Source organism: Mobula hypostoma, chromosome 6 (assembly GCF_963921235.1).
Source record: "Mobula hypostoma chromosome 6, sMobHyp1.1, whole genome shotgun sequence".
In the NCBI taxonomy this organism is placed as follows: Eukaryota; Metazoa; Chordata; class Chondrichthyes; order Myliobatiformes; family Myliobatidae; genus Mobula; species Mobula hypostoma.
Window position 1 is genome coordinate 94,613,789 of NC_086102.1, and position 576,716 is coordinate 95,190,504.

The window sequence follows — 576,716 nt, forward strand, 5'->3', positions numbered from 1 at the left end:
CACCTTAGATACTGTTGCGGCGGGTGGATGACCAATGTGGATAACTTCACTCAGCTCTACACAAAACTGGTTCACAACCTGTGGACTCACTTTCAATGACCCTACAGCACAACATGTTGTCAATATTACTTATGACTTACATATTTTGTTTTTTTTGTATTTACACAGTTTTTCTTCTGATGCACATTTATTGTTTGTTCATAGTTTCTCATTGATTCTATTGTACTTCTTTGTGTCTACTGTAAACAGCCACAAGAAAATGAATTTCAGGGTCCTATGTGGTGACATATACTATATGTACTTTGATAATACATTTATTTTGAACTTTGAAATTGTTGTGCATTTAATATTTCAGTAAAAATATTTGAATAATCTTGATATATACGTGTATTGTTTTATGATATATTTTGTTTATTTAAATAAAGCATTATGGGTTATATGTTATAATATGTGAGTTGCATACATTATCAGCATACCACATGCACCTCACTTAAACTCATAGTTAGACCCACATTTTGGACTCCCTTGTCTTCCTTTGAATTAGTTTAATGTTTTGAAGCTACAAAAAAAATTAGATTGACAGCGAGGTATTTTTAAAATGAACCTGAGACAGCTATCGACCGATTGAAGTGCAGTGTGAAGTTCCAACATAAAAAAAACACAAACATGAGGAATTCTGCAGATGCTGGAAATTCAAGCAACACACATCAAAGTTGCTGGTGAAAGCAGCAGGCCAGGCAGCATCTCTAGGAAGAGGTACAGTCGATGTTTCGGGCCGAGACCCTTTGTCAGTCCTGACGAAGGGTTTCGGCCCGAAACGTCAACTGTACCTCTTCCTAGAGATGCTGCCTGGCCTGCTGGGTTCACCAGTAACTTTGATAAAAAAAACACATAGTGAGAGCAACAACAGGTAAAAAATCGCAGTCCGGCACGTGTAGAGACTGCCAAGTTTTAAAAAAAGCAGCACACGTGTTCTTCCAAAGGAAAGACATGATCAAGTTTTTTAAAAAAAGGCAGTAAATGGAAGAATCCACAGATTCATAAACAGTGAGTACTGGGTGATAATAATCACAAAAAAAGAGCAAAAATGGTTGGCTGCACCAGAAATACTGACACATGTGATTACACAATAGGTAATACTGAACGATTGGAACAGTATTTTGAAGCTAATGAAATAGTCAATGAAAAACAAATACCAATTTTATTGAGTGTATTGGGTTTGAAGGCATACAGTTTGCTTTGAACATTAATTGCTCCAACCAAACGAGCAGAAATGAGATTTACTGATATTGTCAAAGTATCGCAGGAACATTTAAAAATGAAACCACTGTTGACAGCTGAACACTTTAGGTTCATAAGCAGAATAAAAAAAAAAAACGGGCTGAATTAGACTGTACCATAAGACATGGGTGCCGAATTAGGCCATCTGGCCATCAAGTCTTCTCTGCCATTCAATCATGGCTGATCCTTTTTTTCCCTCCTCAGTCCCACTCCCTGGCATTCTCCCCGTAACCCTTGATGCCGTGCCCAATCAAAAACCTATCAATCTCCACCTTAAGAACACTCAACAACCTGGCCTCCACAGCTGCCTGTGGTAACAAATGGAAGAAGTTAACTGAGAGTTCGGTAATGGGCTTAATGATACACTGAGAGATCATTTATTTTGTGGAATCTTAAAGGAAAGCATTCAAAAAGAACTCCTAATTGAAGCAAAAATTATATTCAAAAGAGCAGTTGAAATCAGTGTTTCAATGGAAACTGCAGACAGAGATACGACCTAGTTGTAGCCAGGAATGAAAGGGAGCGTGAATAAATTTGAAGCATCTCGACAGAAACCAGCCTGGCCAAACAACTTGTGTTACTCGAGCGGCAGAGTTCACAGACACTAAACAAATGCAGGTTTAAAGGCAAAACTTGCAGAAAATGCAACAACGTAGGGCACATAGAAAGAGCATGCCGGGCAGACAAAAATGAAGGGCCTGCTCATGGAAGGGAAAGAGCTAAAATGTCAAGTTGCAATTTTAAAAAGAGCACTGTAGCTGTTGATGACAAATCTGATAATGGTGAGAGAGACAAAGGACTGAATAGCCTTGAGATTTACAATGTGATAACTAGCAATAGACAAGCAATATGGCTTACACCAGAAGTGAATGACAAATTAATTAAAATGGAATAAGACACTGGTTTAGCTGATTCAGTCATTCCATAAAATGAGTCTGAGAGGTAGTTCAAAGATACTAAACTAAAGTCTGCAGATATCCAACTAAGAACTTACACTGGCGAAAAGATAACTCCTGTGGGAATGACATTCATGACAGTGAAATACAGCAGTCAAGCCACATTGAGCTTGTAGGTGATAAACACTGAAGGACCGGCATTGTGTGGGTGTGATTGGCTGAGACAACTATAACTTCATTGGAGATGGAAGAAAAGTCCAAAATGTTTCTCACCATAAACACTCATAAGGGCTTTATCACTGTAATGGGCTTGTTTTTGGATTGGAATCTGGACCTGTACTCTGGTAGAAAACTATTGTCCAGGTGCTTGCAAGGAACATCTCCAAAACCTCAAGATAGTGTTAAAAAGACAAGAAGATTGCGGGTTCATAGCACAACAGGATAAGTGTGAATTCTTTAAACTAAGCTTCACTTGCTGTGTGTACACCGTTGATGCAGAAGGATTCCACGTGTACTGAGAAAATTTAAACAGTGGTGGATACCCCAAAGGTCAAAGGACATGTCACAGTTGTGGTTCTTTTTAGAATTTGCCAACTACTGTAACAGGTTCCTGCCAAATCTGGCTACTGTGCTTTACCAAAAAGTTAAAGGAAATGGTGACATCAGACACTGTAATGTCACATTATGATCCACATCATCTACTGAAACTTGCCTGTGATGACTGTCCTTATGGAAGGAGCAGTTCTGTCACTTGCTATGAGTGATGGAAGTGAACACCTAATTGCCTTTGCATCACATGTTAGAACAATATTCAAACTTACTGTGCCATGAGCCATGCCCTGTAACTTCTCTTCTAATTGTGGACTTCAGGAAGGGTAAGATGAAGCAATACATACCAATCCTCATAGAGGGATCGGAACTGGAGAGACTGAGCAGTTTCAAGTTCCTGGGTGTCAAGATCTCTGAGGACTTAACCTGGTTCCAACATATCGATGTAGTTATAAAGAAGGCAGGACAGTGATTACACTTCATTAGGAGTTTGAAGACATTTGGCATGTCAAAAAATACACTCAAAAACTTCAATAGTTGCACTATGGAGAGCATTCTATCAGTGTGATCACTGTCTGGTATGCGGGGGGGGGGGGGTGCTATTGCACAAGACCGAAAGAAGCTGCAGAGGGTTGTAAATTTAGTTCGCTCCATCTTGATGACTAGCATAGAAAATGCCCAGAACATCTTCAAGGAGTGGTGTCTCAGAAAGGCATTGTCCATTGTTAAGAACCTCGAGCACCCAGGGCACACACTTTTCTCACTGCTACCAATAGGTAGGAGGTACAGAAGCCTGAAAGCACACATTCAGTGATTCAGGAACAGCTTCTTCCCCTCTGCCATCTGATATCTAGATGGAAATTGAACCCATGAACACTATCTCACTTTTGAAAAATATTATTTCTGTTCTGCTCAATTTTTAACCTATTCAATATATGGGCGGACCTCATTACAGAATCCCTTGTGTTCATCACAGAGCTGGAATGTATGCAGACCTCATTACAGAATCTCATGGGTTCATCACTGAGCTGGGATGTGTGCAGACCTCATTACAGAATCGCTTGAGATCATAACTGAGCTGTGAAATGTGCAGACCTCATTACAGAATCTCTTGAGTTCTTCACTGAGCTGGGATGTGTGCAGACCTCATTACAGAATCTCTTGTGTTCATCACTGAGCTGGGATGTGTGCAGACCTCATTACAGAATCTATTCTGTTCTTCACTGATCAGTGATGTGTGCAGACCTCATTACAGAATCTCTTGTGTTCATCACTGAGCTGCAATGTGTGCAGAACTCATTACAGAATCTGTTGTGTTCATCACTGGGCTGGGATGTGTGCAGACTTCGTTCCAGAATCTCTTGTGTTCATCACTGAGATGGGATGTGTGCAATCCTCATTACAGAATCTATTGTGTTCATCACTGAGCTGGGATGTGTGCAGACCTCATTACAGAATCTCTTGTGTTGTTCACTGAGCTGGGATGTGTGCAGACCTCATTACAGAATCTCTTGTGTTCATCACTGAGCTGGGATGTGTGCAGACCTCATTACAGAATCTCTTGTGTTCATCACTGAGCTGGGATGTGTGCAGACCTCATTACAGAATCTATTGTGTTCATCACTGAGCTGGGATGTGTGCAGACCTCATTACAGAATCTATTGTGTTTATCACTGAGCTGGGATGTGTGCAGACCTCTTTCCAGAATCTCTTGTGTTCATCACTGAGATGGGATGTGTGCAGACCTCATTACAGAATCTATTGTGTTCATCACTGAGCTGGGATGTGTGCAGACCTCATTACAGAATCTACTTGTGTTCATCACTGAGCTGGGATGTGTGCAGACCTCATTACAGAATCTCTTGTGTTCATCACTGAGCTGGGATGTGTGCAGACCTCATTACAGAATCTCTTGTGTTCATCACTGAGCTGGGATGTGTGCAGACCTCATTACAGAATCTATTGTGTTCATCACTGAGCTGGGATGTGTGCAGACCTCATTACAGAATCTCTTGTGTTCATCACTGAGCTGGGATGTGTGCAGACCTCATTACAGAATCTATTGTGTTCATCACTGAGCTGGGATGTGTGCAGACCTCATTACAGAATCTATTGTGTTCATCACTGAGCTGGGATGTGTGCAGACCTCATTACAGAATCTCTTGTGTTTATTACTCAGCTGGGATTTCTGCAGAGCTCATTACAGTATCTACTGTGTTTATCAACGAGCTGGGATGTGTGCAGACATTAGTACAGAATCTATTGTGTTTATCACTGAGCTGGCACGTGTGCAGACCTCATTACAGAATCTATGGTGTTTATCACTGAGCTGGGATGTGTGCAGACCTCATTACAGAATCTATTGTGTTCATCACTGAGCTGGGATGTGTGCAGACCTCATTACAGAATCTCCTGTGTTCATCACTGAGCTGGGATGTGTGCAGACCTCATTACAGAATCTTTTGTGTTCAGCACTGAGCTGGGATGTGTGCAGACCTCATTACAGAATCTATTGTGTTCATCACTGAGCTGAGATGTGTGCAGACCTCATTACAGAATCTCTTGTGTTCATCACTGAGCTGGGATGTGTGCAGAACTCGTTCCAGAATCTCTTGTGTTCATCACTGAGATGGGATGTGTGCAGACCTCATTACAGCATCTATTGTGTTCATCACTGAGATGGGATGTGTGCAGACTTCATAGCAGCATCTATTGTGCTGTTCACTGAGCTGAGATGCGTGCAGACCTCATTACAGAATCTCTTGTGTTCATCACTGAGCTGGGATGTGTGCAGACGTCTTTACAGAATCTCTTGTGTTTATTACTCAGCTGGGATTTCTGCAGAGCTCATTACAGTATCTACTGGTTTTATCACCGAGCTGGGATGTGTGCAGACCTCAATACAGAATGTCTTGTGTTTATCACTGACCTGGGATGTGTGCATACCTCATTACAGAATCTATTGTGTTCATCACTGAGCTGGGATGTGTGCAGACCTCATTACAGAATCAGTTGTGTAAATCACTGAGCTGGGATGTGTGCAGACCTCATTACAGAATCAGTTGTGTAAATTCACTGAGCTGGCACGTGTGCAGACCTCATTACAGTATCTTTTGTGTTCATTACTGAGCTGAGATGTGTGCAGAGCTCATTGCAGAATCTCTTGTGTTCATCACTGAGCTGGGATGTGTGCAGACCTCATTACAGAATCTCTTGTGTTCATCACTGAGATGGGATGTGTGCAGACCTCATTACAGAATCTCCTGTGTTCATCACTGAGCTGGGATGTGTGCAGACCTCATTACAGAATCTCTTGTGTTCGTCACTGAGCTGGGATGTGTGCAGACATCTTTACAGAATCTCTTGTGTTTATTACTCAGCTGGGATTTCTGCAGAGCTCATTACAGTATCTACTGTGTTTATCACCGAGCTGGGATGTGTGCAGACCTCAATACAGAATCTATTGTGTTTATCACTGAGCTGGGATGTGTGCAGACCTCATTACAGAATCTCTTGTGTTCATCACTGAGCTGGGATGTGTGCAGACCTCATTACAGAATCTCTTGTGTTTATCACTGAGCTGGGATGTGTGCAGACCTCATTACAGAATCTCTTGTGTTCATCACTGAGCTGGGATGTGTGCAGACCTCATTACAGAATCTCTTGTGTTCATCACTGAGCTGGGATGTGTGCAGACCTCATTACAGAATCTCTTGTGTTCATCACTGAGCTGGGATGTGTGCAGACCTCATTACAGAATCTATTGTGTTCATCACTGAGCTGGGATGTGTGCAGACCTCATTACAGAATCTATTGTGTTCATCACTGAGCTGGGATGTGTGCAGACCTCATTACAGAATCTCTTGTGTTTATCACTGAGCTGGGATGTGTGCAGACCTCATTACAGAATCTCTTGTGTTCATCACTGAGCTGGGATGTGTGCAGACCTCATTACAGAATCTCTTGTGTTCATCACTGAGCTGGGATGTGTGCAGACCTCATTACAGAATCTGTTGTGATCAGCACTGAGCTGGGATGTGTGCAGACCTCATTACAGAATCTATTGTGTTCATGACTGAGCTGGGATGTGTGCAGAAGTCTTTACAGAATCTCTTGTGTTTATTACTCAGCTGGAATTTCTGCAGCGCTCATTACAGCATCTATTGTGTTCATCAACGAGCTGCGATTTATGCAGACATTAGTACAGAATCTATGGTGTTTATCACTGAACTGGCACTGAGCTGGGATGTGTGCAGAACTCATTCCGAAATCTCTTGTGTTCATCCCTGAGCTGGGATGTGTGCAGACATCATAACAGCATCTATTGTGCTTATCACTGAGCTGGGATGTGTGCAGACCTCATTACAGAATCTCTTGTGTTCATCACTGAGCTGGGATGTGTGCAGACCTCATTACAGAATCTCTTGTGTTCATCACTGAGCTGGGATGTGTGCAGACCTCATTACAGAATCTCTTGTGTTCATCACTGAGCTGGGATGTGTGCAGACCTCATTACAGAATCTCTTGTGTTCATCACTGAGCTGGGATGTGTGCAGACCTCATTACAGAATCTCTTGTGTTCATCACTGAGCTGGGATGTGTGCAGACCTCATTACAGAATCTATTGTGTTCATCACTGAGCTGGGATGTGTGCAGACCTCATTACAGAATCTCTTGTGTTCATCACTGAGCTGGGATGTGTGCAGACGTCTTTACAGAATCTCTTGTGTTTATTACTCAGCTGGGATTTCTGCAGAGCTCATTACAGAATCTACTGTGTTTATCACCGAGCTGGGATGTGTGCAGACATTAGTACAGAATCTATTGTGTTTATCACTGAGCTGGGATGTGTGCAGACCTCATTACAGAATCTCTTGTGTTCATCACTGAGCTTGGATATGTGCAGACCTCATTACAGAATCTTTTGAATTCTTCACTGAGCTGGCACGTGTGCAGACCTCATTACAGTATCTTTTGTGTTCATTACTGAGCTGAGATGTGTGCAGAGCTCATTGCAGAATCTCTTGTGTTCATCACTGAGCTGGGATGTGTGCAGACCTCATTCCAGAATCTCTTGTGTTCATCACTGAGATGGGATGTGTGCAATCCTCATTACAGAATCTATAGTGTTCATCCCTGAGCTGGGATGTGTGCAGACATCATAACAGCATCTATTGTGCTTATCACTGAGCTGGGATGTGTGCAGACCTCATCAAAGAATCTCTTGTGCTGTTCACTGAGCTGGGATGCGTGCAGACCTCATTACAGAATCTCTTGTGTTCATCACTGAGCTGGGATGTGTGCAGACCTCATTACAGAATCTCTTGTGTTCATCACTGAGCTGGGATGTGTGCAGACCTCATTACAGAATCTATTGTGTTGATCACTGAGCTGGGATGTGTGCAGACCTCATTACAGAATCTCTTGTGTTCATCACTGAGCTGGGATGTGTGCAGACCTCATTACAGAATCTCTTGTGTTCATCACTGAGCTGGGATGTGTGCAGACCTCATTACAGAATCTATTGTGTTCATGACTGAGCTGGGATGTGTGCAGACCTCATTACAGAATCTCTTGTGTTCATCACTGAGCTGGGATGTGTGCAGATATCTTTACAGAATCTCTTGTGTTTATTACTCAGCTGGGATTTCTGCAGAGCTCATTACAGAATTCTCTGTGTTTATCAACGAGCTGGGATGTATGCAGACATTAGTACAGAATCGATTGTGTTTATCACTGAGCTGGCATGTGTGCAGACCTCATTACAGAATCGCCTGAGATCATCACTGAGCTTGGATATGTGCAGACCTCATTACAGAATCTTTTGAATTCTTCACTGAGCTGGCACGTGTGCAGACCTCATTACAGTATCTTTTGTGTTCATTACTGAGCTGAGATGTGTGCAGAGCTCATTGCAGAATCTCTTCTGTTCATCACTGAGCTGGGATGTGTGCAGAACTCGTTCCAGAATCTCTTGTGTTCATCACTGAGCTGGCACGTGTGCAGACCTCATTACAGAATCTCTTGTGTTGATCACTGTGCTAGGATGTGTACAGACTTCATTACAGTATCTCTTGTGTTCATTACTGAGCTGAGATGTGTGCAGACCTCATTGCAGAATCTCTTCTGTTCATCACTGAGCTGGGATGTGTGCAGACCTCATTACAGAATCTCTTGTGTTGATCACTGAGCTGGGATGTGTACAGACTTCATTACAGTATCTCTTGTGTTCATTACTGAGCTGAGATGTGTGCAGACCTCATTGCAGAATCTCTTCTGTTCATCACTGAGCTGGGATGTGTGCAGAACTCATTCCAGAATCTCTTGTGTTCATCACTGAGATGGGATGTGTGCAGACCTCATTACAGAATCTATTGTGTTCATCACTGAGCTGGGATGGGGGCAGATCTCATTACAGAATCTCTTGTGTTAATCACTGAGCTGGGATGTGTGCTGACCTCATTACACAATCTCTTGTGTTCATCCCTGTGCTGAGATGTGTGCAGACCTCATTACAGAATCCATTCTGCTCATCACTGATCTGGGATGTGTGCAGACCTCATTACAGAATCTCTTGTGTTCATCACTGAGCTGGGATGTGTGCAGACCTCATTACAGAATCTCTTGTGTTCATCACTGAGCTGGGATGTGTGCAGACCTCATTACAGAATGTCTTGTGTTTATCACTGACCTGGGATGTGTGCAGACCTCATTCCAGAATCTCTTGTGTTCATCACTGAGCTGGGATGTGTGCAGACCTCATTACAGAATCTCTTGTGTTCATCACTGAGCTGGGATGTGTGCAATCCTCATTACAGAATCTATAGTGTTCATCCCTGAGCTGGGATGTGTGCAGACTTCATAACAGCATCTATTGTGCTTATCACTGAGCTGGGATGTGTGCAGACCTCATTACAGAATCTCTTGTGTTCATCACTGAGCTGGAATGTGTGCAGACCTCATTACAGTACCTCCTGTGTTCATCACTGAGCTGGGATGTGTGCAGACCTCATTACAGAATCTCTTGTGTTGATCACTGTGGTAGGATGTGTACAGACTTCATTACAGTATCTCTTGTGTTCATTACTGAGCTGAGATGTGTGCAGACATCATTGCAGAATCTCTTCTGTTCATCACTGAGCTGCGATGTGTGCAGACCTCATTACAGAATCTCTTGTGTTCATTACTGAGCTGAGATGTGTGCAGACCTCATTACAGAACCTCCTGTGTTCATCACTGAGATGGGATGTGTGCAGACCTCATTACAGTATCTCCTGTGTTCATCACTGAGCTGGGATGTGTGCAGACCTCATTACAGAATCTCTTGTGTTCATCACTGAGCTGGGATGTGTGCAGACCTCATTACAGAATCCATTCTGTTCATCACTGATCAGCGATGTGTGCAGACCTCATTACAGTATAATTATGTTCATCACTGAGCTGCAATGTATGCAGAACTTATTACAGAATCTGTTGTGTTCATCACTGTGCTGGGATGTGTGCAGACCTCATTCCAGAATCTCTTGTGTTCATCACTGAGATGGGATGTGTGCAGACCTCATTACAGAATCTATTGTGTTCATCACTGAGCTGGGATGTGTGCAGACTTCATTACAGAATCTATTGTGTTTATCACTGAGCTGGGATGCGTGCAGACCTCATTACAGAATCTCCTGTGTTCATCACTGAGCTGGGATGTGTGCAGACCTCATTACAGAATCTCTTGTGTTCATCACTGAGCTGGGATGTGTGCAGACCTCATTACAGAATCTCTTGTGTTCATCACTGAGCTGGGATGTGTGCAGACCTCATTACAGAATCTCTTGTGTTCATCACTGAGCTGGGATGTGTGCAGACCTCATTACAGAATCTCTTGTGTTCATCACTGAGCTGGGATGTGTGCAGACCTCATTACAGAATCTCTTGTGTTCATCACTGAGCTGGGATGTGTGCAATCCTCATTACAGAATCTATTGTGTTCATCCCTGAGCTGGGATGTGTGCAGACATCATAACAGCATCTATTGTGCTTATCACTGAGCTGGGATGTGTGCAGACCTCATCAAAGAATCTCTTGTGTTGTTCACTGAGCTGGGATGCGTGCAGACCTCATTACAGATACTCTTGTGTTCATCACTGAGATGGGATGTGTGCAGACCTCATTACAGAATCTATTGTGTTCATCACTGAGCTGGGATGTGTGCAGACCTCATTACAGAATCTCTTGTGTTCATCACTGAGCTGGGATGTGTGCAGACCTCATTACAGAATCTCTTGTGTTCATCACTGAGCTGGGATGTGTGCAGACCTCATTACAGAATCTCTTGTGTTCATCACTGAGATGGGATGTGTGCAGACCTCATTACAGAATCTATTGTGTTCATCACTGATCAGCGATGTGTGCAGACCTCATTACAGTATAATTATGTTCATCACTGAGCTGCAATGTATGCAGAACTTATTACAGAATCTGTTGTGATCAGCACTGAGCTGGGATGTGTGCAGACCTCATTACAGAATCTATTGTGTTCATCACTGAGCTGGGATGTGTGCAGACCTCATTAGAGAATCTCTTGTGTTCATCACTGAGCTGGGATGTGTGCAGACCTCATTACAGAATCTCTTGTGTTCATCACTGAGCTGGGATGTGTGCAGACCTCATTACAGAATCTCCTGTGTTCATCACTGAGATGGGATGTGTGCAGACCTCATTACAGAATCTCTTGTGTTCATCACTGAGCTGGGATGTGTGCAGACCTCATTACAGAATCTCTTGTGTTCATCACTGAGCTGGGATGTGTGCAGACCTCATTACAGAATCTATAGTGTTCATCACTGAGCTGGGATGTGTGCAGACTTCATAACAGCATCTATTGTGCTTATCACTGAGCTGGGATGCGTGCAGACCTCATTACAGATACTCTTGTGTTCATCACTGAGTTGGGATGTGTGCAGAACTCATTACAGAATCTATTGTGTTGATCACTGAGCTGGGATGTGTGCAGACCTCATTACAGAATCTCTTGTGTTCATCACTGAGCTGGGATGTGTGCAGACCTCATTACAGAATCTCTTGTGTTCATCACTGAGCTGGGATGTGTGCAGACCTCATTACAGAATCTATTGTGTTCATCACTGAGCTGGGATGTGTGCAGAACTCATTACAGAATCTATTGTGTTCATCACTGAGCTGGGATGTGTGCAGACCTCATTACAGAATCTCTTGTGTTCATCACTGAGCTGGGATGTGTGCAGACATCTTTACAGAATCTCCTGTGTTTATTACTCAGCTGGGATTTCTGCAGAGCTGATTACAGTATCTACTGTGTTTATCGCAGAGCTGGGATGTGTGCAGACATTAGTACAGAATCTATTGTGTTTATCACTGAGGTGGGTTGTGTGCAGACCTCATTACAGGATATCTTGCGTTCATCACTGAGCTGGGATGTGTGCAGACCTCATTACAGAATCTCTTGTGTTCATCACTGAGCTGGGATGTGTGCAGACCTCATTACAGAATCTCTTCTGTTCATCACTGAGCTGGTATGTGTGCAGACCTCATTACAGAATATATGGTGTTTATCACTGAGCTGGAATGTGTGCAGACCTCATTACAGAATCTCTTGTGTTCATCACTGAGCTGGGATGTGTGCAGACCTCATTACAGAATCTGTTGTGTTCATCACTGAGCTGGGATGTGTGCAGACCTCATTACAGAATCTCTTGTGTTCATCACTGAGATGGGATGTGTGCAGACCTCATTACAGAATGTCATGTGTTCATCACTGACCTGGGATGTGCGCATACCTCATTACAGAATCTATTGTGTACATCACTGAGCTGGGATGTGGGCAGATCTCATTACAGAATCTCTTGTGTTCATCACTGAGCTGGGATGTGTGCAGACCTCATTACAGAATCTATTGTGCTCATCACTGAGCTGGGATGTGTGCTGTCCTCATTACAGAATCTATTGTGTTTATCAGTGAGCTGGGATGTGTGCAGACCTCATTACAGAATCTATTGTGTCCATCACTGAGCTGAGATGTGTGCTGACCTCATTACAGAATCTCTTGTGCTCATCACTGATCTGGGATGTGTGCATACCTCATTACAGAATCTATTGTGTTCATCACTGAGCTGGGATGTGTGCAGACCTCATTACAGAATCTATTGTGTTTATCACTGAGCTGGGATACGTGCAGACCTCATTACAGAATATTATGTTCATCACTGAACTGGGATGTGTGCAGACCTGATTGCAGAATCTCTTGTGTTTATCACTGAGCTGGGGAGTGTGCAGACCTCATTACAGAATCTCTTGTGTTCATCACTGAACTGGGATGTGTGCAGACCTCATTACAGAATCTCTTGTGTTGATCACTGAGCTGGGATGTGTGCAGACCTCATTACAGAATCTATTGTGTTCATCACTGAGCTGGGATGTGTGCAGACCTCATTACAGAATCTCTTGTGTTCATCACTGAGCTGGGATGTGTGCTGACCTCCTTACCAAATCCCTTGTGTTCATCACTGAGCTGGGATGTGTGCAGACCTCATTACAGAATCTCTTGTGTTCATCACTGAGCTGGGATGTGTGCAGACCTCATTACAGAATCTCTTGTGTTCATCACTGAGCTGGGATGTGTGCAGACCTCATTACAGAATCTATTGTGTTCATCACTGAGCTGGGATGTGTGCAGACCTCATTACAGAATCTATTGTGTTCATCACTGAGCTGGGATGTGTGCAGACCTCATTACAGAATATCTTGTGTTCATCACTGAGCTGGGATGTGTGCAGACCTCATTACAGAATCTCTTGTGTTCATCACTGAGCTGGGATGTGTGCAGACCTCATTACAGAATCTGTTGTGATCAGCACTGAGCTGGGATGTGTGCAGACCTCATTACAGAATCTATTGTGTTCATCACTGAGCTGGGATGTGTGCAGATCTCATTACAGAATCTCTTGTGTTCATCACTGAGCTGGGATGTGTGCAGACCTCATTACAGATTCTCTTGTGTTCATCACTGAGCTGGGATGTGTGCAGAACTCATTACAGAATCTATTGTGTTGATCACTGAGCTGGGATGTGTGCAGACCTCATTACAGAATCTCTTGTGTTCATCACTGAGCTGGGATGTGTGCAGACCTCATTACAGAATCTATTGTGTTCATCACTGAGCTGGGATGTGTGCAGACCTCATTACAGAATCTCTTGTGTTCATCACTGAGCTGGGATGTGTGCAGACCTCATTACAGAATCTATTGTGTTCATCACTGAGCTGGGATGTGTGCAGACCTCATTACAGAATCTCTTGTGTTCATCACTGAGCTGGGATGTGTGCAGACCTCATTACAGAATCTATTGTGTTCATCACTGAGCTGGGATGTGTGCAGACCTCATTACAGAATCTCTTGTGTTCATCACTGAGCTGGGATGTGTGCAGACCTCATTACAGAATCTATTGTGTTCATCACTGAGCTGGGATGTGTGCAGACCTCATTACAGAATCTCTTGTGTTCATCACTGAGCTGGGATGTGTGCAGACCTCATTACAGAATCTATTGTGTTATCACTGAGCTGGGATGTGTGCAGACCTCATTACAGAATCTCTTGTGTTCATCACTGAGCTGGGATGTGTGCAGACCTCATTACAGAATCTATTGTGTTCATCACTGAGCTGGGATGTGTGCAGACCTCATTACAGAATCTCTTGTGTTCATCACTGAGCTGGGATGTGTGCAGACCTCATTACAGAATCTATTGTGTTCATCACTGAGCTGGGATGTGTGCAGACCTCATTACAGAATCTCTTGTGTTCATCACTGAGCTGGGATGTGTGCAGACTCATTACAGAATCTCTTGTGTTCATCACTGAGCTGGGATGTGTGCAGACCTCATTACAGAATCTCTTGTGTTCATCACTGAGCTGGGATGTGTGCAGACCTCATTACAGAATCTCTTGTGTTCATCACTGAGCTGGGATGTGTGCAGACCTCATTACAGAATCTCTTGTGTTCATCACTGAGCTGGGATGTGTGCAGACCTCATTACAGAATCTATTGTGTTCATCACTGAGCTGGGATGTGTGCAGACCTCATTACAGAATCTCTTGTGTTCATCACTGAGCTGGGATGTGTGCAGACCTCATTACAGAATCTCTTGTGTTCATCACTGAGCTGGGATGTGTGCAGACCTCATTACAGAATCTCTTGTGTTCATCACTGAGCTGGGATGTGTGCAGACCTCATTACAGAATCTATTGTGTTCATCACTGAGCTGGGATGTGTGCAGACCTCATTACAGAATCTCTTGTGTTCATCACTGAGCTGGGATGTGTGCAGACCTCATTACAGAATCTATTGTGCTCATCACTGAGCTGGGATGTGTGCAGACCTCATTACAGAATCTCTTGTGTTCATCACTGAGCTGGGATGTGTGCAGACCTCATTACAGAATCTATTGTGTTCATCACTGAGCTGGGATGTGTGCAGACATCATTACAGAATCTTTGTGTTATCACTGAGCTGGGATGTGTGCAGACCTCATTACAGAATCTCTTGTGTTCATCACTGAGCTGGGATGTGTGCAGACCTCATTACAGAATCTCTTGTGTTCATCACTGAGCTGGGATGTGTGCAGACCTCATTACAGAATCTCTTGTGTTCATCACTGAGCTGGGATATGTGCAGACCTCATTACAGAATCTATTGTGTTCATCACTGAGCTGGGATGTGTGCAGACCTCATTACAGAATCTCTTGTGTTCATCACTGAGCTGGGATGTGTGCAGACCTCATTACAGAATCTCTTGTGTTCATCACTGAGCTGGGATGTGTGCAGACCTCATTACAGAATCTATTGTGTTTATCACTGAGCTGGGATGTGTGCAGACCTCATTACAGAATCTCTTGTGTTCATCACTGAGCTGGGATGTGTGCAGACCTCATTACAGAATCTATTGTGTTTATCAGTGAGCTGGGATGTGTGCAGACCTCATTACGGAATCTATTGTGTTCATCACTGAGCTGGGAAATGTGCAGACCTCATTACAGAATCTCTTGTGTTCATCACTGAGCTGGGATGTGTACAGACCTTATTACAGAATCGATTGTGTTCATCATTGAGCTGGGATGTGTGCAGACCTCATTACAGAATCTATTGTGTTCATCACTGAGCTGGGCTGTGTGCAGTCCTCATTACAGAATCTATTGTGTTCATCACTGAGCTGGGATGTGTGCAGACCTCATTACAGAATCTCTTGTGTTCATCACTGAGCTGGAATGTGTGCAGACTGCATTACAGTATCTCTTCTGTTCATTACTGAGCTGGGATGTGTGCAGACTCATTACAGAATCTCTTGTTTTGATCACTGAGCTGGGATGTGTGCAGACCTCATTGCAGAAGCTATTGTGTTCATCACTGAGCTGGGATGTGTGCAGACCTCATTACAGAATCTCTTGTGTTCATCACTGAGCTGGGATGTGTGCAGACCTCATTACAGAATCTCTTGTGTTCATCACTGAGCTGGGATGTGTGCAGACCTCATTACAGAATCTCTTGTGTTCATCACTGAGCTGGGATGTGTGCAGACCTCATTACAGAATCTCTTGTGTTCATCACTGAGCTGGGATGTGTGCAGACCTCATTACAGAATCTATTGTGTTCATCACTGAGCTGGGATGTGTGCAGACCTCATTACAGAATCTCTTGTGTTCATCACTGAGCTGGGATGTGTGCTGACATCATTACAGTATCTATCGTGCTCATCACTGAGCTGGGATGTGTGCTGTCCTCATTACAGAATCTATTGTGTTTATCACTGAGCTGGGATGAGTGCAAACCTCATTACAGAATCTATTGTGTTCATGACTGAGCTGGGATGTGAGCAGACCTCATTACAGAATCTCTTGTGTTCATCACTGAGATGGGATGTGTGCAGACCTCATTACAGAATCTATAGTGTTCATCCCTGAGCTGGGATGTGTGCAGACCTCATTACAGAATCTTTGTGTTCATCACTGAGCTGGGATGTGTGCAGACCTCATTACAGAATCTTTGTGTTCATCACTGAGCTGGGATGTGTGCAGACCTCATTACAGAATCTCTTGTGTTCATCACTGAGCTGGGATGTGTGCAGACTTCATTCCAGAATCTCTTGTGTTCATCACTGAGCTGGGATGTGTGCAGACCTCATCAAAGAATCTCTTGTGCTGTTCACTGAGCAGGGATGTGTGCAGACCTCATTACAGATACTCTTGTGTTCATCACTGAGCTGGGATGTGTGCAGAACTCATTAAAGAATCTATTGTGTTGATCACTGAGCTGGGATGTGTGCAGACCTCATTACAGAATCTCCTGTGTTCATCACTGAGATGGGATGTGTGCAGACCTCATTACAGAATCTCTTGTGTTCATCACTGAGCTGGGATGTGTGCAGACCTCATTACAGAATCTCTTGTGTTCATCACTGAGCTGGGATGTGTGCAGACCTCATTACAGAATCTATTGTGTTCATCACTGAGCTGGGATGTGTGCAGACCTCATTACAGAATCTATTGTGTTCATCACTGAGCTGGGATGTGTGCAGACCTCATTACAGAATCTATTGTGTTCATCACTGAGCTGGGATGTGTGCAGACCTCATTACAGAATCTCTTGTGTTCATCACTGAGCTGGGATGTGTGCAGACCTCATTACAGAATCTCTTGTGTTCATCACTGAGCTGGGATGTGTGCAGACCTCATTACAGAATCTATTGTGTTTATCACTGAGCTGGGATGTGTGCAGACCTCATTACAGAATCTCTTGTGTTCATCACTGAGCTGGGATGTGTGCAGACCTCATTACAGAATCTCTTGTGTTCATCACTGAGCTGGGATGTGTGCAGACCTCATTACAGAATCTCTTGTGTTCATCACTGAGCTGGGATGTGTGCAGACCTCATTACAGAATCTATTGTGTTCATCACTGAGCTGGGATGTGTGCAGACCTCATTACAGAATCTATTGTGTTCATCACTGAGCTGGGATGTGTGCAGACCTCATTACAGAATCTTTGTGTTCATCACTGAGCTGGGATGTGTGCAGACCTCATTACAGAATCTCTTGTGTTCATCACTGAGCTGGGATGTGTGCAGACCTCATTACAGAATCTATTGTGTTCATCACTGAGCTGGGATGTGTGCAGACCTCATTACAGAATCTCTTGTGTTTATCACTGAGCTGGGATGTGTGCAGACCTCATTACAGAATCTCTTGTGTTCATCACTGAGCTGGGATGTGTGCAGACCTCATTACAGAATCTCTTGTGTTCATCACTGAGCTGGGATGTGTGCAGACCTCATTACAGAATCTCTTGTGTTCATCACTGAGCTGGGATGTGTGCAGACCTCATTACAGAATCTATTGTGTTCATCACTGAGCTGGGATGTGTGCAGACCTCATTACAGAATCTATTGTGTTCATCACTGAGCTGGGATGTGTGCAGACCTCATTACAGAATCTCTTGTGTTCATCACTGAGCTGGGATGTGTGCAGACCTCATTACAGAATCTCTTGTGTTCATCACTGAGCTGGGATGTGTGCAGACCTCATTACAGAATCTTTGTGTTCATCACTGAGCTGGGATGTGTGCAGACCTCATTACAGAATCTATTGTGTTCATCACTGAGCTGGGATGTGTGCAGACCTCATTACAGAATCTATTGTGTTCATCACTGAGCTGGGATGTGTGCAGACCTCATTACAGAATCTCTTGTGTTCATCACTGAGCTGGGATGTGTGCAGACCTCATTACAGAATCTATTGTGTTCATCACTGAGCTGGGATGTGTGCAGACCTCATTACAGAATCTCTTGTGTTTATCACTGAGCTGGGATGTGTGCAGACCTCATTACAGAATCTATTGTGTTCATCACTGAGCTGGGATGTGTGCAGACCTCATTACAGAATCTCTTGTGTTCATCACTGAGCTGGGATGTGTGCAGACCTCATTACAGAATCTCTTGTGTTCATCACTGAGCTGGGATGTGTGCAGACTCATTACAGAATCTCTTGTGTTCATCACTGAGCTGGGATGTGTGCAGACCTCATTACAGAATCTCTTGTGTTCATCACTGAGCTGGGATGTGTGCAGACCTCATTACAGAATCTCTTGTGTTCATCACTGAGCTGGGCTGTGTGAAGTCCTCATTACAGAATCTTTTGCTCTCATCACTGAGCTGTGATGTGTGCTGACCTCATTACAGAATCTCTTTTGTTCATCACTGAGCTGGAATGTGTGCAGACCTCATTACAGAATCTATTGTGTTCATCACTGAGCTGGGATGTGTGCAGACCTCATTACAGAATCTATTGTGTTCATCACTGAGCTGGGATGTGTGCAGACCTCATTACAGAATCTCTTGTGTTCATCACTGAGCTGGGATGTGTGCAGACCTCATTACAGAATCTCTTGTGTTCATCACTGAGCTGGGATGTGTGCAGACCTCATTACAGAATCTCTTGTGTTCATCACTGAGCTGGGATGTGTGCAGACCTCATTACAGAATCTATTGTGTTCATCACTGAGCTGGGATGTGTGCAGACCTCATTACAGAATCTCTTGTGTTCATCACTGAGCTGGGATGTGTGCAGACCTCATTACAGAATCTATTGTGTTCATCACTGAGCTGGGATGTGTGCAGACCTCATTACAGAATCTCTTGTGTTCATCACTGAGCTGGGATGTGTGCTGACATCATTACAGTATCTATTGTGCTCATCACTGAGCTGGGATGTGTGCTGTCCTCATTACAGAATCTATTGTGTTTATCAGTGAGCTGGGATGTGTGCAGAACTCATTACATAATCTATTGTGTCCATCACTGAGCTGAGGTGTGTGCTGACCTCATTACAGAATCTCTTGTGCTCATCACTGATCTGGGATATGTGCATACCTCAGTACAGAATCGATTCTGTTGATCACTGAGCTGGGATGTCTGCGGACATCAATACAGAATTTATTGTGTTAATCACTGAGCTGGGATGTGTGCAGACCTCATTACAGAATTTTGTGTTCATCACTGAGCTGGGATGTGTGCAGACCTCATTACAGAATCTCTTGTGTTTATCACTGAGCTGGGGAGTGTGCAGACCTCATTACAGAATCTCTTGTGTTCATCACTGAACTGGGATGTGTGCTGATCTCATTACAGAATCTCTTGTGTTGATCACTGAGCTGGGATGTCTGCAGACATCAATACAGAATTTATTGTGTTAATCACTGAGCTGGGATACTTGCAGACCTCATTACAGAATCTCTTGTGTTGATCACTGAGCTGGGATGTGTGCAGACCTCATTTCAGAATCTCTTGTGTTCATCACTGAGCTGGAATGTGTGCAGACTGCATTACAGTATCTCTTCTGTTCATTACTGAGCTGGAATGTGTGCAGACTCATTACAGTATCTCTTCTGTTCATCACTGAGCTGGGATGTGTGCAGACCTCATTACAGAATCTATTGTGTTTATCACTGAGCTGGGATGTGTGCAGACCTCATTACAGAATCTATTGTGTTCATTACTGAGCTGGGATACGTGCAGACCTCATTACAGAATATTATGTTCATCACTGAACTGGGATGTGTTCAGACCTCATTACAGAATCTGTTGTGTTGATCTCTGAGCTGGGATGTGTGCAGACGTCATTACAGAATCTATTCTGTTCATCACTGCCTTGGGATGTGTGCAGACCTCATTACAGAATCTCTTGTGTTGATCACTGAGCTGGGATGTGTGCAGACCTCATTACAGAATCTCTTGTGTTCATCACTGAGCTAGGATATGTGCTGACCTCCTTACAGAATAAATTGCTTTGATCACTGAGCTGGGATGTGTGCTGACCTCTTTACAGAATCTCTTGTGTTCATCACTGAGCTGGGATATGTGCAGACCTCATTCCAGAATCTATTGTGTTCATCACTGAGCTGTGATGTGTGCAGACCTCATTACACAATCTCTTGTGTTCATCACTGAGCTGGGATGTGTGCTGAACTCATTGCAGAATCTATTGTGTTCATCACTGAGCTGGGATGTGTGCTGACCTCTTTACAGAATCTCTTGTGTTCATCACTGAGCTGGGATATGTGAAGACCTCATTACAGAATCTATTGTGTTCATCACTGAGCTGTGATGTGTGCAGACCTCATTACAGAATCTCTTGTGTTCATCACTGAGCTGGGATGTGTGCAGACCTCATTACAGAATCTCTTGTGTTCATCACTGAGCTGGGATGTGTGCAGACCTCATTACAGAATCTATTGTGTTCATCACTGAGCTGTGATGTGTGCAGATCTCATTACACAATCTCTTGTGTTCATCACTGAGCTGGGATGTGTGCGGACCTCAGTACAGAATCGATTGTGTTGATCACTGAGCTGGGATGTCTGCGGACATCAATACAGAATTTGTTCTGTTGATCACTGTGCTGATTTGTGTGCAGACCTCATTTCAGAATCTCTTGTGTTCATCACTGAGCTGGAATGTGTGCAGACTGCATTACAGTATCTCTTCTGTTCATTACTGAGCTGGGATGTGTGCAGACCTCATCGCAGAATCTCTTGTGTTCATCACTGAGCTGGCATGTGTGCTGACCCCATTACAGTATCTATTGTTTTAATCACTGAGCTGGGATCTGTGCAGACCTCATCGCAGAATCTCTTGTGTTCATCACTGAGCTGGCATGTGTGCTGATATCATTACAGTATCTATCGTGCTCATCACTGAGCTGGGATGTGTGCTGTCCTCATTACAGAATCTATTGTGTTTATCAGTGAGCTGGGATGTGTGCAGAACTCATTACATAATCTATTGTGTCCATCACTGAGCTGAGGTGTGTGCTGACCTCATTACAGAATCTCTTGTGTTCATCACTGAGCTGGGATGTGTGCATACCTCAGTACAGAATCGATTGTGTTGATCACTGAGCTGGGATGTGTGCGGACGTCATTACAGGATCTATTCTGTTCATCACTGATCTGGGATGTGTGCAGACCTCATTACAGAATCTCGTGTTCATCACTGAGCTGGGATGTGTGCAGACTGCATTGCAGAATCTCTTGTGTTGATCACTGAGCTGGGATGTGTGCAGACCTCATTACAGAATCTCTTGTGTTCATCACTGAGCTGGGATGTGTGCAGACCTCATTACAGAATCTCTTGTGTTGATCACTGAGCTGGGATGTGTGCAGACCTCATTACAGAATCTATTGTGTTCATCACTGAGCTGTGATCTGTGCTTACCTCATTACAGAATCTCTTTTGTTGATCACTGAGCTGGGATGTGTGCAGACCTCATTACAGAATCTCTTGTGTTCATCACTGAGCTGGGATGTGTGCAGACCTCATTACAGAATCTCTTGTGTTCATCACTGAGCTGGGATGTGTGCAGACCTCATTACAGAATCTCTTGTGTTCATCACTGAGCTGGGATGTGTGCAGACCTCATTACAGAATCTATTGTGTTCATCACTGAGCTGGGATGTGTGCAGACCTCATTACAGAATCTCTTGTGTTCATCACTGAGCTGGGATGTGTGCAGACCTCATTACAGAATCTATTGTGTTCATCACTGAGCTGGGATGTGTGCTGTCCTCATTACAGAATCTATTGTGTTTATCACTGAGCTGGGATGTGTGCAGACCTCATTACAGAATCTATTGTGTTCATCACTGAGCTGGGATGTGTGCAGACCTCATTACAGAATCTCTTGTGTTCATCACTGAGCTGGGATGTGTGCAGACCTCATTACAGAATCTATTGTGTTCATCACTGAGCTGGGATGTGTGCAGACCTCATTACAGAATCTATTGTGTTGTCACTGAGCTGGGATGTGTGCAGACCTCATTACAGAATATCTTGTGTTCATCACTGAGCTGGGATGTGTGCAGACCTCATTACAGAATCTCTTGTGTTCATCACTGAGCTGGGATGTGTGCAGACCTAATTACAGAAGCTCTTGTGTTCATCACTGAGCTGGGCTGTGTGCAGACCTCATTACGGAATCTCTTGTGTTGATCACTGAGCTGGGATGTGTGCAGACCTCATTACAGAATCTCTTGTGTTCATCACTGAGCTGGGATGTGTGCAGAACTCATTAATGAATCAATTGTGTTGATCACTGAGCTGGGATGTGTGCAGACCTCATTCCAGAATCTCCTGTGTTCATCACTGAGCTGGGATGTGTGCAGACCTCATTACAGAATCTATTGTGTTCATGACAAGGCTGGGATGTGTGCAGACCTCATTACAGAATCTCTTGTGTTCATCACTGAGCTGGGCTGTGTGCAGTCCTCATTATAAAATCTATTGTGTTCATCTTTGAGCTGGGATGTGAGCAGACCTCATTATCGAATCTATTGTGTTCATCACTGAGCTGGGATATGTGCAGACCTCATTACAGAATCTATTGTGTTCATCACTGAGCTGGGATGTGTGCAGACCTCATTACAGAATCTCTTGTGTTCATCACTGAGCTGGGATGTGTGCAGACCTCATTACAGAATCTATTGTGTTCATCACTGAGCTGGGATGTGTGCAGACCTCATTACAGAATCTCTTGTGTTTATCACTGAGCTGGGATGTGTGCAGACCTCATTACAGAATCTCTTGTGTTCATCACTGAGCTGGGATGTGTGCAGACTCATTACAGAATCTCTTGTGTTATCACTGAGCTGGGATGTGTGCAGACCTCATTACAGAATCTCTTGTGTTCATCACTGAGCTGGGATGTGTGCAGACCTCATTACAGAATCTATTGTGTTTATCACTGAGCTGGGATGTGTGCAGACCTCATTACAGAATCTATTGTGTTCATCACTGAGCTGGGATGTGTGCAGACCTCATTACAGAATCTATTGTGTTATCACTGAGCTGGGATGTGTGCAGACCTCATTACAGAATCTCTTGTGTTCATCACTGAGCTGGGATGTGTGCAGACCTCATTACAGAATCTATTGTGTTCATCACTGAGCTGGGATGTGTGCAGACCTCATTACAGAATCTATTGTGTTTATCACTGAGCTGGGATGTGTGCAGACCTCATTACAGAATCTATTGTGTTCATCACTGAGCTGGGATGTGTGCAGACCTCATTACAGAATCTCTTGTGTTCATCACTGAGCTGGGATGTGTGCAGACCTCATTACAGAATCTATTGTGTTCATCACTGAGCTGGGATGTGTGCAGACCTCATTACAGAATCTCTTGTGTTTATCACTGAGCTGGGATGTGTGCAGACCTCATTACAGAATCCATTCTGCTCATCACTGATCTGGGATGTGTGCTGACCTCATTACAGATACTCTTGTGTTGTTCTCCGAGCTGGGATACGTGCAGACCTCATTACAGAATCTCCTGTGTTCATCACTGAGATGGGATGTGTGCAGACCTCATTACAGAATCTCTTGTGTTCATCACTGAGCTGAGATGTGTGCAGACCTCATTACAGAATCTCTTGTGTTCATCACTGAGCTGGGATGTGTGCAGACCTCATTACAGAATCTCTTGTGTTTATCACTGAGCTGGGATGTGTGCAGACCTCATTACAGAATCTCTTGTGTTCATCACTGAGCTGGGATGTGTGCAGACCTCATTACAGAATCTCTTGTGTTCATCACTGAGCTGGGATGTGTGCAGACCTCATTACAGAATCTATTATGTTCATCCTTCAACTGGGATGTGTGCTGACCTCATTAAAGAATCTATTGTGTTCATCACTGAGCTGGGATGTGTGCAGACCTCATTACAGAATCTATTGTGTTCATCACTGAGCTGGGATGTGTGCAGACCTCATTACAGAATCTCTTGTGTTCATCACTGAGCTGGGATGTGTGCAGACCTCATTACAGAATCTCTTGTGTTCATCACTGAGCTGGGATGTGTGCAGAACTCATTAATGAATCTATTGTGTTGATCACTGAGCTGGGATGTGTGCAGACCTCATTACAGAATCTCTTGTGTTCATCACTGAGCTGGGATGTGTGCAGACCTCATTACAGAATCTATTGTGTTCATCACTGAGCTGGGATGTGTGCAGACCTCATTACAGAATCTCTTGTGTTCATCACTGAGCTGGGATGTGTGCAGACCTCATTACAGAATCTATTGTGTTCATCACTGAGTCTGGGATCTGTGCTGTCCTCATGACAGAATCTATTGTGTTTATCAGTGAGCTGGGATGAGTGAAGACCTCATTACAGAATCTATTGCATTCATCACTGAGCTGTGATGTGTGCAGATCTCATTACACAATCTCTTGTGTTCATCACTGAGCTGGGATGTGTGCGGACCTCAGTACAGAATCGATTGTGTTGATCACTGAGCTGGGATGTCTGCGGACATCAATGCAGAATCTATTGTGTTAATCACTGAGCTGGGATACTTGCAGACCTCATTACAGAATCTCTTGTGTTCATGTCTGAGCTGGGATGGGAGCAGACCTCATTACAGAATCTCTTGTGCTCATCACTGATCTGGGATGTGTGCAGACCTCTTTACAGAATCTCTTGTGTTCATCACTGAGCTGGGATGTGTGCAGACCTCATTACAGAATCTATTGTGTTCATCACTGAGCTGGGATGTGTGCTGACCTCATTACAGAATCTCTTGTGTTCATCACTGAGCTGGGATGTGTGCAGACCTCATTACAGAATCTCTTGTGTTCATCACTGAGCTGGGATGTGTGCAGACCTCATTACAGAATCTCTCGTGTTCATCACTGAGCTGGGATGTGTGCAGACCTCATTACAAAATCTATTGTGTTGATCACTGAGCTGTGATGTGTGCAGACCTCATTACAGAATCTATTGTGTTGATCTCTGAGCTGGGAAGTGTGCAGACCTCATTACAGAATCTATTGTGTTCATCACTGAGCTGGTATGTGTGCAGACCTCATCAAAGAATCTCTTGTGCTGTTCACTGAGCTGGGATGCGTGCAGACCTCATTACAGATACTCTTGTGTTCATCACTGAGTTGGGATGTGTGCAGAACTCATTAATGAATCTATTGTGTTGATCACTGAGCTGGGATGTGTGCAGACCTCATTACAGAATCTCTTGTGTTCATCACTGAGCTGGGATGTGTGCAGACCTTATTACAGAATCTATTGTGCTCATCACTGAGCTGGGATGTGTGCAGACCTCATTACAGAATCTCTTGTGTTCATCACTGAGCTGGGATGTGTGCAGACCTCATTACAGAATCTATTGTGTTCATGACTGAGCTGGGATGTGTGCAGAGCTCATTACAGAATCTATTGTGTTTATCACTGAGCTGGGATGTGTGCAGACCTCATTACAGAATCTATTGTGTTGATCACTGAGCTGGGATGTGTGCAGACCTCATTCCAGAATCTCCTGTGTTCATCACTGAGCTGGGATGTGTACAGAACTCATTACAGAATCTATTGTGTTGATCACTGAGCTGGGATGTGTGCAGACCTCATTCCAGAATCTATTATGTGTTCAGCACTGAGCTGGGATGTGTGCAGACCTCTTTGCGAAATCTCTTGTGCTTATCACTGAGCTGGGATGTGTGCGGACCTCATACTGAGCTGGGATGTGTGCAGACCTCATTACAGAATCTATTCTGTTCATCAATGAGCTGGGATGTGTGCAGAACTCATTACAGAATATCTTGTGTTCATGTCTGAGCAGGGATGTGTGCAGACCTTATTACAGAATCTATTGTGCTCATCACTGAGCTGGGATGTGTGCAGACCTTATTACAGAATCTATTGTGTTCATCACTGAGCTGGGATGTGTGCAGACCTCATTACAGAATCTCTTGTGTTCATCACTGAGCTGGGATGTGTGCAGACCTCATTACAGAATCTATTGTGTTCATCACTGAGCTGGGATGTGTGCAGACCTCATTACAGAATCTCTTGTGTTCATCACTGAGCTGGGATGTGTGCAGACCTCATTACAGAATCTCTTGTGTTCATCACTGAGCTGGGATGTGTGCAGACTCATTACAGAATCTCTTGTTTGATCACTGAGCTGGGATGTGTGCAGACCTCATTGCAGAAGCTATTGTGTTGATCACTGAGCTGGGATGTGTGCAGACCTCATTACAGAATCTATTGTGTTCATCACTGAGCTGGGATGTGTGCAGACCTCATTACAGAATCTCTTGTGTTCATCACTGAGCTGGGATGTGTGCAGACCTCATTACAGAATCTATTGTGTTGATCACTGAGCTGGGATGTGTGCAGACCTCTTTACAGAATCTCTTGTGTTCATCACTGAGCTGGGATATGTGCAGACCTCATTACAGAATCTATTGTGTTCATCACTGAGCTGTGATGTGTGCAGACCTCATTACACAATCTCTTGTGTTCATCACTGAGCTGGGATGTGTGCTGAGCTCCTTGCAGAATATTTTGTGTTTATCACTGAGCTGGGATGTGTGCTGTCCTCATTACAGAATCTATTGTGTTTATCAGTGAGCTGGGATGTGTGCAGACCTCATTACAGAATCTATTGTGTTCATCACTGAGCTGTGATGTGTGCAGACCTCATTACACAATCTCTTGTGTTCATCACTGAGCTGGGATGTGTGCGGACCTCAGTACAGAATCGATTGTGTTGATCACTGAGCTGGGATGTGTGCTGATCTCATTACAGAATCTCTTGTGTTGATCACTGAGCTGATTTGTGTGCAGACCTCATTTCAGAATCTCTTGTGTTCATCACTGAGCTGGAATGTGTGCAGACTGCATTACAGTATCTCTTCTGTTCATTACTGAGCTGGGATGTGTGCAGACTCATTACAGAATCTCTTGTTTTGATCACTGAGCTGGGATGTGTGCAGACCTCATTACAGAATCTATTGTGTTCATCACTGAGCTGGGATGTGTGCAGACCTCATTACAGAATCTCTTGTGTTCATCACTGAGCTGGGATGTGTGCTGACCTCATTACAGAATCTATTGTGTTCATCACTGAGCTGGGATGTGTGCAGACCTCATTACAGAATCTCTTGTGTTCATCACTGAGCTGGGATGTGTGCAGAACTCAGTACAGAATCTATTGTGTTGATCACTGAGCTGGGATGTGTGCTGACCTCAATACAGAACCTATTGTGTTGGTCACTGAGCTGGGATACGTGCAGACCTCATTACAGAATATTATGTTCATCACTGAACTGGGATGTGTGCAGACCTGATTGCAGAATCTCTTGTGTTTATCACTGAGCTGGGGAGTGTGCAGACCTCATTACAGAATCTCTTGTGTTCATCACTGAACTGGAATGTGTGCAGACTGCATTACAGAATCTCTTCTGTTCATTACTGAGCTGGGATGTGTGCAGACTCATTACAGAATCTCTTGTGTTGATCACTGAGCTGGGATGTCTGCGGACATCAATACAGAATTTATTGTGTTAATCACTGAGCTGGGATACTTGCAGACCTCATTACAGAATCTCTTGTGTTGATCACTGAGCTGATTTGTGTGCAGACCTCATTTCAGAATCTCTTGTGTTCATCACTGAGCTGGAATGTGTGCAGACTGCATTACAGTATCTCTTCTGTTCATTACTGAGCTGGGATGTGTGCAGACTCATTACAGAATCTCTTGTGTTCATCACTGAGCTGGGATGTGTGCAGACCTCATTACAGAATCTCTTGTGTTCATCACTGAGCTGGGATGTGTGCAGACCTCATTACAGAATCTATTGTGTTCATCACTGAGCTGGGATGTGTGCAGACCTCATTACAGAATCTCTTGTGTTCATTACTGATCTGGGATGTGTGCATACCTCAGTACAGAATCGATTCTGTTGATCACAGAGCTTGGATGTCTGCAGACCTCATTACAGAATCTATTGTGTTGATCACTGAGCTGGGATATGTGCAGACCTCATTACAGAATCTATTATGTTCATCACTGAGCTGGGATGTGTGCAGACCTCATTGCAGAATCTCTTGTGTTTATCACTGAGCTGGGATGTGTGCAGACCTCATTACAGAATCTCTTGTGTTCATCACTGAGCTGGGATGTGTGCAGACCTCATTACAGAATCTATTGTGTTGATCACTGAGCTGGGATGTGTGCAGACCTCATTACCGAATCTATTATGTTCATCCTTCAACTGGGATTTGTGCTGACATCATTACAGAATCTATTCTGTTCATCACTGAGCTGGGATGTGTGCAGACCTCATTACGGAATCTCTTGTGTTGATCACTGAGCTGGGATGTGTGCAGACCTCATTACAGAATCTCTTGTGTTCATCACTGAGCTGGGATGTGTGCAGACCTCCTTACAGAATCTATTGCTTTGATCACTGAGCTGGGATGTGTGTAGACCTTATTACAGAATCTCTTCTGTTCATCACTGAGCTGGGATGTGTGCAGACCTTATTACAGAATCTATTGTGTTCATCACTGAGCTGGGATGTGTGCAGACCTCATTACAGAATCTCTTGTGTTCATCACTGAGCTGGGATGTGTGCAGACCTTATTACAGAATCTATTGTGTTCATCACTGAGCTGGGATGTGTGCAGACCTCATTACAGAATCTATTGTGTTCATCACTGAGCTGGGATGTGTGCAGACCTCATTACAGAATCTATTGTGTTGATCACTGAGCTGGGATGTGTGCAGACCTCATTACAGAATCTCTTCTGTTCATCACTGAGCTGGGATGTGTGCAGACCTTATTACAGAATCTCTTGTGTTCATCACTGAGCTGGGATGTGTGCAGACCTCATTACAGAATCTATTGTGTTCATCACTGAGCTGGGATGTGTGCAGACCTCATTACAGAATCTCTTGTGTTCATCACTGAGCTGGGATGTGTGCAGACCTCATTACAGAATCTATTGTGTTGATCTCTGAGCTGGGATGTGTGCAGACCTCATACAGAATCTATTCTGTTCATCACTGAGCTGGGATGTGTGCAGACCTCATTACAGAATCTATTGTGTTCATCACTGAGCTGGGATGTGTGCAGACCTCATTACAGAATCTATTGTGTTCATCACTGAGCTGGGATGTGTGCAGACCTCATTACAGAATCTATTGTGTTCATCACTGAGCTGGGATGTGTGCAGACCTCATTACAGAATCTCTTGTGTTCATCACTGATCTGGGATGTGTGCAGACCTCATTACAGAATCTATTGTGTTCATCACTGAGCTGGGATGTGTGCAGACCTCATTACAGAATCTCTTGTGTTCATCACTGAGCTGGGATGTGTGCAGACCTCATTACAGAATCTCTTGTGTTCATCACTGAGCTGGGATGTGTGCAGATCTCATTACAGAATCTCTTGTGTTCATCACTGAGCTGGGATGTGTGCAGACCTCATTACAGAATCTATTGTGTTGATCACTGAGCTGGGATGTGTGCAGACCTCATTACAGAATCTATTGTGTTCATCACTGAGCTGGTATGTGTGCAGACCTCATTACAGAATCTCTTGTGTTCATCACTGAGCTGGGATGTGTGCTGACCTCCTTACAGAATCAATTGCTTTGATCACTGAGCTGGGATGTGTGCTGACCTCTTTACAGAATCTCTTGTGTTCATCACTGAGCTGGGATATGTGCAGACCTCATTACAGAATCTATTGTGTTCATCACTGAGCTGTGATGTGTGCAGACCTCATTACACAATCTCTTGTGTTCATCACTGAGCTGGGATGTGTGCTGAACTCATTGCAGAATCTATTGTGTTCATCACTGAGCTGGGATGTGTGCTGTCCTCATTACAGAATCTATTGTGTTTATCAGTGAGCTGGGATGTGTGAAGACCTCATTACAGAATCTATTGTGTTCATCACTGAGCTGTGATGTGTGCAGATCTCATTACACAATCTCTTGTGTTCATCACTGAGCTGGGATGTGTGCGGACCTCAGTACAGAATCGATTGTGTTGATCACTGAGCTGGGATGTCTGCGGACATCAATACAGAATTTTTTTTGTTGATCACTGAGCTGGGATGTGTGCAGACCTCATTACACAATCTCTTGTGTTCATCACTGAGCTGGAATGTGTGCAGACTGCATTACAGTATCTCTTCTGTTCATTACTGAGCTGGGATGTGTGCAGACTCATTACAGAATCTCTTGTGTTGATCACTGAGCTGGGATGTGTGCAGACCTCATTGCAGAAGCTATTGTTTTCATCACTGAGCTGGGATGTGTGCAGACCTCATTACAGAATCTCTTGTGTTCATCACTGAGCTGGGATGTGTGCTGACCTCATTACAGAATCTATTGTGTTCATCACTGAGCTGTGATGTGTGCAGATCTCATTACACAATCTCTTGTGTTCATCACTGAGCTGGGATGTGTGCGGACCTCAGTACAGAATCGATTGTGTTGATCACTGAGCTGGGATGTGTGCGGACGTCATTACAGAATCTATTCTGTTCATCACTGATCTGGGCTGTGTGCAGACCTCATTACAGTATCTATTGTGTTCATCACTGAGCTGGGATGTGTGCTGACCTCATTACAGAATCTCTTGTGTTTATCACTGAGCTGGGATGTGTGCAGACCTCATTACAGAATCTCTTGTGTTCATCACTGAGCTGGGATGTGTGCTGACCTCATTACAGAATCTCTTGTGTTCATCACTGAGCTGGGATGTGTGCAGACTCATTACAGAATCTCTTGTGTTGATCACTGAGCTGGGATGTGTGCAGACATCAATACAGAATTTATTGTGTTAATCACTGAGCTGGGATACTGTGCAGACCTCATTACAGAATCTCTTGTGTTGATCACTGAGCTGGGATGTGTGCAGACCTCATTACAGAATCTCTTGTGTTCATCACTGAGCTGGGATGTGTGCAGACCTCATTACAGTATCTCTTCTGTTCATTACTGAGCTGGGATGTGTGCAGACTCATTACAGAATCTCTTGTGTTGATCACTGAGCTGGGATGTGTGCAGACTGCATTACAGTATCTCTTGTGTTCATCACTGAGCTGGAATGTGTGCAGACCTCATTACAGAATCTCTTCTGTTCATTACTGATCTGGGATGTGTGCATACCTCAGTACAGAATCGATTCTGTTGATCACAGAGCTTGGATGTCTGCAGACCTCAATACAGAACCTATTGTGTTGGTCACTGAGCTGGGATACGTGCAGACCTCATTACAGAATATTATGTTCATCACTGAACTGGGATGTGTGCAGACCTGATTGCAGAATCTCTTGTGTTTATCACTGAGCTGGGGAGTGTGCAGACCTCATTACAGAATCTGTTGTGTTGATCTCTGAGCTGGGATGTGTGCGGACGTCATTACAGGATCTATTCTGTTCATCACTGCCTTGGTATGTATGCAGACCTCAATACGGAATCTCTTGTGTTGATCACTGAGCTGGAATGTGTGCAGACCTCTTTACAGAATCTCTTGTGCTCATCACTGAGCTGGGATGTGTGCTGACCTCCTTACAGAATAAATTGCTTTGATCACTGAGCTGGGATGTGTGTAGACCTCTTTATAGAATCTCTTGTGTTCATGAGTGAGCTGGGATATGTGCAGACCTCATTACAGAATCTATTGTGTTCATCACTGATCTGGGATGTGTGCAGACCTCATTACAGAATCTCTTGTGTTCATCACTGAGCTGGGCTGTGTGCAGACCTCATTACAGAATCTATTGTGTTCATCACTGAGCTGGGATGTGTGCAGACCTCATTACAGAATCTCTTGTGTTCATCACTGAGCTGGGATGTGTGCAGACCTCATTACAGAATCTATTGTGTTCATCACTGAGCTGTGATGTGTGCAGACCTCATTACACAATCTCTTGTGTTCATCACTGAGCTGGGATGTGTGCTGAACTCATTGCAGAATCTATTGTGTTCATCACTGAGCTGGGATGTGTGCTGACCTCATTACAGAATCTCTTGTGTTCATCACTGAGCTGGGATGTGTGCAGACCTCATTACAGAATCTATTGTGTTCATCACTGAGCTGTGATGTGTGCAGATCTCATTACACAATCTCTTGTGTTCATCACTGAGCTGGGATGTGTGCGGACCTCAGTACAGAATCTATTGTGTTGATCACTGAGCTGGGATGTGTGCGGACATCATTACAGAATCTATTGGTTTGATCACTGAGCTGGGATTTGTGTGCACCTCATTACAGAATCTCTTGTGTTCATCACTGAGCTTGGAAGTGCGCTGACCTGTTTACAGAATCGCTTGTGTTCATCACTGAGCTGGGATGTGTGCAGACTCATTACAGAATCTCTTGTTTTGATCACTGAGCTGGGATGTGTGCAGACCTCATTGCAGAAGCTATTGTTTTAATCACTGAGCTGGGATGTGTGCAGACCTCATCGCAGAATCTCTTGTGTTCATCACTGAGCTGGCATGTGTGCTGAATCATTACAGAATCTATTGTGTTCATCACTGAGCTGGGATGTGTGCAGACCTCATTACAGAATCTATTGTGTTTATCACTGAGCTGGGATGTGTGCAGAACTCATTACAGAATCTATTGTGTCCATCACTGAGCTGGGTGTGTGCAGACCTCATTACAGAATCTCTTGTGTTCATCACTGAGCTGGGATATGTGCAGTCCTTACTACAGAATCTATTGTGTTGATTACTGAGCTGGGGTATGTGCAGACCTCATTACCGAATCTAATATGTTCATCACTGAGCTGGGATAGTGCAGACCTCATTACAGAATCTATTATGTTCATCACTGAGCTGGGATGTGTGCAGACCTCATTGCAGAATCTCTTGTGTTTATCACTGAGCTGGGGAGTGTGCAGACCTCATTACAGAATCTCATGTGTTCATCACTGAGCTGGGATGTGTGCTGATCTCATTACAGAATCTCTTGTGTTGATCACTGAGCTGGGATGTCTGCAGACATCAATACAGAATTTATTGTGTTCGTCACTGAGCTGGGATGTGTGCAGACCTCATAAAATAATCTCTTGTGTTGTTCTCTGAGCTGGGATACGTGCAGACCTCATTACAGAATCTCTTGTGTTCATCACTGAGCTGGGATGTGTGCAGACCTCATTACAGAATCTCTTGTGTTCATCACTGAGCTGGGATGTGTGCAGACTCATTACAGAATCTCTTGTGTTGATCACTGAGCTGGGATGTGTGCAGACTTCATTACAGAATCTATTGTGTTAATCACTGAGCTGGGATGTGTGCAGACCTCATCGCAGAATCTCTTGTGTTCATCACTGAGCTGGGATGTGTGCAGACATCATTACAGTATCTATTGTGCTCATCACTGAGCTGGGATGTGTGCTGACCTCATTACAGAATCTATTGTGTTTATCAGTGAGCTGGGATGTGTGCAGACCTCATTACAGAATCTATTGCGTCATCACTGAGCTGAGGTGTGTGCAGACCTCATTACAGAATCTCTTGTGCTCATCACTGAGCTGGGATGTGTGCAGACCTCATTACAGAATCTGATTGTGTTGATCACTGAGCTGGGATGTGTGCAGACCTCATTACAGAATCTATTGTGTTGTCACTGAGCTGGGATGTGTGCAGACCTCATTACAGAATTTATGTTCATCACTGAGCTGGGATGTGTGCAGACCTCATTACAGAATCTCTTGTGTTCATCACTGAGCTGGAATGTGTGCAGATCTCATTACAGAATCTCTTGTGTTCATCACTGAGCTGGGATTGTGCAGACATATTACAGTATCTATTGTGCTCATCACTGAGCTGGGATGTGTGCAGTCCTCATTACAGATCTATTGTGTTAATCACTGAGCTGGGATGTGTGCTGACATCATTACAGTATCTATTGTGCTCATCACTGAGCTGGGATGTGTGCAGACCTCATTACAGAATCTCTTGTGTTCATCACTGAGCTGGGATGTGTGCATACCTCATTACAGAATCTATTGTGTTGATCACTGAGCTGGGATGTGTGCAGACCTCAATACAGAATCTATTGTGTTGGTCACTGAGCTGGGATAGTGCAGACCTCATTACAGAATCTATGTGTCATCACTGAGCTGGGATGTGTGCAGACCTCATTGCAGAATCTCTTGTGTTTATCACTGAGCTGGGATAGTGTGCAGACCTCATTACAGAATCTCTTGTGTTCATCACTGAACTGGGATGTGTGCTGATCTCATTACAGAATCTCTTGTGTTCATCACTGAACTGGGATGTGTGCAGACCTCATTACAGAATCTCTTGTGTTGATCGCTGAGCTGGGATGTGTGCAGACCTAATTATAGAATCTATTGTGTTCATCACTGAGCTGGGATGTGTGCAGACCTCATTACAGAATCTCTTGTGTTCATCACTGAGCTGGAATGTGTGCAGACTGCATTACAGTATCTCTTCTGTTCATTACTGAGCTGGAATGTGTGCAGACTGCATTACAGTATCTCTTCTGTTCATCACTGAGCTGGGATGTGTGCAGACCTCATTACAGAATCTCTTGTGTTGATCACTGAGCTGGGATGTGTGCAGACCTCATTACAGAATCTCTTGTGTTCATCACTGAGCTGGGATGTGTGCAGACCTCATTACAGAATCTCTTGTGTTCATCACTGAGCTGGGATGTGTGCAGACCTCATTACAGAATCTATTGTGTTGATCACTGAGCTGGGATGTGTGCAGACCTCATTACAGAATCTATTGTGTTCATCACTGAGCTGGGATGTGTGCAGACCTCATTACAGAATCTATTGTGTTCATCACTGAGCTGGGATGTGTGCAGACCTCATTACAGAATCTCTTGTGTTCATCACTGAGCTGGGATGTGTGCAGACCTCATTACAGAATCTCTTGTGTTGATCACTGAGCTGGGATGTGTGCGGACGTCATTACAGAATCTATTCTGTTCATCACTGCCTTGGTATGTATGCAGACCTCATTACGGAATCTCTTGTGTTGATCACTGAGCTGGGATGTGTGCAGACCTCATTACAGAATCTCTTGTGCTCATCACTGAGCTGGGATGTGTGCTGACCTCCTTACAGAATCAATTGCTTTGATCACTGAGCTGGGATGTGTGTAGACCTCTTTACAGAATCTCTTGTGTTCATCACTGAGCTGGGATATGTGCAGACCTCATTCCAGAATCTATTGTGTTCATCACTGATCTGGGATGTGTGCAGACCTCATTACAGAATCTCTTGTGTTCATCACTGATCTGGGCTGTGTGCAATCCTCATTACAGAATCTATTGTGTTCATCACTGAGCTGTGATGTGTGCAGACCTCATTACAGAATCTCTTGTGTTCATCACTGAGCTGGGATGTGTGCAGACCTCATTCCAGAATCTATTGTGTTCATCACTGAGCTGTGATGTGTGCAGACCTCATTACACAATCTCTTGTGTTCATCACTAAGCTGGGATGTGTGCTGAACTCATTGCAGAATCTATTGTGTTCATCACTGAGCTGTGATGTGTGCAGATCTCATTACACAATCTCTTGTGTTCATCACTGAGCTGGGATGTGTGCGGACCTCATTACAGAATCTATTGTGTTCATCACTGAGCTGGGATGTGTGCAGACCTCATTACAGAATCTCCTGTGTTCATCACTGAGCTGGGATGTGTGCAGAACTCATTAATGAATCTATTGTGTTGATCACTGAGCTGGGATGTGTGCAGAACTCATTAATGAATCTATTGTGTTGATCACTGAGCTGGGATGTGTGCAGACCTCATTACAGAATCTCCTGTGTTCATCACTGAGATGGGATGTGTGCAGACCTCATTACAGAATCGCTTGTGTTCATTACTGAGCTGGGATGTGTGCAGACTCATTACAGAATCTCTTGTGTTGATTACTGAGCTGGGATGTGTGCAGACCCCATTACAGAATCTGTTGTGATCAGCACTGAGCTGGGATGCATGCAGACCTCGTTCCAGAATCTCTTGTGTTCATCACTAAAAAGGGATGTGTGCAATCCTCATTACAGAATCTATAGTGTTCATCCCTGAGCTGGGATGTGTGCAGACTTCATAACAGCATCTATTGTGTTTATCACTGAGCTGGGATGTGTGCAGAACTCATTACAGAATCTATTGTGTTCATCACTGAGCTGGGATGTGTGCAGACCTCATTACAGAATCTCTTGTGTTCATCACTGAGCTGGGATGTGTGCATACCTCATTACAGAATCTATTCTGTTGATCACTGAGCTGGGATGTGTGCAGACCTCAATACAGAATCTATTTTGTTGGTCACTGAGCTGGGATACGTGCAGACCTCATTACAGAATCTATTATGTTCATCACTGAGCTGGGATGTGTGCAGACCTGATTGCAGAATCTCTTGTGTTTATCACTGAGCTGGGAAGTGTGTAGACCTCATTACAGAATCTCATGTGTTCATCACTGAGCTGGGATGTGTGCAGATCTCATTACAGAATCTCTTGTGTTGATCACTGAGCTGGGATGTGTGCAGACATCAATACAGAATCTATTGTGTTAATCACTGAGCTGGGATACTGTGCAGACCTCATTACAAAATCTCTTGTGTTGATCACTGAGCTGATTTGTGTGCAGACCTCATTTCAGAATCTCTTGTGTTCATCACTGAACTGGAATGTGTGCAGACTCATTACAGAATCTCTTCTGTTCATTACTGAGCTGGGATGTGTGCAGACTCATTACAGAATCTCTTGTGTTGATCACTGAGCTGGGATGTGTGCAGACTTCATTGCAGAATCTATTGTGTTAATCACTGAGCTGGGATGTGTGCAGACCTCATTACAGAATCTCTTGTGTTCATCACTGAGCTGGGATGTGTGCAGACATCATTACAGTATCTATTGTGCTCATCACTGAGCTGGGATGTGTGCAGTCCTCATTACAGAATCTATTGTGTTTATCACTGAGCTGGGATGTGTGCAGACCTCATTACAGAATCTATTGTGTTCATCACTGAGCTGGGATGTGTGCAGACCTCATTACAGAATCTCTTGTGTTCATCAGTGATCTGGCATGTGTGCAGACCTCAGTACAGAATCTGATTGTGTTGATCACTGAGCTGGGATGTGTGCAGACCTCATTACAGAATCTATTGTGTTGGTCACTGAGCTGGGATACGTGCAGACCTCATTACAGAATCTTTGTGTTCATCACTGAGCTGGGATGTGTGCAGACCTCATTGCAGAATCTCTTGTGTTCATCACTGAGCTGGGATGTGTGCAGACCTCATTACAGAATCTCTTGTGTTGATCACTGAGCTGGGATGTGTGCAGACCTCATTACGGAATCTCTTGTGTTGATCACTGAGCTGGGATGTGTGTAGACCTCATTACAGAATCTCTTGTGCTCATCACTGAGCTGGGATGTGTGCTGACCTCCTTACAGAATCTATTGTTTGATCACTGAGCTGGGATGTGTGCAGACCTCTTTACAGAATCTCTTCTGTTCATCACTGAGCTGGGATATGTGCAGACCTCATTACAGAATCTATTGTGTTCATCACTGAGCTGGGATGTGTGCAGACCTCATTACAGAATCTCTTGTGTTCATCACTGAGCTGGGATGTGTGCAGACCTCATTACAGAATCTATTGTGTTCATCACTGAGCTGGGCTGTGTGCAGATCCTCATTACAGAATCTATTGTGTTCATCACTGAGCTGGGATGTGTGCAGACCTCATTACAGAATCTATTGTGTTCATCACTGAGCTGGGATGTGTGCAGACCTCATTACAGAATCTCTTGTGTTCATCACTGAGCTGGGATGTGTGCTGAACTCATTCAGAATCTATTGTGTTCATCACTGAGCTGGGATGTGTGCAGACCTCATTACACAATCTATTGTGTTCATCACTGAGCTGGAATGTGTGCAGTCTGCATTACAGTATCTCTTCTGTTCATCACTGAGCTGGGATGTGTGCAGACCTCATTACACAATCTCTTGTGTTGATCACTGAGCTGGGATGTGTACAGACCTGATTGCAGAATCTCTTGTGTTCATCACTGAGCTGGGATATGTGCAGACCTCATTGCAGAATCTATTGTGTTCATCACTGAGCTGGGATGTGTGCTGTCCTCATTACAGAATCTATTGTGTTCATCACTGAGCTGGGATGTGTGCAGACCTCATTACAGAATCTATTGTGTTCATCACTGAGCTGGGATGTGTGCAGACCTCATTACAGAATCTCTTGTGTTCATCACTGAGCTGGGATGTGTGCAGACCTCATTACAGAATCTATTGTGTTCATCACTGAGCTGGGATGTGTGCAGACCTCATTACAGAATCTATTGTGTTCATCACTGAGCTGGGATGTGTGCAGACCTCATTACAGAATCTATTGTGTTCATCACTGAGCTGTGATGTGTGCAGACCTCATTACAGAATCTCTTTTGTTGATCACTGAGCTGGGATATGTGCAGACTTCATTTCAGAATCTATTATTTTTATCACTGAGCTGCGATGTGTGCTGACCTCCTTGCAGAATATTTTGTGTTTATCACTGTGCTGGGATGTGTGCAGACCTCATTACAGAATCTATTGTGTTCATCACTGAGCTAGGATGTGTGCATACCTCATTGCAGAATCTCTTGTGTTGATCACTGAGCTGGGATGTGTGCAGACCTCATTACAGAATCTCTTGTGTTCGTCACTGAGCTGGGATATGTGCAGACCTCATTACAGAATCTCTTGTGTTCATCACTGAGCTGGGATGTGTGCAGACCTCATTACAGAATCTCTTGTGTTCATCACTGAGCTGGGATGTGTGCAGACCTCATTACAGAATCTCTTGTGTTCATCACTGAGCTGGGCTGTGTGCAGTCCTTATTACAGAATCTATTGTGTTCATCACTGAGCTGGGATGTGTGCAGACCTCATTACAGAATCTCTTGTGTTCATCACTGAGCTGGGATGTGTGCAGACCTCATTACAGAATCTCTTGTGTTGATCACTGAGCTGGGATGTGTGCAGTCCTTACAACAGAATCTATTGTGTTCATCACTGTGCTGGGATATGTGCAGAATTCATTACAGAATCTATTGTGTTCATCACTGAGCTGGGATGTGTGCAGACCTCATTACAGGAATCTCTTGTGTTCATCACTGAGCTGGGATGTGTGCAGACCTGGTTCCAGAATCTCTTGTGTTCATCACTGAGATGGGATGTGTGCAGACTTCATAGCAGAATCTATTGTGTTGTTCACTGAGCTGAGATGCGTGCAGACCTCATTACAGAATCTCCTGTGTTCATCACTGAGCTGGGATGTGTGCAGACCTCATTACAGAATCTATTGTGTTCATCACTGAGCTGTGATGTGTGCAGACCTCATTACAGAATCTCTTGTGTTCATCACTGAGCTGGGCTGTGTGCAGACCTCATTACAGAATCTATTGTGTTTATCACTGAGCTGGGATGTGTGCAGACCTCATTACAGAATCTATTGTGTTTATCACTGAGCTGGGATGTGTGCAGACCTCATTACAGAATCTATTGTGTTGATCACTGAGCTGGGATGTGTGCAGACCTCATTGCAGAATCTCTTTGTTCATCACTGAACTGGGATGTGTGCAGACTCATTACAGAATCTCTTGTGTTGATCACTGAGCTGGGATGTGTGCAGACTCATTACAGAATCTATTCTGTTCATCACTGAGCTGGGATATGTGCAGACCTCATTACAGAATCTTTTGTGTTCATGTCTGAGCAGGGATGTGTGCAGACCTTATTACAGAATCTATTGTGCTCATCACTGAGCTGGGATGTGTGCAGACCTCATTACAGAATCTATTGTGTTCATCACTGAGCTGGGATATGTGCAGACTTCATTATGGAATCTTTTGTGTTCATCACTGAGCTGGGATGTGTGCAGACCTCATTACAGAATCTATTGTGTTCATCACTGAGCTGGGATGTGTGCAGACATCATTACAGAATCTATTGTGTTCATCACTGAGCTGGGATGTGTGCAGACCTCATTACAGAATCTCTTGTGTTCATCACTGAGCTGGGATGTGTGCAGACCTCATTACAGAATCTCTTGTGTTCATCACTGAGCTGGGATGTGTGCAGATTCATTACAGAATCTCTTGTGTTCATCACTGAGCTGGGATGTGTGCAGACTCATTACAGAATCTATTGTGTTCATCACTGAGCTGGGATGTGTGCAGACCTCATTACAGAATCTATTGTGTTTATCACTGAGCTGGGATGTGTGCAGACCTCATTACAGAATCTCTTGTGTTCATCACTGAGCTGGGCTGTGTGCAGACCTCATTACAGAATCTATTGTGTTCATCACTGAGCTGGGATATGTGCAGACCTCATTACAGAATCTATTCTGTTTATCACTGAGCTGGGATGTGTGCAGAACTCATTAATGAATCTATTGTGTTGATCACTGAGCTGGGATGTGTGCAGACCTCATTCCAGAATCTCCTGTGTTCATCACTGAGATGGGATGTGTGCAGAACTCATTAATGAATCTATTGTGTTGATCACTGAGCTGGGATGTGTGCAGACCTCATTCCAGAATCTCCTGTGTTCATCACTGAGATGGGATGTGTGCAGACCTCATTACAGAATCTATTGTGTTCATCACTGAGCTGGGATGTGTGCAGACCTCATTACAGAATCTATTGTGTTCATCACTGAGCTGGGATGTGTGCAGACCTCATTACAGAATCTATTGTGTTCATCACTGAGCTGGGATGTGTGCAGACCTCATTCCAGAATCTCCTGTGTTCATCACTGAGATGGGATGTGTACAGAACTCATTACAGAATCTATTGTGTTGATCACTGAGCTGGGATGTGTGCAGACCTCATTACAGAATCTCTTGTGTTCATCACTGAGCTGGGATGTGTGCAGACCTGATTACAGAATCTCTTGTGTTCATCACTGAGACTGGGCTGTGTGCAGACCTCATTACAGAATCTATTGTGTTCATCACTGAGCTGGGATGTGTGCAGTCCTCATTACAGAATCTATTGTGTTGATCACTGAGCTGGGATGTGTGCAGACCTCATTACAGAATCTCTTGTGTTCATCACTGAGCTGGGATGTGTGCTGATCTCATTACAGAATCTCTTGTGTTCATCACTGAGCTGGGATGTGTGCAGACCTCATTGCAGAATCTCTTATGTTCATCACTGAGCTGGGATGTGTGCAGATCTCATTAAAGAATCTCTTGTGTTGAACACTGAGCTGGGATATGTGCAGACCTCATTACAGAATCTATTGTGTTCATCACTGAACTGGGATGTGTGCAGACCTCATTACAGAATCTCTTGTGTTGATCACTGAGCTGGGATGTGTGCAGACCTCATTACAGAATCTGTTCTGTTCATCTCTGAGCTGGGATGTGTGCGGACGTCATTACAGAATCTATTCTGTTCATCACTGAGCTGGGATATATGCAGACCTCATTATGGAATCTCTTGTGTTCATCACTGAGCTGGGATGTGTGCTGACCTCATTACAGAATCTATTGTGTTTATCACTGAGCTGGGATGTGTGCAGACGTCATTACACAATCTATTGTGGTCATCACTGAGCTGTGATGTGTGCAGACCTCATTACAGAATCTCTTGTGTTCATCACTGAGCTGGGATGTGTGCAGACCTCATTACAGAATCTATTGTGTTGATCACTGAGCTGGGATGTGTGCAGACCTCATTACAGAATCTCTTGTGTTCATCACTGAGCTGGGATGTGTGCAGACCTGATTACAGAATCTCTTGTGTTCATCACTGAGCTGGGCTGTGTGCAGTCCTCATTACAGAATCTATTGTGTTCATCACTGAGCTGGGATGTGTGCAGACCTCATTACAGAATCTATTGTGTTGATCACTGAGCTGGGATGTGTGCAGACCTCATTTCAGAATCTCTTGAGTTCATCACTGAGCTGGAATGTGTGCAGACTGCATTACAGTATCTCTTCTGTTCATTGCTGAGCTGGGATGTCTGCAGAACCCATTACAGAATCTCTTGTGTTGATCACTGAGCTGGGATGTGTGCAGACCTCATTACAGAATCTATTCTGTTCATCACTGCCTTGGTATGTATGCAGACCTCATTACGGAATCTCTTGTGTTGATCACTGAGCTGGGATGTGTGTAGACCTCATTACAGAATCTCTTGTGTTCATCACTGAGCTGGGATGTGTGCTGACCTCCTTACAGAATCAATTGCTTTGATCACTGAGCTGGGATGTGTGTAGACCTCTTTACAGAATCTCTTGTGTTCATCACTGAGCTGGGATATGTGCAGACCTCATTACAGAATCTATTGTGTTCATCACTGAGCTGGGATGTGTGCAGACCTCATTACAGAATCTCTTGTGTTCATCACTGAGCTGGGATGTGTGCAGACCTCATTACAGAATCTATTGTGTTCATCACTGAGCTAGGATGTGTGCATACCTCATTGCAGAATCTCTTGTGTTTGTCACCGATCTGGGATGTGTGCAGACCTCATTACAGAATCTATTGTGTTCATCACTGAGCTGGGATGTGTGCAGATCCTCATTACAGAATCTCTTGTGTTCATCACTGAGCTGGGATGTGTGCAGACCTCATTACAGAATCTATTGTGTTCATCACTGAGCTGGGATGTGTGCAGACCTCATTACACAATCTCTTGTGTTCATCACTGAGCTGGGATGTGTGCAGACCTCATTACAGAATCTCTTGTGTTCATCACTGAGCTGGGATGTGTGCAGACCTCATTACAGAATCTATTGTGTTCATCACTGAGCTGGGATGTGTGCAGACCTCATTACAGAATCTATTGTGTTGATCACTGAGCTGGGATGTGTGTAGACCTCATTACAGAATCTCTTGTGTTCATCACTGAACTGGGATGTGTGCAGACCTCATTACAGAATCTCTTGTGTTCATCACTGAGCTGGGATGTGTGCAGACCTTTTTGCAGAATCTCTTATGTTCATCACTGAACTGGGATGTGTGCTGATCTCATTAAAGAATCTCTTGTGTTGATCACTGAGCTGGGATATGTGCAGACGTCATTACAGAATCTATTCTGTTCATCACTGTCCTGGGATATGTGCAGACCTCATTACAGAATCTTTTGTGTTAATCACTGAGCTGGGATTTGTGCAGACCTCATTACAGAATCTATTGTGTTGATCTCTGAGCTGGGATGTGTGCAGACGTCATTACAGAATCTATTCTGTTCATCACTGCCCTGGTATATATGCAGACTTCATTATGGAATCTTTTGTGTTCATCACTGAGCTGGGATGTGTGCAGACCTCATTACAGAATCTATTGTGTTCATCACTGTGCTAGGATGTGTGGAAACCTCATCATGGAATCTATTGTGTTGATCACTGAGCTGGGATATGTGCAGACCTCATTACAGAATCTCTTGTGTTCATGTCTGAGCTGGGATGTGTGCAGACTTCATGACAGTATCTGTTGTGTTGATCTCTGAGCTGGGATGTGTGCAGACCTCATTACAGAATCTCTTGTGTTCATCACTAAGCTGGGATGTGTGCAGACCTGATTACAGAATCTCTTGTGTTCATCACTGAGACTGGGCTGTGTGCAGTCCTCATTGCAGAATCTATTGTGTTCATCACTGTGCTGGGATGTGTGCAGACCTCCTTACATAATCTATTACTTAGATCACTGAGCTGGGATGTGTGTAGACCTCATTACAGAATCTCTTGTGTTCATCACTGAGCTGGGATGTGTGCAGACCTGATTACAGAATCTCTTGTGTTCATCACTGAGCTGGGATGTGTGCAGACCTCATTACAGAATCTACTGTGTTGATCACTGAACTCGGATGTGTGCAGACCTCATTACAGAATCTATTGTGTTCATCACTGAGCTGGTATGTGTGCAGACCTCATTACAGAATCTCTTGTGTTCATCACTGAGCTGGGATGTGTGCAGACCTCATTACAGAATCTCTTGTGGTCATCACTGAGCTGTGATGTGTGCAGACCTCATTAAAGAATCAATTGCTTTGATCACTGAGCTGGGATGTGTGTAGACCTCATTACAGAATCTCTTGTGTTCATCACTGAGCTGGGATGTGTGCAGACCTCATTACAGAATCTATTGTGTTCATCACTGAGCTGGGATGTGTGCAGACCTCATTACAGAATCTCTTGTGTTCATCACTGAGCTGGGATGTGTGCAGACCTCATTACAGAATCTATTGTGTTCATCACTGAGCTGGGATGTGTGCTGACCTCATTGCAGAATCTCTTGTGTTTATCAGTGAGCTGGGATGTGTGCAGACCTCATTACAGAATCTATTGTGTCCATCACTGAGCTGAGGTGTGTGCTGACCTCATTACAGAATCTCTTGTGTTCATCACTGAGCTGGGATGTGTGCAGACCTCATTACAGAATCTATTGTGTTCATCACTGAGCTGGGATGTGTGCAGACCTCATTACAGAATCTCTTGTGTTCATCACTGAGCTGGGATGTGTGCAGACCTCATTACAGAATCTCTTGTGTTCATCACTGAGCTGGGATGTGTGCAGACCTCATTACAGAATCTATTGTGTTCATCACTGAGCTGGGATGTGTGCTGACCTCATTACAGAATCTATTGTGTTGATCACTGAGCTGGGATGTGTGCAGACCTCATTACAGAATCTCTTGTGTTCATCACTGAACTGGGATGTGTGCAGACCTGATTGCAGAATCTCTTGTGTTTATCACTGAGCTGGGGAGTGTGCAGACCTCATTACAGAATCTCTTGTGTTCATCACTGAACTGGGATGTGTGCTGATCTCATTACAGAATCTCTTGTGTTGATCACTGAGCTGGGATGTGTGCAGACCTCATTACAGAATCTATTGTGTTAATCACTGAGCTGGGATGTGTGCAGACCTCATTACAGAATCTCTTGTGTTCATCACTGAGCTGTGATTTGTGCAGACCTCATTACAGAATCTATTGTGTTGATCTCTGAGCTGGGATGTGTGCGGACGTCATTACAGGATCTATTCTGTTCATCACTGCCCTGGTATATATGCAGACTTCATTATGGAATCTTTTGTGTTCATCACTGAGCTGGGATGTGTGCAGACCTCATTACAGAATCTATTGTGTTCATCACTGAGCTGGGATGTGTGCAGACCTCATTACAGAATCTATTGTGTTCATCACTGAGCTGGGATGTGTGCAGACCTCATTACAGAATCTCTTGTGTTCATCACTGAGCTGGGATGTGTGCAGACCTCATTACAGAATCTCTTGTGTTGATCACTGAGCTGGGATGTGTGCAGACCTCATTACAGAATCTCTTGTGTTCATCACTGAACTGGGATGTGTGCAGTCCTCATTACAGAATCTCTTGTGTTCATCACTGAGCTGGGATGTGTGCAGACCTCATTACAGAATCTATTGCTTTGATCACTGAGCTGGGATGTGTGTAGACCTTATTGCAGAATCTCTTCTGTTCATCACTGAGCTGGGATGTGTGCAGACCTTATTACAGAATCTCTTGTGTTCATCACTGAGCTGGGATGTGTGCAGACCTCATTACAGAATCTATTGTGTTGATCTCTGAGCTGGGATGTGTGCAGACGTCATTACAGAATCTATTCTGTTCATCACTGCCTTGGTATGTATGCAGACCTCATTACGGAATCTCTTGTGTTGATCACTGAGCTGGGATGTGTGTAGACCTCATTACAGAATCTCTTGTGTTCATCACTGAGCTGGGATGTGTGCTGACCTCATTACAGAATCAATTGCTTTGATCACTGAGCTGGGATGTGTGTAGACCTCTTTACAGAATCTCTTGTGTTCATCACTGAGCTGGGATATGTGCAGACCTCATTCCAGAATCTATTGTGTTCATCACTGAGCTGTGATGTGTGCAGACCTCATTACAGAATCTCTTGTGTTCATCACTGAGCTGGGATGTGTGCAGAACTCATTACAGAATCTATTGTGTTCATCACTGAGCTGGGATGTGTGCAGACCTCATTGCAGAATCTCTTGTGTTTATCACTGAGCTGGGATGTGTGCAGACCTCATTACAGAATCTATTGTGTTCATCACTGAGCTGGGATGTGTGCAGACCTCATTACAGAATCTATTGTGTTCATCACTGAGCTGGGATGTGTGCAGATCTCATTACACAATCTCTTGTGTTCATCACTGAGCTGGGATGTGTGCGGACCTCAGTACAGAATCGATTGTGTTGATCACTGAACTCGGATGTGTGCAGACCTCATTACAGAATCTATTGTTCTCATCACTGAGCTGTGATCTGTGCTTACCTCATTACAGAATCTCTTGTGTTGATCACTGAGCTGGGATGTGTGCAGACCTCATTACAGAATCTCTTGTGTTCATCACTGAGCTGGGATGTGTGCAGACCTCATTACAGAATCTCTTGTGTTCATCACTGAGCTGGGATGTGTGCAGACCTCATTACAGAATCTATTGTGTTCATCACTGAGCTGGGATGTGTGCAGACCTCATTACAGAATCTATTGTGTTCATCACTGAGCTGGGATGTGTGCAGACCTCATTACAGAATCTCTTGTGTTCATCACTGAGCTGGGATGTGTGCAGACCTTATTACAGAATCTATTGTGTTCATCACTGAGCTGGGATGTGTGCAGACCTCATTACAGAATCTATTGTGTTCATCACTGAGCTGGGATGTGTGCAGACCTCATTACAGAATCTATTGTGTTGATCACTGAGCTGGGATGTGTGCAGACCTCATTACAGAATCTCTTGTGTTCATCACTGAGCTGGGATATGTGCAGACCTCATTACCGAATCTGTTATGTTCATCCTTCAACTGGGATTTGTGCTGACATCATTACAGAATCTATTCTGTTCATCACTGCCCTGGTATATATGCAGACCTCATTACGGAATCTATTGTGTTCATCACTGAGCTGGGATGTGTGCAGACCTCATTACAGAATCTATTGTGTTCATCACTGAGCTGGGATGTGTGCAGACCTCATTACAGAATCTATTGTGTTCATCACTGAGCTGGGATGTGTGCAGACCTCATTACAGAATCTCTTGTGTTCATCACTGAGCTGGGCTGTGTGCAGTCCTCATTACAGAATCTATTGTGTTCATCACTGAGCTGGGATGTGTGCAGACCTCATTACAGAATCTCTTGTGTTCATCACTGAGCTGGGATGTGTGCAGACCTCATTACAGAATCTCTTGTGTTCATCACTGAGCTGGGCTGTGTGCAGTCCTCATTATAGAATCTATTGTGTTCATCACTGAGCTGGGATGTGTGCAGACCTCATTACAGAATCTATTGTGTTCATCACTGAGCTGGGATATGTGCAGACCTCATTACAGAATCTCTTGTGTTCATCACTGAGGTGGGATGTGTGCAGACTCCTTACAGAATCTACTGTGTTGATCACTGAACTCGGATGTGTGCAGACCTCATTACAGAATCTATTGTTCTCATCACTGAGCTGTGATCTGTGCTTACCTCATTACAGAATCTCTTTTGTTGATCACTGAGCTGGGATGTGTGCAGACGTCATTACAGAATCTATTCTGTTCATCACTGCCTGGGTATGTATGCAGACCTCATTACAGAATCTGTTGTGTTTATCACTGAGCTGGGATGTGTGCAGACCTCATTACAGAATCTCTTGTGTTCATCACTGAGCTGGGATGTGTGCTGACCTCCTTACAGAATCTATTGTGTTATCACTGAGCTGGGATGTGTGCAGACCTCATTACAGAATCTATTGTGTTCATCACTGAGCTGTGATGTGTGCAGACCTCATTACAGAATCTCTTGTGTTCATCACTGAGCTGGGATGTGTGCAGAACTCATTACAGAATCTATTGTGTTCATCACTGAGCTGGGATATGTGCAGACCTCATTACAGAATCTATTGTGTTTATCAGTGAGCTGGGATGTGTGCAGACCTCATTACAGAATCTATTGTGTTCATCACTGAGCTGGGATGTGTGCAGATCTCATTACAGAATCTCTTGTGTTCATCACTGAGCTGGGATGTGTGCAGACCTCATTACAGAATCTATTGTGTTGATCACTGAGCTGGGATGTCTGCGGACATCATACAGAATCTATTGTGTTAACCACTGAGCTGGGAAACTTGCAGACCTCATTACAGAATCTATTGTGTTCTTCACTGAACTGGGATGTGTGCTGATCTCATTACAGAATCTCTTGTGTTGATCACTGAGCTGGTTGTGTGCAGACCTCATTTCAGAATCTCTTGTGTTCATCACTGAGCTGGAATGTGTGCAGACTCATTACAGTATGTCTTCTGTTCATTACTGAGCTGGGATATGTGCAGACTCATTACAGAATCTCTTGTTTTGATCACTGAGCTGGGATGTGTGCAGACCTCATTGCAGAAGCTATTGTTTTGATCACTGAGCTGGGATGTGTGCTGAATTCATCGCAGAATCTCTTGTGTTCATCACTGAGCTGGGATGTGTGCTGACATCATTACAGTATCTATTGTGCTCATCACTGAGCTGGGATGTGTGCTGTCCTCATTACAGAATCTATTGTGTTTATCATTGAGCTGCGATGTGTGCAGACCTCAGTACAGAATCGATTGTGTTGATCACTGAGCTGGGATGTGTGCAGACCTCATTCAGAACCTATTGTGTTGCTCACTGAGTTGGAATACGTGCAGACCTCATTACAGAATATTATGTTCATCACTGAACTGGGATGTGTGCTGATCTCATTTTGAATCTCTTGTGTTTATCACTGAGCTGGGAGTGTGCAGACCTCATTGCAGAATCTATTGTGTTCATCACTGAGCTGGGATGTGTGCAGACCTCATTACAGAATCTCTTGTGTTCATCACTGAGCTGGGATATGTGCAGACCTCATTCCAGAATCTATTGTGTTCATCACTGAGCTGGGATGTGTGCAGACCTCATTACAGAATCTATTGTGTTTATCATTGAGCTGGGATGTGTGCAGACCTCATTACAGAATCTCTTGTGTTCATCACTGAGCTGGGCTGTGTGCAGACTTATTACAGAATCTATTGTGTTCATCATTGAACTGGGATATGTGCAGACCTCATTACAAAATCTATTCTGTTTATCACTGAGCTGGGATGTGTGCAGCCTCCTTACAGAATCTATTGCTCTGATCACTGAGCTGGGATGTGTGTAGACCTTATTACAGAATCTCTTATGTTCATCACTGAGCTGGGATGTGTGCTGATCTCATTAAAAATCTATTGTGTTGATCTCTGAGCTGGGATGTGTGCGGACTCATTACAGAATCTATTCTGTTCATCACTGCCCTGGTATCTATGCAGACCTCATGAAGGAATCTATTGTGTTCACCACTGAGCTGGGAAATGTGCAGACCTCATTATAGAATCTATTTTGTTCATCACTGTGCTGGGATGTGTGCAGACCTCATTACGGATTCTATTGTGTTCATCAGTGAGCTGGGATATGTGCAGACCTCATTACAGAATCTCTTGTGTTCATCACTGAGCTGGGATGTGTGCAGACTTCCTGACAGAATCTGTTGTGTTGATCACTGAGCTGGGATGTGTGCAGACCTCATTACAGAATCTCTTGTGTTCATCACTGAGCTGGGATGTGTGCAGACCTCATTACAGAATCTCTTGTGTTCATCACTGAGCTGGGATGTGTGCAGAACTCATTACAGAATCTATTGTGTTCATCACTGAGCTGGGATGTGTGCAGACCTCATTAATGAATCTATTGTGTTGATCACTGAGCTGGGATGTGTGCAGACCTCATTACAGAATCTCCTGTGTTCATCACTGAGCTGGGATGTGTGCAGAACTCATTACAGAATCTATTGTGTTGATCACTGAGCTGGGATGTGTGCAGACCTCATTACAGAATCTATTGTGTTCATCACTGAGCTGTGATCTGTGCTTACCTCATTACAGAATCTCTTGTGTTGATCACTGAGCTGGGATGTGTGCAGACCTCATTACAGAATCTATTGTGTTCATCACTGAGCTGGGATGTGTGCAGACCTCATTACAGAATCTCTTGTGTTCATCACTGAGCTGGGATGTGTGCAGACCTCATTACAGAATCTCTTGTGTTCATCACTGAGCTGGGATGTGTGCAGACCTCATTACAGAATCTATTGTGTTTATCACTGAGCTGGGATGTGTGCAGACCTCATTACAGAATCTATTGTGTTCATCACTGAGCTGGGATGTGTGCAGACCTCATTACAGAATCTCTTGTGTTCATCACTGATCTGGGATGTGTGCAGACCTCATTACAGAATCTATTGTGTTCATCACTGAGCTGGGATGTGTGCAGACCTCATTACAGAATCTATTGTGTTCATCACTGAGCTGGGATGTGTGCAGACCTCATTACAGAATCTATTGTGTTCATCACTGAGCTGGGATGTGTGCAGACCTCATTGTAGAATCTCGTGTGTTTATCACTGAGCTTTGATGTGTGCAGACCTCATTACAGAATCTATTGTGTTGATCACTGAGCTGGGATGTGTGCAGACATCAATACAGAATCTATTGTGTTAATCACTGAGCTGGGATTGTGCAGACCTCATTACAGAATCTATTATGTTCTTCACTGAGCTGGGATGTGTGCTGATCTCATTACAGAATCTCTTGTGTTGATCACTGAGCTGATTTGTGTGCAGACCTCATTACAGTATCTCTTGTGTTCATTACTGAGCTGGGATGTGTGCAGACCTCATTACAGAATCTCTTGTGTTCATCACTGAGCTGGGATGTGTGCAGACCTCATTACAGAATCTCTTGTGTTCATCACTGAGCTGGGATGTGTGCAGACCTCATTACAGAATCTATTGTGTTCATCACTGATCTGGGATGTGTGCAGACCTCATTACAGAATCTCTTGTGTTCATCACTGAGCTGGAATGTGTGCAGAACTTATTACAGAATCTCTTCTGTTCATCACTGAGCTGGGATGTGTGCAGACCTTATTACAGAATCTATTGTGGTCATCACTGAGCTGTGATGTGTGCAGACCTCATTACAGAATCAATTGCTTTGATCACTGAGCTGGGATGTGTGTAGACCTCTTACAGAATCTATTGTGTTCATCACTGAGCTGGGATGTGTGCAGACCTCATTACAGAATTTATTGTGTTCATCACTGAGCTGGGATGTGTGCAGACCTCATTACAGAATCTCTTGTGTTTATCACTGAGCTGGGATGTGTGCAGACCTCATTACAGAATCTATTGTGTTCATCACTGAGCTGGGATGTGTGCAGACCTCATTACAGAATCTCTTGTGTTCATCACTGAGCTGGGATGTGTGCAGACCTCATTACAGAATCTATTGTGTTCATCACTGAGCTGGGATGTGTGCAGACCTCATTCCAGAATCTATTGTGTTCATCACTGAGCTGGGATGTGTGCAGACCTCATTACAGAATCTCTTGTGTTCATGTCTGAGCTGGGATGTGTGCAGACCTCATTACAGAATCTATTGTGTTCATCACTGATCTGGGATGTGTGCAGACCTCATTACAAAATCTATTGTGTTTATCACTGAGCTGGGTTGTGTGCAGACCTCATTACAGAATCTATTGCTTTGATCACTGAGCTGGGATGTGTGCAGACCTCATTACAGAATCTCTTGTGTTCATCACTGAACTGGGATGTGTGCTGATCTCATTAAGGAATCTATTGTGTTGATCTCTGAGCTGGGAAGTGTGCGGACATCATTACAGGATCTATTCTGTTCATCACTGCCCTGGTATATATGCAGACCTCATTATGGAATCTCTTGTGTTCATCACTGAGCTGGGATGTGTGCTGAACTCATTACAGAATCTATTGTGTTCATCACTGAGCTGGGATGTGTGCAGACCTCATTACAGAATCTATTGTGTTCATCACTGAGCTGGGATGTGTGCAGACCTCATTACAGAATCTCTTGTGTTCATCACTGAGCTGGGATGTGTGCAGACCTCCTTACAGAATCTATTGCTTTGATCACTGAGCTGGGATGTGTGTAGACCTTATTGCAGAATCTCTTCTGTTCATCACTGAGCTGGGATGTGTGCAGACCTTATTACAGAATCTCTTCTGTTCATCACTGAGCTGGGATGTGTGCAGACCTTATTACAGAATCTATTGTGTTCATCACTGAGCTGGGATGTGTGCAGACCTCATTACAGAATCTATTGCGTTGATCACTGAGCTGGGATGTGTGCAGACCTCATTACAGAATCTCTTGTGTTCATCACTGAGCTGGGATGTGTGCAGACCTCATTACAGAATCTATTGTGTTGATCACTGAGCTGGGAAACTTGCAGACCTCATTACAGAATCTATTATGTTCTTCACTGAACTGGGATGTGTGCTGATCTCATTACAGAATCTCTTGTGTTGATCACTGAGCTGGGATGTGTGCAGACCTCATTACAGAATCTATTGTGTTCATCACTGAGCTGGGATGTATGCAGACCTCATTACGGAATCTGTTGTGTTTATCACTGAGCTGGGATGTGTGCAGACCTCATTACAGAATCTCTTGTGTTCATCACTGAGCTGGGATGTGTGCAGACCTCACTACAGAATCTATTGTGTTGATCACTGAGCTGGGATGTGTGCAGACCTCATTACAGAATCTATTGTGTTCATCACTGAGCTGGGATGTGTGCAGACCTCATTACAAAATCTCTTGTGTTCATCACTGAGCTGGGATGTGTGCAGTCCTCATTACAGAATCTATTGTGTTCATCTTTGAGCTGGGATGTGTGCAGACCTCATTACAGAATCTATTGTGTTTATCAGTGAGCTGGGATGTGTGCAGACCTCATTACAGAATCTATTGTGTTCATCACTGAGCTGTGATGTGTGCAGATCTCATTACACAATCTCTTGTGTTCATCACTGAGCTGGGATGTGTGCGGACCTCAGTACAGAATCGATTGTGTTGATCACTGAGCTGGGATGTCTGCGGACATCAATACAGAATCTATTGTGTTAACCACTGAGCTGGGAAACTTGCAGACCTCATTACAGAATCTATTGTTCTCATCACTGAGCTGTGATGTGTGCAGACCTCATTACAGAATCTCTTGTGTTGATCACTGAGCTGAGATGTGTGCAGACCTCATTACAGAATCTCTTGTGTTCATCACTGAGCTGGGATGTGTGCAGACCTCATTACAGAATCTCTTGTGTTCATCACTGAGCTGGGATGTGTGCAGACCTCATTACAGAATCTCTTGTGTTCATCACTGAGCTGGGATGTGTGCAGACCTCATTACAGAATCTATTGTGTTCATGACAAGGCTGGGATGTGTGCAGACCTCATTACAGAATCTCTTGTGTTCATCACTGAGCTGGGATGTGTGCAGACCTCATTACAGAATCTATTGTGTTCATCTCTGAGCTGGGATGTGTGCAGACCTCATTACAGAATCTATTGTGTTCATCACTGAGCTGGGATGTGTGCTGACCTCATTACAGAATCTATTGTGTTGATCACTGAGCTGGGATATGTGCAGACCTCATTACAGAATCTATTGTGTTCATCACTGAGCTGGGATGTGTGCAGACCTCATTACAGAATCTATTGTGTTCATCACTGAGCTGGGATGGGGGCAGATCTCATTACAGAATCTCTTGTGTTAATCACTGAGCTGGGATGTGTGCTGACCTCATTACAGAGTCTGTTGTGTTCATCACTGAGCTGGGATGTGTGCAGACCTCATTACAGAATCTCTTGTGTTCATCACTGAGATGGGATGTGTGCAGACCTCATTACAGAATCTATTGTGTTCATCACTGAGCTGGGATGTGTGCAGACCTCATTACAGAATCTCTTGTGTTCATCACTGAGCTGGGATGTGTGCAGACCTCATTACAGAATCTATTGTGTTCATCACTGAGCTGGGATGTGTGCAGACCTCATTACAAAATCTATTGTGTTTATCACTGAGGTGGGATGTGTGCAGACGACTTACAGAATCTGTTGGTTTGAGCACTGAGCTGGGATGTGTGTACACCTCAGTACAGAATCTCTTGTGTTCATCACTGAGCTGGGATGTGTGCTGATCTCATTACAGAATCTCTTGTGTTGATCTCTGAGCTGGGATGTGTGCAGACCTCATTACAGAATCTATTCTGTTCATCACTGCCCTGGGATATGTGCAGACCTCATTACAGAATCTCTTGTGTTCATGTCTGAGCTGGGATGTGTGCAGACCTCATTACAGAATCTATTGTGTTCATCACTGAGCTGGGATGTGTGCAGACCTCATTACAGAATCTATTGTGTTCATCACTGAGCTGGGATGTGTGCAGACCTCATTACAGAATCTATTGTGTTCATCACTGAGCTGGGATATGTGCAGACCTCATTACAGAATCTCTTGTGTTCATCTCTGAGCTGGGATGTGTGCAGACCTCATTACAAAATCTATTGTGTTGATCACTGAGGTGGGATGTGTGCACACCTCATTACAGAATCTCTTTTGTTCATCACTGAGCTGGGATGTGTGCAGACCTCATTACAGAATGTATTGTGTTCATCACTGAGCTGGGATGTGTGCAGACCTCATTACAGAATCTCTTGTGTTCATCACTGAGCTGGGATGTGTGCAGACCTCATTACAGAATCTCTTGTGTTGATCACTGAGCTGGGATGTGTGCAGACCTCATTACAGAATCTATTGTTTTCATCACTGAGCTGGGATGTGTGCAGACCTCATTACAGAATCTCTTGTGTTCATCACTGAGCTGGGATGTGTGCAGACCTCATTACAGAATCTATTGTGTTCATCACTGAGCTGGGATGTGTGCAGACCTCATTACAGAATCTATTGTGTTCATCACTGAGCTGTGATGTGTGCAGACCTCATTACAGAATCTCTTGTGTTCATCACTGAGCTGGGATGTGTGCAGACCTCATTACAGAATCTATTGTGTTTATCACTGAGCTGGGATGTGTGCAGACCTCATTACAGAATCTATTGTGTCCATCACTGAGCTGAGGATGTGTGCTGACCTCATTACAGAATCTCTTGTGCTCATCACTGATCTGGGATCTGTGCAGACTCATTACAGTATCTCTTCTATTCTCACTGAGCTGTAATGTGTGCAGACCTCATTACACAATCTCTTGTGTTGATCACTGAGCTGGGATGTGTGCTGACCTCATTATAGAATCTCTTTTAATCATCACTGAGCTGAGGTGTGTGCTGACCTCATTACAGAATCTATTGTGTTCATCAATGAGCTGGGATGTGTGCTGACTACATTACAGAATCTATTGTGTTGATCACTGAGCTGGGATGTGTGCAGACCTTATTACAGAATCTATTGTGTTCATCACTGAGCTGGGATTTTGCGGACCTCATGGGATGTGCAGACCTCATTACAGAATCTACAGTGTTGATCACTGAACTCGGATGTGTGCTGACCTCATTACAGAATCTCTTTTGTTCATTACCGAGATGGTATGTGTGCAGACCTCATTACAGAATGTATTGTTCTCATCACTGAGCTGTGATGTGTGCTGACCTCATTACAGAATCTCTTCTGTTCATCACTGAGCTGGGATGTGTGCAGACCTTATTACAGAATCTATTGTGTTCATCACTGAGCTGGGATGTGTGCAGACCTCATTACAGAATCTATTGTGTTCATCACTGAGCTGGGATGTGTTCAGACCTGATTACAGTATCTATTGTGTTGATCACTGAGCTGGGATGTGTGCAGACCTCATTACAGAATCTCTTGTGTTCATCACTGAGCTGGGATGTGTGCAGACCTCATTACAGAATCTATTGTGTTCATCACTGAGCTGGGATGTGTGCAGACCTCATTACAGAATCTATTGTGTTCATCACTGAGCTGGGATGTGTGCAGACCTCATTACAGAATCTATTGTGTTCATCACTGAGCTGGGATGTGTGCAGACCTCATTACAGAATCTCTTGTGTTCATCACTGAGCTGGGATGTGTGCAGACCTCATTACAGAATCTATTGTGTTTATCACTGAGCTGGGATGTGTGCAGACCTCCTTACAGAATCTATTGCTTTGATCACTGAGCTGGGATGTGTGCAGACCTCATTACAGAATCTCTTGTGTTCATCAGTGAGCTGGGATGTGTGCTGATCTCATTACAGAATCTCTTGTGTTGATCACTGAGCTGGGATGTGTGCAGACCTCATTACAGAATCTGTTCTTTTGATCTCTGAGCTGGGATGTGTGCGGACGTCATTACAGGATCTATTCTGTTCATCACTGCCCTGGTATATATGCAGACCTCATTACAGAATCTCTTGTGTACATCACTGAGCTGGGATATGTGCAGACCTCATTACAAAATCTATTGTGTTTATCACTGAGCTGGGATGTGTGCAGACCTCATTACAGAATCTATTGTGTTGATCACTGAGCTGGGATGTGTGCAGACCTCATTACAGAATCTCTTGTGTTCATCACTGAGCTGGGATATGTGCAGACCTCATTACAGAATCTCTTGTGTTCATCACTGAGCTGGGATGTGTGCAGACCTCATTCCAGAATCTATTGTGTTCATCACTGAGCTGGGATGTGTGCAGACCTCATTACAGAATCTCTTGTGTTCATCACTGAGCTGGGATGTGTGCAGACCTCATTACAGAATCTATTGTGTTCATCACTGAGCTGGGATGTGTGCAGACCTCATTACAGAATCTATTGTGTTCATCACTGAGCTGGGATGTGTGCAGACCTCATTACAGAATCTCTTGTGTTCATCACTGAGCTGGGATGTGTGCAGACCTCATTACAGAATCTCTTGTGTTCATCACTGAGCTGGGATGTGTGCAGACCTCATTACAGAATCTATTGTGTTGATCACTGAGCTGGGATGTGTGCAGACCTCATTACAGAATCTCTTGTGTTCATCACTGAGCTGGGATGTGTGCAGACCTCATTACAGAATCTATTGTGTTTATCACTGAGCTGGGATGTGTGCAGACCTCATTACAGAATCTATTGTGTTCATCACTGAGCTGGGATGTGTGCAGACCTCATTGCAGAATCTCTTGTGTTCATCACTGAGCTGGGATGTGTGCAGACCTCATTACAGAATCTATTGTGTTGATCTCTGAGCTGGGATGTGTGCAGACCTCATTACAGAATCTATTCTGTTCATCACTGCCTTGGTATGTATGCAGACCTCATTACAGAATCTCTTGTGTTGATCACTGAGCTGGGATGTGTGCAGACCTCATTACAGAATCTCTTGTGGTCATCACTGAGCTGTGATGTGTGCAGACCTCATTAAAGAATCAATTGCTTTGATCACTGAGCTGGGATGTGTGTAGACCTCATTACAGAATCTCTTGTGTTCATCACTGAGCTGGGATGTGTGCAGACCTCATTACAGAATCTATTGTGTTCATCACTGAGCTGGGATGTGTGCAGACCTCATTACAGAATCTATTGTGTTTATCACTGAGCTGGGATGAGTGCAGACCTCATTACAGAATCTATTGTGTTCATCACTGAGCTGGGATGTGTGCAGACCTCATTACAGAATCTCTTGTGTTGATCACTGAGCTGAGATGTGTGCAGACCTCATTGCAGAATCTCTTCTGTTCATCACTGAGCTGGGATGTGTGCAGACCTCATTACAGAATCTCTTGTGTTCATCACTGAGCTGGGATGTGTGCAGACCTCATTACAGAATCTCTTGTGTTCATCACTGAGCTGGGATGTGTGCAGACCTCATTACAGAATCTCTTGTGTTCATCACTGAGCTGGGATGTGTGCAGACCTCATTACAGAATCTATTGTGTTGATCACTGAGCTGGGATGTGTGCAGACCTCATTACAGAATCTATTGTGTTCATCACTGAGCTGGGATGTGTGCAGACCTCATTACAGAATCTCTTGTGTTCATCACTGAGCTGGGATGTGTGCAGACCTCATTACAGAATCTATTGTGTTCATCACTGAGCTGGGATGTGTGCAGACCTCATTACAGAATCTATTGTGTTCATCACTGAGCTGGGATGTGTGCAGACCTTATTACAGAATCTCTTCTGTTCATCACTGAGCTGGGATGTGTGCAGACCTTATTACAGAATCTATTGTGTTCATCACTGAGCTGGGATGTGTGCAGACCTCATTACAGAATCTATTGCTTTGATCACTGAGCTGGGATTTGTGTAGACCTTATTGCAGAATCTCTTCTGTTCATCACTGAGCTGGGATGTGTGCTGATCTCATTACAGAATCTATTGTGTTGATCACTGAGCTGGGATGTGTGCAGACCTCATTACAGAATCTATTGTGTTCATCACTGCCCTGGGATATGTGCAGACCTCATTACAGAATCTCTTGTGTTCATCACTGAGCTGGGATGTGTGCAGACCTCATTACAGAATCTATTGTGTTCATCACTGAGCTGGGATGTGTGCAGACCTCATTACAGAATCTATTGTGTTCATCACTGAGCTGGGATGTGTGCAGACCTCATTACAGAATCTATTGTGTTCATCACTGAGCTGGGATATGTGCAGACCTCATTACAGAATCTCTTGTGTTCATCTCTGAGCTGGGATGTGTGCAGACCTCATTACAAAATCTATTGTGTTGATCACTGAGCTGGGATGTGTGCAGACCTCATTCCAGAATCTCTTGTGTTCATCACTGAGCTGGGATGTGTGCAGACCTCATTACAGAATCTATTGTGTTGATCACTGAGCTGGGATGTGTGCAGACCTCATTACAGAATCTCTTGTGTTCATCACTGAGCTGGGATGTGTGCAGACCTCATTACACAATCTCTTGTGTTGATCACTGAGCTGGGATGTGTACAGACCTGATTGCAGAATCTCTTTTAATCGTCACTGAGCTGGGATGTGTGCTGACCTGTTTACAGATACGCTTGTGTTCATCACTGAGCTTTGATGTGTTCATACCTCAGTACAGAAACTACTGTGTTGATCACTGAACTGGGATGTGTGCAGACCTCATTACAGAATCTATTGTGTTCATCACTGAGCTGGGATGTGTGCAGACCTCATTACAGAATCTCTTGTGTTCATCACTGAGCTGGGATGTGTGCAGACCTCATTACAGAATATCTTGTGTTCATCACTGAGCTGGGATGTGTGCAGACCTTATTACAGAATCTATTGTGTTCATCACTGAGCTGGGATGTGTGCAGACCTCATTACAGAATCTCTTGTGTTCATCACTGAGCTGGGATGTGTGCAGACCTCATTACCGAATCTATTGTGTTCATCACTGAGCTGGGATGTGTGCAGACCTCATTACAGAATCTCTTGTGTTCATCACTGAGCTGGGATGTGTGCAGACCTCATTACAGAATCTATTGTGTTCATCACTGAGCTGGGATGTGTGCAGACCTCATTACAGAATCTATTGTGTTCATCACTGAGCTGGGATGTGTTCAGACCTCATTACAGAATCTACAGTGTTGATCACTGAGCTGGGATGTGTGCAGACCTCATTGCAGAATCTCTTGTGTTTATCGCTGAGCTGGGATGTGTGCACACGACTTACAGAATCTGTTGGTTTGAGCACTGAGCTGGGATGTGTGTACACCTCAGTACAGAATCTATTGTTCTCATCACTGAGCTGTGATCTGTGCTTACCTCATTACAGAATCTCTTTTGTTGATCACTGAGCTGGGATGTGTGCAGTCCTTACAACAGAATCTATTGTGTTCATCACTGTGCTGGGATGTGTGCAGACCTCATTACAGAATCTATTGTGTTCATCACTGAGCTGGGATGTGTGCAGACCTCATTACAGAATCTCTTGTGTTCATCTCTGAGCTGGGATGTGTGCAGAACTCATTACAAAATCAATTGTCTTTATCACTGAGGTGGGATGTGTGCAGACTCCTTACAGAATCTACTGTGTTGATCACTGAACTCGGATGTGTGCAGACCTCATTCCAGAATCTCCTGTGTTCATCACTGAGCTGGGATGTGTGCAGACCTCATTACAGAATCTATTGTGTTCATCACTGAGCTGGGATTTGTGCAGACCTCATTACAGAATCTATTCTGTTCATCACTGCCCTCGTATCTATACAGACCTCATTAAGGAATCTATTGTGTTCACCACTGAGCTGGGATGCGTGCAGACCTCATTACAGAATCTCTTGTGTTCATCACTGAGATGGGATGTGTGCAGACCTCATTACAGAATCGCTTGTGTTCATCACTGAGCTGGGATGTGTGCAGACCTCATTACAGAATCTATTGTGTTCATCACTGAGCTGGGATGTGTGCAGAGCTCATTACAGAATCTATTGTGTTTATCACTGAGCTGGGATGTGTGCAGACCTCAATACAGAATCTATTGTGTTCATCACTGAGCTGGGATGGGGGCAGATCTCATTACAGAATCTCTTGTGTTAATCACTGAGCTGGGATGTGTGCTGACCTCATTACAGAGTCTGTTGTGTTCATCACTCGGCTGGGATGTGTGCAGACCTCGTTCCAGAATCTCTTGTGTTCATCACTGAGCTGGGATGTGTGCAGTCCTCATTACAGAATCTATTGTGTTCATCACTGAGCTGGGATGTGTGCAGACCTCATTACAGAATCTATTGTGTTCATCACTGAGCTGGGATGTGTGCAGAACTCATTAATGAATCTATTGTGTTGATCACTGAGCTGGGATGTGTGCAGACCTCATTCCAGAATCTCCTGTGTTCATCACTGAGATGGGATGTGTGCAGACCTCATTACAGAATCTATTGTGTTCATCACTGAGCTGGGATGTGTGCAGACCTCATCAAAGAATCTCTTGTGCTGTTCACTGAGCTGGGATGTGTGTAGACCTCATTACAGAATCTCTTGTGTTCATCACTGAGCTCTGTGTGTGCTGACGTCCTTACAGAATCAATTGCTTTGATCACTGAGCTGGGATATGTGCAGACCTCATTTCAGAATCTCTTTTAATCATCTCTGAGCTGGGTTATGTGCAGAACTCATTACAAAATCAATTGTCTTTATCACTGAGGTGGGATGTGTGCAGACTCCTTACAGAATCTACTGTGTTGATCACTGAACTCGGATGTGTGCAGACCTCATTACAGAATCTCCTGTGTTCATCACTGAGATGGGATGTGTGCAGACCTCATTACAGAATCTATTGTGTTGATCTCTGAGCTGGGATGTGTGCGGACGTCATTACAGAATCTATTCTGTTCATCACTGCCTTGGTATGTATGCAGACCTCATTACGTAATCTCTTATGTTGATCACTGAGCTGGGATGTGTGTAGACCTCATTACAGAATCAATTGCGTTCATCACTGAGCTGGGATGTGTGCAGACCTCATTACAGAATCTCTTGTGTTCATCACTGAGCTGGGATGTGTGCAGACCTCATTACAGTATCTATTGTGCTCATCACTGAGCTGGGATGTGTGCTGTCCTCATTACAGAGTCTATTGTGATAATCAGTGAGCTGGGATGTGTGCAGACCTCATTACAGAATCTATTGTGTCCATCACTGAGCTGGGATGTGTGCAGACCTCATTACAGAATCTCTTGTGTTGATCACTGAGCTGGGATGTGTGCAGACCTCATTACAGAATCTCTTGTGTTCATCACTGAGCTGGGATGTGTGCAGACTTCATGACAGAATCTCTTGTGTTGATCACTGAGCTGGGATGTGTGCAGACCTCATTACAGAATCTCTTGTGTTCATCACTGAGCTGGGATGTGTGCAGACCTGTTTACAGAATCTCTTGTGTTCATCACTGAGCTGGGATGTGTGCAGACCTCATTACAGAATCTATTGTGTTGATCACTGAGCTGGGATGTGTGCAGACCTCATTACAGAATCTATTGTGTTCGTCACTGAGCTGGGATACGTGCAGACCTCATTACAGAATATTATGTTCATCACTGAACTGGGATGTGTGCAGACCTGATTGCAGAATCTCTTGTGTTTATCACTGAGCTGGGATGTGTGCAGACCTCATTACAGAATCTATTGTGTTCATCACTGAGCTGAGGTGTGTGCAGACCTCATTACAGAATCTCTTGTGTTCATCACTGAGCTGGGATGTGTGCAGACCTCATTACAGAATCTATTGTGTTCATCACTGAGCTGGGATGTGTGCAGACCTCCTTACAGAATCTATTGCTTTGATCACTGAGCTGGGATGTGTGTAGACCTCATTACAGAATCTCTTGTGTTCATCACTGAACTGGGATGTGTGCTGATCTCATTACAGAATCTCTTGTGTTGATCACTGAGCTGGGATGTGTGCGGACATCAATACAGAATTTATTGTGTTAATCACTGCCCTGGTATATATGCAGACCTCATTACAGAATCTCTTGTGTTCATCACTGAGCTGGGATGTGTGCAGACCTCATTACAGAATCTATTGTGTTCATCACTGAGCTGGGATGTGTGCAGACCTCATTACAGAATCTATTGTGTTCATCACTGAGCTGGGATGTGTGCAGACCTCATTACAGAATCTCTTGTGTTCATCACTGAGCTGGGATGTGTGCAGTCCTTACCACAGAATCTATTGTGTTGATCACTGAGCTGGGATATGTGCAGACCTCATTACCGAATCTGTTATGTTCATCTGTGAGACTGGGCTGTATGCAGTCCTCATTACAGAATCTCTTGTGTTGATCACTGAGCTGGGATGTGTGCAGACCTCATTACAGAATCTATTGTGTTAATCACTGAGCTGGGATGTGTGCAGACCTCATTACAGAATCTCTTGTGTTCATCACTGAGCTGGGCTGTGTGCAGTCCTTATTACAGAATCTATTGTGTTCATCACTGAACTGGGATATGTGCAGACCTCATTACAGAATCTATTGTGTTTATCACTGAGCTGGGATGTGTGCAGACCTCATTACAGAATCTATTGTGTTCATCACTGAGCTGGGAAGTGTGCTGAATTCATTGCAGAATCTTTTGTGTTCATCACTGAGCGGTGATGTGTGCTGAGCTCCTTGCAGAATCTCTTGTGTTCATCACTGAGCTCTGATTTGTGCTGACGTCCTTACAGAATCAATTGCTTTGATCACTGAGCTGGGATATGTGCAGACCTCATTTCAGAATCTCTTTTAATCATCTCTGAGCTGGGTTATGTGCAGTCCTCATTACAAAATCTATGTGTTTATCACTGAGCTGGGATGTGTGCAGACCTCATTACAGAATCTATTGTGTTCATCACTGAGCTGGGATGTGTGCAGACCTCATTACAGAATCTCTTGTGTTCATCACTGAGCTGGGATGTGTGCAGACCTCATTACAGAATCTATTGTGTTGATCTCTGAGCTGGGATGTGTGCAGACGTCATTACAGAATCTATTCTGTTCATCACTGCCTTGGTATGTATGCAGACCTCATTACGTAATCTCTTGTGTTGATCACTGAGCTGGGATGTGTGTAGACCTCATTACAGAATCAATTGCTTTGATCACTGAGCTGGGATGTGTGTAGACCTCTTTATAGAATCTCTTGTGTTCATCACTGAGCTGGGATGTGTGCAGACCTCATTACAGAATCTATTGTGTTCATCACTGAGCTGGGATGTGTGCTGACCTCCTTGCAGAATATTTTGTGTTTATCACTGAGCTGGGATGTGTGCAGACCTCATTACAGAATCTATTGTGTTCATCACTGAGCTGGGATGTGTGCAGACCTCATTACAGAATCTCTTGTGTTGATCACTGAGCTGGGATGTGTGCAGACCTCATTACAGAATCTCTTGTGTTCATCACTGAGCTGGGATGTGTGCAGACCTCATTACAGAATCTCTTGTGTTCATCACTGAGCTGGGATGTGTGCAGACCTCATTACAGAATCTCTTGTGTTCATCACTGAGCTGGGATGTGTGCAGACCTTATTACAGAATCTCTTGTGTTCATCACTGAGCTGGGATGTGTGCAGACCTCATTACAGAATCTATTGTGTTGATCACTGAGCTGGGATGTGTGCAGACCTCATTACAGAATCTATTGTGTTCATCACTGAGCTGGGATGTGTGCAGACCTCATTACAGAATCTATTGTGTTCATCACTGAACTGGGATGTGTGCAGACCTCATTACAGAATCTCTTGTGTTCATCACTGAGCTGGGATGTGTGCAGACCTCATTACAGAATCTATTGTGTTCATCACTGAGCTGGGATGTGTGCAGAACTCATTACAGAATCTCTTGTGTTCATCACTGAGCTGGGATGTGTGCAGACCTCATTACAGAATCTATTGTGTTCATCACTGAGCTGGGATGTGTGCAGACCTCCTTACAGAATCTATTGCTTTGATCACTGAGCTGGGATGTGTGCAGACCTTATTACAGAATCTCTTGTGTTCATCACTGAACTGGGATGTGTGCTGATCTCATTACAGAATCTCTTGTGTTGATCACTGAGCTGGGATGTGTGCGGACGTCATTACAGGATCTATTCTGTTCATCACTGCCCTGGTATATATGCAGACCTCATTACAGAATCTCTTGTGTTCATCACTGAGCTGGGATGTGTGCAGACCTCATTACAGAATCTATTGTGTTCATCACTGAGCTGGGATGTGTGCAGACCTCATTACAGAATCTATTGTGTTCATCACTGAGCTGGGATGTGTGCAGACCTCATTACAGAATCTCTTGTGTTCATCACTGAGCTGGGATGTGTGCAGACCTCATTACAGAATCTGTTGTGTTGATCACTGAGCTGGGATGTGTGCAGACCTCATTACAGAATCTCTTGTGTTCATCACTGAGCTGGGATGTGTGCAGACTCATTACAGAATCTCTTGTTTTGATCACTGAGCTGGGATGTGTGCAGACCCCATTGCAGAAGCTATTGTGTTCATCACTGAGCTGGGATGTGTGCAGACCTCATTACAGAATCTCTTGTGTTCATCACTGAGCTGGGATGTGTGCTGATATCATTACAGTATCTATTGTGCTCATCACTGAGCTGGGATGTGTGCTGTCCTCATTACAGAATCTATTGTGTTTATCACTGAGCTGGGATGTGTGCAGACCTCATTACAGAATCTATTGTGTTCATCACTGAGCTGGGATGTGTGCAGACCTCATTACAGTATCTATTGTGCTCATCACTGAGCTGGGATGTGTGCTGTCCTCATTACAGAATCTATTGTGTTTATCAGTGAGCTGGGATGTGTGCAGACCTCATTACAGAATCTATTGTGTTCATCACTGAGCTGGGATGTGTGCTGACCTCATTACAGAATCTCTTGTGTTGATCACTGAGCTGGGATGTGTGCAGACCTCATTACAGAATCTCTTGTATTCATCACTGAGCTGGGATGTGTGCAGACCTCATTACACAATCTCTTGTGTTGATCACTGAGCTGGGATGTGTGCTGACCTCATTATAGAATCTCTTTTAATCATCACTAAGCTGAGGTGTGTGCTGACCTCATTACAGAATCTCTTGTGCTCATCACTGATCTGCGATGTGTGCATACCTCAGTACAGAATCGATTCTGTTGATCACTGAGCTGGGATGTCTGCAGACCTCAATACAGAATCTATTGTGTTAATCACTGAGCTGGGATACTTGCAGACCTCATTACAGAATCTATTACGTTCTTCACTGAACTGGGATGTGTGCTGATCTCATTACAGAATCTCTTGTGTTGATCACTGAGCTGGGATGTGTGCAGACCTCATTACAGAATCTATTGTGTTCATCACTGAGCTGGGATGTGTGCAGACCTCATTACAGAATCTCTTGTGTTCATCACTGAGCTGGGATGTGTGCAGACCTCATTACAGAATCTATTGTGTTCATCACTGATCTGGGATGTGTGCAGACCTCATTACAAAATCTATTGTGTTTATCACTGAGCTGGGTTGTGTGCAGACCTCCCTACAGAATCTATTGCTTTGATCACTGAGCTGGGATGTGTGCAGACCTCATTACAGAATCTCTTGTGTTCATCACTGAGCTGGGATGTGTGCAGACCTCATTACAGAATCTATTGTGTTCATCACTGAGCTGGGATGTGTGCAGACCTCATTACAGAATCTATTGTGTTCATCACTGAGCTGGGATGTGTGCAGACCTCATTACAGAATCTATTGTGTTCATCACTGAGCTGGGATGTGTGCAGACCTTATTACAGAATCTCTTGTGTACATCACTGAGCTGGGATATGTGCAGACCTCATTACAAAATCTATTGTGTTTATCACTGAGCTGGGTTGTGTGCAGACCTCCTTACAGAATCTATTGCTTTGATCACTGAGCTGGGATGTGTGCAGACCTTATTACAGAATCTCTTGTGTTCATCACTGAACTGGGATGTGTGCTGATCTCATTAAAGAATCTCTTGTGTTGATCACTGAGCTGGGATGTGTGCAGACCTCATTACAGAATCTATTGTGTTGATCTCTGAGCTGGGATGTGTGCGGACGTCATTACAGGATCTATTCTGTTCATCACTGCCCTGGTATATATGCAGACCTCATTATGGAATCTCTTGTGTTCATCACTGAGCTGGGATGTGTGCAGACCTCATTACAGAATCTATTGTGTTCATCACTGAGCTGGGATGTGTGCAGACCTCCTTACAGAATCAATTGCTTTGATCACTGAGCTGGGATATGTGCAGACCTCATTTCAGAATCTCTTTTAATCATCTCTGAGCTGGGTTATGTGCAGTCCTCATTACAAAATCTATGTGTTTATCACTGAGCTGGGATGTGTGCAGACCTCATTACAGAATCTATTGTGTTGATCACTGAGCTGGGATGTGTGCAGACCTCATTACACAATCTCTTGTGTTCATCACTGAGCTGGGATGTGTGCTGACCTCATTACAGAATCTATTGTGTTGATCACTGAGCTGGGATGTGTGCAGACCTCATTACAGAATCTATTGTGTTCATCACTGAGCTGGGATGTGTGCAGACCTCATTACAGAATCTCTTGTGTTCATCACTGAGCTGGGATGTGTGCAGACCTCATTATGGAATCTCTTGTGTTCATCACTGAGCTGGGATGTGTGCAGACCTCATTACAGAATCTATTGTGTTGATCACTGAGCTGGGATGAGTACAGACCTGATTGCAGAATCTCTTTTAATCGTCACTGAGCTGGGATATGTGCAGACCTCATTACAGAATCTATTGTGTTTATCAGTGAGCTGGGATGTGTGCAGACCTCATTACAGAATCTATTGTGTTCATCACTGAGCTGGGATGTGTGCAGACCTCATTACAGAATCTCTTGTGTTCATCACTGAGCTGGGATGTGTGCAGACCTCATTACAGAATCTATTGTGTTGATCTCTGAGCTGGGATGTGTGCGGACGTCATTACAGAATCTATTCTGTTCATCACTGCCTTGGTATGTATGCAGACCTCATTACAGAATCTCTTGTGTTGATCACTGAGCTGGGATGTGTGTAGACCTCATTACAGAATCTCTTGTGTTCATCACTGAGCTGGGATGTGTGCTGACCTCCTTACAGAATCAATTGCTTTGATCACTGAGCTGGGATGTGTGCAGACCTCTTTATAGAATCTCTTGTGTTCATCACTGAGCTGGGATGTGTGCAGACCTCATTGCAGAATCTATTGTGTTCATCACTGAGCTGGGATGTGTGCAGTCCTCATTACAGAATCTATTGTGTTTATCAGTGAGCTGGGATGTGTGCAGACCTCATTACAGAATCTATTGTGTTCATCACTGAACTGGGATGTGTGCTGATCTCATTACAGAATCTCTTGTGTTGATCACTGAGCTGGAATCTGTGCAGACTGCATTACAGTATCTCTTCTATTCATCACTGAGCTGTAATGTGTGCAGACCTCATTACACAATCTCTTGTGTTGATCACTGAGCTGGGATGTGTGCTGACCTCATTATAGAATCTCTTGTGTTCATCACTGAGCTGGGATGTGTGCAGACCTCATTACAGAATCTCTTGTGTTCATCACTGAGCTGGGATGTGTGCAGACCTCATTACAGAATCTACTGTGTTCATCACTGAGCTGGGATGTGTGCAGACCTCATTACAGAATCTATTGTGTTAATCACTGAGCTGGGATACTTGCAGACCTCATTACAGAATCTATTATGTTCTTCACTGAACTGGGATGTGTGCTGATCTCATTACAGAATCTCTTGTGTTGATCACTGAGCTGGGATGTGTGCAGACCTCATTACAGAATCTATTGTGTTCATCACTGAGCTGGGATGTGTGCAGACCTCATTACAGAATCTCTTGTGTTCATCACTGAGCTGGGATGTGTGCAGACCTTATTACAGAATCTATTCTGTTCATCACTGAGCTGGGATGTGTGCAGTCCTCCTTACAGAATCTATTGCTTTGATCACTGAGCTGGGATGTGTGTAGACCTTATTACAGAATCTCTTCTGTTCATCACTGAACTGGGATGTGTGCTGATCTCATTACAGAATCTATTGTGTTGATCACTGAGCTGGGATGTGTGCGGACCTCATTACAGAATCTATTCTGTTCATCACTGCCCTGGTATATATGCAGACCTCATTACAGAATCTATTGTGTTCATCACTGAGCTGGGATGTGTGCAGACCTCATTACAGAATCTATTGTGTTCATCACTGAGCTGGGATGTGTGCAGACCTCATTACAGAATCTATTGTGTTCATCACTGTGCTGGGATGTGTGGAAACCTCATTACGGAATCTATTGTGTTCATCACTGAGCTGGGATATGTGCAGACCTCATTACAGAATCTCTTGTGTTCATCACTGAGCTGGGATGTGTGCAGACCTCATTACAGAATCTGTTGTGTTGATCTCTGAGCTGGGATGTGTGCAGACCTCATTACAGAATCTCTTGTGTTGATCACTGAGCTGGGATGTGTGCAGACCTCATTACAGAATCTCTTGTGTTGATCACTGAGCTGGAATGTGTGCAGACTGCATTACAGTATCTCTTCTATTCATCACTGAGCTGTAATGTGTGCAGACCTCATTACACAATCTCTTGTGTTGATCACTGAGCTGGGATGTGTGCAGACCTCATTACAGAATCTCTTGTGTTCATCACTGAGCTGGGATGTGTGCAGACCTCATTACAGAATCTCTTGTGTTCATCACTGAGCTGGGATGTGTGCAGACCTCATTACAGAATCTCTTGTGTTCATCACTGAGCTGGGATGTGTGCAGACCTCAATACAGAACCTATTGTGTTGGTCACTGAGCTGGGATACGTGCAGACCTCATTGCAGAATATTATGTTCATCACTGAACTGGGATGTGTGCTGATCTCATTTTGAATCTCTTGTGTTTATCACTGAGCTGGGGAGTGTGCAGACCTCATTACAGAATCTCTTGTGTTCATCACTGAGCTGGGATGTGTGCTGACCTCATTACAGAATCTCTTGTGTTCATCACTGAGCTGGGATGTGTGCAGACCTCATTACAGAATCTATTGTGTTCATCACTGAGCTGGGATGTGTGCAGACCTCATTACAGAATCTCTTGTGTTCATCACTGAGCTGGGCTGTGTGCAGTCCTTATTACAGAATCTATTGTGTTCATCACTGAGCTGGGATGTGTGCAGACCTCATTACAGAATCTATTGTGTTCATCACTGAGCTGGGATGTGTGCAGACCTCCTGACAGAATCTGTTGTGTTGATCACTGAGCTGGGATGTGTGCAGACCTCATTACAGAATCTCTTGTGTTTATCACTGTGCTGGGATGTGTGCAGACCTCCTTACAGAATCTATTGCTTTGATCACTGAGCTGGGATGTGTGTAGACCTCATTACAGAATCTCTTGTGTTCATCACTGAACTGGGATGTGTGCTGATCTCATTACAGAATCTCTTGTGTTGATCACTGAGCTGGGATGTGTGCAGACCTCATTACAGAATCTATTGTGTTCATCACTGAGCTGGGATGTGTGCAGACCTCATTACAGAATCTATTGTGTTCATCACTGAGCTGGGATGTGTGCAGACCTCATTACAGAATCTCTTGTGTTCATCACTGAGCTGGGATATGTGCAGACCTCATTACAAAATCTATTGTGTTTATCACTGAGCTGGGATGTGTGCAGACCTCCTTACAGAATCTATTGCTTTGATCACTGAGCTGGGATGTGTGCAGACCTCATTACAGAATCTCTTGTGTTCATCACTGAGCTGGGATGTGTGCAGACCTCATTACAGAATCTGTTCTGTTGATCTCTGAGCTGGGATGTGTGCGGACGTCATTACAGAATCTATTCTGTTCATCACTGCCTTGGTATGTATGCAGACCTCATTACGGAATCTCTTGTGTTGATCACTGAGCTGGGATGTGTGCAGACCTCATTACAGAATCTCTTGTGTTCATCACTGAGCTGGGATGTGTGCTGACCTCCTTACAGAATAAATTGCTTTGATCACTGAGCTGGGATGTGTGTAGACCTCTTTATAGAATCTCTTGTGTTCATCACTGAGCTGGGATATGTGCAGACCTCATTACAGAATCTATTGTGTTCATCACTGAGCTGGGATGTGTGCTGTCCTCATTACAGAATCTATTGTGTTTATCAGTGAGCTGGGATGTGTGAAGACCTCATTACAGAATCTATTGTGTTCATCACTGAGCTGGGATGTGTGCAGACCTCATTACAGAATCTCTTGTGTTCATCACTGAGCTGGGATGTGTGCAGACCTCATTACAGAATCTATTGTGTTCATCACTGAGCTGGGATGTGTGCAGACCTCTTTACAGAATCTCTTGTGTTCATCACTGAGCTGGGATGTGTGCAGACCTCATTACAGAATCTATTGTGTTCATCACTGAGCTGGGATGTGTGCAGACCTCATTACAGAATCTATTGTGTTCATCACTGAGCTGGGATGTGTGCAGACCTCATTACAGAATCTATTGTGTTGATCACTGAGCTGGGATGTGTGCAGACCTCATTACAGAATCTCTTGTGTTCATCACTGAGCTGGGATGTGTGCAGACCTCATTACAGAATCTATTGTGTTCATCACTGAGCTGGGATGTGTGCAGACCTCATTACAGAATCTCTTGTGTTGATCACTGAGCTGGGATGTGTGCAGACCTCATTACAGAATCTCTTGTGTTCATCACTGAGCTGGGATGTGTGCAGACCTCCTTACAGAATCTATTGCTTTGATCACTGAGCTGGGATGTGTGTAGACCTCATTACAGAATCTCTTGTGTTCATCACTGAGCTGGGATATGTGCAGACCTCATTACAGAATCTATTGTGTTTATGACGGAGCTGTGAAATGTGCAGACCTCATTACAGAATCTCTTGAGTTGATCACTGTGCTAGGATGTGTACAGACTTCATTACAGAATCTCTTGTGTTGATCACTGAGCTGGGATGTGTGCAGACCTCATTACAGAATCTGTTGTGTTGATCTCTGAGCTGGGATGTGTGCGGACGTCATTACAGAATCTATTCTGTTCATCACTGCCTTGGTATGTATGCAGACCTCATTACGGAATCTCTTGTGTTGATCACTGAGCTGGGATGTGTGCTGACCTCCTTACAGAATCAATTGCTTTGATCACTGAGCTGGGATGTGTGTAGACCTTATTGCAGAATCTCTTCTGTTCATCACTGAGCTGGGATGTGTGCAGACCTTATTACAGAATCTCTTGTGTTCATCACTGAGCTGGGATGTGTGCAGACCTCATTACAGAATCTATTGTGTTTATCACTGAGCTGGGATGTGTGCAGACCTCATTACAGAATCTATTGTGTTCATCACTGAGCTGGGATGTGTGCAGACCTCATTACAGAATCTCTTGTGTTGATCACTGAGCTGGGATGTGTGCAGACCTCATTACAGAATCTCTTGTGTTCATCACTGAGCTGGGATGTGTGCAGACCTCATTACAGAATCTCTTGTGTTCATCACTGAGCTGGGATGTGTGCAGACCTCATTACAGAATCTCTTGTGTTCATCACTGAGCTGGGATGTGTGCAGACCTCATTACAGAATCTCTTGTGTTCATCACTGAGCTGGGATGTGTGCAGACCTCATTACAGAATCTATTGTGTTGATCACTGAGCTGGGATGTGTGCAGACCTCATTACAGAATCTATTGTGTTCATCACTGAGCTGGGATGTGTGCTTACCTCATTACAGAATATCTTTTGTTCATCACTGAACTGGGATGTGTGCTGACCTCATTACAGAATCTCTTGTGTTCATCACTGAGCTGGGATGTGTGCAGACCTCATTCCAGAATCTATTGTGTTCATCACTGAGCTGGGATGTGTGCAGACCTCATTACAGAATCTCTTGTGTTCATCAGTGAGACTGGGATGTGTGCAGACCTCATTACAGAATCTATTGTGTTCATCACTGAGCTGGGATGTGTGCAGACCTCCTTACAGAATCTATTGCTTTGATCACTGAGCTGGGATGTGTGTAGACCTTATTACAGAATCTCTTGTGTTCATCACTGAACTGGGATGTGTGCTGATCTCATTAAAGAATCTATTGTGTTGATCTCTGAGCTGGGATATGTGCGGACGTCATTACAGAATCTATTCTGTTCATCACTGCCCTGGTATATATGCAGACCTCATTACAGAATCTTTTGTGTTCATCACTGAGCTGGGATGTGTGCAGACCTCATTACAGAATCTATTGTGTTCATCACTGAGCTGGGATGTGTGCAGACCTCATTACAGAATCTATTGTGTTCATCACTGAGCTGGGATGTGTGCAGACCTCATTACAGAATCTATTGTGTTCATCACTGAGCTGGGATATGTGCAGACCTCATTACAGAATCTCTTGTGTTCATGTCTGAGCTGGGATGTGTGCAGACCTTATTACAGAATCTGTTGTGTTGATCACTGAGCTGGGATGTGTGCAGACCTCATTACAGAATCTCTTGTGTTCATCACTGAGCTGGGATGTGTGCAGACCTCATTACAGAATCTCTTGTGTTGATCACTGAGCTGGGATGTGTGCAGACCTCATTACAGAATCTATTGTGTTCATCACTGAGCTGGGATGTGTGCAGACCTCATTACAGAATCTCTTGTGTTCATCACTGAGCTGGGATGTGTGCAGTCCTCATTACAGAATCTATTGTGTTCATCACTGAGCTGGGATGTGTGCAGACCTCATTACAGAATCTATTGTGTTCATCACTGAGCTGGGATGTGTGCAGACCTCATTACAGAATCTATTGTGTTCATCACTGAGCTGGGATGTGTGCAGACCTCATTACAGAATCTCTTGTGTTCATCACTGAGCTGGGATGTGTGCAGACCTCATTACAGAATCTATTGTGTTTATCACTGAGCTGGGATGTGTGCAGACCTCATTACAGAATCTATTGTGTTCATCACTGAGCTGGGATGTGTGCAGACCTCATTACAGAATCTCTTGTGTTGATCACTGAGCTGGGATACGTGCAGACCTCATTACAGAATCTCTTGAGTTCTTCACTGAGCTGGCACGTGTGCAGACCTAATTACCGAATCTCTTGTGTTGATCACTGTGCTAGGATGTGTACAGACTTCATTACAGTATCTCTTGTGTTCATCACTGAGCTGGGATGTGTGCAGACCTCATTACAGAATCTACTGTGTTCATCACTGAGCTGGGATGTGTGCAGACCTCATTACAGAATCTATTGTGTTGATCACTGAGCTGGGATGTGTGCAGACTGCATTACAGTATCTCTTCTGTTCATTACTGAGCTGGGATACGTGCAGACCTCATTACAGAATATTATGTTCATCACTGAACTGGGATGTGTGCTGACCTCATTACAGAATCTCTTGTGTTTATCACTGAGCTGGGGAGTGTGCAGACCTCATTACAGAATCTCTTGTGTTCATCACTGAGCTGGGATGTGTGCAGACCTCATTACAGAATCTCTTGTGTTCATCACTGAGCTGGGATGTGTGCAGACCTCATTCCAGAATCTATTGTGTTCATCACTGAGCTGGGATGTGTGCAGTCCTCATTACAGAATCTATTGTGTTTATCACTGAGCTGGGATGTGTGCAGACCTCATTACAGAATCTATTGCTTTGATCACTGAGCTGGGATGTGTGCAGACCTCATTACAGAATCTCTTGTGTTCATCACTGAGCTGGGATGTGTGCAGACCTCATTACAGAATCTATTCTGTTCATCACTGAGCTGGGATGTGTGCAGACCTCATTACAGAATCTATTGTGTTCATCACTGAGCTGGGATGTGTGCAGACCTCATTACAGAATCTATTGTGTTCATCACTGAGCTGGGATGTGTGCAGACCTTATTACAGAATCTCTTGTGTACATCACTGAGCTGGGATATGTGCAGACCTCATTACAAAATCTATTGTGTTTATCACTGAGCTGGGTTGTGTGCAGACCTCCTTACAGAATCTATTGCTTTGATCACTGAGCTGGGATGTGTGCAGACCTTATTACAGAATCTCTTGTGTTCATCACTGAACTGGGATGTGTGCTGATCTCATTAAAGAATCTCTTGTGTTGATCACTGAGCTGTGATGTGTGCAGACCTCATTACAGAATCTATTGTGTTGATCTCTGAGCTGGGATGTGTGCGGACGTCATTACAGGATCTATTCTGTTCATCACTGCCCTGGTATATATGCAGACCTCATTATGGAATCTCTTGTGTTCATCACTGAGCTGGGATGTGTGCAGACCTCATTACAGAATCTATTGTGTTCATCACTGAGCTGGGATGTGTGCTGACCTCCTTACAGAATCAATTGCTTTGATCACTGAGCTGGGATGTGTGCAGACCTCATTACAGAATCTCTTGTGTTCATCACTGAGCTGGGATGTGTGCAGACCTCATTACAGAATCTATTGTGTTTATCAGTGAGCTGGGATGTGTGAAGACGTCATTACAGAATCTATTGTGGTCATCACTGAGCTGTGATGTGTGCAGACCTCATTACAGAATCTATTCTGTTCATCACTGCCTTGGTATGTATGCAGACCTCATTACGTAATCTCTTGTGTTGATCACTGAGCTGGGATGTGTGCAGACCTCATTACAGAATCTCTTGTGTTCATCACTGAGCTGGGATGTGTGCAGACCTCATTACAGAATCTATTGTGTTCATCACTGAGCTGCGATGTGTGCTGAGCTCCTTGCAGAATATTTTGTGTTTATCACTGAGCTGGGATACTTGCAGACCTCATTACAGAATCTATTACGTTCTTCACTGAACTGGGATGTGTGCTGATCTCATTACAGAATCTCTTGTGTTGATCACTGAGCTGATTTGTGTGCAGACCTCATTACAGAATCTCTTGTGTTCATCACTGAGCTGGAATGTGTGCAGACCTCATTACACAATCTCTTGTGTTGATCACTGAGCTGGGATGAGTACAGACCTGATTGCAGAATCTCTTTTAATCGTCACTGAGCTGGGATGTGTGCAGAACTCATTACAGCATCTCTTGTGTTCATCACTGAGCTGGGATGTGTGCGGACCTCAGTACAGAATCGATTGTGTTGATCACTGAGCTGGGATGTCTGCGGACATCAATACAGAATCTATTGTGTTAATCACTGAGCTGGGATACTTGCAGACCTCATTACAGAATATTATGTTCATCACTGAACTGGGATGTGTGCTGACCTCATTACAGAATCTCTTGTGTTTATCACTGAGCTGGGATGTGTGCAGACCTCATTACAGAATCTATTGTGTTCATCACTGAGCTGGGATGTGTGCAGACCTCATTACAGAATCTCTTGTGTTCATCACTGAGCTGGGATGTGTGCAGACCTCATTACAGAATCTATTGTGTTCATCACTGAGCTGGGATGTGTGCAGTCCTCCTTACAGAATCTATTGCTTTGATCACTGAGCTGGGATGTGTGTAGACCTTATTACAGAATCTCTTCTGTTCATCACTGAACTGGGATGTGTGCTGATCTCATTAAACAATCTATTGTGTTGATCTCTGAGCTGGGATGTGTGCGGACGTCATTACAGAATCTATTCTGTTCATCACTGCCCTGGTATATATGCAGACCTCATTACGGAATCTTTTGTGTTCATCACTGAGCTGGGATGTGTGCAGACCTTATTACAGAATCTATTGTGTTCATCACTGAGCTGGGATGTGTGCAGACCTCATTACAGAATCTATTGTGTTCATCACTGTGTTGGGATGTGTGGAAACCTCATTACGGAATCTATTGTGTTCATCAGTGAGTTGGGATATGTGCAGACCTCATTACAGAATCTCTTGTGTTCATGTCTGAGCTGGGATGTGTGCAGAATTCCTGACAGAATCTGTTGTGTTGATCACTGAGCTGGGATGTGTGCAGACCTCATTACAGAATCTCTTGTGTTCATCACTGAACTGGGATGTGTGCTGATCTCATTACAGAATCTCTTGTGTTGATCACTGAGCTGGGATGTGTGCAGACCTCATTACAGAATCTCTTGTGTTGATCACTGAGCTGGGATGTGTGCAGACCTCATTACAGAATCTCTTGTGTTGATCACTGAGCTGGGATGTGTGCAGACCTCATTACAGAATCTCTTGTGTTCATCACTGAGCTGGGATGTGTGCTGACCTCATTACAGAATCTCTTGTGTTCATCACTGAGCTGGGATGTGTGCAGACCTCAGTACAGAATCGATTCTGTTGATCACTGAGCTGGGATGTGTGCAGACCTCATTACAGAATCTATTGTGTTTATCACTGAGCTGGGATGTGTGCAGACCTCATTACAGAATCTACTGTGTTCTTCACTAAACTGGGATGTGTGCTGATCTCATTTTGAATCTCTTGTGTTTATCACTGAGCTGGGGAGAGTGCAGACCTCATTGCAGAATCTATTGTTCTCATCACTGAGCTGGGATGTGTGCAGACCTCATTACAGAATCTCTTGTGTTCATCACTGAGCTGGGCTGTGTGCAGACCTCATTACAGAATCTATTGTGTTCATCACTGAGCTGGGATGTGTGCAGACCTCATTACAAAATCTATTGTGTTTATCACTGAGCTGGGATGTGTGCAGTCCTCCTTACAGAATCTATTGCTTTGATCACTGAGCTGGGATGTGTGTAGACCTTATTACAGAATCTCTTGTGTTGAACTCTGAGCTGGGATGTGTGCGGACGTCATTACAGAATCTATTCTGTTCATCACTGCCCTGGTGTATATGCAGACCTCATTACAGAATCTTTTGTGTTAATCACTGAGCTGGGATGTGTGCAGACCTTATTACAGAATCTATTGTGTTCATCACTGAGCTGGGATGTGTGCAGACCTCATTACAGAATCTCTTGTGTACGTCACTGAGCTGGGATATGTGCAGACCTCATTACAAAATCTGTTGTGTTTATCACTGAGATGGGTTGTTTGCAGACCTCCTTACAGAATCTATTGCTTTGATCACTGAGCTGGGAAGTGTGCGGACATCATTACAGGATCTATTCTGTTCATCACTGCCCTGGTATATATGCAGACCTCATTATGGAATCTCTTGTGTTCATCACTGAGCTGGGATGTGTGCAGACCTCATTACAGAATCTATTGTGTTCATCACTGAGCTGGGATGTGTGCTGACCTCCTTACAGAATCAATTGCTTTGATCACTGAGCTGGGATGTGTGCAGACCTCATTACAGAATCTCTTGTGTTCATCACTGAGCTGGGATATGTGCAGACCTCATTACAGAATCTATTGTGTTTATCACTGAGCTGGGATGTGTGCAGACCTCCTTACAGAATCTATTGCTTTGATCACTGAGCTGGGATGTGTGCAGACCTCATTACAGAATCTCTTGTGTTCATCACTGAGCTGGGATGTGTGCAGACCTCATTACAGAATCTATTGTGTTGATCTCTGAGCTGGGATGTGTGCGGACGTCATTACAGAATCTATTCTGTTCATCACTGCCTTGGTATGTATGCAGACCTCATTATGGAATCTCTTGTGTTGATCACTGAGCTGGGATGTGTGTAGACCTCATTACAGAATCTCTTGTGTTCATCACTGAGCTGGGATGTGTGCTGACCTCCTTACAGAATCAATTGCTTTGATCACTGAGCTGGGATGTGTGCAGACCTCATTACAGAATCTATTGTGTTGATCTCTGAGCTGGGATGTGTGCGGACGTCATTACAGAATCTATTCTGTTCATCACTGCCTTGGTATGTATGCAGACCTCATTACGTAATCTCTTGTGTTGATCACTGAGCTGGGATGTGTGTAGACCTCATTACAGAATCAATTGCTTTGATCACTGAGCTGGGATGTGTGTAGACCTCATTACAGAATCTCTTGTGTTCATCACTGAGCTGGGATGTGTGCAGAACTCATTGCAGAATCTATTGTGTTCATCACTGAGCTGCGATGTGTGCTGAGCTCCTTGCAGAATATTTTGTGTTTATCACTGAGCTGGGATGTGTGCAGACCTCATTACAGAATCTACTGTGTTCTTCACTGAACTGGGATGTGTGCTGATCTCATTACAGAATCTCTTGTGTTGATCACTGAGCTGATTTGTGTGCAGACCTCATTACAGAATCTCTTGTGTTCATCACTGAGCTGGAATGTGTGCAGACCTCATTACAGAATCTCTTGTGTTGATCACTGAGCTGGGATGTGTGCTGACCTCATTACAGAATCTCTTGTGTTCATCACTGAGCTGGGATGTGTGCTGACCTCATTACAGAATCTCTTGTGCTCATCACTGATCTGGGATGTGTGCATACCTCAGTACAGAATCGATTCTGTTGATCACTGAGCTGGGATGTCTGCAGACCTCAATACAGAATCTATTGTGTTAATCACTGAGCTGGGATACTTGCAGACCTCATTACAGAATCTATTATGTTCATCACTGAACTGGGATGTGTGCTGAACTCATTTTGAATCTCTTGTGTTTATCACTGAGCTGGGATGTGTGCAGACCTCATTGCAGAATCTATTGTGTTCATCACTGAGCTGGGATGTGTGCAGACCTCATTACAGAATCTCTTGTGTTCATGTCTGAGCTGGGATGTGTGCAGACCTCATTCCAGAATCTATTGTGTTCATCACTGAGCTGGGATGTGTGCAGTCCTCCTTACAGAATCTATTGCTTTGATCACTGAGCTGGGATGTGTGTAGACCTTATTACAGAATCTCTTATGTTCATCACTGAACTGGGATGTGTGCTGATCTCATTAAAGAATCTCTTGTGTTGAACTCTGAGCTGGGATGTGTGTGGACGTCATTACAGAATCTATTATGTTCATCACTGCCCTGGTATATATGCAGACCTCATTACAGAATCTTTTGTGTTAATCACTGAGCTGGGATGTGTGCTGACCTTATTACAGAATCTATTGTGTTCATCACTGAGCTGGGATGTGTGCAGACCTCATTACAGAATCTATTGTGTTCATCACTGTGTTGGGATGTGTGGAAACCTCATTACGGAATCTATTGTGTTCATCACTGAGCTGGGATATGTGCAGACCTCATTACAGAATCTCTTGTGTTCATGTCTGAGCTGGGATGTGTGCAGACTTCCTGACAGTATCTGTTGTGTTGATCACTGAGCTGGGATGTGTGCAGACCTCATTACAGAATCTACTGTGTCCTTCACTAAACTGGGATGTGTGCTGATCTCATTACAGAATCTGTTGTGTTGATCACTGAGCTGGAATGTGTGCAGACTGCATTACAGTATCTCTTCTGTTCATTACTGAGCTGGGATGTGTGCAGACTCATTACAGAATCTCTTGTTTTGATCACTGAGCTGGGATGTGTGCAGACCTCATTACAGAATCTCTTGTGTTCATCACTGAGCTGGCATGTGTGCTGACCTCATTACAGAATCTCTTGTGCTCATCACTGATCTGGGATGTGTGCATACCTCAGTACAGAATCGATTCTGTTGATCACTGAGCTGGGATGTCTGCAGACCTCAATACAGAATCTATTGTGTTAATCACTGAGCTGGGATACTTGCAGACCTCATTACAGAATCTATTATGTTCTTCACTGAACTGGGATGTGTGCTGATCTCATTTTGAATCTCTTGTGTTTATCACTGAGCTGGGGAGTGTGCAGACCTCATTGCAGAATCTATTGTTCTCATCACTGAGCTGGGATGGGTGTGGACCTCATTACAGAACCTCTTGTGTTCATCACTGAACTGGGATATGTGCAGACCTCATTCCAGAATCTATTGTGTTCATCACTGAGCTGGGATGTGTGCAGACCTCATTACAGAATCTCTTGTGTTCATCACTGAGCTGGGCTGTGTGCAGTCCTTATTACAGAATCTATTGTGTTCATCACTGAACTGGGATATGTGCAGACCTCATTACAAAATCTATTGTGTTTATCACTGAGCTGGGATGTGTGCAGTCCTCCTTGCAGAATCTATTGCTTTGATCACTGAGCTGGGATGTGTGCAGACCTCATTACAAAATCTGTTGTGTTTATCACTGAGCTGGGTTGTGTGCAGACCTCCTTACAGAATCTATTGCTTTGATCACTGAGCTGGGATGTGTGTAGACCTCATTACAGAATCTCTTGTGTTCATCACTGAACTGGGATGTGTGCTGATCTCATTACAGAATCTCTTGTGTTGATCACTGAGCTGGGATGTGTGCAGACCTCATTACAGAATCTGTTGTGTTCATCACTGAGCTGGGATGTGTGCTGACCTCCTTACAGAATCAATTGCTTTGATCACTGAGCTGGGATATGTGCAGACCTCATTACAGAATCTCTTGTGTTCATCACTGAGCTGGGATGTGTGCAGACCTCATTACAGAATCTCTTGTGTTCATCACTGAGCTGGGATGTGTGCAGACCTCATTACAGAATCTGTTGTGTTGATCTCTGAGCTGGGATGTGTGCGGACGTCATTACAGAATCTATTCTGTTCATCACTGCCTTGGTATGTATGCAGACCTCATTACGGAATCTCTTGTGTTGATCACTGAGCTGGGATGTGTGTAGACCTCATTACAGAATCTCTTGTGTTCATCACTGAGCTGGGATGTGTGCTGACCTCCTTACAGAATCAATTGCTTTGATCACTGAGCTGGGATGTGTGTAGACCTCTTTATAGAATCTCTTGTGTTCATCACTGAGCTGGGATATGTGCAGACCTCATTCCAGAATCTATTGTGTTCATCACTGATCTGGGATGTGTGCAGACCTCATTACAGAATCTATTGTGTTCATCACTGAGCTGGGATGTGTGCAGACCTCATTACAGAATCTCTTGTGTTCATCACTGAGCTGGGATGTGTGCAGACCTCATTACAAAATCTATTGTGTTTATCACTGAGCTGGGTTGTGTGCAGACCTCCTTACAGAATCTATTGCTTTGATCACTGAGCTGGGATGTGTGTAGACCTCATTACAGAATCTCTTGTGTTCATCACTGAGCTGGGATGTGTGCAGACCTCATTACAGTAGCTGGGAGGAATGTTGTCTGCCCTGACGAAGGGTCTCAGCGCGAAATTTTCATGTGTGATTCCTTCCCGTGGATGCATCCTGACATGTGGAGATCCTCCCGCATTTTGTGTATGTTACTCGGGATGGAATTCTATAGAGGTATTCACTGGACACCAATTTTTCTGAAGGTGTTGCTTCCTCATGAGGGTGGTAGTGATCACAGTGAAGGGGTTCAGTATAGGATGGATGGTAAAAAAGCAAAGATAGCATGCAGTCAGACTGTCAGGATGATCAGGCAGATGATAGGCCAAAACTGCAGCCAGTAGGGTGAGTATCAGCGCATTAGGGATGCAGAATCAAAAAGGCTGGTAAATCAAGGACTCAAAGTGTCATATCCCAGTGCGTGGAGTATAAAAATTAAGGTGGATGATCTTGTTGCACGATTACAGATGATCAGGTATGGTGTTGTTGCCATCACTGAGTTGTGGCTGAAGGGTGTTTGTAGTTGGGAGTTGAATGTCCAAGGGTACATGTTGTATTGGAGGGATAGGAGGGTAGGCAGAGGGGGTGGTGTGGCTCTGCCTCCACCACCGTCACCTATTCCACACACTCACCACTCTCTGCGTAAAAAACTTATCCCTCTACATCTCCTCTGTACCTACTTCCAATCACCTTAAAACTGTGCCCTCTCATGCTAGCCATTACAGCCCTGGGAAAAAGTCACTGACTATCTAAACGATCAATGCCTCTCATCATCTTATACGCCTCTATCAGGTCACCTCTCATCCTCGGTTGCTCCAAGGGAAAAAGGCTGAGTACACTCAACCTATTCTCATAACGAATGCTCCCCAATGCAGGCAACATCACTGGGCTGGTCTAAAATTTCCTGGGCTATCTCTACCCCCTTTTTTGAATAAGGGAACAACATCCGCAACCCTCCAATCCTCCTGAACCTCTCCTGTCCTCACTGATGATGCAAAGCTCATCGGCAGAGGCTCAGTAATCTCCTCCCTTGCTTCCAACAGTAGCCTGGGGTTCATCTCATCCGGTCCCAGTGACTTATCCAATTTGATGCTTTCTAAAAGCTCCGGCACATCCTTTCTCGATATCTACATGCTCAAGCTTTTCAGTCCACTGTATGTCATCCCTACAATCACCAAGATCCTTTTCTGTAGTGAATACTGAAGCAAAGTAATCTTTAAGTACCTCTGCCATCTCCTCCGGTTCCATACAGACTTTTCCACTGTCACACTTGATTGGTCCTATTCTCTCATATCTTATCCTCTTGCCCTTCACATACTTGTAGAATGCCTTGGGGTTTTCCTTAATCCTGTCCGCCAAGGCCTTCTTGTGGCCCCTTCCAGATCTCTATCATTACCTAGTTTTTTTTAATCTTTCATAAGCTTTTTTTTCTTCTTGACTAGATTTTCAACAGCCTTTGTACACCACGCTTCCTGTACCATACCATCCTTTCCCTGTCTCATTGGAACATACCTGTGCAGAATATGGGTGCCCCTCGGATTCAAGTGCAATCTGTCCTCCTTGTACAGGTCACACTTGCCCCAAAAGAGGTCTCAATGATCCAGGAATTTGAATCCCTGCCTCCTGCTCCAATCCCTCAGCCACACATTTATCCTCCACCTCATTCTATTCCTATACTCATTGTCACATGACAAAGGCAGTAATCCCAAGATTTCTACCTTTGAGGTCTCGTTTCTCAACTTCCTTCCTAACTCCCTGTAGTCTGCTTTCAGGACCTCCTCCCTCTTCCTACCTATGTCATTGGTACCAATATGTACCACGGCCTCAGGCTGTTCTCCCTCCCACTTCAGGATATCATGGACATGATCAGAAACATTCTGGACCCTGGCACCTGGGAGGCAAACTACCATCCACGTTTCTTTCCTGCATCCACAGAATTACCTGTCTGACCCCCTAACTATAGAGTCACCTATCACTGCTGCCATCCTCTTCCTTTTCCTACCCTTCTGAGCTGCAGGGCCAGACTCTGTGCCAGAGGTGCGACCACTGTTGCTTCCCCAGGTAGGCCGTCCCCCCCAACAGTACTCAAACAGGCGTACTTATTGTTAAGGGGGACAGCCATTCGGGTACTCTCTGGTATCTGACTCTTGCCCTTCCCTCTCTTGTTTGTTACCCACTTATCTGTCTCCCGAGGCCCCGATGTGACTACCTGCCTATAGCTCCTCTCTATCACCTCCTCACTCTCCCTGGCCAGACGAAGGTCATCGAGCTGCATTTCCAGTTCCCTAACCTGGTCCCTAAGGAGCTGCAGCTCGATGCACTTGGTGCAGATGTGGGTTGAGTCAGGAACCGAATAGTTGAGGGGAGGCTTTGAACGTGGTAGTATGGGATTGCAAGTTTCTTTTCCTTCTGTCCAGTGGTTCCAGTGAGAAGATGGCATGGCTCAGAAGGCAGGCATCTTTTATAGATGTTGCCTTCTTGAGGAGTTATCAACTTCTCTCAAGCCTCTGACCCTCCACAGAAACCATCCAAGTTTGTACAATCTCTTCTTAAGCTCAAACCCTGTAACCCTGGCAACATCATGGTAAACCTCCTCAGTACCCTCTCCACTTCCTTCCTGTAATGGGGATGACCGTAACTTCACATAACGCTCCAAGTGCAGCCTGAGCAAAGTTTTACACGGCAGAACCATGACTTAGAAACATAGAAACATAGAAAATAGGTGCAGGAGTAGGCCATTCGGCCCTTCGAGCCTGCACCGCCATTCAGTATGATCATGGCTGATCATCCAACTCAGAATCCTATACCTGCCTTCTCTCCATACCCCCTGATCCCTTTAGCTACAAGGGTCTTATCTAACTCCCTCTTAAATATAGCCAATGAACTGGCCTCAACTGTTTCCTGTGGCAGAGAATTCCACAGATTCATCACTCTCTGTGTAAAGAAGTTTTTCCTAATCTCGGTCCTAAAAGGCTTCCCCTTTATCCTGAAACTGTGACCCCACGTTCTGGACTTCCCCAACATTGGGAACAATCTTCCTGCATCTAACTGTCCAATCCCATTAGAATTTTATACGTTTCAATCAGATCCCCCCTCAATCTTCTAAATTCCAGCGAGTATAAGCCTACTCGATATATGAAAGTCCTGCCATCCCAGGATTCAATCTGGTGAACCTTCTTTGTACTCCCTCTATGGCAAGGATGTCTTTCCTCAGATTAGGGGACCAAAACTGCACACAATACTCCAGGTGTGGTCTCACCAAGGCCTTGTACAACTGCAGTAGTACCTCCCTGCTCCTGTACTCGAATTCTCTTGCTATGAATGCCAGCATACCATTTGCCTTTTTCACCGCCTGCTGTACCTGCATGCCCACTTTCAATGACTGGTGTATAATGACACCCAGGTCTCGTTGCACCTCCCCTTTTCCTAATCAGCCACCATTCAGATAATAATCTGTTTTCCTGTTCTTGCCACCAAAGTGGATAACCTCACATTTATCCACTTTAAATTGCATCTGCCATGAATTTGCCCACTCACCTAACTTATCCAAGTCACCCTGCATCCTCTTAGCATCCTCTTCACAGCTAATACTGCCGCCCAGCTTCATGTCATCCGCAAACTTGGAGATGCTGCATTTAATTCCCTCGTCTAAGTCATTAATATATATTGTAAGCAACTGGGGTCCCAGCACTGAGCCTTGCGGTACCCCACTAGTCACTGCCTGCCATTCTGAAAAGGTCCCGTTTATTCCCACTCTTTGCTTCCTGTCTGCTAACCAATTCTCTATCCACATCAATACCATACCCCCAATACCGTGTGCTTTAAGTTTGCACACTAATCTCCTGTGTGGGATCTTGTCAAAAGCCTTTTGAAAATCCAAATATACCACATCCACTGGTTCTCCCCTATCCACTCTACTAGTTACATCCTCAAAAAATTCTATGAGATTCGTCAGACATGATTTTCCTTTCACAAATCCATGCTGACTTTGTCCGATGATTTCACCGCTTTCCAAATGTGCTGTTATCACATCTTTGATAACTGACTCTAGCATTTTGCCCACCACCAATTTCAGGCTAACCAGTCTATAATTCCCCAGTTTCTCTCTCCCTCCTTTTTTAAAAAGTGGGGTTACATTAGCCACCCTCCAATCCTCAGGAACTAATCCAGAACCTAAAGAGTTTTGAAAGATTATCACTAATGCATCCACGATTTCTTAGGCTACTTCCTTAAGCACTCTGGGATGCAGACCATCTGGCCCTGGGGATTTATCTGCCTTTAATCCCTTCAATTTACCTAACACCACTTCCCTACTAACATGTATTTCCCTCAGTTCCTCCATCTCACTCGACCCTCGATCCCCTACTACTTTGTGACTCTTACACTCAGAGGGCTGACCGGTGAAGGCAGGCATGCTGTACGTTGTCTCTATTACCGTCTACCTGTGTGACCACTTTCAGTGAGCTACTGACAGGGACCCCAGTATCCGAAATAAAATGTATGGATTTTAGACCATAGAACACAGAGAGAAAATCCTTATCTTGCTGAACCTATAATTAGATATGCTCTCTAATCCAGGCAGTTTCCTAGTAAATCTCCTCTAATGCATCCTTCTTATAATGGGGCAACCAGAACTAAACACAATATTCCAAAGATGATCTAACCAGGCTTTTATGAAGGTGCAACATCACCACATGGCTCTTGAACTCTATCTCCTGACTTATGGTAATATGACTTTCTTTCTTTCTTTTTCAATATTTTTATTGATTTCTATATAGAAGAATACAGAGAGCAAGAGAATACATATTATAAAACAAAATAAAAAATATAATAATACTAAATACAGTATATTGAATCACATTAACGAACTCCTTACTCTATATTCATATAGATTAGATTAAATCGTATATTAGAATATAAACAATTTTATTAAAAAGTAGATCTATACCCATTACCAAAGTTGAAGCTGTTTGGGAAATAAAGAAAAAAAACCTTATCAGATAATAAAATATGCTATTAACCAACTTCTGTACTTTAACGAGAAGTCAAAGACTATGAAAATAATTTAAAAACGGCCCCCACAAATTTTGAAAATCTTGGTTAGATTCAGAAATTGAAAACAAATCTTTTCTAAATTTAGGCATGCCATAACATCCCGTAACCACTAAGCATGATTAGGTGGAACAGCATCCTTCCATTTAAACAAAAGCGTCCCCCTAGCCATAAGCGAGATAAAAACCAGAATGTGCAGATCAGATGTCTTCAAGATGATATCTTTCCATCCAACAATACCAAATAGGGCAGTCAAAGGATTAGGCTTAAAATATACTTTAAAGAGTATAGAAAAATTGTGGAATACTTGCTTCCAATATTTTCCAAGACTTGAGCATGTCCAAAACATATGAATAAATGAAGCTTCTCCATTGTTGCACCTATCACAGTAGGGAGATATATCCGTATAAAAACGAGATAACTTATCCTTGGTTATATAAGCCCTATGGACCATTTTAAATTGTAGGAGGGAATGACGAGCACATAACGATGAAGTATTAACCAATTTAAAAATCTCATTCCAAGTTTCTTCAGAAATTGAAGTCTGTAAATCGTATTCCCAAAGATTTTTGATTTTGTCTAAGGAATCATTTCTCATTCCCAACAACATATCATAAATATTGGACATTGAACCATTATAAAATGATTTCATATTAGGAATTTCATCTAATACATTCTTATCAGGACTATTAGGAAATGTATATAATTGAGATCGCAGAAAATCTCTAATTTGTAAGTACCGAAAGAAAAGGGTTTTTGGTCAACTATATTTAGTTGACAATTGTTCAAACGAAGAAAGACTTCCTCCAACAAACAGATCCCAGAAACATGTAATGCCCAATCCTTCCCATTGTTTAAAAACTACATCAGTCATAGAAGGCTTCAAAGAATAATTTTAAAAAATGGGACTAGAAAGAGAGAATCTCAATAAACCAAAATGTTTTCTAAATTGTATCCAAATCCTCAAAGTATGTTCGACTAACACATTTTCAGTTATCTTACTTAAGGATAAAGGAAGTGAAGATCCCAAAAGAGAGATAACAGAAAATTTATTAACCGAGTTAGCTTCTAAAGAAACCCACCTGGGACAGTCCAATGATTAATATAGTATAACCAAAACATGAGATTCCGTGAACACAGCCCAGCACATCACACAAACCAATCTTCACCCCTTGGACTCACTTTAAACCGCCCTCTGTCGGAGCAGTGCTGCCAGGATAATCAAGGACACGAACCACCCAGCCATCACACTTCTTTCCAACAGTGATAAGACTGCTAAACGGATCCTGACCCAGATCTGGGCCATACCCTCCAAATATCCGGACCTGTCTCCTGGTTTTTTTGCTCTACTCTACTTTCCATTTTCTATTTTCTATTTATGATTTATAATTTAAATTTTTAATATTTACTATTGATTTGCACTCCAGGGAGTGTGAAGCGCAGAATCATATATCTCTGTGATGATTGTATGTTCTAGTATCAATTGTTTGGCGACAATAAGGTATAATAAAGTATAAAGTATATTAGCTGCCCAGTAATAAAACCTAAAATTTGGTAAAGCTAAACCTCCATTCTTTTTAACTTTCTGGAAATGAACCTTATTCAAACCAAGACGTTTATTTTTTCATATGTAGGAGGATGAATTAGAGTCCAGAGAGTCAAAAAAGGATTTAGGAATAAAAACGGGTAAAACCTGAAAGAAGTATGTAAATTTAGGTAAAACATTCATTTTAATAGAATTAATTTGACCAATCAATGATAACAAAAGGAGCGACCAATTTGATAATGTTCTTTTTAAATAATTTAAGAAAGTAAGAAAATTTTCTTTAAATAGGTATTTATAATTCTTAGTAATTGTTACACCCAAATAAGTGAATTGGTTTCTTACAATTTTAAAAGGAAGGTTAATATCAATTAATGGCAAATTATTCAAAGCAAAGAGTTCACTCTTGTGTAGGTTCAGTTTATATCCAGAAAACTGACTAAAACAAGAGAGTAAAGAAAGCACAGAAGATAATGAAGTTTCAACATTAGAAATGTAAAGCAATAAATCATCAGCATAAAGTGAAACTTTGTGGATAGTACCCTTCCGTAAGATACCAGTGATATCATTAGATTCTCAAAAAGCAATAGCTAAAGGTTCTAAGGCCAGAGCAAAGAGCAAAGGACTCAAAGGGCAACTTTGTCTGGTTTCACGTTGAAGTTTAAATGGTTTAAAATTCTGAGAGTTAGTAAGAACCTGAGCAAAAGGAGATAAGTACAGTCATTTAATCCGTTGAACAAAGTTGGACCCAAAATTAAATTTTTCTAGCATTTTAAATAAATAATGCATTCTCAGCGTCTAAGGATATCACCCAGTCCGATATCTCCTTAGAAAGAGAATAGATAACATATAATAAATGACGAATATTAAAATGAGAATATCGATTTTTAATAAAACCAGTCTGATCGTCAGAAATGATAGCTGGTAAGATATTTTCCATTCTATGGGTCAGAACTTTAGACAGGATTTTAGCATCAACATTAAGTAAGGAAATTGGTCTATATGAAGAACATTCAGTTCGGTTCTTATCTTTTTTAAGGATAAGTGAAATAAAAGCTTCGTAAAAAGATTACGGCAACCTACCTGACTTAAAAGAATCTGAAAAAACTGAACATAATTGAGGTATAAGCAAGGAAGAAAAAGCCTTATAAAATTCTCCAGAAAATCCGTCAGGACCTGGAGCTTTCCCTGAATGCAGTGAATGTACAGCCTCAGCTATTTCTTCATGAGCAATACATTGATCCACCTGTTTTTGGTTATCAACAGAAAGTGTAAGGATATTTAATTGGTCTAAAAATTATCCATTACAGAATTATCTTTAAGAAGATCAGAACTATAAAGTTTAGAATAAAATTTTCTAAACGTATCATTTATTTCTAAATGATCAGTTGTCCTAATACCATTAGCTTTATAAATTTCTTTAATCTGTCATTTAGCACTAGAAGTTTTAATTTGATTAGCCAATAATTTACCTGTTTTATTTCCATGAATATAAAATTGACTTTTATCCTTTAGGAGTTGAGTTTCAATAGGATATGTTAATAAAAAATCATATTTAGTTTTAATTTCAACCCGACTTTTATATAAAACAGGATCTGAAGTCAAAGCATATTCTTCATCTAATTGTTTCAGCTGATTGGCTAAATTAATTCTCACTTTATTAGCTTTTTTCTTAACAATTTCAGTATAAGAAATGATTCGTCCTCTAATATATACTTTAAAGGCATCCCATATGACAAGGCAAGAAGTCTCCTCCACTGTATTCTCTTCAAAAAAGAGAGTAATTTGCCTCTCCAAGAACTTTAAGAAATCCTTGTGAGATAATAAAGTTGAATTAAAATGGCAGAATCTGTTTGTCTGAGGAAAGCCAGGAGGATTTATGGATAAAAGCACAGGAGCATGGTCAGAAATAGCAATCTCTTTATATTCACAAGATTGAACTAATGGAATCATTTGGTTATTAATAAAAAAATAGTCAATTCTGGAATACATATGATGGACATGAGAGAAAAGCGAGTATTCTCTATCTGCTGGGTAAGAAACACCATATATCAACAATACCACATTTCATTAGAAATGAATGAATAAACAAAGCTGATTTATTAAGTCTCACTGGTTTAAAAGAAGACCGATCTAAAACTGAATCTAACCAGCAATTAAAGTCTCCTGCCATCACCAATGAGTACAAACTCAGATCAGGCAGAAATGAAAAAAAAAAACGCTCACAGAATCCTGGATTGTCTATATTTGGAACATAAACATTAGCAAATACCAACAATTTATTCTCTAATTTCCCTGATACTATAACAAATCGCCCATTAGTATCAGAAACAACCCTGTGTTGAACAAAGGGAACTGTATTTTTTATAAAAATCGAAATTCCTCTAGATTTGGCCTGAAAACTAGAATGAAAGTTTTACCTCTCCATTGGCTAAAAAGGCGTGAGTTATCAGAATTGCATACGTGGATTTCTTGTAAAAAAATAATTGGGACCTTAAGTTTTTTAATAAAGGCAAAAATCTTATTTCATTTCAAAGGATGATTTAATCCTCTCACATTAATACTAAGTAAATTAATGTTATAATCTATTTTATTATTATTTAAAAGAAAAGTTAAAAGGATAATCCTTAAGAAGATTAATAAACCTAAACAATGACCTTTGAGATAAGGAAACCGAACAACAGGTTTGACTAAGCATCCCAAACAGCTTCCGAGAAAAAAAACACAAACACCCTCACCCTTCCCAAAGAGAGAAAGTCGACCAAAGGAAGTTGACACCGACAACTAGTAGCAACATTCCCCCCCCCCGCCCCCCAAAATCCTGCTGGCTTAGCTCCAAATAAATTACAAAGTTAGAAATATTCCAACCTAATCAGAACAACAGATAATAAAGAAACAGTTAATTCTGATATCAAGAACTCTAGAGAAGTAAGTATAATATAAAATAATATTAGCTGATAATAGAATAATAGAATATTAGCTCATTAAAATCTTATTCTCAAAGTAAAACCTTAAGAGGTTCAAAAAGAGAATTGACTACAAGATACACCAGAGGCAAAATACACAATTATTCATGTAAGTTTTTGTTAAACAGCTTTAACATGGCACTTTTAAACTTAGCAGACAAAGTAATAGCACATTAAAGTCTTATTCTCAAAATAAAGCCTTAAAAAGTTCAAAAAGAAAGAGTTAAGTACAAAGTTTAGCAAAGGTAAAATAGAGAGTTATTCATGTAACAAATAATAAGCAATCACTTTACTGACTCTAAAAATTCCTGGGCCTGGAGACTCGAACGGAACCATTTTTGCAATCCATCCTGCAGTGTAATTCTGAGTTTTGCCGGATACCGTAGAGAAGGTTTAAGATCCTTGTGGTAGAACTCTGACATGACGCTTTTAAACTTAGCATGCTTCCTCATAATCTCTGCTGAGAAATCTTTAACAATTCTAATCTTCTTACCATTAAAATCAATCATACCTTTCTGACAAGATTCACGAATTAAAAGTGAAACTCATGAACATAGAACATAGAACATAGAATAGTACAGCACAGTACAGGCCCTTCGGCCCACAATGTTGTGCCGACCCTCAAACCCTGCCTCCCATATAAGCCCCCACCTTAGATTCCTCCATGTACCTGTCTAGTAGTCTCTTAAACTTCACTAGTGTATCTGCCTCCACCGCTGACTCAGGCAGTGCATTCCATGCACCAACCACTCTCTGAGTGAAAAACCTTCCTCTAATATTCCCCTTGAACTTCCCACCCCTTACCTTAAAGCCATGTCCTCTTGTATTGAGCAGTGGTGTCCTGGGGAAGAGGCGCTGGCTATCCACTCTATCTATTCCTCTTATTATCTTGTACACCTCTATCATATCTCCTCTCATTCTCCTTCTCTCCAAAGAGTAAAGCCCTAGCTCCCTTAATCTCTGATCATAATGCATACTTTCTAAACCAGGCAGCATCCTGGTAAATCTCCTCTGTACCCTTTCCAATGCTTCCACATCCTTCCTATAGTGAGGTGACCAGAACTGGACACAGTACTCCAAGTGTGGCCTAACCAGAGTTTTATAGTGCTGCATCGTTACATCGCCACTCTTAAACTCTATCCCTCAACTTATGAAAGCTAACACCCCATAAGCTTTCTTAACTACCCTATCCACCTGTGAGGCAACTTTCAGGGATCTGTGGACATGTACCCCGAGATCCCTCTGCTCCTCCACACTACCAAGTATCCTGCCATTTACTTTGTACTCTGCCTTGGAGTTTGTCCTTCCAAAGTGTACCACCTCACACTTCTCCGGGTTGAACTCCATCTGCCACTTCTCAGCCCACTTCTGCATCCTATCAATGTCTCTCTGCAATCTTTGACAATCCTCTACACTATCTACAACACTACCAACCTTTGTGTCGTCTGCAAACTTGCCAACCCACCCTTCTACCCCTACATCCAGGTCGTTAATAAAAATCACGGAAAGTAGAGGTCCCAGAACAGATCCTTGTGGGACACCACTAGTCACAATCCTCCAATCGGAATGTACTCCCTCCACCACCACCCTCTGCCTTCTGCAGGCAAGCCAATTCTGAATCCATCTGGCCAAACTTCCCTGGATCCAATGCCTTCTAACTTTCTGAATAAGCTTACCGTGTGGAACCTGGTCAAATGCCTTACTAAAATCCATATAGATCACATCCACTGTACTACCCTCATCTATATGCCTGGTCACCTCCTCAAAGAACTCTATCAAGCTTGTTAGACACGATCTGCCCTTCACAAAGCCATGCTGACTGTCCCTGATCAGACCATGATTCTCTAAATGCCTATAGATCCTATCTCTAAGAATCTTTTCCAACAGCTTTCCCACCACAGACGTAAGGCTCACTGGTCTATAATTACCCAGACTATCCCTACCACCTTTTTTGAACAAGGGAACAACATTCGCCTCCCTCCAATCCTCCGGTACCATTCCCGTGGACAACGAGGACATAAAGATCCTAGCCAGAGGCTCAGCAATCTCTTCTCTCGCCTCGTGGAGCAGCCTGGGGAATATTCCATCAGGCCCTGGGGACTTATCTGTCCTAATGTATTTTAACAACTCCAACACCTACTCTCCCTTAATATCAACATGCTCCAGAACATCAATCTCACTCATATTGTCCTCACCATCATCAAGTTCCCTCTCATTGGTGAATACCAAAGAGAAGTATTCATTGAGGACCTCGCTCACTTCCACAGCCTCCAGGCACATCTTCCCACCTTTATCTCTAATCGGTCCTACCTTCACTCCTGTCATCCTTTTTTTCTTCACATAACTGAATGAAAAGTGATTATTACTGAATGAGGTTTGCTTGCAAACATTCTATTCCCAGGTACTCTTGCGCTTGGTCGATCATTGGTGTCAATTTTAAAATATCAGGAAATAACTGAACCAGAAAGTTTGCAAAAAATTCCGTAGGATGATCACCTTCAGTTAACCCTTCGAGACCAAGAATTCGTATGTTATTCCTTCCACTTCTGTTTTCTAATTCAGTAATCTTATGTCTTAGTTCATTGTTAACCTTGGATTGTTTATCATAATGCTTTTGCAGGTCATCTATTTTCTCATCCAGAATCGACATGATTTCTTCATTCTCTTTTATTCGTTTATCGTGCTCAGTTAAGCTTTCTTGAATAGAATCCAGTTTTGTACTTAATTGTTTAATTTTAGAGCCAAGTTGTTGAAACTCTTCGGAGGATTCCTTTCTGAATTGCTGAAATTCCTTGGAGGATTCTTTTCGGAATCGCCGAAATTCCTCGGACGCTTCATTTCTGTGCTTTTGCAGCAATTCGATAATAGAATCCAAAGATGTAGAAGAATCTTCTTTTTTTTACCTTTAGCAGTCTTGTAGTCATAGTATCAAATCAGGTTGGAAAGTAAGAAAAGTAAAGTAAACTAGGAGTGGCTATAAAATGCTGTTATTCCATCCACCGCCAGCAGGAAGTCTATGACTTTCAACTTGCGCGGCAACTTTGAGGGATCTATGGACCCCTCACCACAAGATCCTTCTGTTCCTCCATCCTGTCAAGTTTCCTGCCATAAACCCTGCATTCTGCCTTCAAATTTGACCTTCCGAAGTGAATCACTTCACACTTCTCCGGACTAAATTCCATCTACCTCCTCTCAGCCCAGCTCTTCATCCAATTGTATCCGATGACAACCTTCCATACTGTCCACAACACCAGCAACAAAATCATCTGCAAAGTTACGAACCAACCCTTCCATTTGCTCATCCAAGTGATTTATAAAAATGACACAGAGCATGGGTCCTAGAACAGATCCCTACAGACCACCACTATTCACTGACAGAAAATATTCCATCTACAACCACCCTCTGTGTTCTGTGGGTGAAGCACCTTCAATAACTCCAAAAGACTGAGGTTGGGTAAAATACTGAAAGGCTTTTATTTGCTGTACAATACGACCGTCACGGTGAGTGTCTGTTCCCGGACTGAGGGGGAGGGGCAAGGCGAAACACCTTTATACAGGAATCTGTGGGAGGAGCCACAGGGGCAGTCAGCAGAGGGGCATGTCAAGACAGTTAACCCAGTTACAACATATTGTTACGTACCCCATAACTGGGTTGCCAAACCAGCAGAAATGGAACACGTGTTGGAGTCTGTGATTACTAGGAACTAATAAAGTTTTATTAAAGAAATAAGTAATACAGTACACTAATCGCAAGGATATAAATGTAACAGGTTAGCAATGATAGTATACACATATACAGACAAATAGGGTAATAGGAATCAACCAAGCTCTATTGCAGTCTAGGGGTAAAATGATCAGTCTTAAGTGAAGCAGAGTTCAGTTCAGTCTAGTGCAGTTCGAAGTAATCGTTGTTGTTGTACCATTGGGGAGAGAGAGAGAGAGAGAGAGAGAGAGAGAGAGAGAGACTGTGACCCCTCCATTCCGGATGCGATCATTCTTCCGTGGTGAACCCGACACCCAGCCAAGGGCGGACACACACCAGGTTCCCACCGATCGTACCTTTACACCCTGTGAGCCTCTGACCGATTCCCGTGAACCAGTCCTCCAAACTCCCACCACCTTGTGGGGCACACTGCTCTTTCCAGGGTCTCGAGTCATGTGTGTGCCGTGCCTTAGCAAACCTGCTATTTTTATCCCCCTGCTGGGGTATCACCTGTGCATCAAACTTCAAACAGTTCAGCTTCAAAGCAAACGGCCTGTCGCAGACGTCAACATCGGAATTGTGTTTCTTTCTCATTAATCTCTCTCTTCTCTCTTATTAGCATTTTGAATGTTTCTCCGTTGTCTTCCGTTATCTCTCTCATTAGCATCATCTGTCCTGCAACTCTGCTTGGCGTCACACATGACAATATATATGGTTTACCACAGTGGGCAAGCCATTTCTGAATCCACACAGACAAGTTTCCCTGGATCTGATGCCTCCTGACATTCCACGTGAGCCTACCATGTGGAACTTTATCAAATGCTTTACTAATATATGTGTGTGTGTATATATATATATATATATACACCTACTACTGCAAGCATTCTCTCCATGTCCTCTCTTTCCAGGCCTTTCCATATTGTGGGGAGTTTCCCTGAGCTGACTGTCTGTATCCTTGGCAGCATACCTCACTGCCAGATCTTTCAAATGTCAAGGTCTTGCCTGACTGGTGATGAGAAGAGCTGTCCCAGTCAGATTCTCCAAGGACAGTCTGAGTCTCTGTCCCAATAGACTCAGCACCTGAGGTTGCCATAGTGTGGATGAGATTAATATCTATCTCCTTCTGGAGTCTGGATAGGGATGTGGCGTTCCTTGTCCAGGTCATTGCCAGGCAGCTGTGTAATAGAGGGCTCTCTGATCCTGGGTTGTTCCAAAGATAACACCAAAATGTATATTAAGTATGAGTTGAAGTCCATCAACTCAATGAAAAACACAGTTTTCCAACTTGCACTGCCTCAAGAAGGCTTTGTTTATCATCAAGGACCCCCACCAACCTGACCCATGTCCTCTGCATGCAGCTACTCTGAGGCAGGAGGTACAAAGCCTGAGGTTCCACGTCATCAGGTTCAGGAACAGTTACTTGCCTTCAACCATCAGGTTCTTGAACTGAGCTGTACAACTGTAACCTCAGGTCAGCAACAGAGACTACCAATCACCTTTGTGTTTCAATGAACTTGCCTTTGATGTGCCTTTGTCTCTTTCGTACCCAGGTCTTGCACAGTTATATTTCTCTTTCTCTTTTTCTCTGTCTTTGTCTCTTTGTCTCTGTCTGTCTATTTGAGTCTCCCTCTGTTTCACCTGATCTGGAACATCTGATGATCAAATGTGATCCATTTTAACTGCTGAGGGAGTATTCCTGGTCGCGGTCGGTGTACATTTTAACTGCTGAGGGAGTATTCCTGGTCACGGTCAGTGTACATTTTAACTGCTGAGGGAGTATTCCTGGTCACGGTCGGTGTACATTTTAACTGCTGAGGGAGTATTCCTGGTCACGGTCAGTGTACATTTTAACTGCTGAGGGAGTATTCCTGGTCACGGTCGATGTACATTTTAACTGCTGAGGGAGTATTCCTGGTCGCGGTCGATGTACATTTTAACTGCTGAGGGAGTATTCCTGGTTGCAGTGTCCATTCCATGCCTGTCCAATGTCAGTCAGGCCCTGGAGGAGCTGAGCACCGTGATCAACAGTCTTGAAACGGTGGACCCTGGTGCCTTCCCTATCGTTGCGAGGAATTTCAACCAGGCCAGCTGAAGACCTTTGACCCACTACCACTAACATATCACCTGTAACCAGAGGAGCCAGCACACTTGACCACTGTTACATCAAGAATGCTTACCGTACCATCCCATGTCTACACTTGGGCAAGTCCTACCACCTGGCTGTACTTTTATTCCCGGAGACCGAGGACTGCAGCACCAGTGATGAGGACCATGAAGGTGTGGTCAGAGGATGGGGTGGAGTTCTTACAGGACTGCTTTGAATCAGTGGACCGGACAATATTCAGGAATTCATCTTTGAATCTGAATGAGTGTGCCACAGTTGTCACTGACTTCAGGACCTGTGTGGATGAGTGTGAACCTTTGAGAACATACTGGATTTCCCCAAACCAGAATCTGTTGATAATATGATAGTATTTAGTACTGGATATTATTGCTATTAGACTGAAGAGTGTGACCATTATGTACTCTTTCCATTAGTACATCCTGACCTGCAGGCCACGTCCCACAGAGCCTGGCTCTTTGCAACGCGATGCCCTTCTTTGTGATCTCAGTCACTGAGGCCCTCTGTTAGTCGAGGTTGACCATGGACGTTGCATCCTAGCTGACTATATGATACACAAGTCAGGGCAGTGTGACATGGAGAGCCAGCTGCTGTCCCTGCAGCGGGCTCCACTCCTCCACGCAGCTGATGAAACCAATGGAACAGCAGAGACTGATACAGTTTGGCACCAGTGGTGTCGCAGGAGCTGCCAGTCAGCGCTGAACTCAATGTACGGCTGCCTTAGGGACTCCAACTCCGTATTTTTTCTCAGGGTTCACTCCCTAAGCCTTCCCCTGAGTGGGTACAGACGCAAGGCAGTAATAACAACCTTAAGGAGCAAACCTCTAAATGCTCTATTCGTCCATATGACCAGAGCTCCCCACAATATTTGCTGTTGCAACCCTGTGCTTACTCTATCATAGACATTTACTTTGTCCTATCCATCCCGCCCTGATTGCTCTGTTGTTCCCAATTGCAAATAACTATCTTGGACCATTCCGAGAAACATTCATTCCGTTTCTCTCCCCACAGTTGTTGCCTGACCGGTTAAATTAGTGGTCACCAACTTTTTTAAGCCCAAGATCCCCTACCTCGACCTTAGTGAAAGGCAAGATCTACCTACTAAATTGTTTAGAGAAAACACAGCTCAGATTGTACTTCCAATTTGAGGCCTTTTATTTGAGCTAAATGTATTTGAATTACACAAAATACTTTTGCCAAACTTTCAAATGAGTTCAAACAAGAAAACACTGTAACTAACATATCAAACAGGCCATAGCTGTCTTTCTTTAAGAATATTACAATACTTCACACCTGTAATTCTAAGTTTCATTATTTAGTTTTATTTCAACACAAAAAATAAATGAATAAAAATTGACTGTTGCACTCACTGTGATGTCTGGGGCTGAATACTTTCTGCTAGTTCCCTGAAATTTGGCTCATAACCACAGACAGCCAGTCTGAGACAGTCTGTGAGGTGTCTGTCAGTAAGAGAGCTCCTGTACTTAGACTTAATAATTTTCATCTGTGAAAATGCAATTTCGCACAGATACGTTGACCCGAAGTAGGCACTGACTTTTAGTGCACATGCGGTGAGAAAAGGAAACTTCTCCTTGCTGACAAGCCCCCAAAAGTCACCGTCCCCTGATCTTGCTTTAAGCTTGATATCATTTTGCAAATCAATTCTTTCCATTTCAGAATCAGTTGGCACACCAAATACTTGCTGGAGTTTGGCTGCTATTTGTTCTATATCGATCGGCAGAAATGGGTTTGAAATAAATGCAGCAATATCTTTCATGACGTTTAACTCCCCAAAACGCCGATCGAACTCTATTGCCAGTTTGTCTAAGTGAGCACAGTACTGCTCAGGGCGAAAAGCATTTTTTTCCGTGATGGCTGGTAACATTTTTTCCAAGTTGGGAAAGTGTGTCAGCCTCCCTTTCTTTAAATTTGAAATCCAGACACCGAGCTTGGCCTTAAACGTGTTTACTGCGCTTATCATGTGGGTTAGGTGTTGGTCTTTTCCCATGAGCTCATTATTAAGTGCATTTAATTTAGCCATTATGTCTGTCAAAAACGCTAAATCCAGCAGCCACGCATCATCTGACAGCTCCTCGTGCTCCTCGTTTCTTGTTGACAGGAAAGTCTTTATCTCAGGCAGCAAGTCAAGAAATCGTTGTAGCACTTTACCGTGACTCAACCACCGAACATCAGCATGAAGAATTATGTCTCCATAAGCGGCACTGAGCTCATCCAATAACACCTTGAATAAGCGGTGCTGAAGTGCTTTTGCTCGAATCAAGTTTATCAGTTTGACCACCAGTGTCATTACATGAGAAAAGTCCACGACCTTCCCAGCCAAGACCTGCTGATGAATCACACAGTGATAATCTAGGAAGCTGGGAAAATCAGGGTCATTACGGCACAGTGCTATAAAACCAACTCACACACCGCGCATTGCTGGGGCCCCATCAGTAGTAATTGCCACCAGTTTATGAATGGGGATGTCATTTTCACCGACATATTTTTTAAAACTCATTGTAAATATCCTCACCTCTCGTTCTTTCCTTTAATTGCAAAAGTGTCAGGAAGTCCTCCTTTGTTGTAAAATCCTGGAAAGCCATTCTGACAAATACAACAAGCTGAGCTATTTGCATTACATCCAGGGATTCATCGAACTGTAGTGAAAAGTATTCACAGAGTGACAAGTCCTTTAACACTTGTCGATCCACATCCTCTGACAATGACTCTACCCTCCTTGTCACTGTTGCAGGGCCAAGCGGTATATTATGTATTGCGGTTGTGATGCCATTTTTGTTTTTAAAGTCATTAAAAACAGTCTCTGCGGTAATGACCATTGCTTCCTTGAATAAATCGCCATCTGTAAAAGGCTTCTTGTGTTCAGCCAAAAGGTGACTTACACGAAATGATGCTTCAATAGCAGACTTATTTTGAGCAGCAGTTTTGTGTAAAAGGATTGCTGGGCCTTCAACCCCGATTTCAGCTCAACTTTCCAGGCACGAATTGCGCTCTTTGGGGGGTAGGTATCTTTAAATTTCTGGTGGTTGGTGTTGTAGTGCCACTCCAGATTCCCTCTTTTAGACAGCGCTTGTGTTTGGTGGCACAACATATATACACACTTGTCTTTCACCAAGGTAAATAGAAATTCCTCTTCCCATTCTAGATGGAAGTTGTAGGTTTTCGCCTTCTTTCGTGGAGCCTCTGCCATGCTAGCTAGCTACCTTGCAGGATATCACGAGTGAGTGCCGTATATTGATGTTTGCGACAGTCTCCACTCTTATCTAATCTAATTGGTCACTTTGATGCAGCACAAGCTACGCTGAAAATGCTGTGCATGGTGGGGGAACTACACACAAGCGCACTGGGCAAGAAAGAACGGAACTAAAACCCCGCAACCCGGAAACAATCTCTCTTTACAAATAGTTTTCAATAGTGAAGATATTGCTATATTACCATTATCCTAATTAGTATTACTTATTTTTATAATGCTCACATTACAACAGTATTTGTGTATTTATTTTTCATTTTTTTCGGGATCGACTGGAAAAGTCTCAAAGATCGATCAGTCAACCGTGATCGACAGGTTGGCGACCCCTAGGCGAAATGTTACAGTAGTGTTTGTTTTTATTTCAGATTTCCATCATCTGCAGATTTTTGTTCTATTTCCATGAATGTTTTTAGAAAGTTAATAATTTTTTTTTTAAATATTGGTTTATATTAGACCTAGGACAGAATGTAGCACCAAAATTAGACCATCTGATTCATTGAGTTTGCTCCATCATTTCATCATGAATGAGTAATTTTGCCTTTCAACCCCATTCTCCTGCCCTCTCACCGTAACCTTTGACGTTCTTAACTAATCAAGATGCAGGTAAATTATCTGGCAACAGGTAAAAAAAATTGAAAAAAATGCTAAAAATCTGAAATAAATGCATCAAAAGCTGGAGAAGACATTCCAAATTCATTCCAATTTATCAGAGAATATAGAATACATTTGAAATACTCATGACTAAGTAGGAGCAAATTGTACACCTCATCTCAGATACCGTTAATTGATAAATTTTCTTCCAAGTTCTGTATTAAAATTAAATGCAAAACAGAGGTACAGAAGTCCTATAAAATATTTAAATCAGAACAGCACAGTGACTGATCAAAGCAAATTACATTTGATAAAAATGTTGTACATATGTTCTCAGGGTCTAGTTTGTTCAGCTGGTGTTCAGCTACACTGGGATTACGTACAAGGCAACGAGTGAAAATAATTAATATCTACCTCCATAGGTGTATGTAAACTGACCCATCCCTACATAGTACATCAAGAAAGTAACTGTGTCATACTGTATATTGTGTTTGAAGAAGCACGCAGTGTTTGAATTGTTTTAAGCATTGTTTCAGCTTTTTCTGGGGAAATTAGGATTTCTGTTCCACATCAGGGGAGTAAAGTGATTGAGCTTTGCCTGTGGTTTAATTAGGAAGATTGTTCTCCTGGTAAAGTACTTGGGCCAAGTTTTCTTTTGATACTGTTTTCATGAGGATGATGATGGGGTCTTTGGCCTTCACTGTTTCATTTTGTTGTGATTTCTCTGGTTTTATTATTTAGCAAAACTGAAAAGTAGAATTTTTGTTTCTGAGAAACTTCTTGGTGCAGCAACTTTAGTCTCTCAAGTGTGATTAAATTAGGATGGGTAAGAATAATCAGTGCAGATTAGTAGCACAATCATTTCTATGTGGAGTTCATTAGTCCACTTTCATTGGGCACTTTTACTCTTCAGTCTTTTCCACCATTGGAGAGAGATGGTAATCCAAAGGCATTATCACTGGCCCATCTTAGATCACTAATTTCAAATCAGAATGTCAGTACATAGTCAATGAACCAATTAATTGATATCCTTCATCTTACAACGGAGAGAAGTCAATTTTGATCAGCGATGAAGAACCGACCATTCTTCTGTTTTAATTGTTTGTTTCCTAAGTTTTTTCTGGTGACTGCAACACTTGAAGAAAGAAATGATTGCATCTGAATGAAAATTATCATTAAGAAATTGTTTCCAAGTATAGTTTTTCATGTATTTTTATGGACATGAAATGATTGTTCCCATTGATAGTGAAATTTTCTGATAAATAAAATTTCAAAAATGTAAAATATTATTTAAAAGTCAATGAGAGAAAAATTTTGATGACTCATTGTCTTTGTTTACAGATCCAAAATCTGTTCTCAGAATTGTTGGGTCTCCAGCCTCTGGTGGAAGGGACTTCACATGGAATTACTGGTTACACCATGGAAGAAAGCCAATTAGTTCATTGGGCTCTTGCTTGTTATTTGCAAGAGCAATCCACCTAATCCCAATCCCTGCTTTCCCCCTTACACCCCTGCAAGTGCTTCCCTTTCTCTTCCGAATACTACAATCAAATAAACGCTCTGGCAATACATTCCTTGTTCCTAATGCTCATTAGGGAAAAGATATTTCTTCAAATCACTTTGTTTTGGAAAGTACCTTTATGGGATACAATTTGGTTCCATAGAAATCATAGAAACTACAGCACAGAAACAGGCCTTTTGGTCCTTCTTGGCTGTGCCGAACCATTTTCTGCCTAGTCCCACTGACCTGCACACGGACCATATCCCTCCATACACCTCCCATCCATGTATCTGTCCAATTTATTCTTAAATGTTAAAAAAGAACCCGCATTTACCACCTCGTCTGGCAGCTCATTCCATACTCCCACCACTCTCTGTGTGAAGAAGTCCCCTCTAATGTTCCCTTTAAACTTTTCCCCCCTCACCCTAAACCCATGTCCTCTGGTTTTTTTCTCCCCTTGCCTCAGTGGAAAAAGTCTGCTTGCATTCACTCTATCTATACCCATCATAATTTTATATACCTCTATCAAATCTCCCCTCATTCTTCTACGCTCCAGGGAATGAAGTCCCAACCTATTCAACCTTTCTCTGTAACTGAGTTTCTCAAGTCCCAGCAACATCCTTGTAAACCTTCTCTGCACTCTTTCAACCTTATTTATATCCTTCCTGTAATTTGGTGACCAAAACTGAACACTATACTCCAGATTCGGCCTCACCAATGCCTTATACAACCTCATCATAACATTCCAGCTCTTATACACAATACTTTGATTAATAAAGGCCAATGTACCAAAAGCTCTCTTTATGACCCTATCTACCTGTGACGCCACTTTTAGGGAATTTTGTATCTGTATTCCCAGATCCCTCTGTTCCACTGCACTCCTCAGTGCCTTACCATTAACCCTGTATGTTCTACCTTGGTTTGTCCTTCCAACGTGCAATACCTCACACTTGTCAGTATCAAACTCCATCTGCCATTTTTTAGCCCATTTTTCCAGCTGGTCCAAGTCCCTCTGCAGGCTCTGAAAACCTTCCTCACTGTCTACTACACCTCTAATCTTTGTATCATCAGCAAACTTGCTGATCCAATTTACCACATTATCATCCAGATCATTGATATAGATGACAAATAACAATGGACCCAGCACTGATCCCTGTGGCACACCACTAGTCACAGGCCTCCACTCAGAGAAGCAATTCTCTACCACCACTCTCTGGCTTCTTCCATCGAGCCAATGTCTAATCCAATTTACCACCTCTCCATGTATACCTAGCGACTGAATTTTCCTAACTAACCTCCCATGCGGGACCTTGTCAAAGGCCTTACTGAAGTCCATGCAGACAATATCCACTGCCTTCCCTTCATCCACTTTCCTGGTAACCTCCTCGAAAAACTCCAATAGATTGGTCAAACATGACCTACCACGCACAAAGCCATGTTGACTTTCCCTAATAAGTCCCAGTCTATCCAAATGCTTGTAGATTCTGTCTCTTAGTACTCCCTCCAATAACTTACCTACTACCGACGTTAAACTTACTGGCCTATAATTTCCCGGATTACTTTTCGATCCTTTTTTAAACAACGGAACAACATGAGCCACTCTCCAATCCTCCGGCACCTCACCTGTAGACAGCGACATTTTAAATATTTCAGCCAGGGCCCCTGCAATTTCAACACTAGTCTCCTTCGAGGTCCGAGGGAACGCCCTGTCAGCTCCTGGGGATTTATCCACTTTAATTTTCCTCAGGACAGCAAGGACCTCCTCCTTTTCGATCTGTACAGTTTCCATGATCTCACTACTTGTTTCCCTTAATTCCATAGACTTCATGCCAGTTTCCTTAGTAAACACAGACGCAAAAAACCTATTTAAGATCTCCCCCATTTCCTTTGGTTCCGCACATAGCCGACCACTTTGCTCTTCAAGAGGACCAATTTTATTCCCTTACAATCCTTTTGCTCTTAATATACCTGTAAAAGCTCTTTGGATTATCCTTCACTTTGACTGCCAAGGCAACCTCATATCTTCTTTTAGCCCTCTTGATTTCTTTCTTAAGTATTTTCTTGCACTTCTTATACTCCTCAAGCACCTTATTTACTCCCTGCTTCCTATACATCTCATACAACTCCCTCTTCTTCTTTATCAGAGTTGCAATATCCCTTGAGAACCAAGGTTCCTTATTCCTATTCACCTTGCCTTTGATCCTGACAGGAACATACAAATTCTGCACTCTCAAAATTTCTGCTTTAAAGGCTTCCCACCTACCGATCACATCCTTGCCAGAGAACAACCTGTCCCAATCTATGCTTTTCAGATCCTTTCTCCTTTCTTCAAATTTGGCCTTCTTCCAGTTAAGAACCTCAACTCTAGGACCAGATCTATCCTTGTCCATGATCAAGTTGAAACTAATGGTGTTATGATCACTGGAACCAAAGTGCTCCCCTACACAGACTTCTGTCACTTGTCCTAACTCGTTTCCTAACAGGAGATCCAATATTGCATCCCCTCTAGTTGGTCCCTCTATAAATTGATTTAGAAAACTTTCCTGAACACATTTTACAAACTCTAAACCATCTAGACCCCTAACAGTATGGGAGACCCAATCAATATATGGAAAATTAAAATCTCCTACCACCACAACTTTATGTTTCTTGCAGTTGCCTGCTATCTCTCTGCAGATTTGCACTTCCAATTCTCGTTGACTATTGGGTGGTCTGTAATACAATCCCACTAATGTGGCCATACCTTTCCTGTTTCTCAGCTCCACCCATAAGGACTCAGTAGACAAGCCCTCTAATCTGTCCTGCCTGAGCACTGCTGTAATATTTTCCCTAACAAGCAATGCTACTCCCCCACCTTTCATTCCTCTGCCTCGATCACATCTGAAACATCGGAACCCTGGAATATTAAGCTGCCAGTCCTGCCCCTCCTGTAGCCAAGTTTCACTAATTGCTACAACGTTATAATTCCATGTGTCAATCCATGCCCTCAACTCATCCGCCTTCCCCGCAATACTCCTAGCATTGAAATATATACACCTCAGAAGATTTTTACCACCACTCACAACCTTTCTATTAGTGGATTTGCTTGAACTTTTAATATCATTTATTTTCACCCCAGCCACACTGTCAGCTCTGGTACTGTGGTTCCCATCCCCCTGCAAATCTAGTTTAAAGCCCCCCCAGTAGCATAAACAAACCTCCCTGAAAGGATATTGGTCCCCCTGTAGTTCAAGTGTAACCTGTCTCTCTTGTACAGGTCCCACCAGCCCCAGAAGAGGTCCCAATGATCCCGAAATCTGAAACCCTGCTCCCTACACCAGTTCCTCAGCCACTTGTTCATCCTCCAGACCATCCTATTCCTACCCTCACTGGCACGTAGCACAGGTAGCAATCCTGAGATTACCACCCTCGAGGTCCTGCTTTTCAACTTCCTACCAAGCTCTCTATACTCACTCTCCAGGACCTCCTCACTTTTCCTTGCTATGTCATTGGTACCGATGTGCACCACGACATCTGGCTGATCACCCTCCCACTTCAGAATGTCATGCAAGTGATCAGAGACATCCTTGACCCTGGCACCCAGGAGGCAACAAACCATCCTGGATTCTCTGTCACGACCACAGATCCTCCTATCTGCACCTCTAACTATCGAGTCTCCTATCACTACAGCTCTCCTCTTTTCCCCCCTCCCTTCTGCACTGCAGAGCCAGACCCAGTGCCAGAGATCCGGCTACTGCAGCTTGTCCCAGGTAAGTCATCCCCCCCAACAGTATCCAAAGCCTCCATGAATGGGAGCAGTTTTTTCCATTGAATCTGTCTATAAACTTCATGATTTGAAATCTCAGTTGGATCCCTTTGCATCTTCCTCAGTTCCAAGAAGACCGACCTTAACTTCCTCAATGTATCCATGTCTATTGCCCTTCGAATCATTTTGATAACTGTCTTCATCCTCTCTAAAGCGTCCATCACAGAATGGAGAGAGCCCTGATGAAGGGTTTCGGCCCAGAACATCGACTCTACTCATTTCCCTCGATGCTGCCTGGCCTGCTGAGTTCCTCCAGCATTGTGTGTGTTGGATGGACAGTGTGCTTGTTCATTTGGAGGAGTTACACTGGGACTACACATAGGGATGGTTAACGGTTATTGTGTCACCCCATTGCAGGAAGAATGTGAAGGCGATGGAGAGGGTGCAGAAGATATTTACAGGATGTTGCCTGGAATAGAGAATGTGAGCTTTACGGAAAGGTTGGACAAACTTTGGTTGTTTTCCCTGGTGTTGGAAGCTGAGGGGAGACTTGATAGAAGTTTGTAAGTTTATGAGAGACTGAGAGTAGATAGTCAGAATTACTACCTTAAAGATATTCAAAGGCTCTTGATGTACAGAAATCCAAAGACTCGCAATCCTAGTTCTGGATTCTCCAACAGCGTAAATACATTTTCTTTATATGACTTGGATGAGGGAATTAAATGCAGCATCTCCAAGTTTGCGGATGACACGAAGCTGGGTGGCAGTGTTAGCAGTGAGGAGTATGCTAAGAGGATGCAGGGTGACTTGGATAGGTTGGGTGAGTGGGCAAACTCATGGCAGATGCAATTTAATGTGGATAAATGTGAAGTTATCCACTTTGGTGGCAAAAATAGAAAAACAGATTATTATCTGAATGGTGGCCGATTAGGAAAAGGGGAGGTGCAACGAGACCTGGGTGTCATTATACACCAGTCATTGAAAGTGGGCATGCAGGTACAGCAGGCGGTGAAAAAGGCGAATGGTATGCTGGCATTTATAGCGAGAGGATTCGAGTACAGGAGCAGGGAGGTACTACTGCAGTTGTACAAGGCCTTGGTGAGACCACACCTGGAGTATTGTGTGCAGTTTTGGTCCCCTAATCTGAGGAAAGACATCTTTGCCATAGAGGGAGTACAAAGAAGGTTCACCAGATTGATTCCTGGGATGGCAGGTCTTTCATATGAAGAAAGACTGGATGAACTGGGCTTGTACTCGTTGGAATTTAGAAGATTGAGGGGGGATCTGATTGAAACGTATAAGATCCTAAAGGGATTGGACAGGCTAGATGCGGGAAGATTGTTCCCGATGTTGGGGAGGTCCAGAACGAGGGGTCACAGTTTGAGGATAGAGGGGAAGCCTTTTAGGACCGAGATTAGGAAAAACTTCTTCACACAGAGAGTGGTGAATCTGTGGAATTCTCTGCCACAGCAAACTGTTGAGGCCAGTTCATTAGCTATGTTTAAAAGGAAGTTAGATATGGCCCTTGTGGCTACAGGGGTCAGGGGGTATGGAGGGAAGGCTGGGTTCTGAGTTGGATGATCAGCCATGATCATAATAAATGGCGGTGCAGGCTCGAAGGGCCGAATGGCCTACTCCTGCACCTATTTTCTATGTTTCTATGTTTCTATGTTTATCCAGCCTGTTAAGATCCTTCAAACATCAAAGTTGCTGGTGAACGCAGCAGGCCAGGCAGCATCTCTAGGAAGAGGTACAGTTGACGTTTCGGGCCGAGACCCTTCGTCAGGACTAACTGAAAGAAGAGCTAGTAAGGGATTTGAAAGTAGGAGGGGGAGGGGAGATCCAAAATGACCGAAGACAGGAGGGGGAGGGACGGAGCCAAGAGCTAGACAGGTGATTGGCAAAAGGGATATGAGAGGATAATGGGATGGGAGGCCTAGGGAGAAAGAAAAGGGGGAGGGGGGAAAACCCAGAGGATGGGCAAGGGGTATAGTGAGAGGAACAGAGGGAGAAAAAGGAGAGAGAGAAAAAGAATGTGTGTCTATAAATAAATAACGGATGGGGTATGAGGGGGAGGTGGGGCATTAGCGGAAGTTTGAGAAATCAATGTTCATGCCATCAGGTTGGAGGCTACCCAGATGGAATATAAGGTGTTGTTCCTCCAACCAGTGGCTGGGGTGATATACTGTGTCCAGTGCTCCCGATGTGGCCTTCTATATATTGCCAACACCCGACGCAGACTGGGAGACCGTTTTGCTGAACACCTACGCTCTGTCCGCCAGAGAAAGCAGGATCTCCCAGTGGCCACACATTTTAATTCCACGTCCCATTCCCATTCTGATATGTCTATCCACGGCCTCCTCTACTGTAAAGATGAAGCCACACTCAGGTTGGAGGAAGAACACCTTATATTCCGTCTGGGCAGCCTCCAACTTGATGGCCTGAACATTGACTTCTCTAACTTCCGCTAATGCCCCACCTCCCCCTCGTACCCCATCCGTTATTTATTTATATACACACATTCTTTTTCTCTCTCTCCTTTTCTCCCTCTGTTCCTCTGACTATACCCCTTGCCCATCCTCTGGGTTTTCCCCCCTCCCCCTTTTCTTTCTCCCTAGGCCTCCTGTCCATGATCCTCTCATATCCCTTTTGCCAATCACCTGTCCAGTTCTTGGCTCCATCCCTCCCCCTCCTGTCTTCTCCTATCATTTTGGATCTCCCCCTCCCCCTCCCACTTTCAAATCTCTTACTAGCTCTTCCTTCAGTTAGTCCTGACGAAGGGTCTCAGCCCGAAACGTCGACTGTACCTCTTCCTGGAGATGCTGCCTGGCCTGCTGCATTCACCAGCAACTTTGATGTGTGTTGCTTGAATTTCCAGCACCTGCAGATTTCCTCGTGTTTGCATTTTTAAGATCCTTCCAAAACTGATTTCAGTCAAACCTCTGGAGTGCATGATTTTGCAAAGTTAAGATATAGGTGTTTCAAGGAAGTAACAACGGGGTGCATCATTAAAGACACTTGAATTCCAAGTCAGTTATGAAGTAAATCCATCTTATTTCAAGGTATGGACTGAAACAGCTCAACTGTTACCAAGGGCTCCTTGTGGAAGTTTTAAGGAATCCTTTTGTTATATGTGGGCATTTCATTGAAGTAAAGTGAAATATTTCTTAGAATCATGGATGAATTATACTGAACAGAAACAAGCCCTTCAACCCAGCTTATCCATGCCAATCAAGATGCCCATTCACACTATTTAAAATTAGTAGTTGGTCGGCATTTCTCTAAACCTTTTCTATCCATGAATTTCTTCAAAAGTCTGAAATGTAATTGTTCCCACCTCTGCAGCTCATTCCATTTATCCAGCCACCTTCAACATGAAAAACTTACCCCTGTCATACAGGAGGTGTTGCGTTGTGCTTCCTATGCGTAAGGGTGTACCGTTGGGTGGGTTATGTACCCCTGGTGTGTTGACGTGTGTGAGATTCTATACCGGATGAGTTGGGCTGTACACCCAGTGTGCCGAGCTGTATTCGTGGTGTGCTGCCGTATGTCGAGCTGGGCTGTTAGGGTGTGGGTCACACACTGTATGTCAGGCTGTACTGCCGGTGTGTCGGGCTGTACTCTGCCTGGCCGCCCGACGCGGTTGAACCCGCGTGTGCGCGCTCCCGCCCCCGCTCCCTTGCGCTACGTGGCTGGACAGGAGCTGAGCGGGAGCGACGGCTGTGGGAGCGGACGGCGGTCCGGATCCGAACCCGGCGACAGGCGGCGTGAGTACAGACCGCGCCCCAGCCTAACGGGGTCCGGGCACACTGAGGGGTCCCTCTGTCCCCACAGCTGACTGACGCGATCAGGGATCGGGGTACAATGCAGGGGTTCCCGTGTCCTCCCAAAGAGCAGGCAGTCAGATCCGATCCCAGTCACCAGCCCTCCTCCTCTCTGCGCCTGTCTCCCTCTCCTCAACCCGTCCCGACCGCTTTCCCCTCAACCCTTCCCATTGCTCTTCCCTCGCCATTCCATGTCCCTCTTCTCCCCAACCCGGTTTCCCTACCTTCTCCCTCCACCACATCTCGTCCCTCCTCACTCCACCCATTCCCCTACCTCACCGTCCCCTCCCTCCCCGGTGAAATGAGTGGGGAGGGGAAGCGGAGGAGGGAGACTGAAAGAACCTGGAAGAGCTAATAGACTTCCATGGGTAGAGGTGACATATATTGGGAAATCGGAGACTACAGAGGCTGGAATCTCATGTCGCTAGCGAAACTCGGCGGGTCAGGCGGCTTCTGTGAAGGGAGATGGACAGTGAACGTTTCCGGTCAAGACCTGAAACGTCGGCTGTCCGTTTCTTTCCGTGGATGCTGGGTTCCTACAGCATCTTGTGCATGATCTTACAAAACTCAGTGTCCTCCACGTCAGATGCCCGTATGTGTTTTACAGGAGTGGGTGCAGCTTACTGTACTGGGCATCCCAACAGTACGCAAACCTCATGTGGTTTCTTTAGAAGAGTAGAAATGATCAGGTTGCTGTTCTGGATAGGGGGTGTGGGGCAAGGAGAGGTTCTTTTTGCTGGACGGGAATCTAGGGTGTGGACTTGGCCCATGTAAGGTTCTACATGCAGAAACTGTTTCTAGCAGGTCCATAAACTGCCTTTGATCCTTCAACTGCAGGAGATTCAGAGAAGTTTGATATAAAATCCAGGGAATACTAGTCTGTAAATATGAGACATCATGAGTGGAATCATTGAGCAAACCCAGGGGCTGGATTCATGACCTTACCCCTGAAGTGATCTGTCCCTCCAGAGAAAACAATCCAAATGTACTTTGTATACTTCCCCCATACATTTGACCTCACACTTGCCTGGACTCAACACTATCTGCCCATATCTGTAATTGACCTACGTCCTTTGATAAGTTTCTTCACTGACTGCAACTTCACTTTTTACTTAGAACATTTATACATTGTACATCTTCCCCAGAGGCATACTCCATAGTGATGAGAATTCGTGTTTGCCCCCTGTTGTGGACTTTCCAGGAGGCAGAGCACTCGTGGTCATTGTGTGTGGGGAGGGGCCACCCAGGTCATTGTGTGGGGGGAGGGGCCACCCATGGTCATTGTGTGTGGGGAGGGGCTACCCAGGGCAACACCAGGGGCAGCATAGGGTTAGGGGGCAAGGAAACTATCCGTGTGTGTGCAGTTCTTGATTCTGGTAGAAATATCACCCCTGCTTCTAACTGTCGTGATCCGTAAGATTTGTGTTTCAATGAGATCACCTTTTCTAGTTGCTCTTTACAGAGAGCAGACCTTACACTATCAGTATCACACACAGAATGCTGGAGGAACTCAGCAGGTCAGGCAACATCTATGGAAATGAATTAACAGTTGATGTTTTGGAATGAGACCCTCTTCAGAGGGGAGGGGGAGGGAAATATTATTTTACCACAAGGAGAAAACAATATCCATGGCATTAGGCTGGAGGTTACCCAGACAGAATATAAGGTGGTGCTCCTCTACCCAGAGGATGGCCTCATCTTGGCACAAGAGGAAGCCATGAACCGACACTCTGGCCTCTTACCTCTTCTCACCCGCCTATCAACTCCCACCGGGTCCCCTTCATCTTGCCTTTCTCCTATGGTCCACTCTCCTCTCCTATCAGATTCCTTCATCTCCAGCCCTTTACCATTCCGACCCACCTGGCTTCACCTATCACCTTAAGACCATAGGGCCATAGGACATAGGAGCAGAATTAGACCATCTGGCCCATCAGGTCTGCTCCACCATTCAATCATGGCTGATCTTTTTCTTTTTCCCTCCTCAATCCCAGTTCCCAGCCTTCTGCCCGTAACCTTTGATGCCATGTCCAATTAAAAACCTATCAATCACTGCCTTAAATACACTCAATGACCTGGCCTCCACAGCTGCACGTGGCAACAAATTCCACAAATTCACCATCCTTTGGCTAAAGAAATTTCTCCGCATCTCTGTTTTAAATGGATGCCACTCTATCCTGAGGATGTGCTCTCTTGTCCTAGACTCCCCCACCATGGGAAACATCCTTTCCACATCGACTCTGTTTTGGACTTTCAACATTCAAAAGGTTTCAACGAGATCCCCCCTCATCCTTCTGAATTCTAGCGAGTGCAGGCCCAGAGCCAACAAACGTTCCTCATACGATAACCCTTTCATTTCTGGAATCATTCTTGTAAACCTCCTCTGGACCCTCTCCAATGCCAACAAATCTTTTCTAAGATGAGGGGCCCAAAACTGTTTACAGTACTCAAGATGAGGCCTCACCAGTTCCTTATAAAGCCTCAGCATCACATCCCTGCTCTTGTACTCTAAACCGCTTGAAATGAATGCTAACATGGTATTTGCCTTCCTCACCACCAACTCAACCTGCAAGTTAACCTTCAGGGTGTTCTGCACAAGAACTCCAAAGTCCCTTTGCATCTCAGATTCCTGGAATTTCTCCCCGTTTAGAAAATAGTCAGCACATTTACTTCTACTACCAAAGTGCATGACCATACATTTTCCAACATTGTATTTCATTTGCTACTTTCTTGCCCATTCTCCTAATCTGTCTGGGTCCTTCTGCATCCTACCTGTTTCCTTAACACTACCTGCCCCTCCACCAATATTCGTATCATTTGTAAACTTAGCAACAAAGCCATCTATTCCATAATCTAAATCATTTATATACAGCATAAAAAGAAGCAGTCCCAACACCGACCCCTGCAGAACACCGCTAGTGACCGGCAGCCAACCAGAAAAGGATCCTTTTATTCCCACTCACTGCCTCCTACCTATCAGCCAATGCTCTAACCATGTTAGTAACTTTCCTATAATCCCATGGGCTCTTAACTTGGTAAGCCGCCTCATGTGTGGCACCTTCTCAAATGCCTTCTGAAAGTCCAAATATACAGCATCCACTGCATTCCCTTTATCTATCCTATTTGTAATCTCCTCAAAGAATTCCACAGGTTTGTCAGGCAGGATTTTCCTTCTAGCTATCCTCCTTGCCCTCCCCCCACCTTTTTATTCTAGCATCTCCCCTGTTCCTTTCAGTCCCAATGAAGGTCTGGGCTCAAAATGTTGACTGTTTATTCATTTCCATGGATGCTCCAACATCTTGTGTTTGTTGCTTTGGGTTTCAAGGATCTGCAGAATTTCTCAGTATCAGTTTATCATTGTTACATGTACCATGATAGAGTGAGAAGCTTTTGTTTTGTGCTCCACCCAGACTATCGCTCTATCCATAAGTATAGTCAGATAGTTGTATTAAAACAGAATGCAGAATTGTGTGTCACAGTTACAAAGAAAGTGCATTGTAGATACACAACGAAAGTGCAAGGGCCACTTTGGGAGATAGAACGTACAGCACATTACAGGCCCTTCAGCCCACAATGCTGTGTTGACTCTCAAACCCTGCCTCCCATATAACCCCCCACCTTAAATTCCTCCATGTACCTGTCTAGTAGTCTCTTAAACTTCACAAGTGTATCTGCCTCCACCACTGACTCAGGCAGTGTATTCCACACATCAACCACTCTCTGAGTAAAAAACCTTCCTCTAATATCCCCCTTCAACTTCCCACCCCTTACTTCAAAGCCATGTCCTCTTGTATTGAGCAGTGGTGCCCTGGGGAAGAGGCACTGGCTATCTATTCCTCTTATTATCTTATTATCTATCATGTCTCCTCTTATCCTCCTTCTCTCCAAAGAGTAAAGCCCTAGCTCCCTTAATCTCTGATCATAATGCATACTTTCTACACCAGGCAGCATCCTGGTAAATCTCCTCTGTACCCTTTTCAATGCTTCCACATCCTTCCTATAGTGAGGCAACCAGAATTTGACACAGTACTCCATTTGTGGCCTAACCAGAGTTATATAGAGCTGCATCATTACATCGCGACTCTTAAACTCTATCCCTCGACTTATGAAAGCTAACACCCCATAAGCTTTCTTAATTACCCTATCTACCTGTGAGGCAACTTTCAGGGATCTGTGGACATGTACCCCCAGATCCCTCTGCTCCTCCACATTGCCATTTACTTTGTACTCTGCCTTGGAGTTTGTCCTTCCAAAGTCTACCACCTCACACTTCTCCAGGTTGAACTCCATCTGCCACTTTTCAGCCCACTTCTGCATCCTATCAATGTCTCTCTGCAATCTTCGACATTCCTCCACACTATCTACAACACCAACCTCTGTGTTGTCTGCAAACTTGCCAACCCACCCCTCTACCCCCAAATCCAGGTCGTTAATAAAAGTCACGAAAAGTAGAGGTCCCAGAACAGATCCTTGTGGGACACCACTAGTCACAGCCCTCCAATCTGAATGTACTCCCTCCACCACGACCCTCTGCCTTCTGCAGGCAAGCCAATTCTGAATCCACCTGGCCAAACTTCCCTGGATCCCATGCCTTCTGACTTTCTGAATAAACCTACCGTGTGGACTTTCTGAATAAGCCTACCATGTGGAGTTCATCTACGGACATTTGAGAGGTTCATTCGAGAGTCTGGTAACAGTAAGATCGAAGCTGTCCTTGAACCTTGTATCTCAGGCTTTTGTATCTTCTGCCTGATAGGAGGGGGAGAGAAGAGAGCATGAGTGCGTTGGGAGAGCTGGCTGCTTTGCTGACGTCGTGTGAAGTAGAAAAGGAGTCAATGGAGGGGAGGCTGATTTTCATGATGGACTGGGCTGTGTTCACAACTCTCTCTACTTTCTTGCAGAGAACAGTTACTATACCAAGCTGTGAGCATCCCGATTGGATGCTCTCTGTGGTACAGAATTGGCTTGGGGACAGTTCTCAGGAAGGGAACTCTCACAACCCAGGTACCACCTACACTCTGATGTTGGGATGTTACTCCCTCACTCTGGTATGTTTGACTGTTTCGTTCTTCCAAACTGTTTAAAACATCGGTTGAAACAAGGGCTGGGGAAGTATTTTGATCTGATATGAAGCTCTGCTCCTGGTGATTGACTGCCAGGGAAAATTCCCGTTTATTTCTGCCAACATTTGCAACATACAAATAATGATGTCTGTGATGACAAACCCTTTAGATCAAAGGCATCCGACTCAAAACTATGACTGAGAGAGGGTTTCCCAGAGGTAGATGAAGAATTTCAGCAACTGGAAGAGTAAGATTTGAGAAAAATGAGGATGCATTTTACGGAGTTCACTTGTTTTGACTGTCAGTTCAGGTGTGCAGGCAGATTGAGCTCATTCAATAAAGTTCTGGTTGGATGATACCTTGAAATGCTATCTGATCTTTATCATTTCCTGTTTAAATGTATTCGTGTAGGTTTGCATGCAGTGACTAAACTTTGAAATGAAATGTAAACCAGGCTTCATGTTTTGTCTTCTTGGTGCAATGCTGTTCTCAAGTTTAAACAAAAAAGACTGTCCTGACATTCATGCTCACTCATTTCCTGGAACCTCTGGAAATATTTGGTCCAATGTTTATCCAGCACGGCAGCCTGTGCTGTGAGGAATGTTTCCCTGCATTGCAATCAGATAAACCTTTATCTGCTCAAATCCCTCTCTTGGACCTGGGGCAAATGCCTGTTCCCAGCCCTAATGGAGGATTTCTTTCAGTTGAAACTTGTTTGGTGTAATGGTGTTCAATCTCACGGTAACAGAACAAGCAGAGGTATGAAAATCATGATGTAGCGTGGCAATGCTGATTTATGGATCTGACCCAGCCAGTTTACATGGTGTTCTTCATGGCAATGCTGAGTTATAGATCTGATCCGGCCAGTCTACATGGTGTTCTTGTCCGGGTTTGTAATAGCAACTAAAATGGCCAGTAGTGGGACACTATCCACATGCCCAGATGTCCAGCTACTTTTTAAAGCTAAATGCCATCCAGCCCAGTTGATTGGCATCCCAACCATCAATCTAAACAACACACACAAAATGCAGGAGGAACTCAGCAGGAAAGGGAGTATCTATGGAAAAGAGTACAGTTGACATGTCGGGCCAAGACGTCCACTGTTTACTCCTTTCCATAGATGCTGTCTGGCTTGCTGAGTTCTTCTAGCATTTTGTGTGTGTTGTTTGGATTTCCAGAATCTGCAGATTCTCTCTTGTTTGTGACTGCACCACCCTAAACATTCATTCTCTCTGTGCGGCAGTCTGTACCATCTACAAAATGCACTTCTGTTACTCACACATCCTACTCCAGTAGTAGTCCCTAAACCCGTGACCTCTACACCGAGTGGGACAGGGGCAAAGGGACCATGGCTGCCCTTCCAATCCTCACGTGAAAATATATCACTGTTCCTTTGTCAGCACTAGATCAAAACTCCTGGAACTCTCTCCCTAACAGCACCTTCACCAAGACAGGACCAGTTCAAAATGGTGCTGATTAGGGACGGACAGTAAACACTGGTCTTGCCAGCAATACCCGAACCTGGAAAGTGAATAAAAACAGTTTGACTTCAAATACCAAACACATCTCTGCGTGCTTCCTGGCGCAATGTCAAAAAGGAATTGTGCTGGGCCCCATAGAGTGCAGGAAGACAAAACAGTTTAGGAGTGCTTCTGTGGGCACGTGGCCAAGTGGTTAAGGCGTTCGTCTAGTGATCTTAAGGTCGCCAGTTCGAGCCTTAGCTGAGATGTGTCCTTGAGCAAGGCACTTAACCACACAATGCTCTATGTGTGAGGAGTGGCGCGCCAGACAGTCTTTCTTTCCATGCCTTGTAAGGCATGAAAATGCCCGACGCTGGCCTCAGGCCTGAGTCAACGATCCCCTCCCTCAAGGGAGTGGTGAAGCTTCAGGAAGCAATTCCAGAGCTTGAGTCTTCGTCATTGAAAGCGCAGTCAACAATGGTGGAGCAGTTCATTTCAAAATGGGTTTCAGAGCAAACTCAGCCCTTACTTAATTGAGAGATAGTTTAAGATGGCAAACATCACAGGCAGGAGAACAGAAAATATTTTTGGAGGGATTCGGTGAGTCAAGCAGCATCTGCACAGACAGCAGGTTCTCAACAGGACCGTTATCGGGACTGAGAGCGTAAGAGGGGAGATAGTGTCGCAAGGTGAGAGGAATGGGTGAGGTAGGAGCTGGTAAGTGATAGCTGGAATAGTGAAATGGGGATGATTGGTCGGTGGAACTGGTAAAGGGAGGGTGGATACAGAGAGAGAGTCTGGAAGGTGATGTGGAGATAAAAATGGCTGCAGATGCTAGAACAGGAGAGTACAGCACAGGAAGAAGCCCTTCAGCCCCGGAGGTCTGTACCAAACATGATGTCGAATTAATTTAAATCCCAACTGCCTGAACATAATCCATATCTCTTCATTCATGCATTTTATGTAACCATGAGTCACAGGAACAGAATTAGGCCACTTGGCCCATCAAATCTGCTCTGCCATTCGAACATGTCTGATTTAATTTTGCTCTCAACCCCATTCTCCAGCCCTCTCCCCATAACCTTTGATCCCCTTACTGCTTAAGAACCATACACCTCTGCTCTAAATATACCAAGTGCCTTGGCCTTCACAACCACAGCAGCACCACCATCTGCCTAAAGAAATTTCTCCTCATCTCTGTTCTTTTTATTTTGAGGCTGCACCTTCTGGTCCTAGACTCACCCACCACTGGAAACATGCTCTCCACGTCTGTCCTAACTGGGCCTCTCAATATTTGATAGGTTCCAATAAGATCCCCCATTATTTTTCTATACTCCAGTGAGTAAAGGCCCAAAACCTTCCAATGCTTCTTTCATTAACTCTTTCATTTCTGGGATAATGATTGTGAACATCCTCTGGACCCTTTCTAATGTCAACAGTGTTGTTAAGAAGGCATTTGGTGTGATGGCCGTCATCAACCGTGGGATTGAGTTCAAGAGCTATGAGGTAATGTTAAAGCTCTATAACACCTGAGTTAGACAGAGTACAGTACTGTGTTCAGTTCTGGTCACCTCACTACAGGAAGGATGTGAATACTATAGAAAGAGTGCAGAGGAGATTTACAAGGATTGGAGAGCATGCCTTATGAGAATAGGTTGAGTGAACTTGGCCTTTTCTCCTTGGAGCGACGGAGGATGAGAGGTGACCTGATAGAGGTGTATAAGGTGATGAGAGGCATTGATTGAGTGAACTTTACCAGGGCTGAAATGGCTAACATGATGGGGCATAGTTTTAAGGTGCTTGGAAGTTGGTACAAGAGGGATGTCAGAATTAAGTTTTTCACACAGAGAGTGGTGGGTGCGTGGAATGCACTACCAGGTACGGTGGTAGAGGTGGATACAATAGGGTCTTTTAAGAGACTCTTAGATAGATACATGGAGCTTAGAAAAATAGAGGGCTATGTGGCAGAGAAATTCTAAGCATTTTCTGGAGGAGGTTACATGGTTAGCACAACATTGTGGGCCGAAGGGCCTGTAATGTGCTGTAGATTTCTATGTTCATACAGTTCCCAACACTCCATTTCATCTGCCACCTTTTGTCCCTTTTAATCTCATCGAGTCATAGATAAGTACAGCACAGAAACAGGCCCTTTGGGCTTAAACCATTTAAACTGCCTAATCCCATTGATCTACACCGGGACCATAGCCCTCCATGCCCCTACCATCTATGTACCTATCCAGACTTCTCTTAAACGTTGAAATCGAGCTCATCACTTGTGCTGGCAGCTCATTCCACACTCACACAACTCTGGGTGAAGAAGTTTTCCCTCATGTTCCCCTTAAACTTTTCATCTTTCTCCTTTAACCCATGACGTCTGGTTGTAGTCCCACCCAACCTCAGTGGAAAAAGCCTGCTTGCATTTACCCTATCTATACCTCTCATAATTTTGTATACCTCTATCAAATCTCCCCTCAATCTTCTATGTTCCAAGGAATAAAGTCCTAACCTATTCAATCTTTCCTTATAACTCAGGTGCTCCAGACCCGGCAACATCTTTGTAAATTTTCTCTGCACTCTCTCAACCTTTTTTTACACCTTTCTTGTAGGTAGGTGACCAAAACTGCACACAATACACCAAATTAGGCCTCACCAATGTCTTATACAACTTCAACATAACATCCCATCTCTTGTACTCAATACATTGAATTACGAAGGACAATATGCCAGAAGTTTTTCTTTACGAACCTATCTACCTGTGACGCCACTTTCAATGGATTATGGACCTGTATTCCCAGATCATGTTGTTCTACCACACTCTTCAGTGCCCTACCACTCTCTGTGTGAGACCTACCCTGGTTGCTGCTGTGTGTTGGCATCCGTTAGTCTCGTGAGATTTGCGCCTTGGAAGGTTTCCAGGGCGTCAGCCTGGGCAAGGTTGTATGGAAGACCGGCAGTTTCCCATGCAAGTCTCCCCTCTCCACACCACCAAAGTTGTCCAAGGGAAGGGCATTAGGACCCATACAGCTTGGTACCGGTGTCGTCGCAGAGCAATGTGTGGTTAAGTGCCTTGCTCAAGGACACACATGCTGCCTCAGCTAAGGCTCGAACTAGCAACCTTCAGATCACTAGACAAACGCCTTAACCACTTGGCCATGGTTGCTGCTACCAAAGTGCAAAACCTCACACTTGTCTGCATTAAACTCCAGCTGCCATTTTCAGCCCATTTTTCTAGCTGATGCAGATCTCTTTGCAAGCCATAACCTGTCCAAATTCCTCTGCAGTCTCTCTGCTTTCTCAACACTACCTGCCCCTCCACCCATCTTTGCATCATCCGCAAACTTGGCCACAAAGCCAACAGTTCCATCATTCAGCTCATTGGAATATAATCTGAAAAGAAATTGTCCCAAAGCAGATCCCTACGGAACCCCACTGGTCACCAGCAGCCAACAAGGCAAGGCCACATTTATTCCCCCTCTTTGTCTCCTGCCAATCAGCCAATCTTTTATCCATGCTCGTATCTTTCCTGTAATACCATGGACTCTTATTCAGCAGCTTCATTTGTGGCTCCTTGTCAAAGGCCTTCTGAAAATCCATGAACTTATCCAACAGTTTCTTACAGTATCTAGTCCCACCACTACCTGGCAGCTCATTCTAGGCACCCACTACTCTGTATAAAAAAAAATTCCCTGCACGAGACCTTTAAATCTTCCCCCATTCACCTTAAATACATGTACTTTAGTTTTTGATATTTCTACCCTTGGAAAAAAAATTCTGTCAACCTGATCTGTGTCTGTCATAACTTTTAAACCTTCTATCGGTCTGTCATCAGCCTCTGACACTCCAAAGAAAACACCTCAAGTTTGCCTGATCTCCTTATAGCTCATACCCTGTAATCCAGCCAGTCCCTGGTAAACTGTGCCAAACCTCCACATACTACCTGCAGTGTGGTGACCAGAATCATACACAATACTCTGAATGTAGCCTAACAAATGCTTTATTTGGCTGCAATGTGACTTCCCCACTCTGATACTCAATACCTCAACCAAGGAAAGCAAACATGCCTTCTTTACCATGCTATCTGCTTGTGTTGCCACCGAGAGCTTCGGTCTTGGACACAAAATCCCCGTTTACCAATGCGGTTCAGGTTCCTAACGCTCACTGTGTACGTTTCCTTTACATTTGTGCTCCCACACTTGGCCAGATTAAACGTAATCTACCATTTCTCCACCCGTATCTGTAACTGATCAATATCCTGATATGGAATCAGGTAAACAAGGAGCTTGGAGCAAGGCCAGGATTGATCACTCATTGATTTCACACGAGAGGTTGACACGAGCTGCCTCCTTAAATCGAAACCTGCCCAAAGTCTGTCCCTCAAACAAATGAACTAAGCAGATCATTTGCCCATTATCACATTACAGATCTTCCTGCACACAGCATGTGGCTCAGGAACAGGACCCTGGGCCTACCATGCCTGTGGCAAATATGAATCTTGCCTGCCTGTACATGATCCATACCCATCCATCGCCTGCATATTCATTTGTCTATCGAACAAACTATCGCAGGTGCCTTCAGCCCTGGCAGCGTGCTCCACTCACTATGTAGGGCAGCACAGTCGTGTAGTAGTTAGCACAACAGTTTACAGTACTAACGACATGGGTTCGATTCCCATCGTATGGTAGTGTAGTGGTTAACACAACACTTTACTGTACCAGTGACCCAGGTTCAATTCCCATCGTGTGATAGTGTAGTGGTTAGCACAACGTTTTACAGTACAGACGACCCGGGTCGATTCCCATCGCACGGTAGTGTAGTGGTTAGCACAACGGTTTACAGTACAGATGACCTGGGTCGATTCCCATCACATGGTAGTGTAGTGGTTAGCACAACGGTTTACAGTACAGACGACCTGGGTCGATTCCCATCGCACGGTAGTGTCGTAGTTAGCACAATGGTTTACAGTACAGACGATCTGGGTCGATTCCCATTGCACGGTAGTGTCGTAGTTAGCACAACGGTTTACAGTACAGACGACCCGGGTCGATTCCCATCACATGGTAGTGTAGTGGTTAGCACAACGTTTTATAGTACCAGTGACCCGGGTCAATTCCCATTGCACGGTAGTGTAGTGGTTAGCACAACGATTTACAGTACCAGCGACCCCAGCTGGATTCTCATTGCTGACTGTTTGTACATTTGTATGTTCTCCCATGACCCGTGACTGTGTGGCTTTCCTGCGGGGGCTGCAGTTTTACCCACATTACAAAGACGTACCAATTAGTCGGCTAAATGGCCATTATAAGTTGTCCTGTGATTAGTCTAGGGTTAAGTTGGGGTGCTGTGGCTCAAAGTGCTGGAAGGGCCTATTCTGAACTGCACCTCAATATAACCAAACACAAACATACATAAATCTTCTCCGCACATTTCTTTTATGATTCCCCTACTCAACTTAAAAATACATGTTCTCTAGTATTTGGCATTTTTTCCCTGAGAAAAAATTCTGATTGACTATCTATGCCTCTCATAATTTTACAAATTTCTGCCATCTCTCTGTCATCTCTCCCCTCCACCTCCGGTGCTCCTGAGAAAACAATCTCAGTTTGTCCAACCTTTCTTTCAGCGCACAACTTGAATGCAGACAGCATCCTGGTAAAGCTCTCTGCACCCTCTCCAAACCCCCACACTTTGCTGCAATGGAATGGCCAGTGTACTCCAGGTGCTTTATCCAGTTGCAGTGTGACTTCCCGTCACTTACACTCAGTGCCCTGACCAATGAAGGCAAGCATGCCATATGACTGCTTTTCTACCCTATCTTGATGCATAGACACTTTTAGGGGATGTTGGTCTTGGACACCAAACAGATTCCAACTTACTAACCCAGCAAAGTATTTCAGTGCCTGTCATACATCTAAAGATGAAATGCACTGTCAGAATCTCTCTAAGCAGAGTTATGACTGTATACATGCCATCCTATCTTCTGTTGATTTTAGATTTTAATAGTAACAGCTGAGCTGCACAAGGACCAAAATGAGTTCAATCCACATCCACATAACCACAACTATTTTACAGCTGCCAGTCAGTCTGTTTGTAATTAACAATTTATTATTCTGTGCATTCCATTTCCCTGATGGCAGGCAACATCCCTTCATGATAAAGCATTCTCTTGGGACAGTAACCTTTAGCCCAGATGTCCACAGCTAAAAACTCCTGCACTTCAAGAAGTAGTGGATATGGGCCAATCCATCATGGGTAAAGCCCTCCCCACCACTGAGCACATCTACACAGAGCGTCGTCGCGGGAAAGGAGCATCCATCATCGGGGACCCCCACCACCCATCTCTTCTTGCTGCTGCTGTCGGGAAGGTGGTACCAGAGCCTCAGGACTCACGCCAACAGATTCAGGAACAGTTATTACCCCTCAACCATCAGGAAGGAGGTACAGAAGCCTCAGGACCCACACCACCGGGTTCAGGAACAGTTATTACCCCTCAACCATCAGGAAGAAGGTACAGAAGCCTCAGGACTCACGCCAACAGATTCAGGAACAGTTATTACCCCTCAACCATCAGGAAGGAGGTACAGAAGCCTCAGGACCCACACCACCAGGTTCAGGAACAGTTATTACCCCTCAACCATCAGGAAGAAGGTACAGGAGCCTCAGGATTCACACCACCAGGTTCAGAATCAGAATCAGGTTTATTATCACCGGTATGTGACGTGAAATTTGTTAACAGCAGCAGCAGTTCAATGCAATACATAATCGAGCAGAAAGAGAAAAATAATAATAATAATAAAATAAAATAAAACATAATAATAAATAAACAAGTAAATCAATTACATAGGTTGATTATTAAAAAAATATGCAAAAACAGAAATACTGTATATTAAGAAAAGTGAAGTAGTGTCCGCTTCAATGTCCATTTAGGAATCGGATGGCAGAGGGGAAGAAGCTGTTCCTGAATCGCTGAGTGTGTGCCTTCAGGTTTCTGTATCTCCTACCTGATGGTAACAGTGAGAAAGGGGCATGTCCTGGGTGTTGGAGGTCCTTAATAATGGACGCTGCCTTTCTGAGACACCGCTCCCTAAAGATGTCCTGGGTACTTTGTAGGCTAGTGCCCAAGATGGAGCTGACTAGATTTACAACCTTCTGCAGCTTCTTTCAGTCCTGTACACTAGCCCCTCCATACCAGACAGTGATGCAGCCTGTCAGAATGCTCTCTGTGGTACAACTATAGAAGTTTTTGAGTGTATTTGTTGACATGCCAAATCTCTTCAAACTCTTAATAAAGTATAGCTGCTGTCTTGCCTTCTCTATGACTACATCAATAAGTTGGGACCAGGTTAGATTCTCAGAGATCTTGACACCCAGGAATTTGAAGCTGCTTGCTCTCTCCACTTCTGATCCCTCTATGAAGATTGGTATGTGTTCCTGTGTCTTACCTCTCAACCATCAGGCTTTTGAACCAAAGGTTCACTCAACTTCACTTGCCCCATCACTGAACTGTTCCCGCAAGCTATGGACTCACTCTCTAGAACTCTTCAGCTCACATCCTCAATATTTATTGCTTATTAATTTATTATAGTTGTTTCTTTTTTTGTATTTGCAGAGTTTATGTTTTTGCACACTGGTTGAACACTGAAGCTGGTGCGGTCTTGCATTGGTTCAATGTAGATGGGGCAAGAGCTCTGGGATCAATACCAAATGTAAACAGGAATCTTTGCATTGTAACAGAGATGGAGGTCAATCAGCAGCATTGTACTAAAGTTGCCTTGGAGCCCCAGGTTGTCTTACCAGAGAGACAGACGGAGACACAGCATGGGAACTGGCTCTCTGTCAAATTGAGTTCATACCACCAAAGCATAATCCATTTTATTCTCCTCACATTTCCCTCAACTCTCCCACATTCTACCCTAGGGGCAACTTACAACAGCCAATTCACCTACAAACAACATGCCCTCTCATTTTGTTTTACAGCTGTGTGGATCAACCGTTGCTCTAGGCCTGAAAACCACTGGGTGCTTTAATAAAACATGATAGAAAGGAAATTTCTAGCTGCACAGCAACGAAAGCTATGTGCACGGAAGCATTTCGGTCACTAAGCAGCTACGCACCCACGCAGTGAAGTGGGAAGAGTGCCTACAAACACACCTGCCTCTGGGACAGAGAGACCTAGGAGAGTAGTACATGGCTCCCTGACAGTCGCATCACAGGTATGTAAGGTAATGAAGAAGGTATTTGGCACGCTGACCTAGATTAGTCAGGGTGTTGACTATGGGAGGAATGATCTTATGAAGGCACACACTCAATGATTCAGGAACAGCCTTTGCCATCCGATTTCTGAATGAACATTGAACCCACGAAGACTACATCACAACTTTTTTATTTCTGTTTTTGTACTACTAATTTAATTTAACTATTTAACGTATATACTTACTACAATACAGTTTTTCCTTATTACCATATATTGCATTGTACTGCTGCTGCAAAGTTAACAAATTTCACAACATATGCTGGTGATGTTAAAACTGATTCTGATTCTGATCCTGAGGGAGAAAGATTTAAAAGGGACCTGAGAGGCAATTTTTCACTCAGAGGGCCATCAATTTAGACCATAAGACATAGGAGAGAATTAGGCCATTTGGCCCATCGCGTCTGCTCCACCATTTCATCATGGCTGATCCTTTTTTCCCCTCTCCCTGGCCTTTTCCCTGTAACCTTTGATGCTGTGTCCATTCAAGAACCTATCAGTCTCTGCTCTAAATACACCCAACGACCTGGCCTCCACAGCTGCCTGTGGTAACAAATTCCACAAATTCACCAACCCCTGGCTAAAGAAATTTCTCCACATCTCTGTTTTAAATGGATGCCCCTCTATCCTGAGGCTATGCACTCTTGTCCTAGACTCCCCCACAATGGGAAAAATCCTTTCCACATCTACTCTGTCTGGCCTTTCAATATTCAAAAGGTTTCAATGAGATCCCCCCTCCTCCTTCGAAATTCCAGTGAGCAGAGGCCCAGAGACATCAAACATACCTTGTATGATAACCCTTTCATTCCTAGAATTGTCCTTATGAACCTCCTCTGAAACCTCTCCAACGCCAGCACATTTTTTCTTAGATGAGGAGACCAAAACTATTCACAATACTCAAGATGAGGCCTCACCAGTCCCTTATAAAGCCTCAGCATCACATCCCTGCTCTCATACTCCACCAACTCTACCTGCAAGTTAACCTTTAGGGTGTTTTGCACAAGGACTCCCAGTATCTTTGCATCTCAGATTTTTGGATTTTCTCCCCATTTACAAAATAGTCTGCACATTTATTTCTACTACCAAAGTGCATGACCATACATCTTTCAACATTGTATTTCATTTGCCACTCTTGCCCATTCTCCTAATCTGTCCAAGACCTTCTGCAGCGTACTTGTTTTCTCAATACTACCTGCCCATCCACCAATCTTCATATCATCTGCAAACCTGGCAACAAAACCACATATTCCATCATTTAAATAATTGATATACAGTATAAAAAGTAACGGTCCCAACACTGACCCCTGCGGAAGACCACTAGTCTCTGGCAACCAATCAGAAAAGAATCTTTTTATTCCCACTCGCTGCCTCCTACCAATCAGCCAATGCTCTAACCATGTCAGTAACTTTACTGTAATACCATCAGCTTTTAACTTGGTAAGCAACCTCATGTGTGGCACCTTGTCAAAAGCCTTCTGAAAGTCAACTATACGACATCCATTGCATCCCTTTTATCTATCCTACATGTAATCTCCTCAAAGAATTCCAACAGGTTCGTCAGGCAAGATTTTCCCTGAAGGAAACCACACTGACTTTGTCCTATCTTGTCCTGGTCATCAAGTACTCCATAACCCCATCCTTAACAATTGACTCCAACATCTTCCCAACCAATGAGGTCAGGCTAACTGGTCTATAATTTCCTTTCTGCTACCTTCGTCCTTTCTTAAAGAGTGGAGTGACATTTGCAATTAAACAGTCCTCTGGGATATTGCCAGAGTCCAATAAGTTTTGAACACAATCTCTAACGCTACCTCTTTCAGAACCCTAGGGTGCAGTTCATCTGGGTTGGGTGACTTACGTACCCTTAGGTCTTTCAACTTTTTGAGCACCTTCTCCCTTGTAATAGTAACTGCACTCACTTCTCTTCCCTCACACCCTTCAACATCTGACACACTGCTAGTGTCTTCCACAGTGAAGACTGATGCAAATCTCATTTAGTTCATCTGCCATCTCCTTGTCCCCAGATATTATTTCTCCAGCCTCATTTTCTAGCGGTCCTATATCCACTCTCATCTCTGTTTTATTTTTTAACATACTTGAAAAAAGTTTTTACTATTCATTTTGATACTGTTCGCTAGCTTGTTTTCATATTTCATCTTTTCTCTCCTAATGATTCTTTTAGTTCCTCTCTGTAGGGTTTTAAAAGCTTCCCAATCCTCTATCTTACCACTAATTTTTGCTTTGTTGTATGCCCTTTCTTTTGCTTTTACAATAGCTTTGACTTCCCTTGTCAGCCATAGTTGTACTATTTTGCCATTTGAGTATTTCTTTGTTTTTGGAATACAGTACATCTATCCTGCACCTTCCCTATTTTCCCCAGAAACTCTCACCATTGCTGCTTTGCTGTCATCCCTGCCAGCATCTCCTTCTAATTTACTTTGGCCAACTCCTCTCTCATACTACTGCAATTTACTTTACTTCACTAAAATACTGTTATGTCAGACTTGACTTGCTCCCTATCAAATTTCAAGTTGAACTCAATCACTTTGTGATCACTGCCTCCTAAGGGTTCTTTTACCTTAAGCTCCCTAATCACCTCCGGTTCATTACACAGCATAACAACTTCCCAGCTGTAATCATTAAAAAATGTTTTGTGCATCTGGCTGACAGAGAAAGTGGCAAAAAGACAGATACACTAACAACATTTAAAAGACACGGACCAGGTACATGGATAGCAGCAGTTTAGAGGGATATGGGTCAAACGCGGGCAAATGGGACCAGCTTAAATGGGCATCTTGGTCAATGTGGATGAGTTGGCTCAAAGGATGCTGTGTGACTCTCTGATATCTGGGGGGTGCAGCTGGAATCTATGCAAACTCTACACAGACAGCATCCAAATTTGGGATTGAACAGAGTTGTAAGGCCACAGTTCCACCAACACACAGAATATTACAATCAAGGTGGTATGTTTCAGCAAAATCTGTTTTACAGATTAACTCCATCCTTTCTTTGTATTGGACATTGTTTGTGAGGTTTCTTAAAAAAATCTGTTTAAAGATTGTGCAACATTTGGAAGGAAGTAGCCAATTAATCACACCGCCTGCTCCATTATCTAGTTTGCAGGTAATCATTCATTCCATTCTGAAAGCTCCTTTTCAAACAAGTGGTGTGCTTTAGATCTTAAAAAGGTTGCCACATAGAAAATCCCTTCCTTGTGTTGATTTTAGTTCTGCTACCCATTAAGTATAAGTTTGCATCCTCAGTTAGTGCCCATCGCAACTGGTCTAAGTCTATCACAGGACAGAGGGCTCTTTCCTCCTTCCTTAGCTCTCTGTTTCCCGGATACTGCAGACACCAGAAACCTTTAAATTAAAGCAGAGAGAAACAGACCTGAGGTGTGGCTGTGTTTCTCTCTCTTTACCATTAATACAGGGAGTGGCTTTCTCGGCCTCTCAGGGTAGTGAAAAGTGTCAAACACACTACGTAGAGTCAATTAAACAGCAGGTTCACTCTCTGAAGAATATTGGTGACACGGATGGGGTTTTAACATCACTCCAGAGTTTTAACATCACTATTCCCAGGACAATATTTTTGAAGCCAATGAACAAAAAAAGAACAATAATTCAAAGTTCAAAGTAAATTTATTATCAAAGTACATATATATCACTGTATATGTGTACAGCCTTGACATTCATCTTCTTGTGGGCATACTCAATAAGCCTATTATAGAATAAAGGAAAGGTACGTCACATCCGGAGTTTCTCCGGTTAGCGGACGATTTCCCTCCACGCCTCTCTGACGTGGTGGGGAACCGCGTACGAGGCAAGATACAGCAGTGGTTTGCCATTGCCTTCTGCTGGGTGAGTTTCCAAAGAGGTCACCAGCTCGTAACCCAGCACGAATGGAAAGCGAGCAGGGGAGCCGGCTGGATTCGAACTCGGGACCTTTCGTCCCGAAGTCCGATGCTGATGCCACTACACCACAAGCAGGGTCCATAATAGAATAATAACCAATAATAGAATCAGTGAAAGACTGAACCAACGTGGGTGTTCAACCAGTGTGCAAAAGACTACAAACTGTGTAAATACAGAAAGAAAGCAATAATAATAAATAAATAAATAAATAAATAAATAAATAAGCAGAGTTTTAGATGTCATGCCAAATCTTTGCAAACTCCGAAGGAAGTGGTGATGCTGCTGTGCTTTCTTTGTAATTGTTCTTGCATGCTGGGCCCAGGACAGTTCTCCAAAATAATAACATGGGTGAATTTAAAGTTGCTGACCCTCTCCACCTCCCATCCTCCAATGAGTACTGGCCCAAGGACCTCTGGTTTCCTCCTGCTCAAGCCAATAATCAGCTCCCTGGTCTTGCTGACATTGAGTAAGAGGCTGTTGGTGTGGCATCACTTGGCCACAACAACAACCTCCTATATCCTGATTCATCGCCACCTTAGATTTGACAAAAAAAAAGAAAAGATTTGACCTATGAATATGGCGTTGGAACAGTGCTTAGTTGCATAGTCATAAGTGTACAGCGAGTAGAGCAGGGGGCTAAGCACGCAGTTTTGTGATGCACCTGTGCTGATGGAGAATTATAGAGGAGATGTTGTTGCCAATCTGGGGATCTGGGGTCTGCAAGTGATTAAATTGAGGATCGAATTGCAAAAGGAGGTATTGAGGCCAATGTCTTGGAGCTTATTGATTAGTTTTGAGGGTATGATGGTATTGAATGCTGAGCTGTAGTTGATAAAGAGCATCCTGATGTATGCACCTTTGCTGTCCAGTTGTCTCAGGGTTGGGTAAAGAGCCAATAAGATGGCATCTGCTGTGAAACTGTTGTTTGGTAGGCAGATTGGAGTGGATCCAAGTCACTTCTCAGGCAGGAATTGAATGTTTCATCACCAACATCTCAAAATACTTCATCATTGTAGATGTAAGTGCTACTGGATGATAATCATTGAGGCAGGTCACCATGTTCTTTTTAGACACTGCTTGAAGTAGCTGGGTACCACAGACTGCCGAAGTAAGAGGTTTAAGATCTCTGTGAACACTCCAGTTAGTTGATCAGCGCAGGTTTTTAGTCCTTGGCCAGGTACCCTGTCTGGGCCAGATGCTTTTCATGGGCTGCCCACACGTTGGCCTCAGAGACTGAAATAGCAGGGTCACTGGGGGCTGTAGGAGCTCGTGATGGTTCCTCCATGTTTTGATTGTCAAAGTGAGCATAGAAGGCATTGAGCTCGTCTGGAAGCAAAGCCCTGCTGTTGCCTGTGTCACTTGATTTAACTTTAGAAGAGGTGATAGCATTCAAGCCCCATCACAACTGTTGAGCATCCTTTGTTGATTCCAGTTTAGTCTGAAATTGCCACTTCACCCATGAGATGGCTTTCCAGAGATCTCAGTCACCGGACTTGAATGCTGGTGGAACTCAGCAGGCCAAGCAGCATCTATGGAGCAGAAAAAACTGATGGAGTTTTGGGATGAAACCTTGAATCAGGACCTTTAATCAGAACCGGAAAAGTGAGAGGCAGAATGTGTAACGTTGCAGAGAGGCAATGGGGCAGAGAAGGTTGTCCATGATAGGTTAGAGACTAGAGGTGTCCTGTGGATATTTACCTTCTGAGAGAGAGAGAGAGAGAGAGGGATGAATGCAAGTCAGAGTAAGATTCATCATCACTGATATATGACATGAAATTTCTTTTGTGGCAGTAGTACAGTGCAAACACAAAAATAAATAATATCACCAAAAAAAAAAGGAATCGCAGGAAAATGGACCATTCAGAAATCTGATCGCTTTTCCTAAATCATTGCGGGTGGGTCTTCAAGCTTTTGTACATCCCCCCTGATGGTGTTAACAAGAAGATGACGTCCTGGATGATGGATAATGCCTTTTTGAGGCACCATCTGTTGAAGATGTCATTGAGGGTTGAGCTTGTGATGGAGTTACTGAGTCTATAAACTCTGCTGTTATAGAGCCTTGGATGCTTCCTCCAGGCTGTGATGTACCCTGCCAGAATTATCTTCGCTGCACATCTATTGACATTTGTAAGAGTTTTTGCTTGTGATCAAATCTCCGCAATCTCCTGTTGAAGTAGAGCTGCTGACATGCATTCTGTCAACGGTGATTACACTGGCAAATTTATAGCTGGTGTTTGAGCTGTGCTTAGCCACACAGTTATGAGTATAGCAAAAGTAAAGCAGTGGGCTAAGCATGTATCCTTGAAGTACACTTCTGTTGAAGGAGATGTTATTACCTGTCTGCACTGACTGTGGTCTCCCAAGAAGGAAATTGTGGATGCATTTGCAGTGGGAGGTGCGGAGGCCTAGGGTTTGAAGCTTGGTTACCAGTATTGGAGAATGAAGCTATAATCAATAAACAGTAGCCTAATGTATGCCTTGTGGTTGTCTAGTTGCTCCAAAGCAGTGTGAAGAAGCAGTGAGATTTCGTCTCTGTAGACCTTTTGAGATGGTAGGTCAATGGCAGTGGGCCCAGGTCCATTCTCAGGCAGGAGTTAATCCTAGCCATCACCAAGCTCTCAAAGCACTTAATCTCAGTGGATGTGAATGCTACTGCCATAACATACAGGGCAGATTATTGACCCAGAGTTGTGTGTGCCTGGAGTATGCTGATAGTGAAAGCAAATACAATGGAGGCTCTGAGACAGGCACACGATTGTGCAGAGAATGGAAGTATATGGACTTCTGTAGATAGAAGGGATTAGTTCAGTTCTAGTTTAGTTACGGTATTGTGGGCCACAGGGTCTATTGCTGTGCTGTTCTGTGCTCTATACTCTCCCAGTCTACCTTGTCATGATACTCGCACTTTATTCATCCACCTGCATTGGTCTTTATTTGTGACTGTAACAGTATCTATATTCTGTATTCTGTTTTCCTTTTGCACTTTCCCAGTGTACTTTCGTATGGAATGATCTGTCTGGATGGCAAGCAGACAAAAGCTTTTCACTGTACATGTGACAATAATAAACCAACTCCAATTCTAATTCAGAAGCCAAACAGAACCTTCTGTAGTCTGTAAGACATGCATGCATTTTGATTGATTATCCTGATGTTTAAAGGGATTCGTACACAAACATTTGAAATGCAAACAGAGCAACACACAATCTGCTGGGGGAGCTCAGTGGGCCCAAGCAACATCCGTGGGGGAAAGACATTGCTGCTATTTCAGGATGAAACCTTGCATTGGGACTGATAGATTGAGACCTGAAGCAGGGTTTTGACCCGAAACATTGACACTTCCTTTCCCTCCACAGGCGCTGCTCGATCTGCTGAGCTGCTCAGCAGAGTCTGTTGCTCCAATTCCAATGTGTGTGTACAAATCTCCTTAAGCAACAGGATAAACAAACAAAACTGTCAGAATATCATGTAGGTTCCTCACTTTTTATAGACCTCAGAAAGCCATGATGACTGTTAGTCGGAGCTTGGTTGAGATCGCAAACACGAGGAAATCTGCAGATGCTGGAATTTCAAGCAACACACCCACAGTGCTGGTGAACGCAGCAGGCCAGGCAGCATCTCTAGGAAGAGGCACAGCGACGTTTCGGGCCGAGACCCTTCGTCAGGACTAATGGAAAGAAGAGATAGTAAGAGATTGTGTTCCTCCGTCAGCTTCAGGGAAGGCAGCCTAGAACGTCATTGAAGAGAGGTGCCAGCAGACCATAGCTTGCTGCCGAGTCCAGGCATTACATGCTAATCAACAAGCCTTAAAGGACAGGAAGACTGTTAAGAGCATACAAATTAGGAACATGCATAGCCCACTCAGTTCCTTGTAAATGCCTCACTATTCAATAAGATGATGGCCAGTCTATTACCTCAGCAGCATTTCCCTTCATATCAAACACTCTCCCCACCTCTGTCTTGAGCGTACTCACTGATTGAGTCTTCATTACTTCAGGAGTGAGAATTCCAAAGCTTTATTGTTCCCTGGTTGAAGAAATTTAATCTCACCTCTTCCTTAGATGGCTGGTTTTTTGTGACCTGGGTCTAGACAGCCCAGCTAGAGAAGACATCAATCTACATCTGCTGTCAGTTCCTGTAATTGATGCACATTTTAATTAGATCATTTTTCATTCTCCTAATCTCAGCAGGATTTAGATTCAAATTGTAAACCTCAAAAACTGCAGACGCTGCAAAAATACTTGGCAGGTCAGGCAGCATCTGTGGTGACAGGAAAAATGGAGTTGGTATTACTGCTTCTTGTGTTTAAGCCAGAATTAGCCAGTTATGACAGAAACAGGAAAGACTGATTATTTGACATTGAATCAGATTTATTATCACAGGCAGATGACATGAAATTCATTGTTTTGTGGCAGGAATACAACCCAAAGACATAAAATTACTATAAATTACAGAAATATATAATTCCAAAGAAAAGTAAAAACAAATAGTGTTTATAGTTTCATGGACCATTCAGATATCTGTTGGCAGAGGGGGAAAAAACCATCTCAGAATCATTGATTGTGGGTCTTCGGCCTCCCTGATGGTAATAATGAGAAGAGGCCATGATCTGGCTGGGATAGTCATGGATGCTATCTTCTTCACACACCATTTCTTGAAGATGTCCTCAGTGGAGGGGAGGGTTGTACTGGTTGGGTCTACAACCCTCACAGCTCCTTGTGATGCTCTGCTTTGGCAGCTCCATACCACCTTGTGATGCAACTAGTCAGAATGTCCTCTACCATACATATATTGAAATTCCTAAGAGCCTTTGGTGACATACCAAATCTCCTTGATCTCCTATAAAAACAAAGCTGCAGCTGTGCCTTCTTTGTGATTGCATTGATGAGTTGAGCCCAGGAGAGTTAAAGTAGAATTATTCAGAATTGAGATGAGGGATCTGTCCCACGCGCCCTCTGATCTCTGCTTCTGGATCCTGTTTTAATGATGCCCAATGTAAGCTTGAGGAACAACCTCTTCCCTCTGAGCACTCAGGACTTGACTCTCATTGCAGAATCTGCACTTTCCTCAAATCAAAACTTTGGCTGAGGTCTTATTAATGGTGACAATTAGTGTTCATCAGTTTTTTTCTCCCAGACTGAGACTTGGAAAAAGGATGACATGACCACTTTGGGAGTTTTACCAACCCTGACACCCTGTGGAAAGCTTTCACTATTGCTACTTCAGAATGTTAAAGCCAAACTGAAGCCTATTGCCACAAGTACAGTGGCGTGCAAAGGTTTGGGCACCCCCAGTCAAAATTTCTGTTACTGTGAATAGGTAAGCGAGTAAAAGATGAACTGATTTCCAAAAGTTGAAGATGACAGTGGCTGCAACACAAGCCCAAAGCATGATCAATCCACCCCTGTGCCAAAAAGTTCTATTTTAATTTCATCAGTCTACAGGACTTGTTTCCAAAATGCATCAGGCTTATTTAGATGTTCCTTTGCAAACTTCTGACGCTGAATTTTAGCCGCAATGAGCAAAGGTATGTTTGGAGAAAAAGGGTGCAGAATTTCATGCAGAGGTGCAGAACACCTCTCCAACTGTTGAGCACGGGGGCAGAATGATCATGCTTTGGGCTTGTGTTGCAGCCAGTGGCACCGGAACATTTCCCTGCTAGAGGGAAGAATGAATTCAGTTAAATACCAGCAAATTCTGGAAGCAAACATCACACCGTCTGTAAAAAAGCTGAAGATGAAAAGAGGATGGCTTCTACAACAGGATAATGATCCTAATCACACCTCAAAATCCACAATGGACTACCTCAAGAGGCACAAGCTGAAGGTTTTGCCATGGTCCTCACAGTCCCCTGACCTAAACATCATCGAGAATCTGTGGATAGACCTCAAAAGAGCAGTGCATGCAAGATGGCCCAAGAATCTCACAGAACTAGAAGCCTTTTGCAAGAAAGAATGGGCGAAAATCCCCCAAACAAGAATTGAAAGACCCTTAGCTGGCTACAAAAAGTGTTTACAGGCTGTGATACTTGCCAAAGGGCTGTTACTAAATACTGCCATGCAGGGTGCCCAAATTTTTGCTTCAGGCCCTTTTCCTTTTTTGTTATTTTGAAACTGTAAAAGATGGAAATAAAAAAGTTTTCTTGCTTAAAATATTAAGGAAATGTGTCATCTTTAACCTCATGCCTTTTGGAAATTGGTTCATCTTTAACTCGCTTAGCTATTCACAGTAACGGAAATTTTGACCAGGGGTGCCCAAACTTTTGCATGCCACTGTACACGTATGCACAGGCACAATGAAAGACTTTGCATGCAGAAGCATCACAGGCACATAGCATCAGATACACAACATTCACAATAAAACTATTAATTTAAAAAAACTTTACAAGAACGAGCTCAATTAGAATAAAAGTTGAAATGTAAAGTGGTAATAGTGTTGTATGCTGTTGTGTGTTGTATAGTGATCAGAATTATGTCAGGTTGCTTCAAGAACTGAGTGATTGGAGGAAAGTAGCTGTCCTTGAACCTGGTGGTGTTGGATGTCAGGCTTCTGTACCTCATGCATAATGGTATCTGAGAAAAGATGGTAGAAATCATCGATGATGGGTGTTGTCTTCTTGAGTCAGTACCTCCTATAGATACTACCAAAGTATCTGTGATATATTAGATACCACCAATGTGTCCATGATGTATCCAGCTCTGTCCTCTACTCTCTACTCTCTGCAGCTTCTGTGCATTCAAATTACTGCACCAGACCGTGATGTAGCAAGTCAGGGTACTTTCAGCAGTGCATCTGTGGAAACTTGTTGGAACGTTTGATCCTAAGACACTTGGCAATGGCAGCTACACATTGATTTTTAATTATAGATGCTGGAAGTAAAACAGATCTGGTAAGATGAAAACAGAGCTAAGCTTTCACCATTGTTCACGGCTGACCTGAAGTTCCCTGGCCTGATGTGGGTTCCCAGATGCTGAAGAAGCTAGATTGCATGCTCACCTCTATTAGTCGGGAACTGAGATCCAGAGTCAGGGAGTTATGTTGCAGCTATATGAAAATCTAGCTTGGCTGCATCTGGAGTATTGCATTCACCTCTGGCGCACTATAAAGGTAGGAAGTGGAGGCTTTGGAAAGGAAGCAGAAGTGATTTATCAAGAGGTGCTACCTCTTGATATAAGGGGTACTACCTTGAATAGAGATAATAAGCTGTAAGGAGAGGCTGGACACATTAGGGTGGTTTTCTCCGGAGCAGTGGAGGCTGTTGAGAGACTTGACAGAAGTTGATAAGATTATGAGAGGCATTGATGGAGCAGACAGACAGGATAGAAATGTCTAATACTAGCGGGTATGCATTGAAATTGAAGTGTGAAGCTGGTTATTCTTCACAGAGTGGTGGGTGATAGTGGAGACAGAGGCATGTGAGAGATTCTTAGAGACAGATGAATGAAGAGATGTAGGCAAAAAAGTTAGATTTTTAATGAATAGGTGAAACTTTGGTGCAGTGTTGTGGGTTAAAATGGCTGCTCCTGTGCATTATTTATTTATTTAGAGATACAGGCCCTGTTGGCCTAATGAGTCTGCACTGCAAAATTACACCGATGTGAACAACTAGGCTACTAACTTGTACGTCTTTGGAACGTGGGAGGACACTGGAGCACCCAGAGGAAACCCACATGGTCATGGGGAGAATGTCCAAACTCCTTATGGACAGTGGTTGGAATTGAACTTCAGTCACTGGCGCTATAACAGTTCCATGCTCTATTTATTTGAGATGTTCAGTTTGAAGTGTAGATCTGTAACGTACTAAGCCAAGTGTTGTTGACCTCTCTCTCTCTCTCTCTCTCTTGCTTTTGTCCTCTCCAGCATCCCAATAGTAAAGAGTGGTCCTGAGGTACCACACGTCAGCTACGTGATGGAACAAAGCTGATAGATCTCCAAAACAACAATGGACGTACAGGTATGGTCACTTTTGAGGGAGATAAGACCATAAGACATAGCAGTAGAATTAGGCTATTCAGCCCATCGAATCCACTCTGTCATTTCATCATGGCTAATCCATTTTCCCTCTCAGCCCTCGTCTCCTCCCTTTTCCCCATAACTTTTGACAACCTGACTAATCAGGAACTCATCAACCTCTGCTATAAATGTACTCAATGACTTGGCCTCCACAGCCATTCATGGCAATGAATTCCACAGATTCACCACCCTCCCAGTAAATAAATTCTTCCTCATCTCTGTTCTAAATGGATGTCCCACTATTCTGAAACTGTGCCCCCTGGTCCTGAACTCACAGTCTATGGGAAACATTCTCTCCACATCCACCCTGTCTATACCTTTCAATATTTGATAGGTTTTGATGAGATTCCCACTCATTCTTCTAAGCTCCAGTGAACACAGGCCTATAGCCAATAAATGCTCCTCATACATTAACCCTTTCATTCCTGGAATCATTCTCATGAACCTGCTCTGGACCTCCCCAATGCCATCACATCTTTTTGCAGATAAGGAACCCACAACTGCTCACAATACTCCAAGTGCAGGCTGATCAATGCCTTATAAAGCCTCAGCATCACATCCTTGCTTTTATATTCTAGTCCTCTCAATGAATGCTAACATTGGATTTGCCTTCTTTACCACCGACTCAACCTGCAAGTTAACTAACGAAAGGTCTCGGCCTGAAACGTCAACTGCACCTCTTCCTGGAGATGCTGCCTGGCCTGCTGCATTCACCAGCAACTTTGATGTGTGTTGCTGCAAGTTAACTTTTAGGGAATCCTGCACAAGGACTCCTAAGTCCCTTTGCACCTTGGCTGTTTGAATTTTATCCCTGTTTAGAAAATAGTCTACCTCTACCAAAGTGCACGACCATCCATTTCCCAACACTGTATTCCATCTACTATTTCTTTGCCCATTCTCCTAATCTGTCCAAATCCTTCTGCAGACTCCTGTTTCTTCAACACTAATACCTCCTCACGTATCATCCGCAAACTTGGCTACAAAGCCATCAATTCCATTATCCAAAATGTTGACATATAATGTTAAAAGAAGAGGTCCCAACCCTGTCCCCTGCAGAACACCACTAGTCACTGCCAGTCATCCAGAACAGACTTCCTTTATTTCCTCTCTTTGTCTCCTGCCAGTCCGCCAATCTTCCATCCATGCTAGAATCTTCCCAGTAATACAACAGGTTCTTATCTTGTTAAGCAGGCTCACGTGCAACAGCTTGTCAAGGGCCTTCTCAAAATCCAGGTAAACAACATTCACTGACTTTCTTTTGTCTATCCTACCTGTTGTTTCCTCAAATGTTTTCAACAGGTTTGTCGGGCAAGATTTCCCCTTAAGGAAGCCATGTTAACTTCGGCCTATTTATCATGTACCTCCAAGTACCCTAAGATTTCAATTTTAATAATGGACTCCAACATCTTCCCAACCACTGTAGTCAGGCTAACTGCACTATAATTTCCCTTCTACTGCCTCCCTCCCTTTTTAAAGAGTAGAATGATATTTGCAGTTTTCCAGTCCCCTGGAAGCATTCCTGAATCTAGTGAGTCTTGAAAGATCGTTATGAGTGCCTCCACAATCTCTTCTGCTATCTCTTTCAGAACCGTGGGGTGTAGTCCATCTGGTCCAGGTGACTTATCAACCTTCAGACCTTCCCAAGCACTTTCTCCTTTTATATAGCATCTACATGACTTGTGTCCCCAATACTTTCAAATTCTGGCATACTCCACTGTGAAGACTGAAACAAAATATTTATTCAGTTCATCCGCTATTTCATTGTACCCTATTACTACCTCTCCAGTGTCATTTTCCAGTGATCCAATATCCATTCTTTTACGCTTTATGTATTTGAGAACACTTTGGATATTCTCTTTTATAATATTGACTAGCTCCCCTTCATATTTCATTTTTTCCTCTCCTTTTGTTTTTAAAAAGCTTCCCAGTCCTCTAATTTCCTCTTTTTTTCTCTATCTCTTTTGTTTTTGCACTGTCTTTGGCCTCCCTTGTCAGCCACGGTTGCCTCGTCGTCCCTTTAGAATAGTTCTTCATCTTTGGGATGTACCTATCTTGCACCTTCCGAACTGCCCCAGAAACTGCAGAACATCTGACTTTTCTCTCCTCCCTCTCAAACTGAAAATTGGTGACTGCTACCTCACGTGCGGGACTATGTCCTCATTATTACAGAGCGACCTTGAAACCCATGAAAGGAATGTCACATACATTTGCAAGGTGATGCTGGAATGGGGAACTATAAATTGAGAAAAAGTTTGATAGACTGTAGCTATTTCTGTGGCAGCCAAGAGGCTGAAATACAATTGATTTGAATTCTTATATCACTGAGATTCACTCAGAATGAGGCAGAAAGATGAATCTTGAATCAAGAGTTAGTGGTGGGGGTGAAGGAGACTCGAGAAGCTATAGATAGCCGTGGAATTGGGAGTCGGGGTAGGAGGAGAAGGAGACTCGAGAAGATATAGATGACCATGGAATTGGGAGCAAAAAAACAAACTGCTGAGTGAAAGCGGCCCAGTCTATCACACAAACTAGCCCTCCCCATCATTGACTCTGTCTACACATCCTACTTCCTTGGGAAAACAGCCAGCATAATGAAGGACCCCTGTCATTCTCCCTTCTCTCAACCCTGCCCCCACCTTCCATTAGGTGGAAGATACGAATGTCCGAGAGCACATGTCACCAGAACAGCTTCTATGCTGCTGTTATTGAATGAGCAATTAGGGTGAACTCTTTGTCTCTCAATATAGCTCGTAGTAGCTCTTGCATTTGTTGTAGTATACCTGCACTGCATTTTCTCTGTAACCATAGTACTACATTCTGCTTTCTGTTCTCAATGTCAGCAAGACCACAGAACTGATTGTAGATTTCAGGAGAGGGAAACCAGAGGTCCATGAGCCAGTCCTCATTGGAGGATTGGAAGTGGAGAGGGTCAGTAACTTTAAATTCCTGTGTGTCACTATCTCAGAGGACCTGTCCTGGACCTATCATATAAATGTAATTGCAAAGAAAGCACAACAGCGCCTCTACTTCCTTGGGACTCTGCGGAGATTTGGCAAGTCATCAAGAACTTTGACAAACTTCTATATATGTGTGCTGTGGCTGCATTACGGCCTGGTATGGGAACAGCGATGCCTTTGAGTGGAAAATCCTACAAAAGGTAGTGGATTCGGCCCAGTGCATCAATGCAACCATTGAGCACATCTAAATGAAACATTGCCACAGAAAAGCAGCATCCATCATCAAAGATCCTCACCACTCAGGCCTTGCTCTTTTTTTCGCTGCTGCCATCAGGTAGAAGGTACAGGAGCATCAGGACTCACACCACCAGGTTCAAGAACAGTTACTACTCCTCAACCATCAGGCTCTTGAACAAAAGAGGATAACTACACTCATCATGAGGAAATCTGCAGAGGCTGGAAGTTCAAGCAACGCACACAAGAAATGCTGGTGAACGCAGCAGGCCAGGCAGCATCTATAGCAAGAGGTACAGTTGACGTTTCGGGCCGAGACCCTTCTTCAGGACTAACTGAAGGAAGAGCTAGTAAGAGTTTTGAAAGTGGGAGGGGGAGGGGGAGATCCAAAATGATAGGAGAAGACAGGAGGGGGAGGGTTGGAGCCAAGAGCTGGACAGGTGATTGGCAAAAGGGATATGAGAGGATCATGGGACAGGAGGCCCAGGGAGAAGGAAAGGCGGGGGGGGGGGCGCGGGGAACCCAGAGAATGGACAAGGAGTATAGTGAGAGGGACAGAGGGAGAAAAAAGAGAGTGAGTAAGTAGATAAATAAATAAATAAGGGTTGGGGTATGAAGGGGAGGTGGGGCATTAACGGAAGTTAGAGAAGTCAATGTTCATGCCATCAGGTTGGAGGCTACCCAACGGAATATAAGGTGTTGTTCCTCCAACCTGAGTGTGGCTTCATCTTGACAGTAGAGGAGGCCGTGGATAGACATATCAGAATGGGAATGGGACGTGGAATTAAAATATGTGGCCACTGGGAGATCCTGCTTTCTCTGGCGGACAGAGCGTAGGTGTTCAGTGAAATGATCTACCAGTCTGCGTCGGGTCTCGCCAATATATAGAAGGCCACATCGGGAGCACCGGACGCAATATATCACCCCAGCCGACTCACAGGTGAAGTGTCGCCTCACCTGGAAGGACTGTTTGGGGCCCTGAATGGTGGTGAGGGAGGAAGTGTAAGGGCACGTGTAGTACTTGTTCCACTTACAAGGATAAGTGCCGGGAGGGAGATCGGTGGGAAGGGATGAGGGGGACGAATGGACAAGGGAGTCGCGTAGGGAGTGACTCTTACTATCTCTTCTTTCAGTTAGTCCTGACGAAGAGTCCCAGCCTGAAACATTGACTGTACCTCTTCCTATAGATGCTGCCTGGCCCGCTGTGTTCACTAGCATTTCTTGTGTGTGTAACTACACTCATCTATTGAGATGTTCCCACAACCAATGATCTCACTTTAAGGACTCTTTATTTTGTTATTTTATGCTCTCGCTATTTATTTATATCTGCATTTGCACAGTTTGTTGTCTTCTGTGCTCTTGCTCTTCCATTGATCCTGTTTACAATTACTGTTCTATAGATTTGCTGAGTATGCCCGCAGGAAAAAGAATCTCAGGGTTGTGTGTAGTGACATGTATGTACTCTGATAATAAATTTTACTTTGAACTTTGACCTTTTGAACCTTTTTTCTTTTCACACTATCTCGATGAATGCCATAATCCATCTCGCCAGCATACAAAAGCTTTTCCCTCTATCTCAGTACATGTGATAATAAAAACATTATCAATCCAGCAGGTCAGAGAACGTCCCTGAAGGCAGCTTCATCAACATTTTTGGTTAAGTCCTGATGCAGTAAACCATCTCTTTTCTCTACAGACACTATCTGACCCGTTGGTTCTACGAGCAGTTTGTTTGCAGTTGAAAGTTGTCACTGAGAGAGGATGGAAGAACTTTCCACAAGTTGTTCTATAGGAATTGGGGATCTTGGAAACAACAGAGAATGTGAGGTAGACTCACAGAAGCTCTTTAAAAATGGATGATTTAGTAAGAGTCTGTTGCCGAAGGCAGGGTAACAGTGGGATTAGTATGAGATTTATGCAGTATAAACACAACCGATTGCAAATATCTTGACTTTTGATTTATTGTGAAAGACTTTTATCCTCTTGTGAATTGCTGGTTTTTCCTGTTGAGCTAACTGTTGGTAAAACATGGCAACTTAAAAGCCATGGACAATAGGAAGTGTGCTGTGGGAGGTCCATTCACAGGGCCCGATCCTGTGCTCCAATCAGAGTGCTCTTGCATCACTGCTTTGGTTGATGGGTTTGCTTCCGCTGGAGCCTGAGAGGCCAGCAACTCTCCCACCCCTGCCTGTGCTGAAGTTAGCTGTTAGTTCTGTGGCCAGCCCCCTATTGTTCTGTCTCTGTATGATGAGCTATGGCAAAGTGCATCAGACCTTTCTGTTGCAAAGTAAAGTCCGACAATGTCAGAATTCTGGGTGTGAGCTGATTCAGGATGTATGGGAAGATATGGGACCATAGCTGTCCATTATTGTGCCTTTAGCTCAGCACGACAAAGGAGGGGCCAAGATTCCTGATGTGAAGCAGACACCAGAGGACTTGATGTCAAAACAAGACCCCATCTGTAGAATCAGTTAATGCTGAATTCCTTCCTATGGCTTCTTTGGAAAGAATAAGATGCAAGGCTTTTAACCACTTGTGCTCACAGCCGATTTGTGTGCTTGCAGTTCAGTGAGTCTTGATGCTTGGCCACTTCAAACAACAAGAGGATGGACAGGCAGAGAACAGCAGCAGAGCGAGTAGATGAGTAGATAGATAGTTTATACAAAGCTTACAGTGCGGGACAGAGGTGAAACAGTTTCGGGAGGGGATTCTGCAACAGAACATTGATACACTGAAGACATGGGCACAGACTGAGGGGGAGGGGAGAGTGACTGATTGGGTTGGTGCTGGGTGAGGTCAGGCAGAGAGTTGAACAGAGACACAGAAACTTGTTTCAAATCCCTTAGGTAGTCCACGCCAACAGCCATTCAAATTCAAACCTTAACTTCAGGAATCCCCACTCCCCATCAGGGTCTATGTCATGGCAAAGCCTCTCCCCCTCCTCTCCACCCACACTCCTTCGACACCTCTCACAGACCACTCAACCCTCACTGACCGGTTTACAGGCTCTCTGCCCCTGTTTGAATGGTTTCGCGTCTCTCGTCTGTGACCGGTTTCAGGTCTCGCTCTCCCTTTCTGACCGGTTTCAGGTCTCCCTCTGCCTCTCTGATCAGTTTCAGTTCTCTCTCTCCCTCTCTGACCGGTATCAGGTCTCTCTCCCTCTCTCTCTGACCAGTTTCAGGTCTCTCTCTCCCTCTCTGACTGGTTTCAGGTCTCTCTCTCTCTCTATCACCGGTTTCAGGTCTCTATCTCTCCCCCTCTCTGACCGGTTTCAGTTCTCTCTCTCCCTCTCTGACCAGTTTCAGGTCTCTATCTCTCCCCCTCTCTGACCGGTTTCAGTTCTCTCTCTCCCTCTCTGACCGGTTTCAGGTCTCTCTCTCTCTATCACCGGTTTCAGGTCTCTCTCTCTCTCCCTCTCTGACCGGTTTCACGTCTCTCTCTCCCTCTCTGACCAGTTTCAGGTCTCTCTCTCTCTCCCTGTCTGACCGGTTTCAGGTCTCGGTCTCTCTCCCTCTCCCCCTCTCTGACCGGTTTCAGGTCTCGCTCTCCCCCTCTGTGACCGGTTTCAGGTCTCTCTCTCTCTCTGACCAGATACAGGTCTCTCTCTCTCCCTCTCTGTCCAGTTTCAGTTCTCTCTCTCCCTCTCTGACCGGTTTCAGTTCTCTCTCCCACTCTCTGACTGGTTTCAGGTCTTTCTGTCCCTCTCTCTCTGACCAGTTTCAGGTCTCTCTCTCCCTCTCTGACCAGTTTCAGGTCTCTCTCTCTCCCTCTCTGACCGGTTTCACATCTACCCCTCTCTCTCTGAAAGGTTTCAGGTCTCTTACTGTCTGACCGGTTTCAGGTCTCTCTCTCCCCGTCTCTGACCGGTTTCAGGTCTCTCTCTCACTCTCTGAACTGTTTCAGGTCTCTCTCTTGCTCTCTGACCAGTTTCACATCTCTCTTTCCCTCTCTGAAAGGTTTCAGGTCTCTCTGCCCCTCTCTCACCGGTTTCAGGTCTCTCTCTCGCTCTCTGACCAGTTTCAGGTCTCTCTCTCCCTGTCTCTGACTAGTTTCAGGTCTCTCTATCGCTCTCTGACTGGTTTCAGGTTTCTCTCTCTCCCTCTCTGAGCGGTTTCAATTCTCTCTCTCCCTCTCTGAAAGGTTTCAGGTCTCTCTCTCTGTCCCTCTCTGACGGGTTTCAGGTCTCTCTCTCCCTCTCTGACAGGTTTCACATCTCTCTCTCTCCCTCTCTGAAAGGTTTCAGGTCTCTATGGCCCTCTCTCACCGGTTTCAGGTCTCTCTCTCCCTCTCTGACCAGTTTCAGGTCTCCCTCTCCCCGTCTCTGACTACTTTCAGGTCTCTCTATCGCTCTCTGACCGGTTTCAGGTCTCTCTCTGACCGGTTTCAGGTCTCTCTCTCCCTCTCTGAGCGCTTTCAGTTCTCTCTCTCCCTCTATTACCGATTTCAGGGTCTATCTCTCACTCCCTGTCTGACTGGTTTCAGGTCTCTCTCTGCCTCTCTGACCGGTTTCACGTCTCTCTCTACCTCTCTGAAAGGTTTTAGGTCTCTCTCTCTGCCACTCTCCGACCGGTTTCCGTTCTCTCTCTCCCTGTCTGACCGGTTTCAGGTCTCTCTCTCCCTCTCTGACCGGATTCATATCTCTCTCTCTCTGATCGTTTTCAGGTCCCTCTCTCTCTCCCTCTGTGACCGGTTTCACGTTTCTCACTGCCTGTATGACAAGTATCAGGTCTTTCTCTCCCTCTCTGACCGGTTTCACGTCTCTCTCTCCCTCTCTGAAAGGATTCATGTTTCTCACTCTGTTACTCTCCGACCGGTTTCCGTTCTCGCTCTCCCTATCTGAACGGTTTCAGGTCTCTTTGTCCCTCTCTGACCGGAATCAGTTCTCTCTCTCTCTCACTCTCTGACCAGTTTCAGTTCTCTCTCTCCCTCTCTGACCGGTTTCAGGTCTCTCTCTCTCCCTCTCTGACCGGTTTCAGGTCTCTCTCTCCCTCTCTGACCGGTTTCACATCTCTCTCTCCCTCTCTGAAAGGTTTCAGGTCTCTCTCTCTCTGTCCCTCTCTGACCGGTTTCAGGTCTCTCTCTCCCTCTCTGAGCGGTTTCAGTTCTCTCTCTCCCTCTCTGACCGGTTTCAGGTCTCTCTCTCCCTCTCTGACCAGTTTCACATCTCTCTCTCCCTTTCTGAAAGGTTTCAGGTCTGTCTGCCCCTCTCTCACCGGTTTCAGGTCTCTCTCTCCCTCTCTGACCAGTTTCAGGTCTCTCTCTCCCCGTCTCTGACTGGTTTCAGGTTTCTCTCTCTCCCTCTATGACCAGTTTCAGGGTCTATCTCTCACTCCGTGTCTGACCCGTTTCAGGTCTCTCTCTCTCTCTCTCTGAGCAGTTTCAGTTCTCTCTCTCCCTCTCTGACCGGTTTCAGGTCTCCATCTCCCTCTCTGACCAGTTTCACATCTCTATCTCACTCTCTGAAAGGTTTCAGGTCTCTCTCTCTGTCCCTCTCTGACCAGTTTCAGGTCTCTCTCTCCCTCTCTGAGCGGTTTCAGTTCTCTCTCTCCCTCTCTGACCGGTTTCAGGTCTCTCTCTCCCTCTCTGACCGGTTTCACATCTCTATCTCACTCTCTGAAAGGTTTCAGGTCTCTCTGCCCCTCTCTGACCGGTTTCAGGTCTCTCTCTCCCTCTCTGAGCAGTTTCAGGTCTCTCTCTCCCCGTCTCTGACTAGTTTCAGGTCTCTCTATCGCTCTCTGACTGGTTTCAGGTTTCTCTCTCTCCCTCTATGACCGATTTCAGGGTCTATCTCTCACTCCATGTCTGACCCGTTTCAGGTCTCTCTCTCCCACTCTGAGCGGTTTCAGTTCTCTCTCTCCCTGTCTGACCGGTTTCAGGTCTCCATCTCCCTCTCTGACCAGTTTCAGGTCTCTCTCTCTATCTCCCTCTCTGACCGGTTTCAGATCTCTGTCTCTCCCTCTCTGACCGGTTTCAGGTCTCTCTCTCTTCTTCTCTGACCGGTTTTTGGTCTCTCTCTCCCCGTCTCTGACTAGTTTCAGGTCTCCCTATCGCTCTCTGACCGGTTTCAGGTTTCTCTCTCTCCCTCTATGACCGATTTCAGGGTCTATACCTCATCAGTGTCTGACCCGTTTCAGGTCTCTCTCTCCCTTTCTGAGCGGTTTCAGGTCTCTCTCTCGCTCTCTGACCGGTTTCACATCTCTCTCTCCCTCTCTGAAAGGTTTCAGGTCTTTCTCTCCCTCTCTGACCGGTTTCAGGTCTCTCTCTCCCTCTCTGACCCGTTTCAGGTCTCTCTCTCCCCGTCTCTGACTAGTTTCAGGTCTCTCTATCGCTCTCTGATCGGTTTCAGGTTTCTCTCTCTCCCTCTATGACCGATTTCAGGGTCTATCTCTCATCAGTGTCTGACCCGTTTCAGGTCTCTCTCTCCCTCTCTGACCGGTTTCAAGTCTCTCTCTCGCTCTCTGACTGGTTTCAGGTCTCTCTCTCCCTCTCTGAAAGGTTTCAGGTCTCTCTCTCTGTCCCTCTCTGACCGGTTTCAGGTCTCTCTCTCCCTCTCTGAGTGCTTTCAGTTCTCTCTCTTCCTCTATTACCGATTTCAGGGTCTATCTCTCACTCCCTGTCTGACCAGTTTCAGGTCTCTCTCTGCCTCTCTGACCGGTTTCACGTCTCTCTCTCCCTCTCTGAAAGGTTTCAGGTCTCTCTCTCCCTCGCTGAAAGGTTTCAGGTCTCTCTGCCCCTCTCTGACCCATTTCAGGTCTCTCTCCCCGTCTCTGACTAGTTTCAGGTCTCTTTATCGCTTTCTGACCGGTTTCAGGTTTCTCTCTCTCCCTCTATGACCGATTTCAGGGTCTATCTCTCACTCAGTGTCTGACTGGTTTCAGGTCTCTCTCTCCCTCTCTGACTGGTTTCACATCTGTCTCTCCCTCTCTGAAAGGTTTCAGGTCTCTCTCTCTGTCCCTCTCTGACCGGTTTCAGGTCTCTCTCTCCCTCTATTACCGATTTCAGGGTCTATCTCTCACTCCCTGTCTGACCGGTTTCAGGTCTGTCTCTGCTTCTCTGACCGGTTTCAGGTCTCTCTCTCCCTCTCTGACCGGTTTCAGGTCTCTCTCTCCCTCTCTGACCGGTTTCACGTCTCTCTCTCACTGTCTGACCGGTTTCATGTCTCTCTTTCCCACTCTGAAATGTTTTAGGTCTCTCTCTCCCTCTCTGACCGGTTTCACATCTCTCACGGCCTGTATGACCAGTATCAGGTCTTTCTCTCCCTCTCTGACCGGTCTCACGTCTCTCACTGCCTGTATGACCAGTATCAGGTCTTTCTCTCCCTCTCTGACCGGTTTCACGTCACTCTCTCCCTCTCTGAAAGGATTCAGGTTTGTCTCTCTGTCCCACTCCGACCAGTTTCCATTCTCTCTCTCCCTGTCTGACCGGTTTCAGGTCTCTCTGTCCCTCTCTGATGGGTTTCAGGTCTCTCTCTCTCTGACCGGTTTCAGGTCTGTCTCGCACTCTGACCGGTTTTATGTTTCTCTCCCTCTCTGAAAGGATTCATGTCTCTCACTCTGTTACTCTCCGACCGGTTTGCGTTCTCGCTCTCCCAGTCTGAACGGTTTCAGGTCTCTTTGTCCCTCTCTGACCGGAATCAGTTCACACTCTCTCTCACTCTCTGACCATTTTCAGTTCTCTCTCTGTCCCTCTCTGACCGGTTTCAGGTCTCTCTCTCCCTCTCTGAGCGCTTTCAGTTCTCTCTCTCCCTCTATTACCGATTTCAGGTCTATCTCTCCCTCCGTATCTGACCCATTTCAGGTCTCTCTCTCCCTCTCTGAGTGGTTTCAGTTCTCACTCTCCCTCTCTGACCGGTTTCAGGTCTCTCTCTCGCTCTCTGACCGGTTTCACATCTCTCTCTCCCTCTCTGACCGGTTTCACGTCTCTCACTTCCGTAATGACCAGTATCAGGTCTTTCTCTCCCTCTCTGATTGGTTTCACGTCTCTCTCTCCCTCTCTGAAAGGATTCAGGTCTGTCTCTCTGTCCCACTCCGACCAGTTTCCATTCTCTCTCTCCCTGTCTGACCGGTTTCAGGTCTCTCTCTCCCTCTCTGACCGGTTTCAGGTCTCTCTCTCGCTCTCTGACTGGTTTCAGGTCTCTCTCTCCCTCTCTGAAAGGTTTCAGGTCTCTCTCTCTGTCCCTCTCTGACCGGTTTCAGGTCTCTCTCTCCCTCTCTGAGTGCTTTCAGTTCTCTCTCTTCCTCTATTACCGATTTCAGGGTCTATCTCTCACTCCCTGTCTGACCAGTTTCAGGTCTCTCTCTGCCTCTCTGACCGGTTTCACGTCTCTCTCTCCCTCTCTGAAAGGTTTCAGGTCTCTCTCTCCCTCGCTGAAAGGTTTCAGGTCTCTCTGCCCCTCTCTGACCCATTTCAGGTCTCTCTCCCCGTCTCTGACTAGTTTCAGGTCTCTTTATCGCTTTCTGACCGGTTTCAGGTTTCTCTCTCTCCCTCTATGACCGATTTCAGGGTCTATCTCTCACTCAGTGTCTGACTGGTTTCAGGTCTCTCTCTCCCTCTCTGACTGGTTTCACATCTGTCTCTCCCTCTCTGAAAGGTTTCAGGTCTCTCTCTCTGTCCCTCTCTGACCGGTTTCAGGTCTCTCTCTCCCTCTATTACCGATTTCAGGGTCTATCTCTCACTCCCTGTCTGACCGGTTTCAGGTCTGTCTCTGCTTCTCTGACCGGTTTCAGGTCTCTCTCTCCCTCTCTGACCGGTTTCAGGTCTCTCTCTCCCTCTCTGACCGGTTTCACGTCTCTCTCTCACTGTCTGACCGGTTTCATGTCTCTCTTTCCCACTCTGAAATGTTTTAGGTCTCTCTCTCCCTCTCTGACCGGTTTCACATCTCTCACGGCCTGTATGACCAGTATCAGGTCTTTCTCTCCCTCTCTGACCGGTCTCACGTCTCTCACTGCCTGTATGACCAGTATCAGGTCTTTCTCTCCCTCTCTGACCGGTTTCACGTCACTCTCTCCCTCTCTGAAAGGATTCAGGTTTGTCTCTCTGTCCCACTCCGACCAGTTTCCATTCTCTCTCTCCCTGTCTGACCGGTTTCACGTCTCTCTGTCCCTCTCTGATGGGTTTCAGGTCTCTCTCTCTCTGACCGGTTTCAGGTCTGTCTCGCACTCTGACCGGTTTTATGTTTCTCTCCCTCTCTGAAAGGATTCATGTCTCTCACTCTGTTACTCTCCGACCGGTTTGCGTTCTCGCTCTCCCAGTCTGAACGGTTTCAGGTCTCTTTGTCCCTCTCTGACCGGAATCAGTTCACACTCTCTCTCACTCTCTGACCATTTTCAGTTCTCTCTCTGTCCCTCTCTGACCGGTTTCAGGTCTCTCTCTCCCTCTCTGAGCGCTTTCAGTTCTCTCTCTCCCTCTATTACCGATTTCAGGTCTATCTCTCCCTCCGTATCTGACCCATTTCAGGTCTCTCTCTCCCTCTCTGACCGGTTTCAGGTCTCTCTCTCTGTCCCTCTCTGACCGGTTTCAGGTCTCTCTCTCCCTCTCTGAGTGCTTTCAGTTCTCTCTCTTCCTCTATTACCGATTTCAGGGTCTATCTCTCACTCCCTGTCTGACCAGTTTCAGGTCTCTCTCTGCCTCTCTGACCGGTTTCACGTCTCTCTCTCCCTCTCTGAAAGGTTTCAGGTCTCTCTCTCCCTCGCTGAAAGGTTTCAGGTCTCTCTGCCCCTCTCTGACCCATTTCAGGTCTCTCTCCCCGTCTCTGACTAGTTTCAGGTCTCTTTATCGCTTTCTGACCGGTTTCAGGTTTCTCTCTCTCCCTCTATGACCGATTTCAGGGTCTATCTCTCACTCAGTGTCTGACTGGTTTCAGGTCTCTCTCTCCCTCTCTGACTGGTTTCACATCTGTCTCTCCCTCTCTGAAAGGTTTCAGGTCTCTCTCTCTGTCCCTCTCTGACCGGTTTCAGGTCTCTCTCTCCCTCTATTACCGATTTCAGGGTCTATCTCTCACTCCCTGTCTGACCGGTTTCAGGTCTGTCTCTGCTTCTCTGACCGGTTTCAGGTCTCTCTCTCCCTCTCTGACCGGTTTCAGGTCTCTCTCTCCCTCTCTGACCGGTTTCACGTCTCTCTCTCACTGTCTGACCGGTTTCATGTCTCTCTTTCCCACTCTGAAATGTTTTAGGTCTCTCTCTCCCTCTCTGACCGGTTTCACATCTCTCACGGCCTGTATGACCAGTATCAGGTCTTTCTCTCCCTCTCTGACCGGTCTCACGTCTCTCACTGCCTGTATGACCAGTATCAGGTCTTTCTCTCCCTCTCTGACCGGTTTCACGTCACTCTCTCCCTCTCTGAAAGGATTCAGGTTTGTCTCTCTGTCCCACTCCGACCAGTTTCCATTCTCTCTCTCCCTGTCTGACCGGTTTCAGGTCTCTCTGTCCCTCTCTGATGGGTTTCAGGTCTCTCTCTCTCTGACCGGTTTCAGGTCTGTCTCGCACTCTGACCGGTTTTATGTTTCTCTCCCTCTCTGAAAGGATTCATGTCTCTCACTCTGTTACTCTCCGACCGGTTTGCGTTCTCGCTCTCCCAGTCTGAACGGTTTCAGGTCTCTTTGTCCCTCTCTGACCGGAATCAGTTCACACTCTCTCTCACTCTCTGACCATTTTCAGTTCTCTCTCTGTCCCTCTCTGACCGGTTTCAGGTCTCTCTCTCCCTCTCTGAGCGCTTTCAGTTCTCTCTCTCCCTCTATTACCGATTTCAGGTCTATCTCTCCCTCCGTATCTGACCCATTTCAGGTCTCTCTCTCCCTCTCTGAGTGGTTTCAGTTCTCACTCTCCCTCTCTGACCGGTTTCAGGTCTCTCTCTCGCTCTCTGACCGGTTTCACATCTCTCTCTCCCTCTCTGACCGGTTTCACGTCTCTCACTTCCGTAATGACCAGTATCAGGTCTTTCTCTCCCTCTCTGATTGGTTTCACGTCTCTCTCTCCCTCTCTGAAAGGATTCAGGTCTGTCTCTCTGTCCCACTCCGACCAGTTTCCATTCTCTCTCTCCCTGTCTGACCGGTTTCAGGTCTCTCTCTCCCTCTCTGACCGGTTTCAGGTCTCTCTCTCGCTCTCTGACTGGTTTCAGGTCTCTCTCTCCCTCTCTGAAAGGTTTCAGGTCTCTCTCTCTGTCCCTCTCTGACCGGTTTCAGGTCTCTCTCTCCCTCTCTGAGTGCTTTCAGTTCTCTCTCTTCCTCTATTACCGATTTCAGGGTCTATCTCTCACTCCCTGTCTGACCAGTTTCAGGTCTCTCTCTGCCTCTCTGACCGGTTTCACGTCTCTCTCTCCCTCTCTGAAAGGTTTCAGGTCTCTCTCTCCCTCGCTGAAAGGTTTCAGGTCTCTCTGCCCCTCTCTGACCCATTTCAGGTCTCTCTCCCCGTCTCTGACTAGTTTCAGGTCTCTTTATCGCTTTCTGACCGGTTTCAGGTTTCTCTCTCTCCCTCTATGACCGATTTCAGGGTCTATCTCTCACTCAGTGTCTGACTGGTTTCAGGTCTCTCTCTCCCTCTCTGACTGGTTTCACATCTGTCTCTCCCTCTCTGAAAGGTTTCAGGTCTCTCTCTCTGTCCCTCTCTGACCGGTTTCAGGTCTCTCTCTCCCTCTATTACCGATTTCAGGGTCTATCTCTCACTCCCTGTCTGACCGGTTTCAGGTCTGTCTCTGCTTCTCTGACCGGTTTCAGGTCTCTCTCTCCCTCTCTGACCGGTTTCAGGTCTCTCTCTCCCTCTCTGACCGGTTTCACGTCTCTCTCTCACTGTCTGACCGGTTTCATGTCTCTCTTTCCCACTCTGAAATGTTTTAGGTCTCTCTCTCCCTCTCTGACCGGTTTCACATCTCTCACGGCCTGTATGACCAGTATCAGGTCTTTCTCTCCCTCTCTGACCGGTCTCACGTCTCTCACTGCCTGTATGACCAGTATCAGGTCTTTCTCTCCCTCTCTGACCGGTTTCACGTCACTCTCTCCCTCTCTGAAAGGATTCAGGTTTGTCTCTCTGTCCCACTCCGACCAGTTTCCATTCTCTCTCTCCCTGTCTGACCGGTTTCACGTCTCTCTGTCCCTCTCTGATGGGTTTCAGGTCTCTCTCTCTCTGACCGGTTTCAGGTCTGTCTCGCACTCTGACCGGTTTTATGTTTCTCTCCCTCTCTGAAAGGATTCATGTCTCTCACTCTGTTACTCTCCGACCGGTTTGCGTTCTCGCTCTCCCAGTCTGAACGGTTTCAGGTCTCTTTGTCCCTCTCTGACCGGAATCAGTTCACACTCTCTCTCACTCTCTGACCATTTTCAGTTCTCTCTCTGTCCCTCTCTGACCGGTTTCAGGTCTCTCTCTCCCTCTCTGAGCGCTTTCAGTTCTCTCTCTCCCTCTATTACCGATTTCAGGTCTATCTCTCCCTCCGTATCTGACCCATTTCAGGTCTCTCTCTCCCTCTCTGAGTGGTTTCAGTTCTCACTCTCCCTCTCTGACCGGTTTCAGGTCTCTCTCTCGCTCTCTGACCGGTTTCACATCTCTCTCTCCCTCTCTGACCGGTTTCACGTCTCTCACTTCCGTAATGACCAGTATCAGGTCTTTCTCTCCCTCTCTGATTGGTTTCACGTCTCTCTCTCCCTCTCTGAAAGGATTCAGGTCTGTCTCTCTGTCCCACTCCGACCAGTTTCCATTCTCTCTCTCCCTGTCTGACCGGTTTCAGGTCTCTCTCTCTCTCTGACCGGTTTCGGGTCTGTCTCGCTCTCTGACCGGTTTCATGTCTCTCTGCCTCTCTGAAAGGATTCAGGACTGTCTCTCTGTCACTCTCCGACCGGTTTCCGTTCTCTCTCTCCCTGTCTGACCCGTTTCAGGTCTCTCTGTCCCTCTCTGACCGGATTCATATCTCTCTCTCTCTGACCAGTTTCAGGTCCCTCTCTCTCTCACTCTCTGACCGGTTTCAGTTCTCTCTCTCCCCGTCTCTGACCAGTTTCAGGTCTCTGTCTCCCTCTCTGAGCGGATTCAGGTCGCTCTCTCCCTGTCTGACCGGTTTCACATTTCTTTCTCCCTGTATGACCAGTATCAGGTCTCTCTCACCCTCTCTGAACGGTTTCAGGTCTCTCTCTCCCTCTCTGACCGGTTTCAGGTCTCTCTCTCCCTCTCTGACCAGTTTCACGTCTCTCTCTCACTGTCTGACCGGTTTCATGTCTCTCTTTCCCACTCTGAAATGTTTTAGGTCTCTCTCTCCCTCTCTGACCGGTTTCACATCTCTCACTGCCTGTATGACCAGTATCAGGTCTTTCTCTCCCTCTCTGACCGGTCTCACGTCTCTCACTGCCTGTATGACCAGTATCAGGTCTTTCTCTCCCTCTCTGACCGGTTTCACGTCACTCTCTCCCTCTCTGAAAGGATTCAGGTTTGTCTCTCTGTCCCACTCCGACCAGTTTCCATTCTGTCTCTCCCTGTCTGACCAGTTTCAGGTCTCTCTGTCCCTCTCTGATGGGTTTCAGGTCTCTCTCTCTCTCTCTGACCGGTTTCAGGTCTGTCTCGCACTCTGACCGATTTTATGTTTCTCTCCCTCTCTGAAAGGATTCATGTCTCTCACTCTGTTACTCTCCGACCGGTTTGCGTTCTCGCTCTCCCAGTCTGAACGGTTTCAGGTCTCTTTGTCCCTCTCTGACCGGAATCAGTTCACACTCTCTCTCACTCTCTGACCAGTTTCAGTTCTCTCTCTGTCCCTCTCTGACCGGTTTCAGGTCTCTCTCTCCCTCTCTGAGTGCTTTCAGTTCTCTCTCTTCCTCTATTACCGATTTCAGGGTCTATCTCTCACTCCCTGTCTGACCAGTTTCAGGTCTCTCTCTGCCTCTCTGACCGGTTTCACGTCTCTCTCTCCCTCTCTGAAAGGTTTCAGGTCTCTCTCTCCCTCGCTGAAAGGTTTCAGGTCTCTCTGCCCCTCTCTGACCCATTTCAGGTCTCTCTCCCCGTCTCTGACTAGTTTCAGGTCTCTTTATCGCTTTCTGACCGGTTTCAGGTTTCTCTCTCTCCCTCTATGACCGATTTCAGGGTCTATCTCTCACTCAGTGTCTGACTGGTTTCAGGTCTCTCTCTCCCTCTCTGACTGGTTTCACATCTGTCTCTCCCTCTCTGAAAGGTTTCAGGTCTCTCTCTCTGTCCCTCTCTGACCGGTTTCAGGTCTCTCTCTCCCTCTATTACCGATTTCAGGGTCTATCTCTCACTCCCTGTCTGACCGGTTTCAGGTCTGTCTCTGCTTCTCTGACCGGTTTCAGGTCTCTCTCTCCCTCTCTGACCGGTTTCAGGTCTCTCTCTCCCTCTCTGACCGGTTTCACGTCTCTCTCTCACTGTCTGACCGGTTTCATGTCTCTCTTTCCCACTCTGAAATGTTTTAGGTCTCTCTCTCCCTCTCTGACCGGTTTCACATCTCTCACGGCCTGTATGACCAGTATCAGGTCTTTCTCTCCCTCTCTGACCGGTCTCACGTCTCTCACTGCCTGTATGACCAGTATCAGGTCTTTCTCTCCCTCTCTGACCGGTTTCACGTCACTCTCTCCCTCTCTGAAAGGATTCAGGTTTGTCTCTCTGTCCCACTCTCCGACCAGTTTCCATTCTCTCTCTCCCTGTCTGACCGGTTTCAGGTCTCTCTGTCCCTCTCTGATGGGTTTCAGGTCTCTCTCTCTCTGACCGGTTTCAGGTCTGTCTCGCACTCTGACCGGTTTTATGTTTCTCTCCCTCTCTGAAAGGATTCATGTCTCTCACTCTGTTACTCTCCGACCGGTTTGCGTTCTCGCTCTCCCAGTCTGAACGGTTTCAGGTCTCTTTGTCCCTCTCTGACCGGAATCAGTTCACACTCTCTCTCACTCTCTGACCATTTTCAGTTCTCTCTCTGTCCCTCTCTGACCGGTTTCAGGTCTCTCTCTCCCTCTCTGAGCGCTTTCAGTTCTCTCTCTCCCTCTATTACCGATTTCAGGTCTATCTCTCCCTCCGTATCTGACCCATTTCAGGTCTCTCTCTCCCTCTCTGAGTGGTTTCAGTTCTCACTCTCCCTCTCTGACCGGTTTCAGGTCTCTCTCTCGCTCTCTGACCGGTTTCACATCTCTCTCTCCCTCTCTGACCGGTTTCACGTCTCTCACTTCCGTAATGACCAGTATCAGGTCTTTCTCTCCCTCTCTGATTGGTTTCACGTCTCTCTCTCCCTCTCTGAAAGGATTCAGGTCTGTCTCTCTGTCCCACTCCGACCAGTTTCCATTCTCTCTCTCCGTGTCTGACCGGTTTCAGGTCTCTCTCTCTCTCTGACCGGTTTCGGGTCTGTCTCGCTCTCTGACCGGTTTCATGTCTCTCTGCCTCTCTGAAAGGATTCAGGACTGTCTCTCTGTCACTCTCCGACCGGTTTCCGTTCTCTCTCTCCCTGTCTGACCCGTTTCAGGTCTCTCTGTCCCTCTCTGACCGGATTCATATCTCTCTCTCTCTGACCAGTTTCAGGTCCCTCTCTCTCTCACTCTCTGACCGGTTTCAGTTCTCTCTCTCCCCGTCTCTGACCAGTTTCAGGTCTCTGTCTCCCTCTCTGAGCGGATTCAGGTCGCTCTCTCCCTGTCTGACCGGTTTCACATTTCTTTCTCCCTGTATGACCAGTATCAGGTCTCTCTCACCCTCTCTGAACGGTTTCAGGTCTCTCTCTCCCTCTCTGACCGGTTTCAGGTCTCTCTCTCCCTCTCTGACCAGTTTCACGTCTCTCTCTCACTGTCTGACCGGTTTCATGTCTCTCTTTCCCACTCTGAAATGTTTTAGGTCTCTCTCTCCCTCTCTGACCGGTTTCACATCTCTCACTGCCTGTATGACCAGTATCAGGTCTTTCTCTCCCTCTCTGACCGGTCTCACGTCTCTCACTGCCTGTATGACCAGTATCAGGTCTTTCTCTCCCTCTCTGACCGGTTTCACGTCACTCTCTCCCTCTCTGAAAGGATTCAGGTTTGTCTCTCTGTCCCACTCCGACCAGTTTCCATTCTGTCTCTCCCTGTCTGACCAGTTTCAGGTCTCTCTGTCCCTCTCTGATGGGTTTCAGGTCTCTCTCTCTCTCTCTGACCGGTTTCAGGTCTGTCTCGCACTCTGACCGATTTTATGTTTCTCTCCCTCTCTGAAAGGATTCATGTCTCTCACTCTGTTACTCTCCGACCGGTTTGCGTTCTCGCTCTCCCAGTCTGAACGGTTTCAGGTCTCTTTGTCCCTCTCTGACCGGAATCAGTTCACACTCTCTCTCACTCTCTGACCAGTTTCAGTTCTCTCTCTGTCCCTCTCTGACCGGTTTCAGGTCTATCTCTCCCTCTCTGAGCGCTTTCAGTTCTCTCTCTCCCTCTATTACCGATTTCAGGTCTATCTCCCCCTCCGTATCTGACCCATTTCAGGTCTCTCTCTCCCTCTCTGAGTGGTTTCAGTTCTCACTCTCCCTCTCTGACCGGTTTCAGGTCTCTCTCTCGCTCTCTGACCGGTTTCACATCTCTCTCTCCCTCTCTGACCGGTTTCAGGTCTCTCTCTCCCTCTCTGACCAGTTTCAGATCTCTGTCTCCCCGTCTCTGACTAGTTTGAGGTCTCTCTATCGCTCTCTGGCTGGTTTTAGGTTTCTCTGTCACCCTCTATGACCGATTTCAGGGTCTATCTCTCACTCCGTGTATGACCCGTTTCAGGTCTCTCTCTCCCACTCTGAGCGGTTTCAGTTCTTTCTCTCCCTGTCTGACCGGTTTCAGGTCTCCATCTCCCTCTCTGACCGGTTTCAGGTCTCTCTCTCTATCTCCATCTCTGACCGGTTTCAGATCTCTGTCTCTCCCTATCTGACCGGTTTCAGGTCTCCATCTCCCTCTCTGACCGGTTTCAGGTCTCTCTCTCTATCTCCATCTCTGACCGGTTTCAGATCTCTGTCTCTCCCTATCTGACCGGTTTCAGGTCTCCATCTCCCTCTCTGACCGGTTTCAGGTCTCTCTCTCTATCTCCATCTCTGACCGGTTTCAGATCTCTGTCTCTCCCTATCTGACCGGTTTCAGGTCTCTCTCTCTTCCTCTCTGACCGGTTTAGGTCTCTCTCTCCCCGTCTCTGACTAGTTTCAGGTCTCTCTATCGCTCTCTGACCGGTTTCAAGTTTCTCTCTCTCCCTCTATGACCGATTTCAGGGTCTATCTCTCATCAGTGTCTGACCCGTTTCAGGTCTCTCTTTCCCTTTCTGAGCGGTTTCAGTTATCTCTCTCCCTCTCTGACCGGTTTCAGGTCTCTCTCTCGCTCTCTGACCGGTTTCACATCTCTCTCTCCCTCTCTGAAAGGTTTCAGGTCTTTCTCTCCCTCTCTGACCGGTTTCAGGTCTCTCTCTCCCCGTCTCTGACTAGTTTCAGGTCTCTATATCGCTCTCTGACCGGTTTCAGGTTTCTCTCTCTCCCTCTATGACCGATTTCAGGGTCTATCTCTCATCAGTGTCTGACCCGTTTCAGGTCTCTCTCTCCCTCTCTGAGTGGTTTCAGTTCTCTCTCTCCCTCTCTGAAAGGATTCAGGTCTGTCTCTCTGTCCCACTCCGACCAGTTTCCATTCTCTCTCTCCCTGTCTGACCGGTTTCAGGTCTCTCTCTCTCTCTGACCGGTTTCGGGTCTGTCTCCCTCTCTGACCGGTTTCATGTCTCTCTCCCTCTCTGAAAGGATTCAGGACTGTCTCTCTGTCACTCTCCGACTGGTTTCCGTTCTCTCTCTCCCTGTCTGACCCATTTCAGGTCTCTCTGTCCCTCTCTGACCGGATTCATATCTCTCTCTCTCTGACCAGTTTCAGGTCCCTCTCTCTCTCACTCTCTGACCGGTTTCAGTTCTCTCTCTCCCCGTCTCTGACCAGTTTCAGGTCTCTGTCTCCCTCTCTGAGCGGATTCAGGTCGCTCTCTCCCTGTCTGACCGGTTTCACATTTCTTTCTCCCTGTATGACCAGTATCAGGTCTCTCTCACCCTCTCTGAACGGTTTCAGGTCTCTCTCTCCCTCTCTGACCGGTTTCAGGTCTCTCTCTCCCTCTCTGACCGGTTTCACGTCTCTCTCTCACTGTCTGACCGGTTTCATGTCTCTCTTTCCCACTCTGAAATGTTTTAGGTCTCTCTCTCCCTCTCTGACCGGTTTCACATCTCTCACTGCCTGTATGACCAGTATCAGGTCTTTCTCTCCCTCTCTGACCGGTCTCACATCTCTCACTGCCTGTATGACCAGTATCAGGTCTTTCTCTCCCTCTCTGACCGGTTTCACGTCACTCTCTCCCTCTCTGAAAGGATTCAGGTTTGTCTCTCTGTCCCACTCCGACCAGTTTCCATTCTGTCTCTCCCTGTCTGACCAGTTTCAGGTCTCTCTGTCCCTCTCTGATGGGTTTCAGGTCTCTCTCTCTCTGACCGGTTTCAGGTCTGTCTCGCACTCTGACCGATTTTATGTTTCTCTCCCTCTCTGAAAGGATTCATGTCTCTCACTCTGTTACTCTCCGACCGGTTTGCGTTCTCGCTCTCCCAGTCTGAACGGTTTCAGGTCTCTTTGTCCCTCTCTGACCGGAATTAGTTCACACTCTCTCTCACTCTCTGACCAGTTTCAGTTCTCTCTCTGTCCCTCTCTGACCGGTTTCAGGTCTATCTCTCCCTCTCTGAGCGCTTTCAGTTCTCTCTCTCCCTCTATTACCGATTTCAGGTCTATCTCTCCCTCCGTATCTGACCCATTTCAGGTCTCTCTCTCCCTCTCTGAGTGGTTTCAGTTCTCACTCTCCCTCTCTGACCGGTTTCAGGTCTCTCTCTCGCTCTCTGACCGGTTTCACATCTCTCTCTCCCTCTCTGACCGGTTTCAGGTCTCTCTCTCCCTCTCTGACCAGTTTCAGATCTCTGTCTCCCCGTCTCTGACTAGTTTGAGGTCTCTCTATCGCTCTCTGGCTGGTTTTAGGTTTCTCTGTCACCCTCTATGACCGATTTCAGGGTCTATCTCTCACTCCGTGTATGACCTGTTTCAGGTCTCCATCTCCCTCTCTGACCGGTTTCAGGTCTCTCTCTCTATCTCCATCTCTGACCGGTTTCAGATCTCTGTCTCTCCCTATCTGACCGGTTTCAGGTCTCCATCTCCCTCTCTGACCGGTTTCAGGTCTCTCTCTCTATCTCCATCTCTGACCGGTTTCAGATCTCTGTCTCTCCCTATCTGACCGGTTTCAGGTCTCTCTCTCTTCCTCTCTGACCGGTTTAGGTCTCTCTCTCCCCGTCTCTGACTAGTTTCAGGTCTCTCTATCGCTCTCTGACCGGTTTCAAGTTTCTCTCTCTCCCTCTATGACCGATTTCAGGGTCTATCTCTCATCAGTGTCTGACCCGTTTCAGGTCTCTCTTTCCCTTTCTGAGCGGTTTCAGTTATCTCTCTCCCTCTCTGACCGGTTTCAGGTCTCTCTCTCGCTCTCTGACCGGTTTCACATCTCTCTCTCCCTCTCTGAAAGGTTTCAGGTCTTTCTCTCCCTCTCTGACCGGTTTCAGGTCTCTCTCTCCCCGTCTCTGACTAGTTTCAGGTCTCTATATCGCTCTCTGACCGGTTTCAGGTTTCTCTCTCTCCCTCTATGACCGATTTCAGGGTCTATCTCTCATCAGTGTCTGACCCGTTTCAGGTCTCTCTCTCCCTCTCTGAGTGGTTTCAGTTCTCTCTCTCCCTGTCTGAAAGGATTCAGGTCTGTCTCTCTGTCCCACTCCGACCAGTTTCCATTCTCTCTCTCCCTGTCTGACCGGTTTCAGGTCTCTCTCTCTCTCTGACTGGTTTCGGGTCTGTCTCCCTCTCTGACCGGTTTCATGTCTCTCTCCCTCTCTGAAAGGATTCAGGACTGTCTCTCTGTCACTCTCCGACTGGTTTCCGTTCTCTCTCTCCCTGTCTGACCCATTTCAGGTCTCTCTGTCCCTCTCTGACCGGATTCATATCTCTCTCTCTCTGACCAGTTTCAGGTCCCTCTCTCTCTCACTCTCTGACTGGTTTCAGTTCTCTCTCTCCCCGTCTCTGACCAGTTTCAGGTCTCTGTCTCCCTCTCTGAGCGGATTCAGGTCGCTCTCTCCCTGTCTGACCGGTTTCACATTTCTTTCTCCCTGTATGACCAGTATCAGGTCTCTCTCACCCTCTCTGAACGGTTTCAGGTCTCTCTCTCCCTCTCTGACCGGTTTCAGGTCTCTCTCTCCCTCTCTGACCGGTTTCACGTCTCTCTCTCACTGTCTGACCGGTTTCATGTCTCTCTTTCCCACTTTGAAATGTTTTAGGTCTCTCTCTCTCCCTCTCTGACCGGTTTCACATCTCTCACTGCCTGTATGACCAATATCAGGTCTTTCTCTCCCTCTCTGACCGGTCTCACGTCTCTCACTGCCTGTATGACCAGTATCAGATCTTTCTCTCCCTCTCTGACCAGTTTCACGTCACTCTCCCCCTCTCTGAAAGGATTCAGGTTTGTCTCTCTGTCCCACTCCGACCAGTTTCCATTCTCTCTCTCCCTGTCTGACCGGTTTCAGGTCTCTCTGTCCCTCTCTGATGGGTTTCAGGTCTCTCTCTCTCTGACCGGTTTCAGGTCTGTCTCGCACTCTGACCGGTTTTATGTTTCTCTCCCTCTCTGAAAGGATTCATGTCTCTCACTCTGTTACTCTCCGACCGGTTTGCGTTCTCACTCTCCCTCTCTGACCGGTTTCAGGTCTCTCTCTCGCTCTCTGACCGGTTTCACATCTCTCTCTCCCTCTCTGACCGGTTTCAGGTCTCTCTCTCCCTCTCTGACCAGTTTCAGATCTCTGTCTCCCCGTCTCTGACTAGTTTGAGGTCTCTCTATCGCTCTCTGGCTGGTTTTAGGTTTCTCTGTCACCCTCTATGACCGATTTCAGGGTCTATCTCTCACTCCGTGTATGACCTGTTTCAGGTCTCTCTCTCCCACTCTGAGCGGTTTCAGTTCTTTCTCTCCCTGTCTGACCGGTTTCAGGTCTCCATCTCCCTCTCTGACCGGTTTCAGGTCTCTCTCTCTATCTCCATCTCTGACCGGTTTCAGATCTCTGTCTCTCCCTATCTGACCGGTTTCAGGTCTCCATCTCCCTCTCTGACCGGTTTCAGGTCTCTCTCTCTATCTCCATCTCTGACCGGTTTCAGATCTCTGTCTCTCCCTATCTGACCGGTTTCAGGTCTCTCTCTCTTCCTCTCTGACCGGTTTAGGTCTCTCTCTCCCCGTCTCTGACTAGTTTCAGGTCTCTCTATCGCTCTCTGACCGGTTTCAAGTTTCTCTCTCTCCCTCTATGACCGATTTCAGGGTCTATCTCTCATCAGTGTCTGACCCGTTTCAGGTCTCTCTGTCCCTTTCTGAGCGGTTTCAGTTATCTCTCTCCCTCTCTGACCGGTTTCAGGTCTCTCTCTCGCTCTCTGACCGGTTTCACATCTCTCTCTCCCTCTCTGAAAGGTTTCAGGTCTTTCTCTCCCTCTCTGACCGGTTTCAGGTCTCTCTCTCCCCGTCTCTGACTAGTTTCAGGTCTCTATATCGCTCTCTGACCGGTTTCAGGTTTCTCTCTCTCCCTCTATGACCGATTTCAGGGTCTATCTCTCATCAGTGTCTGACCCGTTTCAGGTCTCTCTCTCCCTCTCTGAGTGGTTTCAGTTCTCTCTCTCCCTGTCTGAAAGGATTCAGGTCTGTCTCTCTGTCCCACTCCGACCAGTTTCCATTCTCTCTCTCCCTGTCTGACCGGTTTCAGGTCTCTCTCTCTCTCTGACTGGTTTCGGGTCTGTCTCCCTCTCTGACCGGTTTCATGTCTCTCTCCCTCTCTGAAAGGATTCAGGACTGTCTCTCTGTCACTCTCCGACTGGTTTCCGTTCTCTCTCTCCCTGTCTGACCCATTTCAGGTCTCTCTGTCCCTCTCTGACCGGATTCATATCTCTCTCTCTCTGACCAGTTTCAGGTCCCTCTCTCTCTCACTCTCTGACTGGTTTCAGTTCTCTCTCTCCCCGTCTCTGACCAGTTTCAGGTCTCTGTCTCCCTCTCTGAGCGGATTCAGGTCGCTCTCTCCCTGTCTGACCGGTTTCACATTTCTTTCTCCCTGTATGACCAGTATCAGGTCTCTCTCACCCTCTCTGAACGGTTTCAGGTCTCTCTCTCCCTCTCTGACCGGTTTCAGGTCTCTCTCTCCCTCTCTGACCGGTTTCACGTCTCTCTCTCACTGTCTGACCGGTTTCATGTCTCTCTTTCCCACTTTGAAATGTTTTAGGTGTCTCTCTCTCCCTCTCTGACCGGTTTCACATCTCTCACTGCCTGTATGACCAGTATCAGGTCTTTCTCTCCCTCTCTGACCGGTCTCACGTCTCTCACTGCCTGTATGACCAGTATCAGGTCTTTCTCTCCCTCTCTGACCAGTTTCACGTCACTCTCCCCCTCTCTGATAGGATTCAGGTTTGTCTCTCTGTCCCACTCCGACCAGTTTCCATTCTCTCTCTCCCTGTCTGACCGGTTTCAGGTCTCTCTGTCCCTCTCTGATGGGTTTCAGGTCTCTCTCTCTCTGACCGGTTTCAGGTCTGTCTCGCACTCTGACCGGTTTTATGTTTCTCTCCCTCTCTGAAAGGATTCATGTCTCTCACTCTGTTACTCTCCGACCGGTTTGCGTTCTCGCTCTCCCAGTCTGAACGGTTTCAGGTCTCTTTGTCCCTCTCTGACCGGAATCAGTTCACACTCTCTCTCACTCTCTGACCATTTTCAGTTCTCTCTCTGTCCCTCTCTGACCGGTTTCAGGTCTCTCTCTCCCTCTCTGAGCGCTTTCAGTTCTCTCTCTCCCTCTATTACCGATTTCAGGTCTATCTCTCCCTCCGTATCTGACCCATTTCAGGTCTCTCTCTCCCTCTCTGAGTGGTTTCAGTTCTCACTCTCCCTCTCTGACCGGTTTCAGGTCTCTCTCTCGCTCTCTGACCGGTTTCACATCTCTCTCTCCCTCTCTGACCGGTTTCACGTCTCTCACTTCCGTAATGACCAGTATCAGGTCTTTCTCTCCCTCTCTGATCGGTTTCACGTCTCTCTCTCCCTCTCTGAAAGGATTCAGGTCTGTCTCTCTGTCCCACTCCGACCAGTTTCCATTCTCTCTCTCCCTGTCTGACCGGTTTCAGGTCTCTCTCTCTCTCTGACCGGTTTCGGGTCTGTCTCGCTCTCTGACCGGTTTCATGTCTCTCTCCCTCTCTGAAAGGATTCAGGACTATCTCTCTGTCACTCTCCGACCGGTTTCCGTTCTCTCTCTCCCTGTCTGACCCGTTTCAGGTCTCTCTGTCCCTCTCTGACCGGATTCATATCTCTCTCTCTCTGACCAGTTTCAGGTCCCTCTCTCTCTCACTCTCTGACCGGTTTCAGTTCTCTCTCTCCCCGTCTCTGACCAGTTTCAGGTCTCTGTCTCCCTCTCTGAGCGGATTCAGGTCGCTCTCTCCCTGTCTGACCGGTTTCACATTTCTTTCTCCCTGTATGACCAGTATCAGGTCTCTCTCACCCTCTCTGAACGGTTTCAGGTCTCTCTCTCCCTCTCTGACCGGTTTCAGGTCTCTCTCTCCCTCTCTGACCAGTTTCACGTCTCTCTCTCACTGTCTGACCGGTTTCATGTCTCTCTTTCCCACTCTGAAATGTTTTAGGTCTCTCTCTCCCTCTCTGACCGGTTTCACATCTCTCACTGCCTGTATGACCAGTATCAGGTCTTTCTCTCCCTCTCTGACCGGTCTCACGTCTCTCACTGCCTGTATGACCAGTATCAGGTCTTTCTCTCCCTCTCTGACCGGTTTCACGTCACTCTCTCCCTCTCTGAAAGGATTCAGGATTCTCTCTCTGTCACTCTCCGACCAGTTTCCGTTCTCTCTCTCCCTGTCTGACCGGTTTCAGGTCTCTCTGTCCCTCTCTGGCCGGATTCATATCTCTCTCTTTCTGACCGGTTTCAGGTCCTCTCTCTCTCACTCTCTGACTGGTTTCAGTTCTCTCTCTAGCTCTCTGACCAGTTTCAGGTGTCTCTCTCCTCCCTTACCGGCTTCAGGTCTCTCTCTCTCTCTCTCTCTCTCTCTCTCTGACCAGTATCACATCTCTCTCTCCTTCTCTGAAAGGTTTCAGGTCTCTCTCTCTGTCCCTCTCTGACCGGTTTCAGGTCTCTCTCTCTCCCTCTCTGACCGGTTTCAGGTCTCTCTCTCTCTCTCTCTCTGACCGGTTTGAGGTCTCTCTCTCTCCCTCTCTGACCGGTTTCAGGTCTCTCTCTCTCTCCCTCTCTGACCGGTTTCAGGTCTCCCTCCCTGTCTGACCGGTTTCAGGTCTCTCTCTCCCTCTCTGAACTGTTTCACATCTCTCTCTCCCTCTCTGAAAGGTTTCTGGTCTCTCTCTCTGTCCCTCTCTGACCGGTTTAAGATCTCTCTCTCCCTCTCTGACCGTTTTCAGATCTGTCTCTCCCTCTGTGAATGGTTTCAGGTCTCTCTCGCTCTCTCTCTCTCTCTGTCTGACCGGCTTCAGGTCTCTCTCTCCCTCTCTGACCGGTTTCAGGTCTCTCTCTGCCTATTTGACCATTTTCAGGTCTCTTTCTCCCTCTCTGACCGGTTTCAGGTCTCTCTCCCTCTCTGACCTGTTTCAGGTCTCTCTCTCCCTCTATTACCGTTTTCAAGGTCTATCTCTCACTCCCTGTCTGACCGGTTTCAGGTCTCTCTCTGCCTCTCTGACCGGTTTCACGTCTCTCTCTCCCTCTCTGAAAGGAATCAGATCTCTGTCCCACTCCGACCAGTTTCCATTCTCTCTCTCCCTGTGTGACCTGTTTCAGATCTCTCTGTCTCGCTCTCTGACCGGTTTCATGTCTCTCTCCCTCTCTGAAAGGATTCAGGACTCTCTCTCTGTCACTCTCCGACCAGTTTCCGTTCTCTGTCTCCCTGTCTGACCGGTTTCAGGTCTCTCTGTCCCTCTCTGATCAGATTCATATTTCTCTCTCTCTGACCGGTTTCAGGTCTCTCACTCTCTCTCTGACCGGTTTCTTGTCTCGCTCTACCTCTCTGACTCGTTTCATGTCTCTCTCTCACTGACCGGTTTCAGGTCTCTCTCTCTCTCCCTCTCTCTGACCTGTTTCAGGTCTCTCTCTCCCTCTATGAACGGTTTCAGGTCTCTCTCTCTCCCTCTCTGACCAGTATCAGGTCTCTCTCTCCCCGTCTTTGACCGGTTTCATGTCCCTCTCCCTCTCTGACCGGTTTCACATCTCTCTCTCCCTCTCTGAAAGGATTCAGGTCTGTCTCTCTGACCCACTCCGACCAGTTTCCATTCTCTCTCTCCCTGTCTGACCGGTTTCAGGACTCTCTGTCCCTTTCTCACCGGTTTCAGGTCACTCTCTCTCTCTGACCGGTTTCAGGTCTGTCTCGCTCTCTCGCCGGTTTCATGTCTCTCTCCCTCTCTTGAAGGATTCAGGACTCTCTCTCTGTCCCTCTCTGACCAGATTCATATCTCTCTCTCTCTGACCGGTTTCAGGTCCCTCTCTCCATGTCTCTGACTGGCTTCAGGTGTCTCTCTCCCTCTGTGACCGGTTTGATGTCTCTCTGCCTCTCTGACCGGTTTGAAGTCTCTCTCTCACTCTTTGACAGGTTTCCGGTCTCTCTCTCCATGTCTCTGACCGGCTTCATGTCTCTCTCTCTCTCTCTCTGTGACCGGTTTCATGTCTCTCTGCCTCTCTGACCTGTTTCTGGTTTCTCTCTCTGATCAGTTTCAGGTCTCTCTCTCTCTTTCTCTGACCAGTTTCCGGTCTCTATCTCCCTCTCTGACCAGTTTCAGGTCTCTCAGTCCCTTTCTGACCGGATACAGGTCTCTCTCTCTCCCTCTATGACCAATTTCAGGGTCTATCTCTCACTCCCTGTCTGACCGGTTTCCGTTCTCTCTCTCCCTCTCTGACTGGTTTGAGGTCTCTCTCTCTCCCTCTCTGACCGGTTTCAGGTCTCGCTCTCTCCCTCTTTGACCGGTTTCAGGTCTGTCTCCCACTCTCTGACCGGTTTCAGGTCTCTCTCTCCCTCTCTGACCGTTTTCAGGTCTCTCTCCCTCTATCTGAACGGTTTCAAGTCTCTCTCTCTCTCTGACCGGTTTCCATTCTCTCTCTCTCACTCTGACCAGTTTCAGGTCTCTCTCTCTCTCTTTCTGACCGGTTTCAGTGTCTCTCTCTCTCTTTCTGACAGGTTTCAGTGTCTCTCTCTCTCTTTCTGACCGGTTTCAGGTCTCTCTCTCTCTCTCTTTCACTGGTTTCAGGTCTCACTCTCTCTCTGTCTGTCCAGTTTCAGGTCTCTCTCTCTCTCTATCTGATGTGTTTCAGGTCTATCTCTCTTTCTGTCTCTGACCGGTTTCAGGGCTCTCTCTCTCTCTCCCTCTCTGACCGGTTTCAGGTCTCTTTCTCTCTCTCTCTCACTCACTAACCGGTTTCAGGTCTCTCTCTCTCTCCCTCTGACCAGTTTCAGGACTCTCTGTCCCTCTCTGACCGGTTTCAGATCTCTCACTCCCTATCTGACCGGTATCAGCTCTCTCTCTCTCCCTTTCTGAACGGTTTCAGGTCTCTCTCTCTCTCTCTGACCGTTTTCATGTCTGTCTCCCTTTCTACCAGTTTCTGGTTTCTCTCTCTCTGATCGGTTTCAGGGCCTTTCTCTCCCTCTCTGACCGGTTTCCAGTCTCTCTGTCCGTCTCTGATGGGTTTCAGGTCTCTCTCGCTCTCTCTCTCTCTCTCTCTGATGGGTTTCATGTCTCTCTGTCCCTCTCTGACCGGTTTCAGGTCTCTCTCTCTCTCTCTGACCGGTTTCCATTCTCTCTCTCCCTCTTTGACCGGTTTCAGGTCTGTTTCCCACTCTCTGACCTGTTTCAGGTCTCTCTCTCCCTCTCTGACCGGTTTTAGGTCTCTCTCTCCACATCTCTGACCGGTTTCAGGTCTTTGTCTCCCTCTCTGACCGGTTTCTGATCTGTCTCTCCCTCTCTGAACTGTTTCAGGTCTCTCTCGCTCTCTCTCTCTGCGTCTCTGACCGGTTTCAGATCTCTCACTCCCTGTCTGACCGGTATCAGCTCTCTCTCTCTCTCTCTCTCTCTGACTGGTTTCTTGTCTCGCTCTACCTCTCTGACTCGTTTCATGTCTCTCTCTCTCACTGACCAGTTTCAGGTCTCTCTCTCTCTCTCTCTGCCCAGTTTCAGGTCTCTCTCTCCACATCTCTGACCGGTTTCAGGTCTTTGTCTCCCTCTCTGACCGGTTTCAGGTCTCTCTCTCCCTCTCTGACCCATTTCAGTTTTCTCTCTCCGTCCCTGACCGGTTTCAGGTCTCTCTCTCTCTCTCTGACCAGTTTCAGATCTGTCTCTCCCTTTCTGAACCGTTTCAGGTCTCTCTCGCTCTCTCTCTCTCCGTCTCTGACCGGTTTCAGATCTCTCACTGCCTGTCTGACCGGTATCAGCTCTCTCTCTCTCTCCCTCTCTGACCGGTTTCAGATCTGTCTCTCCCTCTCTGACTGGTTTCACGTCTCTCTCTCTCTCTGACCAGTTTCAGGTCTCTCTCTCCATGTCTCTGACCGGCTTCAGGTGTCTCTCTCTCTCCGTCTCTGACCGGTTTCCGTTCTCTCTCTCCCTCTCTGACCGGTTTCATTTCTCACTCTCTCCCTCTTTGACCCTTTTCAGATCTGTCTCCCTCTGTCTGACCTGTTTCAGGTCTTTCTCTCTCTCTGACTGGTTTCAGGTCTCACTGTCTCCCTCTCTGACCAGTTTCAGGTCTCTCTCTCTCCCTCTGTCTGACCAGTTTCAGGTCTTTCTCTCTCTCTGACCGGTTACAGGTCTCTCTCTCCCTCTCTGACTGGTTTCAGGTCTGTCTCTCCCTCTTTGATCGGTTTCAGGTCTGTCTCCCTCTCTCTCTCTCTCCCTCTCTGACCGATTTCAGGTCTCGCTCTCTTTCTGACCGGTTTCAGGTCTCTCTCTCCCTCTCTGACCGGTTTCAGGTCTCTCTCTCTCCCTCTCTGACCGGTTTCAGGTCTCTCTTACTCTCTGACCGGTTTCAGGTCTCTCTCTCTCTCTCTCTCTCTCTGACCGGTTTCAGGTCTTTCTCTCTCTCTCTGACCGGTTTCAGGTCTCTCTCTCTTTCTCTGACCAGTTTCAGGTCTCTTTCTCTCCCTCTCTGACTGGTTTCATGGTCTTTGTCCTTCTCTGTCTGATTTCAGGGTCTATGTCCCTCTCTTACCGGTTTCAGGTCTCTCTCTCTCTCTGACCGGTTTCAGGTCTCTCTCTCTCTCTTTCTGACCCGTTTCAGTGTCTCTCTCTCTCTCCCTCTCTGACCGGTTTCAGATCTCTCTTACTCTCTGACCAGTTTCAGGTCTTTCTCTCTCTCTCTGACCGGTTTCACGTCTCTCTCCCCCTCTCTGACCGGTTTCATGTCTCTCTCTTTCCCTCTCTGACCCGTTTCAGGGCTCTCTCTCCCTCTCTGTCCGGTTTCAGGGCTCTCCCTCTGCCTGTCCCTCCTATATCAACTGGACAGCTTTCTGATGTCTGTGTCCTTCCTGCTCACTCATTTCCTCTGTCTCACAGCTGCAAGCCCTGTGAAACCTGGCAGAAGGCCTGAGCTTTTCCTGAAGGGCATGTTTATAGCTGAAATCAGAGCCACATCCATCCCAGGGCATTGCTGGCAGTGGTGTCAGTTAGAGAGTGACTGCTCTCTGCCTCATCACCTCATCCTATGCTGCTTTGTGGGCAGTTAAACCAGGCAGTACTTGTGCAGTTAATGGGAGGGCTATCGGACTGTTGTAAGACAGAGAGACTTAGGGGTACGAGTTCATGGTTCCTGAAAGTGGCATAATAGGAAGATAGGTTGTAAAGAAGTCATTTGCCACCATTACCTTCATCGGAGAGGCCATTGAGTAGAGGAGTGTGATGTTCTGTTAGAAATATTGAAGTGATTGGTAAGATCACTGTTTGAGTATTTTCTGCAGTTCTAGATTCTCAGACTTAATGGACAATGACATTAAGCTGGTGAAGCACCTTATCAGGACTGGACAGCTTGAGTTATAAGGAGAGTCAATGGACTGAGACAGTTTCCTCAGGTGTGTTGGTGGCTGAGGGGTCACCTTATGGAGGTTTGTAAAATCATGAGGGGCATGGATAGAGTGGGTGGTCATGGTCGTTTTCCCTTAGTAAGGGAGTCTAACTGAAGGGTATAATTTTAAGATGATCGTATTGGGGGTGAAAGAGTTAAAGGGGTTCTGAGGGACAACTTTTTCCACACAGAGAATTGTGGGTACATGGAATAAATTGGGGTAGGCAGATACAATTACAGTTTCAAAGATTGTTGGATGTACTTGGATAGGAAAGGTTTAGAGCAGGGGTTCTTAACCTTGTCTTTCCCATGGTCCCCTTTGTCAGTCCGGTGAAGTCTATAGACCCTTTCTCATAATAATGTATTTAAATATGTAAAATAAGATACATCAGATTACAAAATACGAGGTCAGTGAAAGTAAAGTTGTAAATTTTTTCACATTCAATGGAATTTATCCACGGACCCCAGATTAGGGACCCCCGGTTTAGAGGGAGATGGACCAATGCCAGAGATGGGAAGAGCTGAGATCAGCATAGGCACATTGGGCTGAAGAACTTGTTTCCATGCTGTCTACTGTCTAACTTTATTTTTTAAATAGCAATCAAACGATCTTCCCACTCCTGTCCAGCACAGGCTTCACAAAGTTGCTGCTTCCTGTTTGTAGCTAACCCACAGTTACACAATAGCAATGGAATCCCAGTCTCTCAGATTCCTGTCACTCACTTGTCGGAAGGTAATGATCCAGGGGATGATACTCTTGTGAAATGCTCTGCTTTCCTGTGGGTAAGGTACACCAAACAATGAGCAGTTAAAGTGGGATTGGGCATGGATTTGGATTTGATTGGTCTTCAGACTCCATCCGAATACAAACTCACCTCAGTAAACTTAATGGTTCATTCTCTTGGGCAACAGTCCATTGGGGCATAGGCAGGGTGAATGCACATGGATTTTTGTCCTCCCCCTCCTTAGGGAAAGGTAATCAAGAACTGTTAGTGTGCAGGTGGAACAAACTGACATAGGAAGTGGTTGAGACATACATAACAATGTTTAAGACATCTGGACAGGCTGACCGGGGTAGCAAAGGCTTAGAGCAGGGATTCCCAACCTTTCTTTATGACATGGACCAACACCATTAAGCAGGGGTCTGTTGGCCCCAGATAAGGGGCAGAAATGTGCAATTGAGACTAGCTTAGTTGGACATCATGATTGTCACAGGCAAGTTGAACTGAGGAGCCACTTCCATGCTTTCATTCTATGCATTGCCCAACTTAGATCTGGGTATCATACTTTAATGCTTTCTGAAGTGAATTACAAAATGTGACTAAATACATCCAAGTGCAACAATTATAGTTCCCATCTCTAAAGTGGCTTTCACAACAATTAACTCAGGGGAAGATTGTATAGATTGTGTGCTACTGAGATTCCTGACCACAATGAATTATCAGCCACCCTGTACGTGATTCTGATCCAACCAGATTCTCATCCCAACCACCAACATCTCTGAATGCTGGCTGAATCCCCAGTGTTGATGAACGGTGTTACAGCTGATGGAACTGGTTAAATCCCAGTACTACAGCTAGTGGAATCAGACAAATCCCCAGTGTTGATGAACGGTGTTACAGCTGATGGAACTGGTTAAATCCCAGTGCTACAGCTAGTGGAATCAGTCGAATCCCCAGTGTTGATGAACGGTGTTTCAGCTGATGGAACTCGTTAAATCCCAGTGCTACAGCTAGTGGAATCAGTCGAATCCCCAGTGTTGGTGAACAGTGTTACAGCTGATGGAACTGGTTAAATCCCAGTGCTACAGCTAGTGGAATCAGTCGAATCCCCAGTGTTGATGAACGGTGTTTCAGCTGATGGAACTCGTTAAATCCCAGTGCTACAGCTAGTGGAATCAGTCGAATCCCCAGTGTTGGTGCACAGTTGGTACAGCTCGTGGAACTGGTGTTTTACAGCTCCAGACACAGGTTTAATCCTGTCTGTGTGGAGTCTGAATGCTCTCCCTGTGAATTTTCCCCGGCTGCACTGGTTTCCTCACTCATCCCAAAGACATGGATTGGTACGTTATTGGGATGCTGTAGATTTCTCCTAGTGTGTAGGCAGAAATGGAATCTGGGCAAGTTGATGGGAGTATGGAGAAAATAAAAAGAAGTTTTTATTTTAGGAATATTAGGAATGGGTTCTTTCAAAGAGACTCAGTTGGTGCGGCTTTATAACTATGATTTAACAGCTTGATGTATTGGATTAAATCTTTGTTTTGTATCCTTTGGTGACTATAAAAAGATTAATACACCTAAGAGGGAGGTCAGGCCAGATCTGTCAGGTGAGGTTCACAAAAATCCCGAGGTTTCCATAGACATATTATGAGTAAAGGGGTGGCAAGTGAGAAACTGGATCTCCTTCGACAGTATAGCTGCTTATTTCTTGATACACAGGTTATGGGAGGAATTTTTAATGGATATTTCTCCTTGGGGTCTATGGGAGAGAAAGTCATGGTTGCTTGGTAGAGAAGAAAAACAAGTGGAGATGTTTTGGATGAAATTCATATTACCAGAGAGAAGGCACATGTGAGAGCACAGAGAACAGCCTTACAGGTCGGTGTTATCTGTAAGTTACAGCCTTACAGATCAATAAGAAGGATAGATCCCTGAACATGACTGTATGTTCAGACCCTGGTCAGACCCCACTTGGAGTACTGTGCTCAGTTCTGGTCGCCTCACTACAGGAAGGATGTGGAAGCCATAGAAAGGGTGCAGAGGAGATTTACAAGGATGTTGCCTGGATTGGGGAGCATGCCTTATGAGAAAAGGTTGAGTGAACTCGACCTTTTCTCCTTGGAGCGACAGAGGATGAGAGTTGACCCGATAGAGGAGTATAAGATGATGAGAGGCATTGATTGTGTGGATAGTCGGAGGCTTTTTCCCAGGGCTGAAATGGTTGCCACAAGAGGTCACAGGTTTAAGGTGCTGGGGAGTAGATACAGAGGAGATATCAGGGGTAAGTTTTTTTACTCAGAGAGTGGTGAGTGCGTGGAATGGGCTGCTGGCAACGGTGGTGGAGGTGGATACAATAGGGTCTTTTAAGAGACTTTTGGATAGGTACATGCTGCTTAGTAAAATAGAGGGCTATAGGTAAGCCTAGTAATTTTTAAGGTACGGACATGTTCGGCACAGCTCTGTGGGCCAAAGGGCCTGTATTGTGCTGTGGGTTTTCGATGTTTCTATGTATCATCAGATTCTGAGGAGGCAAGAAAAGAAATTGCAGAGGCACTTGCAAAGCCACTGGTAAAGTTCCTGACAACTGGAAGGCAGTTAACTTTGTTTAAAAAGGTAGCAAGGACAAGCTAGGAAACAACAGGCCAGTAATCCTGACATCAGGAGAGGGAAGCTGAGGAACAGGATCTGCCAGCATTTGACTGGACGGAGTCTGATTAGAGGAGTCATCATGGCTTCATGCATGGAAAATTGTGCTTGAAGAGATTCTTGACCAGGTAACTAAAACGATAGATGAGAGCACTGGTGAGTGTTGTCCATTGGGACTAGCAAGCCCTTTGACAAAGTCCTGTAAAGTAGGCTGGTCTGGAAGGTTAGGTCCTGTGGAATCCAGGGAGAGCTGGATCAGTGGATTCAAAATTGGCTCAGGCTGAAGGTTGAGAGTTTCTCTGAGAATGGAATCAGTGACTAGTGGTGTGTCACAGGGTTTGGCATTGGGAGCTTTGTTATTCATTATTAATGCAAATGATTTGACTGCAAACACAGAGGGCTTAATCAGTAAATTTGTAGATGACACAAATTTATAAGGTTATCATAGATTGCAGGGGATTTTAATCAGTTAGGAAAGTGGGCTAAGGATTGGCAAATGGATTTCAATACAGGTAAGTGTGAGGTGATTCATTTTGGATAGTCAAACCAGTGTAGAACTTGGTGAATTGTAGAGGTATCAGGGAGAATCGAGTAACCTCAGGTGAAAACAGCATCACGGGTAGACAAGCAGGCAACAAGGCATTTAGCACTCTGCACTGAGTGAAGGGTTTGGGACATTACGCTGCATTTGTGAAAGTCATTGATGAGGTTGCACTTGGGGAACCGTGTAGTGTTTTGTCATCCTATTATATATATAAAAAAACCCATGGTTAAGCTGGAATGAGTGCAGAAATGAATTACAAAGATACTCTGAGACCAGAAGGCTTGATTTGAGAAGCTGACCAGTCTAGGTCTTTATTCTTGAACGTATGAGAATGAGGGGCGACCTTATCAAAGTGTTTAAAATTATGGGATGTGCAGATAAGGTGGATGGTACTTGCAGGACAGGGGAGTACAAAACTAGGGAGCATAGGTTTAGGGAATGAGGGGAAGGATTTAAAAGAGACCTGAGGAGCAATATATTTACACAGAATATTTTGAGTACATGGAATGCTCTGCCAGAGGAAGTGGATACAATAACATCAGTGAAAAGATATTTGGATAAGTACACGGATAGGGGGCGTTCAGAGGAATACGGGCCAGACTTGGGCAATTGGAACTAGTTTAGTGGATACCCTATTCAGCATGGATCAGTCGGGTTCCATGCCGTGTAACTCGACGATTCTATGACTCTGAAGCCATTATGCAGCCAGTTCTAGCTCCATAGGTAGACTGGTGAATCTTAAAGTACATGCGCATTGAACAGTACAGATCCCTTCAGCTCACAATGTTACGGGGACCTTTTAACCTACTCCAATATGAATCTAACCCTTCCCTCCCACATAGCCCTCCATTTTTCATCCTAATGCCTGTCTAAGAGTGTCTTAAATGTTGCTAATTATCTGACTCTATCACCACCCCGGCAGCATACCCACCACTCCCTGTGTAAAAAAGCTACCTTTGAAATTGCCCCTATACTTTCCTTCAATCACCATAAAATTATGCCACTCATATTAGCCATTCCTGCCCTGGGTAAAAGGTTTGGGTTATTTACTCTCTCTATGCCTTTTATCTTCTTATACACCTCTATTAAGATACCTCTCATCCTCCTTCACTCCAAAGAGAGACACAATGAAAGATTGCTCAACCTTTCCTCATAAGACTTGCTCTTCATTCCAGGTAACACCTGGTAAATACCCCGTGCAACCTCTCTAAAGCTTCCACATCCTTCCTATAATGAGGAGACCAGAATGGAACACAATGTTCCAACTGTGGTCAAACTAGGTTTTACAGAGATGCAACATTATCTCACAGCTCTTGAACTCAATCCCTGACTAATGAGCACCAACACACCATATGACTTCCTCTATCCTATCAACTCACAGGGCAACTTTGAAGGATCTATGGATGTGAACCCCAATACCCACACTGCTAAGAATCCTGTCAGTAACCCTGTACTCTCCCTTCATGTTTGACCATCCAAAGTGTACCAGTCCGCACTTTTCTGGAGTGAATCTGTCTCCCACTTCTCTCAGTCTAGCTCTGCATCCTATCAATGTCCTCTTGCAATGTACGACAGCCATCTACACTATCCACAACACCACCAGCCTTTGTGTCATCTACAAACGTACTAACTCACCCTTCCACTTCCTCATCCAAGTCATTTATAACAATCATTTATAAAGATCAGGAGTCCCAGAACAGATCTCTGCAGAATACTACAGTCACAGACTCCCAGGCAGAAGATGCTCCATCTGCAAACCACCCTTTGCCTTCTATGTACAAACAAATTCTGAATCCTTGCAGCCAAGTTTCCCTTAAGCTCATGCTTCCTGAATTTCTTAATGAGCCTCCCACAGGCAACCTTACCAAACACCGTAATAAAATCCATATGCACCACTTTCACTTCTCCACTGTCGACAATTTGTTTTGTCACTTCCCCGGAGAATTCAATCAGATTCTTGAGGCATACCCAGCCCCTCACAAAGCCATGTGGACTATCCAAGATCAGACTAATCTTCTCCAAATACTTGTAAATCCTCTCCAATAGTTTTCCCACTGCTGGTCTAAAATTCCCAGGATTATTCTTATTCCCTTTCTTGAACAAATGCAACTGTCCATCTGCAGGTACTACTTTTGTGGCTGTTGAGGATGCAAAGATCATCACCAAATCTCTTCCCTCACTTCCTGTAGATCCTGTCCTGCCCTGGGGTCTTATCTATCCTACAGTTTTCCAAAATTTCCAGCACATTCTGTTTCTTAACCTCAGCATGTTCCAGCATTTAGCCAGTTCTTCACTTTGCTCACATTCATTAAGGTCTCTCTCACCAGTGAGTGCTGAAGCAAAGTGTTTATTAAGGACCTCCCCTATCTCCTCCAATTCCAGGCACATGTTTTCTCTCTTATCCATGATCAGTCCTTCCTTCACTATAGTCATTCTCCTGTTCTTCCCATATGTGTGAAACACTTAGGGGTTTTCCTAAATCCTACTCACCAAAGCCTTCTCATGTCCCCTTCTAGCTCTTTAACTCCCTCCATAAGCTTCCTCCTGGCTACCTTATAACTGTTTGATCCTTGATTCCTAAACCTTAAGTAAGCTTCTTTCTTCCTCTTGACAAGATGTTCCGCATCGCTTGCCAAACCTGGGTACTTCATCCGACCATCTTTTCCCTACTTCAATGGAAAAATCCTATCCAAAACCCCATGCAAGTGCTCCTTAACAGCTTTCACATTTCTGTTGTGCACCTCCCTCAACCTCCACCCCCAGCAGCTCATTCCACATACCCATCACCCTTAGTGTGAAAAGTTTGTCCAATAGGTTCTCCTTAAATCTTTTCTGCCTCACCTTAGCTTTAACACCCTCTAATTTTAGACTCTCCTCCTGTCTGTGCTCTTTGTGATTCTATACACCTTGATAAGGTTACTCCTCGCCCTCCTTCATTCCTCTGCAGTCCCTTACTATAACTAAAGTTCTACAGTTCCAACAGAGAATGATTCAATAATACATTTCAAACTGGGAAATCTACTTGGCTTGCTTGCTCCATGAGGATGGTTTATAGTGAGCTGAATTGTTGCCAGTTCCACATTCTTTCCATTGTCTGGATTTGTAACCAAATCTTTAATGTGTTTTTAAAAATCTGCAGGAATCAGGAAAGTCCAAAGATGAGAAAGTATTGGAAGAAAAGGAGGGGCCAAAGAATGACCTGTGGATGCTGAATGTGAGTGTCTGGTGTTGAGAATCACATTATGAGCAAGAACCAGAGTTTAAAAAGTGCCCAACGCAGAGTAACATTGAACAACAATAAGCTTCAATTGTCCTTTACTTGGAAAGCAAATTGATTAAACGAGTAATTTCTTGTCCTACCACTCAAGCTTCACCAAAGATCATGTTTGGTAGACGTAAGAGTCAAGTGAAGTTGAGACTATTGCGATGTGCCTAAGTACAGTGAGCTACAGGTACAATGAAAAACTTATTTACAGCAGGATTGCAGGCACATTGTTTCAGACAACATGAAGATGGGAGGGTAGTGCAGTCTTCCTCTACCGTGGAAGTGACACTGGGTTTACTTTGTTCACAGAGCACCCCGCTGGACATCATTGACATTGGAAAAGGGTTGAAGATGCAGTCAGAGAGACCCCACCTCGTGAGTCTGGGGCGCGGCCGACTGAGCATCGCCATCACACTCATCCCAATTAATGAAGGTATGAGAGCAGCACGGGGATTGTTGGCCTGGTGTGCACTGCGGTCTTTGTCACTTTCCGGGTGAATCTCATTAGACCGGATCATTAATATACGTGAGCTCGGAAGAGTTCATCAGGAGGTGCTGTTATTGGGCAAGTCCACATCTGATGTGAGGGAATTGTTTAAAGACCAACTAATCAAAATTCAGGAGTGGCATGTTGCAAAAAGAAGAAAAGATAAAGATAGCAAGGTCCCTCTGCAACTGGATATTCGACTTCCTCACCTAGAGACCACCGTCAGTGTGGATTGAAAATAACATCTCCTCCTTGCTGATAATCAACACCAGCAAACCTCAGAGATGTGTGCTTAGCCCACTGCTCTACCCTCTCTACACCCACGACTGTGTGGCTAGCCACAGCTCAAACGCTATCTATCAATTTGCCGACGACACAACTATTGTTGGTAGAATTTCAGATGGTGATGAGGAGGCGTACAGGAACAAGAGAGAGCAGCTGGTTGAGTGGAGTCGCAACAACAATCTTCCATGCAACATCAGCATGACCAAGGAAGCGATTGTGGACTTGAGGACCGGGAAGTAGAGGCAGCAAACACCAGTCCTCATCGAGGGATCAGCAGTGGAAAGGGTGAGTAGTTTCAATTACCTGGGTGTCAACATCTCCGAAGATCTATCCTGGACCCAACATATAGATGCAATTGCAAAGAAGGCACCACAGTGGCTATGTTTCATTAGGAGTTGAGGGGAGTTGGTATGTCGTCAAAGGCACTAGCGAATTTCCATCGATGTACCACAAAGCGCATTCTAACAGGTTGCATCACCATCTGCTACGGAGGGACCACTGCACAGGATCAGAAAAAGCTGCAGAAAGTTGTAAACTCTACTAGTTTACATGGGCACTAGCCTCTCCAGCATCCAGGACAACCTGAAAAGGAGACAACTCAAAACAGCAGCACCCTTCATTAAGGATCCCATCACCCAGGACATGCTCACCTCTCATTGTTACCATCAGGGAGGAGGTACAGGAGCCTGAAGACACTCAGTTCATCAGGAACAGCTTCTTCTCCTCTGCCATCAGATTTCTGAATGGACAATGAGCCCATGAAGGCTTCTTCACTATTTTCCCTCTCTTTTCACGCTCATCATTTAATTATTTTTTGATATACTTCTTATTGTAATCAAAATTTTTATGATGTATTGCAATGTACTGCTGCCACAAAACATCAACGTTCACAGCATATTCCAGTGATATTAAACCTGATTCTGAATGAGGTTGTGAAATTAGTCAAAAAGAAAAAGAAAGAAAGGTGTGGAAGAAGCTTATGGGCTGGCGGTTCCAATACTGTAAATTCTATGCGACTTGGGAGAGGGGTCTGAGGACGAAGACACATCACTGAGTGAAGTTTTGTCTTTGCTCCTCAGGCAAGACGAGGATTGGCACTGAAGATGCTGCCACTGTGCAGGATATTATACTACAAGGGCAGGATGTGGCAGCCGAACACTGCTACATCGAAAATGAAGAGGGTGTGATTAAGCTGTACCCATGCGGCAACTACTGCACCATGGATGGCTACCTGGTGAAGGAGCCCACACAACTGACCCAAGGTAGGGGCTTGTCCTTGGTTCATTCCCCAGTCCGACTGTCAGAGCGAAGCTGCCAATGCCTAGCTGGTCAGAGTTAAAGTTGCAAAGGCCACTACCCATGTGCAGTGTGACTGGTAAATTGGATGACAATGTCGTAATAACATTAATGATTATACTATGGTGCATTATACCAACCCTGTTGACTGACGTAGAAAGCTATTCAAGGTGACGTTGTGTTCATTCTTCACTTAATAGTCAGCAAGCCTTGATCCATAAAATACAGAGCATTTGCCCAAAAAAAATGAGATCAAAAGAACAGAAGACATCAGGACAGAATTAGGCCATTCAGCACATCAAGTCTGCTCCATCATTCATCATGACTTATTTATTACCCCCACAAACCCATTCTTCTGCCTTCTCCCCATAACCTTTGAGCCCTTACAACTCACGAACCTATCAACCTCCACTTTAAAAATACTCAATGACATGGCCTCCAGAGCCATCTGTAGCAATGAATTTCACAGATTCACTACCCTCTACCTTCAGACTCCTTGCACTCCTTCACCCTTCTATTTCCACTCACCTTCCCCTTCTCTCTCTCCACTCTCACCTTCCCCATCTCTCTCTCCACTCACACCTTCCCCTTCTCTCTCTCCACTCACACCTTCCCCTTCTCTCTCCACGCTCACCTCAGCCGTCTCTCTCTCCACTCTCACCTTCCCCCTCTCTCTCTCCACTCTTACCTTCCCCCTTCTCTCCCTCTGCTCTCACCTTCCCCTTCTCTCTCTCCAATCTCACTTTCCCCCTTCTCTCTCTCTCCACTCTCACCTTCCCCCTTCCCTCTCTCCACTTTCACCTTCCCACTTCTCTCTCTCCACTCTCACTCACCCCCTTCTCTCTATCCACTCTCACCTTTGCCTTCTCTCTCTCCATTCTCACCTTCCCCCTTCTCTCTCTCCACTCTCACCTTCCCCATCTCTCTCTCCACTGTCACCTTCACCTTCTCTCTCCACTCTCACCTTCTCCCTCTCTCTCCACTCTCACCTTCCCCTTCTCTCTCTCCACTCTCAACTTCCCCCTTCTCTCTATCCACTCTCACCTTCGCCTTCTCTCTCTCCATTCTCACCTTCCCCCTTCTCTCTCTCCACTCTCACCTTCCCCATCTCTCTCTCCACTCTCACCTTCCCCCCTCTCTCTCCACTCTCACCTTCTCCCTCTCTCTTTCCACTCTCAGCTTCCCCTTCTCTTTCTCCACTCTCAGCTTCCCCTTCTCTCTCTCCCCATTCTCATGTTTCCTATTCTCTCTCTCCACTCTCACCTTCCCCACTTCTCTCTCCACTCTCACATTCCCCCTTCTGTCTCCACTGTCACCCCTTCTCTCTCTCCAATCTCACCTTTCCCCTTCTCTCTCTCCACTCTCACCTTCCTCCTTCTCTCTCTCTAATCTCACCTTCCTCCTCTCTCTCTCCACTCTCACCTTTCCCTTCTCTCTCCACTCTCACCTTCCTCCTTCTCTCTCTCCAATCTCACCTTCCTCCTTCTCTCTCTCCAATTTCACCTTCCTCCTGTCTCCACTCTCACCTTCCCCCTTCTCTCTCTCCACTCACCTTTTCCCTTCTCTCTCCACTCTCACCTTCCCCTTCTATCTCTCCACTCTCACCTTCCCCCTTCTCTCTTTCTCCACTCTCACCTCCCCCCTTCTCTCTCCACTCTCAAATTCCCCCTCTATCTCTTCACTCTCACCTTCCCCCTTCTCTCCCCACTCTCACCTCCCCCTCTCTCTCCACCCTCACCTTCCACCTTCTCTCTCTCCACTCTCACCTCCCCCCTCTCTCCACTCTCACCTTCCCCCTCTTTCTTTCTCCATTCTCACCTTCCCCCTATCACTCCATGCTCCCCTTCCCTTTCACCATCCATTGTCCTTGTTCTACCTCACCATCTTCTCCCAATCCTCAGCCTGCACCCCTTCCCACTTCTGCCTCCCCTCTCCCTCCGCTCTTCTACATATGCCTTCCCCTTCTCCCAAACCACCCCTCGCACTCTCTGCTCACTCACCTTGAGCTTTCCTCTCTCCTCACTCCCTCCCCCGCTTGCTCTCCACCCCTACTTCCTCTAACCCCCTTCCACCTTTCCTTTCCCTCAATACCCCACCTGCTCCTTCCCCCTTCTTCCCTCTCCTCGATCCCCTAACCCCTTCCCTCCCCTCACTCCCCCTTCTGCCTTCTCCCACATCATCATCCCAACCCCTTCCCTTGCTGCATTAAACCCTCCCACCTCTCCATCCTTCACCCCACTTCTTCCTGGCTCTACACCCTCCCTCACTCCCCCTGTCCTCCTCCCCATCCCCTCCTCCCCTCCCCTTCCCCCTCCTCCCCATACCCTTCTCTCCTTCCCCCTCCTCACCATCCCCTTCTCTCCTTCCCTTTCCTCCCCTTCTCCCTACTCCCCATACCCTTCCTTTCCCCTCACCTCCTTCACTCACTACTCCCGCTTTCTTCCCCTCCTCCCCTCATCCCCTCCACTCCTCCCCATCCCCCTCCTCCTCCCAGTTTCCCCATCCCCACTCCTCTCCTTTGCCCTCCTCTACTGCTTCCTTCCCCTCCTCCTCACCTCCTTTCCCCTCCTCCCCATCCCCTTCTCTCCTTCCCCCTCTCCTCCCCTTCCCCTTCTCTCCTTCCCCTCCTCTCTCCCTTACCCCCTTTGTCCCCTCTCCCCTTCCTCTCTCCCAATCCTCCCCTCCCCTTTCCTCCTGCCCTTCCCCGCCCACCTCCTCTCCCACTTACCCCTCCTCCTCTTCCTTTCCCTTCCCCCTCCCCTTCCCCTCTCCCACTTGCCCCCTCCCTCCTTCCCCTCTCCACCACTTGCCCCTCCCTCCATCCCCTCTCCTCCACTTGCCCCTCCCCTTTCCCCACTTGCCCCTCACTCCTTCCACTCTTCCCACTTTTCCTCTCCCTCCTTTCCCCCACTTGCCCCCTCCCTCCTTCCCCTCTCCCCACTTGTCCCCCTCTCCACTTACCCCCTCCCTCCTTCCCCTCTCCCCCACTTGCCCCCTCCCTCCTTCCCCTCTCCCCCACTTGCCCCCTCCCTCCTTCCCCTCTGCCCCACTTGCCCCCTCCCTCCTTCCCCCTCCTCCACTTGCCCCCTCCCCTTTCCCCACTTGCCCCCACTCCTTCCACTTTCCCTGTCTCCCACTTGCCCCCTCCCCTTCCCCTCTCCCCCACTTGCCCCTCACTCCTTCCCCTCTCCACTTGCCCCCCCTTTCCCCACTTGCCCCTCACTCCTTCCACTCTCCCCACTTGCCCCTTTCCCTCTCCCCCACTTGCCCCACTCCTTCCCCTCTCCCCCACTTCCCCCTCCCTCCTTCCTCTTTCCCCCACTTGCCCCTCTCTCCTTCCCCTCTCCCCCACTTGCCCCCTCCCTCTTGCCTTCCCCTTCACCACTTGCCCCTCCTCTTCCCCCTCCCCTTCCACCACTTGTCCTCTCCTTCCTTCCCCTCTCCCCCTCCCTCCTTCCCCTCTCCTGCAGCCTCTCTCTATGTACCCCTGTCTCCACACCCCCACTCCACATTCTGGCTCTCTTGGCCGGGCCGGGTCCGGTCTCTGGGTGGGACGGAGACAGCGAGACCCTGGCCCTGGTCCGGTCCGGTGGGCTGGACTACGTTGCGGACAGCCCGCCCCATTTGCAACCGGAGCCTCGGGGATAGTGTATGAGTATGAAGCAGTCTGTCCGTTCTCGGTCCGGCCGGCGACGAGGGCGCTGTCGCCTGCTCGAAGCCGGGACCCGGCGGGGTACTTGCCGGTCATCCTATCCACAAGCTGAGCTGCTTGCCCGTCCCAGGAGACTGTGCTGAGAGTCTCACTCACAAGTACAGTAACAGTAACTCTCCGAGCGCAAATCGCCACGGTTCGGCAACCAGATTGGCAGGTAATCTCGTAAAGGTTTCGACATCGACTGGGTGGGTGTTGACTGCGTGGAAATTATTCCAAAACAGCGCGACTGTGCAGCAGACACTAGACTCTATGCATATTATGTTTTCTGGACTCTGCTATCTCCTTATCACTGTAAATAAAAATGCTTTACATTGTATTTCTGTGTTAACAGAAAGTCAAATCGGGCGATTGGACTCAATCACGTGAATTTAAAAAACTCACGTTGTTGCCGTTCGGCATTGCCCTCGTGTCGAACAACTCTTGTGCTGGAACCCAGGGTGATAAAGGGTCTCGCTGAAATATCGACTGTTTATTGTCTCCATTTACGCTGGGTTCCTTCAGCTTTTACAGAGGTTCCCGAATCTCTTGTATTTGTTTGTGTCAAATTCAAAATTACTTAGTTGGAAAAAAATACAACGTTGCCAAATAAGTCTTGGGAGTTTTTTTGCAGTTGCATCAGGACACGGTATGTTTGCATACCGAGAGTTCACTGCACTGGCGAGCCCCCGTCTTCAGGGACCCCGTTCCCAGGCTCGCTCCGAATTTATTACATTCATATTTATAAAAGTGTGGGTGGAAGGATAATTTGCGGGGCCAGGACCACCAATTGCTGGTGTAGTTTTACTCTCAAGAGTCCGAGGTGACATATTCCCTGATTCGCCAGAGGGGCGACACTGTGGGAAGCACTAACTGTGTCCCCATCATTGTCTTGGAACCCACCTCTTGTTTAGATGGCTACGTTAGCTCGCTGAGGGTGTGGGTGGCTGGCAGGGGCATCAGTGGGAAGTGGGGGGGTAGTTGGCGGGGGACAGAGAATAGGAAATCAGTGGGAGAGTGGGACCAGTGAGCTGGTACAGCCTTGAACGGCTGAAGTTCAAGTTTAATTATTGTTCAACGGTACGTGAATATGGCCAAATGAAACTGTGATCCTCTGGGGCCAGAGTACAAAAGACATTACCCACAGTACACAGCACACTGCACATAGCAGAAATAGCAAATATGGTTATGATTTCAGAAAAACAGATATATAGGCCAAGTCCCTGAGTGTCCAGCTCGTTCTTCTACCAAACGATCAAGGGAGGGCAGCATTGAGCACACACTGGAGTGCAGCACCCTGACTAACGTAATGGGCCACCGCACACCCCCTAAAGCCCAGGATGGGTTCCTGCACTCCCTCAGAGGCCTTTTTGACACAGCTTCAGCCTAGTCCTCACCACTCCCACAGAGGCCTTTTCCATGCAACCTCGGCCTAGTCCTCACCACTCCCACAGAGGCCTTTTCCATGCAACCTCGGCCTAGTCCTCACCACTCCCATAGAGGCCTTTTCCACACAGCCTCGGCCTAGTCTTCGCCACTGCCACAGAGGCCTTTTCCACACTGTCCAAGACAATCATTTGCACCTTTTTTTTGGATTGTGCACTGTCCATCGCTACATGACAAGTCCAGGTGACAACACAACAATGGCACACTGTAAGTCCAGTTCCATCGCTATCGAACAATTCACTGATGGGAAAGTCCTGCAGTACTTAATGTTCTTGGTATCCAGCAGTGACTTATGATTTTAAGAAAGGACATGTTGTTCATCCATCATTGATGTCGATGAGGACCTCGACACCATAATGATGGTGTTGAGACCCGCGCGTGATTTGGATTTAAGTGAGAGAGAGTTGCGCAGCGTCAGCCTCACTCTCTCTTCCCAATTCCCATCTGGATCCAGTGGCAAGACGGAGTCTTGGACATACAAAATGAACAAATACAACTTTGATTGAGGCCGCTGCATCTGAGCACACCACCATCTTACTGGTCTTCTTTGTTGTGAAAAATATTAAAACCATTGACATCGGGTCAAACATGGCAATGACACCTTCTCCTCATTACCACCTGCCTCCTTCCATCAGCGAGTGAATTAGTTCACCTCCTGGTTAAACAACATTTGGAAGGTGCTGTGAAAGAAGTAAAGGCATAGAAAGTACGCTGGGTAGGAGACTTCATTGTCCATCACCAATAGTGCTGGGCAAGTGACTGTCTGAGCTGGCCAAACCCTGAAGGATGGGCAAGTTAACAAGTTTGTGGAAGACACAAAAGTTGGTTGTTGTGGATTCTGTAGAAGATTGCCAAAGGATGCAGTTCAAAGGTTTATTTTATTGTCAAGGTATGCCTGTACAATACAACTCTGATATTTGTCTTCTCCAGATAGCCATGCAATACAGAAAGACCCTAGGAACTTGATGAAAGAAAATGCATCAACTCCACTCCCCCCAGCATAAAAAAGAAACAAAACTCGCAGCCCCCAAATTCCTCCACTCCCTCCTCCGCAGAAAAAATCTGCAACAAGAACAATCCCGGTCCCCTTCACTCACAGAAGAAAACAGAGCCAGTAACAATCCCCAAGCCCCTCACCCACAGAAAATGAACAGTGACAGTAACATCAAAACCCCCAATCCCCGCCGAAACACAAAAAATTAACAGATCACCCACTCGCCAATCAGCCACAAGAAAGAAAACACTGAACGACTGAATGAAAACAATGTAAAGTATTAACCAATGTAAAGTATTAACCGGTGTAAAGTATTAACCAACGTAAAGTATTAACCAATGTAAAGTATTAACCAGTATGAAGTATTAACCAATGTAAAGTATTAAACAGTATAAAGTATTAACCAGTATAAAGTATTAAGCAATGTATAGTAGCGATCAGTTGTAAATATGGGCGAAGAAATGATCGATGGAGCTTAAACCAGTCAATTGGTGTCCCATTTTGGGGCATCAAATATCATCAAAGTACACATTTAGCTGCAGGACCCTTAACAGTGTTCATTTATAGAATGATCTTTGGGACCAGGGCCACAGCTCCTTGAAAGTAATGACACAGGTTGTAAGCGTGGTAAAGAAAGCATATGACCTGCTTGCCTTTTTAGTTTAGAGCCAGGAATTAATTTTGCAGCTTTATAAAACTAAGACAACTGCACTGCTCCAAAGAGCGCTATATAAAGTTATTCTTACTCTCAGCCATAAGGCTCCGTAATAAGTCAACCTATAGCCGAGGAAGTGATGACTCCCCTCCTGTTAGATAGTTTGAGGGAACGTATTTTCTATTCTTTCCTACTTCTCTTCTAATATTTGTATATTTGTCTATCTGCTCTTATAATGCTACTGTGACATTAATTTCCTTCTGGGTCAATGAAGTATCTATCTCTCTCTCTGGTCAGGCTGCATTGAATTCTGATTGCTCTGTTATAGGAAGGATGTGGAGGCTTTGGGAAACGTATGGGGAAAGTTGATGAGGATACTGCCTGGGCCAGAGGGTGTGTACTAGCGGGAGAAATTAGTATTGCTTTCTTTGGTTCACTGGCGACCAAGAAGAGACCTGATAAAAGTTTATGAGAGGCCGAGAGAGAGAAAACAGCTGGTATTGCCCAGGGTCAAGATATCCAGGATGAGAGGACATGAAACAATGGGGTTAACCAGCTTGATCTCATCCACGCTATGATTCAGTTGGGATGTGCCTGACAAGAGAACGGTGGCTGAAATGACCAGACCGTCCTTCTAAACCTTTCTTTATGCCATGGACCCCTTTGGCAGCCCGGTGAAGTCTGTGGACACTTCTCAGAATAATGTGCAGTACCTAAATGTATACTCAGTATATTCAGGCAGATAGGGCTCATCGGCCATGGTTGGCAGCTCACCTAGGAGGAAGAAAACTCTGATCTCAAACCTCTGTTGCCTTATGACTATACCCACTTATAGGGAAGGCTTCAGGAGTAAACCTCAAGGGAAAAATCCAGAGCTGGGGTCGTTAAGACAATCCTACATTGAGTTCAACACTGACTAGCAACTCCTGCAACACTGCTGGTGCCAAACTGTGTCGGTCTCTGCCGTTCCTTTGGGTTCATCAGGTGTGTGGAGATGGGTAGCTTGCTACATGGGCAACAGCTTGCTCTCCATATCATACTGCCCAGGTTTATCGAGACAGCTAGGACACAACCTCCACTGCCGACCCTGACCGACAGAGGCCCTCCGTCAAATATATACCATGAAATATATCGGATTGCAGAAGAAACCTATTATATTGAAATACAGTTTCTAAAATATTGAAAATAATTGAAGTAAATCGTAAATCTCAGTCAAAGGTTACTGAAAATAAAAATGCAATTTTTTTTCACAATCTAAGTTTCCTGGAATCCATCCATGGAACCCCCCCCCCCCCCGCCCCATCCCAATTAGGAACCCGTGTTCTAGACTTTGAACAGATGTGGTAGCTCAGAACTGCGCACCAATCTCCAAGCTTAGCGTACCCACACTCCTCCACCTTGGTCACGCTAGGCATTGCAGCATATAGAAGGGTATGCAACACCAAACTACCTAAAACTGATGAGATGTCCGCCCCGTGAAGCCCTCCAGGCTACCTGAAACTGGGTGATCAAAGCTGTACAGTCTGCCACCTCCTGTGGGAAATGCTTCACTGGAGGACGGGACGTGTCTCCAAGGCCATCAGAAGATGGAGGTGGAGCTGTCTGCTCTGTGTCGCTGTTGTGTGATTCTGGGGTGAGCCGGTGCCTCACAGAGCCAGAGACCCAGGTTCAATGCTCAGGATATGTGAGGGTTTCCGCAGGTTTCCTCGCAACTCACAGAGTTATGGGTGAATTTCCAGTGAATAAGTGGGAGAAGAATTAGAAAGGCCAGTAAAGGGTAACTGAAGGATGAAGAAATAGCAAGGAGCATGTCTGTGTTAATTAGTAAGCAGATGAGTCCCTGAGTGAGGCTGAAGCATTTACAACCATATTCAGCCAGGAGTGCCAAGTAGATCGTCCTGAGATGCCAATGTCACATAAGCTCGACTCTGACTATTTCAGTTCATCGGGAAATGACTGAGAGCACAGAATGCAGCCGTGATGGTGACAGCCAGCAGGCAATGTCCCAGCAGCACTGACCACCTGTATTCTAGGTCAGGCTATGCCTTCTACACTATTGTAGTACAATTACAATTACAACTTCAACTTCCACCTAGAAATGTGCAAAGTTGCCCTGCCATGATATATTCCCCACTGTATGTAGTGAGATCCCTCGGGGTGAAGTGCAATCACTCGCAGTGTAGTGTGATCACTCATTGTAGTGTGATCCCTCAGGGTGTAGTGCAATTACTCGGGGTGTAGTGTGATCACTCATTGCAGTGTGATCACCCATTGTGCGATCACTCATTGTAGTACGATCAATCATTGCAGTGTGATCACTCATTGTAGTGTGATCACTCGGGGTGCAGTGTGATCACTCATTGTGGTGTGATCACTCATTGTAGTGCGATCAATCATTGCAGTGTGATCACTCATTGCAGTGCGATCACACATTGTAGTGTGATCACTCGGGGTGCAGTGTGATCACTCATTGTAGTGCGATCACTCATTGTAGTGTGATCACTCGGGGTGCAGTGTGATCACTCATTGTAGTGCGATCACTCATTGTAGTGCGATCCCTCAGGGTGTAGTGCGATCACTCATTGTTCTGTGATCACACATTGTAGTGTGATCACTCGGGGTGCAGTGTGATCACTCATTGTAGTGCGATCACTCATTGTAGTGTGATCACTCGGGGTGTAGTGCGATCACTCATTGTTCTGTGATCACACATTGTAGTGTGATCACTCGGGGTGCAGTGTGATCACTCATTGTAGTGCGATCACTCATTGTAGTGCGATCCCTCAGGGTGTAGTGCGATCACTCATTGTTCTGTGATCACTCATTGTAGTGCGATCACGCATTGTAGTGCCGTCACTCATTGTAGTGTGATCACTCATTATTGTGTGATCACTCAATGTCGTGAGATCACTAATTGTAGTGTGATCACCCAGGGCTTTAGTGCGATCCCTCACGGTGTAGTGCGATCCCTCGGGGAGTAGTGCGATCACTCATTGCAGTGCGATCACTTATTGTAGTGTGATCACTCATTGTAGTGCAATCACTGCTTGTAGAGCGATCACTCATTTTATTGTAATCACTCAGGGTGTAGTGCGATCACTCATTGTAGTGTGATCACTCAGGGTGAGTGCGATCACTCGTTGAAGTGTGTTCACCCCTTGTGCAATCCCTCGGGGTGTAGTGTGATCACTCATTGTATTTTGATCACTTGGGGTGTAGTGCGATCACTCATTGTAGTGCGATCAGTCATTGTACTGTGATCACTTGGGATGTAGTGCGATTACTTGTTGGAGTGTGATCACTCATTGTAGTGTGATCCCTCGGGGTTAGTACGATCACTCATTTTTGTTCCAACACTCATTGCAGTCTGATCACTAGGTATGTAGTGTGATCACTCATTGTAGTGTGATCACACATTGCAGTGCAACCACTTGTAGTGCGATCACTCAGGGTGTAGTATGATCACTCATTGTAGGTGATCACTCGTGCGATCACTCATTGTAGTGTGATCACTGATTGTAGTGCGATGACTCATTGTGCAATCACTCGGGGTGTAGTGTGGTCAGTCATTGTAGTGTGATCACTCATTGTAGTGTGATCCCTCGGGGAGTAGTGCAATTACCTGGGGTGTCGTGCAATCACTCATTGTAGTGTGATCACTCATTGTAGTGCAATCACTCGTAGCGCGATCACTCATTGTAGTGCGATCACTCATTGTAGTGTGATCACTCATTTCTGTGCGAACACTCATTGTAGTGTGATCACTCGGGGTGTAGTGTGATCACTCATTGTAGTGCGATCACTCATTGTATTGCGATCACGCATTGTAGTGCCATCACTCATTGTAGTGTGATCACTCGTGATGTAGTGTGATCCCTCGGCGTGTAGTGTGATCACGGATTGCAGTGTGATCACTCATTGTCGTGAGATCACTAATTGTAGTGTGATCACTCGGGGCTTTAGTGCAATCCCTCAGGGTGTAGTGCGATCCCTCGGGGTGTAGTGCGGTCACTCATTGCAGTGTTATCACTCATTGTAGTGCGATCACTCATTGTAGTGTGATCACTCATTGTACTGCGATCACGCATTGTAGTATGATCACTCGGGGTGTAGTGTGATCACTCATTGTAGTGTGATCACTCATTATAGTGTGATCATTCATTGTAGTGTGATCACTCGTGATGTAGTGTGATCCCTCGGCGTGTAGTGTGATCACAGGTTGCAGTGTGATCACTCATTGTCGTGAGATCACTAATTGTAGTGTGATCACTTGGGGCTTTAGTGCGATCCCTCAGGGTGTAGTGTGATTCCTCGGGGTGTAATGCGGTCACTCATTGCATTGTTATCACTCATTGTAGTGCGATTACTCATTGTGCGATCACTCGGGGTGTAGTGTGGTCAGTCATTGTAGTGTGATCACTCATTGTAGTGTGGTCACTCATTGTAGTGTGATCACTCATTGTAGTGTGATCATTCATTGTAGTGCAATCCCTCAGGGTGTAGTGTGATCACTTATTGCAATGCGATCACTCGTTGTAGTGTGATCACACGTGATGTAGTGTGATCCCTCGGCGTGTAGTGTAATCACTCATTATAGTGCGATCACTCATTGTAGTGCAATCACTTGTAGTGTGATCACTGATTGTAGTGCGATCACTCATTGTAGTGCGATCACTCATTGTCATGTGATCACTCGGGGTGTAGTGTGATCACTCATTGTAGTGTGATTACTTATTGTAATGCGATCACTCATTGTCTTTTTAAATCTTTTTATTAAATAAGTATACAAAAGGTAAACCATATAAGCACTAATATACTGTTCGAAATTACAGGAGATATTAATACCGAAAAAAATTGATACAAATAGTGTAATTTAAACACAAAATAATAATGTAAAATAATAGTATACTAATTTTTTATATATATATATCAATAGAGAAAAGGAAAACCCCCCCAAAAAAAGATCGTGATCACTCGTGATGTAGTGTGATCCCTCATTGTATTGCGATCACGCATTGTAGTACCGTCACTCATTGTAGTGCCATCCCTCAGGGTGTAGTGCGATCACTCATTGTAGTGTGATCACTCGGGGTGTAGTGCGATTACTTGCTGGAGTGTGATCACTCATTGTAGTGTGATCACTCATTGTGCGATCACTCATTGTAGTGTGATCACTGATTGTAGTGCGATCACTCAGGGTGTAGTGTGGTCAGTCATTGTAGTGTGAACCCTCGGGGAGTAGTGCAATTACCTGGGGTGTAGTGCAATCACTCATTGTAGTGCGATCACTCATTGTAGTGCGATCACTCATTGTAGTGCAATCACTCGTAGCGTGATCACTCATTGTTGTGCGATCACTCATTGTAGTGCGATCACGCATTGTAGTATGATCACTTGGGGTGTAGTGTGATCACTCATTGTAGTGTGATCACTCATTGTAGTGTGATCACTCATTATAGTGTGATCATTCATTGTAGTGTGATCACTCGGGGTGTAGTGTGATCACTCATTGTAGTGCGATCACTCATTGTATTGCGATCACGCATTGTAGTGCCATCACTCATTGTAGTGTGATCACTCGTGATGTAGTGTGATCCCTCGGCGTGTAGTGTGATCACGGATTGCAGTGTGATCACTCATTGTCGTGAGATCACTAATTGTAGTGTGATCACTCGGGGCTTTAGTGCAATCCCTCAGGGTGTAGTGCGATCCCTCGGGGTGTAGTGCGGTCACTCATTGCAGTGTTATCACTCATTGTAGTGCGATCACTCATTGTAGTGTGATCACTCATTGTACTGCGATCACGCATTGTAGTATGATCACTCGGGGTGTAGTGTGATCACTCATTGTAGTGTGATCACTCATTATAGTGTGATCATTCATTGTAGTGTGATCACTCGTGATGTAGTGTGATCCCTCGGCGTGTAGTGTGATCACAGGTTGCAGTGTGATCACTCATTGTCGTGAGATCACTAATTGTAGTGTGATCACTTGGGGCTTTAGTGCGATCCCTCAGGGTGTAGTGTGATTCCTCGGGGTGTAATGCGGTCACTCATTGCATTGTTATCACTCATTGTAGTGCGATTACTCATTGTGCGATCACTCGGGGTGTAGTGTGGTCAGTCATTGTAGTGTGATCACTCATTGTAGTGTGGTCACTCATTGTAGTGTGATCACTCATTGTAGTGTGATCATTCATTGTAGTGCAATCCCTCAGGGTGTAGTGTGATCACTTATTGCAATGCGATCACTCGTTGTAGTGTGATCACACGTGATGTAGTGTGATCCCTCGGCGTGTAGTGTAATCACTCATTATAGTGCGATCACTCATTGTAGTGCAATCACTTGTAGTGTGATCACTGATTGTAGTGCGATCACTCATTGTAGTGCGATCACTCATTGTCATGTGATCACTCGGGGTGTAGTGTGATCACTCATTGTAGTGTGATTACTTATTGTAATGCGATCACTCATTGTCTTTTTAAATCTTTTTATTAAATAAGTATACAAAAGGTAAACCATATAAGCACTAATATACTGTTCGAAATTACAGGAGATATTAATACCGAAAAAAATTGATACAAATAGTGTAATTTAAACACAAAATAATAATGTAAAATAATAGTATACTAATTTTTTATATATATATATCAATAGAGAAAAGGAAAACCCCCCCAAAAAAAGATCGTGATCACTCGTGATGTAGTGTGATCCCTCATTGTATTGCGATCACGCATTGTAGTACCGTCACTCATTGTAGTGCCATCCCTCAGGGTGTAGTGCGATCACTCATTGTAGTGTGATCACTCGGGGTGTAGTGCGATTACTTGCTGGAGTGTGATCACTCATTGTAGTGTGATCACTCATTGTGCGATCACTCATTGTAGTGTGATCACTGATTGTAGTGCGATCACTCAGGGTGTAGTGTGGTCAGTCATTGTAGTGTGAACCCTCGGGGAGTAGTGCAATTACCTGGGGTGTAGTGCAATCACTCATTGTAGTGCGATCACTCATTGTAGTGCGATCACTCATTGTAGTGCAATCACTCGTAGCGTGATCACTCATTGTTGTGCGATCACTCATTGTAGTGCGATCACGCATTGTAGTATGATCACTTGGGGTGTAGTGTGATCACTCATTGTAGTGTGATCACTCATTGTAGTGTGATCACTCATTATAGTGTGATCATTCATTGTAGTGTGATCACTCGGGGTGTAATGTGATCACTCCTTGTAGTGCGATTCCTCCTTGTAGTGCGATCCCTCAGGGTGTAGTGTGATCACTTATTGTAGTGCGATCACTCATTGTAGTGTGATCCCTCGGCGTGTAGTGTAATCACTCATTGTAGTGCGATCACTCATTGTATTGCGATCACACATTGTAGTGCCGTCACTCATTGTAGTGTGATCACTCGTGATGTAGTGTGATCCCTCGGCGTGTAGTGTGATCACGGATTGCAGTGTGATCACTCATTGTCATGAGATCACAAATTGTAGTGTGATCACTCGGGGCTTTAGTGCGATCCCTCGGGGTGCAGTGCGGTCACTCATTGCAGTGTTATCACTCATTGCAGTGTGATCATCCATTGCAGTGCGATCGCTTATTGCAGTGCAATCACTCATTGTAGTGTGATGACTCATTGTAGTGTGTCTCGTGTGATCACTCACTGTCGTGCGATCCCTCGGGGTGTAGTGCGATCACTCATAGTAGTGCAATCACTGATTGTAGAGCGATCACTCATTGTATTGTAATCACTCGGGAGGTAATGCGATTACTCCTTGTAGTGTGATCACTCATTGTAGTGCGATTACTCATTGTTGTGTGATCACTCATTGTAGTGTGATCACTCGGGGTGTAGTGTGATTACTTGTTGGAGTATGATCACTCATTGTAGTGTGATCCCTCGGGGTTAGTGCGATCACTCAATTTTCATGCAAACATTCATTGTAGTGTGATCACTAGGTGTGTAGTGCGATCACTCATTGCAGTGTGATCACTCGGGGTCAGTCCGATCACTCTTTGTAGTGCGATCACTCATTGTAGTGTGATCACTCATTGTAGTGCGATCACTCATTGTAGTGTGATCACTCATTGTAGTGTGATCACTCATTGTAGTGCGATCACTCATTGTAGTGTGATCACTCATTGTATTACCATCCCTTGGGATGAGTGCGATCACTCATTGTAGTGTGATGACTCATTGTATTGCGATCCCTCAGAGTGTAGTGTGATCACTCATTGTATTGTGATCACTCGGGGTGTAGTGTGATCACTCATTATAATGTGATCACTCATTGTAGTGCAATCCCTCGGGGTGTAGTGTGATCACTCATTGTAGTGGGATCACTCATTGTAGTGTGGTTACTCATTGTAGTGTGATCACTCATTGTTGTGCGATCACGCATTTTAGTGTGATCACTCATTGTAGTGTGATCGCTCGGGGTGTAATGCAATCACTCATTGCAGTGCAATATCTCGGGGTGTAGTGCGATCACTCGGGTTGAGTGCGATCACTCTTTGTAGTGCGATCACTCACTGTAGTTTGATCACTCATAGTGTGATCACTGATTGTAGTGTGATCACTCATTGCAGTGTGATCACTAGGTGTGTAGTGCGATCACTCATTGCAGTGCGATATCTCGGGGTGTAGTGCGATCACTCGGGGTGAGTGCGATCACTCACTGTAGTTTGATCACTCGTAGTGTGATCACTGATTGTAGTGTGATCACTCTTTGTAGTGCGATCACTCATTGCAGTGTGATTACTGATTGTAGTACGATCACTCATTGTAGTGTGATCACTCATTGTAGTGCGACCACTCATTGTAGTTTGATCACCCGTGGTGTAGTGCAATCACTCATTGTTGTGTGATCACTTATTGTCGTGCTATCACACATTGTAGTGTGATCCCTCTGGGTTAGTGTGATCACTCATTGTCCTGCAACCACTCATTGTAGTGTGATCACTAGGTGTGTAGTGCGATCACTCATGGTAGTGCGATCACTCATTGTATTGTGGTCACTCGGGGTGTAGTGTGATCACTCATTGTAGTGCGATCCCTTGAGGTGTAGTGCGATCACTCATTGTAGTGCAATCACTCGGGGTGAGTGCGATCACGCATTGTAGTACCATCCCTCGGGAAGATTGCGATCACTCATTGTAGTGTGATCCCATGGGTGTATTGCGATCACTCATTGTAGTGTGTTCACTCCTTGTATTGCGATCCCTTGGGGTGAAGTGTGATCACTCATTGTATTGTGATCACTTGGGGTGTAGTGCGATCACTGATTATAGTGTGATCACTCACTGCAGTGCGATCCCTCGGGGTGTAGTGCGATCACTCATTGTAGTGCGATCCCTCGGGGTGTATTGCGATCACTCATTGTAGTGTGTTCACTCCTTGTACTGCGATTCCTCGGGGTGTAGTGTGATCACTCATTGTATTGTGATCACTTGGGGTGTAGTGCGATCACTGATTATAGTGTGATCACTCATTGCAGTGCGATCCCTCGGGGTGTAGTGCGATCACTCATTGTAGTGCGATCCCTCGGGGTGTTGTGCGATCACTCATTGTAGTGCGATCGCTCGGGGTGTTGTGCGATCACTGATTGTAGTGCGATCACTCATTGTAGTGTGATCACTCATTGTTGTGCGATCACGCATTGTAGTGCGATCACTCATTTTATTGCGATCACTTATTGTAGTGCGATCACTCATTGTTGTGTGATCACTCATTGTGTGATCACTCGGGTTGTAATGCAATTACTTGTTGGAGTGTGATCACTCATTGTAGCGTGATCCCTCGGGTTTAGTGCGATCACTTATTGTCGTGCAAACACTCATTGTAGTGTGATCACTAGGTGTGTAGTGCGATCACTCATTGTAGTGCGATATCTTGGGGTGTAGTGCGATCACTCGGGGTGAGTGCGATCACTGATTATAGTGTGATCACTCATTGTAGTGCGATCCCTCGGGGTGTAGTGCGATCACTCATTGTGTGATCGCTCGGGGTGTAGTGTGATCACTCATTGTAGTGCGATCGCTCGGGGTGTAGTGTGATCACTCATTGTAGTGTGGTCACTCACTGTAGTGTGATCACTCATTGTAGTGCGATCCTCGGGCTGTAGGGCGATCACTTGGGGTGAGTGCGATCACACATTGTAATGTGATCACTCATTGTAGTACCATCCCTCGGGATGAGTGCGATCACTCATGGTAGTGCGATCACTCACGGTAGTTTGATCACTCATTGTAGTATGATCCCTCGGGGTGTATTGCGATCACTCATTGTAGTGTGTTCACTCCTTGTAATGCGATCCCTCGGGGTGTAGTGTGATCACTCATTGCATTGTGATCAATCGGGGTGCAATGCGATCACTGATTATAGTGTGATCACTCATTGCAGTGCGATCCCTCGGGGTGTAGTGCGATCGCTGATTGTAGTGCAATCACTCATTTTATTGCGATCACTCATTGTAGTGCGATCACTCATTGTTGTGTGATCACTCATTTTAGTGCGATCCCTCGGGGTGTAGTGCGATCGCTGATTGTAGTGCAATCACTCATTTTATTGCGATCACTCATTGTAGTGCGATCACTCATTTTAGTGCGATCACTCATTGTAGCGTGATCCCTTGGGTTTAGTGCGATCACTTATTGTCGTGCAAACACTCATTGTAGTATGATCACTAGGTGTGTAGTGCGATCACTCATTGTAGTGCGATATCTCGGGGTGTAGTGCGATCATTCGGGATGAGTGCGATCACTGATTATAGTGTGATCACTCATTGTAGTGCGATCCCTTGGGGGTTAGTGTGATCACTCATTGTAGTGTGGTCACTCACTGTAGTGTGATTACTCATTGTAGTGCGATCCTTGGGGTGTTGTGCGATCACTGATTGTAGTGCGATCACTCATGGTAGTGCGATCACTCATTGTATTGTCGTCACTCGGGGTGTAGTGTGATCACTCATTGTAGTGCGATCCCTTGAGGTGTAGTGCGATCACTCATTGTAGTGCGATCGCTCGGGGTGTAGTGTGATCACTCATTGTAGTGTAGTCACTCACTGTAGTGCAATCCTCGGGGTGTTGTGCGATCATTGATTGTAGTGCGATCACTCATTGTTGTGTGATCACGCATTGTAGCGCGATCACTCATTTTATTGCGATCACTCATTGTAGTGCGATCACTCATTTTAGTGCGATCACTCATTGTATTGTGATCACTCGGGGTGCAGTGTGATCACTTGGGGTGAGTGCGATCACTCATTGTAATGTGATCACTCGCTGTAGTACCATCCCTCGGGATGAGTGCGATCACTCATTGTAGTTTGATCACTCATTGTAGTATGATGCCTTGGGGTGTAGTGCGATCACTCCTTGTAGTGCGATCCTTCGGGGTGTAGTGTGATCACTCATTGTATTGTGATCACTCGGGGTGTAGTGCGATCACTCATTGTAGTGTGGACACTCATTGTAGTGGGAACAATCATTGTAGTGTGATCACTTGGGGTGTATTGCGATCATGCATTGTAGTGTGATCACTCATTGTAGTGTGATCACTCGTGATGTAGTGTGATCCCTCGGCACGTAGTATAATCTCTCATTGTAGTGCGATCACTCATTGTATTGCGATCACGCATTGTACTGCCGTCACTCATTATAGTGTGATCACTCGTGATGTAGTGTGATCACGGATTGCAGTGTAATCATTCATTGTCGTGAGATCACTAATTGCAGTGAGATCCCTCGGGGTGTAGTGCAGTCACTCATTGCAGTGTTATCACTCATTGCAGTGCGATTACTCATTGCAGTGTGATCATCCATTGCAGTGTTATCACTCATTGTAGTGTGATCACTCATTGCAGTGTGATCATCCATTGCAGTGTGTCTCGTGTGATCACTCACTGTCGTACGATCCCTCGGGCTGTAGTGCAATCACTCATAGTACTGCAATCACTGATTTAGAGCGATCACTCATTGTATTGTAATCACTCGGGGTGTAGTGTGATCACTCATTGTAGTGTGATCACTCGGGGTGTAGTACGATCACTTGTTGGAGTGTGATCACTCATTGTAGTGTGATCCCTCGGGGTTAGTGCGACCACTCATTTTCGTGCAAACACTCATTGTAGTGTGATCACTAGATGTGTAGTGCGATCACTCATTGTAGTGCGATCACTCATTGTAGTATCCCTCGGGGTGTAGGGTGATCACTCATTGTATTGTGATCACTCGGGTGTAGTGCGATCACTCATTGTAGTGCGATCCTCGGAGTGTTGTGAGATCACTGTAGTGCGATCCTTGGGGTGTAGTGTGATCACTCATTGTAGTGTGGTCACTCATTGTAGTGAGATCACTCGGGGTGTAGTGCAATCATTCATAGTTGTGTGATCACTCATTGCAGTGCGATCACTCATTGCAGTGTGATCATCCATTGCAGTGTTATCACTTATTGTGGTGAGATAACTCGGGGTGTAGTGCAATCACTCATAGTTGTGCGATCACTCATTGCAGTGTGATCATCCATTGCAGTGTTATCACTTATTGTGGTGAGATCACTCGGGGTGTAGTGCAATCACTCATAGTTGTGTGATCACTCATTGTAGTGCGATCCCTCGGAGTGCAGTGCGATCACTCGGGGTGAGTGCGATCACTCATTGTAATGTGATCACTCACTGTAGTACCATCCCTCAGGATGAGTACGATCACTCATTGTAGTTTGATCAATCATTGTAGTATGATGTCTCGGGGAGTAGTGCAATCACTCCTTGTAGTGCGATCCTTCGGGGTGTAGTGTGGTCACTCATTGTAGTGTGATCACTCATTATAGTGCGATCACTCATTGTAGTGTGGACACTCATTGTAGTGTGATCACTCGGGTGTATTGCGATCACGCATTATAGTGCGATCACTCATTGTAGTGTATCACTGGTGATGTAGTGTGATCCCTCGGCATGTAGTGTAATCTCTCATTGTAGTGCGATCACTCATTGTGGGGTGATGACTCATTGTAGTGTGTCTCGTGTGATCACTCACTGTCATACGATCCCTCGGGCTGTAGTGCGATCACTCATTGTAGTGCGATCCTCGGAGTGTTGTGCAGTCACTGATTGTAGTGCGATCCTCGGGGTGTAGTGTGATCACTCATTATAGTGTGGTCACTCATTGTAGTGCGATCACTCGGGGTGTAGTGCAATCACTCATAGTTGTGTGATCACTCATTGTAATGTGATCACTCACTGTAGTACCATCCCTCGGGATGACTGCGATCACTCATTGTAGTACGATCACTCATTGTAGTTTGATGCCTCGGGGTGTAGTGCGATCACTCCTTGTAGTGCGATCGTTCGGGGTGTAGTGTGATCACTCATTATATTGTGATCACTCAGGGTGTAGTGTGATCACTCATTATAGTGTGATCACTCATTGTATTGTGATCACTCGGGGTGTAGTATGATCACTCATTATAGTGCGATCACTCATTGTAGTGTGGACACTCATTGTAGTGTGATCACTCGGGTGTATTGCAATCAAGCATTGTAGTGCGATCACTCATTGTAGTGTGATCACTCGGCATGTAGTGTAATCTCTCATTGTATTGCGATCACGCATTGTAGTGCCGTCACTCATTGTAGTGTGCTCACTCGTGATGTAGTGTGATCGCTCGGCGTTTAGTGTGATCATGGATTGCAGTGTGATTACTCATTGTCGTGAGTTCACTAATTGTAGAGTGTTCACTCGGGGCTTTAGTGCGATCCCTCAGGGTGCAGTGCGGTCACTCATTGCAGTGTTATCACTCATTGCAGTGCGATCACTCATTGCAGTGTGATCACTCATTGCAGTGCGATCACTCATTGCAGTGTGATCATCCGTTGCAGTGTTATCACTCATTTTAGTGTGATCACTCATTGCAGAGTGATCATCCATTGCAGTGTGTCTCGTGTGATCACTCACTGTCGTACGATCCCTCGGGCTGTAGTGCGATCACTCATAGTACTGCATTCACTGATTTAGAGCGATCACTCATTGTATTGTAATCACTCGGGGTGTAGTGTGATCACTCGGGGTGTAGTACGATCACTTGTTGGAGTGTGATCACTCATTGTAGTGTGATCCCTCGGGGTTAGTGCGACCACTCATTTTCATGCAAACACTCATTGTAGTGTGATCACTAGGTGTGTAGTGCGATCACTCATTACAGTGCGATTTCTCGCGGTGTAGTGCGATCTCTCGGGGTGAGTGCGATCACTCATTGTAGTGTGATCACTCATTGTAGTATCCCTCGGGGTGTAGGGTGATCACTCATTGTATTGTGATCACTCGGGTGCAGTGCGATCCTCGGAGTGTTGTGCAATCACTGCAGTGCGATCTTTGGGGTGTAGTGTGATCACTCATTGTAGTGCGATCACTCATTGTAGTGCAATCCCTCGGGGTGCAGTGCGATCACTCGGGGTGAGTGCGATCACTCATTGTAATGTGATCACTAACTGTAGTACCATCCCTCAGGATGAGTGCGATCACTCATTGTAGTACGATCACTCATTGTAGTTTGATCACTCATTGTAGTATGATGTCTCGGGGTGTAGTGCAATCACTCCTTGTAGTGCGATCCTTCGGGGTGTAGTGTGGTCACTCATTGTAGTGTGATCACTCATTATAGTGCGATCACTCATTGTAGTGTGGTCACTCATTGTAGTGGGAACACTCATTGTAGTGTGATCACTTGGGTGTATTGCGATCACTCATCGTAGTGCGATCACTCATTGTAGTGTGGACACTCATTGTGGGAACACTCATTGTAGTGTGATCACTCGGGTGTATTGCGATCACTTATTGTAGTGCGATCACTCATTGCAGTGTGATCCTTCGGCGTGTAGTGTAATCTCTCATTGTAGTGCAATTACTCATTTTAGTGCGATCACTCATTGTTGTGTGAACACTCATTTTAGTGTGATCACTCAGGGTGTAGTGCGATTACTTGTTGAAGTATGATCACTCATTGTAGTGTGATGCCTCGGGGTGTAGTGTGATCACTCATTGTAGTGTGATCACTTGGGGTGTAGTGTGATCGCGCATTATAGTGCAATCTCTCATTGTAGTGCGATTATTCATTGTAGTGTGATCACACATTGTAGTGCAATCCCTCAGGGTGTATTGCCATCATGCATTGTAGTGCGATCACTCATTGTAGTGCGATCCTCGGAGTGTTGTGCGGTCACTGATTGTAGTGCGATCCTCGGGGTGTAGTGTGATCACTCATTATAGTGTGGTCACTCGTAATGTGATCACTAACTGTAGTACCATCCCTCAGGATGAGTGCGATCACTCATTGTAGTACGATCACTCATTGTAGTTTGATCACTCATTGTAGTATGATGTCTCGGGGTGTAGTGCAATCACTCCTTGTAGTGCGATCCTTCGGGGTGTAGTGTGGTCACTCATTGTAGTGTGATCACTCATTATAGTGCGATCACTCATTGTAGTGTGGTCACTCGGGTGTATTGCGATCACTCATTGTAGTGCGATCACATTGTATTGCGATCACGCATTGCAGTGCCGTCACTCATTGTAGTGCGATCCCTCGGCGTGTAGTGTGATCACTCACTGTAGTGCGATCCCTTGGGGTGTAGTGCGATCACTCATTGTAGTGTGATCACTCGGGGGGTAGTGCGATTACTTGTTGGAGTGTGATCACTCATTGTAGTTTATCCCTGTATCCCTTGCGGTTAGTGCGATCACTCATTGTAGTGTGATCCCTCAGGGTGTATTGCGATCACGCATTGTAGTGTGATCACTCATTGTAGTGTGGTCACTCATTGTAGTGAGATCACTCGGGGTGTAGTGCAATCACTCATAGTTGTGTGATCACTCATTGTAGTGCAATCCCACGAGGTACAGTGCGATCACTCGGAGTGAATGCGATCACTCATTGTAATGTGATCACTCATTGTACTTTGATCACTCATTGTAGTATGATGCCTCAGGGTGTAGTACGATCACTCCTTGTAGTGCGATCCTTCGGGGTGTAGTGCGATCACTCATTGTATTGTGATCACTCGGGGTGTAGTGTGATCTCTCATTATAGTGTGATCACTCATTGTAGTGCGATCACTCATTGTAGTATGATGCCTTGGGGTATAGTGCCATCACTCATTGTAGTGCGATCCTCGGGGTGTTGTGCGATCACTCACTGTAGTGGGAACACTCAGGGTGTGGTGTGATCGCGCATTGTAGTGCAATCTCTCATTGTAGTGCGATCATTCATTGTATTATGATCACTCGGGGTGCAGAGCAATCACTCATTGTAGTGCGATCACTCATTGTAGTGTGATCAGTCAGGGTGTAGTGTGATCCCTCACTGTAGTGTGACCCCTCTGCATGTAGTGTGATCACTCATTGCACTGTGATCATTCATTGCAGTGTGATCACTTGGGGTGTAGTGCAATCAATCATTGTAGTCTGACCACTCATTGTAGTGTGATCACTCATTGTGATCACTCCTTGTAGTGCGATCACTCATTGTTGTGCAATCACTCATTGTAGTGCGATCACTCATTGTGGTGCGATCACACATTGTAGTGCGCTCACTCATTGTAGTGTGATAACGGGGTGTAGTGTGATCACTCCTTGTAGTGCGATCCCTCAGGGTGTAGTGTGATCACTCATAGTGTGATCACTCGTGATGTCGTGTGATCCCTCGGCGTGTAATGTGATCACTCACTGTAGTGCGATCCCTCGGGGTGTTGTGGGATCACTCATTGTAGTGTGATCACTCGGGGTGTAGAGTGATCATTCCTTATAGTGCGATCACTCATTGTAGTGTGATCACGCATTGTAGTGTGATCACTCATTGTGCGATCACTCATTGTAGTGCGATCACTCATTGTTGTGTGATCACTCATTTGAGTGCGATCACTCATTGTAGTGTGATCACTCGGGGTGTAGTACGATCACTTGTTGGAGTGTGATCACTCATTGTAGTGTGATCCCTCGGGGTTAGTGCGACCACTCATTTTCGTGCAAACACTCATTGTAGTGTGATCACTAGGTGTGTAGTGCGATCACTCATTACAGTGCGATTTCTCGCAGTGTAGTGCGATCACTCATTGTAGTGCGATCACTCATTGTAGAATCCCTCGGGGTGTAGGGTGATCATTCATTGTATTGTGATCACTCGGGTGCAGTGCGATCACTCATTGTAGTGCGATCCTCGGAGTGTTGTGCGATCACTGTAGTGCGATCCTTGGGGGGTAGTGTGATCACTCATTGTAGTGTGGTCACTCATTGTAGTGCGATCACTTGGGGTGTAGTGCAATCACTCATAGTTGTGTGATCACTCATTGCAGTGCGATCACTCATTGCAGTGTGATCATCCATTGCAGTGTTATCACTCATTGTGGTGAGATCACTCGGGGTGTAGTGCAATCACTCATAGTTGTGTGATCATCCATTGCAGTGCGATTACTCATTGCAGTGTGATCACTCATTGCAGTGCGATTACTCATTGCAGTGTGATCATCCATTGCAGTGTTATCACTCATTGTAGTGTGATCACTCATTGCAGTGTGATCATCCATTGCAATGCAATTACTCATTGCAGTGTGATCACTCATTGCAGTGCGATCACTCATTGCAGTGTGATCATCCATTGCAGTGTTATCACTCATTGTAGTGTGATCACTCATTGCAGTGTGATCATCCATTGCAGTGTGTCTCGTGTGATCACTCACTGTCGTACGATCCCTCGGGCTGTAGTGCGATCACTCATAGTACTGCAATCACTGATTTAGAGCGATCACTCATTGTATTGTAATCACTCGGGGTGTAGTGTGATCACTCGGGGTGTAGTACGATCACTTCTTGGAGTGTGATCACTCATTGTAGTGTGATCCCTTGGGGTTAGTGCAACCACTCATTTTCGTGCAAACACTCATTGTAGTGTGATCACTAGGTGTGTAGTGCGATCACTTATTACAGTGCGATTTCTCGCAGTGTACTGCGATCTCTCAGGGTGAGTGCGATCACTCATTGTAGTGCGATCACTCATTGTAGTATCCCTCGGGGTGTAGGGTGATCACTCATTGTATTGTGATAACTCGGGTGCAGTGCGATCACTCATTGTAGTGCGATCCTCGGAGTGTTGTGCGATCACTGTAGTGCGATCCTTGGGGTGTAGTGTGATCACTCATTGTAGTGTGGTCACTCATTGTAGTGAGATCACTCGGGGTGTAGTGCAATCACTCATAGTTGTGTGATCACTCATTGTAGTGCGATCACTCATTGCAGTGCAATCCCTCGGGGTGCAGTGCGATCACTCGGGGTGAGTGCGATCACTCATTATAATGTGATCACTAACTGTAGTACCATCCCTCAGGATGACTGCGATCACTCATTGTAGTGCGATCACTCATTGTAGTTTGATCACTCATTGTAGTATGATGTCTCGGGGTGTAGTGCAATCACTCCTTGTAGTGCGATCCTTCGGGGTGTAGTGTGGTCACTCATTGTAGTGTGATCACTCATTATAGTGCGATCACTCATTGTAGTGTGGACACTCATTGTAGTGGGAACACTCATTGTAGTGTGATCACTCGGGTGTATTGCGATCACTCATTGTAGTGTGATCCTTCGGCGTGTAGTACGATCACTCATTGTAGTGTAATGACTGGTGATGTGTGATCCCTCGGCATGTAGTGTAATCTCTCATTGTAGTGTGATCACTCATTGTATTGTGATCACTCGGGGTGTAGTGTGATCACTCATTATAGTGTGATCACTCATTGTATTGTGGACAATCATTGTAGTGGGAACACTCATTGTAGTGTAATCACTCGGGTGTATTGCAATCAAGCATTGTAGTGCGATCACTCATTGTAGTGTGATCACTCGGCATGTAGTGTAATCTCTCATTGTATTGCGATCACGCATTGTAGTGCCGTCACTCATTGTAGTGTGATCACTCGTGATGTAGTGTGACCGCTCGGCGTTTAGTGTGATCATGGATGGCAGTGTGATCACTCATTGTCGTGAGTTCACTAATTGTAGTGTGTTCACTCGGGTCTTTAGTGCGATCCCTCAGGGTGCAGTGCGGTCACTCATTGCAGTGTTATCACTCATTGCAGTGCGATCACTCATTGCAGTGTGATCACTCATTGCAGTGCGATCACTCATTGCAGTGTGATCATCCATTGCAGTGTTATCACTCATTGTAGTGTGATCACTCATTGCAGTGTGATCATCCATTGCAATGCAATTACTCATTGCAGTGTGATCACTCATTACAGTGCGATTACTCATTGCAGTGTGATCATCCATTGCAGTGTTATCACTCATTGTAGTGCGATCACTCATTGCAGTGTGATCACTCATTGCAGTGCGATCACTCATTGCAGTGTGATCATCCATTGCAGTGTTATCACTCATTGTAGTGTGATCACTCATTGCAGTGTGATCATCCATTGCAATGCAATTACTCATTGCAGTGTGATCACTCATTGCACTGCGATTACTCATTGCAGTGTGATCATCCATTGCAGTGTTATCACTCATTGTAGTGTGATTACTCATTGCAGTGTGATCATCCATTGCAGTGTGTCTCGTGTGATCACTCACTGTCGTACGATCCCTCGGGCTGTAGTGCGATCACTCATAGTACTGCAATCACTGATTTAGAGCGATCACTCATTGTATTGTAATCACTCGGGGTGTAGTGTGATCACTTGTTGGAGTGTGATCACTCATTGTAGTGTGATCCCTCGGGGTTAGTGCGACCACTCATTTTCGTGCAAACACTCATTGTAGTGTGATCACTAAGTGTGTAGTGCGATCACTCATTACAGTGCGATTTCTCGCGGTGTAGTCGATCTCTCGGGGTGTGTGCGATCACTCATTGTAGTGCGATCACTCATTGTAGTATCCCTCGGGGTGTAGGGTGATCACTCATTGTATTGTGATCACTCGGGTGCAGTGCGATCACTCATTGTAGTTCGATCCTCGGAGTGTTGCGCGATCACTGCAGTGCGATCTTTGGGGTGTAGTGTGATCACTCATTGTAGTGCAATCCCTCGGGGTGCAGTGCGATCACTCGGGGTGAGTGTGATCACTCATTGTAATGTGATCACTAACTGTAGTACCATCCCTCAGGATGAGTGCGATCACTCATTGTAGTTTGATCACTCATTGTAGTATGATGTCTCGGGGTGTAGTGCAATCACTCCTTGTAGTGCGATCCTTCGGGGTGTAGTGTGGTCACTCATTGTAGTGGGAACACTCATTGTAGTGTGATCACTCGGGTGTATTGCGATCACTCATCGTAGTGCGATCACTCATTGTAGTGTGGACACTCATTGTAGTGGGAACACTCATTGTAGTGTGATCACTCGGGTGTATTGCGATCACTCATTGTAGTGCGATCACTCATTGCAGTGTGATCCTTCGGCGTGTAGTGCGATCACTCATTGTAGTGTAATCACTGGTGATGTAGTGTGATCCCTTGGCATGTAGTGTAATCTCTCATTGTAGTGCGATCACTCATTTTATTGCGATCACTCATTTTATTGCGATCACTCATTGTAGTGCAATCACTCATTTTAGTGCGATCACTCATTGTTGTGTGAACACTCATTTTAGTGTGATCACTCAGGGTGTAGTGCGATTACTTGTTGGAGTATGATCACTCATTGTAGTGTGATGCCTCGGGGTGTAGTGTGATCACTCATTGTAGTGTGATCACTTGGGGTGTAGTGTGATCGCGCATTATAGTGCAATCTCTCATTGTAGTGCGATTATTCATTGTAGTGTGATCACACATTGTAGTGCGATCCCTCAGGGTGTATTGCCATCATGCATTGTAGTGCGATCACTCATTGTAGTGTGATCACTCGTGATGTAGTGTGATCCTTCGGCGTGTAGTACGATCACTCATTGTAGTGTAATCACTGGTGATGTAGTGTGATCTCTCGGCATGTAGTGTAATCTCTCATTGTAGTGCGATCACTCATTGTAGGGTGATGACTCATTGTAGTGTGTCTCGTGTGATCACTCACTGTCATACGATGCCTCGGGCTGTAGTGCGATCACTCATTGTAGTGCGATCTTCGGAGTGTTGTGTGGTCACTGATTGTAGTGCGATCCTCGGGGTGTAGTGTGATCACTCATTATAGTGTGGTCACTCGTAATGTGATCACTAACTGTAGTACCATCCCTCAGGATGAGTGCGATCACTCATTGTAGTACGATCACTCATTGTAGTTTGATCACTCATTGTAGTATGATGTCTCGGGGTGTAGTGCAATCACTCCTTGTAGTGCGATCCTTCGGGGTGTAGTGTGGTCACTCATTGTAGTGTGATCACTCATTATAGTGCGATCACTCATCGTAGTGTGGACACTCATTGTAGTGGGAACACTCATTGTAGTGTGATCACTCGGGTGTATTGCGATCACTCATTGTAGTGCGATCACATTGTGTTGCGATCACGCATTGCAGTGCCGTCACTCATTGTAGTGCGATCCCTCGGCGTGTAGTGTGATCACTCACTGTAGTGCGATCCCTCGGGGTGTAGTGCGATCACTCATTGTAGTGTATCCCTGTATCCCTTGCGGTTAGTGCGATCACTCATTGTAGTGTGATCCCTCAGGGTGTATTGCGATCACGCATTGTAGTGTGATCACTCATTGTGGTGTGATCACTCGTGATGTAGTGTGATCCTTCGGCGTGTAGTGCAATCACTCATTGTATTGTGATCACTTGGGTGTAGTGCAATTACCCATTGTAGTGTGATCCTCGGAGTGTTGTGCGGTCACTGATTGTAGTGCGATCCTCGAGGTGTAGTGTGATCACTCATTGTAGTGAGATCACTCGGGGTGTAGTGCAATCACTCATAGTTGTGTGATCACTCATTGTAGTGCAATCCCACGAGGTGCAGTGCGATCACTCGGAGTGAATGCGATCACTCATTGTAATGTGATCACTCATTGTACTTTGATCACTCATTGTAGTATGATGCCTCAGGGTGTAGTACGATCACTCCTTGTAGTGCGATCCTTCGGGGTGTAGTGTGATCACTCATTGTATTGTGATCACTTGGGGTGTAGTGTGATCTCTCATTATAGTGTGATCACTCATTGTAGTATGATGCTTCGGGGTATAGTGCCATCACTCATTGTAGTGCGATCCTCGGGGTGTTGTGCGATCACTCACTGTAGTGTGGACACTCATTGTAGTGGGAACACTCGGGGTGTGGTGTGATCGCGCATTGTAGTGCAATCTCTCATTGTAGTGCGATCATTCATTGTATTGTGATCACTCGGGGTGTAGAGCAATCACTCATTCTAGTGCGATCACTCATTGTAGTGTGATCAGTCAGGGTGTAGTGTGATCCCTCACTGTAGTGTAACCCCTCGGCGTGTAGTGCGATCACTCATTGCACTGTGATCATTCATTGTAGTGTGATCACTCGGGGTGTAGTGCAAAAAATCATTGTAGTCTGATCACTCATTGTAGTGTGATCACTCATTGTGAACACTCCTTGTAGTGCGATCACTCATTGTTGTGCAATCACTCATTGTAGTGCGATCACTCATTGTTGTGCAATCACTCCTTGTAGTGTGATCCCTCAGGGTGTAGTGTGATCACTCATTGTAGTGTGATCATTCATGATGTAGTGTGATCCCTCGGCGTGTAGTGTGATCACTCATTGAAGTGCGATCACTCATTGTATTGCAATCATGCATTGTAGTGCCGTCACTCATTGTAGTGTGCTCACTCATTGTAGTGTGATCACTCGGGGTGTAGTGTGATCATTCCTTATAGTGCGATCACTCATTGTAGTGTGATCACTCATTGTGCGATCACTCATTGTAGTGCGATCACTCGTTGTTGTGTGATCACTCATTTTAGTGCGATCACTCATTGTAGTGTGATCGCTCGGGGTGTAGTGCGATTACTTGTTGGAGTGTGATCACTCATTGTAGTGTGATCCCTCGGGGTTAGTGTGATCACTCCTTGTCATGCAAACACTCATTGTAGTGTGATCACTAGGTGTGTAGTGCGATATCTCAGGGTGTAATGCGATCACTCGAGCTGAGTGCGATCACTCTTTGTAGTGCGATCACTGATTGTAGTGTGATCCCTCATTGTAGTACCATCACTCATTGTAGTGTGATCACTCATTGTTATGCGATTCCTCATTGTAGTGTGATCACTCGGGGTGTAGTGTGATCATTCCTTATAGTACGATCACTCATTGTAGTGTGATCACGCGTTATAGTGTGATCACTTGGGGTGTAGTGTGATCACTCATTCTAGTGTGATCACTCATTGTTGTGCGATCACTCATTGTAGTGCAATCACTCATTGTAGTGCGATCACTCATTGTTGTGTGATCACTCATTTTAGTGCAATCACTCATTGTAGTGTGATCACTCGGGGTTAGTGTGATAACTCCTTGTCATGCAAACACTCATTGTAGTGTGATCACTAGGTGTGTAGTGCGATCACTCATTGCAGTGTGATATCTCAGGGTGTAGTGTGATCACTCAGGGTGAGTGCGATCACTCTTTGTAGTGCGATCACTCATTGTAGTTTGATCACTCGTAGCGCGATCACTGATTGTAGTGCGATTGCTCATTGTAGTGTGATCACTGATTGTAGTGCGACCACTCATTGTAGTTTGATCACTCGGGGTGTAGTGCAAACACTCATTGTTATGTGATCACTCATTGTAGTGCGATCACTAGGTGTGTAGTGCGATCACTCATTGTAGTGCGATAACTCATTGCAGTGCGATCTCTCGGGCTGTAGGGCGATCACTTGGGGTGAGTGCGATCACGCATTGTAGTACCATCCCTCAGGAAGATTGCGATCACTCATTGTAGTGTGATCCCATGGGTGTATTGCGATCACTCATTGTAGTGTGTTCACTCCTTGTATTGCGATCCCTTGGGGTGTAGTATGATCACTCATTGTATTGTGATCACTTGGGGTGTAGTGCGATCACTCATTATAGTGTGATCACTCATTGTATTGTGATCACTCATTGTAGTGCGATCACTAGGTGTGTAGTGCGATCACTCATTGTAGTGCGATAACTCATTGTAGTGTGATCACTCATTGTCGTGCAACCACTCATTGTAGTGTGATCAATAGGTGTGTAGTGCGATCACTCATTGCAGTGCGATCTCTCGGGCTGTAGGGCGATCACTTGGGGTGAGTGCGATCACGCATTGTAGTACCATCCCTCGGGAAGATTGCGATCACTCATTGTAGTGTGATCACTCATTGTAGTGTGATCCCATGGGTGTATTGCGATCACTCATTGTAGTGTGTTCACTCCTTGTATTGCGATCCCTTGGGGTGTAGTGTGATCACTCATTATATTGTGATCACTTGGGGTGTAGTGCGATCACTCATTGTATTGTGATCACTCGGGGTGTAGTACGATCACTCATTGTATTGTGATCACTCGGGGTGTAGTGCAATCACTCATTGTAGTGTGATCACTTATTGTAGTGCGATCACTCGGGGTGTAGTGCGATCACTCATTGAAGTGCGATTGCTAGGGGTGTAGTGTGATCACTCATTGTAGTGTGATCACTTATTGTGCGATCCACGGGGTGCAGTGTGATCACTCATTGTATTGTGATCACTTGGGGTGTGGTGCGATCACTTATTATAGTGTGATCACTCATTGTATTGTGATCACTCGGAGTGTAGTGCGATCACTCATTGAAGTGTGATCGCTCGGGGTGTAGTGTGATCACTCATTCTAGTGTGATCACTTATTGTAGTGCGATCCACGGGGTGTAGTGTGATCACACATTGTAGTGCGATCGCTAGGGGTGTAGTGAGATCACTCATTGTAGTGTGGTCACTTATTGTAGTGCGATCCTCAGGGTGTTGTGCGATCACTGATTGTAGTGCAATCACCCATTGTAGTGTGATCGCTCGGTGTGCAGTGTGATCACTCATTGTAGTGTGATCACTCAGGGTGTAGTGCAATCACTCATTGTAGTTTGATCCCTCAGGGTTAGTGCGATCACTGATTGTCATGCAAGCACTCATTGTAGTGTCATCACTCATTGAAGTGCGATCCCTGAGGGTGTAGTGTGATCACTCATTGTAGTGCAATCAATCATTGTAGTGTGATCAGTCAGGGTGTAGTGTGATCACTCACTGTAGTGTGATCTCTCCACGTGTAGTGCGATCACTCATTGTACTGTGATCATTCATTGTAGTATGATCATTCGGTGTGTAGTGCGATCACTCATTGTGTGATTGGTCATTGTCGTGAGATCATTAATTGTAGTGTGATCACTTGGGGTTTTATTGTGACCCCTCGATGTGTAGTGCATTCCATTGGGATGTAGTGCGATCCCTCGGGGTGTAGTGCAATCACTCATTGCAGTGTGATCACTCATTGTAGTGTTATCACTCATTGCAGTGCGATCACTCATTGTAGTGAAATCACTAATTGTAGTGTGATCACTTATTGTAGTGTGATCACTCGGGGTGTAGTGCGATCACTCGTAGTGTGATCACTCATTGTAATGTGATCACTCGGGGTGTAGTGTGGTCACTCATTGTAGTGCGATCGCTCATTGTAGTGTGATCACTCGTGATGTAGTGCAATCCCTCGGCGTGTTGTGCGATCACTCATTGTAGTGTGATCACTCATTGCAGTGTTATCACTCATTGTGGTGAGATCACTAATTGTAGTGTGATCACTCAGGGTGTAGTGCGACCCTCGGGGTGTAATGCGATCACTCATTGCAGTGCGATCACTCATTGTAGTGTGATGACTCATTGTAGTGCGATCACGCATTATAGTATGATCACTCGGGGTGTAGTGTGATAACTCCTTGTAGTGCGATCCCTCGGGGTGTAGTGTGATCAGTCATTGTAGTGCAATTACTCCTTGTAGTGTGATCACTCGGTGTGTAATGTGATCATTCATTGTAGTGCAATCAATCATTGTAGTGTGATCCCTCCACGTGTAGTGCGATCACTCATTATACTGTGATCATTCATTGTAGGGTGATCATTCGGTGTGTAGTGCGATCACTCATTGTGTGATTAGTCATTGTCGTGAGATCACTAATTGTAGTGTGATCACTTGGGGTTTTATTGTGATCCCTGGATATGTAGTGCGTTCCATCGGGATGTAGTGCGATCCCTCGGGGTGTAGTGCGATCACTCATTGTAGTGTGATCACTCATTGTAGTGCAATCACTCATTGTAGTGTGATCACTCGGGGTGTAGTGCGATCACTCGTAGTGTGATCACTCGTAGTGTGATCACTCATTGTACTGTGATCACTCTTTGTAGTGCGATCACTCATTGTAGTGTGATCACTCTTTGTAGTGCGATCACTCATTGTAGTGTGATCACTAATGATGTAGTGCGATCCCTCGGCGTGTTGGCGATCACTCATTGTAGTATCCCTCGGGGTGTAGGGTATTCATTCATTGTATTGTGATCCCTCGGGTGCAGTGCGATTACTCATTGTAGTGCGATCCTCGGAGTGTTGTGCGATCACTGTAGTGCGATCCTTGGGGTGTAGTGTGATCACTCATTGTAGTGTGGTCACTCATTGTAGTGAGATCACTCGGGGTGTAGTGCAATCACTCATAGTTGTGTGATCACTCATTGTAGTGCGATCACTCATTGTAGTGCAATCCCTCGGGGTGCAGTGCGATCACTCGGGGTGAGTGCGATCACTCATTGTAATGTGATCACTAACTGTAGTACCATCCGTCAGGATGAGTGCGAACACTCATTGTAGTTTGATCACTCATTGTAGTATGATGTCTCGGGGTGTAGTGCAATCACTCCTTGTAGTGCGATCCTTCGGGGTGTAGTGTGGTCACTCATTGTAGTGTGATCACTCATTATAGTGTGATCACTCATTGCAGTGCAATCACTCATTGTCGTGTGATCACTCGTGATGTACTGCGATCCCTCGGTGTGTTGGCGCTCACTCATTGTAGTGCGATTACTCATTGCAGTGTTATCACTCATTGTCGTGAGATCACTAATTGTAGTGTGATCACTCGGGGTGTAGTGCGATCCCTCGGGGTGTAGTGCGATAACGCATTGTAGTGCGATCACTCATTGTAGTGCGATCACTCATTTTATTGCGATCACTCATTTTCATGCGATCACTCATTGTTGTGTGATCACTCATTTTAGTGCGATCATTCGTTGTAGTGTGATCACTCGGGGTGTAGTGCGATTACTTGTTGGAGTGTGATCACTCATTGTAGTGTGATCCCTCAGGGTTAGTGCAATCGCTCATTGTCATGCAAACAATCATTGTGGTGTGATCAGTAGGTGTATGGTACGATCACTCATTGCAGTGCGATCCTTCGGGGTGTAGTGTGGTCACTCATTGTAGTGTGATCACTCATTATAGTGTGATCACTCATTGCAGTGCAATCACTCATTGTAGTGTGATCACTAATTGTAGTGTGATCACTCTTTGTAGTGCGATCACTCATTGTAGTGTGATCACTCGTGATGTAGTGCGATCCCTCGGTGTGTTGGCGCTCACTCATTGTAGTGCGATCACTCATTGCAGTGTTATCACTCATTGTCGTGAGATCACTAATTGTAGTGTGATCACTCGGGGTGTAGTGCGATCCCTCTGGGTGTAGTGCAATAACGCAATGTAGTGCGATCACTCATTGTAGTGCGATCACTCATTTTCATGCGATCAGTCATTGTTGTGTGATCAGTAGGTGTATAGTGCGATGACTCATTGCAGTGCGATCTCTTGGGGTGTAGTACGATCACTTGGGGTGAGTGCGATCACTCTTTGTAGTGCGATCACTCGGGGTGGGTGCGATCACTCTCTGTAGTGCGATCACTTATTGTAGTTTGATCATTCGTACTGCGATCACTGATTGTAGTTTGATCACTCATTCTGGTGCGATCACTCACTTTAGTATGATCACTGATTGTAGTGCGATCACTCATTGTAGTGTGATCACTCATGATGTAGTGTGATCCCTCGGCATGTAATGTGATACCTCATTGTATTGCGATCACGCATTGTAGTGCCGGCACTCATTTTAGTGCGATCCCTCAGGGTGTAGTGCGATCACTCATAGTAGTGCAATCACTGATTGTAGTGTGATCACTCATTGCAGTGCGATCACTCGTTGTAGTGTGATCACTCGGGGTGTAGTGTGATCACTCATTGGAGTGCGATCACTAGTAGTGTGATCACTCATTGGAGTGCGATCACTCGTAGTGTGATCACTCATTGTAGTGTGATCACTTGTAGTGTGATCACTCATTATACTGTGATCACTCTTTGTAGTCTGATCACTCATTGTAGTGTGATCACTCGTGATGTAGTGCGATCCCTCGGCGTGTTGTGCGCTCACTCATTGTAGTGGGATCACTCATTGTAGTGTGATCACTCATTGCAGTGTTATCACTCATTGTCATGAGATCACTAATTGTAGTGTGATCACTCGGGGTGTAGTGCGATCCCTTGGGGTGTAATGCGATCACTCATTGCAGTGCGATCACTCATTGTAGTGTGATCACTCATTGTAGTGCGATCACGCATTATAGTGTGATCACTCGGGGTGTAGTGTGATCACTCCTTGTAGTGCGATCCCTCGGGGTTAGTGCGATCACTGAATGTCGTGCAAACACTCATTGTAGTGCAATCACGCATTGTAGTGCGATCCCTCAGGGTGTAGTGTGATCACTCATTGTAGTGCAATCACTCCTTGTAGTGTGATCACTCGGTGTGTAATGTGATCATTCATTGTAGTGTGATCACTCATTGTAGTGGGATCACTCATTGTAGTGTGGTCATTCATTGTAGTGTGATCACTCATTGTCATGCGATCACTCATTGTAGTGCTATCACTCATTGTTGTGTGATCACTCATTGTAGTGCTATCACTCATTGTTGTGTGATCACTCATTGTAGTGCGATCACTCATTGTAGTGCTATCACTCATTGTTGTGTGATCACTCATTGTATTGCAATCACTCATTGTGTGATCACTCGGGGTGTAGTGCGATCACTCGTAGTGTGATCACTCATTGTACTGTGATCACTCTTTGTAGTGCGATCACTCATTGTAGTCTGATCACTTGGGGTGTAGTATGGTCACTCATTGTAGTGCGATCACTCATTGTAGTGTGATCACTCGTGATGTAGTGCGATCCCTCGGCGTGTTGGCGCTCACTCATTGTAGTGCGATCACTCATTGTAGTATCCCTCGGGGTGTAGGGTGATCACTCTTTGTATTGTGATCACTCGGGTGCAGTGCGATCACTCATTGTAGTGCGATCCTCGGAGTGTTGTGCGATCCTTGGGGTGTAGTGTGATCACTCATTGTAGTGTGGTCACTCATTGTAGTGAGATCACTCATTGTAGTGCAATCCCTCGGGGTGCAGTGCGATCACTCGGGTGCGTGCGATCACTCATTGTAATGTGATCTCTAACTGTAGTACCATCCCTCAGGATGAGTGCGATCACTCATTGTAGTACGATCACTCATTGTAGTTTGATCACTCATTGTAGTATGATGTCTCGAGGAGTAGTGCAATCACTCCTTGTAGTGCGATCCTTCGGGGTGTAGTGTGGTCACTCATTGTAGTGTGATCACTCATTATAGTGTGATCACTCATTGCAGTGCAATCACTCATTGTAGTGTGATCACTCGGGGTGTAGTGCGATCACTCGTAGTGTGATCATTCATTGTACTGTGATCACTCTTTGTAGTGCGATCACTCATTGTAGTGTGATCACTCGTGGTGTAGTGCGATCCCTCGGTGTGTTGGCGCTCACTCATTGTAGTGCGATCACTCATTGCAGTGTTATCACTCATTGTCGTGAGATCACTAATTGTAGTGTGATCACTCGGGGTGTAGTGCGATCCCTCGGGGTGTAGTGCGATAACGCATTGTAGTGCGATCACTCATTGTAGTGCGATCACTCATTTTATTGCGATCACTCATTTTCATGCGATCACTCATTGTTGTGTGATCACTCATTTTAGTACGATCATTCGTTGTAGTGTGATCACTCGGGGTGTAGTGCGATTACTTGTTGGAGTGTGATCACTCATTGTAGTGTGATCCCTCAGGGTTAGTGCAATCGCTCATTGTCATGCAAACACTCCTTGTAGTGTGATCAGTAGGTGTATAGTGCGATGACTCATTGCAGTGCGATCGCTCGGGGTGTCGTACGATCACTTGGGGTGAGTGCGATCACTCTTTGTAGTGCGATCACTCGGGGTGAGTGCGATCACTCTCTGTAGGGCGATCACTTATTGTAGTTTGATCACTCATTCTGGTGCGATCACTCACTTTAGTGTGATCACTGATTGTAGTGCCATCACTCATTGTAGTTTGATCACTCGGGGTGTAGTGCAATCACTCATTGTAGTGCGATCACTCATTGTAGTGTGATCCCTCAGGGTTAGTGCAATCGCTCATTGTCATGCAAACACTCATTGTAGTGTGATCAGTAGGTGTGTAGTGCGATCACTCATTGCAGTGCCGTCTCTTGGGGTGTAGTACGATCACTTGGGGTGAGTGCGATCACTCTTTGTAGTGCGATCACTCGGGGTGGGTGCGATCACTCTCTGTAGTGCGATCACTTATTGTAGTTTGATCATTCGTACTGTGATCACTGATTGTAGTTTGATCACTCATTCTGGTGCAATCACTCACTTTAGTGTGATCACTGATTGTAGTGCGATCACTCATTGTAGTGTGATCACTCATGATGTAGTGTGATCCCTCGGCATGTAATGTGATCACTCATTGTATTGCGATCACGCATTGTAGTGCCGGCACTCATTTTAGTGCGATCCCTCGGGGTGTAGTGCGATCACTCATAGTAGTGCAATCACTGATTGTAGTGTGATCACTCATTGTCCAATCACTCATTGTAGTGTGATCACTCGGGGTGTAGTGTGATCACTCATTGGAGTGCGATCACTAGTAGTGTGATCACTCAATGGAGTGCGATCACTCGTAGTGTGATCACTCATTGTAGTGTGATCACTTGTAGTGTGATCACTCATTATACTGTGATCACTCTTTGTTGTGCAATCACTCATTGTAGTCTGATCACTCAGGGTGTAGTGTGGTCACTCATTGTAGTGCGATCACTCATTGTAGTGTGATCACTCGTGATGTAGTGCGATCCCTCGGCGTGTTGTGCGCTCACTCATTGTAGTGGGATCACTCATTGTAGTACGATCACTCATTGCAGTGTTATCACTCATTGTCATGAGATCACTAATTGTAGTGTGATCACTCGGGGTGTAGTGCGATCCCTCGGGGTGTAGTGCGATCCCTCGGGGTGTAATGCGATCACTCATTGCAGTGCGATCACTCATTGTAGTGCGATCACGCATTATAGTGTGATCACTCGGGGTGTAGCGTGATCACTCCTTGTAGTGCGATCCCTTGGTGTTAGTGCGATCACTGAATGTCGTGCAAACACTCATTGTAGTGCAATCACGCATTGTAGTGCGATCCCTCAGGGTGTAGTGTGATCACTCATTGTAGTGCAATCACTCCTTGTAGTGTGATCACTCGGTGTGTAATGTGATCATTCATTGTAGTGTGATCACTCATTGTAGTGTGGTCACTAATTGTAGTGCGATCACGCATTGTAGTGCGATCACTCATTGTAGTGGGATCACTCCTTGTAGTGTGATCACTCGGTGTGTAATGTGATCATTCATTGTAGTGTGATCACTCATCGTAGTGTGGTCACTAATTGTAGTGCGATCACGCATTGTAGTGCGATCCCTCAGGGTGTAGTGTTATCACTCATTGTAGTGCAATCACTCCTTGTAGTGTGATCACTCGGTGTGTAATGTGATCATTCATTGTAGTGTGATCACTCATTGTAGTGTGGTCACTAATTGTAGTGCGATCACGCATTGTAGTGCGATCACTCATTGTAGTGGGATCACTCATTGTAGTGTGGTCACTCATTGTAGTGTGATCACTCATTGTAGTGTGGTCACTCATTGTAGTGTGATCACTCATTGTCATGCGATCACTCATTGTAGTGCTATCACTCATTGTTGTGTGATCACTCATTGTAGTGCTATCACTCGTTGTGTGATCACTCGTTTTAGTGCGATCACTCGTAATGTGATCACTCGGGGTGTAGTGCGATTACTGTTGGAGTGTGATCACTCATTGCAGTGTGATCCCTTGGGGTTTAGTGTGATCACTCATTGTCATGCAAACACTCCTTGTAGTGTGATCACTAGGTGTGTAGTGCGATCACTCATTGTAGTGCGATATCTCAGAGTGTAGTGCGATCACTCGGAGTGAGTGCGATCACTCTTTGTAGTGTGATCACTCATTGTAGTGCGATCACTCATTGTAGTGTGATCCCTCAGGGTTAGTGCAATCGCTCATTGTCATGCAAACACTCATTGTAGTGTGATCAGTAGGTGCGATCACTCATTGCAGTGCGACCTCTCGGGGTGTAGTACGATCACTTGGGGTGAGTGTGATCACTCATTGTAGTGCAATCCCTCAGGGTGTAGCGTGATCACTCATTGTAGTGTGATCACTCATTGTAGTGCGATCCCTCGGGGTGTAGTGCGATCACTCATTGTAGTGTGATCACTCGGGGTGTAGTGCGATTACTTGCTGGAGTGTGATCACTCATTGTAGTGTGATCACTCGGGGTGTAGTGTGATCACTCACTGTAGTCTGATCACTTATTGTAGTGCAATCACTCATTCTAGTGCCGTCACTCATTGTAGTGCAATCACTCATTGTAGTGTGATCACTTATTGTAGTGCGATCACTCATTGCAGTGCGATCTCTCGCGGTGTAGTGCAATTACTCCACCAGTGTCTGCGGGCCCATAGAAGCTGTTTCGCCTTCCAGTAGGACCTCCAGACCTGTTGAACATTTCCAGCAGTTTCTGTTTTCATTTCAGATTTCCAGTTTCTCTGGTTGTTTTTAAGTTTTATTCACAATATGTGAAGGATTTTCCAGGAATGTGCTATACTGTAATGGGGAATGGGGCAAGAGGGAGCAAGATTTCAGAAACAGGATTGTGATTAAAACTCTCCACCAACTGCACATGCAGCTGCTGGCAATGTCTGCACACCATCGCAGGCTTCAAAGCTGAGCTCAGTAGTGCTGCCAACTTCACTGCCGCTCTCCGCCTCAGCTAAAGCATTCTTACGCTCAGTTCGATATTGCCAACACTGAGCCCTCGAGGGGAGCCGCTGATGTGACCGACACCTTGGTCATCTCGGAGACTGAGTTACACAGGTGTTTCCAACAAGTGGACAGTGGCAAGGCTGCAGGACCAGACGGCATCCCAGGGTGGGTACTCAGAACCAGCGCGGCACAACTGGCAGGTGTGTTCGCACACATTTTTAATCTCTCCCTCTCCCGGTGTAGAGTGCTCTCCTGCTTCAAAACATCCACCATTGTCCGTGTACCAAAAAAGACCAAGGTAACGTGTCTAAACGACTGGCATCCTGTCACACTCACCTCAATAATAAGCAAATGCTTTGAGAGGCTAGTCAAGGATTTCATCTGCAGCATGCTACCAACCACACTGGACCCCCTACAATTCACCTACCGACACAATGGATTGACAGATGACACAATAGCCACAGCTCTGCATACTGTCCTTAAACGTCTGGAGAAGAGGGATGCTTATGTGAGAATGCTGTTCTTGGACTACAGTTCAGCATTCAACACCATAATTCCATCCAGGCTTGACAAGAAGCTCAAGAGATCTCAGCCTTCACCCTGCCTTGTGCAGCTGGATCCTGGACTTCCTGTCAGATCGTCGGCAGATGGTAAGAGTGGGCTCCCTCACCTCTGCCCCTCCCATTCAACACAAAAGCCACCCAGGGCTGTGTCCTAAGCCCCCTCCTTTACTCTTTGTATACCAATGACTGTGCCGCCACCCACAGCTCCAATCAGCTAATTAAATTTGCCGACGATACTACATTGATTAGTCTAATCACAAATAATAATGAGGGAGCCGACAGAGAAGTCCTCACCCTGACACAGTGGCGTCAAGGAAACAACCTCTCCCTCAATGTCGCAAAAACAAAGGATCTGGTTGTGGGTTACAGGAGGAATGGAGACAGTCTAACCCCTATTGACATCAATGGATCTGGGGTTGAGAGGATAAACAGCTTCAATTTCCTCGGCATCCACATCACCGAGGACCTCATGTGGTCTGTACACACCAGCTCTGTGGTGAAAAAGGCACAACAGCACCTCTTTCACTTCAGACGGTTGAGGTAGTTTGGTATGAGTCCCCAAATCCTAAGAATTTTCTACAGGAGCACAATTGAGAGCATCCTGACTGTCTGCATCACTGCCTGGTATGGGAACTGTACCTCCCTTAATCGCAGCATTCTGCTGAGAGTGGTGTGGACAGCCCAGCACATCTGTAGTTGTGAATTTCCCATGATTCAGGAGATTTACAGAGACAGGTGTGTGAAAAAGGCCCATAGGATCTTTGGGGACCCGAATCACCCCAATCACAAACTGTTTCAGCAGCTACCATCTGGGAAATGGTACCGCAGCACAAAAGCCAGGACCAACACACCTGGGACAGCCTCACCAGACTAATTAATTCATGCTGATACAATTGTACTTCTATGTTATATTGACTGTTCTGTTCTATATCTTACTGTACATACTATTTATTACAAATTACTATATTTTGCACATTCAGACGGAGATGTAATGTAAACATTATTATATGTGAAGGATATAAGAAATAAAGTCAATTCAATTGAATTTAAAAATGATGAAAAGGTTGAGCAGAAGACGCAGTTGAAAATGTGGGGTGGGATGAAGAGGGATGAACATTCTGGTTCTCCTGCAACCATCTTGAAGTGAATGGTTTGACCCAGTGGTACTAACCTTAAACTTTTCCGTTGCACTCGTGTCTGGGCTAGCTGTAATTTCAGGCATTGATGCAGCCCTGCAGTGTTTTGATTGAGGATGAAAATACAGCTCTAAGGATACACTTGATCAGGACTTGTTCTGTAGTACAGATTGAAACTCTCTAGCTGGCAATTCCCAAGGTCCGTGATGCTTTGAACTTGTGGTACAGATCTGTATAGTCAAAGTCAAGTTTCTTGTCATCTGCATGTCCACTTATACACAGGTGCAATGAAAAACTTACTTGCATCGTAGGCACATAACATAATATAAAGCAGTGTTCATAAGAAACACATAAATTTGACCCCAGTATCTGCAGAGTATTTTGTGTTTACATAAATTATAGACCATTTTTACAAGAAAACACAATGGAACAAAAAAAAGTTTTTTGTACAAAGTGGTCATAGTGTTGCAATACTGTGGTGATTGTTGGTTCAAAAGCTGGGTAATGAACTAATTCTAATTAAGATCTAAAATGAACCAAGATCTGTACTAACCTGTGGTTAATCAACCAATCAGTACAAGGTTTGCAATCTCAGTATGCAGTGATCTCTGCCAACAGCCTTTCTGACTTACTGAAGCCTTGGGTTGTGGAAGTTTCTTGGAACCCTATGTAACTTGGGGAGTATCTGTACTTAAAACAAACAATTCTCCTGCTCAGAGGAAGATGACTGGAGCAATTTCTGTGCTGGACTTTCTGTGGTCTGGCACTAGTCACATCTTGAGGGCGGTGGACTGGAGTGATTCAGCCTGTAGAGTGCTTGCTGTAGTTCAGATCCCACTCTAGACACAGACAAGAAAGTTCAGTCCCGATGAATTCTGAGGGAGGATCTTCAGGGCTGGCGAGATGTTAAACTAAGCCCTCATCTTCCAGATATCCTGTGGCTCAAACGCTGCAGAGAATGGGCTGGGTGGGATTGAGATAGTTTCCGCACTGCTCTGGCTAATCTTTGTCCCTGAAGTAACATTGCGATACCTCAGAAATGCCTTGGGGTGAATTAGGGCTTTGAACGTTGTAAAGAAAGCAAAGTTGGTAGGGCTTATTGTATCTCACCACACAGGGGTCAGTTTCAGTTTTTATAGTGCGGCTCAAATGTGTTTGTGTGACTCTTTGTGTAACATTTCACACTCTTTCTCTTGCCTTTTCATTTAAAAAGTGAGCAATATGTCCAGTGGAATGAATCCATTTGCAAAATCCCTCGGTTACTCATGCAGGTCGTGGCCCGATTTTAGTATGGCTAAAACTAATGCAGTTAGAACCTGCTTTAATTAAAGGACCTCTGCCCTGAAGGTTTGATGTTTATATCTGAGCCTCGTCAGTGGCTGGTGGCTGATACATACTCAGCTTTCTGTTTTTCTCCAGCTTCTTCCCATCCTGACTAAATTACAACCGTGCTCCAAAACAAACTGGCCTTTGCCCTTGGTTCTGAAACCTGGCATGAATTGTGGTGATGGAGTTGGGAGTGGAATGTGTTTGGCTCCTCTTCCATATAGTGGCAGTCTAGTCCCCCGGATTATCTCAGTTCCCCGAAGTAGGTTCTCTGGATGGAGAGAGGAAATGCTCCGGCTTGGGGCATTTGCTCACAATATCCAGTTGTTCTCTGGAGGAGTTTGTAGTTACTGCATGAAAAATAGTCCTAAAATGAATCATCTTGTGTTGTTCACAGCTTTTTCCTCTTTCCATAGAAATATGCTGCATTTCACAATTTCAGGACTTCCCGGAACTCTTGATAGTGAATGCAGTATTTTTCAAGTGGGATGGGAGAAACATGGCGTGTACAGCGAGATCATGGGGTGCGAGTCGGAAAGTGGATAGGGTGGCAAAGTGCATGGCATGTTTGCCTTCGTTCGTTGGGACATAGGGTCAGGAAGTTGTGGAGTCCTGTGTATGATTCCGGTTGCCCCCATTACAAGATGGCTTTGGAGAGGGTGCAGCACTGGGGTGCTGCCTGGGTTAGAGGGTATGAGCCATAAGGAGGGGTTGCATAAACTTGTGTTCTTTTCTGCAGAGCATTAGAGATTGAGGAGACATCTGATAGAAGTTTATAAAATTATGAGAGTAAAAGACAGGGGAGAGAGTCGGAATCTTTTTCCCAGGGCAGAGGTGTCAAGTACTAGAGGGCATGGTGTACGTTTAAGGTGACAGAGAGCAAAATTCAAAGGAGATGAATGTGACAAGCGTTGGGTTCCTGGAATGGTCTGCCGGGAGGGGTGGGGGGGTGTGGTGGAAGCAGAAATGATAGAGGTTTTAGATAGACATATGAATCTGCAGGGAGTGGAGAGATACAGAACATGAATAACAGAGGGCAACATACATCAAAGTTGCTGGTGAACGCAGCAGGCCAAGCAGCATCTATAGGAAGAGGCGCAGTCGACGTTTCAGGCCGAGACCCAACGTCGACTGCGCCTCTTCCTATAGATGCTGCTTGGCCTGCTGCGTTCACCAGCAACTTTGATGTATGTTGCTTGAATTTCCAGCATCTGCAGAATTCCTGTTGTTTACGTTTAAAATAACAGAGGGCATTTAGATTGATTTGACTTTGACATTCTGGGCCCATGAGCATGTTGCTGTGCTGTACTCTTCTATGCAATCCAAATATTTCCATGGCAACGTGCTCTGGAGAAGAATTTGTATTAACTGCCTGTAAACGGTCCCGAACAAGCCATATTGTGCTCTACTTATATAAATGCTGCATTTCACAAATTTGGGAGTTCCTAAAATACTTGTGAGCGAATGAAGCATTTTCAAAGTGACTTTGGTAATGGGGGTGGGGGAGTGGGAGGGAGGAGAATGACATCAGGATTCCAGAAGTAGCAATCATGGTAAATGATCAGACAAAGGTCTGAGTGTGAGACGCATTGCAAATGAGTGGCCACAGTCACAAAGACCTTTCGTTCTTCAGCCTCAACATTCGGGTGGATATTACCCTGTTGGGACTGGTCTCTGCTTAGAACTACCAGTTTTCAAAGAGTACCTGGCAGGAGGAGGTAGGAACCGGTGACCCCCTAGGTACATGGGTCAGCAAAACTGGAGTTCAGAGTCTGGTGTTTAAGGTCCCTTCATCAATGAGTCTGGAGTTCAAGGCCTAGTGTTCAGAGCCCTGGCATCGATGTTGAAGATTGACTCCAAGTCTGCAGAAGGCTGGGACTATGAATCTCTGAAAGTCCACTGGGGAATTCGAAGCTCAGAATTTACAAATCCACGAACTGCAGGCCAGTTATCGTTTGTCCTGGGCTGGAGGCCTGTGGGTGGGAAGGATGAATGGGGATTGTTGTTTTGTGTTGTTCTGCTGAACATCATGGGCATGGTATGTTGGCATCGGAATGTGCGGGCTTCCCCCAGAACATCGTTAGGTTGTGTTGGTTGGCACCGGAATGTGTAGGCACGTTGTTAGGTTGTGTTGGTTGGCACCGGAAGGTGTGGGCACATTGTTAGGTTGTGTTGGTTGGCACCGGAATGTCTGAGCACATCATTAGGTTGTGTTGGTTGGCACTGGAATGTGTGGGCACATCATTAGGTTTAGTTGGTTGCCACCTGAATGTACGGGCACATTGTTAGGTTGTTTTTGTTGGCACCGGAAGGTGTGGGCATATTGTTAGGTTGTGTTGGTTGGCACTGGAATGTGTGGGCACATCATTAGGTTGTGTTGGCTGGCACTGCAATGTGTGGGCACATCGTTAGGTTGTGTGGGTTGGCATCAGTTTGTGTGGGCACATCATTAGATTGTGTTAGTTGGCACTGAAATGTGTGGGGACATCATTAGGTTGTGTTAGTTGGCACTGGGAGGTGTGGGCACACCGTTAGGTTGTGTTGGTTGGCATCGGAAGGTGTGGGCACATCGTTAGGTTGTGTTGGTTGGCACTGGAAGGTGTGGGCACATCGTTAGGTTGTGTTGGTTGGCACCGGAAGGTGTGGGCACATTGTTAGGTTGTGTTAGTTGGCACCGGAAGGTGTGGGCACATCGTTAGGTTGTGTTGGTTGGCACCAGAATGTGTGGGCACATCGTTAGGTTGTGTTGGTTGGCACCGGAAGGTGTGGGCACATCGTTAGGTTGTGTTGGTTGGCACTGAAATGTGTGGGGACATCATTAGGTTGTGTTGGTTGCTAACAACAGTGATGTATTTCACTCTGCCTGTGATAAACACATGAATCCGAATCTGAATCGGAACCTGAATCAACATCGTGAGCTGGGCTAATGCTGAAAATGGAGATGGTGCAGAGAAGATTCATGATGGTGTTATCGGGATTGGAAGGCTTGGGCTATGAGGGCAGGAGGGATAGGCTGAGGATGTTTTACAGGAGTGAAAAAGCCTGAGGTTGATCCTTATAGAGGTTTATAAAATCATGAGAGATATAGATAGGGCAGATGTCAGATGGTCACAGTCTTTTTCCCAGATTACTGGAGTCTAAAGTAAAGGGTTGAATTTTAAGGTGAGGGGGAAAGATATGAAGGGATCCTAAGGGGCATTTATGACACATTTTAATTCTGATTGCCATTCCCTTTCGAACATGTCAGTCCTCTTGTGCCAAGATGAGGCCACCCCCAGGGTGGAGGAGCAACAGCTTAAATTCCGACTTGGTAGCCTCCAACCTGATGGCATGGAATATGGATTTCTCCTTTCGGTATAAAAAAAATTCCCTCCCCTTCCCCATTTCTTCTGTTCCCTACCATAGCCTCTTACCTCTTCTCACCTGCCTATCACCTCCCCCTGGGTCCCCTTCTTCCCTTTCTCCTATGGTCCTCTCTCCTCTCCTATCACATTCCTTCTTCAGCCCTTGACCTTTCCCACCCACCTGGCTTCACCTATCACCTTCCAGCTAGTCTCTTCCCCCCCCCCACCCCCCACACTTTTTATTCTGACATCTTCCCTCTTCCTTTCCAGTGCTGAGGAAGGTCTTGACCCGAAATGCCAACTGTTTATTCATCTCCATAGACGCTGCCTGACCTGCTGAGAACCTCCGGCATTTTGTGTGTGTTGCTCTGGATGTCCAGCATCTGCAGAGTTTCTGGTGTGTTTTTTTACACCTGTTGGTAGGTACATCGAACAAGTAGCCAGAGGAAATGCTATAGGTGGGTATAATGACTGTGTTTACTAAGAATTTGGACAGGTAAATCAAGAGGAAACGTGCAGACGTATAGAGGCCATGGGACACAAAGAGTTGGCTGAAGGGTCATTTCTATGAACCTAGTGTTCATTTTTCCCCCCAGTGTGCCATTCCTAGGTGTGGGCGTGAGCCGACCAAGACAAAGACAGCCCTACAAGGCATCTGGGACAACAGCCAATCACAGAATAAACAAAAGAGGTTCAACTTTGAGAAGTAAAAATTGCATCTCAGTTATTGGGATGAATTTTTTTCCATAGGTCGGTGAGAGGTGAATGCTGGAAAGGAGGAGTGGTTAACGAGGTTGAGAAGTTTAAAACTGGATACCTTTTGAAGTACAGTGGATTCTGGTTAAATGGAACACAGTGGGACCAGTACATTTTGGCCCAAGTAAACAACAGCCCAGCTAGCCGAAGTTTCACAGAAATAGTTTAACTGGGTAACAAATTATATATTTAAATGAAATACAGAACAAATTGGAACACTATCCGTATTACTCCATTACTATAAAACAGTATAATAGTTCTTAATAGTTATTCAAGACAAAGCAATTCATCCAGTATAGAGTGCCGAGCTCTTTTGATTGACTGTAAATGAACAAAGTCAGTGCTGATAATGAACTGTCTTCATTGTCTTCCTGCATGAAGTAGTGTCAAAAATCATTGTCTTTTAATTTGGCATTGGTCGACCCAAACGAATAATATAACACAATCATACACAACTGATGCTATTTTAAAAACTGTTTGCTCAGAGAATGGTGTAGTATCTAATGGTTACATAAGTACACGTGACTGACGCTAATTAGAAACTGCTGTATCCTCCAAATCTTCATTTTCATTGTAACATTCAAGATGATTGTTGATACCTTCAAATTCTCAGAATCAGAATCAGGTTTATTATCACCAGCATGTGACGTGAAATTTGTTAACTTAGCAGCTGCAGTTCAATGCAGTGCATATTTGAGCAGAGAGAGAAAAATAATAATAATAAATAAATAAATTACAGTATACGTATATTGATTAGATTTTTAAAAAAAACAGAAATACTGTATATTTTTTTAAAAAGTGAGGTAGTGTTCACGGGTTCAATGTCCATTTAGGAATCGGATGGCAGAGGGGAAGAAGCTGTTCCTGAATCGCTGAGTGTGTGCCTTCAGGCTTCTGTACCTGCTACCTGATGGTAACAGTGAAAAAAGGGCATGCCCTGGGTGCTGGAGGTCCTTAATAATGGACGCTGCCTTTCTGAGACACTTCTCCTTGAAGATGTCCTGGGTACTTTGTAGGCTAGTATCCAAGATGGAACTGACTAGATTTACAACCTTCTGCAGCTTCTTTCGGTCCAGTGCAGTAGCGCCTCCATACCAGACAGTGATGCAGCCTGTCAGAATGCTCTCCACGGTACAACTATTTTTGAGTGTATTGGTTGACATGCCAAATCTCTTCACGCTCCTAATGAAGTGTAGTCGCTGTCTTGCCTTCTTTATAACTATATCGCTATGTTGGGACCAGGTTAGATCCTTAGAGATCTTGACACCCAGGAACTTGAAACTGCTCACTCTCTCCACTTCTGATCCCTCTATCCCTCGTAGTTCCTAACTTCCTGAAGGAGTAAAATAGTTTCATTTTCACTCCCCACCATTTCTTCCATCTTCAAGTTTGAAACTGCAGTGAGCGAAACAGTTTTGAATTGTCTTACTGCTTCTTTCTCACCAACTATCAGTGACAAAATCACTGCTTTTTGAACGCAAACACACAAGTGACGTTATTTAAAAACTGTTTGCTCAAGCACGCTGTAGTGTCTTAACGGCCACATAAGTGCACGCGACTGACACTAATTAGAAATTGTTCGGCATGGCATCCTATCCTAAGTAAGCCACATATTGTCACAAATAAACAAAGGAAATCTTGGCTATTTTCTCAATAGCTTTTGTTCTTTCAGAGTTGGCCCAAGTAAGTGGCTGCCCCAATTAACCAATGGTCCAAATGACCCGAACCCACTGTTACCTCTAGTTTGACCTCTGCACGAATAACTGCACATAGTTTAATGTGCTCAGTTGCCAGAGCAAAATTAGCGAAGGAAAGCTGCTGTCCGTACCCATTGTTTCTGACGCAGGCACACTAAGGAGGTTCACTCTGCTGAGAGTGAACAAGAGACTGACAAATGATGCCAGCTTCGCCAGCAATCTGCTCTTTCATGCGCAGATTCTGCAGTGACTGGTGATGGTTCCGAATTCACAGATACCTCCTGAATTCCACAGGTTTCTGACTTGCCTGCATTCCATTGTTTGGCTGCAGTACTTCAGAGATGGATTGGGAGCAGCAGTGCTGTGACTGAGGGCAGGGAATTGTTCCAGGACTGATGCCAGCATCATGCTTTCCTCGCTCTGACCAAATATGGTTATGGCTGCGGGTCCTCCATCGCCCCGCAGAATGCCCTCCTCTTCGCTTCCGCGCCTGTTTGGGAAGTGTACGCAATTAAACATCCGAGGAATTCTCCTGTATGTTTTTGCTCTGCCTCATCTAATTTTTTTTTAATAAAAACTGCTTTCGACTGGAGAAAGGAAATTGAAGTTTAAAGAGGAATCTGGCAGAGGGACCAGGAGTAAACATCTGTGTGTCTGGAGAAGACGAAATGCTTTCCAGATGTCTGGGATAGGGTGGATGAATAATAAACATTCTGCGAGAAGCTCTGACGGTGAGGCTCGATCAGGCAATGTTTTCAGTGGCACAATTGTTTTGAGAGAGTTATGTAGGTTCTATCATCACTGCTGGACAATGTTCAGCAGGCGGTGATTTAAAAATCAAAAGGCTGCAAATGCTGGAAAGTGAAATAAAAGCAGACCACACTGGAAACACACAGTATGTAGTGCAGCTTCTGTGGGAGGAGGAGTGCAGTTAACATTTCAGGTCAAAGAGCTTTCCTCATGTCATGGTACTGTCCTTTATTTAAAGGGAAACAGACAACAAAGTTGTGCATTGCAAACTTTTCTAGATGATGTGCAATTCTGTCTGAGTGGCATGTAGGTACAGAGTTCTCTGTGTGTTGTGTAAGTACAGTTTCTCACTGCAGCATGTAAATACAGGATTCTCACTGTCGTGTAACTACAGGCTCCTCACTGTGTCGTGTAAATAAAGGCAGTACTTGCTGTGTCATGTAAATAGAGACTCTCACTGCAGTGTGTAAATACAGGATTCTCACTGTGTCGCGTAAATACAGGCTCCTCGCTGTGTCGCGTAAATACAGGCTCCTTGCTGTGTCATGTAAATACAGGCTCCTTGCTGTGTCATGTAAATAGAGACTCTCACTGCAGTGTGTAAATACAGGATTCTCACTGTGTCGCGTAAATACAGGCTCCTCGCTGTGTCGCGTAAATACAGACTCCTTGCTGTGTCATGTAAATAGAGACTCTCACTGCAGTGTGTAAATACAGGATTCTCACTGTGTCGCGTAAATACAGGCTCCTCGCTGTGTCATGTAAATACAGGCTCCTTGCTGTGTCGTGTAAATAGAGACTCTCACTGCAGTGTGTAAATACAGGATTCTCACTGTGTCGCGTAAATACAGGCTCCTCACTGTGTCATGTAAATACAGGCTCCTTGCTGTAACATGATACATGTGACAATAACAGACAAATCCCAACACCAATGGCGGAGACTGCACTCGAAGGGCTGAGGTGCCTGCCTACGTTTCTCACCTCTTTTGCGAAGCCTATCACTTCCTTTCTTCCTGTCACTCCTCCTTTCCCAACACTTCCTCCACTCCCTCCCCTACCTTGCTCCCATTACTCCCTCCTTACTTGTCAATCCATCGCCTCCTGTTGCCCCTTGCAACCTCTCCCCTTTTAACCTGCCCCCTATAGCATAGCTCCCTTGTCACTCCTTCCTTCTCACTCACCCGTCACACCCCAAGACTGTCTCCTGCACCCCTGTCTCTGACTCTCCCCCACCTTTGATCATGCCTCTCCCCGTCCGTTCTTCCCCCTCGTATACACCAGCGTGATTCTCTGCACCACGTGTGCATGCGTGTTTGTGTGTATGTGAAAGTGAAGTGTATGTGCCACTCTTGTGTGTGTGTGTGTGGTGAGAAAGAGGGAGAGATTGCAATGGCTGAAGATACAACATCTTGTGACTGTACTGACTTGGGACTTCTTGGTTTCACACATAGGGTTTAGATTTGCCCATCTCCTGGATCTTGGTGAATCTTGCTTTGGTCTTCATTTCTGTGATCTGGGGTAGAACTGGCATTTGCCGCCTGTCGTTAATTGGCTTTAAGAAGGGTGGAGGCATCCTGCTGTGAGCTCGGAGGGGAGTTAAGGTCGACCTCACTGGAGTTTCTTGTCCCAGTACAAGGGAGGACAGGAGCTTCCCTGCTCCGAAGGCCATGACCTGGTTTGCATTTGATCACAGTCCACAACTTCATGGTCACTATTACCAATACATTTATTTTGAAACCATTTCCAAGTTTATTTCATTAATGCAAGTTGAATTTCATGGCTGCAATGGTGGATTTGAGCCTGCGCCTCTGCATTTCTAGTCCAGTAATTTACGGACTGAATCTCCATCACTCTTCATCCCATTCACTCAGAGGAATTAGAAGAGGCATTCCCTACACCATGCAGAGAGGGGCTTGGACAGTGTTTGTGGAGATGGCCAACACTTCCCCATACAGCCTCAAGCCACTGTGGTCCTGACTGGGGTTCTGGACCAGCACAGAAGGAGGTCCTTTGGTTGCCCATGGGGCAGACGAACATTATGATGCCTAATTAACTAATCCCTTTTGTGTACACGTACTCCATAGACCTCCTCTGTCGTATCTGCTTCCACCAACATCTAGAGCAGTGCATTCCAGACAGCCACCATTCTGTGTAAAGAAAACGTGCCCCACACACCACCTCTGAGTCATCCCATTTCACCTTGAATGCATGCTCTCTGCTGTCAGATATTCTCGTCTCGGGTAAAGGATGTAGACTGTGACTTTCATCATTTCTTTCAGGACACCTCTCAACCTTTGCCTCTTTGGGGAAAACAACCCAAGTTTGCCCTTTATAGTGCATGCCCTCTAACCCAGCCAACATCTTGGTAATGATCTTCTGCACCCTCTCCAAAAGCTCCTCAGCCCCTTCCATTAAAATGACTAAAGCTGACTGCAGTACTCCAGATACCACCGAACCAATGTTTTATGTCTCCAGCAAAACTCCTCCACTCATGAACTGACTAATAATGCCAAGCATGCCACATGCCAAATGCCTTCTCTACCACCCTATCGTATTGTGCAGCCACTTTCAGGACGTCCCCCCAAACCCCTCTGCACATCAAATCCTTGTAATTAGTGGGAATTAATCCCTAGGCCTTTCAAGGGCCATGAAGAGGTCATCATTCTACAAGTAACAACTGTTAAGTTTTCTTTTGCAATGACTTTACCCACAGGCTGCATTCTGTGCCTGGGCCAGTCCAACTACTTTCGCTTCAACCATCCTGTGGAAGCAAAGCGGATAAAGGACATGAAGCCTGACAGTGAGACCCTGTCCACACCTGGTTACTCCACAGGTAGGTGGGGTGGTAAACACAAAATAATCTGCAGATGCTGGGGTCAAAGCAACACTCACAACACGCTGGAGGAACTCAGCAGGTCGGGCAGCATCCATAGAAAAGATCGCTTGACGTTTCGGGCCGGAACCCTTCGTCAGGACTGTAGAGGGAAGGGGCAGAGGCCCTATAACGAAGGTGGGGGGAGGGTGGGAAGGAGAAGGCTGGTAGGTTCCAGGTGAAAAACCAGTAAGGGGAAAGATAAAGGGGTGGGGAAGGGGAAGCAGGGAGGTGATAGGCAGGAAAGGTGAAGAAGGAATAGGGGAAAACACGATGGGTAGTAGAAAGAGGTGGAACCATGAGGGAGGTGATAGACAGCTGGGGGAGGGGGCAGAGCGACATAGGGATAGAAGAAGGGAGGGGGAGGGAATTACCGGAAGTTGGAGAATTCTATGTTCATATCAAGGGGCTGGAGACTACCTAGACGGTATATGAGGTGTTGCTCCTCCAACCTGAGTGTAGCCTCATCATGGCAGTAGAGGAAGCCACGACATATCCGAATGGGAGTGTGAAGCAGAGTTGAAGTGGGTGGCTATCGGGAGATCCTGTCTGTTGTGGTGGACGGAGCGGAGGTGCTCGACGAAGCGGTCCCCCAATCTGCGTCGGGTTTCACCGATGTAGAGGAGGCCGCACCGGGAGCACCGGATGCAATAGATGACCCCAACAGACTCACAAGTGAAGTGTTGCCTCACTTGAAAGGACTGTTTGGGGCCCTGAATGGTGGCAAGAGAGGAGGTGTAGGGACAGGTGTAGCACTTGCGATTACAGGGGTAAGTGCTGGGTGGGAGATCCGTGGGGAGTGACGTGTGGACCAGGGAGTCGCGGAGGGATCGATCCCTGCAGAAAGCGGAGGGGGGTGGAGAGGGAAAGATGTGCTCAGTGGTGGGGTCCTGTTGAAGGTGGCGGAAGTTGCGGAGGATAATGTGCTGGATCCGGAGGCTGGTGGGGTGGTAGGTGAGGACAAGGGGAACTCTGTCCCTGTTGTGGTGGCGGGAGGATGGGGTGAGGGCTGAAGTGCGGGAAATGGAGGAGATGCAGGTCAGGGCATCACTGATGACGGCAGAAGGGAAACCACAATCCTTAAAGAAAGAGGACATTTGAGCCCCACTGACTCTCATAACTGCCTCAACTATACCTCTTCCCACCCTGCCACATGCAAAAATGCCATTCCCTATTCCCAGTTCCTCTGTCTCCACCACATCTGCTCCCAGGATGAGGTTTTCTGTTCCAGGACATCTCAAATGTCCCCTCCATCACACGTGACATTTGAAACAACATTACAGCGTGAGGACAAAATTATAGTAGATACCGAAAGGTAAATAGATAGCACAAAAGATGGCAGTGTTCCTGGACTGTTCAGAAATCTGACGGTGAGTAGAAGAATCTGTTTTTGAATTGTTGAGTGTGGGTCTCCAGGCACCTCTCCTCCTCCCCAGTGCTGTAAGACGAATAGGACACATTACAGATGGTGTGGGATCCCACCTTCCAGAGAAGCTCCTTCCTGAAGACGTCCCTGCTGGTGGGAGGGCTATGCCGTGCTGGAGCTCAATGAGGCGACAAGCCTCTGTAGCCCCTCTTGAGCCTGTGCATTGGAGCCTTCAGCCAGACAATGATGCAGTCAGTCAGAAAGCTCTCCACCGCACGTCTGTAGAAATTTGCTTTGCTGACATACCAAATCTCCTCCAGTTCGTAACGAAGCAGAGCTGTCTGTGGGGCGGGGAATGCGGGTGGGCGGGCGGGTGATCTCCTTGGGGCAGAAGGAAAGTACCCTTGACTTTTCGTCTCTCTGGCAGGTCTTGCCAACGGCCAGGTCTTGGCACAGTCCCCGGCCCCGCGAGCGGCGAGCGGCGGAGGAGGTCTCCCGGATGTCGAGGCCAAGTCAATGAAGTCTACTCGCCACAGCCCAGGACCCGAGGGACAGGCTGCCCACGCTGCTGATGGACGACCCTCTCTCGGCTCCCGGTTGGCCTCTCCTCCAAGCTCCTCTCCCCTGCTTCTGCAACCTGGTGACACCTCCCAGCAGCTCTTCCTCGCCAGCTCTCCTGTCCCACTGAGTTCCCCACGGAGCCCCTCCTCTCACCACCCTTGGGGGAGATGGGGCCTGCCCAGAAGCCAAGAGCCCCTCTACGGCTGGGATGACAGTAGGTGGCCAGAGAGGGCTGGCTGGAGCTCAGGTCGGGGGAAGGAATCGGCCAGCATGCCCTCTAGTCCCAGGATGGGCCGCAGGCCGCAGCTGACACCAGGCCTCTCTGATTATTGGTACATTGGGCAGGAGAGGGCTTCTGGGGCACTTCCTCGAGCCAGGCTGGGTGCTGGGGGTTGTCTGCAGCAGATGGGGGTTCACAGCCGCTCACTGCCCAAGCTGCATGGGGTGGCTGAGGCCCAGCTGGTCCCCTTCACCCCAGTCCCATCCTCTAAAGGGCTCCCCGTCCACCCCTTCCCGAAGCTGGGGTCACGGCAGCTCCGGCCGGGCCTGGAGGCTGAGGGGGCAGGCTTCCTGAGGGGCAGCCCCGGGGCAGTCCTGGGCTCACTCGGGAGGGACAGTCCCCTGGGCCGCAGCCGCGTGAACAACGGGGGCCCCTTCCCAGGGTCAGAGCCTGCAGCTTGGAACTGGAGCCTCCCTGCCAGCCCACTGCACTTCCAGGGCTACGAGAGTGGGAGGCCGCTGGGCCGTTGTTCCCCCTCGCCCACCTTCCGTCAGCGTGCTGGCAGCATCAGTTCCCTCAGGGGCAACGAGGAGGACCTGGTCGACTATCACCAGCGGCAGAAGGACGAGAGGCTGCGCGAGCAGGAGATGGAGCGTCTGGTGAGTCAAATGAAAATGCCAGCCAGCGGGCAGCAAAACTGGGGGGGGGCTGCCTTTCTCACACCCGGGATCCATCCCGAGATCGCCTGTGTTTGTGTGGAGTTTGTATGTTGGTGTGGGTTTCCCCTGGGGTCTTTGGTCCTCTTTTACTGGACGGCCGGGTCAGTAGGTTAACTGGCCACACGTGTGAAACTGAGAGGCAAAAAGTGACAGAAATATGATAGGGAATAGGTTACGGGCCGTCCCCAGGTGACAAACATGTGACCTCTGGCTGCCTGTAGTATGTCAACCAGACCCCTTACTGAATTCAAAAGTCCAATGTTCAGATTTCAGTTATTACTGTTTCCTCTCTTTCTCCACTTTCTTATAAAGTCCAATGTGCTTTTGATGCCATTGTCGCAAATCTGTGGCGGTCAGGTGAACATATGGAGCGAGTTTTGTCTATTTTCTGACTGGTGGTCAGAACCAAGTTGTGTAAAAGGACATCCCATTTGTTACTGGGGCAGCAATAACAGAAAATAAAGAGGCATGGGGGATGGATCCCAGTCATCTCCTGTGGGAAGGATCTCGGGGAGAGTGAGGAGCTCGGATAGTGAGGGAGCTCATGGAAGGTGGGTGAGGGGACTTCGGGAAGAGCAACAGTGTAGTTTGTGATTGGTTTTTTACGGTTTTACCATATCAAGAAAAATGTAAAGAACTGTTCATTGTACATGCTCTGATATATATCTTCTCTTTCTCAATCTCCTTCTCTTACTTCCCACCGTCTGACCTCTGTTTCCCTTCTCTGCCCTCAGCCTCTTGCATTTCCCAGCCACTCTGTCAGCCCCTCTCTGTGCTGCTCATTCTGGGACAGGAGAGCGTTTGGAAGGATGTGTCTGTGTCTGCGGACACTGGAGACTGGAGACTGCTGCTTCTGCATTGTTGCCAGGATTGTCGTTACCGTACCATTGATTTGGAACGGAGTACTTGAAGTGAACTAAACCCAGTTCCTCCTGCCTGATAACTGATTTTCCATCATCTGTCTGCCTGCTCTCTTTCTGCCTGGCTCTCCAATCCTAGCTCCTCAGACTCCCTCTGCCTGAAAAGCTTAACTTCCCTTGACCATCTGGCCTCTCTGCAATCTCAGATGTGAAAACAGAACCTGGACGTTACCTTACCTGAGAGCATGCTGAGTAGAAGTCAAGTGCTCTGTTTTGGTTTGGATCACTGAGACATGTCATTGTCCAGAGTGTTGGATTTGGAGTCACAAGTGCCCTGTGTGATGGTGTCTGTGAAAGTTCGGAGTGGAAACAGTGGGCGCGAGTCCGAACGTCAACTCACGTAGTGATTGCTCTGAGACTAACATGAACAGGTGTGTTGTTGAAGTACCTTGTTAAGTTAAGGTGGTTGATAGAGAAATGTAGAATTGTTGTGAATTGAGCAGGATAATTATCTTCAGTATGGAGTTTAGTGTCCCTCACTTTACGCGGTGGCAGAAACACACAGAATGTGGGCGGAACTTAGTGGGCCAGGCAACGTCGATGGAAGGAAACTGGCACATGATGTTTTGGGTTGAGACTGAGATTCACCAGTCCCTGGAGAATCATTAATGTTGATATTTAAAGCAAATACTATTGCCATATGTTTTGCATATGTAGTCTGCCCCCTCCTGCTAACTGCTTGAGATTTGGAGCCCATATTGAGCTGTGGTGAGGAGTCGGGAGTTTTTCCTGGCTGGTGAGCCCCCTGTACTCTCGGCATCCACTTCATAAACTTCACCGATTTACTGCCACTGTTCCGTCGTGAGGGCTCTGGGTCACGTAGTGAGGGGCCGGTTAGCAGAGACCCTCAGGCACTCTCTGCCTGCATCCTCTTCATACGTGTCCCCAGCCAAGGGCAGTGCATTTCTGATACTCGCAAACATCCGAGCATGATTAAAGTTAAATTTACTATTAAACTATCTTTATAAAGTTATTCAAACAAATTAAACCACTAGAAAATGCTGAGAAACTGAAAAATGGGGTTAAATAATACACAAGCAGGAAAAGGTACAAACAGGAGGGATGGGGAGGGGGTAGGGCACAGGGGGAGGAGGAGGGTACAGTGCGAGGGGAGGGGTGCACAGAGAGGGGGAAGGCACAGGGGGAGGGGGAGGGGAAAGGTGCACAGAGGGGGAAGGGGAAGGGTACAGAGGACAGGTTGAGGTACAGGGGAGGGGGAAGGTATGGTGGAGGGGGTAGGGTACAGGGGACAGGCTGGGGTACAGGGGAGGGGGAAGGGTGTACAGACAGGGGGAGGAACACAGGGGAAAGATAGGGGAGGAGGGTATATGGAGGGTACATCAATGATGGACAGAAGCAGGTCATGTGTGAACCCAGGACCTATTAACCAGAGTGTCTGTAGATGAACGAGGCTGTGGTTTCAGAGGACGGACCAGGAATGTGTGTGTCGGGGGGAGTGGTGGTGAACTGTCTCACGGCTCTCAGTGCTCTGGCTGTTCTGGGACATGTACGAGGTTGGATGTTTCACAGACACACTCTCCAACATACTGTGCAGGAGGGAAGTGGTGTTTGGGGTCTATTCCAGAGTCCAATCACAATCCAGTCCTGCCAAAGGGTCTCAGCCTGAAACATCGACTCTGCCCTCTTCAATAGATGCTGCCTGGCCTGCTGAGTTCCTCCACCGTCCCACCAACCCACCGACCCACCGACCCACCATCCCACTGTCCCACCATCCCACCATCCCACAGACCCACGGTCCCACCGACCCACTGACCCACCGTCCCACCATCCCACAGACCCACCATCCCACAGACCCACCGTCCCACCGGCCCACCAACCCTTACAGCAACAAAATGACAATGTTCAAGGAAATCAGCGGGTCAAGCAACATCCGTGGGGAGAAAGGAACTGTCAGCATTTTGGATCCAACTCCTGTATCATAATGCCCATTTCTTCCACATACTCTGCCTAATCTGTGGAGTTCCTCCAGTATTTTGTTCATCATTGAAGCAATATGCCTGGATTTGAACTCGTGTACAGTATTCAGAGTCATACAGTCCAGGGACAGGACACTTGGCCCAAATGGTCCATGCCAACTCAGACCTCCATCTAAAATAGTCACATTTGCCTGCATCTGGCCCATATTCTTCTACATCTTTCCATCGGGGCACCCGTCCGTTTCCCGTTGGTGTGGCCCGCCCGCTTCCCGTCCGTGTATATAGAAACATAGAAAATAGGTGCAGGAGCAGGCCATTCGGCCCTTTGAGCCTGCACCACCATTCAGTATGATCATGGCTGATCATCCAACTCAGAACCCTGTACCTGTCTTCCCTCCATACCCCCGATCCCTTTAGCCACAAGGGCCATATCTAACTCCCTCTTAAATATAGCCAATGAACTGGCCTCAACTGTTTCCTGTGGCAGAGAATTCCACAGATTCACCACTCTCTGTGTGAAGAAGTTTTTCCTAATCTCGGTCCTAAAAGGCTTCCCCTCTATCCTCAAACTGTGACCCCTCGTTCTGGACTTCCCCAACATCGGGAACAATCTTCCTGCATCTAGCCTGTCCAATCCCTTTAGGATTTTATATGCTTCAATCAGATCCCCCCTCAATCTTCTAAATTCCAGAGAGTATAAGCCTAGTCGATCCAGTGTTTCATCATATGAAAGTGTACCTGTCCAAGTGCTTTTTTAAATGTTGTTAAAACTCAACGACTTCCTCTGGCAGCATCACTTCTGGTAATAAATGGGCTCCTCAGCTTCCTATTAAATCTCTCCCTCTCACATTATACCTATGCCCTCTAGTTTACGAGCCTCCAGCTCTGGGAAAAAGAATATGTATACATCCTCCTTAGATACACCCCTCATGACGTTGCCCATTTTCAGGGAGGACCAATCGTACTCATGGTTGACTTTTAAGATGGGTCTGAGATGGAAACAGGAATCCTGCCAGCAGCACTTCCCAGAAGGATGAGGTTGGCTGGATTTGTTTGGGCTTCACTCCTCCCACACTAATCCACCTGGATTTTTGGATCCAAGTTCAGGCAGACCATCTCCAGCTGAAACAGAATGGTGACCAAGTGCCAGGGACTTGGACTTGCTGGTCCAACGTTTCCACATAAACCAAAACGAATGCTGTGGCTGCTGACAGATGAGGGTTATAACTCAGCTGAACGGAAGCTCAGAGTCACCGAGCTCTGATTTTAGCACATCCTCTGACATCAGATCCCACGGCCGGTCACTTCTGGATAAGTTTACACTCAGCCAGTTGTTCAGGGGTATCTTCACACAGAGTTCGACTTCAAGTCCATTTGAACAAGGGAATAAGAAGGTGACAGGTCTGGCCATTGGTTCGATGTTCCTGATGGAGGGCTGAAATTTAAGAGATTTACCTGAAGGAAAGATTGAAAATTTGGGTGAAAAGGAAGAGGGTCAGGCCTACCTGCTGCTCAGTATTTTAATTAACAAAGAGGGGAAACCATCAACATGAGATTTAATCCACTGGAGACCCCATTGTCGGCATTGGAGGTAAGTCTTAGTCAGCCCTGTGACTCTGTAAAACAACAGACCTGATGTTGACGTTGGGTCTTGACCTGAAACGTTGAGGACTTCGCTTCCTTATCACAGTCTGACTGACCCACTGAGTTTCTCCAGTAGTTTGTTCTGTTGACGCTTATGTCTGTTGAATAAATCTTCCGGTTTCCTAGGGCCTTTAACGAACTAATAACTAGTGTGACAGATGAATGTAGGTGGTTTGGTGACATCAGAAACTGACATTGGCTGTTCCTTCCAGAGTGTTACATGGAATTCCCCTCCGAGTGAACTGTGAATTTCTCCACTCTTCTACATTACATGGAATTCCCCTCCGAGCGAGCTCTGAATTGCCCCTTTGTTCCACACTTTGTCCATCAGACTTTTGGACTTGGGTGCTCCACGAACTCTCTACAGATTTTGGGTGCTTTAGGAAGCCACAGACTTTTAATGACATTCCTTTCAATAGGTCCTGCCAGAGATGGTGCCCAGGGACAGTGTGGGATGGTGCCCAGGGACAGTGCAGGGTAGTGCCCAGGGACAGTGTGGGATGGTGCCCAGGGACAGTGCAGGGTAGTGCCCAGGGACAGTGTGGGATGGTGCCCAGGGACAGTGCAGGGTAGTGCCCAGGGACAGTGTGGGATGGTGCCCAGGGACAGTGCAGGGTAATGCCCAGGGTCAGTGTGGGATGGTGCCCAGGGACAGTGCAGGGTAGTGCCTAGGGACAGTGTGGGATGGTGCCCAGGGACAGTGTGAGATGGTGCCCAGGGATAGTGCAGGGTAGTGCCCAGGGACAGTGTGGGATGGTGCCCAGGGACAGTACAGGGTGGTGCCCAGGGACAGTGCAGGGCAGTGCCCAGGTATAAGGTTCTGTCACCCATGCCAAACTGGCAGGCAAGTAAATCAGTGTGAAACTACTCGTAAAAATTGTACTCAATCAGTGTGAGAATCTGAATCAGATTTATTGTTGTTATCTTATATGATGTGAAATGTGTTGTTTTGTGGCAACAGTTCAGTGCAAACACATGAAATTACTATCAATTACAAATTCAATAAATAGTGCAAAAAGACGCAATGGGTAGGTGTTTATGGATTCCTGGACCATTGAAAAGGAACAAGTTGCTCCTGAATTGCTGTGTGTTGGCCTTCAGGTTCTGTACTTCATCTCTGAGCAGCAGATGTGATAGAGGTGGGTTCAACACAGTGTTAAAATGGCATTTGGACAGGTGCTCTCAAAGGTGTCGTTCTCCTCTGTCTAAGATGTCTGATCCTCTCCAGATTGCTTGGGGAGGATGGGAAAGGTTGAGAGAGGACCAGCTCAGTGAGCATAGCCAATATGGATGGATTGAGCCAAAGGGTTGTTTATTTCAATGCCTGAAGAGAAGAACAAGATGATATGGTGTCACAGTGGTGTAGGTGGTAGAGTCAGAGACCTGGGTTCACTGCTGGAGTGGGCTGAGAGCTGCATGAATCCAGGTGAGGAGGGCTTCTCTCCCCCATCTGACTCCTCCTCTCCTGGATCTACCTACCTATCACCTACCCGCCTTTACCCTCCCCTCTTTTGGCCATCTCCCTCCTCCTCCTCCTCCTCCTCTTTCAGTTCAGATGAAGCTATGGAGCAGTCTTTGAAACAGTAACTGTTCCCACCTCTAGCAGCTCGTTCCATATACCCACCACCACTCTGTATGAAAACATTGCCTACAGGTCCCCTTTAACTATTTCCCTTCTTACTTTAAGCCTGTGCCCTCTAGTTTCCAACTCCCTTTCCCCTACTGTGTGTATTCACCTTATTTGTGCCATTCCTGACTTGGAGTCTCGACATGGTCACCCCCTCAGCTTCCTGTGCTCCAGTCAAAACCAGTCTATTCCTTCCTTGTAACGAAGCTGTTCAGTCCTGCCGCTGGAAGGCTTGAGTTCAATAATACTGTGTAGGTTGCTGAAACATTTTTGTAACAAATAACAGTTCTGGAGATGTTGGCAGTGCTGTAAAAGCTGCACCTGTTGACATACTGAATGGTTTGCCCAAACACTTCAGAAGACATTGTGTCAATGAGAAGCTATAGCCAGGGTGAAGGAGGCAGAGCACTTGGGCGCTATCTGGATGATGAAATTTCTGCTGACTAGCTGACCGATGATTTTGAGACTATTTGTACTCCTGCTATCTCGGCAAAGCAGCCAGCATAATAAAGGATCCCTCACACATTGGTCATTCTCTTCCTTTGGGCAGAAGACACACAGCCTGAGAGCATTGAAGCCACCAGGCTCAAGGACAGCTTCTATTTCACTGTTATCAGACTCTGGAAGGGGCCTCTCAAACGCTAAAGATGAATTATTGATCTCCCTATCTGCCTCGTTATGGCCCCTGAATTTGTATGTCTGCCTGTGTTTTCTCTGCAACTGTAACACGATATCCTGCATTTTGTATTTATATTTACCACCTTAGTGTGCAGATGTATGGCATGATTTGTCCGGATGGCACAGAAATAGAATCTTTTCTTAGTGTCTCGGTGCATGGACCAATAATTAACTAATTACTGATAATAAACCAGTGCCAATAGAGGGCATAGCTTTAAGGTGAGAGGAAGGGGACCTAAGGGGTAACTTTTTCACACAGAGGGGGTGGATATGTGGAACAAGCTGCTAAGGTGTTTAAGGCAGGTACAAAGACAACATTTAAAAGGCACTTGGGCAGGCATGTGTACAGGAGTGGTTTAGAGAGGTGTGGGTGAAACGTGAGTAAATGGCACTTGCTGAGGAGGTAATTTTGGTCAGTATGGATGAGTCTGCTCAAAGGGCTGTCTGACTATGAAGGGTTCCTGTCGACCCGGTGAAGCATCTCTCTGACCTTTGCCCTCTTGCTTTGCAGGAACGCCAACGCTTGGAGACAATCCTGAACCTCTGCACAGAGTATAACAAGATGGGTGGCTGCACAACTGGGGAGGCCGTGAGCAGCATTGAGAAGATCGGCGAAGAGCTGCACAGACTCTCGCTAACCCAGAGCAGAGGCTGCTCACCACAGCTGGAATTCAGTTGCCGCAGTGGCACTGAGAGTGACACCAGGGCGAAGCTGAGAGCCTCACCATGCCCCTCCTCTGTCTTCGATTTCCCTCCGTCCGGGCGAAGGTCAAGGAGGAACTCTGGTTCCATGGATTCAGGCAGATGTGAGGAGCTAAACCGCACACACCTGGGGCAGCAGCCTCGTGCACTGTCGTCTTCCAGTGCCGCAGAAACTTCTACCAAATATCCAGCTGTTTCCACCTCATCCTACTGTCCGAAGCCCCAGCTCCAGCAAAATGATCTGGCTGACAGGTTAAATCAGTTTGGGGATGTTCGAGAAGGAGGTGCCGTAGTTCCGGGTAACATGGTGAGTTTTTCACTGTTCAGAGCTGAGCGTCTTGGGTTTACGAGCACTGAGCCAGCCTCAGCCAAATCCCAAACATGCCTGAGCAGTCACTTCAGAATAAGAGGAGCAACATTAGTGTTTGTTTCATAATGCAGTACAATATGGAAAAGGCCCTTCGGCTTCTGTCTAACAACACGTACAAAATGCCAGAGGAACTCAGAAGGCCAGGCAGCATCTATGGAAAAAAAGTACAGTTGACATTTCGGGGCAAAACCCTTCGGGAGGACTGGTCAAAGGTGAATCCAATCCAATCCTGCTGAAGGGTTTCAACCTAAAACGCCAACTGTACTCTTTTCCTAGATGCTGCCTGGCCTTCTGAGTTCCTCCAGCATTTTGTGTGTGTTGTTCGGATTTTCAGCATCTGCAGATTTACTCTTGCTTGTGATTTGACACCTATCTAAGCCAGTTCCATTTGCTTGCATCCCACTCGACTTTCCGTATTCATGGATCTGTCCAAATGTGGAAACAGATTTGACAATCCAGTGAGCAGGACGGAAGACACTGATGTGAATGAGCACATTAACCATTTATTTATGGACAAACAGTAAACCACTTGACCAAATATCTAAAGGACCACGATGAGAGAGATGAGGAGAAGCTGATCTTTAGATGACAGAGTCTGGTAACAGTGGGCTGGAGCCTGCTGGTCCATTACTTATATAAATGCTCGCCAGGATGACGACCAGTAAGCAATCTTCTTCACTGCCTAGTCTCGCTCTTGTGTTCCAAAACAGAAACAGTCCATCAGCAGTGTGCACTCAGTGTAGCAAAATGATCCAAAATGCTTTGTGGGAGTGTTCATTATTAAACAAAACACCAAGCACATGAGAGATCGTTGGGGTAGGTGACAGCAGTTTGGTTAGCAGTGGGCTTTGGAGAAGGCAAGAGCCATGAAGAGCCAGAGGTGTAGGGAGAGAGGGTAGTGTGGGACTCTGCCGGCAGATCTAATGGAATGGTGATCAGGAAGCCAGGGCTGGGGGAGTGAAGATATCGCAGAAGGTGGTGAGGCTTGAGGAGACAGGCTTAGCAATCTGAAAAGAATGAAACTTTAGCTCAAGCAGCACACAGAGCAGCTGGGAGAACTCAGGCAGTCAGGCAGCATCTATGGAAGGAAATGGTCATTTGACATTTTGGGTCAAGACCCTTTCCCCAGACTGACAGAAATATGATGGGAGATAGCCAGTGTAAAAATGTGGAGGGAACGGGTGGGACAAGAGCTAGCAGTGATCTACCTCTTTGGAAAAATCTAGCCCCCCCCCCCCCCACTTTTTATACTGACTCTCTCCTCTCTTTCTTTCAGTCCATCTCGAGATGGGTGGAAGATGTGAATAGGTACCATTCCCCCACCTCATGCAAAGCACCGGTGTCTTCTGCACAGAGAGAGGCCCTTCAGCCAATTGCATTCATGCCAGCCTTTCAGCAGGAAGTGAAGACTGTCACCCCATAGAATTTGCAGGTGTGCCCAAAACTGGAACTGGTCACCCTATAGAATTTGCAGGTGTGCCCAAAAACTGGAACTGGTCACCCTATAGAACTTGCAGGTGTTCCCATAAACCGGACCTGATCACCCTATAGAATTTGCAGGTGTGCCCAAAACTGGAACTGGTCACCCTATAGAACTTGCAGGTGTTCCCATAAACCAGACCTGATCACCCTATAGAATTTGCAGGTGTGCCCAAAACTGGAACTGGTCACCCTATAGAACTTGCAGGTGTTCCCATAAACCGGACCTGATCACCCTATAGAATTTGCAGGTGTGCCCAAAACTGGAACTGGTCACCCTATAGAACTTGCAGGTGTTCCCATAAACCAGACCTGATCACCCTATAGAATTTGCAGGTGTGCCCAAAACTGGAACTGGTCACCCTATAGAACTTGCAGGTGTTCCCATAAACCGGACCTGATCACCCTATAGAATTTGTAGGTGTGCCCAAAAACTGGAACTGGTCTTTTGCAGCTGAGTGACCCACAGCAGCTAAAGGTTAGGATGAGGCTACTGCAAGAGCAAGGGAAAATAAAAGATTAATCCCTAGGATTGCTGCCTGCTTCTCATTAAAGCAGCGTTGTGGGTCATTCCCGCGTGATGAAAATTGCTTAGTGAGTGCACTCTTCCGTAGCGAGGTTCACTCTGCACTCTTCCGTAGCGAGGTTCACTGCTTGACCATGCACTGAAACTTACTTTGATGTATGGCAGCGTTCTGCACTGTCAGCAGGCTGTACCACAGATCTGGTGTTTGCAGGTGGTTCGTAAATGCAAAGAACGTTGTCTTTTTCCCAGTCCCCACAGGGAAAGCTTGAAGGTGAGAGTGTGGAACTGAATAAGAGATTTACGAGTAAAATATTTTGACACAGAGCAGTGAGTGCCTGGAACTGGCTGTCAGGAGCAGTGCTGGGAGCAGATATGATAGTAATATATCAGAGGCATCTGGACGGGCAAGTGAACAGGTAGAGAATGGAGACTATACGCAGGCAGATGTGTAGTTTCAATTGCCATGGTGAACTGTCCATGCACAGTACCGTCCTATGTACCACATTCCACCAGAGTTGTTAAATGGTATAGTGAGGGGAGAACACTCTTAGTGGGTGAGAGAGGTGTCTTGAGTGTAAAGGCAGGACCCTTTGGAGAAGTCTACAATGGTGGTCACTGCTCACGCCCACTCTGTCTGCTCCTGAGGGCTGATCAATCGAGTGAGCAACAAACCCAGAGAAGTGGCGGGGGCCTTCAGAATCAACCTGGAATTCTGATGGCCTCTGACCTCAACCACTGGCATGCGTATGAACCTCTGTTTGAGGTCGCAGAGGGTTAGAGAGCTCGGCGAGGACAAAGAGTGCAACACAGTGATGCAGACGGTAGAATCACTGCCTCAGCTCCAGGACCCAGGTTCAGTCTGTCTGTGTGGAGTTTGCATGTTCTCCCTGTGTTTATGTGGGTTTCCCCCAGGTACCTTAGTTTCTCCCACACCCTAGAAACGTCTAGTTTGGCAGGTTAATTGCCAGGAGTGTGCAGGAGAGGGATAGAATCGGGACAATTGATGGTAACGTGAGGAGAGTGAAAAGGAGTGTGTAGGTGGGTATTTGGTGGTCACTGTGGACTTGATGGGGCAAAGGACCTGTATGCATGCTGTTTAACTCTGACTATTGACCCTTTAAAACACAGTTTCAGGGGAAATAAGGTGCTGGAAACACTCAGCAGGTCAGGCAGCATCTGTGGAGAGAGGAACAGTCAATATCTGGACCTGTGACCCTTTGTTAGAACTGTCTGCAGCCCAATTCTAGTGGCGCTGCAGAGCAAATAATGCTGAGTTTTTCAGCATTTTGTTTCTTATTTGAGATTTCCAACAACTTTGTAGTTTGAAAAAAAACTTGGAAAACAAAGCTGTCATGAGAAATAAAACCTCATTTTCCTTGGCCAGTTTATTTCTTTGGAACTGTGAGAACAAAATTTCTTGCCATTAAAATGGTGTGGTGTCTTGTTACCATAGGGAGAGAAGCTGTTTGTCATGACAGCAGTGTTAGGAACTACATGGAACATATTTCACAGCACTGTCAGGGAAGCCACAAGAGTGCGTGGAAGTTTTTAAACACAAGTTGCACTGTCGTAGAAGAGACCAGGTAATGACATGGATGGAAACAGAATAGGTGCTTCCACCACTGCCCCTGTGCAAAGGACACACAACTAGGAATAACATCTGCAGCCTGCAGCTTTATAAAATTTTGTTTGGGCAGTATCTGGAGAATTGCATTCAGTTTTGGTCTCCCTATTACAGGAAGGATGGAGGCTTCGGAGAGAGTGCACAGGAGGTTTAACAGAATGCTGCCTGAATTAGAAAGCATGTGCTATCAGAGAAAACTTAATTAGTTTTCTCTGGAGTGCTGGAGGCTGAGAGGAGATCTGAAGAATGTTATAAAACTGAGAAGGATAGAGTAGACAGCTGTATCTTTATAACAAAGTGGCTCGTACTAGAGGGGGCAAGTTTGAAAGAGATCTGCGAAGGAGATTTCTTTACACAGAGAGTTGTGGGTGCGTGGAGTGGTTGTGGAGGCAAGATGCGTAGTTTTCCTTTCTTCTGTGATTCCCTGAAGAAGAGTTTTGGACTTGGCACGCTTGCTGCTTTTGAACTGAAGAGATGGGTGGGTTTGGGCAACTGGACGTCGGGCTGCTGAGAATGTTTCCTCTGAGCTCTCAAGTTTTGGAGTTGCTTTCCTGGGTCTATTTATCGATGCAGAGGTTGATGCGTCGATGCTTGCGTGGGGAAGGGGCTTTGGGGATCTAATGTTTTTCTGTTGTTCATCCTTTTGGGGTTCCTCTGTTTTCAGAGATGTCTGCGAAGACTAAGAATTTCAGGTTGAATACTGTATACATTCTCTGATAATAAATGGAACCATTTGAACCATTTGGACTGAGATCAGAAAGTAGTGTTCCATTTAACATTCCTCTTTGAAGGCAGTTGTGTGTAGGGTGACAGGGTGAGTAGGAAGCTTGAATAGTGATACCATCCTTAGAAATGAAATTTCCGGAAGGAAGACGGAGATTGTGGTGAATCTATAACAGGCTAGAATGTGATATGTCACAGCCTGGCAAAACAACATCTGCAGCATTTCCCCTCGGACCTGAGAAATGTAACATTATGCATCTGGGTGTCAACAACCTTTCACGTGCAGTTTAAAAGGAAGCATCTCTGCAGAGTCCTTGGTGACTTGGGGTGCGGCCTCCCCTCATCGAGTGGAGGAAGACATAGCAGTAGAGATATATCTGAACTTCCCCTGTAGCCATCATTTCCAAATGATCAACAGATGCAGAATCCTCCAGACTACAGTCACTGCTTTCCCAATGAAATGGGAAACTTCCCTCACTCCCAAAGATAACACTACTGGCATGCCGGAACATTAATCAGTAACGGACATTCCTTACCCTGACTGCCTCTTCTCCAACAGAAGAACAGTAGGATTCTGTTTCCTGTCTCTGTATTTATCCTTCGTTCAAGAGATTCTGCAGATGCTGGAAATCCAGAGCAACAGACATAATATACTGGAGGAACTCAGCAGGTCAGGCAGCATCTATGGAAATGAATGAATAGTTGATATTTTGGGCAAAGACCCTCCATCAGATCTGGAAAAGAAGGGGTGAGAGGCCAGAATAAGAAGGTGAAGGGGGTGGGAGAGGAAGGAGTACATGCTGACAGTTGACAGGTGAAACCAGCTGAGGAAAGAAGAATTAACGAACTCTGAGATGGTCGGTGGAAGAGGTCAAGTGCCAAAGAAGGAATCTGATGGGAGAGGATGGTGGACCATGTATAAAAGAGAAGAAGGAAGGGCACGGAGCTGGTTATGGGCAGGTGAAGAGAAGAGGTGAGTCGGGAGAAGAATGGGGTATGGATAAAGAGAGAAGAGGAAGGAGAAAGAATTACCAGAACTTAGAGAAATCAGTGCTGCTGGATTATGAGGTGTTGCTCCTCTAACCTGAATGTGGCCTCATCGTGGCCGAAGAGGAGGACTTGGACTAACATGTCAGAATACGAATGAGATGTCAAATTCAAATGAGTCGCCACCGGGAAGGCTCAGCTTTTACAATGGACGGAGTGAAGGTACTCAACAAAGAGATTCCCCAATCTATGTCGGTCTCACTGATATAGAGGAGACCGCAGTGGATATAATAGGTGACCCTGTCAGACTTCAGGTGAAGTGCCTGGGGCTTTGTATGATGGTGCAGGAGGAGGTGTCGGGGCATGTGTAGCAGTGGTCTTGCTTGAAGAGATAAGTGCCAGGAGGGAGATCTGTGGCGAGGGATGAGTGGACAAGGGAATGATTATCATGGAAAGAGGAGGGTGAGGGAAAGGACGATGTGCTTAATGGTGGGATCCCATTGTAGGTGGTGGAAATTATGGAGAAAACTCTGCCCTATTTGTCCTTCTCGTTCCCAGTCTGAACTTTTCATTATACTCAGAAGAATGAACTCTTTGCTGTCTCACTCGACATCTTTCCCAGAGCTGTCTTTCGCCTCTGCCATCTCAACTACCAGCATCTCTCTCCCTCTGTCATGCTCTTGCTCTCACTCCCTGATGTCCTCATGAGATAAGCAGCAGCTAATTCCTCAGTCATCCAGGCCCAAATCCGATCAGCCCACCTGTGACCTGCACCGAGAGGTGGGCAGGCCAGAGTTAGTGACCCCTTTCCCTAATACAGCCGTTCCTTGTTGCTTACATTTACCTATCTGCTTCCATTCTCTCGGCCCTGTTCTTTCAGGGCTTCAACTTATCCCAACTATGCCTCTGTCAACTCATCCCTCCTGAAGAGAGGAGATGGATAGATAGAAACTTTTTCAATCCCAAAGGAATTTAGTGTCACAGCAGCATTAACAAGTACACAGATATACAAATATACAAATATTAGAAGAGAAGTAAGAAAGAATAAAAAAATAATTTACCACAAACAGTCTAACAGGAGGGGGTCATCACTTCCCCAGCCTTAGGTTGATTCATTATAGAGCCGAATGGCTGAGGGTAAGAATAACCTCATATAGCACTCTTTGGAGCAGCACAGTTGTCTTAGTCTATTAGTCTATAAGTGCTGCTCTGTTCAGTCAAGGTGGAATGCAGAGGGTGAGAAACATTGTCCAGAAATGCCAGGATTTTCCATAGGGTCCTTTGTTCTACCACAGCATTCAGTGTGTCCAGTTTGACTCCTATAACAGAGCCAGCCTTTCTAATCAGTTTATTGGGCCTGTTGACATCACCCCTGTTGATGCCATTGCCCCAGCACACCACTGCATAGAAGAACATGTAGAATAAGTGAAGGAGGGGCCTGCATACTCCAAAGGACCTCAGTCTTCTCAGGAAGTAGAGGCGACTCTGGTCCTTCCTGTACACAGCCTCTGTTTGTCCTTCACTCAAGTCTATCGTCCAGGTGCACCCCCCTGGTACTTGACCCCAAAGTGCTCCTGGTAGGCAAACTGCAGGGGATCGAGGACTGATCTAACCAGGGGTCGGAGGTGAGTCAGGACCAGCCTCTCTAGGGTCTTCATGATGTGTGAGGTCAGGGACACTGGACTATAGTCATTCAAGACTTTCGGTTGGCCCTTTGTGGGTACTGGGATCACACATGTTGTTTTCCACACAGTCGGTACCCTTTCCAGGCTGAGACTCAGATTGAAAATGTGCTGGAGAACTCCATGCAGTTGTTCAGCACATTCCTTCATGACCGTGGGGGTCACACCGTCTGGTCCTGTGTCTGTCACATCTGAGTTTCCCCAGAGCCCTTCTCACCTGCTCAGTAGTGAAGGTGAGTCCATGATGACCGAGGAGTTGGTGGAAGGTGGGGGCTGGGGACGAAAGCAATTGGTATGTGGAGGTGTGGATGGTAGGTGCAGGGCAAGGAGGGGATGTAGACAGTGGTAGCCTCTGTTGTTCATCCATGTGCTGAACTGTTGAACTAGGGGAAGTGACCATGCAAAGAGCAGTGGACCCAGCCCAATTCTTCATGAGCTCTACCCTCCCCATCTGCAGGAGGTGCTGTATCAAGAAAGTGTCATCTATCATTGAGGGTCTCCATCACCTGAGTCATGCCATGTTCTTACTGAGGTACAGAAGTCTAAAGTGTCACACCACCTGGTTCAGGAACAGCTGCTTTCCTACAGTAAGCACCACAAACCAACCCGTCAATGCACACTTCTTACTCTACCATGGGCGTATCTCTTCATCGCCTTGCATAATTTCTGTATAATTCTTCGTCTTTGTGCTATCGGAGCTCAGATGACTGTGCTGCTGCTGTGTGTTTTCCAGTGCAGCAATATCTCACCATACAGGACAATAAACTCGTCTGCTGAGGTGTCGACATAGGGCCACTGGGCTGAAAATTTCCTGTGGTGGACCAGTGTCAGTGTGATGGTGTGGGAATAGAATGAGAGTAATTGTGTTACTGCTGTATGGAGGCTGCAACTGCACAGCAGTGAAGCAGCCTGACTTTCAGGGAAGGCCTGCCTTGTCAAAGCTTCCAAGAGTGGGCTGACCAGGGTGACCATCATAGTCATAGTCATACTTTATTGATCCCGGGGGAAATTGGTTTTCGTTACAGTTGCACCATAAATAATAAATAGTAATAGAACCATAAATAGTTAAATAGTAATATGTAAATTATGCCAGTAAAATATGAAATAAATCCAGGACCAGCCTATCGGCTCAGGGTGTCTGACCCTCCAAGGGAGGAGTTGTAAAGTTTGATGGCCACAGGCAGGAATGACTTCCTATGACGCTCTGTGCTGCATCTCGGTGGAATGAGTCTCTGGCTGAATGTACTCCTGTGCCCAACCAGTACATTATGTAGTGGATGGGAGACATTGACCAAGATGGCATGCAACTTAGACAGCATCCTCTTTTCAGACACCTTCGTGAGAGAGTCCAGTTCCATCCCCACAACATCACTGGCCTTACGAATGAGTTTGTTGATTCTGTTGGTGTCTGCTACCCTCAGCCTGCTGCCCCAGCACACAACAGCAAACATGATTGCACTGGCCACCACAGACTCGTAGAACATCCTCAGCATTGTCCGGCAGATGTTAAAGGACCTCAGTCTCCTCAGGAAATAGAGACGGCTCTGACCCTTCTTGTAGACAGCCTCAGTGTTCTTAGACCAGTCCAGTTTATTTGTCAATTTGTATCCCCAGGTATTTGTAATCCTCCACCATGTCCACACTGACCCTCTGGATGGAAACAGGGTTCACCGGTACCTTAGATCTCCTCAGGTCTACCACCAGTTCCTTAGTCTTTTTCACATTAAGCTGCAGATAATTCTGCTCACACCATGTGACAAAGTTTCCTACAATAGCCCTGTACTCAGCCTCATCTCCCTTGCTGATGCATCCAACTATGGCGGAGTCATCCGAAAACTTCTGAAGATGACAAGACTCTGTGCAGTAGTTGAAGTCCAAGGTGTAAATGGTGAAGAGAAAGGGAGACAAGACAGTCCCCTGTGGAACCCCAGTGCTGCTGTTCACTCTGTCGGACACACAGTGTTGCAAGCACACATACTGTGGTCTGCCAGTCAGGTAGTCAAGAATCCATGATACCAGGGAAGCATCCACCTGCATCACTGTCAGCTTCTCCCCCAGCAGGGCAGGGCGGATGGTGTTGAACGCACTGGAGAAGTCAAAAAACATGACCCTCTCAGTGCTCGCTGGCTTGTCCAGGTGGGCGTAGACACGGTTCAGCAGGTAGACGATGGCATCCTCAACTCCTAGTCAGGGCTGGTAGGCGAACTGGAGGGGATCTAAGTGTGGCCTGACCATAGGCCAGAGCAGCTCCAGAATAAGTCTCTCCAGGGTCTTCATGATGTGGGAGGTCAATGCCACCAGTCTGTAGTCATTGAGGCCGCTGGGGTGCGGCATCTTCGGCACAGGGACGAGGCAGGACGTCTTCCACAGTACAGGAGCCCTCTGGAGCCTCAGGCTCAGGTTGAATACATGGCGAAGTACTCCACATAGCTGAGGGGCACAGGCTTTGAGCACCCTAGCACTGACACCATCTGGTCCTGCAGCCTTGCTTGGGTTGAGACATTTCAGCTGTCTTCTCACCTGTTCAGCTGTGAAGCCCATCGTGGTGGTTTTGTGTGGGGAAGGGGTATAGTCATGAGAGCAGGGTGGGGGACTGTGAGGAGGGGTAGGAGGGGAGAGTGGAATATGTGTTGGTTGGGGGCCGACAACAGATGACTCATGTGGGGGATGGGCAGGGGCCACAATGTCAAATCTGTTAAAGCACAGGTTAAGTTCATTGGCCCTGTCCACACTGCCTTCAGCTCCTCTGTTGCTAGTTTGCCGAAACCCAGTGATGGTCCTCATCCCCCTCCAGACCTCTCTCATGTTGTTCTGCTGGAGTTTCCACTCAAGCTTCCTCCTGTACCTGTCTTAAGCCTCCCTGATCCTGGCTTTCAGGTCCTTCTGTATTGCCCTCAGCTCCTCCCTATTTCCATCTCTAAACGCCCTCTTTTTAGCGTTCAGGATGTCCTTAATGTCCTTTGTCACCCATGGCTTGTTATTTGAATAACAAAGGACAGTTCTTGTCGGAGCATTGCAGTCCACACAGAGGTTGATGTAATCAGTGATGCACTCTGTGAGCCCATCAATATCCTCCCCATGTGGCTCACAGAGTGCCTGCCAGTCTGTCACCTCAAAACAACCCTGGAGCGCCTCATAAGCCTCCTCCGACCATTTCCTCACTGTCCTCGAGGTTGCAGGTTTACTCTTCACCAGAGGCACGTAGCAGGGTTTTAGATGCACCAGGTTGTGATCTGACCTTCCCAGTGGGGGGAGGGGAGAGGAGCTGTATGCATCCCTAACGTTAGCGTACATCAAATCCAGAGTCCTCTCCCCTCTGGTTGTACAGCTCACATACTGCGTGAAGTTGGGCAGTGTTCTAGCCATGGTAACCTGGTTGAAGTCACCTGAGATGGTAATGTGGGCACTCGGGTGCTGCGTTTGTAATCTGGCTATGACAGTGTAAATGATGTTACATGCCGACGTCGGGTTGGCAGAGGGAGGGATGTACACAACAACCACAATTGCATGCGAGATTTCCCTTGGCAAATAATATGGCTGGAGTCCAACAGCAAAAAGTTCAATATCTGGGCTACAGACCCGTTCTTTGATCGTAATATGCCCAGGATTGCACCATCTGTTATTTACCAGAACCGCCAGCCCCCCTCCTTTGCGCTTACCTCTCTCAGTGCAATTCCGGTCAGCTCGAACGGTCTGGAAGCCCTCTATGGAAACGCTTTGATCAGGTATAGAAGATAGAACATAGAATAGTACGGCACCGTACAGGCCCTTCAGCCCACAATGTTGTGCCGACCCTCAAACCCTGCCTCCCATATAAGCCCCCACCTTAAATTCCTCCATATACTTGTCTAACATACCTGGGTATGTCCTCGTGCAGCCACGTCTCAGTGAAGCACATGAGACTGCTCTCCCGAAATGTTCTCTGACTCCTGACAAGCGCAGTCAGTTCGTCCATTTTATTCCCCAGCGATCTCACATTTCCCATGATGAGAGAGGGGAGACACGGCTTATAACTTCTCTTCTCCATAAGCCTCTGTTGTCTCGACCCGGTCCTCTTCCCTGGCCTTTTTGATCCCCCTCTGCATCCTCTGTGTGTTTTCCTCCAGATTTCAGCCGGGATGTCCGCTGCTCTGTTCGCTAAACCAGTCCCTTGAATACACAATGCGGCCATCCTGCTGCCACGCTAACGAGACGTGTCCGAAAGTAACTAATTCCAGTGCTAAAAAAACAAGTAAAACTCTTTCCACCAGCATGTTAGAGAGGGTGCAGCTTCAACGTGTTACCGTGAGAAAAAAAAATACAACAAATAACTAAGTTAAAAAGTTTAAAAGTGAGAAATTACGGAGCAACTGTAACCGGCTGCATGCACGACCGGCCATCCATGCACGACCATCACTTCCATGTGGGAAAATGGCGGCCTCCCCCTGGCATCCTGGCACCAAGCAGCTGCCTAGTGCTGATGCTACAGATCTTCAGTGCACAGAACTTGGGTCAGAGTCTCCACAGTAGAACTCCTCTCCTGCAAGTCCACCCCTCCACCCCTGCTCCTCTTCCATCACCTGATCCTTCCATTCCCTTTGCTTTGAACTTTCATCACCCCTCATGCCTTTCCGTTTGCTTTCCTTCCTCCCTCCATCTCTGTAATTCTCATTACCTCCAGCAGATCCCTTATTCCCTTCCCTTCATCTTCCACCTTCCCCTCCTTTCTCATTATTCTTCCACTCTCTCTCCCTCTCTCAAAGTTCAAAGTAAAATTATTATCAAACTGCATATATGTCACCATCTACAAACCTGAGAATCATTATCTTGCAGGCATACTGAGTAAGTCCCAAGAAACACAATGCAATCAGTGAAACTCTGCACCCGACAGACGGACAAACAAGCTGTGTGCAAAAGTTAACAGATTATGCAAATAGAGAATAAATAATAATAATAATAATAAATAAACAATAAATATCAAGATCATGAGATAAAAGTGAGTCCATAGGTTTTGAGATGAGGCAAGTGAAGTTGAGTGAAGTTATCCTCTTTGGTTCAGGAGCCTGATGGTTGAGGGTAATAACTGTTCCTGAACCTAGTGGTGTGGGTCCTGAGGCTCCTGTACCTTCTTTCTGATGGCAACAGTGAGCAGAGAGCATGGCCTGGGTGGTGGGGGTTCTTGATGGATGTTGCTTTCCTGTGACAGCACTCCTTGTAGATGTGCTCAGTGGATGTGAGGGCTTTACCTGTGATGAATTGGGCTGTCCCCCACTTTTTGTGGACTTTTACATTGAAGGGCATTGGTGTTTCCATTCCAGGCCATCGTGCATCTCGTCAATATACTCTCACCACACTTCTAGAAAAGTTTGTCAAAGTTGCAGTTAACATGCTGAGTCTTCACAAACTTCTAAGAAAGTGCCATGATGTCTTTGTAATTGCACTTATCTGCTGGACCCAGGACAGATCGTCAGAAATGATAACACTGAGGAATTTAAAGTTGTTGGCCCTCTCCACCTCTCATCACCCGATAAGGACTGGTCATAGACCTCTCTGATTTCTTCCTTTTGAGGTCAATAATCAGCTCCTTGGTCTTGTTAAGAGGTTGTTATTGTGGCATCACTCAGCCAGATTTTCAATCTCCCTCCAAAATGCTGATCCATCGCCAGCTTTGATTTGGCTGGCAACAGTGGTGTTGTCAGCAAATTTACATATGGTATTGGAGCTGTGCTTAGCTTCACATTCATACCTCCCACACCCTCCATTCCCCCTACTACCTTTACCTCTTTTTGCTGCACCCTCTTCTTTACCCTCTCCTCCTCCTCCTCCTTACCCCCCCTTGCTTTACCTTCCTCCCTATCCACACTCCCTTGCGTTCTGCTCCTAATGGGAAAGTGCTTCAGGGTGGTTGCAGTAGGGCTAAAGACACCACTCACTGATCCCCGGCCAACACCTCAGACCTGTTCCACAGTCACATTGAGTATGGGCCTGAATATCGAGCAGATACAGGGACAGGAATCTTGGGGTCCAAGTCCCTCGCTCCCTGAAAGTGGCTTCACAGGTAAGGAAGGCATGTGACGTACTTGCCTCCATTGGTCAAGGCGTTAACCGAGTCAGGAAGTTACATTGCAGCTTTTAAAATGCTGGTTAGGCTGCGTACAAAGTACTGCATTTCAGTTCTGTTTCCCCCATTTTATGGGAAAGCTGTTGATGCTACGGAGAAGGTGCAGAAGAGTTTTACCAGGGTGTTGCCTGGACTGGAGGGCATGTGCTACAAGGAGAGTTTGGACAAATTAAGGTCGTTGCCTCTGGCGCGTCAGAGGCTGAGAGCAGACCTGATGGGGTTTATAAGGTTATGCAAGGTGTAGATAAAGTACCTTTTTCCCAAGGTTAGAGTGTCTAATACTAGAGGACATAGCATGCATTTAAGGTGTGGGGGAAAGTTCAATAGAGACAGGAGGGGCAAGATGTTTTACAGAGAGAATGGTGGGTGCCTGGAATGCACTACCAGGGGTGGTGGTGAAGGCAGATAAGATAGTGGTATTTAAGTTCGGCCTGTGAATATTAGATTATGAGAGCACTCAGTCCCCTTTTATTGTCATTTAAAAATGCATACGCGCATTAAGAAATGATACAATGTTTCTCCGGAGTGATATCACAGAAAACAGGACGACAAACCCAAAGACTAACACCGATAAAACCACATAATTATAGCATATAGTTGTAATTAGCAGTGCAAAGCAATACCATAATTTGATGAAGAACAAACCATGGGCACAGTAAAAAGAAGTCTCAAAAGTCCCCGAGTCCCCAATAGCAGGTGGCAAAAGGGAGAAACTCCCTGCCATAAACCTCCAGGCACCGTCAACTTGCCGATGCCTTGGAAGCAGCCGACCACAGCCGACACTGAGTCCATCCGTCCGAAAACTTTGAGCTTCCGACCAGCCCCTCCGATACAGCCTCCCGAGCACCTTCGACCTCGCCCTGGCTGCTGAAACACGCAAAGCCGAGGATTTCAGGGCCTTCTGCTCTGGAGATTCCGGTTACCACACAGTAGCAGTGGCAGTGAAACGGGCATTTCAGAAGTTCCTCGGTACATTCAGAGAATGGAGGGATATTGGACCACATGCAGACTGATAGGATTGGCCGGTCCCTGTGTTGTACTGTTCTGTGTCCTGTGTTCATCTTGTGATGGCCGATGGTGCTCATTCCCCACTGAGCACCAGGACACTCAAAACATCTTACTTAATTGGAATTGGTTTATTTTTGCCACGTGTAGACTGAAAGCACAAACAGTGCTGGAGGAATTCAACAGGTCAGGCAGCATCTATAGAGAGGAATAAACAGACCCTTTATCAGGACTTGTTGATCTAGATTTCCAGCATCTGCAGAATCTCTTGTGTTTAAGTTCGTCTTGCATACTGTTCATACAGATCAAATCATTACACAATGCACTGAGATAATCCAAGGTAAAACAATAGCACAATGCAACGAAATGTGCAACAGGGCCAACTTGTTCACTTGCAGTTGATTGATATAGATGTTGGTCAATAAATACATTTAATTTGTACTTTCAGGAAGACAAGATATTGGCAGAGATGAACATGAAGGAAAGATTTAACCAACTGGATGAAGAATGCATGACTATCCTAAACAAGGTGGAAGAGATTAACCTGAAGATCAAAGAGCTGGACAACCAAATGGAAGAATCTTCACAAGAGGTGACAGTGATTTCTGCGAGCAGTATTTATGGGAGGAAGGGATTTGCCAATGTTTCAGGCCAAAATCCTGTTTTGGGATTGCAAGTGGCAAGGCGATGTTGCTAGTACATACAAGAAAAGAGGACCAGTGAGATAGGTGATTCCAGAATTTGCAGTCTCTTCAGTTATTTCTCAGTATAAGTTTCTGGGAACCCAAGCATTAAACTCTAGTCGCCAGCTGTCCACCCATTCCACCAGCCTGTCTCTGTCCACTTGAAATCTATTACTATCCTTCTCACGGTTCCCATATTTTGTGTCATTGGCTTACAAAGGATTTGTATCTTACGTAGCCGGGTCCAAGTCCTCAGTGCATGTAAAGGGAAGTGGTGATCGCACTCAGGTAGGGAACTCAAGCTGATTGCCATGTGCTGTGCCACTGCAGCCTCTTGGGTAATGTCATGCCAGCTCACGTAACCAATCTACACAGCATCAGTAGTAACCTGTATTTACTACAACTGACGTTAGGTAGTTTCCCATCTAGTTTTCTGTTACAAAAAATAGTTCAGTAATTAGTCATGGTGACTATAAAACTGCCAATTGGTCGTAATAGCCCCATCCGTTTCACTTTTGCCCTTCAGACCTGCTGTTCGTACCTTATGTGATTTATGGCCCACTCTGAAAGAGCCAAGGAGTGGCCAACTCAGAGAGGGCCAAGGAAGCTACTTGTTTGCCAAGGATGGTTATAGATGGTCAATATTGCTGCCATGGTAGTGGTCAGAGGGAATGGATGATCTGAATTAAAAGTCCTTTATTCAACAAAAACAGGGATCCAAGTAGGATACTCTCCCCTGGGAGAGTCTCAACGTCGATTCTCTCTGAATTCAAAAGTTTCAATAGACTTAAGAATAAAGATAACAGCTGATGACTGATTACATTGTTGATAGTTGCAATGGCAGAGATAACTTCAATTTAAAGTTTATTGTCATGGGCATCCATACACAGGCTATGAATGCCACGGTTTTAACTTTTTGTAGCAGCACTGAATGTTACGTCAACATTTTTAATGCAAAAAATTGCTCCATCAAATTACTTATTTTACAGTGGAGCACATTTTGACTGGCAAGACCATACCTTTAGCAAAACACCTTTGCTAAAACAATGCTTGGATAAAAAACAAATGGTGTTCACAAATATTTGCTGAGATGGTTGGCTCCCTGGAACATAAGTACCCCAGTTATAAGACCATAAGATATAGGAGCAGAATTAGGCCTTTTGTCCATTGAGTCTGCTCCATCATTTCATCATGGCTGATCCAATTTTCCATCTGCCCCAATCTCCTGCCTTCTCCCCATGTCCCTTCATGTCCTGACCAATCAGGAATCTATCAACCTCGGCCTTCAATATACATAAATGCGTGGCCTCCACAGCTGCCTGTGACAAAGAATTCCACAGATTCACCACTCTCTGGCTAAAGAAATGCTTCTGTTCTAAAAGGACTCCCCTCTATTCTGAGGCTGTGTCCTCTGGTCTTAGACTCTTCCACCATAGGAAACATCCTCTCCACATCCACTCTATCAAGGCCTTTTACTGTTTGATAGGTTTCAGTGAAGTCACCTCTTATTCTGAATTCCTGTGAAATCAGACCCAGGGTCATTAAATGCTCCTCATATGACAAGCCATTCAATCCTGGAATCATTTTTGTGAACCTCCTTTGAATCCTCTCGAGTTTCAGCACATGCCTTCTAAGATGTGGGGCCCAAAACTGCTCACAATGCTCCAAGTGAGGCCTCACCAAGTGCTTTATAACGTCTCAACATTACATCCTTGCTTTTATATTGTAGTCCTCTTGAAATGAATGCTAACATTACATTTGTTTTCCACACCACAGAACCAACCTGCTAATTAACCTTTAGGGAATCCCGCAAAAGGACTCCCAAGTCCATCGGGCACCTCGTTTTTTTTGTATTTTCTCTCCATTTAGAAAATATTCGATCTTTTCATTTCTTCTACCAAAGTGCAGGACCATACACTTCCCAACACTGTATTCCATCTGCCATTTCTTTGCCCAATCTCTAAATCTGTCTAAGTTCTTCTGTAGCCTTTCTACTTCCTCAAAACTACCTGTCCTTCCTCCTACCTTCATATCATCTGCAAACTTTGCAACAAAGCCAATAATTCCATCATCCAAGTCATTGACATGTAACGTAAAAAGAATGGGTCCCAACACATACCCCTGTGGATCACCACTAGTCACCGACAGCCAACCAGAAAAGATTCCCTTTATTCCCACTCTTTGCTCCCTGCCAGTCAGCCACTGCTGTATCCCTGATAGGACCTTTCTTGTAATACCACGGGCTCGTAGCTTGTTAAACAGCCTCCTGTATGCACCTTATCAAAGGCCTTCTGAAAATCCAAGTACACGACACACACTGATTCTCCCTAGTCTATCCTGCTTGTTATTTCATCAAAGAATTCCAACAGATTTGTCAGGCAAGATTTTCCCTTGAGGAAACATTTAATTATACAGAACAAATATGGCTGTGATCATGTTCAATGTGCAGAATTACTGAATAACCAGCTGAATCTCTGCTGCATAAATTAGCTGAAGGTGTCTAATGTCTGGCTTGATGTTGGCCAGTTTGCATGGCATAATTGTCTGAATTGTTTGGCCAATGTCTTGTGTTCCTGTCAGTTTACAGATCCTACCTCTTGATCATGCAGGGTCCTGCTGTGAGCCACCTGCCAGCTCTCTTCACATAGCAGTGCTTATTCATCCCGCTGTGATCTTCATTCCAGAACTGGTTACTCTTTGTCGTTAAAGACTGGCTCTTGTTTGTATAAATTACTCCAAAATTCCTCAAGGATGTTCCAAATCTAACTATCCCTAACCAGCACATCATTCGTATCTTCCCCACTGATCCTCTTTTCTTCCTGGGGTTGTGGCAAAGGCAGGGACTAGGAGGTTTCAGATAGAGGGAATGCTGTTGATATCATACACAGAGCACAAGCAGTACACAGCTGAACAGACCATTCTGCCTGTGATGTTTTCTTGATCTTGATTCTGATTTATATTAAATGCCCTCCTGCTTATCATCCATGTCCCTCCATTCCCTTCATCTTCACGTGTCTATCTAAAATTGACCAGCTTGTTTTCAGAACTACCTCTAGTAGCCTATTCCATATCCCTCCATTCCCTTCATGTTTGTATGCCCATCTTTCTCACTTGTTTTCACAACTACCTCTAGTAATCCATTCCAAGCACTTGCTGCTTTCAGCATCAAAAACATGGCCTTCACATCGTGTTTAAATTCCCCCCCACCACCACTCCAGGAACCTTGTCTCCTCGTGTTTGACATTTCTATCCTCAAAACAGAGTTTAACTGTTTACTCTATCTGTGTCTTTCATAATTTTGAAATCCTCCATCAGGTCTCCCGTCAGTCTCCGACCCTCAAAGGGAAACAGCCCAAGCTCACAGCTCATTCCCTATAACTCTGGCAACATTCTGGTAAACCTCTTCTGCACACACTGTCAATGCCCTTCCTGTAATGGGGTGACTAGAAATGCCCACAATACTCCAAGTGTGGTCTGACTAAAGTTTTGTGTTGCTGGATGATAACCTCCTTACTCTTGTACTCAACACCCCTACCTTCTTTACCAACTTGTGAACTGTGATCTCTCTGTACTTCAATGCTATTCAAGGGTCGACCATTAACTGTATACTTTTTCCTTCCATTTGACTTCCCAAAGTGAAACACCTCACACTTCCCTGGATTAAATTCCATCTGCCATTTCTCTGCCCATATCTGAAACTGATCAATTATCTGCCGAATTCTTTGATAGTTTTTTACACTGTCCATGATTCCACCAGTCTTGTTAGTCCACCCATCTACATTTTCATTCAAATCATTGATAGATATCACAAACAACACAGCTTCTAGCACCAATCCTTGAGGAACACCACTGGGCAAGGACCTCCAGCCAGAGTATCAGCTGGCCACTCCTACTCTTTGTGTTCAATGGGCAAGTCAGTTCTGAATCCAAACTTGCAATTTACCCTGAATCCCTTGCATCTTTACCTTCTCAATCAGCCTACCATGGGAAACCTTGTGAAAAAGCTTACTAATGAAAAATAATGTCAAGTAGATAACATCCACCACCAGCAAGGCATCATAAAAGCAGTGGTTGATTCACACCTCAAACGACTCCATCAAGTTTGTGAGATGTGATCTCCATGCACAAAGCCAAGGCAGTTGTACAGTTGGTAACTTTTCAAAGGGTGATATCAATAGTTCAAGGGCAGCGTCCTCCTTTTAGGGTGAAGGTTAGGCGTAAGACCCTGGTTACCAAGGGATATTGAAGCTCAGATAAGGAAATAGAAGGAAATATATATTGTGTTGAAGAAACCAGGTACAAATAAATCTCTTAATGCATGTACATGTGTAAGACTAGGCTTAAGAGGGAAATCTGGAGGGCAAAAGATGAGTGTGTGATAGGTTTGGCAGGCAATGTTAGGATAATCCCAAGAGATACTTCAGTTACATTAACAGAAAAGTGTGACTAGGGAGAGACGAGGTCTTTTTAAAGACCGTCAGGGCTGGCTATGTGTGAAGCCACAGGAGAAAGCTGAGATTTTTAATGTCACTTTCTCCTTGGTCTTTACTAAGGAGAATATTGTGGTGTCAGAAAATGAAGGTCAGTAGTGTGAGGTCTTGGGACATGCACACATTATGCAGACGGAGGTGTTTGCAGCCTTGAAGCACATTAAGATGGGTAAGTCCCCAGGACCTGACTAACTGCACTCCAAGAGGTCAAGGAAAAAATTGCAGAGGCCCTTGTAAAGATATTTACCTTGTCATTAGCCACCGGCAAGTTTAAGAAGACTTGTTGTGGGGGGAGGGTGGTGGGAGGAGGAGCAAGGACAGACCAGGGAACTACAGGCCAATGAGCCTGACTTCAGATTTAAGGAAGTTACTGGAGGGAATTCTGAGAGACAAGATCTTGGATAGTCAAGGCCTGATCAGGAATAATCAATGTGGGAGGTTATGTCAAATTCATCTTTTGGAATTCTTTGAAGATGTAACTAAGGAGATAGATGAAGGTATGGCAGTGGGTGTAAACCCTTTGACAAGATCTTGCGTAGAGGGTGGTGAGTACCTGGAATGAGCTGTCGGAGGGTCAGAGGAAGTGGTTGAGGTGGGTACAATTATAACACTGTGTAGCCGCGTGGACAAAGTCATTGGAGAGACTTAGCTGCTGGAGCCTAGTCTACTTCAGTACTCCTCATATAACATATTTAACGTGGTCCAGTGAATTAATCATCTACAAGAAATGTGAAGTCCTGGTGTGGGTATGTTTTGATTCCACAAGGGCTAAATAGTGGCGTTACTGGTAAAGCTGCTCCAAAGGCCCAGGTTCAATGTGGCACTGTGTGTGCAGAGTTTGCACATTCTGCCTGTGGACTGTCAGTTTTCTGCCACATCCCAAAGACGTGTAGGTAGGTAGTTTGATTGACCACTGCAAAATGTGTGGTTGAGTGGTAAAATCTTAGGGGAATTGATGGGGGAATGTGGGGGAGAATAAAATGGGATTAGTGAAAACATGGATGGTTGACAGTAGAAAAGGCAGAAAGCCTTTTCTATGCTTTGTTTCACTAGGATGTGAGGGATGAAAGACAGGTGGAAATCTGGAGCAGTTAGGGTTAGAAGCTGGTTGTAGTTTAATGGTAAAACAAAGGTAAATATTGAACGTCAGTTGCTCATTGTCTCTTTTTGCCAGACTTGGCTAAGGGGCCCACTCATTTTTTCCTGCCCTTGACTTTCCAGCTACTGCCATTATAATACTCGTTGTGTGTGGTGTTTCCAGCTACTGCCATTGTAATAAACGTTTCTGTGTGTGACGTTTTACAGATGGAGATGGAACGAGCTTTATTGGAAGCTGAACAAGATTCAGAGATGTCACATGTTCAATATGAAAAGGAAGTGCTTGAACAACTACACAAAAAGATGACTGACCTGGCGGAAGCTAGTCTTACACCTAAAATGGCACAGGTGGGAATGGTTGTAAAGAAATGTTCTGTGAAGTAGTTGCTTTTGTTTTCTTCTATAGGTGGACATTTTCTGATAAAAGTACCACTTAGGATATAGCTGAATGTGTCGTGGCCTTCTGTGGCGTTACCCATTAACTCAATGAGTTAAAAGCATTTCTATCGATATTTTAAAAATTAAATACTGAAAGATCCGGGTGCAGTGGAGGAAATTCCCTTAAAGGAATGATTTTGGGGAAACTGGGATGTAGTGTGCAGTTAGTTGTAGTTGGAGTAGGAAGGCTGGCAGTGAAGATTCTGTCTGGGGAGATGGAGATGTGAGCATTTGGATCGTGAGCTTTCACCCAAATGGGTGACACTGGAGCAGAAGGCAGAGCCACTGTTTCACTGTGCCAAAGACCTAGGCTCAATCCTGATGTCAAATGCCATTGGTGTGGAGTTTGCACGTTCTTTGCTTTCCTCTGGGTGCTCCCGTTTCCTGTCACGTGCAGGTAATCAGCCGAGTGGTAGAACCTGGGGGGAGTTGGTGGGAATGGGGAAAGCAAAATGAGGTGAATTTAAATGGGTGATTGATGGCCAGCACAGACTCGTCAGGCCAAAGGGTCTGATTCTGCATTGTGTACCTCTGAGTTCTATCTGTGACCTTGTGTCAGTGCTGGGCAATTGATAAATTAATTTGTGGAAGTGATAGAATGGTGGAGGACAATGCTACAAGGATTAAATGTGCTTTAAAGGGGAGGCAGGTGGCAGTTGGTTATGTGATATGTGGAAATCAAAGTCTCATTATGCGTCCTGCGAAAACCGGAAGTGTTTTTGAATGTTCTGTGACATGCCAAACCTTCTTAACGTTCTAAGAAAGTAAGGCATTGGTGTGCCTTCCTTGTGATTGTGGGTATATCTTTGGTGCAGGCCAAGTGCTGGAATAAAACTGGATCGAGAACTGAGCACAGAACAAAATGCTAGATAATATTTCTGTTTGGGTACTGAGGCTCCATTCGGGTGCTCTTTAAATACTCAATTCTTGCTGCCCAGAACATGATTGCCAATTAGCAGTACGGTCCTAAATCCATAAAGGGCTGTGCCAGCTGTGCATCCTCCGGAGAGTTAGATCGTCTAAAGCCCTGAAGCTGGCACCACTGGATACATATCGTAACCACTCAACCACGAGCTGCTCTAAAATTCCATCTTACAGGGATTCTAGAAATTCCCCTGCCTGGAATCCAGCACCAGCCTGATTTTCCCAAACTACCTTCATTTTGAAGTCCCCTATGACTGTTGCAACGTTGCCCTTTTCACATGCATTTTCTATCTCATGTTGAAATTTGTAGACCACATCCCTACTACTGTTTGGGGGTCTCTGCAAACCTCCCATCAGGGTCTTTTTACCCCTTGTAGTTCCTTAACTCTATACGCAATGATTCAACGCCTCTTGACCCTATGTCACCTCTTTCTTTTTTTTTGTAATTTATTTTTTTATTGAATTTCATCATCCAACAAACATTACCAGAAGATGTATTTCAGATGTTATACATACATACCATATAATCATACGATCATACGATTTGATTTCACTTTTTACCAACAGAACACTCCCCCCTTCCTGTCTGTCCTTTTGATACATTGTATATCCTTGGACATTAACCTCCCAGTTACAATCTTTCAACCAGGATTCAGTGATGCCTACAGCAAGTTCGCCTGCTTTAGTCCATATTCAAAAATAACACCTTCGGTCCTGTACTGTATTCACTCTTCCCGATTTTGTCCACCTTCTATGTTGCACCTCAGGATACTAGTCACACCTTGCTCAACCTTTTGATTTCTAACTTTGTCTCTGGTTCCCATCCTCCCTCCAGCTCTAGTTTAAACCCCACCATGTAGCAATAACGAAGCTTCCCACTAGGATTTTAGTCCCCCTCCAGTTCAGGTGCAAACCATCCCTTTGGTACAGGTCCCACCTTTCCTGCAAGAGAACCCAGAGATCCAAAAATGTGAAGCCCTCCCTCCTACACAAGGTCCAGAGTGGTTGCTGGCCAAAGCTCTTCTTCGCTGTACAGACCTGCTGCTGCCTTTTCTACTTGGGTAGAGGACCGGATTGTGTCTGAGCATTACATTGTTGCAAGTTGCTGCCTGCAAGTTGACTGTTGTAACAACTGGAGTGGCTCAGATGTATTTATAGTCTTTGAAAACTTTGAGGCCAGATAATGATGATAGAAGACTTTTAACTATCCCTTCCCAATCATCTGGGAAGTGTTACTCAATGTACATACATGCCTGTTTGCCCGGATGTGTGCTTTAGTGAGCCTGTTGCGTGTGTGGGCACTAGCCTGTGTGTGAGCCTGTTGCGTGTGTGGGCACAAGCCTGTGTGTGTGTGGCCAAATACTAGTGTTCCCTTGAAGAGATCTTGAACTCTTTCCATCCACAATATTTATATAACTGACAAGCAAAGGTATTTGGAATTCAAAAACTAACTATAATGTAGTATTGCTGGTTAATTCACATTTTGATTAATCTTCAATCAATAATGATTTCAGAATTGGCAGCCCCATTGATTTGAGACCAGAGAGAAAGGGATCAAGATTTCTAGAGGTGTAGGTGTACCTGTTATAATGAGTGCACTGCACACAGAATGTAGTTTTCGCTGATGACCAGGATAGAATTGTAAATGGCTTGGGTGACAATGTACGAGTTAGAAAGTTGTGAACAGTGTGGAGGGTTGTTGAAGGACACACCAGGAAATAGATCAGACAGAGATATGGGCAGGGAAATGGCAAATGGAGTGTAACCTGGGCAAGTGTGGTGTATTTTGGGAAAATATGCAGTTAACAACAGGATCCTTAATGGAACTGATGTGCAGAATGTTCCTGGGTCCAAGTCTACACTGAAAGATTTAAGGTACAGTTATTATCAAAGTTTACAACCGTGAGCGTCGTCTTTCCCACAGAGTGCCAGGAAACAAAGAAACCAGGGCATTCATTCAAAGAAAAACATCAACCCCCCCCCCGCCCCATGCACCAAAAAATAACCAAATCACGCACACGATCGAAAAACACAGAATATAAAACACAAAATCAAGCATCCAGGCATATTCAGTTCAGCTTAGTGTTTGCTGTTTGAAGGCCAAATTAATTCAAAATCGCCCAAAATAATAACAAAAACAAGGAGCGACCAGAAATCGGAAACACATCAGAACGTGAACTAGAGTCCAATCCTCAAACCGCGTCAGTTAAATCTTGCCCAAGACCCAGACTCCAAGGAGAGAGAGAGTGCGTCACACAGAGACACCTTCCTCTGGGAGCAGCAAGTGAGAGGCCAGTACACACCGCTGAGCAGCCGCTCGCCTCCACTCTTGCCTCGATGATTTTGATCTTCCTTGGCGCTTTAATAGGTGAGAAGTGGGGTTGGTCATGGGCTTGCTTTTCTGGTCACCCCATTGCAAGGAAGTTGCAGAGACTTTGGAGAGGCTGGGGAAGAGCTTTACCAGGATGAGAGGACATGAGCTTCAAGGGAAACTTGGACAAACTTGTCTGGTTTCTGTGGAATATCGGAGGCCTGAGAGAAGTTTATGAAACCAGGAAAGGCTTTGATAAGGTATACTTATCAAATAATGTTCCCAGGATAGAATTGTCAAGTTCCAGAGGACATGGGGGAAAGTTTACTCATAGTCATAGTTATACTTTATTGATCCAGGGGGAAATTGGTTTTCGTTACAATTGCACCATAAATAATAAATAGTAATAGAACCATAAATAGTTAAATAGTAATATGTAAATTATGCCAGTAAATTATGAAATAAGTCCAGGACCAGCCTATTGGCTCAGGGTGTCTGACCCTCCAAGGGAGGAGTTGTAAAGTTTGATGGCCACAGGTAGGAGTGACTTCCTATGACGCTCAGTGCTGCATCTCAGAGGAATGAGTCTCTGGCTGAATGTACTCCTGTGTCCACCCAGTACATTATGTAGTGGATGGGAGACATTGACCAAGATGGCGTGCAACTTAGACAGCATCCTCTTTTCAGACACCACCGTGAGAGAGTCCAGTTCCATCCCCACAACATCACTGGCCTTACGAATGAGTTTGTTGATTCTGTTGGTGTCCGCTACCCTCTGCCTGCTGCCCCAGCACACAACAGCAAACATGATAGCACTGGCCACCACAGACTCGTAGAACATCCTCAGCATCGTCCGGCAGGTGTTAAAGGACCTCAGTCTTTAAACGTGTCTGTGTACAGAGACTGCCAAGTGTCTTGAATGAGCTCCTTGGTGTAGTGATGGAAGCAGATAGATTAGTGGCATTTTAGGGGCTGTTGGGTATTCACATGGATGTGCAGGGAATGGACTGATGCGATCATGTACAGGCAGAAAAGATTTAGTTCAATTTGGCCCAGACATCGTGTGCTGAAGGTTCTGCTCTTGTGCTGTACTGGTCTGGCAAGATGGTGTCGCGCTCAGATGTAGCAGCCACTCCAGGTCCAAACAAAGGTGTATTTGTTCATCTTGTTTTACTATCGCAAGTCACTGCTGGATAGAAAGAACAAGAACTGCAGAGCTGTCCCATCAGTAAATTGCTCAAAAACAGTGGAGTTGGACTTGTTGTGTACCATTGTTGTGTTGTCACCTGGACTTGTGTACCGATGGACAGTGTGCAGTGTGGATGATCGTCTTGGATGTTTTTATTGTGATTGCAAGACCCCATTCTTGGGTTGGGCGTTGGCCCCTTCCGCAGTGTTGCCCTTCAGTGCTTGCTTGGTGCTGCCCTCTGATGTTCACTCAGTGGAAGAACAAGCTGGACCAGGACAACTTACCATCAGTTCTACCGTCATGCCACTCGGGGAGTGGGCTATATTATTTTTATTCTTGGTGACCGTACGTTTTTCTGAAATTGAAACCATGTGCACTGCTTGAGTTATGTGTTTTGCACTTTGGCCCCAGAGGAACACCGTTTCTCTTGGCTTTATTCATGTATGGTGGATTGATGATTGAAGTTGAACTTGAATTACTATGTTAATTCTAGTGGGTGGGATGTATGGAGACATATTGATCCCAAAGGAAATTATAGTTTCACAGTAGCATTACAAGTGCACAGATATACAAATACTAGAAGAGAAGTACGAAAGAATAAAAATAAGTTACCTTAGAAATGCAAATGAAAAGATTTACAAGTCAAAGATTACAAGTTCACTCCCCTGGCTATAGGTTGACTCATTATAGAGCCTAATGGCTGAGGGTAAGAATGACCTCATATAGCGCTGTTTGCAGCAGCGCAGTTGTCTTAGTCTATTACTGAAAGTACTGCTCTGTTCACTCAGGTGACATGCAGAGGGTGAGAAACATTGTCCAGAATTGCCAGGATTTTCTGTGGGGTCCTTTGTTCTACCACAGCCTCCATAACCTTTGACACCTTTACTAATCAAAACCTATGAACCTGTGCTGTAAATATACCCAATAAGTTGGCCTGTACAGCCATCTATGGCAATGGATTCCACAGATTCACGGCCCTCTGGCTAAAGAAGTTACTTCTCATCTCCGTTCCGAAGGAGCTTCCTTCTACTCTGAGGCTGCACCCTCTGGTTCTAGACTCTGCCACAGTAGGAAACATCCTTTCCATCCATGTCCACTCTATCTGGGCCTTTCAGTGCTTGATAGATTTCAATGAGATCCCTCTTCCTCCTTCATACGTTAAGCCTTTCATTCCTAGGATCATTCTCATGAACCTCCAGTAGACTCTCTCCAATACTAGCACATCCTTTCTTAGATAAGGGGTCCAAAACAGCTCACAGTACTCCAAGTGCATTTTGACCAGTGCTTTGTAAAGCCTTAATGTTACATCCTTCCTTTTATATTCTAGTCCTCTCGAAATGAGTGCCTACATTGCATTTGTCTTCCATACTACCGACTCAACCTGAAAATTAACCATTAGGGAATCCTGCACAAGAACTCCCAATTCCCTTTGCACTTCTGATTTCTGAATTTTCTCCCCATTTAGAAAATAGCCTCTGCCTTTATTCCACGATTGTATGCTTCCCTGCACCATATCCCATCTGCCCATTTTCCTAATCTGTCTAAGTTCTCCTCCAGATTCTCTTTCTCAGCACTACCTGCCCCTCCACCAATCTTCATATCATCCACAAATCTGGCCATAAAGCTATCAATTCTGTCACTTAAATTATTGACATATAGCATGAAAAGTATTGGTCCTGACACCAACCATTGATCAACACTGTTGGTCACCAGCAGCCAACCAAGAAAGCCCCTCTTTACTCCCATTCTTTGCCTCCTGCCAGACAGGCAGTCTTCTACTCACGTTAGTGTCTTTCATATAATACCATGGCCTCTTATTCAGCTGCCTCATGTCTGGTTCCTTATCAAAGACCTTTTGAAAATCCAAGTACACAACATCCACTGACTCTCCTTTGTCTATCCCGCCTGTTATTTCCTCAAAGGATTTCAAAAGATTTGTCAGGCATCACTTCCCTTAAGGAAAACACGCTGACTTCAACCTATTTTATCATGTGCTTCCAAGTACTCTGAAATCTCGTCCTAAATAATGCACTCCAACATCTGCCCAATCACTGGCCTGTAATTTCATGTCTTTTGCTTCCCTCCCTTCTTAATGAATGGAGTGACATTTGCAATGTCCCAGTCCTCAGAAACCATTCCAGATTTTAGGGATTCTTAAAAGATCATTATCAATGCCACCACAATTTCTACAGCCACCTCTTTCAGAACCCTGAGGTGTAATCCATCTGGTCCAGGTGACTTATTTACCTTCAAATCCTCAGCTTCCCAAGAAAGTTCTCCTTAGTAATAGCAACTACGATCACTTCTGCCCCCTGACACTTGGGAATTTCCGGCACACTGCTATTGTCTTCCGCAGTGGCGAATGATGCAAAATACTTATTCAGTTCATCCGGCATTTCTTTGGCAGCCATTGCTTCCACTCTAGCGTCATTTTCCAGCTGTCTGATATCCACTTTCTCCTCTCTTTCACTCTTTACATATCTGAAAATATCTTGGCATCTTCTTTTATATTATTGGCTAGCTCACTTTCATATTTCATCTTTTCTCCCATTATTAGTTTTTTAGTTATCTTTTGTTGGTTTTTAAAAGCTTCCCAATCCCCTAGTGTCCCACCAAATTTTACTATATTGTATGCCCTCTCTTTTATTTTTATGCTGTCTTTGACTTCCCTTGTCAGCCACAGTTGATTCATCCTCCTTTTAGAATACTTCTTTTTGTACGTATCTATCTGGCATCTTCTGATTTCCCCCCAGAATCACCGACCATCACTGCATTTCAATCTTCCAGTCAGCTGTGGCAAACTCCTCTCTCACGGCTCTGTAGTTTCCTTTACTCCCAGAATCACCAACCATCACTGCATGTCAATCTCCCAGTCAGCTGTGGCCAGCTCCTCTCTCGTGCCTCTGTAGTTTCACTGTAACGACACATTTGATTTTAGCTTTTCCTTCTCAAATTGCAGGATTAATTCTATCATATTATGCTCATTCTTCCTAAGGGTTCCTTTTCCTTAATCTCCCTAATCAAATCTGGTTCAGTACACAGCATCCAATCCTGAATTACATTTTTCCCCAGCCCAACCACAAGCTGCTTTAAAAAGCCATCTCGTAGGCATTCTACAAATTCCCTCTCTTGGGATCCAGCACCAACCTGATTTTCCCAGTCTGCCTGCATATTGAAATTCCTCCATGACTATGGTAACATTGCCCCTTTTTACATGCCTCTTCGGTCCACCGTTGCAGTTTATTCCCCACATCCTGGCCACTCTTCAGAGGCCTGTATCTAACTTCCATCAGGGTCTTTTTACTCTTGCAGTTTCTTAACTCTATCCACAAGAATTCTGCATCTTCCGATCCAATGTCACTTCTTTCTAAGGAGTTTATTTCATTTTTACCAACAGAGCCCCCCACCCACCCCCTCTGTCCTTTCTATACAATGAGTATTCTTAGATCTTAAGCTCCCAACAATGATCTTCTTTCAGTCACGACTCAGTGATGCCCACAACATCATACATGCCAATCTCTAAATGCACTACAAGATCATCTGTCTTATTCCATATACTGCGTGTATTCAAATATAACACCTTCAGACCTGTATTCAAAGGTCAAATTTAATGTCAAAGAAATGTATACAATATACATCCTGAGATGCTTTTTCTTTGCAAACATCCACGAAAACAGAGAAGTGCCCCAAAGAATGAACGACAATTAAACATCAGAACCCTAAAGTCCCCCCCCCGCTCCCCCCCTCGCGTGGAAGCGGCAGCGAGCAACGATCCCCCTCCCCCCACCAGCAAAAATAAATGCATGTCAGTACCATCACTGAACCCAAGCGTATGCTAAGCAATAGCAAAGACACAGACCAAAGTTACCCTAAAGGCTTCGCATTTCATCTGACATTTGACAAACCACAGGTTCTCTCTCTCCCAGGCAAGGGAGCAGGAGGTGTCCCCCATTTTCACAGCAAGTGAGAGACATAATAACAACCCGTTGGTTTACGATGTTAAAAGTCCATTTTGTTGCTTTTTTCGAGCTCTGTGTTTGAAGATCGCAAAGACCTCGGGTCTTCGGGCCCATGACGAAAGATTTTCCGGCCTCCCCGACGACACACGAGTCTCCTGCCGTGACACCGACCCTCGATCCGCCCGTCTCCAGAGCCCTGAGATCTTAGGCTTCAGAACACGATTGAGATTCTCAGGCCAAACACTTGGCACGTCGAATAGCGGCCAGTCGTGGAACCCCGAGAACGGGTCCCATTCCCTCAATGAACTGAAGCCTGTGTGTAACTCCAGGTCAGGGTCTTAAAAAGAACCCTGAAAAAGGGAAAAAATAAAGATATTAAAGATAGAAATAGAGCTGTTTCCAAAGATGCAAACAAAGGAGTCGCCGTTAGGTGCCATTATCCCTCCTGAGCTCCACCCCCTTATGTATAATGTATAATGGGTAGTGTGAGCCTCGGTGGGAGGAAGAGTGTGTAATGGGAGGTGTGAGCCTCAATGGGAGGAAGACTGTGTAATGGGAGGTGTGAGCTTCGGTAGGAGGAAGAGTGTGTAATGGAAGGTGTGAGCCTCGGTAGGAAGAGTGTGTAATGGGGGTCTCAGTACTGCTCGGGTGCTGGCCTACTGGGACTGCTGAGATCACGTTGCCAAGAGGTGCGAGCCAGCTTTGGAAAAATTCATTGCTGTATTTCTCTTCTCTCCTCTCCTTCCCTCTCGCCTCCCATGTGCCCTCAGGTTACTTCCTCCACCCTGTAACCTGGATGAACTTAAATACTGCCCCTAACTACAACCCCAAAAGAAATGGATTTAAAGCACAGAATAGCTGAACATTATTATTAAGTAAGAATATCATAAGTAGTTATCTTCCATTCATTTTCGACAGCACTCCATTTGGCATTGGACGCTTGTTTCAGTCTCCTTGTGAATCTGAGATGAAATTAATGAGGTAAATCATTTGACCCTGAGCAATGTTTCCGAGTATAACATGTCAGGTCTCTCACAGCTGCCCCTACTGCCACTCTCACTGGAATTCTAAAAACATTCCCTAGCCGGACGTTGCAGTTCAGAGTTCCACATCCGTGGGAACAGCTGAAAAAATAAATGTGGAGGTTGAAAATAAACACGAGCTTTCATGTAGCTGGCTTGGAGTAAAAATCTACAAAAGGTTGGGCTGAAACCCACCTTCATCATATGAGAATTTCCTTCAGATCCAAATCCTCCAGCGTTGAAATTTGTAAAATTGCAGGCTCTATCCTTCCCAGTATTTGGCGGCACATTTCCAGCAAATCTTGTGTTTGCCAGGTATCTAAAATTCCTTGGTCCTGTCAGTCACTTGGGAGATGTCAACATTTGGTTTGCCGCTTCAGAGACAGTAAGGGATTCTGTGTTCACAGACTGAGTACCACAGCCTCGCTGGAAACAAGCCTGGTGTTTATCCCTACACCAGTCCTCATGGGTGCAATCACAATGAAGGCACAGCAGCTCCTCTGCTTTCTAAGAAGCTCCAAGAGATTTGGCATGTCACTAACACTCTAACAAACTTCTGAAGATGCACTGCTGAAAGTATTCTGACTGGTTTCATCATGGCCGGGTTTGACAATTCCAATGCACAGAAACACAAGAGGCTGCAGAGGTTGGTCTGTCATGGGCACAAGCTTCCCCACTGTAGCCCCCGGCCACCCTCAGGGTCGCTCGGCTCGCTGTCGTCTAGGGAAACAGCCTCGGCCCCGCCAAACTGGGTAATTAGTTTGTGTGGATGCTGTGTGATGTACCCCACCCCGCCCAAATAACAGACAATACACCAGATACGATTAAATGATTTACAGTTTATATATATTACTGGAACTATATAATTAATAGAGAATAAAATATAAAAGGAAAATAAAAGGCGCCACACTTATCAAAGTTCAATCTATTCATGCACATACAATTGGAGCTCAGGACCCTTCTTCTTCACCCTGCGACCCCTCGGACCACCTCGACCGGCCGCCTGGGACCAACAATGGTGGTCGTCCAGACGCTCCACATGAGTCCTCTCTTCTCTGTCTCCTCTCTTTGCCGAGTGCCCTCCTCGGGGTCCGACCCTGTTAGCAGACTCACAGCACCTGGTCCATCCTCTGTCTCTCTCTCCCGCCTCCTCGCCAAAAACCCCCATTCCCAGTCATATGAGACAGCATTATCACCCGAAAAAAACAATACATGACCACCCATTGGCTGATAGCACCCTGCTGTCTGTATTAACCCAAGCATATGTCCAGCTAGAGACTTTCTCAGGGTTTAACGTAACAAAGAAGCATTCTCAAGTATAACATAACAAAGAAGCCATTGTAAATTTAACATACACAAAAAAAAACCCTGTACACCACCATCACAGGAAGCCCTGCCATCTACCAGCAAGGATCCCCACTGGGTCATGCTCCCCGTCTTGCTGCTACCGTCACGCAGGAGCCTTTGAAGTTTGAACTGCTCCACACCTCCAGGTTCAAGGGTTGCTGCTATCCAACAAACATCAGCTTCATGAACCAATCTGTATGACCCTCCCCTACTTCAGCAATGGAACACTGCAGACCACCTCTTGAACAGCTATGAGCTTGTTTCAAACTCTTCCTACTTGTTAAGTTAATGTCTTGTTCTTGCATCATCTTTTATTCTTTCATCTTTCACTGCCTAATATAATTTTATCAAATAGTATTATGTTCTACAGATTATATTCTGTGTTTTGTCCAAACCTATATGCCTGTGGTGCAGCTGGAAGCAAGCTTTTCATTGCACTGTGACCTCTCTGTGCTTGATTTTGTTCTGAGTTGTGAGACGGCCTGCGTGTACTGTATGTGGTTGGGAGTCAGCTCCTCCTGCACTCCCGTGTGATGCATGAAGGCTGGCATGGAGGTGAATCAGCTCCTCCTGCACTCCCGCGTGATGTGTGAACGCTGGCTTGGCAGGGGAAACGATGGAGTGGTGCTGACGCCTGACGAGCTTGTGTACCCACAGGACGGCGAACAGATGGATGCTGATGTGAAACGATACGACGACCTGGAACTCCAGCAGCTGGAGCAGGAGAGTAGACTTGAGGAGGAGAAAGAAATCCTCTCCAACCAGCTGCTGAGTGAGGTGTCTGAGTACCAGAAGAGCATTGTCACCAGGGAGGTGAGTGCTATGGTGGCCAGAGAGAGTCTTTCCACAGAGATGGAGTGGAAAGGAGGGGCGGGATAGAATAAAATCATGTGAATAATCCCCTTGTTGATCTGAAGTGCAATGCGACTCTTGTAATTGTGCCTGTCCCAAGGTTTATTCATAATTCGTCCACAAAGTTTGTAAAGTAGATAGTGTGGTAAAGAAGGCACATGGCATTGTTACCTTCGTAGGTTGAGGCATTGAATATAAGAGTCAGGAAGCTGTATTGAACCTTGGCTAGGTCGCACTTGGAGTTTCAGGTGTGGTTCCGGTCATCCCATTTTAGAAAGGAAGTGGAGGCTTTGGAAAAGAAGTAGAGAGGTTTTCTAGGGTGCTGCCTGGATTGAAGGGTATGAGCCACAAAGACAGATTGGGCAAACTTTCTCTGGAGCGTTGGAGGCTGAGGGCAGACCTGAAAGAAGTTTATAAAATTATGAAGCCTACATAGGGTAGATATTCAGAATCTTGTCCCAAAGTAGAAATGTAAAATGCTAGAGAGAATGTATTTAAGGTGAGAAGTGGGTAAGTTTAAAGGGGATGTACAGGGTAAGTTTTTTTTAATGCAGAGAATGGTGGGTGCCTCAGAAGGGCTGCCAGGATGGTGGTATAATAGCACTCAGAGCAAATATGAAAGTAGTGTGCAAGATCAGAGAAACATGTGAAACGCAGGGAATGAAGGGATATCGATCATCGGTAGGCAGAAGAGATCTTGTTCAGGCATCGTGAGCCAATGAGCCTGTTTCTATGCTGGACTGTTCTAAGAACATAGAATAGTACAGAACAGTACAGGCCACAATGTTGTGCCGACCCTTAAACCCCACCTCCCACATAACCTCCCACCTTAAATTCCTCCATATACCTGTCTAGTAGTCTCTTAAATTTCACAAGTGTATCTGCCTCCACCACTGACTCAGGCAGTGCATTCCATGCACCAACCACTCTCTGAGTAAAGAACCTTCCTCTAATATCCCCCTTGAACTTCCCACCCCTTACCTTAAAGCCATGTCCTCTTGTATCAAGCAGTGATGCCCTGGGGAAGAGGCGCTGGCTGTCCACTCTATCTATTCCTCTTAATATCTTATATACCTCTATTATGTCTCCTTTCATCCTCCTCCTCTCCAAAGAGTAAAGCCCTAGCTCCCTTAATCTCTGATCATAATGCATACTTTCTAAACCAGGCAGCATCCTGGTAAATCTCCTCTGTACCCTTTCCAATGCTTCCACATTCTTCCTATAGTGAGGTGACCAGAACTGGACACAGTACTCCAAGTGTGGCCTAACCAGAGTTTTATAGAGCTGCATCATTATCTCGCGACTCTTAAACTCTATCCCTCGACTTATGAAAGCTAACACCCCATAAGCTTTCTTAACTACCCTATCCTCCTGTGAGGCAACTTTCAGGGATCTGTGGACATGTACCCCGAGATCCCTCTGCTCCTCCACACTACCAAGTAGCCTGCATTTACTTTGTACTCTGCCTTGGAGTTTGTCCTTCCAAAGTGTACCACCTCACACTTCTGCGGGTTGAACTCCATCTGCCACTTCTCAGCCCACTTCTGCATCCTATCAATGTCTCTCTGCAATCTTCGACATTCCTCTACACTATCTACAACACCACCAACCTTTGTGTCATCTGCAAACTTGCCAACCCACCCTTCTACCCCCTCATCCAGGTCATTAATAAAAATCAAGAAAAGTAGAGGTCCCAGAACCGATCCTTGTGGGACACCACTAGTCACAACCCTCCAATCCGAATGTACTCCCTCAACCACGACCCTCTGCTTTCTGCAGGCAAGCCAATTCTGAATCCACCTGGCCAAACTTGAAGTTTGTCCAACTACTCCCTGTAGCACACACCTCTAATCCAGGCAGCATCCTGGTAAACCACATCCTTCCTGAGATGGGGTGACTAGAACTGAATGCAGTTGTAAAGTTGTAAAGCAGCCTTCTCATTATGAATTGAAGGTAGTGTGCCGGAGTGGGAGATCATAACTGTGTTGTGACTTGGGGGCAGGCAAAAATGGAGGAGTGTGTGAAATGAGCACAGGAAGTTCCCTGCTGGAAGACCCCACACCAACTTCTCCTCTCCAAAGTGGTGCCAAGCCAAGCTTAGTCTGGCCTGCCTACTTTTGTCCAAGTCTGTTCTACATGTCTGATACAGGTGATTTCACTGTGGGTAAAGGTGGGTGGGTTCCATCATAAATGTTGATTGGGAGTGCAAACTAAAAGCAGTCAACAGAAAGTGTGCACAGATCCAAGACGTTAGTATGTTTTTGCTTGGCTTGTGAGTCATGTGACAACCTTTCACCAGGGCCAGTATAAATACACATTTTTCCCCAAGTTTGTGCCCTACATTTCAGTGAGTCCTGTTTGAAGTGCTTTTGGTTTGGATTTTCCTGAGCTAAGGCACAGTGGCCATTCTGACAAAATTCCTGTCTCTGTGTCACATGGCTGCCACTTCTGTGATGGTACAGAGCGAACTACCCGTGAAGGTGATGGGTTTGAATCCTCTCTCCGAGGAGCTAGCTCTGAGCTAAAACCTTAGCCAATGCTTCAACAAGAACATAACTGTCACTCTGACCCAACGATGATCAAACAGTGCAGTGCTTTACCAGCTGTACGACTGGGGTTTGGGGTTCGATTCCCGAAGCTGCCTGTGAGGGGTTTGTGTGTTCTCCCTGTGACTGTGTGGGTTTTCCCCTCCATTCCAAAGACATACAGGTTAAGACAGTGAATTGTTAGCACTGGAAACATGTCAATACTTTGGGCTGACCAGCACTGTTGTTGCTGGTTCGATGCAAATGACACACTTATTGTCTGTTTCGATGTAATATGACAAATCAAGCTAACCTTTCAACTTTATCCAGTATGAACTTCAGGTCAGACACTGATAGGTCATCACTGGATGTACTTTACCATAAGGGAAAATAATCAGGTATTTTTTCAGTTTAACATTTCTCTCCCTTACTTGTTAATTGTAAACTGAGTTAGTAATAATTGAATTTTACAATTTCAGATAAACTCTGTCCCTTTACTCTCTCCTCCTGATATGCTCAGTTCCTCCTGCACCCACCTCAGACCCAATGGCCATTTTGCTTTTAAGAATGTGTCTACCTGCACTTTCTATGTAACTGCAACATAATTTGCTGCACTCTGTTTCTATTTTTGCTACCTCCATGTACTGATGTTTGGAATAATCTCTCTGGATGGAATGCCAGCAAAAGCTTTGCACTATATCTCGGTTCATGCTCCACCCATTCCATCTGGCCACCATCCAACGCATTCCTCACATTGAACCTTCTCCTTCACTTGGTTGCACGCACCACATTGCTCTCTCTCAGATCCCAACAACTGCAGCTATTTGTCGCCTCCCAGCCTCTGTCGCTATTCTCAATCTCCCCTCCTGCATCTGCCTATCACCCCCTCAACTGGATCCACCCACTGCCTGCCACTTCTTGCTGCACCCGTCCCCTTCACTTTACCGACTACCTCCCCTCCATCTTTCAGACGAGACGAAGAGTTAGCCCATAGTGTTGACTGCCCAGGTGCTGCCTGAGCAAATGAGTTCCTCCGGTAGATTCGAGTATGAATTGTACAGTTTGATGGTTGTCATGTTTTCCAGAAAAGGATTGTGTCGTTAAGGAGTCAGGCCCATCAGATTGTGCAGCAAGCCCAGCTGGAGCACCAGCACTTCACACAGGAGAAGAACAGCCTGCTGGTAATGCTGCAGAGAGTAAGTGTAGAAAGGACTGGTGTTAAATGGAATGCCAATGTGGGGTGATGGCTCGAGCTCTGTTTTAACCATCTGGGTGACCAAGGACAAGTATTGGCATCAAAGGTTCCTCAGTAACTGCAGAGTGTGATGGAAAATCCATGGGAATGTGGAGGGAACTCTGAGTCATTTGGCAGGATTACACAGAACATACAACAAATAATCAGGTTCAGTCCAACTTGTCCAAACCACTACTTTTGATTCAGTCGCACTTCTCCTTTCTTTTCTCATCTAAATCCATCAATAGAACCCTTCATTCCTTTCTCCCTGAACCACTTGTCCAGCCATTCATTACATATATCCGTGCATTTTTTCCCAATCACTCCCTGTAGTAGGGGATTTCAAATTCTTTCTTTTAAAGTCCCTATCAGGGTTTTTGGTGTTGAGGGGAACACTCTCTCCATTCACTTTATCAAACCCATTCATCGTTTAAAATGCCTCTATTAAATCACCCTTTCCTGTGCACCTGAATTTGATATAGTCTTTGTCACTCGTATCTGAACAGTTGCCTGTGACAATGTAGATTGTGAGGTCAAGAAATCATATTTAATGTTGATTCAAGACTCTATTAGGCTCAAGAACGGAAGCCGCCCTTCCATTTTCAAGCTTTTATGTCTTCTGCCCAGTGGAAGACAGGGAGAAGAGAGAATTCCAGTGGAGGAAGAGGTCCTTCACAGTTTCATTGAGGCTGAGATTCAGTGGGATAAAATGGCCCCTTTCAGAATCCTGAGGAAATAAGAGAACCGGAAGCGGGAAAGCTGAAGAGGGACAATGTGGTGGTCAAGGAGGAGCACTGAAGGAGCAGGACCGGAGCATCTGCAGATTTCCTCGTGTTTGAGGACCTAAAGGAAATAGGGTTGGCAGCTGGGGGAGTTTTTTGGACTCTTCCCAAACAAGGGTGAAGAGTTGAACACTCACTTTTGTTCTCAAAAGAAAGAGAGATGAGGATTACAGTGATCACAGCGTGATCGAGGAACGGTCGCAGCAGGAGGAGGAGCAGGAGGCTCGGGAGAGCGAGTGCTGAGTGCTGGGAAGCAGCTGAGGTGGGTGTGCTTTAAAAAGGAACCTGGAGGGCAACTGAAGGGTTAAGCGGAGTGTTGATTAGAGGGAGTGAGTACTTGAGATAATTGGCAGGGACAAATAAAAGGAGGGGTAACTGAAGAGGAGCGGCCAGTGTGTGAGTGGCTCAGGGTAGGAGTGGAGCTTTGAGGCTTTGGCTCGAGAGACTTCAGCAAGGAGAGGCTGAGGACCAGCTTGCTCCCAGTGAGGTAAGGCCGGGTAAGTTCCTTTAATTAATTAAATTAACTTAGCAGTAGTTAATGGAGGCAGCAGTTAGGGCAGTCGGGTGCTCCGTATGCAGTATGTGGGAAGTCAGGGACAGCACAATTGTTCCTGATGACTACACCTGTAAAAGGTGCATCCAGCTGCAGCTCCTAAACCGAGTTAGGGAACTGGAGCTGGAGCTGGATGAACAGATCATTCGTAAGGCAGAGGCAGAAATAGACAGGAGTTTCAGGGAGATAGTCACCCCTAAGAGTCAAGAGACAGCTAACTGGGTGACTGTCAGGAGAGGGAAGGGGAACAGAAAGAAAGAGCAGAGCACCCCTGTGGCCGTTCCCATCAACAATAAGTATACCATTTTGGATACTGTTGATGGGGACGACCTACCAGGGACAAGTTGTAGTGGTTGTGTCTCTGGCACCAAGACTGGACCCTCAACTCAGAAGGGAAGGAGGGAAAAGAGGAGAGCAGGAGTGATAGGGGATTCGATAGTTAGGGGGACAGATAAGAGGTTCTGTAGGAGAGATCGAGAATCCCGAATGATCTGTTGCCTCCCTGGTGCCAGGGTTCACGCTATCTCGGATCAGGTTCTTAGTATTCTCAGGAGGGAGGGTGAGCAGCCAGATGTCGTGGTCCATGTAGGGACCAATGACGTGGGTAGGAAGGAGGAGGAGGTCCTGCAAAGAGTTTAGGGAGTTGGGTGCAAAGTTGAAGGACAGGACCTCTAGGGTTGCAATCTCAGGATTGCTACCCGTGCCACGTGCCAGTGAGGCTAGAAATAGGAAGATAATGCAGCTAAATACGTGGCTAAGGAGATGGTGCAGGAGGGAGGGCTTCATGTTTCAGCACAACTGGGCTTTGTTCTAGAGAAGGTGGGACCTGTTCCGACAGGACGGTTTGCACCTGAACCAGAGGGGGACTAACATCCTTGCGGGTAGATTTGCTAGTGCTGCTCAGGGCAGGGGGTTTAAACTAGATTTGCAGGGGGAGGGGAACCAGAGTGTTAGGGCAGATAGTGAGGTGGAGGAGAATAAAGATCATGTGAGAACTGCAAGTATAGACAGTAATCAAAGGTTTGTACATGATAGAAATGTTCTCAGGTGCATCTATTTCAATGCAAGGAGTATTGTAGGTAAGGCAGATAAGCTTAGGGCATGGATTGGCACATGGATTACAACATTGTTGCTATTAGTGAGACTTGGTTGCAGGAGGGGCAGGACTGGCACCTTAATGTTCTGGGGTTCCGTTGTTTCAGACATGAGAGGGGAAGGAATGAAAGGGGGAAGAGTGGCATTACTGGTCAGGGAGAATATCACAGCTGTGTGTATACAGGACAGCCCAGAGGGCTCGTCTACAGAGGTCATATGGGTGGAGCTGAGGAACGGGAAAGATGTGATCACAGTATAGGGTTGTATTATAGACCGCCCAATAGTCAGAGAGAGTATTGGAGGAACAAATCTGTAGAGAGATAGCAGACCGATGTAAGAAACAGAAAGTTGTAATAGTAGGGGATTTTAACTTTCCACATATTGACTCGGACTCCCACACTGAAAGGGTTAGATGGCGTGCAGTTTGTCAAATGTGTTCAGGAAAGTTTTCTAAATCAATATATAGAGGTACCAATGAGAGAGGATGCAATACTTGATCTCCTGTTAGGGAAACAGACAGGTCAGGTGACTGAAGTATGTGTAGGCGAACATTTTGGGTCCAGTGACCATAATGTCATTAGTTTCAAGTTAATTATGGATAAGGATAGGTCTGGTCCTCGAGTTGAGGTTCTAAATTGGAGAAGGGCCAATTTTGAGGAAATGAGAAAGGATCTAGGAAGAGTGGATTGGGATAAGTTGTTTTCTGGCAAGGATGTGTTCAGTATGTGGAGGGCATTCAAACGCGAAATTTTGAGAGTGCAGAGTTTGCATGTTCCTGCCAGGTTTAAAGGCAAAGTTAACAGGCATAGGGAACCTTGGTTTTCAAGGGACATTGGCGATCTGGTTAAGAAAAAGAGAGAGGTGTATAGCAGGTATAGGCAACAAGGAACAAATGAGGTACTTGAAGAGTATAGAAAATGTAAGAAAATACTAAAGAAGAAAATCAGGAAGGCAAAAAGAAGACATGAGGTTGCTTTGGCAGATAATGTGAAGGTAAACCCAAGGGGTTTCTACAAGTATATTAAGAGTAAAAGGATAGTCATCATTATCATCATCAGGTGCCATGAGCTTTGACTGCCATGGCCCACACACTCCTGTTTCGTGTCAAGTGGATCAATTCATTGGTATTCATTTCCAGTTCTCTGGCTGCTGTCTCCATCATCATTTGTCTTTGTCTTCCTCTTGCTTTCTTCCCTTCAATCTTTCCCATAATTACCGTGCATTCTAACTCCTCTTTCCTAATCACATGTCCAATGAAGTTACGTTGCCTTTTCATGATCTCATACATTATTTCTCTTTTTGTGTTTGCTCTGTTCCTGACATCCTCGTTAGATATTCGTTTCATCCATGATATTCTTTGCATCCTCCTCAAAAACCACATTTCTGCTGCTACAATTAGTTTCCTCATGTTACTAGATATTGTCCAACATTTTGAGCCATATAACGTAACTGGATAAACATAACATTTCAGTACTCCGAGGCGGGTTGTCATGCCTAGTTTAGTGTTGGTCAGTATACTCTTCATTCTCGTAAAGGTGTCTTTTGCCATCCCTATTCTTCTTTTGATGTCCATGTCGCACCTGCCATCTGATGTCACCCAGCTTCCTAAGTAGCAAAAGTTCTTTACTTGTTTTATGTCTTCCCCATTTATTCTCAGCCTGCAGATAGAATTCTCCTTCTTTTTGGATATCACCATACATTCTGTCTTTTTGCAATTGATAAATTGACCCATTTTTGCACTTTTTACTTTCTTCAACAATTATATCAATTAAGTTTTGTAGTTCTTCCTCCGTACTTGCAATTAACACAGTGTCATCTGCATATCTGAAATTATTGATGTTTTCACCACCAACTTTGATTCCCAATGTGTCTCTTATTTTTTGTAATATTGTTTCACTGTACACATTAAATAAATCGGGGAGAAAACACACCCTTGTCTAACGCCTCTCTTGATTTTTGTAAACTAACTCACTTCTCCATCTATTCTTACAGCGGCAGTTTGTTCCCAGTACAGATTTCTGATTAGGCGGAGGTCTTTCGAATCTAGATCTAGAGTTTTCTGTAATATTTCAAATAACTTATTGTGCTTCACTTTGTCAAATGCTTTTTGTAGTCGATAAAACAAACAAAAAAATCTTTTTGCACTTGAATAGCTCGTTCTGATAGTATCCTTAACATCAATATTGTGTTTCTTGTACCTTTGTCTTTCACAAAACCACATTATTCTTTGCCTATTTCAGCCTGTATCTTACTTTTAACTCTTATCATCAAAATTCTTAGAAGTATCTTGGTGATAGGACTCATTAAGCTTATGGTCCTATGTAATTCACATTCTATTGCTCCAGGTTTCTTAGGAAGAGTGATAAATACTGATTTTTTCATCTCTTCTGGTATTATTCCAGTCTCATAAATGTCATTGATTAAATCTGTAAGTTTTTCAATTCCATAATCTTCAAGGGCAATAATTTGTTCCATTACTAATTCATTAGGACCTGCTGCCTTTCCTTTCTCCATCTTATTTATTGCATTACGAACTTCAGATTTTAAAATACTTGGACCTTCAATGTTTTCCTTAATTTCTGGTTTTTCGCCTCGATCACCTTCAGACAATTCCTGAATATACTCAGTCCATCTGTTCATAATCTCATCTTTTTCCATGATAATGGTACCGTCCTTTGCTTTCAAACATCCACCTGAAGAACAGAGGAGCTTTTTACCAGTGATATTCTTGATTTGTTGATGTAACCTTTTTGGATCAGTAATAGGGATTCTTTCTATTTGCTCACATTCCTGGTTTAACCATTCTTCTTTGGCTTTTTGACATAAGCTTTTAACTTTTTTATCTAAGGACTTATATTCTACAGGATTTGCTTTCTTCTGTCTCCTTTCCTCCATTAGATTTTTGATTTCATCTGTCATCTATTTATTCTTTGTGCTTGTTTCTTTTTTAGGAATCACTGACTTTGCTGACTCTACCAAGGCATCCTTTAGAGATTAAAATTTCATTTCTACATGATTGCTATCATCTTCAACAGATTCTATTTCTGGACTTTGAAATCTATTCCTTACTTCAATTGTAAATTTTTGTCTTAAGTTTTCTTTAATTAATTGCAAGTAGTCAAGGGATTGTTCAGTTATTTGCTTCTTTAGTTTTTTAAGTTTTACTTTTACATGACATACTATTGGGTTATGGTCACTGTTACAGTCTGCACCTGGATATGTTTTGCATTGAGTCACTGAGTTTCTAAATCTTTGGTTTATAGTAATAAAGTCAATTTGATTTTTAGTATTATCACCTGGACTTTTCCAGGTCCACAAGCGTCTTGGATGATTTTTAAAGTAGGTATTCATAAGGACCTGATTATTAATTTTGCACCATTCTACCCATTTGTCACCGCTTTCATTTCTTTCCCCTCGTCCAAATTTTCCTATGGTATTTCCATCAGCACCTTGTCCTACTTTAGCATTTAGATCTCCCATGACAATAACAATATCTTGAGATTTGCATCCATTCTTTGCTTGTTCAAGCTCGTCATAGAATTTATCTATATCTTCATTTGTTCCATCTGTTGGTGGTGCATATACCTGTATAATTGATAAATCAAATGGTTGTCCTCTGAGTCTAACAAGGAGCATTCTTTCTGATATTGCCCAATGTCCTAAAACACTTTTTGCCATGTTTTCATCCATAAGAATTCCTACTCCATTAGTATGGGATGTCCCACAAGAATAAATCAGTGTTTTATTTCTATTCTGACATGTTCCAGCACCTATCCAACGAACTTCGCTAATTCCCATGATGTTAATCTTTAGTCTTTCCATTTTATTTATCGCATTGTCCAATCTTCCTGCTTGATATAGGGTTCTTAAATTCCAAATGGCAATAATTTTCTTTTGTGTTACTTTAATTTTATGAGCAGTAGCTTTACGACGGTCGGGGATCCCCTGCTGACCAGAATCAACCCTACCGAGTGAAGCATCTTCAGAATTGTCTTGAAGATCCTCTTGACTCTGTTGTTGTGTGATACATTTTGTGAGTTTGACCATGGTTTTCTTAACAAATAGCAACAGTGATTTGCTATTGCCTACCGTTGGGCGAACTAAAGAAATCACCATTTCTCTTCCCAAATGTACATCCACCTATACTCTAGCCGTTGATATTTGAGGTCCTAGCTCATCCGCCTTCTCCGTCATAAGTTCAGTTACTGAACCTGCCAGATCTGCCGTTGGCCTTCGCTCGTATCCTGAGCAGGAACCCTGGCAGGTGCTACCGTTCCGGGTCAGAGCAGCCCTGGGAGCAATGAATGACTAAGGGGTAACTCCACTTTCCCCAAAGCTCTGAAAATCTCCAATCAGAGCCTCACCACCAGTTGCAGTTTAGAGTCATGCCCAGGATAAAAGGATAGTAAGGAACAAAATTGGTCCCCTAGAAGATCAGAGTGGTCGTCTATGTGTGGAGCCCCATGAGATGAGGGAGATCTTAAACAATTTTTTTGCATCAGTATTTACTCAGGAAACTGGCTTAGTGTGTATAGAATGAAGGGAAACAAGCAGTGGTGTCATGGAACATATAGAGATTAAAGAGGATGAGGTGCTTGCTGCCTTACAGCGAATAAAGGTAGATAAATCCCCCGGGCCTGACATGATACTTCCTTGGACCTTGAGAGAGACTAGTGTAGAAATTGCAGGGGCCCTGGCAGAAATATTTAAAATGTCCTTAGCCACGGGTGCGGTGCCAACAGATTAGAGGGTAGCTCATGTTGTTCCATTGTTTAGAAAAGGCTCCAAAGTAAACCAAGTAATTACAGGTCTGTGAGCCTGACATCAGTACCGTAGTAGGTAAATTATTAGAAGGTGTTCTGAGAGATCGGATTTACAAGTATTTGGACAGCTAATGGCTGATTAAGGATAGTCAGCATGGCTTTGTGTGTGGTAGATCGTGTTTAATGAATCTTGCAGAGTTTTTCGAGGAGGTTACCAAGAAAGTAGATGAAGGAAAGGCTGTGGATGTTGTCTGCATGGACTTTAGTAAGGCCCTTGACAAGGTCCCGCATGGGAGATTCGTTCAGAAGGTTCAGACACTAGGTATCCATGGGGAGGTTGTAAACTGGATTTGAAATTGGCTGTGTGGGAGAAGACAGAGAGTGGTAGTGGATGGTTGCTTCTCAGACTGGAGGCCTGTGAAGTGGTGTGCCTCAGGGATCTGTGCTGGGACCATTGTTGTTTGTTGTCTATATCAATGATCTAGATGATAATGTGGTAAATTGGATCAGCAAGTTTGCTGACTACACTAAGATTGGAGGCGTTGCGGGCAGTGAGGAAGGCTTTCAAAGCTTGCAGAGGGATCTGGACCAACTGGAAAAATGGGCCAGAAAATGGCAGTTGGAATTTAATGCAGACAAGTGTGAGGTGTTGCATTTTGGAAGGAGAAATCAAGTTAGGACATACATAGTAAATGGTCGGGCACTGAGGAGTGCGGAGGAACAAAGAAATCTGGGAGTTCAGATACATAATTCCCTGAAAGTGGCGTCACAGGTAGACAGGGTTGTAAAGACGGCCTTTAGCATCCTGGCATTCACAAATCAAAGTATTCAGCATAGGAGCTGGGATGTTATGGTGAGGTTGTATAAGACATTGGTGAGGCCAAATTTGGAGTATTGTGTACAGTTCTGGTCACCTAACTATAGGAAGGATATCAGTAAGATTGAAAGAGTGCAGAGAAGATTTACTAGGATGTTGCTGGGTCTTCATGAGTTGAGTTACGGGGAAGATTGAACAGATTAGGACTTTATTCCTTGGAGCGTAGAAGAATGAGAGGAAATTTGATAGAGGTTTACAAAATTATGGGGGGTATAGACAGAGTAAATGTGAATAGGCTCTTTCCACTTAGATTAGGAGAGATAAATGCGAGAGGACATGGCTTTAGGGTGAAAGGTGAAAGGTTTAGGGGAAACATTAGGGGGAACTTCTTCACTCAGAGAGTGGTGGGAGTGTGGAATGAGCTGCCATCTGATGTGGTAAATGTGGGCTCACTCTTAAGTTTTAAGAATAAATTGGATAGGTACATGGATGGGAGAGGTCTGGAGGGTTATGGACTAGATGCAGGTCAATGGGACTAGCGGAATAATGTTTCAGCACAGACTAGAAGGGCCGAATGGCCTGTTTTCTGTGCTGTAGTGTTCTATGGTTTTATGATTAAAACAGAGCTGGGCTGGAAGTTCACACTGATGAACTCCAGGACTACAAAAGAGAAGTGACATAACTGGTGGTTGTCACGTCTCTTGTCACTGGGTTTTGGACTGTTCATTATTGAGAGCAATGGGATTGTCTTCACTTGTGCCAGGAGATTGTGCTGATCTCAGGGTGGGGTCTGGCTTTGTGGCCACCTGCTCTTTAACCAACCTGTGCTCTGAGCCTCATACATCAAAGTTGCTGGTGAACGCAGCAGACCAAGCAGCATCTATAGGAAGAGGTGCAGTCGACGTTTCAGGCCGAGATCCTTCGTCAGGACGAAGGGTTTCGGCCTGAAACGTCGACTGCACCTCTTCCTATAGATGCTGCTTGGCCTGCTGCGTTCACCAGCAACTTTGAGGTATGTTGCTTGAATTTCCAGCATCTGCAGAATTCCTGTTGTTTGCGCTCTGAGCCTTGCAGTTTCACTCTAGATTGTCAGGAAATGTGATGTTGTGGTTTCTGTTTCAGTAACAGACTGAAGTACAGTAGTTCTCACAGGGAGAGCAGAAATGCCTAGTGAATTTGTACATATAGCAGCTTGAAATTGCCTCCCTGCTCTGCACGCTGTGCTGCTGAATGGTATTAATTCTAGCTGACATGCTCACCGAAGTCGTGATGAGACGAGAATGTCCTTTCTCAAATGCAGCTGAATTCCCAATGCTGGGCAACATTTCTGCTGCATTTGCTGGCAATGAGTGTTTCCTTCCTGAGGTGTCAGGGGCAGCACAGGAGTCTCACGTTACAGGTGGATTCCATAGTTCACCCTATGGGATGTGAACACTGGCTCCCAGCAGCTTCATTCTCAGGTACATCCTCGTATATCCTGGGACACATTATCAGTGATGCAGCCTGGGACATCGGGTGCTTCGGGTCTTCTAACATGTGACCCAGCCAGGGTTGTGTTCTAGCAGCATTGATCCACCCAGCAGCCTCTGTGATGGTCCTGATGGTTCTTTTCTTTGCAGCCAAGGCGAGAGTAGGTTCTGCACAGTGAAACCTCTACACCCCAATTTGATAGGCTGGCATCGTGCCCTCCACCCCTGTTTCTGGTACTGCTCTACCTCCTCCTGGTATTTGGCTTTCTTATGCTCAATTGTAGAAAGGTGGAAAGGCTCTCAATGACCAGAGATGGAACCACGTTGCACAAGCTCCTGGGATACAGAGAATTTTAGGGCTGATCCATCTGAAGTATTTGGAAGACTCAAAGGATCCAACATGGGACCTGTTTCCTCTGGTGGAGAAATCCAGTACACGAGGGCTTTGCAAATTAGATTGAAGTTGTGTTGAAGTGAAATCAGAAGCAATTTTTTACAAATCAGCTTTTCCATTATATCTATTTACACTTCCTTCCATGTGAAGGAAGCCAACATAATCAGGGGCTCTTCCTACCCCAGTCATTCTCTCTTCTCCCCTTTCTTTGTCGGCAGAAGATAACAAAAGTTTGAGGGCACATATCACCAGGCTGAAGGACAGCTCCTATCCCACTGTGATCAGGCTTGTGAACCAGTGCCATACCTGTCAATCTCTCGGTCTGCCTCGTCTTGGCCCTTGCACTTTCTATGTAACATAATTAGCTGCATTCTGTTTCTATTTTTGCTACTTCGATGTAATGACGTATGGAATGCTTTGCACTGTATCTTGGTTCATGTGACAATGCCAACTATTACCAGTCTCAATATCAATACAAAGGCTGGGAATTTTAGAACACTTTCTAGCTTAAGACACAGAAGTCAGCTGAAGTTTCCTGTACTAAGACTGGTCCACCATTTGTTAGCTCAGGGCAGTGGTGAATTGGGAGCAAAAGTTATTGGAGAGAGCTGAGGTATGGAGATGGAAGGAACTTACTCCCCTGGTCACCCTTACAGCAGGTTTTGCTGTAATGGAGGTGGAAGAAGTTCTAGGTTCTGCTCTGCTGACGGGAATGGTTTTCAGGTGTAAGGCTGAAAATGAACCCAAAGCAAGAACTCAGACCCACCCACCCTGCTGGAGAGTGGCAGAGTGTCTCACCTTCATATGGTAGCACCTCCACAATCCCATTAGTAGCACAATGCTATCAACGTTACCACCAGGGGACTGTTCTCCAGTGAACTGGGAAATGGGGTTCATTGCTGGAGTTAAGTGTCTATGATTAATGGATTATAGTCAGAGAGTACTTTACCAAGCCCAACATTATCCAGCAGACATCACCGACTGACCTGGGAATAGTATAGGGGTACTTGTCCTTACCAAATCCAACATTATCCAGCAGATATCACTGACTGACCTGGGGATAGTACAGGGGTACTTGTCCTTGCCATATCCAGCAGACATCACCATCACCGACTGACCTGGGGATAGTACAGGGGAGCCTGTCCGTACCAAATGCAATGTTATCCAGCAGAAATCACTATCACTGACTGACCTGGGGATAGTATAGTTCCAGGAGTGTGCTTATTGAACAAAATCCTGTCTCATCATTCAAGTTTCGGGAGCAAACAGGCAGCATTGATCAGAGAAACAAAAGCATGTTCAGCACTTTTTCCCGGTTCACCAATAAATGTGCAGGAGGGTGATGGATCACCTTGTAAAATGAAGCTAAAGTTCGCAGGACATCTGCCAGCATTTTCTAATCTGAGTTACGTTTAGCAATAAACCATATACTGTACATTCAGTAGCCACTTTATTAGATACAGAAGGACCTAATAAAGTGGCCGGTGAGTGTATGTTCATGGCCTTCTGCTGCTGTAGATCACGGTTCAGTGTGTTGTGCGTTCAGGGATGCTCTTCTACACACCACTGTTCTAACACGTGGTTATTTGAGTTACTGTCACCTTCCTGTCGGCTTGAAGCAGTCTGGTCAATCTCCTCTGACCTCTCTTATTAACAAGATGTTTTTACCCACAGAATTGCCACATATTGAATGTTCTATTCATTTTTTGACCATTCTCTGAGACTATTAGGCATGAGATTGCCAGGGGATCAGCAGTTTCTGAGACTACTCAACGGTCAAAGTCACTTGGATCACATTTCTTCCCTCATTCAGATGTTTGGTCTGAACAACAGCTGGAGCTCTTGACCATGCCTGCATGCTTTTGTACATTGAATTTCTGCCACATGATTGGCTTTTGCTTTAACGAGCAGGTGTACCTAATAAAGTGGCCACTGAGTATATATCCAGAGGAAGGGTGTCAGCCTGAAACACTGATGGTCCTTCTCCCTCCACAGATGCTGCCTAACCCGCTGAATTCCACCAGCAGATCATTTGTGCTCCAGATTCCAGCATCTGCAATCCCTTCTGTCTTCTGCAGTTAGCTGTGCCAAAATTTATAGCTGTTAGTGGCTAATACACTGGACAATTCTGTTTTAAATATAACAGGTTGGCTATTAATGATTGAAACTGTTGTTCCCCTCAGGAAAAAGATAACCTGCTGAGCTTGGAGAAGGTCTACTGTGAAAACACTGGGGGGACCAGACTTCCTATCAATCCAAACATACTCAAAGAGGTAATTAGAGTCTTTCACCTTTCCCAGCCTGTGAACTGCCCTTCTAACAGAATATTCTTTTGCAAATACTAGATATTTTAATGCTGCATTGAATGTGTGGTGTGAGTGATGCTTTCAATGTGTTATTCTGCCCTGATCTCGAGTTTGTTCCTCTGTACAACTTCCCACCGGGCAGAAGTGGTGCTTACGCTTAACGTCTTCTCTTCATTCCTCTCACTTCCTGCTCCCACACGGGCCTCAGCTACATCTGCCTTGGCATTGGCTCCATGGAGCATTGCATGTTCAAAGTCTGCTCTGGCACGATACCCCAACTCTTTCTCTGCTACATCAATGATTGCATTGGTGCTGTCTCCTACACGCATACAGAACTCAACAATTCTATGAATTTCGCTATCAACTTCCACCCGACACTCAAATTCAATTAGTCTACCTCCATCACCTACCTCGCCCGCCTAACCCCTTTCTTTATCTCTTTGTCTTCATCACAGGAGACAAACTATTAACCAACATTTACTACAAGCCCATAGACTCTCACAGCTACATTGAATAGACCACTTTACACCCTGTTTCCTGTAAGGATAATATTCCTTTCTCCCTGTTTCTCTGTCCTTGAGATGGGCTCTTCCACTCCAGGACACCTGAGCTGTCCTTTTTTTTTTCCCAGAAAGCAGGGTTCCAATCCCTAGTGTTATTGATGAAGGCCTCACCCCAACCTCCTCTATTTCTTGTGTTTCTATTCTTACCCCACCTCTGGCAGGATACCCTGGTCCTATCCTGCCAGAAGAAAATGCAGTCTCGACAGGTTGAGTGTGGATTCTTCTTGTTAGAGAATCTAGAATTAGGGTTATTGATCAAAAATAAGTGGTCGCAGATTTCAGACAGAGATGGGGCAGCTTTTTCCCTGAAGGTCATGAGTCTTTGGATATTGTTAATTGGGTATTAACAGTGGGAAAGTGGGTGAAAGGTTGCAAAAGGTGGACTGGTATTGCGAGTACAGTCAGACAGAATCTTGTTGAATGTTAGAGGCAGGCTTGAAGGTTCCTGCACCTGATGTTAATGTACAAGGTAGAATATCAAACTGTACAGCACAGAAGCAGACACTTCAGCTCCTGGTGCCATGCTGAACTGATCTCTTCTTCCTGTATATGACCATTTCCTGCATATTCATCTACCTGTTTAATCACCACAATCGTACCCGCCTCCACCACTGACCCTGGCAATACAGTCCAGGCACCCACCGCTCTCTCTGTAAAAGTACTTGTCCTGAACATCTCCCTTAAGCTTTCCCTCTGTTACCTTAAATGCATGCTCTCTAGTATTTAACATTTCTGCACTGGGATAAAGATCCTAACTGTCCATCTGTTCCTTTTGTAATTTCATAACCTCCTATCGGGACTCCCCACTGCCCTTGACGTTCTAAAGACATCACCAAGCGGTGGAGCAGGCTGGAAGCACTGTGGCAGTTCGAGGTGTGGGTGACTGAAGCTGCCTGGCACCCTTCTGTGTTTGCTTGGCTGCTGCAGGGACAGATCGGACGGAGGAGTATGGCCACACCTCCTCCATCCTGTGCTTCCCTCTTCACTTGGTAATCCGTGGCAGCCCTCAAGTTAATGTACTAGCACAGAGTCTTAACTCCAAAGTTAAACTGATCTCCTTCCACCCCAAGGATATGTTGGGATGTGGCAACTTGACCATCTTCTCCTGCCACTGAGGATAACACTCCACCATGTCCCCCAACAGTAGTTCCCAGTTCAGAGCATTTGCTCCTGTACGGCAGGACACAGGTATAACGAAGAACAGCAGCAGCCCGCCGACAGAGAACATACAATATACTGTAAACTGCAAAATTATACCAGACGGTGGAAAAAATAACTGCAAAAGCAACAATATAAAGAAACACACAATCAAGGACAGGTGCAATGTTGTTGTAAGACCTGGTCCAGAGTGTGGCTGAGGTGGGCTTCCTATGGATAATGAGTCCCACTCCCATGAAACCAGGCTGCCCCATTCTCCATCCCCACGCTGCTGTCCCTATAGCCTGCCTCTCTGACACTTGATACTGGTTCCCAAAGCCAGCAGGCTTCCCTGGGCATTGAGTCCCAGTCTCACATCACTGGGTTCACCCTGAGGAGCACAGCCGATATTATTCCTCTGAACCACGCTACATAACAGTCACACTCTCCGGTGTGCAAACTGTATTAGAGTACAGTCACACTCTCCGGTGTGCAAACTGTATTAGATTACAGCCACACTCTCCGGTGTGCAAACTGTATTAGATTACAGTCACACTCTCCGGTGTGCAAACTGTATTAGATTACTGTCACACTCTCCTGTGTGCAAACTGTATTAGATTACAGTCACACTCTCCGGTGTGCAAACTGTATTAGATTACAGTCACACTCTCCGGTGTGCAAACTGTGTTAGATTACTGTCACACTCTCGGGTGTGCAAACTGCATTAGATTACAGTCACACTCTCCGGTGTGCAAACTGTATTAGATTACTGTCACACTCTCGGGTGTGCAAACTGTATTAGATTACAGTCACACTCTCGGGTGTGCAAACTGTATTAGATTACCATCACTCTCTCGGGTGTGCAAACTGTATTAGATTACAGTCACACTCTCCGGTGTGCAAACTGTATTAGATTACAGTCACACTCTCGGGTGTGCAAACTGTATTAGATTACAGTCACACTCTCGGGTGTGCAAACTGTATTAGATTACTGTCACACTCTCGGGTGTGCAAACTGTATTAGATTACAGTCACACTCTCTGGTGTGCAAACTGTATTAGATTACAGCCACACTCTCGGGTGTGCAAACTGTATTAGATTACAGTCACACTCTCGGATGTGTAAACTGTATTAGATTACAGTCACACTCTTGGAGTGTAAATTGCACAACATTACCCACACACTGTTAGAAGTGTAAACCAGACTACATTACAATCACACTGTCAGTGTAAACTGCGCAACATTACAGTCACACTTTCGGGTGTGTCAACTGCCCCCATCACTGTAATCCAATTGCATTTGTTTCACCCCTTTTACGTCCATCGTCGCTCCCCACTCCATCACCTTTCCCCTTTCCATCACCTCTTCCCTCTCCATCGTCTCTCCCCTCTCCATCGTCTCTCCCCACTCCATCACCTCTCCCCACTGCATCGTCTCTCCCCTCTCCATCACCTCTCCCCACTCCATCGTCTCTCCCCACTCCATCAGCTCTCCCCACTCCATCAGCTCTCCCCACTCCATCACCTCTCCCCTCTCCATCACCTCTCCCCACTCCATCACCTCTCCCCAATCCATCACCTCCCCACTCCATCGTCTCTCCCCTCTCCATCGTCTCGCCCCACTCCATCGTCTCTCCCCTATCCATCGTCTCTCCCCACTCCATCATCTCTCCCCACTCCATCATCTCTCCCCACTCCATCACCTTTCCCCTCTCCATCACCTCTTCCCTCTCCATCGTCTCTCCCCTCTCCATCGTCTCTCCCCACTCCATCACCTCTCCCCACTGCATCGTCTCTCCCCTCTCCATCACCTCTCCCCACTCCATCGTCTCTCCCCTCTCCATCGTCTCTCCCCACTCCATCAGCTCTCCCCACTCCATCACCTCTCCCCTCTCCATCGTCTCTCCCCTCTCCATCACCTCTCCCCACTCCATCACCTCTCCCCACTCCATCGTCTCTCCCCACTCCATCACCTCTCCCCTCTCCATCGTCTCTCACTTCTCCCCACTCCATCGTCTCTCCCCACTCCATCACCTCTCCCCACTCCATCACCTCTCCCCAATCCATCACCTCCCCACTCCGTCGTCTCTCCCCTCTCCATCGTCTCGCCCCACTCCATCATCTCTCCCCTCTCCACTCCATCGTCTCTCCCCACTCCATCGTCTCTCCCCACTCCATCACCTCTCCCCTCTCCATCGTCTCTCCCCACTCCATCACCTCTCCCCTCTCCATCACCTCTCCCCACTCCATCACCTCTCCCCAATCCATCACCTCCCCAATCCATCGTCTCTCCCCTCTCCATCATCTCTCCCCACTCCATCGTCTCGCCCCTATCCATCGTCTCTCCCCACTCCATCATCTCTCCCCACTCCATCATCTCTCCCCACTCCATCACCTTTCCCCTCTCCATCACCTCTTCCCTCTCCATCGTCTCTCCCCTCTCCATCGTCTCTCCCCACTCCATCACCTCTCCCCACTCCATCACCTCTCCCCACTGCATCGTCTCTCCCCTCTCCATCACCTCTCCCCACTCCATCATCTCTCCCCTCTCCATCGTCTCTCCCCACTCCATCAGCTCTCCCCACTCCATCACCTCTCCCCTCTCCATCGTCTCTCCCCTCTCCATCACCTCTCCCCACTCCATCACCTCTCCCCACTCCATCGTCTCTCCCCACTCCATCACCTCTCCCCTCTCCATCGTCTCTCACCTCTCCCCACTCCATCGTCTCTCCCCTCTCCATCACCTCTCTCCACTCCATCACCTCTCCCCACTCCATCGTCTCTCCTCACTCCATCGTCTCTCCTCACTCCATCGTCTCTCCCCACTCCATCACCTCTCCCCTCTCCATCGTCTCCCCCCGATCCATCGTCTCTCCCCACTCCATCGTCTCTCCCCACTCCATCACCTCTCCACACTCCATCGTCTCTCCCCACTCCATCGTTTCTCCCCTCTCCATCATCTCTCCCCACTCCATCACCTCTCCCCTCTCCATCGTCTCTCCCCTCACCATCACCTCACCCCACACCAACGGCTCTCCCCACTCCAGCACCTCTCCCCTCTCCATCACCTCTCCCCACTCCATCACCTCTCCCCTATCCATCACCTCCCCACTCCATCGTCTCTCCCCTCTCCATCGTCTCGCCCCACTCCATCGTCTCTCCCCTATCCATCGTCTCTCCCCACTCCATCATCTCTCCCCACTCCATCATCTCTCCCCACTCCATCACCTTTCCCCTCTCCATCACCTCTTCCCTCTCCATCGTCTCTCCCCTCTCCATCATCTCTCCCCACTCCATCACCTCTCCCCACTGCATCGTCTCTCCCCTCTCCATCACCTCTCCCCACTCCATCGTCTCTCCCCTCTCCATCGTCTCTCCCCACTCCATCAGCTCTCCCCACTCCATCACCTCTCCCCTCTCCATCACCTCTCCCCACTCCATCACCTCTCCCCAATCCATCACCTCCCCACTCCATCGTCTCTCCCCTCTCCATCGTCTCTCCCCACTCCATCATCTCTCCCCACTCCATCATCTCTCCCCACTCCATCACCTTTCCCCTCTCCATCACCTCTTCCCTCTCCATCGTCTCTCCCCTCTCCATCGTCTCTCCCCACTCCATCACCTCTCCCCACTGCATCGTCTCTCCCCTCTCCATCACCTCTCCCCACTCCATCGTCTCTCCCCTCTCCATCGTCTCTCCCCACTCCATCAGCTCTCCCCACTCCATCACCTCTCCCCTCTCCATCGTCTCTCCCCTCTCCATCACCTCTCCCCACTCCATCAGCTCTCCCCACTCCATCATCTCTCCCCACTCCATCACCTCTCCCCACTCCATCACCTCTCCCCACTCCATCATCTCTCCCCACTCCATCACCTCTCCCCACTCCATCACCTCTCCCCTCTCCATCACCTCTCCCCACTCCATCACCTCTCCACACTCCATCGTCTCTCCCCACTCCATCGTCTCTCCCCTCTCCATCGTCTCTCCCCACTCCATCACCTCTCCCCTCTCCATCACCTCTCCCCACTCCATCGTCTCTCCCCTCTCCATCACCTCTCCCCACTCCATCATCTCTCCCCACTCCATCACCTCTCCCCACTCCATCATCTCTCCCCACTCCATCGTCTCTCCCCTCTCCATCACCTCTCCCCACTCCATCATCTTTCCCACTCCCATCACCTCTCCCCAGTCCATCACCTCTCCCTTCTCCATCGTCTCTCCCCTCTCCATCGTCTCTCCCCTCTCCATCACCTCTCCCCTCTCCCTCATCGCTCCCCTCTCCGTCTCTCCCCACTCCATCACCTCTCCCCACTCCATCGTCTCTCCCCTCTCCATCGTCTCTCCCCACTCGATCACATCTCCCCACTCCATCGTCTCTCCCCTCTCCATTGTTTCTCCCCACTCCATCACCTCTCCCCACTCCATCGTCTCTCCCCTCTCCATCGTCTCTCCCCACTCCATCGTCTCTCCCCTCATATTCCATGGGGAGAACGTACAGACTCCTTCCAGAACAGCACCGTAATTCAACTCCGAACTCTGGAACGCCGGGAGCTGTCATACCGTTATCCAAACCGCATCGTACTGTGACATCCTCCCACCCCCTCACCCCCCTCTCCCTCTCTCTCAGACCCCCTCCCTCTGCCTCCCCCCTCCCCCCACTCCCTGTCGCTGTGATCTCCCCTGCTGTATCCGCCACTTGCAGCCTCTGTATTTTGTGCCTTTGAACGTTGGACTTCTCCTTTGCCAGGACTATGTGACTGTGAGGCAGATCAGTGAGTTGTACAGCGCTGGCTGCCCTGGTGTGTGGCTGGGCCGAGCTGCCGATGAGACCGTCCGTCGGCAAACAGGGACATGTCACTCTCAGGAGGTCGGTTCTCTTCGTCGGTTGTGCCACCTTTTGCCTGACTGGGATTGGAATTTAATGGATGGTAGTCACGAGAGACACGACACTGCAGCAGTCCCTCTGCCCTTGCCGAACATAAGCCCTCACTACCTGCTCCTCATCTGCCCCCCGTAGGGTTAATCTCCAGCCCGCACCAGGAGCCCCCTCCGCCCCACCCGTGTTGAACAAGTTTTGGCACTGTGGTGTCAGTGGTAAGAGGGCTCTGCATTGAGTCTCCCCTTTGTGGAACTACTCTGCCCATGGTGTGGGGCAATGGGACCCTGACGCCCTGAGCAACCCGCCCCAGCCTGAGGCAGAGGCTCCTTCCCTACCTGCCCCGGGGGGATGAGCCCACCAGTTACGAGGAGCCAAGTTATTTAACAGATCCTGAGCTTGGGTGAGATTCAGTCCTTGGGCTGTTTCTCCTGGCTCGCTCACTGCCTGGGCGGGGTGTCTCACTCCGGTCTCCAGCACACACAGTGGCACGTGAGGACCCGTCTACAGTGAATCAGCCCAGGCCATGGTAGCTCGTGCCTGGGACAGGATGTCAGTCCTGTGGCTTTGAGTTTACAACTGGCCTGTGATGTAAGAAGCCAGACTCCCTGTGGGACACCGCTGTTTGACAAGCCCCCTTTTCTGTGCTGCTGTCTCATTTTTTACAGTGAGGGAGCAGAGGTAGTGTAGGAGACCATTTGACCCATTGATCCTCTGCCAGCCATCAGTCATATTCCCCCGTCTCCCATTCTCCTTCAGATACCCGTCGAACGACCAGTGCCATCTGTCTCTGCTGTGCGACGGTGACTGTACCCACTGTGTCGTCCGTCTCTGGTGAGAAACGGTGACTGTACCCACTGTGTCGTTCGTCCCTGCTGTGAGACGGAGACTGTACCCTGGGTCGTCCGTCTCTGGCGTGAGACCGAGACCTACCCACTGTGTCGTCCGTCCCTGCTGTGAGACCGTGACCTACCCACTGTGTCGTCCGTCCCTGCTGTGAGACCCTGACCGCACCCACAGTGTCGTCCGTCCCTGCTGTGAGACGGTGACCGCACCCACTGGGTCGTCCGTCTCTGGTGAGAAACGGTGACTGTACCCACTGTGTGGTTCGTCCCTGCTGTGAGACGGAGACTGTACCCTGGGTCGTCCGTCTCTGGCGTGAGACCGAGACCTACCCACTGTGTCGTCCGTCTCTGACGTGAGACCGTGACCTACCCACAGTGTCGTCCGTCCCTGCTGTGAGACCGTGACCGCACCCACTGGGTCGTCGGTCTCTGGTGAGAAACGGTGACTGTACCCACTGTGTCGTTCGTCCCTGCTGTGAGACGGAGACTGTACCCTGGGTCGTCCGTCTCTGGCGTGAGACCGAGACCTACCCACTGTGTTGTCCGTCCCTGCTGTGAGACCGTGACCTACCCACTGTGTCGTCCGTCCCTGCTGTGAGACCCTGACCGCACCCACAGTGTCGTCCGTCCCTGCTGTGAGACCGTAACCGCACCCACTGGGTCGTCCGTCTCTGACGTGAGACCGTGACCGTACTCACTGGGTCGTCCGTCCCTGCTGTGAGACAGTGACTGTACCCACTGGGTCGTCTGTCTCTGACGTGAGACCGTGACCACACCCACTGTGTTGTCCGTCCCTGCTGTGAGACCCTGACCGCACCCACAGTGTCATCCGTCCCTGCTGTGAGACCGTGACCGCACCCACTGGGTCGTCCGTCTCTGACGTGAGACCGTGACCGTACTCACTGGGTCGTCCGTCCCTGCTGTGAGACAGTGACCGTACCCACTGGGTCGTCTGTCTCTGACGTGAGACCGTGACCACACCCACTGGGTCGTCCGTCCCTGCTGTGAGACCGTGACCGTACCCACCGTGTCGCCCGTCCACGGTGTGAGACGGTGACTGTACCCACTGGGTCGTCTGTCCCTGCTGTGAGACGGTGACCGCACCCACTGGGTCGTCCGTCTCTGGTCTGAGACCGTGACCGTACCCACTGTGTCGCCCGACCACGGTGTGAGACGGTGACTGTACCCACTGGGTCGTCCGTCCCTGCTGTGAGACGGTGACCGCACCCACTGGGTCGTCCGTCCCTGCCATGAGACCGTGACCGCACCCACTGGGTCGTCCGTCCCTGCTGTGAGACCGTGACCGTACCCACTGGGTCGTCCGTCTCTGCTGTGAGACGGTGACGGTACCCACTGGGTCGTCCGTCCCTGCTGTGAGACGGTGACTGTACCCACTGGGTCGTCTGTCCCTGCTGTGAGACGGTGACCGCACCCACTGGGTCGTCCGTCTCTGGTCTGAGACCGTGACCGTACCCACTGTGTCGCCCGTCCACGTTGTGAGACGGTGACTGTACCCACTGGGTCGTCCGTCCCTGCTGTGAGACGGTGACCGCACCCACTGGGTCGTCCGTCCCTGCCATGAGACCGTGACCGCACCCACTGGGTCGTCCGTCCCTGCTGTGAGACCGTGACCGTACCCACTGGGTCGTCCGTCTCTGCTGTGAGACGGTGACTGTACCCACTGGGTCGTCCGTCCCTGCTGTGAGACGGTGACTGTACCCACTGTGTCGTCCATCCCTGCTGTGAGACGGTGACTGTACCCACTGGGTCGTCTGTCCCTGCTGTGAGACGGTGACTGTACCCACTGGGTCGTTCGTCTCTGGCGTGAGACGGTGACCGCACCCACTGGGTCGTCCGTCCCTGCTGTGAGACGGTGACTGTACCCACTGGGTCGTCTGTCCCTGCTGTGAGACGGTGACTGTACCCACTGGGTCGTTCGTCTCTGGCGTGAGACGGTGACTGTACCCACTGTGTCGTCCGTCCACGGTGTGAGACAGTGACTGTACCCACTGTGTGGTCCGTCCACGGTGTGAGACGGTGACTGTACCCACTGTGTCGTCCGTCCACGGTGTGAGACGGTGACTGTACCCACTGTGTCGTCCGTCCACGGTGTGAGACGGTGACCTACCCACTGTGTCGTCCGTCCCTGCTGTGAGACCCTGACCGCACCCACAGTGTCGTCCGTCCCTGCTGTGAGACGGTGACCGCACCCACTGGGTCGTCCGTCTCTGGTGAGAAACGGTGACTGTACCCACTGTGTGGTTCGTCCCTGCTGTGAGACGGAGACTGTACCCTGGGTCGTCCGTCTCTGGCGTGAGACCGAGACCTACCCACTGTGTCGTCCGTCTCTGACGTGAGACCGTGACCTACCCACAGTGTCGTCCGTCCCTGCTGTGAGACCGTGACCGCACCCACTGGGTCGTCCGTCTCTGGTGAGAAACGGTGACTGTACCCACTGTGTCGTTCGTCCCTGCTGTGAGACGGAGACTGTACCCTGGGTCGTCCGTCTCTGGCGTGAGACCGAGACCTACCCACTGTGTTGTCCGTCCCTGCTGTGAGACCGTGACCTACCCACTGTGTCGTCCGTCCCTGCTGTGAGACCCTGACCGCACCCACAGTGTCGTCCGTCCCTGCTGTGAGACCGTGACCGCACCCACTGGGTCGTCCGTCTCTGACGTGAGACCGTGACCGTACTCACTGGGTCGTCCGTCCCTGCTGTGAGACAGTGACTGTACCCACTGGGTCGTCTGTCTCTGACGTGAGACCGTGACCACACCCACTGTGTTGTCCGTCCCTGCTGTGAGACCCTGACCGCACCCACAGTGTCATCCGTCCCTGCTGTGAGACCGTGACCGCACCCACTGGGTCGTCCGTCTCTGACGTGAGACCGTGACCGTACTCACTGGGTCGTCCGTCCCTGCTGTGAGACAGTGACCGTACCCACTGGGTCGTCTGTCTCTGACGTGAGACCGTGACCACACCCACTGGGTCGTCCGTCCCTGCTGTGAGACCGTGACCGTACCCACCGTGTCGCCCGTCCACGGTGTGAGACGGTGACTGTACCCACTGGGTCGTCTGTCCCTGCTGTGAGACGGTGACCGCACCCACTGGGTCGTCCGTCTCTGGTCTGAGACCGTGACCGTACCCACTGTGTCGCCCGTCCACGGTGTGAGACGGTGACTGTACCCACTGGGTCGTCCGTCCCTGCTGTGAGACGGTGACCGCACCCACTGGGTCGTCCGTCCCTGCCATGAGACCGTGACCGCACCCACTGGGTCGTCCGTCCCTGCTGTGAGACCGTGACCGTACCCACTGGGTCGTCCGTCTCTGCTGTGAGACGGTGACTGTACCCACTGGGTCGTCCGTCCCTGCTGTGAGACGGTGACTGTACCCACTGGGTCGTCTGTCCCTGCTGTGAGACGGTGACCGCACCCACTGGGTCGTCCGTCTCTGGTCTGAGACCGTGACCGTACCCACTGTGTCGCCCGTCCACGTTGTGAGACGGTGACTGTACCCACTGGGTCGTCCGTCCCTGCTGTGAGACGGTGACCGCACCCACTGGGTCGTCCGTCCCTGCCATGAGACCGTGACCGCACCCACTGGGTCGTCCGTCCCTGCTGTGAGACCGTGACCGTACCCACTGGGTCGTCCGTCTCTGCTGTGAGACGGTGACTGTACCCACTGGGTCGTCCGTCCCTGCTGTGAGACGGTGACTGTCCCCACTGTGTCGTCCATCCCTGCTGTGAGACGGTGACTGTACCCACTGGGTCGTCTGTCCCTGCTGTGAGACGGTGACTGTACCCACTGGGTCGTTCGTCTCTGGCGTGAGACGGTGACTGTACCCACTGTGTCGTCCGTCCACGGTGTGAGACAGTGACTGTACCCACTGTGTGGTCCGTCCACGGTGTGAGACGGTGACTGTACCCACTGTGTCGTCCGTCCACGGTGTGAGACGGTGACTGTACCCACTGTGTCGTCCGTCCACGGTGTGAGACGGTGACTGTACCCACTGTGTCGTCCGTCCCTGCTGTGAGACGGTGACTGTACCCACTGTGTCGTCCGTCCCTGCTGTGAGACGGTGACTGTACCCACTGTGTCGTCCGTCCACGGTGTGAGACAGTGACTGAACCCACTGTGTCGTCTGTCCCTGATGTGAGACGGTGACCGTACCCACTGGGTTGTTCGTCTCTGGCGTGAGACGGTGACCGTACCCACTGTGCCATTCGTCCCTGCTGTGAGACGGTGACCGTACTCTGGGTCGTCCGTCTCTGGCGTGAGACCGTGACCTACCCACTGTGCCGTCTGTTCCTGCTGTGAGACGGCGACCGCACCCACTGGGTCGTCCATCCCTGCTGTGAGACGGTGATCGTACTCTGGGTCGTCCGTCTCTGGCGTGAGACCGTGACCTACCCACTGTGCCGTCTGTCCCTGCTGTGAGACGGTGACCGCACCCACTGGGTCGTCCATCCCTGCTGTGAGACGGTGACCGCACCCACTGGGTCGTCCGTCCCTGCTGTGAGACGGTGATCGTACTCTGGGTCGTCCGTCCCTGCTGTGAGACGGTGACCGTACCTTGGGTCGTCCGTCTCTGGCGTGAGACCGTGACCTACCCACTGTGCCGTCTGTCCCTGCTGTGAGACGGTGACCGCACCCACTGGGTCGTCCGTCCCTGCTGTGAGACGGCGACCGCACCCACTGGGTCGTCCATCCCTGCTGTGAGACGGTGACCGTACCTTGGGTCGTCCGTCTCTGGCGTGAGACCGTGACCTACCCACTGTGCCGTCTGTCCCTGCTGTGAGACGGCGACCGCACCCACTGGGTCGTCCATCCCTGCTGTGAGACGGTGATCGTACTCTGGGTCGTCCGTCTCTGGCGTGAGACCGTGACCTACCCACTGTGCCGTCTGTCCCTGCTGTGAGACGGTGACCGCACCCACTGGGTCGTCCGTCCCTGCTGTGAGACGGCGACCGCACCCACTGGGTCGTCCATCCCTGCTGTGAGACGGTGACCGTACCTTGGGTCGTCCGTCTCTGGCGTGAGACCGTGACCTACCCACTGTGCCGTCTGTCCCTGCTGTGAGACGGCGACCGCACCCACTGGGTCGTCCATCCCTGCTGTGAGACGGTGATCGTACTCTGGGTCGTCCGTCTCTGGCGTGAGACCGTGACCTACCCACTGTGCCGTCTGTCCCTGCTGTGAGACGGTGACCGCACCCACTGGGTCGTCCATCCCTGCTGTGAGACGGTGACCGCACCCACTGGGTCGTCCGTCCCTGCTGTGAGACCGTGACCGTACCCACTGTGTCGTCCGTACCTGGTGTGAGACCGTGACCGTACCCGCTGTGTCGTCCGTCTCTGGTCTGAGACAGTGACCGTACCCGCTGTGTCGTCCGTCCCTGGTCTGAGACAGTGACCGTACCCGCTGTGTCGTCCGTCTCTGGTCTGAGACAGTGACCGTACCCGCTGTGTCGTCTGTCCCTGGTCTGAGACAGTGACCGTACCCGCTGTGTCGTCCGTCTCTGGTGTGAGACCGTGACCGTACCCGTTGTGTCGTCCGTCGCTGGTCTGAGACAGTGACCGTACCCGCTGTGTTGTCCGTCCCTGGTCTGAGACAGTGACCGTACCCGCTGTGTCGTCCGTCTCTGGTGTGAGACCGTGACTGTACCCACTGTGTCGTCCGTCTCTGGTCTGAGACCGTGACCGTACCCGCTGGGTCGTCCGTCCCTGGTGTGAGACCGTGACCGTACCCGCTGTGTCGTCCGTACCTGGTGTGAGACCGTGACTGTACCCGCTGTGTCGTCCGTCCCTGGTCTGAGACAGTGACCGTACCCGCTGTGTCGTCCGTCTCTGGTCTGAGACAGTGACCGTACCCGCTGTGTCGTCCGTCCCTGGTGTGAGACCGTGACCGTACCCGCTGTGTCGTCCGTCCCTGGTGTGAGACCGTGACCGTACCCGCTGTGTCGTCCGTCCCTGGTGTGAGACCGTGACCGTACCCGCTGTGTCGTCCGTCTCTGGTGTGAGACCGTGACCGTACCCGCTGTGTCGTCCGTCTCTGGTCTGAGACCGTGACCGTACCCGCTGTGTCGTCCGTCCCTTGTCTGAGACCGTGACCGTACCAACTGTGTCGTCCGTCTCTGGTGTGAGACCGTGACCGTACCCGCTGTGTCGTCCGTCTCTGGCGTGAGACCGTGACCGTACCCGCTGTGTCGTCCGTCTCTGGCCTGAGACAGTGACCGTACCCTTTGTGTCGTCCGTCTCTGGTGTGAGACCGTGACCGTACCCGCTGTGTCTTCCGTCTCTGGTGTGAGACCGTGACCGTACCCGCTGTGTCGTCCGTCTCTGGTGTGAGACCGTGACCGTACCCACTGTGTCGTCCGTCCCTGGTGTGAGACCGTGACCGTACCCGCTGTGTCGTCCGTCTCTGGTCTGAGACCGTGACCGTACCCGCTGTGTCGTCCGTCCCTGGTGTGAGACCGTGACCGTACCCTTTGTGTCGTCCGTCTCTGGTCTGAGACCGTGACCGTACCCGCTGTGTCGTCCGTCTCTGGTCTGAGACCGTGACCGTACCCGCTGTGTCGTCCGTCCCTGGTGTGAGACCGTGACCGTACCCGCTGTGTCGTCCGTCTCTGGTGTGAGACCGTGACCGTACCCACTGTGTCGTCCGTCTCTGGTGTGAGACCGTGACCGTACCCGCTGTGTCGTCCGTCTCTGGTCTGAGACAGTGACCGTACCCGCTGTGTCGTCCGTCTCTGGTGTGAGACCGTGACCGTACCCGCTGTGTCGTCCGTCTCTGGTGTGAGACCGTGACCGTACCCTTTGTGTCGTCCGTCTCTGGTCTGAGACAGTGACCGTACCCTTTGTGTCGTCCGTCTCTGGTGTGAGACCGTGACCGTACCCGCTGTGTCGTCCGTCCCTGGTGTGAGACCGTGACCGTACCCGCTGTGTCGTCCGTCCCTGGTGTGAGACCGTGACCGTACCCTTTGTGTCGTCCGTCTCTGGTCTGAGACCGTGACCGTACCCGCTGTGTCGTCCGTCCCTGGTGTGAGACCGTGACCGTACCCGCTGTGTCGTCCGTCCCTGGTGTGAGACCGTGACCGTACCCGCTGTGTCGTCCGTCCCTGGTGTGAGACCGTGACCGTACCCGCTGTGTCGTCCGTCCCTGGTGTGAGACCGTGACCGTACCCGCTGTGTCGTCCGTCCCTGGTGTGAGACCGTGACCGTACCCGCTGTGTCGTCCGTCCCTGGTCTGAGACAGTGACCGTACCCGCTGTGTCGTCCGTCCCTGGTGTGAGACCGTGACCGTACCCACTGTGTCATTCTGCCTCCTATTCACAGAGTCATCGAACACAACAGCACAGAAAGCGGTTCTTAGGCCAGCTAATCTGTGTCAAAATGTTATTCAGTCGAGTTCCGTCGACGGCAACCACGTCCCTGCTCACCCCTCCCATCCATGTATCTCTCCAAATTTCTCCTAAATGTTCAAATCAACCCCGCATCCACCACGTCCAATGGCAACTTGTTCCACATTCTCACCACCCTCTGTGTAATGAAGTTTCCCCTCAAATTCCCCTGAAATAGTTTACCTTTTACCCTTAGCCTATGACCTCTAGTTCTATTTTCACCTAACCTGAGTGGAAAAAGCCTGCTTTCATTTACCTTTATCAATACCCTCATAATTTTGTATATGTCCTTCAAAGCTCCCATGTTCTACTATGCTGCAGGAATAAAGTCCCACCCTTCTCAACCCTTCCCTACAGCTCAGATCCTCAAATCCCAACAACATCCTTTCAAGTTTTCAATGTATTCTTTCAATCTTATTGTCAGCTTTCATAGGTTCAGGGCTATTTCTCTAGTGTGCACCATCCCTCGGTATCCTTGAGAAGGAGGTGACTTGGGATATTGCTGGCAGTCAACACTGCCCAAGGTCACTATCAAGCAGATCGCACATCTGCTGAGTAGCCGGGAGCATTGCAGTGTCCACACCCTCAGTCCTGTAGCCAATGCAGTGTCTTGAGGGAGGGAAACGGGCACTGTTGATACCTCATCCACTCTCTCTCTTCTGTCTTTCTTGCCTACTTTCCTCAATCTAGCCTTCAGCGTCATTGCCTCTCTGTAATGGACGTGGATCCCCTCTGTACCTCTCCTCCTGCTCTGGGCCTGAACCATCAGCAGAAGATACAACGCCTAGTACGAATGCTTCTTCTCTTCCTCCCTCTCCACTTCCATCTGCACCACCTCTTCCAGCCAAAAAGCATTGCCGACAAAATCAGGTACAGTGTCAGAGCTTCAACCTCCCTCGAGTTTCATTCAGGGCTTGCTGCTGCCCGTGATTTAATGCCAACTGTACTGGAGTTTCTTCCTTGGTCAGAGGAAGCTTCCCTGTTCCCCTCGGTATGGGTTATAATGCAGTGCGTTTCTACATTCAATGAGTACTACGAAGCTGGGGATTGGAAACAAAAACAGAAACACTCAGCAGGTCAGACAGCATCTATAGAAAGAGAAACAATTAATGTTGATGAGCTTTCAGCAGAACTGGAAAGCGTTAGAAACCAAACCAGTCTTAAAATGTAGAGAAAGTGAAAGAGGCTGTCAAAGAATACAGCAGCATACCTGCCTGTCTGTTAACCTATTTGTCTATCTCTCTGTCTGTCTGTCTGTCTGTGTCTATCTGTGTCTGTCTGTCTATCTATCTATCTCTCTGTCTATCTATCTGCCTGTCTTTTAATCCTCTATCTGCTTATCTATATATCTGTTTGTCTATCTATATATTCATCTGTGTCTGTCTCTATCTGTCTATCTCTCTCACTACTCTACTCCACTCCCAAACACTCTCCCTCTTCCCTCCCACTCCCCCCTCCCTGCCCTCTCCTCCTCTCCTCCCCCTCTCCCTCTCTCCCTCTCTCTGCTTCTCTGTCTCTGTCACTCTTTCTCACTCTCTCTCTCTCACACTCTCACACTTTCATCCACCTCTCTCCCTCACCTTTCTCTCTCTCTCTCTCTCTCTCTCTCTGTCTCTCACTGTGTTTCAATCTCAATTTCTCTGAGGTTCTATCTCTCGTGTTTTTCCCTTACTGCAGTATGGTATTTGTGAATGTGATGTAAACAATGTGTGTTTGTCAGCCACTGAACGTCAGTGACCCTGTGCTGAGTAAGTTTCTGCGCATTTCTGTTGCTGTTGGGAAATCTGTTTTCTTAAGTTTGTAGCTGGATTTTAGCTTCCATGTTTTGCTGGTTTCAAGCAACTGCAGATGAGGCCACATTGGTACAAGACAAAATTCATCTGCAGTGAAGTTTAAAGCTCATTCATTTGCAAAAATCAGTGTCCTGAGTCCCTTACTTGAACCTCTGCTGTTCAAAGCTCCAGAACTTGTTCTGCATTCTTTGCCCTCACTGAATTGTCCAAGCTCAAAGTCAGCTGTTGCAAAGGTTTCTTCCAGTCGGGTCATGTGCTATGCTGTGTAATCCCCAGTAATAGAAGCGTGGTACAATTCCCTGATCTGTAGACCTGTGAAGTGAATGAGAGAGAACGGTTTAGATGGTGCTGGTACTAATCGAGTCTCTTCATTGAGCCGGGCTTCCAGTAAGTGTCAGGTCAAACTGTACATGAACAACACCCAAGACCATTCTGCAATTCTAACCAGCTAACTATACTTCTGTTACGGTTTCCAGCGAGGTGCAAGTTGTTCAAAGTTAGGTTTATTGGACATGTATGCATAGGTGCAAGGAAAATCTTACTTGTGGCATAATCACACAAGCAGCATTCATAAAACAAGCATAAGTGTTACCAAACTATGCCAGAGGGAACACAGGACAAAATAGACCCCAGCTTAATGCAAAGTGGTCATAATGTTGCTAAACTGTAGTGATTAAGCGTGTGCCGCTTGGTTTAAGAAACGATTGATTGAAGGGAAGTAGCTGTTCTTGAACCCAATGGTTTGGGACTTCAGGCTTTGGTACTTTTTGCCTAGGAAAAGTTTTTCATTTCAATACAAATTCATTCTGTTAAAATATCCCAAGGCTGGTATATCTGGGTGCGTAATGTATCACAGTCCTTCCATCAAGTGTGACCGGTTTGCTGGTGGTGGTGAGTGGCTGAAGGATTAAAGGAAGTAAGTGCTTCACTGACGGGAACTGTTCCCGTCAATGTGACTGCAGTGACGTTGGACTGTGACGTTAGATGGTGACGTTATTCACCGATAGGAACAGCATCCGTCAATGTGACTCCAGTGATGTTATTCACTGACGAGAACAGCACCTGCCAATGTGACTCCAGTGTCGTTAGACGGTGACGTTATTCAACGAGAACTGTACCCGTCAATGTGACTCCAGTGACATTAGGCAGTGATGTTAGATGGTGACGTTATTCTCCAACGAGAACTGTACCCGTCAATGTGACTCCAGTGACATTAGGCAGTGATGTTAGATGGTGACGTTATTCTCCAACAGGAACTGTACCCGTCAATGTGACTCCAGTGACGTTAGACAGTGACCTTAGATGGTAACGTTATTCTCCAACAGGAACTGTACCCGTCAATGTGACTCCAGTGACATTAGGCAGTGATGTTAGATGGTGACGTTATTCTCCAACAGGAACTGTACCCGTCAATGTGACTCCAGTGACGTTAGACAGTGACCTTAGATGGTGACGTTATTCTCCAACAGGAACTGTACCCGTCAATGTGACTCCAGTGACGTTAGACAGTGACCTTAGATGGTAACGTTATTCTCCAACAGGAACTGTACCCGTCAATGTGACTCCAGTGACGTTAGACAGTGTCGTTAGACGGTGACGTTATTCTCCAACAGGAACTGTACCCGTCAATGTGACTCCAGTGACGTTAGACAGTGACCTTAGATGGTAACGTTATTCTCCAACAGGAACTGTACCCGTCAATGTGACTCCAGTGACGTTAGACAGTGACCTTAGATGGTAACGTTATTCTCCAACAGGAACTGTACCCGTCAATGTGACTCCAGTGACGTTAGACAGTGACCTTAGATGGTAACGTTATTCTCCAACAGGAACTGTACCCGTCAATGTGACTCCAGTGACATTAGGCAGTGATGTTAGACGGTGACGTTATTCTCCAACAGGAACTGTACCCGTCAATGTGACTCCAGTGACGTTAGACAGTGACCTTAGATGGTAACGTTATTCTCCAACAGGAACTGTACCCGTCAATGTGACTCCAGTGACGTTAGACAGTGACCTTAGATGGTAACGTTATTCTCCAACAGGAACTGTACCCGTCAATGTGACTCCAGTGACGTTAGACAGTGACCTTAGATGGTAACGTTATTCTCCAACAGGAACTGTACCCGTCAATGTGACTCCAGTGACGTTAGACAGTGACCTTAGATGGTAACGTTATTCTCCAACAGGAACTGTACCCGTCAATGTGACTCCAGTGACGTTAGACAGTGATGTTAGATGGTAACGTTATTCTCCAACAGGAACTGTACCCGTCAATGTGACTCCAGTGACGTTAGACGGTGACGTTATTCAATGGGAACTGTACCCGTCAATGTGACTCCAGTGACGTTAGACAGTGACCTTAGATGGTGACGTTATTCTCCAACAGGAACTGTACCCGTCAATGTGACTCCAGTGACGTTAGACGGTGACGTTATTCAATGGGAACTGTACCCGTCAATGTGACTCCAGTGACGTTAGACAGTGACCTTAGATGGTGACGTTTTTCTCCAACGGGAACTGTACCCGTCAATGTGACTCCAGTGACGTTAGGCAGTGATGTTAGACGGTGACGTTATTCAACGGGAACTGTACCCGTCAATGTGACTCCAGTGACGTTAGACGGTGACGTTATTCAACGGGAACTGTACCCGTCAATGTGACTCCAGTGACGTTAGACAGTGATGTTAGATGGTAACGTTATTCTCCAACAGGAACTGTACCCATCAATGTGACTTCATTGATGTTAGACGGTGACGTTATTCACCAACAGGAATTGCACCCGTCTATGTGACTCCAGTGACATTAGATGGTAACAGCTATGTTTTGCCATGAAGGCACATGCTTGCTCCCATAATCACTTGAATGTTTTAATTTTGGTTTTAAAGAGCTTCCACACTCTGGAGGACAGGAAGAAGCAGCAGAAAGAAGGTACTTACCAGAGTGACACAGTGCCAAGAAAGAAGACCAGCTCAGGTACTGTGTCGAGGTTCAGTAGTTCGACACTGGGCCGCAGTTCCACCCCTCAGGTCAGTCTGCAAGTGCGAACAGTGTAAAATGTTCAATAGCTGTATGGTGTCGATCTTGTCTGGTGGGGTAGACTATTGAGTTTAGCCATGAGACTATTGGGTAGTTTAGAGGGACTTGACGTTTGTTTTGGAGTTGTACAGTCATACAACACATAAAAGGCCTTTCGGCCCACTATCTCAGTGCTGACCTTGGAGTGGACATTGAATTTGGTTTGGGCCTCATGGAGCTGCAGTACTGGCTTGCTGTGGAGAAGTTTGGAACGGATGAACCGTTTCCTTTTGGTGATGAACTCCTTGAAAATGTAATTGGGTATTGGATAGAACTACAGTCCCAACAAACCAATTCATGGCCTTCAATTTTATCCGAAGTTACCTTCCACCATCATTATGCGCTGTGTGGTATGACGAGGGTGATCATGGTCCATGGCCATGATTGTTCTTGACAAATTTTTCTACAGAAGTCGTTAGCCATTACCTTCTTCTGGGCAGTGACACTGGCCATTATCACCACCCTTCAGAGATTGTCTTTCTGGCGTCAGTGGTCGCTTATGCAGGACTTGTGATAGCACGAGCTGCTCCCGTGGCTTCATACGACCCTTATCAGGGGCTAAGCAGGTGCTAGACCTTGCCCAAGGGTGACCTGCAGGCTGGCAGAGGGAAGGAGCACCTTATACCTGCTTTGGTAGAGACGTATCTCCATGCCATCAGCCCAGTTACATTACAGCAGAAGGTATAGGAGCCCATCAAGCCTGCTCCGCCCTTCAATCATAGCTGATTATTTTTTCAACCCCATTCTCCCACTATCCTCTCATAACACTTGCTCCTTTACTGATCAGGAACTCATTAATCCCTGCCTTAACTACACCCAGCAACTTGGCCTCCACAGTCCTGTGTGGCAACCAATTCCCCATCCTCTCACTGAAAAAAATTCCTCATCTCAGTTCTAAAATCATGTACTTTTAGCTGTGCACTTGGACACAAGATTCTCCTAATAACAAAAGCATCCTCTCCACGTCCTCAATATCCAGGCCTTTCAGTATCTGGTAGGTTTCAAAGAGCCTTGCCCCCCTCCCATTCCACATCCTTGTATACTCCATCATGTACAATCCCAGAGACATCCAATGTTCTTCATACATTAAACCTTTCAATTCTGGGTTCATTCTTGGTGAAAAACTTCTGGACCCACTGTCATGAACCCCGTGATGGGAATAAAGAACCAGCAGAGATGGAGAACACTTTGGGAGTCCAGTATTGCTATAAACTAATAATATTTATTAGTAACTACGCAATACAGTAATATAAATGTAGATAAATCAAACAGGTTAGCAATGATTTTATATATATATAAATGTAAGTATATCAGTGAGTGTGGAAATATATGTATGAAAAACTGAGCTTCTTTAAGTCTAGGGGTAAAAAGATACAGTCTTAAACGATGATGAGTAAAGTTCAGTTCAGTTCAGTTCGTGGTATCTAGCTGAGTAGTGATGGAGAGAGAGAGAGAGGGAGAGACTTGAGTCTTCAGGTGAGCTGACGCCATCGATCTTCTCGTTGTCCTTCAAACTCCATTAAAAGTCACCGACTGTGACTTTAACAAAGGGGACCGGTTTTCTGTGGTGGAGCTATCCCCCAGGCGAGGATGGACACATGGACAACTCCCCACCAGTCAACCCTTTTCCTCTTCCCACTGCAAGAGCGACGGATCGATCCGCCTGATCAATCCTCCAAAACCCACTTTTTCTGCGGGCACAACAATGCTCATTCAGTGTCCAGAACACGTGTCTGAGGTCTGTATCATCTGACCTCCCACTTTATCTTCTCATGCTGAGCATCAACTGTCATTTAAATAACTCCTCCTTCCTCTCTCTGTGAAGAAATGCAAGCAGGCAATAATCCTTGAAGAAAGTGTCAACAACTTGCCGAAAATCATAAAAACGAGTGTCCATTAAATAACACCACCTTCGTTCACCATAGCAACTTACGAGCTGCTCGGTGCTGTCTCCAACTCCAACTCAGTAGGAATCCAAAGTTACTTCCAGTGCCTTAAAGTGACAGTCCAATCGTTAGTCTTCGTCACTCTCTCTTTTACAAACAAGCTGCTGGTGTTAAGTAACTCGCTCTCTCTCTTTTCAAAAGCACAGTTCATAGGGGTACTTCAGGATCCCTTCACACTCCCCTTCCTCAGAGAGAAAAAAAATGACGAAGATGATTTTTTTTGTCTAAATGTAAATTACAGAGTTTGAAACAATGCAGGTAACATCATCAGATGACAGAGCAAAAATGTGTACAATTTCCAACTTAATATCTGGATAACTAATTAGCTATAATATTGTCAATATCTTTCACATGTTTGATTTTTAAGTCACATTCTTGCAGTATCAGACTCCAATTTAACAACCTTCTATTCTTATCCTTCATCTTAGTTAGAAACATCAATGGATTATATCCCATGTAAACCACAAGTGGTCTCTGAGCAACAGAAAGATTATGAGGCCTCTGCACACAGACCTCAAAATGTTGTAAGGCCAGAATGAGTGCTCGTAATTCCTTTTCAACAGTTGTATAATTTTTCTAGTGTACATTAAAATTCTTTGAGAAATAAGCTACTGGATGTTCAATGTGATTCAGTCCTTCCTGTAACAGTACGGCCCCAGCAGCTTCGTCACTAACGCCTGTTGCTATCGAGAATATTTTTGAAAAATCAGGTGCTTTGAGCACAGGATGATAACACAGGTTGGTTTCCAGACATTCAAATGCCTCCTGGCAAAGGTCATTCTATACAAATCTTTTACTCTTCCCCAGGAGTTTTGTTAGGGGGAGAGCGATGTCTGCAAAGTTCTTACATAACTTACAGTAATATCTAACCATTCCTAAAATCCTTCTTAAAGCTTCCTCGCCGGTTCGAACAGGAACTTCAGCAATAGCTTGCACCTTGACCTGTGCAGAAGCCAGGTGGCCCTGGCCTTCTACGTAGCCAAGATAAATAACAGTAGCATGACCTAACTTACTTTTAGCAAGGTTCACAGTAAGATTGGCCTTGGAAAGTCTGTCAAACCATTTTTCTACAGCTGCAATCTGCTCTTCCCACGTGTCATTCCAGACCACTAAATCATTGATATAAGCCCCTGTGTTTCATAAACCTCCAATCACAGAATTGATCATTCTTTGAAATGTCTTTGGAGCATTTTTCATCCCGAAGGGTAAAACAGTGTACTCATACAGTCTAGATGATGTCACGAATGCTGATATCTCTTTAGCCCTCTCTGTTAAACGAACACCCCAGTATCCTTTTAACAAGTCAATCATTATAAGGTATTTCGCCTTCCCCACTCTATCAATACAGTCATTCACTCTCTTTCCTTGTTCTTTCTTGTTTCTAATTTCTTCTTCAACCATTTTACTGTTCTCAAAGTTCACTCTGTGAAGATGCCCTTTCATAGGCTGGGCTGAATTCAGAATGACGTCATGCACTGCACCTGCGCACCATTTCAAAATGCCAATTAGTCCTTTCACTTGTTTTCGCTGTGTAGGATCCAACTGGTGGACCTTATCAGTAATATTTTTCAAAACAATGGAATTCTGACATTTCGGTGAGTTTAGATTTAGTGGGTAAACATGTTTTTCCACTCCATCATCAGATTCCACGACTCCATTTTGTTCCATAACAGTTCTCCTAGCGGCAATTCTAGCAAACAAGTGTCCTATTTTGATTCGACCATTTTGTAAACTTTCCTTTGCAAGGACACAAAGCTTATTAAATCCCTTCCAGAGTTCTCTGAGTAGGGTCAAAGGTCCTTTTGGCCTGTAACTGAATACAAGTTCCAACAAACTACACTTCACTGCCTTCTGAATCAAACCTCCAACAATAAATAAGAGGAGGGGAACCCCCTCATCTCAATTTTCCTCATTTCTCACACAATATGCTTTAATCATGGACTTAAGAGTTGAGTTGATCCGTTCCAAGGCTCCCTTGGAACCTGTGTGATATGTAGATGACACCATGTGCTTAGCTTCTAATTCTCTAACTATCCCCTGGAATGTTCTCGAAGTAAAGTTACTGCCCTGGTCAAATTGAATTTCTTTGGGTAGACCTACCAGTGTGTAAAACATACTGAATGCTGTTACCACAGTCGTAGTGTTACCTGAATATCCTGATTAGATTTCCCCTCAACTTGACAGGTATGGTCAGTCCTGTAAAAATTCACAACATCCTTCCTTAAACTAGGCCAGTAAAATTCCTTCATAATCCTATTCACTGTCTTTCTCACTCCATGCAATCCACCTAAAGGCATACTATGAGCCATGTTTAAAATTTCAGCCCTATAAACTTTCAAAACCACCACATGACTTGCAGGCACTGTAGCTTGTCTCCACCTCCTCATCAACACCCCATCTTTAAGGTAATATCCCACTGACTCTCTCTGAACCTCCTCTCCTGTGAGAGCTATCTCCCTTAAAGCCACCATTTCAGAATCTCGCTTCTGTTCCTCTATAAATTCCTTCCTCAATAAAGAGAAACCTTTCTCATACACCTTACTCTTATCAGCTGTACTACCCTCTAAGTCCTGCTGAAACCTGGAAGGTAGAAAAGTCTGACACATCATCCTAATTTAAACCTCTGGTTTTGCTATCATAGGCCTCAACAGCTGCTTTGCTCATCAGCTGAACAGCCATATCAACCTTACCTTGGAGAGGTGTCAACATGCCTCCATTGTTTACTAAACTCATCACCATCATCAGGCTTATGAGAATCATGTATACATTATGGAAGAGACCAAACAATCCGTTTATCAAATTCCTTCGACTTATTTCCATAACCTTACACTGAATAACAGCATGACCTTGCAGGTGCTTACTTCCAAATGTTCAAACAAAATTCAATAGAGTATCACATCCTTTCTCAGCAGGCCTTTGTCCTGCAAGCAGGGTCAAAGGTCGCACAACCATCCAAACTTCTCCAGCACTTTATCCAAAAGTCCAGGAACAGCACTTCTCCCATTACTTTCATTAACACTGACCTCACCCAATTTCCATCTCTTCACCAACTTTTAAAACACAGTCTAACACAGTCTCACATTCCACTGGTACCAAGGTTAACCCCTTGTTCACTGAACCAAGATCATCTGACACACAAAAACTGCATTCCTTTTCAACCAAGCTAGGCACCTCAGACTTCAATTGAGCCTCAACACAAGGTTCAGAATCCTGTGAACTCACAGGTACTTCAACAAGCTGAACACATTCAATCGGAACAGCTGCCTCTTCTGGCCTGTCATCACTTGTCCCAGTTTCAAATTCAGGGTCATCCCGACCCTCCCAGCTATTCTCTGGCAAACTCCTTTCTGGAGTAAACTCAACCTTGTGGGTTAAAACTTCTTCGTCTGCTTTCTTTTCAAACCCCTGCAGGGTAGCGGCATCCTCTGCAACTGGGCATGCCCTTACCTCATCAGGAACACAACTTTTAAATTCATCACACAAAACAAGCCCTTCCAAGCTGTAAAAATCATCAGGGTCCGACACTAAACCTCTTGGCTGCAACTTCTCACTTTTAAATTGTCTCTGTCTTTCTGCCACGTGATCCTCACGTTGCCATTTCTGCCTTTCAAACTGCTTCAACAGCCTCGAGCTGTTTTAATTTCAATTGCAATTTCAACTGAACCTCAGCCTCAGTAGGTTTTCTTCCCACAAACAACTCTAACGCCTCCCGACCAATTTGTTCATATCGCGGATGCAGGCCCCAATTTTGTCACAAACCCCGTAACAAGAATAAAGAACCAGCAGAGATGGAAAACACTTTGGAGTCCAGTATTGCTATAAACTAATAATATTTATTAGTAACTACGCAATACAGTAATATAAATGTAGATAAATCAAACAGGTTAGCAATGATTATATATATATATAAAAGTAAGTATATCAGTAAGTGTGGAAATATATGTATGAAAAACTAAGCTTCTTTAAGTCTAGGGGTAAAAAGATACAGTCTTATGATGATGAGTAAAGTTCAGTTCAGTTCAGTTCATGGTATTTAGCTGAGTAGTGATGGAGAGAGAGAGAGGGAGAGATTTGAGTCTTCAGGTGAGCTGACACCGTCGATCTTCTCATTGTCCTTCGAAATCCATTGAAAGTCACCGACTGTGACTTTAACAAAGGGGACCGGTTTTCTGTGGTGGAGCTATCCCCCAGGCGAGGGTGGACACATGGACAACTCCCCACCAGTCAACCCTTTCCCCTTTCCACTGCAAGAACGACGGATCGATCCGCTTGATCGATCCTCCAAAACCCACTTTTTCTGCGGGCACCACAATGCTCATTCAGTGTCCAGAACATGTGTCTGATGTCTATCATCTGACCTCCTACTTTATCTTCTTGTGCTGAGCATCAACTGTCATTCAAATAACTCTTCCTTCCTCTCTCGGTGAAGAAATGCAAGAAGGCAAAAATCCTTGAAGAAAGTGTCAACAACCTGCCGTAAATCATAACATCGAGTGTCCATTAAATAACACCGCCTTCGGTCACCATAGCAACTTATGAGCTGCTTGGTGCTGTCTCCAACTCCAACTCAGTAGAAATCCAAAGTTACTTCCAGTGCCTTAAAGTGACAGTCTAACCGTTAGTCTTCGTCTCTCTCTCCTTTACAAACAAGCTGTTGGTGTTAAATAACTCTCTCTCTGTTTTCTAGAGCACAGTTCATAGGGGTACTTCAGGATCCCGTCACACCACTCCAAGGCCAATATATTCTCCTCAGATATGGGGCCCAAAATTGCTCACAATATTTTCCATTGTGGTTTGACCAACACTTATAAACTCTCAGCAGTTTATCCTTGCTTTCATATTTTATTCCTCATGGACTGAGCCTGGTGACTGAGGGAACATGATTTCAGAGTAATGTTCTAGCAGGTACATCTCTGATAGGAAAGTCACCAAGTCTGCAATTTGAGCAGGTCTCTGCTCACCCATGATGAGTTGGAGGGTTAGTGTATTGTATTGTTAGTAGATTGTTGTGTATGCAATGCGCACTCTCCTCTTGTAGACGGTTCCCTTTATTTACCACTCTATGTATGGGCTTGCTTTGCCTGGATAAAGCAGGCTGAGGAGATGATAGGGGAGATGGTCAAAACTCTTGTATTAAAAACAAGAGGACACAAGTTTTAGGTGAGAGGAGAAGCTTTACGGGGGATCTGAGGGGTAAGTGTTTGCACTGCGTAGTTGATATTGGAGCCTGCTGCTGGTAGAATCAAGTACAATCATTATATTTAACAGGCATATAGACAGGCATATAAACATGGAATGTATAGAGAGATGCAGTACTAATGCCAGGCAATAGGATAGTGTAGATGGGCAGAAAGGTTAGCATAGACCCATTGGGCCATAGGGCCTGTTTCAGTGCTGCACAATTCTGTGGCACGTCCATAAATTCCACTCCATCTAATCCCATTGAAGAGAGTAGGGTGATAACAGTTCTGGTGGGAGAGTGATTATAGATGCCAATGACGAGACATTACTTCAGTGAAACCTGCTGACGAGTGAAGAGAGGGTGATGATTGTTCTGGTGGGAGAGTGACTATAGATGCCAATGACGAGACATTACTTCAGCGAGAACATGTATTTCCTTTTCCATCTACAGAGTCACTTAACTCTGGTGCAAAGCAACAGCTGTGGCAATATTCCCCCTCACAACGCCACAGCAAGTGTGAAGGAGATGGACATTAGGAGGCTTCAAGGTCACAAAGGTATTTATAATTTGCCCAATTATCTATAAGGTTCTCAGTGCACATAATGTAATGTGTGGTAACATTGTGGAGTGTTAAATGTTGATAATATTCTGGTGTGTGCAAGATGTTAATGTGATATTTGCAATATTGGGTGTATGTGCATGTTGGGACAGTCTTATCAATGCTTTTGTCTTTTCATTCTGGTTTGGGTAGACTGCCAGGAACCCTTCAGCTGAGTAGTTTACCTTCTACTCATTACATACTGTCAAATCACACCTCTGCTTTCACCTCTTTTCTACTCGCAGATCTCTCTCGGTTGTTGGGCATTGCTGAGGTAGTCAACCTGGGCTGTGTGCTTCTTGACTTCTCCAACAGTGCTTTGAGTATCTCTGTCTACAGTTCAAATATTCAGCTGCTGCTCTTTATTCTGATTGTCCATCAGTGAGAGTGAGTGATTAACTCCAGTCCCAGCTCCTCATTGGACATCTGTCCGTGATCTCAAAGTCCTTAAATATTTCACCTTTCACTCTTAACCCACGACCTCTAGTTCTAATCTCGCCCAGCCTCAGTGGAAAAAGCCTTTCTGAATTTACCATATTTATACCCCCCGTAATTTTGTTCACCTCAGTTAAATCCCCCCCTCAGTCTTTTATGCACCAGGGAATCAATTCCTAACTTATTGAACCTTCCCTGATAATTAAGGTCCTTAAGATCTGGCAACATCCCCGTAAATTTTCTCTGCACCCTTTCAATCTTATTGATATCTTTCCTGTAGGTAGGCGACCAGAACTGCACACGATGCTTCAAATTAGGACACAACAATGTCTCACAACATAACATCCTAACCCTAGTACTCTGTACTTTGATTTCTGGAAGCCAATGTACCAAAGGCCGTCTTTATGACCCTATCTAATTGTGATGACATTTTCAAGGAATTATTCACCTGTATTCCCAGATCCCTGTTGTACCACACTCCTCAGTGGCCGACCACTGGTAAAGCAGGCAAGTGACATGCTTGTTTTCATTAGTCAGGGCATTGAATTCCAGAGCTAGGAAGCTATATTACAGTTTTATAAAACTCTGGTTAGGCCACATTTAGAGTATTGCATTCAATGCTGGACTCCAGCTTACAGGAAGTATATAGAGGCTTTGGAGAGGGTGCTGAGGAGGTTTATAAGATGCTGCCTGATCTGGAGAACGTGTACGATGGGGAGAGGTTGAACAAGCTGGGGCTGTTTCCTCTAGACCCAGTGGAACCTGGGGTAAGATTTGATAAAGTCGTGCGAGGCCTAAGTAGATAGCACGTACCTTTTCCCAGGACAGAAATGTCTATTACTCGGAGGCATGCACTTAAGATGAAAGGAAGATAGTAGAAAGATTTTTTAGCTAGTGAGTAGTGGGGATGGAGAATGCACTTCTAGGGCCGGGCAGAGAAGTGGATAGTAGAGCAGCAATCGAGAGGCTCTGAGGTAGGCACATGAGTATGCAGAAGAGAGAGGGGAATACACTATGTTCAGGGAGATATTTGTTTAAATTGGTTTAATTAATTTGGCATATCACGGCTGAAGAGCCTGTCCTATGCTATACTCTTACCTCTCAGCTTCTTTGACTCCAGAAAACAGCCCCAGCCTGTCTAATCTCTGGTCACAACCTGGTAATGTTACAGCTATATTGGACGCCAGTCAGACCCCACTTGGAGTACTGTGGTCAGTTCTGGTTGCCTCACTACAGGAAGGATGTGGAAACCATAGAAAGGGCGCAGAGGAAATTTACAAGGATGTTGCCTGGGTTGGGGAGCATGCCTTAGGAGAATAGGTTGAGTGAACTTGCCTTTTCTCCTTGGAGTGACGGAGAATGAAAGATGACCTGATGGAGGTGTATAAGATAATGAGAGGCATTGATCATGTGGATAGTCAGAGGCTTTTTCCCAGAGCTGAAATAGCTAACACGAGCGGGCACAGTTTTAAGGTGCTTGGAAGTAGGTACAGAGGAAATGTCAAGGGTAAGTTTTTTACGCAGAGAGTGGTGAGTGCATGGAATAGGCTGCTGGCGACAGTGGTGGAGGTGGAAACGATAGGGTCTTTTAGGAGGCTCCTGGATGGATACATGGAGCTTAGAAAAGTAGAGGGCTATTAGTAAGCCTAGGTAGTTCTAAGGTAAGGACTTGCTTGAAGAGCCTGTATTCTGCTGTAGGTTTTCTATGTTTCTAAGCCATTTAGTAACTAGAGCATCCCTGTGAATCTTTTGCTTAATCATGTGCTTCCAATAATGTGGTGTCCACTACTGCAAATAATATTCCAACTGTAAAATGACATCCCAACTCTTATACTCAGAGCCTTGGCCAATGAGGGTAACTAGACCAAATGCCTCTTCGCTACTCTGTCAACACCTGTTCCCTTTTTCAGGAAACTACATCCCTGTACCCCTAGGTCCTTTTATTCTGCAATAATTCCCAGGACCCTACCGTTCACTGTAAATCCTGCCTTGGTTTTGTGCTAGTTTTCACCAGCCATTCATTGGCCCACTTCTCCAGTTGATCTAAATCCTGTTGTTAACTTAAACAGCCTGTAATATTCTAATATTGGTAATGTGGTGCATACAATATTGGTAAGGTGTTCATAACATTGGTAACACCGGGTGTAGTATGCTGCATGTGAAGTCAGTAAGCTGGTGATATGTTTGATATTGGGAGCATGACTGTTTTGTCAGGAATGTCAGGAATGGAGTGTTGCACTTTGTGAAAATGTCCGGAATGTTGTTAAATGCAAGAGATTTTTTTGATAATGGAGACCTTGAGCAACACACACAAGATGGTGGAGGAACTCAGCAAGTCAGGCGGCATCTATGGAGGGGAGCGATGAAGGGTCTCAGCCCAAAACATTGACTATGTATTCCTCTCCATAGATGCTGCCTGATTTGCTGAGATCTCTCTCCATTTAGTGTGGTTTGCACAGGAATGTTGTTGTTGAAGTATAGTGCCAGAAACTTCTGTTGTGCTGTGTGTAACGTCAGGAATGTTGTGTTCTGTATAAAGCTGGAGTACCATGCTATGCGTAATGCTGGGCAGGTTGTGCAGTATGTAACACTTGAACATTGTGCTCAGCATTATTGCTGGGTGCTTTGTACATTGTGCAATGCGTAGTGCTTGGGATGTTTATGATGTGTAATGGCTATGTTTGTATACAATAGAGACAGCATGGGTAGTGCCCAATAACAACAATGTTGCACGCTCTTTGATGACACCATGTGTAATCGTTTCACTGTAAGTGGTGTTAATATAGAACAGTACAGCCCTGTATGGGTTCTTTGGCCCACGATGTTATGTCGATCTATATAAACCTGCTTCATGATCAATTGAACCCTTCCCTCCCATACAGCCCTTATTCCTCCATTTTTCTTACGTCCATGTTCCTATTTTATCAACCTATCAGCCTCTACCACCACCCCAGACAGTGAGTTCCAGGCATCCACCATTCTGTGTGTAAAAAAAACCCTACCTCTGATATTTCCCCGAAGCGATCTTGGACATGCCTTAAACAGATGCCAAGATGTTGGCTGTTCACTATATGTATGCCTTTCGTAATCTTATACACATTAATTAAGTTGCCTCTCTTCGCCCCACCTTTCCTCATAAGACATGCTGTCTAATCCAGATAGCATTCTGGTAAATCTTGTCTGCACCCTTGCTAAAGCTTACACATCCTTCCTATAATGAGATGACCAAAACTGAGCACAGTACTCCAAGTGTGGTCTAACCAGAGTTAAATAGAGCTACAACATTACTTCATGGCTCTTGAACTCCATCTCCTGACTAATGAAAGCCATACCATTTATTAACCACCCTATTAACTTATGCAGAATCTTTGAGGAATCAGTTGATCTGGACCTCAAGTTCCTGGGTCCTCCACACTGCTAAGATTCTTACCATTAACCTTGTTTTCCACCAACAAATTTGATATTCTAAAACGTATCATCTCACACTTTTCTGGATTGAAATCTGCCATTCCTGCACCCAATCTGAATCCAGTAATTTACAACAGTCTTATACACTATCCAAAGCATCTCCAAATTTCATGTCATCTGCAAACTTGCTAACCCACCCCTCCACTTTTGTATCCTTCGTTTATGAAAAAAACAAAGCAGGGGTCCCCTCAGAACACTACTAGTCACCAACTTCGCTGGGAGGAATACACTCCATCTATTGCCTGCCTTATGTAGACAAGCTTAATCTGAACCTCTGCAGCTAAGTTTCCATGAATCCCAGGCCTCATGAATGTGGCTGAGAAATATGTTGAGAAACTTGTAACATGAGAAATGTGGGCTATTCTGCTCCCTGTGCAATAAGGATGAAATTGCAAGGTATGTAATATACCAGCCTTTGTGCAGGGTGTAATATTGCTGCTCCTTGGGAGGTTTGTGTTCAGTATACAACGCAGGTCCTTGTGTGACATCACTTGTATATTTTACCCACATAATGGGTTATATGACTGGTGCTACTGATCTCTGTGAATGACTTGACTGATCTTTCAGTTATATCACTTGTCCCTTTGCTGTTAAAATTTCTAACCATTGCATATAATGTAGCATTGAGCTCGGCGCAATATTATCATGTGCAGCATAATACTTCAGCTAACGTCTGCTCTTTACTCTGTTCCTGGTTCAGGAACAGTTATTACCCCTCAACCAGCAGGCTCTTGGGGTAACTTCACTCATCCCATCACTGAACTTTCTCACAACCTATGGGCTAATTTTCAAGGAGGTTTCATCTTGTGTTCTTGATATTTATTGTTCATTTATTATTATTGTTAGTATTATTGCCATTTTGTTTTCTTTCTTTTTGTAATTGCACAGTTTGATGTTTTTTGCACTGTGGTTGTCAGTCCCATTAGTGTGGTCTTTTACTGATTCTGTTAGGGTTATTGGATTTATTGAGTATACCCACAAGAAAATGAATCTCAAGGTTGTACTGTATATGGTAACATATATGTACTTTGATAATGAATTTACTTCGAACTTTGAACTAGCGTCATGAAGTCATACAGCACAGAAACAAGCCATTCAGCCCATCTGGTCCGTGCTGAGTTTGCCTGTGTTTGGCCCATATCCCTCTATACCTTTCTTATCCATGTACTTGTCCAAATGCCAGTTAAATGTTGTTATTGCACCTGCTGCAACCACTTTCTCGAGTAGCTCGTTCCACATACCCACCACCCTCTGTGTCCCTTGGGTTCCTTTTAATTATTTCCCCTCTCTTAAATAGTCGTAGTCATAGTCATAGTCATACTTTATTGATCCCGGGGGAAATTGGTTTTCGTTACAGTTGCACCATGAATAATAATTAGTAATAGAACCATAAATAGTTAAATAGTAATATGTAAATTATGCCAGTAAATTATGAAATAAGTCCAGGACCAACCTATCGGCTCAGGGTGTCTGACCCTCCAAGGGAGGAGTTGTAAAATTTGATGGCCACAGGTAGGAATGACTTCCTATGACGCTCTGTGCTGCATCTCGGTGGAATGAGTCTCTGGCTGAATGTACTCCTGTGCCCACCCAGTACATTATGTAGTGGATGGGAGACATTGACCAAGATGGCATGCAACGTGGACAGCATCCTCTTTTCAGACACCACCGTCAGAGAGTCCAGTTCCATCCCCACAACATCACTGGCCTTACAAATGAGTCTGTTGATTCTGTTGGTGTCTGCTACTCTCAGCCTGCTGCCCCAGCACACAACAGCAAACATGATCGCACTGGCCACCACAGACTCGTAGAACATCCTTAGCATCATCCAGCATATGTTAAAGGACCTCAGTTTCCTCAGGAAATAGAGACGGCTCTGACCCTTCTTGTAGACAGTCTCAGTGTTCTTAGACCAGTCCAGTTTATTGTCAATTCGTATCCCCAGGTATTTGTAATCCTCCACCATGTCCACACTGACCCCCTGGATGGAAACAGGGGTCACCGGTACCTTAGCTCTCCTCAGGTCTACCACCAGCTCCTTAGTCTTTTTCACGTTAAGCTGCAGATAATTCTACTCACACCATGTGACAAAGTTTCCTACCATAGCCCTGTACTCAACCTCATCTCCCTTGCTGATGCATCCAACTATGGCAGAGTCATCGGAAAACTTCTGAAGATGACAAGACTCTGTGCAGTAGTTGAAGTCCAAGGTGTAAATGGTGAAGAGAAAGGGAGACAAGACAGTCCCCTGTGGAGCCCCAGTGCTGCTGATCACTCTGTCCGACACACAGTGTTGCAAGCACACGTACTGTGGTCTGCCAGTCAGGTAATCAAGTCAGGTAATTAAATGACTGTTCTCTAGTTTTTAATTCCTTTCCTTGGCAAAAAAAGCTATTTACATTCATCCACTTATGTACATCTCTGTATGATCACCCCTCAGTCTCCTGTGATCTGTGGAATAAAGTCTCATCTTGGCCAACCTATAAGACCATAATTTTTGGAATAAAGTCTCATCCTGGCCAACCTATAAGACCATAATTTTTGGAATAAAGTCTCATCCTGGCCAACCTACAAGACCATAAGATACAGGAGCAGAATTAGGCCATTTGACCCATCGAGTCTGCTCCACCATTCAATCATGGCTGATCCTTTTTTCCCCCCTAACCTCTCCATATAACTCAGGCCCTCAAGTCCTGGCAATAACTGTGTGAATCTTCCTTGCACTCATTTGTTATCTGATATATTTCCTAGAGCAGGCCGATTGGTACTGTGTACAAAACTCCAAATGTGTTCTCACCAGCATCTTGTCCAACTGCAATGTAATATCACAACTTTGAGACTCTGTGTCATGACTGATGAGGACAGCTAGTGTGCCACATACCACCCTGTATACCTATACTCCTGCAATTTCCTTCCCTGTCCCTTTAAAAGTTCAAAGTAAATTTTATTATCAAATATACCATATACAGCCTGAGACTGATTTTCTTGTGGGAGTAACTGTAACAGAATCAATGAAAGACCACCAAACTAGGGCATTCAACCAGAGTGTGGAAGACAACAAACAGTGCAAATGTAAAAAGAAGAAACAATAATATAAATAAATAAGCAATAAATGTCAAGAACAATAGATGAAGTGTTCTTGAGAGTGAGTCAGTCCATTGGGAGCATTTCAATGACGGAGCAAGTGAAGTTGAGTGAAGTTATCCCATTTGGTTCAAGATGGTTGAGGGGTAATAATTGTTCCTGAATTTGGGGATGCAAGTCCTGAGGTTCTTGTACCTTCTTCCTGATGACAGTGTGAGAAGAGAGCTTGTCCTGGGTGGTGGGGGTGTCTGCTGATAGAAACATAGAAAATAGGTGCAGGAGTAGGCCATTCGGCCCTTCGAGCCTGCACCGCCATTCAGTATGATCATGGCTGATCATCCAACTCAGAACCCTGTACCTGCCTTCTCTCCATACCCCCTGATCCCTTTAGCCACAAGGGCCATATCTATAGAAACAGATGATGGATGCTGCTTTCCTTTCCAGCGACAGTACTTCATGTCAATATGCTCAGTGTGAAGGCGGGCTTTACCCATGATGCACTGGGCCATATCCAGTACATTTTGTAGGATTTTCCATTCAAGGGCACTGGTGCTTCTGTTACCAGACTGTGACGTGGCCAGTCTTTATACTTTCCACTACACATCTATAAAGTTTCTCAGACATGCTAAATCTTCGCAAACTCCAAAGGAAGTAGAGGCATTGCTGTGCTTTCTTTGTGATTGCACTCATCTTCTGGGCCCAGGACAGGTCCTCTGAAATAATAATATAAATGAATTTAAAGTTGCTGACCCTCTCCACCTCTGATCCTCTGAAAAGGACTGGCGCACAGACCTCTGGTTTCCTTCTCCTGAATGTGGGGAAACGTGGGAAACTAGGAGTAGCTTGAATGGGTATCTTGGGCCAGCTGAGCCCCAGGGCTTGTTCCATTCTCTGTGACTCCATGGGTAGTGATAATCAAGCTGGTGTTCTTGGTGGAGGGTGACAGGAAGTCTGTGAACACAGTTAATATTGCACATTTATCAAGCTTGTAGGCTGTTGTTGGAATTAGCAGATATGCTGCAGTGTGATGCCTGATAGCCTGAATGTATGTTTCCTCAGCAGACAGGAGGCGATCTTTTGGTCCATCACCTGTTAGAGCAATCCCAGCAATCTTTTCTCCACCCCATTCTCACATCCCTATCAATTGCGTCCAGATCCTTCCACTTGTCTACACACTAGAGACGATTTACAGTGGTCTGTTAACTTCCTGACCTGCGTGCCTTTGGGACATGGGAGGTGGTTCACCCAGGACTGAACACGATCACAGGCAGAATGTGCAGACAGGACCTGAGTCAGGATCAAACCTCGGTCTCTAGAGCTGTAAGCAGCAGCTCTACCTGCTGTACCACTATGAGCTTTTAATCCTATCATTCAGTTCCTTCTCAGCTAGGTCCTGTCCCAGCTCTGAGGACATGCAATCTCCACACAGAGCACCAAACCATGGTTTATTACTCGAAATGTGTTTTTATGTCTGGGATGCAGAGCTGGTTTATTCTTGGGCACTGCCTCATGTAGCCACCGAATTCCACCCAAACAATCTTCATTTTCCTGCTTTAATGTTTGCATGAAATGTAATTGAAAGTTCTGAGAAGCTTGTGATGCCCTAGACTGTTTCCTTGGCTGCCAGAGCATCAGTCTGTAACTTCTGCCAGTGGCACCCCATGACCTTGCCTTTGCATCTTCACATGACTAATTTGTTCAGGTTTAAGTTCTACGATGTTTACCTGGTGTGTTACACACCCTGCCTGGTTCTGCCGGTGTTACAAACCCTGGGCCATTTTTGTGCCTTTGTTGAAATCTCCCTCTGCATGTTGCCCGTGTTCAGCATTGAGCCATGTCAGCCCACAGCTCACTGCCGCATTCTCCTGATGCTCACTGAAGGTACCAGCTAACCATCTGGCATTTCTCTTGTCTGCAGGGAAATCCAAGAAAGGTATGGATTGCAATCTACCTGGTGTCTATAGGATGATGAGTCTGCATCTTCTAGAGTGTTTTCTTGCCCTGCTGATCAGAAAAGATGCAGTAGAGTTTGAATCTCCTTCAGGAGTCCCCTTGTAGAGGCAGAGTGGGTTAAAAAGAGAAGTGCAGGATGAACCCAGCCAGTTCGACAGTATCTATGCAGAGAGAAATCAATCCAAGCAACCTTACTGGAAGGCGTCAAAGCTACAGCAAGATATAGATAAGTTACCTATCTGGGCAAGTGTGGGGTGTTGTACTTTGGTCAAATATGAGGGGAAGGTACACAGTTAATGGCAGGGCCCTTAAGAGCATCGATATGCAGAGAGATCTTGCTGAAAATAAGAGGGTAGTAAAGATGGTGTTTTGGCTTCATTGAGTATAAGAGCCAGAAGTCATGTCCATAAGACTATGAGATATAGGAGCAGAATTAGGCCATTTGGCCCATCAAGTCTGCTCCGCCATTTCATCATTGCTGATCCCATTTTCCCTCTCAGCCCCCATCTCCTGCCTTCTCCCCATATTCCTTCCCACCCTGACCAATCCAGAATCTTTTAGACTCTGCTTTAAAAACTCATGAAGACTTGGCTTCCACAGCTGCCTGTGGCAAATAATTCCTCAGATTCACCACCCTCTGGCTATAGAAATTCCTCCTTATCTCCATTCTAAAAGGACACTCCTCTATTCTGAGGCTGTGTCCTCTGGTCTTAGACTCTCCCACCACAGGAAGTGGTGTTAGACAGGAACTGGTCTTAGACTCTCCTCCCCACATCCACTCTATCAAAGCCTTTCACCTTTCGATAGGGTTCAATAAAGTCACCCCTCATTCTTCTGAAGTCAGTGAATGCAGACCCAGAGCCATCAAATGCTCTTTATGTGACAAGTCGTTCAATCCTGGAATCATTTTTGTGAACTTCCTTTGAACCCTCTCCAGTTCCAGCACAGGCTTTCTAAGATAGTGGCTCAAACCAGCTCACAATAATCCAAGTGAGGCCTCACCAGTGCTTTACAAAGTTTCAATATTACATCCTTGCTTTTATATTCTAGTCCTCTTGAATGAATGCTAACATTGTATTTGCCTTCCGCACCAGTCTCAACCTGTGAATTGACCGTCAGGAAATCCTGGACAAAGACTCCCAAGTCCCTTTGCATCTCAGATTTTTCTATTTTCTCTCCATTTAGAATATTGACAATCCTTTCATTCTTTCTACCAAAGTACATGACCATACACTTCTCTACTCTGTATTTCATCTGCCATTTCTTTGCCCATTTTCCTAATCGAAGTCCTTCTGTAGCCTCTCTACTTCCTCAAAACTGCCTGCCTCACCACCTATCTTCACATCATCTGAAACGAGAAAACCTGCAGATGCTGGAAATCCGAACAACACACACAAAATGCTGGAGGAACTCAGAAGGCCAAGCAGCATCTATGGGAAGGAGTGCAGTCGACGTTTCGGGCCAAAACCCTTCAGCAGTCCTTTCGAAGGACCAACCTGATTTTCCCAATCTGTCCGCATTTTGAAGTCCTCCATGACTATTGTAACATTGCCCTTTTGGCAAGCATTTTCTATCTCTCATTGTAATTTGTAGGTCACATCCTTACCACTGTATGGGGGTCCATAAGCAGCACCCAGCAGGGTCTTTTTACCCTTGCAGTTCCTTAGCTCTAATCACAATGATTCAATACCTTCTGACCCTATATCACCTCTTTCAAGTATATAAAGAGTAAAAGACCGGTGAGAGTAGATATAGGACCGATAGAAAATGATGCTGGAGAAATTGTAATGGGAGATAAGGAGATGGCGGAGGAACTGAATGAGTATTTTGCATCATTCTTCACTGAGGAAGACATCAGCAGTATACCGGACACTCAAGTGTCACGGACCCTGTGACGGGGATAAAGAACCAGCAGAGATGAAAAACACTTTGGAGTCTCTTATTGCTAACAACTAATAATATTTATTAGTAACTACGCAATACAATAATATAAATGTAGATAAATCAAACAGGTTAGCAATGATTATATATAAAAGTAAGTGTGGAATTTATATGTCTGAAAAAAGCCAAGCTTCTTTAAGACTAGGGGTAAAAAGATACAGTCTTACTACGATGTTGAGTAAAGTTCAGTTCAGTCCAGTTCGTGGTATTTGGTTGAGTGGTGATGAAGAGAGAGAGAGAGTGAGTTGAGTCTTCAGGTGAGCTGATACCGTCGATCTTCTCGTCATCCTTCGAAATCCTTTACAAGTCACCGACTGTGACTTTAACCGGGGGACCGGTCTTCTGTGGTGGAGCTATCACCCAGGCGAGGGTGGACACATAGACAACTCCCCACCAGTCAACCCCTTCTCCTCAAACTGGAATAGCAAGTTGGAATCAATCCACCTGATCGATCCTCCAAAACCCACTTTTTCTGCGGGCACAACAATGCTCATTCAGTGTCCAGATCATGTGTCCTGAGGTCTGTATCATCTGACCTCCCATTTATTTCACCAGGCTGAGCATCACCTGTCATTCAAAGAGTCCCTCCCTCCTTTGTCTGTAAAGGAGTGCACAAGCAGGCAACTGTCCTTGAAGTAATATCAACAACCAGCCTTTGGTCACCATAGCAACCTTCGGTGCTGTCTCCAACTCCAAACTCAGTAAAAATCCAAAGTTACTTCCAATGCCTTAAAGTGACAGTCCACTGTTAATCTTCGTCTCTCTCTCTCTCTCTCTCTTTTCCAAAAGCAACATATCAGAGGTAAATACCTCTGTCTCTCTCTCTCCTTTCCAAACAAACCATCAATGATAAATGTCTCTCTCCAAACAGTTAATAGGGGTACTCCAGGATCCCCTCACACTCCTCTTCCTCAGGGGAAAAAAAATTGTCGAAGACGATTTTTTTTTAAAACGTCCATCACAGGGTTTTAAACAATACAGGGAAAAAAACATTAGATGACAATGCAAAAATGGTTACAGTTTTCATCTTAACATCGGGATAACTAATCAGCTATAACATTGTCAGCACCTTTCACATGTTTGATCTTTAAGTCACCTTCCTGCAATACTAGACTCCAATTTAACAACCTTCTATTCTTATCCTTCATTTTATTTAGAAACACCAACGGATTATAACCCATGTAAACCACAAGTGGTCTCTGAGCAACAGAAAGGTTTTGAGGTCTCTGATCATAGGCCTCAAAATGTTGTAAAGCCAGAATAAGTGCCAATAACTCCTTTTCAACAGTTGAATAATTCTTCTGGTGTACATTAAAGTTCTTTGAGAAATAAGCTACTGGATATTCAATGTCATCCACTCCCTTCTGTAACAGTACTGCCCCAGCAGCTTCGTCACTAACACCGGTTGTTATAGAAAATGGCTTTGGAAAGTCAGGTGCTTTGAGCACAGGATGATAACACAGGATAGTTTTCAAACGTTCAAACGCCTCCTGGCAAAGGTCACTCCCTGCAAACCTTTCACTCTTCCCTAGGAGCTTTGTTAGGGGGAGAACGATGTCAGCAAAGTTCTTCCATAATTTTCTGTAATACCCAACCATTCCTAAAAACCATCTCAAAGCTTTCTTGTCAGTCAGAACAGGAACTTCAGCAATAGACAATAGACAATCGGTGCAGAAGTAGACCATTCGGCCCTTCAATCCTGCACCGCCATTCTGAGATCATGGCTGATCATCTACTATCATTACCCGGTTCCTGCCTTGTCCCCATAACCCTTGATTCCCCTATCCATAAGATACCCATCTAGCTCCTTCTTGAAAGCATCCAGAGAATTGGCCTCCACTGCCTTCTGAGGCAGTGCGTTCCACACCTCCACAACTCTCTGGGAGAAGAAGTTCCTCCTCAACTCTGTCCTAAATGACCTACCCCTTATTCTTAAACCATGCCCTCTGGTACTGGACTCTCCCAGCATCTGGAACATATTTCCTGCCTCTATCTTGTCCAATCCCTTAATAATCTTATATGTCTCAATCAGATCCCCCCTCAATCTCCTTAATTCCAGCGTGTACAAGCCCAGTCTCTCTAACTTCTTTGCTTAAGACAGTCCGGACATCCCAGGAATTAACCTAGTGAACCTACGCTGCACCTCCTCCATAGCCAGATGTCCTTCCTTAACCCAGGAGACCAAAACTGCACACAATACTCCAGGTGTGGTCTCACCAGGGCCCTGTACAAATGCAAAAGGATTTTCTTGCTCTTGTACTCAATTCCCTTTGTAATAAAGGCCAACATTCCATTAGCTTTCTTCACTGCCTGCTGCACTTGCTCATTCACCTTCAAAGACTGATGAACAAGTATTCCTAGATCTCTTTGTATTTCTCCCTTACCTAACTCCACACCGTTCAGATAATAATCTGCCTTCCTGTTCTTGCTCCCAAAGTGAATAACCTCACACTTATTCACATTAAACGCCATCTGCCAAGTTTCTGCCCACTCATCCAGCCTATCCAAGTCACCTTGAATTCTCCTAACATCCTCATCACATGTCACACTGCCACTCAGCTTAGTATCATCAGCAAATTTGCTGATGTTATTCACAATGCCTTCCTCTAAATCATTGACGTAAATCGTAAACGGCTGTGGTCCCAATATCGAGCCCTGTGGCACCCCACTAGTCACCACCTGCCATTCCGAGAAACACCCATTCACTGCTACCCTTTGCTTTCTATCTGCCAACCAGTTTTCTATCCATGTCAATATCCTCCCCCCAATGCCATGAGCTCTGATTTTACCCACCAATCTCCTATGTGGTACCTTATCAAATGCCTTCTGAAAGTCAAGGTACACCACATCCACTGGATCTCTCGCGTCTATCTTCCTGGTTACATCCTCAAAAAACTCCAATAGATTAGTCAAGCATGATTTGCCCTTGGTAAATCCATGCTGGCTCAGCCCAATCCTATCACTGCTATCAAGATATGCCACTATTTCATCTTTAATAATGGACTCTAGCATCTTCCCCACTACTGATGTTAGGCTAACAGGGTGATAGTTCTCTGTTTTCTCCCTCCCTCCTTTCTTAAAAAGTGGGATAACATCAGCCATTCGCCAATCCTCAGGAACTGATCCTGAATCTAAGGAACATTGGAAAATGATCACCAATGCATCCGCAATTTCCAGGACCACCTCCCTTATTATCTGAGGATGCAGACCATCTGGACCTGGGGATTTGTTAGCCTTCAGTCCCATCAGTCTACTCATCACCATTTCCTTCCTAATGTCAATCTGTTTCAGTTCCTCTGTTACCCTATGTCCTTGGCCCATCCATACATCTGGGAGATTGCTTGTGTCTTCCCTAGTGAAGACAGATCCTAAGTACTTATTAGATTCATCTCCCATTTCTCTGTTTCCCATAACAATTTCTCCCAATTCATTCTTCAAGGGTCCAACATTGTTCTTAACTATCTTCCTTCTCTTCACATACCTAAAAAAACTTTTGCTATCCTCCTTTATATTCCTAGCTAGCGTGCGTTCATACCTCATTTTTTCTCCCCGTATTGCCTTTTTAGTTAAGTTCTGTTGCTCCTTAAAAATTTCCCAATTATCCGTCTTCTCACTCACCTTAGCTCTGTTAGACTTCTTTTTTAATGCTATGCTATCTCTGATCTCCTTTGTCAACCACTGTGGCCACTTTCCCCCCTTTGAATCCTTCCCTCTCCGGGGGATGAACTGATTTTGCACCTTGTGCATTATTCCCAAGAATACCTGCCATTGCTGTTCCTTTGTCTTTTCTGCTAGGATATCCGACCAGTCAACTTTGGCCAGCTCCTCCCTCATGGCTCCATAGTCTCCTTTGTTCAACTGCAATACTGACACTTCTGATCTGCCCTTATCCCTCTCAACTTGCAGATAAAAACTTATCATACTATGGTCACTACCTCCTGATGGCTCCTTTACTTGAAGATCACTTATCAAATCCTGTTCATTGCACAAAACTAAATCCAGAATAGCCTTATCCCTGGTCGGCTCTCGTACAAGCTGCTCCAAAAATGCATCCCGTAGGCACTCTACAAACTCCCTATCCTGGGGTCCAGTACCAACCTGATTTTCCCAGTTCACCCGCATGTTGAAATCCCCCATAACTGCTGGGACATTTCCTTTGCCACATGCCATTGTTAACTCCCTATTCAACTTGCACCCAATATCCATGCTACTGTTTGGGGGCCTGTAGATAACACCTATTAGGGTCTTTTTGCCCTTACTGTTCCTCAGTTCTATCCACACTGACTCTACTTCTCCTGATTCTATGTCCTCCCTTGCAAGGGACTGAATCTCATTCCTCACCAACAGGGCCACCCCACCCCCTCTGCCCATCTTTCTGTCCCTTCAATAGCACATATACCCTTGTACATTCAATTCCCAGGTCTGATCCCCCTGCAGCCATGTCTCCGCTATACCAACAACATCATAGTTACCCATTCGCACCTGAGCTTCAAGCTCATCCGCCTTATTTCTGACACTTCGTGCATTCAGATATAGAATTTTTAACCCATTTCTCCTCTCTCTGTTTAAATCACTGCCTATTGTGCATAACCCAGCTCCCTGAACTCTCACCGGGCTATACGCCCCTTGAATTTTGTTGTCCTTCTTAAATTTACTTACTCTTTTAGCACATTTAACTTCATGCTCCGTCAGAACATCCCTCTGCACATGTATCCTCCTTATCACTCGTTCCGCCTCACCATTCTCTACTTCACACTTAATATTCCGGAATCGTGTAATCCTCAACTGTCCTTTATACTTCATCTTGCTATACTCTCTCACATTCTGGATCCCTGCCCCCTGCAAATTTAGTTTAACCCCCCCAAGCAGCACTAGCAAACTTTCCTGCAAGAATATTAGTACCCCTCCAGTTCAGGTGTAAACCATCCCGTCGGAACAGATCCCACCTTCCCTGGAACAAAGCCCAATTATCTAAAAAACTGAAGCCCTCCCTCCTTCACCATCCTCTCAGCCACGTATTGATCTGTATAATCCTTCTTTTCCTCGCCTCACTCGCACATAGCACAGGTAGCAATCCTGACATTGTTACCCTGGAGGTCCTGCCCTTCAGCTTCGCACCTAACTCCCTGAACTCACTACGCAGGACCCCCTCACTCTTCCTACCCATGTCGTTGGTCCCTACATGGACCACAACATCTGGATTCTTGCCCTGTCTCTCGAGAATAACCTGCACCCGATCTGAGATGTCCTGGACCCTGGCACCAGGGAGGCAACATACCATCCGAGACTCCCGATCTCCCCCACAAAATCTCCTATCTGCCCCCCTGACTATAGAATCCCCTATCACTACCACTGTCCTCTCTTCCCTCCTCCCCTTCTGTGTCGAGGGTCCAACCTCAGTGCCAGAGACAGGACCACTGCAACTTGTTCCTGGTAGGTCACCCCACCAACAGTATCCAAAACGGTATACTTATTGTTGATGGGAATGGCCACAGGGGTGCCCTGCTCTCTCTGCCTGCTCCCCCTCCATCTCCTGACAGTCACCCAGTTGCCTACCTCCCGTCTTTTCAGTGTGACTACCTCCCGATAACTCTTATCTATCTCTGTCTCTGCCTCCCGAATGATCCGTAGTTCATCCAACTCCAGCTCCAATTCCCTAACTTGCTCTGATAGGAGCTGCAGCTGGATGCACCTTCTACAGGTGTGGTCATCAAGGACAACTGCGTTGACCCTGACCTCCCACATACTGCATACGGAGCACACCACTGCTCTAACTATCTCCCCCATTACCTGATCCCAGATTAATCAGAATAAATGAAAAAGTACCTACCGACCTTACCATTTTCCCTCAGCAAGCACATACTCAGCCTCACTGATTACCTCTCACCGAAGACCCCCTTACGCCGGAGCCCACTGAGCCAAAGCCCAGCACTCTGCTCCCGCACACTCTGCTGCCCGCACCTGAAAGTGGGCCTCTTTTTAAACTCCACGCTCGCCGCTGATGTCACCCGCGTCTGCGCAGTTTTACCTTCCTCCTCAGGTAATGCCTAGGAAGTCCCGATCTTCCTCGGCCTACCTACAACGGCTGATCCTCCGATCTCCAGTCGTCCGTCGTCCTCGAGCACTCCTTGCTCCCGCACCGATGCTTGAGCCTTGGCCTGTACAGGAGCCAGTTGGCCTTGGCCCACCACATAACCCAGATATGTAACTATGGCATGGCCAGACTCATTTTTAGCGAGGTTCACAGTAAGATTGGCCTTGGAAGGTCTGTCAAACCGTTTCTCTACAACTGCAATATGTTCTTCCCAAGTGTCATTCCAGACCACTAAGTCATTGATATGAACTCCTGTGCTTTCTAATCTTCCAATCACAGAATTGATTATTCTTTGAAATGTTTCTAGAGCATTCTTCATCCCAAAGTGGAAAACATTGTATTCATACAGTCTAGACGGTGTCACAAATGTTGATATCTCTTTAACCCTCTCTGTTAAAGGAACACCCCAGTATCCTTTTAACAAGTCAATCTTAATAAGCCATTTTGCCTTCCCCACTCTATCAATCCAGTCATCCATTCTCTTCCTTTGTTCTTTCTCATTTCTAATTCCTTGTTCAACCCTTTTACTTTTCTCAAAGTTCACTCTGTGAAGATACCATTTCATAAGCTGGACTAAATTCATAATGATGTCATTCACTGCACCTGTGCACCATTCCAAAACACCAGTTTGTCCTTTTACTTGTGTTTTCGGCTTTGGGTCCAACTGGTGGACCTTATCAGTAATATTTTTCAAAACAATGGAATTCTGACATTTTGGTGAGTCTAGATTCAGTGAGAAAACATGTTTTTCCATTCCATTATCAGATTTCACGATTCCATTTTGTTCTACCACAATTCTCCCAACTGCAATTTCAGTAAACAAGCGTCTTATTTTGACTCGACCATTTTGTAAACTTTCCTTAGCAAAGTCACAAAGCTTACTAAATCCCTTCCAAAGTTCTCTGAGTAGGGTCAAAGGTCCTTTTGGCCTGTAACTGAACACAGTTTCCAACAAACTACCCTTCACTGCCTTCTGAATCGAATCTCCACCACTAAATTAGAAGAGGGGAACCCCCTCATTCCAATTTTCCTCATTTCTCACACAATGTGCTTTAATCATTGTCTTAAGAGTCGAGTTGAGCCGTTCCAAGGCTCCCTTGGTCTCTGTGTGATATGTAAATGACACCATGTGTTTAGCTTCTAATTCTCTAGCTATCCCCTGGAATGTTTTGGAAGTAAAGTTACTGCCCTGGTCAAATTGAATTTCTTTGGGAAGACCTACCAGTGTGTAAAACTTACTGTACGCTGTTACCACAGTCTTGGTCTCAATGTTTTCAAAAGACTCTGCTTCAGGGGACCTAGACACAGCACACACAATTGTTAACACATACTGATAACCAGTCTTTTGCCATGGGCCCACACAATTCACTACATCATTCCTTAAACTAGGCCAGTAAAATTCCTAACCAATCCTATTCGCTGTCTCCCTCACTCCATGATGTCCACCTAAAGGCATACTGTAAGCCATGTTTAAAATTTCAGCCTTGTAACCTTTCAAAACCACCACGTGACTTGCAAGCACTGTGACTGGTCTCCACCTCCTCATCAACACCCCATCTTTAAGGTAACATCCCACTGACTCTCTCTGAACCTCCTCTCCTGTGAGAGCCATCTCTCTTAAAGCCACCATTCCAGAATCTCGCTTCTGTTCCTCGATAAAATCCTTTCTCAACAAAGACAAACTTTTCTTATACACCTTACTCTAAGTCCTGCTGGAATTTGGTAGGTAGAAAAGTCTCTGACACATCATTATAATTTAAACCTCTGGTCTTGCTATAGGCCCCAACAGCAGCTTAGCTTATTAACTGAATTGCTGAAACTCTCTTAGCTTGGAGAGCTGTCAACATGTCTCCATTGTTTACCAAATTCTGCATCATCATCAAGCTGATCAGAATATGAAAGAGGCCAAACAATCTCTTTATCAACTTTCTCCGACCTTCACTACGCCTTGCTTCCATCACAGAACACTGAATAACAGCATGACCTTGCAGGTGCTCAAATGTCCAAAGAAAATCCAACAAACTAGTGCATCCTGCCTCAGCAGGCCTTTGTCCTGCAAGCAGGGTCAAATGTCGTGCAACCACTCCAACCGTTTTCATCACTTTATCCAAAAGTCCAGGAACAGCACTTTCCCCATTATTTTCAACAACATTGACCTCACCAGGTTCCAAAACACGGTCTACTACAAATGACTGAGAATCCTCACTTTCCACTGATACCAAGGTTAACCCCTTACTCACTGAACCAAGATCATCTGACACACAAAAACTGCAATCCCTTTCAACCAAGTCAAGCACCTCAGACCTTAACTGAGTTTCAACACAAGGTTCAGAATCCTGTGAACTCACAGGTACTTCAACAACCTGAACACATTCAATCGGGACAGCTGCCTCTTCTGGGCTGTCATCACTTGTCCCAGTTTCAAATTCAAGGTCATCTCGAACCTCCCAGCTATTCTCTGGCAAACTCCTTTCTGGAGTAAACTCAACCTCGTGGGTTAAAACTTCTCCGTCTGCTTTCTCAACAGACCCCTTCAGGGTAGGGGCATCCTCTGCCACTGGAAATGCCCTGACCTCATCAGGAACACAACTTTTAAATTCATCACACAAAACTAGCCCCTCTGAGCTGTAAAGATCATCAGGGTTCAACACTAAACCTCTTTGCTGCAACCTCTCCCTTTTAAACTGTCTCTGCCTTTCTGCCACGTGATCTTCACGTTGACATTTCTCCCTTTCAAGCTGTCTCTGTCTTTCTGCTTTTTCTCTCTGTCTTGCTGCCTTTTCTCTCTGTCTTGCTGCTTCTTCTCTCCGTTTCTCTGCCTCTCTGGCTTCTCTCTCGAGCTGTTTTAATTTCAGTTCATGCTCCCTGTTTACTATTTCCAACAGAAGCTGAAGCTCATCCTCAGTAGGTTCACCTTCCACGAACAACCCTAACGCCCCTTCATCAAATGTTCCCTTATCTATATAATATTCAACTATTTTCCTTTGAATTTCTACCTTACTCACACCCTTCTTTACCTCAATTCTCAATTGTTTAGCAATGTCCCGCAACTCATACTTTTTAGCAAACTTCAAAGTCACCAGGTCTGGTGATTTCAGAAAGTCTCTAACACCCATTTCTGCTGTTTATCCACACAACCAAATCAAAAGTCCAAATTCGAAAGGAATTTTCCCCAATGAATTTAAACCAGCCTCCCGACCAATTTGTTCATATCGCGGACGCAGGCCCCAATTTATGTCACGTACCCCGTGACGGGGATAAAGAACCAGCAGAGATGGAAAACACTTTGGAGTCTCTTATTGCTAACAACTAATAATATTTATTAGTAACTACGCAATACAATAATATAAATGTAGATAAATCAAACAGGTTAGCAATGATTATATATAAAAGTAAGTGTGGAATTTATATGTATGAAAAAAACCAAGCTTCTTTAAGTCTAGGGGTAAAAAGATACAGTCTTACGATGTTGAGTAAAGTTCAGTTCAGTCCAGTTCGTGGTATTTGGTTGAGTGGTGATGAAGAGAGAGAGAGAGTGAGTTGAGTCTTCAGGTGAGCTGATACCGTCGATCTTCTCGTCATCCTTCGAAATCCTTTACAAGTCACCGACTGTGACTTTAACCGGGGGACCGGTCTTCTGTGGTGGAGCTATCACCCAGGCGAGGGTGGACACATAGACAACTCCCCACCAGTCAACCCCTTCTCCTCAAACTGGAATAGCAAGTTGGAATCAATCCACCTGATCGATCCTCCAAAACCCACTTTTTCTGCGGGCACAACAATGCTCATTCAGTGTCCAGATCATGTGTCCTGAGGTCTGTATCATCTGACCTCCCATTTATTTCACCAGGCTGAGCATCACCTGTCATTCAAAGAGTCCCTCCCTCCTTTGTCTGTAAAGGAGTGCACAAGCAGGCAACTGTCCTTGAAGTAATATCAACAACCAGCCTTTGGTCACCATAGCAACCTTCGGTGCTGTCTCCAACTCCAAACTCAGTAAAAATCCAAAGTTACTTCCAATGCCTTAAAGTGACAGTCCACTGTTAATCTTTGTCTCGCTCTCTCTCTCTCTCTTTTCCAAAAGCAACATATCAGTGGTAAATACCTCTGTCTCTCTCTCCTTTCCAAACAAACCATCAATGATAAATGTCTCTCTCCAAACAGTTAATAGGGGTACTCCAGGATCCCCTCATACAAGGGTGGCAGGGAAGAGAAGTGTGCGCAGTCACAATTACGACAGAGAAAGTACTTAGGAAGCTGAATAGTCTAAGGGTAGATAAATCTCCTGGACCAGATGGAATGCACCCTCGTGTTCCGAAGGAAGTAGCTGTGAAGATTGCGGAGGCATTAGCGATGATCTTTCAAAAGTTGATAGTTTCTGGCATGGTTCCAGAGGACTGGAAGATTGCAAATGTCACTCCGCTATTTAAGAAGGGGGCAAGGAAGCAAAAAGGAAATTATGGACCTGTTAGCTTGACATCGGTGGTTGGGAAGTTGTTGGAGTCGATTGTCAAGGATGAGGTTACAGAGTACCTGGAGGCATATGACAAGATAGGCAGAACTCAGCATGGACTCCTTAAAGGAAAATCCTGCCTGACAAACCTATTACAATTTTTTGAGGAAGTTACCAGTAGGCTAGACAAGGGAGATGCAGTGGATGTTGTATATTTGGATTTTCAGAAGACCTTTGACAAGGTGCCACACGTGAGGCTACTTAACAAGATAAGAGCCCGTGGAATTACGGGAAAGTTATATATGTGGATAGAGCATTGGCTGATTAGCAGGAAACAGAGAGTGGGAATAAAGGGATCCTATTCTGGTTGGCTGCCGGTTACCAGTGGTGTTCCACAGGGGTCCGTGTTGGGGCCGCTTCTTTTTACATTGTACATCAACGATTTGGAATATGGAATAGATGGCTTTGTGGCTAAGTTTGCTGATGATACGAAGATAGGTGGAGGGGCCGGTAGTGCTGAGGAAATGGAGAGTCTGCAGAGAGACTTGGATAGATTGGAAGAATGGGCAAAGAAGTGGCAAATGAAATACAATGTTGGAAAGTGTATGGTTATGCACTTTGGCAGAAGTAATAAACTGGCAGACTATTATTTAAATGGGGAAAGAATTCAAAGTTCTGAGATGCAAAGGGACTTGGGAGTCCTCGTACAGGATACCCTTAAGGTTAACCTCCAGGTTGAGTCGGTAGTGAAGAAGGCGAATGCAATGTTGGCATTCATTTCCAGAGGAATAGAGTATAGGAACAGGGATGTGATGTTGAGGCTCTATAAGGCACTGGTGAGACCTCACTTGGAGTACAGTGGGCAGTTTTGGTCTCCTTATTTAAGAAGGGATGTGCTGACATTGGAGAGGATACAGAGAAGATTCACTGGAATGATTCTGGGAATGAGAGGGTTAACATATGAGGAACGTTTGTCCGCTCTTGGACTGTATTTCTTGGAGTTTAGAAGAATGAGGGGTGACCTTATAGAAACATTTCGAATGTTGAAAGGCATGGACAGAGTGGATGTGGCAAAGTTGTTTCCCATGATGGGGGAGTCTAGTACGAGAGGGCATGACTTAAGGATTGAAGGGCGCCCATTCAGAACAGAAATGCGAAGAAATTTTTTTAGTCAGAGGGTGGTGAATCTATGGAATTTGTTGCCATGGGCAGCAGTGGAGGCCAAGTCATTGGGTGTATTTAAGGTAGAGATTGATAGGTATCTGTGTAGCCAGGGCATTAAAGGTTATGGTGAGAAGGCGGGGGAGTGGGACTAAATAGGAGAAAATGGATCAGCTCATGATAAAATGGCGGAGCAGACTCGATGGGCTGAATGGCTGACTTCTGCTCCTTTGTCTTATGGTCTTTCTAATGATTTTATTTCATTTTTGACCAACAGAGCATGTCAACTTACCTGTCATTTCAACACAATGTGTATCCTTGGACACTGAGTTCCAGCTATAACCTCCTTTTAGCCATGATTCAATGATGCCTACAACATCATACCTGCCAATCTGCAACTGTGCTGCAAGTTCATCTCCCTATTCCATAGACTGTGTGCATTCAAATACAACACCTTCAGTCCTGTGTTCAACCCTTTTTGATTTGGCCCTATCAATAGCCTCTCCTCAATACACATTGCCTCTGTTGGTAAAGTCTTACCAAAATCTGTCTCTACAACCTCTGCACTAACGGTTCTGGCACTCTGGTTCCCATTCCCCTGCAACTCTAGTTTAAACCCCTCTGTGCAGCACTAACAAACCTTCCTGCTAGAATGTTGGTCCCCCTCCAGTTCAGGTGCAAACCGTCCGTTCTGTATAGGTCCCACCTTCCCTGGAAGAGATCCCAATGATCCAAAAACCTTATGCCCTCCCTCCTACATCGACTCCTTAGCTACGTATCAAACTGCATAATCTTCCTAGTTCTGCATGTGGCAAGGGTAGCAATCCTGAGATCACAACCCTCGAGGTCCTGCCCTTTAACTTAGCACCCAACTCCCTGAACTTTGTGTGCAGAACCTCATCATTCATCCCACCCATGTCATTGGTACCTACATGGACCATGACTTCTGGCTGTTCACCCTGTCAGTTAAGAATGCTGAGGACTCGATCCGAGATAACCAGGACCCTGGCACCTGGGAGGCAACATACTATCCGGGAATCTTGTTCTTGCCCACAGAACCTCCTGTCTGTTCCCCTAACTAATGAATCCCTTATCACCACAGCGTACCTCTTCTCCTCCACCCCCTCTGAGTCACAGAGGCAGACTCGGTGCCAGAGACCCGACCACTGTGACTTTCCTCTGTTGGCTCATCCCCCACCTCCGCCCTCCCGACAATATCCAAAGTAATATACCTGTTGTTGAGGGGCTGGCCACAGGGGTACTCTCCACTGGCTCCTTAACCCTTTTCCCCTTCCTGACTGTCACCCAGCTTCCTGTGTCCTGCATCTTGGGTGTAACTACCTCTCTGTATGTCCTATCTATCACCCCTTCAGCCTCCCGAGTGATCTGGTTCATCCAGTTCCAGATCCAACTCCTTTACGCAGATTGTACACATCCCCAAGTGGAGCATTCAGCGATCCATCCTGGCATCTCTACTCTCTTAACTGAGCAGATGTCAAGAAGAGAATGGAAAAAAAACTGAGCTTTGCTTTTTCTGATGAAGCTTCTCTTTGTGGAAGCCTCAAAGAGCTAAAAGTCACATTGCACATGTGTATGAAACTTCTGTTAGACGGCAGTTGGAGTTTTTCAATTTTGTATGACTGTAATTCTCATTGCCCCATTTCAGGAAGGATTGCAGTATCTGGAGAGAGCTGCAGAAAAGGTTTACCAGGATGCTGCCCAGATTAAAGGGTATGAGAAGTTGGAAAAACCTGGGCTGCTTTCTCTGGAGCAAGCAGACACTATAGTGGTGTTGTAGGGCAGTTAGATAGACACGTGAATGTGCAGACACAGTCATGGTGTTGTAGGGCAGTTAGATAGACACACGGATGTGCAGTGAATGGAGGGATATGGATTGTGTGCAGACAGAAGGTTTTGTTTAATTTGGCATTTAGTTTGGTTATTGTGGTCAAGAGGGTCTGTTCTGTGCTATGTTCTTCAGTAACTGGCGTTACAGGAGTGTTTACAATTTTCAAAGTGGAACTAGGGAGAGGAGGCAGAATTAAACAGACGTAGATTGATGAGGACACATCAGGTGAATACTGATTATTAGTGAGGCATTTTGCAGAAACAGGGCTTGGAATTGGAATTGGTTTATTATGATTACATGTTCTGAGAGTGAAAAGTTTGCCTTGTATACTGTTCATACAGATCAGATCATTGAGGTAGAACAAGGTAAAACAATAACAATGCAGAATAAAGTGTAACAGCTCCAGGGAAAATCCAATGAAGGTGAATGGTGAGCTGCAAGATCATAATGAGGTAGGTTATGAGGTAGGAGTGCATCATACAATAATCGGCAACCATTTAATAGTCTTATAACAGTGGGGTAGAAGCTATCCTGAAGCCCAGTGGAACATGCTTTAAGGCTTTTATATCTGGTGTGAAAATGGAAAATCAAAATGAGTTTTTCATCAGCTACATGCACAAATCGAGTGAAATAAAGGTACATTGAAAAACTTACAGCAGAATAAAGACACATAAATGCAGGCAGCACACAATATCAATTGTCAAACAGGTACAGACAACATCAATCATCACACGTACAGACAACACACAATATCAATCGTCACACGTACAGACAACACACAATATCAATTGGGATATAGCCGGTACGTGCATAATGTACAAAGGATTCCTGAACGTGGAACTGTGCTCATATTGTTCATAAAGTGTTGTCGTGTGACATGAAACAACGCTCGGTCAGTTCCTGAAATAATTTTCAGTAGGCACTCAGAGTTCCTTGTTCTGATTTGATTTTCTTTTGCAAATCTTTCTAGGACCAGCCTTGCATTCGAAGGGGAATCGCAGGAAAGGTAAATACCCTGAAGTGAAAGTACTCAAGTAGATTTGAGTCTCGTTGGTGCCGGTTGGTATTGGGGTTGGCTCGGATAGTTTGTTACAGTGGGTTTGGGTGGCCGGGTGCAGACGCACCAGTGAATGCAGTGGGCTGTTGTTTTGCGAGTAGTTTCTGTAGTGGGCAGATTCTTCACCTGAATTACAATATGGGGCAGTGTTTTCTGTAAAGATCATGTCTGATCTCTAAATGTGGTTACAGTCCGTGGCTGCTCCCCTGAGAATAAATAAGAGAAAATCTGCAGATGCTGGAAATCCAAGCAACACACAGGAAATGCTGGAGAAACTCAGCAGGCCAGGCAGCATCTATGGAAAAGAGTTAATAGTCAATGTTTCAGGCCAAAGCCCTTTGGTGGGTACTGCCAAAGGGTTTTGGTGTGAAACATTGACTGTATTCGTTTTCTAGATGCTGCCTGGCCTGCTGAGTTCCTCCAGCATTTTATGTGCATTGCTGTTCCTCTGAGGGTCCTCGGTTTTCACAAGCATTTTGGTCCCATTTTTACCATTTGTATTCAGATTGTCTTCAACTACTAGGTGCTGAAAATATTTGACCCTGGGCTTAGAGAGAAGCAGTTTTGTGTCATCATTAGTCTCTTACCAAAAACTTCAGTGAGAGCTTGTGTGTTTGGGACTTGTGTGAGGATTACTAAATTTCTGTCCATCTGCTTGGGAATTTCTTTTAACCAGAGGGAACTTTATGAGTAGAATAGGTAGAATCAGGGGCCACTTTACACAGGAGGTACTTAGTAAATTAGCCACTGAGTGAATTTCTGTATGTTTGTGGTCTTCTGCTGCTGTAGCCCGATCACTTTAGGGTTTAATGTGTGGTGCATTCAGAGATGCTCTTTTGCACACCACTGTTGTAACTTGTGGTTTTGAGTTACTGTGCTTTCCCGTCAGCTTGAACTGGTCTGGCCATTCTCCCCTGACCTCTCTCATCAACGAGGCGTTTTCACCTTGGATGTTTTTTGTTTCTCGCACCGTTCCTTGTAAACTCTGGAGACCGGTGTGTGAAAATCCCAAGAGATCAGCAGGCCTGAGATACTCAAAGCACCCCATCTGGCACCAACAATCATTCCATGGTCAAGATCTGTTAGATCACATTTCTTCCCCATTCTGATGTTTGGTCTGAACAACAACTGAACCTGTTAACCACACTTGCATGCTTTTGCAGGTGCCATATGATTAATTTTTTGCTGCCATATTAGAAATTTGCATTAATGAGCAGATGTACCTGGAAAAGTGGCTGCTGAATATATTTTCAAGCCTAGTTTGGGATGAAAACTATAAAATAGTGTTTATCTAAATGGGTGTGTATTCCTTCAGTCTAAGGCTGTGTTGTGTACTTGAGCCAGTCAGACTTATCTAGCCTAGACCCTGTTTGGAGATGTTTCCTGTTTAGTATGTTTCAACAGCAAGACTTAAGTTGAATTAACTGTGCCTTCCAATGGCAGCTGGAGCTGTGGATTTAATGGGCTCTGTGCCCGTATCTGTGCTGGGCTGTAGGATGTTTCCCTGGGACATTCGGTTTCTCAAGGTGGCCTCGAGAACCAACAGCAGTTAACATGATGCTATCACAGCTCGGGGCGTTCCAGAGATCATTTTGGGTACCGTTCTTTAAGGGGTCTCTGTACATCCTTCCTGTGGCCTGCATGTGTTTTTCCTGGGTCCTCGGGTTTCTTCCTACAGTCCAAGGATGTGCCGGTAGTTAAGTGGTCATTGTAAATTGACCGTGATGAGGTTAGGGTTAATCAGGGTTGTAGGTTTGCTGGGGTGGTGTAGCTCGAAGGACTGGAAGGTCCCACTGTGCACTGTATCATTAAGTAGAGTAAAACTGCAGTTTTAAACTTTTAACTAAAATGTTTTTAAAGTTATTTTGTTTCATGTGGTTTGAGATGAGGATATTAGAACATTAGAAAGTTTTTGACAAAACAGGCCATTCAGCCCAACAAAACTGGCCAGATTCCGATTCACATAGAGTGTTGAAATGACTATTGAGTTCAGATTTGAAAGTCTGTAAGGTTCTTCTCAGCTACACAACTACGTAGATTATTCCATGTGTCCACAACTCGCTGTGTAAAGAAATGCTTCCTGATGTTCATCTGAGATCTCCCTTTAACCAGTCTCCACCTACAGTCCGTGTCCTTGATGATGGATTAATAAAGAGATATTTCTGACAGCCACAGATAATTTTAGCAGAGCAGCCTTCCTTTCTCCATTCCCACTCCCAGCATTCCCAGATGGAAAACTGAAGGATTTATTGCACACGTCTCCCTGGCCTGTCCATGGATATCAACATCAGTTTACAGCCTTTAAGCACCGTATCACATGGTGCTTTGAACAAAAACTCGCCTTGAGCATATAGGTCAAAAGGTTGGTTAAAAAGCTACTTGTATTCTTAAAGAGGAAATGGAACAGAGGGTCTAAAGGAAAGAATAGAGCTATAGCTGTGTATAGAAGGGCTTTGGGGTGAACTAGAGGGTAGAATTGGGGGAGCATAAATAACAGGCTGCAAGGATGTAGAAATAAGTAGAACAGAGATCACGGATGGATTGGACAGATGGATTATAATGGGGAACTGCTGCTGTCCTGATAGGACTTTGTTTGGTTTGGACCTATTGTTGATAGTAAAGCTTTGAAGAAAATGACCGAAAGGATTAAAACCTTAAGGTGGGTGGTATAATGACCCTGTTTCAATCCTGACCTCTGATCTGTGTGTTTACACGTTCTCCCTGTGACTGCGTGACGTCCCCCTGGGAGATTCACTTTCCTCCCCATTGCAAAGACATGCTAGATGTTTGATGAACAAGCTGCCTTAAATTACCCAGAGTACTGTGTACATTTCTAGTTCTCCCATTACAGGAACGGGAGGCTTTGGAGAGGCTGCGGCAGGATGCTGCCTGGATTATAAGGAGAGGTTGGACAAACTTGGCTTGTTTTCTCTGGAGTGGCAGCAGTTGAGGTTATAAAATTATGAGGGGCATAGATGGGGCAGATGGCCAGTATTTTCTCCCCAAGGTCAAAGTGTCTAATACTACTGGGTAACGGGAAGTAGGTTAAAAAGAAAATATGCAGGGTACTTTTTTTTTAACAAAGGTTGGTAGGTGCCCAGGGTAGGCTGCCAGGGGCAGTAGTGAAAGCAGATATGAAGGTGGCATTTAGGAGGCTGTTAACCTGGCACAGAAACATGGCTATGGATCATGTGAAGCCCAAGAGATTTTGGTTACTTTGGCATCTGTACAGGAAGGTGACAGGAGAACTGGGCAGGATTCCCCACGTCACTGTCCCCAATCCCCAATCTGACTCATTCCCCACATCACTGCCCCAATCCCCAATCTGTCTCATTCCCCACGTCACTGTCCCCAATCCCCAATCTGACTCATTCCCCACGTCACTGTCCCCAATCCCCAATCTGACTCATTCCCCACGTCACTGTCCCCAATCCCCAATCTGACTCATTCCCCACATCACGTCCCCAATCCCCAATCTGACTCATTCCCCACGTCACTGTCCCCAATCCCCAATCTGACTCATTCCCCACGTCACTGCCCCAATCCCCAATCTGACTCATTCCCCACGTCACTGCCCCAATCCCCAATCTGACTCATTCCCCACGTCACTGCCCCAATCCCCAATCTGACTCATTCCCCACGTCACTGCCCCAATCCTCAATCTGACTCATTCCCCACATCACTGACCCAATCCTCAATCTGACTCATTCCCCACGTCACTGTCCCCAATCCCCAAGCTGACTCATTCCCCACGTCACTGTCCCCAAATTCCCAATCTGACTCATTCCCCACATCACGTCCCCAATCCCCAATCTGACTCATTCCCCATGTCACTGTCCCCAATCCCCAATCTGACTCATTCCCCACGTCACTGCCCCAATCCCCAATCTGACTCATTCCCCACGTCACTGCCCCAATCCCCAATCTGACTCATTCCCCACGTCACTGCCCCAATCCTCAATCTGACTCATTCCCCACATCACTGCCCCAATCCTCAATCTGACTCATTCCCCACATCACTGACCCAATCCTCAATCTGACTCATTCCCCACGTCACTGTCCCCAATCCCCAAGCTGACTCATTCCCCACGTCACTGTCCCCAAATTCCCAATCTGACTCATTCCCCACGTCACTGTCCCAATCCTCAATCTGACTCATTCCCCACATCACTGCCCCAATCCCCAATCTGACTCATTCCCCATGTCACTGTCCCCAATCCCCAATCTGACTTATTCCCCACGTCACTGTCCCCAATCCCCAATCTGACTCATTCCCCACGTCACGTCCCCAAATCCCAATCTGACTCATTCCCCACGTCACTGTCCCCAAATCCCAATCTGACTCATTCCCCATGTCACTGTCCGTTAACCTCAACCTGGTCATAACTCCCCTCACAGTCCCAAAACCAGCCTTAGTTGATAGTGAATCCGCCAATCTATGTGATATTGGGGTGTTGAAGGAATTGGAGCACCCAATGTCATGGAGCTATCACTCACAGCACCTTGTGTCAGGTGGAACCCAGTTGTCCGGTGCTGTGAGGTAACATCTCTACACACAGTGTCAGTATAACCAGACTTACCTGTGGGGAATGCAACCACAGTCTCCCATGTGACAGGTGGCATAGGGACCACCACACTATTAAGGAGATGGTTGGGGGAGACTTTGAGCTCTGAACAGAGACAATGGAGAGGCCAAGACATGACTGTGAGGTAGAGACATCAGTGAGCCGACATTCTGTTGTAAAAGGGTAGCAAAACAAAATGGTAGCTGGCCTAGGTTAGCCACACATTGGACACCAGTGGCAATCGTTGGGAAGAGACCATGCTGGCTGATTGTGCAGCAGAGACTGAGAGAGATCTGGTAGAGGCTTATAAGATTATGAGAGGCATAGCTATTCCCAAGGTTGAAATGTCTAATACCAGAGGGCATGCAATAGAGGTGAGTGGGGGTAATTTTAAAGGAGATATGAGAGGCAATTTTTTAACTTGGAGTGCTGGGTGCCTGGGCTGGTGGTAGAGGCAGATACATACAAGATTTTTAAGAGATATTTAGATTGGTACATGAGTGTGAGGCAGATGAGGGGATATGGACAACGTGGAGGCAGAAGGGATTCGTTCGCACTTTGGCCCCAGAGGAACACTATTTCATTTGGCTATATTCATGTATGGCTGAACGACAATTAAGTGTGAATCTTGGCCAAGAAGAATAGCCAAATGTTTGCCAGTTTGGCATGAGGTCAGAGGAGGCAGAATGATGACTCAAGGCTGTGGCAAACACAGTGGGGGAAGAACAATAGAAATGTCATAGAAAGACATGTTCGAGTTCAGTTGTACTGCCATGAGCATGAAAATTAGCTGCAGTAACAAACATAATGGGGAAAAAACAACTAACCTTGAGATCAGGCTTGGGCAAGATAAGTATCCGGGAAGCTCCTCCTTCTTCTTCGACGTCATTCTTCTTTCCTTGCCTGTTACTGCACAGTGAGTTCAGTGGGAATGACCCCAGGTCACAGTTAGTGCAGTGACAATGGCCCCAGGGTACAGTCAGTCAGTGGGAATGACCCCAGTGCACAGTTAGTGCCCATGACCCCAGAACATGTTAGAACAGTGACAATGGCCCCAGGGTACAGTCAGTCAGTGGGAATGACCCCAGTGCACAGTTAGTGCCCATGACCCCAGAACATGTTAGAACAGTGACAATGGCCCCAGGGTACAGTCAGTCAGTGGGAATGACCCCAGTGCACAGTTAGTGCCCATGACCCCAGAACATGTTAGAACAGTGAGAATGGCCCCAGGGTACAGTCAGTGAGAGTGGCCCCAGGGACAGTTAGAACAGTGACAATGGCCCCAGGGTACAGTCAGTCAGTGGGAATGACCCCAGTGCACAGTTAGTGCCCATGACCCCAGAACAAGTTAGAACAGTGAGAATGGCCCCAGGGTACAGTCAGTGAGAATGGCCCCAGGTCACAGTTAGTCAGTGAGAGTGGCCCCAGGGACAGTTAGAACAGTGAGAATGGCCCCAGGGTACAGTCAGTCAGTGGGAATGACCCCAGTGCACAGTTAGTGCCCATGACCCCAGAACATGTTAGAACAGTGAGAATGGCCCCAGGGTACAGTCAGTGACAATGGCCCCAGGGTACAGTCAGTCAGTGGGAATGACCCCAGTGCACAGTTAGTGCAGTGACAATGGCCCCAGGGTACAGTCAGTCAGTGGGAATGACCCCAGTGCACAGTTAGTGCCCATGACCCCAGAACATGTTAGAACAGTGAGAATGGCCCCAGGGTACAGTCAGTGAGAATGGCCCCAGGTCACAGTTAGTCAGTGAGAGTGGCCCCAGGGACAGTTAGAACAGTGAGAATGGCCCCAGGGTACAGTCAGTCAGTGAGAATGCCCCAGTGCACAGTTAGTGCCCATGACCCCAGAACATGTTAGAACAGTGAGAATGGCCCCAGGGTACAGTCAGTGACAATGGCCCCAGGGTACAGTCAGTCAGTGGGAATGACCCCAGTGACAATTAGTGCCCATGACCCCAGAACATGTTAGAACAGTGAGAATGGCCCCAGGGTACAGTCAGTGAGAATGGCCCCAGGTCACAGTTAGTCAGTGACAATGGCCCCAGGGTACCGTCAGTCAGTGGGAATGACCCCAGTGCACAGTTAGTGCCCATGACCCCAGAACATGTTAGAACAGTGAGAATGGCCCCAGGGTACAGTCAGTGAGAATGGCCCCAGGTCACAGTTAGTCAGTGACAATGGCCCCAGGGTACAGTCAGTCAGTGGGAATGACCCCAGTGCACAGTTAGTGCCCATGACCCCAGAACATGTTAGAACAGTGAGAATGGCCCCAGGGTACAGTCAGTGAGAATGGCCCCAGGTCACAGTTAGTCAGTGACAATGGCCCCAGGGTACAGTCAGTCAGTGGGAATGACCCCAGTGCACAGTTAGTGCCCATGACCCCAGAACATGTTAGAACAGTGAGAATGGCCCCAGGGTACAGTCAGTGAGAATGGCCCCAGGTCACAGTTAGTCAGTGAGAGTGGCCCCAGGGACAGTTAGAACAGTGAGAATGGCCCCAGCGTACAGTTAGTCAGTGAGAATGGCCCCAGGTCACAGTTAGATTAAATTAGATTATGAGGACACTCAGTCCTCATTTATTGTCATTTAGAAATGCATGCATTAAGAAATGATACAATGTTCCTCCAGAATGATATCACAGAAACACAGGACAGACCAAGACTAAAACTGACAAAACCACTTAATTATAACTTATAGTTACAACAGGAGGAGGAGAAGATGGCAGTGTGATGCAGCTCACAGCGGTCACTCCGGTGATGATGTCTGTAATCTGTCAAGTAGGGTGCCGTGCACAATCCTGATTTGATGGAGAGAGACGTGAGAGTACGGAGGAACATCTGGAGAAACTTCTGAAATTCGTTTTTCGTTGCCGCTGTTACTATGTGATCCAGAATCTCCGGAGGGGAAGGCCCCGAGTCCTCGGCTTTGCTTGTTGCTCGGCGGCTGGGGCAGGGTCGAAGTGCTCGGCAGAGATGGTGCTCGGTGCTCGGTGTCGGAGGGCTGGTCGGAGGCTCGAAGTTTTCGGACGGACTCAGAGTCGGCTGTGGTCGGGTGCTTCCAATGCATCAGCAGTTGTCAGCGCCTGGACGTTTATGGCAGGGAGAGTTTCTCCCTTCTGCCGCCTGCTATCCGGACTATTGGGAGCCGATCGGAACTTTGAGACTTTTTTTACCGTTCCCATGGTCTGCTCTTTATCAAATTATGGTATTGCTTTGCACTATTATAACTATATGTTATAATTATGTGGTCTTGTCAGTGTTAGTCTTTGGTTTGTCCTGTTTTTTTTGTGATATCACTCTGGAGGAATATTGTATCATTTCTTAATACATGCATTTCTAAATGACAGTAAACAAGGACTGAGTGTCCTCATAATCTATAATCTAACAGTGCAAAGCAATACCATAATTTGATAAAGAGCAGACCATGGGCATGGTAAAAAAAGTCTCAAAGTCCCGATAGCCCATCATCTCCAGAAGACAGTAGAAGGGAGAAATTCTCCCTGCCGTGAACCTCCAAGCGCCACTAACTTGCCGATGCAGCACCGTTGCAAGCATCTGACCGCAGCGGACCCTGAGTCCGTCCACCGAGCACGATCTCTGCTGAGCACTTCGACCCCGCCCTGACCACCAAGCAACAAGCAAAGCCGAGGACTCGGGGCCTTCCTCTCCGGAGATTCTGGATCACACATTAGCAGCGGCAGCGAAACAGGCATTTCAGACGTTTCACCAGATGTTCCTCCGTGCTGTCACGTCCAGCTCCATCAAATCAGGATTGTGCATGGCACCCTACTTGACAGATAACAGACATCACCACCGGAGTGGCCGCTGTGAGCTGCGTCACACCGCCATCTTCTCCTCTCCAGTTAATGAGAATGGCCCCAGGTCACAGTTAACAGTGAGAATGGCCCCAGGGACAGTTAGAACAGTGAGAATGGCCCCAGGGCACAGTTAGAACAATGAGAATGGCCCCAGGTCACAGTTAACAGTGAGAATGGCCCCAGGGACAGTTAGAACAGTGAGAATGGCCCTATGGACAGTTAGAACAGTGAGAATGTCCCCAGGGTACAGTTACTCAGTGAGAATTGCCCCAGGGTACAGTTAGAACAGTGAGAATGTCCCCAGGGTACAGTTACTCAGTGAGAATGGCCCTATGGACAGTTAGAACAGTGAGAATGGCCCTATGGACAGTTAGAACAGTGAGAATGTCCCCAGGGTACAGTTACTCAGTGAGAATTGCCCCAGGATACAGTTAGTCAGTGAGAATGGCCCCAGGGCACAGTTAGAACAATGAGAATGGCCCCAGGTCACAGTTAACAGTGAGAATGGCCCCAGGGACAGTTAGAACAGTGAGAATGGCCCCAGGGTACAGTTAGAACAGTGAGAATGGCCCTATGGACAGTTAGAACAGTGAGAATATCCCCAGGGTACAGTTACTCAGTGAGAATTGCTCCAGGGTACAGTTAGTCAGTGAGAATGGCCCCAGGGCACAGTTAGAACAGTGAGAATGGCCCCAGGGTACAGTTAGTCAGTGAGAATGACCCCAGGGTACAGTTAGCCAGTGAGAATGGCCCCAGGGTACAGTTACTCAGTGAGAATTGCCCCAGGGCACAGTTAGAACAGTGAGAATGGCCCCAGGGTACAGTTAGCCAGTGAGAATGGCCCCAGGGTACAGTTAGTCAGTGAGAATGGCCCCATGGCACAGTTAGAACAGTGAGAATGTCACCAGGGTACAGTTAGTCAGTGAGAATGACCCCAGGGTACAGTTAGAACAGTGAGATTGACACCAGGGTACAGTTAGAACAGCAAGATTGACCCCAGGGCACAGTTAGAACAGTGAGATTGACCCCAGAGTACAGTTAGTCAGTGAGAATGGCCCCAGGGTACAGTTAGTCAGTGAGAATGGCCCCATGGCACAGTTAGAACAGTGAGAATGGCCTCAGGGTACAGTTAGTCAGTGAGAATGGCCCCAGGGTACAGTTAGAACAGTGAGAATGGCCCCAGGGTACAGTTACTCAGTGAGAATTGCCCTAGGGTACATGTAGTCAGTGAGAATGGCCCCAGGGCACAGTTAGAACAGTGAGAATGGCCCCAGGGTACAGTTAGTCAGTGAGAATGACCCCAGGGTACAGTTAGCCAGTGAGAATGGCCCCAGGGTACAGTTACTCAGTGAGAATTGCCCCAGGGTACAGTTAGTCAGTGAGAATGGCCCCAGGGCACAGTTAGAACAGTGAGAATGGCCCCAGGGTACAGTTAGTCAGTGAGAATGACCCCAGGGTACAGTTAGCCAGTGAGAATGGCCCCAGGGTACAGTTAGTCAGTGAGAATGGCCCCATGGCACAGTTAGAACAGTGAGAATGTCCCCAGGGTACAGTTAGTCAATGAGAATGACCCCAGGGTACAGTTAGAACAGTGAGATTGACCCCAGGGTACAGTTAGAACAGCAAGATTGACCCCAGGGCACAGTTAGAACAGTGAGATTGACCCCAGAGTACAGTTAGTCAGTGAGAATGGCCCCAGGGTACAGTTAGTCAGTGAGAATGGCCTCATGGCACAGTTAGAACAGTGAGAATGGCCTCAGGGTACAGTTAGTCAGTGAGAATGGCCCCAGGGTACAGTTAGAACAGTGAGAATGGCCCCAGGGTACAGTTAGTCAGTGAGAATGGTCCCAGGGTACAGTTAGAACAGTGAGAATGGCCCCAGGGTACAGTTAGTCAGTGAGAATGACCCCAGGGTACAGTTAGAACAGTGACAATGGCCCCAGGGTACAGTTAGTCAGTGAGAATGGCCCCAGGGAACAGTTAGAAGAGTGAGAATGGCCCCAGAGTACAGTTAGAACAGTGAGAATGGCCCCAGGGTACAGTTAGTCAGTGAGAATGGCCCCAGGGTACAGTCAGAACAGTGAGAATGGCCCCAGGGTACAGTTAGTCAGTGAGAATGGTCCCAGGGTACAGTTAGAACAGTGAGAATGGCCCCAGGGTACAGTTAGTCAGTGAGAATGGTCCCAGGGTACAGTTAGAACAGTGAGAATGGCCCCAGGGTACAGTTAGTCAGTGAGAATGGCCCCAGGGTACAGTTAGAACAGTGAGAATGGCCCCAGGGTACAGTTAGCCAGTGAGAATGGCCCCAGGGTACAGTTACTCAGTGAGAATTGCCCCAGGGTACAGTTAGTCAGTGAGAATGGCCCCAGGGCACAGTTAGAACAGTGAGAATGGCCCCAGGGTACAGTTAGTCAGTGAGAATGACCCCAGGGTACAGTTAGCCAGTGAGAATGGCCCCAGGGTACAGTTAGTCAGTGAGAATGGCCCCATGGCACAGTTAGAACAGTGAGAATGTCCCCAGGGTACAGTTAGTCAATGAGATTGACCCCAGGGTACAGTTAGAACAGCAAGATTGACCCCAGGGCACAGTTAGAACAGTGAGATTGACCCCAGAGTACAGTTAGTCAGTGAGAATGGCCACATGGCACAGTTAGAACAGTGAGAATGGCCTCAGGGTACAGTTAGTCAGTGAGAATGGCCCCAGGGTACAGTTAGTCAGTGAGAATGGTCCCAGGGTACAGTTAGAACAGTGAGAATGGCCCCAGGGTACAGTTAGTCAGTGAGAATGACCCCAGGGTACAGTTAGAACAGTGAGAATGGCCCCAGAGTACAGTTAGTCAGTGAGAATGGCCCCAGGGTACAGTCAGAACAGTGAGAATGGCCCCAGGGTACAGTTAGTCAGTGAGAATGGTCCCAGGGTACAGTTAGAACAGTGAGAATGGCCCCAGGGTACAGTTAGTCAGTGAGAATGGCCCCAGGGTACAGTTAGAACAGTGAGAATGGCCCCAGGGTACAGTTAGTCAGTGAGAATGGCCCCAGGGTACAGTTAGAACAGTGAGAATAGCCCCAGGGTATGGTTAGTCAGTGAGAATGGCCCCAGGGTACAGTTAGTCAGTGAGAATGGCCCCAGGGTACAATTAGAACAGTGAGAATAGCCCCAGGGTATGGTTAGTCAGTGAGAATGGCCCAGGGTACAGTTAGTCAGTGAGAATGGACCCAGGGTACAGTTGGTCAGTGAGAATGGCCCCAGGGTACAGTTAGTTAGTGAGAATGGCCCCAGGGTACAGTTAAAACAGTGAGAATGGCCCCAGGGGCTGTGTTGTGTTCTCTGTTTGAGATGTGGGTATCCTGCGAGACCTGCATTCCCAGATAGCCACATCTGCACCAGGTGCACTGAGCAGCTCCTCAGAGATCGTGTTAAGGATCTGGAGCTGCAGCTCTGTGACCGTCGGCTCACACGGGAGCCTCAGGAGATGATTTATAGGCGCTACAGGGAGGTCGTCACCTCTTGGTTGCAGGAGGCAGGTAACTGGGTGACTGTTATGAGAAGGAAGGGAAATGGGAAGTCAGTGTGGAGTACTCCTGTGGCCAAGCCCCTCAGTAATGAGTATTGAGGGGGATGACCTACCGGGGGGAGCCATGGCGACCGAGTTTCTGGCACTGAGTCTGGCGCTGTGCCTCAGAGGAGAAGAGATGAAGAGGACTGCAGGAGATTCCACAGTCAGAGGGATAGAGACGAGATTCTGTGGGTGCAATAGGGCCACCTGCATGGTGTGTTGTCTCCCTGCTGCCAGGGTCAGGGATGTCTCAGGTTGGTCCACGGCATTCTAAGGGTGGAGGGTAATGCTGAGTAACCAGGTGTCTTGGTACAGATTGGCACCAATGATACATGTAGGAAAGACGGGGAGGTTCTGAAGAGAGATTTAAATGAGTTGGCTCGGATGTGAAAAGCAGGGCCAGCAGGGTAGGTAATCTCTGGATTGTTGCCTGTGCCACGTGCCAGTGAGGGTAAGAATAGGAGCATCAGGCAGATAAACGTGTGGCTGAGAACTGGTGCAGGGGCAGCGGTTCAGATTTCTGGATCATTGGGATCTCTTCTGGAGAAGGCGCGACCTGTGCAAGACAGACGGATTACATCTGAACCCAAGGGGGACTAATTTCCTTGCGGGCAGGTTTGCTAGAGCTGTTGGGGAGAGTTTAAACTAAATTGGCAGGGGGAGGGGAACCAAAGTGTTAGTGTTGAGGATGGGGCAGTTGGTTTGCAAACAGAGGCTTTGTGTAGTGAGAGTGCCAGCAACAGCAGGCTAATGATAGGGCAACATTACAGTCAACAGGATGAGTTGCAACGTAAAAGGGGGACAAAATCGAAAAGGGTGAATACAGAGCTGATTTATTTGAATGCACACAATATACAGAATAAGGTAAGTGAACTTGTAGCACAGTTACAGATTGACATGTATGATGTTGTGGGCATCACTGAATTGTGGCTGGGAGATGATATAACAGGGAGCTTAATATCTACCATGTCGAAAGGACAGACAGGAAGGCAGAGGGGTAGCAAGGTGTAGATCACTTGCGGATAGAGCTCAGAAACTGCAAGCGTAAGTAGACCCTGACGGGAGTTATGTAAAGCTCTCCAAACAGTAGCCAGGATGTGGGCTACAATTACAGTGGGAGATAGAAAAAGCTAGTCAAAAGGGCAATGTTACGATAGTCATGGGGGATTTCAATATACAGGTAGACTGGGAAAATCAGATTCGTGCTGGATCCCAAGAGAGCGAATTTGTAGAATGCCTACGAGATGGCTTTTTAGAGCAGCTGGTGGTTGAGCCCACTAAGGAATCAGCTATTCTGGATTGGGTGTTGCGCAATGAACTGAAATTGATTACAGAGCTCAAGGTCAAGGGACAGTAATCAAAATATCAAATTCACCCTGCAATTTGAGAGGGAGAAGCTAAAGTCAGATGTATCAGTATTGGTGGTGGCATCCGTTAGTCTTGCGAGACCATGGATCGGCGCCTGGAAAGTTCCAGGGCGCAGGCCTGGGCAAGGTTGTCTGGAAGACCAGCAGTTGCCCATGCTGCAAGTCTCCCCTTTCCATGACACTGATGTTGTCCAAGGGAAGGGCAAGGGCCAATACAGCCTGGCACCAGTGTTGTCGCAGGAGTTGCCAGAACAAGGTTGAAGGCAACGTCGGACTGCCTTAGGGACTGCAGCTCCGGATATGTCCTCAGGGTTTACTCCCGAAGCTTTTCCCATGAGTGGGTATGGCCGCAAGGCAGCGGAAGTTTGAAATCAAGAGTTTTTCCTCTCTTAAATGGACTGCCTTCCCAGGCTGACGAGCTCCATCTACCCGAAGCACTGGTTTTCAGGCTCCAGGACCTGCCTTTGCCCCTTCTCCTGTCAGTAGAAACAGTTCTGCCAGGCTTAGAGGCTAAGCCACACGAGAAGGCCAGGAGATGGACTTGGCTGTCAGAGGCTATTTGAGGCGCATGCTGTGAGGAGCACTTTTAGGTAGTGGGAACTTGTGCCCACTACCACCCCTTGGCTTGACAACCTTAGGAACCTTCGGTATTACAGTGGAGTAAAGGGAGATACAGAGGCATGAGAGAGGAGCTGGCCAAAGTTGATTGGAAGGGAACGTTAGCAGGGATGATGGCAGAAAAGCTGGAGTTTCTGGGAGAAATTTGGAAGGTACAGGATAGATACATCCCAAAGAAGAAAAAGTTTTCTAAAGGCAATTTGACACAACTTTGGCTGACAACGGAAGTCAAAGGCAACAGAAAAGCTGAAGAGAGGGCAGATAATAGGGCAAAAAATAGTGGGAAGTGAGAGGATTGGGAAGAAGTTAAAAAACAACAGAAGGCAACTAAAAATGTCATAAAGGGAGAAAAGAAGAAAAGGTGTAAGCTAGCCAATTATATTAAAGAGGATACCAAAAGTTTTTTAGATAAGGAGCCCAAAAGAGTATATAAAGAATAAAAGAGAGACAATAGTAGATATCAGTCTACTGGAAAATGATGCTGAAGATGTAGTAATGCGGGACAAGGAAATGGCGGACAAAACTAATAAGTATTTTGCATTAGTCTTCACTATGGACAACACTTGCAGTATGTCAGAAGTTCGAGAGTGTCAGGTGGCAGAAATGAATGAAGTTGCTATCACTAGGGAGAAGGTGCTTGGGAAATTGAAAGGTCTGAAGGTAGATAAGTCTCCTGGACCAGATAGTGTACACCTCAGGATTCTTAAAGAGGTGGCTGAAAAGATTGTGGAGATATTAGTAATGATCTTTATAGATTCAGGCATGGTTCTGGAGCACTGGAAAATTGCAAATGTCACTCCACCTTTCAAGAAGGGAAGAGACTTCCGGTAGCGCTCATGGAGTGAAGTCGCGTTCTTGACTCGCTCCATTACCTCTGAGTTTTTTCTCTCTATGGTCAGCTATACTTTAATTAACTATTAAGGCATCAATTTTTACAATACTTTGAATTAAACTGAATTCTCTGACAATTGGATGATACTGAGATCGGCTATGTCTAAGAACGGGAAAGACGGCAAGGATGGTAAACCTCCGGTTAAACCGAAAGCTACGGATCTCCCTCCGACTGAATCACCGGTGACTTTGAAAGCGATATCGGAGTTAATTCAGAGGGAAATTTCAACCTCTGTTAGGGAGATGATTCGTACAGAAATTATGGGCTTTGTTAAAGACCTGATTCATACGGAAATCTCAACTAAGTTCCAGAAAATTGCCGATTTAATTGATAAGATGCAAACATGTATTGCGGAACATCAGTCGGCTATATCTGATCTTCAAAAATCCGCGCAACAAAGTGAGCTTAAGATGGGGAAAGTCGAAGAAACAATTAATGTAATGAAGAAGAAACTTGACTTTTTGACTTTTAAAAACTCTGACTTGGAATCTAGAATGCGACGGCAGAATTTACGAATGATCGGGGTGAGGGAAGCCGTGGAAGCTAACAACCCTATGAAATATTTCTCCCAACTTTTAAAAGATGCATTCCCTACTGTATTTCCTGACCAACCACCGCTTCTGGATCATGTTCACAGAATCCCATCATACTCGTCTAGGTCAGACAGACCTAGGCATGTTATCTTACGTTTTCATTACTTTCAAGACAAGGAGAGACTGTTTCGATTCGCTCGATCTAAAGGTTTCATTGATTTTTCGGATCTTAAGTTCCGATTCGTGGAAGATTTCAGTAAACCAATCTGGGACCAACGGGTCCGTTACAGATCCGTGATGTCGGAATTCTATAAGATGGATTTAAGACCAGCGCTGCTGTACCCTGCACGTCTAAGGATTCGCATGTTAGATGGAGCCCTTCGTTTTTTTGATTCTCCATCGGATGCCCAGAGTTATCTGGATCAACTTTCATCTTCAACATCTTAATTGCCTTTTTTTTAATTTTCTCCGTTGATCGGAGGCTGTGAATTGGTTGGTTTTAACTTTTCTGTGCCCTATTTGGGCAGAAAAGTTTACTTTCGATTTCTTAATATGGCTGCTAAACTTTCTTTTTAACTGCGTCATTTCTTTCTTTTCCCAGGGGATTCTGAGTGGTTACTTCCCTTTTGTCATCTTACGTATTTCCTGTGCGGCCTTAAATTTTGTAGTTTTTTTTAAATTTTATTCTGTTTTGCTTTTTATAATCATTTTATGTTAATAATCCTATTTTTTTTTGTTGCTGTGTCTATTCATGAGTTTGAGGTTTATTGTGGTTTTTTTTTAATATATACTTTCCGGCTTTTGTTCTGTTCTGTGTGTATTTTAATTGAGCTAACTTTTTTTTACTTATTTTTTTACTGTTTTACAATTAGCTGACCCTTTTCATATTTATACCTTTTTTTTAGGGAGCGTATACCGGAAGTCATGGGGGTAGTTTTAGCGCTTGCTTCTTTCTGGCGGGTCTGCTTTAGATTTCGCCTTGGGGTCTTGGGGTGGGGGGTGGTGGGAGGGGCTTCACGTTTTAGTTTGTTTCTCTTTGGGCTATATACATTATTGAAGTATTGGTTGCGTCCTTTTCCCCGGTATCTTTTGTATGTTCTGTTTCCTCTCCGGGTTTGTGGGTCGCGCCTATTGTCAATCCTCCTTGTTATGGGTTGACTTTAGGATTTATGGAGTCTATTATTAATTTTGTCTCCTGGAATACTAATGGTCTTAATCATCCTATTAAAAGGAAAAAAGTTTTTAAAGTGTTCCGGAGACTTAAAGCACAAATTTTATTTTTACAAGAGACCCATGTACGGAGGGGGGACAGACTACGTTTTTTCAAATTCTGGAAGGGAAAACAATTTCATTCGAACTCCAATGCTAAGATTCGAGGCGTCTCTATTTTTATAGACTTCTCAGTTACTTTTATACAACAGGATATTATCTCTGATCCGAATGGTAGATTTTTACTGGTTAGTGGTTTACTATTTAATAAAAAAGTAGTTTTGGTTAATGTTTATGCTCCTAATATGGATTGTCCGGAATTTTATAAATCATTGTTTGATCAGTTTCCGAATTTGAACGAGTTTTCATTGATTTGGGGCGGAGATCTTAATACCTGTTTATCTCCAGCTTTGGACCGTTCGGCTCCTTTACGGACTTTACCTAATAAATCTGCAAATTTGATTAATTTTTTCCTTTCTGATTCTGGGTCGACGGACATTTGGCGTTTTCTGCATCCTCAGGAAAAAGATTTTTCCTTCTTTTCACATGTTCATCATTCCTATTCAAGAATTGATTATTTTTTCATTGATTCTCGTCTCATTCCTTCAGTGATTAAATGTGATTATGATTCTATAACCATTTCGGATCATGCTCCACTTAAGCTTTCTATTAAAATTATGGCCAATATACCAAACAATAGACAATGGCGTTTTAATTCGCTGTTGCTTCAGGACTCGGACTTTGTTAATTTTATGAATGAACAGATTGAGCTTTTTTTTACAATTAACCATACAGAAGATATTTCGGTTAACACTCTTTGGGACACTTTTAAAGCCTATATTCGGGGTCAGATTATTTCGTATTCCGTTGCTTTGAGGAAGAAACAGAAGCAGGAGGAGATGGCAATTGTGGACAAGATTAAAGAAATTGATAAGAAATATGTTATGGCTCCTTCTGAGGAGCTATACAAACAAAGAACTGAACTTCAAATGGAACACAGTTTACTACTCTCGTCCTCGATTGTAAACCAATTAAAGAAAACAAGAAGTGATTTTTATGTTCACAGTGATAAAATTGGCAAGCTGCTGGCTAATCAATTGAAATCTAATTATGTTAAATCTCAAATCAATCAGATTTATAACCAAAATGATCGATTGATATTGGATCATGTGGGGATTAATCAAACCTTTTGTGATTTTTATTCTTCTTTATATCAATCAGAGTCTCCTCGAGATTCTAAATATATGAATGATTTTTTAGATAAGTTAGACTTCCCTCAGATTTCACAGGATATGTCTTCTTTATTAGATACTTCCATTACAATGGATGAGATTAAGAATGTTATTTTTTCTATGAATCTGGGGAAAGCTCCTGGCCCTGATGGGTTTACCGTTGAATTTTATAAATGTTTTGCTTCTTTATTGATTCCTTGGCTCTATAAGGTTTTTGAGGCTTCTTTGAAACTTGGTAAACTTCCGGAATCTTTTAATAGAGCATCAATTTCTTTAATACTAAAGAAGGATAAAGACCCTGCTCAATGTGCATCTTATAGACCAATATCTTTATTAAATGTTGATTCTAAAGTTTTTTCTAAGTTATTAGCAAATAGACTAGAAAAAGTACTTCCTTCTATTATTTCGGAAGACCAAACGGGTTTTATTAAAGGTCGTTACTCTTTTTATAATATTCGTACATTGTTAAATATCGTTTATACTCCCTCACAAAATGTTCCTGAGTGTGTTATTTCTTTAGATGCCGAGAAAGCTTTTGATAGAGTAGAATGGCCTTATTTATTTAAGGTGCTTGAAATGTTTAATTTTAGCTTGAAATTTATATCCTGGATTAAACTGTTATATCACTCCCCTGTAGCCTCGGTTCGTACTAACTCCTTAAACTCACCTTTTTTTCCTCTCTTTCGTGGTACTCGACAAGGCTGTCCTCTTAGTCCCCTATTATTTGATATTGCATTAGAACCTCTTGCAATTGCTATTCGAGAATCTTCAAATATTACTGGGATAACTCGGGGATTAAAGTCCCATAAATTATCACTCTATGCTGATGATTTACTTTTATATATTTCTAATCCTGAGAGATCCATTCCTGCTGTTTTAGAGTTATTAGCACAATTTGGTCTTTTCTCAGGTTATAAATTAAATCTTAGTAAGAGTGAACTTTTTCCGATTAATAAACATCTTCCCTTATATTATAAATTTCCATTTAAATTGATTAATAATTACTTTTCATATCTTGGGATTAAAATTACTTGTAAACATAAAGATTTATTTAAGACTAACTTTTTACCATTAATAGACCATATTACTCAACTTTCATCTAAATGGTTTCCCTTATATTTAACTTTGATTGGTCGTATTAATGCAGTTAAGATGTTTTTTTTGCCAAAATTTTTATATGTGTTTCAGGCATTACCAATTTTCGTTCCTAAATCTTTTTTTGATAAAGTTGACTCTAAAATTTCTTCATTTATTTGGCAGAATAAGAATCCGAGACTGGGTAAAATACATTTACAGAAAGCTAAGAGAGATGGAGGTTTAGCATTACCTAACTTTAGATTTTATTATTGGGCTATTAATATTCGACATATGAAATTTTGGTTACTTGACCGGGACATACTATCTATTCCTAAATGGGTAGCATTGGAATTACAATCTGTTCAGGGTTATACACTTGGTTCTATTTTTGGTTCCTCTCTTCCTTTTGATTCGAAACGCCTTAAGCAGGTCTCTAACCCGATAGTTAAATATGCTTTGCGCATTTGGTTTCAATTCAGAAAATTTTTTGATCTTAATCAATTCGGGTTAGCGATTCCTATTTTAGGCAACATATTTTTTCCTCCCTCTTTTACGGATCGCGCTTTTCAAACTTGGAAGACTAAGGGTATTTTACGGTTTTTGGATTTATTTTTAGATGGTTCCCTTATGTCTTTTGAACAATTATCTAATAAATATAACTTATCAAGAATACATTTTTTTAGATATTTACAAGTTAGAAATTTCCTAAGTACTATACTTTCTTCCTTTCCAATGCTTCCTCCTATATATATTTTAGATTCGATAATTAACCTTAATCCATGTCAGAAAGGTGCATCGGCTATGATTTATAATATTATTATGAAACTTAGGAAAGCTCCATTTGATAAGATTAGGGTAGATTGGGAACAGGAATTGGGGCTTACCATTTCTGTGGATGATTGGGGGCAGATTTTACAATTAGTTAATACTTCCTCTATTTGTGCTAAACATTCCCTAATTCAATTTAAAGTGGTTCATAGAGCACATATGTCCAAAGATAAGTTAGCGCGTTTTTACTCGCATATTAATCCTTTCTGTGATAGATGTTCGGGGCAGATAGCCTCTTTAACTCATATGTTTTGGTCTTGCCCTACTTTGGAAACTTTTTGGAGAGATATTTTCAATATTATTTCTAAGGTATTAAATATAGATATCTCTCCTCACCCTATTACTGCTATCTTTGGACTACCTAAAATTTCTAGTAATCTTTCCCCTTCAGCCCGTAGAATGATTGCATTTCTTACTTTAATGGCGAAAAGATGTATTTTACAACATTGGAAAGAGCTTAATGCTCCAACTACCTTTTTTTGGTTTTCTCAGACGATTTTATGTTTGAATCTGGAGAAAATTAGAAGTAACCTTTATGATTCTTCATTTAAATTTGAACAGATTTGGGGACCTTTTATTCGATATTTTCATTTAATGTAATATTTACCCTTCTTGTTTTTTTTTCACTGTTTTAATGGAGGTCGGGATTGAGGACGTGATTTTAAGTTTAACTCTGTTTGGTTTCAAGTTAGCCCATTGCTTTGCTTTGCTTTTAGGTAGTTGCACGGTGGGTTTTTTTTTGGGGGTTTTTTTTTTCTTTTTTTTCCATTGATATATATAAAATCTAGTATACTATTATGTTATCTTGGTTTCTTATGCTTAAATTACATTGTTTGTAGTATTTTCTTTTTGGTATTGTTATCTTTTGGAATTTTATTGTACTTTAACATTGTATTAATGTTTATATGGCTTACCTTTTTTGTATACTTACTCAATAAAAAGATTTAAAAAGAAAAGAAAGAAGGGAAAGAGGCAGAAGAAAAGAAATTATAGGCCAATTAGTCTGACCTCAGTGGTTGGGAAGATTTAGGAAATTTTAAGCATGTGGTTTCAGGATATCCAAAAGCATATGATAAGATAGGCCACAGTCAGCATGGGTTCCTTTAGGAAAAGTCTTGCCTGACAAATCTGTTGGAATTATTTGAAGAAGTAACACGCAGTATAGACAAAGGAGTATCAGTGGATTTTGTGTACTTGAAGGCCTTTGACAAGAGGCTGTTAACAATTTAAGAGCCCAGGGTATTAAAGGAAAGATATTAGTATAGATAGAATATTGGCTGATTGTCAGGAGACAAAGACTGGAAATAATGGGAGCATTTTCTGCTCAGCTGCCAGTGACTGGTGGTGTTCAACGGGGGTCTGTGCTAGGACAGATTCTTCTTACATTCTATGTCAATGATTTGGATGATGTAATTGATGTAATTTAGATAACATATCATCCAAACATTTGTGACCAAGTTTGCGGATGATACAAAGATAGGTGGAGGGGCAGGTAGTGTTGAGGAAGCAGGGAGCTGCAGAAAGACTTAGTCAGATTAGGAGAATGGACAAAGTGGCAGATGAAATACGGTGTTGGGAAGTGTACAGTCATGCACTTTGGTAGAACAAATAAAAGAGTATTTTCTAAATGGAGAGAAAATTTAAAAATTTGAGGTGCAAAGGGACTTAGGAGTCCTCATGCAGGATTCCTAAAGGTTAATTTGCACGTTGAGTCAGTGGAGAGGAAGTGCAGTGTTCACATTCATTTGGAGAGGACTAGAATACAAAAGCAAAGATATAATGCTTTGGTTTTATAAAGCACTGGTAAGGTCTCACTTGAAGTATTGTGAGCAGTTTTTGGGCTCCTTATCTAAGAAAGGATGTGCTGACATCAGAGAGGGTGCAGAGGAGATTGACAGGAATGATTCTGGGATTGAAAGGATTATTGTTTAAGACTGATTGAGACTCTGGGCCTATACTCACTGGAATTCAGAAGAATGAGGGGTGATCTCATTGAAACTTATCGAATATTGAAAGGCCTTGATAGAGTGGATGTGGAGTGGATGTTTCCTGTGGTGGGGGAGTCTAAGACCAGAGGACACAGCCTCAGCATAGTGGGATGTTCATTTAGAACAGAGATGAGGAAGAATTCTTTAGCTGGAGAGTGTGAATCTGTGGAATTCCTTGCCACAGCTGGCTGTGGAAACCAAGTGATTGGGTGTATTTAAGGCAGAAGTTGATAGGTTCTTGATTAGTCAGGGCATGAAGGGGAGAAGGCAGGGAATTGGGTCTGAGAGGAAAACAGATCAGCCATGATGGAACATAAAATAAATTTTTCATAAATTACGTGACAAAATAAACAAAAATATAATAGATATAACATTGGTGCACATTGAGGGAAATATACACCGAGATAGAATTAGGTTATTCCAGTCAATTCATGACCAGGATGGTAATGGGGAAAAAGCTGTTGTTGAAGGTTGACATGTTGGTCGCTGGGCTCATGTACGTCCTGGCCAATGGCAGCATTGAGAAGAAGGCATGGCCCAGATGATGTGTGCCTCTTTCCTGAGGCATTATTATCCATTCAACAACAGATACGGGACCTCACCACAGTTATGGTTGGAGTTGGGCTCAAGGGGCTGCCTTACCCTGAGTCCAGCAGTCACAATTGGTCTGATTTGTGCCTGGTTTGTTCTGTAGATTGACCAAGATATTGTTTTGTGCCCCCTCAGGACCCCGGCTTCACCGTGCCAATGAGGAGCAGAGAGTGAAATCCCAGGTCCAAGCTCGTAGTGGGCTGGAACACACCCTCTGTACTGACAATGGTTGCAAGGACAGCACCTTTGATGCCCTCAGCTTGGACAGCTCCGACAGTGCAGACACCAACTTGTCTGCGTGTTCCCCTGACAATATTTCCAGGTAAAGGTTGTCTGGATTACTGGGGTGATGATGGAAACAACTATAATAGAGGTTTGATGAGGCTCTTAGATAGGCACATGAATTTGCAGAGAAAGGAGAAATATGGATCATGTACAGGCAGAGGGGATTCATTTATTTCTTCAACGGTTTGAACGGAGCACGACTACGCAAGCGCGTGGACGTCAGCCAGTGAGAACAGCGAGAAGAGTTTAAAAAGAAGACAGGTTTATACAAGGGGCATTGGAGGAGCGGGCGATGGATTAGAGGGAGACAGAGTAGGAAGGCTTTGGCTCAACGGAGCTTTGGCGATAACGGGTCGAGGCGAGGTAGGTTATCTTTGTAGAATACAGACAGGAAGAATGTGTGTGAGGCCAGTTTTCTGTGCCTGGTGTCAGACGTGGGAGGTCCGGGAGACTCCCAGCCTCCCGGACGGCCACATCTGCACAAGATGCATCGAGCTGCAGCTCCTTAGGGACTGCGTTAGGGAACTAGAGATGCAGCTCGATGACCTTCAGCTGGTCAGGGAGAGTGAGGAGGTGATAGAGAGGAGCTACAGGCAGCTGGTCACACTGGGGCCTCAAGAGACAGATAAGTGGGTAACAGTCAGGAGAGGGAAAGGCAAGAGTCAGGTACTAGAGAGTACCCCTGTGTCTGTCCCCCTTAGCAATAAGTACTCCTGTTTGATTACTGTTGGGGGAGACGGCCTACCTGGGGAAGCAACAGTGGTCGTGCCTCTGGCACAGAGTCTGGCCCTGTGGCTCAGAAGGCTAGGGAAAGGAAGAGGATGGCAGTAGTGATAGGGGACTCTATAGTTAGGGGGTCAGACAGGCGTTTCTGTGGACGCAGGAAAGAAACACGGATGGTAGTTTGCCTCCCAGGTGCCAGGGTCCGGGATGTTTCTGATCACGTCCACGATATCCTGAAGTAGAAAGGAGAACAGCCAGAGGTCGTGGTACATATTGCAGACATCCCACCCTGCAAAAACTCATTTCAGGGAAGTATCACCCCCTGCCGACTCCCCCCCACCCTGGGTCAACCTCTAAGGGTGTATGTAATACTTTGTTTAGTGATTTTGTCTAATCTGTAAACCAAGTTGGGTATATGCAGAAAATGTGACATTAAAATATGTACTTATATTATATTATCATGTTTAATCTATTACAACTTTAAGCAAGTCTACAGGGAGTTTGGCGTCATCATGTAGGACATCAATAGAGTAGCTCCTTAGCAGCCAGCCAGCTTGTTTAAATAACGTTAGCTACGCTAATGAACGAATGACACCTGTTAAACTCACCTCAACATGTCTTTTACATTTTCACCCACCGTGGGCAATAGAAAAGTCACTGTTGTAAACAGTGCAGCGAGCAACACTGTCATTATTTTTGAGGTCGACTGTAAAGCCCGCCCACAGAGAAAACTGATAGGTCTACTTAGCATGAAGAGAGACCAATCAGGATGCTCCCTCTCGCTCTCCCTCTCCCTCTCCGGGATATTGTATATAATTTTCGGGCATCAGGGAGCTGCTATCGATATGCCGGAGACTCCCGGAACTTCCGGGAGAGGTGGGATGTCTGATATTGGTACCAACGACGTAGGTAGAAAAAGGGAGAAGTCCTGAAAACAGACTACAGGGAGTTAGGAAAGAAGCTGAGAAGCAGGACCTCAAAGGTAGTCATCTCAGGATTACTGCTTGTGCCACGTGACAGTGAGTATAGGAATAGAGTGAGGTGGAGGATAAATGCGTGGCTGAGGGATTGGAGCAGGGGACAGGGATTCAAAATCTGGATCATTGAGACCTCTTCTGGGGCAGGCGTGACCCGTACAAAAAGGACGGATTGCACTTGAATCTCAGGGGGACCAATATCCTGGCAGGGAGTTTTGTTACCGTTATTGGGAAGAGCTTAAACTAGAATTGCTGGGGGGATGGGAACCGAACTGATGTGACAGAGGAAAAGGAGGTTGGTTCACAAATAAAGAAAGCTTGGAGACAGTGCGAAAGGGAGGATAGGCAGGTGATAAAGAAGGGACGCGCTCAGACCGATGGTTTGAGATGCGTCTATTTTAATGCAAGGAGTATTATGAATAAAGCAGATGAGCTTACAGTGTGGATCAGCATTTGGAGCGATGATGTTGTGGCCATTACAGAGACTTGGATGGCTCAGGGGCAGGAATGGTTACTTTGAGTGCCAGGCTTTAGATGTTTCAGAAAGGACAGGGAGGGAGGCAAAAGAGGTGGGGGCGTGGCACTGCTGATCAGAGATAGTGTCACGGCTGCAGAAAAGGAGGAAGTCATGAAGGGGTTGTCTACTGAGTCTTTGTGGGTGGAAGTTAGAAACAGGAAGGGGTTAATAACTCTACTGAGTGTTTTTTATAGACCGCCCAATAGCAACAGGGACATCAAAGAGCAGATAGGGAGAAAGATTCTGCAAAGGTGTAATAATAACAGGGTTGTTGTGGTGGGAGATTTTAATTTCCTAAATATTGATTGGCATCTCCCTAGAGTGAGGGGTTTAGATGGGGTGGAGTTTGTTAGGTGTGTTCAGGAAGGTTTCTTGACACACTATGTAGATATGCCTACAAGAGGAGAGGCTGTACTTGATCTGGTATTGGGAAATGAACCTAGTCAGGAGACTATTTTGGAGATGGCGATCACAATTCTATCTCCTTGACCATAGCATTGGAGAGGGATAGGAACAGACAAGTTAGGGAAACGTTTAATTGGAGTAAGGGGAAATATGAAGCTATCAGGCAGGAACTTGGAAGCATAAATTGGAAACAGATGTTTCAGGGAAACGTACGGAGGAAATGTGGCAAATGTACAGGGTATATTTGCGTGGAGTTCTGCATAGGTACATTCCAATGAGACAGGGAAAGGATAGTAGGGTACAGGAACCACAGTGTACAAAGGCTGTTGTAAATCTAGTCAAGAGGAAAACAAGAGCTTATGAAAGGCTCAGAAAACTAGGTAATGATTAGAATCTGGAAGATTATAAAGCTAGCAGTAAGGAGCTTAAGAATGAAATAAGGAGAGCCAGGAGCGACCGTGAGAAGGCCTTGGCGAGCAGGATTAAAGAAAACCCCAAGGCATTCTACAAGTATGTGAAGAGCAAGAAGATATGACGCAAGAGAATAGGACCAATCAAGTGTGACAGTGGAAAACTGTGTATGGAACCGGAGGAAATAGCAGAGGTACTTAATGAGTACTTTGCTTCAGTATTCACTACGGAAAAAGATCTTGGCGATTGTAGGGATGACTTGCAGTGGACTGAAAAGCTTGAACATGTAGATATTAAGGAAGAGGATGTGCTGGAGCTTTTGGAAAGCATCAAGTTGGATAAGTCACCAGGACTGGATGGGATGTACCCCAGGCTACTGTGGGAAGCGAAGGAGGAGTTTGCCGATCCTCTGGCGATGATCTTTGCATCATCAATGAGGACCAGAGAGGTTCCGGATTGGAGGGTTGTGGATGTTGTTCCCTTATTCAAGAAAGGGAGTAGAGATAGCCCAGGAAATTATAGGCCAGTGAGTCTTACTTCAGTGGTTGGTAAGTTGATGGAGATGATCCTGAGAGGAAGGATTTATGAACATTTGGAGAGGCATGATATGATTAGGAATAGTCAGCATGGCTTTGTGAAAGGCAGGTCGTGCCTTACAAGCCTGATTGAATTTTTTGAGGATGTGACTAAACACATTGATGAAGGGAGAGCAGTAGATGTAGTATATATGGATTTCAGCAAGGTATTTGGTAAGGTACCCCATGCAAGGTTATTGAGAAAGTAAGGAGGCATGGGATCCAAGGGGACATTGCTTTGTGTATCCAGAATTGGTTTGCCCACAGAAGGCAAAGAGTGGTTGTAGATGGGTCATATTCTTCATGGAGGTTGGTGATCAGTGGTGTGCCTCAGGGATCTGTTCTGGGACCCCTACTCTTCATTTTTTTTTATAAATGACCTGGATGAGGAAGTGGAGGAATGGGTTAGTAAATTTGCTGATGGCACAAAGGTTGCGGTGTTGTGGATATTGTGGAAGGCTGTCAGAGGTTACAACGGGACATTGATAGGATGCAAAACTGCGCTGAGAAGTGGCAGATGAAGTTCAACACAAATAAGTGTGAGTTGGTTCTTTTTGGTAGGTCAAATATGATGGCAAAATATAGTATTAATGGACAGACTCTTGGCAGTGTGGAGGATCAGAGGGATCTTGGGGTCCGAGCCCATAGGACACTCAAAGTTGCTGTGCAGGTTGACTCTATGGTTAAGAAGGCATACGGTACATTGGCCTTCATCAATTGTGGGATTGAGTTTAAGAGCCAAGAGGTAATGCTGCAGCTGTATAGGACGCCGGTCAGACCCCACTTGGAGTACTGTGCTCAGTTCTGGTCGCCTCACTACAGGAAAGATGTGGAAACCATAGAAAGGGTGCAGAGGAGATTTACAAGGATGTTGCCTGGATTGGGGAGCATGCCTTATGAGAATAGGTTGAGTGAACTCGGCCTTTTCTCCTTGGAGCGACGGAGGATGAGAGGTGACCTGATAGAGATGTACAAGATAATGAGAGGCATTGATCGTGTGGATAGTCAGAGGCTTTTTCCCAGGGCTGAAATGGCTAGCACGAGAGGGCGTGGTTTTAAGGTGCTTGGAAGCAGGTACAGAGGAGATGTCAGGCGTAAGTATTTTACTCAGAGAGTGGTGAGTGCATGGAATGGGCCGCCAGCAACTGTGGTGGAGGCAGATACAGTAGGGTCTTTTAAGAGACTCCTGGATAGGTACATGGAGCTCAGAAAAACAGAGGGCTATGGGTAACCCTAAGTAATTTCTAAGGTAAGGACATGTTCGGCACAGCTTTGTGGGCCAAAGGGCCTGTATTGTGCTGTAGGTTTTCTATGTTTCTATTTTTTTATTTGATTTGGCTTTATGCTCAGCTCAGGTATCATGGGATGAATAGCCTGTTCTAGTAGTAGGGAGACAGAGCATTAGTACTGTGTAGAATGAATTTCTCAGTCCATTGTATAGTGACTCTCCCACCCCCTCACTCCCTGCTGCTGAATCCCTCATGTACCAGTCACTTGTCAGCTAGTTTCCCAATTACCCTTCTTCCGTAAATCTGATCCCAGATTCTGGTGCCTGCTGTCACATACAAGACTAGTAACCCATTATCACATCAAAGTTGCTGGTGAACGCAGCAGGCCAGGCAGCATCTCTGGGAAGAGGTACAGTCGACGTTTCAGGCCGAGACCCTTCGTCAGGACTAACTGAAGGAAGAGTGAGTAAGGGATTTGAAAGTTGGAGGGGGAGGGGGAGATCCAAAATGATAGGAGAAGACAGGAGGGGGAGGGATGGAACCAAGAGCTGGACAGGTGATAGGCAAAAGGGATATGAGAGGATCATGGGACAGGAGGCCTAGGGAGAAAGACAAGGCGGGGGGGGGGAACCAGAGGATGGGCAAGGGGTATAGTCAGAGGTACAGAGGGAGAAAAAGGAGAGTGAGAGAAAGAATGTGTGTATAAAAATAAATAACGGATGGGGTACGAGGGGGAGGTGGGGCATTAGCGGAAGTTAGAGAAGTCAATGTTCATGCCATCAGGTTGGAGGCTACCCAGATGGAATATAAGGTGTTGTTCCTCCAACCTGAGTGTGGCTTCATCTTTCAGTTAGTTTCTTCCTTCAGTTAGTCCTGACGAAGGGTCTCGGCCTGAAACGTCGGCTGTACCTCTTCCTAGAGATGCTGCCTAGCCTGCTGCGTTCACCAGCAACTTTGATGTGTGTTGCTTGAATTTCCAGCAACTGCAGAATTCCTGTTGTAACCCATTATCACTGTGCTTATGGCTGACGGCTGTTCGAGGAGTGTCCTTGTGACCTTGTGACCTCGTTCTGCCTCCCCTTCCCACCAGAGTCATTCTCTCCCACCACGGTCATCCCCTCCCCCCGCAGTCAGTCTCTCCCACCACAGTCAGTCTCTCCCACCAATGGTCATTCTCTCCCACCAATGGTCAGTCTCTCCCCCTGCGGTCAGTCTATCCCACCAGTGGTCAGTCTCTCCCCCCATGGTCAGTCTCTCCCCTCATGGTCAGTCTTTCCCCCCATGGTCAGTCTCTCCCACCATGGTCAGTCTCTCCCACCAACGGTCAGTCTCCCCCACCAACGGTCAGTCTCTCCCACCAATGGTCAGTCTCTCCCCCGCAGTCAGCCTCTCCCTCCGCGGTCAGTCTCTCCCACCAATGGTCATTCTCTCCCCTCACGGTCAGTCTCTCCCCCTGCGGTCAGTCTCTCCCACCAGTGGTCATTCTCTCTCCTCATGGTCAGTCTCTCCCACCAACAGTCGGTCTCTTCCCCCGCGGTCAGTCTCTCCCCCCCTGCGGTCAGTCTCTCCTACCAATGGTCATTCTGTCCCACCGCGGTCAGTCTTTCCCTCTGTGGTCAGTCTCTCCCACCAATAGTCAGTCTCTCCCACCAACGGTCAGTCTCTCCCACCGATGGTCATTCTCTCCCACCACAGTCAGTCTCTCCCCTCTGCTGTCGGGCAGAAGATACAAAAACTTGAGAACATGTACTAGCTAGGCTCACAGACAGTTTGTCTTGCTGTTAGAAGGCTCTTGTATGATAAAGATGAACTCTTGATCTCACTGTCTACCTTGTGGTGGCCCTTGTACCTAATGATCCTGTCGTCTTGTACTGTATTTGGTTTCTGCAACACGACATTCTGCATTCCATTTCCTTTTCTACTACCCTGGTGTCATTGTGATTTGAATGATAACATGCAAACAAAGGTTTTTCATTATATCATATATGACAAGAATACACCAGTTACCTCCCTATCCTCTGGCTCCATCCTGCTCGAAGATCTCTCTGCTCCTCCAGCTCCAACCTCTGCATGTCTTCCCCCTTCCTTGCAATCATTGTGAATGTTCACAATGACAGGTAACAAGAGTAAGGTGTTGTGAGCTCTGGCACAGACTAGCCCAGAAGGACCAACAAAGATAGTGTATCTTTGCTGGGCATGTAGGGGTGTAAGTTACGTGGTCATTTCCCAATGTTTTCTGTAGGTGTGAGCAGGCAAGGTCAAAGCTCAAAGATAGATGGATGGGCATTTCGTCGAGGATTTTAAAAAGGGAAAGGAAACTAGACATGCGAAGACAGTTTTCAAAGAAACATTCCCCTTTCCTTGACGTCACTCCCTGTCTCTCATTTCTCTTTCTTCCTCTGTCTCTCATTTCTCTCTCCCCATCTATCTCCATCTATCATTCACCTGCCACTGAAATCCTACTCCACCCTCCCTCTCCTTCTGGACCTATCCGCTGTCTTTCGCCACTCCTCAGTCTACCAATCACTCCAGTCCTGTCTCACTCCCCCTTTCCTCTTTACACTAGCGGCTTCCCTACCCCCCTCATAAGACATAGGAGCAGAATAAGGCGACTCGGCCCATCGAGTCTGCTCTGCCATTCCATCATGCTTGATTTATTATCCCTCTCAACCCCATTCTCCTGGCTTCTCCCCGTAAGTTTTGATGCCCTGTCTAATAAGCAATCTATCAACATCCGCTTTGAATATACCCAATGACTTTACTTCCACAGCCATTTGTGGCAATGAATTCCACAGATTCACCACCCTTGGGCTAAAGAAATTTCCTATCCAATGCCAGCAGATGTTTTCTAGGAACCCGAAATTGCTCACAACATTGCTCGGTCCTGATGCAGGGATTGGACAATTCCTCTACCCCCATAGATTCTACTCGATCTGCTGAGTTCCCCCAGCAGATTGCTCATTGATCCCAAAGATGAGTTGTTTTAGGAGGTACAGAGAGAGGCAGGTTGAAAGGGAGCAATTAATAAATCTCCTGGTACATATGTCAGAGTTTGTCTGGACAGTTGCCACAATCTTGATGTGATCTCACTACCCTAAGTTCCAACACTGGTCGCTTGGAGCTTCATCCTGACAAAATCTGTTGTACGGAGAGTGAGATTGGACTCAACCCAAATATTCTAAGATGCTGTCACCAGACCAAGGTGATGCTTGATGGGCCACATATGTTCACAAGAAAAGGACCTGCTGAATTGAGTTGGGTTGTTTATTCCACACAAGGTGATTGAAACCAGCCTGTAGTGTTTGGTTGGAACCAAGTGCTCACTGTTAATTAGACATGAACTGTGCCTGCAAAGCCTGCTTCAGGATATATTGAAACCTGAGCTATAGTTTATTGGTTAAATCAGCTGTTGTCTCCAAACACCAAACTGCTGAAGATTGAAGTTCCTCATTGGTTAAGTATGGGGCTAATCTTTGTAGTTTGTAATTTGAAGCGGTAAGAAACATCTACAAGATGGTTGTGGGTAACATAACGAGGCTTTTGAGATCTGTCAGCAAATGGCCTAGTCTAGCTTTCATTGACTTTTAAATTAAGGAATGGAAGCCGGAATATTTCCTACTTCACTTCATTTCACGTGGTAATTTCAGTGCACCATGTTATTACAGTTCAGCCAAGAAGCTAACCTGGGACGTAGAGGAGTACCACACAGGGGGGTCCTTAGCCTCACAAGTCTGTGCTGTACATGATGTCAAGTTAAACCAAATCTCTCCTACCCATATGTGATCCATTTCCCTCCACCTCTGAATATTCATTTGTCTATCTAACTGCCTTTCAGTTGTCTGCTTCGAGCATCGCTCTTAGCAGCCTGGTCCAGGCACCTACCACTCTGCAAAAAGCATCCCATACATCTCCTTAAAACTCATGTAAACTGCACATCCTATTGTCCTTGACATTTCTACACTGGGAAAAAGAATCTGACTGTCTTCTCTACCTCTGTCTCCATCTGTTCCTTTCCATTTATTATCTCTGTTATTGTTCCCAGTTGGTCAGTCTGACATCCCGAGGCATTTGAAAGTGAATGAATTGATGAAATAATGCTGCCTGCTATTGAACATTTTCAAACTCCTTTCCCACCACGGCTTTTCCACGAACATACAGAGAACATTTTAACATTTACAGATTTGCGGATCACTCTATTTGTTCCAGGGATGGATGATGGAGGTAGATATTGTACACCAGTACTGAGGGAGAGATGTACTCTCTTTCAGGAGAAACAATGTGTGCTCTCAGCTGAACCTGAAAGATCTCAGGGACAAGGGAACATTCCCTGATGACCTGGGCTACTGTTTAACACCCACCCTGCAGAAAGCCAAACAGTGATCATTGTTGCTTTCTGTTTCCTGAGCCTTACTCTGTTTAAAGTTTCAACACTATAATGCTGTCTGCCCTTCAAATGTGTTTGAAATACTCAACTGGCCAGGCTGTGTCCATGGGAAGAGAAACAGAGTCACAACAAAGGCTCCTCAACCTGACACATTAACACTGATGCTGCCAGACCTGCTCAGCATTTTAGATTGCCAACATCTGCAGTTTTGGTTTTGGTTTTCATTTCAAAAGTACTTTGCTGGATGAGAAATCCCGAGGAAGGCAAAGGCATCACATCTTTGAACTGACTTTCATAGCAGGGATTCCCCAATCCTCAGACAACGATATAGCGTGTTTATACTCAGCCACTGCATTTTATTTACTTCTACACGGGACAGGCATTTCTGGCCCTTTGAGCCGTGCTGCCCAGCAACCCCAGATTTAACCCAGCCTAATCATGGACAATTTACAATGAGCAATTAATCTACCAGCCAGTGCATCCTGGACTGTGGGAGGAAACCCACGCAGTCACAGGGAGAACATATTAACTCCTTACAGGCCGCGGCTGGGATTGAACCCGGGTCACCTGTACTGTAAAGCAGTGTGCTAACCACAATGCTACCGTGTCATTGATATTAAATCTACTCTGTCTATAACCTATGTGATTAGCCATCCTGAAAGCAGGAATGTTTCGATCTTGTTTGAACTCCGACGTCTGGTGTAAAACGAGCAGGGAGTGAAGCAGATGGAGACATACGAGACAGCAGATGCAGGAAGCTGGAACAAGACAAAAGTACTGTAGAGAATCAGTAGGTCAGGCGGCATCTGGGAGGGAAAATCGACAATGTTTGGGTCGAGACCCTTCTTCTAGGCTGGGAGGTGACAAAGGCCCGAAAAGGATAGAATCCTAGTTACTAACTGTTGTAATTCTCCTCCCCATTCCCGCACCAACCTGCCTGTCCTTGGCCTCCTCCACTGCAAGAGTGAGGTTAAATATAAATTGGAGGACAAGCATCTGATATTGCACCTGGGTAGTCTTATTACCTGGCAGTGTGAACATTGAAGTCTCAAATTCCAGGTAACCTCCACTCTTTGCCCCTCTCTCCTCCTGATCTACCCCCATTCTTCCTATACCCACCATAGCACCCCATCACTCTATTTCTTTCCCCTCTTCCACCCACTTCATCTGCCCATCCCCAACCCACTGGGTCACCTCCCCCTACTGTTCTCATTTGCCCAACCACTCCATGCCCCACATTCACCCTAGCAGATTGCTTCATCTTCATCCCTTTGTCATCTCCCAGCCTTTGTCACCACCTCTAATTTCCTCTCCTCCAACTGCCTGTCACCCTCTCCACCTGGATCCAACTACCATTTGCCAGTTCGTTTCCCTCACATATTTATACGGGCTATCTTCCCTCTATTCTGTCAGTCCAGGTGAACAGTCTCAACCTGATACATTTCCTTTCACAGATGTTGCCTGACTATCGGTCTTCCTCCAGAATCTTTTGTGCTGCAGAGAAGGAGCTGCACTGAATTGTGCCAGTTGCATTGCTGTTGACAAATGGCATGAGCTGAGACAACTGAAAAGGCAGGTGGAATGCTGCCAATAGGTGGAGGGGGGAAGAATTTCCAGAATGGAAAGGAGTAAGGCAGCCAAAGAGATCAGGCAAACACAAGATGGTCAGCATTGTGCAGGAGACAACTTGAGCAAGTTATACCACTATCCTCACTGTGTCTGAATTGTGGAACTCCCTCCTGAAAAGCACTGGGGAGCATCTTCACCAGTTCATGAAGGAGCTCACCTTCACCACCTCGATGGCAATTAGGGAAGGGAGATAAACACTGTTGGGACAGCGAACTCCAGACCCAGTAAATAAATCAAATCAGAAGTTGCTGGGAGGAGCAGAAGGTGGGGTAGGCCCTTGGGCCCATTGAGTCTGTACAGACCCTCCAACACCAGTCACACCAAACCCACATTCATGTCATTCTCTTCTTCTCACACATTCTAGCACTCACTACACATCAGGGGCAAATTAAACTGACAAATACACCTATCGATGTGGGAGAAAAGTGAAGCACTTGGGGAAACCCAGAGTCACGGTGAGAACGTGCAAACATCTCACACAGACAGCATGGGAGGTCAGAATTGAATCGCTGTCCTGACCTGTGATTGAACACAGCTCCCAAGACCTCGGTTTGAAGCTGTCAGGCAGTGGCTCTACCAGTTGTATCACTGTGCCGACTATGCTTCGGCTCTGCTCTTTCATCATTTAAAGCCTTGAACCTCTCCCAAGCCCTTATCTTCCTGATTCCTCCTCCCCCTCTGAAGGACAGGTCATAGTGTCTGGGTTCTTTGCAAAATCAGTTTGGCTGGTTGATAAGTTGTGCTCTCTGTCGCTCCCCAGTGGATGCATTTAGTATGTCTGAATTCAAGTTTTTTGTATGGTGTGTTCAGTGAAACTGGTTTCACTAGAATCAGCAAAGTGTAGAATCTGCAGTGGAAGAGCTTTGACCTATTGGACCTGTGTTGGCTCTCTGAAGGGTTGAAGAGAGCAGTGCATTTATCATTGTCAGCCTTTGATAAGGTATCCAGGCATTGCTAAGGGCACATGTGAAGACTTCTCCCAATTGCCTGCCTGATTTAGAGGTGCAAATTTGTAGAGAGATAGCAGACTGTGGCAAGAAGCATATATTGTAATCATAGCTGATTTTAACTTTCCATATATTGACTGGGACTCCCATACTGTAAAAGTGCTGGATTCGATAGAGTTTGTCAAATGTGTTCAGGACAGTTTCCTAAATCAGTAAATAAAGGTCCCAAATTTGAGAGAGTGCGATACTATTAAGGAATGAGACAGGGCAGATGATAAAAGTTTGTGTAAGGGAGCACTTTGCACAGTGATCATAGTTTCATGAGTTTCAAGATAATTATAGAGAAGGATAGATCTGGTCCATGGGTTTTTCTCTACATTGGAGAAAGGCCAATTTTGATGGTATCAGAAAGGATCTGGCAAGTGTGGATTGCGAAAGGCCGTTTTCTTGCAAAGGTGAAATTCTGAGAATACAGCATTTGTCCGTTTCTGTCAGAATAAAAGGCAAAGATTACAGTTTTAGGGAACTTTAGTTTTCAAGAGGTATTAGACCCTGGATAAGAAAAAGAAGGAGATGCACAGCAGGTAAAGGCAGGTAGGAGCAAATGGAATACTTGAGGAGTATAAGAAATGAAAGAGAAGGAAATGAGGAGGGCTAACAAAAGGCGTAAGGTTGTCTGAACAGACAAGGTGAAGATGAATCCCAAGGGGTTCCACAGATATATTTAGAGCAAAAGGATAGCAATGGACAAAATTGGTCCTCTGGAAGTGACCATCTGTGCATGCAGCCAAAAGAGAAGGTGAAGATCTTAAATGGATTTTTTTGCATCATTGTTTACTCAGGAGATGGACACAGAGTCTGTAGAAGTGAGGCAAAGCAGCAGCGAGTTCATGGACCATATACAGATTACAGAGGAGGAGGTATTTTAAGACAAATTGGGTGGATAAGTCCCCATGGCCTGACTAGGTGTTCCCTTGGACCCCACCCTGTGGGGGCTAGTGCAGATGCAGGGATGAGGTGCTGGAGGATTGGAGAATAGCTAATGCTGTTCTGTTGCTTAAGAAAGGTTCTAGGAATAAGCCAGATCATTATAGACTGGTGAGCCTGACATCAGTAATAGGTAAGTTATTGGAAGGTATTCTACAGGACCATATATATAAGTATATATAGATAGACAGGGACTGATTAAGGATAGTGAACATGGTTTTGTGTGCGTAGGTCATGTCTAACCAATCTTGTAGAGTTTTTTCAGGAATTTACTAGAAAAGCTGATAAAGGAAAAGCAGAGGATATTGTCTAAATGGAATTTAGCAAGTTCCTTGACAAGGTCCCACAAGAAGTTTTGATCACTCTGCATTCAAGATGAGTTAGTAAATTGGATTAGACATTGGCTATGTGGGTGAAGCCAGAGAGTGGTAGTAGATGGTTACCTCTCTGACTGGAGGGCTGTGACTAATGGTATGCCGCAGGAATTAGTGCTGGGTCCATTGTTGTTTGTCATCTAGATCAATGATCTGGATGATAATGTTGGAAAATGGATTAGCAAATTTGCAGATGACACCAAGATTGGGAATGTAGCGGACAGTGAGGAAGGCTATCATGACTTGCTGTGGGTCTGGACCAGCTGGAAAAATGGCAATAGAATTTATTGCAGAAAAGAGGTTTTGCATTTTGGAGGACAAACCATGGTGGGTGGTAGAACACTGGGAAGTACAATAGAACAGCGGGATCTGGAAATACAGATCCATCATTCATTGAGAGTGGTGGCACAGGTAGCATAGGGTCGTAAAGAAAGCTTTTGGCACATTGGCCTTCATAAATCACTGAAGTTGGGTGAAACAAGAACTAGAGGTGAAGGGTGAAAGGTGAAATGTTTAAGGGGAATGTAAGGGGATCTTTTTCACTCAGAGGGCAGTGAGAGTGTGGAATGAGCTGCCAGCACAATTGTATTATGAACTTTCGACATGTTTGTCATGTTTTCTATGCTTGTGTGCAGTGCCAGTACGTTCAATGTTGCAAAACTTGAGGAAATGGAACGTCTTTTGAAGGAGGCTCAGGCTGAAAAAGCGTGGCTCATTGAGAGCAAAGTGAGTTCTCATCTTCTATTCCCAGCTTCTGGGGTGATTTCACACTGTGATCACCTTAATGTCTCTTCGTTTCTATCTCAATAAGCTCTGAGTTCCTGTTTGAGTGCTCTGGACATGTTAAAAACATGAAATTCATTTCCTTGTCACCTTCTATGCCAAAAGACATAGACTTTGTAAGCAGTTCATGAACACTGTCTGTTCAGGTGCTGTCTCACAACACAGAAGCTGTAACACTGGATGGATCATATACAGTACTTACAGTAGCAAAGATCAGTCAGTGTTTTCATTCTCATTCAGACTGAGCCCTCCTCTCCTACTGCAGGCACTTGTTCACGCTCGTCTCAGCCAACCTTCCAGGTAGTGATTTTAAGGTCTCACAACTATTTCTGGGTGAAATTCCTTTTTTGTTAATATCGCAATGAATATGTTAAATCCCTGTCTCCAAATGACTGCTAGCACTGATTCTGGTAAAATGCCAGATGGTAACTAGACGGCATACAAGACTGAGATAGATCAGCTGTTTGAGCGGTGTCACAACACCCTCACACTCAAAGTCAGCAAGACTAAGGAGTTGATTGTGGGCTTCAGGAAATGGGGGCTACACACTAGTCCTTAGGGGTCAGTAGTGGAAAAGGTGAGCAGCTTCAAGTTCCTGGGTTTCAATATCTCCTTTCCTGGGCCCAAAACATTGATGCAGTCATGAAGGCAAGCTGGCAGCTCTACTTCATTAGGGAATTTGAAGAAAGTTGATAGGTCACCAAGACTTCTATAGATGTATAGTGGAGAGTGTGACTAGTGGCACAGGAGCTCCATGCACAGAGGCTGCCGAGGTCGTGATCTCAGGCAGCTCCATCATAGGCACCTTAAAGAGGCAGTGCTTCAAGAAGGCAACATCTGTCGTTAAGGAACCTGACCGTCTGAGGTGAGTCCTCTTTTATTTGTACTGACGAGGAAGCACAGGAGCCTGCCAAACCACGCTCAACGATTCAGGAGCAGTTTCTTCACCTTCGCCATCAGCTTTCCCAATTGGCCACGGACACTACGTCATTGTTCCTTTTAGTTTGGACTGTTGATTTGTTTTATAATTTTGTACTGTACTTGTGCCATCAAACAACAAATTTCATGTCATGTGATGATAAACCTGATTCTGACTGAGCACATTGCTGAGAGAAACAGGGCATTCCTCTGTATCCCGTCACCACAGATCCCGTCTTCAGCCAAACTGATTCACTCCACTCTATATGAAGAAACAGCTGCGAGCACTGGATGCAACTAAGTCTCTGGGACCGGTCAATATTCAGCTGCAATACTAAATACACCACCTTTCCATTCCATTTTCATCACTTTTGACATTTTCATCACTTGCAAAGTAGATAATGGTGTTGTCAACAATGCTGTTAGCAATAACCCATTGACCACTGCCCAGTTCAGGCACCTCCAGGTCCATCTTGGTCCAAGTGTGGAGCTGAATGCCAGAGGTGAGAGTAATTGCCCCCAGCATCAAGGCAGTGTTTGACCAAGTGTGGCCATCACTGTTAAAGCTGAAGTCAGTGGACATTGAAGGGTAGGTCGAACCTCAGGAGGCTAAAAGGTTCGGCTTACCCATGTCAACCCTGGCCAATTTTTATAGCTGCACTACAGAAAGCATCCGATCCAGATCCATCATAGTTTGCTACGGTAACAACTCTGCCTAAGACTGCAAGAATCTGCAGAGTTGTGGCCAGTCCATCACAAAAGTTAGTCTCCCCTCCATGCACTTCTTGCTGTCTTGGTAAAGACCCCACCCACCACAAACCTCACTTCTCACCACGCCTGCCCCCCCCCCCCATCGAGCAGAAGCTTAAAAAGCCTGAAAGCTCATGCCACCAAGCTCAAGGACAGCTTCGACCCCAACGTATGATAAGATCTCCCAATCTACCTTCTCATGGCCTGTCCGTACTGCACTTCATCTGTATCTGTTAACACGTTATTCTGCGTGTTTTCCATTGTACCACCTCAATGAAAATGTCTGTATGGATGTTGTGCAAGATGCTGCCTGACCTGTTGAGTTCCTCCAGCATTTTGTGTGTGCTACTCCAAAGTTTTTCACTATATCTTGGTACAGGGAACAATAATTTATTAAACCACTCTAAAGTTGGTTGTGGTCAATAGAGGTTAGTCAATAATTGATTCCTGTAAGAGTTGCTCAGGGCGGTGTCCTAGGCTCCAAACATCCTCACTTGCCCCATCATTTCCATCCATCATGAAGCCACAAGTGGGGATGTTCACTGATGATTGATCACTGTTCAATTCCATTTGCAGCTCCTCAGAAAATGAAGCCGCCCCTAACAAGACCTAGGCTGATAAATGGCAAGCAACATTCATGCAAAGACTGTCTGTCTGTATCTTGTTTTACGGCGGTTGGCATCGAGCTTAATGGTGCATTACCGCCACCCTCTGCTCCAGAATGTGCACTCGACATACATTCTAAATCCCTTCACCCAATTGGGCGCACACACACACACAAACCTACACTTCACCCTCCCATCTTTGACCATCCTAGTATCCTATTTCTGTTTATTCGTCATATCCTATAAAAAAACCCTGTACCCCTTAAAAACGCTAAAAATACCCGGACGTGCTCTCTCACCCATGCCCAGCAACCCTTTTAATGTGAATTCCTGCACCCCCAACTCCCTTAATTATTTCTCATCATCTCTCTCTGTCTCCCATATTTCCTGCAACACAAAACTACATGTTCTACTGACTTCATGCAAAGACAATGATCATTTCCAGGAACCACTTAATTTAACCACTTATCCTTGAGATTTAATGGCAGTACAACTGCCAAATCCCACCATCAATATCCCAATTATTTTCTGCACCTTTTCAGCTTAAAACTATGAAACAGGCACTGAAGCCGAGAAATTCTGTTGGTCTTGGTGCTGAATGTGGAAGGTGGTTGTGTGTCCTGTGGCTGTTGCGCTCCTCTTTGTGAATGTGCTTCATGCTGGAGTGCCATGTAGAACTGCCGTTGCACAGGTTTAGCGTAAAGGCAGAGTTCGGTGTCTCTTCCTCTGACTGGATACCGTCAGGGTTCCTTATTGACTTTCATGCTGGCTGGGTGTGTAAAAATGTGATGAGTAGAAGTGGTGGAGGAGATTTTACTCTGTTTCAGTTGTTAATGTTTATACTTTGAAGAGAGAAGCCCGTCTCCATTGGACAAAGTCGCGTGCCCCGCTTTTCTGCCAGCTTGGTTTACTGATGTTCTTTTTTCCCGGTTCTGGAGGAGCGGGAAATGGAGGCGAAGAAGCAGGCATTGCAAGAGGAACGATTCCGCAGGGAGCAGCTGGAGAAAAGGCTCCAGGAGGAGACGGAACGCAGGCAGCAGCTGATCGAGAAGGAAGTCAAAATGCGAGAAAAGCAGCGATGGCAGGTACTTGATGCGTATGTTGATCCGGGACCTGGAAGGCTGGCATCTGAGCTGGCCCACGGTCTGTTCAATTCTGCTGCCCTCGGCTTTATGAAATGGCTCCATGTCTTTTATAGATTTCCATTCAGGGTCCCCAGAGCCAGGACTCACCCTATCTCACAATATGGCTGCACCAGAGAGAGTGTAGAGGATTGGAGGAATTTAGTCACGGGGAGAAGTTGTTTACCTGGAACAATGATAGAAGTATATAACATTATATGAGGGATAGATATCCTAAATCCATTTCCCAAAGACAAGGGAGCATAGGTTAAGGTGGGAGTAAGGATTTGGTTAATAGGTTAAAGTGGGAGTAAGGATTGTAAAGGGGGTCTGAGGTTAAGGTGGGAGTAAGGATTTGGTTAATAGGTTAAGGTGAGAGTAAGGATTTGGTTAATAGGTTAAGGTGGGAGTAAGGATTTGGTTAATAGGTTGCGGTGGGAGTAAGGATTGTAAAAGGGTCTGAGGGGTAAGTTTTGTTTACACAGAGATCACTATCATCAGGGCAATAGACAATAGGTGCAGAAGTAGACCATTCGGCCCTTCGAGCCTGCATCGCCATTCTGAGATCATGGCTGACCATCTACTACCAATACCCGGTTCCTGCCTTGTCCCCATAACCCTTGATTCTCCTATCCATAAGATACCTATCTAGCTCCTTCTTGAAAGCATCCAGAGAATTGGCCTCCTCTGCCTTCTGAGGCAGCGTGTTCCACACCTCCACAACTCTCTGGGAGAAGAAGTTCCTCCTCAACTCTGTCCTAAATGACCTACCCCTTATTCTTAAACCATGCCCTCTGGTACTGGACTCTCCCAGCATCTGGAACATATTTCCTGCCTCTATCTTGTCCAATCCCTTAATAATCTTATATGTCTCAATCAGATCCCCCCTCGATCTCCTTAGTTCCAAGCCCAGTACAAGCCCAGTCTCTCTAACCTCTCTGCGTAAGACAGTCCGGACATCCCAGGAATTAACCTAGTGAACCTACGCTGCATCTCCTCCACAGCCAGGATGTCCTTCCTTAACCCTGGAGACCAAAACTGCACACAATACTCCAGGTGTGGTCTCACCAGGGCCCTGTACAAATGCAAAAGGATTTCCTTGCTTTTGTACTCAATTCCCTTTGCAATAAAGGCCAACATTCCATTAGCCTTCTTCACTGCCTGTTGCACTTGCTCATTCACCTTCAGAGACTGATGAACAAGTATTCCTAGATCTCTTTGTATTTCTCCCTTACCTAACTCCACACCGTTCAGATAATAATCTGCCTTCCTGTTCTTGCTCCCAAAGTGAATAACCTTACACTTATTCACATTAAAGGCCATCTGCCAAGTTTCTGCCCACTCACTCAGCCTATCCAAGTCACCTTGAATTCTCCTAACATCCTCATCACATGTCACACTGCCACCCAGCTTAGTATCATCAGCAAACTTGCTGATGTTATTCACAATGCCTTCCTCTAAATCATTGACGTAAATCGTAAACAGCTGTGGTCCCAATACCGAGCCCTGTGGCACCCCACTAGTCACCACCTGCCATTCCGAGAAACACCCATTCACTGCTACCCTTTGCTTTCTATCTGCCAACCAGTTTTCTATCCATGTCAATATCCTCCCCCCAATGCCATGAGCTCTGATTTTACCCACCAATCTCCTATGTGGTACCTTATCAAATGCCTTCTGAAAGTCAAGGTACACCACATCCACTGGATCTCCCACGTCTATCTTCCTGGTTACATCCTCGAAAAACTCCAATAGATTAGTCAAGCATGATTTGCCCTTGGTAAATCCATGCTGGCTCGGCCCAATCCTATCACTGCTATCAAGATATGCCGCTATTTCATCTTTAATAATGGACTCTAGCATCTTCCCCACTACTGATGTTAGTTCTCTGTTTCTCCCTCCCTCCTTTCTTAAAAAGTGGGATAACATTAGCCATTCGCCAATCCTCAGGAACTGATCCTGAATCTATGGAACTTTGGAAAATGATCACCAATGCATCCACAATTTCCAGAACCACCTCCTTTAGTACCCTAGGATGCAGACCATCTGGACCTGGGGATTTGTTAGCCTTCAGTCCCATCAGTCTACTCATCACCATTTCCTTCCTAATGTCAATCTGTTTCAGTTCCTCTGTTACCCTATGTCCTTGGCCCATCCATACATCTGGGAGATTGCTTGTGTCTTCCCTAGTGAAGACAGATCCTAAGTACTTACTAAATTCATCTCCCATTTCTCTGTTTCCCATAACAATTTCTCCCAATTCATTCTTCAAGGGCCCAACATTGTTCTTAACTATCTTCCTTCTCTTCACATACCTAAAAAAACTTTTGCTATCCTCCTTTATATTCCTTGCTAGCTTGCGTTCATACCTCATTTTTTCTCCCCATATTGCCTTTTTAGTTAAGTTCTGTTGCTCCTTAAAAATTTCCCAATCATCCGTCTTCCCACTCACCTTAGCTCTGTTATACTTCTTTTTAATGCTATGCTATCTCTGACTTCCTTTGTCAACCACTGTAGCCACTTTCCCCCTTTGATTCCTTCCTTCTCCGGAGTAATAACAGGAAGTGCTACCTCGAGAAGGTAGCACCCGTTATCAAAGATCCCCACTATCTGAGTCACGTGGTCCGAACCTGGAATGCTGGCCATCTACTCCCTCCATAGGTACTGTCTGGCCCGCTGAGCTCCTCAGCATTTTGTGTGCTGTTATAACCGTAGCTTACCAACACCATGACCAACACTGCACTCAAATGGATATGGTTCTAAGTGTCTTCTTTCTTGTAAAATTGTATATAATTTATGTCTAAATCTTACATGATGCTGCTGCAAATAATTTTCTTATTGCACCCAGGCATAGATGAACTTGTACATGTGCCAATAATCTCGATTTCGACTTTGTTACTTGGAATTCACTGCCTAAGGATGAGGTGCAATAAGCTACCATCACTATATTTAAAAGGCAGTTAGAAAGGCACTCAAACAGACAAAGCAGAGATGGATAAGGTCCTAATGTGGACAAATGGAAATTGTTGAAAAGTTTGGCATGACATGGCGGGCCATAGGCCCGGTTTCTATGCCATATCATTATTTCTGTAAGATCAAATCCTGACCCTACCCCTAATAATTATCCCTAATCCTACAGCGTCTCACTCCCAACACCCTTGCAGAGCTCAGGAGTGTGATGGAACACTCTCCATTTGACTAGACCAGTACAGCTCCAACCACGTACAAGCTACACCACACTGATCAGCCCCTCAAGTGACACTCAATCTACCTGAAACTTTCACCCTTAACATCTGCTGCTGTCACCAAAACGTGCCTCATTTTCAGAATACACTCTGGTTACATCCCACCTCTCTTCCCTCATCCCTCTCAGTTACGTTCAGAACACGCAGCTGTGACTGCCAACATTCCCTCCTTTCTCTTCCTTCAAGAGCCTCTTCTTCTGGCTGCACAGAATATGATGGGAGAGAGTGGGTGGTGTGGGAGACAGTGGGTGGGATGGGAGACAGTGGGTAGGGTGGGAGAGAGTGGGTGGGGTGGGAGACAGTGGGTGGGATGGGAGACAGTGGGTAGGGTGGGAGAGAGTGGGTGGGGTGGGAGACAGTGGGTGGGATGGGAGACAGTGGGTAGGGTGGGAGAGAGTGGGTAGGATGGGAGACAGTGGGTAGGGTGGGAGAGAGTGGGTGGGGTGGGAGACAGTGGGTAGGGTGGGAGAGAGTGGGTGGGATGGGAGACAGTGGGTAGGGTGGGAGAGAGTGGGTGGGGTGGGAGACAGTGGGTGGGATGGGAGAGAGTGGGTGGGATGGGAGAGAGTGGGTGGGGTGGGAGACAGTGGGTGGGATGGGAGACAGTGGGTAGGGTGGGAGAGAGTGGGTGGGGTGGGAGACAGTGGGTGGGATGGGAGACAGTGGGTAGGGTGGGAGAGAGTGGGTAGGGTGGGAGAGAGTGGGTGGGATGGGAGACAGTGGGTAGGGTGGGAGAGAGTGGGTGGGGTGGGAGACAGTGGGTGGGATGGGAGACAGTGGGTAGGGTGGGAGAGAGTGGGTGGGGTGGGAGACAGTGGGTGGGATGGGAGACAGTGGGTAGGGTGGGAGAGAGTGGGTGGGGTGGGAGACAGTGGGTGGGATGGGAGACAGTGGGTAGGGTGGGAGAGAGTGGGTGGGGTGGGAGACAGTGGATGGGATGGGAGACAGTGGGTAGGGTGGGAGAGAGTGGGTGGGGTGGGAGACAGTGGGTGGGATGGGAGACAGTGGGTAGGGTGGGAGAGAGTGGGTGGGGTGGGAGACAGTGGGTGGGATGGGAGACAGTGGGTAGGGTGGGAGAGAGTGGGTGGGGTGGGAGACAGTGGGTGGGATGGGAGACAGTGGGTAGGGTGGGAGAGAGTGGGTGGGATGGGAGAGAGTGGGTGGGATGGGAGACAGTGGGTAGGGTGGGAGAGAGTGGGTGGGGTGGGAGACAGTGGGTGGGATGGGAGACAGTGGGTAGGGTGGGAGAGAGTGGGTGGGATGGGAGAGAGTGGGTGGGGTGGGAGAGAGTGGGTGTGGTGGGAGACATTGGGGGTTGGGAGAGAATGGGTGGGGTGGGAGACAGTGGGTGGGGTGGGAGAGAGTGGGTGGGTGTGAGAGAGTGGGTGGGGTGGGAGACAGTGGGTGGGTGTGAGAGAGTGGGTGGGGTGGGTGACAATGGGTGGATGTGAGAGAGTGGGTGGGTGAGAGACAGTGGGCGGGATGGGAGACAGTGGGTAGGGTGGGAGAGAGTGAGTGGGATGGGAGACAGTGAGTAGGGTAGAAGAGAGTGGGTGGGGTGGGAGACAGTGGGCAGGGTGGGAGACAGTGGGTAGGGTGGGAGACAGTGGGCGGGGTGGGAGACGGGGTGGGGTGGGAGATAGTGGGTGGGGTGGGATAGAATGGATGGGGTGGGAGAGAATGGGCGGGGTGTGAGAGTGGGCGGGGTGGGAGACAGTGGGTGGGTGTGAGAGAGTGTGTGGGATGGGAGACAGTGGGCGGGGTTGGAGACAGTGCGTAGGGTGGGAGAGAGTGGGTGGGGTGGGAGACAGTGAGATGGGATGGGAGAGAGTGGGTGGGTGTGAGAGACAGTGGGCGGGGTGGGAGACAGTGTGTACGGTGGGAGAGAGGTGGGTGTGAGAGAGTGGGTGGGGTGGGAGACAGTGGATACGGTGGGAGACAGTGAGATGGGATGGGAGAGAGTGGGTGGGTGTGAGAGACAGTGGGCGGGGTGGGAGACAGTGTGTACGGTGGGAGAGAGGTGGGTGTGAGAGAGTGGATGGGGTGGGAGACAGTGGGCGGGTGTGAGAGAGTGGGTGGGGTGGGAGACAATGGGTGGATGTGACAGAGTGGGTGGTGTGGGACAGAGTGGGTGGTGTGGCAGACAGTGGGCGGGGTGGGAGACAGTGGGTGTGGTGGGAGAGAGTGGGTGGGGTGGGAGACAGTGGGCGGGGGTGGAGACAGTGGGTAAGGTGGGAGAGAGTGGGTGGGGTGGGAGAGAGTGAGATGGGATGGGAGAGGGTGAGTGGGAGAGAGTGGGTCGGGTGGGAGACAGTGGGCGGGGTGGGAGACAGTGGGTGGGATGAGAGAGAGTGAGTGGGGTGGGAGAGAGTGGGTGGGGAGGGAGAGTGGGTGGGGTGGGAGACAGTGGGTGGGATGGGTGAGATTGGGTGGTGTGGGAGACAGTGGGTGGGTGTGAGAGAGTGGGTGGGGTGGGAGACAGTGGGTGGGTGTGAGAGAGTGGGTGGGGTGGAAGACAATGGGTGGGGTGGGAGAGAGTGAATGGGGTGGGATACATTGGGCGGGGTGGGAGACAGTGGGTAGGGTGGGAGAGAGTGGGTGGGGTGGGTGGGAGAGAGTGGGTGGGGTGGGAGGGAGTGAGGTGGGATGGGGGAGTGGGAGACAGTGGGCAGGGTGGGATTCAGTGGGTGGATGTGAGAGAGTGGGTGGGGTGGGTGACAATGGGTGGATGTGAGAGAGTGGGTGGGGTGCGAGACAGTGGGTGGGGTGCGAGACAGTGGGCGGGGTGGGCGAGAGTGATGGGATGGGAGACTGTGGGCGGGGTGGGAGACAGTGTGTGGGTGTGGTGGGAGACAGTGGGTGGATGTGAGAGAGTGGGTGGGGTGGGTGACAATGGGTGGATGTGAGAGAGTGGGTGGGGTGCGAGACAGTGGGCGGGGTGGGAGAGAGTGGGTGAGATGGGAGACTGTGGGCGGGGTGGGAGAGAGTGGGTGGGATGGGAGAGAGTGGGTGGGGTGGGAGACAGTGGGTAGGGTGGGAGAGAGTGGGTGGTGTGGGAGACAGTAGGCGGGGTGGGAGACAGTGGGCAGGGTGGGAGACACTGGGTAGGGTGGGAGACAGTGGGTGGGATGGGAGACAGTGGGTAGGGTGGGAGAGAGTGTGTGGGATGGGAGACAGTGGGCGGGGTAGGAGAGAGTGGGTGGGATGGAAGACACTGGGTGGGGTGGGAGACAGTGGATAGGGTGGGAGAGAGTGGGTGGGATTGGAGAGAGTGGGTGGTGTGGGAGACAGTAGGCGGGGTGGGAGACAGTGGGTGGGGTGGGAGACAGTGGGCAGGGTGGGAGACAGTGGGTAGGGTGGGAGACAGTGGGTGGGATGGGAGACAGTGGGTAGGGTGGGAGAGAGTGTGTGGGATGGGAGACAGTGGGCGGGGTAGGAGAGAGTGGGTGGGATGGAAGACACTGGGTGGGGTGGGAGACAGTGGGTGCGATGAGAGACAGTGAGTGGGGTTGGAGAGAGTGGGTCGGGTGGGACCGAGTGGGTGGGTGTAAGAGGGTGGGTGTGAGAGAGTGGGTAGGGTGAGAGACAGTGGGTGGGGTGGGAGACAGTGGGTAGGGTGGGAGACAGTGGGTGGGATGAGAAACAGTGAGTGCGGTGGGAGAGAGTGGATGGGGAGGGTGAGTTGGCAGGGTGGGAGAGAATGGGTGGGGTGGGAGAGAATGGGCGGGGTGTGAGAGAGTGGGCAGGGTGGGATAGAATGGATGGGGTGGGAGAGAATGGGCGGGGTGTGAGAGAGTGGGCGGGGTGGGAGACAGTGGGCGGGGTGGGAGAGAGTGGGTGGGTGTGAGAGAGTGGGTGGGGTGGGAGACAGTGGGCGGGGTGGAAGACAGTGGGTGGGTGTGAGAGAGTGGGTGGGGTGGGAGAGAGTGAGTGGGGTGGGAGACAGTGGGCGGAGTGGGAGACAGTGGGTGGGGTGGGAGAGAGTGGATGGGATGGGAGAGTGTGAGGTGGGATGAGAGAGAGTGGGTGGGGTGGGAGAAAGTGGGCGGGGTGGGAGAGAGTGGGTGGGTGTGAGAGAGTGGGTGGGGTGGGAGACAGTGGGCGGGGTGGAAGACAGTGGGTGGGTGTGAGAGAGTGGGTGGGGTGGGAGAGAGTGAGTGGGGTGGGAGACAGTGGGCGGAGTGGGAGACAGTGGGTGGGGTGGGAGAGAGTGGATGGGATGGGAGAGTGTGAGGTGGGATGAGAGAGAGTGGGTGGGGTGGGAGAAAGTGGGCGGGGTGGGAGAGAGTGGGTGGGTGTGAGAGAGTGGGTGGGGTGGGAGAGAGTGGGTGGTGTGGGAGACAGTGGGCGGGGTGGGAGACAGTGGGTGTGGTGGGAGACAGTGGGCGGGGTTGGAGACAGTGGGTAGGGTGGGAGAGAGTGGGTGGGGTGGGAGAGAGTGAGATGGGATGGGAGAGAGTGGGTGGGTGGGAGAGAGTGGGTGGGGTGGGAGACAGTGGGCGGGGTGGGAGACAGTGGGTAGGGTGGGAGACAGGGGGTGGGATGAGAGAGAGTGAGTGGGGTGGGAGAGAGTGGCTGGGGAGGGAGAGTGGGTGGGGTGGGAGACAGTGGGTGGGAAGGGTAAGATTGGGTGGGGTGGGAGACAGTGGGTGGGGTGGGAGAGAGTGGGATGGGATGGGAGAGAGTGGGTGGGTGGGAGACAGTGGGTAGGGTGGGAGACAGTGGGTGGGATGAGAGAGAGTGAGTGGGGTGGGAGAGAGTGGGTGTGGAGGGAGAGTGAGCGGTGTGGGAGTGGGTGGGGTGGGAGACAGTGGGTGGGTGTGAGAGAGTGGGTGGGGTGGGAGACAATGGGTGGGTGTGAGAGAGTGGGTGGGGTGGGAGACAATGGGTGGGTGTGAGAGAGTGGGTGGGGTGGGAGACAATGGGTGGATGTGAGAGAGTGGGTGGGTGAGAGAAAATGGGTGGGTGAGAGACAGTGGGCGGGGTTGGAGACAGTGGGTAGGGTGGGAGAGAGTGGGTGGGGTGGGAGACAGTGGGTAGGGTGGGAGAGAGTGGTTGGGATGGGAGAGAGTGGGTGGGGTGGGAGAGAGTGGGTGTGGAGGGAGAGTGGGCGGTGTGGGAGTGGGTGTGGAGGGAGAGTGGGCGGTGTGGGAGTGGGTGGGGTGGGAGACAGTGGGTGGGTGTGAGAGAGTGGGTGGAGTGGGAGACAAGGGTGGATGTGAGAGAGTGGGTGGGTGAGAGAAAATGGGTGGGTGAGAGACAGTGGGCGGGGTTGGAGACAGTGGGTAGGGTGGAAGAGAGTGGGTGGGGTGGGAGAGAGTGGTTGGGATGGGAGAGAGTGGGTGGTGTGGGAGAGAGTGGGTGTGGAGGGAGAGTGGGCGGTGTGGGAGTGGGTGGGGTGGGAGACAGTGGGTGGGTGTGAGAGAGTGGGTGGGGTGGGAGACAATGGGTGGGTGTGAGAGAGTGGGTGGGGTGGGAGACAATGGGTGGATGTGAGAGAGTGGGTGGGTGAGAGAAAATGGGTGGGTGAGAGACAGTGGGCGGGGTTGGAGACAGTGGGTAGGGTGGGAGAGAGTGGGTGGGGTGAGAGACAGTAGGTGGGGTGGGAGAGAGTGGGTGGGATGGGAGATAGTGGGCGGGGTGGGAGAGAGTGGTTGGGATGGGAGAGAGTGGGTGGGGTGGGAGACAGTGGGTAGGATGGGAGACAGTGGGTGGGATGGGAGACAGTGGGTGGGATGGGAGACTGTGTAGAGTGGGAGAGAGTGGGTGGGGTGGGAGACAGTGGGCAGTGTGGGAGAGAGTGGGTGGGATGAGAGACAGTGGAGTGGGAGAGAGTGGGTGGGTGGGAGGACAGTGGGTAGGGTGGGAGAGAGTGGGTGGGATGGGAGAGAGTGAGATGGGATGGGAGAGAGTGGGTGGTGTGGGAGACAGTGAGGTGGGTGGGAGAGATGGATGGGATGGGAGAGAGTTTGTAGGGTTTTAGACAGTGGGTGGGGTGTGAGACAGTGGGTGGGTGTGAGACAATGGGTGGGTGAGAGACAGTGGGTGGGGTGGGGTGGGAGAAGGTGGGTGTGAGACAGTGGGTGGGGTGGGGTGGGAGACAGTGAGTGGGGTGGGGTGTGAGACAGTGAGTGGGGTGGGGTGTGAGACACTGGGTGGGTGTGAGACCGTGAGGTGGCCACACTTTGGCACTAATTCAGATCCATTGAGTACCCAGGACATCTTCAGGGAGCAGTGTCTCAGAAAGGCAGCCTCCATTATTAAACACCTCCAACACCCAGGACATGCCCTTTTCTCACTGTTACCATCAAGTAGGAGGTACAGAAGCCTGAAGGCACACACTCAGCGATTCAGGAACAGCTTCTTCCCCTCTGCCATCCGATTCCTAAATGGACATTGAACCCCTGAACACTACCTCACTTTTTTTAATACAGTATTTCTGTTTTTGCACTTTTTTAAGTCCGGGGTCCCCAACCTTTTTTGCACTGCAGACCGGTTTAATATTGGCAATATTCTTGCTGACCCGCGGGAGGGCTGGGGGGGCTGCGGGGAGGGTGGAAGGCGGTGTTAATCACGACTGGAATATAGGTGAAACTATAAGTGGTTAATAATACACCCAATTTTATTTCTAAAAGGGTTTAACTAACAAATTTAATATTAAACACACAGCGCATATTTTCCTCCCATGAATATAGTGATAAGTCATTTATAAGTCACTTATAAGTCAATAGCATCACAACATTTTAAGTAACGTTTGGATATTAAACTCACCAATATCGCTGAATCAGTGGGAGCCCTGGGCTTGTTTCCCTGCAACAAGACAGTCCTATCAAGAGGTGATGAGAGACAGCGATACTCGAAGCAGGTTCCTTGTGTCCAGTCTATTCTGCAATTTAGTTTTCATTGCATTCATTGCAGAACATCCTGCTTTGCAGAGATATGATATTGGAAATGGAAGGAAAGTTTTCAGTGCTTTCGTGACTATCTCAGGGTATTCAGCTTTGACTTTGATCCAGAATGCCAGCAAAGTTGTTATGTCAGACATACTTTTCAGCCCACCGTCATTTGCAAGCTCGAGGAGTTCATCTTCTTCCCACGCTGACATGGATGATTCACTGGGGACATTCACAAATGGGTCACGGACCCACTCCTTTGCACGTTTGCGGTTGAGAAGTAATGCTGGAATTCTGTCTACAGCAAAGATAGGTGATCACGCACCAGCTGTGAGAAGGACAGTGCAGCCTCAGTCTCTCCCAAATTCCCAGCTAATGTTGGGAACATGTCAAATATGCCCCAGTCCACTCGCCGTCCCCACAGTTCCAGTTTGGCTTTGAAAGCAGACACTTTATCTGCCAACCTGAAGACAGTTGTCATTCTCCCCTGAAGTGACAAATTGAGTTCATTGAGCAGGTTGAAGATGTCACACAGATAAGCGAGTTTTGCTATCCACTCCTCATCACTAAAGTGTGCTGCCAGAGGTGACTTTTTTCCTGAACAAAATCTCTGTAGCGATTAGATAGCTTGCTTCCACATATCACACACAGGGGGCTTGGAGCATGCGAGTCACCGGTCGCAATAAAGCCATATTTTATGTACGACTCATCATATTTTCTGTTGAAGGAAGCTTTCTTTTTTTTTTGCAGTCTCGGCTCAGCTGTCTCTGCATTATCATCATCGTTAGGCCTTTTATGTCCCCTACCACCTCTTCCAAAGAAACCCTCAAGCAACGTTTGTTTTTTACTCGTACCGACTGATGACTGCGTTGGTAATGACCTCACGTGCACTCAAGTTCAACAGTGGGCGTGACAGGGAATGAGGAAAGGTGCAGCTGACCCATATCATTTCCTCACGGCCCGGTAGTACATGCTTTGCAGCCCACTGTTTTTGTCTATTCAATATACGTATACTGTAATTGATTTGGGAGGGAGGGAGGGAACGTCGACTCAGACCACGAGAGGCCTGTGTCGGACATTTTCATGCCTTACAAGGCGCAGATTGGAAGTCTGTGTGGGGCGCCACTCCTCACACAGACACTAGAGCAATGTGTGATTATGTGCCTTGCTCAAGGGCACAAACACACTGCCACAGCTGAGGCTCCAACTAGCGACCTTGAGATAACTAGACGAACACCTTAACCACTTGGCCACGTGCCCAACACAATTGATTTACTTATTTATTATTATTATTTTCCTCTATATTATGTATTGCATTGAACTGCTGCTGCTAAATTAACAAATTTCATGTCACATACCCGTGATAATAAACCTGATTCTGATAGATTAGTCCAGTGTCAGTGGTTTGGGAATGCTACTGGGTGAGAATGGATTAAGATTAGTTTGGTACTCTGGGGAGAGAGCAGGGTGGTGGTATTTGTCTGATATTGATACAGGCTGTGGACAGACTGTGGAGCAGTGGGATTAAGTTTTCATTTGGGACAGGACTGCGGAGTTAGTTTTGTATCGATACAGGACGATGCACGGCAGCGGCTTTATATTTAAATTGACACAGGGCCGTGGGCAAGTCATAGACAGATACAGCACAGAAACAGGCCCTTCAGCCCATCTAGTCTTTGCCGAAACCATTTAAACTGCCTGCTCCCATTGCCACAGCCCTCCATATCTCTACATTCTATGTGCCTATCCTAACTTCTCTTAAACGTTGAAATTGAGCTTTGTCCTGACAGCTCATTCCACATTCTCATGACCCTCTGAGTGAAGAAGTTTACCCTCATGTCCTCCTAAACATTTCACCTATCCCCCTCAACCCATGACCTCTAGCCATACTCCCACCTAATCTCAGTGGAAAAAGCCTGCTCGCATTTACCCTAGCTATGCCCCTCATAATTTTGTATTACTCTGTCAAATCTCTCAATCTTCTATGTTCACAGGAACACAGTCCTAACCTATTCAATCTTTCCTTATAATGCAGGTCCTCCAGACCCAGCAACATCCTTGTAAATTTTCTTTCTACTCTTTCAATCTGATTTGTATCTTTATTGTAGGTAGGTGACCAAAACTGCATACGATACTCCAAATTAGCCTCACCAACATCTTGTACGGCTTCAACATAACATCTCATCTCCTGTACTCAATACTTTGATTTATGAAGGCCAATGAGCCCAAAGCTTTCTTTACAACCTTGTCTACCTGTGACGCCACTTTCGAGAATGAATGAGTGTGATTTATGTAAGGCTGTGAGAGATGACAACTATGTGGGTGAGAGCGGGTCACTGAGAAATAAGTGATGGAACTGCTGGGAGAGGCAACATAAACAATTGGTAAGTGGCCTGCACCTGTGTCAAAAGGAAATTGGAGAGAATGAGGCAATGGGATTATCCTGATCCAGCATGGATATGTGTTGCTGGGCTGTGTGGGTGTGTGTTATCAGTGAATGGGCTGTTCATCGTTCCCCGTGGCGCAGCGCAGGGAAGCAGTTAGATGCACAGTTTACAAAGTAGTAATCACATATTGTGCTGTCCAGTCAGTGATTAGCAGGAATTGCCCTGATCAGGACACCAGGTCATTGTAGACACTATTTGCAGATGCCTTCAGCACTGTTCTCGTACAGAAGCCTGAAGTCCCACATCACCAAGTTCAAGAATAGCTATTTCCTTAAACCATTTGCTTCTTGAACCAATCTGCAGAATCCGGATTACTGCCTGTGTAGCAACACTATGACTGCTTTGCACTACAATGTGCTTTATTTGGTTGTTCTAATTGTGTTCTTTCTTGTATAAGTGTATATATGTTATGCCTAAGTTGTGTCTTTCTTGTTAATGCTCTGTACCTGGCTGCAGGCAAGTCTTTCATTGCACCCCACATACACGTATGTACCCGAGCACATGACAAGACACTCAACTTTGACTCTGTGCCTACAGGCCAGGCCGCTGACTCGCTACCTCCCAGTCAGAAAGGAAGACTTTGACTTGCGAGCCCACATCGAAGCAGCTGGACACAATGTGGAGACTTGCTACCACGTGTCCCTCACAGAGAAGACCTGCAGAGGCTTCTTGATCAAAATGGGTGGCAAAATTAAAACCTGGAAGAAACGCTGGTTTGTTTTCGACCGGACTAAACGGACCCTCTCCTATTATGCAGGTGGGTAAACGGACCCTCTCCTATTATGCAGACGGGTAAACGGATCCTCTCCCTATTATCGAGGCGGGTAAACAGACCCTCTCATATTATGCACGCGGGTAAACAGACCCTCTCCTATTATGCAGGTGGGTAAACAGACCCTCTCCTATTATGCAGGCGGGTAAACGGATCCTCTCCCTATTATCAAGGTGGGTAAACGGATCCTCTCCCTATTATCGAGGCGGGTAAACAGACCCTCTCTTATTATGCAGGTGGGTAAACAGACCCTCTCTTATTATGCAGGCGGGTAAACGGATCCTCTCCCTATTATCAAGGTGGGTAAACGGATCCTCTCCCTATTATCGAGGTGGGTAAACAGACCCTCTCCTATTATGCACGCGGGTAAACAGACCCTCTCCTATTATGCAGGTGGGTAAACAGACCCTCTCTTATTATGCAGGCGGGTAAACGGATCCTCTCCCTATTATCAAGGTGGGTAAACGGATCCTCTCCCTATTATCGAGGTGGGTAAACAGACCCTCTCTTATTATGCACGCGGGTAAACGGACCCTCTCCTATTATGCAGGCGGGTAAACGGATCCTCTCCCTATTATGCAGGCGGGTAAACAGACCCTCTCCTATTATGCAGGCGGGTAAACAGACCCTCTCCTATTATGCACGCGGGTAAACGGACCCTCTCCTATTTTGCATGCGGGTAAACGGACCGTCTCTTATTATGCAGGTGGGTAAACGTGGGCCTGGCTGCATCAATGGACAAAGACCCCTTGTTAAACCCTTGGCTCGTGCAGAGCAGGGTAGGGTTATCTCTCCATCTTCTGTGTTTGTCCTTCGTTACAGAGTAACTCAGCACAGAAACAGGTTCTCCAGTCTAATTTGTCCATGCCATGCAAGATCCCCACTTGACACACGCAAAATGCTGGGGGAACTCAGCAAGCCAGGCAGCATCTATGGAAAAGATGCATTCAATGTTTTGGGCCGAGACCCTTCATTGATGAAGGTTCTCAGCCTGAAACGTCGACTGTGCTCTTTGTGTGCGACCAATTTTGTGTGTGTTGCTCAGAATTCCAGCATTTGCGGATTTTCTTTTGTTCAAGCTTCACACTTCCCACATTTGACTTGTATCCTTCTAAACATTTTCTACTGTGTGCCTTTACAAGTATGTTGTAAATATTGTTAATGTACTGTCTCAGGCACGTATAGGGTGCCTACAGCTTTTGCTCAATACTGTAGTAATTTTATGTATTGCATTGTACTGCTGCCACAAAAAAAGCTTCATGACATGTGTGAGTGATGATAAACCTGATTCTGATGTGGGTCTCTATTGTGGACTGCGAATGGGAAGGGGGCAGGGAGAGAGGAGAGACCAGGAAGCACCAGAGAGACGTTCTGTAATGATCGACAAGCCAATTGTTTGGAACCAATTGACCTTGCCTGCGTGTGTGGGCACTGGCACCATCCCCACCCATGCCCCTGACACTCACTTGTCCCACACCCCTCCTGTGGGGCTGCACCCTCACCATTTCCAATGTCCTTTGCTTCAGCCAGATTTACAAACTCGCTCTCCACTCCACATTGACAAATACGGTGCTGTGCAAAAGTGTTAGCTATATATAGTATGTGCTTAAGACTTCTGCATAGTCCTGTACTTGCCTTGACCACTGGCTCTAGCAGCGCATTCCATGCACGGACCACCTTCCGGTTAAAAGTGTCTTTATTTCATTGAATAAAAGCCCTAGTTTGCCCAGCCTCTTTCTATAACACAGTCTCTCAACATCCTTGTAAATCTTTCTGCATCCTTTCCAGTTAAATGACATCTTTCCAATAGCAAGTGACCAAAACTGAATGAACACAGTACTCCAAATGTGTTCTCAGCAATATCTTGTACACATACAACGTAACATCCCAACTTCTAAATTCTCTGACTGATGAAAGCCAGCATGCCAAAAGCCACCCTCATGGTCCTGCCGAGTGTTTCAGCCCGAAAGGTCGGCTGTACTCTTTTCCCAGATGCCGCTTGGCCTGCTGAGTTCCTCCAGCGTTTTGTGTGGTTGCTTCATCGCCCTGTCTACCTGTGACAGTGTTGTTAGGGATATTCAGCCAATGTTTCTTCCCCAGTAACCCTGTACATCCTTTCCCTCCATTCAGTTTCCTTTCTTGTACCAGCATGCAGCACCAATGCATTGTGCACACTGACGTGGTTGTCCCAAGTTGTGCCAGTCCTTCTCCCCACCCCCCCGTCACTTCAGGTCTTTGACCATGCCTCTACTTCATTGCAAGTCACTCCATGTTTAAGCACCTCCATCAACTGCACCCAGGCTGGCATGTGTAAATGGAGATACAAGAACCAGCAGATGCAGATACCTGGAGCAACACACGATCTGCTGGGAGGACTCAGCAGGTTCAAACATCATCGGTGGTGGTGGATGGGGGAGATACCCATGTCCTGATGCAGGGTTTCAACGTGAAGCTTTGACGATTCCTTTCCTCCGCAGATGTAGCTTGACCCACTGAGTTACTCCAGCAGATTGTGTGTAACTGTTTAATCTGCCAGCACTGAAGCCCTCACTGTTATCTTCCTGCAGACAAACACGAAACCAAATTGAAAGGAGTGATCTATTTCCAAGCCATCGAGGAGGTTTACTACGACCATCTGAAGAGTGCGTACAAGGTAGAGGGGCTTCTGTTATTTTTTACAATGCTGTCTGGTGTAAAGGTTGCAAACTCTGTAACCAGTTGGCCAAGCAGATATGAAGTTTCTGCAAAGTGAAATGCAGTTTCCGCCTCTTAAAACATCCACACTGTAACAGCCAGTCACTTAACCCACCACTGATAGACATGTTGACTTCAGAACCATGCCTTTACTGATGTCAGGCAGACAGACACCTGCACTCAATCATAAATTCAGACTTTTCATTTCATCATCATACATATGAATAAAAAAACTAATGCCTGGTAAAAATGTTCAGGAATTCTTTGGTGATCAGTGGTGTGCCTCAGAGATCTGTTCTGGGACCCCTTCTCTTCATGACTTTTATAAATGACCTGGATGAGGAAGTGGAGGGATGGGTTAGTAAGTTTGCTGATGACACAAAGGTTGGGGGTGTTGTGGACAATGTGGAGGGCTGTCAGAGGTTACAACGGGACATTGATAGGATGCAAAACTGGGCTGAGAAGTGGCAGATGCAGTTCAGCCCAGATAAGTGGTTCATTTTGTTAGGTCAAATATGATGGCAGAATATAGTATTTGTAAGACTCTTGGCAGTGTGGAGGATCAGAGGGACCTTGAGGTCCAGGTTCATAGGATGCTCAAAGCTGCTGCGCAGGTTGACTCTGATTAAGAAGGCACACGGTGTATTGGCTTTCATCAACTGTGGGATTGAGTTTAAGAGCCGAGAGGCAATGTTGCAGCTATATAGGACCCTGGTCAGGCCCCACTTGGAGTACTGTGCTCAGTTCTGGTTGCCTCACTATAGGAAGGATGTGGAAACCATAGAAAGGGTGCAGAGGAGATTTACAAGGATGTTGCCTGGGTTGGGGAGCATGCCTTAGGAGAATAGGTTGAGTAAACTTGCCTTTTCTCCTTGGAGTGACGGAGGATGAGAGGTGACCTGATGGAGGTGTATAAGATGATGAGAGGCATTGATCGTGTGGATAGTCAAAGGCTTTCTCCCAGGGTTGAAATGGCTAACACAAGAGGGCACAGTTTTAAGGTGCTTGGAAGTAGGTACAGAGGGGATGTCAGGGGTAAGTTTTTTACGTAGAGAGTGGTGAGTGTGTGGAATGGGCTGCTGGCGACAGTGGTGGAGGTGGATACAATAGGGTCTTTTCAGAGACTCCTGGATAGGTACATGGAGCTTAGAAAAATGGAGAGCTATGGGTAACCCTAGGTAATTTCTAAAGTAAGTACATGTTCGGCACAGCATTGTGGGCCGAAGGGCCTGTATTGTGCTGTATAGGATTTCCATGTTTTTATGAAACCAAGGCTGCCTAATCTCCTGGTGTGGGGTTACACATTCTACTGAGCTGCAGTTTAGAGCAAGCTGAAGTCAGAAGAGAGAGAGAAAGCATAAGGCAGAATACAGAGTAGGGTCATTACTGTGAAAAAAAATTTTAAAAATCGCAGCCACTGGAAATCTGAAATAAAAATACAAAATACTGGGAAACACTGAGCCGTGGCTGAAAGAAGGCCATAGCTGGGATCTTAACATCAAAGGATATACTTAGTACCAAAAGGACAGGCAGGAAGGCAAAGGTGGTGGTGTGGCTCTGTTGGTAAGAGATGGAATTACACCTTTAGAAAGAGCTGACATAGGGTCAGAGGATAGAAACATAGAAAATAGGTGCAGGAGTAGGCCATTCGGCCCTTCGAGCCTGCACCGCCATTTATTATGATCATGGCTGATCATCCAACTCAGAACCCAGCCCCAGCCTTCCCTCCATACCCCCTGACCCTCGTAGCCACAAGGGCCATATCTAACTCCCTCTTAAATATAGCCAATGAACTGGCCTCAACTGTTTCCTGTGGCAGAGAATTCCACAGATTCACCACTCTCTGTGTGAAGAAGTTTTTCCTAATCTCGGTCCTAAAAGGCTTCCCCTCTATCCTCAAACTGTGGCCCCTCGTTCTGGACTTCCCCAACATCGGGAACAATCTTCCTGCATCTAGCCTGTCCAATCCCTTTAAGATTTTATACGTTTCAATCAGATCCCCCCTCAATCTTCTAAATTCCAACGAGTACAAGCCCAGTTCATCCAGTCTTTCTTCATATGAAAGTCCTGCCATCCCAGGAATCAATCTGGTGAACCTTCTTTGTACTCCCTCTATGGCAAGGATGTCTTTCCTCAGATTAGGGGACCAAAACTGCACACAATACTCCAGGTGTGGTCTCACCAAGGCCTTGTACAACTGCAGTAGTACCTCCCTGCTCCTGTACTTGAATCCTCTCGCTATAAATGCCAGCATACCATTCGCCTTTTTCACCGCCTGCTGTACCTGCATGCCCACTTTCAATGACTGGTGTATAATGACACCCAGGTCTCGTTGCACCTCCCCTTTTCCTAATCGGCCACCATTCAGATAATAATCTGTTTTCCTATTTTTGCCACCAAAGTGGATAACTTCACATTTATCCACATTAAATTGCATCTGCCATGAATTTGCCCACTCACCAACCTATCCAAGTCACCCTGCATCCTCTTAGCATCCTCCTCACAGCTAACACTGCCACCCAGCTTCGTGTCATCCGCAAACTTGGAGATGCTGCATTTAATTCCCTCATCCAAGTCATTAATATATATTGTAAACAACTGGAGTCCCAGCACTGAGCCTTGCGGTACCCCACTAGTCACCGCCTGCCATTCTGAAAAGGTCCCGTTTATTCCCACTCTTTGCTTCCTGTCTGCTAACCAATTCTCCACCCACATCAATACCTTACCCCCAATACCGTGTGCTTTAAGTTTGCACACTAATCTCCTGTGTGGGACCTTGTCAAAAGCCTTTTGAAAATCCAAATATACCACATCCACTGGTTCTCCCCTATCCACTCTACTAGTTATATCCTCAAAAAATTCTATGAGATTCGTCAGACATGATTTTCCTTTCACAAATCCATGCTGACTTTGTCCGATGATTTCACCGCTTTCCAAATGTGCTGTTATCACATCCTTGATAACTGACTCCAGCAGTTTCCCCACCACCGACGTTAGGCTAACCGGTCTATAATGCAAGTGTGAAAAAAAAACCTTTTGGGAATCATATATAGGCCTCCAAATAGTAGCCAAGATGTGGGGTTGAGATTGCAAAGGGAGCTGGAAAATGCATGCAGTAAGGATAATGACACAATTGTAATGGGGTTTGTGTAAGGGGATTGGGAAAATCAGGTTGGTGTCGGATCACAAGAGAGGGAATTTGTTGAATGCGACAGCGGTCCCCAACCACCTGGCCGCGGACCGGTACCGGGCTGCAAAGCATGTGCTACCGGGCCGCGAGGAAACAATATGAGTCAGCTGCACCTTTCCTCATTCCCTGTCACGCACTGTTGAACTTGAACATAGAGCTGCCAACTGTCCTGTATTTGCCGGGACATCCTGTATATTGGGCTAAATTGGTTTGTCCCGTATTTCCCCCGCTAAGGTAGAGCGTTCCTATGAAACCTTTCGTGCCGAAATGGCGTGAAACGAAGAAGCAATTACCAGTAATTTATATGGGAAAAATTTTTGAGGGTTCCGAGACCCAAAAAATAATCTAACAAATCATACCAAATAACGCATAAAACCGAAAATAAATAACACTAGCATATAGTAAAAGCAGGACTGATATGATAAATACACAGCCTATATAAAGTAGAAATAATGTATGTACAGTATAGTCCGGAAGATGAAGGCCAAACCGATTTGTGGGAAAAAAAATCGGCACGTACGCGCATGCGCACATCACGCGTGCACATCACGCATGCACACGCAGGTGACCGCGCAAGATTTCATGGTCATGCTAGTCTTTCCTGGGGTAAAGTGTCCCGGGATTTGACTGCTACTTTTGTCCCTCATTTGGGAGGAACAAAGTTGGCAACCCTAACTGTAAAAGACATGTTGAGGTGAGTTTAACCCTACTTGAACACCACCCCACCACCCCCGGTCGGCTGGTCCGCAAGAATATTGTCAATATTAAACCGGTCCACGGTGCAAAAAAGGTTGGGGATCTTTGGTCTACGAGATGGTTTTCTAGAGCAGCTTGTGCTTGAGCCTGCTTGGGGAAAGGCTATCTTAGATTGGGTGTTGTGTAATAACTCAGATCTTATAAGGGAGCTTAATGTAAAGGAATCCTTAGGAGGCAGTGATCATAACGTGATTGAATTTGTACTGCAATTTGAGAGAGAGAAGGATAAGTCACATGTATCAGTATCACAATGGAATAAAGGGAATTACAGAGGGGTGAGAGAGGAGCTTGCCTGGGTGGATTGGAGGAGGATACTGGCGAGGATAATGGCAGAGCCGAGATGGCTGAAGTTTCTGGGAACTGTTCACAAGATGGAGAATAGACATATCCCCACAGAAGAACTTGTTCCCAAATGGCAAGAGTAGACAACATAGCTGACAAGGGAAGTTAAGGACTGCATAAAAACCAAGGAAAGGGCATATAAGGTAGCAAAAATGAGTGGGACGTTGGAGACTGGGAAACTTAAAATCCAACAAAAGACAACTAAAAAAGCAATAAGAAGAGAAAAGATGAACTATGAGGGCAAACTAGCCAATGATATAAAGCAGGATGCTAAAAGTTCTTCTGGCGCAGGTGTGACCTGTTCAAAAAGGACGGGTTACACTTGAATCCTAGGGGGACCAATATCCTGGCGGGGAGATTTGCGAGGGCTACTGAGGTGACTTTAAACTAGAATCGTTGGGGGGTGGGAATCAAATTAAAGAGACTAGGAGAGAGGAGGTTAGTTCACAACAGGGGGATGGGAACAAGTGCAGAGAGACAGAGGGGTGTAAAATGAGGGTAGAAGCAAAAAGTAGTAAGGTGAAAAGTAAAAGTGGCAGGCCGACAAATCCAGGGCAAAAATCAAAAAGGGCCACTTTTCAACATAATTGTATAAGGGCCAAGAGTGTTGTAAAAGCGAGCCTGAAGGCTTTGTGTGTCAACGCAAGGAGCATTCGTAACAAGGTGGATGAATTAAAAGTGCAGATTGTTATCAATGAATATGATATAGTTGGGATCACAGAGACATGGCTCCAGGGTGACCAGGGATGGGAGCTCAACATTCAGGGATATTCAATATTCAGGAGGGATAGACATGAAAGAGAAGGAGGTGGGGTAGCGTTGCTGGTTAGAGAGGAGATTAACACAATAGAAAGGAAGGACATTAGCCTGGAGGATGTGGAATTGATATGGGTAGAGCTGCATAACACTAAGGGGCAGAAAACGCTGGTGGGAGTTGTGTACAGGCCACCTAACAATAGTAGTGAGGTTGGGGATGGTATTAAACAGGAAATTAGAAATGCGTGCAATAAAGGAACAGCAGTTATAAAGGGTGACTTCAATCTACATCTATATTGGGTGAACCAAATTGGTAAGGGTGCTGAGGAAGAGGATTTCTTGGAATGTATGCGGGATGGTTTTTTGAACCAACATGTCGAGGAACCAACTAGAGAGCAGGCCATTCTAAACTGGGTATTGAGCAATGAGGAAGGGTTAATTAGCAATCTTGTCATGAGAGGCCCCTTGGGTAAGAGCGGCCATAATATGGTGGAATTCTTTATTAAGATGGAGAGTGACATTGTTAATTCAGAAACAAAGGTTCTGAACTTAAAGAAGGGTAACTTTGAAGGTATGAGACGTGAATTAGCTAAGATAGACTGGCAAATGACACTTAAAGGGTTGACGGTGTTTATGCAATGGCAAGCATTTAAAGATCGCATGGATGAACTACAACAATTGTTCATCCCAGCTTGGCAAAAGAATAAATCAAGGAAGGTAGTGCATCCGTGGCTGACAAGGGAAATTAGGGATAGTATCAATTCCAAAGAAGAAGCATACAAATTAGCCAGAGAAAGTGGCTCACCTGAGGACTGGGAGAAATTCAGAGTCCAGAAGAGGAGGACAAAGGGCTTAATTAGGAAGGGGAAAATAGATTATGAGAGAAAACTGGCAGGGAACATAAAAACAGACTGTAAAAGCTTTTATAGATATGTGAAAAGAAAAAGATTGGTTAAGACAAATGTAGGTCCCCTACAGACAGAAACAGGTGAATTGATTATGGGGAGCAAGGACATGGCAGACCAATTGAATAACTACTTTGGTTCTGTCTTCACTAAGGAGGACATAAATAATCTTCCGGAAATAGTAGGGGACAGAGGGTCCAGTGAGATGGAGGAACTGAGGGAAATACATGTTAGTAGGGAAGTGGTGTTAGATAAATTGGAGGGATTAAAGGCAGATAAATCCCCAGGGCTAGATGGTCTGCATCCCAGAGTGCTTAAGGAAGTAGCCCAAGAAATAGTGGATGCATTAGTGATAATTTTTCAAAACTCTTTAGATTCTGGACTAGTTCCTGAGGATTGGAGAGTGGCTGCTGTAACCCCACTTTTTAAAAAAGGAGGGAGAGAGAAACCGGGGAATTATAGACCGGTTAGCCTGACATCAGTGGTGGGGAAAATGCTAGAGTCAGTTATCAAAGATGTGATAACAGCACATTTGGAAAGCGGTGAAATCATCGGACAAAGTCAGCATGGATTTGTGAAAGGAAAATCATGTCTGACGAACCTCATAGAATATTTTGAGGATGTAACTAGTAGAGTGGATAGGGGAGAACCAGTGGATGTGGTATATTTGGATTTTCAGAAGGCTTTTTACAAGGTCCCACACAGGAGATTAGTGTACAAACTTAAAGCACACGGTATTGGGGGTAAGGTATTGATGTGGATAGAGAATTGGTTGGCAGACAGGAAGCAAGGAGTGGGAATAAACGGGACCTTTTCAGAATGGCAGCAGTGACTAGTGGAGTACCACAAAGCTCAGTGCTGGAACCCCAGTTGTTTGCAATATATATTAATGACTTAGATGAGGGAATTAAATGCAGCATCTCCAAGTTTGCGGATGACACGAAGCTGTGCGGCAGTGTTAACTGTGAGGAGGATGCTAAGAGGATGCAGGGTGACTTGGATAGGTTAGGTGAGTGGGCAAATTCATGGCAGATGGAATGTAATGTGGATAAATGTGAGGTTATCCACTTTGGTGGCAAAAACAGGAAAACTGATTATTATCTGAATGGTGGCCAATTAGGAAAAGGGGAGGTGCAACAAGACCTGGGTGTCATTATACACCAGTCATTGAAAGTGGGCATGCAGGTACAGCAGGCTGTGAAAAAGGCAAGAGGATTCGAGTACGGGAGCAGGGAGGTACTACTGCAGTTGTACAAGGCCTTGGTGAGACCACACCTGGAGTACTGTGTGCAGTTTTGGTCCCCTAATCTGAGGAAAGACCTCCTTGCCATAGAGGGAGTACAAAGAAGATTCACCAGATTGATTCATATGATGAAAGACTGGATCGACTAGGCTTATAGTCGTTGGAATTTAGAAGATTGAGGGGGGATCTTATTGAAACATATAAAATCCTAAAGGGATTGGACAGGCTAGATGCAGGAAGATTGTTCCCGATGTTGGGGAAGTCCAGAACGAGGGGTCACAGTTTGAGGATAAAAGGGAAACCTTTTAGGACTGAGATTAGGAAAAACTTCTTCACACAGAGAGTGGTGAATCTGTGGAATTCTCTGCCACAGGAAACAGTTGAGGCCAGTTCATTGGCTATATTTAAGAGGGAGTTAGATATGGCCCTTGTGGCTAAAGGGATCAGGGGGTATGGGGGGAAGGCTGGTACAGGGTTCTGAGTTGGATGATCAGCCATGATCATACTGAATGGCGGTGCAGGCTTGAAGGGCCGACTCCTGCACCTACTTTCTGTGTTCTATGTTATATGAAGAGTAAAAGAGAGGTGAGTGTTGATATTGGGACCCTGGAAAATGATGCTGGTGAGGTAGTAATGGGGGAAAAAGAAATGGCAGATGAACTTAATAGGTACTCTGCAGTCTTTACTGTGGAAGGCCCTAGCAATATGCCAGAGGTCTGTGCATGTCAGGGAGCAGGAGTGAGTGCCATTGCTATTACAAAGGAAAAAGTACTAGGCAAACTGAAAGATCTTAAGGGGATAAGTCACCTGAACCAGATAGACTACATCCCAGAGTCCTGAGAGAGGTTGCTGAAGAGGTAACAGATGCTTTGGTCATGACCTTTCAAGAATCACTTGATCCTGGCATGGTCCCAGAGGACTGGAAGATTGCAGATGTCACTTCACTCTTTAAGAAGGGAGGGAGGCAAAAGAAAGGAAATTATAGACCAGTTAGCCTAAACTCAGTGGTAGGGAAAGTGTTGAAGTCTATTATTAAGGATGAGGTTTTGGGTACTTGGAGACTAATGATAAAATAAGTCAAAGTCAGCATAGTTTCTGTAAAGGGAAATCTTTCCTGACAAATCTATTAAGACCATAAGACCATAAGACAAAGGAGCAGAAGTAGGCCATTCGGCCCATCGAGTCTGCTCCGCCATTTTATCATGAGCTGATCCATTTTATCCTATTTAGTCCCACTGCCCCGCCTTCTCACCATAACCTTTGATGCCCTGGCTACTCAGATACCTATCAACCTCTGCCTTAAAGACACCCAATGACTTGGCCTCCACTGCTGCCCGTGGCAACAAATTCCATAGATTCACCACCCTCTGACTAAAAAAATTTTTTCGCATTTCTGTTCTGAAAGGGCGCCCTTCAATCCTGAAGTCATGCCCTCTCGTCCCATCATGGGAAACAACTTTGCCACATCCACTCTGTCCATGCCTTTCAACATTCGAAATGTTTCTATGAGGTCTCCCCTCATTCTTCTAAACTCCAAGGAATACAGTCCAAGAGCGGACAAACGTTCCTCATATGTTAACCCTCTCAATCCCGGAATCATTCTAGTGAATCTTCTCTGTACCCTCTGTAAGAGTTCTTCGAGGAAGTAACAAGCAGAGGAGAGGCAGTAGATGTCATTTACTTTGGATTTTCAGAAGGTGTTTGATAAGGTGCCAAACTTGAGGCTGCTTAGAAACAAAGAAACATAGAAAACCTACAGCACAATACAAGCCCTTTGGCCCACAATGCTGTGCCGAACATGTCCTTACATTAGAAATTACCTAGGGTTACCCATAGCCCTCTATTTTTCTAAGCTCCATGTACCTATCCAGGAGTCTCTTAAAAGACCCTACTGTATCTGCCTCCACCACTGTCGCTGGCAGCCCATTCCACACACTCACCACTCTCTGCGTAAAAAAAAAACTTACCCCTGACATCCCCTCTGTACCTACTTCCAAGCACCTTAAAATTGTGCCCTCTCGTGTTAGCCATTTCAGCCCTGGGAAAAAGCCTCTGACTACTCACACGATCAATACCTCTAATTACCTTATACACCTCTATCAGGTCACTTCTCATCTTCCATCCCTCCAAGGAGAGAAGGCCGAGTTCACTCAACCCATTCTCATAAGACATGCTCCCCAATCCAGGCAACATACCTGTAAATCTCCTCTGCTCCCTTTCTATGTCTTAACAAGAGAAAATCCCATAGTGTTACAAGAAAGGTACTGGCGTGGATAGAGGAGTGGCTGATAGGCAAGAGGTAGCGAGTGGGAATAAAGGGGGCCTTTTCTGGTTGGCTGCCAGTGACTAATGGTGTTCCTCTGGGGTCAGTATTGGGACTGCTACTTTTAACATTGTTTGACAATAAATTCGATAGTGGAATTGATGGCTTTGTGGCAAAGTTTGCTGATGATACGAAGATAGGTGGAGGGGTAGGTAGTGCTGAGGAAGCAATGCGATTGCAGCAGGACTTCGACAAATTGGAAGAATGGGCAAAGAAGTGGCAGATGGAATACAGTGTTGGAAAATGTATGATAATGCATTTTGGTAAAAGGAACAATAGTGCCGCCTATTATCTAAACAGGCAGGACAGGACAGGGTGCAGAGACAGGCGGGACGGGACAGGGGGGATGGGAACGGGGCGCAGAGGGAAGCAGGACGGGACAGAGTATAGAATTTGGTGCCATCACCTATAAGAGTGACAGAGGCAAGGCCATTATAATCTAGTTCACAGAGTGGTGAGGAAGTGTGAGGTCTGAGATATAATACACAGTCTAACAGTGGACCCGTGATTTGCAAATGAATGGACCCTGGAGGTGGGATGAGCTGAGATGGACTTGGTAAGAGGTGTGAGCTCTCAGTACTCACTGACACTTCTATGTGTTTGGATCCAAGATGGAAAGCGGAGTCATTGGGTATTGCAAATTGGCAGGAGGATCTTAAACCCAACTTGTCTCTGCCGATCAAGGCACCTACATAAAGTAGTCTCATTGGTCTGTGTCCCTCTAGACCTTTCCCATCCATGAACCTGTCCAAATGTTTTCTGAACATTTATTGTGAGTATTACTGGATTACTGTAGCTGTTACAGTGCATTGTGATGTTGATTTATTACATCTCATTGCAAAGTTCATTTGCCTGAGATCTTGGCCAATAATTGACAGATGTATGTGCTACAGCAGCCTCAACAAAGCCTTGGTTGTTGACACAGATTTAACATGATTCTAATGGGAAACTGGGTAGAGTGGAATTGCAGACAGCGCTACTTCACAGTTCCAGAGACCCTGGTTTGATGCTGACCTCAAGTGCTGTCTGTGTGAGTTTGCATCCTCTCCCCATGACTGTGTGTGTGCTTCCTCCGGGTTCTCCAGATTCTTCCCACATCCCAACGATGTTTGCTTGGTTAACGAGCTGCTGTAACTGGACCTCAGGCTAGGTGAGTGGTGGGAGGATCAGTGGATGTTAATGGAAAATACATTACAGGGAAATTGGGTGAATGCAAATCAAGTTCATGGCTATTGTCATGGCAATACATACCCAAGGTAGAAATGTCACAAAAATTAGTTTCTATTGCAGCAACACAGTACAATATAAACAAAAATCAAATCCTCAGTCCTGAAGAAGGGTCTCAGCCCAAAACATGGACTGTTTACTCTTTTATATAACCATATAATAGCCATATAACAATTACAGCACAGAAACAGGCCATCTCGGCTCTTCTAGTCCATGCCGAACTCTTACTCTCACCTAGTCCCACCGACCTGCACTCAGCCCATAACCCTCCATTCCTTTCCTGCCCATATAGCTATCCAATTTAACTTTAAACGACAACATCAAACCTGTCTCAACCACTTCTGCTGGAAGCTCGTTCCGCACAGCTACCACTCTCTGAGTAAAGAAGTTCCCCCTCATGTTACCCCTAAACTTTTGCCCCCTAACTCTCAACTCATGTTCTCTTGTTTGAATCTCCCCTACTCTCAATGGAAAAAGCCTATCCACGTCAACTCTATCTATTCCCTCTCCTGGCACTTTTCCACAGACACTGCCTGGCCTGCTGAGTTCCTCTAGCATTTTGTGTGTTGCTTGGATTTCCAGCATCTGCAGGCTTTCTTGTGCTTAAAAATTAAATAAGTTTAAGTTAACAAAAATTGCACATAACCTACATGACAAAATAAACAAAAATAGACATAACAACACTGGTGCAAATTGAGAGAAATATAAACTGAGGTGGTATTAGGGTTTTTCAGGTCAGTTCAGGAACCTGATGGCAGTGGGGAGGGGTCTGTTGTTGAACCTTGAGCTGTTGCACTGACAAACAGAGAGCAAGGCCCACATGGTGGGGTCCTTACGGACCAGTTTTCTCTGAATGCCAGAACAGATTGCAAGTGACTTATTAACTTCTTTATGGAGTTACTGTCACTCATCGCACCAGTGTTGAACTGTGAGCCTGCCTGATTGCTACAATGCTCCATTTGTGTTGCAGAGTTCGCTGCAGTTCATTCTTCTATCTGATACATCTGATACTATCCAGCCATGCCCCACACGTCCAGTCAATTTCCCCGTGTCCCACACCACCAGTCACCTCCCCAATGTCCCACACCACCATTCACTTCCCCCGTGTCCCACACCACCAGTCACCTCCCCAATGTCCCACACCACCATTCACTTCCCCCGTGTCCCACACCACCAGTCACCTCCCCAATGCCCCACGCCACCATTCACTTCCCCAATGTCCCACGCCACCATTCACTTCCTCAATGTCCCACACCGCCAGTCTCTTCCCCAATGTCCCACACCACCATTCACTTCCCTTCCCCAATGTCCCACACCACCATTCACTTCCCTTCCCCCGTGTCCCACACCACCATTCACCTCCCCAATGTCCCACGCCACCATTCACTTCCCCCATGTCCCACACCACCATTCACCTCCCCAATGTCCCACACCACCATTCACTTCCCCCATGTCCCACACCACCATTCACCTCCCCAATGTCCCACACCACCATTCACTTCCCCAATGTCCCACGCCACCATTCACTTCCCCAATGTCCCACACCACCATTCACTTCCCTTCCCCCATGTCCCACACCACCAGTCACCTCCCCAATGTCCCACGCCACCATTCACTTCCTCAATGTCCCATACCGCCAGTCTCTTCCCCAATGCCCCACGCCACCATTCTCTTCCCCAGTGTCCCACACCACCATTCACTTCCCCCATGTCCCACACCACCATTCACTTCCTCAATGTCCCACACCACCATTCACTTCCCTTCCCCCATGTCCCACACCACCAGTCACCTCCCCAATGTCCCACGCCACCATTCACTTCCTCAATGTCCCACACCGCCGGTCTCTTCCCCAATGCCCCACGCACCATTCTCTTCCCCAATGTCCCACACCACCATTCACTTCCCTTCCCCCATGTCCCACACCACCAGTCACCTCCCCAATGTCCCACGCCACCATTCACTTCCTCAATGTCCCACACCGCCGGTCTCTTCCCCAATGCCCCACGCACCATTCTCTTCCCCAATGTCCCACACCACCATTCACTTCCCTTCCCCCATGTCCCACACCACCAGTCACCTCCCCAATGTCCCACACCACCATTCATTTCCCTTCCACCATGTCCCACACCACCAGTCACCTCCCCAATGTCCCATACCACCATTCACTTCCCTTCCACCATGTCCCACACCACCAGTCAATTCCCCCGTGTCCCACACCACCAGTCACCTCCCCAATGTCCCACACCACCATTCACTTCCCCAATGTCCCACGCCACCATTCACTTCCTCAATGTCCCAAACCGCCAGTCTCTTCCCCAATGACCCACACCACCATTCACTTCCCTTCCACCATGTCCCACACCACCAGTCGGTTCTGTTCCATCACCTGGCCAATTCTTATCACTACACGTTAGAAACATGGAAACATATAAAAATCTACAGCACAATACAGGCCCTTCGGCCCACAAAACTGTGCCAAACATGTCCTCTCCTTAGAACTACCTAGGCTTACCCACAGCCCTCTATTTTTCTAAGCTCCTTGTATCCATCCGGGAGTCTCTTAAAAGACCCTATCGTTTCCGCTTCATCCACCACCACCGGCAGCCCATTCCTCACAATCACCACTCTCTGCGTAAAAAAATTTACCCCTGACATCTCCTCTGTACCTACTTCCAAGCACGTTAAAACTATGCCCTCTCGTGCTAGCCATTTCAGCCCTGGGAAAAAGCCTCAGACTATCGACACGATCAATGCCTTTTATTATCTTGTAAACCTCTATCAGGTCACCTCTCATCTTCCGTCACTCCAAGGAGAAAAGGCTGAGTTCACTCAACCTATTCCCATAAGGCATGCTCCCCAATCCAGGCAACATCCTTGTAAATCTCCTCTGCACCCTTTCTATGGTTTCTACGTCCTTCCTGTAGTGAGGCGACCAGAACTGAGCACAGTACTCCAAGTGGGGTCTGACCAGGGTCCTATATAGCTGTAACATTACCTTTTGGCTCTTAAACTCAATCCCACAATTGATGAAGGCCAATGCGCCGTATGCCTTCTTAACCATAGAGTCAACCTGCACAGCAACTTTGAGTGTCCTATGGGCTCGGACCCCAGGATCCCTCTGGTCCTCCACACTGACAAGAGTCTTACCGTTAATACTATATTCTGCCATCATATTTGACCTACCAAAATGAACCACCTCACACACTTATCTGGGTTGACCTCTATCTGCCACTTCTCAGCCCAGTTTTGCATCCTATCAATGTCCCGTTGTACCCTTTGACAGCCCTCCACACTATCCACAACACCCCCAATCTTTGTGTCATCAGCAAATTTACTAACTCATCCCTCCACTTCCTCATCCAGGTCATTTATAAAAATCACCAAGAGTAAGGCTCCCAGAACAGATCCCTGAGGCACACCACTGATCACCAACCTCCATGCAGAATATGACCCATCTACAACCACTCCTTACTTTCTGTGGGCAACCCAGTTCTGGAACAACAAAGCAATGTCCCCTTGGATCCCATGCCTCCTTACTTTCTCAATAAGCCTTGCATGGGGTACCTTATCAAATGCCTTGCTAAAATCCTTATACACTACATCGAAGGCTCTACCTTCATCAATGTGTTTAATCACATCCTCAAAAAATTCAATCAGGCTCGTAAGGCACTATCTGCCTTTGGCAAAGCCATGTTGTTTAGTCCTAATCATATTATGCCTCTCCAAATGTTCATAAATCCTTCCCTCAGGATCTTCTCCATCAGCTTACCAACCACTGAAGTAAGACTCACTGGTCTATAATTTCCTAGGCTATCCCTACTCCCTTTCTTGAATAAGGGAATAACATTCACAACCCTCCAATCCTCCAGAACCTCTCCCGTCCTCACCATCACCAGATGCTCAGCAATCTCCTCCCTCGCTTCCCACAGTAGCCTGGGGTACATCCAGTCCAGTCCTGGTGACTTATCCAACTTGATGCTTTCCAAAAGCTCCAGCACATCCTCTTCCTTAATATCTATATGCTCAAGCTTTCCAGTCCACTGTAAGTCATCCCTATAATCGCCAAGATCCTTTTCCGTAGTGAATACTGAAGCAAAGTATTCATTATGTACCTCTGTATCTCCTCCGGTTCCATACACACTTTTCTCCTGTCATACTTGATTGGTCCTATTCTCTCACATCTTATCCTCTTGCTCTTCACATACCTGTAGAATGCCTTGGGGATTTTCTTAAACCTGTCCGCCAAGGCCTTCTCATGGCCCCTTCTGGCTCTCCTAATTTCATTCTTAAGCTCCTTCCTGCTAACCTTATAATCTTCTAGATCTCTATCATTACCTAGTTTTTTGAGCCTTTCGTAAGCTCTTCTTTTCCTCCTGACTAGATTTACAACAGCTTTTATACACGACGGCTCCTGTACCCTACCATCCTTTCCCTGTCTCATTGGAATGTATCTACGCAGAACCCCATGAAAATATCCCTTGAACATTTGCCACATTTCTTCCGTACGTTTCCCTGAGAACATCCGTTTCCAACTTATGCTTCCAAGTTCCTGCTTGATAGCTTCATATTTCCCCTTACTCCAATTAAACATTTCCCTAACTTGTCTGTTCCTATCCTTCTCCAATGCTATGGTAAAGGAGATAGAATTGTGGTCACTATCTCCAAAATGCTCTCCCACTGGGAGACCTGACACCTGACCAGGTTCATTTCCCAATCAAATCAAGTACAGCCTCTCCTGTTGTAGGCTTATCTACATGTTGTGTCAAGAATCCTTCCTGAACACACCTAACAAAGTCCACCCCATCTAAACCCCTCACTCCAGGGTGATGCAAATCAATATTTGGGAAATTAAAATCTCCCACCACAACTACCCTGTTATTATTACTCTTTTCCATAATCTGTCTCCCTATCTGCTCCTCGATGTCCCTGTTACTATTGGGTGGTCTATAAAAAAACACCCAGTAGAGTTATTGACCCCTTCCTATTCCTAACTTTCACCCACAGAGACTCCATAGACAATCCCTCCATGACTTCCTCCTTTTCTGCAGCCGTGACACTATCTCTGATCAACAGTGCCACGCCCCCACCTCTTTTGCCTCCCTCCGTCCTTTCTGAAACATCTAAAGCCTGGCACTTGAAGTAGCATTTCCTGCCCCTGAGCCATCCAATTCTCTGTAATGGCCACAACATCATAGCTCCAAGTGCTGATCCATGCTCTAAGCTCATTTGCTTTATTCATAATACTCCTCGCATTAAAATAGACACATCTCAAACCATCGGTCTGAGTGCATCCCTTCTCTATCACCTGCCTATCCTCCCTCTCGCACTGTCTCCAAGTTTTCTCGATTTGTGAGCCAACCTCCCCTACCTCTGTCACTTCAGTTTAGTTCCCACCCCCCCAGCAATTCTAGTTTAAACTCTCCCCAATAGCCTTAGCAAACCTCCCTGCCAGGATATTGGTCCCCCGGGATTCAAGTGCAACACATCCTTTTTGTACAGGTCACACTTGCCCCAGAAGAGGTCCCAATAATCCAGAAATCTGAATCCCTGCCCCCTGCTCCAATCCCTCAGCCACACATTTATCCTCCACCTCACTCCATTCCTATACTGTCGCATGGCACAAGCAGTAATCCTGAGATGACTACCTTTGAGGTCCTGCTTCTCAACTTCCTTCCTAACTCTCTGTAGTCTGTTTTCAGGACCTCCTCCCTTTTCCTACCTATGTCGTTGGTACCAATATGTACCAAGACCTCTGGCTGTTCTCCTTCCCACTTCAAGATATTGTGGACGCAATTAGAAACATCCCGAACCTTGGCCCCTGGGAGGCAAACTGCCATCAGCATTTCTTTCCTGCGTCTGCAGAATGGCCTGTCCAATACTATGAGCAGTTTGATCATTTTTTACTATAATAGACTTTTTTTTTCTTTTCGTTTCAGGAATTGTTTATGATTGATGTGTAATTTATGTTTTTCTTGTGAATGCTGCTTGTAAGCTGCTGTGTGTGTATGACGTGTTGCAGGTAAGTCATTCATTGTAAGGCGAGCTGCATGCTAACTGACTACGTAGAATGAAACAAAGTAATGTAGTCTGGTCACTTCATTTGCGCAGATGAAGCTCAGTGCGGAAAAATACTGCAGCCCAGTCCAAAAGAGGGAGTGCAGTACAGGAAAGGAACTGTAGCTAGCTGCCAATCATGTCAATGGGGCAGTGACTCCTCTTCCAACCATTGTCCCGACTGACTGAACAGATTGTAGTCCATGCAAAGCCATGGTCTAGTTCATTGTCATCTGTACAAGTACACACAGGTGAATACTGGTACAACACTATGATTGGCAGCTAGCTACAGTTCCTTTCCTGTACTGCACTCCCCCTTTTGGACTGGGCTGCAGTTTCTTTTCTGCACTGAGCCTCATCTGCGCAAATAATGTGACCAGACTACATTTCTGTGCTTCATTCTACGTAGTCAGTTAGCATGCAGCTCGCCTTATCTAGAAGTCCATACATTAATTTCATGCTGGTCTCTGGTTTAGAAACCCCACTTTAATCCAGAGCTCGGTTCGCAGGTTCTCTGACTGATAGCGGGGCTCAGGATCCTGAGTGACGGTAGTACAGACATCAGACCAATCGGCTACCCAGCCTTGGTAGAGGACAGTGAGATTTCTTTGGGCTGGTGTAGAGTGTTTAACATTCTTAAACATGTGCTGTCTTTCTCTTTCCCTAGAGCCCCAAACCTTTGCTTACCTTCAGCGTGAAGACCCGGGACAGAATCTTCTACATGGTGGCACCATCTGCTGAGACCATGAGGATCTGGATGGATGTCATAGTGACGGGAGCTGAAGGTTACACCCAGTTCCAGCTCTAGAGGAAGCTTTCTGCCTTTATAACCTTATTCTGCATGCAAAGTGTTTTGAATTGTATATGAAACAAGGCTCTTTGCTACAGATCACTGCTGGAGATCTACCTATGTTATCTCGAACGTGTGACAATCGTACACAGGTTAAAGTGTTACAGTATTAACTTGCATAAATTGGAGCAAAGTTTGCTTTGGATGTTCTGGAAGGAAAGGAGCCTTTGTGACTGAGAAGTACGCAGATTAAGGAATATGCCTTGGTGTCTGGTTACATGAGATGAGTGAATGAAGCCCAGTTTATGGTCGGGGTGTGTGTGTGTGTGTGTGTGTAGCTCAGAGTACATGTGATAGCCATGTCCAAGCACACGGCTGTGTCTCTGGCTGGCATGAATTCCTTTGTGCGTGGTGCAATTTTCAGAAGATAGTATACCCTCATGTGTCCCTGCTCTGACTTCAGTATATGTGCCTAAGTATGCAGTGGTCCTTGTGGGGGTGTTGTAGCTGTACTGCCTGAGAGAGAGGGAGTGTTTGTGTGTGTGTATGAGAGAGACTATTCCAGCGTACACCCCCAGGTGAGTGTGGGTGTGCAAGCCCAGTCAAAACCAGCGAATATGCAGCTCTGCTTCAGTATTTGTAACTTGCCCAGGCTGCCTTACCTCACCCCTATGTGTCCCCGGTATGCGGAGAACCTGGCAGCAATCAGTAGAGATGGAAAACTTGTTTAAAAATGGTCAGAGAAGGTAGCCTTGCACGTTTTGAAATCATACTCTTCAGGACCACACATTACACAGTGCAGATGTTTCTGTAGTCAGGGCTTTCTCTGCAGTCTCCCAGGTGCCAAAATTAGGCTGGATCAGCAGATCAGCTCTCTGCCACAGCTAAGGCAACCAGGGGACCCATCCCCTGTGTGTGAAACAGCCCAGGATCTGGACTGACATGGCATTGGTGATTTGTCCAGCAAGAGAACTCTTATTTTTGTTTCTTTATTTTTTTAAAGTTTAATTGTTATTTTTATTTAAACACCCTGTTTTTAAATGATATTTGTATTATTGAAACTAAAGATCAGGTAGCAGGAATAATCTTGCCAGCAGTTACTCTGGCACCTTGTGGGCAGCCTCTGTGGTTTTACATTAATATTGCTTTCTGCTAATGTGCAGAGTTTTCCAAAGGAATGACTTAAACTCCAACAGATACCTTTGTTATCGCAATCAGACTGACAGAAATGTGTAACTGATGGCAAACTGCCAGCATATCACATTTCACTTTCTGAAATCTGTTCCTTTACCCCTCTCAAAGCCACAAAAAAACAATTGTAATCCGCCTGAAGCCTTAGAAGTATAGTAACTGACTTCATTGTATCCTGCAGTTATAGTTCATATCTTAAACTAAACAGACATTTCCAGAATTCAGAGGTGTGGAAAGAAGTCAGAAGTTTTGGTTGATGTTGTCAGTTGATGTTATATTTAGGAATCACTGTTGCCTCTACCAAGTGTTGACACTTTATTCTCCAGTGGGAGAATGAAGGATGAGCAATATGTGGACTGTGCCTTTACGACCCAGAGCTTATCAGACTCAGGTCTACATGCCGAGCTGTGGAACTGGCCTCTCTCTTTCACATCCTTGTCCACCTTGTCACCAGTAGTCTATTTGCCACCCCAGCAGCAGAAAGTGTTGCAGAATTCAGCTTTCTCCTTAGCTCAAAAGATCACCAACAATTTCTTAGTGCAAGGATGGCCTAATTTAAACTTTATTTAGTAGCTTTTTATTAAGTATATGGAGAAAGTGTTCAGTATTATGAATATAACTAAAATCCAACTTGCGGACAACTGATCCCAACTTCCATATTCCATGAAAAGACACATGTAAGATCTTCTGATCCCAGTCCATTCATCTTCCTTAGTAAGGCTCCCTCCCACCCACCACCCATCACCCATGATGTCCATTGAATGGAAGTTCCTTAGCTTTGTCCCTTTCTGCCCTTTACTATCCTTCTTTGGAATCCTTTGGGGAGAGGCCAATGAGGATCAGTTGGCATCACTGATCTTGGGGCTTGATGAGTGCAAGGTATTTAAATAGAGTTGAAAGCAGTTAAGGTGGTAAATCTTACTTTGCCTGATTCTTAAATAATGGGCAAAATTTGTATTCAGATGTGTGTCAGAGAATTTATTTTATCACAAAGCTTTTAACTAATTTTATCATAAACAGCTGTTACCAGTTTAGTCATTTTAACAGCTGCCCTGTGTACATGCATCTAAGCTCATTATTTATTCTCTGTTACTTTATAATATATATGGAATTCTGTATCTTGCACACTCATGATTATTTCCTATTTTAAATGTCTTTATATGGTTGCATTTTCTGAGGAATCTATAAATTTGAATAAAACACAAGAATCTTACTGTTTTTATCGCTGAATTCTTCAAAAACGCAGATATTTTCACACTTTAGATTATTTTTATTTATATTATTGGGAGTTTATTATTTGTTGTCCAACCCTAACTGCGCTTAAGGAAGGTGGATGTAGTGCACTTTGATCTTCTGGAGAAGGTGCTCCCACAGTGCTGTTGTGGAGAGGCTTCCCCCGAATGAGGATACAAACGTATTTAATGTATGTCTACTCTGTGTTGGTGCATGAATGAAAGGAAACATAAAGGCGGTTGGGTTCCCTTGGAGGTGAGGTGAGAAAGTTGTGGTTGAGGTGCCCATGGTGATGGACGTCTGTGTATCAAGTAGATTGTATGTTCTCCTCTGTTCCACACAATCCTGCCCCTGCGCTTGTGTTCGTTCCATCTCCCTGCCTCCTTGTTCTCTTGTGGGTAAGTTTTGATTGTAGAATAAAGCATCAGTTGAGCAACCTTTAAAGAACAGGTTGAAACTATTTGGATGACCACCACAGTCCTGGTTCCTAAATCTTTTCTGCTTATCCATCATTCCATTAAGTTATCCCACCATTCTAGTAGAACCTAGTTGCTTTGTAGTTTACCATGTCATATGTACAGAAACAGGCCCTTCAGCTTAACTTCTCCATGACAACCAAGGTGCCAATCTAAGCCATGTTTTCCCCATATCCCATTAAAACTTCCTTATCTATATACTTATGCAAGTGCCTTTTAAATGTTGTTAATGTACTTGCTTCAATCATTTCCTTCAGCAATTTATTCCATATATACACCATCCTCTCCTGTCCCCAGGTTCCTTATAAATCTTTCACCTCTCACCTCAAACCAATACCCTCTAGTTTTTGATTCCCCCCCACCAAAAAAGAAGTGCGTGCATTCACCACATACATTAGATTAGATTATGAGGACACTCAGTCCTCATTTATTGTCATTTAGAAATGCATGCATTAAAAAATGATACAATGTTCCTCCAGAATGATATCAAAAAAAACAGGACAAACCAAGACTAAATCTAACAAAACCACATAATTATAACATATAGTTACAACAGGGCAAAACAGTACCATAATTTGATAAAGAGTAGACCATGGGCAAGGTAAAAAAAAAGTCTCAAAGTCTCGATAGCCTCATCATCTCACACAGGTGGCAGAAGGGAGAAACTCTCCCTGCCATAAACCTCCAAGCGCCGACAACTTGCCGATGCAGCACCATTGGAAGCACCCGACCGCAGCGGACTCTGAGTCCATCCGAAAACTTTGAGCCTCCGACCAGCCCCTCCGACACAGCCTCTCTGAGCACCATCCTCTGCTGAGCGCTTCATTCCCGCCCCGGTCGCCAAGCAACAAGCAAAGCCAAGGACTCGGGGCCTTCTCCTCCGGAGATTCTGGACCACACAGTAGCAGCAGCAGCGAAGCAGGCATTTCAGAAGTTTCTCCACATGTTCCTCCGTGCGCTCACATCTATCTCCATCAAATCAGGATTATGCATGGCACCCCACCTGACAAATAACAGACATCACCACCAGAGTGGCTGTTGCGAGCTGCATTGTGTTGCCATCTTCTCCTCCCAAACATGTCCCTTATATTACATATTTCTCTAAAATCACCCCTCAGTCTCCAACGTTCCAAGAAATAAAGTGCTAGCCTGTGCAATCTCTTCCAATAACTCAGTAGATTTGAGTCCTGGCGAAGGCCTTGTAAATCTTCTTTGTACAGTTTTCAGCTTAGTGACATTCATTTGACAGGATGACTAAAGCCATACACAATTCTCCAAGTGTGGCCTCCCCAACATCCACTCGGGCAGTAATGGAGAACAAAGAAATAGCGAACAAATTGAATCCTGAAGGAATTCAGCAGGGCTGGTTGAGCTCAAAGAAGATATTGCGTTTGTTGCTCGAGATTTCCAGCATCAACAGAATCTCTTGTGTTGAGGATGAACTGAATAATTAATTTGTGTCGGTCTTCACTTTGGAAGACACCAGTAGCATGCCAGAACTTCAAGAGAGTGTCAGGGGGCAGAAGTGAGTGTAGTCACTATTTTTGAGGAAAAGGTACTTGGAAGCTGAAAGGTCTGAGGGTAGTTAAATTACCTGGACCAGATGGACTTAACCCTAAGGTTCTGAAAGAGATGGCCAAAAAGACTGTGGAGTCATTAAAGACATCCGTTAGTCTTGCGAGACCATGGATCTGCGCCTGGAAAGTCTTCACTCTCCAGGGCACAGGCCTGAGCAAGGTTGTATGGAACACCAGCAGTTGCCCATGCTGCAAGTCTCCCCTCTCCACGACACCAATGCTGTTCAAGGGAAGGACATTAGGACCCATACAGCTTGGCACCAGTGTCGTCGCAGAGCACTGTGTGATTAAGTTCCTTGCTCAAGGACACAACATGTTCCCTCGGCTGGGGCTCGAACTGACGACCTTCAGGTAGCTAGTCCAATGCCTTAACGACTTGGCCGCGTGCCCACGTGGAGGCATTCGTAATGATCATTTAAGAATCACTAGATTCTGTAAGGGCTCCAGAAGACTGGAAAATCTCAACTGTCACTCCTTTCTTTAAGAAGGGAGGGAGGTAAAAGACAGGAAATTATAGGCCAATTAGCCTGATCTCAGTGGTTAACAAGATGCTGGAGTCAATTATTAAGGATAAGCTTTCAGGGTTCTTAGAGGCATGTGTTAAAATAGGCCAGTCAGCATGGTTTCCTTAAGTGGAAACCTTGCTTTATAAATCCACTAAAATTATTTGTGGAAGTAATAGGCTTTATAGACAAAGAGAGAGTCCATGTTTTTCTCACTCGGATTTTTGGAAGGCCTTTGACAAGGTGCTGCAAATGAGGCTGCTAGACAAGATAAGAGCCCGTGGTATTACAGGACAGATAGTAACATGGACAGAAGGGGACCGTTTCTGGCTGGCTTCCAGTGGCTAGTGGCTTTCTGGAAGGGTCAGGGTTGGGTTCACTACATGTTAATGTCATGTTAGTGATCTGCATGACAGAATTGATGGTTTTGTGGCAAAGTTTACAGATGATACAAAGATAGGTGGAGTGGCAAGTAGCATGAGGAAGCTACTTGCCACTTCTACAGAAGGACTTGTTCAGATTAGGAGAATGACAAAACGTGGCAGACAGAATACAGTATAGGGAAGTGTATGGTTATGCAGTTTGGTAAAAGGAATAAAGGTGTAGATTATTTTCTAAATGGTGTACAAGTTCAGAAATCAGAGGTGTAGAGTGACTTGGGAGTCCATGTACAGGGTTGTCTAAAGGTTAACTCGCAGGCTGAGCCAGTAGCAAGGAAGGCAAATGTAATGTAAACATTAATTTTGAAATGACTAGAATATAAAAGCAAGGATATAATTCTGAGGCCTTATAAGACAATGGTCAGACCACACCGAGTATTAGCAGGGTTAGGCCCCATAAGTAAGAAACGATGTGCTGGCATTGGAGAGTGTCTGGTGGGGGCTCAGGAGAATAATCCGAGGAATAAAAGGGTTGTGCTGTTGGATCCTGGAATTTCTCACTTGCAGACCCCTGTCAGTTCAGATTTGCAAAAACATCAGCATAGGAGCACCACAGGACTGTGTGCTTAGCCCTCTGCTCCATTCACTTTGCACCTATGACTGTGTGGCTAAGTACAGCTCCAACACCAGATATAAGTTCGCTGATGACACCACTGTTGTGGGCCGTATCAAAGGTGGTGATGTATCAGCGTTCATGAGGAAGAGTGAAAATATGGCTGAGTGGTGTCATAACAACCTCTCACTCAGTGTCAGCAAGACTAAGGAACTATTGTAGACTTCAGGAGAGGGAAACCAGAGGTCCATGAGCCAGTCCTCATCAGAGTGTCAGAGGTGGAGAGGGTCAGTAACTTTAAATTCCTGGGTGTTATTATCTCAGAGGACCTTTCATGGACCATCATATAAATATAATTGCGAAGAAAGCACAACAGCGCTCTACTTCCTCAGGAGTCTGTGGAGATTCAGCATGTCATCAAAAACCTTGGCAAACTTCTATATATATGTGTTGGAAAGTGTATTGACTAGCTGTATTTTGGTCTAGTACGGGAACACCAATGCCTTTCAACAGAAAATCCTACAAAATCGTGCAGATCATGTCTAACAAGCCTGATAGGGTTCTTTGAGGAGGTGACTAGGCATATAGATGAGGGTAGTGCGGTGGATGTGATCTATATGGATTTTAGTAAGGCATTTGATGAGGTTCCACATGGTAGGCTTATTCAGAAAGTCAGAGGGCATGGGATCCAGGGAAGTTTGGCCAGGTGGATTCAGAATTGGCTTGCCTGCAGAAAGCAGAGGGTCGTGGTGGAGGGAGTACATTCAGATTGGAGGGTTGTGACTAGTGGTGTCCCACAAGGATCTGTTCTGGGACCTCTACTTTTTGTAATTTTTATTAATGACCTGGATGTGGGGGTAGTTGGCAAGTTTGCAGACGACACAAAGGTTGGTGGTGTCGTAGATAGTGTAGAGGATTGTCGAAGATTGCAGAGAGACATTGATAGTATGCAGAAGTGGGCTGAGAAGTGGCAGATGGAGTTCAACCCGGAGAAGTGTGAGGTGGTACACTTTGGAAGGACAAACTCCAGGGCAGAGTACAAAGTAAATGGCAGGATACTTGGTAGTGTGGAGGAGCAGAGAGATCTGGGGTTACATGTCACAGATCCTTGAAAGTTGTCTCACAGGTAGATAGGGTAGTTAAGAAAGCTTATGGGGTGTTAGCTTTCATAAGTCGAGGGATAGAGTTTAAGAGTCGCGAGAATAAAGAAGCATACGTAAGGCTCCTCTTCATTGACTACAGCTCTGCCTTTAATACCTTCATTCCAAATAAACTGATTCCTAAGCTCCGGAACCTGGACCTTAGCACTCAGGTCTGCAGCTGGATCTTCAACTTCCTCACAGAAGGACCCAGGCTGTAAAAATAGGGGACATGCTCTCCTCCACAATCACTCTGAGCACCGGTGCCCCACAAGGCTGTGTACTCAGCCCCCTGCTGTACTCACTGTACACCCATGATTGTGTAGCCAAGTTTCCATCAAACTCAATATATAAGTTTGCTGATGACACAACAATTGTAGGCTGTATCTCGGGTAATGATGAGTTTGAGTACAGAGAGGAAATTAAGAACCTGGTGGCATGGTGCGAAGACAATAACCTATCCCTCAACGTCAGCAAGACGGGGGAATTGTTTGTTGACTTCAGAAGGAGTAGCGGACCGCACGACCCAATTTACATCAGTGGTACGCAAATGGAACAGGTCAAAAGCTTTAAGTTCCTTGGTGTCAATATCACAAATGACCTGACTTGGTCCAACCAAGCAGAGTTCACTGCCAAGAAGGCCCACCAGCGCCTTTACTTCCTGAGAAAAGTAAAGAAATTTGGCCTGTCCCCTAAAACCCTCACTAATTTTTACAGATGCACAGTAGAAAGCATTCTTCTAGGGTGCATCACAACCTGGTATGGAAGTTGTCCTGTCCAAGACCGAAAGAAGCTACAGAAGATTGTAAACACAGCCTAGCACTTCACACAAACCAATCTTCCGTCCGTGGACTCACTTTACACCGCATGCTGTCGGAGCAGTGCTGCCAGGATAATCAAGGACACGACCCACCCAGCCAACAAACTTTTTGTCCCTCTTCCCTCCAGGAGAAGGTTCAGGAGCTTGAAGACTCGTACGGCCAGATTTGAGAACAGCTTCTTTCCAACTGTGATAAGACTGCTGAACGGATCCTGACCCGGATCTGGGCCGTACCCTCCAAATATCCGGACCTGCCTCTCAGTATTTTTGCACTACCTTACTTCCCATTTTTCTATTTTCTATTTATGATTTATAATTTAAATTTTTAACATTTACTAATTTTAACTATTTTTAATATTTATAATATTTAATATTTGTAATCCAGGGAGTGTGAAGCACAGAATCAAATATCGCTGTGATGATTGTACGTTCTAGTACCAATTGTTTGGCAACAATAAACTATAAAGTATAAAGTATAACGATGCAGCTCTATAAAACTCTGGTTAGGCCACACTTGGAGTACTGTGTCCAGTTCTGGTCGGTTCACTATAGGAAGGATGTGGAAGCATTGGAAAGGGTATAGAGGAGATTTACCAGGATGCTGCTGATTATGATCAGAGATTAAGGGAGCTAGGGCTTTACTCTTTGGAGAGAAGGAGGATGAGAGGAGACATTAGGAGAGTATTCATTATGCTGTTTCCTCCAGTTCCATACACACTTTCCCACTGTCACACTTGATGGGTCCTATTCTTTCATGTCCTATCCTCTTGCTCTTGCTCTTCACACACTTGTTATTTCTTGCTATTTGCTTATATTTGCACTTGCAGTTTGTTGTCTTCTGTGCTCTTGCTCTTTCATTGATCCTGTTTACAATTACTGTTGTATAGATTTGCTGAGTATGCCTGCAGGAAAAAGAATCTCAGGGTTGTATGTGGTAACGTGTATGGACTCTGATAATAAATTTTACTTTGTGCTTTAAATAAGGCACATCTGATGGCTCTGGGTCTGTACTTGCTGGAGTTTAGAATGAGGAAGGATCATACCAAACTTAACATAGAAGATGTTACTATGTCGAGGATGTTTCCAGTAGTGGGAGTGTCCAGGACCAGAGGGCACAGCCTCAAAATACAAGGACCCCTCTACAGAACAGGGCTAAGTAGGAATTTCTTAGCCAGATGGTGGTGAATCTATAGAATTCATTGCCACATTTGGCTGTGGAGGCTAAGCCATTGGGTATATTTAAAGTGGAGGTTGATAGTAAGGGTATCAAAGGTTATGGAGCGAAAGCATGAGAATGGGGTTGAGAGAGAAAATAAGTCAGCCATGATCAAATGGTGAAGCAGACTTGACGACCCAAAAGGCCTAATTCTGCTCCTGTGTCTTATTGTCACAGCTCTTGTGCTCAGTGCCCTGACTGATGAAGGCCAGTATGCCAAAAGCCTTTTTATTACCCTGGCTACTTTCAGTAAATGTGTTCCTGGACTCTCAGGTCCCTCTCTTCACCAGCAGATCCCAGCACCCTACTGATCAGCTCAGTGCATCACAGACACCAGCCTCCCCTCCACTGACTCTCTCTGCCCTCCTTGCTGCCTCGCTAAGGCAGTCAACATAATCAAAGACCCCTCCACCCCAGACATTCTCTCTCCCCCTCCCATCAGACTGAAGATATAAAAGGCTGAAAGCGTGTGCCAGCAGGCTCAAAAACACTATTGAACAGTTTCCTGGTATGACTAGATGGAAACTTGACTCAGAACCTTGCACCTTGCTGTTCACCTGCTCTGCATTTACAGTTTGTTCTGCAATCCGTTACCATTTTACCTTGTACTCCCTCAATACAGTGATCTGTATGGATGGTATGCAAGACAAGCTTTTCTCTGTATCTTGGTATGTGACAATAATAAACCAACTTACTGTGAAAGTCCTGCCCTGATCCACTGTCCAGTAGGCAGTTGAACTAAAGCTGGAAATGCTGGATAAATCAGCATTTGTGGAGAGAAAAGGTGGCAGCATTTCAGGTTGTTCATAAAAGACTTATTTTATTTCTAACTTTTCCCAGTTCTGATAGAAGGCAATCAGTCTGAAATTTCAACCCTGATTCTCTTTGACTCCTTCTGCAGGTGTACCTGGCCTGCTGAGCTCCCAGCACTTGCCTTTGTTTTAGATTTCCATTGAGTGCAGTCTTTTTCCATAAGGAAGTCAGAGCAGGGGGCATGGTGGAGGGACTGGGGGATGCAGGGCCTCAAGAGTTGGGGGAAGGGTAAGGAAGTGGAACAGGTTTGGCAGTAGAGGCAAGGGAGTTCGGAGAAGGGGTCTCAATGGGAGGGGCACAATAGAGCAGGGCAGAAGACGTAGATCCCTTGTCTTTGACAAGGTCCCTCGTGACAAGCTGGATCACACAGGATCGATCCTGGGCCCACATACAGATGCAGTTACAAAGAAGGCCTGACAGTGGTTATATTAGGAGTTTGAGGAGATTTGGTATGACACCAAAGACACTCACAAATTTCTATAGATGTTCCATTGTGGGCACTGGTTTCCCCAGCATCCAGGGTATCTTCAAAAACCATGCCTGAAAAAGGCAACATCCATCCTTAAGGACCCCTTACCCAGGCCATGCTGTCTTCTCATTGCTACCATTGGGAAGGAGCCTGAAGACACACACTCTATGTTTCAGGAACAGCTTCTTCCCATCTGCCATCAGAGTTCTCAATGGATATTGAACCCATGAACACTTCCTCACTATTTTTTGATGACTTATTCAATTTATGTACAATTTTTACTTCTGACTGTAATTTACAGTTTTTATTATTATATACCACTGCTGCAAAACAACAGATTTCATGACATCGGCCAGTGATATTAAACATGATTCTGATATGTGGAATTAATTGCCACAGAGGGCTGTGGAAGCCAAGTCACTGGATATACCAAGGGCAGAGGTATTTTGGTTCTTGGCTGATAAAGGGCTTAAGGGTTAGAAAAGAATGCAAGAGAATGGGGTTGAAAAGAGAAATAAAATATCAGCCATGATTGATTGTGGTGTGGATTTGATGGGCTGAATGGCCTGATTTGCTTCTATGTCTTATGGTCACTTCAGAATAATGTTTGTTGTTTAGTTCAGACATATACAGTATTATGCTGCAAAATACAATTGGCAGTGGTAAAGTGTGTACAATGTATGTACTGTGTATTGAAAAGGGGAATATTGTGAAGCTATAAAGCAGTGTTAGGTTAATCAGCCACTGCAGTGTTTAAAGCACATAGGCCACCACACAGTGCACGTAATCGGTGTTATGTTATAAAGCACATGTGCTGGGTCAGTTTTTCTCGTGTTTCCCTTTGCTGAAACATCAGTGAGCATGCAGCAAAATTTCCAAACAGCACATCACTGCTGCTGAGGTTCTGGCATTCAGTGGAAGCCCTGTAGGTAGCCGTACCCTTCACATTGTAAGGTGGCACACTTAAAGCTACAGCTTCTCACTTGTATCAACTAATTTTCTAATTTTTAAAGTCGCACTTATTATTAGTAAAGCAGATTTGTAAGTGAAAGGGGGATTCTGGAAATAACTAAAATTGTGAGGCACGGCTGGTAGAGGGCAGAGCGGAAATAGTGACAGAGGCTGGGAGTTGATGTGTGGAGGTGTCAAAGGGCTGAAGACGATGGAATTTGGAGGGAGATGGTGAAGGTGGAGCATAAAATCAACTGAGAGAGGTGGTAATGGCAGAGTTTTAAATATCTCTCTTCTACTAGTCCCTATCCCCTATCCCCATTCCCTTTGATTGGTCAGACTGCTTCACCCTCATTCGCTGCTTTGTGCAATTTGGCTGCAAGTTCCTCCAGTTTCTCTCTAAACTCCAGGTTCAGGTACAGTCCTTTGGGAACGTCCACCATCCCGAAGAGCAGGCCGTAGAGGCAGCCAGCGATTGAGCCCGTGGCTCCACCCAGACCTGTTGGCATGAAGTAACGAGTTGGTTAGGTCTTTGGCTCTTGACCTGCTGGGTGGGCATTGTGCATACAACTCGCAGTTAATGCGTGCCTTCTGCAGAGGACAGGCTGTTTTGGGATAGGGCGGGGTTGGGAAGAGCCGATAATGTGAATTGTCCTTACTGTGACACCGGTCATTGAACCTATTCTGATTCCAGGAGCTCAAGACCATCAGTCCCACTCTGTACTCCACTTTAGCCCTCCACAATAATCTCACATATTCCACTCAACCTCCCCTTGGTTCTCCCACCACCCAGTTACACACGGGAAATCTACAGCGGCCAATTAACTTCCAATTTCTCTTAGTTCGAGGACATCGGGGTGAAACCCACACGGTCACAAGGAGAACATGCAGACTCCACGCAGACAGCATCCAAGGCCAAGACTGAACCCAGGTCTCTAAAGTTTGTGAGACATTTGTCCTACCATGGCATGCATATTGACAATTGAGCAAAAAAACAACAGAACAAAGAACAAAGAATAGTACAGCACTGGACAGGCCATTCAGCCCGCAATATTGTGCCAATTTATACTGAATGTCCTTCCCATGTACATCACTCGTATCCATCCATTCACCTAACATTCATGTGTCTAGGCTTCTTAAACTGCACCTCAACAGCGTCAATAGTTCTAATGATCCCGAGCAGATTCAGAACTCAGACTGCACTGTCATCAATGCAGGTTCCAACGACCTTGGACACCTTCCAAGTGCTGATTGTGCAACCTCCAACTCAGACTCCAGCCTTGACCAAGACCTGTCCTAAACTCCACCAAACTGCCTGCTTGCACTAGTAATCGTGGGAAACCATCCCAGGCACTTCCCACTCATTAGACATAAAAGTAAACTGCTACTCACATCTCCTTTAAAATCCCCCCTCCCAATCTTAAAAACATGTTGCCTAATGTTTGATGTTTCTACCCTTGTGACAATACTATGATTGTCTACTTTGTGACTATATGCCTTTCGTAACTTTAAGTACCTCCATCAGATCTCCCCTCAACTTTCAGTGTTCCAAAGAGAGCAGTACAACTTTGTCCAAGCTTTCTTCATAGCCCATACCCTCTAATCAAGGCAGTATCCTGGTAAACGTCTTCTGTACCCTTTCCAGAGGTCCTGTGTCCTTCCTGTAATGGGATGCATAAAGTTTTATATCACTAAACATGACTTCCTTATTCTTACACTTGGCACTCACTAGTGAAGGCAGCTTGCCATATGTCTTCTTTATCAGTGAACTATGGGCCTGGACCCCAGATCCCTCTGTATCTCAATGCTATTAAGAGGTCTACCATTAATTGTATACTTTCTCCCTTTATTTGCCCTCCCAAAGTTCTATAACTCATGCTTCCCAGGTTAAACTCCATCTGCCACTTCTCTGCCCATATATATCTGTATTCTTTGATAGTTCTTTACACTGTCAACCACTGCCCCAATTGCTAAATTGCAAACTTACTAATCCCGGATTTTACACTTTCACACAAATCATTGGTATATATCCCTAACAACAGAGGTTCCAGCACTGATCCTTGGAGAACACCACAAGTTAGAATAACAGTATTTCCACCCCTACTCTCTGCCTTCTCTAGGCAAAGCAGTTCTGAAACTAAACTTGCAATTCATCCTGGATCCCATACATCTTTATTTTTTGAATCAACATATCATGCAGATCTTATCAAATGCCTTAGTAAAGTCCATGAAGACAATGTGACTTGCCCTCATCAGGCCCCTTTGTCAGCTGCTCAAAGAACTTGATTAAATTTGTAAAGCATGTCCTGTCCTGCACAGAGCTATGCTAACAACCCTAAGTAGGTCATGTCATTCCAGTGTGTATATATCCTATCTATCACTATCCTCTACAATAACTTCCTTCTATGTGAATAACTGGATTATCCCTACTCCCTTCCTTGAACAAAGGAACAATATTGGCTATTTCCCAGTCCTTCAACACCTTGCCTGTTGCTAATGAGGACACAAAGATCTTTGTCAAAGTCCTAGCAACCTCCTCACTTGCTTCTTTTGATATTCTGGGATATATGCCATCAGACCCTGGGGCGTATCCAACTTTAATGCTGTACAGACTCCTCGTACAGGGTTTCAACCCGAATCATTGATAATTTCCTTCCCAACACAAGATTTCACCCTGAAGACTGATAATTGCCTTCCTCCCACAGACCTTCTCCTGCAGATTGTCGCTCCAAATTCCAGAATCTGTAGTCGTTTGTGTCTCTGAACATCTTGCAGACACCTGAGGCTCAGGTGTGCTCATGCTGCAGCGGGTGGTCCTGCTGCCTCTTGGCTCCAGACACCCAGGTTTGAACATTACCTCCAGTGTGAGAACTTTCTGCGTGTAGTTTGCATGTGTTTTCTGTGACAGCGTGGGTTTCCCCATGGTGCTCTAGTTTCCTTCTACATCCCAGGGGTGGGCTGGTTAATTAACCACTGTAAATTACCACCGATATGCAGGGGGGTGGTAGAATTTGGGGGCAGGGGGAGGAGAATGTGGAGAAATACGATATGTTATTGATGGTCCTGTTTCGTGATGGATGACTGTATGGCTCTATAACATACAAAAGAGGCTGAAAAAGAAACAACCATTACATTACCACAGCCACTAAAGTCACGAGCCCATGGTGTTACAGGAAAGATTTTAGCATGGATAAAGCACTGACTGATTGGCAGGAGGCAAAGAGTGGGAATAAAGAGAGCCTTTTCTGGAAGGCTCTAGTGTGACTAGTGGTTTTCCACAGAGGTCTGTGTTGCGACCGATTCTTTTTACGTTATATGTCAATGATTTGGATGACAGAATTGATAGCTTTGTTGTAAAGTTTGCAGACTATATGAAGATAGGTGGAGGGGCAGGTAGTTTTGAGGAAGTAGAGAGGCTACAGAACAACTTAGGCAAAGAAGTGGCAGATAGAATACAGTGTTGGGAGGTGTATGGTCCTGCACTTTGCCAGAAGAAATAAAAGGGTCAAATATTTTCTAAATGGAGAGAAAATACAAAAATCTGAGGTGTATATTTTCTAAATGGAGAAAAAAATTTAAAAATCTGAGGTGCAAAAGGATTTGGGAGTCCTTGTGCAGGATTCCCTAGAGGTTAATTTGCAGGTTGAGTCTGTGGTGAGGAAGGCAAATGTGATGTTAGCATTCATTTCAAGAGGACTGGAGTATAAAAGCAAGGAAGCAATGCTGAGGCTTTATAAAGAACTGATGAGGCCTCACTTAGAGCATTGTGAGCAGTTTTGGGCCCATATCTAAGAAAGGATGTGCTCAAACTGGAGAGGGTTCGAAGGAGTTTCATGAAAATGATTCCAGCATTGAATGGCTTGTCATATGAAGGGCTTCTGATGACTCTGGATCTATTTTCACTGGAATTCAGAAGAATGAGGGCTGACCTCATTGAACCCTATCAAATAGTGAAAGGCTTTGATGGAGTGGATGTGGACAGGATGCTTCCTGTGGTGGGAGAGTCTAAGACCAGAGGACACAGCCTCAGAAGAGAGGGATGTCCTTTTAGTTTTTTTTTCATCATCAAACAAACATTTCCATAAGATGTATTTCAGATACTGTACATATATATCATATAGTCATATTCGTCACAAATCTCCACACAATATTTATCTGAGGTATACACTTATAGAAAGGAGAGGAAAGAAAGAACAATCAAAAGAAGAAAGGGAGGGAACGTCGACTCAGACCATGAGAGGCCTGCGCCGGGTATTTTCATGCCTTACAAGGCTCAGATTGGAAGTCTGTGTGGGGCACCACTCCTCGCACAGACACTAGAGCAATGTGTGATTAAGTGCCTTGCTTAAGGGCACAAACACGCTGCCACCGCTGAGGCTCAAACTAGCGACCTTGAGGTAACTAGACGAATGCCTTAACCACTAGGCCACGTGCCCAACAGAAGAAAACTATGTACAAAGTAGGGAATGATCTTTTTTTAAAACAGTATGTCCTTTTAGAACAGAGATAAGAAAGAATTTCTTTATCCTGAGGGTGGTGAATCTGAGGAATTTTTTGCCACAGGCAGCTGTGGAAGCCAAATCTTTATATATATTTAAGGCCAAGGTTGATAGATTCTTGATTGGTCAGGGCATGAAGGGATATGGGGAGAAGGCAGGAGACTGGGGCTGAGAGGAAAAAATGATGAAAGGGTGGAGCAGATTTGATGGGCGAAAGGGCCTAATTCTGTTCCTATACAGTGCCTATAAAAAGCATCCACTGCCCCCCCTCAATGTTTTCATGATTTATTCTTTTACAACATTAAATCACAGTGGATTTAATTTCTTTTGTTCAAAGTGAAAACAGATCTCTACAAAGTGATCTAAATGAATTACAAATATAAAACATAAAATTATTGATTGCATTAAGTATTCACCCCCTTTAATATGACACACAAAATCATCACTGGTGCAGCCAATTGGTTTTAGAACTCACAAAATTAGTTAAATAGATCTGCTGTTTAGACAATTTAAATGTAGGCCTAGACCAGAGGCGAGAGCTGGTTTTGCTCGTTCTCCGCAATGTTCACTACTCTCTTCAGGGTACCAGAGCCTTTCATTACAGTGGTGGGGCATGGAAAGCACTGCCAGTGATGGTGGTAGAGACGGATACAATAGGGTCTCAATAAGAGACTCTTAGATAGGTACATGGAGCTTAGAAAAATAGAGGGCTATGCGGTAGGGAAATTCTAGGCAGTTTCTAGAGCAGGTTACACGATTGGCACAACATTGTGGGCCGAACAGCCTGTAATGTGCTGTAGGTTTCTATGTTCTTACCTCCATGGAACATGGCATGGTTACATAGTTCTGTCCAGTTGTTGTCAACGGAGAGGAGGGCATCATAGGCGATCATTGGCGCATCATGACCTCTTCGTCCACCTACACCCTCAGAGCTCCATTCCCTGTAGACCTTTGACAGGTTAATTTGAGAACATGTGAGTCATTCATATTTTATACAATTTATTATTGTCCATCCCCTCCAAGTACAACTGTCTGACCTAATTTTCACACAATCACACACAATTAAACCAATCCTGACCTACTAAAGATGGAGAAACTTGTGCAAAGCAGATCCAAATCTAGACTCAGTAAGTCAGAGAGTCTCCTGGCCTAGAAACAGACTCTTTGACCCGACTGAGCCATTCGAACAAGGATACCCATGCAAGATAGACCCATAACCTTCCAAACCTTGCCAATCCATGTACTTGTCCAAGTGTCTTATAAATGTTCTTAATGATCTTGCCTTTACCACTTCCGCAGGCACAGGCCTTTTTTTATGCTAATGGCCGGTACCCTTAAGCGAAGGGTCCATGGACACCAAGAACCTCTCCTCTAGCACTTCATCCCACATACAGACTGCTCTGTGTAAAAAAACATGGTTATCTTAAGTTCCTATTAATTTTCTCCCTCTTGGCTTAAATTCATGCCCTCTCGTTCTTGATTTCTCAACCCCGGGGGCAAGGTGCATTCACTCTACCTTCACGGTTTTATATCCTTCAGACTCTCATGCTCCAATAAACAGATCTCCTAGCTTGCCCAACCTCTCTCTGGAACTCAGGCCCTAGAGTCCTGGCAGCATACTCACAAATCTTTTCTGCACTCTTTCTCTTTCCAATTCAATAGCATCTTTCTGATCAAAACAAAGATCCCAAACCAATTCGCTTAGTTTTCAAATAAATCCGGAGTACTGATCTCAAACTAGTCCAAAGCAGTTCCCAAACTATTCAGAGATTCAAGTACTTTTATTAATGAAGAATGTATAAATTATACAACCTTGAGATTTGCTTGCTCACAGTAGCCACAAAGCGAGAAACCCGAAAGAACCCGATTAAAAAAAAACAATAAAAGACTTACACACGATGTGCAAGAGAAAGGGGGAAAAAAATCACAAATCGTGCAAACAACAACATTCTGAGCTAAATTGAGTCCTCAGAGCAGCCCAGAGTGCTTACTTATCAGTTCATCACATTTGCAGGGACAGAGCACAACAACTGGGACGGTCTTCATAGACTCAGCGCCATGGAGATCACCATCCTGGAGAGCAAGCAACATCGGCTCTCGCCTCAGATCCCAACACCTTGTCTTTTCAGTCTATCTGGGCCAGCTTTTAAATTAACAAAGTAATGGACTGTACCTTGCATTGTACCTGGAAACCACTGCAATGAAAGGCTCTGGTGGCCTGGAGAGAGCAGTGAACATTGCAGAGAGTGAGCAAAATCAGCTCTCGCCTCCAATATAAGCCCCCATTTAAATGGTCTGAACAGCAGATCATACCTCGCACAAGTACCCAACTACCGCAACTTGCTAGTAAGTACTGCAACTTACTAGACCAGCGACTTGCTCCAGGCCAAGATTTCATCACCCAGCACAAAGCCGCTCTCAAGGTCTTCAGAACAGCTTTGTGCAGACAGCGATCCAACCTCACTCCCAGGCCAGCTGTATGGGCATCAGAAGTCCTCTTGGAATCGTCTACTCCATCTACATCGACTCTGCAACACATCAGACCGGCTCATCCTCCGAACTTGCTTCACCATTGCTCGCCCTTCACTGTTTGTGGCGATAATTTAACACAATTTACCTCAGAAAAGATGTTTTTAGTGATTTCTTTGTTAAATTCCTTGCTATTTGAACTACTAGAGAGCTGTTGCACATGTTCAGTAGCACCATTTTAACTGGAAGAACCACTCAAGACAAAAAATTCTCCAAAACATCTAGCCACCCTAGAGTAAAGGTACTGTAGCAATCCAGGGCATTGCTATAATCACCAAGTGTCCTAGAGTTCATGAACTAACTGATTTCACTCACAGAGTATCCAAATTATCCCAGAGCACCGTTGTCGTGGCTATCCATCAAGATCGAGGATGATGGTCTTCGTTCTGAAGAAGTGGCCCACAGAGCGAAGACGCCTGCGTGTGTATTTGTTTAACGTGTACTTGATGTTGCACTCCAAGAAGCAAACAATACCTCACAAATCAACCAACTGATTCCAATGGAATGGAAACCACGACGATTGGAGCTGATGGATTTGTTGCAGCCTTCATCCGCCTTCACAGCCGTTGAGTTTGAAGTAATTTCATCCGCTTGTTTCACCATTGAGGTCTTGGTTGGATTGTTCTTTGTCAGGGACCTCACCCTCGACCTTACCGCCATGACTGACCCCACCAGGAGCATCGCTCCAGAGGGTATTGCTCTCGGGATCACAGGACCACACAAGCTTCTCCACCACGACAAGGTGATAATCCACGCGGAGAAGCCCGGAACACCAGTACAGAGAGAAGACACATGAAATGGATGCCTATTTTCACATGGCCAAGATTTCAATTGTTTAGAAGTTTAGAACAGTACAGCACAGGAACAGGCTTTCTGGACCACAATGATGTGCTGAACCACCTAAAAAGCAAATCAAAAATACCCAAACACTAACCCCTCTGACCTACACAATGTCCATATCCCTCCATCTTCCTTGTGTTCATGCAACAACACGACTATCAGACCAATCCTCCAACTAAACTCAGTCTTGGGCTGGTAAGTGGAAAATCACACTCTCACCTTTGGGAATTTCTCATGGACACCCCTCTCCCCAAGGTTCAGTGACATTACTAAGGACCAGTTCCCCAACTAATATTCCAGCAGTCACCATGGATCAGACACTCAGCTGGAACCAGCCTAGTAAATACCATGACTTACAACAGCAGGTCAGGGGCTAGTTCTCCTGCACTGAAGAACTCTCCTTCTGGGTCCATGAAGCTGTTCCATTGTCTACCAGGCAGGAGTGTGATGGGATGCTTTGCACTCGCCTGGGTGAATACATCTCCAATAACATTATTTTCAGGTGTGTGACCAGACGCTTTCTCCACCATAGCTGCAGTGCATTCGAACCCTGAAACACATCAATCATTCCACAGCTGGTCACAAACCAGCCAACCTCAAACTAGCCAACTAATGCTGAACAACTAAAGTAGATCTGTCTTCTGAGTTTGTCGTTCTTTCATTCTTTCTTCTCCTCCTTCCATCGGGCAGAGGATACAAAGTCTTGAAAACACATCAGCAGCTCTGTTTCACTGTTAAAAGACACTTGAACCGACCTCTTATACATTAAAGGTGAAATTTTGACCTCACAGTCTACCCAGTCATGGTCCTTGCACCTAATTAGTCTAACTGCACAGCACTTCCTCATTAACTGTAAATTTGCAGATGATTGGCCTTATTTCCAATGGTAATGAGACAGCCTACAGAGGAGAGGTTAACACCCTGACACAGTGGTGCAAAGGAAACAACCTCTCCCTCAACGTCCAAAAAAAGAAAAAAGATAATCGTGGATTACAGGAGCAACGGGGACAGGCTCGGCCTGATCAGCATCAAATGGGCAGTTGAGCGGGCAAGTAGTTTCAAGTTTCTCTGTGTACACATCATCAAAGATCTCACCTGGACTGTACACACCGGCTGTGTGACAAAAAAAAAGCGCAACAGTGTCTCTTCCACTTCAGGCGACTGGGCCCCCAAATCCTCAAGACCTTTACAGAGGCACCATTGAGAGTCACCGCGTGGTATGGGAACTGCACCGATCTTGATTACTGGGTGCTGCAGAGAGTGGTACGGAAAGCCCAGCGCATCTGTGAATGTGAACTTCCCTCTAACGAGGCCATTTACAGCAGCAGGTGCAGAAAGAAGGCCTGGAAGATCATCCGGGACACCCGTCACCCCAACCATAAACTGCTTCCATCTGGCAAACAGTACCGCAGCATTAAAGCCAGTGTTTCTTTCTACAAGCCAATAGACTTATAAATTCACATGCCTGTACAATGCGACAGAGTCATAACACAAAGAGTTTCACTCCCTCACGTTGTGGGACGATACAAGATTTAAATAAATTCAAACTATATTCTGTATTCTGTAAACAACAGGAATTCTGCAGATGCTGGAAATTCAAGCAACATACATCAAAGTTGCTGGTGAACGCAGCAGGCCAAGCAGCATCTATAGGAAGAGGCGCAGTCGACGTTTCAGGCCGAGACCCTTCGTCAGGACTAACTGAAGGAAGAGTGAGTAAGGGATTTGAAAGCTGGAGGGGGAGGGGGTGATGCAAAATGATAGGAGAAGACAGGAGGGGGAGGGATAGAGCCGAGAGCTGGACAGGTGATAGGCAAAAGGGGATACGAGAGGATCATGGAACAGGAGGTCCAGGAAGAAAGACAAGGGGGGGAGTGACCCAGAGGATGGGCAAGAGGTATATTCAGAGGGACAGAGGGAGAAAAAGGAGAGTGAGAGAAAGAATGTGTGCATAAAAATGAGTAACAGATGGGGTACGAGGGGGAGGTGGGGCCTAGCGGAAGTTAGAGAAGTCAATGTTCATGCCATCAGGTTGGAGGCTACCCAGACGGAATATAAGGTGTTGTTCCTCCAACCTGAGTGTGGCTTCATCTTTACAGTAGAGGAGGCCGTGGATAGACATGTCAGAATGGGAATGGGATGTGGAATTAAAATGTGTGGCCACTGGGAGATCCTGCTTTCTCTGGCGGACAGAGCGTAGATGTTCAGCAAAGCGGTCTCCCAGTCTGCGTCGGGTCTCACCAATATATAAAAGGCCACATCGGGAGCACCGGACGCAGTATATCACCCCAGTCAACTCACAGGTGAAGTGATGCCTCACCTGGAAGGACTGTTTGGGGTCCTGAATGGTGGTAAGGGAGGAAGTGTAAGGGCATGTGTAGCACTTGTTCCACTTACACGGATAAGTACCAGGAGGGAGATCAGTGGGGAGGGATGGGGGGGACGAATGGACAAGGGAGTTGTGTAGGGAGCGATCCCTGCGGAATTCAGAGAGAGGGGGGGAGGGAAAGATGTGCTTAGTGGTGGGATCCCGTTGGAGGTGGCGGAAGTTACGGAGAATAATATGTTGGACCCGGAGGCTGGTGGGGTGGTAGGTGAGGACCAGGGGAACCCTATTCCTAGTGGGGTGGTGGGAGGATGGAGTGAGAGCAGATGTACGTGAAATGGGGGAGATGCGTTTAAGAGCAGAGTTGATCGTGGAGGAAGGGAAGCCCCTTTCTTTAAAAAATGAAGACATCTCCCTCGTCCTAGAATGAAAAGCCTCATCCTGAGAGCAGATGCGGCGGAGACGGAGGAATTGCGAGAAGGGGATGGCGTTTTTGCAAGAGACAGGGTGAGAAGAGGAATAGTCCAGATAGCTGTGAGAGTCAGTAGGCTTATAGTAGACATCAGTGGATAAGCTGTCTCCAGAGACAGAGACAGAAAGATCTAGAAAGGGGAGGGAGGTGTCGGAAATGGACCAGGTAAACTTGAGGGCAGGGTGAAAGTTGGAGGCAAAGTTAATAAAGTCAACGAGTTCTGCATGCGTGCAGGAAGCAGCGCCAATGCAGTCGTCGATGTAGCGAAGGAAAAGTGGGGGACAGATACCAGAATAGGCACGGAACATAGATTGTTCCACAAACCCAACAAAAAGGCAGGCATAGCTAGGACCCATACGGGTGCCCATAGCTACACCTTTAGTTTGGAGGAAATGGGAGGAGCAAAAGGAGAAATTATTAAGAGTAAGGACTAATTCTGCTAGACGGAGCAGAGTGGTGGTAGAGGGGAACTGATTAGGTCTGGAATCCAAAAAGAAGCGTAGAGCTTGGAGACCTTCCTGATGGGGAATGGAAGTATATAAGGACTGGACATCCATGGTGAAAATAAAGCGGTGGGGGCCAGGGAACTTAAAATCATCGAAAAGTTTAAGAGCGTGAGAAGTGTCACGAACATAGGTCGGAAGGGATTGAACAAGGAGGGATAAAACCGTGTCGAGGTATGCAGAAACGAGTTCGGTGGGGCAGGAGCAAGCTGAGACGATAGGTCTGCCAGGACAGACAGGTTTGTGGATCTTGGGTAGGAGGTAGAAACGGGAAGTGCAGGGTGTGGGAACTATAAGGTTGGTAGCAGTGGATGGGAGATCCCCTGAGTGGATAAAGTCGGTGATGGTGTGGGAGACAATGGCCTGGTGCTCCTTAGTGGGGTCACGATCGAGGGGTAAATAAGAGGAGGTATCTGCGAGTTGTTGCTGTGCCTCGGCAAGGTAGAGGTCAGTACGCCAGACTACAACAGCAACCCCCTTATCAGCGGGTTTAATAATAAGGTTAGGATTAGTGCGGAGGGAGTGGAGAGCAGAGCGTTCCGAAGGAGTGAGGTTGGAATGGGGACAAGGTGCGGTGAAGTCGAGACGGTTGATGTCCCGTCGGCAGTTGGCAATAAAGAGATCCAAAGCAGGCAGAAGACCAGAGCGGGGTGTCCATGAAGAAGAGGAGGGTTGAAGACGGGAGAAGGGGTCATCGGTGGGGGTGGAAGAGTCCTTGCCGAAGAAGTAGGCTCGGAGACGGAGACGGCGGAAGAAAAGTTCCGCATCATGGCGAACATGGAACTCACTGAGGTGTGGGCGAAGGGGGACAAAGGTGAGGCCCTTACTGAGAACAGAGCGTTCTGCCTCCGACAGTTGAAGGTCGGAGGGGATGGTAAAGACCCGGCACGGATCTGTATTCTGTTTTTGTTTTCCATTTTTAATTACATCATTGTCCTTGTTAGAGGATGAAGAACTTTGAAAAACCAACAGGAAACTAAAAAGACCAATGAGTGGGGAGTGGGAGGAAGCTAGCCAATAATATCAAAGAGGATACCAACATCTTTTTCAGATATAAAAAGTAAAAGAGAGGCGAGAGTAGATATCTGACTACTGGAAAGTGATGCTGGAGAGATAGCAATGAGGGATAAGGAAATGGTGGGCAAATTGAACAAGTATTTTATATCAGGCTTCCCTGTGGAAAACACTAGCAGTATGCTGGAAATTTGAGAGTGTTGGGGCAGAAGTGAGCACAGTGGCTATTACTAAGGAGAAGGTAGCTGGGAAACTGAAATGTCTGAAGGTAGATAAGTCACTTGAACCAGATGGACTGCACCCCAGGAATCTGAAAGAGTTAGTTGAAGAGACTGTGAAAGCACTAGTAATGATCTTTCAAGAATCAATGGTTCCAGGTGACTGGAGAATTGCAAATGTCACCATTCTTCAAGAAGGGAGAAAGGCCAGTTAATCTGACCTCAGTGGTTGGGAAGATGCAAACAACAGGAATTCTGCAGATGCTGGAAATTCAAGCAACACACATCAAAGTTGCTGGTGAACGCAGCAGGCCAGGCAGCATCTCTAGGAAGAGGTACTGACGAAGGGTCTCAGCCCGAAACGTCGACTGTACCTCTTCCTAGAGATGCTGCCTGGCCTGCTGCGTTCACCAGCAACTTTGATGTGTGTTGGTTGGGAAGATGTTGGAGTTGATTGTTAAAGATGTGGTTTTGGGGTACTTGGAGGCACATGATAAAATATGCCAAAGTCAGCAGGTTTCCTCGAGGAAAAATCTTGCCTGACATATCCGTTGGAATTCTTTGAAGAAAAAATAAGCAGGATAGGCGCAGAAGAATCAATGGATGTTGTGTACTTGGATTTTCAGAAGGCCTTTTCACAAGGTGCAGCACATGAGGCTGCTTAACCAGTTAAGGGCCCATGTTATTATAGGAAAGATACTAACATGGATGGAGCATTGGCTGGTTGTCAGGAAGCAAAGAGTGGGAATAAAAGGAGCCTTTTCAGTCGGCTGCTGGTGACTAGTGATGTTCTGTGGGGGTTGGAGTTGAGACCGCTTCATTTTAAGTTGTATGTCAATGATTTGGATGATGGAATTGATGGCTCTGTGACCAGTTTGCAGATGATATGAAGATAGGTGGAGGGACAGGTAGTGTTGAGGAATCAAGAGGCTGCAGAAGGACTTAAACAGATTAGGAGAATGGGTAAAGAAGTGGCAGCTGCAATTCAGTGCCATGGAGTATATGGTCCTGCACTTTGGTAGAAGGAATTAAAACATAAACTATTTTCAAAATGGGGAGAAAATTCCAAAAACCTGAGGTGCAACTTGGGAGTCCTCAGGTAGGATTTCCTAAAGGTTAAGTTACAGATTAAGTCTGTGCTGAAGAAGGCAAATGCAATGTTAGCATTCACTTCGTGAGGACTAGAATATAAAAACAAGGGTGTAATGTTGAGACCTTATAAGGCATTGGTGGGGCCACACTGGGAGCAGTTTTGGGCCCCTTATTTAAGAAAGGATGTGCTGACATTGGAGAGGGTTCAGAGGAGGTTCACAAGAATGATTCCAGGAATGAAAGGCTCATCCTACAAGGAGCAATTGATGGCTCTGAGCCTTTATTCAAATTTAAATGAATGAAGGGTGATCTCATTGAAACCTGTAGAATGTTGAAAGGCCTTGATAGACTGGATGTGGAGAGGATGTTTCCTCGGTTGGAGTAGTCTAGGACCGGAGGACACAGCCTCAGAAAAGAGAACATCCATTTAGAATAGAGGTGAGCAGAAATTTCTTTAGCCAGAGGGTGATAAATCTGTCAAATTCATTGCCTCAGGTGGTTCTGGAAGCCAGGTCATTGGGCATGTATAAGGTGGAGGTTGATAGGCTCCTGATTTAGTCAGGACTTGAAAGGTTATGGAGAGAAGGCAGGAGATTGGGGTTGAGAGTGAAATGGATCAGCCATGAAAAAGAGGAAAAGAAGAGCTTACGAAAGGTTCAAAAACTTAGGTAATAATAGAGATCTAGAAGATTATAAGGCTAGCAGGAAGGAGTTTAAGAATGAAATTAGGAGAGACAGAAGGGGCCATGAGGAGGCTTTGGCAGACAGGATTAAGGAAAACCCCAAGGCATTCTACAAGTATGTGAAGAGCAAAAGGATTAGAATCGAGAGAATAGAACCACTCAAGTGTGACAGTGGAAAAGTGTATATGGAACCGGAGGAAATAGCAGAGGTACTTAATGAATACTTTGCTTCAATATTCACTACGGAAAAAGATCTTGATGATTGTAGGGATGACTTGCAGTGGACTGAAAAGCTTGAGCATACAGTTATTAAGGAAGAGGATGTGCTAGAGCTTTTGGAAAGCATCAGGTTGCATAAGTCACCAGGATGAGATATACCCCAGGCTACTGTGGGAGGTGAGGGAGGAGATTGCTGAGCCTCTGGCGATGATCTTTGTATCATCAATGAGGATGGGAGAGGTTCCAAAGGATTTGAGGGTTGCGGATGTTGTTCCCTTATTCAAGAAAGGGTGCAGAGATAGCCCAGGAAATTATAGTCTTACTTCAGTGGTTGGTAAGTTGATGGAGAAAATCCTGAGAGGCAGGATTTATGAACATTTGTGTTAAGGATCCGGCCTGAACACTGGGTCGAAGGGCCTCTGCTGGTAGCTCTGGATCACGACAGTCTTTAATTTCTGTTTTCTTTCACCTGGCCATGTGGGTTCTGGCCCAGCCCCTTTCCTTTTTTGGACTTTCTCCAATTACCCGCTTGGCTCCACATTTGCACCCACCTGTTTCTAATTTTCACTCATTACCCTGGCCATTTAAACCCTGCCTCAACTAGCATCCTCTGCCAGTTTGTCTCAGTTCTGACCTGTGTCGTTCCAGCCTGTCATTGCAACTTCCGCCAACCGATTTTGCCTGATTCTGTGTTTTGGACTTTGCCTGCTCTTGGACCTGATTTTTGCCTGTGTGCTCTGGATTGTCTGCCCTCACCTGACTGCCTTTCCTGGTAAGACCTCTGCCTGCCATTTTGGATTTGTGCCTGCCTTCTGTTTTTGAAAAACTGTTGCCTCTGTTCTCCCTAATAATCCTGGTGAAATAGTATTCATTGGTTTGCACTTGAGTCCCGCTGAAACCCGACAGAACCTGACAATTTGAGAGGCATAATATGATTAGGAATAGTCAGTATAGCTTTGTCAAAGGCAGGTTGTGCCAGACTAGCCTGATTGAATTTTTTGCAGATGTGACTAAACACATTGATGAAGGAAGAACAGTAGTTGTAGTATATATGGATTTCAGCAAGGTATTTGATAAGGTACCCCATGCAAGGCTTATTGAGAAAGTAAGGAAGCATAGCATCCAAGGGGACATTGCTTTGTGGATTCAGAAATTACTTGCCCACAGAAGGCAAAGAGTGGTTGTAGATGGGTCATAATTTGGCATGGAGGTCAGTGACCAGTAGTATGTCTCAGGAATCTGTTCTGGGACCCCTTCTCTTCATGATTTTTATAAATAACCTGGATGAGGAAGTGGAGGGATGGGTTAGTAAATTTGCTGATGACACAAAGGTTGGGGGTGTTGTGGACAATGTGGAGGGCTGTCAGAGATTACAGTGGGACATTGATAGGATGCAAAACTGGGCTGAGAAGTGGCAGGTGGAGTTCAACTCAGATAAGTGTGAGGTAGTTCATTTTGGTAGGTTAAATATGATAGCAGAATATAGTATTAATGGTAAGACTCTTGTCAATGTGGAGGATCAGAGGGATCTTGGGGTCAGAGTCCACAGGACACTCAAAGCTGCTACGCAGGTTGACTCTGTGGTTAAGGCATACAGTGCATTGGCCTTCATCAACCATGGGATTGAGTTTAAGAGCCGAGAGATAATTTTGTAGCTATATTGGACCCTGATCAGATCCCACTTGGTGTACTGTGTTTAATTCTGGTCGCCTCGCTACAGGAAGGACGTGGAAACCACAGAAAGGGTGCAGAGGAGATTTACAAGGATGTTGCCTGGATTGGGGAGCACGCCTTATGAGAATAGGTTGAGTGAACTCGGCCTTTTTTCCTTGGAGCGATGGAGGATGAGAGGTGACCTGATAGAGGTATATAAGATAGAGAGGCATTGATCATGTGGATAGTCGGAGACTTTTCCCCAAGGCTGAATTGACTGGCACGAGAGGGCAGTTTTAGGGTGCTTGGAAGTAGGTACAGAGGAGATGTCGGGGTTAAGTTTTTTTCACACACAGATTGGTGAGTGTGTGGAATGGGCTGCTGGCGACAGTGGTGGAGGCGGAAACGATAGGGTCTTTTAAGAGACTCCTGGATGGGTACATGGCACTTAGAAAAATAGAGGGCTTTGGGTAAGCCTAGGTAGTTCTAGAGTAAGGACATTTTAGGCACAGCTTCGTGGGCTGAAGGGCCTGTATTGTGCTGTAGGGTTTGTATGATGAAGTAGCGGAGCAGGCTCAATGGTTTAATTCTACTCCTATGATCTATCTGGATGGCACGCAAAAGAAGTATGAGGCAATCATCAGCCAATTTCTCTTTTCTCTTGTACTAATTTGACGCATTGTTGCTTTGAAATGATCTGTACGGATGGTATACAAAACTAAACTTTCTAAAGTATCTCAATGCGTGACAATAATATACCAAAACCAACCAGGCTGGTGAGATTCTGACACATGCCAACTAATTGGATTGGAGCACTGTATTAGGGATAGTTTCTTGGCTGCATCACTAACTTTCTGATACAATCTCCTTTCCTTTGTCAGGCTCTGGAGCTTCATTCTGATTCTACACAATAGAAATAATCTTCACCTGACCCTTGACCACCACAAAGCTCGCTCAATCTGCTGGAGAAAGCACCTCCAGTGATTTTCAGCACACTGAATTAGGCATATACATGGTGAGGGAAGAGTTGTAAAAAGATTGGGAACAAACCAGAAACTTCACAAGACTCAAAAAAGTTGCTGGTGAACGCAGCAGGCCAGGCAGTATCTCTATGAAGAGGTACAGTCGACGTTTCAGGCTGAGACCCTTCATCAGGACTAACTGAAAGAAGAGCTAGTAAGAGATTTGAAAGTAGGAGGGGGAGGGTGAGATCTGAAATGATGGGAGAAGACAGGAAGGGTCTAAACCTGCTTCCTAAGGCATGCAGAAATCTAGGGTGTAGAGCTTGAAAGAGAAATTTAAAATAACCAACCTGATCTCTTTCCTCGGCATTGTAGATCTTTGGAAATTTCGGTGTATTCTGCCCCTCCTGAGCAATTCCTCTTTCTTCCAAATACGACTGCCACTTAGTCTCAAAATAAAACCAACTTTCTTGATATTCTAAGGAAAGAGACATATCTCAATATAGCCATTCTCTCAAGCAATCTGCATTAGCTATTAAAGTATTTTTCTTGCCAGTACCATCAGATTCACAAGCTTCTTCACTTTGAGGATATCTTCAAGATGCAGTGTTTCAAGAAGGCGGTATTCATCATTAAGGGCATTCCTATCTGGAGCATACCTTTTTCTCATTACTGCTATTGGGGAGGGGGGACAGAGGCCTGAATACCCATAACTCGGCAGATTTAGGAGCAGCTTCCTTCCCAGTGCCATCAGATTTCTGAATGGCCCATGAAAATTACCTCATTATTCCTTTTTTTTCCCACTATTTACTTATGTAATTAATAGATTTGTTTCTTTTCACTCTACTGCTGCTACAAAGCAACAGATTTCACAAAATATGTCAGTGATAATAAAACTGATTCTGATTCTTGGCCTCTACTAAAGTTGGATAACCACATAAGGCTTCTTTTGAACCCATCTTCTCCCTCCCATCAGGCAGTAGATACAAAATCTTGAGAACGTATACCAGCAGGATTAAGGACAGTGTCTATCCTGCTGTTATCAGACATTTGAACAGACCCATACATGATAAACATAAACTCTTGATCTCTCAGCCTACCTTGTCATGGTCCTTGCACTTTATTTGTCTATCTGCACTCCACTTTCTCTGTAACCATAACATTATTCTGCATTCTTTTTTAACTGCTTCGATGTACTTAACTATGGAATGATTTGTCTGGAAGGCAAGGAACCAGGAGACTTTCATTGCGTTTTGGTGCATGAACCACTGTCCAATTCTCAAAGATCACTGCTTAGTGTTTGCACCACTGGAAACACTCTTGCCTTTTCACTTTCAGTGACACAACTGGTCTGAAGGTGAGTGGGAAAAACATAGTCAAAGTTGGAAGTATTGTGGGCAGATTAGGGATGGCTGATGATCAGCAGGGATGGTAGCTCTCTTCTCCTCCACACTTGTTACCTTCTCTCCAGGGTAGTCTAGTATTTTCCAACCTTCTTCACACAGTGTCAACCTGTGGATCAGCTGTCACTGTCCCCTTCACATCTTGGTTCTCATGTAAACTCTTGCAAGTTTTGTATTCTGGGCCCAAAACTATGAAGGCAAGTCTGTCATACACTTTGTTCATCAGCCTGTCCACCTGTGTTTCCTTTGTCTTCCCACTGACCTGGATGATCTCTTTGTATGAATACCTTACAGCTGTCATTTCACTAACCCCACCTTGCACTCTTTCCTCCTATTATCCCTGACCTGTGTATTGTGAAATTTTGACCTCAGTTATTTTCCCCTCATTCTGCCTGCCCTTCATTCTAATGAGTTTGCAAACCTTGGTTTATTTAACCTGTTCTTCCAGAATCACCTCATTCTCACTAACCCTGACCCCGTCCTCTTTCTAGTCTTCAGAGCTCCATCTCAGGATCCAATGTTGTCAGAATGCAGTTTGCACCTTCTCCCTGTCACATGTGCCAGTTTCTGCCAGGTGCACTGGTTTGCTCTCACATCCAAAGGCATGCAGGTTAATTTGCCATTGTAAATTGCCCCGAATGTGGGTGGGTGACAGGAGAATAGGGGACAATTGATAGGTATGAGAGAAAGGGTAGGGGCAATGAGACTGATGGGATTGTTTTGAGCACCCTCGTTGATGATGTTATCAAAAAACATGAGAGAAGGAAAGCTCCTGTTTGGGCATCCACTGCTGGGCATGATGTCCTCGAGAAAGATGGAAAACTTAGTGGTATGGTGTTAGAGGACAACTTTTTCCTCAGTGTCCGCAAAACAGAGCTTTCATTGACTTCAGGAAGATGGGTGGACCCCGGTCGCTGTTAATGGTGTTGAGGTGGAGATGGTTAAGAGCTTCGAATTCCCAGGTGAAAATATCATTAACTATTTGTCCTGGTCCAACCGTCTGGGTGCTATGGCCAAGAAAGCACGCCAGCACCCGTTTTCCTTTTGTCATACCTCGCTGTACCCATGTAAGGAGTAGAATGATCTGTCTGGATATGCAAACAAAAGTTTTTCGCTGTATTTATCCCCATGTGAATAATGATGATGATACTAATTATGAAATATTTACCATACTGCCAACCCACAATTCATCTCTCGCACACCCCAGCCAAGAGTTACCTGCCATGTGGCGAATAGTCTTCCTGCAGTACGTCTCGGCCGCATTGAGAACCTTCAACATCTCCCGCCCCCACTCCACCACTGGCTTGCGCTGGACAGCATAGGACGCAAACAGAGCTGTGCACAGTGATCCCAGGAATCCTGGTTGGAGAGGGAGAGAAGATGGGAACATGCAGCCCAACACTGATTCATTGGTAAATTTCCAAAGGGGAAATGGGGTGAGGCTGAGGGCTAGCTTTAGAACCAAAGTCCAGGTCTATCACAACTGGCCCTGGAGTACAGCAAGTGTGAGAGTTGGGCTGTGCTCCATTCTACAGAAGTAATTCTGTACACATGAAAATTGTAAGGAAACAGGAGAAAACTGCTGTGAGGGTAATTGATTATGGAGTAATTTTGCACTGAAATAAATTTTTTTCCTTAGTCCAGGTGAAAGGTCTTGACCCGAGATATTGTCTATCCAGTTCCCTGCACAGATGCTACCTGACCCAGAGTTTATCCAGAATCTTTTGTATTGCCACTTATTCCTTTACACTCTTCCTATGTGAATCCCATATTTCATTCTTCCCCTGTCCCCTAGATTCTACCACTAACCTACAGGGGGCAAATACAATTGCCAAATAATCCATGGAGAAAACAGGTTGAAGGTGAAAAAGGAAATCAGCAAAAGCGGTGAGGGGACATGGTTTTTATTCCAGCTGCAGATCAGGGTCTCACTGCCTTGCCCTTGGGTCCAACACTCCAGCTATTTGGGCAGATAGGTGGAGACTGGGGTGTGGAGTGAGTGCAGCACTGTCAGGGTGCTCCACAGCCACAGCCACAGCCACGACAGGGGCCAGGCTCAATGTGCAGGACAGCCTGTCTCCGTCGGAATCCTTGTACTAAAGTAAAACTTTCACCGTATGAAGTGGATGTGAAAGATGCTATGTGGTAGATGTTCAGAGGGTGAAACATTATTGAAATGAAAAGCTTCCATTTCTCTCTACAGATGCTGTCTGATCTGAAACGTTAACTCTGTTCCTCTCTCTACAGATGCTGTCTGATCTGAAACATTACTGTTCCTCTCTCTACAGATGCTGTCTGATCTGAAATGTTACTGTTTCTCTCTCTACAGACGCTGTCTGATCTGAAATGTTACTGTTTCTCTCTCTACAGGCACTGTCTGATCTGAAACGTTAACTCTGTTCCTCTCTCTACAGATGCTGTCTGATCTGAAACATTACTGTTTCTCTCTCTACAGATGCTGTCTGATCTGAAATGTTACTGTTTCTCTCTCTACAGACGCTGTCTGATCTGAAATGTTACTGTTTCTCTCTCTACAGACGCTGTCTGATCTGAAATGTTACTGTTTCTCTCTCTACAGACGCTGTCTGATCTGAAATGTTACTGTTTCTGTCTCTACAGATGCTGTCTGATCTGAAATGTTACTGTTTCTCTCTACAAACGCTGTCTGATCTGAAATGTTACTGTTTCTCTCTCTACAGACGCTGTCTGATCTGAAATGTTACTGTTTCTCTCTCTACAGATGCTGTCTGATCTGAAATGTTAACTGTTTCTCTCTCTACAGACGCTGTCTGATCTGAAACATTACTGTTTCTCTCTACAGACGCTGTCTGATCTGAAACGTTACTGTTTCTCTCTCTACAGACGCTGTCTGATCTGAAACGTTACTGTTTCTCTCTCTACAGGCGCTGTCTGATCTGAGGAATGTTCCCAGCATTGTCTGGTTTTATCTCAGACCTCCAATATTTGTGTATCTTTTTTGTACTTCTGTAACCATGGTCTCAAATATATTTCTCAAATGCTTTACATTTGTCAACTGTCAAGTAACTGGAATGGTTTACCTTCAAGGCCATTGGAAGAAGCTTCAGAAGTAATTATTCAAAGGACAATCTTTTTTTGAGGAAAGTGCAGGGGAGTAGAGGAAATTAAATCTGTTGTATTGGGTATGTGCCTGTCCAACTCCAGGCCACAGTCCTGCCCGGCTGCCCACTCCTACATCTCTGACCTAGCTGTGCACTGATGCCCTATAGTGACATTGGAGACTTGTGTGGAGACAAAGAAAAGACCAGAGTTGACCACACAAGTAGACTGTGCCTCAGGGTCCAGTCCTCATCTACCCCAAGTCCCCAGAACCCATTTGACACTGATATAAAACCCCTGCTGACACCTGGTCTTGGGGCAGCCCAAAATTAGGTCCCTCCTGACACCAGTCCTGGACTGGCCCAAAAATCTGCCACTTAATTGGGAAATGTATGAAAATCATTTCAAAGACTCGCACTTGGACAATGCCTTTCCCTTCCTTGGAATCTCCCATTGTATGAAGTATTTCTGAAAGGAAAACCAAAACCAAAACTGCAGATGTTGGCAATCTAAAATGCTGAGCAGGTCTGGCAGCATCAGTGTTAATGTGTCAGGTTGAGGAGCCTTTGTTGTGACTCTGTTTCTCTTCCCATGGACACAGCCTGGCCAGTTGAGTATTTCAAACACATTTGAAGGGCAGACAGCATTATAGTGTTGAAACTTTAAACAGAGTAAGGCTCAGGAAACAGAAAGCAACAATGATCACTGTTTGGCTTTCTGCAGGGTGGGTGTTAAACAGTAGCCCAGGTCATCAGGGAATGTTCCCTTGTCCCTGAGATCTTTCAGGTTCAGCTGAGAGCACACATTGTTTCTCCTGAAAGAGAGTACATCTCTCCCTCAGTACTGGTGTACAATATCTACCTCTATCATCCATCCCTGGAACAAATAGAGTGATCCACAAATCTGTAAATGTTAAAATGTTCTCTGTATGTTCGTGGAAAAGCCGTGGTGGGAAAGGAGTTTGAAAATGTTCAATAGCAAGCAGCATTATTTCATCAATTCAAGACTCCTTTGCTTGTGTCTTCAGAAACAGCTCTATTTCTGACTTTATTATCTCCATTTTTCCCTTTCAGGGTTCTTTTGAAGACCCTGACCTGGAGTTACACGCTGATTACGGTTCTTTGCGGGAATGGGACCTGCTCTCGGGGTTTTTACGACTGGCTGTTATTCGGCACACCAAAGACTCGGCCTAAGAGTTTCACTCACCTTCAGAAGTCTGAGATTTCATAGCTCTGGAGAGGCGGGGGAGGATCGGAGGTCAGTGTCCGGGCAAGAGCTCAGTGTGCTGTGGGAGTCAGAAGATCTAAGGCTGTGTGCTCGGAGACCTGAGATCTTTGGACACAGAGCTCAGAAAAAGCGATGCAACAGACTTTTAACCAGCGAGTTGTTTGTCATGTCCCCCCTCTTGCTGTGAAACGGACACACCTCTTTCTCCCTTATTAGGGAAAGAGAGAGCCTGTGGTATGTCAAATACCAGGTGAATGAGTGGTCTTTGGAGTACTGCAAGTCTGTGTCTTTGCTGCACACTGGAGTGCTCAGTGGTGGCAGTGCTTTTTGCCAGTGGGGGGAGGGGGATCGTTGCTTGCTGCCGCTTATGTGCAGGAGGGAGGCAAGCTGGTGGTGGGGGGGGGGACTTTGGGGTTCTAACATTTAACTGTCGTTCATTCTTTGGAGGCACTCTTCTGTTTTTCATGGATGGTTGTGAAGAAAAACATTTCAAGATATATATTGTATACATTTCTGACATTAAATGTACCTTTGAAACCTTTGAATTCATTTGCTTTCAAATGCTTCAAGATGTCAGACTGACCAATTGGGAACAATAACACAGATAATAAATGGAAGGGAACAGATGGAGACAGAGGTAGAGAAGACAGTCAGATTCTTCTTTCCAGTGTAGAAATGTCAAGGATGCACATTTAACACAAAGGTGGTGGTGGGGGTGAGGCTGAAAGGAGATGTGCAGGGCACATTCTTTTATTTAACACAAAGGTGGTGGGTGGGGGGGTTAAAGTAGATAGATGCATGAATATGCAGGGGGGAAGAGGGAAATGGATCACGTATGGGTAGGAGAGATTTGGTTTAACTTGACATGTACAGCACAGACATTGTGGGCCCAAGGACCCCCCTGTATGGTACTCCTCTACGTCCCAGGTTAGCTTCCTGGCTGAACTAATAACATGGTGCACTGAAATTACCAGAATCAGAATCACTTTATGTGAAACATCCCAGAATTGATTGTGGTTTGGTGCCAAGCATAAAACACAAGGCAATACCATGACAGACAACACAACAGCAACCAACAATTTACAAGACGATGGAGCAAACAGCCATGAGCATTCAAGAGTTAGCAGAATGGTCACATGTACAAATGTCAATTATTTAACTTTAATAAATGTGAACATATGCACAAACTCTAATTACCAACAGAACAAGGAGAGCAGGAAAGACCATTTAATGGATGTTGTGCAGGGTATTACACCTGAGTGAGTTCTGTTGAGAAGCTGTATAGTTACAGAAAAGAAGCTTTGTAAATGATGTGTAGTCCTGGTTGTGACGGACTTGCAACTTCTCCCTGATGGCAATTTGCTGAATAGGTGACTGCTGGGGTCACCTGTTTGAGGAACCTGCAGTAATTTTTTTTCATCTCTTTGGCAATGAACAGGTGATTTGGTATCAGCATCTGACAGCCAAAAATCATCTCCTGAGTGGACCATTGGCTGCTACGGGGACTTGGAGAGGGAGATGCCGGTGGGAAACCAAATGGTGACAGAGATGGTCATAACACTGTCAATGATGGCTGAGTAAAAATTCATCAGGACACAGCCTGAGATGTTAAGTTTCCTAAACTGGGGTAGGAAGAACAATCTCTGCTGGGCTTTCCTAGTGATGAGCGTAAAGTGTTTGTCCCACTTCAATGTACTGGTAAAGGAATTTGAATGACTCGACCAGTCCCAGCCTGACCATTAATTTCCAAGGAGAACAGGTAGGGAGTTGTTAGTGGAAATCAGCTCTCATTTCCACTGTTTTAATCGTATTAAGCTCCAAGTTGTTACGAGCACACCACGCTACAATATGGTCTACCTCTCTGATAGCAGGTCACAGTTTATTAAAGATGTCATGTCATCTGCACACCTTAGGATTTTAATAGATTTGTTTGTGGAGGTACAGTCATTTGTGTAAAGTGAGGACAGGAGGGGTGAAAGAACAGAGCACTGGGAGAGCTTGTGTTTACAGACATTGAATCAGGCAAGTTGGAGCCCAGCCTTACATACTGCTTTTTCCAGTCAGGAAGTTAGTAATCCACTGGCAGATGATGTAGGGTACAGCTGGCTGGGTTAGCTTGCTGTAGAGCAACTCTGAAGTAATAGTGTTGAAGGCAGAAACAAGATCCTCACAAGGGTGTTCAGGGAGTCCAAATATTGAAGAATACAATGAAGGCATGAGTTATCTGCATCCTCAACTGAGCGATTTGCTCTATAAACAAACTGCAGCAGGTCAAGAAGAGGATCAAATGTGAAAAGGTTTTGATAACTACTAAAGGCAGAGTGACTGGCCTATATCATTAAATCCAGTGAGCTTGTCTTTCTTGGGAACTGGAATGATTGTAGCAACTTCAAAGCAGCCTAGAAGCATGCATAATTGCAGGGAGGAGTTAACTATCTCAGTGAAGACAGTTGCTAATTAATCCACAGTGCCTTAGAGTACCAGGTGACACAGCATCAGGGCCTGCACTTTCCCTAATGTTCTGTTTTCCAAATAGTTTCTGAATATCTTCTTGCTGCACAGGAAGTATAGGGTGGGATGGGGAATGGGCAAGTTAGGGGAGGCTGAAGAAGGTGAATGGGGCTGGGCTGGTGACATTGGAGTGGTTGTGAAAGGGAGGGAGTAGGGGCTCAACATTTCAGGATTGGAGGAAGTGAGAACATAAAAATGTTGATTATCCTTATGAAACTAATTGGCCAATGTAGAGGGGGGGGGGGGAGACTTGGGAGCACTTCTGTTTGAAGTTGATAAGAATTTGCAGGGAACTCCAGCTGTCCGGCTATTGTTGTTGAGATGTATATCTCTTGTCAATCCTTGTAAATGGCTTTCAATCCTGAAGCTGGCTTTGCTAATGCCACTTTCAGAGCTTTATTAAACTGATATTTTCCAGAGCTATATTCCTCTCAGTTTCCAGATGTGTAGGCATGAACCTTTGCAAATCTGAGATTCCACAACTCCTTGGTGAGCCACGGCTTCTCATTGTGATCCTTTTAGGAAGACACAATTCTTCACAGAAGATGTAGGGTGTTGCAGCATCAGCATATTCATCTGTACTGCTACACCAGGCTCCCATCGCCTTCCACATGTAAAATAGGAAATACTCAGACTTCTATTCCTTCATTTAAAAGGCAATGAAAGCCAGACTCGGCCATTTGCTGACAGATCTCAAATGCTTCAAAAGCCACAACTATCTTATAGATGTTTCTTACTGCTTCAAATTACAAACTACAAAGATTAGCCCTATACTTAACCAATTAGGAACTTTAATCTTCAGCAGTTTGGTGTTTGGAGACAACAGCTGCTTGTACCAATTAACCATAGCTCAGGTTTCAATATATCCTGAAGCAGGCTTTGCAGGCACAGTTCATGTCTAATTAACAGTGAGCACCTGGTTCTAACCAAACACTACAGGCTGGTTTCAATCACCTCGTGTGGAATAAACAACCCAACTCAATTCAGCAGGTCCTTTTCTTGTGAACATATGTGGCCTATCAACCATCACCTTGGTCTGGTGACAGCATCTTAGAATTAATGGGTTGACCTGGGTTGAGACTAATTCTATTTGTCAGCTTTTGTCAGTGCAAAGCTTCAAGTGACCAGTATTGGGAATTTAGGGCAGTGGTGACTGCCGGGACAAACTATGATGTGTGTACCAGGTGGTTTTATCAATAGCTCTCTGTGTGGAAATCCTGAACCTTTAAAACTGACCACCTAAAATAACTCATCTTTGACATCAAGACACAATCTGCTGGGGATGGGAGGATGCCAGCTTAAAGAGGAGGAGGAATGAGACAGGAGTCCGAGCTGATTGGTGGGCTCAGTAGGGGTGTAAGATACTGGAACATCAGCTATAATGAAATGACGGAGCAGTTTCGATGGGCCAAATAGCCTACGTCTTTTCCTGTCTAATGAAGGAGATGGATAGTGGAGTTGGGAGACATTGGAAGGTGGATGACAGATGAAAGGGAGGGGGAAGGGGGAATGGGAGGGAGAGGGGAAAAGGAAGGGGAAAGGAGGGGGCAGAGGGGGAAAGGGAGGGAGAGGAGGGCAAGGGGGAAATGGGAGGGGCAGGAGGGGAGGGAGATGGGAGGGGGAGGAAGGGGAAGGGAGAGGGGGAGGAGGGGAAGGGAGAGAGGGAGGAGGGGGAAGGGAGAGGGGGAGGAGGGGGACGGGAGAGGGGGAGGAGGGAGAGGGGGAGGAGGGGGAAGGGAGAGGGAGAGGAAGGGAGGGGGAAGGGGAAAGGGATGGGCAAGAGAGGGGAGGGAGGGGGGAGGAAGGGGTGAGGAGGAGAAGAGAGGGGAGAGGGGGAGGGGGGAAGGGGGAGAGGGGGAGGGGGAGAAGAGGGGGAGGGGAGGGGGAGAAGGGGAGGAGGGGAAAGGGAGGGGGGAAGAGGGGGGAGGGGGAAGGGAGGGGGAGGGGGAAGGAAGAGGGGGGAGGGGGAAGGGAGGGGGAGAGGAGGAGGAGGAGGGGGAGGGGAGGAGGAGGGGGAGGAGAGGAGGAGGGGGAGGAGAGGGGGAGGGGAGGAGGAGGGGGAGGGGAGGAGGAGGGGGAGGGGAGGGGAGGTGGGGAGGGGAGGGGGAGGAGAAGGGGGAAAGGGGGGAAGGAGGAGAGGAGGGGGGAAGGGGAAAGGGAGGAGGAAGTGGGGAAAGGGAGGGGAAGGGGAATGGAGAGGAGGGGGAAGGGGAAAGGGAGGGGGAAGGGAGGAGGGGGAAGGGAGGAGGGGGAGGGGAGGAGGAGGAGGAGGGGAGGAGGGGGAGGGGGGAGGGGAGGGGGGAGGGGAGGAGGGAGAGGGGGGGAGGGGGAGGGGAGGAGGGGGAGAGGGGGAGGGGAGGAGGGGGAGGGGAGGAGGGGGAGGGGAGGAGAAGGAGGAGGGGGGAGGGGGGAGGGGAGGGAGGGGAGGGGGGAGGGGGGAGGGGAGGAGAGGGGGGGAGGGGAGGAGGGGGAGGGGAGGGGGGAGGGGAGGAGGGGGAGGGGAGAGGGAGGGGGAGGGGAGAGGGAGGGGGAGGGGAGGGGGGTGGAGGGGAGGAGGGGGAGGGGAGGGGGTGGGGGGGTGGAGGGGAGGAGGGGGAGGGGAGGGGGTGGAGGGGAGGAGGGGGAGGGGAGGGGTGGAGGGGGAGGGGAGGGGGGTGGAGGGGAGGGGAGGGGGTGGAGGGGAGGAGGGGGAGGGGGGAGGGGGGAGGAGGGGGAGGGGGGAGGGGGGAGGGGGGAGGAGGGGGAGGGGGGAGGGGGAGGAGGGGGAGGGGGGAGGGGGAGGAGGGGGAGGGGGGAGGGGGAGGAGGGGGAGGGGGGAGGGGGAGGGGGGGGGGGGGGGGGAGGAGGGGGTGGGGAGGAGGGGGAGGGGGGGTGGGGGAGGGGGGAGGGGGGGAGGAGGGGGGAGGGGGGGAGGAGGGGGAGGGGAAGGTGAGGAGGGGGAGGGGAAGGGGGAGGAGGGGGAGGGGGGGAGGGGGAGGGGGGGGAGGGGGAGGGGGGGGGGAGGGGAGGGGGAGGGGAGGGGGAGGAGGGGGGGGGGGGGGAGGGGAGGGGGGAGGAGGGGGAGAGGAAGGGGAGGAGGGGGAGGGGAGGGGGGAGGAGGGGGAGGGGAGGAGGGGGAGGGGAAGGGGAGGAGGAGAAAGGGAGGGGAGGGGGAAAGGGATGGGGAGGGAAAGGGGGAAGGAGGAGGGAAAGGGGGAAGGGGAGGGGGAAAGGGATGGGGAGGGAAAGGGGGAAGGAGGAGGGAAGGGGAGGGGGGAGGGGAGGGGGGAGGGAGGGGAGGGGAGGGGGAGGAGGGGGAGGGGAGGGGGAGGAGGGGAGAGGGGAGGGGGAGGGGAGGAGGGGAGAGGGGAGGGGGAGGGGAGGAGGGGGAGGGGAGGAGGAGGGGGAGGGGGGAGGGGAGGAGGGGGAGGGGAGGAGGGGGAGGGGAGGGGGAGGGGAGGGGGAGGAGGAAGGGGGAAGGAGGAGGGGGAGGGGGAAGGAGGAGGGGAAGGGAGGGGAGGGGAGGAGGTGGAAGGGAGGGGGAGGGGAGGAGGGGGAAGGGGGAAAAGGTGTGGGAGAGGAGGGGGATGGGGAGAGGGGAGGAGGGGGAGCGGGGAGGGGGGAGAAGGGGGAGGGGAAGAGGAGGGAGAGGGGGAAATGGAGGGGGAGAAGAGGGGGAAGGGGAGGAGGGGAAAGGGAGGGGGAGGAGAAGGGGAAAGGGAGGGGGAGGATGGGGAAAGGGAAGGGGAAAGGGAGGGGGAAGGGGGAAAGGGAGGGGGAAAGGGGGGAAAGGGAGGGGGAAGGAGGGGAGGAGGGGGAAGGTGGAAAGGGAGGGGGAAGTGGGGAAAGGGGGAAAGGGAGGGGAAGGGGGAATGGAGAGGAGGTGGGAGGGGGAAAGGGGAAGGGGAAAGGGAGGGGAGGAGGGGGAAAGGGAGGGGGAGGGGAGGAGGGGGAAAGGGAGGGGGAGGGGGAAGGGAGGGAGGGAGGGAGGGGGAAGGGGGAAGGGAGGGGGGAAGGGGGAAAGGGAGGGGAGGAGGGGGAAAGGGAGGGGAGGAGGGGGAAAGGGAGGGGGAGGGGAGGAGGAGGGAAAGGGAGGGGGAAGAAGGAGAGGAGGGGGAAGGGGGAAGGAGGAGGGGAAGAGGGAAAGGGGGAAATGGAGGGGAAGGAGAGCGGAGGAGGGGGAAGGGGAAGGTAGGGGGAGAGGGGTCTGGGGAAGTGGGGAGGAGGAGGGTGGAGGAGGAAAGGTAAATGAGAAGTAGAGAAAGTGGAAGGTGAATGTGGGGAGAGCTGCTGGAGAGAGATAAGCAGGCCCTTGGGCTGGATTCTGGTAACTAATGAGGATTCTTGGCAGTGAGGAAGAGGGATCTTGGATTAGATCACACTTGGAGGATGTGTTAATTTCTGGTCACCTGATCATAGCAAGGATGTGGAAGTTTTAGAAAGGGTGCAGAGGATATTTACCAGGTTGCTACCTGGATTAGGGAGCATGTTTTATGAAGACAGGTTGAGTGAGCTGGGGCGTTTCTCTTTGGAGTAAAGAAGAATGAGTGGTGACTTGATAGAGCTGTACAAGATGATGAGAGGCAAAGATAGAGTGGATAGCTAGAGAATTTCTACCATGGTGGAAATGGCTAATACGAGGGGACAATTTTAAAATGATTGGAGAAAAGTAAAGCAGAGATGTCAGAGGTAGGTTTTTACAGAGCTCTGCTAGGTGTCTTAATACAGTACATTAGGGAGATTTAAGAGACCTTAAGATAGGCACATGGATGAAAGAAAAATGGAAGGCTATGCAGGAGGGAAAGATTAGATTGATGTTACTGTTGTTTGAAAGGTGGGCACAATATCCTAGGCTGGAGGGCTTGTTCTGTCCTATGTCCATGTTTTAAGATAGGTGAGATAGGAACCAATACAGGAGGGGTGAATGGAAATTAGATTCAGAACCAGATGGGAAAGGGGTGGATTGGATATGCATTGGTAAAAACCTGTGGGTGAGCTATATGTGTAAATGGTGGATGAAAACTTTTTCTTCATCTTCAGTCTCCTTTCCTTCTTCAATGTCTGGAGAGTGTGGTCACTTTCTGATCATCCATCCCTCTCTAGGTTTAGATCCTCCTACATCTCCTACAGAAACAGTTTTTACTATGTGGTGTGCCTGCAATTGGACTTGGAGACGGCCTTCAATATAGTGTGTTACTGAGAACTTAGATGGCAGGGTAACATACTACTGTGGATTAAGGATTGAGTAAGATGTGTGTGTTGGAGTCTGAGAGACATGGAGCGTCATAAGGAGCCGGGAGCCGTGTTGGACTCTAGCTGATTACAATTTTTCCTCAATGCTGAGGATCTCGTGCAATATGACAATCATGGTCTTCCATCTGTCATTAATCTGCCTGTGGGAAAATGCCCTCATGCTGTTGTTCTTACTCTTTTCTCTATCCATGACCATGGCCGTCCTTGGCAAATTTTTCTGCAGAAGTGGTTTGCCATTGCCTTCTTTACAAGACGGATGACCCCAGCCATTATCAATACTCTTCAGAGATTGTCTGCCTGGCGTCAGTGGTTGCATAACCAGGACTTGTGATATGCACCAGCTGCTCATGTGACTGTCCATCACCTGCTTCCATGTCTTCAAGTGACCTGATTGTGGGGCTAAGTAGGTGCTACACCTTGCCCAAAGGTGACCTGCAGGCTGGCAGAGGGAAGGAGTGCCTTGCAACTCCTTTGGTAGAGACATGTTCCCATTCCAGCACCCAGTGTATTATATACATTTGTCAACAATAGAGGGCAATGGGAAAGATTCATAGGGATAAGTACAGTGAATGGACAAGGGCACGGCTAATGGAAATGTATATGGATTTTAAAAAGCTGGGGTTTTTATTTAAGTGGTGAGAGATTGAAATCTGGAGACACAAGGTACTGCATTCGTTGGGATCTGGAGCAAAAGGAGAAGCTCCTGCTGGAGGAACTCACTGGGTTTGGCAGCATCTGTGCAGGGAAAGGGACCTCAGTCCAAGAAGCTTCATCTCCACTGAAAGAGGAGAGGGAACATGGCCAGCATAAAATGCTGGAGGGAAGGGATGGGATAAAAGCTACCAAGTGCTAGGTGGATCTAGGTTAGGAGGATTTTGGTTGTCAGATGGAGTCAGGTAGGGGAAACGGTGACAGAGCCTGGGGGGTGATACAGTAAGTGAAGGTGACAAACATCTGTACATGATGGAACCTAAGAAAAGAGGAAGATGGAGGATAGAATAAAAGTAAGAAGGTGGGAGAGCAGATGGGAACAGTGGAGATTGAAATATGTTGGTATTCAGAGAGATCTGGGTGTCCTCTGAAAGTTAATTGCAGCTTACTAAAGCTTGAGTTAGGCTGCATCTGCGGTATTGCATTCAGTTCTAATTGCCCCTTGATTTGAAGAGGAGGCAAAAGAGGTTTACGAGGATACTGCCTGGATTAGAGGGCATGTCCGAGAAGGGGAGGTTGGACAAACCTGAGTTGTTTTTCTCTGCACCAAGCAGAGGTTAAGGGGAGACCTGGTCAAAGTTGAGTAAGATTGTGTGGGGCATAGACAGCCAGTGTCTTTTTCCTTGTGTTGAAATGTCTAATACTAGAGGGCATGCATTTAAGGAGAAGGGGGGAAACTGCAAAGACGTGTGGGGCAAGTTTTTTTTTACACAGAGACCGGTACATGCCTGAAGTGGTAGAGGAGGCAAATACAATAGGGATGTTCAAGAGACTCTTAGACTGGCACAGTAATGTGCAGGGAATGGAAAGACATGGACATTGTGTAGACACAAGGGATTAGTTTAGTGGGCTTTGACACTGTAGGCCAAAGGGCCTGTTCCTGTAATGTACGATTCTATGTTCAATGTAATGTATAGGTATGACAGGCAATCCACAAGGCCTTTATTGTAAGAGCACTGTGAACAGGTTTGGTCTCCCTACCAAAGAATAGGGGAGTGTGTGGAAGTACACTTGGCTGGTGCTTGGGATGGTAGGATTTCTGTCTGAGGGGAGGTGAAGCAGACTAGACCTCTGTTCTTGAGTTTGGATTTTTTTTCCAGGTTGTGCTGTCGAGAACCAGGGTCTTGGTTCCACAATAAAGGCTGGTCAATCAGGACAGAGGTTGATGAAATTTCTTCACTCAGAGTATGCTGAAGGTCAAACTACGAGGAGAGGTTCCACAAGTTAGGGTTGTAAGGCCGGAACTTACAATGCGATAGGATGCTGATCAAAGTATTCATGATATTAATGTCAGGTTGTAAGGTTTATCAAATCTATTACAGATTTTCATGGTTTAGGTGAATCAGTAGAAAATAGTATTTGGATTTTTAGGTAGCGTTAGATATAATACTGCACAGATTAGGGCTCTTGTGGTGACCTATGACCCATGACCTGGAGGTGATGATCTCTGGAGCAATGACTTCTGTATGATGTTACGTGGGTTAATGGGGTGACGATGTCTGTATTGACCTGTGGGTTGATGACCCAAGGGGTGGTGACCAGCGGATCTGATCAAAGAGATGATTACTTGTGGGTCTTGACCGATGGGGTAATTCCTCATGTTGTGATGACCCCGGGTGATTACCTGTGGGGTGGTTATGAGTCATTCGTCCACACTCAATGCTCACTTCCACGAGGTTGTCCAGTTTCTCGGGCTGCCAGTACCTCATGCCCACACACATAGCCTTCGTGGCTGCACCAAATCCTGAACCTAAAGAACAAAGGGGCGTCAGTGTCTGAGCTGACTTTGTCATGAAGAGCTTCCCATTCCACCTGAGGCTTCATATGTACCTTTCTTATTGAAGGGTGTGTGCCAGCCCAGGAGGTAGTTGTCCGGCTTGAGCTGGGAGCAGCCCTCAATGGTGGCTGGGTCTGGCTGCCGTTTGTGTATCTGTTCAACAATCTCAACGTAAGCCTTCACCATCTCACGGTAAAGGTCCGTCAGGGACCAGATATCTGAGAATTCAGGTCAAAATGTGATGAAAGTTTTGACAACTTCTTGAATAAATTCACACCCCCATGCCCTCTCCACACCCATCCCAACAGAAGCCGGTTGTACAGAGGCAGGCAGCAAGGTGTCCTCAGTGGCAGCTGACCCACAGTCTCTGGAGCACTGCAGTACCATCCGAAGATGTTCTGTTCCTCATCTCCCAGCCCGTGGAGCAATGCAAGGGTCTGCCAAGATCTTATAAAAATTATCAACATCACTTTAAATAGTTCTAAATATTATACATGTTTTTATTAATCAAATGTAAGGGGAAAATACAGTATATTGTTTCTGTCAGGACCCCTAAAATAACAATGGACTGAGGGATCCTCAAGTCCAAATCCATAACTCACTGAAAGCTGCCATGCAAGTAGGTAGGATGGTAAAGATGGTGTATGACATGCTTGCTTTCATTGCCAGGTATTGAGTACAAGTCAGGAAAACATATTGCAGTTGTACAAAACTTTGGTTGGGCTGCATTAGAAGTGTTCTGTGCATTTCTGTTCACCCAATTACAGTAAGAATATGTACACTTTAGAAAAGGTACAGAAGAGATTTACCAGGATGCTGTCTAAATTAGAGGGCTTGAGCTAAAAGGAGAGGTTAGACAAATGTGAGTTGTTTTTTTCCTGGAGTGTCAGAGGCTGATGGGAGATCTGATAGAAGTTTATCACATTATGAGGAGCATAGATAGAGTAAACAGACTGAATTCTAATTCCAGGGTTAAAATGTCAAATAGTTCGAGGACATCCATTTAAGATGAGAGGGGAAAAAGTTTTAAGGTGATATGTGGGGCAAGTTTTTTTTTCACACAGAGGGTAGTGGGTGCTTGAAACAGGCTGACAAGGGTGACAATAGAAGTAGGTACAATAATAGTCTTTAAGAGGCTGTTTGATAGGCAATGGAGGGATGTGCACCATTTAGTTCAATTTAGCTTTCTGTTTGGCACAGATGTCATGGCCGAAGGTCCTGTTCCTGTGCTATACCATTCTACAGTATAATCTGTGTTCTAATAACACATTAAAATGCATTAAGTCCAGTATAGATACAGGAGCAGGTGTTGACTATCTCCACCTACCTGCACCACCATTCATCCAGATTATAGCTGATCAACCTCAGCATAGCACATCCATATTCCTTCATTCCTGAAATATCTAGAAATCTACTGATAGTTATTTTCAATAAACTCATTGACCAAGCCTCGCCTCCACTCATCTTTTGGGTAGAAAGTTCCAGATTCATCATGGCTGATTTATTATCCCACTCAACCCTATTCTCTGCTTTCTCCCCATAACTTTAATGTCCTGACTAATGAAAAGAACCCATCAACCTCCGCTTTAATTGTACCCAATGAAATGGCCTCCACAGCCATCTGTGTCAATGATCTAGATTCACCACACTAGCTAAAGAAATTCTTCCTCATCTTATGGACATCCACCTAATCGAGGCTGAGCACTCTGGTCCTAGCTCCCCCAGTATAGGAAACATCTTCTCCACATCTACTCTATCTAGGCTTTTTAATATTCAATAGGTTTCAATGAGGCCCTCCCTTGATCTTCTAAACTCCAGCAAGTACAGGCCCCTAGCCATCAAATGAGCCTCATACATTAACTTTCATTCCCAGGATCATTCTCCTGAACCTCCTGTGGACTCTCACATCTCTTCTTAGATAAGGGGCGCAAAACTGCTTACAATACACCCTGTGGTCTGACCACTGCCTTACAAAGCCTCAGCATTACATCTGTGCTTTTATTTTGAAATGAATGCTGACATTGTGTTTGCCTCACTGACTCAACCTGCAAGTTAACCTTTAGGGAATCCTACACAACGATTCCCAAGTCACCTTGTATCTCTGATTTTTGAAATTTATCCGCATTTAGACAATAGTCTACGCCTTTATTCCTTTTACCAAAGTGCATGACCGTACACTTCCATATACTATATTACATTTGCCACATCTTTGCCCATTCTCCTTATCTGTCTAAGTCCTTTCGCAAGCTCCCTGCTTCCTCAACACTACCTGCCCCTGCCCCTCTACCTATTTTCATACTGTCCACAAACTTGGGTCACAAAGCCATCAATTCTGTCATCCAAATTACATAATGTGAAAAGAAGAGGTCAGACTAACTGGCCTTTAATTTACTTTCTTCTGCCTCCCTCTCTTCTTAGAGTGGAGTGACATTCGCAATTTTCCAGTCCTCCGGAATATTTCCAGAATCTAGTGATTCTTGAAAGATCATTACTTATGCCTCCATAATCTTTTCAGCTACTTCTTTCAGAACCCTGGGCTGTAGTTCATCTGGTCCAGGTGATTTATCTACCTTCAGACTGTTCAGCTTCTCAAGCACCCTCTCCCTAATAATAGCAATAGCACTCACTTCCGCCCCCAACAGTCTCAAACTTACAGCAATTGTATAATGTGGTACAGTGGCATGCAAAAGTTTGGGCACCCCTAGTCAAAATTTCTGTTACTGTGAATAGCTAAGCGAGTAAAAGATGAACTGATTTCCAAAAAGCAGAAAGTTAAAGATGACACATTTCTTTAATATTTTAAGCAAGATTGCCTTTTTATTTCCATCTTTTACAGTTTCAAAATAACAAAAAAGGAAAAGGGTCCAAAGCAAAAGTTTGGGCACCCTGCCTGGTCAGTACTTAGCAACACCCCCTTTGGCAAATATCACAGCTTGTAAATGCTTTCTGTAGCCAGCTAAGAGTTTTTCAATTCTTGTTGGGTATTTTCGCCCATTCTTCCTTGCAAAAGGCTTCTAATTCTGTGAGATTCTTGGGCCGTCTTGCATGCACTGCTCTTTTGAGGTCTATCCACAGATTGTCTATGATGTTTAGGTCGGGGGACTGTAAGGGCCATGACAAAACCTTCAGCTGGCATCTCTTGAGGTAGTCATTGTAGATTTTGAGGTGCATTTAGGATCATTATCCTGCTGTAGAAGCCAACTTCTTTTCATCTTCAACTTTTTTTACAGAAGGTGTGATGTTTGCTTCCAGAATTTGCTGGTATTTAATTGAATTCATTCTTCCCTCTACCAGTGAAATGTTCCCCGTGCCACTGACTGCAACACAAGCCCAAAGCATGATTATTCTGCCCCCGTGCTCAACAGCTGGAGAGGTGTTCTTTTCATGAAATTCTGCACCCTTTTTCTCTAAACATACCTTTGCTCATTGCGGCCAAAAAGTTCTATTTTAACTTCATCAGTCCACAGGACTTGTTTCCAAAATGCATCAGGCTTGTTTAGATGTTCCTTTGCAAACTTCTGACGCTCAATTTTGTGGTGAGGATGCAGGAAAGGTTTTCTTCTGATGACTCTTCCATGAAGGTCATGTTTGTGCAGGTGTTGCTACACAGTAGAACAGTGCACCACCACTCCAGAGTCTGCTAAATCTTCCTGAAGGTCTTTTGCAGTCAGCCGGGGGGATTTGCCTTTCTAGCAATCCTATGAGCAGTTCTCTCAGAAAGTTTTCTTGGTCTTCCAGACCTCCACCATTCCTGTTAACTGCCATTTCTTAATTACATTACGAACTGAGGAAATGGCTACCAGAAAATCATTTATTCTAATTTTCAGAGTGCTAGGCAGCTGCTTAGAGGAGCCCATGGCTGCTGATTGTTGGGACAAGGTTTGAGGAGTCAGGGTATTTATAAAGCTTTGAAATTTGCATCACCTGGCCTTTCCTAACGATGACTGTGAACAAGCCATAGCCCTAACAGCTAATTAAGGTCTGAGACCTTGGTAAAAGTTATCTGAGAGCTCAAATCTCTTGGGGTGCCCAAACTTTTGCATGGTGCTCTTTTCCTTTTTTTCCACTCTGAAGTTGTACAAAACAAAAATAATACACTAATCTTGCTTAAAAGGTTGAAAAGAATGTTTCGTCTTTAACTTTAAGACTTTTGGAGATCAGTTCGTCTTCTACTCACTTAACTCTTCACAGTAACAGAAATTTTGACCGGGGTGCCCAAACTTTTGCATGCCACTGTATATTCCACAGTGAAGACTGGCGCAAAATACTTATTAAGCCCCTCCACCATTTCTTTGTCCCCGATTGCTACCATACCAGCATCATTTTCCAGTGGTCCATTATCTACTCTCACTTCTTTTATTCCTGTACATCTGAAAAAAATATCCTTTTGTATTCACTTTTACATTGTTGGCTAGCTTAACTTCATATTTCTTATTTTCTCTGCTTATGATATTTTAGCTGCCTTCTGTTGGATTTTAAACAATTCCCAATCCTCTAACTTTACACTAATTTTTGCTGTATGTCCCCTCTTTTGCTTTTATGCTCTCTTTGACTTCCTTTGTCAGCCACAGTTTGTTCATCCTCCTTTTATAATACTTTTTCATCTTCCAAATGTTTCCGAATTATTCTCAGAAACTCCAGCCATCATCCCTGCTAGTATCACCTTCCAATTAACTTCGGAATGAATGACAGTGATGCTTCACTACCAGCTGAGATTAATGTCTTTTATGCTCGCTTTGAAAGTGAGAATAAAACTGCAGGTGTGAGGATCCCTGCTGCACATCGATGCCCCTGTGATCTCTGTCTCAGAGGCTGACGTCATGCTGTCTTTCAGCAGGGTGAACCCTTGCAAAATGGAGTACCTGGTAAGGCTCTTAAAACTTGTGCCAACTAACTGGCAGGGATATTCATAAGATATTTTCAAATCTCACTGTTAAGGTCATAAGTTCCCACCTGCTTCAAAAGGGCAACAACCTGTTTCCAAGAACAACAGCGTGAGCTGCCTTAACGACTATCATTCAGTAGCACTGACATCAACAGTGATGAAATGCTTCAAGAGGTTGGTCATAGATAGAATGAATGCCTGCCTCATCGAGAATCTGGAACCACTGCATTACAGGAGGAATGGAGACGGGCTAACCCCTATTGACATCAATGGATCTGGGGTTGAGAGGGTGAACAGCTTTAAGTTCCTTGGTATCCACATCACCGAGGACCTCACGTGGTCTGTACATACCAGCTGTGTGGTGAAAAAGACACAACAGCGCCTCTTCCACCTCAGGCGTTTGAGGAAGTTTGGTATGGGCCCCCAAATCCTAAGAACTTTTTACAGAGGCAAAATTGAGAGCATCCTGACTAGCTGCATCACTGCCTGGTATGGGAACTGTACCTCCCTTAGTCACAGGACTCTGCAGAGAGTGGTGCGGACAGCCTAGCACATCTGTAGTTGTGAACTTCCCACGATTCAGGACATTTACAAGGACGTGTGTAAAAAGGGCCCATAGGATCATTGGGGACCCAAGTCATCCCAACCATAATCTATTCCAGCTGCTACCATCCCGGAAGTGGTACCGCAGCATAAAAGCCAGGACCAACAGTCTCTGGGACAGCTTCTTCCACCAGGCCACCAAACTGATGAACTCACACTGATCTGAGTGTACTCGATATTACATTGACTGTTCTATTTATGATAAGCTATTATAAATTACTATGATTGTTCATTGCACATTTAGATGGAGAAGTAATGTAACGATTTTTACTCCTCATATACATGAAGGATGTAATTCAATTCAATTCACCTATTGCCACAATAGGTCTACAGTGGAAGCAATCTCAATGGCTCTCCATGCGATTTTGGATCACCTGAACAATACAAATACCTATGTCAGGATGCTGTTCGTTGACTTTAGCTCAGCGTTTAACACCATTAAATCATTCCCACTGTCCTAATCAATAAGCTACAGAATCTGAGCCTCTGTACCTCCCTCTGCAAATGGATCCTCAACGTCCTAACCATGAATACGGCAATCAGTGCAGATTGGTAATAACAAGTCCACCTCACTGACAAATTGATACAGTACTGGCACATCTTAGGGATGTGTGCTTAGCCCACTACTTTAATCTCTCTATACCCATGACTGTGTGGCTAGGTATAGCTCAAATGCCATCTATGAATTTACTAATTATGCATTGTTGGCAGAACCTTAGATGGTGATGAGAGGGTGTACATAAGTGAGATATACCAGCTAGTCGAGTGGTGTCGCAGCAACAACCTTGCACTCAGTGTCAGTAAGACTAAACAGATGATTGCAGACTTCAGAAAGGGTAAGACAAGGAGACACGAACCAATCCTCATTGAGGGATCAGGAGTGGAGAGAGCTTCTGGTTGTCAATATCGCTGAGGATCTAAATTGGTCCCAACATATCAATGCAGCTATAAAGAAGGCAAGACAGCGGCTGTTTTTCTTTAGGAGTTTGAGGAGATTTGGTTTATCACCTAAAACACTTGAAAACTTCCACAGATGTTCCATGAGAGCAAACTGACTGGCTGCAGCATTGTCTGGTATGGGGAGAGAGGTTACTGCACAGAATTGAAGCAAACTGCAGAGAGTGGTAAAATTAGTCAGCTCCATCATGGGTACTTGTCTCCATAGTATCCACGACATCTTCAAGGAGTGGTGCCTCAGAAAGGAGGCATCCATCATTTAGGACCCCCACCACCCAGGACGTGCCCTCTTCTCATCGTTACCATCAAGAAGGAGGTACCAGGAGCCTGAAGACACACACTCAGTGATTCAGGAATAGCCTCTTCCCCTCTGCCATCTGATTTCTAAATCGACAATGAACCCTTGAACACTACCTCACTACATTTTTTAATTCCTGTTTTTTGCTCTACTTATTTTCATTTAACTATTTAATGTACATATTCAATTTGTTTCTATATTTATGTACTGTATTGTACTACTGATGCAAAGTTTACAAATTTCACAGTATGTGAGGTATTAAACCGGATTCTGATTCCTCTCTCATACCTCTGTAATTCCCTTTACTCCACTGTAATACTGACACATCTGATTTTATATTCTCTCTCTCAAATTGCAGGGTGAATTCTATCATATTATTATCACTGCCTCCTAAGGTTCCTTTACCTTAAGCTCCCTAATCAGATCTGGTTCATTGCACAACACCCAATTTAGAAGTGCTTTTTGCCCGGTGGGCTCAACCACAAGCTGCTCTAAAAAGTCATTTCATAGGCATTCGACAAATTTCCTCTCTTGGGATCCAACACCAACCTGATTTTCACACTCTTCCTGCATATGAAATCACTCATGACTATCATCATATTGCCCTTATTACATGCCTTTTCTATTGTCCATTATAATATGTATCCCACATCCTGGCTACTGTTTGGGGGCCTGTGTCTAAATCCCATCAGAGTCTTTTTACTCTTGCAGTTTCTTAACTCTATCCACAAGGATTTTACATCTTCTGATCCTATGTCACCTCTTTCTCAGGATTTCATTTCATTTTTTACCAACAGTGCCACCCTACACCCATTACATATCTGTCTGTCCTTTTGATATAACATATACCCTTGGATGTTAAGATCTCAACTATGATCTTCCTTCAGCCATGACCTACTGATGCCCTCAATGTCCTACCTGCCAATCTCTAACTGCGCTACAAGATCATCTACCTTATTCTGTAAACTGCATGCATTCAAGTATAATAACTTCAATCCTTTATTTATCACCTAAAGAGATGAACTTTTCCTCATCTCAATTCCTAAACACCAGATCCCACCCCTTGCTTTCAACCTGTGTTCTGCTAGTCCTAGACTATCCAGTCAAGACAAATTTATTGTCCTATGTGAGGTGGGATGGTGAAGTATAGGTAAAATGAAAAATTTGCTTACAGCAGCATCACTGGCATGTAGGTTCATGTAAAAGATATAAGTTATGCATAAATTAGCCACAAACATGAGAAAATCTGCAGATGCTGGAAATCCAAAGCAACAGACACAGAAGTGCTGGAGGAACTGAGCAGGTCGGGCAGCATCTGTGGAAAAGAGTAACTCTTTTCCATAAACTATACATGACAATGTAACCCCCTCCCTACATCTAGTCTGTCTATTCTTTTCTGAGTTTTGATGAGATTCCCTCTTACTCAAAACTCTAAAGAAGTCCACAGTCTCTCCTCTCACAGCAGATCTGCTGTGCCTGGAACCAATCTGTGAAACTTTGCTGCACTCATTTTATGGGAAGTACATTCTTTCTTGGGTAAGGAAACCCAAGATAATGCAATACTCTGACTGGCTCTCATTAGGCACCTACTCACTTGATATGGCTTACTTTTGTATTCAAATTGTCCTGTAATTAAGAACTCTTTCATCCCTTTTCCCCATTTTTTTCTTTTCTCTTTCCTCCTGATTGAACTAGCCCCATTCCCACCCTCACCATCACCCCACTCACCCCCACCAAATCCCCTCCCCACCTTCTTCCCTTTATTCCATTCTCCACCATCCTCTCCTGTCATATTCCATCTTCTTCAGCTCTTTTTCACTTCCATGAATCACCTCCTAGTTTCCAATGCCATTCCCACTCTCTCCTCCTCTCCCTCACCTGGATCCACCTGTCACCTGCCTGCTATTACCCCACTCCTTCCCCTCACCTGGCTATCTCTCCCCTGTCTCTCAGTCCAGGGGAAGAGTCTCGACCCAAACCATTAACTGCTCATTTCCCTCCACAGATACTGTCTGATCCGTTGAGTTCCTCCAACAAATATGCTGCTTCATATTTCAAGCATCTGCAGCCTTTTGAGCCTCACATTCCAGTTTCCCTCCTAATTGCCTGTTGCACATTTGGTGTCTTGGTTATAAGCAAACCTAGATCTCTGTGTCATACAGCAGAGAAACAAACCCTTCAGCTCAGCATGTCTTTGCTTCCAACCCACTCAGGCAACATTGGAATTGAGATTTGATCAGAAGTTTGAGGTGAGGGGATTTCACTCAGGTCCACTGCCCGAGTAGAAAAAGGCAGCTGAGCTTTGAACAGCAACCAATCAGCATTTTGGACTGATTAGCAAATTAAAGGAAGGCAGGGGCATGTACAGCTGCCATTATTGGAGGAGACAGAGTCAGAGTGGTGATCTTGAGACTTTACCTCTTCAAGGATTCAGTGAAGAGAGGCTTCAGTCAGAGAACGCGAAAATAAAAGCTCTAGGTAAAGTTTTTTCTTCTTATAGATGCCAGGCAGGATAGTGGAATTCTCCTCTTGGGGCATGTGGGAAGGCAGGGAGACCTCCAGTTTAAAGAGCAACAGAGGATAACTAAAAGGGCAATATGGGGAGAAAAGATGAGATACGAAGGCAAGCTAGCCAAGAATATAAAGGAGGATAGTAAAAGCTTCTTTAGGTATGTGAAGAGGAAAAAATTAGTTAAGACCAAAGTTGGGCCCTTGAAGACAGAAATGGGTGAATTTATTATGGGGAACAAGGAAATGGCAGACGAGTTGAACAGGTACTTTGGATCTGTCTTCACTAGGGAAGACACAAACAATCTCCCAGGTGTAATAGTGTCCGGAGGACCTAGGGTAACGGAGGAACTGAAGGAGATTCATATTAGGCAGAAAATGGTGTTGGATAGACTGATGGGACTGAAGGCTGATAAATCCCCAGGGCCTGATGGTCTGCACCCCAGGGTAATTAAGGAGGTGGCTCTAGAAATCGTGGACACATTGGTAATTATTTTCCAATGTTCTATAGATTCAGGATCAGTTCCTGAGGACTGGAGGGTAGCTAATGTTATCCCACTTTTTAAGAAAGGAGGGAGAGAGAAAACAGGGAATTATAGACCAGTTAGCCTGACATCAGTGGTGGGGAAGATGTTGGAGTCAATTATAAAAGATGAAATAGCGTCACATTTGGATAACAGTAACAGGATCGGTCCGAGTCAGCATGGATTTACGAAGGGGAACTCATACTTGACTAATCTTCTGGAATTTTTTGAGGATGTAACTATGAAAATGGACAAGGGAGAACCAGTGGATGTAGTGTACCTGGACTTTCAGAAAGCCTTTGATAAGGTCCCACATAGGAGATTAGTGTGTAAAATTAGAGCACATGGTGTTGGGGGTAGGGTACTGGCATGGATAGAAAATTGGTTGGCAGACAGGAAACAAAGAGTAGGGATTAGTGGGTCCCTTTCAGAATGGCAGGCAGTGACTAGTGGGGTACTGCAAGGCTCGGTGCTGGGACCACAGCTATTTACAATATACATTAATGATTTGGATGAAGGGATGAAGCAACAATAGCAAATTTGCAGATGACACAAATCTGGGTGGCAGTGTGAAATGTGCAAAGGATGTTGAGGTAATGCAGGATGACTTGGACAGGTTGGGTGAGTGGGCAGATGCAGTTTAATGTGGATAAATGTGAGGTTATCCACTTTGGTGGCAAGAACAGGAAGGCAGATTACTATCTGAATGGTGTCAAGTTAGGAAAAGGGGAAGTAAAACGAGATCTAGGTGTCCTTGTTCATCAGTCACTGAAAGTAAGCATGCAGGTACAGCAGGCAGTGAAGAAAGCTAATGGCATGTTGGCCTTCGTAACAAGGGGAGTTGAGTATAGGAACAAAGAGGTCCTTCTGTAGTTGTACAGGGCCCTGGTGAGACCACATCTTGTATACACTGGAATTTAGAAGGATGAGAGGGAATCTGATTGAAACATATAAGATTATTAAGGGATTGGACACGCTAGAGGCAGGAAACATATTTCTGATGTTGGGGGAGTCCAGAACCAGAGGCCACAATTTGAGAATAAGGGGTAGGCCATTTAGAACGGAGTTGAGGAAAATCTTTTTCACCCAGAGAGTTGTGGATCTGTGGAATGCTCTGCCTCAGAAGGCTGTGGAGGCCAATTCTCTGGATGCTTTCAAGAAAGAGTTAGATAGAGCTCTTAATGATAGCGGAGTCAAGGGATATGGGGAGAAGGCAGGAATGGGGTACTGATTGTGGATGATCAGCTATGATCACTGTAAATGGCGGTGCTGGCTCGAAGGGCTGAATGGCCTACTTCTGCACCTATTGTCTATTGTCCCTGACAACTGCAACTGCGAGAAGTGCATCCAGCTGCAGCTTCAAACAATGTACATGAAGGAGTTGGAGCTGGAACTGGATGAACTCCAGATTATTCCGGAAGCTAAGGGGGTGATAGATAGGACATTTAGAGAAGTAGGTACACCCAAGGTGTAGGACATAGGAAACTGGGTGACAGTCAGGAAAGGGAAGGGGGTGAAGGAGCCAGTGCAGAGTACACTTGTGGCCATCCCCCTCAATATCAAGGTATATCACTTTGGATACTGTCAGGGAGGATGACCTAACAGAGGAAAGTCACAGTGGTCAGATCTCTGCCACTGAGTCTGGCTCTGTGTCTCAGAGAGAAGGGGGAGAAGAGGCACGCTGTGGTGATAGGGGATTTGTTAGCTTAGGGAATGGACAGGAATGAGATTCCCAGATGGCATGCTGCCTCCCGGGTGTCAGGGTCCGGGACATCTTGGATCGAGTCCTCAGCATTCTTAAGTGGGAGGGTGAACAACCAGAGGTCATGGTCCATGTAGGTACCAATGAGGTGGGTGGGTAGGACAAGTGAGGAGGGACGAGGTTCTGCACAGGGGGTTCAGGCATTTAGGTGCTAAGTTAAAGGGCAGGACATCCAGGGTTGTGATCTCAGGATTGCTGCCCATGCCACATGCTAGTGAGGCCAGAACTAGGAAGATTATATAGTTTAACACGTGGCTAAGGAGTTGGTGTAGGAGGGGGACATAAGATTTGTGGATCATTGGGCTCTCTTCCAGGGAAAAGGAGGGACCTGTATAAAGGGGCAGTTCGCACCTGAACTGGAGAGGGACTAATATCCTAGCAGGAAGGTTTGTTAATGCTGCACAGAGGGGTTTAAACTAGAGTTACAGGGGAATGGAAACCAGAGTGCCAGAACCGTTAGAGGATGCAGATGTTGGTAAGACCTCAGACAAAGTTAGGAATCAAAAGGTTGAGCATTGTGTGACTAGTGTCCTAAGCTGAGTATATTTTAATGGAAGAAGCATTGTAGGAAAGGCAGATGAATTCAGGACATAGATCAACACCTGGAATTATGCTATTGTAGCCATTAGTGAGATTTGGTTGCAGGAGGGGCAGCTCGATAGTCCGGGTTCCATTGTTTCAGATTCGACAGGGTGGGAGGGATTACAGGAGGGGTGGCATTACTAGTCACAGCAGTGCTCCGTCAGACAGACTGGAGAGCTCGTCTAGTGAGGCCTTATGGGTGGAACTGAGAAATAAGAAAGGTATGACCACCTTAATGGGTCTATATTACGGACCACCCAACAATCCTAAGGATTTAGAGAAACAAATTTGTAAAGAGATCGCCGACTGCTGCAAGAAATATAAGGTTGTTATAGTAGATGATTTTTACTTTCCACATACTGACTGGGAATCCCTTAATGTAAAAGGGACTAGATGGGAGATAGTTTGTCAAATATGTTCAGGAAAGTTTCTTTCATCAGTACGTAGAAGTTCCAGTGAGAGAGCGTGCAATACTAGATCTGCTGTTAAGGAATGAGACAGGGCAGGTATCAAAAGTTGATGCAGGAGAACGTTTTCCACCTAGTGATCACAATGCCATTAGTTTCAAAGTAAATATATGAAAAGGTCTACGGGTGAAGGTTCTAAGTTGGAGAAAGGCCAATTCTGACGGCAGCAGAAATGATTTGGCAAGTGTGGATTGGGACAGGCTGTTTTCTGGCAAAGGTGTACCTGGTGAGCCTTCAAAAGAGAAATTTTAAGAGTACAAAGCTTGTCAGAATAAAAGGCAAAGATAATCAGTGTAAGGAACATTTTCAAGAGATATTGAGGCCATGGCTAAGAGAAAAAAGGAGGTGCATAGCAGGTATAGACACGTAGGAACAAATGAGGAGCTTATTTCTCTTGCAAGAAATGCAAGAGAACACTTATGAAAGAGATCACGAGGGCTAAAAGAAGGCATGAAGTTCCTCTAACAGGCAAGGTGAAGGAGAATCCTAAGGGATTCTACATATATGTTAAGAGCAGAAGGATTGCAAGGGGCAACATTATTTCTCTGGAAGACCAGAATGATAACCCATGTGTGGAGCCAAAAAGGATGAGGAAAACTTAAATGCATTCTTTGCATTTGTATTTATACTTTATACTTTATACTTTATTGTCGCCAAACAATTGATACTAGAACATACAATCATCACAGCGATATTTTATTCTGCGTTGTCCACTCCCTGGATTACAAATATTAAATATTAAAAATACTAAAATAGTAGAAATTAGTAAATATTAAAATTTTAAATTATAATTCATAAATAGAAAATAGAAAAATGGAAAGTAAGTTAGTGCAAAAAAACTGAGAGGCAGGTCCGGATATTTGGAGGGTACGGCCCAGATCCGGGTCAGGATCTGTTCAGCTGTCTTATCACAGTTGGAAAGAAGCTGTTCTCAAATCTGGCTGTACGAGTCTTCAAGCTCCTGAGCCTTCTCCTGGAGGGAAGAGGGACGAAAAGTGTGTTGGCTGGGTGGGTCGTGTCCTTGATTATCCTGGCAGCACTGCTCCGACAGCGTGTGGTGTAAAGTGAGTCCAAGGATGGAAGATTGATTTGTGTGATGTGCTGGACTGTGTTCACGATTTTCTGCGGCTTCTTTTGGTCTTGGACAGGACGGCTTCCATACCAGGTTGAGATGCACCCTAGAAGAATGCTTTCTATGGTGCATTTATAAAAATTAGTGAGGGTTTTAGGGGACAGGCCAAATTTCTTTAGTTTCCTCAGGAAGTAAAGGCACTGGTGGGCCTTCTTGGCAGTGAACTCTGCTTGGGTGGACCAAGTCAGGTCATTTGTGATATTGACCCCGAGGAACTTAAAGCTTTTGACCTGTTCCACTTGCGTACCACCGATGTAAATTGGGTCGTGCGGTCCGCTACTCCTTCTGAAGTCTACAACCAATTCCTTCATCTTGCTGACGTTGAGGGATAGGTTATTGTCTTGCACAATGCCACCAGGTTCTTAATTTCCTCTCTGTACTCAAACTCATCATTACCCGAGACATTTAGAAGCCTACAAAAGTGAGGCAAAGGGACATCAACTTCATGGACCCCATACAGATTACAGAGGAGAAGGTGTTTGCTACCCTGAGGCAAATCAGGGTAGATAAATCCCCAGGACCTGACAAGATATTCCCTCAGACCCTACAGGAGGCAAGTGCAGAAACGTTGTTCCACTGTTTTAAACAGGGTCTAAAGAAGAAGGAAATTATAGGCTAGTGAGTCTGACATCAGTTGTGGGAAAGTTATTGGAAGGTATTCTAAGGGACTGGATATATGATATTTGGATAGACATTGACTAGTCAGCATGGCCTCATGCATGGTAGGTCACGTCTAACCAACCTTACAGAATTTGTCAATGAAGTTACCAGGAAGGTTGACGAAGGCAAGGCAGTGGATGGTGTCTACATGGACTTCAACAAAGTCCTGCATGGAAAGTTGGTCAAGAAGGTTCAATTACTCGGCATTCAGGATGAGGTAGTAAATTGGATTAGACATTGGCTTTGTGGGAGAAGCCAGAGCATAGTAATAAAGGGTTGCCTCTTTGTCTAGTGGTGTGCTGTAGGGAGAAGTGCTGGGTCCTTTATTGTTTGTCATCTATAGCAATGATCTGAATGATAATGTGGTTAACTGGATCAGCAAATTTGCGGATGACGCGAAGATTGGAAGATTGGGGGGTATAGTGGACGTGAGGAAGTCTATCATGGCTTGCAGAGAGATCTGCATCAGCTGGAAAAGTAGGCTGAACAATGGCATATGGAATATAATGCAGAGGAAGTACAAGGTGTTACATTTCAGTAGGGTAGGTCTTACGCAGTAAACAGTAGGGCACTGAGGATTGTGGTAGAACAGAGATCTGGGAATACAGGTCCATAATTCATTGAAAGTGGCGTCACAGGTCAATAGGATCATAAAGAAACCTTTTGGCACATTGGCCTTCATATATCAATGTATTGAGTACAGGAGTTAGGATGGCATGTTGAAGTTGTACAAGACATTGGTGAGGCCTAATTTGGAGTATTGTGTACAGTTTTCTTCACCCTCCTACAGGAAAGATGTAAGCAAGTTTGAAAGCGTGCAGAAGAAATGTACAAGGATGTTGCTGGGACCACCAGAGAATCCGAGCTAAGGAAAGATTGATTAGGGTTGGACTGTATCTTTGGAATGTAGAAGACTGAGAGGAGATTTATGAGGGGTATAGATAGTGTTCATACAAACAGGCTTTTTCTACTGAGGTTGGGTGGGACTACAACCAGAGGTCATGGTTTAAGGGTGAAAGGTAAGAAGTTTAAGGGGAACGTGGGGGGAAACTTCTTCATTCAGAGGGTTGTGAGAGTGTGGAATGAGCTTCCAGCACAAATGGTGTATGCGAGCTCGATTTCAATGCTTCAGACAAGTTTAGATAGGTGCAAGGATGGTAGGGGTATGGAGGACTACCACCCCAGTGCAGGTCGATGAGAGTAGACGGTATAATTGGCTTCAGCATGGACTAGATGGGCCAAAGGGCCCACTTCTGTGCTGTACTGCTCTGTGACTCTATCACAAGTTCCAAACACCAACCACTCTTCCTACATTTCTTCATCCTCACCCTAAACTTATGTCCTTGGATCTGAAGAAGCAAGGTAGCTCACCATCCAGCCTGTCAGTGTTCCTTAGTATTTTGTCAACCTCTGTCAGGCTACCTCTTAGCCTCCTCCACTGCTCCAAGGAAAATAGATACACCCTCTCCAATTTCTCTTCAGCCAACAACCTGATGAATCTCTTTTGCACCCTCTCCAGTGCCACACCTCTTTCCTGTAGCGTGGTGACCAGAACTGTACGTCGTACTCCAGCTATGACCTAACAAATATTTTATTGAGTTGTTCTATAACCTTTTGGGTGGTGGGGTAGAGATATGTCTCTATCAAATGAAGTGTAAGGTGTTCCTTTACTCTGCCAGCCTGCAGGTCACCCTTGGGCAAGGTGTAGCACCAGCTCTGCCCCCCGATCAGGGTCACATGAAGCCATAGGAGCAGGTAGTGGATGGTAGTATGAGTAGCTGGTGCATATTAAGTCCTGGTTATGCAACCACTGATGCCAGACAGTCTCTGAAGGGAGTTGATAATGCCTGGGGTCACCTATCTTGTAAAGACTCTGCCAAGAAGGCAATGGCAAACCATTTCTGTAGAAAAATATGCCAAGAACAATCATGGTCACAGATACAGAAAAGAATATGAAGAGCTTTGGATTAAAGACAGATTTCCATCCATGATTGCCCACATCATACAACATGGCATATAATTGGGATGGTGTTGGCTATAATGTTGGGGTATATGCGGTGTCCAGCACCTCTGGTGAAAGGGCTTGACATGACCATTCCAGGGCAACTCACTCACCTTTGGGCCCCTGTGGCTCCATGTAGCTGTTTGCATGCAACAGCAGCCACATTTCAGTGCACCACTTAGACAGGCAGGCTGAACGAGGTGAGAGTAACCGGAAGGCCTCATATCCTGATGAGAGAGGGACATGCCTGTCCTAGCATGTGAAGTCAGCTCTGGTGGACCAGGTGGAGCCAAGAAGACTGTTCTGCATTGCTTCCAGGAGAGAAAATGACATGCTAAGGTGCAGATGTCATGGTCATCCACTGCAACCAAGAGCCCAGTTTGTGATGACGACTCGTACCAATGAACCCAGACTTCCAACAACACACGAGGAACTGTGGCTTATCCACTTTAAAACCTCTTCGGCACAGGTCTCCTGTCATTGACAACCAACTAACTATAAACTTCTGGCTGTCATAGTCTGTGCACCATACAGTGAATGTAACCATCCCACACAGCTTCTTCAGCAGCCTGTCTACATCTGCTGCCACTTTCAGGAACCTAAATCCCTCGGTTTAATAATAAATACTGCCCAATGTCACACCATTTAACAAATTATCTGCTTTTCCATAAGCTATAGGGCTAGAATTAGGTCATTCAGCCCACCAAGTCCGCTTCATGATTTAATTATGGTTGATTTTTTTCCAGCAGCATTCTCTTTTCTTGTACATAACCCTTAATCTCTTTACCAATCAAGAACTAACAGTCTCTGCCATAAAGACACCCAAAGACAGCCCTCAATGGAAATGAATTCCACAGATTCACCACCCGCTTGCTGAAGAAGTTCCTCCTCATCTCAGTTCTAAAGGGATGTCTCTTCATTCTGAGGCTGTGTCCTTGGATTCTAGATTCTCTGAGTGATAAAAGCATCCTCTCCATTTTCCCTGTATTATAGTCCCTTCAGTATCTAGCATATTTCAATGAGATTCCCCTCCCCCACCCTCTTCCTTCTTGAACAAGGAAAAGCCCGGACACCAAATGCATGTCACATGTTGCTTTGCACTCCCAGGATCACTCTTGTGAATCGTCTCTGTATCCTCAAAGTCAGCTCATCTTTTCTTAGATATGGGGCCCAAAATCTATCATTTTCTGTTCTCTTCCTAGTATTGCCACATTATTCCATCTGCCAGCTCCCCACCACTCCTCAGCTCATGAAAGTGATGGAATAAAAGATTATTAAAGTGTAAAAGCAAAGGAAAACAAGTTAAAAAAACAAAATGTTTTCTACTCCAAGGGTCAGGTGCTTCTATTGGAGACTCCCATGCTGTCTTCAAATTGACTGACAACACTACTGCTGTTGGTAAAGTCACAGGTGGTGACAAATCAACATACTGGGGTGAGATGGGATCTGTGGCTGAGTGGTGCCACACAATCTCTCATTCAGTGTCAGCAATTATAGAGAGCTGATTGTTGACTTCAACAGGAAGGAGGTTAATATGTGTCATTCTACACTGGAGAATCGTCTATGGAGAAAATCAGCAGCTGGGTGTTAACGTATCTGATGGCCTGTCCTGGGCCCAGCATATAGGTGCACTAGTAAGGAAATTGTAGCAGCATCATTACTTTCTTAAGAGGTTAAGGAGCTTCAGGTGTCATTGAACACTCATGCAGATGTAGTGTTGGAAGTATCCCAGCTGATGGCATCATGGTCTAGTATGGTAATTCAGATGCACTGGATTGTAAAAAGCTGCACAGAGTCTATGCCCACAGCCCTCCCCACCATTGGTAATATTGACAGGAGGCACTGGCTAAGGAAGGCAACATCTAACACCAAAGCTCCCCAACATCCAGGCCATGCTATCTTCTTGCTACTACCCTTAGGAATGAGATACAGAAGCCTGGAGTTCCCCACCAGGTTCAAGATCAGCCACTTCCCTTCAAACCAACCAGCAAAGCCTAATCACTAGAGTTCAGCAACACTGTGACCACTTTGACAACTTTGCACTAACATTTATTTATTTTATTCTCATTGTGTTTTCTTGTAAAAAAAAACCTGTGCATCATTTATGTTTATGTTTTTCTTGTGAAGGCTGCTTATCTGTTGCGATTTTTCTGTGATGTTGCTGCAAGTTTCTCATTGCAACTGTGCGGACATGTGCTTGAGCATGACAATAAACTCTAACTCCCCCTCGTACCCCATCCATTATTTATTTTTATATATATATATATATATATATATATATATTCTTTTTCTCTCTCCTTTTTCTCCCTCTGTCCCTCTGACTATACCCCTTGCCTATCCTCTGGATCTCCCCCCCTCCCCCTTTCATTCTCCCCAGGCCTCCTGTCCCATGATCCTCTCGTATCCCTTTTGCCAATCACCTGTCCAGCTCTTGGCTCCATCCCTCCCCCTCCTGTCTTCTCCTATCATTTTGGATCTCCTCCTCCCCCTCCCACTTTCAAATCGCTTACTATCTCTTCCTTCAGTTAGTCCTGATGAAGGGTCTTGGCCCGAAACGTCGACTGTACCTCTTCTTAGAGATGCTGCCTGGCCTGCTGCGTTCCCCGGCAACTTCTATGTGTGTTGCTTGAAATTCCAGCATCTGTAGATTTCCTCGTGTTTATGTATCTGGGCTCAGAAGTCCATGGAAATTTGGTATTTCCATCCCTCTGGAACAGCCTGGTCCAGGAACTTGGACACAATTTGGTCTATTGTGGTGAAAACTTCTGTAACCCTTCTCACTCATTACCTCTACCTTCCTCCAACCCACCAAGCTCTCTGCATTTCGCCTCCTTTTGTACATTCCTGGTCTCCATCACATCACCCTTGCCCACCACGCCTTTAGCTGACAATACCCTGTGCTCGGTATTTCCTTTGAACTCTCTTCCTTTCAACCTGTCTCTCATTTTGATTGCCCCCTACCACCCTACTTGACCATTACTTCTTATGTGGCTAGTGTTGGTTTTGTGTGACACTTTCTTGGCAAAGGGCAATTTACCCTATTTACAACATTAAAACTACAGGTTTTTGTTGGACATTCAGTGCCAACAACTTTTATTGTATGTGACATTTGGCTTGGTAAAACTTTGCAAGGCACTTCATGGCACATTCAGAAAAGGTCACGTTAGGTCATGGAGCCATATAGCACAGACACAGGCCCTTCAGCCCAACTGGTCTATGCTGAACAAGATGCCCACCTAGCCAGTCCCATTTATCCCATATCCCTCCAAAACTTTCCTATCCATGTCTTTAAACACTGATATTGACCCACCTCCCCAACTTCTTCTGGAAGCTCATTCTATATAGTTACCAACCACTGTGTAAAGAAGTTGCCCCCTCAGGTCCCTTTCAATTCTTTCCCCTCCCGCCTAAACATATGTTTTCTGGTTTCTGATTCCCTTTCCCAGAGAAAAATACTGTGGGCATTCAACTTGTATATGACCCTTTTGATTTTGTACACTTTTCTAAGCCAAAGCCAAATATGCACAAGTTTCTATACACACAGGTGCAATGAAGAACTTAGTTGGAGCAGCGTTTCAACCGCAGAGCAGCAGATAAGCAGCATTCACAAAAAAAAAACACAGACATAAATCATACAGAACTTTCAGAGAAAGGTGGTTTTTACCGAGAATTGAATGGTTGAAGGGAAGGGAAGGCCACCCCTTATGTTCTACGTTCTAAGAAATAAAGCCTTTGCTTCCCCAACCACTCCCTCTGACTCAGGCCCTTGAGTCCTCACAACATTCTTGTAAATCTTCAATGCACTCTTTCCAGTTTAATGACATCTTTCCTATAATAGCGAGATCAAAATTCTATACAATATTCCAAACACAGTTGCTCCAATACCTTGTATAACTGCAACATTATGTTCCAACTTCTATAAGTGCCTTGACTGATCAAGGCCAACATTATAAACATCTTCTTCACCACCCTGTCCACCTGTGATACCACATACTTGTCCCTTTGTTGTACCACACTCCCCAGAACCATCCTGTTGACTGTGAAAGCCTTGCCGATTGACTGAACAAAAAGCAGTGCCTTGTAATCATCTGAATTGCATTTGCCATTCTCCAGTCCATTGAACCAGCTGATCAAGATTCCTCCTGTAAGTGTTGTTGACCTTCTTCATTGTCTACATTAGCACTTATTTAGAGATGGATCTTTCAGGAGATAAAAACGACCTGGATGTGGGGGTAGAAGGGTGGGTTGGCAAGTTTGCAGACAACACAAAGGTTGGTGGTGTTGTAGATAGTGTAGAGGATTGTCAAAGATTGCAGAGAGACATTGATAGGATGCAGAAGTGGGCTGAGAAGTGGCAGATGGAGTTCAATCTGGAGAAGTGTGAGGTGGTACACTTTGGAAGGACAAACTCCAAGGCAGAGTACAAAGTAAATGGTAAGATACTTGGTAGTGTGGAGGAGTAGAGGGATCTCAGGGTACATGTCCACAGATCCCTGAAAGTTGCCTCACAGGAAGATAGGGTAGTTAAGAAAGTTTATGGGGTGTTAGCTTTCATAAGTCGAGGGATAGAGTTTAAGAGTCACGATGTAATGATGCAGCTCTATAAAACTCTGGTTAGGCCACACTCGGAGTACTGTGTCCAGTTCTGGTCGCTTCACTATAGGAAGGATGTCGAAGCATTGGAAAGAGTACAGAGGAGATTTACCAGGATGCTGCCTGGTTTAGAGAGTATGCATTATGATCAGAGATTAAGGGAGCTAGGGCTTTACTCTTTGGAGAGAAGGAGGATGAGAGGAGACATGATAGAGGTATACAAGCTAATAAGAGGAATAGATAGAGTGGATAGCCAGCGCCTCTTCCCCAGGGCATCACTGCTCAATACAAGAGGACATGGCTTTAAGGTAAGGGGTGGGAAGTTCAAGGGTGATATTAGAGGAAGGTTTTTCACTCAGGGAGTGGTTGGTGCATGGAATGCACTGCCTGAGTCAGTGGTGGAGGCAGATACACTAGTGAAGTTTAAGAGACTACTAGACAGGTATATGGAGGAATTTAAGGTGGGGGCTTATATGGGGGGCAGGGTTTAAGGGTCAGCACAACATTGCGGGCCGAAGGGCCTGTACTGTGTTGTACTATTCTGTGCTGTACTATTCTATAAGCAGCAGGGGGAGGAGAGGACCCCTGAGTCTCCCTAGTCTGCTCTTACCATTCCATTAGATGGCAGCTCATCTTCAAGCCCCACCTTTCAGCTTCTTTCCTTCATTTTTTGATTGCCTTACTAACCAAATATCAGTTGATCAAAGTCTTGAATAAGTGCCCTATTAGATGGGGAGACTGGCTGTTTGGCAGCACCATGGTCTTGGAGTTCTCCAGACACTGGAATCTGGAGCAAAAGTGAACTGCTGGAGGAACTCAACGAGTCAGGTAATATCTGTGTTTGTTCTTGAGGTCTGATCTGTTTCTGCACTTTAGCCTACCTTAATTTGAAGCTTAAGAAAAGCCTCTCACTGGCCAACTGGGCCATGTTTCAGAGCAGAGGGCAATATTCTCTAATGGAATGGAAGACATCCTGTCTATTTACATTCACTCATCGGCCTGACATTGGAATCTTGTTCTACATACACTTAACATTATTTGACTGAGATTCCAGAATAGCATGGGACAAATTATAACCATATAACAATTACAGCACGGAAACAGACCATCTCAGCCCTTCTAGTCCGTGCCACAGTGTAGCAGAAAATATGTCAGGGTTTGCTTTGTCCACTTCTCTAAGTTCTCAAACAAGAGAAAATCTGCAGATGCTGGGAATCCAAGCAACATACACAAAATGTTGCAGGAACTCAGCATTTTGTGTGTGTTTCTCAAATTTCTCATCCCTTTTCCTTGGATTACTGGTTTGTCTTCTAGCCTTTACCCCTTTCCTTTGGAATGTTCTGTCCAGTGCATTCTTTAATTTTCCTTCAAGTTTACAAACTGTTTAGGTCTTTGCAAACCACCTTCCTTCAGAACCAATCAGAAGTGAACACCAAGAGCCAAGTGACAGAAGATTAGCCATGAGATCTGACTCACATAACATGCCCTTGTAAAAACCTGGTCTGGTTAGATTGTGGGGAGGGGTAGGGGTGGGTCTAGGCTTCTTCTGTCCGGCGATCCTAAAAGCAGAGTGAAGAGCTGGAAATGAGAGGGTGGTGGGAAGGAAAGCCTCTATAATGTAGGCTAGTGAGAAATGAGGTCACTCCGAATTAAGGCATATCACCAATGCATGACCCATTATTGCATGACAACTTTCTACCTGGCAAGGAGCCATTGCTGAATGTCAGACCCTCTGCCATCTGGTAAGGGCTGTTCGGTACACAGTCATTGTACTTCAAAGTAGTCATTTAGTGGCCAAGGGATTTGGAACTTTCCCAGCATCATAAAAGAGACAGCAGGAATCCAAGTACTTTCTCATCATCAAGTCACAGAAAAAGATCTTTCCGCCCACTGAGCCTATGCTAAAGCCCCCATTTTTATAATAATCCTAGCTGTACCCATTTTATCCTCCCCACACTCCCATCAACAGCCTGAACAGACGTCTCATCAACAATCAGCTCTTAATCTCCCCATCTACCTCACTGAGATCCTTGAATTTTATTTGTCCCCCCGCATTACACTCTCGGTATCTGTGACATCTGTTCTCTGTTTTTCCTGTTTGACTGCTTTGATGTACTTATGTATGGAATGGTCGGTGTGGACGGCAAACAAAGCTTTTCACTCTATCTTGGTCAGTGTGGAGAGTGAAAAGCTCTATCTCGGTAAGTGTGATAATAACAAGTCAATACCAATACCTTTCCTTTCTCCCAGATTTTACTAATTACCTACACACATGGGACAATTTACAGCAACCAATTAACCTACTGATACACGTGTCTTTGAGATGTGACAGCAAGAGCATCAGAAGGAAACCCACAAATTAACAGGGAGAGGGTTTATCTGAAAGAGCAACCCTTGTGTATTGGGGAACATCATTCCAAATAAACTGATTCCTAAGCTCCAGAACCTGGGCCTTAGCACTCAGATCTGCAGCTGAATCTTCAACTTCCTCACAGAGAGGATCCAGGCTGTAAAAATAGGGAATAAGCTCTCCTCTACAATCACTCTGAGCACTGGTGCCCCACAAGGCTGTGTACTCAGCCCCCTGCTGTACTCACTGTACACCCATGATTGTGTAGCCAAGTTTCCATCGAATTCAATATGTAAGTTTGCTGATGACATAAAAATTGTAGGTCGTATTTTGGGTAATGATGAGTTTGAGTACAGAGAGGAATTAAGAACCTGGTGGCATGGTGCGAAGACAATAACATATCCCTCAATGTCAGCAAGACAAAGGAATTAGTTGTTGACTTCAGAAGGAGTAGTGGACTGCACGACCCAATTTACATCGGTGCTACGCAAGTGGAACAGGTCAAAAGCTTTAAGTTCCTTGGGGTCAATATCACAAATGACCTGACTTGGTCCAATCAAGCAGAGTCCACTTCCAAGAAGGCCCACCGGCACCTTTACTTCCTGAGAAAACTAAAGAAATTTGGCCTGTCCCCTAAAACCCTCACTAATTTTTATAGATGCACAGTAGAAAGCATTCTTCTAAGGTACATCACAACCTGATATGGAAGTTGTCCTGTCCAAGACCGGAAGAAGCTGCAGAAGATCGTGAACACGGCCCAGCACATCACATAAACCAATCTTCCGTCCTTGGACTTACTTTACACCGCACGCTATCGGAGCAGTGCTGCCAGGATAATCAAGGACACGAACCACCCAGCCAACACACTTTTCGCCCCTCTTCCCTGTGGGAGAAGGCTCAGGAGCTTGAAGACTCGTACGGCCAGATTTGGGAACAGCTTCTTTCCAACTGTGATCAGACTGCTGAACAGATCCTGACCCGGATCTGGGCCGTACCCTCCAAATATCCGGACCTGCCTCTCAGTTTTTTTGCACTACCTTACTTTCCATTTTTGTATTTTCTATTTATGATTTATAATTTAAATTTTTAATATTTATTATCAATTTGTAATCCAGGTAGCGGGAAGCGCAGAATCAAATATCGGTATGATGATTGTACGTTCTAGTTTCAATTGTTCGGCGAAAATAAAGTATAAAGTATAACAGGTACTAATTGTAAGGATCTGATGGTTCAGTGAAGCATAAAGTTGTTCTCATTAAATTCTTACCTGATACGAGTGTCTCTGCTGTCACTATGTGCATGACTGTATTGTCACTGACAGGCCACTCATCTGCTGATACTGTAATACCTTCCAATCCACCCAGAGCTTTCAGCTCAGAGAGAATGGCCACACCTGAGGGACATCTCTCCCACCTGGAATTCCTGTAGCCCAGTGCGTCACCAACTCCACCCAGTACCATGGCAGCCTTGTAGAGTTCCATTGCTGGGAATGAATTCCAATGCCTTGCCTTGGAGAATATATCAAGGAGTACAGGCCACCCCTGGGAGCAGCTCTCTGCACTGGTTAGTTTGTTATATATAGTGTCTCAAGTGCAGCTTCAAACTTATGCAGACTGGCTGTTGATATCAACATTCCCTTCCACTGTAATCAGCTAGAGTATTTTTGGAAACAGCACTCAGTTCCATCAAATAGCAATTAGCTAACACACAGTTTATATTGCTTACCACCTCAGAAATAAATATTGTCTGATGCCTTTGTACTATAATGGAGAAATGCCCCAGCTGGAATTTGCTTTTATCTTTGTGATTTGCCATGTTAACCATTCCATACAGTGTAGGCTCCCGATCTCCAAATAACTCATCCAAGCTCCCTCACTCTTCCCGCAAATAATGTTGCAACAATCTGCAATCACTCTGTTGCTAGTATTCCATAGGAGCCCCAGTAACCACCAGGACACTGAGAAGCAGTTAAGTAGAGAGGATTTGGAAAGATGCAAACATAACGGGGTTGTTGTCATGGGTGATTTCAGCTTCCCTAATATTGACTGGCATCTCTTTAGTGCAAAAGATTTAGGAGGAACAGAATTTGTTAGGTGTGTCCAGAAAGGATTCCTACATAGTATATGGACAGGTTGACTAGAAGAGAAGCCATACTGGGTCTAGTAATGGGTAACAAACCTGATCAGGCAGCAAACTTCTTGGTGGACGAGCATTTCGGAGACAGTGACTACAACTTTCTGACCTTTAGGATAGCCATGGGCAAAATTAAGAGCAGATGATATGAAAAGTGCTTAACTGGAGGAGGGCTAATTACACTGGTATTAGGCAGGAATTTGGGAGCATAAATTGGGAACAGGTGTTATTGCAAAGCTTTCAAAGGTACATTTAATGTCAGAGATATGTATACAATATATATTTTGACATGCTATTTGTTCACAACTATCCTCAAAAACAGAGGAGTGCCCCAAAGAATGAATGCCAGTTAAACGTTAGAACCCCAAAGTCCTCCCAGCTCCCCACTCACACGCATAAGCAGCAGCAAAGCAACAGTCCCCTCCCCCACCAGCAAAAAAAAACATTAGCACCCACCACTGGGCACTCAACCGTGCAGCGAAGCATCAATAAAGACACAGACTTGCAGTACCCCTAAGACTACTCATTCACCCAGTAATTTGACATACCACAGGCTCTCTCTCCCCCTGATAAGGGAAAAAGAGGTGTCTGCAGTTCACAGCAAGAGGGGAGACATAACAAACAACTCACTGATTTACTATGTTAAAAGTCTGTTGCGTCGCTTTTTCTGATCTCTGCGTCCAAGGAACTTGGGTTTCTGGGCACACAGCCAGCAGCCAGCTTGTTGTTTTCGATCTTCCGTGTACTCCCACAACACACCAATTTCCTGCAGAGGCACCGATCTCAAGTCTGCCCACCTCCAGAGCCACAAAATCCAAAACCCGCGTCCTTGGTATATCGAGTAGCAGCCAGTCATGAGACCCCGAGAATGGGTTCCATTCCCTCAAAGAACTGAAGTCAGCGTGTAACTCTTGGTGAGGGTCTTTGAAAGAACCCCAACAGGGTAAAATAGAGATGTTAAAGATAGAAATAGAGCTGTTTCCAAAGATGCAAACAAAGGAGTCGCCGTTAAAAGCCATTGTCTCCTAAGCTCCACCCCCAAGTTGTCAGGGAAATGCAAAGAAGAAATGTGGAAGTTTTTTAGGGTCACATGCATGGGGTTCTGGATAGGTTTATCCCACTAAGACAGGGAAAGCATGGTAGGGTGAAGGAACCATGGTTGACAAGAGAGTTGGAACATTTAGGTAAGAGGAAGAAGGAAGCAAACTCAGGCAGGGCTCTTGAATATCCAGGATGGAACTTGAAAATAGACTTAGCAGAACTAGAAAGGGACATGAGAAGACCTTGGTGAGTAGGATTGAGGGAAATCGCAAGGAATTCTACACCTTCATGAAGAACTAGAGGATGACTGGATTTGGGATAGGACTGCTCAGGGATAAAGGGGAAAACACCTGACTGAAGGTGGAGAAATTAGGGGAGGTCCTTAATACTTTACTTCAATATTTACTAGTGGGAGGGAACTTGATTCATGTTGAGGTTAAGAAAGAGTTGGTGTTGGATTTTCTGAAGAACATTAGGATACACAAATCCCCAGAGCTGCTGGGATATGTCCCAGATTACTACAGGGTGTAAGAGGAGGAATAACTGGGACATTGGCAATGATCTTTGCATCCTCTATAGCCACAGGAGTAGTACCACAGGAATGGAAGATGGCAAGTGTTTCTTTTGTTCAAGAAAAATAATCAGGATAATCCTGGAAATGATACCCCTGTGAGTGTTGTGTCACTGGTGGGCAAACTATTGCAGAAGATTCTTGGGGACAGGAGTTTGGGGAATCATAGTTTTATTGGGGATAGTCAGTATCCTTTTTGAGGGATAGGCCATGTCATGTGAACCTAATCAAATATTTTGAGGAGGTGGCAGAACAGATTGATGGAGATAGAGCTGTGGATGTGATGTATGTGGATTTTAGCAAGGCACTTGACAAAGCGCACTATGGTAGACTCATCAAGCAAGTCAAGAGGCATGGAAACACAGCTGAATGGATACAGAATTAGGTGACCCATAGAAGCAGAGAGTGATAGTAGATTGAGAGCATTTTGCACAGAGACTGGTGTCTAGTGGTGTTCCATACTGACACCTTTACTTGTGACTTTTATAAATGACTTGAATGGGGATGTGGGGGGGGGTGCGGGTTGGCACGTTTACAGGTGACACAAAGGCTGGAGGTCCTATGGATAGTGTAGAAGGATGTCATAGTTACAACGACATATACAGTGGCATGCAAAAGTTTGGGCACCCCAATCAAAATTTCTGTTACTGTGAATAGCTAAGCGAGTAAAAGATCAACTGATTTCCAAAAGGCATAAAGTTAAAGATGACACATTTCTTTATGTAAGGGGTTTCTTCTTTTATGTTACTGCTAAGGCTAATTAAATGGCTTCTTTGTTATGTTATAATAAAATGGCTTCTCTGTAATGTTAACTGCTGAGTTAACGGTAGAAGCTTGTTTCAGTTATATTACTGATAATGAGAATTGTATTCATTTGCTAACCAATTGGGATAGATGTTATTTTTTCTTGTATGTCTGCAAGCTATTGTTTTCTCGGGCTTTAGGCAGAAGGCACGATGGGGACAGAGAGAGGAGACGCGATGCTGTACGCTGGGCGATGGAACGGACCCTGAGCGGGAGTCCACGGCCCAGGGTCTTCGGCAAGGAGAGGAGACGAGGACAGACTCATGTGCAGCGTTTGGTCGACCACTGAGGGTGGTCCCATTCGAGGGTCAGTGGAGTTCGGAGGACATCGACTGGAGGAAAGGGAGACCCAGTTCTGTAAGAGCTTCAACGTGTGTGCACTGAACTGATAGAGTTAGTGACTTGGCGCCTTTATTGTATTTGTTTCTACTACCCCATCACCAAGAAATACTTATAAAGTGTAATCATTTAATTGCATTATGGCGTACTGACTGTTATTTGGTGGGGTGGGGTACATCCACACAAACTTGATTATTCAGTTTGGCGGGGCCGAAGGCTGCTCACCCTAGATGAAAGCAGGGGGCTACATTTGGGGGCTCATCCGGGACTGGATTCTGTGTGATCACCCTGTTTAAATTATGCATGCTGCGGGGGCGGAAAGCTGGTGTGCCTCTGTGGGATTGCTGGTTATTACTGCATGCTTGTTGGGTGGAGTGGCTGTTGGTACCCCGGAGGTCTTTGTTCAAGTTCAGACTAGCGTTGATGAAATGGTGGTGGGACTGCCAGTGTCTATTGGTGCCCCGGGTGAGGCGGGGTCATGGGCTGTCCATACTGCTAGGAGAGAGAGGAAAGAGTGGTCTGATTTGGAGGTATTGTCTGCGAATAAATGTTCCAGCTATGGCAGGCTCTGGCTGGTTTTTGGGATAATGTTCACCTCTAAAGGGGCGGAGGCATGAGTGGAGCGGATCTCTCAGTTGTTAGATGAGTGGCAGTGCTCAGTTGAGGGAAAGCGGCAGGGATTGGTTGGAAGTTTGGATAGGTGGGCTGTTGACGTTGTCAGAACTGTCAGGTTCACTTACCCCGTAGTGACAGCTGCCAGTTATCTCAAAGCAGGGGAAAATGCGTTTGCTTTGACTGGACGTAAAATGTAGCACCTGGGGGGCTTTCCATACCTGCATCAGGAGATTGGTGGAAAGTTTTCAGGGTATCTTCTCTGGCTGGGGGGGGGGGCAGATAAATTGTTTGCAGTTCCAGGGGGATCAGCCCCTCCCTCAGTTGTTCAACTGATCAGAGAGGAGTCGGGAAACTTAGTGGAGGTCCAGTGGGGGAGTGGCTTGAGGTCTCTGGGGGAACACGTTCCCAGCAATGTACCAAGGAACTCCAGGAAGAAAAAGACCCTATTCTGAGGGCTTAGTGGGACCACGCTTCAGTGTGTCATTACAGATGGAGGGAAGCTATGCTAAGGCCATCCACGACACTGGGGCGCAGGTCAAGGTGTTGTACAGTTCGTTTTACAACCAGTATTTGAAGCATTTACCCTTGACACCATTCTGGGCATTGGAAATTTGGAATATCAGTGCTGGGGATTTCTCAGCAGATGATTATGGGTCAGTGAAACTGGAGTTATTGGAGGCCAAGGTGAGGGTGTCTGAGGTTTATGAATCGTTAGTGCTGATGTAGAAACATAGAAACATAGAAAATAGGTGCAGGAGTAGGCCATTCGGCCCTTCGAGCCTGCACCGCCATTTATTATGATCATGGCTGATCATCCAACTCAGAACCCAGCCTTCCCTCCATACCCCCTGACCCCTGTAGCCACAAGGGCCATATCTAACTTCCTTTTAAACATAGCTAATGAACTGGCCTCAACAGTTTGCTGTGGCAGAGAATTCCACAGATTCACCACTCTCTGTGTGAAGAAGTTTTTCCTAACCTCGGTCCTAAAAGGCTTCCCCTCTATCCTCAAACTGTGACCCCTCGTTCTAGACCTCCCCAACATCGGGAACAATCTTCCTGCATCTAGCCTGTCCAATCCCTTTAGGATCTTATACGTTTCAATCAGATCCCCCCTCAATCTTCTAAATTCCAACGAGTACAAGCCCAGTTCATCCAGTCTTTCTTCATATGAAAGACCTGCCATCCCAGGAATCAATCTGGTGAACCTTCTTTGTACTCCCTCTATGGCAAAGATGTCTTTCCTCAGATTAGGGGACCAAAACTGCACACAATACTCCAGGTGTGGTCTCACCAAGGCCTTGTACAACTGCAGTAGTACCTCCCTGCTCCTGTACTCGAATCCTCTCGCTATAAATGCCAGCATACCGTTCGCCTTTTTCACCGCCTGCTGTACCTGCATGCCCACTTTCAATGACTGGTGTATAATGACACCCAGGTCTCGTTGCACCTCCCCTTTTCCTAATCGGCCACCATTCAGATAATAATCTGTTTTCCTATTTTTGCCACCAAAGTGGATAACTTCACATTTATCCACATTAAATTGCATCTGCCATGAGTTTGCCCACTCACCCAACCTATCCAAGTCACCCTGCATCCTCTTAGCATCCTCCTCACTGCTAACACTGCCACCCAGCTTCGTGTCATCCGCAAACTTGGAGATGCTGCATTTAATTCCCTCATCCAAGTCATTAATATATATTGTAAACAACTGGGGTCCCAGCACTGAGCCTTGCGGTACCCCACTAGTCACCGCCTGCCATTCTGAAAAGGTCCCGTTTATTCCCACTCTTTGCTTCCTGTCTGCTAACCAATTCTCCACCCACACCAATACCTTACCCCCAATACCGTGTGCTTTAAGTTTGCACACTAATCTCCTATGTGGGACCTTGTCAAAAGCCTTTTGAAAATCCAAATATACCACATCCACTGGTTCTCCCCTATCCACTCTACTAGTTACATCCTCAAAAAATTCTATGAGATTCGTCAGACATGATTTTCCTTTCACAAATCCATGCTGACTTTGTCCGATCATTTCACCGCTTTCCAAATGTGCTGTTATCACATCCTTGATAACTGACTCCAGCAGTTTCCCCACCACCGACGTTAGGCTAACCGGCCTATAATTCCCCGGTTTCTCTCTCCCTCCTTTTTTAAAAAGTGGGGTTACATTAGCCACCCTCCAATCCTCAGGAACTAGTCCAGAATCTAACGAGTTTTGAAAAATTATCACTAATGCATCCACTATTTCTTGGGCCACTTCCTTAAGCACTCTGGGATGCAGACCATCTGGCCCTGGGGATTTATCTGCCTTCAATCCCTTCAATTTACCTAACACCACTTCCCTACTAACATGTATTTCGCTCAGTTCCTCCATCTCACTGGACCCTCTGTCCCTTACTATTTCTGGAAGATTATTTATGTTCTCCTTAGTGAAGACAGAACCAAAGTAATTATTCAATTGGTCTGCCATGTCCTTGCTCCCCATAATCAATTCACCTGTTTCTGTTTGCAGGGGACCTACATTTGTCTTTATCAGTCTTTTCCTTTTTACATATCTATAAAAGCTTTTACAGTCCGTTTTTATGTTCTCTGCCAGTTTTCTCTCATAATCTTTTTTCCCCTTCCTAATTAAGCCCTTTGTCCTCCTCTGCTGAACTCTGAATTTCTCCCAGTCCTCAGGTGAGCCACTTTCTCTGGCTAATTTGTATGCTACTTCTTTGGAATTGATGCTATCCCTAATTTCTCTTGTCAGCCACGGGTGCACTACCTTCCTTGATTTATTCTTTTGCCAAACTGGGATGAACAATTGTTGTAGTTCATCCATGCAACCTTTAAATGCCTGCCATTGCATATCCACCGTCAATCCTTGAAGTGTCATTTGCCAGTCTATCTTAGCTAATTCATGTCTCATACCTTCAAAGTTACCCCTCTTTAAGTTCAGAACCTTTGTTTCTGAATTAACTACGTCACTCTCCATGTTAATGAAGAATTCCACCATATTATGGTCACTCTTACCCAAGGGGCCTCTCACGACAAGATCGCTAATTAACCCTTCCTCATTGCTCAAAACCCAGTCCAGAATAGCCTGCTCTCTAGTCGGTTCCTCGACATGTTGGTTCAAAAAACCATCCCGCATACATTCCAAGAAATCCTCTTCCTCAGCACCTTTACCAATTTGGCTCACCCAGTCTACATGTAGATTGAAGTCACCCATTATAACTGCTGTTCCTTTATTGCACACATTTCTAATTTCCTGTTTAATACCATCTCCGACCTCACTACTACTGTTAGGTGGCCTGTACACAACTCCCACCAGCGTCTTCTGCCCCTTAGTGTTACGCAGCTCTACCCATATCGATTCCACATCTTCCCGGCTTATGTCCTTCCTTTCTATTGCGTTAATCTCTTTTTTAACCAGCAACGCCACCCCACCTCCCCTTCCTTCGTGTCTATCCCTCCTGAATATTGAATATCCCTGAACGTTGAGCTCCCATCCCTGGTCACCCTGGAGCCATGTCTCTGTGATCCCAACTATATCATAATCATTAATAACAATCTGCACTTTCAATTCATCCACCTTATTACGAATGCTCCTTGCATTGACACATAAAGCCTTCAGGCACTCTTTTACAACTCTCTTAGCCCTTTTTAATGCTTGCCCTGGATTTGTCGGCCTGCCACTTTTACTTTTCCCCTTTGTACTTTTTGCTTCTACGCTCACTTTACACCCCTCTGTCTCTCTGCACTGGTTCCCATCCCTCTGTTGTGAACTAACCTCCTCACACCTAGCCGCTTTAATTTGATTCCCACCCCCCAACCATTCTAGTTTAAAGTCACCTCAGTAGCCCCCGCTAATCTCCCTGCCAGGATATTGGTCCCCCGAGGATTTAAGTGTAACCCGTCCTTTTTGTACAGGTCACACCTGCGCCAAAAGAGGTCCCAATGATCCAAAAACTTGAATCCCTGCCCCCTGCTCCAATCCCTCAGCCACGCATTTATCCTCCACCTCATCGCATTCCTACTCTCACTGTCGTGTGGCACAGGCAGTAATCCCGAGATTACTACCTTTGCGGTCCTTTTTCTCAACTCCCTTCCTAGCTCCCTATATTCTTCTTTCAGGACCTCATCCCTTTTCCTACCTATGTCATTGGTACCTATATGTACCAGGACCTCTGGCTCTTCACCCTCCCACTTCAGGATATCTTGGACACGATCAGAAATATCCCGGACCCTGGCACCAGGGAGGCAAACTACCATCCGAGTCTCTGGACTGCGTCCACAGAATCGCCTATCTGACCCCCTTACTATCGAGTCACCTATCACAACTGCCCTCCTCTTCCTTGCCCTACCCTTCTGAGCTACAGGGCCAGACAGTGTCCGAACACTGTTGAGATGGGCAGCATTTCGATTCTGGAGGGGACCAACACCCCGCTGGTGAGGAGGCGCATGGGGGCCTGCCAGGAGGAGGTGGGTGAGAACTGTTTGGGAGCATTGTCTGCGCACCCAGTGTTTCGAGCTGCTTGTGAGGACGTGTGTAGCAGCATTGGGCCGGTACCAATTTAAACGAGAGCCGATGATGGCAGGGCCCGGGGGAAGTATCTGAGAGTGAGACCCTCTTAGTAGACGCTCCGAAATACCACGAGGGAGGGGAGTTGACCACTGAAGACACCTTTGGTGAGAGAGAGGTCGCGGCGACTGGCCCCTGCAGCCGTGGAAGATGTAGGCAGCGTGTGTGTGGATTATAGGACTCTGAACAGGCGCACTGTCATTGACCAGAATACGGTCCTGAAGGCCGAAGATGCGATGGCCTGTCAGAGTGGTGCTACGTGGTTTAATGTGCTGGATCTGAGGAGTGAATGTTGCCAGATTCTAATGAGTGAGGCCGACAAGGAGAAGATGGCCGTTATAGGTCCCCTAGGACTTTTCCGGTCTGAAAAGATGCCCAAGGGCATATCCGGAGCCCCTGCAACCTTCCCGCGGGGCATGAGGAAGACCATGGGGGGAAGTGAAGGTGTTTGGAGTTTTGGCGTATGTGGGTGATCGCCTAGGGTTTGGATTCACCTGGGGGGACTATGATGCGAGGCGAGTGCCGGAGCCCGGGCGACAAAGCGTTAAAGAATTAAAACTTTCTTTGGACAAGTGCCAGGTCTGGAGAGGGATACAGTTCGTGCATGCTCTGTGTCCAGCTGTGGAATTCTATGGTAATTCTTGGAGATTCGACAGGGACTACGGCAAAGTGCGACACCCCATGAATCTGCTGCGGTGTGGCTACCCTCCCTTGGAGAAGAAAGGGAGGGGGGAAAAACGACAGAGGCGAAGTGTAAAATGTGGAGTAGTTTTTGGCATTCAGAGTTTGGTGCAATCTGAGAGAAATGACCCGACATACCAGTTGAACTTCCTGGTGTTGGAACAGACGGTGGTGGACCTGGGGCTGGAAACCCAGGTCGTCAATCGGAATGAGACACTGGGGAGAGAGGGGATTTGCACCGCTGAACTGAGAGCTCAGAAATGCAGGCTGGAGTCTGAGTGCTGCAATTTTAGGACAACCATTGAAGAATTGGAGTCCATGCTCGTCAAAGTAGAGACAGGGAAACGGAATTCTGAGCCGAAACTGTGGTCATTTAATGATGAATTAATCCAGAGAGACGAAACAATAACCAACCCTCAAAAGGATCAGCAGAAACTGGAGAAATTGATCCAGAAAAGATTGGAAGACTTGCACGTTGGGGAAGACCAAGGAAGCTGTCTGACAAAGGTCAACAGAAAACCGAGAGCCCAAAGAGGGGAGTTTGACTGCACTTCCGAGGAGGTGAAGCAATTGCGGACAGCTCTTGGAAGAGGGAGGTGGAAGCTTGAAAGGAACCTGAAGATAACCATCAATACAAAATAATCTGCAGATGCTGGGGTCAAAGCAACACTCACAACACGCTGGAGGAACTCAGCAGGTCGGGCAGCATCCGTGGGAAAGATTGATTGACGTTTCAGGCCGGAACCCTTTGTCAGGACTGAAGAGGGAAGGGGCAGAGGCCCTATAAAGAAGGTGGGGGGAGGGTGGGAAGGAGAAGGCTGGTAGGTTCCAGGTGAAAAACCAGTAAGGGGAAAGATAAAGGGGTGGGGGAAGGGGAAGCAGGGAGGTGATAGGCAGGAAAGGTGAAGAAGGAATGGGGAAAACACAATGGGTAGTAGAAGGAGGCGGAACCATGAGGGAGGTGTTAGGCAGTTGGGGGAGGGGGCAGAGTGAAATAGGGATAGGGAAGGGAGGGGGAGGGCATTACTGGAAGTTGGAGAATTCTATGTTCATACCAAGGGGTTGAAGATGACCTAGACGGTATATGAGGTGTTGCTCCTCCAACCTGAGTTTAGCCTCATCTCCCCCCTTCCTCTATCCCGACCTGCTGAATTCCTCCAGCGTGTTGTGACTGAAGATAACCATCGACAGTTTAAATGAAGTAGAAAAACTTTTTCAGGTCGGAGTGGAAGAAGCTGGTGGAGTAACTGCGTCCCAGATTGAGATGGCCACGAACTGAGACTGTAGCGAGAGTTGGAGGTGTCCAAGAGAAGCTGTTGTCCCGATTACAGGAGGCTGAAGAGGCTGAAGAGGCTGCAGAAGCAGTCCAGCCAAGAGCTCCAGCGTGGAGAGAACCAACCAGCAGCTACAAGTCGAGGAAATGAAGAAGAATATGGATTCAAAGGATGATGTGCTGGACATGTGGTACATGCTGCCTTTCGCTAACTTCCCCTTGATTGAGGAAGAGACTTTTGGCCCTTTCCCCACTGAATCAGGTGTAGTGGGGAGGGCTAGCTGTGGGCAGCCTGGGTTACTGCAGGACCCTGAAGGAAAAGAAGTGGAGCCCCGGACGCGGGACAGGGGGCTCCAAAGTGCAGTGGGGGCATGAGTGAGAGATTGAGAGAGGAGTTGGCAAGCAGACCCAAGGTATCCCCAGTAGTGTCCGAGCCTGAAAGGTTTAGGTGAGGGGATACGGAGGTCTCGGAGGACTAGGAAATTCCCAGATAGGTTGGCCTATGTAGCGCCTGAGGAACAGTGAACAGGGTCCACTGTTTATACCTGGATTAGGTTTTTGTGTCGGCAGGAAGGGTTGGCAAGTTATTTAGAAGTCATGAGGACATGGCTAAATTTGGTGGAGTGTAAGGGGTTTCTTCTCTTATGTTACTGCTAAGGCTAATAAAATGACTCTTGCATGAAGGCCATACTTGTGTAGGTGTCGCTGCACAGTAGAACAGTGCACCACCACTCCAGAGTCTGCTAAATCTTCCTGAAGGTCTTTTGCAGTCAAACGGGGGTTTTGATTTGCCTTTCCAGCAATCCTATGAGCAGTTCTCTCAGAAAGTTTTCTTGGTCTTCCAGACCTCAACTTGACCTCCACCTTTTCTGTTAACTGCCATTTCTTAATCACATTATGAACAGAGGAAACAACTACCTGAAAACACTTTGCTATCTTTTTACAGCCTTCTCCTGCTTTGTGGGCATCATTTATTTTAATTTTCAGAGTGCTAGGCAGCTGCTTAGAGGAGCCCATGGCTGCTGATTGTTGGGACAAGGTTTGAGGAGTCAGGGTATTTGTAAAGCTTTGAAATTTGTGTCACCTGGCCTTTCCTAATGATGACTGTGAACAAGCAATAGCTCCAACAAGCTAATTAAGGTCTGAGACCTTGGTAAAAGTTATCTGAGAGCTCAAATCTCTTGGGGTGCCCAAACTTTTGCATGGTGCTCCTTACCTTTTTTCCACTCTAAAATTGTACAAAACAAAAATAATGCACTAATCTTGCTTAAAATGTTGAAAAGAATGTTTCATCTTTAACTTTATGACTTTTGAGATCAGTTCATCTTCTACTCACTTAACTATTCACAGTAACAGAAATTTTGACGGGGGGGGGTGTTCCCAAAGTTTTACGTACCACTGTAAATGGAATGCAGAGTTAGGAGGAGAATTGGTCAATGGAGTTCAGTCTGGAAAAGGGTGATATGATACCTCTTGGAAGCTTGAAGTTGAAGGTAGAGTACAAGTTTAATGGCAGGATTATACCACACTTAAGAGTATTGTGTTTATTTCTGGTCACCTCATTATTGGAAGGATGTGGATGCTTTTAAAAGGGTGTGAGGAGATTTACAAGTGTTAGAGAGCACGATGGCATGAGCTAAGGCTCTGGTCCTTGGAGGATGAGAGGTGACTTGATAAAAGTAGACAGCCAGCAACTTTTTCCCAGGGCAGAAATGGCCAACGCCAGAGGACATGCATTTAAGGTGAGTGGAGGATAGCTTAGGGGAGATGTTAGAGGTAGTTGTTTTTTTAAATTTTTTTGAACACAGAGTGGAGGGTGGAGGAGCAAAGCCTCATATCTTCTCTGAATAATCTCCAGCATGATTTGGCATAAACATTGATTTCTCCTTCTCATAAACATTCTTTTCTTTTCCCTTCCCTCTTCCATTCCCCAGTCTAGCCTCTTAACTCTTCTCCTCACCCACTTAATCATTCTGCCTGGTGTCCCTCCTTAACAGAGAACATAGAAATATACAGCAAATTACAGGCCCTTCAGCCCACAATGTTGTGCCAACCATGTAACCTACTCTAGAAACTGCTTAGAATTTCCCTACTGCATAGCCCTCTGTTTTTCTAAGCTCTATGTAACAAAGAACAAAGAATAGAACAGCACAGTACAGGCCCTTCGGCCCACAATGTTGTGCCAACCATTAAACCCTGCTTCCTATATAACCCCCCCCACCTTAAATTCCTCCATATACCTGTCTAGTAGTCCCTTAAATTTCACTAGTGTATCTGCCTCCACCACTGACTCAGGCAGCGCATTCCACACACCAACCACTCTCTGAGTGAAAAAAACTCTAATATCCCCCTTGAACTTCTCACCCCTTACCATAAGCCATGTCCTCTTGTATTGAGCAGTGGTGCCCTGGGGAACAGGCACTGACTGTCCACTCTATCTATTCCTCTTAATATCTTGTGTAAGGGGTTTCTTCTTTTATGTTACTGCGTAAGCTAATTAAAATGGCTTATTTGTTATGTTATAATTCAAATGGCTTCTTTGTTATGTTATAATTCAAATGGCTTCTTTGTTATGTTAAATGATGAGAAAGTTCTCTCGCTAGCAGTTTGGGTTATATTATTGATAATAGATCAAATGAACCAATGGGTGTTATTCTTTCTAGTGTGTCTGTAAGCTATTGTGATGCGCGGGTTTTTGGGGAGAAGGCGGAAGGGACAGAGAGAGAATGGACAAGGTGCGTTGAGCTGGCTAACCCCGAGCAGGAGTCCGAGGTCCCAGGTCTTCGGCGAGGAGAGGAGTTGGAGACAGATTCGTGTGGAGCGTCTGGTTGACAATCATGGTCGAGGTGGTCAGAGGGGATCGATACTAGAGCTCCAACTGTTTGTGCATGAAGAGATTGAACTTTGATAAGTGTGGTGCCTTTTATTTTCCTTTTATATTTATCTCTATTAATTCTATAGTTCCAGTAATGTCTATAAACTGTAATTCATTTAATCGCACATGATGTATTGTCTGTTATTTGGCGGGGTGGGGTACATCACACAGCATCCACTCAAACTTAATTACCCAGTTTGGCGGGGCCGAGGGCTGTTTCCCCTAGACGACAATGCATTGAGCAACCCTGAGGCTTGCCAGGGGGCTTACACTTGCATTCCTCTATCATCTGTCATAAGGAGGTGTTTGGGAACGGACCCAAGTGCAAGACACAGACAGTGAAGTACTAGGGACAGGACTAGGATAAAGGGTGGGGGTTAGGACATGGACACGAAAACCGGGAACCCGGAACAGGACTGGACAAGAGAGCTAGGAGCCCAGGCTTGGACTCCGAGCCAGAGACTGGACAAGGACCCAGTACCTGGACCTGGGTCTTGCCTCTGGCTCGGACCCCAGAACTAGGCAAGGACGTGATTCCACTGGCAGGCAGGATGAGGCTGGAGCCTTCAGACTTGAGATGAGGCTTGAGACCGGAGACCCGAGGTGAGGCTCGAGACCGGAGACCAGAGGCGAGGCTCGAGACCGGAGACCAGAGGCGAGGCTCGAGACCGGAGACCAGAGGTGAGGCTTGGCTAGAGGCTTGGGGTTTTGAAGCTCCTCCTGGGCAGGGCGCGGTACACCACCCGACAGAGGCAAACGACAGGAAGGGACAGAACCAACCGCAGGGTAACGGCAATCTGGCCTGACTTACCCGACAGAGGCAAGGGACGGGAAGGGACAGATCCCACCGCCGGGTAATGGCAATCTGGCCTGACTTACCCGATGGAAACAAGGGACAGGAAGGGACAGAATCCACCGCAGGGTTATGGCAATCTGGCCTTACTTACCCGGCGGAGGCAAGGGACAGGAAGGGACATAGATACAGGGTGGCTCCAAGACAAGACTTCAGGCGAGGCGAGAGTTACCGGCAAGACAAGGCAAGGCTTCTGGCGAGGGAACAGAGGGCACGGGAAGGGATACAAGGAGTAAGGACAAGAACAATCCAGCAGCCACGCCCTGGTCTCTGGAGGTATTTATGCAGCCAGCCCCAACGAGAATCAGCTGCCTCAATTAGAGCTCAACAAGAACAGAAACAGGGTAGACAGGAAAACCTGGAGCAAGGGTCGATGGACCGGACCGTGAACTGGAATGTGGACTTCATGGACCGGACCATGACATTGTTCTCCTCTCCAAAGAGCAAAGCCCTAGCTCCCTTAATCTCTGATCATAATCCATACTCTCTAAACCAGGCAGCATCCTGGTAAATCTCCTCTGTACCCTTTCCAATGCTTCCACATGCTTCCAATAGTGAGGCAACAAGAACTGGACACAATACTCCAAGTGTGGCCTAACTAGAGTTTTATAGAGCTGCATCATTACCTCACAACTCCTAAATTCTAACCCTCGACTTATGAAAGCTAACACTCCATAAGCTTTCTTAACTAACCTATCTACCTGTGAGGTAACTATCAGGGATCTGCGGGCATGTACACCCAGATTCCTCTGCTCCTCCACACTACCAAGTATCCTGCCATTTACTTTGTACTCTGCCTTGGAGTTTGTCCTTCCAAAGCGTACCACCTCACACTTCTCCGGGTTGAACTCCATCTGCCACTTCTCAGCTCACTTCTGCATCCTATCAATGTCTCTCTGTAATCTTTAACAATCCTCTACACTATCCACAACACCACCAACCCTTGTGTCGTCCGCAAACTTGCCAACCCACCCTTCTACCCCCATATCCAGGTTGTTATAAAAATCAGGAAAAGTAGAGGTCCCAAAACCGATCTTTGTGGGACACCACTAGTCACAACCCTCCAATCTGAGTGTACTCCCTCTGCTTTCTGCAGGCAAGCCAATTCCAAATCCACCAGGCCAAACTTCCCTGGATCCCATGCCGTTTGACTTTCTGAATAAGCCTACCGTGTGGAACCTTGTCAAATGCCTTACTAAAATCCATGTAGATCACATCCACTGCACTACCCTCATCTATATGCCTGGTCACCTCCTCAAAGAACTCTATCAGGCTTGTTAGACACAATCTGCCCTTCACAAAGCCATGCTGACTGTCCCTGATCAGATCATGATTCTCTAAATGCCCATATATCCTATCTCTAAGAATTTTTTCCAACAGCTTTCCCACTACAGACGTAAGGCTCACAGGCCTATAATTACCCAGATTATCCCTACTACCTTTTTTGAACAAGGGAACAACATTCGCCTCCCTCCAATCCTCCGGTACCATTGCCGTGGACAACGAAGACGTAAAGATCCTAGCCAGAGGCTCAGCAATCTCTTCCCTCACCTTGAGGAGCAACCTGGGGAATATTCCGTCAGGACCCAGGGACTTATCCGTCCTAATGTATTTTAACAACTCCAACACCTCCTCTCCCTTAATATCAACATACTCCAGAACATCAACCTCACTCACATTGTCCTCACTGTCATCAAGTTCCCTCTCATTGGTGAATACCGAAGAGAATACTGTTTTTTGCATACAGACTGGGACATATTCAAAACAGCAGCCTCCTATGACGACCATACAGACATTGAGGAGTATGCGGAGGCAGTAATCAGCTACATAGCTAAATGCACGGAGGATGTCACTGTGATGAAAATCTTCACCGCACGTGGTTATAAAAAGCCATGGATGACAACAGAGGTGCATTCACTACTGGAGGCCCGTGACACAGCCTACAGATCGGGGGACAGGAGTGCACTTCGCTCAGCCAGGTCTGCGCTTTCACGAGGGATCAGGAAAGTGAAAAGGGCCTACCCGGGCAAAATACATGGACACTTCTGTGACACAGGTGACACCAGACGGATTTGGCAGGGAATTAAAGCTCTGACAGACTACAAGATCAGGCAGAAAACTGATGACAGCAACACCTCTCTACCAGACAGGCTTAACAATTTCTTTGCCCGCTTCGAAGCATCAAACAGTACAGCAAGGGGGAGAGCCAGTCCCTTTTTACCATCTGACCAGCCGGCTCCAACCATTGATCCAGAGCAAACACGGAGGACCCTTGCCAGGGTCAACCCACGAAAAGCGGGACGTCCTGACAACATCCCTGGACGTGTGCTCAAGGAATCTGCTGATGTATTAGCAGATGTCCTGACAGATATTTTCAACATCTCCCTTAGTCAAGCTATTGTCCCCAGATGCTTCAAAACCTCCACAATCATCCCTGTAGCAAAGAAATCAGTTGTAGCCTGTCTGAATGATTACCATCCCGTTGCACTGACCCCCATAGTGATGAGATGTTTTGAACGGCTTGTCAAGCCTCATATCACAGCCAGCCTCCCCTCATCACTGGATCCTCTACAGTTTGCTTATCGTCCAAATCGCTCTACGGAGGACGCAATATCCACCACACTGCACACAGTTCTCTCTCACTTGGACAACAAAGACACTTATGCCAGAATCCTGTACATTGATTTCAGTTCAGCGTTCAATACCATCATCCCGCAGAGACTAGTGGAGAAACTGTCGCTGTTGGCCTTACACTGCCATGTGTCGCTGGATTCTGGATTTCTTGACAGAGAGACCACAGTCAGTCCGTGTTGGCAGGAACATCTCTGATTCCATCACACTGAGCACTGGATCCCCACAAGGCTGTGTGCTTAGCCCATTGCTGTTTACACTGCTAACACATGACTGTGCAGCCAGATTCAAGGAGAACCTGATCATTAAATTCGCAGATGATACCACAGTGGTGGGGCTCATCAGCAAAAATGATGAAACTATGCACAGGGAGGAGGTCAAACACCTAGAGAGCTGGTGCAGGGATAACAACTTGATGCTTAATGTCACCAAAACCAAGGAGAAGATCGTCGATTTCAAACGGTCTCAGCCTGAGCACACACCCCTCAGCATCAGCGGCTCCACAGTGGAGAGAGTGGAAAACATCAAGTTCCTTGGGGTGCAGATCTCGGACAATCTCACCTGGTCCAGGAACACCACTGGGATTGAGAAACGGACCCAGCAGAGATTGCACTTTCTGAGGAAGCTTAAACAAGCATCACTTCCCACTAACTTCTTAACTACATTCTGCAGGGGCGTGGTTGAGAGTGTGCTGACCCTTTGCATCACAACCTGGTACTCCAGCTGCAGTGCTGTCGACAAAAAAGCCTTGCAGAGGGTGGTTAGGGGAGCAGAGAAGGTTACTGGGGTCTCCCTACCTTCTGTCCAAGACCTCTTTCAGAGTCGATGCCTCCAGAAGACATGGTACATCATTAAAGACCCCTCACACCCTCTCCATGAACTGTTTGTTCTTCTGCCATCAGGCAAACGTTACAGGAGCATCAAAACTAAAACCACAAGGGTACTAAACAGCTTCCTCCCACAGGCAGTCAGACTGCTAAATAGCTGCTCCACCTGACTCAGCTTTGGACACTTTTAACTTGCACTGGACACTTATAACTGATTTTAACTGACATGTGGCTGTTGTGTTTTACTATTTATTGTTATGTTTATTATTTAGTGTTGCGTTTGTTATGTTATGATTGCACTGCTCCTGTCTCATTCTGCCCTGCAGAGCTGATGTATGGTTAGAATGACAATAAAGTTTTTTGAATCTTGAATCTTGAATCTTGAAGTATTCATTGAGGACCTCGCTCACTTCCACAGACTCCAGGCACATCTTCCCACCTTTATCTCTAATCGGTCCTACCTTCACTCCTGTCATCCTTTTTCTCTTCACATAATTGAAGAATGCCTTGGGGTTTTCCTTTACCCTACTCGCCAAGGCCTTCTCATGCCCCTTTCTTGCTGTTCTCAGCCCTTTCTTAAGCTCCTTTCTTGCTAACCTGTATTCCTCAATAGACCCATCTGATCCTTGCTTCCTAAACCTCATGTATGCTGCCTTCTTCCACCTGACTAGATTTTCCACCTCACTTGTCACCCATGGTTCCTTCACCCTCCCATTCTTTATCTTCCTCACCGGGACAATTTTATCCCTAACATCCTGCAAGAGATCCCTAAACATCGACCACATGTTCATAGTACATTTCCCTGCAAAAATATCATCCCAAGTCACACCTGCAAGTTTGAGCCTTATAGCTTCATAATTTGCCCTTCCCCCAATTAAACATTTTCCTGTCCTCTCTGATTCTATCCTATTCCATGATAACGCGAAAGGCCAGGGAGTGGTGGTCACTGTCCCCCAGATGCTCACCCACTGAGAGATCTGTGACCTGACCCGGTTCGTTACCTAGTACTAGATCTAGTATGGCATTCCCCCAGTCGACCTGTCAACATACTGTGACAGGAATCTGTCCTGGACACACTTAATAAACTCTGCCCCGTCCAAACCCTTGGAACTAATCAGGTGCCTATCAATATTAGGGAAGTTAAAGTCACCCATGATAACAGCCCTGTTATTTTTGCACCTTTCCAAAATCTGCCTCCCAATCTGTTCCTTGGTATCTCTGCTGCTACCAGGGGGCCTATAGAATACCCCCAATAGAGTAACTGCTCCCTATGTACCTATCTAAGAGTCTCTTAAAAGTATCCACCTCCACCATCGTCGCTGGCCGTGCATTCCATGCACCCACCACTCTGCATAAAAAAAAACTTATCTCTGACATCCCCACTGTACCTACTTCCAAGCACCTTAAAACTATACCCCTCTCGTGCTAGCCATTTCAGCCCTGGGAAAAAGCCTCTGACTATCCACACAATCAATGCCTCTCATCATCTTATACACCTCTATCATGTCACCGCTCATCCTCCGTCAATCCAAGGAGAAAAGTTCCAGTTCATTCAACCTTTTCTCATAAGACATGCTCTCCAATCCAGACAACATTCTTGCAAATTTTCTCTGCATTCTCTCTATAGTATCCACATCCTTCCTGTAGTGAGGTGACCAGAACTGAACACGGTACTCCAGGTCTTACATAGCATTAATGTTACCTCACTGATCCCTTCCTCCTCTCCTGTCAGATTCCTTCTTCTCCAGCCCTTTACCTTTCCCACCCACCTGGCCTCACCTCTCACCTTCCCTCCCACCCCCCCACACCCCCGCTTGCCTTTTTATTCTAGCATCATCCTCCTTCCTTTCCAGTCCTGAAGAAGGGTCTTGGCTTGAAACTTCAACTGTTTATTCATTTCCATAGATGCTGTCTGACCTTGAGTTCCTCCAGTAATTTGTGTGTGTTGTTCCAGATTTCAGCATCTGCAGAATCTCCTGTATTTTTTTTTTCTGACTCTCATGAAAGACTGTGGGCTGAGTACAAGTAATGGGAGGAGAAGGGCTTCACTGAGTGGAAGAAGAGTATCTTTGCAACAAGCCAGTCTTGCTGCCTTGTACTGCCCCTGGCACTTGCACTTTAATTTATATTTGCCATCTGCCTTTGGCCACAGTTACATATGAAACCCTTTCAGAAGGAAAATTATCATCAAAACAGCATAAACTGAACGGCTGAGAAGATTTGGTTGCAAAGTTGGGTTGAGATTCATGGGTTGAAATCACAGAAACAGGACCGTCAGCCACCTTGCTAGTCACATTTGCCCTCATTTGGCCCACATCCCTCTCAGTCCCTCTTATTCATGTACTCATCCAAATGTCTTTTCAATGAGGAGTGGAATCTTATTGAAGGCTTCTGAATGGAGTGGATGTGCAGGGAATGTTTCCATTAGAAGGAGAGGAATCTCGAGTCTGAAAGCACAACCTCACAATGAAGGGACATCCCTTTAGATCTGAGATGAGGTGAAATTTCTCAGCCAGAGGCTGGTAAGGCTATGAAAATAGTTGCCACAGAGGGCAGTGAAGATCAAGTTATTGGGTGTATTTGACGAAGAGATTGATAGTTCCTAAATTTGTAAGGGTGTTACGGGTTATTGGAAGAAGTTGAGAGAATGAGTTTAAAAAAAAAATAAAAACAAATCAGACTGACTGGCAGAGCAGAACTGATGGGCTGAATGGCCTAATCCTGCTCCTATATCTTATAAAATGTCATCATTGCAATTGCCTTAACCACTTCCTTTGGCATCTCATTCCATATACCCATTATCCTCTGTGTGAAAAATTGCCCCATCAGATCCTTTTAAATCTTAGTCCTTTAACCTTAATGCCTTGTCACCTCGTTCCCTTTCCCTGGGAAAAAGACCAAGTGCATTCTCCCTATTGATGCCCATAAAGATTTTATAAACTTCTACAAGGTCACCCCTCAGCGTCCCAAGTTCCAAGAAACGAAGTCTGAGCCTGCCCGAACTTTCCCTATAACTCATGCTCTCAAGTCCTCGCGGCATGGCTTCGTTGACAGAGTTGGGTGTGGTGGCAATGCATGACTCATTGTGTCCGTGGGTGGGTCAGGGCGAAAGTTCTTTTGCTGAGTGACATATTCTATTTTCAAAGCTGATCCTGAAATATAGCCAAAGCAGTGGGGATTAATGACAAAATAAGAGCTGTTGGAAACCCAACAAAAACTAAAGATAGTTCTCCAGTCAGGCATGGGCCACCTGTGGAGAGATGAACCCAGTCAGAATATCAGTCGTGTGTCCTCCAAAAATGGAAGAGATTGACAGAGCTTCCATTGTAGGTGGTAACTATAAACAGAAGCTGTGAGTGAGATGGTGCAGGTGGCCATGCAAGTCAAAAGATAAATAACCAGTAATCACATACAAATATGAGAGGACATTATCACTGATCTTGTTCATCAAACATACACTATTTGTGATCTTCATTCAAGCGCCGTGGGTTTTGCCCATCCCTCTTTGGCCTTGAGAAGGTAGCACTGAGCTGCCTCCTTGGGCAGCTGTATTCCTGGAGTTGTGGGAATACACACAAAGCTGTGAAGAGAAGTTCCAGGATTCCGAGCCGGAAACGCTGACGGAACATCATTGTTGTTTCACATCAAGTTGAATCCAGTGGCTCGTGGGCACGTACCTGTAACTAAAACCAAAGGTGTAGGTGTAATGTTAAAAAGCTCCACCTGCGGAGAGACGTAAACGAGAGAAGAAAGATTGGGGGGAGGGGAGTTGTGCGAGAGGGAGGCTTGGCCGACGCAGCAGACTATTAGAAACTAAAGATATAAACTTAAGAGTGGAATGAGTAGTGAGTATCCCTGCCCTACTTACTTGAAAGCCTCAGGGTGAAACCCTTGGGGGAGAGATGATAGCGATAAAAGATCTAGTGAAGCCAGACATCCCACCCTGCAAAAACTTATTTCAGGGAGGTAGCACCCCCGCCCCCTCAACCCCATATCCCCCCCACCCCCCGCCTTCGACCTCCAAGGGTGTATGTAATACTTTGTTTAGTGATTTTGTCTAATCTGTAAACCAAGTTGGGTATATGCAGAAAATGTGACATTAAAATATGCACTTATATTATATTATCATGTTTATTTTATTACAACTTTAAGCAAGTCTACAGGGAGTTTGGCGTCATCATGAAGGACATCAATAGAGTAGCTCCTTAGCAGCCAGCCAGCTAGTTTAAATAACGTTAGCTACGCTAATGAACGAATGACACCTGTTAAACTCACCTCAACATGTCTTTTACATTATAACCCACCATGGGCAATAGAAAAGTCACTGTTGCAAACAGTGCAGCGAGCAACACTGTCATTATTTTTGAGGTCGACTGTAAAGCCCGCCCACAGAGAAAACTGATAGGTCTACTTAGCAGGGGTCCCCAATTGTTTTTGCGCTGCAGACCAGTTTAATATTGACAATATTCTTGCGGACTGGCCGACTGGGAGCGGGGGTGTTAATCACGACTGGAATATAAGTGATAAGTCAATTATAAGCCAATAGCATCATAACATTTCAAGTAACGTTTGGATATTAAACACACAGCGCATATCTTCCCCGTATGAACATATAAAATCATTGCAACTCACAAATACCGCTGATTGGTGGGAACCCTGGGCTTGTTTTCCTGCAACAAGACAGTCCTATCGAGGGGTGATAGGAGACAGCGATACTCAAAGGGGGTTCCTTATGTCCAGTTTATTCCGCAATTTAGTTTTCGTTGCATTCATTGCTGAAAACTCAGCTTTGCAGAGATATGTTGGAAATGGAAGCAACGTTTTCAGTGCTTCCGTGGCTATCTCAGGATATTTAGCCTTGACTTTGATCCAGAATGCCGGCAGAGATGTTATGTCAAACATACTTTTCAGCCCACCATCATTTGCAAGCTCGAGGAGTTGATCTTTTTCCCGCACTGACACACGTGTAATGACCTCGCGTGCGTTCAAGTTCAACAGTGGGAATGAGGAAAGGTGCAGCTGACTCATATCGTTTTGTATCATCAAATCATATCGTTTCCTCGCAGCCCGGTGGTTGGGGACCACTCTTAGCATGAAGAGAGACCAATCAGGATGCTCACTTTCCCTCTCCCTCTCAAAAAAATCTATTTCCAGGATACTGTATATAATTTCTGGGCGTCAGGGAGCCACTATTAATATTGGGGAGACTCCCGGAACTTCTGGGAGAGGTGGCATGTCTGAGTGAAGCTACAGCTGTAATGAGACAATATCGGCAGAGACGAGTGTCCAAGCTCTCTAACAGGTAACCAGGAACTGGTTCTGTTAAATCACACCAAGGCATTTAGTCACTTTTTTGTGCGTGTGTTGTGAATCAACATCCTTTCTTTCTTTCTTTTTAAATCTTTTTATTGAGTAAGTATACAAAAAAGGTAAGCCATATAAACATTAATACAATGTTAAAGTATAATAAAATTCCAAAAGATAACAATACCAAAAAGAAAATACTACAAACAATGTAATTTAAGCATAAGAAACCAAGATAACATAATAGTATACTAGATTTTATATATATCAATGGAAAAAAAGAAAAAAAAACCCCCCAAAAAAACCCACCGTGCAACTAACTAAAAGCAAAGCAAAGCAATGGGCTAACTTGAAACCAAACAGAGTTAAACTTAAAATCACGTCCTCAATCCCGACCTCCATTAAAACAGTGAAAAAAAAACAAGAAGGGTAAATATTACATTAAATGAAAATATCGAATAAAAGGTCCCCAAATCTGTTCAAATTTAAATGAAGAATCATAAAGGTTACTTCTAATTTTCTCCAGATTCAAACATAAAATCGTCTGAGAAAACCAAAAAAAGGTAGTTGGAGCATTAAGCTCTTTCCAATGTTGTAAAATACATCTTTTCGCCATTAAAGTAAGAAATGCAATCATTCTACGGGCTGAAGGGGAAAGATTACTAGAAATTTTAGGTAGTCCAAAGATAGCAGTAATAGGGTGAGGAGAGATATCTATATTTAATACCTTAGAAATAATATTGAAAATATCTCTCCAAAAAGTTTCCAAAGTAGGGCAAGACCAAAACATATGAGTTAAAGAGGCTATCTGCCCCGAACATCTATCACAGAAAGGATTAATATGCGAGTAAAAACGCGCTAACTTATCTTTGGACATATGTGCTCTATGAACCACTTTAAATTGAATTAGGGAATGTTTAGCACAAATAGAGGAAGTATTAACTAATTGTAAAATCTGCCCCCAATCATCCACAGAAATGGTAAGCCCCAATTCCTGTTCCCAATCTACCCTAATCTTATCAAATGGAGCTTTCCTAAGTTTCATAATAATATTATAAATCATAGCCGATGCACCTTTCTGACATGGATTAAGGTTAATTATCGAATCTAAAATATATATAGGAGGAAGCATTGGAAAGGAAGAAAGTATAGTACTTAGGAAATTTCTAACTTGTAAATATCTAAAAAAATGTATTCTTGATAAGTTATATTTATTAGATAATTGTTCAAAAGACATAAGGGAACCATCTAAAAATAAATCCAAAAACCGTAAAATACCCTTAGTCTTCCAAGTTTGAAAAGCGCGATCCGTAAAAGAGGGAGGAAAAAATATGTTACCTAAAATAGGAATCGCTAACCCGAATTGATTAAGATCAAAAAATTTTCTGAATTGAAACCAAATACGCAAAGCATATTTAACGATTGGGTTAGAGACCTGCTTAAGGCGTTTCGAATCAAAAGGAAGAGATGAACCTAAAATAGAACCAAGTGTATAACCCTGAACAGATTGTAATTCCAATGCTACCCATTTAGGAATAGATAGTATGTCCCGGTCAAGTAACCAAAATTTCATATGTCGAATATTAATAGCCCAATAATAAAATCTAAAGTTAGGTAATGCTAAACCTCCATCTCTCTTAGCTTTCTGTAAATGTATTTTACCCAGTCTCGGATTCTTATTCTGCCAAATAAATGAAGAAATTTTAGAGTCGACTTTATCAAAAAAAGATTTAGGAACGAAAATTGGTAATGCCTGAAACACATATAAAAATTTTGGCAAAAAAAACATCTTAACTGCATTATAACCCACCATGGGCAATAGAAAAGTCACTGTTGCAAACAGTGCAGCGAGCAACACTGTCATTATTTTTGAGGTCGACTGTAAAGCCCGCCCACAGAGAAAACTGATAGGTCTACTTAGCAGGGGTCCCCAATTGTTTTTGCGCTGCAGACCAGTTTAATATTGACAATATTCTTGCGGACTGGCCGACTGGGAGCGGGGGTGTTAATCACGACTGGAATATAAGTGATAAGTCAATTATAAGCCAATAGCATCATAACATTTCAAGTAACGTTTGGATATTAAACACACAGCGCATATCTTCCCCGTATGAACATATAAAATCATTGCAACTCACAAATACCGCTGATTGGTGGGAACCCTGGGCTTGTTTTCCTGCAACAAGACAGTCCTATCGAGGGGTGATAGGAGACAGCGATACTCAAAGGGGGTTCCTTATGTCCAGTTTATTCCGCAATTTAGTTTTCGTTGCATTCATTGCTGAAAACTCAGCTTTGCAGAGATATGTTGGAAATGGAAGCAACGTTTTCAGTGCTTCCGTGGCTATCTCAGGATATTTAGCCTTGACTTTGATCCAGAATGCCGGCAGAGATGTTATGTCAAACATACTTTTCAGCCCACCATCATTTGCAAGCTCGAGGAGTTGATCTTTTTCCCGCACTGACACACGTGTAATGACCTCGCGTGCGTTCAAGTTCAACAGTGGGAATGAGGAAAGGTGCAGCTGACTCATATCGTTTCGTATCATCAAATCATATCGTTTCCTCGCAGCCCGGTGGTTGGGGACCACTCTTAGCATGAAGAGAGACCAATCAGGATGCTCACTTTCCCTCTCCCTCTCAAAAAAATCTATTTCCAGGATACTGTATATAATTTCTGGGCGTCAGGGAGCCACTATTAATATTGGGGAGACTCCCGGAACTTCTGGGAGAGGTGGCATGTCTGAGTGAAGCTACAGCTGTAATGAGACAATATCGGCAGAGACGAGTGTCCAAGCTCTCTAACAGGTAACCAGGAACTGGTTCTGTTAAATCACACCAAGGCATTTAGTCACTTTTTTGTGCGTGTGTTGTGAATCAACATCCGTGAACGATTCATCCAACAAAACAAGATGGCGTTGGTGAGCCGCCCGATCGAAGAGCTCGGCCCGCGCGGGAACGTCCAGGAACGTGATGACGTAGGGGTTTAATACGGCCAAAATCCTCGACAAGTTCGTTTTCATTCCAGGGCTCCGAATTAGATTTTCTGCAAGAACACTTTTTTTTGCCAAGACTTTGATAAGTTACTGAACGAGATTTACTTTGTTTATAAGTTGTGATGTTGGAGAATCGTCATGAAAGGAGCTAAAGTAGACAGAAACATGAGGAAATCTGCAGATGCTGGAAATTCAAGCAACACACATCAAAGTTCAAACACGAGGAGTTCTGCAGATGCTGGAAATTCAAGCAACACACATCAAAGTTCAAACACGAGGAGTTCTGCAGATGCTGGAAATTCAAGCAACACACATCAAAGTTCAAACACGAGGAGTTCTGCAGATGCTGGAAATTCAAGCAACACACATCAAAGTTGCTGGTGAACGCAGCAGGCCAAGCAGCATCTCTAGGAAGAGGTGCAGTCGACGTTTCAGGCCGAGACCCTTCGTCAGGACTAACTGAAGGAAGAGTGAGTAAGAGATTTGAAAGTGGGAGGGGGAGGGGGAGATCCAAAATGATAGGAGAAGACAGGAGGGGGTGGTGTGGAGCCAAGCCTGGACCGTTGAAACCAAATTCCCTTTTAGTCAAAATCAGTGATATTCCTTAGAATATCTGTTCATACTCTAATTTCTCCAATTAGATCTAGTGTTATTCCCTATTTAAAGGTGTACAGACTAACCTTACCCTTTCCTCTATTAGTTAACTTTCCAGCTCTTGGCTCCATCCCTCCCCCTCCTGTCTTCTCGTATCATTTTGGATCTCCCCCTCCCCCTCCCACTTTCAAATCTCTTACTATCTTTTCTTTCAGTTAGTCCTGATGAAGGGTTTCGGCCTGAAATGTCAACTGTAGCTCTTCCTATAAATGCTGCCTGGCCTGCTGCGTTCACCAGCATTTTTTGTTAAAGTATACAAATATGATTTTTGAATTTAAATTTCAATTTGTAGATAAACTGACTTGAACTGAAACTGAAGTTAACTATAATATTTAATAGGAATTCAATTAGTTTTCTAACTAATGGAGGAAAGGGTAATGTTAGTCTGTAAACCTTTAAATAGGGAATAACACTAGATCTAATTGGAGAAATTAGAGTATCAACAGTTATTCTAATGAATATCACTGATTCTGACTAAAAGGGAATTTGGTTTTTGTTGATTTGAGATTTTTGAATATTGGAATTGTTTTTATGTAAACATTTTGTCCATCTTGTTATTTTAAAACTTACCTCCAGATGTGTGTGTTTTCTATTCACTGCCTAGTTCTGATATCTACTACTTCTGATGGCCTACTAGTGTGACGAGAATACACATAGATAAGATGTTAGCTGTCCTGTGTGATCAGCAGTTGGTCTGCCACCTGTCTTCAAGAGAGAGATAAGGAACACAATGAAACAGCATCTGGAGATGTGTAATGAAGGGACGGGGGAGAGAGAACTGTCTGGAGCGGCTCCCCCTTTGATCCCTGAACTGTTTGAAGTGATGGACAGGCGATACCCCAGCAGGGGGATAAAAAGGGACTGGTTCGCTAAGGCAGGACACACACGACACCCAAGGTAACGAGACCCTGGAAGTGGTGCGCCTCTCACGAGTCGGTGGGAAGTATCGGACAACGCACAGGGTGGAAAGGTACGATCAGCAGGAACCCGGTGTGTGTCCGCCCTTGCTTGGGTGCCGGGTTCACTGCAGAGGATCGACCGCACCTGGAGGAGGGGTCACAGTCGGTGACCTCAGGTGACATCACCAAGGACCTGCCCAAAAGCTGCTTGTGAGCAATTATCGCCGGTCTGTGAGTGGAAGCCGTTTCTGAATGATCAGTCGTTCCCGTTCTCTCTCTCTCTCTCCCCCCACGTTGTCCATCACCATGGCAACGATTACTGCAAACTGAACTAAATTGGACTGAACTTTTGTGTCACTTTGAAATTTGGTCATTTACCCCTAGACAACGATAGAGCTTGATTGATGCTGTTATCTTAATTCTGTGCACATGTGTGTTTATCATCGCTGAACTGTTGCATTTATTATCCTTTCGATTACTGTGTTGCTTGTTTCTTTAATAAATCTTTCTTAGTTCTAGTACTCCAGACTCCAACTGAGTGATCCATTTCTGCTGATTTGGCAACCCAGTTACGGGGTACGTAACACTAGTCATCGAGGTCCCAGCAGCCTCAATGACTACAGACCGGTGGCACTGACCTTCCACATCATGAAGACCGTGGACAGACTTGTTCTGGAGCTGCTCTGGCCTATGGTCAGGCCACACTTAGATCCCGTCCAGTTCGCCTACCAGCACCGACTAGGAGTTGAGGATGCCATCGTCTACCTGCTGAACCGTGTCTACGCCCACCTGGACAAGCCAGCGAGCACTGTGAGGGTCATGTTTTTTGGCTTCTCCAGTGCGTTCAACACCATCCGCCCTGCTCTGCTGGGGGAGAAGCTGACAGCGATGCAGGTGGATGCTTCCCTGGTATCATGGATTCTTGATTACCTGACTAGCAGACCACAGTACGTGAGCTTTCAACACTGTGTGTCCGACAGAATGATCAGCAGCACTGGGGCTCCACAGGGGACTGTCTTGTCTCCCTTTCTCTTCACCATTTACACCTCGGACTTCGACTACTGCACAGAGTCTTGTCATCTTCAGAAGTTTTCGGATGACTCTGCCATAGTTGGATGCATCAGCAAGGGAGATGAGGCTGAGTACAGGGCTACGGTAGGAAACTTTGTCACATGGTGTGAGCAGAATTATCTGCAGCTTAATGTGAAAAAGACTAAGGAGCTGGTGGTAGACCTGAGGAGAGCTTAGGTACCGGTGACCCCTGTTTCCGTCCAGGAGGTCAGTGTGGACATGGTGGAGGATTACAAATACCTGGGGATACAAATTGACAATAAACTGGACTGGTCAAAGAACACTGAGGCTGTCTACAAGAAGGGTCAGAGCCGTCTCTATTTCCTGAGGAGACTGAGGTCCTTTAACATCTGCCAGACGATGCTGAGGATGTTCTACGAGTCTGTGGTGGCCAGTGCAATCATGTTTGCTGTTGTGTGCTGGGGCAGCAGGCTGAGGGTAGCAGACACCAACAGAATCAACAAACTCACTCGTAAGGCCAGTGATGTTGTGGGGATGGAACTGGACTCTCTCACGGTGGTGTCTGAAAAGAGGATGCTGTCTAAGTTGCATGCCATCTTGGTCAATGTCTCCCATCCACTACATGATGTACTGGGTGGGCACAGGAGTACATTCAGCCAGAGACTCATTCCACCGAGATGCAACACAGAGCGTCATAGGAAGTCATTCCTGCCTGTGGCCATCAAACTTTACAACTCCTCCCTTGGAGGGTCAGACGCACTGAGCCAATAGGCTGGTCCTGGACTTATTTCATAATTTACTGGCATAATTTACGTATTACTATTTAACTATTTATGGTTCTATTACTATCTATTATTTATGGTGCAACTGTGATGAAAACCAATTTCCCTCTGGATCAATAAAGTATGACTTTGACTATGACTATCACCTAGTGTAGTACTGCATAATTTGATTTTTTTCATAAAGAGTGCAGCAACCAGTGACGCAAGACAAGACCAGCGCTACATAGGTGCTACGTACAGTAAGGTACAGATAGTATGAAAAATCCATAGCAAAACCACAGGCATGTACAGTGGCATGCAAAAGTTTGGGCACCCCTGGTCAAAATTAGTGGGGGGAGAAAAGGAAAGGAGCATCATGCAAAAGTTTGGGCAACTCAAGAGATTTGAGCTCTCAGATAACTTTTACCAAGGTCTCAGACCTTAATTAGCTTGTTAGGGCTATGGCTTGTTCATAGTCATCGTTAGGTGATGCAAATTTCAAAGCTTTATAAATACTCTGACTCCTCAAACCTCGTCACAACAATCAGCAGCCATGGGATCCTCTAAGCAGCTGCCTAGCACTCTGAAAATTAAAATAAATGATGCCCATAAAGCAGAAGAAGGCTATAAGAAGACAGCAAAGCGTTTTCAGATAGCCGTTTCCTCAGTTCATAATGTAGTTAAGAAATGGCGGTTAACAGGAATGGTGGAAGTCAAGTTGAGGTCTGGAAGACCAAGAAAACTTTCTGAGAGAACTGCTCGTAGGATTGCTAGAAAGGCAAATCAAAACCCCCATTTGACTGCAAAAGACCTTCAGGGAGATTTAGCAGACTCTGGAGTGGTGGTGCACTGTTCTACTGTGCAGCGACACCTGCACAAATATGACCTTCATGGAAGAGTCATCAGAAGAAAACCTTTCTTGCGTCCTCACCACAAAATTCAGCATCGGAAGTTTGCAAAGGAACATCTAAACAAGCCCGATGCATTTTGGAAACAAGTCCTGTGGACAGATGAAGTTAAAATAGAACTTTTTGGCCACAATGAGCAAAGGTATGTTTGGAGAAAAAACGGTGCTGAATTTCATGAACAGAACACCTCTCCAACTATTAAGCACGGGGATGGATCGATCATGCTTTGGGCCAGTGGCACAGGGAATATTTCACTGGTAGAGGGAAGAATGAACTCAATTAAATACCAGCAAATTCTAGAAGCAAACATCACACCACCTATTAAAAAAAAGCTGAAGATGAAAAGAGGATGGCTTCTACAAAAGGATAATGATCTTATACACACCTCAAAATTCACATTGGACTACCTCAAAAAGTGCAAGCTGAAGGTTTTGCCATGGCCCTCACAGTCCCCTGACCTAAACATCATCGAGAATCTGTGGAAAGACCTCAAAAGAGCAGTGCATGCAAGACGGCCCAAGAGTCTCACTGTACTAGAAGCCTTTTGCAAGGAAGAATAGGCGAAAATCCCCAAACAAGAATTGAAAGACTCTTAGCTGGCTACAGAAAGCGTTTACAAGCTGTGGCACTTGCTAAAGGAGGTATTACTGAGTACTGACCATGCAGGGTGCGCAAACTTTTGCTTCAGGCCCTTTTCCTTTTTTTTATTTTGAAACTAAAAGATAGAAATAAAAAAGTAATCTTGCTTAAACTATTAAAGAAATGTGTCATCTTTAACTTTATGCCTTTTGGAAATCAGGTCATCTTTTACTCGCTTAGCTATTCACAGTAACAGAAATTTTGACCAGAGGTGCCCCAACTTTTGCATGCCACTATATGTATAGGATATACACACATGAAAGTTATGCCATACAGTGCAAAGTAAAAACAAAGAAGCACTCAAAAACCAGTCCATATAATGGATGTGATTGATTAACGTGTCCGAAGAAGAGATCCATGTCCATAGCCACCTGAAGGTTAATAGGATGGTAATGAAGATACAAGGCATGATTGCCTTCATCAGTTCAGTATGTCAAGGCTGACGAGGTAACTTGTTCAGTGTGAAGGAACTGAGTAGAGGTGAACCCAATTGCAGAGTAAAATTACAAAATTAGGCTTCACTGGATTCCTTAGCAGGCAAGATACAGACAGAGGGTCAAAAAAACTCACAGGCAAAGTCAAAATCCAATAAAACACGAACTAGAACCAAAGAACACGACAGCACAGAAAACAGACCATTCAGCCCTTCTAGTCTGTGCCAAAACATTATTCCGCTAGTCCCATTGACCTGCATCTAGTCCATAACCCTTCAGACCTCTCCCATCCATGTATCTATCCAAATTATTCTTAAGACCTAAGAGTGAGCCTGCATTTACCATGTCAGATGGCAGCTCGTTCCACATTCCCACCACGCTCTGAGTGAAGAAGATCCCCCCAGTATTCCCCCTAAACCTTTCCCCTTTCACCCTAAAGCCATGTCCTCTCGTATTTATCTCTCCTAAAGTAGAAAGAGCCTATTCATATTTACTCTGTGTATACCCCTCATAATTTTGTAAACCTCTATCAAATCTCCCCTCATTCTTCTACGCTCCAGGGAAAAAACTCCTAACCTGTTCAATCTTCCCCTGTAACTCAACTCCTGAAGACCCGGCAACATCCTAGTAAATCTTCTCTGCACTCTTTCAATCTTACTGATATCCTTCCTATAGTTAGGTGACCAGAACTGTACACAATACTCCAAATTTGGCCTCACCAATGTCTTATACAACCTCCCCATAACAACCCAACTCCTATACTTAATACTTTGATTTATGAATGCCAGGATGCTAAAAGACTTCTTTCAATATTTTTATTGATTTCTTACATAAAAGAAGAATACAGAGTACAGAATACAATATATTAGAATTACACTTATAGTCTCAAAACCCCATATTCATGTAAGTTAAATTGAATCATAATATTGAAAAATAATAATTTTATTATACGAAAAACCCTAAGCCCACTACCAAAAAAAAGCTGTTTGGTAAAGAAAGAAAAAAAGGAAAATAATCCTTATCATATAGTAAAACATATTATTAGCCAACATCCGTACTTAATAATGAATCAAAGATTTTGAAAATAATTCAAAAATGGTCCTCACAGTGTTAGAAAGTCTTGTCTAGATTCAGAAATTGAACAACGAATCTTCTCTAAATTTAAGCATGACATAACATCATTTAACCTTTGAGCGTGAGCATGAGTAGGCAGAGCAACATCCTTCCACCTAAACAACAATGCTATAAGAGAAATAAAAGCCAAAATGTGCAAATCAGGTGTCTCCAAAATAACATACATCAAAGTTGCTGGTGAATGCAGCAGGCCAGGCAGCACCAGGCTGCCTGGCCTGCTGCGTTCACCAGCAACTTTGATGTATGTTGCTTGAATTTCCAGCATCTGCAGAATTCCTGTTGTCTCCAAAATAATATCTTTTCCTCCAACAATACTGAATAAGGCAATCAAAGGGTTAGGTTTAAAATTTACTTTAAAAAGTACAGAAAAGTTTTGGAATACTTCCTTCCAATATCTTTCAAGACTTCAACATGTCCAAAACATATGAATTAGTGAACTTCTCGATTGTTACATCTGTCACAATAAGGAGATATATCCGAATAAAAACAAAACAGCTTATCTTTAGTCATGTGGGCCTTATGGACCACTTTAAATTGTAGGAGGAAGTGATGGGCACACAATGATGAGGTATTAACGAATTTAAAAATTTAATTCCAAGTTTCCTCAGAAATTGAAGTCTGTGAGTCTTGCTACCAGAGGTTTTTAATTTTGTCTAAAGGAACGTTTATCATTCCCAACAACATAGCAAAGATATTAGATATTGATCCATTATGAAAAGGTTTCAAATTAAAAATTACGTCTAATAAATTCTTATCGGGACTTTTAGGAAATGTATGTAATTGAGATCGCAGAAAGTCTCTAATTTGTAAATATCGAAAAAAGTGGGTTTTGGGTAAGGTATATTTAGCTGACATCTACTCAAACGAAAAGAGACTTCCTCCAACAAATAAATCCTGGAAGCAATTAATACCCAGTCTATCCCAATCTTTAAAAACTACATCAGTCATAGAAGGTTTAGAAAAAAGTTAGAAAAAAATGGGACTTGAAAGAGAAAATCTCAATAAACCAAAATATTTTCTAAATTGTACCCAAATCCTCAAAGTATGTTTAACTACAAAACTATCAGTTAGTTTACTTTGTAAGGGGTTTCTTCTTTTATGTTACTGCAAAGACTAACAAAATGGCTTCTTTGTTATGTTATAATTAAAATGGCTTTTCTGTAATAATAACTGCCATGTAAGGATTTCTCTCTCTCTCTGCTTGTTTGGGTTATATTATTGATAAGAGGAAGAATGAACCAATTGGGATAGATGTTATTCTTTCTTGTGTGTCTGTAAGCTATTGTTTTTGTGGGCTTTGGGGGAGAAGGCATGATGGGGACAGAGGCAGGAGACGCGATGCTGTAAGCTGGCTGATGGGACGGACCCCGAGTGGGAGTCCGAGGCCCAGGGTCTTTAGCGAGGACAGGAGACGAAGACAGACTCGTGTGGAGCGTCTGGTCAACCACCGTGGTTGGTCCCAGGCGGCGGGTCGAGGTGGTCGGAGGGGATCGAATGGTGGAAAGAAGACTCCGTTAATTGAGCTCCAACTGTTGTGCACGAAGTGGTTGAACTCTGATAAGTTTGGCACCATTTACTTTCCTTTTGTATCTTATCTCTATTTACATAGAGTTCCAGTAAGATCTATAAAGTGTAATCATTTAATCGCATATGGTGTATTGTCTGTTATTTGGGAGGTGGGGTACATCACACAGCATCCACCCAAACTTGATTGCCCAGTTTGGCAGGGCCAAAGGCTGCTCCCCCTAGACCAAAGAGAGCTGAGCGAGTCTGATGCTGACCAGGGGGCTACAACTTAAAAATAAAGGAACTGAGGATCTAAGCAGAGAGATAATAGAACACTTATTAACAGAGTTAGCTTCTAAAGAAACCCAAACCGGACAGTCCTCTCGGTTGATAGAATATAACCAAAACGTTGACTGCCCAGTAATAAAACCTAAAATTTGGTAAAGCTAAACCTCCATTATTTTTAGGTTTTTGAAGATGGATTTTATTTAGTTGAGAAAGTTTATTTTTCTATATGTATGAAGATATGATAAAATCAAGAGAATCAAAAAAGGATTTAGGAATAAAAACGGGTAGGGCCTGAAAAAGGTATAAAAATTTAAGCAAGATATTCATTTTAATAGAATTAATTTGGCCAATCAATGATAATGAAAGGGATGACCATCTTGATAGTGCCCTTTTTATATAACTCAATAAGGTAAAAAATATTTAAATAAGTGTTTATAATTCTTAGTAATTGTTACACCAAAATAAGTAAATTGATTTCTTACAATTTTAAAAGGAAGGTTAGTAGTAATTGATACCAAATTATTCAAAGGAAAAAGTTCACTCTTATGAAAATTTAGTTTATATCCTGAAAACTGACTGAAACAGGAGAGTAAGGAAAGTACAGAAGGTACTGAAGTCTCAACATTAGAAATATAAAGCAATAGGTCATCAGCATAAAGTGAAAAACATCCCAACTCCTGTACTCAATACTTTGATTTATGAATGCCAGGATGCCAAAAGCCTTCTTTAAAGCCTGTCTACCTGTGACGCCACTTTCAGGGAATTATGTATCCGAACTCCCAGATCTCTTTGTTCCTCCGCACTCCTCAGTGCCCTACCATTTACTGTGTATGTCCTACCTTGACTTGTCCTTCCAAAATGCAACACCTCACACTTGTTTGCATTAAATTCCACCTGCCATTTTCTGGCCCATTTTTCCAGTTGGTCCAGATCCCTCTGCAAGCTTTGAAAACCTTCCTCGCTGTCCATAATGCCTCCAATCTTAAACTTGCTGATTCAATTTACCATATTATTATCTAGATCATTGATGTAGAGAACAAACAACAATGGTCCCAGCACAGATCCTTGAGGCACACCACTAGTAACAGTCCTCCAGTCTGATAAGCAACCATCCACTACCACTGTCTGTCTTCTCCCACACAGCCAATTTCAAATCCAGTTTACAACCTCTCCATAGATACCTAGTGTCTGAACCTTCTGAACTAACCTCCCATGTGGGACCTTGCCAAAGGCCTTACTAAAGTCCATGTAGACAGCATCGACAGCCTTTCCTTCCTCTACTTTCTTGGTAACCTCCTTGAAAAACTCTACAAGGTTCGTTAAACACGATCTACCAGGCACAAAGCCTTTCTGTATTAATCTTTTTATTGATTTAAAAAGAGCATATATACAAACAAGAGGAGAATTATCTCAAATATATATATCAATAACAATACAAACAGAAAGTGAAATAGACATTATCAAAATCATACATAGTATTAAGCTAATATGTAATATATAATAAAAAAGACGGCTAATTCTCCTCTTATCAATTCACAGAGAGAGAAAAAAGACTTTAAATTTTTAAAGTGAGAAGAAAAAAAACCCCACTACACTATATGAGAAAAGGGGGTAAAAAAGGAATGGACAGTAGATTCCAAGACTGAACAAAGAAACAAGGGACATGGAACCTGTATAGGGTTACAACCAAGGCACAGGTAATAACAATGAACTATATATATAGGCATCCGTTAGTCTCATGAGACCATGCATTTGCGCCTTGGAAAGTTTCCAGGGCGCAGGCCTGGGCAAGGTTGTATGGAAGACCAGCAGTTGCCCATGCAAGTCTCCCCTCTCCACGCCACTGATGTTTGTCCAAGGGAAGGACATTAGGACCCATACAGCTTGGCACCTGTATTGTCACAGAGCAATGTGTGGTTAAGTGCCTTGCTCAAGGACACACACGCTGCTTCAGCCAAGACTCGAACTAGCAACTTCTCAAATCACTCAACGAACGCCTTAACCACTTGGCCACGCAGCAACATAAACAATGAACTAACAATTAGCCTAATAGGCAAGTGAGCAGGAAGGGTTTGGCCTTGTCACCTCTGCCTCCCTCTGGTGAAGAGATCAGGTGTGACTGCTCCTCCTCTACGGCCCAGGATGATCAGGATGGTGGTGGTGGAAAGCCTGGATCAGGTCTGAGTCTAGGATACATGGTGCTGGCACTCAGGTACAGTCTTCTGGACTATATCCTTCCCAGCTGGTGGGTAGTGGAGGCTGTGACCATGATGTCGGGAGTCCAGCAGCCTGCTCACGGTAGAAGCAGGACCTCGACCTACCATGCGGGGGGTGGGGGGGGGCAGTGAAGGAGACAGGAGAGGTCTCCACTGGTTTCGACTGGGAGATGTGAGAAGTGGGAAATGATCTCACTGGCCAAGGCAGAGCAAAATAGTACATAACAGGGTTGACCCATCTGATAAACTTAAATGGCCCGACAAGTCTGAACTAATTTTCTGGACTCCACTCACAAAAAGGGAGCTTCGAGAACGTTTGTCCATTGAACGTGGCCTATCAGAGGCTTCAACAGAACTTTACCAAAAGGGATTTCTCACAGGTCGGCAACGGTTATTTAAAAAGAGAGTTTCGAGAGCATTTGTCCATTATTCGTGGCCTATCAGCGGCTATAACTGGAGCACCAGTCGTGAGTTAGATAGCAGGGCAAGTTCAGGCATATAAGGGAGACACTGCCTAGCGGAGCGGCCATTGACGGAGTGATCTGAGGCAGAGTGGTAGGTCTTTGGCGATAATGGGTCGAGGTGAGGTAAGTTACCTGTGAGGAATAGAAACAGGAAGTATGTCTGTGAGGCGAGTCTTTTGTGCTCGGTGTCAGATGTGGGAGGTCCGGGGTCTCCCTGCCTCCCAGATGGCCACATCTGCACCAGGTGTGTGAAGCTGCAGCTCCTGAGGGACCGTGTTAGGGAACTGGAGATGCAGCTCGAAGACCTTCGTCTGATCAGGGAAAGTGAGGAGATGATAGAGAGGAGCTATAGGCAGGCGGTCACACCGGGGCCTTGGGAGACAGATAAGTGGGTAACAGTCAGGAGAGGGAAAGGCAAGAGTCAGGTACTAGAGAGTACCCCAGTGGCTGTCCCCCTTAGCAATAAGTACTCCTGTTTGAGTACTGTTGGGGGAGATGACCTACCTGGGGGATGCAACAGTGGCTGTGCCTCTGGCACCGAGTCTGGCCCTGTGGCTCAGAAGGGTAGGGAAAAGAAGAGGATGGCAGTAGTGATAGGTGACTCTATAGTTAGGGGGTCAGACAGGTAATTCTGTGGACGCAGGAAAGAAACACAATGGCAGTTTGCTTCCCAGGTGCCAGGGTCCAGGATATTTCTAATCGAGTCTATGATATCCTGACGTGGGAAGGTGAACAGCCAGAGGTCGTGGTACATATTGGTACCAATAACATAGGTAGGAAAAGGAAGGAGGTCCTGAAAACAGACTACAGGGAGTTAAGAAAGAAGTTGAGAAGCAGGACCTCAAAGGTAGTCATCTCAGGATTATTGCCTGTGCCACGCGATAATGAGTATAGGAATAGAATGAGGTGGAGGATAAATGCGTGGCTGAGGGATTGGAGCAGGGGGCAGGGATTCATATTTCTGGATCATTTGAACCTCTTTTGGGGCAGGCGTGACCTGTACAAAAAAGACGGGTTGCACTTGAATCTGAGGGGGACCAATATCCTGGCAGGAAGGTTTGCAAAGGCTATTAGGGAGAGCTTAAACTAGAATTGCTGGGGAATGGGAAGTGAATGGAAGAGACAGAGGAAGGGGTGGTTGGTTCACAAATAGAGAAAGCTTGGAGACAGTGCGAGAGGGATAATAGGCAGGTGGTAGAGAAGGGATGCGCTCAGACCGATGGTTTGAGATGTGTCTATTTTATTGCAAGAAGCATCATTAACCAAGCGGATGAGCTTAGAGTGTGGATCAGTACTTAGAGCTATGATGTGGTGGCCATTACAGAGACTCGGATGGCTCAGGGGCTGGAATGGCTACTTTGAGTGCCAGGCTTTAGATGTTTCAGAAAGGACAGGGAGGGAGGCAAAAGAGGTGGGGGCATGGCACTGCTGATCAGAGATAGTGTCACGGCTGCAGAAAAGGAGGAAGACATGGAGGGAATGTCTACTGAGTCTATGTGGATGGAAGTTAGAAACAGGAAGGGATCAATAACTCTACTGGGTGCTTTTTATAGACCACCCAATGGTAACAGGGACTTCAAGGAGCAGATTGGGAGACAGATTCTGGAATGGTGTAATAATAATAGGGTTGTCGTGTTGGGAGACTTTAATTTCCCAAATATTGATTGGCATTTCCCTAGAACAAGGTGGTTTAGATGGGGTGGAGTTTGTTAGCTGTGTTCAAGAAGGTTTCTTGACACAATATGTAGATAAGCCTACAAGAGCAGAGGCTGTACTTGATCTGGTATTGGGAAATGAACCTGGTCAGGTGTCAGGTCTCTCAGTGGGAGAGCATTTTGGAGATGGTGATCAAAATTCTATCTCCTCCACCATAGAATTGGAGAGGGTAGGAACAGACAAGTTAGGAAAGTGTTTAATTGGAGCAAGGCGAAATATGAGGCTATCAGGCAGGAACTTGGAAGCATAAATTGGGAACAGATGTTCTCAGGGAAATGTATGGCAGAAATGTGGCAAATGTTCAGGGGATATTTGCGTGGCATTCTGTATAGGTACATTCCAAGGAGACAGGGAAATGATGGTATGGTACAGGAACCGTGGTGTACAAAGGCTGCTGAAAATCTGGTCAAGAAGAAAAGAAAAACTTATGAAAGGTCCAAAAAACTAGGTAATGATAGAGAACTAGAAGATTATAAGACTAGCAGGAAAGAGCTGAAGAATGAAATTAGGAGAGCTAGAAGGGGCCATGAGAAGGCCTTGGCAAGCAGGATTAAAGAAAACCACAAGACATTCTACAAGTATGTGAAGAGCAAGAGGATAAGACGTGAGAGAAAAGGACTGTCACGAACCCCGTGACGGGAATAAAGAACCAGCAGAGATAGAAAACTCCAAAGCACAGCCTGACACTGAGCCGGACCTTACACTGTGCCAATCCAATCACTGTCACAGTCAGTACACTGAGCCGGTCCTTGCACTGACCCAATCCAATCACTGACACAGTCTCTACACCGAGCCGGTCCTTACACTGAGCCAGTCCAGTCACTGACACAGTCAGTACACTGAGCCGGTCCTTACACTGAGACAATCCAATCACTGACACAGTTTGTACACTCAGCCGGTCCTTACACTGTGGCAATACAATAACTCTCACACTCAGTAAACTAAGCCGGTCTTTACACTGACCCAATCCAATCACTGACACAGTTTGTACACTGAGCTGGTCCTTACACTGAGACAATCCAATCACTGACACAGTCAGCACACTGAGCCTGTCCTTACACTGTGGCAATACAATCACTCTCACACTCAGTAATCTAAGTCGGTCTTTACACTGACCCAATCCAATCACTGACACTGTCTGTACACTGAGCTGGTCCTTGCACCGTACCAATGCAATCACTGTCACAATCAGTACACTGAGTCAGTCCTTACACAGACCCAATTCAATCACTGACACAGTCTGTACACAGAGCTGGTCCTTACACAGAGCCAATCCAATCACTGACACAGTCAGTACACTGAGCCGGTTATCCCATTGACCCAGTCACTAAAACTGATCCAACCTTTACACTGACTCTGCCCTTACGCTGACCCAGCACTGACGCTGACCCAGCCCATACAGTGACCCTGCCCTTACACTGACGCAGTCTTTACACTGAGCAAGACCTTACACTGACCCCACTCTTACACTGATCCTGCCCTTACACTGACCCTGTCTTTACACTGAGCCAGATCTTACACGGACCCCGTCCTTACACTGTCCGAGCCCTTACACTGACCCAGCCCGTACAGTGATCCAGCCCGTACACTGACCCAGCCCTTACACTGACGCAGCCCTTACACTGACCGAGCTCTTACACTGACCAAGCCCTTCCACTGATCCTACACTTACACTGACCCAGCCCTAACACTCACCCAATCCTTACACTGACCCTGCCCTTACACTAACCCTGCCCTTACACTGACCTAGAGCTTACACTGACCCAGCCCTTACACTGACCCGGCCCTTACACTGACCGAGCTCTTACACTGACCAAGCCCTTACACTGATCCTACACTTACACTGACCAAGCCCTAACACTCACCCAGTCCTTACACTGACCCTGCCTTTACACTGACCCTGCCCTTACACTAGCCCTGCCCTTACACTGACCTAGACCTTACACTGACCCAGCCCGTACACTGACCTAGCCCGTACACTGACCCAGTCCTTACACTGACAAAGCCTTTAAACTGACCCTGGCCTTACATTGATCTAGCCCTTACACTGACCCTGCCCTTACACCGACCCTGTCCTTACTCTGACCGAGCCTTTACACTGATCCAGCCACTACACTGAGCCTGCCCTTACCCTATCCCTACACTTGCACTGATCCAGCCCTTACACTGACCCAGTCCTTACACTGACCCTGCCCTTACACTGACCCAGCCCTTACACTAACCCTGCCCTTACACTGACCCAGTCTTTACACGTAGCCAGATCTTACACGGACCCCGTCCTTACACTGTCCGAGCCCTTGCACTGACCCAGCCCGTACACTGTCCCAGCCCGTACACTGACCCAGTCCTTACACTGACACAGCCTTTAAACTGACCCAGGCCTTACATTGACCCAGCCCTTACACTGACCTGGCCCTTACACTGACCGAGCTCTTACACTGACCAAGCCCTTAACTGACCCTGCCCTTACACTGACCCTGCCCTTACACTGACGGAGTCTTTACACTGACCCAGCCCTTACATTGACCCAGCCCTTACGCTGACCTGGCCCTTACACTGACCGAGCTCTTACACTGACCCTGCCCTTACACTGATCCTACACTTACACTGACCCAGCCCTTACACTGACCAAGACTTTACACTGACCCAGCCCTTACACTGACCCAGCCCTTATACTGACCCTACAATCACACTGACCCTGCCCTTACACTGACCGAGTCTTTACACTGATCCAGCCATTACACTGACCCTGCCCTTACACTAAGCCAGACCTTACACTGACCCCATTCTTACACTGACCCAGCCCGTACACTGACCCTGTCCTTACACTGACCCTGTCCTTACACTGACCCAGCCTTTAAACTGACACAGGCCTTACATTGACTGAACCCTTACAGAGACCTAATCCGTACACTGACCCAGTCCTTACACTGACCCAGCCTTTACACTGACTCTGCCCTTACACTGACCCAGCCCTTACACTGACCCAGACCTGACACTGACCCTGCCCTTAAAATGAGCCTGCCCATACACCAACCCTGTCCTTAATCTGACCGAGCCTTTACACTGATCCAGCTTCTACACTGACCCTGCCGTTACCCTGTCCCTACACTTGCACTGATCCAGCCCTTACACTGACCCAGTCCTTACACTGACCCTGCTTTACACTGACCCAGCCCTTACACTAACCCTGCCCTTACACTGACACAGTCTTTACACTGAGCTAGATCTTACACGGACCCCGTCCTTACACTGTCCGAGCCCTTACACTAACCCAGCCCGTACACTGACCCAGACCTTACACTGAGCCAGACCTTACACTGACCCAGCCCTTACACTGACCCTGCCCTTACATTGAGCCTGCCCTTACACTGACCGAATCTTTACATTGATCCAACCATAAAATTGACCCTGCCTTTACACTGACCGTACACTTACACAGACCCAGAACTTACACTGACCCAGCCCTTACACTGACCCTACACTTACACTGACCCAGCCCTAACACTGACCCAACTCTTACACTTACCCAGCCCTTACACTGACCCAGTCCTGAAAACAGGCACAATCTAAACACGTACCCAGTCCTTACACAGATCCAGCACTGTCACTGATACAGACCTTACACTGACCCAGCCCTTACACTGAACCAGGTCTTGAACTGACCCTGCCCTTGCACTGACCCAGTCCTTACACAGATCCAGTCCTTACACAGATCCACTCCTTACACTGCCCAGGTCCTTAGACTGACCCAGCCCTTACACTGACCCAGACCTGACACTGACCCTGCCCTTAAAATGAGCCTGCCCTTACCCTATCCCTACACTTGCACTGATCCAGCCCTTACACTGACCCAGTCCTTACACTGACCCTGCCCTTACACTGACCCAGCCCTTACACTGACCCAGCCCTTACACTGACCCAGCCCTTACACTGACCCAGACCTTTCACTGACCCTGCCCTTAAAATGAGCCTGCCCATACACCAACCCTGTCCTTAATCTGACCGAGCCTTTACACTGATCCAGCCTCTACACTGACCCTGCCGTTACCCTGTCCCTACACTTGCACTGATCCAGCCCTTACACTGACCCAGTCCTTACACTGACCCTGCTTTACACTGACCCAGCCCTTACACTAACCCTGCCCTTACACTGACACAGTCTTTACACTGAGCTAGATCTTACACGGACCCCGTCCTTACACTGTCCGATCCCTTACACTAACCCAGCCCGTACACTGACCCAGACCTTACACTGAGCCAGACCTTACACTGACCCAGCCCTTACACTGATCCTGCCCTTACATTGAGCCTGCCCTTACACTGATCGAGTCTTTACATTGATCCAGCCATAAAATTGACCCTGCCTTTACACTGACCGTACACTTACACAGACCCAGCACTTACACTGACCCAGTCCTTACACTGACCCTGCCCTGACACTGACCCAGCCCTAACACTGACCCAACTCTTACACTTACCCAGCCCTTACACTGACCCAGTCCTGAAAACAGGCACAATCTAAACACGTACCCAGTCCTTACACAGATCCAGCACTGTCACTGATACAGATCTTACACTGACCCAGCCCTTACACTGAACCAGGTCTTGAACTGACCCTGCCCTTGCACTGACCCAGTCCTTACACAGATCCAGTCCTTACACAGATCCACTCCTTACACTGCCCAGGTCCTTGGACTGACCCAACCCTGACGCTGCTCAGATCCTTACACTGATCCAGCCCTCATACTGACCCAACCCTGACACTGTCCCTGCCCTTACACTGACCCAGACTTTACACTCATCCAGCCCCTCCACTCACACTGCCCTTACACTGACCCAGCCGTTGCACTCACCCTGCCCTTACACTGACCCAGCCCTTACACTGATCCAGCCCTACTCTGACACAGCCCTTACACTGACTCTGCACTTACACTGACCCAGTCTTTTCCCTGACCCAGCCCTTACACTGACCCTGCCCTTACACTGACGCAGTCTTTACACTGATCCAGTCCTTACACTGACCCAGCTCATACATGACGGAGCCCTTTCATTCACTCAGCCATTACGCTGACCGAGCACTTACACTAACCCAGCACTTACACAGACTCTACACTTACACTAACCCAGCACTTACACTGACCTAGCCCTAACACTGATCCAACTCTTACACTTACCCAGCCCTTACACTGACCAAGTCCTGAAAACAGGCACAATCTAAACACGTACCCAGTCCTTACACAGATCCAGCACTGTCACTGATACAGACCTTACACTGACCCAGCCCTTACACTGAACCAGGTCTTGAACTGACCCTGCCCTTGCACTGACCCAGTCCTTACACAGATCCAGTCCTGACACAGATCCACTCCTTACACTGACCCAGCCCTGACGCTGCTCAGATCTTTACACTGATCCAGCCCTTCTACTGACCCAACCCTGACACTGTCCCTGCCCTTACACTGACCCAGTCTTTACACTGATCCAGCCCTTACGCTGCGCTTCCCACCATTGCACTGACCCTGCCGTTACATTGACCGAGCATTTACACTGACTCTGCCCTTACGCTGACCGAGCACTTACGCTGACCCAGCCCATACACTGACCCTGCCCTTACACTGACCGAGTCTTTACATTGATCCAGCCCATACACTGCGCTTCCCTTAGACTGTCCCACCACTGCACTCACCCTGCCGTTACACTGACCGAGCATTTACACTGACTCTGCCCTTACACTGACCCAGTCCTTACGCTGACCCAGCCCGTACACTGACCCTGTCCTCACACTGACTCAGTCTTTACACTGATCCAGCCCTCACACTGACTCAGTCTTTACACTGATCCAGCCCTGACACTGACCCAGTCTTTACACTGATCCAGCCCTTACACTGACCCAGTCTTTACACTCATCCTGCCCTGACACTGACCCAGCCCGTACGCTGACCCTGTCCTCACACTGACCCAGTCTTTACACTGAGCCGGACCTCACACTGACCCTGTAGTACCCTGACTGAGCCCTTACACTGACCCAGCCCTTACACACACCGAGCCCTTACATTGACCCCGCCCTTATACTGATCCTACAATTACACTAAGCCTGCCCATACACTTACCGAGTCTTTACACTGATCCAGCCATTACACTGACCCAGTCCTTATACTGACACTGCCCTTACACTGACCCTGCAGTTACACTTACCCAGTCTTTACATTCGTCCAGCCATGATACTGACACTGCCCTTACACTGACCATGCACATACATTGACCCAGCGCTTACACTGACCATGCCCTTACATTGACCCAGCACTTGCACTGACCCAGCCCTAACACTGACCCAGTCCTTACACTGACCCAGCCCTAACACTGACCCTACCCTTTCACTGATCCATCCCTTACACTGACCCAGCACTTACGCTGACCCAGCCCATCCACTGACCCTGTCCTTCCACTGACCCAGTCTTTACACTGAGCCGCACCTCACACTGACCCCGTCCGTACCCTGACCCTGTCCTTACACTGACCCAGAACTTACACTGACCCAGCCCTAACACTGATCCTACCCTTTCACTGATCCAACCCTTACACTGACCCAGTCCTTAAGATGACCCTGCCCTTACACCGACCCAGTCCTTACTCTGACCGAGCCTTTACACTGATCCAGCCACTACACTGACACTGCCCTTACCCTATCCCTACACTTGCACTGATCCAGCCCTTACACTGACCCAGTCCTTACACTGACCCTGCCCTTACACTGACCCAGCCCTTACACTAGCCCTGCCCTTACACTGACCTAGACCTTACACTGACCCAGCCCTTACACTGATCCTGCCCTTACACTGACCCAGTCTTTACACTGAGCCAGATCTTACACGGACCCCGTCCTTACACTGTCCGAGCCCTTACACTGACCCAGCCCGTACACTGACCCAGCCCGCACACTGACCCAGTCCACACACTGACCCAGTCCTTACACTGACACAGCCTTTAAACTGACCCTGGTCTTACATTGACCCAGCCCTTACACTGACCCGGCCCTTACACTGACCGAGCTCTTACACTGACCCTGCCCTTACACTGACCCAGCCCTTATACTGACCCTACAATTACACTGACCCTGCCCTTACACTGACCGAGTCTTTACACTGATCCAGCCATTACACTGACCCTACTCTTACCCTGACCCTGCCCTTACACTGACGCAGTCTTTACACTGAGCCAGACCTTACACTGACCCCACTCTTACACTGACCGAGCCTTTCAACTGAGCCAGCCCTTACACTGACCCAGCCCTTACACTGACCCAGACCTGAAACTGACCCTGCCCTTAAAATGAGCCTGCCCATACACCAACCCTGTCCTTAATCTGACCGAGCCTTTACACTGATCCAGCTTCTACACGGACCCTGCCGTTACCCTGTCCCTACACTTGCACTGATCCAGCCCTTACACTGACCCAGTCCTTACACTGACCCTGCCCTTACACTGACCCAGCCCTTACACTGACTCTGCTTTATACTGACCCAACCCTTACACTAACCCTGCCCTTACACTGACATAGTCTTTACACTGAGCTAGATCTTACACGGACCCAGTCCTTACACTGTCCGAGCCCTTACACTAACCCAGCCCGTACACTGACCCAGACCTTACACTGACACAGCCTTTAAACTGACCCTGGCCTTACATTGACCCAGCCCTTACACTGACCCAGCCCATACACTGACCGAGCTCTTATACAGACCAAGCCCTTACACTGATCCTACACTTACACTGACCCAGCCCTAACACTCACCCAGTCCTTACACTGACCCTGCACTTACACTGACCCTGCTCTTAACTGACCTAGACCTTACACTGACCCAGCCCTTACACTGATCCTGCCCTTACACTGACACAGCCCTAACACTGATCCTGCCCTTACACTGACCCAGTCTTTACACTGAGCCAGATCTTACACGGACCCCGTCCTTACACTGTCCGAGCCCTTACACTGACCCAGCCCGTACACTGACATAGTCCTTACACTGACACAGCCTTTAAACTGACCCTGGCCTTACATTGACCCAGCCATTACACTGACCCGGCCCTTACACTGACCGAGCTCTTACACTGACCAAGCCCTTACACTGATCCTACACTTACACTGACCCAGCCCTAACACTCACCCAGTCCTTACACTGACCCTGCCCTTACACTGACCCTGCTCTTACACTGACCTAGACCTTACACTGACCCAGTCCTTACACTGATCCAGCCCTACTCTGACCCAGCCCTTACACTGACTCTGCACTTACACTGACCCAGTCTTTTCCCTGATCCAGCCCTTACACTGACCCGGCCCTTACACTGACCCAGCCCTTACACTGCCCTACCCTTACACTGACGAGTCTTTACACAGAGCCTGTCCTGTCACTAACCCAGTCCATACACTGACCAATTCCTTTCACTGACCGAGCCCTTACACTAACCCAGCTCTTACACTGATCCTGCCTTTACACTGATCAAGACCTTATACTGATCCAGTCCTTACACTGACCCAGCTCTTACATGACGGAGCCCTTTCATTCACTCAGCCATTACGCTGACCGAGCACTTACACTAACCCAGCACTTACACTGATCCAGCCCTTACACTGACCCAGTCCTTACACTGACCCTACCCTTACACTGAGCCAGTCTTTACACTGATCGAGCCATTACACTGACCCTGCCCATACACTGACCGAGCCCTTACACTGACCCAGCCCTTACACTGACTGCCGCCCTTACACTTCCCAGTCTTTACACTGATCAAACCCTTACCCTGACCCCGTCCTTACACTGACCCAGCCCTTACACTGACCCTGTCGTTACACTGACCCTGCCCTTACACTGACTCTGCCCTTACACTGACTGAGCCCTTACACTGACCCAGCCCATACTCTGACCCTACACTTACACTGACCCAGCCCTCACATTGACACTGCCCCTGTACGGACCCAATGTTTACACAGATCCAGCCCTTACACTGACCCAGTCCTTCTACTGACTCAGACATGACACTGACCCAGCCCTTACCCTGACCCCATCCTTACACTGACCCTGCCCTGACACTGGCTCAGCCCATAAACTGACACAATCTTTACACTAATCCAGACATGTCACAGACCCAGTCCATACACTGACCAATTCCTTCCACTGACCCAGCCCATAAACTAACCCTGCACTTACACGGACCCAGACCTTACTCTGTCCGAGCCCTTACACTGACACAGCACTTACACTGACTCTGCCCTTACATTAACCCAGTCCTGACACTGACCCTGCCCTTACACTGACCCAGTTTTTATACTGATCCAGCCCTTACACTGACCCAGCCATTACACTGACCCTGCCCTTACACTGACCCTGCCCTTACACTGACCCAGCCATTACACTGACCCTGCCCTTACACTGACCCAGCCATTACACTGACCCTGCCCTTACACTGACCCAGCCATTACACTGACCCAGTACTTAAACTGATCCTGACCTGAAACTGACCCAGTCTTTACACTGATCATGCCCTTACACTGACCCAGCCTTTACACTGACTCTGCCCTAACGCTGACCCAGCACTTACGCTGACCCAGACCTTACACTGACCCTGCCCTTACACTGACCCAGCCATTACACTGACCCAGCCATTACACTGACCCTGCCCTTACACTGCCCCAGCCATTACACTGCCCCAGCCCTTACACTGACCCTGCCCTTACACTAACCCAGCCCTTACACTGCCGGAGACCTTACACTGACCGAGCCGTTACACTGACCCAGCCCTTACACTGACGCAGTCTTCACACTAACCCAGTCCATACACTGACGAATTCCTTACACTGACCCAGCCCTTACACTGACCCAGTACTTAAACTGATCCTGACCTGACAGTGACCCAGTCTTTACACTGATCCAGCCCTTACACTGACCCTGTCGTTACACTGACCCTGCCCTTACACTGACCCAGTCTTTACACAGAGCCAGATCTTACACTGACCCAGCCGTTACACTGAACCCGTCCTTACACTGACCCAGCCTTTAAACTGACCTAGCCCTTAGCCTGACCCAGCCCTTACACTGACTGAGAACTTACACTGACCCAGCCCTTACACTGACAGAGCCCTTAACTGACCCAGCCCTTACACTGACCCTACACTTACACTGACCCAGTCCTTACACTGACCCTACCCTTACACTCAGCCAGTCTTTACACTGATCGAGCCATTACACTGACCCTGCCCTTACAATGACCGAGCCCTTACACTGACCCAGTCGTTACACTGACAGCCGCCCTTACACTTACCCAGTCTTTACACTGATCAAACCCTTACCCTGACCCTGTCCTTACACTGACCCAGTCTTTACACTGAGCCAGACCTTACCCTGACCCCGTTCTTACACTGACTCAGCCCTTACACTGACCCTGCCCTTACACTGACCGAGCCCTTACACTGACCCAGTCTTTTCCCTGACCCAGCCCTTACACTGACTGAGAACTTACACTGACCCAGCCCTTACCCTGACCCCATCCTTACACTGACCCTGCCCTTACACTGGCTCAGCCCATAAACTGACACAATCTTTACACTAATGCAGACATGTCACAGAACCAGTCCATACACTGACCAATTCCTTCCACTGACCAAGCCCATAAACTAACCCTGCACTTACATGGACCCAGCCCTTACACTGACCCAGTCTTTACACTCATCCAGCCCCTCCACTCAACCTGTCCTTACACTGACCCAGCCCTTACACTAATCCAGCCCTACTCTGACCCAGCCCTTACACTGATTCTGCCCTTACACTGACCCAGTCTTTTCCCTGATCCAGCCCTTACACTGATCCTGCCCTTATACTGACGCAGTCTTTACACTGAGCCAGTCCTGTCACTAACCCAGTCCATACACTGACTAATTCCTTTCACTGACCCAGCCCTTACACGAACCCAGCTCTTACACTGATCCTGCCTTTACACTGATCAAGACCTTATACTGATCCAGTCCTTACACTGACGCTGCCCTTACACTCACCAGTGCTTACACTGACCCAGCCCTTCCACTGATGCTGCCCTTACACTGATGCTGCCCTTAAACAGACCCAGCCCTTACACTGACCCTGCCCTTACACTGACCCAGCCCTGACACTGACCCTACCCTTACACTGACCCAGCCCTCACATTGACCCTGCCCCTGTACGGACCCAATGTTTACACGGATCCAGCCCTTACACTGACCCAGTCCTTCTACTGACTCAGACATTACACTGACCCAGCCCTTACCCTGACCCCATCCTTACACTGACCCTGCCCTTACACTGGCTCAGCCCATAAACTGACACAATCTTTACACTAATCCAGACATGTCACAGACCCAGTCCATACACTGACCCGGTACTTAAACTGATCCTGACCTGACACTGACCCAGTCTTTACACTGATCCTGCCCTTACACTGGCCCACCATTGCACTGATCATGCCCTTACACTGACCCAGCCTTTACACTGACTCTGCCCTAATGCTGACCCAGCACTTACGCTGACCCAGACCTTACACTGACCCTGCCCTTACACTGACCCAGCCATTACACTGACCCAGCCATTACACTGACCCTGCCCTTACACTAACCCAGCCCTTACACTGCCGGAGACCTTACACTGACCGAGCCGTTACACTGACCCAGTCCTTACACTGACGCAGTCTTCACACTAACCCAGTCCATACACTGACGAATTCCTTACACTGACCCAGTACTAAAACTGATCCTGACCTGACAGTGACCCTGTCTTTACATTGATCCAGCCCTTACACTGACCCTGTCGTTACACTGACCCTGCCCTTACACTGACCCAGTCTTTACACAGAGCCAGATATTACTCTGACCCAGCCGTTACACTGAACCCGTCCTTACACTGACCCAGCCTTTAAACTGACCTAGCCCTTAGCCTGACCCAGCCCTTACACTGACTGAGAACTTACACTGACCCAGCCCTTACACTGACAGAGCCCTTAACTGACCCAGCCCTTACACTGACCCTACACTTACACTGACCCAGTCCTTACACTGACCCTACCCTTACACTCAGCCAGTCTTTACACTGATCGAGCCATTACACTGACCCTGCCCTTACACTGACCGAGCCCTTACACTGACCCAGTCGTTACACTGACAGCTGCCCTTACACTTACCCAGTCTTTACACTGATCAAACCCTTACCCTGACCCTGTCCTTACACTGACCCAGCCCTTACACTGACCCTGTTGTTACACTGACCCAGTCTTTACACTGAGCCAGACCTAACCCTGACCCCGTTCTTACACTGACTCAGCCCTTACATTGACCCTGCCCTTACACTGACCCTGCCCTTACACTGACCGAGCCCTTACACTGACCCAGCCCTTACTCTGACCCTACACTTACACTGATCCAGCACTAACACTGACCCAACTCTTACACTTACCCAGCCCTTACACTGACCCAGTCCTGAAAATAGGCACAATCTAAACACGTACCCAGACCTTACACAGATCCAGCACTGTCACTGATACAGACCTTACACTGACCCAGCCCTTACACTGAACCAGGTCTTGAATTGACCCTGCCCTTGCACTGAAACAGTCCTTACACAGATCCAGTCCTTACATAGATCCACTCCTTACACTGCCCAGGTCCTTAGACTGACCCAGCCATGACGCTGCTAAGATCCTTACACTGATCCAGCCCTTATACTGACCCAACCCTGACACTGTCCCTGCCTTTACAGTGACCCAGTCCTTACACTGACCCTACCCTTACACTGAGCCAGTCTTTACACTGATCAAACCCTTACCCTGACCCCGTCCTTACACTGACCCCGCCCTTACACTGACCTTGTCGTTACACTGAGCCAGTCTTTACACTGATCAGACCCTTACCCTGACCCCGTCCTAACACTGATCCAGCCCTACTCTGACCCAGCCCTTACACTGATTCTGCCCTTACACTGACCCAGTCTATTCCCTGACCCAGCCCTTACACTGACTGAGAACTTACACTGACCCAGCCCTTACCCTGACCCCATCCTTACACTGACCCTGCCCTTACACTGGCTCAGCCCATAAACTGACACAATCTTTACACTAATCCAGACATGTCACAGCCCCAGTCCATACACGACCAATTCCTTCCACTGACCAAGCCCATAAACTAACCCTGCACTTACACGGACCCAGCCCTTACACTGACCCAGCCGTTGCACTCACCCTGCACTTACACCGACCCAGTCTTTACACTCATCCAGCCCCTCCACTCAACCTGTCCTTACACTGACCCAGCCCTTACACTGATTCTGCCCTTACACTGACCCAGTCTTTTCCCTGATCCAGCCCTTACACTGACCCTGCCCTTATACTGACGCAGTCTTTACACTGAGCCAGTCCTGTCACTAACCCAGTCCATACACTGACTAATTCCTTTCACTGACCCAGCCCTTACACGAACCCAGCTCTTACACTGATCCTGCCTTTACACTGATCAAGACCTTATACTGATCCAGACCTTACACTGACGCTGCCCTTACACTCACCAGTGCTTACACTGACCCAGCCCTTACACTGACCCAGCCCTTACACTGACGCTGCCTTTACACTGATGCTGCCCTTAAACAGACCCAGCCCTTACACTGACCCTGCCCTTACACTGACCCAGCCCTGACACTGACCCTACCCTTACACTGACCCAGCCCTCACATTGACCCTGCCCCTGTACGGACCCAATGTTTACACGGATCCAGCCCTTACACTGACCCAGTCCTTCTACTGACTCAGACATTACACTGACCCAGCCCTTACCCTGACCCCATCCTTACACTGACCCTGCCCTTACACTGGCTCAGCCCATAAACTGACACAATCTTTACACTAATCCAGACATGTCACAGACCCAGTCCATACACTGACCAATTCCTTCCACTGACCCAGCCCATACACTAACCCTGCACTTACACGGACCCAGCCCTTACTCTGTCCGAGCCCTTACACTGACCCAGCACTTACACTGACTCTGCACTTACACTAACCCAGTCCTGACACTGACCCTGCCCTTCCACTGACCCAGTTTTTATACTGATCCAGCCCTTACACTGACCCAGCCATTACACTGACCCAGCCATTACACTGACCCTGCCCTTACACTGACCCAGCCATTACACTGACCCAGCCATTACACTGACCCTGCCCTTACACTAACCCAGCCCTTACACTGCCGGAGACCTTACACTGACCGAGCCGTTACACTGACCCAGCCCTTACACTGACGCAGTCTTCACACTAACCCAGTCCATACACTGACTAATTCCTTACACTGACCCAGCCCTTACACTGACCCAGTACTTAAACTGATCCTGACTTGACACTGACCCAGTCTTTACACTGATCCAGCCCTTACACTGACTCTGCCCTAATGCTGACCCAGCACTTACGCTGACCCAGACCTTACACTGACCCTGCCCTTACACTAACCCAGCCCTTACACTGCCGGAGACCTTACACTGACTCTGCCCTTACACTAACCCAGTCCTGACACTGATCCAGCCCTTACACTGACCCAGCCATTACACTGACCCAGCCATTACACTGACCCTGCCCTTACACTAACCCAGCCCTTACACTGCCGGAGACCTTACACTGACCGAGCCGTTACACTGACCCAGCCCTTACACTGACGCAGTCTTCACACTAACCCAGTCCATACACTGACGAATTCCTTACACTGACCCAGTACTTAAACTGATCCTGACCTGACAGTGACCCAGTCTTTACATTGATCCAGCCCTTACACTGACCCTGTCGTTACACTGACCCTGCCCTTACACTGACCCCATCCTTACACTGACCCTGCCCTGACACTGGCTCAGCCCATAAACTGACACAATCTTTACACTAATCCAGACATGTCACAGACCCAGTCCATACACTGACCAATTCCTTCCACTGACCCAGCCCATAAACTAACCCTGCACTTACACGGACCCAGCCCTTACTCTGTCCGAGCCCTTACACTGACACAGCACTTACACTGACTCTGCCCTTACATTAACCCAGTCCTGACACTGACCCTGCCCTTACACTGACCCAGTTTTTATACTGATCCAGCCCTTACACTGACCCAGCCATTACACTGACCCTGCCCTTACACTGACCCTGCCCTTACACTGACCCAGCCATTACACTGACCCTGCCCTTACACTGACCCAGCCATTACACTGACCCAGCCATTACACTGACCCAGTACTTAAACTGATCCTGACCTGAAACTGACCCAGTCTTTACACTGATCATGCCCTTACACTGACCCAGCCTTTACACTGACTCTGCCCTAACGCTGACCCAGCACTTACGCTGACCCAGACCTTACACTGACCCTGCCCTTACACTGACCCAGCCATTACACTGACCCAGCCATTACACTGACCCTGCCCTTACACTGACCCAGCCATTACACTGACCCTGCCCTTACACTGCCCCAGCCATTACACTGCCCCAGCCATTACACTGCCCCAGCCCTTACACTGACCCTGCCCTTACACTAACCCAGCCCTTACACTGCCGGAGACCTTACACTGACCGAGCCGTTACACTGACCCAGCCCTTACACTGACGCAGTCTTCACACTAACCCAGTCCATACACTGACGAATTCCTTACACTGACCCAGTACTTAAACTGATACTGACCTGACAGTGACCCAGTCTTTACACTGATCCAGCCCTTACAGTGACCCTGTCGTTACACTGACCCTGCCCTTACACTGACCCAGTCTTTACACAGAGCCAGATCTTACACTGACCCAGCCGTTACACTGAACCCGTCCTTACACTGACCCAGCCTTTAAACTGACCTAGCCCTTAGCCTGACCCAGCCCTTACACTGACTGAGAACTTACACTGACCCAGCCCTTACACTGACAGAGCCCTTAACTGACCCAGCCCTTACATTGACCCTACACTTACACTGACCCAGTCCTTACACTAACCCTACCCTTACACTCAGCCAGTCTTTACACTGATCGAGCCATTACACTGACCCTGCCCTTACACTGACCGAGCCCTTACACTGACCCAGTCGTTACACTGACAGCCGCTCTTACACTTACCCAGTCTTTACACTGATCAAACCCTTACCCTGACCCTGTCCTTACACTGACCCAGTCTTTACACTGAGCCAGACCTTACCCTGACCCCGTTCTTACACTGACTCAGCCCTTACACTGACCCTGCCCTTACACTGACCGAGCCCTTAACACTGACCCAGCCCTTACTCTGACCCTACACTTACACTGACCCAGCACTAACACTGACCCAACTCTTACACTTACCCAGCCCTTACACTGACCCAGTCCTGAAAATAGGCACAATCTAAACACATACCCAGACCTTACACAGATCCAGCACTGTCACTGATACAGACCTTACACTGACCCAGCCCTTACACTGAACCAGGTCTTGAATTGACCCTGCCCTTGCACTGACCCAGTCCTTACACAGATCCAGTCCTTACACAGATCCACTCCTTACACTGCCCAGGTCCTTAGACTGACCCAGCCATGACGCTGCTAAGATCCTTACACTGATCCAGCCCTTATACTGACCCAACCCTGACACTGTCCCTGCCCTTACAGTGACCCAGTCCTTACACAGACCCTACCCTTACACTGAGCCAGTCTTTACACTGATCAAGCCATTACACTGACCGTGCCCTTACACTGACCGAGCTCTTACACTGACCCAGCCCTTACACTGACTGCCGCCCTTACACTGACCCAGTCTTTACACTGATCAAACCCTTACCCTGACCCCGTCCTAACACTGATCCAGCCCTTACACTGACCCTGCCCTTACACTGATTCTGCCCTTACACTGACCCAGCCCTTACACTGATCCAGCCCTACTCTGACCCAGCCCTTACACTGATTCTGCCCTTACACTGACCCAGTCTTTTCCCTGACCCAGCCCTTACACTGACCCAGCCCTTACCCTGACCCCATCCTTACACTGACCCTGCCCTTACACTGGCTGAGCCCATAAACTGACACAATCTTTACACTAATCCAGACATGTCACAGAACCAGTCCATACATGACCAATTCCTTCCACTGACCAAGCCCATAAACTAACCCTGCACTTACATGGACCCAGCCCTTACACTGACCCAGTCTTTACACTCATCCAGCCCCTCCCCTCAACCTGCCCTTACACTGACCCAGCCGTTGCACTCACCCTGCACTTACACCGACCCAGTCTTTACACTCATCCACCCCTCCACTCAACCTGTCCTTACACTGACCCAGCTCTTACACTAATCCAGCCCTACTCTGACCCAGCCCTTACACTGATTCTGCCCTTACACTGACCCAGTCTTTTCCCTGATCCAGCCCTTACACTGATCCTGCCCTTATACTGACGCAGTCTTTACACTGAGCCAGTCCTGTCACTAACCCAGTCCATACACTGACTAATTCCTTTCACTGACCCAGCTCTTACACTGATCCTGTCTTTACACTGATCAAGACCTTATACTGATCCAGTCCTTACACTGACGCTGCCCTTACACTCACCAGTGCTTACACTGACCCAGCCCTTCCACTGATGCTGCCCTTACACTGATGCTGCCCTTAAACAGACCCAGCCCTGACACTGACACTGCCCTTACACTGACCCAGCCCTTACACTGACCCAGCCCTTACACTGACACTGCCCTTACACTGACCCAGCCCTGACACTGACCCTACCCTTACACTGACCCAGCCCTCACATTGACCCTGCCCCTGTACGGACCCAATGTTTACACGGATCCAGCCCTTACACTGACCCAGTCCTTCTACTGACTCAGACATTACACTGACCCAGCCCTTACCCTGACCCCATCCTTACACTGACCCTGCCCTTACACTGGCTCAGCCCATAAACTGACACAATCTTTACACTAATCCAGACATGTCACAGACCCAGTCCATACACTGACCAATTCCTTCCACTGACCCAGCCCATAAACTAACCCTGCACTTACACGGACCCAGCCCTTACTCTGTCCGAGCCCTTACACTGACCCAGCACTTACACTGACTCTGCCCTTACACTAACCCAGTCCTGACACTGACCCTGCCCTTCCACTGACCCAGTTTTTATACTGATCCAGCCCTTACACTGACCCAGCCATTACACTGACCCAGCCATTGCACTGACCCTGCCCTTACACTGACCCAGCCATTACACTGACCCAGCCATTACACTGACCCTGCCCTTACACTAACCCAGCCCTTACACTGCCGGAGACCTTACACTGACCGAGCCGTTACACTGACCCAGCCCTTACACTGACGCAGTCTTCACACTAACCCAGTCCATACACTGACTAATTCCTTACCCTGACCCTGCCCTTACACTGACTCAGCCCATAAACTGACACAGTCTTTACACTAATCCAGACATGTCACAGACCCAGTCCATACACTGACCCGGTACTTAAACTGATCCTGACCTGACACTGACCCAGTCTTTACACTGATCCTGCCCTTACACTGGCCCACCATTGCACTGATCATGCCCTTACACTGACCCAGCCTTTACACTGACTCTGCCCTTATGCTGACCCAGCACTTACTCTGACCCAGCCCCTATACTGACCCTGCCCTTACACTGACCCAGTCCTTACACTGACCCAGCCCTTACACTGACCCTGCCCTTACACTAACCCAGTCCTGACACTGATCCAGCCCTTACACTGATCCAGCCATTACACTGACCCAGCCATTACACTGACCCTGCCCTTACACTAACCCAGCCCTTACACTGCCGGAGACCTTACACTGACTGAGCCGTTACACTGACCCAGCCCTTACACTGACGCAGTCTTCACACTAACCCAGTCCATACACTGACGAATTCCTTACACTGACCCAGTACTTAAACTGATCCTGACCTGACAGTGACCCAGTCTTTACATTGATCCAGCCCTTACACTGACCCTGTCGTTACACTGACCCTGCCCTTACACTGACCCAGTCTTTACACAGAGCCAGATATTACACTGACCCAGCCGTTACACTGAACCCGTCCTTACACTGACCCAGCCTTTAAACTGACCTAGCCCTTAGCCTGTCCCAGCCCTTACACTGACTGAGAACTTACACTGACCCAGCCCTTACACTGACAGAGCCCTTAACTGACCCAGCCCTTACACTGACCCTACACTTACACTGACCCAGTCCTTACACTGACCCTACCCTTACACTCAGCCAGTCTTTACACTGATCGAGCCATTACACTGACCCTGCCCTTACACTGACCGAGCCCTTACACTGACCCAGTCGTTACACTGACAGCCGCCCTTACACTTACCCAGTCTTTACACTGATCAAACCCTTACCCTGACCCTGTCCTTACACTGACCCAGCCCTTACACTGACCCTGTTGTTACACTGACCCAGTCTTTACACAGAGCCAGACCTTACCCTGACCCCGTTCTTACACTGACTCAGCCCTTACACTGACCCTGCCCTTACACTGACCCTGCCCTTACACTGACCGAGCCCTTACACTGACCCAGCCCTTACTCTGACCCTACACTTACACTGACCCAGCACTAACACTGACCCAACACTTACACTTACCCAGCCCTTACACTGACCCAGTCCTGAAAATAGGCACAATCTAAACACGTACCCAGACCTTACACAGATCCAGCACTGTCACTGATACAGACCTTACACTGACCCAGCCCTTACTCTGAACCAGGTCTTGAATTGACCCTGCCCTTGCACTGAAACAGTCCTTACACAGATCCAGTCCTTACATAGATCCACTCCTTACACTGCCCAGGTCCTTAGACTGACCCAGCCATGACGCTGCTAAGATCCTTACACTGATCCAGCCCTTATACTGACCCAACCCTGACACTGTCCCTGCCCTTACAGTGACCCAGTCCTTACACTGACCCTACCCTTACACTGAGCCAGTCTTTACACTGATCAAACCCTTACCCTGACCCCGTCCTTACACTGACCCCGCCCTTACACTGACCTTGTCGTTACACTGAACCAGTCTTTACACTGAGCCAGACCTTACCCTGACCCCGTCCTTACACTGATCCAGCCCTACTCTGACCCAGCCCTTACACTGACCCTGCCCTTACACTGACCCAGTCTATTCCCTGACCCAGCCCTTACACTGACTGAGAACTTACACTGACCCAGCCCTTACCCTGACCCCATCCTTACACTGACCCTGCCCTTACACTGGCTCAGCCCATAAACTGACACAATCTTTACACTAATCCAGACATGTCACAGCCCCAGTCCATACACGACCAATTCCTTCCACTGACCAAGCCCATAAACTAACCCTGCACTTACACTGACCCAGCCCTTACACTGACCCAACACTTACACTTACACAGCCCTTACACCGACCCAGTCTTTACACTCATCCAGCCCCTCCACTCAACCTGTCCTTACACTGACCCAGCCCTTACACTGATCCAGCCCTACTCTGACCCAGCCCTTACACTGATTCTGCCCTTACACTGACCCAGTCTTTTCCCTGATCCAGCCCTTACACTGACCCTGCCCTTATACTGACGCAGTCTTTACACTGAGCCAGTCCTGTCACTAACCCAGTCCATACACTGACTAATTCCTTTCACTGACCCAGCCCTTACACGAACCCAGCTCTTACACTGATCCTGCCTTTACACTGATCAAGACCTTATACTGATCCAGTCCTTACACTGACGCTGCCCTTACACTGACCCTACCCTTACACTGACCCAGCCCTGACACTGACCCTACCCTTACACTGACCCAGCCCTTACACTGACGCTGCCTTTACACTGATGCTGCCCTTAAACAGACCCAGCCCTTACACTGACCCTGCCCTTACACTGACCCAGCCCTGACACTGACCCTACCCTTACACTGACCCAGCCCTCACATTGACCCTGCCCCTGTACGGACCCAATGTTTACACGGATCCAGCCCTTACACTGACCCAGTCCTTCTACTGACTCAGACATTACACTGACCCAGCCCTTACCCTGACCCCATCCTTACACTGACCCTGCCCTTACACTGGCTCAGCCCATAAACTGACACAATCTTTACACTAATCCAGACATGTCACAGACCCAGTCCATACACTGACCAATTCCTTCCACTGACCCAGCCCATACACTAACCCTGCACTTACACGGACCCAGCCCTTACTCTGTCCGAACCCTTACACTGACCCAGCACTTACACTGACTCTGCCCTTACACTAACCCAGTCCTGACACTGACCCTGCCCTTCCACTGACCCAGTTTTTATACTGATCCAGCCCTTACACTGACCCAGCCATTACACTGACCCAGCCATTACAGTGACCCTGCCCTTACACTGACCCAGCCATTACACTGACCCAGCCATTACACTGACCCTGCCCTTACACTAACCCAGCCCTTACACTGCCGGAGACCTTACACTGACCGAGCCGTTACACTGACCCAGCCCTTACACTGACGCAGTCTTCACACTAACCCAGTCCATACACTGACTAATTCCTTACACTGATCCAGCCCTTACACTGAACCAGTACTTAAACTGATCCTGACTTGACACTGACCCAGTCTTTACACTGATCCAGCCCTTACACTGACTCTGCCCTAATGCTGACCCAGCACTTACGCTGACCCAGACCTTACACTGACCCTGCCCTTACACTAACCCAGCCCTTACACTGCCGGAGATCTTACACTGACTCTGCCCTTAAACTAACCCAGTCCTGACACTGATCCAGCCCTTACACTGACCCAGCCATTACACTGACCCAGCCATTACACTGACCCTGCCCTTACACTAACCCAGCCCTTACACTGCCGGAGACCTTACACTGACCGAGCCGTTACACTGACCCAGCCCTTACACTGACGCAGTCTTCACACTAACCCAGTCCATACACTGACGAATTCCTTACACTGACCCAGTACTTAAACTGATCCTGACCTGACAGTGACCCAGTCTTTACATTGATCCAGCCCTTACACTGACCCTGTCGTTACACTGACCCTGCCCTTACACTGACCCAGTCTTTACACAGAGCCAGATATTACACTGACCCAGCCGTTACACTGAACCCGTCCTTACACTGACCCAGCCTTTAAACTGACCTAGCCCTTAGCCTGTCCCAGCCCTTACACTGACTGAGAACTTACACTGACCCAGCCCTTACACTGACAGAGCCCTTGACTGACCCAGCCCTTACACTGACCCTACACTTACACTGACCCAGTCCTTACACTGACCCTACCCTTACACTCAGCCAGTCTTTACACTGATCGAGCCATTACACTGACCCTGCCCTTACACTGACCGAGCCCTTACACTGACCCAGTCGTTACACTGACAGCCGCCCTTACACTTACCCAGTCTTTACACTGATCAAACCCTTACCCTGACCCTGTCCTTACACTGACCCAGCCCTTACACTGACCCTGTTGTTACACTGACCCAGTCTTTACACTGAGCCAGACCTTACCCTGACCCCGTTCTTACACTGACTCAGCCCTTACACTGACCCTGCCCTTACACTGACCGAGCCCTTACACTGACCCAGCCCTTACTCTGACCCTACACTTACACTGATCCAGCACTAACACTGACCCAACTCTTACACTTACCCAGCCCTTACACTGATCCAGTCCTGAAAATAGGCACAATCTAAACACGTACCCAGTCCTTACACAGATCCAACACTGTCACTGATACAGACCTTACACTGACCCAGCCCTTACACTGAACCAGGTCTTGAACTGACCCTGCCCTTGCACTGACCCAGTCCTTACACAGATCCAGTCCTTGCACAGATCCACTCCTTACACTGCCCAGGTCCTTAGACTGACCCAGCCATGACGCTGCTAAGATCCTTACACTGATCCAGCCCTTATACTGACCCAACCCTGACACTGTCCCTGCCCTTACACTGACCCAGTCTTTACCCTCATCCAGCCCCTCCACTCACTCTGCCCTTACACTGACCCAGCCGTTGCACTCACCCTGCCCTTACACTGACCCAGCCCTTACACTGATCCAGCCCTTACACTGACCCAGCCCTTACACTGACCCAGCCCTTACACTGACCCAGCCCTTACACTGACTCTGCACTTACACTGACTCAGTCTTTTCCCTGATCCAGCCCTTACACTGACCCAGCCCTTACACTGACGCAGTCTTCACACTAACCCAGTCCATACACTGACTAATTCCTTACACTGATCCAGCCCTTACACTGAACCAGTACTTAAACTGATCCTGACTTGACACTGACCCAGTCTTTACACTGATCCAGCCCTTACACTGACTCTGCCCTAATGCTGACCCAGCACTTACGCTGACCCAGACCTTACACTGACCCTGCCCTTACACTAACCCAGCCCTTACACTGCCGGAGATCTTACACTGACTCTGCCCTTAAACTAACCCAGTCCTGACACTGATCCAGCCCTTACACTGACCCAGCCATTACACTGACCCAGCCATTACACTGACCCTGCCCTTACACTAACCCAGCCCTTACACTGCCGGAGACCTTACACTGACCGAGCCGTTACACTGACCCAGCCCTTACACTGACGCAGTCTTCACACTAACCCAGTCCATACACTGACGAATTCCTTACACTGACCCAGTACTTAAACTGATCCTGACCTGACAGTGACCCAGTCTTTACATTGATCCAGCCCTTACACTGACCCTGTCGTTACACTGACCCTGCCCTTACACTGACCCAGTCTTTACACAGAGCCAGATATTACACTGACCCAGCCGTTACACTGAACCCGTCCTTACACTGACCCAGCCTTTAAACTGACCTAGCCCTTAGCCTGTCCCAGCCCTTACACTGACTGAGAACTTACACTGACCCAGCCCTTACACTGACAGAGCCCTTGACTGACCCAGCCCTTACACTGACCCTACACTTACACTGACCCAGTCCTTACACTGACCCTACCCTTACACTCAGCCAGTCTTTACACTGATCGAGCCATTACACTGACCCTGCCCTTACACTGACCGAGCCCTTACACTGACCCAGTCGTTACACTGACAGCCGCCCTTACACTTACCCAGTCTTTACACTGATCAAACCCTTACCCTGACCCTGTCCTTACACTGACCCAGCCCTTACACTGACCCTGTTGTTACACTGACCCAGTCTTTACACTGAGCCAGACCTTACCCTGACCCCGTTCTTACACTGACTCAGCCCTTACACTGACCCTGCCCTTACACTGACCGAGCCCTTACACTGACCCAGCCCTTACTCTGACCCTACACTTACACTGATCCAGCACTAACACTGACCCAACTCTTACACTTACCCAGCCCTTACACTGATCCAGTCCTGAAAATAGGCACAATCTAAACACGTACCCAGTCCTTACACAGATCCAACACTGTCACTGATACAGACCTTACACTGACCCAGCCCTTACACTGAACCAGGTCTTGAACTGACCCTGCCCTTGCACTGACCCAGTCCTTACACAGATCCAGTCCTTGCACAGATCCACTCCTTACACTGCCCAGGTCCTTAGACTGACCCAGCCATGACGCTGCTAAGATCCTTACACTGATCAAGCCCTTATACTGACCCAACCCTGACACTGTCCCTGCCCTTACACTGACCCAGTCTTTACCCTCATCCAGCCCCTCCACTCACTCTGCCCTTACACTGACCCAGCCGTTGCACTCACCCTGCCCTTACACTGACCCAGCCCTTACACTGATCCAGCCCTACTCTGACCCAGCCCTTACACTGACTCTGCACTTACACTGACTCAGTCTTTTCCCTGATCCAGCCCTTACACTGACCCGGCCCTTACACTGACCCTGCCCTTACACTGACCCTGCCCTTACACTGACTGAGCCCTTACGCTGACCCAGCCCTTACACTGACCCAGCCCTCACATTGACCCTGCCCCTGTACTGACCCAATGTTTACACGGATCCAGCCCTTACTCTGACCCAGTCCTTCTACTGACTCAGACATTACACTGACCCAGCCCTTACCCTGACCCCATCCTTACACTGACCCTGCCCTTACACTGGCTCAGCCCATAAACTGACACAATCTTTACACTAATCCAGACATGTCACAGACCCAGTCCATATACTGACCAATTCCTTCCACTGACCCAGCCCATACACTAACCCTGCCCTTACATGGAGCCAGCCCTTACACTGTCCGAGCCCTTACACTGACCCAGTCTTTACACTGATCAAACCCTTACCCTGACCCCGTCCTTACACTGACCCCGCCCTTACACTGACCTTGTCGTTACACTGAACCAGTCTTTACACTGATCAAACCCTTACCCTGACCCAGCCCTTACATTGACCCTGTCGTTACACTGACCCAGCCCTTACATTGACCCTGTCGTTACACTGACCCCGCCCTTACACTGACCCTGCCCTTACACTGATCGAGCCCTTACACTGACCCAGCCCTGACTCTGACCCTACACTTACACTGACCCAGCCCTCACATTGACCCTGCCCCTGCACTGACCCAATGTTTACACTGATCCAGCCCTTACACTAACCCAGTCCTTCTACTGACTCAGACATTACACTGACCCAGTTTTTATACTGATCCAGCCCTTAACTGACCCAGTTCTTCTACTGACGCAGCCCTTACACTGACCCTACACTTACACTGACCCAGCCCTAACACTGACCGAACTCTTACACTTACCCAGCCCTTACACTGACCCAGTCTTTACACTCATCCAGCCGCTCCATTCAACCTGCCCTTACACTGACCCAGCCGTTGCACTCACCCTGCACTTACACCGACCCAGACTTTACACTCATCCAGCCCCTCCACTCAACCTGTCCTTACACTGACCCAGCCCTTACACTGTTTCTGCCCTTACACTGACCCAGTCTTTTCCCTGATCCAACCCTTACACTGACCCTGCCCTTACACTGACGCAGTCTTTACACTGAGCCAGTCCTGTCACTAACCCAGTCCATACACTGACTAATTCCTTTCACTGACCCAGCCCTTACACTAACCCAGCTCTTACACTGATCCTGCCTTTACACTGATCAAGACCTTATACTGATCCAGTCCTTACACTGACCCAGCCCTTGTACTGATCCAGTCCTTACACTGACGCTGCCCTTACACTCACCAGTGCTTACACTGACCCAGCCCTTCCACTGACGCTGCCCTTACACTGACCCTGCCCTTACACTGACCCAGCCCTTACAATGACCCTGCCCTTACACTGACCCAGCCCTTACACTGACCCCACACTTACACTGACCCAGCCCTCACATTGACCCTGCCCCTGTACGGACCCAATGTTTACACGGATCCAGCCCTTACACTGACCCAGTCCTTCTACTGACTCAGACATTACACTGACCCAGCCCTTACCCTGACCCCATCCTTACACTGACCCTGCCCTTACACTGGCTCAGCCCATAAACTGACACAATCTTTACACTAATCCAGACATGTCACAGACCCAGTCCATACACTGACCAATTCCTTCCACTGACCCAGCCCATAAACTAACCCTGCACTTACACGGACCCAGCCCTTACTCTGTCCGAGCCCTTACACTGACCCAGCACTTACACTGACTCTGCCCTTACACTAACCCAGTCCTGACACTGACCCTGCCCTTACACTGACCCAGTTTTTATACTGATCTAGCCCTTACACTGACCCAGCCATTACACTGACCCAGCCATTAAACTGACCCTGCCCTTACACTGACCCAGCCATTACACTGACCCTGCCCTTACACTGACCCAGCCCTTACACTGCCGGAGACCTTACACTGACCGAGCCGTTACACTGACCCAGCCCTTACACTGACGCAGTCTTCACACTAACCCAGTCCATACACTGACTAATTCCTTACACTGACCCAGCCCTTACACTGACCCAGTACTTAAACTGACCCTGCCCTTACACTGACCCAGTCCTTACACTGACCCTACCCTTACACTGAGCCAGTCTTTACACTGACCGAGCCCTTACACTGACCCCGCCCTTACACTGACCCTGTCGTTACACTGACCCTGCCCTTACACTGAACCCGTCCTTACACTGAACCCGTCCTTACACTGACCCAGCCTTTAAACTGACCCTACACTTACACTGACCCAGTCCTTACACTGACCCTACCCTTACACTGAGCCAGTCTTTACACTGATCGAGCCATTACACTGACCCTGCCCTTACACTGACCTAGCCCTTAGCCTGACCCAGCCCTTACACTGACTGAGAACTTACACTGACCCAGCCCTTACACTGACAGAGCCCTTAACTGACCCAGTCCTTACACTGACCCTACACTTACACTGACCCAGTCCTTACACTGACCCTACCCTTACACTGAGCCAGTCTTTACACTGACTGAGCCCTTAAATGATCCAGCCCTTACACTGACTCTACACTTACACTGACCCAGCACTAACACTGACCCAACTCTTACACTTACCCAGACCTTACACTGACCCAGTCCTGAAAACAGGCACAATCTAAACACATACCCAGTCCTTACACAGATCCAGCACTGTCACTGATACAGACCTTACACTGAGCCAGCCCTTACACTGAACCAGGTCTTGAACTGACCCTGCCCTTGCACTGACCCAGTCCTTCCACAGATCCAGTCCTTACACAGATCCACTCATTACACTGCCCAGGTCCTTAGACTGACCCAGCCCTGACGCTGCTCAGATCCTTACACTGATCCAGCCCTTATACTGACCCAACCCTGACACTGTCCCTGCCCTTACACTGACCCAGTCTTTACACTCATCCAGCCCCTCCACTCACCCTGCCCTTACACTGACCCAGCCGTTGCACTCACCCTGCCCTTACACTGACCCAGCCCTTACACTGATCCAGCCCTACTCTGAACCAGCCCTTACACTGACGCAGTCTTTACACTGAGCCAGTCCTGTCACTAACCCATTCCATACACTGACCAATTCCTTTCACTGACCGAGCCCTTACACTAACCCAGCTCTTACACTGATCCTGCCTTTACACTGATCAAGACCTTATACTGATCCAGTCCTTACACTGACCCAGTCCTTACACTGACGCTGCCCTTACACTTACCCAGCCCTTACACTGACCGAGCACTTACACTAACCCAGCACTTACACAGACTCTACACTTCCACTAACCCAGCACTTACACTGACCCAGTCCTTACACTGACCCTACCCTTACACTGAGCCAGTCTTTACACTGATCGAGCCCTTACACTGACCCAGCCCTTACTCTGACCCTACACTTACACTGACCCAGCCCTCACATTGACCCTGCCCCTGTACTGACCCAATGTTTACACTGATCCAGCCCTTACACTAACCCAGTCCTTCTACTGACTCAGACATTACACTGACCCAGTTTTTATACTGATCCAGCCCTTAACTGACCCAGTTCTTCTACTGACGCAGCCCTTACACTGACCCTACACTTACACTGACCCAGCCCTAACACTGACCGAACTCTTACACTTACCCAGCCCTTACACTGACCCAGTCTTTACACTCATCCAGCCGCTCCATTCAACCTGCCCTTACACTGACCCAGCCGTTGCACTCACCCTGCACTTACACCGTCCCAGACTTTACACTCATCCAGCCCCTCCACTCAACCTGTCCTGACACTGACCCAGCCCTTACACTGTTTCTGCCCTTACACTGACCCAGTCTTTTCCCTGATCCAACCCTTACACTGACCCTGCCCTTACACTGACGCAGTCTTTACACTGAGCCAGTCCTGTCACTAACCCAGTCCATACACTGACTAATTCCTTTCACTGACCCAGCCCTTACACTAACCCAGCTCTTACACTGATCCTGCCTTTACACTGATCAAGACCTTATACTGATCCAGTCCTTACACTGACCCAGCCCTTGTACTGATCCAGTCCTTACACTGACGCTGCCCTTACACTCACCAGTGCTTACACTGACCCAGCCCTTCCACTGACGCTGCCCTTACACTGACCCTGCCCTTACACTGACCCAGCCCTTACAATGACCCTGCCCTTACACTGACCCAGCCCTTACACTGACCCCACACTTACACTGACCCAGCCCTCACATTGACCCTGCCCCTGTACGGACCCAATGTTTACACGGATCCAGCCCTTACACTGACCCAGTCCTTCTACTGACTCAGACATTACACTGACCCAGCCCTTACCCTGACCCCATCCTTACACTGACCCTGCCCTTACACTGGCTCAGCCCATAAACTGACACAATCTTTACACTAATCCAGACATGTCACAGACCCAGTCCATACACTGACCAATTCCTTCCACTGACCCAGCCCATAAACTAACCCTGCACTTACACGGACCCAGCCCTTACTCTGTCCGAGCCCTTACACTGACCCAGCACTTACACTGACTCTGCCCTTACACTAACCCAGTCCTGACACTGACCCTGCCCTTACACTGACCCAGTTTTTATACTGATCTAGCCCTTACACTGACCCAGCCATTACACTGACCCAGCCATTAAACTGACCCTGCCCTTACACTGACCCAGCCATTACACTGACCCTGCCCTTACACTGACCCAGCCCTTACACTGCCGGAGACCTTACACTGACCGAGCCGTTACACTGACCCAGCCCTTACACTGACGCAGTCTTCACACTAACCCAGTCCATACACTGACTAATTCCTTACACTGACCCAGCCCTTACACTGACCCAGTACTTAAACTGACCCTGCCCTTACACTGACCCAGTCCTTACACTGACCCTACCCTTACACTGAGCCAGTCTTTACACTGATCGAGCCATTACACTGACCCTGCCCTTACACTGACCTAGCCCTTAGCCTGACCCAGCCCTTACACTGACTGAGAACTTACACTGACCCAGCCCTTACACTGACAGAGCCCTTAACTGACCCAGTCCTTACACTGACCCTACACTTACACTGACCCAGTCCTTACACTGACCCTACCCTTACACTGAGCCAGTCTTTACACTGACTGAGCCCTTAAATGATCCAGCCCTTACACTGACTCTACACTTACACTGACCCAGCACTAACACTGACCCAACTCTTACACTTACCCAGACCTTACACTGACCCAGTCCTGAAAACAGGCACAATCTAAACACATACCCAGTCCTTACACAGATCCAGCACTGTCACTGATACAGACCTTACACTGAGCCAGCCCTTACACTGAACCAGGTCTTGAACTGACCCTGCCCTTGCACTGACCCAGTCCTTCCACAGATCCAGTCCTTACACAGATCCACTCATTACACTGCCCAGGTCCTTAGACTGACCCAGCCCTGACGCTGCTCAGATCCTTACACTGATCCAGCCCTTATACTGACCCAACCCTGACACTGTCCCTGCCCTTACACTGACCCAGTCTTTACACTCATCCAGCCCCTCCACTCACCCTGCCCTTACACTGACCCAGCCGTTGCACTCACCCTGCCCTTACACTGACCCAGCCCTTACACTGATCCAGCCCTACTCTGAACCAGCCCTTACACTGACGCAGTCTTTACACTGAGCCAGTCCTGTCACTAACCCATTCCATACACTGACCAATTCCTTTCACTGACCGAGCCCTTACACTAACCCAGCTCTTACACTGATCCTGCCTTTACACTGATCAAGACCTTATACTGATCCAGTCCTTACACTGACCCAGCTCTTACATGACGGAGCCCTTTCATTCACTCAGCCATTACGCTGACCGAGCACTTACACTAACCCAGCACTTACACAGACTCTACACTTCCACTAACCCAGCACTTACACTGATCCAGCCCTTACACTGACCCAGTCCTTACACTGACCCTACCCTTACACTGAGCCAGTCTTTACACTGATCGAGCCCTTACACTGACCCAGCCCTTACTCTGACCCTACACTTACACTGACCCAGCCCTCACATTGACCCTGCCCCTGTACTGACCCAATGTTTACACTGATCCAGCCCTTACACTAACCCAGTCCTTCTACTGACTCAGACATTACACTGACCCAGTTTTTATACTGATCCAGCCCTTAACTGACCCTACACTTACACTGACCCAGCCCTAACACTGACCGAACTCTCACACTTACCCAGCCCTTACACTGACCCAGCCGTTGCACTCACCCTGCACTTACACCGACCCAGTCTTTACACTCATCCAGCCCCTCCACTCAACCTGTCCTTACTCTGACCCAGCCCTTACACTGATTCTGCCCTTACACTGACCCAGTCTTTTCCCTGATCCAGCCCTTACACTGACCCTGCCCTTACACTGACCCTGCCCTTACACTGACCCTGCCCTTACACTGACGCAGTCTTTACACTGAGCCAGTCCTGTCACTAACCCAGTCCATACACTGACTAATTCCTTTCACTGACCCAGCCCTTACACTAACCCAGCTCTTACACTGATCCTGCCTTTACACTGATCAAGACCTTATACTGATCCAGTCCTTACACTGACGCTGCCCTTACACTCACCAGTGCTTACACTGACCCAGCCCTTCCACTGACGCTGCCCTTACACTGACGCTGCCCTTACACTGACCCTGCCCTTACACTGACCCAGCCCTTACACTGACCCAGCCCTTACACTGACCCTGCCTTTACACTGACCCAGCCCTTACATTGACCCTACACTTACACTGACCCAGCCCTCACATTGACCCTGCCCCTGTACGGACCCAATGTTTACACGGATCCAGCCCTTACACTGACCCAGTCCTTCTACTGACTCAGACATTACACTGACCCAGCCCTTACCCTGACCCCATCCTTACACTGACCCTGCCCTTACACTGGCTCAGCCCATAAACTGACACAATCTTTACACTAATCCAGACATGTCACAGACCCAGTCCATACACTGACCAATTCCTTCCACTGACCCAGCCCATACACTAACCCTGCACTTACACGGACCCAGCCCTTACTCTGTCCGAGCCCTTACACTGACCCAGCACTTACACTGACTCTGCCCTTACACTAACCCAGTCCTGACACTGACCCTGCCCTTACACTGACCCAGTTTTTATACTGATCTAGCCCTTACACTGACCCAGCCATTACACTGACCCTGCCCTTACACTGACCCAGCCATTACACTGACCCTGCCCTTACACTGCCCCAGCCCTTACACTGACCCTGCCCTTACACTAACCCAGCCCTTACACAGCCGGAGACCTTACAATGACCCAGCCCTTACACTGACCCAGTCTTTACACTGACTCTGCTCTTCCGCTGACCCTACCCTTACACTGACGCAGTTTTTCCACTGAGCCAGATCTTACACTGACCCCATTCTTACACTGACCGAGCCCTTAAACTGAGGCAGCCCAAACCCTGACCCAGCCCTTACACTGACCCAGGCCTTACATTGACCCGGCGATTACACTGACCGAGCCCTTACACTGACCCAACCCTACACTGACCCAGTCCTTACACTGACCAAGCCCTTACTCTGACAGAGCCCTTACACTGACCCTACCCTTACACTGACCCTACACGTACACTGACCCTACACTTACACTGACCCTACACTTACACTGAACCAGCCCTGACACTGACCCAGTCTTTACACTGATCCAGCCCTTACGCTGCGCTTCCCACCATTGCACTGACCCTGCCGTTACATTGACCGAGCATTTACACTGACCCTGCCCTTACACTGACCCAGTCCTTACACTGACCCAGCCCGTACACTGACCCTGCCCTTACACTGACCCAGTCCTTACGCTGACCCAGCCCGTACACTGACCCTGTCCTCACACTGACTCAGTCTTTACACTGATCCAGCCCTTACACTGACCCAGTCTTTACACTCATCCTGCCCTGACACTGACCCAGTCTTTACACTGATCCAGCCCTTACACTGACCCAGTCTTTACACTGATCCAGCCCTTACACTGACCCAGTCTTTACACTGATCCAGCCCTCACACTGACTCAGTCTTTACACTGATCCAGCCCTTACACTGACCCAGTCTTTACACTGATCCAGCCCTTACACTGACCCAGTCTTTACACTCATCCTTCCCTGACACTGACCCAGCCCGTACGCTGACCCTGTCCTCACACTGACCCAGTCTTTACACTGACTCTACCTTTACACTGACCCAGCTCTTACACTGACCCAGCCCATACACTGACCCTGTCCTTATACTGACCCAGTCTTTACACTGAGCCGGACCTCACTCTGACCCCTTCCGTACCCTGACCGAGCCCTTACACTAACCCAGCCCTTACACTGACCCAGCCCTTACATTGACCCCGCCCATATACTGATCCTACAATTACACTGACCCTGCCCTTACACTTACCGAGTCTTTACACTGATCCAGCCATTACACTGACCCAGTCCTTATACTGACACTGCCCTTACCCCTGCAGTTACACTTACCCAGTCTTTACATTCGTCCAGCCATAATACTGACACTGCCCTTACACTGACCATGCACTTACATTGACCCTGCCCTTACACTGACCCAGTCCTTACACTGACCCAGCCCTAACACTGACCCTACCCTTTCACTGATCCAACCCTTACACTGACCCAGTCCTTAAAATGACCCTGCCCTTACACCGACCCTGTCCTTACTCTGACCGAGCCTTTACACTGATCCAGCCACTACACTGACCCTGCCCTTACCCTGTCCCTACACTTGCACTGATCCAGCCCTTACACTGACCCAGTCCTTACACTGACCCTGCCTTTACACTGACCCTGCCCTTACACTGACGCAGTCCTTACACTGAGCCAGACCTTACACTGACCCCATTCTTACACTGACCCAGCCCGTACACTGACCCTGTCCTTACACTGACCCAGCCTTTAAACTGACACAGGCCTTACATTGACCAAGCCCTTACAGAGACCTAATCCGTACACTGACCCAGTCCTTACACTGACACAGCCTTCACTCTGACTCTGCCCTTACGCTGACCCAGCACTTACGCTGACCCAGCCCATACAGTGACCCTGCCCTTACACTGACCCAATCTATACACTGAGCCGGAACTTACACTGACCCCGTCCATACCCTAACCGAGCCCTTACACTGATCATGCCCTTACACTGACCGAGCCCTTACACTGACCCAGGCCTTACTCTGACCCAGGCCTTAAACTGACCCAGGCCTTACACTGACCCTGGCCTTACACTTACCGAGTCTTTACACTGATCCAGCCATTACACTGACCCAGTGCTTATACTGACACTGCCCTTACACTGACCCTGCAGTTACACTTACCCAGTCTTTACATTTGTCCAGCCATGATACTGACACTGCCCTTACACTGACCATACACTTACATTGACCCAGCGCTTACACTGACCAAGCCCTAACACTGACCCTACCCTTTCACTGATCCATCCCTTACACTGACCCAGCACTTACGCTGACCCAGCCAATCCACTGACCCTGTCCTTCCACTGACCCAGTCTTTACACTGAGCCAGACCTCACACTGACCCCGTCCGTACCCTGACCTTGCCCTTACACTGACCCTGTCCTTACACTGACTGAGCCCTTACACTCACCCAGCCCTTACACTGACACAGCCATTAAAGTTATCCATCTCTTATACTGAGCCAGCTCTGACACTGACCCAGCCCTTACACTGACCCTGCCCTTACATTGAGCCTGCCCTTACACTGACCTAGACCTTACACTGACCCAGCCCTTACACTGATCCTGCTCTTACACTGACCCAGTCCTTAAAATGACCCTGCCCTTACACCGACCCTGTCCTTACTCTGACCGAGCCTTTACACTGAACAAGCCACTACACTGACCCTGCCCTTACCCTGATCCAGCCCTACTCTGACCCAGCCCTTACACTGATTCTGCCCTTACACTGACCCAGTCTTTTCCCTGATCCAGCCCTTACACTGACCCTGCCCTTACACTGACGCAGTCTTTACACTTAGCCAGTCCTGTCACTAACCCAGTCCATACACTGGCTAATTCCTTTCACTGACCCAGCCCTTACACGAACCCAGGTCTTACACTGATCCTGCCTTTACACTGATCAAGACCTTATACTGATCCAGTCCTTACACTGACCCAGCCCTTACATTGACCCCGCCCATATACTGATCCTACAATTACACTGACCCTGCCCTTACACTTACCGAGTCTTTACACTGATCCAGCCATTACACTGACCCAGTCCTTATACTGACACTGCCCTTACCCCTGCAGTTACACTTACCCAGTCTTTACATTCGTCCAGCCATAATACTGACACTGCCCTTACACTGACCATGCACTTACATTGACCCTGCCCTTACACTGACCCAGTCCTTACACTGACCCAGCCCTAACACTGACCCTACCCTTTCACTGATCCAACCCTTACACTGACCCAGTCCTTAAAATGACCCTGCCCTTACACCGACCCTGTCCTTACTCTGACCGAGCCTTTACACTGATCCAGCCACTACACTGACCCTGCCCTTACCCTGTCCCTACACTTGCACTGATCCAGCCCTTACACTGACCCAGTCCTTACACTGACCCTGCCTTTACACTGACCCTGCCCTTACACTGACGCAGTCCTTACACTGAGCCAGACCTTACACTGACCCCATTCTTACACTGACCCAGCCCGTACACTGACCCTGTCCTTACACTGACCCAGCCTTTAAACTGACACAGGCCTTACATTGACCAAGCCCTTACAGAGACCTAATCCGTACACTGACCCAGTCCTTACACTGACACAGCCTTCACTCTGACTCTGCCCTTACGCTGACCCAGCACTTACGCTGACCCAGCCCATACAGTGACCCTGCCCTTACACTGACCCAATCTATACACTGAGCCGGAACTTACACTGACCCCGTCCATACCCTAACCGAGCCCTTACACTGATCATGCCCTTACACTGACCGAGCCCTTACACTGACCCAGGCCTTACTCTGACCCAGGCCTTAAACTGACCCAGGCCTTACACTGACCCTGGCCTTACACTTACCGAGTCTTTACACTGATCCAGCCATTACACTGACCCAGTGCTTATACTGACACTGCCCTTACACTGACCCTGCAGTTACACTTACCCAGTCTTTACATTTGTCCAGCCATGATACTGACACTGCCCTTACACTGACCATACACTTACATTGACCCAGCGCTTACACTGACCAAGCCCTAACACTGACCCTACCCTTTCACTGATCCATCCCTTACACTGACCCAGCACTTACGCTGACCCAGCCAATCCACTGACCCTGTCCTTCCACTGACCCAGTCTTTACACTGAGCCAGACCTCACACTGACCCCGTTCGTACCCTGACCTTGCCCTTACACTGACCCTGTCCTTACACTGACTGAGCCCTTACACTCACCCAGCCCTTACACTGACACAGCCATTAAAGTTATCCATCTCTTATACTGAGCCAGCTCTGACACTGACCCAGCCCTTACACTGACCCTGCCCTTACATTGAGCCTGCCCTTACACTGACCTAGACCTTACACTGACCCAGCCCTTACACTGATCCTGCTCTTACACTGACCCAGTATTTAAAATGACCCTGCCCTTACACCGACCCTGTCCTTACTCTGACCGAGCCTTTACACTGAACAAGCCACTACACTGACCCTGCCCTTACCCTGATCCAGCCCTACTCTGACCCAGCCCTTACACTGATTCTGCCCTTACACTGACCCAGTCTTTTCCCTGATCCAGCCCTTACACTGACCCTGCCCTTACACTGACGCAGTCTTTACACTTAGCCAGTCCTGTCACTAACCCAGTCCATACACTGGCTAATTCCTTTCACTGACCCAGCCCTTACACGAACCCAGCTCTTACACTGATCCTGCCTTTACACTGATCAAGACCTTATACTGATCCAGTCCTTACACTGACCCAGTCCTTATACTGATCCAGTCCTTACACTGACGCTGCCCTTACACTCACCAGTGCTTACACTGACCCAGCCCTTCCACTGACGCTGCCCTTACACTGACGCTGCCCTTACACTGACCCTGCCCTTACACTGACCCAGCCCTTACACTGACCCTGCCTTTACACTGACCCAGCCCTTACACTGACCCTACACTTACACTGACCCAGCCCTCACATTGACCCTGCCCCTGTATGGAGCCAATGTTTACACGGATCCAGCCCTTACACTGACCCAGTCCTTCTACTGACTCAGACATTACACTGACCCAGCCCTTACCCTGACCCCATCCTTACACTGACCCTGCCCTTACACTGGCTCAGCCCATAAACTGACACAATCTTTACACTAATCCAGACATGTCACAGACCCAGTCCATACACTGACCAATTCCTTCCACTGACCCAGCCCATACACTAACCCTGCACTTACACGGACCCAGCCCTTACTCTGTCCGAGCCCTTACACTGACCCAGCACTTACACTGACCCTGCCCTTACACTAACCCAGTCCTGACACTGACCCTGCCCTTACACTGACCCAGTTTTTATACTGATCTAGCCCTTACACTGACCCAGCCATTACACTGACCCTGCCCTTACACTGACCCAGCCATTACACTGACCCTGCCCTTACACTGCCCCAGCCCTTACACTGACCCTGCCCTTACACTAACCCAGCCCTTACTCAGCCGGAGACCTTACAATGACCCAGCCCTTACACTGACCCAGCCTTTACACTGACTCTGCTCTTCCGGTGACCCTACCCTTACACTGACGCAGTTTTTCCACTGAGCCAGATCTTACACTGACCCCATTCTTACACTGACCGAGCCCTTAAACTGAGGCAGCCGAAACCCTGACCCAGCCCTTACACTGACCCAGGCCTTACATTGACCCGGCGATTACACTGACCGAGCCCTTACACTGACCCAACCCTTACACTGACCCTACAATTACACTGACCCAACCCTACACTGACCCAGTCCTTACACTGACCAAGCCCTTACTCTGACAGAGCCCTTACACTGACCCTACCCTTACACTGACCCTACACGTACACTGACCCTACACTTACACTGACCCTACACTTACACTGAACCAGCCCTGACACTGACCCAGTCTTTACACTGATCCAGCCCTTACGCTGCGCTTCCCACCATTGCACTGACCCTGCCGTTACATTGACCGAGCATTTACACTGACTCTGCCCTTACGCTGACCGAGCACTTACGCTGACCCAGCCCATACACTGACCCTGTCCTTATACTGACCCAGTCTTTACACTGAGCCGGACCCAGGCCTTACTCTGACCCAGGCCTTAAACTGACCCAGGCCTTACACTGACCCTGGCCTTACACTTACCGAGTCTTTACACTGATCCAGCCATTACACTGACCCAGTGCTTATACTGACACTGCCCTTACACTGACCCTGCAGTTACACTTACCCAGTCTTTACATTTGTCCAGCCATGATACTGACACTGCCCTTACACTGACCATACACTTACATTGACCCAGCGCTTACACTGACCAAGCCCTAACACTGACCCTACCCTTTCACTGATCCATCCCTTACACTGACCCAGCACTTACGCTGACCCAGCCAATCCACTGACCCTGTCCTTCCACTGACCCAGTCTTTACACTGAGCCAGACCTCACACTGACCCCGTTCGTACCCTGACCTTGCCCTTACACTGACCCTGTCCTTACACTGACTGAGCCCTTACACTCACCCAGCCCTTACACTGACACAGCCATTAAAGTTATCCATCTCTTATACTGAGCCAGCTCTGACACTGACCCAGCCCTTACACTGACCCTGCCCTTACATTGAGCCTGCCCTTACACTGACCTAGACCTTACACTGACCCAGCCCTTACACTGATCCTGCTCTTACACTGACCCAGTCCTTAAAATGACCCTGCCCTTACACCGACCCTGTCCTTACTCTGACCGAGCCTTTACACTGAACAAGCCACTACACTGACCCTGCCCTTACCCTGATCCAGCCCTACTCTGACCCAGCCCTTACACTGATTCTGCCCTTACACTGACCCAGTCTTTTCCCTGATCCAGCCCTTACACTGACCCTGCCCTTACACTGACGCAGTCTTTACACTTAGCCAGTCCTGTCACTAACCCAGTCCATACACTGGCTAATTCCTTTCACTGACCCAGCCCTTACACGAACCCAGCTCTTACACTGATCCTGCCTTTACACTGATCAAGACCTTATACTGATCCAGTCCTTACACTGACCCAGCCCTTATACTGATCCAGTCCTTACACTGACGCTGCCCTTACACTCACCAGTGCTTACACTGACCCAGCCCTTCCACTGACGCTGCCCTTACACTGACGCTGCCCTTACACTGACCCTGCCCTTACACTGACCCAGCCCTTACACTGACCCTGCCTTTACATTGACCCAGCCCTTACACTGACCCTACACTTACACTGACCCAGCCCTCACATTGACCCTGCCCCTGTATGGACCCAATGTTTACACGGATCCAGCCCTTACACTGACCCAGTCCTTCTACTGACTCAGACATTACACTGACCCAGCCCTTACCCTGACCCCATCCTTACACTGACCCTGCCCTTACACTGGCTCAGCCCATAAACTGACACAATCTTTACACTAATCCAGACATGTCACAGACCCAGTCCATACACTGACCAATTCCTTCCACTGACCCAGCCCATACACTAACCCTGCACTTACACGGACCCAGCCCTTACTCTGTCCGAGCCCTTACACTGACCCAGCACTTACACTGACCCTGCCCTTACACTAACCCAGTCCTGACACTGACCCTGCCCTTACACTGACCCAGTTTTTATACTGATCTAGCCCTTACACTGACCCAGCCATTACACTGACCCTGCCCTTACACTGACCCAGCCATTACACTGACCCTGCCCTTACACTGCCCCAGCCCTTACACTGACCCTGCCCTTACACTAACCCAGCCCTTACTCAGCCGGAAACCTTACAATGACCCAGCCCTTACACTGACCCAGCCTTTACACTGACTCTGCTCTTCCGGTGACCCTACCCTTACACTGACGCAGTTTTTCCACTGAGCCAGATCTTACACTGACCCCATTCTTACACTGACCGAGCCCTTAAACTGAGGCAGCCCAAACCCTGACCCAGCCCTTATACTGACCCAGGCCTTACATTGACCCGGCGATTACACTGACCGAGCCCTTACACTGACCCAACCCTTACACTGACCCTACAATTACACTGACCCAACCCTACACTGACCCAGTCCTTACACTGACCAAGCCCTTACTCTGACAGAGCCCTTACACTGACCCTACCCTTACACTGACCCTACACTTACACTGACCCTACACTTACACTGAACCAGCCCTGACACTGACCCAGTCTTTACACTGATCCAGCCCTTACGCTGCGCTTCCCACCATTGCACTGACCCTGCCGTTACATTGACCGAGCATTTACACTGACTCTGCCCTTACGCTGACCGAGCACTTACGCTGACCCAGCCCATACACTGACCCTGCCCTTACACTGACCGAGTTTTTACATTGATCCAGCCATAAAATTGACCCTGCCCTTACACTGACTCTACACTTACACTGACCCAGCACTTACACTGACCCAGTCTTTACATTGATCCAGCCCTTACACTGACCCAGTCTTTACATTGATCCAGCCCTTACACTGCACTTCCCTTAGACTGTCCCACCACTGCACTCACCCTGCCGTTACACTGACCGAGCATTTACACTGACTCTGCCCGTACACTGACCCTGTCCTTATACTGACCCTGTCCTCACACTGACCCTGCCTTTACACTGACCCTGTCCTTATACTGACCCAGTCTTTACACTGAGCCGGACCCAGGCCTTACTCTGACCCAGGCCTTAAACTGACCCAGGCCTTACACTGACCCTGGCCTTACACTTACCGAGTCTTTACACTGATCCAGCCATTACACTGACCCAGTGCTTATACTGACACTGCCCTTACACTGACCCTGCAGTTACACTTACCCAGTCTTTACATTTGTCCAGCCATGATACTGACACTGCCCTTACACTGACCATACACTTACATTGACCCAGCGCTTACACTGACCAAGCCCTAACACTGACCCTACCCTTTCACTGATCCATCCCTTACACTGACCCAGCACTTACGCTGACCCAGCCAATCCACTGACCCTGTCCTTCCACTGACCCAGTCTTTACACTGAGCCAGACCTCACACTGACCCCGTCCGTACCCTGACCTTGCCCTTACACTGACCCTGTCCTTACACTGACTGAGCCCTTACACTCACCCAGCCCTTACACTGACACAGCCATTAAAGTTATCCATCTCTTATACTGAGCCAGCTCTGACACTGACCCAGCCCTTACACTGACCCTGCACTTACATTGAGCCTGCCCTTACACTGACCTAGACCTTACACTGACCCAGCCCTTACACTGACCCTGCCCTTACACTGACCCAGCCATTACACTGACCCTGCCCTTACACTGCCCCAGCCCTTACACTGACCCTGCCCTTACACTAACCCAGCCCTTACTCAGCCGGAGACCTTACAATGACCCAGCCCTTACACTGACCCAGCCTTTACACTGACTCTGCTCTTCCGGTGACCCTACCCTTACACTGACGCAGTTTTTCCACTGAGCCAGATCTTACACTGACCCCATTCTTACACTGACCGAGCCCTTAAACTGAGGCAGCCCAAACCCTGACCCAGCCCTTACACTGACCCAGGCCTTACATTGACCCGGCGATTACACTGACCGAGCCCTTACATTGACCCGGCGATTACACTGACCGAGCCCTTACACTGACCCAACCCTACACTGACCCAGTCCTTACACTGACCAAGCCCTTACTCTGACAGAGCCCTTACACTGACCCTACCCTTACACTGACCCTACACGTACACTGACCCTACACTTACACTGACCCTACACTTACACTGAACCAGCCCTGACACTGACCCAGTCTTTACACTGATCCAGCCCTTACGCTGCGCTTCCCACCATTGCACTGACCCTGCCGTTACATTGACCGAGCATTTACACTGACTCTGCCCTTACGCTGACCGAGCACTTACGCTGACCCAGCCCATACACTGACCCTGCCCTTACACTGACCGAGTTTTTACATTGATCCAGCCATAAAATTGACCCTGCCCTTACACTGACTCTACACTTACACTGACCCAGCACTTACACTCACCCAGTCCTTACACTCATCCAGCCCTTACACTGACCCAGTCTTTACATTGATCCAGCCCATACACTGCGCTTCCCTTAGACTGTCCCACCACTGCACTCACCCTGCCGTTACACTGACCGAGCATTTACACTGACCCTGCCCTTACACTGACCCAGTCCTTACGCTGACCCAGCCCGTACACTGACCCTGTCCTTATACTGACCCTGTCCTCACACTGACCCTGCCTTTACACTGACCCAGTCCTTACACTGACCCAGCCCATACACTGACCCTGTCCTTATACTGACCCAGTCTTTACACTGAGCCGGACCCAGGCCTTACTCTGACCCAGGCCTTAAACTGACCCAGGCCTTACACTGACCCTGGCCTTACACTTACCGAGTCTTTACACTGATCCAGCCATTACACTGACCCAGTGCTTATACTGACACTGCCCTTACACTGACCCTGCAGTTACACTTACCCAGTCTTTACATTTGTCCAGCCATGATACTGACACTGCCCTTACACTGACCATACACTTACATTGACCCAGCGCTTACACTGACCAAGCCCTAACACTGACCCTACCCTTTCACTGATCCATCCCTTACACTGACCCAGCACTTACGCTGACCCAGCCAATCCACTGACCCTGTCCTTCCTCTGACCCAGTCTTTACACTGAGCCAGACCTCACACTGACCCCGTCCGTACCCTGACCTTGCCCTTACACTGACCCTGTCCTTACACTGACTGAGCCCTTACACTCACCCAGCCCTTACACTGACACAGCCATTAAAGTTATCCATCTCTTATACTGAGCCAGCTCTGACACTGACCCAGCCCTTACACTGACCCTGCACTTACATTGAGCCTGCCCTTACACTGACCTAGACCTTACACTGACCCAGCCCTTACACTGACCCTGCCCTTACACTGACCCAGCCATTACACTGACCCTGCCCTTACACTGCCCCAGCCCTTACACTGACCCTGCCCTTACACTAACCCAGCCCTTACTCAGCCGGAGACCTTACAATGACCCAGCCCTTACACTGACCCAGCCTTTACACTGACTCTGCTCTTCCGGTGACCCTACCCTTACACTGACGCAGTTTTTCCACTGAGCCAGATCTTACACTGACCCCATTCTTACACTGACCGAGCCCTTAAACTGAGGCAGCCCAAACCCTGACCCAGCCCTTACACTGACCCAGGCCTTACATTGACCCGGCGATTACACTGACCGAGCCCTTACATTGACCCGGCGATTACACTGACCGAGCCCTTACACTGACCCAACCCTACACTGACCCAGTCCTTACACTGACCAAGCCCTTACTCTGACAGAGCCCTTACACTGACCCTACCCTTACACTGACCCTACACGTACACTGACCCTACACTTACACTGACCCTACACTTACACTGAACCAGCCCTGACACTGACCCAGTCTTTACACTGATCCAGCCCTTACGCTGCGCTTCCCACCATTGCACTGACCCTGCCGTTACATTGACCGAGCATTTACACTGACTCTGCCCTTACGCTGACCGAGCACTTACGCTGACCCAGCCCATACACTGACCCTGCCCTTACACTGACCGAGTTTTTACATTGATCCAGCCATAAAATTGACCCTGCCCTTACACTGACTCTACACTTACACTGACCCAGCACTTACACTCACCCAGTCCTTACACTCATCCAGCCCTTACACTGACCCAGTCTTTACATTGATCCAGCCCATACACTGCGCTTCCCTTAGACTGTCCCACCACTGCACTCACCCTGCCGTTACACTGACCGAGCATTTACACTGACTCTGCCCTTACACTGACCCAGTCCTTACGCTGACCCAGCCCGTACACTGACCCTGTCCTTATACTGACCCTGTCCTCACACTGACCCTGCCTTTACACTGACCCAGTCCTTACACTGACCCAGCCCATACACTGACCCTGTCCTTATACTGACCCAGTCTTTACACTGAGCCGGACCCAGGCCTTACTCTGACCCAGGCCTTAAACTGACCCAGGCCTTACACTGACCCTGGCCTTACACTTACCGAGTCTTTACACTGATCCAGCCATTACACTGACCCAGTGCTTATACTGACACTGCCCTTACACTGACCCTGCAGTTACACTTACCCAGTCTTTACATTTGTCCAGCCATGATATTGACACTGCCCTTACACTGACCATACACTTACATTGACCCAGCGCTTACACTGACCAAGCCCTAACACTGACCCTACCCTTTCACTGATCCATCCCTTACACTGACCCAGCACTTACGCTGACCCAGCCAATCCACTGACCCTGTCCTTCCACTGACCCAGTCTTTACACTGAGCCAGACCTCACACTGACCCCGTCCGTACCCTGACCTTGCCCTTACACTGACCCTGTCCTTACACTGACTGAGCCCTTACACTCACCCAGCCCTTACACTGACACAGCCATTAAAGTTATCCATCTCTTATACTGAGCCAGCTCTGACACTGACCCAGCCCTTACACTGACCCTGCCCTTACATTGAGCCTGCCCTTACACTGACCTAGACCTTACACTGACCCAGCCCTTACACTGATCCTGCTCTTACACTGACCCAGTCCTTAAAATGACCCTGCCCTTACACCGACCCTGTCCTTACTCTGACCGAGCCTTTACACTGAACAAGCCACTACACTGACCCTGCCCTTACCCTGATCCAGCCCTACTCTGACCCAGCCCTTACAGTGACGCAGTCTTTACACTTAGCCAGTCCTGTCACTAACCCAGTCCATACACTGGCTAATTCCTTTCACTGACCCAGCCCTTACACGAACCCAGCTCTTACACTGATCCTGCCTTTACACTGATCAAGACCTTATACTGATCCAGTCCTTACACTGACCCAGCCCTTATACTGATCCAGTCCTTCCACTGACGCTGCCCTTACACTGACGCTGCCCTTACACTGACCCTGCCCTTACACTGACCCAGCCCTTACACTGACCCTGCCTTTACACTGACCCAGCCCTTACACTGACCCTACACTTACACTGACCCAGCCCTCACATTGACCCTGCCCCTGTACGGACCCAATGTTTACACGGATCCAGCCCTTACACTGACCCAGTCCTTCTACTGACTCAGACATTACACTGACCCAGCCCTTACCCTGACCCCATCCTTACACTGACCCTGCCCTTACACTGGCTCAGCCCATAAACTGACACAATCTTTACACTAATCTAGACATGTCACAGACCCAGTCCATACACTGACCAATTCCTTCCACTGACCCAGCCCAAACACTAACCCTGCACTTACACGGACCCAGTCCTTACTCTGTCCGAGCCCTTACACTGACCCAGCACTTACACTGACCCTGCCCTTACACTAACCCAGTCCTGACACTGACCCTGCCCTTACACTAACCCAGTCCTGACACTATCCCTGCACTTACACGGACCCAGTGTTTATACTGATCCAGCCCTTACACTGACCCAGCCATTACACTGACCCAGCCATTACACTGACCCAGCCATTACACTGACCCTGCCCTTACACTGCCCCAGCCCTTACACTGACCCTGCCCTTACACTAACCCAGCCCTTACACTGCCGGAGACCTTACACTGACCGAGCCGTTACACTGACCCAGCCCTTACACTGACGCAGTCTTCACACTAACCCAGTCCATACACTGACTAATTCCTTACACTGACCCAGCCCTTACACTGACCCAGTACTTAAACTGATCCTGACCTGACACTGACCCAGTCTTTACACTGATCCAGCCCTTACACTGACCCTTCCCTTACACTGGCCCACCATTGCACTGATCATGCCCTTACACTGACCCAGCCCTTACACTGACGCAGTCTTCACACTAACCCAGTCCATACACTGACGAATTCCTTACACTGACCCAGTACTTAAACTGATCCTGACCTGACAGTGACCCAGTCTTTACATTGATCCAGCCCTTACACTGACCCTGTCGTTACACTGACCCTGCCCTTACACTGACCCAGTCTTTACACAGAGCCAGATATTACACTGACCCAGCCGTTACACTGAACCCGTCCTTACACTGACCCAGCCTTTAAACTGACCTAGCCCTTAGCCTGACCCAGCCCTTACACTGACTGAGAACTTACACTGACCCAGCCCTTACACTGACAGAGCCCTTAACTGACCCAGCCCTTACACTGACCCTACACTTACACTGACCCAGTCCTTACACTGACCCTACCCTTACACTCAGCCAGTCTTTACACTAATCGAGCCATTACACTGACCCTGCCCTTACACTGACCGAGCCCTTACACTGACCCAGTCGTTACACTGACAGCCGCCCTTACACTTACCCAGTCTTTACACTGATCAAACCCTTACCCTGACCCTGTCCTTACACTGACCCAGCCCTTACACTGACCCTGTTGTTACACTGACACAGTCTTTACACTGAGCCAGACCTTACCCTGACCCCGTTCTTACACTGACTCAGCCCTTACACTGACCCTGCCCTTACACTGACCGAGCCCTTACACTGACCCAGCCCTTACTCTGACCCTACACTTACACTGATCCAGCACTAACACTGACCCAACTCTTACACTTACCCAGCCCTTACACTGATCCAGTCCTGAAAATAGGCACAATCTAAACACGTACCCAGTCCTTACACAGATCCAACACTGTCACTGATACAGACCTTACACTGACCCAGCCCTTACACTGAACCAGGTCTTGAATTGACCCTGCCCTTGCACTGACCCAGTCCTTACACAGATCCAGTCCTTACACAGATCCACTCCTTACACTGCCCAGGTCCTTAGACTGACCCAGCCATGACGCTGCTAAGATCCTTACACTGATCCAGCCCTTATACTGACCCCACCCTGACACTGTCCCTGCCCTTACACTGACCCAGTCTTTACACTCATCCAGCCCCTCCACTCACTCTGCCCTTACACTGACCCAGCCATTGCACTCACCCTGCCCTTACACTGACCCAGCCCTTACACTGATCCAGCCCTTACTCTGACCCAGCCCTTACACTGACTCTGCACTTACACTGACTCAGTCTTTTCCCTGATCCAGCCCTTACACTGACCCGGCCCTTACACTGACCCTGCCCTTACACTGACCCTGCCCTTACACTGACCCTGCCCTTACACTGACCCAGCCCTTACACTGACCCAGCCCTCACATTGACCCTGCCCCTGTACTGACCCAATGTTTACACGGATCCAGCCCTTACACTGACCCAGTCCTTCTACTGACTCAGACATTACACTGACCCAGCCCTTACACTGACCCCATCCTTACACTGACCCTGCCCTTACACTGGCTCAGCCCATAAACTGACACAATCTTTACACTAATCCAGACATGTCACAGACCCAGTCCATATACTGACCAATTCCTTCCACTGACCCAGCCCATACACTAACCCTGCCCTTACATGGAGCCAGCCCTTACACTGTCCGAGCCCTTACACTGACCCAGTCTTTACACTGATCAAACCCTTACACTAACCCAGTCCTGACACTGACCCCGCCCTTACACTGACCTTGTCGTTACACTGAACCAGTCTTTACACTGATCAAACCCTTACCCTGACCCAGCCCTTACATTGACCCTGTCGTTACACTGACCCAGCCCTTACATTGACCCTGTCGTTACACTGACCCCGCCCTTACACTGACCCTGCCCTTACACTGATCGAGCCCTTACACTGACCCAGCCCTGACTCTGACCCTACACTTACACTGACCCAGCCCTCACATTGACCCTGCCCCTGCACTGACCCAATGTTTACACTGATCCAGCCCTTACACTAACCCAGTCCTTCTACTGACTCAGACATTACACTGACCCAGTTTTTATACTGATCCAGCCCTTAACTGACCCAGTTCTTCTACTGACGCAGCCCTTACACTGACCCTACACTTACACTGACCCAGCCCTAACACTGACCGAACTCTTACACTTACCCAGCCCTTACACTGACCCAGTCTTTACACTCATCCAGCCGCTCCATTCAACCTGCCCTTACACTGACCCAGCCGTTGCACTCACCCTGCACTTACACCGACCCAGACTTTACACTCATCCAGCCCCTCCACTCAACCTGTCCTTACACTGACCCAGCCCTTACACTGTTTCTGCCCTTACACTGACCCAGTCTTTTCCCTGATCCAACCCTTACACTGACCCTGCCCTTACACTGACGCAGTCTTTACACTGAGCCAGTCCTGTCACTAACCCAGTCCATACACTGACTAATTCCTTTCACTGACCCAGCCCTTACACTAACCCAGCTCTTACACTGATCCTGCCTTTACACTGATCAAGACCTTATACTGATCCAGTCCTTACACTGACCCAGTCCTTACACTGATCCAGTCCTTACACTGACGCTGCCCTTACACTCACCAGTGCTTACACTGACCCAGCCCTTCCACTGACGCAGCCCTTACACTGACGCTGCCCTTACACTGACCCAGGCCTTACACTGACCCTGGCCTTACACTGTCCGAGCCCTTATACTGACCCCACACTTACACTGACCCAGCCCTCACATTGACCCTGCCCCTGAACGGACCCAATGTTTACACTGATCCAGCCCTTACACTGACCCAGTCCTTCTACTGACTCAGACATTACACTGACCCAGCCCTTACACTGGCTCAGCCCATAAACTGACACAATCTTTACACTAATCCAGACATGTCACAGACCCAGTCCATACACTGACCAATTCCTTCCACTGACCCAGCCCATAAACTAACCCTGCACTTACACGGACCCAGCCCTTACTCTGTCCGAGCCCTTACACTGACCCAGCACTTACACTGACTCTGCCCTTACACTAACCCAGTCCTGACACTGACCCTGCCCTTACACTGACCCAGTTTTTATACTGATCTAGCCCTTACACTGACCCAGCCATTACACTGACCCAGCCATTACACTGACCCTGCCCTTACACTGACCCAGCCATTACACTGACCCTGCCCTTACACTGACCCAGCCCTTACACTGCCGGAGACCTTACACTGACCGAGCCGTTACACTGACCCAGCCCTTACACTGACGCAGTCTTCACACTAACCCAGTCCATACACTGACTAATTCCTTACACTGACCCAGCCCTTACACTGACCCAGTACTTAAACTGACCCTGCCCTTACACTGACCCAGTCCTTACACTGACCCTACCCTTACACTGAGCCAGTCTTTACACTGATCGAGCCATTACACTGACCCTGCCCTTACACTGACCTAGCCCTTAGCCTGACCCAGCCCTTACACTGACTGAGAACTTACACTGACCCAGCCCTTACACTGACAGAGCCCTTAACTGACCCAGTCCTTACACTGACCCTACACTTACACTGACCCAGTCCTTACACTGACCCTACCCTTACACTGAGCCAGTCTTTACACTGACTGAGCCCTTAAATGATCCAGCCCTTACACTGACTCTACACTTACACTGACCCAGCACTAACACTGACCCAACTCTTACACTTACCCTGCCCTTACACTGACCCAGCCCTTACACTGATCCAGCCCTACTCTGACCCAGCCCTTACACTGACTCTGCACTTACACTGACTCAGTCTTTTCCCTGATCCAGCCCTTACACTGACCCGGCCCTTACACTGACCCTGCCCTTACACTGACCCTGCCCTTACACTGACTGAGCCCTTACGCTGACCCAGCCCTTACACTGACCCAGCCCTCACATTGACCCTGCCCCTGTACTGACCCAATGTTTACACGGATCCAGCCCTTACACTGACCCAGTCCTTCTACTGACTCAGACATTACACTGACCCAGCCCTTACCCTGACCCCATCCTTACACTGACCCTGCCCTTACACTGGCTCAGCCCATAAACTGACACAATCTTTACACTAATCCAGACATGTCACAGACCCAGTCCATATACTGACCAATTCCTTCCACTGACCCAGCCCATACACTAACCCTGCCCTTACATGGAGCCAGCCCTTACACTGTCCGAGCCCTTACACTGACCCAGTCTTTACACTGATCAAACCCTTACCCTGACCCCGTCCTTACACTGACCCCGCCCTTACACTGACCTTGTCGTTACACTGAACCAGTCTTTACACTGATCAAACCCTTACCCTGACCCAGCCCTTACATTGACCCTGTCGTTACACTGACCCAGCCCTTACAGTGACCCTGTCGTTACACTGACCCCGCCCTTACACTGACCCTGCCCTTACACTGATCGAGCCCTTACACTGACCCAGCCCTGACTCTGACCCTACACTTACACTGACCCAGCCCTCACATTGACCCTGCCCCTGCACTGACCCAATGTTTACACTGATCCAGCCCTTACACTAACCCAGTCCTTCTACTGACTCAGACATTACACTGACCCAGTTTTTATACTGATCCAGCCCTTAACTGACCCAGTTCTTCTACTGACGCAGCCCTTACACTGACCCTACACTTACACTGACCCAGCCCTAACACTGACCGAACTCTTACACTTACCCAGCCCTTACACTGACCCAGTCTTTACACTCATCCAGCCGCTCCATTCAACCTGCCCTTACACTGACCCAGCCGTTGCACTCACCCTGCACTTACACCGACCCAGACTTTACACTCATCCAGCCCCTCCACTCAACCTGTCCTTACACTGACCCAGCCCTTACACTGTTTCTGCCCTTACACTGACCCAGTCTTTTCCCTGATCCAACCCTTACACTGACCCTGCCCTTACACTGACGCAGTCTTTACACTGAGCCAGTCCTGTCACTAACCCAGTCCATACACTGACTAATTCCTTTCACTGACCCAGCCCTTACACTAACCCAGCTCTTACACTGATCCTGCCTTTACACTGATCAAGACCTTATACTGATCCAGTCCTTACACTGACCCAGCCCTTGTACTGATCCAGTCCTTACACTGACGCTGCCCTTACACTCACCAGTGCTTACACTGACCCAGCCCTTCCACTGACGCTGCCCTTACACTGACCCTGCCCTTACACTGACCCAGCCCTTACAATGACCCTGCCCTTACACTGACCCAGCCCTTACACTGACCCCACACTTACACTGACCCAGCCCTCACATTGACCCTGCCCCTGTACGGACCCAATGTTTACACGGATCCAGCCCTTACACTGACCCAGTCCTTCTACTGACTCAGACATTACACTGACCCAGCCCTTACACTGGCTCAGCCCATAAACTGACACAATCTTTACACTAATCCAGACATGTCACAGATCCAGTCCATACACTGACCAATTCCTTCCACTGACCCAGCCCATAAACTAACCCTGCACTTACACTGCCCCGGCCCTTACTCTGTCCGAGCCCTTACACTGACCCAGCACTTACACTGACTCTGCCCTTACACTAACCCAGTCCTGACACTGACCCTGCCCTTACACTGACCCAGTTTTTATACTGATCTAGCCCTTACACTGACCCAGCCATTACACTGACCCAGCCATTAAACTGACCCTGCCCTTACACTGACCCAGCCATTACACTGACCCTGCCCTTACACTGACCCAGCCCTTACACTGCCGGAGACCTTACACTGACCGAGCCGTTACACTGACCCAGCCCTTACACTGACGCAGTCTTCACACTAACCCAGTCCATACACTGACTAATTCCTTACACTGACCCAGCCCTTACACTGACCCAGTACTTAAACTGACCCTGCCCTTACACTGACCCAGTCCTTACACTGACCCTACCCTTACACTGAGCCAGTCTTTACACTGATCGAGCCATTACACTGACCCTGCCCTTACACTGACCTAGCCCTTAGCCTGACCCAGCCCTTACACTGACTGAGAACTTACACTGACCCAGCCCTTACACTGACAGAGCCCTTAACTGACCCAGTCCTTACACTGACCCTACACTTACACTGACCCAGTCCTTACACTGACCCTACCCTTACACTGAGCCAGTCTTTACACTGACTGAGCCCTTAAATGATCCAGCCCTTACACTGACTCTACACTTACACTGACCCAGCACTAACACTGACCCAACTCTTACACTTACCCAGCCCTTACACTGACCCAGTCCTGAAAACAGGCACAATCTAAACACGTAC

General features: G+C 46.4%; 2 protein-coding genes across 8 annotated transcripts; one reads left to right on the forward strand and one right to left on the reverse strand.

The window, feature by feature from the left end:
- Positions 1 to 110,103: 110,103 nt before the first annotated feature.
- Positions 110,104 to 418,925, forward strand: LOC134348215 (pleckstrin homology-like domain family B member 2). 7 transcript variants are annotated; one of them, XM_063051250.1, is made up of 24 exons: positions 110,104 to 110,322; positions 124,874 to 125,109; positions 136,919 to 137,012; positions 176,354 to 176,428; positions 176,789 to 176,912; positions 178,331 to 178,513; positions 230,802 to 230,921; positions 232,754 to 233,766; positions 241,144 to 241,641; positions 256,279 to 256,422; positions 262,309 to 262,449; positions 273,949 to 274,104; positions 277,754 to 277,864; positions 289,959 to 290,048; positions 305,592 to 305,771; positions 309,583 to 309,723; positions 317,351 to 317,456; positions 342,907 to 342,942; positions 365,413 to 365,599; positions 379,356 to 379,446; positions 382,715 to 382,861; positions 396,020 to 396,239; positions 398,822 to 398,907; positions 416,412 to 418,925. In XM_063051250.1, exons 3-24 carry the CDS (start codon positions 137,001 to 137,003, stop codon positions 416,550 to 416,552), a joined length of 4,002 nt encoding a protein of 1,333 aa, XP_062907320.1. In that variant the 5' UTR covers positions 110,104 to 110,322; positions 124,874 to 125,109; positions 136,919 to 137,000; the 3' UTR covers positions 416,553 to 418,925. The 7 variants fall into 7 exon arrangements, with proteins under 7 accessions (XP_062907320.1, XP_062907322.1, XP_062907323.1 ...); XM_063051252.1 differs by lacking the exon at positions 342,907 to 342,942; XM_063051253.1 differs by lacking the exon at positions 305,592 to 305,771.
- Positions 418,926 to 419,909: 984 nt separating this feature from the next.
- Positions 419,910 to 485,742, reverse strand: adprhl1 (ADP-ribosylhydrolase like 1). The gene is made up of 7 exons (XM_063051257.1): positions 485,455 to 485,742; positions 460,918 to 461,082; positions 460,712 to 460,837; positions 447,547 to 447,687; positions 445,276 to 445,403; positions 433,231 to 433,363; positions 419,910 to 428,414 (listed from the first exon to the last, which is right to left on the reverse strand). Exons 1-7 carry the CDS (start codon positions 485,666 to 485,668, stop codon positions 428,251 to 428,253), a joined length of 1,071 nt encoding a protein of 356 aa, XP_062907327.1. The 5' UTR covers positions 485,669 to 485,742; the 3' UTR covers positions 419,910 to 428,250.
- Between the last annotated feature and the right edge of the window lie 90,974 nt (positions 485,743 to 576,716).

Bases quoted from the DNA above. Each gene is read 5' to 3' on its own strand.
- LOC134348215 (XM_063051250.1), top strand. The intron at 309,724-317,350 runs GTCAGTCTGCAA...TTCCATCTACAG, and splicing joins GCCGCAGTTCCACCCCTCAG to AGTCACTTAACTCTGGTGCA. The intron at 379,447-382,714 runs GTGAGTTCTCAT...CCGGTTCTGGAG, and splicing joins CGTGGCTCATTGAGAGCAAA to GAGCGGGAAATGGAGGCGAA.
- adprhl1 (XM_063051257.1), bottom strand. From the start codon at position 485,668: ATGGAACTCTACAAGGCTGCCATGGTACTGGGTGGAGTTGGTGACGCA. The intron at 445,404-447,546 runs GTAACTCTTGGC...CTCTTTCCTTAG, and splicing joins GACTATTCGCCACATGGCAG to AATATCAAGAAAGTTGGTTT. The intron at 428,415-433,230 runs GTAAGAACATAG...TCATGCCAACAG, and splicing joins CCATGCCATGTTCCATGGAG to GTCTGGGTGGAGCCACGGGC.